This window comes from Sinohyriopsis cumingii, chromosome 6 (genome assembly GCF_028554795.1).
Source record: "Sinohyriopsis cumingii isolate HCF-2022 chromosome 6, ASM2855479v2, whole genome shotgun sequence".
NCBI classification, from domain to species: Eukaryota; Metazoa; Mollusca; class Bivalvia; order Unionida; family Unionidae; genus Sinohyriopsis; species Sinohyriopsis cumingii.
The window spans coordinates 162,885,972-163,462,687 of record NC_142966.1 but is presented as its reverse complement, the minus strand read 5'-3'; the positions used below and the strand labels follow the sequence as shown (position 1 = coordinate 163,462,687).

The 576,716-nt window shown below is 36.2% G+C and overlaps 4 protein-coding genes and 2 long non-coding RNA genes across 10 annotated transcripts in view; 3 read left to right on the top strand and 3 right to left on the bottom strand.

The window, feature by feature from the left end:
* Positions 1-10,293: 10,293 nt before the first annotated feature.
* On the bottom strand, positions 10,294-45,757 carry LOC149798444 (uncharacterized). The gene is made up of 3 exons (XR_016422018.1): positions 45,717-45,757; positions 45,198-45,445; positions 10,294-10,456 (listed from the first exon to the last, which is right to left on the bottom strand). It is a non-coding gene; the product is annotated as an uncharacterized LOC149798444 (long non-coding RNA).
* Positions 45,758-152,008: 106,251 nt separating this feature from the next.
* LOC149798443 (uncharacterized) lies at positions 152,009-220,018 on the top strand. Its single transcript, XR_016422017.1, has 4 exons — positions 152,009-152,289; positions 203,375-203,480; positions 207,614-207,654; positions 215,889-220,018. It is a non-coding gene; the product is annotated as an uncharacterized LOC149798443 (long non-coding RNA).
* On the bottom strand, positions 153,892-254,287 carry LOC149798442 (ubiquitin carboxyl-terminal hydrolase isozyme L3-like). The gene is made up of 9 exons (XM_089963633.1): positions 254,204-254,287; positions 254,092-254,103; positions 246,878-247,006; positions 246,228-246,363; positions 241,482-241,564; positions 238,993-239,040; positions 236,492-236,567; positions 207,175-207,233; positions 153,892-158,031 (listed from the first exon to the last, which is right to left on the bottom strand). The coding sequence occupies exons 1-9, from the start codon at positions 254,252-254,254 to the stop codon at positions 157,945-157,947; spliced, it is 681 nt and encodes a 226-aa protein (XP_089819759.1). The 5' UTR covers positions 254,255-254,287; the 3' UTR covers positions 153,892-157,944.
* Positions 254,288-254,474: 187 nt separating this feature from the next.
* On the top strand, positions 254,475-393,298 carry LOC149798441 (TBC1 domain family member 1-like). 3 transcript variants are annotated; one of them, XM_089963630.1, is made up of 20 exons: positions 254,475-254,588; positions 255,227-255,666; positions 303,287-303,970; positions 304,760-304,852; positions 308,315-308,444; positions 315,515-315,606; positions 321,116-321,244; positions 326,417-326,530; positions 330,259-330,348; positions 335,496-335,716; positions 336,250-336,431; positions 338,575-338,700; positions 354,483-354,527; positions 364,253-364,414; positions 370,361-370,516; positions 372,084-372,235; positions 374,633-374,725; positions 375,620-375,779; positions 379,108-379,277; positions 384,573-393,298. In XM_089963630.1, exons 2-20 carry the CDS (start codon positions 255,247-255,249, stop codon positions 385,062-385,064), a joined length of 3,711 nt encoding a protein of 1,236 aa, XP_089819756.1. In that variant the 5' UTR covers positions 254,475-254,588; positions 255,227-255,246; the 3' UTR covers positions 385,065-393,298. The 3 variants fall into 3 exon arrangements, with proteins under 3 accessions (XP_089819756.1, XP_089819757.1, XP_089819758.1); XM_089963631.1 differs by lacking the exon at positions 354,483-354,527; XM_089963632.1 differs by lacking the exons at positions 254,475-254,588; positions 255,227-255,666 and adding an exon at positions 298,077-299,562.
* Positions 393,299-404,656: 11,358 nt separating this feature from the next.
* Positions 404,657-480,891, bottom strand: LOC149798440 (UDP-glucose 6-dehydrogenase-like). 2 transcript variants are annotated; one of them, XM_089963629.1, is made up of 12 exons: positions 480,767-480,891; positions 447,460-447,628; positions 441,856-441,993; positions 434,707-434,871; positions 429,532-429,729; positions 422,424-422,571; positions 419,878-419,972; positions 418,846-418,976; positions 416,212-416,307; positions 412,192-412,232; positions 410,587-410,678; positions 404,657-408,484 (listed from the first exon to the last, which is right to left on the bottom strand). In XM_089963629.1, the coding sequence occupies exons 2-12, from the start codon at positions 447,616-447,618 to the stop codon at positions 408,317-408,319; spliced, it is 1,431 nt and encodes a 476-aa protein (XP_089819755.1). In that variant the 5' UTR covers positions 447,619-447,628; positions 480,767-480,891; the 3' UTR covers positions 404,657-408,316. The 2 variants fall into 2 exon arrangements, with proteins under 2 accessions (XP_089819755.1, XP_089819754.1); XM_089963628.1 differs by lacking the exon at positions 480,767-480,891 and adding an exon at positions 454,383-454,489.
* A 30,495-nt stretch (positions 480,892-511,386) lies between these two features.
* Positions 511,387-576,716, top strand: part of LOC149798439 (translation initiation factor eIF2B subunit epsilon-like) — a 67,743-nt gene continuing 2,413 nt past the window's right edge. Inside the window, exons 1-17 of one of the 2 annotated variants that reach the window (XR_016422016.1) lie at positions 511,387-511,689; positions 518,131-518,255; positions 520,233-520,418; positions 524,341-524,515; positions 525,461-525,616; positions 528,858-528,943; positions 533,785-533,907; positions 539,381-539,481; positions 543,650-543,795; positions 547,474-547,570; positions 548,759-548,947; positions 553,066-553,156; positions 553,943-554,063; positions 557,880-557,960; positions 561,818-561,982; positions 573,086-574,389; positions 574,492-576,716. The exon at positions 574,492-576,716 is cut by the window's right edge and continues 2,413 nt beyond it. Coding sequence is in view for 1 of the 2 variants with exons in the window: in XM_089963627.1 (XP_089819753.1) it covers positions 511,567-511,689; positions 518,131-518,255; positions 520,233-520,418; positions 524,341-524,515; positions 525,461-525,616; positions 528,858-528,943; positions 533,785-533,907; positions 539,381-539,481; positions 543,650-543,795; positions 547,474-547,570; positions 548,759-548,947; positions 553,066-553,156; positions 553,943-554,063; positions 557,880-557,960; positions 561,818-561,982; positions 573,086-573,148 (2,028 nt within the window). In the remaining variant the exon portion in view is untranslated. Of the gene's footprint in view, positions 511,690-518,130; positions 518,256-520,232; positions 520,419-524,340; positions 524,516-525,460; positions 525,617-528,857; positions 528,944-533,784; positions 533,908-539,380; positions 539,482-543,649; positions 543,796-547,473; positions 547,571-548,758; positions 548,948-553,065; positions 553,157-553,942; positions 554,064-557,879; positions 557,961-561,817; positions 561,983-573,085 lie in introns of both variants that reach the window. The other variant, XM_089963627.1, reaches the window with a different exon arrangement.

Genomic DNA, 576,716 nt, shown 5'->3' with positions numbered 1-576,716 from the left:
ACGACAATCTCATTAAAATCGACATCTTAGACGTAACGGAGATACGAGGTTATGTTCTATTGACCTTTCTATTCACCAATCAAATTACAACTTTCTCTTTTATTAAAGTGAAAAATTTATCCGGAACACAACGTTTCTAACGATAACACACCCTAACATGATTTATCGGATAGGCTGCCATATTAATAGGACCAGGAGTTCCAAAGTATACCTGATCACAGCATGTCATATCAACTTATTATGAAATACTTATCGATTGTATTTAAATTAAAAAATATCAATGACCTTGTGCTAAAGATTTCGTGCTTCCACCTATCCATTGGCTGGAAGTTTATCGGGCTGTCGTACATCTAACTATATCCACATAGTCTTTCCATAATTGTTTTTTCTTCAGGACATTCAAACAAACAACTGGTTCCCATTTTATCTTTAATGAATCAAAGGTAAACTTGTAGACCCTGTATCATGCTAGGCTATTGTAGGCGTTGTCTTTGAAGGGCAATTAAAGGAACGATAAAATCTACTTTTGATTTAATGTTAAAGGAAAGCAAGATATTAAAACATTTGTACTTTTCGAAATTGCGATGAAATTTGTAAATATTCGAACTTGGAGCAAGGTTTTGATATAATCGTAGGTTCAAAACATCTTGCATTTATCACACACACACATACACACATACACACTCCAGTGCAAACCTGCACAATAACATAATATGTAACGTAAAAAATATATTTCAGTATGATGTAAAATCAATCATTAAACAATAAAATTAATTCAAGTAATGATTATATATTGAATTGTATTTTAATGAGTTACAGGTAAGTTCTTTTTAAATGTGGTACTGATAAGTTACAGGTAAGTTCTTTTTAAATTTGGTACTAAATTTAGTACTAACTATTACGAATGGGACCGTTTTATTTTCGTACTGTATCATATTTTTATGTTATCAGCTATGGTCTAAATGTTATTGGAATACTTCTGAATAAAGTTTAGTTTTGACTTTGACTTGTGTACATAAAATATTTTTTGGTGCTGAACCAAGCATAAAAAGTACATTTGTAGTGTACCTGGATGAAGCTGTCACTAAACACGTTTAATAGTTACGCAAGCTTTGGTTTCAGACGAAAACATTTTAGCCTACTTTCAGATTGACAAATGACCTAACACAAAATAGACTCGTATATTAGCTGTTGAAACATGTTTGCACACACTCTGTGCCATAGTCAATAAATAAGCGACTCTGATATCGGGCGTTTTGGATATTATCCCTACTCCGACTAACTTTGAGGGCACGTTTGATTTTTTAGAGCAACACATTAGTTCCACATAACGTTGTCATGACTTCCTGAAGTCAGTCTAATGATCTCTTGGAAGTAATTTTAAACTAAGCAAAATTCTTTCAGAAAAGTGTGTTAGTATGTTTTTGCAAAGCGTACAATTATTATCCATGCTTATTACAGCATTTCTTAATTCAAATCTTCATTTTCGTAGGTGCTTAGTTTTACACGTTATAAAGCTCCTTAATTTTGGAGGTAAGTAAATCTTACTTGTAGTTTACAATCCCATAATGCCTAAATAGAAGTTATTGCTTTTCAAAGAAGGAATATGTCAAGTTTGGTTTGCACATAGGAACTGAGGCGGCGCGTGAGTCCGATGCGTCCGGGTGTCATGCTCTTTAGGGCGAAACTACATTGCTGCAGAAAACGGCTTTTATTTCAATAGCCAACGTACCTACTCGCCTCCCCTTTTTAAACAGGGCCAATAAGTTTTGTGACAAAATTATTCCCAATGCACTAAGGTGAGGGTGAAATACAATGTAGATGCCAGCTACAAAAAAGCTCCCCAGAACGTGACCCTGCCTGGTGCCTGGGGTGGTGGTGGTGGTGGTCAGGATGGGGGGGCGGATTACCCTTTCCACTCCCACTCAATAGGGCCGCCACTGTACAGGAGTGATGAAGGAGATACTAGAGAGACGCTATCCGTACTAAACTGATCTGTACTCACTGACACCGACAATCATCAATATCGTGCCATTATCAGAAATGAGGTGGACCTACTGGAAATGATGTGAAATTTTCTAGTCCCATCTCTCAATCGATACCCTTAAACAGATAAACATAAATTTATCACTACATCAAAGAGATCTGTCAGAATAATAATAATTATTAAATTAACGCAACTTCAAAACACCGCTGTTTGTAACTCTATCAGCAATAACAAGCTTTTATGGATAAAATAGCGTCCAAGCAGAACATTTGACAAGAAAAAAAATTTAAATGATTTTTCGAGATAACCAAATTTACGTAAACGTCATTCGTGTTATCCAATTAGAGCTGTAAAAAATGACTGAAAAATCTTATATCGTAAATTTGAGGATTTTCCTATATTCGCTAAAATCTTCTTGACGCAAAAAGATATGATTAATCATTGTACTGTATTTTGTCATTGACAAAATAGAGTAATATGGCACCTTCTTTCACCATAGAGAAAACGTAGTAATATTGCATCCTCCCCCACCATAGAGAAAATGTAGTAATATTGCATCCTCCCCCACCATAGAGAAAACGTAGTAATATTGCATCCTCCCCCACCATAGAGAAAATGTAGTAATATTGCATCCTCCCTCACCATAGAGAAAACGTTGTAATATTGCATCCTCCCCCACCATAGAGAAAACGTAGTAATATTGCATCCTCCCCCACCATAGAGAAAACGTAGTAATATTGCATCCTCCCCCACCATAGAGAAAATGTAGTAATATTGCATCCTCCCCCACCATAGAGAAAACGTAGTAATATTGCATCCTCCCCCACCATAGAGAAAACAAGGAAATACGGCACCTTCTTCCACTTTAGAGAAAACAAGGTAATAGAACACCTTCTCCCACTATAGAGAAAACAAGGTAATATTGCATCTTCTCCCACTATAGAGAAAACGTTGTAATATTGCATCCTCCCCCACCATAGAGAAAACGTAGTAATATTGCATCCTCCCCCACCATAGAGAAAACGTAGTAATATTGCATCCTCCCCCACCATAGAGAAAACGTAGTAATATTGCATCGTCCCCCACCATAGAGAAAACGTAGTAATATTGCATCCTCCCCCACCATAGAGAAAACAAGGAAATACGGAACTTTCTTCCATTTTAGAGAAAACAAGGAAATACGGTACCTTCTCCCACTTTAGAGAAAACAAGGTAATGCAGCACGTTCTCCCACCACAGAGAAAACAAGGCAATATTGCACCTTCTTCCACTATAGAGAAAACAAGGTAATACGGCACCTTCTCACATCATAGAGAAAACAAGGTAATACAACACCTTCTCCCACTATAGAGAAAACAAGGTAATGCAGCACCTTCTCCCACCACAGAGAAAACAAGGCAATATTGCACCTTCTTCCACTATAGAGAAAACAAGGTAATACGGCACCTTCTCACACCATAGAGAAAACGAGGTAATACGGCACTTTCTCCCACTATAGAGAAAACAAGGTAATGCGGCACCTTCTCCCACTATAGAGAAAACAAGGTAATACAACACCTTCTCCCACTATAGAGAAAACAAGGTAATACAACACCTTCTACCACTATAGAGAAAACAAGGTAATATTGCACCTTCTCCCATTATAGAGAAAACAAGGTAATGCGGCACCTTCTCCCACTACAGAGAAAACAAGGTAATATTGCACCTTCTCCCACTACAGAGAAAACAAGGTAATACAACACCTTCTCCCACTATAGAGAAAACAAGGTAATGCGACACCTTCTCCCACTATAGAGAAAACAAGGTAATGCGGCACCTTCTCCCACTACAGAGAAAACAAGGTAATACAACACCTTCTCCCACTACAGAGAAAACAAGGTAATACAACACCTTCTCCCACTATAGAGAAAACAAGGTAATGCGGCACCTTCTCCCACTATAGAGAAAACAAGGTAATGCGGCACCTTCTCCCACTATAGAGAAAACAAGGTAATGCAACACCTTCTCCCACTATAGAGAAAACAAGGTAATACAACACCTTCTCCCACTATAGAGAAAACAAGGTAATACAACACCTTCTCCCACTATAGAGAAAACAAGGTAATATTGCACCTTCTCCCACTATAGAGAAAACAAGGTAATGCGGCACCTTCTCCCACTACAGAGAAAACAAGGTAATACAACACCTTCTCCCATTACAGAGAAAACAAGGTAATACAACACGTTCTCCCACTATAGAGAAAACAAGGTAATACAACACCTTCTCCCACTATAGAGAAAACAAAGTAATACAACACCTTCTACCACTATAGAGAAAACAAGGTAATATTGCACCTTCTCCCACTATAGAGAAAACAAGGTAATGCGGCACCTTCTCCCACTACAGAGAAAACAAGGTAATACAACACCTTCTCCCACTGCAGAGAAAACAAGGTAATACAACACCTTCTCCCACTATAGAGAAAACAAGGTAATGCGACACCTTCTCCCACTATAGAGAAAACAAGGTAATGCGGCACCTTCTCCCACTACAGAGAAAACAAGGTAATACAACACCTTCTCCCACTACAGAGAAAACAAGGTAATACAACACCTTCTCCCACTATAGAGAAAACAAGGTAATGCGGCACCTTCTCCCACTATAGAGAAAACAAGGTAATGCAACACCTTCTCCCACTATAGAGAAAACAAGGTAATACAACACCTTCTCCCACTATAGAGAAAACAAGGTAATACAACACCTTCTCCCACTACAGAGAAAACAAGGTAATACAACACCTTCTCCCACGATAGAGAAAACAAGGTAATGCGGCACCTTCTCCCACTATAGAGAAAACAAGGTAATACAACACCTTCTCCCACTATAGAGAAAACAAGGTAATGCGGCACCTTCTCCCACTATAGAGAAAACAAGGTAATGCGGCACCTTCTCCCACTACAGAGAAAACAAGGTAATACAACACCTTCTCCCACTATAGAGAAAACAAGGTAATGCAACACCTTCTCCCACTACAGAGAAAACAAGGTAATGCGGCACCTTCTCCCACTATAGAGAAAACAAGGTAATGCGGCACCTTCTCCCACTACAGAGAAAACAAGGTAATACAACACCTTCTCCCACTACAGAGAAAACAAGGTAATACAACACCTTCTCCCACTACAGAGAAAACAAGGTAATACAACACCTTCTCCCACTATAGAGAAAACAAGGTAATACAACACCTTCTCCCACTATAGAGAAAACAAGGTAATATTGCACCTTCTCCCACTATAGAGAAAACAAGGTAATGCGGCACCTTCTCCCACTACAGAGAAAACAAGGTACAACACCTTCTCCCACTACAGAGAAAACAAGGTAATAAAACACCTTCTCCCACTATAGAGAAAACAAGGTAATGCAGCACCTTCTCCCACTATAGAGAAAACAAGGTAATGCGGCACCTTCTCCCACTATAGAGAAAACAAGGTAATACAACACCTTCTCCCACTATAGAGAAAACAAGGTAATATTGCACCTTCTTCCACTATAGAGAAAACAAGATAATACGGCACCTTCTCACAACATAGAGAAAACAAGGTAATACAACACCTTCTCCCACTACAGAGAAAACAAGGTAATATTGCACCTTCTCCCACTATAGAGAAAACAAGGCAATATTGCACCTTCTTCCACTATAGAGAAAACAAGGTAATACAACACCTTCTCCCACTACAGAGAAAACAAGGTAATGCAGCATATTCTCCCACTATAGAGAAAACAAGGTAATGCAGCACCTTCTCTCACTACAGAGAAAACAAGGTAATACAGCACCTTCTCCCACTACAGAGAAAACAAGGTAATATTGCACCTTCTCCCACTATAGAGAAAACAAGATAATACGGCACTTTTCTCACACCATAGAAAAAACAAGGTAATACAACACCTTCTCCCACTATAGAGAAAACAAGGTAATATTGCACCTTCTTCCACTATAGAGAAAACAAGATAATACGGCACCTTCTCACACCATAGAGAAAACAAGGTAATACAACACCTTCTCCCACTACAGAGAAAACAAGGTAATGCAGCATATTCTCCCACTACAGAGAAAACAAGGTAATGCGGCACCTTCTCCCACTACAGAGAAAACAAGGTAATATTGCACCTTCTCCCACTATAGAGAAAACAAAGGTAATATTGCACCTTCTCCCACAATAGAGAAAACAAGGTAATGCAGCATATTCTCCCACTATAGAGAAAACAAGGTAATACAACACCTTCTCCCACTATAGAGAAAACAAGGTAATACAACACCTTCTCCCACTATAGAGAAAACAAGGTAATACAACACGTTCTCCCACTACAGAGAAAACAAGGTAATATTGCACCTTCTCCCACTATAGAGAAAACAAGGTAATATTGCACCTTCTCCCACTATAGAGAAAACAAGGTAATGCAGCATATTCTCCCACTATAGAGAAAACAAGGCAATACAACAACTTCTCCCACTATAGAGAAAACAAGGTAATGCGGCACCTTCTCCCACTACAGAGAAAACAAGGTAATATTGCACCTTCTCCCACTATAGAGAAAACAAGGTAATATTGCACCTTCTCCCACTATAGAGAAAACAAGGTAATGCAGCATATTCTCCCACTATAGAGGAAATAAGGTAATACAACACCTTCTCCCACTATAGAGAAAACAAGGTAATACAACACGTTCTCCCACTACAGAGAAAACAAGGTAATATTGCACCTTCTCCCACTATAGAGAAAACAAGGTAATGCAGCATATTCTCCCACTATAGAGAAAACAAGGTAATACAACACCTTCTCCCACTATAGAGAAAACAAGGTAATACAACACCTTCTCCCACTATAGAGAAAACAAGGTAATATTGCACCTTCTCCCACTATAGAGAAAACAAGGTAATACAACACCTTCTCCCACTATAGAGAAAACAAGGTAATACAACACCTTCTCTCACTATAGAGAAAACAAGGTAATGCGGCACCTTCTCCCACTATAGAGAAAACAAGGCAATACGGCACCTTCTCCCACTATAGAGAAAACCAGGTCATACGGCACCTTCTCCCACTATAGAGAAAACAAGGTAATACGGCACCATCTCCCACCACAGAGAAAACAAGGCAATATTGCACCTTCTTCTGCTATAGAGAAAACAAAGTAATACGGAACCTTCTCACACCATAGAGAAAACGAGGTAATACGGCACTTTCTCTCACCATAGAGAAAACAAGGTAATATGGCACCTTCTTCCACCATAGAGAAAACGAGGTAATACGGCACCCTCCCACTATAGAGAAAACGAGGTAATACGGCACCCTCCCACTATAGAGAAAACATGGTAATACAGCACCCCCCCCCACTATAGAGAAAACGAGGTAATACGGCACCCTCCCACCATAGAGAAAACGAGGTAATACGGTACCTTCTTCCACTATAGATTAAAAGGTTAATACTAAACTTCCCCAGCACAGAGAAAGCAAAATAATACTACACTTTTCCCCACCATAGACAAAACAGGGTAACACTATTTCTTTTCCCATCGTAGAGAAAGCGGGGTAATACTGCACCATTCTCCACCATAGAGAAAATAGAGTAATATTTATCCTTATCCCACCAAACACAAAACAGGGTAATACTCTACCTTTTCCCACCATAGACAAAACAGGGTAATACTGTACCTTTCCCAACCATAGACAAAACAGGGTAATAGTTAACCTTTCCCAACCATAGAGAAAATAAGGTAATACTGCACTTTTCATCACCATAGAGAAAAATCTGTAATACCGCGCCTTTCCTCACAATATAGAAAACAGAGTATTATTTCAGCTTCACTCACCATAGAGAAAACAAAGTAATACTTCACTCTCGACATATTTCTTTCTTTGATATCAATAATTGGTGCTAACGACTGATACTAAAATATTTTTTTTTAAAAGAAACAAAATAAACAAACGGTTCTTTTACTCACACGCATACCAAATGATTCACAGTTCCACACTGGTATGAAAGAGATTGTATCTTATATTAACTGGATAAACATGACAGTACGTTCTGGTGGAGAATATGAAAGTATTATTCCGAAACAAAACGTTACATCTTCAAAAGAAAGCGCGGAGTAAGTATGCAAGCAACATTTTACTTACTTAAAATTCCCTTTCATATCACATTTTGGTTCATATGTGCTTATAAGAAATGAAAGGTAGCTTTCCCTTGTTTGAAACTGTGTGTAAATAGTGACGATACATTTTTTCTTAGAGGAAAGTTAAAAAAAAGTTAGGAGAGAACTGGCCTGAAAATTATCTTGTTCTTAGCAATTACGTTCCTCATATCACATACTCTAGCGACTGCTCCAGTAACCTAAGTGGTTAGAGCCTTCCGTCTGGGATGCGAGAGGTCAAGGATTTGAAACCCGGCCGAGTCATACCAAAGACTTATAAAAAATGGTGCTAACAGCTGCCTCGCTTGGCGCTCGGCATTAAGGGATTAGTATTAGGACTTGTAGGCCTGGTGGCAGGATAAAGTGAATGGGTGGGACATGATGCTAAATGTCTGCCGCATGATGCCCCAGTACTAGACATCACTGTAAACTGCCACACTGTAGACATCGTAGGGATATGACTGAAATTTTTTAAAGCTTTTTTAAAAATCTAACACATACACGCGCGCGCTCTCTGAGTATGCTAGCACATTAGTTCGCTCCTTGCTTCATTTTCTTATCAGAAAAGAAAATACAGCTATAAAGAACCAGACTGTGGAAGCTTGGCGGCTCAGATGTGCTTCTTTGAGTTGTCAGAGGTACATTGTGACGTCTGTTGCGTATTACTGTGTAATGATATCAATGCTTATGAACTGAATATGCATTGTGACATGTGAATGGCTGTAAACGGCCACATTATACTGATCTGGAAATTCTGGGATATACCTTTCCCCGTATCAACTCATAACAACATAAAATAACGACAGCCTCCCGTCCGAATCCCATTATCTTAAATAAAATTTGTCGACGGCAGATAAAAGCTATCATGAAACAAAACATAAATATAAATTCATTTAACATGACAAGTCAATGGAATTTCTTAGCAAAACAGGATTATACCCACCAACCCCAAAATTTTGCGTCTGAAGGTCATTTTTGACAACAAGATTTGCTCTTGGTGCAGACGCACGCCCTTTCACTAGACGATAATTTTGATAAACATTGTATACTGAACAGTTTCATTAAAGTCAAAGTGGTTGCCATCCAGGCCGTTTGCGAGATATTCTATTTGCCTTGAAACCACGCGTCTACTGCTTTTAAGGGTGACTAGTTATGCTTTATAGCCGACTATTGGTATTTCACCGGCAACATATGTGTGTTGTGAAGTAAATATCAGAGGTGTACATGCCTCGAATAACTTTCAAGAACAACATATAAGCTGAAAAAGTCACATCAGAGCTTTAAGTTAGGAAATTTGACAGGGGAAAATTTACGAAACTATCCCTGACATCTTAGCAACGCAATATTTTCGACACCATTTTTTATAACTAAATTCGAGGATCCTCTGCTGTAGTCGTAGGTGTGTGATGAGACGTAAGACCGCAAGCTTTAAGATTTGATTCAACTCCTGAAACTTATACAGAAAGATTCCATGTGGTACAAAGAGTAGCTTCTTCGTGCGTCAACTCAAAGTAACGTTTAAGACAATCCAGACGAATTATAATAGTTTTGGCAATCTGTTGGAATATAATTATTAGTCAGCAGTTTCTTATAACTTTCAAAGATGATCGATCAATAATGAATTTGCCAGTTTATGTCTTGAAGGCAGACTCTGCTGGAAAGTTGTAGAACTGAATTTAGACCAAAACTGAGTACAGAGTTGTAATTATTTGATCTAAAGTGATTAATGCGTTATCAAACATATTAATAACAACAAGACCAAGTTTAAATCGTTTTTTTTTTGTCTCTCATGATTATCAGATATGAAAATGATACAATTTTGGTGCAGTCGTTAGTAATCAGAAAATGTAAATATTTTAAATCCCATATCAGTTTAAATGTGTTCTTGAGATGGCACTTTACGCCAAATGATACTAAAGCACTAAATAACCTACACGTGTTGCTATTTCGTAAAACACCAAAACCAAAGTAATATCGCATGTGCTCATTCAATGAGAGCTTTTCGCAAATCACATTCCCTTTAGTGTAAAGCCATTATTTATTACGCTGGACCACACAGACGTCAGATAAAGCACTCTTGAGATAAAACAAACACATTTGATATAAACATAACAAAGGTGATGTGTTCTTTGAACTGAACCTTTATATATCTTGAAATACAGATTTATTCCATGAATTGTGTGGCCATTTGTCCGGTTTTATCACAGACAGTCCGGTTATACCCTGCTTAAAATGACCGTTGCGTGTGTGAAGGGAGTGTCTGATATTCTTGAGTTCCGTCAATGGCCACCGTAGTCATCTAAAATAAAAATGGAAAGCGTATACAATCTAAAATTAAGAAGGATACAAACGACAAATAAGGTTATTTCGCTTTGATCAGATAAGTGTATGGATATTTCAACGTTATATTTAAAAATTCACTGATTTTGGCCACGGTGTGGTGAGTGGGTGGGAAATGTTTTTGATATTACCACTTACTTGAAAGCTTGCATAATACGCTTGTCATGCTATTTAGAATTAATGAACTTTGTGCGTTTTTTCAATTTTTCTTCGACTCAGATCAATAATTTTTCCATCGACTCAAATCAATCAATTTTCTATCGACTCAAATCAAACAATTATCCCTCGACTCAAATCAACAAATTTTCCATTGATTCAAACCCAACAACTTTATATTGACTGAAATCAAGCAGTTTTCCTTTCGCTCAAACCAATACATTTTCCATCGACTCAAATGGAGCAAATTTCCATCAACTCAAATGGAGCAAATTTCCGTTGACTTAAATCAAGCAATGTTTCCATATTAACATTCCAATTTAGAAGAGGTTCAATATTAAAGTTGGCAAATAAATCTGCCCCTCAGACACTGTTTCAACGGATCAAATTCTGTTTAGTGATGTATTACAATCTTATGGGGTTTTATGCGTGCTTTTCTTTTTCAGATATTTCAAGTCCTGAACTTAAACAATGCGCCTGTAAAACGGACGCTAGTATCGACATTAAATATAACAATTCTGATTTAAAAGGAAAAGATTCATCCTGACATCACAACGTTTATATAGTGAATATATGAATAATTTTTATACCATTTATACGTAAACACGCAGACACGTTCATAAACAAAACTTTGATAAATGTCAGAATTATTACATCAATAACTGCAAAAGTAATTTTGACAGCAAAAACTACATTGAAGTGAGAAATCTTCTCAAAATCATCAAACAACGACCTACTGCCACTAAATTATCTGTATGGTTGATTGTTTGATCGTCTGTCGATCGATCTATTGATTGATTAGAAACAGAAATAGAGCAATAATAGCCGATGCATTAAATAACCCGTACGTTGGGCACACATGATACAGTACATTATCTATTGGTGAAATAAGGTCCATCTAAAAATAAAGATACATCGAGCACAAGTATAACATGTAAACACAAACAATACATAAATACGGAAAGTCTGTCTATGTATGTATGTATGTATGTATGTATGTATGTATGTATGTATGTATGTATGTATGTATGTATGTATGTTGTTGTTGTAGGGTTCAACGTCATTTTTCAGCACAGGATAGGGCAGTCTAATTGGTGGAGGAAGAACCCTGGAAAACCCCGGGATGAACCACCGACCCACGAGAAACTACTGGCAGGCTTTCTCACGTACCTACGTTAGCCGAGGCTGAGACTCGAACCCACGCAGACAGAGGTGAGATGGCAGTGATCCGTAACGGTGAGCGCTTTAGACCACTCGGCCACTCGGGGCCCCTATGTATGTATGTATGTATGTATGTGTCTGTGTGTGTGTGTGTCTGTCTGTCTACCTACCTACCTATCTAGCTAGCTAGCTATCGATCGATCGATCGAATCCAGATGGGTCCAATTACAGGCCCGAGGGTCATTATTATGGCTGTATTACTACATCTATAGAAGACGTTCCGAAATTCTACAGTATTTAAGACAGTGAGGGTCTACAATTTTACATTGTGTATATACTGCTTCAGACTGTGTTTTGTCAAATTAATGAATGCCTTTATACAGAAAGCAAGATATTTATATTTTCGTTAACACATTTCTTGTGCGGATTCATACAGTGAACATTGCTGGGGGGATGATTGTACTATAGAAACATTACAGAGCTCTCCAACATACTCAGAGTTTAACAAATTTAAACATTATATTTAATGATCGTGAGTTAACTTGTTAGGACTTTGGTTGCTATTTTCGTTCATTTCAGCATTCAGACGCGAAGTTTGTTTTGCTGGCAAGCTTGCAGTCTATTTGGATAACATCCGCTGCACCCAAATTTCGATTATCACTAAAGTTGGGTTTGCAATCGACACTATTTAATGACTGATTTTCTGTCGGTTTCAGTTATGATTGTGGTTGTGGTGACAGTTAAATCTGTACTTAAACAATTTTATTACTACATGTATATGTAATCAAGAATTTGTTTCTCATAAATGTGTACCATCTGTCGTTGAATTAAGCAGGTATGCAATACCGTACGGGTGACAGAATATCGATAGCAACAGGTCATGTAAGTTCAGTCACTGACAATTTACATTACTGGTGTGACCGCTCCGGTGGCCTAGTGGTTAGAACGTCCTCTTTGGATGTTGGAGGTCGTGGGGTACGAACCCCGGCCGAGTCATACCTAAGACGTTTAAAAATGGTACAAACAGCTGCCTCGCTAGGCGCTCAGCATTAAGAAGTTAGTGTTAGGACTGGTAGGCTTGGTGTTGGAGAATGTAATAGGAAGAAAACTATAAATGTATGAGTTATGACAGTGATACAGTCTTTTAGAATCGGTCATTTATAACACGTAGGTGCTGTTTTTCAGACATATAGCCACGTGGTTTTATTAGTTTTAACATACACTTCATGACGCCTGTAAAATCAGTTTGAACTTTGAATTTGATAATTGATCTGAAAGTGTCGTCTCACTGAATAATCATTACCGCTTCGAATTCATCGTATTTACCATTTAGCTATCCATAGTGCAATGAACTATTCAAGCATGTACTTGTATGTTCACACACAAGGAACATGTAGGGCCTATACGTTGACCTAACATAGGCAGCAGACGACAAATTATGTGTGACGCAGTTGGTTACCGCTTGAGCTGATAGGGTCGCCTGATAAACGGGGAATTCCCATGCAAGACGATTCGTGGAAATGTGAGACGAAAGCACTTTTGAGTGAAAAGAACGAACTCGTTAACCCTAGTTCTCACCACATCATCCACACGACAAATGAATATTAATAAGTTAAAATAAAGGTATGAAAAATATACAATCTTTGATGAATTTTAAGCATGAAAACTCCCATGTACCTATTAATGGTTGATGGATGACAGATTTGCAAGGTCAGTTATGTGTGCATTACTTAATAATTAACGAACGCGAATTAATTAGTTAAAGTTAATATAAAAACGTTACAAATAATAATAAAACTCGGTCAGATACTTATAGGGATCCATCAAACGTTTCGGACGATCAATCACGTGTTCCTAAACGTGCGGTAATTACTCAGTGAAAGTTATTATACATGTAAACATGGAACTTTCAAGTACCATACACTTTTAGTAAAGTATACATATTTATGGCTATCCAAGCATGAATGAAGAAAACTAACCCATCTATCGATGACCAATAATAAGTCTCAGAAGATGTTCGTGAACTGGTTCTAGCGAATGAAGTTAAACGAATGACACTTAAGCAGTGACAGTTAAGTCTTTTTCATCGGAACTAGTGTGAGAAATCAAATGTACCTTTTCTGGGTGGAATAGTAATATGTTCCGGTTCATACCGAACGATAGATGCACGTTAATGAACCGAAGTATATCTAAATTTAAAATAGATTTTTAAAAATCTATCTAGGTTACAATGATCAATAAAATGTGATAACAAACGGTGATTTCGACATCTTTGTCGTATTACACGTGGACAGTGTCAAAAACTAGTATATATGCAAGTATTTATAAATTCCCCTTTTGTATTGTGGATTTGGGAAGTGCTAAAATGTAGTATTCACGACATCTGGTTCTCAGAGTTATCTTCCTGATGTTGCAGCTATTGTCACAATTTCATAAGGAAGGAATCCAGTCAACCTTCATGCTTAGGGTATTCAAATCTCATACTATACAATTTAGAATAAAAGGAAATACAAATTTCTAGGTTGGGTCACATGCACTTTCTGTGTGTAATGAAACACACGCACACACACACACACACACACGCGTATGTATGTATGTATGTGTGTGTGCGTGCGTATGTATGTGTATGTGTGTTGTATGTATGTATGTATGTACGTATGTATGTATGTGTGTATACGCACGCACACACACACACACACACACACACACACACACACACACAGTATTTTAGCATAAATACCATTCATAATTACTTTTATGTCGGATCAGCCATAACCCATGACCGATCAACCATAAAATTGCATTTCACATAATTTTATCACAAGACAACAGCGCTCTTTAGCTAAATATCAGAAATGAAGTAATGACGTCACCCTAGTGACTGAAGCATCCCACTGTATTACATAGTTACTTAGTTTAGTTTAAATATATTTTATTTCATACATTTTTAAGTACAGATTAGTCAAGTATTGAAGATAAAGGATTAGAACGAAACCAATGGCTTATGTTTTCCACCTTTTATAAAAAAAAGAATAATTGTAAATATATATGAATATGTAGCTGATGATATTAAGTCTGAATGACAAAAGATACATTTTAATACTCAGAATGAAGACTCTCTCAGTTACACATTGACATTTAGCTAAGATATATAAAACAGGAGGATGAATTAGGCAGTAGATGAAAGACGATGATAAACAAAAGAAAGAAGTTAAATGGAAAATCGTCAATTAAAATGGCTTAAACATTGTGTTGATAGTTGAGAAAAATACTGAGAAAAAAAGAGGAGGGACAAACATAAATAAATACATCAAAAGGAAAAGAAAAAAAATTGAGATTGAAAGTGAACAGTCCTTCCTTCTAGAGCGAGTCATTGCAGACGCGATGGCGAATCATTTAGAAAAATAGTGGCATTAGCTGTTTGCAGCTAGCTGTTCATGACCCGTGAAAGTGCATGCCTGATAGTAAACATGTACTCTTACATAAATCTTTGACGTTTCAAAAACTTTATGAACGGCATCGAACATACGAATGTTTACTTCATACGGATGCGTTGTATCACAGCAAAAGAAGGTATATAAAGTTAAATTACCGTATGGCGTGATGGATCGAAACAGTTTTATACGATTTTCATGGTAACAAACTCACAATAAGAAGTAGCGTTGTGTACTTTCTACAGATCCAAATCTACAATGCAGTGATTATATTCTTTGTAAATAAATGTTGATTAAGTGAACTACATTTTGTTCTTTGTCGGGCATGAAGATTTGAAATTTCCTCCAACCCCAATAAAAGTGTTCTGGCAACATAAGTGTGTTGTTGCAACAGTCAAAATCCTGTCTGTCTCATTTTGTATTTCTTCTAATTCACTTTTATCGAGCTATGTGCAATTGTCCCAAACCACATTACCATATTCCAGAATGTGTCGTGTAAAAGTTGGAATTTGAATTTACGCACTACATTAATTCTTGAACAAGCTTTTTCCTTTACAAAATCTAGTTTGTTTGTACCACAGGTACTCGACGCGAGCTTGATGTTAAGAAAAAAAAACAACAATCATTTAAAGGAAAAAATCATACAGAGTGACAAAAATACCTTAGATTATCCCATGACCCGTTCTGACATAGGACCCTCTCTATTATATAAGAGAGAAGGTACGGAACTTCCAAATACTTCGCTCCACCCATGACCCTCGATTTCCTTCTGCTATTTCCGAGGGTCACGGGTGGAGCGAAGTATTTGGAAGTTCCGTACCTTCTCTCTTATATATTATGATAGAAAGGGTCCTATGTCAGAACAGGTCATGGGGGTAATCTACGGTATTTTTGTCACTCTGTATGATTTTTTCCTTTAAATGATTGTTTTTTTTCTTAACATTTAGCTCGCGTCGAGCACCTGTGGTTTGTGCCATGAGCAGTCATTGAGAGAAAAACTCCAAGATGTTTCTGGGTGTCAACTTCCTTAATTCTTTATTTGAGCATATAGCGGTGGATCGAGGGACTTTATTAATTTTTCTAGAAAATTTAAGAGATTCAGTTTTAAAACGAGAATTTCTTTATATGTCGGATTTTAGGCTTTGACGAAATTATATAAGACTAGTGTTTATCATATACAATATCATTTATTTGTGTCAAGAAAAGTAAGGGAACTAATACAGATACCTGGGGCACACCACCTCTAACACACTACCACTTTGAAACACGGCTGGAAGTATCTCTCGTTGTCTTCTGCATTTGAGATAGCTAAAAAAAAAAAACGTTTCATAAGGCTACCCATAATGCCAGTAGCTTTCAGTTTGTGAACGCGTCCTTTATGCTATACGTAGTCAAAAGCTTTACTTAGGTCTCAAAACACAACTCCGATTTCCTCACAGGAATATATTGCTTTACAGAAAGTGTCATAGAGGCAAGTTAAATGACTAAGTGCAATACCATCCGGAACAAAACCATACGTGGAAAGTGTAAGAATGTTATTTTTAGGGAAGTAATTAAATACATGTTTAAAATTCAGTCTTTCAAAACTTTATCAACAGTATCGAGAAGCTGTATTGGCCTGTAAGTCGATACGATGGAAGGGTCACCCATTGGCCAGTTATCAAGACTATGTAGTCAATTATATTTTTGTCATATTTGTAAATATCGTCACATTTCAAGCAATCTCAGTAGATGGTGGATGCTTTATGTGTAAGTAGATTACATTCGTTTGGACACACACACACACATATATGGCTGAGTGGTTTAAAGCGCTCTCCGTCACGGATCACTGCCATCTCACCTCTGTCTGCGTGGGTTCGAGTCTAGGATTCGGCCAATGTGGGTATGTGAGAAAGCTTGCCAGTAGCTTCTCGTGGGTCGGTGGTTCTTCCCGGGGTGTTCCCGGGTTCTTCCTCCACCATTAATGCTGGCCGCCATACATAACCTATCGTGTGCTGAAAAATGTCATTAAACCCCACAACAACAACAAAAAAGCATCGGGAACGATTTAAGGTTTGGTTTTCTGTAATTAAACATCCCATAATATCTAAATATCATGATGTGAGAAAGATCTCCAAACCCGCTGAGAATGCAACTTCAAACAAATACTTTATGATGTTGTTGTTGATAACTTGGCAATTTACAAGATGAAAGGATGCACGTAAACCGGCACGCAACATACAATCTGAACACGCTCTGGCCTTGAAGGCCTTACGATGGCTTGATTGAAATGACTTATTCTTGGCTAAAACAAGTTTTTCTTTTTTCAAGCACGAATTCACTAGAGAACTTTTTTTTATACCTAACTTGTTTCAATAATACCATAAATGGATCATAACGCTTTTAACATGGTTATATTTGCCTAACTTTCATAAGTGGTTGACCGAGTTCGGTCCTAATACCAGACTGACGTCACGGGGATTTATTACGTATCAAGAGAAAAGAAACGTGTCTGTGGGACATGGATGCCTGAACAGAAAATGACCTAAACGCACAACAAAACGTGTGGACGGTTAACTCGGATAGTCACAACACGTTCCAGCTACTTGTATATATTATACCCATGAATAATACGCACTCAACTATCATCAGCGTTTCGATTCATGTCTTTCATTGCTCAATGCACTGTCCTTCGAACCAATAATTTAAAGCTAACAATGAAATCTCTGATAAGCAACATCAAATATGGGTGTGCAGTGTTAACATGTGTGGAAGGTAGCGGATTCGAACCCCGGCCGAGTCATACGAAAGACTTATACAAATGATACTAACAGCTGCCTCTCTAGGCGTTCAGCAGTGTTAGGACTGGTCGGTCTGGTGTCATGATAATATGAAAGGGTGGGATATCATGCTACATGTATGCGGCATGATGCCTCAGTGCTAGACATTACTATATACTGCCACACTGCAGACATCGTAGCGATATGACTAATTTTTTTTTTTAAAGCTACGTTAAAAGTCCAAATGACTCAAAAACACACATACACACATACACTGTTCAGAGTTATGTTTGCGTTATACACCGACAAACAACAGGTCAAGTTGTAAAAGACTGCTATTTAAAAAAAAGACTACCAATGTAACTGAGACAATTTAGAGCCCCCCAAAATAAAAAGCCAGATCAAAACTTGTATTGGGAACAACAAGACGATCGATGGTATTAATATTAAAGTTTTCAAGTTTTCGCAAGCACTGCCTTGGTTTAATTCATGGTATTTTCTCAGTAAACAACTCGCAAGGAAGTAAATGTTTTACATACCAATATCAGAACTGACCAATGAAAGATCTGTATTCGAAAAGTCATGTTACTTACGTTCTACATTCCAACACTACAATAAACACGGTACTTGCGTATTACATTCGAACACTGTGCAATAAAAGTATTTCATATGTTAGTTGGTGACAAAGTGATCATCAATGAAATTAAAAAAGGGGCATGTAGCTACAAGATTCTGGAAGGTAAAACTTATATCTGAAACAGTAGAGAGTACACATACAAGATCAGATTTTTATAATTTACATCGTTATCAGACCTCGTCACATTACTACTAGGAGAAAAAGAAATACAGATATTTAGATGAATGTGCTCTTTTCTAACTTTGCAGGTAATTTCATTCACGACGCGCATGAATACTTCGGTTAAGTTACATGGCGTCATAACACAGGAACTTGATTCGGAGGGAAACTAATGTGTACAGGTGAGTGTACACATTGGTTTCCCTCCGAATCAAGCGCATGTGCGTCATGTGAAAAGGTGGATGACGTCTTAATTAAAGCGTTGGATAATGACGTAATGTTATGACGCGCGTTATTTTCGGGCAACGACACATAGGGTAAAATAGCGTTCAGTTACTTCCTTGGGTAAGTCGATAAGACACAATTAGAATACATATAATAAAGCAATTTTTTAGCGTGTCCGTATGTAAAGCCAGTACTAAATACAAATCCAGACCACAACTCATGTGAAGGAGAAAACTACAGCTTCATTATGGATAAATATGTTGCGAGATACCCCCAAGGTCATGCGAGAGCGGAAGAGGATGATCGACCAAGCAGCCAGACAACGGATACAAACACGTTTGGTCAGCTGACAACGAAGCAATATGGATACATCTAGAGTCTGCAGTTATGGAAAAATATGAGGTGCCGTAGTGGACAAAAGCTGGTCCAATGAGAAAGTTGCAGTTGCAATTTTGACGTTGTACGTCGAGAAATCCAGTATCACGTGATGGATAAAATTGCATGTCCTTTAAGTTCCATTTTCAAGATCGAGATTTTTGATTTTATAATTTGAAATATACAGTGGCAGTTTAAAGTTCTATTTCTTATGTCGACATTTTACAGTGTATATTTTGAATTTCACAGCGGTGGTTGAAATTTCAATATCATATGTCGAAAATCCCTAATTCACACGTTGTATGTAACGGTTTCTGATGAAAGTTCCATTTCATATGGCGAGTATTTAAACTGCATCTGTTGAATTTCACAGCAACGAGAAGCAGCCTTATTGTTTAGACATAACGAGGTCTGTTCACGACAGCGACCTCTAGCGAAGAAATTCATTGTAATTCTCGACCTGTGAATGGTAACTTTCCAATTGTAAATGCATGAAATGTAATGGCGCCTCATAATTGAATACACGAATGATGTATCTTAATACTTGATATTATTTTGAATTGTTAAAGTGGACATTGTGTAATGTTACTTTTAAAACCAACACATCATTTCACCATATAAAAAATAGCAATTTGGACAAGCACAATAAAATATTTAACCACCGCTGTGTAATTCAACAGATACAATCTAAAAACTCAACATATGAGATGGAACTTTCAGCACAATCAATGTGATTCAACATGTTAAACTGAAACGCTCGACATATGACATTAAAATTTCAACAACCGCCGTGTAATTCAGAAGATAAAATATAATCAATGGACACTGAACATCGAATTTTCAACCAGCGCTGTGTAATTCAACAGATGAAATCTAAATACTAAACATATAAAATAGAACTTTCAACATAAACTCTTTGAACCAATACGTAAATTAAGAATTCTCAACGCATGACAATGAAATTTAAACCACCGACGTGTAATTCAAGCGACACAATCTAAAACGTCGACATAGAAAATATAACTTTCAACTACTACCGTTTAATTCACCAGATACAGTCTAAAATCTCTATCTAGAAAATGGAACCATAAGGGCAAGCATTTTTGAGACAACACGTGAAATTAGAATTCTGGACATATGACATCAAAATTTCAAAGGCAAATTTTTTATTAGACCAGCTTTTGTCCGCTACGACGCCTCATAGAAACACCTGTAAACACGAGAGGGGGCTTAAAATTCACCGAACCAAGATGGGCTGTCATCTGGTTCTGAAACTATTACAACTCACACTGCAACCTCTTGAGACGGAGGAGGAGATGGACCAGGATACTCCAGCACCTCCAAGTGCCAGAGGATAAAAACTAGTCCAGCATCGAGGAGGAGAATATATATGGTTAAGCGAATCTGTGCGGGAGGCTCTAGCTAGTTAGTCAGGAAAGGTCTGCAACGGTAAACGAGAGAAACGAAGAATGAAATGGGATGTGAGTTTAAACATAACAGCATGGAGACAGTTCGATGAGGATGTAGACTAACCATTGGAAGTAACATCGACAGGAAGTGTCCTGGAAAATATCTTGGAGTGACAGCTGGGAGACTGATGCTAAGAAAATCAGCTTCCTCTTATGCTCAGAGAGTGATGTACTCTCTACACCAACAAACCTAAATACATTGGGACCAACCGATGACCAAAACTGTAAACTTTGTTGGAGACTTGCAAATCTAGATCATATGCTGTCATCCTGCAATGAACCTCTGACAGACGGTCGTTATCGTTGACCAAGTGCTTTCTGAGATTGCTGACAGCATGTATGCACCAGGTGAAAAGTGGCCCAAATTTCATTAGTTTTGTGAGAAGCGGCGAGACAAACATGCAAGAGACTGAAGCAAGAGGCATTTTTGCAAAAGCGCAGGATTGAAAAATGCATATGATATAAATGGATAGCTGAAGTACACAAGAGACATCCATAACACCAGCTTCAGACCTGATACGTTCAGGCGGTACCAAACAGGTGATTGTGTTGAAGCTGACAGTGCCATGGAAAGCTAGAATGGAGGAAGTCCATGACAATAAATTGAAAACGTATCGGCACTGATTTACGGGTAACAGGAGAACGGATGGAACGCTTGGAATCTAACGGTGGAAATATGATGCCGGGACTTTGCATCACATACCTTTTGGTGTGCCATGGGAGTAATTAGGATTACAGGACCTATCCGCAGGAAGTTAGTAACCAAGGTTGGCCAACAGGCAAGGGAAGCCTCGTATTGGATTTGGCGGAAGAGAGAAGAGCAATTGCAATGCTAATCAGTTCCGGGGTCAGTCTGATCAACTCATTCGGCGCATTCCGGGAGAGCGTTTGTAGTAAATGGGGACACTTCGCAATCAAGGGGACTTCTATGCTAAATTAGGGTCCCGGTACTTTGGGGTCATAACGGGAATTTAACATTTAACAGATTGGGCCAATCGAGGGTCAAAGGAAAAAATGGAACAGATGGAATGTAGAGCGACAAGGGATTGGGTCTATCTAGGGTCAATAGGAATTAGAGATGGATGATGTCACGATACTTTAAACTGGCAACAACAAACAAACATACACATATACACAAACGTACGAGTGCACACACACAGACGTACGTGTGAACACATAATTATACCACCACACTGATAATTATACAAGCTACTAAAAACATTTAGGCAACAGAATAGGTATATCTTCTATGCACTGGATTATCCCTGAAAAGGGCTTTTGGGTAACTTCTTCTTTGTCTTCTAACTTTTGTCTTCTTCTCTTCCACCAACATCTTATTTTCTCCAATACGTTCTTTTTCCTCTTTTTCTTCTCATCCTTTACATCCTCCTGTTTCTCCTTCTCCTCATTCTTACTCTCCTCATTCTCCTCTTCTTTGTAAATTTTTTCGTTCCATCTTTTCAGTTGTTCTTTATCTTCCTTATCCCACTTTTTCTTTTTGTCTCCCTTTGATTAGTTCCTTTAATATTTATTTCTCCTTGTTCAAATTATTGATCTCCATTCTTAGGCTGCGCGGGCTATAAGCTCCATACTGCATCCTAACCAACATTTCCTCCACCACTTCTATGCTATCCAATACTTCTGCAGCTTGTTCACCTTCTCCAAATGGTTCCTGACCATTTTTTAAATGTTGAATGGCGCGAATGACGAACGCTGTGCTTCATATACTTGAAGCACGGACGTGAAGGAAACAAACCCCTTACAATAACTTCACAAATTATCTATTATCAACACAGAGGGAAGAAAAATAATCCATTATCTACTATCAACACAGAGGGGGAAAATCCATTATCTAAAATCAACAAAGAGTGACGAAAATAACCTCATTATCTACTCTCAACACAGACAAGCCAAGGAGTCAGTGTTTATAGTCACACTACTCCACATCCACAAACGTACGCGCACATATAAACGCAAACACAAACACACATTTCAGTAAATGAGTCAGTGTTTATAGTCACACTACTCCACATTCATACAAATTGGTAATTGATCAGTCTCTCTTTTCTAGAGATCTGCTTATCCCTGAAAAGGGCTGATTTTTTTAAATTAAAAGCTTCAGACGCACCTGTTAGTGATAACATCTCACAGAATGGGCCCCACAAATACTTTACTTATTCCAGGCATTGTCCCAATTCACAGTTGTGGTTGCGAGTGCACAGGCAGCTTGATTGGCTTCAATACCGTAATCTTCGGTTTTGGGGATTTTGAAGACTTGTTCCCCTGTCTTCTTCTTCTATTCCACACCCGTGTCTTTCATATGTTATGTATATTTGATTCAATTTAGTTTTAAAATTAACTTTTATTAAAATTCCATTACATGTATAAGTAATGTAATTTTATTTACTGGACTTTGACACTTTTCAGAAATTAGTTTAGCCTGACTGTTTTTCGTAAACACCTAATAATAGAACTTTGTATCTTTATGCTGACCTAGTTCATGGACTTGATTGAGAATCAAGTAAACAACTTCTCTTTTTATTCATCCATAATGTGGGATTGATAAGAATGAAATCGAGGCTGACTGGGAGTATGTGATTCTAAGTATTCGAAGCTTCGATCTGTTTCTAGAAAGTGATACGTGACCCTAATACTGGTATCAATTTTGCGTCTTACTTAGACTGTATAATCGTCTTCTTGAAATGAATCAGCCAGTAGGGCATTTTACCTTTGACACTGAAAGGTGTTTTTCTTTCTGTTGTGACCAGTTAGAGTTACATTTTGATTTTTCTTAAAATTATTTGGATTCTAAGAGATTAATTCGTTTCATCGACGAATTTTTAAACGTTGATACAGAATTCTTGGACAGAGACATTTATTGAAATTTTATTCCGAATTCAAACGCCGGAATATTATTTTCTGTGGATCAACAAAGAACCGTTGACACATCAGTGCTACACTAATTAAAGTATACGTCATCGTCTTCCATTTTGGATTTTCGCCAGGACTCGAACTCAAATTCATTAGAACATTTATTACTAGGACTTCTAATTTTAAATTCTGGGATTATTCTTGGATTATTTTTGGATTTGATTCTTAAAATCCTAAGTTCTTTTCCTCATTTTGCCTTGTTGTGCTAGGGAAATACATTATTTGTTAAATTTTACAAAGCTTGTTGTCTGCACTCTTTTCTTGTTGCGTTTATTAAGAGCATACGCGTTAGACATAGCTTCTGATAGTCTACAGTGACGTCTCTTGATTTGTTGATTTCTAGAGTGTTATCGAATTCGCCATACAAGATGACGCTCACAGTGTTAGGTAGAGCTTCTGCACACTGACGTTCCACACGCATTTGACCAGATTTTTTATGATGGAAATGTTCCTCGTCGCTGCCTTGGTCTGGAGTTAAATCAAAAGCCCACAAAGCGTAACATCCTGCACAATCGTCGTACGAAATGCCGTGGCTGCTCTTGGTCTCTAACTGTCCCGTGGCTTCGTACAAGGACAAGTACGATCTCAAGTAATTCTTCTCGGTAAACTTCAGTTCAAAGGGTCCGATTTTGCCACCGCGACTGACTTCGATCTTGGACGCTCTGCAGTGGTAAAACTCAAAAGGATCGGCAGTGATGGCTTCGTTGAGGGCTTCGTTGTTGACGATACCAACGATTAAACGTTTGGGTAACAGTCCTTCGAACAGATGATCTTCCATCATGGATTGGAGTCTAGCCGCAATGGTAAAGGTTTTCACTTCCACGATTGTAATCGGATACTTCACAGTCGCTCTGCTCAAAGTGTGACTGATGTCGTTTCTCACTTCAGGTAACACTTCCACGTATCGCACATAGTGTCCGGCTTCTAGGGTGATGGTTTTGTACTCGTCGGCATGAGCCATCAAATGCAAAACGGTACTGCTAAGATTCAGTCTTAGACGGATGTCCACTCCGTTCAGCAGATACTTTACTTGCAACCACATGTCCAACTGCAAACAACGATCCATCAGTTCTAAACTACGTCCTTGCATGATTTTCTTTCGAAGGTCGTTAAAGCCCACATTGTGAGGATCGTCAGCTCCTGTCAAAACTGGGTTGTTAAACTTGTCCACGCCTGCTGTGTCAGGTTTCCATACCACGCAAGCATCCATATGAGTATTCTTGGTGTCTTTCCCGTATGTCAAGAGATTTTCCAGGTACGCTCAATAATGGTAAGTATCAATGCTGCTGATGACCAGTTTGTTATTCAAGTACAAGTCCACTTCGCTGAACAAGGAATGCATGACATTGTTGACGGGAGCTACTCTAGCATCAGCTAAACCATGTCATCGCTTTCGAGACTCTCGTTACACAGTATAAATGACTTACAAATTGTTAGAGAGTCGTTTTCAAAAATGGACCTTCCCCGTGACTTGCCCTTTGGTGAATGAAATATTTTGTCCCAGATCTCCTTTTATAGCAATGTTGACACTGTCGAAATACAACTTACTGACATGTAAATACAAATTCACTGTGAACGTGATAGGTGTTTCCACTTTCCTTGTCATTAGCCCCGGCAGAATCCACTTTGTAAGGAATGACAAGCAGTAACGGTACTCAACTAAATCGGAGTAGTCAAAGATCAAATTTAGTCCTTGGTTCAGTTCTACCGGGGGTCGAAAAAACTTCGCAAAAATCAAGTTGTTGGCAATTGGTGGCATGAGTGGACCCTTGACCATCTTGAGGTTTCCACCAAAAGTGTAAAACAATTCTGGACAAAATGTCAAAGAAAACGTTTTGCCATCCGAAAATTCATCAGCAGGTGACGAGCCACTTTCTGGTATTCGAGGATGACACTTCGTTTGGCTTTGTCCAAATCTTTGGCAAATAGCGCATTGAATTTGAAACAAGTCGTGTCCACCAGGTGTTGACCGTGAAAGTAATAGCCTACAAGAATTTTCAACAGATAGATGTACCATGGATTATTGGGGGAAACATGTCGTTTCATAAAGGAATCTACAGTTTCGTTTTTATTCAAGTATTGTTGCACTTGGTCATTTAGAACTTCGACCTCAGTGATTTGTTTTATTTGTGTAGAGTCAATCATTTCGACCAAAGCCACATCCAAATGGGCTTCGTGATCCGTTTGGATGGCCTGAGGTAATTTGGCCGTAAAACAGCACAACTTATTATGGAGAAACACATCCATGGAACTGTCACGGGATAAAGTCAAGTAATATTGGTTAGTCATAATTCCAGAGTTCTGCTGTCTGAGGGGTCACTGGAAGTTAGAGAAGTGTCCACAATAGGGTTGTTGTTGTTGTGATTATTGTCATGGTGAATGTTGGGAGGGTGACTGGAATTGGACGCAAGGCTACTGTTGTTACCATTAGAATATTTTAGGAAAGAATTGGAGAGAATGTAACCGATAAAACTGCTCAGATAAACGGTCCACAGTTGTTTGTCTCCTTGTTGAAAACTCAAATTGATAATGGCAGCACCGATGACACAATACATCACAAAGATGTCGCGTAAAAAAGACGATTGCGTTTTAAGGACACGTCTCTACACCACACGCAGAGGGGTTGCTTTTGTATATCTTGCAGAGAAGAACTGGGAGAAGGAGTGGTCACTGTGGTGGTTGAGGCTGTCTTGAGGGGCATGATGGTCACTTCTTTTTATAGTAGATGACTTGTGAAGCGTCAATCCAAGAGTCAAAACTCGACGAATATGCCTTCCAAATGACTTTGACTTCTTTGACTCAACGTTTTCCCACTTTTCGGGTTTTCTAATCGTGAATTCTTTCGATGTCGTACATTTCGTCTTCTTTTTGGTCACTCGTTGTAACTCGGGCAAGTAAAAAAAATTCATTTTAACACTTCCCCGATCATGTCTTCCAATTTACAGACGGCAGGATAACGACCAAGCACTCGACCAGTGACTCGAAACTATTCGGTGGTAAGTAACCTTTGTCGAAAGTGCGTTTGGTTTTGCCAATACGCACCCAATCTCCCGTCGTCAATACTCCGCCTTTCTTCAGGACAGTCACAGCCAGGGACGTACCAAACATGCGCTCAAAAAGACGACCGTTTCATTAACGGTAGTCACTTCTTGGAGTGGAAACATCCGCTGCTTCGATGGTAAGGTTGGTTGTACGTTTAAAACAGGCGCGTAAGACACCGATGTAATTGAGAGTTTGTTGATTTGTAAAATGTTTCCACATGCGTTCTTTCAAGGTGCGTTGAAAACGTTCCACGATGCTGGCTTTGGTTTTGGGATTCCCGGTTTTGAAAAAATGAATGTCTCGTTTCTTTAATTCGTTTTGGAATGCTTGGTTCAGAAATTCGGTGCTTTTGTCGGTTTGTCATCGTACAGGGTGACGACCGCTTGTATTCAACACCAGTTTGAGGGCTCTCACTAACTCAGTGTTCGACTTAGAAGTCAATGGCACGACCCAGGCAAATTTGGAAAAAAAACGTCGATGACGCAAAACAAATATTGAAGCCACGATTGTAGGTGGCCAAATGGGATACATGGCTAAATAGGCTTCCCATTGATGATCGATACCATCCACTCGGGTGCGATTTCTGGAAACGTTTCGTCGAATGGGTTTGTGTAAAGTGTTCGTGGCTTGTTTTTGTAATCATCGTTGCACTTGAGGTAAACATACACTTTTGAGTCGGGTTTTGGCAGTACGATACAATTTCTGAACTCCTTCGTATCCTGCAGGATGGGATGGGTCGTAGTAAATGCTGGCTAACAATTGTTCCATCAGGACGTTTTGAAATAAGTCACCCACTCTTCACGGATGCTACTTTGGCTGGGATGAGGTGGTGGCATGGAAACGGCTTTACGTGTCCAACGTGCTACGGGAGTAGAAGTCGCGGATTGTGATAGTGGTAACGGTAATGGGGTGGTTTTGGTCTTGCCTCTTTCTTTTCACTTCTGGTTGCTTTTTTTCTTTTTCAGTTCTATCGAAGGAGGAGTGGACATCATCTTTTTAACCCAAGCTTTGAGTTCTTCTCTTTGGGGTGTGGGGGAAGGAGTCAACAATGACGCTGAAATCTTACTAGTAATGGGTGTTTGAAAGAATTTTCGTGCTTATTCTTCCTCAGGCATCCGTGTGTCTGCGTCTGTCTTGGTCCATGGTGGTGGTGGCAGTAATGGACTTTTCATCAGGGTCTTAAAATCTTTCAGAGTCTGTCTAGCTGTTTCGTCCAAAGCCTTCTGGTGAAAGAGTTGAAGTCGTTGTAACATTTGACCTTACCGTTGCGATTTTTCCGTTTCTGAAAATCGCTGAGATCCATCAACGATTGCAGTTCGTGTTGTCACTGAGACATCTCGATCAAATGAGGATTGGGGGTAAATATTGGGTTCGTTGTTCTTGCCAACGATGGAATTCCGTCTGTCATTTGTTAGGCACTAAAGTCAGTTTTCGTCCTTCCATCATATTCCAAAGGTTAGATTTAAGATCTTTTGACCCATAGGCCCCTTTTTTCTTCTTGACCCTTTTTAATTTTGACCTATCCCTTGTGAAGCAGCTCCAATCACGAGTCCTGTAATCCGTTTATTCCTTTCAAAATAGGGGCTAACAACAGGTGAAAACATCCTTTGCGTTGCACCAACATCTTTTTCTTTTGACGGATGGGCATTTTCTTTTGGACCATTTGGCGAGGAACGTGTCAAAGCTTAGATAAGCATTCTTTCTGATATTGCGACAAATGTATCGTTCCTTTCAAGACAGTCAGGCATAATTCGCACACGGTATCGACGACGTCTTTGGAGATGTTTGAATGAGTTGTTTTCGCATGAGTGGAGGGGCTTTGGACAGGACGGACAACACGTTCCAATGTTTGACTAAATGAGGAGGAAGTCCTATCCTTTTCTTCCCTTTAGGGTTAGAAGAGGGATGACTCCTGGAGTGACATCCTTGTTTGTTCCGCAGAACAAAAACACCGATACCCATCGTTTGCCCATGTCTTTTGTTGTGGTTGAATCCGTAGCCATTGCATGTCTCTACTACGTATCAATTTGATGGTAGGCAACACTCGACGTAGAGAGGTTCGCAACGGACTAAATCGGGATAGTTCTTGCTTGGATAAATCCAGTAAACTCTGTAATATGCCTGCTCTTTCTTGGAATTTTATATTGGGGGCAGATACTTTGTAAGCATCTGGCACTTTAGCTAAAAAGGAGGAGGGTGGCAGTGCCGGAGGCATTGTTTCTGTAGACAAGTGTTTCCATTTTGTTATCATCTGGGGAAGGATGGGTGTCAAATTGGGTTTGGCTGGCATCACTAGCAATGGTACACATTAAGACCCTGAGTCTACTGGAGGTACGGTCACCACTGCAGTACCTCTCTTGCGATTAGAAGCTGTTTGCTGTGGTCTTTACTTTTTCTATGGGCTTTTATTTTCCTTTTTCTTGTGACTTTTCTTTATCTGGGGCTTTGACCTGGCCTTGACAACAGGGCTATTTTTCTTCTGGGTCTGTTTAGGTTGGGCAGTGGTACTTTTCTTGGGGGTAACTTTGGGGGCATTGGGATCCCATTTTAAGAGGGAGTGAATGAATGACACCTCCTGGAGAACCGTTACCTCCAGGTTTCAAAATTATTTGCTTTTTGGTATGAGAGTCGATGCGTGGATCAGTCAGTTGCGTCAAGGCTACTTTGTTTCTGTCAAAAAGCCTTTGCTTTGATGACAAATGTGAAAAATACCTTGCAGTACTTGACGTGCTATTACAGTAAACCATTGTAAGACTTCTCTGAGATCGGCTTCTAAGACACGAGCACGTATTTGTGGATTGTTTTCGCGACTGAAGCCGTAAAAGGCACGAATCAATTTGACGGGAAGATTAGAGTTTTTTTTATATTTTCTTTTTAAGTCAATGGCAACATGTATACGACAGGCCCTCCATCTTTGCACCAGTGGTGAAACAGATGGGTACGAAATCGCAAATTATCGGAGGTAGTGCATTTTAAATCCACGAGTAAGTAAGCCTGTGTCGTTTGAGTGGCATCGTCGTACGCATGAGTCAGCCAAAGAGTTCCTAACACTTGCACTTGCGATTTATATCTATGGCTTTTAAACAAGAGCCCGCAATGAGCACTGAGACTGATGGTGCGATGGACTTTACTTTGTTGAGACAAATTTTGGGTGATGTAAATGTCACTGGTATTACGGTGATGCGCGTCAACAAGTTTAATTTCTTCTTCTCCTAACATGCCATTGAAGATGACCAGATCAGTTTGACTGGGGTCAGACACGATCACGTCGTCTTCGCCAAGAATGCCTTCCACAAACACGAAGAAATCTCCTGTCTTTCCCTCAAGAGGCTGTACGCCGATTGCCTTTCTTTGCATCCCCACACGATACGTTGAGCTGGACGATCAATCAAATGATTTTTATATTCGGTCAAACGTTTGACAAATTCGGTTTGGCCTGAACCGCTCGGTTCAGTAATTAACATGTTAAACGGATGGCGAAGATACAAGGCCTCCCAACTGGCACGATCTAAATTTTTGTCGATTACTGAAAGTGGAGGAAGGGGGAGCACAGATAGCAGAGGTAGCCTCAGTGAAGGGATATCACTTTTGAAACGAAGACAGACAATACAAGAGTTCTTGTACTTTTTCAGGACACGTTTGTTTCAAAATATTTTTTAATTGGAACACGAAAGAGAAAAATACATTAATGCCAAAGGGTTAAGTACATCAATACAATGCACATAAAAACGATCAAAGTGGAATATAGACAAATCACACAGGTGTTCTGTCAAAATGGCTTTCCGGGACGTCCATGTCGATGACGGTCCTGTCCTGAAGATAATGATTTTCCTCGGTTTCGGGTTCTTCTAACACTATGGCTGACACAAAAAGTTACTTTTTTCACTGAACGTTTAACTTGACCATCACAAATCTTGGGCATAGTGTGCCACTTCTTTTGTCGAAGCCTGGAAACCATGACTTTTCCAGTCAAGTACATCTGGCCAGTGAGGGTGTAAGTCACAACCTACACACACATTGTGTTAACATCTTCAGTGCCTAAAATTTGACGAATCTTTTTTTTCCACGTCGAGGTCTAGAAGCATCAAGATGAAAGCGCAATGCTTTCAACAGAATGAGTCTCTCGTAGAGATTTAAAGGTACCTCTTTCATGTTTTTGGTGGTAAGTATTGTTCGTAAAGAGCCCACAAGGAATTGTGTGATAATCGAAATCCCAGAAAGGATGTCACTAAGACACACCACACCTCGACCCCAATGCTATGGACACAGTTCTCGTAACAAGTGTTGGTATTCCTCCACAGTCTGAATACTGTCATTGATTTCCTTCCACGGTATTTCTTTTATCACGACTGATAAAGGTCGTGACATCTTAGCTAGTTTTTATGCCCTCTTGTGGATGTTTTAAATGTACTTTTGGAAAATAATCGGTTTCATATCAGAACCGTACCAAAATGGATGAGTCACTAACTCATACACCACACGTAGCATAGAAGTTTGATCTTAACCATGAATAGTTATTGTAAAGTATTTATCTTTGAATTTCTCTTGGTGTTCTGGAGTTTGACACCAGGAAAGATAACTACTGGCTTCTTCTTTCAGTTCCAAATCTGCATCCACTTAGTCCGAGAAAATGCCTTTTTGAGTCTCGTCACCCTTTCGGCACCATTCTCTCTTGGGAAAGTGGTAACTTTCGTACACTTCTAACAGTTGGTATACCAGGTCCACAGCTTTGAACAATTCCACTCTGACCCACGTTCCCGTCAATGTGCGCTCTTCCTGAGTGTTCGGACAAGGTTAGTCTTGGTAGCGCGTTTTGGCACGGGGGCGACACAATGGAAACGTCAGTTTTCTTTGGCATTGTTCAGGAAGAACGGGATGGTACAAGTCCGTTAGAGGCAAGAATTTACATTTAATCAATCCTTGGTATTGTCAAATGTTATCCAGGTCGAAGTATTTGCTTTCTTCTCCTTTCTCCTCGTCAGCGTGGTACAGCAAACAAGTAACATTCGTCCGTCCTCCATACAAACTGCCATTCGGGTTCCAAGGGTCCAACAACTTCTAACTTTCCAAGATACGCTTAAATTCGGGATCGATATTAAAACGGTGATTGTACTCGTGTTCACACATTTCCATCACTTGGTATCCTTGCTGTTCTAATTTCATACTACGCTGACAAGTGGCCTCGTACAAATCTTCCAGAACTGATTTTTAGTGCCACGCTGAGGGTAGCAGATGGGACATCCGTGAAAAAAGAAACCGTTAAACTCGTACACAGTCTGGGGTTTTTCTAAATCTCAGCCATCCACCGAATACGTTCCGATGGTCTAGTCCCATACTCCGTTTCGGGCATGTTGGATCCATTTGTCTTCCTTGTCGCACAAGTAATGGTCGTTTGAGGGCGGATGACAGCCAGGGTGTTCTCGGGCGTAAATCGTTTGCGATACACTAAGGAACAAGCTTTGGCAATGGTACATCCTTTTTTCAAAGGATTATCCTTCCGTACTCCATAAACAATTCTCGAAATTGTCCACATCATCGCCGTAAAATGCCCACGTCCGATCGACATTATTTTAACACTTCTTCCTGAAAGTCGAAGGGATCCGAGGCAATAGCGTGGTACCAAGCGTAGAAAGCTTCTCGGTGTTCGGTGCGCATGTTGTCGGGATCGTAATAGTGATCGTGAGGCAAATATAGCAGAACGGCATGTTGTGGAAAAAATAGCCTTTGGCCATTTCCAATATTTGAGCCATTCGTCTCAAAGGCGTTGCCAAGTGCCTCATCGAATCTTTAAATTTCACTTGTCCCACTTGCATGGAAATGATTTTGACTCCGTTCAAAAGCATTTTAGGACGTTCTGTGTTTTGTTCCGTATATTATTTTAGAAAAAAAACTGTCCATCGTATCCCGAGAAATCGTGAGCTATCACCGTGTCATAGCGATGGCAATCCTCGTAACGTTCGATGTCATCTTGGCTCCACGTCTTGTCGATAGGGTCTAAGATCCATTGGGTAAAATCGGGGAGCGTGTTAGGTCATCGAACGTTTTTTCACGTCCTCCTAGAATTTTGCTGCAGTGAGGGCAAGGGCAAATTATACGCTCTTGGATGCACCTCTCGTACGTTCGATGAGGCACGCAGAAATTAGGAATGTGAATATAATTTTCTTGCATGCATTCGAAATCGAAAATATGAAATTGCATTTTTTCTTGTGGTCGTCTTCTTCTTTCTTCTGTGGGGTTGGTATTTTTTAATGTAGCTTTTCGTGTTCCAAGTCCACGATTTACTGACAAATGTGATATCGTTTCTTTCCTGGACATAGGTATGCTTTGGCATTATTGCTACGTATGACTTGTCCACAAGTAGGGCACAATCTCAGGAGTTGGCAAACACTTTTCCGCTGTGAGCCTTGCGTCTTGGGTTGTTGTTGGTAACATATTGGGCTGACAAAAGTGCACTGACGAGCTGAGCAATGCACTCGTTTTTGTTCTTCACTCAAACAGGGTTCAGAGGCCAAACAGCCCTCACATTTTGATCCACAATATCCACTTGTGCTGCTCCACTTGTTATAACCATAGTCACATTTCTCACAATAATAATTGTATCGCATGAATGCCGAGATACTGTTAATGGTATAGAATGTTCATCGTGATGATAGACGTGAATGTATTTTCCGTCCTTGAATTCTTTGCTTCGAAACAACAGTTCTCCACGCACTTCTTGAGGGTGTACTTTCAACGTATAGCGTGGAGCCAAGCAACGTTCCCTCTAAGCTGCGCGCGTGGCTGCGCAGCTACTCAGACATACCCTTGCAGCTGAATAGTTCTCCGCACAGCAGATCAAAATTACCAAATATTCAATCCAACATTAATGCTAAAATCTATTCAAAATTATCAATCTTGTTGCATTAAGAAAACCTTATTAACTCTAGACGTATTGAAATTTTGGCGGAATGCTCGCCAATCAAATCCCGCTAATATCACTCTATCAAAGGAAGTCGTTCAAATTCCCCTGGCCAACCACAAGCGGTGTATCATCGGCAAAAGGCTCCGAAAAAGCGCTTGGCAACCAAGGCTGCTCGTAAGAGTTCATTTCATTGAATTTGGATACTTGCGTTGAATGATGGTTGCATTTTAATTTAAACACATTGATTTTTATAATATTTTTTGCATCTTCTTGTTTAATGTCAAAATTAAAACGTGAAGATGACGCAGACACAAAGCATAAAAAAGCGGTCACTAGTACATTTAAATCAGCATGGTTGAAAGAACTTGTTGAAACCGAAACGGTAGAATCGAAACTATCGCAGCATGCGGAATTAGGAAATATTTTTCATTTTTCTGAGGACGACGGTGTTGTTTGTAAAGTATGTGTCGAGGCTAAAGCGAGTCGTGATTTTGCGACTGGAAAAACTTGGGATATGGGTAAATCGGATTATCTAAAGAGACATATTACACAGAAATCTATTTGGACTCAGTAGTGAAATTGAAAAGAACTCAAGCTGGAGCTGAAATCAACTTCTTGCTGACGAGTCAAAGGATGATCGACATATGCGAATCGAAGTGAATGATCGCCAACGAAGTAACGGTGAGCAAGTGAAGATTCTTACTGATAATGTCTTGATGGCTCTCTCGGTGAACGCTTCGATGCTGTCAGTAAAGGATATTCATGATCACATGGCTAAATATTTGATAGCTGGAGAAGTAAAAATTATGTATTTGAGCTTGTTGAATGTATCGACTCAGTTGTCAAAGAGATATATATGCAGGAAGTTTGACAGTCTAAATTCCATACACTTATTGTAGACTAAAGGACAGGCATATCTGTAACCAAAATGCTAATCATATACATTAAATATAATCCTGCAGGAACGAAGTGCTACCGAACACTTTTTGCTGGCATAGTACAACTGACATCCTGCGACAGTGGGTCTATTTCTTCTCCAATCAAGGAGTTTTATATGACGAACAATCTTGATTTTCAAAGATGGTCATGTTTACATCAGATGGGGCATCCATTATTTTATGAAGAATAAATGGCGTGGCTGCACTGATCCGTGCCGAGGTTCCTCATCTGACTGAGCAGCATTGCGTGGCACACAGAGAAGATCTTGGAATCGATGACACGTGGGGAAAAGTTTCTCTTATGAAAAATATTGAGATATTACTCCAGACGGTCTTCACTGTTTTTAGCCGATCGAATGTCAAAAGGCTGCTTTTGAAGAGCTCGATAACTTCTCCGATGAAGATGTTTTCTCTTTTAGGCCACCGAATGGGGTGAGATGGATGTCTCAACATTTTACTTTAAAGCTTTGATGAAAAACTGCACAATTTTAATAGAATATTTTCAGAAGCAGGTCGAGGAAAATAATGACCCGATTGCAAATTATTGTTTAAAAGAACTCTAAAACCCTCAAGTTCACGTCGCGAAAACTGTCTTCAGTGAAGTGTTAGCTACATCAGTTTTCCTAAGAAGCTGTATATCAACCATAGAGACTATACAGTTTGCCAAAGCAAATAATTCTAAACTGAAATCACAGTATTTGGAAGGAAATGAAACTCATTGGAGCGACGCTGTGAAGATGCTGTTGTCAACAACTGGTCATGAAGACACAGATACAGCTGCGATCTTAAGGTTTATAGAGCGTGTCTGTCTATTACATGAAAGACTCCCAGATGGCGAATTAAGAGAGTGGGCATCGTTTGATACTCAGGCGATTCAAACTTTGATTACGGGAAAGCTGAACTAAGCAAATTAGCGATGAAATACGAACACATTTACTAGGCCTATTTGGAGAAACTACACATACAAAACCTCAGTCGGAATACAATTATCTAAAATTTATTTTAAAAGGAAAAACTCCAATCTGGAAGTTGAAAACTTTTGCGGATGTTATTGGCTTCGTGCTAACAGAGGAGAAATTTTCAACCATGGCGACATTTGTGGCTATATGTAATGCATTTCAAGTTTTGAGTGCTGATGCTGATCGTGGTTTAAGTCTGATGAACAATATTAAGACAAAACTGCGTGACAGACTTGAGGTTGACCATTTGGACATGATCATGCGAATTACATTTTATCTAACAAGTGAACAAACCGTGGATCTTGATCCGGTATACAAGTTTTGGAAGGGTAAAAAAATCAACAGAAGAGAACACACGATATGGACATTATGGGGTAGCTTGTTCTTACTCAATTTCATTTCAAAGTACATAATACCGAGTAAGTACGAACTACGAAAGATTATATAAATTTATCATAAACAATTGTTGATTTAATATTTCTATTACGTGTTGACTCGTAATAATTATTGTGCATTATGAATTATTTTTGCATTTTGTACGGATCTTTTATGATGATTTGAATTTTTTGCTCAAGTCACCGTAATACTTGCAATATGCCGTTTTTGTTCGCATACGTTGGTCCCACTAAACTCATATTGTCTTGAGGGTTGTCAGTTCGAACGAGACTCTTTTTGGTACTGCGAAGGTCGTCCACCACTAACATCTTCTGCATCCTGCCCCCTTGGGAAGAGAAACGTGGATCATGTACAGTGTCGCTTTTCCATCGGTGAGGTGAAACATTTCGTGGGATTGCTGAACGTGTTGAATCTTGTCGATGACTTTGGATGGTGTCAATTCTGCTGGGCTGCTAAACTTGATCCTAATAGGGGACTTCAGACTGTCGTGATAAATGGAAAGTCGCAAGCGATCGTCTTCGTTGGCTCCACATTGCTGTTTCAGTGTGGTTAGCAAAGAATTCTACAAATCGGTGATGAGCCCATCTGTATTCTTCAGCGGTACTTCGGACTTGAAATCTTTAAATTTCACCATGTACGTGTAGGCTGTGGTTTTAAATTTTCTTGAGAAGCACTTATCCTACTCTCGAATGTGGTAGTACTTTTCAAGGGTTGCTAATGGTGGACTCTGGTTTGTCGTTGACTGTCTGGGTTTGGATTCTGGCTCACTCATGTCATCTTCGAAATCACTAGCATGGATTTGAGCCAAGACTTCAGCTACGGTGCGAGGCGATATGTCACTTTTCTGCCTCTTGCTTTCTTCTTCTCCTTTCTTCACGAAATTATGCGATCGTTTCATCGTGATGGCAAAAAAGTGAAATTACTACATTTTAAATACCATGGTCCCCTTCATATCAATGTACGGCCAATGTCTTCCATATATAAAGGGTCAGCATATTCCCTCAATGTATTCCTTTCATTCTCAATCCTACGAGAACGATGGAAGAGCCAACACAATTGGAACTTCTGATCAGAGCTTTGTGAGTTGTCATACGAAGATTTTCTTAAGAGGAGCCGACGGACTACTCCCGCCCTTTCGAGATAAAAATCAAGACACATGCTATATCTGTAAGAAGAAAGGGCATCGGGTCACATAATGTCCACAGCGTCAAAGCAAGACAAGAGTTAAGAGAGACAAAGGTCAAGATGTCAGCTATCATTGTCAAGAGAAAGAACATTGGTCTTCAGACTGCCCTAAGTCAACACGAGCAGGAGAGAGAGAGGGGGTATCAAACAGGAAGAAGAGGTAAACTCCAAAAAGGAAGAACCCAGACACGTCCAGAAGGAAACGAAAAGAAGACGAGACTAAAGTGTGGAAGAAAAGGAAAAAACTGTGACAGTGAAGAAATTCAAAAAAGGAGAGAGTGAAAACTCAAAGAAGAAGAAAAATAAACTTTTAAAAGTGTTGCGTTGTGAAAATGGATTGTACATTTTTACCAGAGAGTATACCAGAAAGAATAACGTAAGTGTCTCTTGGTTTTGATTTTTATAATAAGGACCAAGACTCGTGCACTCTCTCACGTCCATTATGTGGGAAAAAGGGTTTTTAGTTTTAGTTGATTTTCGAGAGGGGTGAGTGGCCCTGAAAAGGATCGTTGTTTAGTTATTTTTTAAAAGCAAAGTCAGGAACCGGGGGGGGGGGCAATAAGCCGTAACTGCCTTATCCCTTTGCCATGACCAATGCCACCTTCTCGACCTGGCCCCGAGTGGCGGAGTGGTCTAAAGTGTTCACCGTTACTGATCAGTGTCATCTCACCTCCGTCTGTATGGGTTCGAGTCTCCAGTTCAGCCAATGTGTGGTATGTGAGAAAGCTTGCCGGTAGCTTCTTGTAGGTCGGTGGCTCTTTCCGGGGGTTTCCCGGGTTCTTCATCCAACATTAATAATGGCCGCCGTTTATAACTGTCTTGTGCTGAAAAATAGTGTTAAACCGTATACCAATAAACACGTCTGGTAGAAATCACTAGGGTTGTTATCTCTGGCATAGAGGGCTGTGAATAGGATTGGCGTGTTTGGCTGGGGATGGTCTTTTTCTCTTGGGTCGTATTAAAGAAGTCTGATACATTTCTTTCAGACTCTTTAACTCTGCCAATATGTATAAGAGTACCGTCACCGTTTGACTTTCCCTCTCTACCTTCTTTCCTAGAAGAAGAGGCAACAAGAAAACGACAGGAAGAAGAAGCAGAGAAGAAACAAGGCGTTTCTTCTCTGCTTCTTCTTCTTCCTGTCGTTTTCTTCTTGCCTCTTCTTCTTGCTGTTGCTGCTGAATGAGAAAGGCTTGTCTTGCTTTTTTCTGTTGCTGATTTTTTTTTCTCCAATTCTTCTTTCTGTCTTTGTTTAAAATCCTCAACGTACGGTAAGGAAGGAGAAAACGGCAAAAGTACTGGTCCCGGAACAAATTCTTGTGAAGAGAGCCACTTCTATGTCATCACTCCTTGTCTCCGCATCCAGTGCTCCCCAATTCATCGTTTTCTTAGTTTTCGTCATGGTCTAACACTGTCGCATTGATTCACTGCACACAGATGCTAGCGTATCTATATAGGGAATGTGACGTCACCGGCAGTTCTCTTCGGATTGGAAGACAGACTCCTCACTGTGACTGAATTTTGTAACGCGTGTTAGTATTGGTGAAAGAACTCAATCGGTCCGCTCTTCCACTATAAATGACCCCGATTAAACTCATTCCATCCACCTGTTCTCGTCACAAGATTAATTTGAAGCTCAGAAAGGTTTGTGCAAGATTACTCTCGCTTTTGTTGACGGCTGATCAGCAACATACTCGGATTGAAACGGTCAAACAGCTAGCTACTTGCCAAGCATAAAAAGAGCAAACAGAGGGGTCTGAATGAGATTGTCACGTGATGAAGTATGGATTTACTTTCTTGCAATCTGATTAAAATCAGATCTCCACTGTTAAACATGAAGCTCTGACAACGACCGCTTAGGGGTCATGTTCTGGTAACCTATGTTATTACCATAATCGCTAATTTTATCAACCAATCATATGAAGTCTTATATATTCATGTTTGGAGACTGAGCAGTATGGATGAAGAGCATGAACGTATACTGAACGATTAATTCACTTTCAGATTTTTGAAAGCTGAATTTGCATTGGCTAATTCAAATGTCACCAGAACATGACCCTTAAGTGGTTGTCGTCAGTTCTTCACGTAGGACAGCGGGGATCTGATTTTAATCAGATTTTACTTTCTTGGACCCGACTCAAGAAAGAAAGAAAAAAATAGATCAGAGAATGCGAACAGATACCACAGATCGCTCTACGTAATATGACTGTCAGTAGGATTTAATATGCATTATTTTTAGATGCAATAGACCCGGTTGTACAGGTACAGGGGTTTGAATCAGCTAGTGTCACTTGACGTTTTTATGCGTATAACGTCCATTCTGCACCATCAACGCTAAGTGCCTCTGGTATCTGGCGATTCACCATACAATTTTTTATATTATCCCTACGAAGACCAGCCTAGCGGACCAATATGTATATTATGAGTCTAATAAAAGTGTTCCGATCAATTGGATCCATTATGTATTTTATGGTGACGACTTGCTAAAATCAGTCTAATATATGCCTTGATTGAAATGCGAAATCAGTAAAATTCTTCTCAAAATGTGTTAACATGCACATTTGCAAAGTGAAAACTGCCCTTGATCAATATTGTACATCCGTTATCAAATCTTTTGTTTCTGAGGTGCGCTGATTTTGCACGTTATCAAGAACTTCATTTTCAGAGGTCAGTAAATCTTACACTGAGACCACAAATATACTTTAGGGCTAATTTGAAGTGATCGGTTTTCGCAAGCATCGAAACTGATGAAGTTTGCTACAATGTCTCGCTAAAAGTTGTCGAACAATACAGAACCATGCTTCCACCCACGTGTGCCTGTGATATCAAACTACTCCACAACAAAGCACGAGCGCATAAATCCGCCGTCGTGAAAGGCTTCCACAGCATTCAGACTTCGCCACATATCTCATTTAGTTCTAAGTGATCTTTCACTCAATTCCGTTATCATCAAGGATTCACTGTGAATCAGACGATTTTTGAAAGCCGCCAAACGGATGGAAGTGCAGTTTTCCATTGTATGAGCATCATACCAGTAAGTGAATCTAAACTGGCATTTAATAATTTGATAATCAAGTGCATGAGGACTACTTTGAGGGGTTGTGCTGATGAACTGTTCACAAAAAAGGATTTTTTTGTTCAGTGCACTTTTCAGAACTTTTTCAATACACCAGGTAATGCGTTCTGGTTCTTTTGTCGGTTTTTTATTGTGTTGCGTGTTTGTTTTTTGTGAGTTCTCTACTTTTTTCTTCTCCCGACGGAAAGCTTGATTAACGCGAAAGGTTATATACAGTTACAAATGAAGGGTGTCAGAATTTGGGACCGTGCCATATCTTGCTCGTGATTCAAAGGCCTTCAACCTACGTATGATAGAGAAACTGTTCTGAAATATAATAATACAGTGTAATCCTGAAATTATGTCAAGCTACGTAGGTTGCTATTTATATTTATGTTGTTGTTGTTGTGAGGTTTAACGCCATTTTTCAGCACACGATAGGCTAAGCATGGCGGCAAGTATTAATGGTGGAGGAAGAACCCTGGAAAACCCCGGGAAGAACCACCGACCCACGAGAAGCAACTGGCAAGCTTTCTCACATACCCACATTGGCCGAATCCTAGACTCGGACCCACGCAGACAGAGGTGAGATGGCAGTGATCTGTAAAGGAGCGTGCTTTAGACCACTCGGCCACTCGGGGCCCCTATTTTATAATTATGCCTCACTGTACTGTCTCGTACCATGGAGTTGGTTATTCAGTCGGCAGCTACAGTCTATGTTTACTTACCGTAAAATTCCAAGTTATAGCCATGGGTGTAGAGTGTTGTGGGTATGCGTGGGAACAGCATTCCCTTACATTTTTTACGCATTCCCTTTATTATTATTATTTTATTTATTTATTTTCTTTTTTTTGGGGGGGGGGGAGAGAAGCTTTCGCCATTTCCACCCACCCACCCCGCATCTGAGTAACATGTGTTCCCTCACTACTTTAATGCCTTCTCTCACTTCTTTATTATCCATACACCACTGATAATACTGTAGCTTTATCAATTTTCACGAATATGTGAAATATGTATTTTCTTTGGTCCTTCTGCGTGATTAACTCTCTAATAATGAATCACTGACACGGCCGTAGAGAGCAATCACGGGTCCTCGGGTAAGAAAAAACTGGGCCTCTGTCAGTTCTTATTAAAAAATAATTTGTCTTTTATCAAATTGTAAGGTGTTGTTCGGCCCGGGCCTCCTTACGGGCCCCGGCCCGGGGGATATATCCCCGGTGGCCTCCTCCTCTTGTCGGCCCTGACCACTGATACTATTTTCCAGCCCACATTAGTGGCATGCGAGATACAGCCGTCAATTTGGCGGCAGCGGCATCAACAGTATCTCATGGGTTTGATAGAAGATTTTCATTTGCATATATTTCCAAGATCCCGTGATAGTCTCATAATCACTTGGCATGAATTTCACGTTTGCTCAGCCCCAGTTTATAAGTCATGTATAAACTAAGGTATTATTATAAGCCATGTTAATGTCTGAACATTTTCCCGTTAATCCCTTACACAAGGTTACCGTGACCAGAGAGACGATCCGGCATCTTGGATCGGCACAGGCGTTAGGTCGAGCGACTTCCCACCTATGTCTTACAGCTTTGTCCTAAGATCGGAGGAATCCGCAAGTAACGTGGCGTGTTCTAAAACGTGCGTACATACAGTGAGTGGGTCATTGTCCGCAAAGTTTGATTGGATCGGGTCTAAACGATATCTAATATTAATGTACAAATTTATTCAGAACATCATACATAATGGTATAAAAATTTTAAAAAATAATTGCATACATTTTTATATTTGTTTTAAGATGGCGCTCTAGTTTCGTATTTAGCATAGGTTAGAATCTTAAAGAAAACTAATTTCCCCGCCTTTCCTCACTGGTTATACTGGATATTTAAAAAACAAACTTGTATATCTTCGGTAAAGTTCAAGTAATCTTTAATTCCCTTTATTTTGGTGTATGATTAATAGGTGTAATATGGGTTATAGAGTATACAGCTTTGCCTTACTCCAGATGTGCACCTTTCAAAAAAGTGCTAGCTCCACTTGGTCATTTTCATTTCCTGAACCTCAGAGGTAATGTGTATATTAAAAAAAACCCGATAACTTTGTTTTAAATGCAAACAACTTCATCTTACATACGTCACTCTCTGAAAAGTACATATTAACTGCTGAGCGAACCAAGGGTTGGCATGTCTGCTGGTTTATTCGTATTTAAACGGAGTCTTGCACAGGCATTCAATATGGCTGCCGCGCTCTAAATCGCAGCTAATGATTAAAGCAAACCAGAGTTTAACGCTATGTCGTTCCAGTCTATTTCTATAACGTTCCCCCCCCCCCCCATTTTGGCGATACAAGAAGTAGATGTAGGCAGTCTTTGTATTGATTTTAAGATAATCGTTTATTCTCTGCGGTATGTGCAATACAGTTTGCTTACCTGTGAGCATATTGGCAACGGTGCACAGTGAGTAATGAGGCATTGATTCTGACTCGGATGTGAAATATGTGTCCCACTGCACGTTTTTTGTTTACAGCATTTTATCTCGAGAAAGTCACCGTGAGTTCATCTTTGATGGTTCTTTAGATTAAGATAAGATTTATCGTGATTTTGTACACAGTAGAAAGTTCAGTACTGAAAAACAAATGTAGGGACCATATAGGATTGTAATCTGAATCATTCTAAACAATATGGGTTACCCTAAGGTAGGATACCAATTAGTTTACCAAATCAGTTTGTTTCATTTATAAGTTGTCCCAACTATATTTTTTTAAAGCATTTAAACGGGTCTTACATTTAGCAGAAAAGAGGAAACCGACTCCACTAGTGTCCTAGCCATGATATATATACTCAACCGAAGAAAGTGTGTGTGTGTGTGAGAGAGAGAGAGAGAGAGAAAGAGAGAGAGAGAGATTGATTTGGATTTTTAATGTATCTTTAACAATTTTTCATTCATGTTGCTACGATGTCTGTAGTGTGGCAGTTTATAGTGATGTCTAGCACTGGGGCATCATGGCACAGACGTGTAGCATTATGTCCTATCCCTGTCACATTATCCTGACACCAGGCCGAACAGTCCTGACACTAACCTATTAACGTCGAGCGCCTAGCTAGGCAACTGTTAAGTCCTCCTCCAGTTATACTGGCCGTTATGTATGCCTATCATGCGCGGAAAAATGGCGTTAAACTCTAACACAACAGCTACAGTTTCTGTGTGTACAAACTCTGACAACTTAGTCTATATGCTGACAGTCCGACTGGACAATTCCCTTCCCCTCCCCCAGCTTATACTGCTGTTAGCACATAACTATTTACTACATATTACTTTGATAGTAATTCATTGCTCAAGATCTCCAATAAATTCTTGACCGATATTACTGTGCTTGAAACATTCTGAAAAATAACTCCCAGTAATGTGTTGTTGTTATACTCATCACTCATCACGTATATTCGCCGCAATGACGATTTTCCGGATCCGGGTTGCGGTTCAGGACAATCGTTTATTGGCGCGTATATGCACTTCGTCTGCACAAACATGTTCTTTATTTTGTTTGTATCTGATGCAACATGTGTTTTCAGAAGATATGATCAAATAGTTCAATGAACTGATATGTAGTTCCGTCTTATCACAACGTCAACTCCACCCATCCACGCCCAATTTGGGGATTTTTTTTTTTTACTGTATATTTATTAAGCGGCAATGATCCCAATTTTGAACCGATTATTCACTGACTTCATGCCTGGAGCTAAGTTAAGAGCATCAGGTTTGAAGATGAAAATTGCTGTAGTTGGTAAGACTGTCTGACTGGTCCCGAAGGTCGTGAGTGGGCAAGGCGTCATTTGAGACTCTCTGAACACTACTCTTGATTTCCTTCCACTGCTTCCTTCGATTTTACTGCTTAGTTAGACGTTTAGTTGTTGTTGTTGTTGTTGTTGTGGGGTTTAACGCCATTTTTCAGCACGCGATAGGCTATACATGGCGGCCAGTATTAATGGTGGAGGAAGAACCCAGGAAAACGCCGGAAAGAACCACCGACCCACGAGAAGCTACTGGCAAGCTTTCTCACATACCCACATTGGCTGAATCCTAGACTCGAACCGCCGCAGACAGAGGTGAGATGGCAGTGATCCGTAACGAAGAGCGCTTTAGACCACTCGGCCACTCGGGGCCCCTAGACGTTTAGTGAGACGTAATATAAATAGTTTGTGTGTGTCTATGTACAACGAAGATGAATTATCGAAGTGATTTTTAATTTTGCCACTCTTTGGTTACGAATCTTTACTTAATAACATTCTTACTGCGTATCTGTTTGTTGGAAATACGTTTTATTCGAATATTCTGGTGCAGATCTGTGGATGGGATACTCCCCCCCCCGCAAAAAAAATACAAAAAATAAACATGAATGAGCGCGAAACAACATGAAAATTTCATAGAGTAAGCTTTCTTTTCAGTGAAGTTGTTACAGTTATGCCCTTGAAACGTGTAAATACCCGCATATGGATCCATCCAATAGACTTCTTACCAACTTGTTTGTGCCCCCCCCCCCCCATCCCAACGATATGTATGGATCCTCATTGCCCCACCCAATACCCAATGATATTATGATAGCTATGAATCCTGAATGCCCCGCCCCCCCCCCGCCCAACGATATTTATCAATCCTCACATAGATTTATTTGCATCACGTACACAAGAAAGAAATACCCCATCCCATGTTATAGTTTTAAATACATAAGAAATTAAAACGTGCTTTAAATTCTGGCAACGTAGTAAAAATAAAACCGCTTGAATTTCGATTGTCCACGCTCCCAGAATAAAAGTTTGGTCAAAAGCTGAAGGTTAAGGCAACAAACCAGCCAGTCTTAAACGTGCAAGATTAATCATTGGTTTTCTCAAATCAACGAACGAGATTTACTAACTTAGAAGTCTACCCACCTCGAATCTTTAGGAATCACTCGACAATTATGAACGAAGGAAAGAAGGAAAGAACAGAGCTACTTTGGACCACGGCTGATAGTGTCATTGATTGTCCATATTTAGCGCGATGTTTGTTTGCCACATGTAGTGCTGATTCATACGCACGAGTCAGGGTTATTGGGTTCAGCCAGTACGTGAGGAAGTATATTCTTCTACATTGCTATACGGCAGGAAAGCAATTTTATAACCGCTTCCGGAATTTTCTCCTGTAAGTAAAAAAGCTACTCAGAGTTAGATTATGTATACACGTATGCTTATATATTCAAATCAAAATAAGTATCACTTATTATCCACCCCATATATTATGAAATTTATTCTTATTTCGGAGCCTACCTGAGTATGTATGTATGTATGTATGTATGTATGTATGTATGTATGTATGTATGTGTGTGTGTATGTATGCATGTATGTATGTATGTATGTATCTATGTATGTATGTATATATGTATGTAATAACAGAGTTGCATATTTTATTACCGCTCATGTAACTTCACGTGTTCTTTGTTAGGCATCTGGTAGGAGAGTGATGTTCAAGACATATATATATATATATATATATATATATATATATATATATATATATATATATATATATATATATATATATATATTCCGGAAGTTTGAAAAAATGCCTTTCTTTCTTTTGTACACTATACTATTATACCATCAACTGCGCAGCTGGAGTTGTGCCATGATTCACAACAATTTATGGATGTGTACTTTTAGATACATAGCAACGATAAAATTTGTATAGGACAACTTGAGTGAATTTAGCAGGGTTATATGTCTTTTTTTAAAAAAGGAATGATTGCTCTTTAATATCATCTGAGATTCGCATTCATTTCGCTAAGTTATTTTAACGTTACTTAAATGAAAGTGATTTCACAATTATGTTCGTGAACCGTACAGGCCGCCCCCCCCCCCCCAGTGCTAAAAGGATTACGTCTATAGCTTCCTTAACGCATGTACACAGTGTCATGCATGTACATGTACTTTGTAATTTAAACAAAAATATACTATGACACGCTGCCGTGTTCCCTCATTATCGGAATGGTTTCTTACAGAGAAAAGAATGAAATAATTTTACCTTGGAAACGTTTGTTTCCAAACAAAAACTTCCCTTAACAACGGTCACAGGCTGTGATGTCTCAGATGCATTCCATAGTTTACGTTTTTTTTTTCTCCTTTTATGCATTTCATATTTGTACACATACATCCCAGAGTCAAAGCTTGCTTAAATCCCCAAACCATTTACTTGAAATAATTTATGTGAAAACTGTATTCTGTAAACATTTGTTTTTCTTTTTTAGAATTTTGGAGAATTGGGAGGTATATCCATTTTGTTTTAATTCTATTTTGTTTCTTTGTTATTAAAAAAGTATAGTTACAGCTCATAATATAACGATGATAAGCTCATACTATTTTCTGACGGGGGGGGGGAGGGGGTCTGAGATTTATTTACAACCACGATAATTATGTTTTTCTTACATCTATTGAAAATTAGTTTTCCAATTAATATGATGGATAGAATTGTATTTTAAGTTATTTTGGCACTAGAAATTTTTTACACCGAAACTTTGACTACAGACCAGAAGACATTATGGGATGGCCTGTTGTCAGGCATTCCTCGACGACCAGCCGGCCATTCTTTAAGAAACGATTTTTTTTTTTTTTTCGCTACCTCTGCATAAATAATTGGATGATTCCAATGGAACTTTACACACACAGCCATCGGAAGGTCTGGTTGGATATAAATGAAATATGTTCTGCTCAGATGTACAATATGAATAGATGGTTATATCGAGATGGGGTTTCACTAAACGTGGCTTCTAGCTACGTCTAATTGGTTCCAAGTGAAAATGGTACTAATCTGACATCACGGCATCCATCTTGAAAATCTTGTTATTTCTACTCCACCTGAACAGAAGGTTACATTGACACAGACTTCGAAGCCACATCGAGATGGGGTTTCTACCAGAATACCTTTTTATGATCTTTAATTGGTCTTAAATAGTCTTTTAATATTTATCTGATTTTATGTTGGTCTTCAATGAAAACGGTTCCGCTCGGTCATTCAATATGGCGGTCACAGCGGTCAATTTGAAAATCGAATAATCGCAACATCTCCTGAATGGAAAGTCATATAAACATGGCGTTTCCACTGAAAGATTTTATATGATCCGAAACTAAAATTGTCTCTATCGCACATCCAACATGGTCGCCTCAGAAGCCATCTTCAAGATCGCTACTTCTCCTGAAATGAAAGACCTATCAATATGGGGTTACTTGGAATTTTCACCAGAAGACTTGTTATGATGATAATCTACTCTTTAATGAAAATGGTTTCACTCATACATCTAACATGTCTGCCACAACGGACCTGCGGTTTTCATTAAATAACTTTATATAATGTCTAGTTAGTAAAGAGTGAAAATGCTGCTGATCTGACATCCATTATGGCCACTACAACATCATAGGTCTTTAACGTCATGTCATTGATTCTCCTCCTGAACGAAAAGTTATATCAGCAAGGACTTCTTATAATTTCTAATTGGTCTAAGCAAAAATATATACCTATCTAAAGTCTAATATGACAAATACAGCGGACATCTTGAAAATCTTCTCCTAGATGTTTTTATATCAATCTTTTACCAATAGTTTTATGATGTTTAGTTGGTCCTAAATGAAAATGGTGTTGATTTGATACGGTTCTTGAATATCTCTTGATGGCTACTTCTCCTTACTTATTAACATTAGTTTAACAATGTTACGTACATTTAATTTGTAATATTTTTTTACTTTTCTCCATGATTATATTTTATATATATTTATATTTTGTACATGACCTTTGTCCAAAATCAAGTTACTTGTTCACCTGACCAGCGACATTTTATTTTGTATACAACATAATAATAACTAATATATCTCTAAGACTGTAGAAGAAATGTTGAGATCATTATTAATGTAAACATGCTTACTTCAATCTGAGTTTAAGATACAATCTTGATTCTGACCTTAGACACATCTATAATGGAATATTTCAATACGTTGATAGAGTATTTCTAGAAAATGGCAATTGAGACCTAGATCAAGCAGAGGTATATCTAATCTTGTTTGCCTAAGAATTATTCATTATTTCCTTAACATCCGAAGTAGAGTCATTCTTACTTTTGTTTTCAGTTTTTAATTGGTTGGATTTATTTATTTATTCAAATATTATTCACTGGAATTACAAAGTGCTCAAGACTTGTGTGATGTCTAGTTAGTATTAAATAAAAATGTTGCAGATCTGACATCACATGTGGCAACCACAGGACTTGTCTTGAAAGTATGGTTATTGCCACTCCTGAAAGGAAAGTTACATCGTCATGGAAAATTTCACATGAATACTTCATTCTGGTGTCTAGCTGGTCTTAGGAAAAATCGATCTGGTATCCAACATGGCTGTCACAGCTGCCGTCTTCAAAACTCTTTGCTACTAGTCCTAGATGTTAGGTAATATCAACCTTGGGTTTTCACCAGAAGACTTCATGTCGGTACTAAATGAAAATAGTACCGATCAAACATCCAATATGACCGTCATGGCAGCCATATTGTCGCTACTCCTCCAGAACTGATGGTCATATCAGCTTTTCACCAGAAGACTCATTATGATAGTTTTTTGGTATTCAGTGGAAATGGTGTCCTACGGGCATTCAATGTGGTTGACAGGGTGATCATATTGAATTTTTTAAATATTAATTATCCCGAATGATGATCATATTTGCATTGATTTTTCACAAAAATCACCTAACGATGTCTAGTTTGTTCTAAATGAAAACGGTGCCGATTTTACATCTGATATGGCTGCCAAAACGGCTAATTTGAAAACCATTTTTGCTCAAGTTTTAACAGATATAATTTTAATACAGAGAAGTTAAAAAGAAGAGATGGTCTTATCTTGTTTTCCTGGAAATTCTTTTTGGCGAGTAAAAGGTTAGTCCCTTCAGGGACTATTGTTTAACTTCATAAATATTCAAGAACCGAGAAATTAAATCATCAGTTTATCTGGTTCAGTGGTTCTTCTAGATCTTTGAGACTGATTCAAAACGTTTGACCTAAGCCCTTGTTTTGCTTTTCGTTTGTATTCTTAATAACGATTACGTTGTAAGCAATATCTAGACATAATAGTGAGTTGTTTACCAGTGCCACGGTCTTCCATGCTACTTGTTTGTTTAAACTAATAAGTCGGCAACCATATCTGAACCTGGGGTTATCCCTCTGGATGGGTGGGTTTTCAAACCTGAAAAATATCAAAAATCGGTCAGTGCACTTTACAAGGGCATTGTCGTAAAAGTCCGACCGCAGGATGACTCGGTTTGAGCAAGATTAGATTTTACCATCATTAAACAGAAAAACCGAAAACGTTCCGACTGTGAGTTCACAAATGAAATACACAGAAACGAAGGCCCCTAAAAAGGATTCATTTGAAATGAATCAAAAGAGTAGAATGGTTTATCGTCTTCAGGCCAATGCAAAGAAAATTATAAAATATAATACAGGTTGTAGAAAAATTAAGATACCATTTAACATATGAATAATTACGCTGAAGTTAAGTTGTTTTTATTATCAATTTAAAACCTCATCACGTCCATTAAATCAACTGAATATAATTAGGATTTTACGAATGTTACTCTGATTTTACTATATATATGAACATGGCATGATATTAAAAATAATATGTAACATTTTGAGTACAAAGTGGGTTTATGAAAATAGTAGCAGTGGTGACATTTTATAAAATATTGCTCAGTGTCCTAATATTTGCCTCTGTCCCTATAGGTATGTCTGTCTGATTGTGTGTGTGTGTGTGTGTGTGTGTGTGTGAGAGAGAGAGAGAGAGAGAGAGAGAGAGTATCGGGGGGATGATCGATGGATGATGGGGACCTACATCTTGATGTACACGGTTGGATTGTAAAAACATCCGGCTTCATTCTAATGATATCTCTCTGGTCCCATCAAATATTCTAAGTCCACTTAAAGCAGTATTTGTCACGCTGATTAGTTTTCTTCAGTTGATTCCTTAGAACATAAGGAATCAGCTTGGAAAGTCAGGATGCTACAGGATTTATCCTATTACTGCAAGTTTAAAGGAAGGAGCCAGCCGAAGAACCAACCAACCAAGAAAACACACATACACACACACACACACACACAAACACACACACACGTACTTGGGGAACTGAGAAGGAGATGGTATTCATATTTTCTATAATAATAATAATAATAATAATAATAATAATTATTATTATTATTATTATTATTATTATTATTATTATTATTATTATTATTAATTTAAATGCATCCACTTACAAGTATGCCCATACCAATCTGGGCTTGAGTGGTCAAAGTGTATTGTGTTTAATGGATTTTAATGGCTAATAAACAAATACATTGTTTGAAAAAAAACATCAACCAGACTCTTAAGGACGATTGCCTGTGAAGTGTTGGAGCTTTGAAATTCTGAATTATATTTTATTTTTCATTGTTAAGGGTTCAAGCAATCTAAAACCACGAGAAAATACATAGATCGATGTTCATATTCTAACGCTACATTAAAAATATTATTTATCTGCATGTAGGGGAATTTATATAGAAAAGTATAGGAAAGATAACAGCTGAATGCTTACAGATTGCTCGTATCAGATACATTAAGAAAAGTTTATGTTGGTTAGGGATCGCCCATTACATTTGTTTGGGGAAGTTAGGTTGGGGGTAGCTGAGTTTTCTTCTTTTCAGCCAGAATATATTTTGCTATTACTTCAAGATAATGTTTTATATTATAAATAACATAATAATAATAATAATGAGGATTTTGTATAGCGCTTAATCTTTAGAAGCTCTAAGCGCTTTACAACATTAGAAACACTTATAAGATAAGAAACATAATAATATTATTCCAAAAACAAACAAAATGAAATTAGAAAAACATTAAGAAATAAAAAACATGCTGAGAATATTTCAGGTAGGAAACATTATTAGGTCTTTAAGTTTGTTCTTGCAGTCGAAATAAGTGAGTTTTGAGAGCACTCTTGAATGTGATCACTGTGTCTTTGTGTCTAAGTTCAGTGGGCAATTCATTCCACGTCGCTGGGCCCTGGTATGCAAAAGAACGCAGTCCATATGACTTTGGTTTCATAGTGGGAATAATGCGTATACGATTGTCAGAAGAGGAACGTAAGTATCTTGCTGGTGTGTACACACGGGTGATGTCACATAGGTATGTTGGACTGGAGTCCGACATTGAAATGTAGCACAGAGAACAAATTTTGTATTTGATTCTGGATCGAATGGGTAGCCAGTGTAATGTACAGTGCAGCTGGGAGGTGTGCTCTGATCGTGGTACTCTAAGTATGATCGGAGCAGCTGTGTTTTGAACTTTTTGAAGTTTCTGGAGTAGATATTGAGATGAACCAGACAGAATTGAGTTACAATAGTCCAGTCTTGAAAGTACTAATGAACACACAAGTGTTTTAGTGGCATCAACTGAAATATATTTGCGAATTGAGCCGATGCGTCTCAGCTCAAGATATGCAGCCTTGCATATGTTCATGACATGTTGGTGCAGTGTGAGAGTACTGTCCAGAGTAACACCTAGGTTACGTACTGATAGTGTGAATTTAATGTTGGCGTTGCTGATATTTATTGTTTGAGGTAACGGATGTGAATGAGAAAGTCTTTGTGTTGTGATCAGAATGGCCTCAGTTTTATCATCATTCATTTGCAGCTTGTTACAAGTCATCCATGATTTCACATCAGAAATGCACCTCTCTACACCTTGGATGGTAGCATCAACTTCAGTTGGGTGGCTAGATTTGTATATTTGGGTGTCATCAGCGTACAATTGGTGAGACACTGGATGATGATCTATGGCACTTGAGAGCGACTGAGTGTACAGAATAAAGAGGACAGGTCCAAGAACAGACCCCTGTGGAACACCACAACATAGATTAACTGGGCTGGAGTGTATTCCATTTGCAGATACAATTTGTGTCCTGTTGACCAAGTAGGACTTGAACCACAGTAAGGCTGTATCATGAATGCCAAATACATGCTGGAGACGGTGAAGTAATATATCATGGTCTATTGTGTCAAATGCTGCAGATAAATCAAGCAGGGTGAGGACTGTAATCTTTCCGCTATCCAACGCAGAGAGAATGTCATTAACTACTTTTAGAAGAGTAGTTTTAGTACTGTGGCAAGGATGATATGCAGATTGTACATTGCTATAAAGACTATTTGAATTTAGATGAGATACAAGCTGGGATAGAAAAACCTTTTCTAAGATGTTTGAAATTAATGGGAGATTAGAAACTGGGCGGTAGTTCTTTAAATCGTTATGGTCTAGTGTTGGTTTCTTCAGCAGAGGCTTTACAATGGCAGTTTTGAAAAATAATGGGAATTCCCCGGATGAGAGAGAGGTATTAATAACATCAGTTAGTGGAGGCAATACTGGATCTAAGCACTCAAGCAGCAGTGATGTTGGAATTGGATCAAGTTCACATGACTTTGGTGCACTCTTCATCAGGATTGTACGCACGAAATCCATAGAGACAAGTTCAAATGCTGCTAATGGTTGCCGCTCAAATTCTGTATCATAACTGTATGGTGACGACGAGTCAGTTGAAATTGTGGTGTCAAGCTTATCTCTAATGGTTTGTACTTTGTCACGGAAGAAATTTGCAAACTTGTCCGGAAGGTCGACTGGAGAGAAGGTAGTTGGAAGTGGTGTTGATTTGTTCCTTGACTTTAGCTTGCTAGTAATCTCGAAGAGCTCTTTGCATCTGGAACTTTCCATGATCTTAGTAGTGTAGTGGGCTGATTTCGTTGCATGGACTATATCTGTGACATTCTTCTTAGCGACTTCATAGATTTGCATATGAATAGTGAGTCTGGTGGAAAGCCAGAGCCTCTCAGCTTTACGGCAGTCTCTTTTAGCAGTGCGAAGCTGGTCCCTAACACTGCTATACCATGGAGAACACTTTTGAATTGATACTCTGCACTTGGTAGCTGGGGCATGTTTGTCAAGTAATGAACGCAGACAGTTATCGAGTTGTTCTGCGGTAGGAGGTAAGCAAGTTGTTAGGTTAGCTTGGATGTCGTGCATTAGTTTGGTTCTCTTTATCATACGGAGGTTTCTGTCACTAGCAGATAAAGGTGGAGGGTTAGGGATTGATACGTCAAGATGGCATATAATGCAGAGGTGATCTGATGCAAGGTCATGGGATACCAGGGAGGACCGTAAAATGTTATCGTCAGGTCTATGAAGAATCCAGTCTAAAATGTGACCATGTTTATGGGTGGGTTGGTTAACTGACTGTTTGAGGTTGAAAACATTAATGGAAGCTATGAGTTTTGATGTATTTGAGTTTCCGGGACAGGCAAAGTAAAAGTTGAAATCTCCAAGAATAATCAGGTTGCCACCTATCGAATTTCCAATGTCAAGGAGATTCGGAAACTGCTCCAAAAAGAGAGAGTCAGCAAGCTTGTTTTTTCTACTAGGAGGAGGGCGGTATAGACAGAAAAAATGGACTGACATTTACTCCAGTGTGAGTGTGGTTTGGACTAGTTCAAACGACGTGTGGTCGAAATTGAATGTTGTGGTATAGTTAAGATGTGCTATCATGGAGTTCTTTGTGATGACAGCAGTTCCACCTCCGCGAGAATTACGGGGGAACGACTTGATGGAGTAACCAGTGGGTGTTAAATCGGCACACTTGGGCTCATCGCCTGATGTTTTTAGCCATGTTTCTGTCACGAAAAATATGTCAACATTTTGGTCGTTGATAAAATTAACTATTTCTGTGCGCTTTTCCGGTGGTCCTACTGACTGGGCATTGAATAATACAATGCGCAGAGGTATTTATTGGATAGTTGACACAAAGGTTGACGAATTAATTGGGATTTGAACTAGGTTTTCTAAATTAAGGTCGAAATGTTTTAAATGGTTGTGCCGAAATAAGGGAGATAACTGGAATTCTTCTTCCTGTTCTACGCCGGCCAGCTTTGAAACAACGTCTTTTTTTCGCTTCTGTTTACATTTAGGTAATGATGAATGTATTCCCAGTTCGTTTAGTCTAGAGCACAATGTAGTGTGGAGAGCCGAGGAGTGAACATTTAAAGCAATTAATGAGGGTCCATTATAGCATAAACGGGTTGACTGGCGAGTATCACGTGATGGCGGTTTGTTCAAAAACAGTGGATCAAGACAGCTGAGAAAAAGTCTAATTATTCTCGTTTCTAAAACAAGGAGATGAAGAAACACATACGAATTTAACAGCCAATACATAATGAACACAATAACGAAGATGAAAACAGGCAACAAGCACAAATATCATGAAAACGGCACTAAAAAAACGGAACAGCTGCTTCAAGCCGGTTAAGCGATAGCGGCCATCTTGACTTATAATGAATATCATAAGTTTGGGGTTTTATTTTCTGCAAACCAGAGTAGGAATATTTTTCCCAGGCTATTCGGGGGCCAGAAATTCTGTTTCATATAAAACTCAGCCCACCCCCGCCAATGGTTTAGTTCCATTTTGTAATCTTCTCACTATGGTACACTTTTTGAGTTCATACTGGAATTACGACACATAAAGCCCATGAGACTAATTTACGGAATGTCGTAAATCGCACATGATTTTGACATAGGACACAATTAATTTTACTATATGTTCTCTACATTTGTTTCTCAGTACTAACCTTTCCACTGTGTGACAATCAACACAAATCATATGTTAGTCTAAAATACCTTCAAAGATGACTTCACGGTGAAGTTCTCGTCAAAGGTTGACCTGCTCTTTTTTTTAGACGCTGGACTGTCAACATAGCAGCATATAAACAGAACACAGATTTCACTTCCGGATCATCACCAAGGCCTTATTACTCACTGTGCACTGTCGCCGAAATACATACAGACAACAACACCCTGAGCTCATATTATCAAGAATAAACAGTTACCTTTAAATCCCTACCAAAAATGCATAAATAAAACTCTTCTATCACCACCAAAATGAGAGAGGAAAAAATGTTCTAAAAATAGACTAGAACTACATTCGTGGGTACTGAACTGGAACTATTAATTGTGAACCGATTCCTGACAGGGTTAGAAAATTTCACCTCCATGGACAATATTCCATCCGTGATCAAATCAATGTCTCTTAAATACTTCTGCAAAGTTTTAAGGAATTTCATCCATGAATAGGACAGTTACAGGCTTTTAGCTGACATCACTGTAACACAAGCACAAGCCAATTCCAAATGGCCGAATTTCAAAAATACACAAAAGTTTAATTGTGATTTTGCTAATCAAGATAAACACTTCAAATAAACTGTAATTAGTTTTTAGTTCAAATACCAATCTGGAAATTACTAGAAATTAAACTTGACTGTTTAACTTTCTTAGAAAATTCAATTTTAAAAAATGATACATATTTTGATATGAAAATTTAAATTTAACTTAAATTTTAATGAAAATTTAAAACCTGAAGTTGACAAATTTTGTTCTATGGCAAAGTCTCTCCATTCCTTTCTCATAAACATGAATGGTTTTCCTTATCAGGTGTGAAGCAATTAAATCAGAGCTTGTCAATGAAAGGTAATACCTGAAATCTGGTAGCATCTAAATACGCAAGCTAGGTCTAACTAAGTACATGATATCATTTCCACCCATGAAGGGGAGGAGTCTTCAGATGTTAGGCTTCCAGTAGTATTGAAGAGTTAAGTTCTCTGAAACCAAGCTAGCATGCCTTCTCCTAGTTATATAAGTGAGAGAGAGAGGATACTTCTTGTATTTTACATGCAGTTATCGTAACTGAAACCATGAAAGGATACAAGAAGAGGAAGACAACTTTTTTTAAACCTGGATATATTCCACATAACAAAGGAGTCACATATCTGACTGATGATACTCTATCAAGTTCCAGTGCTTCATCTGTTCCAGTGACCAGAAGATTTGATGCAGACAAGTTCTCTCTCATAGCAGTGACAAAGCCGACAAATGGGCGTCTCAAGTCAGTTCAGGCACCAGACTGTAATGGCACACCTGGGTCTGCAAAAATTCTACGACCATCATCCAAAGCAAAACTGGACCTGAAAGAGACAAATTTGAATGAGCACGATGGGACACGTATGATCTGTATGAAAAAAAATGTTGAAATGTGGAATGATATCATTCATCGCCATGGCAATCAAGTCAACATATGTGGCAGACCAGACTTCCAAATTGCTAATGAAATAAAATGGAGACTTGCTTGGAAGCATACTATGATGTGTAAAAACTGCAGCTTTAAGTCACCAGAGTATAAGTTGTATGATGAGATAAAAACAAATAAACCTGGGCCAAATCCTGCTGCTGTAAATATGATGTTTCAAGCTGGACTACAAGATACACCAATGGGCAACACCAGGGCTAGATACTTGCTTGTAGCCACTGACATTCCGCCACCTAGCAGAACATCTATGCAAAGGGCTTCCAACCTTGTAGGCAAAGCAACTGTGGAGCTCAATGAAATGGACATGACAGACAAGCTGAAACTAGTCAGACAAGTTAATGTTATGCGTGGTGTTCAGTATCCTGAGCAAATAAATGTTGCTTTTGATGCAAGATACAATGCCATTAGCTTTGGAGATGAAAAGAAACCTGGTCAAGGTTCATCACAAGCTGTTGGAATTGCCTGCGAAACTGTTGCAGAGAAGCGATACATTGTGGGAACTACAATAGAAAACAAGCTGTGTTGGACTGGAGCATATCTGAAGGGGAAAGGTATTGATGTGAAATGTCCAGGAGGCCATGTTGACTGCACAGCAAATCTGTCACCAGTTGCACCACATTCAGAATATGAAATGGCAAGAGAAATGGGAAACAAGTTTGTGCTGCAAGAGATTCTCATTAGACATGCAACAACAGATGGAGATGCACAGGCTGCTGCTGGCTTCCAAAATGCTTACATCATTCCGCATCCAATGTGGAAAGTAGAAAGACTGTCGGATCCCATCCATTTGGGTCGTTTACAGTTCAAACGGTGTAATCCTGCAATATTTAGTGAAAACATGTTTCCAGGAATAAGAACAAGAGAAGGAAAAAGGCTCAAACAGAAAGGTGTCAGCCAAGACATTAAAGCACGTTGCGGTTTAATCTTCAAGCAAATGATGGAGGACAATAGTGGTGATGTTACAAAAATTAAATGTCAACTTCCCCAAGTACTGGATACCACTCTGCGCTGTTATTCAGGGGACTGCTCCAAATGCCGGCATTATTCAAAGGTCTGTGGGGGAAGAAGTACTAACAGCTGGTGGATGCGATCAGCATACCTGGGCCCTCATCAAATGACTCATCTCACTATGACAGAAAATGATAAGAATATCCTGCTAGAAGTTCTGAAAATGAAACTCTCCTGTGATGTTTTAGAAAGACTGCGACTGAACACAAACACACAGAAATGTGAGGCAATGAACAGATCAGTCAGTGTTTCATTACCTAAAAATGTGAACTATTCCAGAAACTTTGAGGCAAGAGTGCATTCAACAATACACAGACTCAATAACAGTCTGGGATCATCACTGAAAATAAAAATAACACACTTGGGAGGTAAACTTTCAACAAGGACTCTGAGATCACTGGAGACAATGGATAAAGACTGCACTTACCATCAGTTGTATCAAAAGCATCCCCAAACCAGGAAACGTATTCTAGCAAGACGAGGAAATATGATACAGGCCCATCTGAGGTACAGGACACAGCAAAGCAATAGGAAGTCTGACTACTGCAAAGGACTGCTAGATACCAAGGGCGATCACTCCTATGCAAAGGTTTAGCAGGAGCCAATGGACACTGCAGACAGAAAAAGTTATCTTAATTCCATGTGCAAAATGAAAGTGCGCTCAAAGACACCACGAAGAACACATTGTACAGAAGGGAAAACTGTAGTGGGGAAATCCGTAGGTAACACAACGCATGTTATGTGCAGTTGTGTTACTTACTACCACCTGATGAGACCTATGGAGAGGTCGAAACAGTTGTCTCGGAATATGAAGACACAAATAAAGAAATTAAAAAGCCAAATAAATAAAGATTAAAAAAATCAAAATTAAAATAACATGACATGACAAGACATGACTTGCTAGACTAGCTGAATGAATGAATGAATGAATGAATGAATGAATAAAGGAAGGAAGGAAGGAAGGAAGTGAGGGAGGGAGGAATGTATTTAAGAAAGCACTGTCATACAAGCATGGTCTACTAAAATACAGACCACACTCTTTACTTTCTCCTTGTTACTCAATATATCCATCCATCCATCCTTCCATACCAGACATAAATTGATATGGATGTGGGTGGGTGTAACGGATATATCATGATACCTGAATTTATTCCATATTACAATTTCAACTTTATCATGCAGTCTGTAGTCACCATGGTCAATGCAATGACCATAACCTTTGCAATACTGCCTATTATTGTCAATGGAATGACGCTCTAGAACCAGATGATCCACATTCACACACAAACTATTATGGCACAAATGGGATGCATCTAGCTCCTTCGGTATAGTCAGACTTCTCAACTTCACCATCAGTATCAGTCTGTGAACATGTTTTTTCTTCCATGTGTTTGTCACGGGATCATTTTATGACAATAGACCATATAATCCATTGGCTGTTACATTTCCTGTCCATATCTTACAAACACTATTATGTGCTATTACAGAATTCAATGAAATTTTTGCTGACAGGCTTTGATAAAAATCCTCCATTGCAACTTCTATATGGTATAGGAATACATTGCTGCTAATAATAATGAGTGTCATCTCCAACAAATACCATTTCTGTGAATTTACAGGGAAAAATTTATTGTTAAATTTGTAATTTTTTAAAATTAATTTTTAAAGAAAATGAATTAAATTTTTAAATTTTAATTATATTTTCTGATTGCTACAGTCAATATACACAAGGTGTGAAAATCTCATGTGTCTATCATTAATAATAAAATTTTTATAGCAATTTAAAGTTGAATCAATGCTGCCCTGACAGGACATATAACACAATTAATTTTACTATATGTTCTTTACATTTGTTTCTCAGTACTGACCTTTCCACTGTGTGACAATCAATACAAATCATATGTTAATCTAAAATACCTTCAAAGATGACTTCACGGTGAAGTTCTCGTCAAAGGTTGACCTGCTCTTTTTTTAGATGCTGGACTGTCAACATAGCAGCATGTAAACAGAACACAGATTTCACTTCCGGATCATCACCAAGGCCTTATTACTCACTGTGCACTGTCGCCGAAATACATACAGACAACAACACCCTGAGCTCATATTATCAAGAATAAACAGTTACCTTTAAATCCCTACCAAAAATGCATAAATAAAACTCTTCTATCACCACCAAAATGAGAGAAAAAAATGTTCTAAAAATAGACTAGAACTACATTCGTGGGTACTGAACTGGAACTATTAATTGTGAACCGATTCCATTTACCGAGCTGTCGTATAATATTTGTTGACGTTAGCTTTTTTTTCTTCTTCTCTTTTTCTTTACAGCTTTGTGGATTATATATAGAAGATATTTTATATTTCTGCGTTATTACTGGATATATTTTATCTTGTGGTAGGGAAAATCGTGATATTTTAATGAGTGGCGAAGTCATTATTTGGTATTAGATGATGAATTATATCCGGTATTTACGCAGAAAAAGAAACGTAATTTTATATTATATACCAAACTTGCTTCTGAATTGAAGCCTCGAAGATAAAATTCACTCTTCAGTGTACCATCTTTTTCGTAAGATGGCCTCAGTTTCAAGCACATTTATTTGCTGATCATAAAAAAACAATCTATTAGGGAGGTTTGGGATGACATAATCTGTTGGAATACACATTTTGAAACTACTTTTACCGTATCTGACGGCAAAAGCTCCTTTTTTAGCTTACTTGCAAGAGAAAATAACATTGAAGATATCCCTTTGTGATTTGTGTACGGATATCTTGAAGGTTGCTTTTTTTTATAAATATGTTTCTATTACATAAATTAGGGAAAAGAAACGCACGCAAAATATGATCAAGAGTAGTTCATTTTTTTCTGCCTCTACCGCCCTCCTTCTAGTTGAAAAAGTAAGCTGACTGAACCTCTCTTTTATGAACAGTTTCCTAACCTCCTTGAGTGTCGAAATTCGATATGTGGAACATGATATTCTTGGAGATTTCAACTTTCACTTAGACTGTACTGGAAATCCATAAACGTCAAAACTTCTAGATTCGATTCTTATTTTAACCCTCAAACATCGAGTTAGCCAGCCCACCTATATACATGGTCACATTTGAGGCTGGATTCTTCATAGACCTGATGCTAATATTTTACAGTCTTAATTGGTGTCCCACGAACTATGCTATCTTAACCTATCAGTCCCAAAACCTCCATCTATGTTTGCTACTAAGAGACACTTCCGTATGATAATTAGAACCCAACTAATGCATGCCATGCTTGCAAACCTAACAATTTCGTTAACTCCTACAGCAACAAACATGCCCAAACAATCAAATGTAGAGTATCAGTTCAAAACTGTTCTTCATGGTATAGTAGTGTCAGGGACCAGTTTTGCACTTCTAAAAGGGAACGCCATGAGGCTGAGATGATTTGGCTTTCCACCAACCTCACTATTCATAAGCATATCTATGAAGCTGCTAAGAAGAATACTACAAACATAGTTGATGCTGCAAGATCAACCTACTACAGTAGTAAGATCATTGAAATTTTCAGCTGCAAAAGAACGTTTCGAGATTATGAATAAGCTAATGTTAATAAATAAATGTACACCACTTCCAACGACATTCTCTCGGGTCGACGTTCCGGGCCTGTTTGCGAATTTCGTCCGTAACAAAGTTCAATTTATTAGAGATAAGTTTGACAAAATAATTTCGATCGATTCATCGTCACCATACAGTTGTGATACAGAATATCAAACGGCAACCTTTAACAGCATTTGAAACTGTCTCTATAGATTTGGTACATACATTTGTGATGAAGATCACCCCAAAGTCATGTTAACTCGATCCGTTTCCGACACCACTGCTGCTTGAGCGCTTAGATTCAATATTGCCTTCACTAACCGATGATATGAATAACTCGCTGTCATCCGGGAATTCCCATCATTGTAAAGCCTCTATTGAAGAAACCGACACCTGACCCTAACTATTAAAGAAAGTTAGCCCTGCTTCTAATTTAAAAAATCTTAGAAAATGTTGTTCTATCCCAACTTCTATTTCATCTGAATTCAAATTATCTTTTAGCAGTCTGCAAATTGCCCTCTCCATAGTATTAAAAATGCCATTCTGAGAGTAGTGAACAACTTTCTCTCTGCTTAGGATAATAGTAAGATTACAATCCGGGCCGTCCTTAATTTGTCTGTGGCATATGACACAAGAGACCTTAATATATTGCTTAACCGTCTCCAGCATGTATTTGGTAGTAATGTTACAGTCTTACTATGTTCAAGTCCTACTTAGTCAACAGGACACAAATTGTGTCCGTAAATGGAAAACATTCCAGCCCACTTGATCTGTTTTGGTATTCCACAAGGCTCTTTACTATGCCCTATTCTCTTTATTCTATACGCTCAACCGCTCTGAAGTGTCATAGATCGACATTCGGTATCTCACCATTTGTACGCTGACGACACTCAAATCCACAAACCTAGCTGCGCAGCTGAAGGTGAGACTACCATCCAAGGAGCAGAGAGGCGCAATTCCGATATCAAGTCATGGGTGACATATAACAAGCTGCAGATGACTAATGGTAAAACTGAAGCTATCATGGTTACCATGCAAAAACTTGTTCATTCATATCCTTTAACTCAAACAATAAGTATCAGCAATGCCAACATTAAATTTACACAGCCAGTACAAAACCTATGTGTTACTTTCAAGAGTACGCTGTCATTACACCAATATGTAATGAACATATGCAAGGCTACGTATGTGAGCTCTGTAACCTTCACTGGCTTCCAATTGGATCCAGAATCAAACACAAAATCTGTTTACTAAATTAAATTTTGTTGACTGGCTCCAGTCTAATATACCTATTTGACCTCACCCATGTGTATACACCATCTAGAAGCTTACGCTCCTCTTCATGCATTCGCAGTCTAACTGTTCCTGCTGTTAAATCGAAGTCATAAGGACAATGTTCTTTTGCGTACCAAGTACTCAGCTATGTAGAACAAATTGCCCATAGATCTTAGACACAGGGAGACTACGATCTCTCATTCAAGAGTGCTCTTAAAATTCACCTATTTCGACTACAAGAACAGACTTAAAGACTTATTAAAGTTTACTTCCTTAACTATTGTCAGCATGTTTTTGTTTTGTAATTTCGTGGTGTTTGTTTCTGTAACATTGTCGTTTAAATATTAGTATGTGTTATCTAATGCTGTCAGCCGCCTAGAGCTTCTCAAAATTAGGCGCTGTACTAATTCCACATTATTATTATTATTATTATTATTATTGGGGCCCCGAGTGGCCGAGTGGTCTAAAGCGCTCACCTCTGTCTGCGTGGGTTCGAGTCTCGGATTCGGCTAATGTGGGTATGTGAGAAAGCTTGCCAGTAGCTTCTCGTGGGTCGATGGTTCTTTCCGGGGTTTTCCCGGGTTCTTCTTCCACCATTAATAGTGGCCGCCATATATAGCCTATCGTGTGCTGAAAAATGGCGTTAAACCCTACAACTACAAAAACAACAACAATTATTATTATTATTATTATTATTATTATTATTATTATTATTATTATTATTATAGTATAGCTGCAATAACCAGATCTTGTTTTAATTACATTTAAAACTCATAACTTGAAAATATCTTTGTAAACCTTTCTGCTTCCATTTTTATCATAATAAAGTTAAAAACCGTTGCAGTTTTCATCATTTCCTCTGAGATTTTTTCTCAGTTGTCGGAGAAATTGGAAGTATCATGAAGTAGACGAGCCACACTATCAGAAGAAATCATCTTCTAAAAACCCAGAACATAAAATCACGATATCATATGCGATATGAATGGACTCTTTGTAAATATAAAATACTCGCATACTTTTGATTCTTAAAATTGATTATGAACACGCAAAGAAATAATAACACGTCACAATATTTGTAAATAGATTTATCACATATAACAATATTTGCAACTGGTTTATCACACATAACAATATTTGTAAATAGATTTTTTTCACAATGGTATACTTGATTTTTTTACTTGAAATTTTTATATCTATGCTGACACGTACATGAATTTTTACCTACTATGCAGATTTTCGTCTTAGTTGATGATATACTGACGGATAATCCGAAAAATGCGCATTTTCCTAATGACGGAAATTACAGCTATTGAACTTTTTTTAAATTAAAAATTCCTTCATCTGTCTACCATTGATTTTAGGAAAATACCTCTGCTATTTGACAATATTAAAACATGTAAATGAAATGTGGAATATATCATATTGAACTAATAGATAAATCGAGTTTGTTGTTACTTCCAGTGATTTCCTTAAATGTGAATTAAATCCCTAATCGCGAAGAAAAGCATGGAATGTTAGCAAAGTCTGGGCGTTTGCTTTGAGTGCCACAGCGCGTTTGAGTAGTACTACTCCAGGGTGTTTGAATATCACTACCCTATGGTGTTTGAGTATCACTACCCCAGGGTGTCTGAGCATCACTACCCCAGGGTGTCTGAGTGTTACTACTCCAGGGTATTTGACTAACCCTACCCCAGGGTGTTTAATGCTACTCGTCTTATACATAGGGTCCATTCTTTAACCAAAACAAAAAATGAAGACAGAAACAAGTTAACTATCGGTGCAGAAAGATGATAGAAAGAATCAATCAAGATTAATCGCTAAGAAAAGAATATTGGTAGATATTACGGGCCAGATCGTCTTTGGCTAATGACATGGGGGATGCGTAATCAGGAAAGGCCAGTAAACAAGCTCAGCAGGATTGCACGTGCCTCTCCTATCGGTTCGTCTCTTAAGTGCTAAAAGATTAATATGTCTGCTATGATGTGAGAATTAGAAAGTTATGTTATGACCCACCGATAAAGCCACCATGCTTTCATCTCATAATTTCCCTGTTCCATTCCTGTTTTAATGTAGTGTTTGTCACATATCTACTTTTTCCATCCTTTTTCTAGTACTCATATTCAACCTGTAAAATGTTATGAATTTTGTTGATCATGAAAAAGAAAACAGACTATATAAATGATAGTGATTATGGCTTAGATCAAATAGCGATGCGATTAATTTGGCCGTGTCTTGCCCATTTCCATGAAATCTTTCATTTAAAATAAGCTCACCCACCACTTCAAGAGCATTATGCTAAATTGGCTTGTTGTGAGATCGAGGTGCGGCGAAGTTGAATTCTTATGAATGAGAGAACGAAACTTTCATTTCCACCTTAGAAAAATATGGTGAAGTTAAATTAAGCATAAAATCAATGAAAAAACTATTGTTCATCTACGTCATCTTTCCAACTTCCATCCGCCTCGTGAAAATTGACTAGTCCGCCCCACTCCGACTTCAAACGCTAAGGGTGCAAGAGACAGTTTTTACGCGCAAATTTATTGCTGTATTGACCTGCCTAATATAAAAAAATAATAATAAACAATTGAAGTAAAAAATATCGATATTTTTTTTATGCAGGTCATAGCAAAGAAGTTTGTGCATCCCTACCCCTAATTTATGCCTCCATTTTTTTCACGCCCGAACGTCATTATTTTTATACCGAGTGATGCTCACATTGCAAACACAAGCCGTTTCACTGGGTGATAATCCCAAAATCATCGTGTATTTAACAGATAGATGCCATTCAAAATAGTTGTCACCCATGCTGTTTTTAATAGATATTCTACTTGCCACATGTCTACTGCTATAGGTGGCTAGCTATTCTTTCTAGCCTACTATCAGTATTTCGCTGTCGACATATTAAAAAGTAACGATGGAGGCGTACATGCCTCACATCAATTTCAAGAACAGAACGAGCCCGAAACGCCCAATTCTCAAATATTTCCATATATTTAATTATTGAACAATACTATCTGAAAAAGTCACACCAGACCCTTAAGTTCAGAAATCTGACGCGCCAATTCACGAAAGTATCCACTGCCACCCAAGCATTTCATTCAACAGACGACAGCAGGTCTCACAAAATGGCTGCCACAAGACAAGGATTTAAGATAACATGGAAATATAAGAAAACCGGGAACAGAAGAAAGGAAAAGATTCGATTGAAAACAACAAACAAGAGGAGAATATAGACATGTAAGCAGGATGAGAAACAGGATGCTTCAATCCCACGGGTAATGCATGTTAACGAGTTCTTCGTCGCTACTAAAACAACCCAGCCAGATTTGCAACTCTGATCGTTATGTGGTAGCATTGCATACAATGACTACAACGTTACTGGCGCAATAACTGTACACTGTCCGTTTTTAGATAGTCATCCTTACTATACCAAGAACATGGAATCATATAATAGGCATCGGAAGATTGTAGATAACGCTCTTATAATATGTTGCAATGCAGTCTATATATATACATGCTGTTCTACCCCATTTGCCTGAGGCTAAAGACTACGACCCCGACAACATGCGCACCGAACAACGGGAAGCTTCTACGCTTGGTACCAGGCTCACGCCTCAGACCCTTTCGACTTTCAGGAAGAAATGTTAAAGTATTGTCGTTCCGACGTGGACATTTTACGGCGTTGCTGTGGAAAATTTCGAGAACTGTTCATGGAACACCGAGGGGTCGATCCTTTGAAAGAAGCCTGCACCATTGCCAAAGCGTGTTCCTTAGTGTACCGCCAACGATTCATGCCTGAAAACATCATGGCTGTCATCAGTCCTCAAACGACCAACTTTGTCAAACGTCAATACTCGGTCAAAGCCGTACGCTGGTTACATTACTTGTGTTACAAGGAAGACAAATGGATTCAGCATGCCCGCAACGGAGGGGGAGAAAAGACCATTGGAACGTATTCTGTAGGTGGCTGGGACTTAGAAAACCCCAAGATTGTGTACGAGTTTTACGGTTGCTTATTTCGTGGATGTCCCGTCTGCTACCCTGAACGTGGCACTAAAAATCAGTTTTTACAACGAACCATGGAAGACCTGTATCAGGCCATTTGTCAGAGGCGTTTGAAGTTAGAACAGCAAGGATACCAAGTGGTGGAAATGTGGGAACATGAGTACGATCACCGTTTGAAAACCGATCCCGAGTTTAAACGCATCGTGGAAAGTTACAAGTTGATGGACCCCCTAAACCCGACGGACAGTTTGTACGGAGGAAGGACAAATGCCACACGTTTGCTGTACCACACTGAAGAAGAGAAAGGAAAAGGATATCAAATACTTGGTCGTATGCTCACTGTATCCTTACGTGTGCAAATATTGTCGCTTTCCTGCAGGGCACCCACAATTGCTGACGAAACACATCGACCTGGACCACATTCGACGATACGAAGGTTTGATCAAGTGCAAAGTCTTGCCTCCCACGGACTTGTACCATCCCGTATTACCTCACCATTGCCCAGGCTAACTGATGTTTCCCTTGTGCCGTACTTGTGCCGAAACGTACAATCATGACCAGCCTTTTCAGCATACCCAGGAAGAACGCGCCTTGACGGGAACGTGTGTCAGCTTGGAATTGTTCAAAGCTCTGGACTTGGGATACCAACTGTTAGAAGTGTACGAAATTTACCACTTTCCCAAGACACAACAGTACCACAAGGGTGACTCAACTCAGAAAGGCATTTTCGCAGACTACGTGGATGCCTATTTGAAACTGAAACAAGAAGCCAGCGGCTATCCGTCCTGGTGTCACACTCCCAAAGACCAAAAGACATTCAAAGAGAAATACCGGGAACAAGAAGGCATCACTTTGGACCACATCAAGAAAAATGAAGGCAGGCGATCGTTTGCCAAAGTGACGTTAAATTGCTTGTGGGGCAAAATGGCACAACGACCGTGTTTACCCAAGACGGAGTATTTGACAATACCTTCCCGCTACTTTCAGATGATTCCCGTCAAAACCAAATACATGAAACACGTGGACGTCGTTCGCGAGGATTTGAGCTTAGTGAATTACGAAGAAGATCCGGACTTTGTACAGGCCGACGAATTTGGAAATGTCATCATTGCGGCTTACGTGACAGCTTATGCTCGCTTAAAATTGTTCGAGGCTTTAGAACTGTTAGGGGATCGTGTCCTGTATTTTGACATGGACATTTGCATCTGCATCGATCGCCCTGGTCAACGTCACCCTGACATCGAAGGAGACCGTTTAAGAGCCTGGACAGACGAACATCTCAATGAGAAAATTTTAAGTTTCGCTAGTGGTGGCCCTAAAAATTACGGCTACGAAAACCGGGAAAAACTAGGAGAAGTGTACACCGAGTGTAAAGTGAAAGGACTGACTCTCAATTATCGTACCAGACGAGTGGTCAACTTTGAGGTATTGAAAGAAGCCTTGCAGTCTGGAGAGGATGGAAACTTTAAAGTGACCAATTACCAACCGAAAAAGATTATATGTTTACCCACTCACCAAATCGTCAGTCGACCCTTGGAAAAGGTCTATCAAATCGTGTACCAGAAGCGAGTGCGGCTTCCCAATCACATCGCTTTGCCATACGGTCACGTCGATATTGGTCAGCATATAAAAAAGGACAATATCCAAGGATAATAGATCATTGTGAGTACCGAGGCCAAGCAAATAAGATGAATTCATTCAGAGAAGCAATAAAGAAGTTCAGAGGACTGTCATGGACATTCCTGAAAGACCATTTCGGGAGGGCACTTGTGTGACATAACCCCATGTAGAACATGTCAGAACATTACACCCTGTCCCTAGGACATCCTAGTGACCAAACACATATTGTACAGAGACTTGTTTCCATTCCACTTTGATCGTTTTAATGTGCATTTTATCATTGTACATAACTATTTGGCTTTTATGTATTTTAGTGTTTCGTAGTTTATTTTTGAAACATCAATAAACGTGTCCTGAAAAAGTATATAAACTCTTGTCTTGTTTGTCTTCGTGTCACAAGTGACATTCCTGACACTATGACTACCTCTGCTGTCTCTGCTCCCTCTACCTCCAATTTCAAAGTCATCGACGAACACTTAGATTGTTCCACTTGGGAGGCTTTGTTTCTTCGTCATCCTTTAACATCCTCATTGCTGGACCTAGCGGTTCAGGCAAAACCAAATTTGTCAAACGTTTGATCGAACATAAACATCATTTGATCGATCGTCCACCTCAACGAATGTGGTGTTACAAAGAGTGGCAATCGGCGTACAGTCTCTTGCGAGAAAGTCAAGGCGATTCCATCGTGTTTGTGGAAGGCATTACAAACGAAGACGACTGAATCGTATCTGACCCCGTCAAACCCATCTGGTCATTTTCGACGACATGTTAGGAGAAGACGAAGAAGAAATTAAACTGTGGTTTACGCGCAAATGGCATCATGGTAATGCCAGTGTCATTTACATCACTCAAAAATTGTTTCAACAAAGTAAAGCTCATCGTACCATCAGTCTCAATGCTCATTACGTGGTCTTGTTTAAAAGCCCTTGAGATAAATCGCAAGTGCAAGTCTTAGCCAAACAGTTAGGAACGCCTTGGCTAACTCATGCGTACGACGATGCCACTCAAACTCCACACGCCTATCTACTCGTCGATTTGAAACCCACTAACCACAATTATTTGCGCTTTCGTACCCTTTTATTTAGCCACTGGTGTCAAGACGGAGGGCCTGTCCTGTACATGTCTCCGTCCTCGACTTAACCCCAAGGCTACTTACTTAACTGGACCACCGAATTGTTTCGTGTCATTGGACGAGTGCATGGTCGTCATCCTGCCGTCTATAAATTGGAAGACATGAATGGAGAAGTGTTTAAAGGAACGTTTTATTTGCCCGAGTTACAACGTGTCACCAAAAAGGAAGACGACGTGTACGACATCGAAAGCATTCTCAAACGCAGAACCCGAAAAGTGGGCAAACGACGTGTCAACGAAGTCAAAGTACGTTGGAAAGGATATCCACCCAGTTTTGATTCTCTGATCGACGCTTCGCGAGTCATCCTCTATAAAAAGAAGTGACCATCATGCCTTTTCACACAGACTCAGTTACCGCTTTCCACTCCTTCACCCAGTTCTCCTCTGCAAGATTTACAGAACAGAACCAATCTTTGTGGGTGCGGTGTGGAGAACGTGTGCCTAAAACACAAATCGTCTATTTCTACCAAATCTTTGTGGTGTATTGTGTCATCGGTGCAGCCATTGCCAATTTGATTTTGCAACAAGGAGACAAACAATTGTGGACCATTTTATTGAGCAGTTGCATCGGTTACCTGCTTCCCAATCCCTCCCTGAAATTCTCCTCGAACGGTAACAACTGGAATCTTGCGTCCAGTGTCAGTCACCACTCCAACAACAATAACAACCCCATTTTGAGCGGAGACACGCCTCTGACTTCCAGTAACCCCTCGGACAGCCACAGAACTCTGGAATTATGAACAATAACAACCAATTTTACTTAACCTTACCCAGCGACAGTTCCATATAGGTGTTTCCCAACAACACGTTGTGCTGTTACACGGCCAAATTACCTCAGGCCATCCAATTAGATCACGAAGCCCATTGGGAAGTGGCTTTGGTAAAAATCATTCACCCGACACAAATCAAAAACGTCACCGAAAAGCAAAACACTCCAGGTGGAAATCCTGAATGCCCAATTGCAAGAAGAAATAAATCAAATCGGGTTTTTAGGGGACACAAGACCAGCAAGCAATCCATCCTTCACTATCTACACATTGAAAATTCCTTCAGATTATTATTTTAGTGGTGTACATTTGATGGAAACGATTGCAGGCAGGTTCGAATTAGCCTTTGGCAAAGCCCTGAACAGAGCCAAAAGAAGTGTGAAGATTGAGTACCATAAAGTGGCTCATCGCCTCATGATCAAATTTCAGGATACGGACACACTGTCCCTAATGTTTAATGGTAGTTTGTTTGAAATTTATTTTGGGTGGACATCCACAAATGATAGCAAACAATGTAAGCCCAAAGATCAATAGTAATATGGATTTTTACAGGGCTTTTGGAAACGCGGTAGAAATGAACGAAGGACTGAATTTGATCTTTGTGTACTCCGATGAGGCGGAGTACAACGTGGTGGGACGCACCTCCGTGCCGTTACTGCGTGTCATTCCTTTCAAAATGGATAGTACCACGGCCAATGACCAGGAAGGTGCAAACACCTATCACGTACACCGTGAATTTGTACATCCTCACTATTTGCCTCGTCAGTAAGTCTTATTTTGACACTGTCAACATTGCTATAAAAGGAGATCTGTGACAAAATATTCCATTCTCCAAAGGGAAAGTCACGGTGAAACTCCATTTTCGAAAACGATTCTCTAACGAATTGTAAGTCATGTATCCAGTGTACCAAGACGTTGCTCGACAGCGAGGACACGGTTTAGGAGGTATGTTAAAATCAACCTTTTCAGTGGCTGCGGTGTTGAAACCGATGGTGACACGCGGATTGCATGCCTTGAAAGATGCGACATTGACACAAGGCAAAGAATTTCTCCAAAATGTCATCATTGACAAACAAAACCCGAAAGAAGCATTCTTGAGGGCAGCCAAAAATGTCTTGTTGCAAACGGGTAAAGACATTTTGGGCCGACGAGAAACTCCTATAAATACCATGAACGCTAGCGAGTCAGACATTCCTGCTTCCCTGACAAATCAGCAAGGACAAGGCAGAAAGAGACGACGAAGAAAACACCCTTTCACCAGTCTTCACACTTCTAAAGATAGAAAGACAAAGAAAAAAAGAACTGTTCGGGACTTAGACATTTTTGATTAATAAATATTAGAAACGGAAATGAAGCACCAAGAGTCTTGTGCCTGTTCCCAGTCGGAACTGGATCTGTTTGCCAGGCCACCCACCATGATGACGATGCAAGAATCCCAATGGGTCGAATTTCATCCCGTTTCCTCTTTGACGGATTCAGCTCCCATCGAGTTTGAAATCAAAGGACAACCCGAAGATTACATCGATCTGAGTAGCATTTACTTGTGCCTGAAAGTCAAAGGGATAAAAAAAGGACGACACGGCTCTAGGAGCCGATGCTAGAGTAGCTCCCGTCAACAATTTCATGCATTCCTTGTTCAGTGAAGTGGATTTGTACTTGAATAACAAACTGGTCAGCAGTAGCGTGGATACTTACCCTTACCGAGCGTACCTGGAAAATCTCTTGACGTACGGAAAAGAAGCCAAAAATACTCATCTGGATGCTTGCGTGGTATGGAAACACGTTTAACGACATAACCCTGACAGCAGATGACGATCCTCACAATGTGGGGTTTAACATCCGTATAAAGAAAATCCTGCAAGGACGATGTTTAGAACTGATGGATAGTTTACATTTGGACATGTGGTTGCAAGAGAAGTATTTGGTGAACGGTGTGGATATCCGCCTGAGACTGAATCGTAGCAGTAACGCATTCCATTTGATGGCCCATGCTAACGAGTACAAAACCATCAACCAAGAAGCCAGACTCTACGTGTGTCGTGTGGAAGTGTTACCTAAAGTGGGAAACGACGTCAGTCACACTTTGAGCAGAACGAACGCCAAGTATCCGATACGACGTGTGGAAGTGAAAACTTTCACCATTGCCTCTGGACTCCGATCCAAGATCGAAGATCATCTGTTCCAAGGACAGTTACCCAAACGTTTAATCGTTGGTATCGTGAGCAGTGCAGCACTCAATGGAGTCCACGATCAAAATCCATTCCAGTTTAAGCACTGCAGAGTCTAACACGGATACTGGCACTAAAGGTTTGTTAGTGTAGAGTAAAAAGTAATGCTGTTTGTTTTCCTTGTGACAGAAAATCTTGCAAGATTACATGTGCTCGTAATTCGCAAGGATTCTGTCCAGGCGTTTACTAGTGTGGATCCTAGTGCATGTTTACGGAAAGGAGCTAACAGCAAGGATTGTTATTTGTTAGATTAGTAAGAAAAGTATCATTTGACGTGTTTATTTTCTTTAATTGAAAATCGCACAGCGGTTTTTTTATGCTGAACGTGTGCGGATTCAACCCAGGTTAGTCTAGTATGAGTCCTAGAACCTGTTTAAGAAAATAGGCGGCAAATTGAGTATTGTGAATAAGTTGAAAGGATGAAAGTTTTAGTATGTAGCAAACAGCACAGAGTTTTGATTGCCCGTAGGCTTAGTAATTTTCCTTCCTTGTACTTAAGTACTTATTGCTATACGAGGTGGTATGATTCCAATATGGCTGCTGGGCGGGCTGTTTGGCAAGATTTCCTTTGCACTGGTTAAGATGACAGTTAAAGGCTGCTAGGTGGGCTGCTTGGCTGGTTTTCCTTTGTTGAAGATGGCGGCTGTAGTCGGATTTGTTCGTCTCACTTTCTTGTGGCTTGCTTGTATATCTGCAGGATTTGGCGGTTAAAGATAGTGCACAGCTTCAGGCAAACAAGCATCCATCCAGACAAGAGCTCGCCTAGACGGGTATATCGAAATTTAAAGTCCGGAAGTCCGGACGTCTGTTTAACGGTCTGCTCCCCTCAGTGGTCTTGAGTCGAGGAAAAGAGAAGGATCCTACCTCCCCTATTCATGAGGCCAAGTTATGAGGTGAAGCCTATGGTGAGTGCACCTCCACAGGCAATGACTGCACCACAGCCACAACGTGAACAACAAAAACAACCACTACAGGACCCACAGGAGGCAATGAGACCAGTTCATCCTCGAGTGTGGCATAGAAGACAAAGAAAGCAGAGGGAACAACAAGTGTTCACTATTCCACAAACGGACGAGTGGGATAGTGAAGCCACTCAACGCCCGTCTGCTCTACCAACCATTCGAGTGAATTGGAACAATGATTGGAGTTGACGTTGTGTCTTTGGTACCAGACCCAGAAGGTGCCACCATTATCCAGGCGCATCTGGAGTTCCAGAAAAACAGCCCTTTTCAGGGCTAACCAAAAATCTAGAAAAGAAACTCTATTCCAGTTGCCAATGTGTGAATGGGGAGTAGTGTGATTATAAACACTTTCTCCTTTCCTGATGTGATTGTGTTTGTGTGTGTGTATGTGTTTGTAAGTGCTCAAGTACGTTTGTGTGGATGGTAGATTATTGGGTTTTGTAAGCGCTGACGTACGTTTGTGTAGATAGTAGAGAGTATAGTTTTCAAAACCTTCCCCTGTGTGGATAGTATATTATGGTTATACGTTTCTGCTTCTCCGTGTGTGGATAGTAGATTGTGGTTATGTTTTTAGCTTCTCCCGTGTGTGGGTAGATTTGGGGGTTTGATTTGACATATCTGCGTGTGTGGATAGTAAATGGTGGGTTTGTTTCTGCTTCTTGGCGTGTGTGAATGGTAAATTTTGGGTTTGATTTGGCATCTCCGCGTGTGTGGTTAGTAAATGGTAGGTTTGTTACTGCTTCTTCTCGTGTGTGGATAGTAAATTTTGGGTTTTAAATTCTCTTCTTCTCGTGTGTGGATAGTAGATTGTGGTTATGTTTTTAGCTTCTTGGCGTGTGTGGATGGTCGATTTTGGGTTTGATTTGGCATCTCCACGTGTGTGGATAGTAAATGGTGGGTTTGTTTCTGCTTCTTGGCGTGTGTGGATGGTAGATTTTGGGGTATGATTTGGCTTCTTCGCGTGCGTGGATAGTAGATTGTGGTTAGTTATTTATCTCATCACCTCTGTGTGGATAGTAGATTTTGGTTATGTTTTTAGCTTCTCCCGTGTGTGGATGGTAGATTTTGGGTTTAATTTGGCATCTCCACGTGTGTGGATAGTAAATGGTGGGTTTGTTTCTGCTTCTTGGCGTGTGTGGATGGTAGATTTTGGGTTTGATTTGGCATCTCTGCGTGTGTGGATAGTAGATTATGGTAATGTTTTTGCTTCTCAGCGTGTGTGGATAGTAAATTTTGGGTTTGATTTGGCTTCTTCTCGTGTGTGGATAGTAGATTGTGGTTAGTAATTTGTCTCCTCACCTCTGTGTGGATAGTAAATAATATGAGAAGAAAAAAAATAGGGGATGTTTTCCTTCACGTCCGTGCTTTAGATATAAATGTCAAAGCGTTCGTCGTTCGCGCCATTCTACGGAATAAGCAGAGAATATGGCAGTGTCAGCTTTGTTCAGTGATTTAATAAATAGTTACTTTTGGATGGTGGATGGTGAATATGCAGTTCAAAGAATTGAAAGAGAATGGATGTTAACAAAGAGCCTTGACTATGTTAATCAACTGAAATTAGCCAGGGAGATGATAGAGGGGATAATAGAAGAAGTGAAGATATTGAGAGGATTAATTAATCTCCCCTATGTCAGAGTGGGGACAATAAAAGAAGCTATGGATAAGGTGATAGAAGTAAGATGTTATTTGGAAGAGATAGAGCAATGGTCAAAGTGGCCCTTTGTCAAAAGGGGTCGTGAACAACTGAAGAAAGCGGAAGAACAGATAAGAAAGGTGGTAATATCTAGATGTGAAGATGATCAAGGAAAGTTGGTTAAAGGAGAGAAAAGAAAGAGAAAATATAAAGAAAAAGGAAACGTTTGATAGGCTGAACCATAACTGGATCAAAATCCAGAACAAGTTTAGAGCCATGGGCCACCCTGACTGGATTCCAAAGTCCCAAAAGAAGAAGACGAAGACAGGAATAGCGGGAAAGGTCAGGAGATGGCTGAAGAAATGGAGGAAATAGAAGAAGAAGAAGCCAAAGGCCCTATTCAGGGCCCCTCATTGGTCTCGAAAAGAAATGACTTTCTTGCCTCCGCAAATTTTTTTCATGTTGTATCAGTGTTTGTCTCTTGTCTGTTGTCTGTGTTATATCAATCTCCCATGTTCAATTTCCATTGACGCTATACAGGCCCACGATATATTCCCATGTTAATTTTCTCTTGACGCTATACAGTCCCACGATATATTCCCATGTTAATTTTCCCTTGACGCTATACAGTCCCACGATATATTCCCATGTTCATTTTCCCTTGACGTTATACAGGCCCACGATATATTCCCATGTTAATTTTCCCTTGACGTTATACAGGCCCACGATATATTCCCATGTTAATTTTCCCTTGACGCTATACAGTTCCACGATATATTCCCATGTTAATTTTCCCTTGACGCTATACAGTCCCACGATATATTCCCATGTTAATTTTCCCTTGACGTTATACAGTCCCACGATATATTCCCATGTTAATTTTCCCTTGACGCTATACAGGCCCACGATATATTCCCATGTTAATTTTCCCTTGACGTTATACAGTCCCACGATATATTCCCATGTTAATTTTCTCTTGACGCTATACAGTCCAATCCATGTTCATTTGCCCTTGACTCTATACAGTCCCATCCATGTTAAAATTCCCCATGTTAAATTCCTATTGACCCTAGGGTACAACCCCCCCCCCCCCAGTTTAACATTAAAGTTCCCTTGACCAGGGTATCCCACTATACTACTAACGTGGGTTTAGAACCCTGGACAGTTTTGCAGAGTCTCTTAAAAGCACTGGTGATTGTGCTGTAGGATTTGTCTTTATTTGCAGTCGAGAATTAGTATGTTTCTTTAATAACTTAAGGTCTTAGAGTTTTAATTAACCACAGGGGCTTGGTAGAAAGAAAATCGTTTATCCTTCCTAAAAATTCTAAAGTATTTGTTCAAACTTAATATTGATAATTCATGAGAAAAGTGTTTATTTGTTAAACAAAATCAGTCCAGAAGGACTTTATTCAACATCATTCAAGTTTAAGGTATTAAGGGACACAAACTGAGTCAGTCATCTCTTCAAATGAGCCAGTTATTGTTTTCTGACTGATTTAATGCCGATATTGATATCATGGTACAAATTATGGGTATGATTTTTGTAGCAGTATAGCTCAGTGAAGATTCTCTGCTAATATATGTGAGTTAGCCGTGAAATAATAATAAAAATACCTTACTATTGGATGAATAACGACTAAAGAGAAGTAAAAGACTTCTACCCATTTAGCGGATAAATATATTGTATAGTGCCACGTTCCAGTTCGTGACAGATAAATCTTGTCCAAAAGCAATGTCATTACCGGAACCAAAAATAGATTGCCGGTGTCAAGGTTAGATGAAGAACAAGTACTAACATTCCAAAAAGCTTGGAAGCTCCACTATATTCAATTCCTTGTTTGGCTTTGACAATTCAAATACAAATATTATTTTTTTTAAAAAGAGGACATGAAAAGTAGACCAGTCTATTTGAAACAGAATGTTCTTTTTATACTGAGCAGGTGCGGAACAACTTTAAGGTGAGATCTTTCTCCTCTCTTTGTTGAGCGTAATTGGATTTATGGCGATTTTACACTATGGAATATCTGTATACGTATTGCATAACCTCAGAATAATACATTTCACAAAGCAACTGTAGACCAGTCATATGCACGCGCTTTAGGTATGACTCAACTAATATTTTGTCAAAACATGACAGGCAAAACTAGGACAAACGTGCTGACTGAGGTACAGAACATTATTTGGAAAGATTGAAAAAAATTTCGTTTATTATCCTGAAATCAAATAAATCATCACAAATAGTAAATTCAAATAGTTTTGTGAGATATGTAGTTGGTCAGGTTAGTGCTGCTGTGCCCTTACACCTTAATGGCTTCCCATGAGCGTTTAATCAATGTTATATCCCTCTCAAGTGGATATAATGGCTCGCTAAATTTGCCTCATGCAAATCCTGTGGATATATTTCCTTTAAAAATCGACAAATTAAAAGGAATATGAATGAATGAACGAATGAATAAATGAATGACTCATTCACTCACTCACTCACTCACTCACTCTCGTTCTATCGATCTATCTACAGACCGACCGACCGACACACTGATCGACCTATCTACCTACCTACCCACTCACTCACTCATTCATCCATCCATCCATCCGTCCATTCATCCGTCCATCCGTCCGTACGTCCATCCATCCGTCCGTCCGTCCATCCATCTATCTATCTATCTATCTATCTATATATCTATCTATCTATCTATCTATCTATCTATCTATCTATCTATCTATCTATGTGTGCCGCTAATGTTTCAAAATACGGCGAACAATTCAGAGGGAATAAGATAGCTATCAATACTGATTTAAACTCTGGCAGTATTTGCGTGGTTAATTCAGCAATCACTATGGAATAGTAATTGAATGGAATATATACTATTACTCAGCAGTAGATTGAAAACGTACTTTAGGCTTGGAACCTGACTGAGCAGGTGATGTGAGGCAAGTGATTCAAGGATTTGGTTACAAGTATGGATGTCAAGAGAAGACATAATTCAAGCCAGGGCATTTGTAAACAACGTATCTTTAAAAACGCAAAACTGTATTTTATCCGATTGGAGAGAGGAGACAGAAAGACGTAACGGTGGCATATATATAACCATTTGTTTGCTCAAACATTCTTAATATAGGAATTAATTCTAGCCACAGCCTAAAACTCTAGCCCATGAAATTGAAAAATGATCCCACCCCAACCCATCTTATAAACTGAAGGTATATAAATTATTGTTACGTGGTCGTGCCAACTGAACTCATCCATATTTTAATGCTAAAATTGACGTGCTTGCATTATAAGTTTTCTGATTCCCAGTTTCAAGAGGTCAGTTTAAAAGCACAGGTTAATGAAACAGAAAACCAGTCGATAAATATATTTGCACACTGGCACCATTTATTAATAGAAACGAGTGATGAGTGAGTTCCAGCCAGTAAGAGAATCGAATAATTTGTGATTTACAAAGAAACCTGTTGTTAAAGAGATGTTATAAACAAAGAGTTGGGAAAAATGGAACCTTGTTGGATATGAGAGTTAGCTGATAAGGGGAGGTACCAATTATGAGATATAAGACTGTTGTACGTTTGTAAATTTAGATCATACAAAGAAAACATATTTATCAAAAAAGTAAAATACTTATATTCTTGTGTTTAATTATTATAATTATTTGCAATTTACAAAGTATAAGATGACCTTTAGCACGTTTGCCGAATCTACACGAGTACCAGTATAAGTGTTAGAAATGTTCATAAATTTCTCAGATCTCGGTCGTTCAACAGACTTGCTTCTTACCACAAGGAATTGTTAACACAATCGTTTTATTATGCGTAAAATCAGCTATAAATTTAACTTACAGCATACAAACAAGTATTAATACGTCGGAAGATTTTCCTGTTTAAACAATAATTTCATGTGTAATTAATTTGTAAACGTCCGCAATCATGCGTAGCGTATCGTATTTGAAGTTGTCCATCTCTGCGTGTTTGCTATATGAGCAAAAACGTTAGTTCAAGAACGTGTATGTTGACCCCACTGAATTCCATTGCACAAACTCGACTAATCTTTGTGGATGGCTTGTCGTTAAGGTAGCAAACTTGGACACTAGATTCATTTTTGGGTTGAAAGGTCAAAAATCAAAATATGAAGATCGCTTTTACATGAGAAGAAAAACAAAACAAACAACAACAACAATGTACTTTTGATGTTGAGCTCACCAAGAACGAATAAATGTTAGATAAAATAACTTTATTTTCTCACACGTAGTTTCTCAAAAACATAAGGATATGGGAAGACAGTAAGCAATAGAAATCGGCTTTAACTGCATTAAGGTCAAGGCTATACTGACCTAGTTTCCTGATCAATGCTATCCAAACGCTGCCGTATCATGTTTATGTTGAGGGCTGTTAAAGAGGGGACGGGTTTCTAAATTGTACGAAAATTTTACTGTCAGAACTGGGTTTGACCAAGAACAATTCTATTTTCGATGTGTTTTTGAAGAAAGTGTGTATTATACGTTTTCATTCTTTTTCTTAATAGCAAGGATACACATTAAATATAGTTACTAAAGTTTCCAAAATAATTGTTTATATTTTAGACAGAGTGATGTTATTAATGTCCTCTCTTGCCCACCGTAGAGAATGGCCTGCAGCATCTCGACATATTCTGTCGGATTACGAGACACATTCTGCGAGCTGCAAGCTGATCAATAGAAGGACCCATTCGCAGACTTTTATGAATGACGCCTAGCATGGTTTTTGTGAATGAAGCCAGCGATGGGAACTGTCGTAACCAGGCACTCATTGATTTTTCCATAATAACAGCAAGCATTGATTTTTCTATATATTTACCATATTATATCACCTAGAAGCATACTAAAATGGAAGTTTAAATCAGATTATGTGTAAATTTATGAAGTTAGCGTTGCCAGAGCAATACGGCATTACGTGTGGTACTGACATCAATATGTAGAAAACAAAAACAACAAAGGACACATCTGGCGTATAAGAACAACTAAATACATGTATCTTTTGGAGATTTTCGTTTTCGAGGGCTTGTTTTTTTGATTGAGTAAGATGGGGGAGGGGAGAGGCCGAGATTGTTTCTGAAGAAAGCAAAATTTGTCTGTTAAGTAGCTTCAACCAATCTTTCTTGCTTTGATTTATATCAAAAGAAAACGCCTTCAATGATATCCATTATATCTTCAGGAAAAAGGCCACCCCTCCCCCGAAAAATAAAAATCCAGGCTCGAAAGAAAATACTCACCTCCTTTATAAAAATTAAGTGTGAAAATGATATTACCTGCCTCATTATGTAAAAGATATGGAATGGACTTATGTTATTATACATTTTCATGCATGGTAGCTAATTCATCCGTTGCGTCTCACTTTTATATCATAATCCATTTTCGAATGGTGACGAGAGAGAGAGAGAGAGAGAGAGTGTGTGTGTGTGTGTGTGTGTGTAAAGAAACATAAATAACCATTTCAATCGCACCTGATATTATGGTCATGTTGAACAGGTATAGATAATTTCATTTTACGTTCAGCTTGAATTAATGGCCCTGTAATCAGTATATTAAAAAATTGTATCAGACGATTATACAGCACAGTCCTGAACATCGGTAAATATTGCTATAATTCTTGTCGAAAGCCTAACAATTTTATGTAAAGACCTAGATATGGTTGATACGGAGATACTATTGAAATGCCCAATTATTGGGGTGGCAGTTTATCGATAAGTGAACGACATAGAAAAAGATTTATTTAACTGTGATATGAGCTACCAAAATGGAAAATTTGGTCGATATACACTGTCTCTATAGAACAACACAGCGAAGTTATTCAAACTGACTACATGTTAGCGGAAATGAGAATATCATTGCAGGAAGAGCAGACGTCGTAGCCTGTGACACACTTCTTTTCTTCTCACCAGGCCTCTGGCTTCCCACATTGAAAAATAAAAACTTACTGACAGTCTAAAGAAGCCAATGAGGATTATGACTGCAGACATAGACTATTTTTGAAACTTATTTTTACGTAACTGTGTATATAAGAAAAAATTATACTGGGATTTTTTTGTTGTTGATATTTTCTTTTTTTGTGTTCAAACTTTGGCCTTATAAAATAATGTTTATTACAGAGCACATTAAACATACATACATACATACATACATACATACATACATACATGCATGCATGCATGCATGCATACATACATACATACATACATACATACATACATACATACCCCAGCATATGATATAAAAAACGCATAAGTTGACGGAAATGAGAGATGCTATAGAATGTTGGCCAAGAGAGCCAAAATGACAATTTTATGTTTTCTTCGAGAGCTTCCATTGACAAAGAATGGATAATTCAACAAATATTTCCTGGAAGGATGAAGACAACTTCATGCAGTGATTCAACGCATTCTTTAAGCCACTGCAACCCGACGGCTGAGATTTAGTGGCTGTACTAAATGCATTCCACATGAGGATGTATATATGTAGACGTTTGTGAATGTGTAAGTAGGTAGGAATGTTTAGTACAGTGTAAGTAAATAAGTCAGGATGCCAGTCAGCAAATAAGTTTGGGAAGATGTAAGTAAAAATGTAAGTAAGTAATCAGATTTGCAGACAAATATGTAGAAAGTATACACGGGTGGACATCTAATATGCAGATAGACAGACAGACGGACAGATCGATAGATAGACTAGCTTACTAACCTAATGTATGTATGTATGTATGTATGTGCGTGTGCTTGAGTATGTATGTATGTATGTATGTATGTATGTATGTATGTATGTATGTATGTGTGTGTGTGTGTGCGTGTGCTTGAGTATGTGTGTGTGTGCGTGTGTGTGTGTGTGTGTGTGTGTTTGCGTGCGCGTAGGTGCTTGCGTGCGTGCTTATGTATGTACGTATGTATTAGGTTTAACGGTACAAGAAGACAATCCTGGCTATATAGTGTCAGGTCAAAGTTAGTAAAAATGGCAAATTCAGTGTTAGGTTTCAAAGGATATAAAAGTGAAAACTGCAAATAATTAGCAAGACAAACCTTTGAAAATAATCGTAAAAAGTTACTCCTACAAGATAAAAGATAAAAGATGAAAATGTCACATTTTTCTTCAAGATGAATATAAAATACGAGTGCACAGTTTGAAACCACGTTCAACTTCGACTATGAATAACATGTTAAATTAGTATTTTCCATTCATTTTAAATCATACCAGACAGAAAATTTAGTTCATGGTGGGTGGTACAAAAACAAATATAGCGAAAGCAGATATTTGTAACATGCACATCATATCGATCACTTAATTTTGAGCAAATTAGGTATGACAACTTCACTAAGATCAACAATACGTCTACAGAATACAAAAATCGTAAATTGCAAGGAAGAAACAATATAGGTCCTGGTACCAAACAAGAACCTGAAGTGGGTTACCTCCCATTTGGCGTACAATGCCACATTGAGATAATCGCACGCTTTGATAATTGCATAACATTCAGTTTATGCTATATTTTCTGCGATATTTTATGTACAACGGCTTTAGTGCATGATGTGAAGAGTTTGCCTAATACATAGGAGGAAAATGTCAGGAATTATTTTCTTGCAGAGTTTGAGGACAGGGCTGGCAACATTACAAGAAGACATCACAGTAACCCAAGGATCAAAATATCCTTAAGGCGGCGATATAATTTGAAAGAGTATGAGCCACCAGGAGCGTTATTGTCAAAATCAATCGAGGGACAAGGAAGAAGTATGCTTGAAATTTGAATGGGCGTTGTTTAATTTGGTAAATGTTTGAATGTGATAAAAATTACAGTATCACGAGACAAACGAATTGATCTACAACGCCGCAGAAACGAAGCAGAGCAATCAGTTGATGAAGTTCTCTGAACCCATTTCTCAGTTTGTGGAGCGAAAACCATAGCTGAGATATGGAAAGATTCTAGAAAGTTTCCTATTGTTGGACGACAAATGTGCAAAGACAGTCCGTGTTCGATTGGTACAATACTCTGAATTGGTCTCATTTGGGCCGAGACCGACTTAATGTAAATTATATCCATCGAGGCTTGCAAACAAATTGAACAAAGATTCCTGAAAGAACAAATCTGTCTATTTGCAAACGTCTGATTTTCAAATTTATATTGCCATAACACAAAAATATTACATGTTGCTTGATGGATCCTGTGAAATTTTAACATACAATTCTTATTTTACGTGTTTAGGCTCGAATAAACAGTAACGAAAGAAGAGTAAAAACAACAAGGTTTAAAAAAATTCACATATATATATATATATATATATATATATATATATATATATATATATATATATATATATATATATACAATAGCGAAACTTGCCAGCGATTCATAGCAAAGACTGCAGACCGACGCCATAATGCTGCTCGCTAACACATGAAAATTGAAATATCCCCAAAATTACATTACCTTCGCATACGTCTCAAAGATATATTATGGCCGAGACTGACCGCACATACATACATAAATACATACATACGACACGACGAATCTTTACTGGTAAATTCTCCCATGCTTAGAGCCATTTAGCTTGAGTGAAATAATTGGTAACCTTGATCTTGACTGGAAAGTTTTCCCGGATATGACCATCATCTCGCCACTTTATTATCAGTGAGATACTTGTTTAAAAGGCACACGATCATTCAACCATAATGTTTATTTAACTTCCTTTTTTTCTTAGAAAAGGAAATACATGAACTGCTTCAGCAAAATTTGCACCACTCCGCCCGACTCCAGCGGAGTCGTGAATTTATTTGAAAAGTGTGTGTGTGTGCTTTTGTATGTATGTATGTATGTATGCATGCATGCATGCATGCATGTATGTATGTATGTATGTATGTGTGTATGTGTGCGTGTGCGCGCGTGAGTGCGTATGTATGTATGTATGTGTTTATAAACATGTGTGTGTGTGTGTGTATGTATGTTTTACTATGACACGTTTTCCTTTATAGTGTGCTTAGAATATTCGTTGTACTGAATATTGCCGTGTTGAAAGAAAAGGAATTTCCTGATGGACAATGCACACTGCTGATTTTACTAGAGTAGTCATAATCACACATAATAGGGAATAACAGCATGGATGCCAGCAAAGGGGGGGGGGGAGGACACTTGCCTCCTCTCCGGATTTCACCTCTAAACATGTTTCGGCCTACATCATTAAACTTATTAGCTGACCCATATATGTTTGCCACACACCCCAGAAAATATTATGCGGGCACCCTTGAATAACACTAGTATCATAATGGCGATATAAGGTCAAACTTACCTAATATGACTCCCAACTAAGAACCCGATCTAGATTCCCCATGACCTTTGCCCAGCGAGGATTTTTGCACAAACGAGCAACAGCCACTGTAGCCTGCGCGAGCCCGCTTCTTGACTGCTTCATGGGTTTAGGTATCGGGGAGCCGTGATGGGTGAGCGTGACCTCATACACACCTGATATAATATTATTGCTGCATATAACAACAGATCGAAATAGACCGGCAACGGAAAGTTCGAACTATTTGCTCAGTTTTACTGAATATGGATCAATTATCTGCTCTGGGTTCCGTATTTGTGCTCGGAATCGTCGGAAGTTTTCCATTTCTGCAGGTGCCGTCTAGAACTCGGTTGTGGTAATCGTTTGATCTTCGATGTCGCGTCAGTTATGGGCTGTATATCTGTCTTGTCGGATATCAGATGTTTTTATTGACTTGATGCTATCAAGCATAGGCTGTTTATCATTATTGTCTGTTATGAACTGTATATCTGTCGTGTCCATTATGGGCTGTATACATGTCGGTCGTGTCAATTATGGGCTGTATATATGTCGTATCGCTGTCAGGTATTTTTATTGACTTGATGCTATCAAGCATAGGCTGTTTGTCATTATTGTCTGTTATGAACTGTATATCTGTCGTGTCCATTATGGGCTGTATACATGTCGGTCGTGTCAATAATGGGCTGTATATATGTCGGTCGTGTCAATAACACTGGACAACAAATTTTTACAAAAGTCATGTTACTGAAATAAAATTAGTCAATTCTTATCAATTTTTATGTGCTGAACACGAATATGACAGTCAAATTGCAAAATTGGCTCTAGTTTTTTTGTAATCTGCAAGAAATTAATGTTTACATAACGAAATGCATTCCAATAGTAAAAGGTCAACTGTAATAGCCTACCTATAAAAAATCAAGTCATTGACTACATCTTAGATTTCTTCGCCTGTCTCTTGTACAGCTGTTCGGGAGCATCTCTGAGGAGTGTCCAGCAGTAGTCAGCCAGCATTGTAGTGGACCATTTTCCCTGGTATCTTTGTTCCATTGTTGCGATATCTTGATGAAAACGTTCGCCGTGTTCATCACTAACAATACGACAGTTGCTAGGAAAGAAATCCAAATGGGAATGAAGGAAGTGAATCTTTAGAGACATATTGCAGCCAAGTTTCTTATACTTCATCAACATGTCTTCTACTAGTTCCTTATAGTTTTCTGCCCTAACATTTCCGAGGAAGTTTGTAGAAACTAGGCGAAAAGCATTCCATGCTTGTTTCGCGTCACCTTCCAGCAAGTTGTTGAACCGGTCATCTTTGAAAAGCTCTCGAATCTGAGGACCCACAAAAACTCCCTCTTTAATCTTTGCTTCGCTGAGTCGAGGGAATTTTTCATGCAGGTATCGGAATGCTGGCAAAGTCCGGTCAATGGCTTTCACGAAGTTCTTCATCAAACCTAGTTTGATGTGAAGGGGTGGTAGCAAGATTTTCTGAGCCTCAACCAGAGCTGGGTGTTGGATATTCTTCTCTCCAATGGCTACATTCTGCCTGTGAGTCCATTCCTTCCTCATGTAGTGCATTTCCCTTGCTCGGCTATCCCACTCGCATAAGAAACACATGTATTTTGTATATCCTTGCTGCAGTCCCATTAAAAGGGCAACTACCTTCAAATCACCACAGAGGTGCCAGCTGTACTTGTTATACTCAATGGAATTCAGTAGCTGCCTTAAGTTATCGTATGTCTCTTTCATGTGGACAGCATACGCTACTGGAATAGATGGAAGAATGTTTCCATTGTGCAAAAGCACAGCCTTGAGACTCAGTTTCGAAGAGTCCACAAATAGTCTCCATTCTTGTGGGTCATGAGTGATTTTTAAAGCATTCATGAGGCCCTCAATATCGGAACAGAATATCAGATTACTTTCCTTTCTGAAGAAAGGCTCCAATTGCTGGTGGCGCTTTCGATATGCAGTAATTGTGACATCTTCTTCTAGAAGTTTCCATTGTTGGAGTCTTGATCCTAGCAATTCTGCCTTGTTCTTTGATAAGTCCAAATCACGAATCAGGTCATTTAGTTCTTCCTGTGTTATTCTGTGTGGGGTTGATGATGCACCACAGTGAAAATCTGGATCACTGCATGCTGATGGACCAGGAGAAGAACAGGTCGACTCACCTTTGTCTTCGTCAGATGAATCAAGAGAATATTCTGCTGGAGGTTCTGGAATAGGAAGTCCCTCACCATGTGGAACTGGTCTCAATGCAGACGGAATGTTTGGGTAGACTATTCTCGACTTCTTTCGCTTCGTTATTCCGCCGGAAAGAGGAGGAACCAAGCAGAAGTAACAGTCATTTAGGTGGTTGCTTGGCTCTCTCCACACCATTGGGACTGCAAACGGCATTGATGACCTTTTGCAATTCAACCACTGTGAAAGCTGTGTTGTACATGTAGCACAGCATATATGCGGAGCCCAAGGCTTGTCTTGGTCACCAACCTTGCATCCGAAGTAAAGATGATATGCCTTCTTCACTTGAGAATTGATACTTTTCTTCTGGTTGGCAAATGTCACTTCCCCACAAATATAGCAAAAATTGTGCGCGGTATTAACACACTTTCGAGGCATTACTGTTCTTTATTGTACGTAAATGGATAAAATAATAAGTTTTATGTAACAGTAGCTTGAACTGTCTCGCACAACGTCTAAAATATTTTAAATGCTGAACCTATCTGATTGGGCTTTATATAGTACACTGCTTACGTCAGCTTCAGCAGCCGCCTGGCATTAGTATAATAGGCCTACACATGTATAGTACACTGCTGACGTCAACTTACTTCAGCAGCCGCATGGCATTAGTATTGCGTTGCATCAGAAAATGATGCAATCAACTGTGGATGATGTGAGCATGATGGTATTATGCAATGTTACATCATTATTCCGGATGTTGCTGCAGTCCTACTGGAGAAATTTACACAGTGAAACATAGAAAATGAGGTATATGAATATCTTCAAAACGAGAGCCAATACAAATTTTTCACGGTTATATTCGTGTTCGGCACACCAAAATACTACAGATTAGGGCCTTTTCAAGTCAGTAATGATTTCACTGTTGACCAGTGTAATGGGCTGTATATATGTCGTATCGCTGTCAGATTTTTTTATTGACTTAATGCTATCAACTGTAGGCTGCATATCTCTCTTGTCAATACCAGATGTTTTGTACGGTCTTGATACTATCAATTATGGACTATAGTTGTTTTTGATATTTTACAGACTTGCTATTTTTATGAGCATTCCATATCTGATATAATCTGGTTGAGTAGATTCCATACATTTCTAGAACTTCTTTTGCAGACATGGAACTTTGCAGGCTTTGTTTTTGTTTTTGTTTTTTTTTTTTTTTGGTGGGAAAGGTCTGCTTCTTTTATTAACATTAGTATACTTTTTATGTTTTAAAAAGTAATTACTCGACTTTTACTGCTTGTAATTTGTGTTCGGATTTGCCAGTGGTTATCCATTTCTGCCAGCACTGTGTCAAACTCAGTGAAGCTAATTATTTTATCCTTAATAGCCATCCAGTAGACTGTGTTAACTGTATTGAAACTGATTTGTTCCGCCGCGATGAGTTCTGAATAGACACATATTCAAACACAGACGTGACGAGATTATTTTACCAGCACCGGTTACTATTAATGTGGCTAAAACAACAGTTACGACTGATGTGCCTATAACTACTAGCTAACGTAGTCATGATTGCAGCCACATTCAGACCAACGGTGGATGCTGCATCTAACTCATAAATAGCATCTACAACCACAAACATGCGTCCTCGTTCATGAGCAATGTGGTTCTCTTGACGACTTTATCTTGCAGTTGGTGCTCCACTTCGATTATTTTCTCGCGTCGATAACATTGAGAATCCATTATAATTCTTATGTTAATAATGTAACTACTTCGTATAACTTGCTCGACAGGCAGACCATGCCCATGCTCATCATCTGCAGGCGCAAAACGCTTACCCACTTCTAAACAATTTGTTTAAGTTACTGGTATAACTGTCAAACAATTATAAAATATATCTGCCTGAGGTATGTCTAAGTCTGCGGCGAGTGTGCCCTCTGTGCGTCTGACGCCCACGTTTATATAAATAAGCCAATTATGCCGTTGGATGGTATCTGAAATCATCGTTCTGTTCCTCGCCCAAAAACTGTTACACGGACAAGTGTGTCTTTGTTGAATAACAGTCGAGATTTTTCCCTAAGTTGCTGACTTAATATTGGTGCAACATAATTATGAGAGAATGCAATCGGGATGGATTTGCCGGTGAACTCCACGCCATTGTTTTCGAGAGTATCCCCATGTGTTTTCATCCATGGTAGCTCAGTTAACGAGCGGGATTCTTCGCGTGCTAGTGTAATGATTCCAGTCTCTGTTCGGTTTGCTATTGGTACAGTAGGGTAGTCACAACTGTTGAATTCTAGTTGAAACTTAACAAAATTATATTTCAGCGTATTCAAGACTATGTTAACATCCGTTTCAGGCAGATATACATCGACAAGTGGAACGAAATTGATTGTTATCAATGTTGGCATCACTGGCCAACCGCTTCAACACTCTATCGACAATCCTGCAGCGTCAACCATCACTTACATATAATAACAGATCTTAAAAACAACATAGTCAAGTATCCTTCGGGGTACAAGTTGAGTATGTAACAAGATTGAAACTGAATGGATATGACTTAAAGGAAAGCACCAAACACTGTACATGAAAAAGATGTATATAACACATGATAATGAAGTACGAGACTGTCTACAAACCCAAACACTAATGTAACAATCAAATGAAAATAATGGAAACAAATGTAAACAAAGAAGAAAACAAAAACTAAACAAAAATACTTTATCAAAACTTAAATCGGGATGCGATACGAATTGACTTACACAACATGACATTAACACCAACACAAAAACTGGAGCTAGACACATAAACAAATATTCACAAATTCACCAAATGATATTAACCTTGTTACATAAAACTCATGCAGTTTTTTTATTCAGTATAAAGCTAATAGGCTTTTAATAAAAGGATAACAAAATGCATTGTCAAAATTCTAAATTTACATTCAAGATTCAAAATACACAGCTAAACATTCAAGGTACACAATTCAAGATTTAAATTGCACAGTCCAAGATTCAAAATGCACAGTTCAAAATTCACATTATTTGATCGAAATTATCATGTCGCTGTTGCACCATCCGATCACGCCTTACTGTTTTCAACCATATTGCTTTGCTGCCAAATAATATTTGTTGCTTTGCAGCCGAATGTTTATCTGCTGCCAAATATGTTGCTCTGTTACCAGCAATAGTAGTTAATGGGGGCTGTTTAGCGTTAATGGAAATCTCAGCCAAAATGGTCGTGGGCACGTTTAGCGTCAATACTTTTACTGACCCCCTGGGAACGTTTGGCGTCAAGGGAAATTTAACATGGGGAATATTGGGCATGTAAGGGAAAGTTGGGTTATTGTATAGGGATAATAGAAACGGAACAGGTGAGGTGACATCACGAAACTGAACATTGGGGAAAATGTTGCTAGGGGATGACCCCAATCGGACCAAACAGCGACAACACAAAAATCTTGAATGGGCGGGACTGGCGGGACATAGACATACATATCACCTACAACATACAGACACAGATTGATGAACATCACACACACACAAATGGCAAAGAGAATAAATATATTTTCGAGGCACGTGAGTGGCCTTGAAAAGGGCCTTTGTGTTTTCTTGTTAACATCATTCCGGTAACACAGAGGGCATCGCATATGTCTTCTTTTCTTCCTCAAACTTTTTTCGTCTGGACCGTTGATGAGGACTCTCTTCAGACAGCCTTGTCTCTCCACATAGATTCTTCTTTTCCAAACGCTCGTATGTGTGGTCGAGATGATTGTCTATGATGATCTGATATACATAAGTCCGTACGGAGCAACATCGACGATACGAGGGTAGATGATTCAACGTTAGTCCACATCTTATGATGAGAACAGGTGAAGGGAATGTAGTGAAATGCTGTTATTTATAGCGGAAGAGCGGATCCAAACGGATTGAATTTTTCACCAATCCCAATACGCGTTACAAAATTCAGTCACAGTGAGGAGTCTGTCTTCCAATCCGAAGAGAGCTGCATGTGAGGTCACGTTCCCTATATAGATGCGCTAGCGTATGTGCGTAGTGAATCAATGTGACAAAGTTATCAAACATGACAGAAACTAAGAAGACGATGAATTGCGGTGCACCGGCCGTGGAGACGAGAAACGATGGCATATCAGCGGCTACCAAAGTCAACACAGTCCTATTTCCAGAAGAGACAGGTTCTAAACGGGATATAGTGGATTTTCTCTCTTCTTCACAAGAATTTGTTTCGGTACGAGCACCTTCGCCACCATCTCCTTCTTTATCACACGTCGATGATTTTAAGCAGAGACATAAAGAAGAATTGGAGAAAGAAGCAGAAAAGGCTTTACTCATTCAACAGCAACATCAAGATGAAGAGGCAAGAAGAAAAAAACGACAGGAAGAAGAAGCAGCAGCAGAGAAGAAGCAAGGCCACAGAGAAGACAATGAAAGTCAAACGGTGACTGTACTCTTAGACACGAAAGAGTTCTCCTTCTCTTTCCGTAGAAGCAGGCCCTATCCTGTGGGAAAGTCTGCCGCCAGACAGGGACGCAATCTTAGACTATAAAAGATTGCCATAACTCCCCGACCACAAAAACAGCCCTCTTCAGGGCTATCCCAATACTCTAGAAAAGACATACTAGTTCATTTGCCAAAAAGGTGTGTTTTGGGGTTTATTTGTCTTTACGTTGAAAAATAGAACTGTATCTATAAGCACTTCGTTTCTTTAAGCATAAAGAAGCTTGTAGCTTGTCAAATAGTTTGTGGGTTTTGGTAGTTAGTGACTGTATGTATAAAAAAGTGAGTGTTTCTTTTAAGCCCGTGTGTTCCATGCTTTTGTAATAATGTGATTTTTTTATTTTATTTTTGGGGGGATTTAAGTGGCGTTCGCACAATTGTACATGTGCCACTGGTTTATTCCTGCACAGCATGATGCTTATTGTTCCTCGGGGAAGGAATTAGAACCACATCCCCCAGGCGCTTATGTGCTCAAAGAGCACTGTTAATTTATCCTCAGGTCGTGGGACAATAAGTCCCTAACGATCTGAATGGAGGGCTCTCAAGAGTGGGAATGGACACACACTCATGTTCTAAAGAGCTATAGCAGTCTGTTTTATTGATTCATGTGTCTACCAGAGCAGTATGTGACGCCCAGTTGCGATTGGTCGCTGCTATGACGTAACATCGGGACACCTGGTTTGACGGGTGGAAATTGTTCCCCATCTCCGTCACGGTACAGGGTGTTCGGAAGAGGCAAGGGAGGAAAGGTACCCGTAGCAGACGCAAACGTACAGAGTCCTGAAGCGTCAGCCCGTACTTAGCCAAATTTAGTCCAGTTATTTAAAGGGACAATACCAATTCCAGTAATGTGTTAACCACCTATGCAATTAGTCAAATCAATAACAGTTATGAATTATCCTATGTCATTGTATTTAAAATTGGAGTTTTGTGTACAAGGTGTACATAAATAAACGCTAAAGAATATCAATCAACTAAGTCAAATTAACTCATAATATTTAGTATCTTGAATAGTAAAACAAATTGATGGCGGCATCAAAATGGTCAAATTGGTGTCTAAAATAGAGATATTATCAAAAGTGGTTTCCCTGCCAAAATGGAAAGCGGGTAATTCACTTTAGCCATTTTGGCAGGTTGTTCGACCTTTTCCATATGAAGATAAAACCGGGGGTCGTCAGAAGTAAGGCAGCACTTGGTTTGCAGCGTTACTATCGTCAGTCTATCATGAGTCAGCCGGTACCACTCTTCAAGTCCCGCACAAACTCGTTTGAGGCTCCACTCGACCATTGGGCTGCTAACATCCCAGCTGGTAACGTGCTTGCATACTGAAGAGTAAAGTTTCCTTTTAACTGCAGTAGTATTCTCCTCTATTATTCAATAGAATGAGATTCGTTGATATGCAGGTATCACCGGATTTCTATCTTGAAAGACTGAATCAAAACTGGATCAAGGTGCAGGAAAAGTTTAGATCAATGGGACATCCTGACTCGATGCCAGAGAAGGAAAAGAAGGGAATAATAGAGAAAGTGAGGAGATGGTGGAGGAAGTGGAGAAAATAGAAGAAGAACATAAAGGCCCTTTTCAGCGCCACTCCTATGCCTCGAAAAGATATTTATTCTCTTTGCCATATATGTGTGTGTAATGTGTACTTCAATATATATATATATATATATATATATATATATATATATATATATATATATATATATATATATATATATATATATATATATATATATATTTAACTGCAGTAGTATTCTCCTCTATTATTCAATAGAATGAGATTCGTTGATATGCAGGTATCACCGGATTTCTATCTTTCTTCTTCTACAATTATGTGGGTCCCCGTGTCCGCACATGCAGCATGTTTCCTATGCACCCACATACCACTCCGTCAAGATATCAGCAAGGGCTCTGATGTTTACTCCCTCGATGTGGCCAAAGTGAACTACTCTCATTCCTTCAAGCAAGCGGCTTCCCCCAGTGATGTATTTCGGCAGCACTCTTCGCTAATCACGGCTACAACATAGTCCTTGTAGGGAAGGTGGCTCGATCTTCTCCATTCCAAATGACAATTCATTGCCGCATGTGGTCGCTAGAGTTTGCAGCTCATCGATGTTCACTGGTCGATGTCTCCAACCTGGATGAAATGAATGATGGAATGATGATGATAATGTGGGTCTTGTGAGTTTTGGTGACAGGGAAAGTTTTCCTTCACGTCCGCGCTTCACACATATAAACTAAAGCGTTGACATGTCAACTGCGAAAAAAATGAATAATAGAATTGCAACATTGATGGAACTCCAAATGCAGCTGGAATATGCCAGGCGCATTTTAGACGAGCTGGCTATGGAGGCCATAACCGCACAAGCTAGGATATAGGAGGAGGAAGAAAAGAAAAATGAAGAAGAGGAAAAGAAGAGAGGGATCCTGTCTCACCTTATGCTAAGACTACTGTGTGAGGTCAAGCCTGAGGTGAGGACACCTGCACGGCCAGTACCAGTACCACAACCACTACCAGTACCACAACCACTACCAGTACCGCATCCTCTACCACCACCACAACCAGTACCAGTACAGTTGAGTGCGCAGGAGATGAGGAGGCTGCAGCATGCACGAGTGTGGAATAGAAGAAAACATGGAAGTCTTCACTATTCCTGAAAGCGAAAACTGGGAGAGTGAAGCCAGTCAACCCCCTACCCAGCGTTACCAACCACAATCTTAAACTGGAAGCAGGACTGGAGCCGACGATGTGTCTGTGGTGCCAGGCCTGGAGGCTGTCACCATTAGCCAGGTGTATTTGGAGTTATAAAAACAGTCCTTCTCAGGGTTAACCAGATCTTTAGAAAAGAGACTATTCAAGTTGCCAGTTTGTGTCAGTGTAGAGTAATGTGACTATAAACACTGACTCCTGATGTGTGTGTATGAAGATGTGTAAGCGTTCGCGTACGTTTGTGTAGATAACATATTTGGGGTTTGTTTCTTCTCCTTCCGGTGATGAGTTAGTAGAGTGTGTGTTTTATGCATTCGCGTAATTTTGTGTGGATAGTAAATATTGTGTTTGTATGCGTTCGCGTACGTTTGTGTGGATAGTATATATATGTTTGTTTTTTCGCCTTCCAGTGTGTGGATAGTAGATTGTGGGATGGGTTTTATTTTGTTATTTTTTTATTTTTATTTTTGTCTTCTTCTCGTGTGTGGATAGTAGATAATATGTGAAGTGAGCGTAAGGGATGTTTTCCTTCACGTCCGTGCTTGAAGTATATAAATGATAGAGGTCGTCAGGCTGCCCAGCGTTGACTAGTCAACACATAGAAAGATAAATTTATTCAACGATTTAAAAGACAGTTGGTACTGGATGGTGCATGCAGCCTATGTAGTGGAAAGGCTTGCAGATGAATGAAAGTATCCAGGTAGCATAGACTTTGTGACCAGTCTGAAAGTAGCGAGAGATCTGACTAAAAGCATGATAGAGGAGGAAGTGGAAAGGTTAAGGGACTTCATTCAGCCGAAGTATGTTAGAGTTGGAACATTGAAGCAGGCCCTCGATGGTGTGATGAAACTTAGGTATTTTTAAAACAAACACAGAATTTAACAAAGTGGTCTTTTGTGAAGAGGGCATTACCCCAATTACAGAAAGCGGAAGAAATGATGAGAAAGTACTGAAAGAGGGGGTAAAGAAGAGAAAAGATAACTGGGCAAAGGAGAAAAAGGACAAAGGACACAGAAAGAAAAAAGAGGACTTTGAAAGACTGAATCAAAACTGGATCAAGGTGCAGGAAAAGTTTAGATCAATGGGACATCCTAACTCGATGCCAGAGAAGGAAAAGAAGGGAATAATAGAGAAAGTGAGGAGATGGTGGAGGAAGTGGAGAAAATAGAAGAAGAACATAAAGGCCCTTTTCAGCGCCACTCCTATGCCTCGAAAAGATATTTATTCTCTTTGCCATATATGTGTGTGTAATGTGTACTTCAACATATATATATATATATATATATATATATATATATATATATATATATATATATATATATATATATATATATATATATATATGTCCCGCCAGTCTCGCCCCGCCAAGAATTCTATGTTTTTTCCCGCTGTTTGGTCCGATTGAGGTAACCCCTTTGAAACTTTGTTCCCAATGTTCAGTAATGTGACGTCACCTCACCTGTTCCATTTCTATTATCCCTATACAATAACCCATTTTTCCCCTGTCGCTATACAGGCCCAGTATCCCCCATGTTAAATTTCCCTTGACGCTAAACGTGCCCAGGTGGTCAGTAAAAGTCTGGACGCTTAACGTGTCCACTGACGCTAAACAGCCCCCATTAACTACTAACAATGTTGCCATGTTGGCAACTATGTTGTTGTTTCCTACAATGATATCACTTTGCCAACTGTGCGACCCTGCTGACAACTACGGTGTTGTGTATATATGTGTTGTGTGCTTAATATTTTTCCGTGATTGATGGTTGCACTTTAAGATAATGGTCAACGTGTTTACTAAAATTTAAATTCAAGGTCTGGCCTTGTTTACAAATTAGTGAATTTTTGCATTGGAAATTATGAACAATTGTCCCAGTATATACATGCAGTATATACATCTAATAAATACTGATCTTCAAATGCACGCTCCAAAGTAATTAAATTTGGGTATTTCGTTGCAAACTATCTGGATACAACTTTACTTGTCCTAAAATTCTATTCTATATAATAGCTTTAACGCAAGATCAAGTTATTTTCCTGCACTATTCCATGATAGGGTCCTTCAAAACTGAATGTCACCTCCGGTTATATTGGTCATGTAAATGTAAAAGTTGTGCAACATCATCATTCGGTCTGTCAATACGTGAAACTGGTGACACCAAAACAAGATACGATATATCAGTACCAAGATTCTACTACACCGGCCTTTATTTCCGGTTAAGATAAACAGGTGTGATCCGGAGTCGCCCACCTTTAAAAAATGAGGTTTGGGTTTATCAAAACCATTTACAAGAGAATGGAAAACCAGTCGCCCATTTGCTGAGGTTATTCAGCTAATGTTTTCCTCTCCTTCTTTGGTTAATATTCTTTGAATTTGACTCCATGACGGTACTGTAAGTGGTTGTGATGGAATGACTGATGCACCTCGGTAACCTTGGCATCCAAGAGCAAAAATGGCACAAAATCGAGCAAAAGCAATGGATAAAGGGAAAACAATCGAGATAGAAGGAACTTTTGAGAGTTCCTACAGTAAGTGAGACTCCGCAAACAAGCACAAGGAAAACGGATTAGGGGGAATTCACAAAACGTTAGGGGTCAAGTCCAGCTCTCAAAAAGGAGGGGAGATCATATCACTATCCACGCTATAAGTGACGACCAATGAAAAGCAAAATTAAAAAGAGATCAGAACGAATGTTAAAAACACGCTGGATAAACATTGAAACTAACCTAACATTTAAGGACAGAATGATTCATTAAAATGTTCCAGCCAGATGATTTCATAAATATATCTGCACTAAGTATACAATCTGAAAGCACGAAATCTTGTACAGATTTTGAAAAACATACAGAAACAACGGAAACTCATCATATGTGTGTGTACGTGCGTCTGTGTGTGATTTGCATTTTTAACGTAGCTTTTAATGTGACAATTTCTTTTCCCAGCCATATCGCTACGATGTCTGCAGTGTGACAGTTTATAGTGATGTCTACCACTGGGGCATCATGCCGCAGACATGTAGTATGGTGTCCCACCCAGTCACATTATTCTGACACCAGGCCTGTCACCTCTTTATGCTGCGCGCCTAGCGAGTCAACTGTTAGTACCATTTTATAAGTATATGACTCGGCCGGGGTTCGAACCCACGACCTCCCGCATCCGAGGAGGACGCTTTAACCAATAGGCTACCGAAGCGGTCAGGAGGTGATTTAAACCTTACGATAAAGGAAAATGATAAAATTAAAGATCTTCAAGAACCATGGAAAATTACAAGATTTAAAAAAAATTGACAAAATAAAAAAAAGTTTTACCTATATTTTGATTAAAGATAGGGAAGTGGATTAGATCAATTTTCTATCAGTAAATCTATTGAAGACGAAACGAAAGCATGCAACATACTCTACGATACAGTATCAGACCAGATCATATTTATGAAACAAATACCAGGATAGGGTAAGTGGAAAATGAATAACATCATAATAGGAAATAAATGATACCAAATGAAATGAAGAATATCTTAAACAAAGTAAAATGAGAAAAAGAAACAAAGAAACAAATAGGGAAAATATCAAAATACTATAGCAACAGTGACAATGAAAGGAGGAAAATGCTTGAGAAAGAATGTAAAAAGAGTCAAAGATTATGATGAATATCAGAAAGGAAAAATAAAAGTAATAACTGAAAAATTGAAAAGATTCAAAGGAAAGGAGATCAAATAAAAACAGGAAGCTTTGATTGGTTGTAACAGAAACGACAAGGGATATGCAAAAGATAAGAAATTAGAAGAGAAACAGTTAGGGAACTAAGAGAACATAATATAAACGGGATTATAATACATAACAAAGACATAATAATATAATAAATTTACCATTATTATAAACATATGTACACAGCCAAAACATAACAATGGAATATACAGTAAAATAGTGGGGGGGGGAGCGTAATGTTCCCAAAAAGAAATGAAGAAACCAAAAATCTATGAGAGATTTTTATTTCACAATTATAATTTAAATAGCTATCATGCGACTCACAATTTAGACTTTCAATAGCTATCATACGACTCACACTTAGAATTTAAATAGCTGGCATGCAACTCACAATCAGACTTTCAATAGCTATCATGCGACTCACAATTAGAATATAAATAGCTATCATGCAACTCAAACTTAGAATTTAAATAGATATCATGTAAATCACAATTAGACTTTAAATTGATATCATGCGACTCACAATCAGAACTTAAATAGCTATCATGCAACTCACAATTAGACTTTAAATAGATATCATGCGACTCACAATTAGAACTTAAATAGCTATCATGTAACTCACAATTAGAATATAAATAGCTATCATGCAACTCACAATTAGACTTTAAATAGATATCATGCGACTCACAATTAGAACTTAAATAGCTATCATGTAACTCACAATTAGAATGTAAATAACTATCATGCGACTCACAATTAGAATTTAAATAGCTATCATGCAACTCATACTTAGATATTTAAATAGCTATAATGTACCTCAAACGTAGAATTTAAATAGCTATCATGCGACTCACAATTAGAACTTAAATAGCTATCATGTAACTCACAATTAGAATTTAAATAGCTATCATGCGACTCACAATTAGAATTTAAATAGCTATCATGCAACTAAAACATTTAAGCTCGAACATTCAGTTAGGTAAAGATATGCTTTATCAATGATGTTATATGTAATTGCAATTGAAGTGTTAGGTTTTAGAATAAGAAAAATTAAACGCGTTAAAGGAATAAAAAAAAATATTAAAAATTTAGAAGAGTTCAAAAGGTCCCATCATGCCGATGATTGCACAAATTTGATCTCATGCAAAGTTTCATTTATACATATACAAAAAGATATGAAATACCAGGAAAATTTCAGGCTCACAAATATACATTATAAAACGGACATTCTGTTAATAGGGAAATGGTGACGTAACCACCCTGCTTTTCCTCCTGAAAATATAAAAAAAAACATCGCGAAAGCTCTTGGCTTCTGCTATGGCAAAGATGAACGAAATATGAGTTACCAATATGTTCCATCTAAACCAAAAAACCAAAACTAAATATTTGGAAGAATCAAAATCTCAGTAAAATAAATCAAGTAAAGGTTAATAAACACGTATATACAGTCAAGTATGGTATAGTGAATAAACGCGAATATACGGTCAAGTATGGTATAGTGAATAAACGCGAATATACGGTCAAGTATGGTATAGTGAATAAACGCGAATATACGGTCAAGTATGGTATATCTTAAATACTAAAAACTACACCAAAGCTATGTTAATGAAACACAAAAAAATATGATAGACTTTGGGAGGGAATGCACCATATTAATAGAAAAACTAATGGCATAAATAATATCGAGGCTTTGATATACCGGATATAAAGCTTAAATCGAATACCATAAAACTAAACAAAGTTTTAAAAAAAAACTGAAGTCAATATGATTTCCCATTGAATAACTTATACATGTAAAAGTGTGGATACTGTTTAAAAATGAAGCCAAGCTGCATAATGATTAAACAGCAGACATACGGTTTATTTGTGTCCAGAATCGGTCTAAAGTCGTAATCTTACATAATACGTTTTGACATTATTTCAGGTGCTCTTACTACGAATTAACTAAAAGAAACTATGTGTGTACATGAAGCATGAAGCATCCGAAAATTTTGTCCACAACGTGACAAACATATAAAAAACAGAAATTACATTGTCACAGTTAAAATTGGCAGGAATACTGGAAAAAATGGGAGGCAATAAACAAATAAAAATAAAATTTGCAAAACATTCTTGCATCTAAATAACGCATGGCTAACTGGGGAAAAAGCAAACAGGAATAAAATAATTCCCTTTATACTAATATGCCTTAATTGGCCAAAATGGCTCATTTTCAAAACACATGTTTAGTACTAGCTAAGTTCAGGTTCATCTATAATCACACACTATTGCCGGATCAACCAATCCGGGACACCAACAGTATTCCGGTGGTAGCGAATATTCCTTGTGGCTGACGTGAAGCTCGTCTGGAAAATCCATGTCAACTTCAGAGAAAAATATCCGACATTACTGTTACTGTTGTACTCGTTTGTGTTTACGAAAAGCGAAACTTCCACGAAAATGACACACTGACAGCCGCCAATCTGCATGGGCTGCATCATTGCCCATGCATACAAGCTCTTGGATTCCAGATAAATTACGTTCCTATTTGGCAGGCTTGGGTTGTTAGCACAAGCATTACGATGGCTCGCCGTTGAAATCCCGCCACAGACATACTAAGCAAACGAGTGTTGGTCCGTGTCTGTACGAAGCTCCAGTTCTACATTTGTCTTTCACAGAAGTGCATCCCAAGCCTTTCCCGGTGACGAAAAGTAGTGCGCAGGTTCAAGCTTCTAAATACACATGGATGTATCACGAAACGTCACAAAGACACCCACGGGTCAATCCACGGGTCAATCCAGTGGTCTTACTGAAAACGTCACTTGTTCGCATAGCGCGCGCGCGCGTGTGTGTTTGAGTGTGTGTCTGTATGTGAGTGTGTGTGTGTGTGTGTGTGTGTGTGTAATGCAATAGTGGCCGCTATGTTTATCACGCGAACGTTGATGTAAATCATGATGGTAATAAACAATCATGTACCAAATAGAAGTACTTCTGGCTCGAAGAATACAAAATGAATACAAGTTTAAGACGGAAGTCAGATCCAACGCTCATTATCAAAAGAGAAGGAACGTTTCATGGACCCGTATTACAAATATTTCAGAGAAAAACTGCTCAGATATGACGGGTGGGGGCAAGATAGATATATCCGAGATTAGCATTTCTATGAGTGGACCCCCCCCCCCCAAGTACGTGATATATAGTAAAGAAATAGTGAGAGGTGATCTAAATAAACTGCAGGCCAAAATTAACTTTCCCGTTTTAAGTAATCAGTACTAACTTAGTGTCGGAAGGGAGAAACAGAAATTTAAACTTGGTTTAGTGAAGCTAATTTGGGTCCAAAGGAAAAAATATGAAACGACGTTTGTTGATGGAAAGGTTATAAGTGGCATTGACAAAAGGATCATTGGGTTGTTGATATTCTAATTCATACAGCTAGAACAGCATTCACATAAAGGACAGCGTATGTGTACATGTAACATATCAACACGCTCCGAAACGTTCTTAAATGTAACATCAACATCAATACGGAAATAAAAAGAGAACCTGACCAGGAAGAAGAAAACATATTTCCGACAGTACAATTTTCTGCCCGGGGTCTTTTCGTTGATGCAGGTCAGATCCAGGTGCATATATATACATACATATATATATATATATATATATATATATATATATATATATATATATATATATATATATATATATTTGTGTGTGTGTGAGAGAGAGAGAGAGAGAGAGAGAGCCAGACAGACAGACAGAGTTTGCTTGTAAGTATGAGAACTATGAATTTCGTACAGCCAGTGTGCGAGAATGCATTCACTGGAAAGTAAAAGTGTCATTCAAATTAAGATAACTATATAAAAATTAAACAAGATAAAAAACAGACCTGGTAACATATACGAACAGTTGTGTAGTTTACAAGAGGGTGGTTCGTTCAGTTCTTTCTTTTTTTTTTGGGGGGGGGGGGGGCGTCCCTCTACTGTTCTTTTTAGACCATTAGAGTTTGGCCCACCTTCCTAACTATAATTGTACCCGTAGACTTAGTGTATTTGTTCAAGGTGAATGCTATTCGTTACAGTTTTTAATCTTTGTTTTCTTTAATTAAGTATTTTTGGGGTAGCTTGTATTGGTTGTGCCTGTGCGCTTTCTCATATTGTATATTTTGTTTGTTTGCTTTCTTGAACTTGTATGGGATGTTTTTCTCTTTCTCATATTGTGTATATATATATATATATATATATATATATATATATATATATATATATATATATATATATATTTGTAATTGCGGATCTTTTTTAAAAAAAATTAAATTCTAATCATTCATTCTCCATTTCAGTTAGACTTGACATCTCAATTATGTCATACGTTTTTTCAACGTCAAGTTACTCATCGTACGATATCTTGTAGATCTTTTTCCTTTTTCTTTCACTCTCTTCCGGGGTAGTATTACTTGTTCTGTTTTTAGTTCCTGACTTGTAGATGGTTTCACTTTCTTGGTTCTTTTCCTCTGTTCTTTTTTTCTGCTCATCTGTTAATGTTTTCCTTGGGTTTTCTTTTTGCTTCTGTTGTCCTATTTCTTCTTCTTGCGGTTCTCCTTTCTGCTTTTTTGTTGTTGTTTTTGTTGTTGTTGTTCTCTCGCTTCAATTTGCTTTTATTGTTGGTTCTGTTGATTACCCTGTTTTTCTTTTTGTTTCTCATTCGGTTCTCGCTTCAATTTGCTTTTATTGTTGGTTCTGTTGATTACCCTGTTTTTCTTTTTGTTTCTCATTCGGTTCTTGTTTTTGTTGTTTTTGTTTGTCTATTGGTTGTTGTTTCTGTTGTTGTTGTCTTTTTTGCTGTTGTTTAGACTTTTGTTGTTGGATAAGTTGTTGTCTGCCTTCTTGTATCTCCTTTTCTTTTTCTGGAGTTTTTTGTCTTTTGTTGTTTATCATTTTGATTTTTGGTCTTTTCCTGATTCTCTTTCGCTTTTTCTATTTCTCCTACTGGTTGTGTTTCTGTCTGTTTGGGGAAGATCGTAATCTCACTTCCGTGGTGTAACTGTTGTACTCGTAGCTGTTGTTTTGTTTCTTCTTCTTGTTCTCTGCATCTCTTGGGCGTGGGTGCTGTTTTTCCGCATTTGTGACAATTTCTGGGGAAATTAACCCTTTTTACCACGTTTTTATAGGAAAACCGAGTAGGAAGAATACTTTTTTGATTGTGTATTATTTCTCTTTTTCCACTTCTAGTATTCTAATGCCATTTTTTATATCGTATCCCGGGACTGTGTCCATTCTCGCCCTTACGACTTCAATTTGTAGTTCTTGTTGAAATTTTTCACTGTTGCTTCAAGTGGGATTTCCATAAGTATGTCGACAATATGTAGCTCCCCTGTATTTTTTAAAATTTTTCTCAGAAAAGGTTTCGGCTCTTTTATTATTTATTGTCCCATCTGCGATTTCCATCTCTCCATATGGCACGATTTGATCTGTCCCTTTGGGTCTTAGGATGAAACCTCTCGGTCCATTCATGTTCAAACTATCTGCTAGGTTTGTGAAGTCGTTTTATCTCATACTTAAAGCTACACTCATTGTGACCACTGATGTTTGTTTTGTTTTTTTTTTGTCTGCTGGTATCCTTGTTGCGTCAATTTCCTGTGTCCCTTTTTTATAAGAACATTTAAAAAATGCTCCCTCTGCTGTTTCAATTCTTTCTGTGTCGAAATATTGTTTAAGTTCATTTATTTCTCTGTATCTCGCCATCTAGTGTTGGATTTCTCGTGCTGCTCGTGCGCTGAGTTTGGTTCAGTTTGGATTAATTCAGATCTGTTTTCTTGATATTTGTATAAATAATTTCAAAATGTATAGTTTTATACATGAGTATAATGTCCTATTGATTCATTTCTCTTTTAAGGTAAAGTTTTCCATGGATTTTTTCATCGTTCTGTGGACTTTCTTGCTGTTTGCTTTGTACGTGCCATTGGAGATGATAACGGAAGACTTTATTTGAGTTCTTTCGGTTGTTGATTGATTGACTGATTGATTGATTATATTTTCACGGCGCACCAGCACTATTAGGCTATCTAGCGCTATACAAAAGGTTATATGTGGGATTATTTAAAAGTGGTAAAAGGTTCGTATCGACCATCGATATAAAACCAAAGAGTTGAAGGTAAAACGACAAGATGGTAACGGTAATAAATAAAGCTTCCCGATCAACTGGGAATGTAAATGGTGTATGTTAATGAAGACAGATGATAAGGTATTGAAAATAAGGGACGGTTATACATTACATAAAACTGCTAAAGATAACGGCATAAAAGTTTTAGTTTAGAATAAATATTTTACTTCTTTCATTAATTCTATAATACAAGTCACGTCCACTGTATCAACATGTTCCTTCCTGTCATGCAAACTGTAATACTGATCGCGCGTAGGTTGCAGGTCGAAACACTCTATCATAAAGTGCTTAACAGAGAATGGTTCATTGCAAGAAATGCACTCTGGTGGGTCTTCGCCTTTGAATGTTGGAATGGGTTATATAAGTATGACCAATTCGAATTCTTGCAATGACTACCTAATCCCTACGGATAGTTCTGTAGGAAGGAGTCCATTCTTCTAGGGTTGGTTTGATGGCGTGCAGTTTATTATTAACTGCATCATTCCACGATGCCTGCCACTTCTGACGTAAAGACTCTTTGATACTTGATTTAAAATCGGTATACGGTAATTTAAAATCAGATGGTTCGAGGGATCGGGCCATTATAGCAGTGCGGTCTGCTTTTTCAATTATCTTTAATACCAATATGATTAGGTAACCAACAGTATGCTGTATTGTGAGAGTTACTCAGTTCAGTATTTTTGACGAGAATATTGGTTAGTAATGGGTTCTCCGGTTTTCTATTGTGTATTCACTGAAGTACTGATAGCGAGTCGGAGAAGATAATGATGTTTAAAATATGTGTTTTCGATGTATTGCAGAACAAGGTCTATTGCTCTAATTTCGGCAGAAAAAAATGATGTACCATTTGGTAAGAGAACTTGTGTTGTGTGTTTTCCACTAAGAAAGGCTGCGGCAGCCTTTCATTATCCTTTGATCGGTCATTAGAAAGTATTGTGTAGCTTTCATATTCGGTTAGGAGTTCATGATAAGAGTTGTGGAACATGGAAGGGTTTGTCTCAGATTTTTTCCATCGTGAAGCGTAAAAAGTAATTTTGGTTGTTTAAGTAGCCAGGGAGGTGTTTCGGAAATGAACGTTTTCTGAATATTAGAAAGATCAATTTTGGTACTGTTAAGGGTGTGTGATATTCTAATGACAAAGGAAGGTATGGCGTTGTTTTTTTGTTTTGTGTTTTTTTTTTTTTTTTTTTTTTTTTTTCTTCATACAAGGTTTTGTATTTGAGTTGAAATACAGCCGAAAAAGCAGGGTTCAGAGGGTTTGATCTTAATTTGAGAGCATACTGTGTGGAAAGTATTTCTCTACAATGTGATAAAGGTGGTTCGTTCGCTTCAGGGAGAAGGCTTTCACATGGGGATGTCTTAAATTCTCCCAGATCGAGTCTTATTTCTTGATGATGAATTGGATCAAGCATCTTCAAATATGAATTCCTAGCTGAACCATAAGCAACGCAACCATAGTCCAGTTTCAAGCGAATAAACGTTCTATATAAATTGAGGATGACTTTTCTATCAGTACCCCATTCAATGTGCGCTACTACTTTAAGTAAATCTAGAGATTTCAAGCATTTAGCTTTCAAGTTCTTTAGGTGTGGAATAAAAGTCAGTTTTCTGTGAAAAATGATACCTAAAAACTTTGTTACTCAACAACTGGAATAGGTGCTCAATCCAGCGTGAGTTTAGATTCATCATGATGTCTTCGTAACTGACAGAAATGCATACATACCGTTTTGGATTTCGAAAATTTGAAACCGTTAGTACTGGCCCAATTTTGAATCTTGTTTATATTTTGTTGTAGTTGTCTTTCAACTGTATGAATGTGCTTTGATCGATAACATATTAGAAAATCATCAACGTATAAGGAGCAATCCACACCAGGAACCAAACACTTGGTGATGCTATTGATTTTGATGTTGAAAAGTGTCACAGATAGAATACTGCCCTGGGGCACACCCATCTCTTGCTCGTTCATATCTGAGAGGGTAGAGTCCACTCGTACCTTGAATTCTCTGTCTGAGAGAAAGTTTTATATGAAAGAGGGCAGACGGCCTATTAGACCCAGATCGTGCAGGTCATTTAATATCCCATACTTCCATGTTGTGTCATAGGACTTTTCTAAATCAAAGAAAACCGTTACTAAATGTTCCTTCTTGATAAATGCGTCGCGAATAAATGTTTCCAGTCTAACTAGATGAGCATTGGTGCTACGGCCAAAACGAAAGCCACTTTGGAAAGGAGATATAAAATTGTTAGTTTCCAAGTAACATACAAGCTGAGAATTGATCATTCGTTCCATTGTTTTGCATTGCATCTTGTGAATGCAATGGGTCGATAGTTGGTAGGATCTATGCTATCTTTACCTGGTTTGGGAACTGGTATTACTGTTGCTTCTTTCCAAATCTTAGGTACATTACCAATAATCCATAAATCATTGAAGATTTTCAAAAGAGATGGTAATGATGATTCTAGACGATGTTTCAAAAACTGGTAATGTATTTCGTCAGGCCCAGCGGATGTATCATGGGCCTTGTCTAAAGCCTCCATAAGCTCTGATAGTGAGAACAGTTGGTTATAACTTTCCGAGTTGTTGAATTTGAAATTTAAACGTGATTTTTCTTTTTGATTTTTTAATCTTCGGAAGGCTTCTGAATAATTAGACGATGAGGAATTTTTAGAGAAACTGTCAGCAAGAATATTTGCTATGTCACGTTTTGAACTAAAATTGTTATTGTTCAGTTTCAGATGTCGGAGAGAACTGTGTTTTCTATTTCCCCCTTTTTTTTTTTTTTTTTTGGCTGATAGTGTCCCAAACTTTCTTAATAGAGGAACGAGAGTTTAAAGAAGAAACATATTTCTTCCATGATGCTCATTTACTTTCTTTGATTGTGCGGCGAGCTTTGGCCCGGAGAATACGGTATTTACTAAAATTTTCGGGCGTCGGACGATTGTTAAATTTTGTAATTCTTCTTGGCGTTGTCTAATAGCTTCCTTACATTTCTTAGTGCACCAAGGTTTTGGGGTTCTTTTACAGTTTAGTGAGGACTTGGGAATGGATTCTTCTGCAATCTCGATTAAAATAGAAGTAAAATGCTGAATAGAGTCATTAACGTTGAAGACTATATCCTTCAGCCTAGTTTTACAGAGTGTTTCAAACTTGGCCCAGTCGGCCTTCTTTTTATTCCTTTGTGGAAATGCGACATTAGTTGAAGAGTTAATACTTTCAAGGGAGATTGGAAAGTGATCACTGCTGTGAAGGTCATCAGCGACCTTCCATTCATAGTCCAAAAGCAGCGAAGGAGAACAAATTGTCGAATCGATACACGTATGTACCCGTTCCTGGGTGTAAAGATGTCGGTGATTTGGTGTTATATAGACACAAATTGTGTCTAGAAATGAAGTCTTCTATTTTGTGCCCTCTGTCACTTATGTGGTTTGATCCACATAAAATGTTATATGCATTAAAATCCCCAAGTAAAACAAATGGCGCGGGAAGTTGTTGAACAAAATTGTTTAATTCGTTTGGTACTAAGTTGGTGTTTGGTGGTAAGTAAATAGAACAAAAGGTAATCACTCGATGCAGAGTGACGCTTACAGCAATGGCTTGCAAATTTGTGTTTAAAGGGATGGCACAATGACGGGCTGTATTGTTCACAACAACAGAAACTCCTCCTGAGGCCCTGTCACCATTTTTAGAACAGGTGTTAAAGAGGGAGTAGTTTTTAAGTGTGATGATATCCGTATCTTTCAAGACTGTTTCCTGCAGGCATAGTACCAGGAGCAGAAGAATATCATTGTAATTTGGTTTCAAATCATCGATAGTTCCATTCTATGATCTTGTTCTTCATTATAAGTTTAAAGGAGAGATTATGTAGCTAGGTTAGGCCTTTCGCGAGGACACTTCATGTGGTTATTTTTCTGAAGGAAGTATCGGGCTAAATTTTTTTGTTTGTAGGTTTTGAGCCACCCTGAGAACACGAAGCAGTTTCTTCTGCATCCTTGTCCTCAAAATCGCCAAACTTATTGTGTAGCTCATTGGGGCCATGAGACCCCGTTTGCTGCCTGTTTGTTTGTTGCTTATTTTTCTTTATTTTTTTGGAGATTTAGGTAATGGGGGTTTGTTGAAAGTTATCTGCGTGGAGATTGTGTTTCTTTGTGCCTTGTAGTGTGGAATGTTAGTAGTTGATGTTACATCGGGTAGATCAGTTTGAGTTTGTCCATCCTTGGTTTTCTTTCGACTTGTTTTTACAACAGTTGAGAAGGTTGGGCCATGTAGATGGGTTCGAGATTTGACCATATTTCTCGCCTATGGGAAGGGAATGTTTGACGTATATTTTACCCTCTGGATCTCCTTCTCTAGTTTCCAGGTCTCGCAATCATTAGAATTGGCATGGTGACCTTTGCCACAGTTTGAACAATGGGGGTTCGATCCGCAATCTGATTCTCGATGGCTGGCTTCTCCGCATCGGCCACACACAGGGCTTCTGGATCATCTCTCTTTGTGGTGACCATACTTCAGACACTTGAAACAACGTAGAAGATTTGGAATATACATTTCAACTTTAACCTGCAAGGAGTCAACTTATACTACGTTACGCAGTGTTGGTGTGTTAAAGCTAAGTATGACGGTGTTCGTGTCCTGCAAGTGTGTACCGCGTTTGATACGAATTCTGCGAATTGCAGTAACACCTCGATTCCTCATTCCCTCGACGATTTCAATGTCACTGACCCTTGCGAGGTCTCGGCAGCGAATGACACTTTTGGATGAGTTGAGAGTCAAATGAGCGAGATTAGTAACCGAAATATCATAAAAAGGCTGAATTTTCCTGATACTCTCGGTCTGCACCTTTCGCTCACATTCAACGAGCAAGCTATCCAATTTGAGTTTTTTCACGCTTTTTGGAGTGCCGCCTGTGTGTATGTGTGTGTGTGTGTGTGTGTGTCCGCCTCGGAAGCGGACGGTCGTGGGTTCGTAACCCGGCCGAGTCATACCAAAGACTTAAAAAAATGGTACTAACAGCTACCTCGCTTGCTGCTCAGCATTAAGAGGTTAGTGTTAGGACTGGTCGGCCTGGTGTCAGGATAATGTGACTTGACGGGACATCATGCTACATGTCTGCGGCATGATGCCCCAGTGCTAGACATCACTACAAACTGCCACACTGCAAACATCGTAGCGATATGACTGAAAAATTGTTAAAGCTACGATAAAAATCCTAATCAAACACACACACACACACACACACTGTGAACTAATGTAGTATGCTCATATTAACGTGGGATTATTTGTAGGAATGATGTCATTACGCATGGCGTCATTTCCTCCTAATTCGTAAACTGCCCTATAGCCCTTAACGACATTTTTCAGCACAAGATAAGATAAGTATCGTATGATATAATTGACAGCCAGCATCTTTGGTGGAGGAAGAACCCGAGAAGAACCACTTACACACGGGAAGCTGTTGGCAAACTTAGGGACCCCGGGTGGCCGAGCTCGTCTTTAAAGATAACTGACGTCTTACTTCTGTCCGCGTGGGTTAGAGTCACGACCTCGTCTAGTTTTGGGTATGTAAGAAAGCTTGCCAGTAGCCGTGGGTCGGTCTTTCTTTCCGGAGATTTGCCGGGTTCTCTTCCTCCACCAAATCTATCTCCCGCCACTTATAGCATATCTCGTTGTCAAAAGTGGCGTTAAACCTACCACCACAACAACTAGCAAGCTTTCTCATATACCGGTACTCAAACTGGCCGAGATAGAGACTCGAACCTAGGCAGACATAGGTGAAACGTCAGTGATCTGTATTGGTGAGCGAATTAGATAACTCGTCCCTCCCCCTCCCCCCCCAGGCCCCCGCTTTCTTGTTCGGTCCAGACAAATAGATTATTTGCTATTCTCAACACCAGGTACATAATTACAGAAAAACCACACCTGTATCAAGACAACCTAAGGATAGCGTATAGATCTTTCTATGTCAGACTACATTACAAAATATGTAAACAGTCTTTTCACAAATAAAACTTCAAGATTTATCAAGTAGTATTTAGCCGATTCTTTTATTTTAAATTTTAATTTACTGGTCTTGTTAAAAACTCTCAAACTTATCAAACTGAATTTCACTTCAGGATCAACATTTCTTTTAGAAAGGACGAATGAAGACAACTCAAAGCTACTAATCCCTGCTATGCGCTGTAGGCTTGGCTTACAAATCGCGACATGGAACATTCAGGTTGTGCACATGAAAAAGTGCTTAACTGGTCCGGTGAACGTCTGTTATTTCAAAATAATCGACACCTCCAAATCTTCACAGATTTATTGGAAAATAAGAAAAGAAAAGTGATGAATGCGTAGAATTGCATTCGATGATTTTTTTACACTTGATACGGAGAGAGAGAGAGAGAGAGAGAGAGAGAGAGAGAGAGAGAGAGTAAATCATTAAGTCTAGCATTCTGCTTATTATTCTATCAACCCTTCTTAGGCGGTATATCCGGTAAAATTCCTTTTTTTTTTTCCAGAAGCCCACAACTGGAACTAGAGTTCCGAAACCATGAAAGAAACGGAATTTTACTGGATACACCACCAACGTATATTGAAGCTAAGCGGCTTAATTTAAGAAGATCACAAAAGAGCGCACACAAGCAAATAAAATAATAAAAGCATTATCTGTTTAAAACCCATATTTTTCAATTAAAAAAAATTGGTTTGTTTAGTTCATTATTCATTGTAGTTCTTGTTGGTACCACTAATATGGTTTGGCTATCGTTATTGTTAATAAAGAGACCGTGAATTTTCCAGGATATAATCTTCGGCTACATGTTAATATATTAATACGAAACAGACGGCGCTTTTGCTTCTCCCTTGGTAGGTCAAAAGTAACCAGACTGTCATTATCATTGAAGCCCAAACCCATAAGAGGTAATGTCCACAATTTTTAAATAATACTTCTATTAGATCCACAATAATACATAATTGTAAATTTAATGCTTTCTTTTGTACTTATTTTGTTTTTGCCTTGTTTGTCATTTACAAAGATTTTGTGAGAGTCAGAAAGCTAGTTGTGTTCTTTTGGCGAAATGAGTCTCGTGTTTTGCCCACATAGTGTTGTTCCACACTTCGTACAGAAAATAGAGTACATAATCACTTTCCAAGAATTAAAAAAAAGAAAGAAAAAATAAATTTATAAACAACGTTAAAATGGATACACAACATATTAATTGTATGTACATCATATAATATCAGATCAGCCAAACAAAATCAAAGAACACACGCGCACGCGCGCGCACACACACACATACACACGCACAACTTCTTCTCCCACCTGTACTTTCAGTTTATTTTTGTAGTACGAATTTATTCTCTCGACAAACAGCGTACAGCGTAAATCTTAACTGCAATGTTGACGTCTCAGGTTATAATTTACTACCTCTCTCTACATTGAGGATTGTTACTGATTTAGTTTTCCTGTGTCAGCCAGCTTGTAACTTGAAACAATAAACGATAAACAAAAGCCTTGCTCCTTTTACGATTATTGATACTGAAACATAATCTGCACTGCACTGACAGGGTGTTGACAGCAGCAGCAGGACATCAAAGGCTTTTTTTTTTTTTGCAAGCACTTTCGTGTGGCTAGAGTAGAAAGTAATTAGCTATGGACATTTGTTTCTCCTGCCTCAGAATCCCTGTTAATTTTGTAGCATATTTGTTTGAACCAGGTTTCTTCTCCTTCCGCCCAATATTGCAATACACATTTCCGCCATTTAATATGTTCAAAAATTACACGGTCTGTCTGACTCATCGGAGTTATTTGTTGATCGCAAGAAGTTGCTCAGTGCCACGCAATCTTCATTCATTCATCTGCCTATGCCATCTTTAATCAAACATTTCATTTAATGCTGCCTGGCGATGTTTTGGTTTGTCTTCCGTTTTTTTTTCTTTTTCCTACATTTATTCCGCTGCACTGGGTCTACAATATTCCATTGTATTGAAAATCCCGTGGTGAGGGCACAGGATATTATTGGTGATTTCAGTAAACGTGATCGACGTAAGTCATCGCGTGTGGTACATGCGGTTTCCTGCATTAGGATTTCCGCTAGAGCTTTCGGGGAATTGCCTCCTTGCATAATAAGTTCTTGTGTTATTTTTTATATATACATATTTACTTTCCTTTCGCCACAGCAGTGTGATCTTTACTGGTTGTTGGCTTTGACGCAGCAGTCGTCCGTTGCCAAATTTTAGTTGCTGCTATATCGAAAGATGAATTTGTCCAGTTGGGCCATACCTAGCTACGATGTCGTAGCCTCAGCTTGATTTGTTGTGGTTGAGGCTACGAACTGATGCCATATCATGTAATGGAGTACAAAAAATCATCACTAAAGTCAGAAAAACAAATAGTGTAGAAACCTACTACATAAGTATAATCATGTTGTGAAAAAAGTTCGGCTTATTTTGAATTTATTAAGCCCCTTTCACGATAAAATAAATTGGCTACTCAATTTATTTCATTATATGCAAGGACTTTATTCAGATCGTTGATATTAGGCTAAAAGAGCGCCGGGTGTGAATCACACCTGGCTTGCTCCATTGACACACATATATGATCATGTTAGTACCCCGTTCACGAGGTAGGAGATGGGGTACTAATATTAGTACTAGGACACACCTTGATATCTATTCGTGTATGACATGCTTCGCATCTCTTTGGGGCATTACACTTTGAGAGGTCTCTTATTTATCAACCTGAAATCATGCATTTTTAATTTACATTTCTATATTATAAGGCTCTAGTTTTATCTACTTTGCAACAGCTGCGTTTTGTTTCTTCTCGACTTCATTTTTATCTTACATATAAACTTCTTCCCCGCTACATCGCAACAGATTATACATTTGTGTTCACCACCTGCTGAATAATTCGCAGGTAGTGTTACGATTTAGTGATCATGTTGTAGTCTTCCTTGCATCCTCTTTTGTGAACACACACACACACACACACACAGGAGCGCCCTCAGAATTATTTCCTGGGGAGGGGTCTAACATGTAGTGGTCAGCTAGTATGTTTTACGGATATAGGACAAAACTTACTTAGAGGTAAAACCTGTTGTCCCCCACCCACCCCCAACACCCCCGCTTGCTCCTATGTACAGACCACACACACGCGCGCGTATACACACACATACGCACACACACAGAGTCTCAGAATGCATTGATAGTTGAAACTCAATAGACAATGTATCATTGTTTGTACTGATTATACAGGTAGCTCTTCAACTCTCATCGATACTTACCATGTTTTTGCTGTTTCAACGTTTTTCATCACATTAACCTCTTCGTGTCTGATCAATTAAACTTAGATTTTATTCTGAAAGAAACATCATTTCTATAATACTAAAGCTTGACACGGTTTTCAACATGTTGATTTGGTTTCCCTTTTGGACGGGCTTATTATTTGGGGGGTAGGGGTAGGGTCGGGGTCCTGTTGTTCCAACTTTTGTTCAGGCAATATACAAGAAAGCGTTTCTAATGGATATAGAAAAATGTACTTTCTTACCCTTATGGGTAGAAGGATATATTGATTATGCATTCATTGTTTTATGGGTCAGTGTTTTGAACTCCACTAAGCAATGTGGTGGTGGAATACTTTTATAGAAATAAGCAGTGCATATTTTAAATTTCTCTGCTCAATAAATTCCGTCCAGTATCTTGGTTGACATTTTGAACTATTTCGATGTTGGCCGTAGCCGTTTGTGTTCACAAAGAAGCTCCGAGAAAGTACCTACCTTTACAGAAGTTGGACACCTTGAGATTCTCTATACCGTATGGAAACATTGATATCAATATATTAACAGGTATTTATAAGAGCAAAATACGTTACTAAAACTTTTGTTTCATTATATTACTTTATATTACTGTTTGATTATAGAATATGAGTCATTTGTACTCCTTTATCGTGTAAATGTTGTTTTTCTCTCACTGTACACGCATAGTAAGTACATTAGGTTAAACCGACTTTGTGCTTTTACATTCATGAAGAATTTGAATGATCATCATGGTCTGGGCGTCGACCCTAGGTGTATTGATCCTTTGCCAAAGTAGATATTCCGTTTTTAGAAAAATAGGAAAGGTCATTGTTGGCCAGTCACGCGGTAGAGAATCACGTGAGTCAATAAGTATGTTGCGGACTTCAATAAGTACTGAAGGCTGAGCTTGTGAAGAGGAATTTTTGTTCATCCGCAGATTTATTCATGATGGTCTCTGACCAACATCTCCACGAAATAGTACTTCAATTATAAGTGTATGAAATCCCATTCGCCCGAATACAGCTTATTTCATAAGTGCTACGAAAAAGTATTAATTAAATAAATAATTTAGAGACTATATTGCTAAAGATGCTCCTAAATCCTGTTTTTTTTTAAAATTATATATATATATATATATATATATATATATATATATATATATATATATATATATATAGTTGTTGTTGTAGGCTTTAACGCCATTTTTCAGCACACGATATACATGGCGGCCAGTATTAATGGTGGAGGAGGAACCCGGTAAAACCCCGGAAAGAACCACCGACCCACGAGAAGCTACTCGGCCACTCGGGGCCCCTATATATACAGCAACAGAAGTTCGTCGATATTACACCTCGCTTTATGTGGTTTACCCTTATTCCAAAGTTGCTGTGAACTGTGCTGAAATCCGTATGGTACTTCCCTGGGATTTCTTTTAAGAGCGCATCATCCTTCAGTAATCTGAGAAATGTTTCAATATTTCTTTTCCTTGAAAATATTGACTTTCCTGCCTGGAAAGTTTTGAATTCAGTCACCTTCTTAAAATATCTTTTTGCCCAACGATGGTAATCTCTTAAGAGAAATCCTAGGGAGATACTATAGGGTTTTTCAGCATTCAGTGCAAAAACTATCATAAGAAAGAAAGACATTTACACATCCCAGATAAAACATGACCCCAAAAAGGCGATAAAAGGAAGAAAATTATAGCAGATTTAAATGTCAGTTTAAGATGTGATATACTTAGATGAGTATGTATGTATGTATGCATGTATGTATGTATGCGTGTGTGTGTGTGTGTGTGTGTGTGTGCGTGCGTGCGTGCGTGCGTGTGTGTATGTATGTATGTATGTATGATAATCTTTAGGGGTATGGCGATGAAGAGAATGCCAATTGTACTATATGTCGGGATGTTACTTTTTACAATCTCACACACAAAGTAATAAAAACAAGTTTAGTGTTTTATTAGAAATATGCTCATCATGCTATGAAACTAAGTGTAAATGCATAACACCAATCCCCTATTTTAATTATAAAAATTCACACTCTAAACACAGATTGTAACAATACAGGTACTACGTTTGTTTCACAAATATCCAACTGTGCGTATTTTAATGATACGCTATCTGATATGCGTACAATTCGCAACTTATTAACATGTAATTAACTATGTGATACTGTTAAAGTTGCTTCTTCCTCCGAGGCTTCTCAGGTGCCTAATGTGTCCATATCGTCTTGTACATATGTAAATCAGTATCATATTGAACATTCTCGTGTATCCAACTCTACTACATGTGGTCATGGTACAACAAATGGATCTTGTATGTTATCTTTTTCGTGTGTTTATATAAATAATCAAGGTGAAGAAAATAATTCTGTCAAGTCTTAAACAATACATTGCTTAGTGTCAGGTCTGAAAATCAGTCATTTGATCAACCTGTCCTGTGTTTGGCCTCCTCAAAACGGGTCTGCAAGTAGTCAACATAAATATCAACCACATCATCTCTAAACTGAATGACATTATATTAATTTTACAGCAAACTAGATCAGTCAATATTCTGGATTTATGTGAAAACTTTCCGAGTATTTACAAATCCTCTGGTTTGGATGGTTTTGGTCGATGAATTCTTAAAACTGCTGCACCAGTAATAACAAAGTCCTTAACGGATATCATAAACTTAAATATAATGAAAGATAATTTTCCAGATACCCTGAGATGTGCAAAGGTTACACCTATCTTTAAGAATAGAGAAAAGGAGGATCCAGGGAATTACAAACTGTAACGTCGCCCTCTTTGTTAGAGGGGTGGTTAATTGGATTTGGCAGGCGTTGTCTAGAGGATGACCTAACTCGATGTTATAGCCCGGTGGAAGTGCAAACAGAATAGAATTTCAACAGATTACTGAGCAAGAATACTGGGAAGAAATAAAGCAATTACAGCCCCCTTAGACAAGAAAAATAAAAAATTTAATCAAAACAAATTAATGTGGCAATTCCAGTTAAATCTAAATTATTTTAACAGATTTTAATAGCAGTGCCCCATCTGGATTTATTCCATGATGATAACGAGTGGTGAAAAGAGTGCAATGTCCACGACTGCATTGCATCACCTTCCTCCCTTGACCGTGTATCAGCGTTTTCCTATTTCCTCGACTTCCTACTCTCTATGCTACGTCCATTCCTGGACTTCCTGGTCCTTTATTCTGACCTCGTCCTTCTTTATTTCTCGGACTTCCGTCTTCGTACTGTCCCGTCTCTGTCCCAGAAGGCTGTTCCTTAAAGGACAAAATTATCCCTAAATCTCTATATGTACAACTTTCTACACAGGCATAAAATTCCCTCACTTCGTTACTCAGAAGCATATTAGCTACTCACACACTGCGCAAATTCTGGCTTAGTACGGTAGAACTTTACCCTCGCTTCACAGCGACAGGTCATAAATTACCGCGTGATCGTCTATCGAACATTCTCGTATTCTTTTACCTATACTAATACATGTTCGACTACTATTGCATGAAATTCACAAATTCTAACTCACAGCAATCTCTAACCTACAAGATTACTTAAACATTGCAAAATCAAATATAAATAGGAAAGTATCGTTAACTCACGATAATCAGTATCGTCCTAACAGACAAAGGAAATTATTTCATATAACCCTATGAAATCCTACACAAATGAATTTTTGGATCGCATTCAATCAATTCTATCAATGAACTAATAACTGTAAAATTAATAGGTAAATTGCATAACAACACATTTCCATGAAATTGAATAAAATAAATTGCATAACAACTCCAGCATCAACACTTTTCCATTAAACTGAATAAACGATATATAGTATGGAACCTGTCATAGCAAACACATTTGCATAAAACCAACAATAAAAGAAATCAAAATAGAAAAGTACGTGGGAAATTAAAATTGCGTACTTTAATGATGTTCTCTTTCGGAACTTGTACATCCTAGCACTAAACCCTGTCTTTTCTCACAAGACAGTCACCTGGCTCCTTTTTTTTTTTTTTTTTTGTTTAATGAGGAAAGCACTATTCTCTTTAGGCTTCCCCCGGAGCCAAAACGCATCCTCTTTCAGGAAACTAAGACTAAAGAAATCCGACTACGGTCGTCACTTTAAATTCTCATTGCTCCTAAAGTGTACCCCTTAATTTACTTTGCCCAGTCATAGGCAGCGGTTCCTAAATTTTCCCCAAGATAATAATTTCTCGAGACAGCATAGAATCTACGGGATATATCAATTTCCCTTTGAAAATGATAATTTGACATGGGTTCATATCAAGCGGTTATGGTTGGTAGTTCAGATGTTTACATTCTCAGGACAACGTGGCAATGCCCTTAGTAAAATCTCACTCCGTCATAAATTCTAGCCTTTCAAGTTTTAACAATGACACGGGGGAGGAAGAAAAGAACAAAGATCGAAGTGACCCTTCACAACGACTTTTCTGGCTTAAATGCGATAACATTTTAATACTCAATGCATTCCACTTTAAGGCTCAATACGATTCAAAATTCGACACTTCACACAAACCAATATCCATTCTACCTATGTTATCAAAATTATTTGAAAAGCAAGTAGTTATGCAGGCTGATGAATTTGTTAAAACTTACTCTATATTTCACAAGACAGAATCAGAATTAAAAAAAGTACTTCTCATGCCAAACAAAACTTACCAAATTAACCGATCTTTGGCTACAAGAAATGGATAATGGTTCTATGAATGAGATTGTTTTTCCTCAACTTCAAGAAAGCCTTTGATCTTGCTGATCATGAATTTCTGCTACAAAAGCTGAACTGTTACGATTTGACAATGCTTTTTTAAACTGGTTTAGATCATGCCCAAACCAAAGGTCTCAACAAGTAGACACTTGCAATATTAGCTCTCAAACTCGCACTATTCATTCAGGGGTCCCTCCAGGTTCTGTTTTAGTACCTCTCCTGTTTCCTATCTAAGTAAATGATCTACCATTAAATAATGAATCCAAAAATACAGATTTGTTTGCAGATGATGCAACTTTGTATACATCTAGTTCTGATACTGAAATTATCCAAAACAGATTAAAAGCAGACCTTGGAGTTCAAAACTGGGCACAAAATAGGATGGTAATTAATGAGGGTAAGACAATTTTATTTTATTTTAGGGACATCAATAATCTACACAAGTTAGGGAACCCAGAACTATCTCTTACAATAAATAATCATCAGTTAGAAGATGTAAAATATGAAAAGCTTGTTGGTATCTGTTGATGATGATTTACAATGGGGGACCATATTGATATGCTTTGCAAAACACTGTCATCCAAAATTGCCCTACTCAGCAGAATCAAGAAATATTTGCCAACAGAAACTCGAAATCTATACAATTCGTATATTCTTCCAGAAATGGATTACTGTTAAACTGCATGTGGAAACTGTGCCAAATCTCAGCTTGACAGGATTAATAAACATCAGAAACGGACAGAGTTCATTATTTTAGATGCACCTATTGATCAGCCATTAAAAACATTGTTTACAGAACTAAAATTGTTCACAATATATGACAGGATAGATTTTCACAAGGCAATTCTTGTATACAAATGTCTACATGGAATTGCATCAGAGTATCTCCAGGATTCATTCAGGTCTTTTCCAACACCTTATCAATTGAGATCAATGTCACACGGAAACCTTCAAGCACCAAAACCAGGAACATAGCTATTTTAAAAACAAAAAGAAAGCTTCCAATACTCTAGCAGAGTTCTGTGGAACAAGCTTCCACTGTATTTAAAATTTGCTGAAACTATTACAGTATTTAAGAAGAGATATCATGAGTTTGCATGTGTTTCTAATAATGGAATTTAGTATTTTGATACTGAACACATTAATATAAACTGCCGTTATCTTTCATATAAGGCACATTATTTTACTCTTCTTAAGAGGACATCAAGGGAGAATAGTCCCAGATTAAATGAGTCAGCCTCTGTAAATAAAGTAGTAGTAGTATTATGTATGGATGTATGGATAAATGTATGTTCCTGCATGTATTTATGGGAATAAGTGGTTAGAGCGTCCGCCTCGGATGCGGGAGGTTCTTGGGTTTGAACCCCGGCCAAAGACTATTTTTTTAAAACTGTTAGGACTGGTCAGCTTGGTGTCAGGATAATGTGACTGGGTTGGACATGCTGTTGCATGTCTGCGGCATGATGCCCTAGTACATCACTATAAACTGCCACACTGCAGACATCGTAGTGATATGACTGAAAAAATGTTAAAGCTACGTTAAAAATCCAAATTACACACACACATGTATTTATATCTGTATCAATTGAGATATTTATTTCTGTATGTCTGTATTCACACTAACACACGTGTATTTATATATGTTTGTATCAACTGAGATATTTATGTCTGTATGTCTTTATTTTCTCTCCCTCTCTCACACACATACACACATGTATTTAAATCTCTGTATTAATTTAGATAATTTAGATATTTATGTATGTATTCACACACACACACACACACACACATGTATTTATAGCTGTTTGTATCAACTGAGATAATTGAGATATTTGTCTGTATGTCTGTATTCACACACACACACACATGTATTTATATGTTTGTATCAACTGAGATATTTATGTCTGCATCTCTGTATTCTCTCTCTCTCTCTCTCTGTATTTATATCTGTATCAATTGAGATTATTGAGATATTTATGTCTGTATGTCTATATTCTCTCTCTCTCTCTCTCTCTCTCTCTCACACACGTATATTTATATCTGTTTGTATTAAGTGCTATAATTGAGATATTTATGTCTGTATTCTCTTGTGTTGATTGGTAAACAATATTTGCTAATGTTCAACTAAACATGATCTAGTTAGAAGTTGTGTTCAGGACTAACAAGTATGTATTAATTATGCATGTATGTATGTGTGTATGTCTGATATTCAATAATACCATTGTAAATATTATTACATATCACACAAATACTGCTAATTGATAAAAATACTAAATTATTTATTTAGTTATTTATTTATTTAGCATCTTTTGATATCTTATTACAATTTTCTATATATAAATCTCTCTCTCTCTCTCTCTCTCTCTCTCTCTCTCTCTCTCTCTCTCTCACACACACACACACACACACACAATTCTGCCGTGACGGTCTGACCTAACCGCAACTCCATTCTACACATTGGTCAGTTCCTAGTGATATAATTCACAGGTGCTCGACACGAACATGATGTTGACCCCCCCCCCCAATAATCTGAATGAAAATAAATTATACCGAGTGACAAAATTACCTCAGATTAACCCCATTACCCATTTCTGACATAGGACTCTGTCTATCATACTACAGATAGGCGAGCACTTGTGATATAGTCCTCATAACAAGGTTTCCTAGCGTTATTCTTGCCTTGGGGTGATGCATTCTTAGGTGTGCTGTTCTGACAGGGATTAACAGGGCTGACAAGCGGGGGGTGGGCAACCGAATATATATCCCTGGGGCCCGGGCCCGTGATCGCTCTCTGCGGCCTCGGGGATTAATACTAAAAAAAAGTAAGTATTCTGAAGGATTTAATACAATGAGTTAAAAGAAGAGGGATTTTGCTTACCATCTGCATATCAAGGTCAGTCGAAATAAATTTATTAATTACTAGCGAGCGTCCGATAGTCAGAACTGATGTGAGGCTGAAACCGCGTAAAACTGCAATATGGAATACGGCCCGACATGGTTGGTCTCCGCTACCAGTATTGTAAGAAAACAAAAGCGGAGATTTACTTGCTGGTCTGTGTAGTACCATTGGTATCATCTACCCCCCCCCCCATAACAACACATCCACACATAAATCCGTCTTCGTCACAGACCTCTTGAAGGAGCACTGCGTCCAAACTTTGCTGCGTCTTCCGTACCCAGGATCTCGTATCGTTGCTTCCAATTTAACTATAAATTAATAAACTATTATTATATATTATTTTATACTATATGTATGACTGACAGTTAAATTGTAAGCAATGATACGAGACCCTGTGCTTCCATACAGCCCTGATTTGGCTTAAAAGTTTTTTTGACTGAATCCCGTTGTTAAAGATTGGTTATAAGGCAGACGGTTCGGAACGTTTGAAATGCCCCTTCTAGTCCGAGATCTTTTGGCTCATGATAGGATGGCATATCTGAGTCTACGCTGCTGGAAGCTGCATGTGTGTAGTGGACATATGCGTACAGCATACAAAATTCAGAATTAAAGTCTCGATTTCTGATACAATTTTTGGAGGGCATATATTTCACTGAGATTAAGCATGTAACGTGAAACAGAAGTGATGAAAATTCCTTACAGCCCTTAAATATAACTTACATTTATGTAGGGCTGAATCATTTTCTTACACATCAACACCACCCCCACCCCCACCCCAACAAACAAACCACCCAAACACCCAACCCACCCTCCCCCAAAAAACAAACAAAATCATTCCGAACTCTTGTTTGCCAGAATTCCACGCTTTAAGAAGTGAAGTGAGATGCTCGTAAGAGATGTTTTCAAACTGGCATTAACATAGCGGAAACTCATGCAGGATGACGAAACGTATACAGAAATAATGTATATAATGGGGAAACACCTTAACTCCAAAGTATGATTATTTTTTTTTTCAAAGACCACACGTGTATTCTCTATCCGACGTAGACAATTGTAGTAGAACTCAACGATGGAGAGCTATACTGCGTATGCCTACATTTAAATTAACTCCTCGTGCTTATCTGAGATTGATCAGCAAAACTGGTACACGAAGGGACGATCATGTTTCTGCAAATATTTTAACCTAGTTTTGATTACACTTCCTGAAAGTGGTTTTGATTCATGAATTTTTGAAAACGTTTGCATTTTGGTCGCGTGTAATTTTATTCTTTCTAGGAACTACTGATAGCCGTGTACTGTGTCGATGTGGGTACAACTAAAGACGAAACAAATATGTAAGCATCAGAACGTTAGGAGCAAACATATGTCCGACAAAGAGGAACAAGAATTTCATAATTGTTTAGTTCCATATTCTTGAACTTATTTAGTAACGTAAAATAGAATTAAATATGACGTCTTGTTTATCCATTCATTAAAAAATGTCCGAATTTGCGCACTGCGACAAGATCAAATGTGTGTGTTCGCAGAAACAAAAAACATAAAGTATATGCATTAATTTTGGCAATGTATCCAAAATTATCGCTTAATAATTTTTCCCGTACCAATATACAAGGGAAAAAGTACTAAAGGTACGAAGTTTATATTACACCTGCTGTCGCATCTAAGGTAAACCGCTCCTGTGGCCTAGTGGTTAGAGATTCCGCCTCGGATGCAGGAGGTCGCGGGTTCGACCCACGGCCTAGTCATACCGAAGACTTTAAAAGTGGTACTGGCTACCTCGCTTTGTGCTCAGTGTTAAGAGGTCAATGTAAGGACTGGTCGGCCTGGTGTCAGGATAATGTGACTTGACGGGACATGATGCTACATGTCTGCGGTATGATGCCTCAGTACTTAGAAATAACTATCACACTGCAGACATCGTAGCGATATGACTGAAAAAAATGGTAAAGGTACGTTACAATTCCAACACACACACACACACATACACACACTAAACGAGTTCATTCATACCTCTGGAAGTGGAAGTGCTAATGTCGTGGGATCGCGTAAGTATACAGTTAAAACGCATTCAGCCTACAAACAATCAGAGAATAAGAAAATCATCATAATCATCAACTGAACTGAAAATGCAACCATGTCAAACCCCTACCACCCACCGAAATTAAACGGTCGCTTCTCGACAAACATGAACCCTGCAAGAAAATATCCCTATGTCTGGAAAACACAAAACTCCGAGTTCTATTTTGAATTTCCACCCAGAGAAAATAAAAAATGACTTTTTAATAGTAATATCTTTTGTGATTAGACGATTAAAATTTTGATAATATCGTTCATGAAACGAAAAATTAAAGCACCACATTCGTCCCAAAAATAAAAAGAGATCGTTCAAACGCAACCTAAAAATGTGTGTACTTTACATCCAAAGATTTGGAAGGGGGGGGGGGTAAGGTTGCTTTTGTTTTAGATAGCATGTTATCACGAACCACTTTGATAGTGTTATACTCATATATGACCTCCAGGGAAGATAACCTACTATGATGGTACATTATTAGTCTGGTACCCTGCTCACTTCACTGAGCTTGTCTCCATTTGCCATATAAAGAATGATTGTGGCTACGGTCATGGTACCAGACTAGATTATTATCACAAGTGCCGTCATGTGCAATTTGTTTTTATTATTATTGTCGGCCATGCATTTGTGGTGGGTTTAGAGTGTGTGCTTTTTTTTTCAAAGATCTCTCTGTGTTAGCAAATGCCAGTGCCCCTTATGGAAATAATAATAATTAGTTGCAACCACCTCTATGATCAATAACAAATAAGGTTTATGAAGTGGATAACAAACACATCATATAAAATAATAAGATATTAGTGGATTTGGTTGGTGAAATTGGAATTTTAGATCGCCATGCATCAATTTTAATGAGAACATTAATGCAGTTGATTGAGCAGGTTGGATGTACTTAGTAAGACAGTAACACATTAACAGATGGGGGTATTGCAACATAAATCAAAATTGTGTGTGATCTTTATTTTATGCGCATACTTTCAAATCAACGTCTATTACAAAGTATATTTTCACATTATCAGACGCTGTGAAAAAGATAACGGTGCTTTAATATTTAAGACAATAAGATTATGACACGGATGAAAACTAATGTGTACAGGTTTTACCAATAAACAACAGATTGAAAAGCGAAAACAGGCTGTGAAAACAGGATGGGTAAAGGTATATTTTTTTTTTGGCCGAGTGAGGTGGCCATGAAAATGGACAGTATTTTGGAAACAAAACCAATTTACAGAGATCCAATGGCTTTAAACATGGATGAAACGCTACTATTACCGAAAATATGGTATTCGAAAACCTGTGTGACACTAGGATAAGAAAGTGAGGTAGATCAAACAAGGACGCAAAGTATGTGAATACTGCGTACAGAAGAATGGCTATATGATAACAGTTATACCATCACATCTGCTTACGGTCGGGTGACACCTGAAAAAAACGTCAAAGAATTATATTTACCGTCAAATTGACAAGCAGTTATTTCTATTGATACCAATGACTGAAGGAGTTGGCATAATTTACTGTTTTAAATAGTTTATTGTATAGTGAATACTTATTTACTGCAGGTGGAACCTCTCCACTTTGAATTCGTCCTTGATGTATCGTCCATTACGATTTCAGTGTTCCTTACTTGCTGGTCAAACTGCTCATTCATGTATGATATTTGCATCTCAGTATCCTCAGTGAGCCGGTATTTAGGTTCTGTCTCTTCAAAAGCAGACATCCATTCATTGGCTTCATTATCCAATTTGTTATAAATAACGAGTCATTTCCAGTCTGTCCTGCTATAGTGCTGGATGCTAACATATTCAATATTTTGCCTTTCCTAGTGATGTGAATTGATTTACCCTCTGGTTTTGCATAATACAGTGTTTATTTTGCATTTTGAAGTTTTGTTGCTTTTGTTTATTTATTTTTCGAATACAAACAAAAATGAAATATATTTTAGCTGCACTGTAATACAGTCATTTCAAGTTAGGTCAACTTCTACTGCCACTCTAGAATCTTCGATTGTTGTGACATCCCTAAATTATAATCGTCAGACAAAGGATTTTCAGCTGAAATATAAAAAGGATCACTTCACCCCTCTGCTATTTTTCGATTATTTAAATAACAAAGATTTTATAAATTATAAATGGACAAAGCACGTGTAGGATATATATATATATATATATATATATATATATATATATATATATATATATATATATATATATATATATATATATATATATATAATTGTAAATAATTTGTAAAAATAAAACGGAACATACAAAGAGATAACTAGTAAAACTTGAACGAGAAAGATTTTGGAATAGAAGATGAATGAAACAGAAATGAAGAAGACACCTCAAACTTTTTCCAGTTTTAGAGCTATTAAACTTTACCAATTATTGTCTTATTGTCAGAATATGTAAGTTGTGCTTTGAAATCGATGACTGGGATAAATTTTTTTGTGATTGACAACGTACACTGTTCACAGAGTGAACTGAATGATGACTGCATCGCATTAACTTATATCGGATACCTCAATGGCTTATTTGTCATTCAGGTTGGGAGTGCCTCTGTCTGCACTGAGTTTAATATTGGTTGCATTCAAACCTTTTTCTAATGGACAGAAAATTGGAGAATAAAGAAAATACTGAAAAGCAATGCTTAATAAATACAATGTGCACTGGTTCGTCTGTTGTTGATGCATTAGTGCCTTTAACAAGAAGTTTTAGGACAGATGATATTACAGAAGATGCTGCTTACCAGCAATAAAGTCGATAACATAAAACAAACTGGTCAAGATAAAAGATAAAACACACTTGTGGATATTATTTACATTTTCCTCAATGATGTAGTTTGCAATATTGAATGACTGAACTTTTCTATTGCGCTCTCCTATCTCTTTCCTTGATGGCGTCTAAGCATGTTTTTTGGACTTTTTTCTTCGGCTTCCATATATCCAATGTTCGATCGTTTTAAAAATGTGTTCTTTGTTGCTTAGGATCATGCGCAGCGAAAGAGACACGTGGTATCATATGATCTTTATCTAAATCATCTTCTAAAACATCTTTAGACTTTGCCTATCTTGCCATCTACGGTAAAAGTCAACTGGTGGTACACGCCTATACTTTTTAAAGTCGTTTCTGATTTAAAGTTCTACCGCAGTTTTTGTAAAGTTATGTTTCTTGCATTGTGAATTAAACCTATGGGTTTATTATCATGGCATTATTATTTCATTTACTGATAATTATGTTAATTTGTAATGTTCTCTATTCTCCTTAGTCTTTTTTTCTTCTCTGTATTATACCGTCTTCTTTATGTCGTGGTGACACAAGGGTTCGAAGGGTCAGGGAGCAATGTTTTTGGTGCCCTCCCCCAACTTTTGCTACAGTTAACGGGTTTATGTCATTTTCCATCCTCCATCCTCCCCTCCCTATTAAATGTAAGTTTTGTGAAGAATTGCTTCCATTAGACTAAGGTGAAGGTAACATTTCAACTGAAAAAAAAGCTCTTCCGACGGGGTCCCTTTTGCCTGGATTCCACTTTCATTGTGGCAAAGTTTGCAGTAAGCAGTAGTTTTGTAAAAATTAGTAATATCATATTTAAATGTTTCCACATGTGGGACATGACTTAAAATTCATCTCTTTATAACGGAATTAATTATTGTTAACTATTAAATATAATGTATAAATATGACTTATAATCAACCACTGTTTTTATTTATATTGATTTGAGTTCACTTTCCAAACTTCCATGCAAATAAATGGATTATTAAGGAACCCGAATTAGGTGATTCTCAAATGCCAATAGACTCTCGTAAAGTTGAGCATGGCAGACTACGAGGAAAATATTCTCGTGAACTTAAAACAGCCAATGCTGAACGTTCAAAGAAATAACAAGGATCTTTGTCGTACTGTATCCTTAGTGAATAAACGATACAAGGTCAAACAGCAAAATTTGTTACTTGAGATGTGTTGAAGTTGATGTTTTAAATATCTTCCATATTTGGTCTAAAAGCAAAGTTATTTCTATTTCTAAAGTTGATGATAAAGAAAAATCTATACACACACGATGTTAAAGGTCATGGAAAGTACAATACAGACACGATGTTAAAGATTAAAGACCATGAAAAGTACAATACAGACACGATGTTAAAGATTAAAGACCATGAAAAGTACAATACAGACATGATGTTAAAGACCATGAAAAGTACAATACAGAATGATGTTAAAGACCATGAAAAGTACAATATAGACATGATGTTAAAGATCATGAAAAGTACAGTATAGACATGATGTTAAAAACCATGAAAAGTACAATACAGACATGATGTTAAAGATCATGAAAAGTACAATACAGAATGATGTTAAAGACCATGAAAAGTACAATACAGACACGATGTTAAAGATTAAAGACCATGAAAAGTACAATACAGACATGATGTTAAAGACCATGAAAAGTACAATACAGACATGATGTTAAAGACCATGAAAAGTACAATACAGACATGATGTTAAAGACCATGAAAAGTACAATACAGACATGATGTTAAAGACCATGAAAAGTACAATACAGACATGATGTTAAAGACCATGAAAAGTACAATATAGACATGATGTTAAAGATCATGAAAAGTACAATACAGACACGATTTTAAAGATTAAAGACAATGAAAAGTACAATACAGACACGATGTTAAAGACCAAGAAAAGTACAATACAGAATGATGTTAAAAACCAAGAAAAGTACAATACAGAATGATGTTAAAAACCATGAAAAGTACAATACAGATATGATGTTAAAGACCAAGAAAAGTACAATACAGATATGATGTTAAAAACCATGAAAAGTACAATTACTGCAGAATAGCATATTTTTCTTCATATAAAGTCGAGGTCATGACTTGGTCCATACAAACCGATCCCTGAAATACTTTTAGATTTTACCAACAGAGACACGTCGAGTGAACGATAAATATATTATCGACTATGTTTACCAGACAGCATTTAAATCTGCATTCAGACTTGCAAATAACATTCTTTTAAAGAAAGTTTTTAAGACGTCAATAGACTCGTCATCAAATATGGATATCAAAAAAATTGCACAAATTGATTGCTCCGTTATTCGCAATAAAATATATGTTAGCACACGGACTTTTAATACATAAAATTGTTAACGACGTAGAGGCAAAGGCAAACAATCAAATTTATATTGCTAAAATTTTTTAAAACTTTTTGCATAGATTTTACCTGTCGACTGAAATGATAATTACAATCAACCCTGTCTTGTCCCGTAGAAACATTTTGGGCAGTAAGAGAAAGAGTAGATGTGAAAAGATCAGCGCCTAATATTCAATAATAGGTTCAACCATTTGAAAGGAAGACAAATAGTGCAATAGAAACTCTGGAGACTGACATGGAGAAAAAAACATACATGGAAGATTACATTAAATTATGACCCGGTGGCCGAACTGGTTAGAGTGTCTGCCTCAGATGCGGGAGGTCGCGAGTTATAACCCCTGCCGAGTCATACCAAAGACTTATAAAAATGGTACTAACAGCTGACCTCGCTGATCGGCCTGGTGTCAGGAAAATGTGATTGGGTGGGACATCATGCTACATGTCCGCGGCATGATGCCTCAGTTCTAGACATCAGTATAAACTGCCACACTGCAGTTTCCTAGCGATATGTCTGAAAAATTGCTAAAGCTACGTTAAAAATCCAAATCTCTCTCTCTCTCTCTCTCTCTCTCTCTCTCTCTCTCTCTCTCACACACACACACACACACACACACACACAATTTATAACCACAGTTGGAATATTTAAAGGGAGATTGGAATGATCCAAGAAAATGACGAAGACATTATAAATCTAATGAATGGTTTTGACGCAATAATTACTGATTCGAACAACAACAGAACAGTTCAAACTAATAATATGTCAGAATTTTTTTGGCAGAAAATAAGATTGATCACAGATAATCAAGCAATTAAAGGGCAACACAAACAAGATAAATATCTATGAAAGCTTAATCAGTGGCATGAAAACAAACTTACGACTTATCTATTCAGATGTGAGTAAAAAACATCAAACGACGAAAGATGGTACAGCTATTAGAGTGTACATGTCGAGGTTGAGCGATCTATAACAGATACAAGAAAAATATGTTGACTGAGAAATGATCACTGTTATATATGTGGAACAGGGCATAATTAATAAAGTAGGCAAAACGCATGAAACGATCGAGAACAACTTTAAATAGTTTGGAACAAAAGGTAACAAATAAAACATGTGCCATCAAAACTGACATGCACGCAAAGTCTGTCACATTGAAATAGACATAGATAGTCTTCCAATAAGAATGTGAATTGAACACGGAAATGGCAACTGAGTCTTCCAAGAAGTATCTGAATTGAACACGGAAATGGCAACTGAGTCTTCCAAGAAGTATCTGAATTGAACACGGAAATGGCAACTGAGTCTTCCAAGAAGTATCTGAATTGAACACGGAAATGGCAACTGAGTCTTCCAAGAAGTATCTGAATTGAACACGGAAATGGCAACTGAGTCTTCCAAGAAGTATCTGAATTGAACACGGAAATGGCAACTGAGTCTTCCAAGAAGTATTTGAATTGAACACGGAAATGGAACTGAGTCTTCCAAGAAGTATCTGAACTGAACACGGAAATGGAACTGAGTCTTCCAAGGGGTATTTGAATTGAACACGGAAATGGAACTGAGTCTTCCAAGAATTATCTGAATTGAACACGGAAATGGAACCGAGTCTTCCAAGAAGCATCTGAATTGAACACGGAAATGGCAACTGAGTCTTGCAAGAAGTATTTGAATTGAACACGGAAATGGAACTGAGTCTTCCAAGAAGTATCTGAATTGAACACGGAAATGGCAACTGAGTCTTCCAAGAAGTATCTGAATTGAACACGGAAATGGCAACTGAGTCTTCCAAGAAGTATCTGAATTGAACACGGAAATGGCAACTGAGTCTTCCAAGAAGTATTTGAATTGAACACGGAAATGGCAACTGAGTCTTCCAAGAAGTATTTGAATTGAACACGGAAATGGCAACTGAGTCTTCCAATAAGAATGTGAATTGAACACGGAAATGGCAACTGAGTCTTCCAAGAAGTATCTGAATTGAACACGGAAATGGAACTGAGTCTTCCAAGAAGTATCTGAACTGAACACGGAAATGGAACTGAGTCTTCCAAGAAGTATCTGAATTGAACACGGAAATGGCAACTGAGTCTTGCAAGAAGTATTTGAATTGAACACGGAAATGGAACTGAGTCTTCCAAGAAGTATCTGAATTGAACACGGAAATGGAACTCAGTTTTCCAAGAAGCATCTGAATTGAACACGGAAATGGCAACTGAGTCTTCCAAGAAGTATCTGAATTGAACACGGAAATGGCAACTGAGTCTTCCAAGAAGTATCTGAATTGAACACGGAAATGGCAACTGAGTCTTCCAAGAAGTATTTGAATTGAACACAGAAACGGCAACTGAGTCTTCCAAGAAGTATCTGAATTGAACACGGAAATGGCAACTGAGTCTTCCAAGAAGTATCTGAATTGAACACAGAAATGGCAACTCAGTCTTCCAAGAAGTATCTGAATTGAACACGGAAATGGCAACTGAGTCTTCCAAGAAGTATCTGAATTGAACACGGAAATGGCAACTGAGTCTTCCAAGAAGTATTTGAATTGAACACAGAAACGGCAACTGAGTCTTCCAAGAAGTATCTGAATTGAACACGGAAATGGCAACTGAGTCTTCCAAGAAGTATCTGAATTGAACACAGAAATGGCAACAGTCTTCAAAAGCAGCCGTACTAACTGTAAAAACAATGGCCAACGGACTTGAATATGCTTAAAGTAAATGTCTGTTCAAATTATTGAACGCATGTTGATAATATAAAATAACATGATACGGTCATGGAAGAAATACAAAGAAATACTGCAGAGTTCGGTGGAAACAAAAAGAACGTATTGCTTGAATGAAAGTTTGAGAGAAAAGGGTTTATTAACTTAGTATTTACAATAGAAGATAGATAGTGCTTTTGCTATATATGCATCTGTTTACTCCGATGCTCTTAGTTACCCCTGATGCTCTTAGTTACCCATGATGCTCTTAGTTACCCCTGATGTATTTATTATCCCAGAACATAAAGCAAAATATAAAAGAAAAAACAAAAGAATACAAAATACGAGTGTATATTCTTTGCGCTTGTGATGGGTGTTAGTGTGTGTGTGTTATTTATTCATTTCATTAGTACACGGGAATAGCATGTAAATGACAAAGCCACGATAAATACATAGCTCCTCCCAAACAGGAAAACATACGAAAGGAAGTGAAATACTTCAGTCCAACATAGCATTGTATCGCATACACCCCGAGCTACACTGAACCTCAACAAATTGTACGGATAACAATTTTAAAACTAATTCAACAAATATATTGATCGTACCATGAAGTTTCATTTTTTCCTTTTACATGAGGGTTAAGGGTGATGCTACAAGTTAGGAGAAAGTTAGTTAAAAGCAAATGATAATATATAACATGACAGTGTCTTAAATTAGCTAATGCTCAACAAGGTTTTCACTTTTAAATCAAAAAAAAAAAGAAAATATACATGAACATAAAATGTAGATTGTTTGTATATGATGCTCAGGTAAATTTTCAAAACAATCTTCTCGAATCAACAAAGTTTTAGGCACCAATGAATGTATTTTAAAGATCATCATAACCTAATAATCAGTGGAGTGACTAACTGTGGAAAAAACTATGTTTATTCTAAATCTGATCAGAAGACAAATTCAACAACTCTTTTGACAACACGGCTATTATCTGCCCAGATTTTCTAATGAACAAGACTTACATTGACTTGTACAAAAAGCGGCCCCCCGGGTGGCCGAGGGGTCTGAAGCACTAGCCTTTTCGATCAATGCCATCTTACCCCAGTCCGCGTGGGTTCGAGTTTCGTGCTCGGCCTATGCGGGTATGTGCGAAAGATTGCCGGTAGTTTCCCGTGGGTCAGTGGTTCTTCCTGGAGTTTTTCCGGGGTCTTTCTCCACCATTTATACTGGCCTCTCATGTGCCGAAAAATGACATTAAGCTCACAACAACAACACTAGTACAAAGGTGGCGCTCACCAGATAATATGTACTTTTGAGAGAGTGACGTATGTAAGGTGAAGTAGTTCGCATTTAAAACATGCACAGTAAAGAGAATGTTTGCATATCTCTATGCTACATTAATGTAATGTGGATGATATTTCTTTTGGATATTGTACTTTTATACAACTGACCTCTGAAGTTCAGGAAATGAAAATGACCAAGTAGAGCTAGCACTTTTTTTGAAAGGTGCACATTTGAAGTAAGGCCAAGCTGTGTACTCTATAACCCATAGTACACCCATCAATCATACACCAAAATAAAGGGAATTAAAGGTTCTTTGCATTATACCTAAGATATACAAGGTCTTTTTTAAATAGCCAGTGTAACCAGTGAGAAGAGCCGGGGAAATTCTTTTTCTTTAAAATCCTAACCTATGCAAAATGCGAAACTGTATAGCGCCACCAAAAGCGATTGCGACAGTTACCCTTTTACCACACTTTCTTTCCTATTGATCCTCACTACATCTACTTCGACATTGGCATTTCTATTGATCCTCACTACATCTACTTTGACATTGGCATTCCTATTGATCCTCACTACATCTACTTTGACATTGGCATTCCTATTCATCCTCACTACATCTACTTTGACATTGGCATTCCTATTGATACTCACTACATCTACTTTGACATTGGCATTTTGCATCAGTAGCAATTACCTTGTTCTCATAATGTAAGCTTGACGGTACATTTTACAACAGTAAGCCTTGTATTTACCATTAAAAAGCACAAAACGTCAAATATGACTTGAATTACTTATAAGTGTTATAATGGTATTCACCCCACAAAACAACGGTCATGACTTTGCTCTTGCTCTTCAGAACTGATTTCAGCATTCACTCTCCCTGACACTGATAGTACATATCTCACTTAATTGACTGTGACCTCTTGTAATACAGGCCAGTCTTACCCTTCTCCACTCTTGTAATACAGGCCAGTCTGACCCTTATCCACTCTTGTAGTACAGATCAGTGTGACCCTTCTCCACTCTTGTAATACAGGCCAGTCTGACCCTTATCCACTCTTGTAGTACAGATTGGTGTGACCCTTCTCCACTCTTGTAATGCAGGTCAGTCTGACCCTTCTCCACTCTTGTAATACAGGCCAGTCTTACCCTTCTCCACTCTTGTTGTATAGATCAGTGTGACCCTTCTCCACTCTTGTAATACAGGCCAGTCTGACCCTTATCCACTCTTATAGTACAGATCAATGTGACCCTTCTCCACTCTTGTAATGCAGGTCAGTGTGACCCTTCTCCACTCTTGTAGCACAGATCAGTCTGATCCTTCTCCACTCTTGTAATACAGATCAGTCTGACCTTTCTCCACTCTTGTAATACAGGCCAGTCTGACCCTTATCCACTCTTGTAGTACAGATCAGTGTGACCCTTCTCCGCTCTTGTAATGCAGGTCAGTCTGACCATTCTCCACTCTTGTCGTACAGATCAGTCTGACCCTTCTCCACTCTTGTAATACAAGCCAGTCTGACCATTCTCCACTCTTGTAGTACAGATCAGTGTGACCCTTCTCCACTCTTGTAATACAGTCCAGTCTGACCATTCTCCACTCTTGTAATACAGATCAGTCTGACCCGACTCCACTCAAGTAATACAGGCCAGTCTAACCCTTTTCCACTCATGTAATACAGGCCAGTTTTACCCTTCTCCACTCTTGTAATACAGGCCAGTCTGACCGTTCTCCACCCCTGTAATACAGGCCAGTCTTACCCTTCTCCACTTTTGTAATACAGGCCAGTCTCACCCTTCCCCACACTTGTAATGCAGGCCAGTCTAACCCTTTACCACTCTTGTGATACAGGTCAGTCTAACCCTTTACCACTCTTGTAATACAGGCCAGTCTTACCCTTCTCCACTCTTGTAATACAGGCCAGTCTTACCCTTCTCCACTCTTGTAATACAGTCCAGTATGACCCTTCTCCACCCCTGTAATACAGGCCAGTCAGACTCTTCTCCACTCTTGCAATACAGGCCAGTATGACCCTTCTCCACTCTTGTAATACAGGCCACTATCACCCTTCCCCACACTTGTAATACAAGCCAGTCTAACCCTTTAGCACTTTTGTAATACAGACCTGTTTGACCGGTCACCATTCTTGTAAACACAGATCAGTCTGACCGGTCACCGCTCTTATAATACAGACCGGTCTGTCCCTTCATCACTCATGTAATACAGGCCAGTCTGACCCTTCACCACTCTTGCAACAAAGGCCAGCCTGACTCTTCACCACTCTTGTAACATAGGCCAGCCTAACCCTTCACCACTCTTGTAACACAGGCCAGTCTGACCCTTCACCACTCTTGTAACAAAGGACAGCCTGACCCTTCACCACTCTTGTAACACAGACCAGCCTGACCCTTCACCACTCATATAACACAAGCCAGCCTGACCCTTCACCACTCTTGTAACACAGGCCAGCCTGACCCATCACAACTCTTGTAACACAAACCAGCCTGACTTTTCACCATTCTTGTAACACAGGCCAGTCTGTCCCTTCACCACTCATATAACACAAGCCAGCCTGACCCTTCACCACTCTTGTAACACAGGCCAGCCTGGCCCATCACCACTCATGTAACACAGGTCAGCGTGACCCTTCACCACTCTTGTAACAAAGGCCAGCCTGACCCTTCACCACTCTTGTAACATAGACCAGCCTGGCCCTTCACCAGATCAATGAAACGTTATTGCTACCGTTATTTTAAACACAATCTATCAATCATTTATTTTAAACTTGTCAGGGGTCCCCGAGTAGCCGAGTGGTCTAAAGCGCTCTCCGTTACGGATCACTGCTATCTCACCTCTGTCTGCGGCGGTTCGAGTCTCAGATTCAGCCAGTGTGGGTATGTGAGAAAGCTTGCCGGTAGCTTATCGTGGGTCGGTGGTTCTTTCCAGGGTTTTCCCGGGTTCTTCCTCCACCACTAATACTGGCCGCCACGTATAGCCTATCATGTGCTGGAAAATGGCGTTAAACCCCACAACAACAACAACAGTAAACTTGTCAGTCTTATTACCGATTTCATGCTATTTTCAAGGTCTAGTGAGTCTGATAGCACGTGCAGCTTGTGGTTGATTGTTCAGAACAATCTTGTTTATTTCTGATAAAGAACTTTCAACTCATGAGGCTGCAAGTTTTAATGTGGTTTAAATGTCGTCATAGGCAGATTTTGTTTTCCAAGACTTTTATCATTTAGCTGACATAACATATTTTATTTACAAATGTACGTGCGTGTCTTTGATTAGTTTAACACGGATCTTGAAATGAATACGGATACATAATATAAACCATCAGCCAAAACCTTACTAAACAGTCCAAATATATACATTAAAAATGGTGTTGTTTTTTAACACCCAGCCATGACGTAAATCAATTTATCAATTTTAGTTTGACACCTGTCAATATTGGCTAATTACCCAAAAATCTCTCTCTCTCTCTCTCTCTCTCTCTCTCTCTGTGTAGCGTGATATTAAAGATAGCTAATTCACTGATGGTTTGAACCAATAAGCGAACTCAGCGGAATAGTTTTGTATATCTCAATGCGATTTGTACGTTTCATACTACTTTACAGGATTTACATGTATTTAACAGTAATCCAACTATGAACGATGTAGACCAAGATCTGCATCTCCATAATGCACTGGAAGTTCAGGGTCTACGCTGTCGTCCTGAAATCAGAGACTAAACCAACAGCGTATGCTCCAGAATTTCAGCGTATTATGCGACAATAGGTCTCAGTTCAAGTTCTTCACGGTTGGGCGTAATTTTATACCAGTAAATACGGTAATAATACATGTTGCGCCTTCGCCATCTACTTTATGTACACGTAATATTGCTACTCGATTACCATTTTTAAATCCCCTTTAATGGTTATGTATTGATTATTTTTGTCTGTTTCCTTCTGATTCATTCATATTATGCAGGGACATCTCGCAATTCGTATATTTTTTGTTGAGTGTTTCCTTTTTAAGTGCACATATAAAATCACAGAATCGTCCGTCACTGTCAGTGTCAGACCGTGCAAATGAACAGATAGAGAGATAGAAAGATAGACAAACAAACAGATAGACAGGCAAGCATAAACAAAGATAGATAGACTGAAGGACAGGGGGCCCCTAGTGGCCGAGTGGTCTAAAGAGCTCACCGTTACCGATCACTGCTGTCTCACCTCTGTCTACGTAGGTTCGAGTCTCGAACTCGGTCAATGTGGATGCGTGAGAAAGCTTGCCAGTAGCTTCTCTTGGGTCGGTGGTTCTTTACGGGTTTTTTTCGGGTTCTTCCTCCACCATTTATACTGGCCGCCAAGTTTAGCTTATCTTGTGCTGAAAAATGGCGTTAAACCCTACAACAACCAAAGGACAGCTGAAGGATTTCATTTCCGAACTGTCCAGTTTTGAGACTGGTACTCTTTCAGAATGATGATTTTGCAGAGAAAAACTATGTTGACATTGAAAGGGATGTAAATCCTCCCTCTCTGTATCAGGACCGCCTCTGTCTACATCTATCTTCCCATTTATATCTCTTGATATCCGTTGGCACTCTGTGTATCACACTGCCTAGAAGTCTACACCTACCTACCCATCTATATATCTTGATATCCGTTGGCACTATCACACTGATTAGAAGTCTACACCTACCTACCCATATATATATATATATATATGTATATATATATATATATATATATATATATATATATATATATATATATATATATATATATATATATATATTGATATCCGTTGGCACTCTGTGTATCACACTGCCTAGAAGTCTACACCTATCTACCTACCCATATATATATCTAGATATCCGTTGGCATCCTGTGTATCACACTGCCTAGAAGTCTACACCTATCTATCCATGTATATATCTTGATATCCGTTGGCATCCTGTGTATCACACTGCCCAGAAGTCTACACCTGCCTACCCATCTATATATCTTGATATCCGATGGAACCCGTGTATCACACGGCCTAGAAGTCTACACCTATCTATCAATCTATATATCTTGATATCCGTTGGCATCCTGTGTATCACACTGCCTCTACACCTATCTACATATCTATATATCTTGATATCCGTTGGCATTCTGTGTATCACACTTCCTAGAAGTCTACACCTACCTACCCATCTATATATCTTGATATCTGATGGAACCATTGCATCACACTGCCTAGAAGTTTGTATCAATCTGCCCATATATATATATATATCTTGATATCCGTTGGCACTGAATTGTACACCTATCTATCCATCTTTATATCTTGATATCCGTGGACACTCTCTGTCTCACTGCCTAGAAGTCTACACCTATCTACCCATCTAAATATCGTGCTATTCGTTGGCACCGTATTACGCTGCCTAGAAGTCTACGCCTATCCACCCATCTATACATCATGAGATTCGTTGACACTCTGTATCCCACTGCCTAGAAGTCTACACCTATCTATCTATCCATCTCTATATATATCAATATCCTGGGGTACTATATGTATCACACAGCCTAGATGTCTACAGCTATCTCCCTTTTCATATATCTTGATATCCGCTGGTACCGTATCACGCTGCCTAGAAGTTTACACCTATCTATCTACCTACATATTTAATATACGTCTATCTCTATATCTACGTAAAAATACTTCTCCATATATTTATATATTCATCAATATTTTTATCTATCTTCCTACCATCTTCAATCTATCCATTTTGATCTCGTACGCTAGAAATTTTTAGATATTTTCTAGGCGTCCTCAATATCACAATACCTGAAATTACATCCTCTATATCAGATGCGTTTCTTTTCATGATAAAATATCAGTTTTCTAAAAATTTATTTTATTTGCATATAATATGCAATCTTGTTGAAGAACGTGAGTCGCCACTGTTAAAAACGTCTACAGACACCCTTGCTTAGTCATTTGGTCTCACTCAGCAGAGAAAATGAAAACATGATTATTTTATTAAATATTTAAAAAAAAAAATACTAATATACGCTTGCTTTGAAATTAATCTTTACACGTAATTATAAATATGGACTTGTGCATTTTTCAAGCAGTTAAATTGTTAAAGGTACCATTCATATTTTGTGTATATGTAAATTTCATCATCATTAGGAATAGCTTGCAATAAGTGAAAGTCTACAGGGTTGCTAATACCTTTAACGTAGCTTGTACCAACTGGGCTTATATAATTTAAAAAAATACGATCGTACGCTGCCGGCACGTTTGCAGCATGATTACAGGCAGCCAGTTTAAGTTTTGTTGGTGATAAATTTACCTGTGTGGATGACAAGCTGGTTGCCGATCTTGTGCAAGTCACTCAGAATGTACTTTTTCAACAAGTAGTACCAACACAACATTAGCATATACATTTGAGTTTAATGCGGTATTTTGTCAACCGAGAGAGACAAAACTAGGATCTAAAGTTAATTTAATGAGGTATTTAGTCAACGAGATGATTTAGATTTGGATTTAGCCTCATATAATTAATTATGATTTCTGTTTGCATAGCGCTATATTGGCTTTTACGGGACCCCTTCTGCCATTTGAATTGATACACTCGTTATCATAAAAGCTCACTTAAAACGCTCGAGTTGTGTAATACATAAAAGCAAAGACTATGCAAGGATATGTTTCTGCGCTGTGCGGAACTGACTGATTGGTTGATTACTTGGATTTACGTCGCGTGCGCCCTAAAGGGCATGTGCGACGGGTGGGTTTATTCCAGCACATCGGGATGCTAAATGTTCCTGGGGGAAGGAATTAGTGCCACATCCTCCAGGCGTTTATGTGCTCAAGGAGCACTGCTAATTTAGCCGTCAGGTCGTAGGACTATATGTCCCTAACGACCTGAATTGAGGGCTTTCATGGGTGGGAATCGGCCCAACACACACTAATGTTAACAAAGAGTTGATTTCAGTCCGTTATTGACTGTACTAGGTGTCGACCCAAGCAGTATGTAACGCCGGTTGCAATTGGTCGCAACGATGACGTCACGTGGAGACGCCTAGCTTTAGGCGTGTGGAAATTGTTCCACATCTCCGCCGTTATACGATGTCCGAGAGAGGCAAGAAGGCAAGGAACTCGGCAAGCCAGCTATGGATGTCGTGCACATTCAAGAACGCCAGCCCGTACTTATTCAAATTTAGTCTAGATGTAATAATGGACAATAAAATATGCCAATAATGTGTTAGCCACCTGTGCAATTGGGTCAAATCAAAACAAGTTGTAAAGTTTTCCTACGTCCTAACAATCGGAAAAATTCTAGTATATAGTGTACGTTATAGATGCCCTACAAATTTTTAAAAACTAATATGTCTGAGCGACATATAAAAAGTTTGGTCACTGCTAGGTCATAAAATGTTTGAATTTTGAAATGGTGGATTGAAGGATCAAGTTAGTGTACATAATAGTTTTATCGAAACGGGAAACCAATCCAAAATGGTTCCCTGGATAAGAGGCAATATTGGTAGCCCTTAGAAGGGGTTTTTAAGCAAAAGTTAACCGTTTTTCTTCTGCTTCTTTACATTTCTCCGCAGTCCTTTTTCCTCTCAGGCAATTTCGGGGAAATGGTAGCTTTGTAGCGTCGAAATGTAGTTAGCTGATTATACTAGCTGCTGGACTGGGTAGTTCTTGTAGACCTCTTGATAGAATTGTGTGAGGATTCTGACACCATAGTGCCACTCGCTATTCATTTATTTTTGCTTTTATTTATGTTAGGTGTTTCATGCGCGCGTTGTACGCTTATTTGTGTCCGACTGAGACAAGGGAGGAAGTGACCAGGAAGGCAGGCGACCATCTGCAGGCAGGAGTCCGCTCATTCCAGGGTACCAATAAGTTCGCTTATTGGTTCAAACTATTAACTATCTTTAATATCACGCTACACACACACACACACACACACACACACACACACACACACACAGAGAGAGAGAGAGAGAGAGAGAGAGAGAGAGAGAGAGAGAGAGTGTTTTGGGACAATTAACAAATATTGACAGGTGTCAAATTAAAATTGATAAATTGATTTACGTCATGGCTGGGTGTTAAAAAAAAAACAACACCATTTTTAATGTATATATTTAAATGGATGTACTTGCACGAATTTTGAGGTTTGGTTCTTGTGTTGGAAATTGTTCTAAATATGAGAAAGGTTGGATTGGATGGAAAACTCTGTGCTGCTTTAGGACACACAGTACTAATTATATGGAAAAACTGTGAACCAGTCTAGAAATGGGTGAAGAAATAATAGAATATTTACAGGTTTGGTGGTCCATAATTGGTTAATAATGAAAATTAAAATTTTAGGAAAAATATCTTTTGAGAGCTTATCCTATATGTAATGTAAAAAAAAATATTGACAAATTTCTACCGATGCAATTTTAGCATTTTTACAGGCTTGACTCAGGAGTACTCAATACTGAAAGTAGCACCTGATTCATTTGGTGCAGAATCAATAACACGTGTTTCATGCACATGTATGTAAACAAAGTGCCGCGGGTCATATGGTGTTCTCCACACATAAGCTTGCACCAAGGTTAGATGTGCATGAATAATTATAAGTGTCATTATCAGCACCCAGAAAGTTTAAGTTATTGAATTTTGAATATGATAGTGTTTCCATATATTTACCATTGGAGTTGAATTAGTACCGTGAGTCCTTTAGTGTTAGTATGGTCTGTATCACAGAAGTAGGCCGCATTATTACCTTTGTTGTCTTTTGTTCAATTTAGGGCTAGGTAGAGAGCAGAGAAGAAGATTTGTTTAAAATATTTTTTTTAATTAATATTTTTTAAAATATTATTTTTGTTGATTTTTAAGGATATATCTGGGATTTAAGAAGACGGGAACCTTTGCCGAGTATTCAGGTCCCTAGGCACGTATCAAAAGCGCCCATCTGACCATGTATATAAATCTGGTTTTAGAGAGTATTTGGGTAGGTTATGTATGTTTTACAGGTTGTTATTTTTTAGCTAGAGGGACACCCTTGCTGACAGGTCCACCAGGACATGTCAAGGGTGTCCATCTGCTAGTGGAAATTTATTTTTAAGTGAAGTCGGGTTGCTGTGCGGAATATTAATTTTCAGAAGAACATATATTCAAAGTCATCGCAACAGTTTGGCAAATTTATTTATTTATTCATCTATTTATTTCTGTGTAATTTGTATTCACTGCTTAAGTTATATACGGAGCAAATCATTAAAAAAAAGCCTATGAATGAAAATCGGAAATGAAGGCTTTTTAGCTAAATCACGATGCAATGACACGCGTTAACCATGGCAGGAAAGATGTAAGTAAATGTTTGCTGTAGGAGAGTCGGAGAGTGTGTGGGGTATAACTTCCTTGTTACTTGTGTATTTATAAAATTCAGTATATAGGGCAAAGTTAAGCGATCTTTGTTGCATATCAGCTATCCAGCTCCATTGTCTGTAAAAGTTTTAAAAGTGGCGTCTCTTTCGATATGGTGTGGCATGCAGCCTTGTGTGCCAACTTGCGGAAATACAACATAGAGCAAAACTAAATTAGCACTATAGAAAATTTGTATGACAATCCGACCAGCGCAGTTCTTGTCCGTGACAACATGAGAGATTGGTTCAGAACCAAAGTCGGATCAGACAGGGGTGCCTTCTGTCGCCAAATCTCGTAAACATTTACCTGATATCGATGGTTATGGGGGGATGAACAAGATCTTGAAACATCGCAACGTCCCTAAAGAGCAGTGGAGAACACGGCAAAAAAGATAAAGATTGTCGCAAAAGTCATAAATAGCGCCCCTACAACCAGCCAGGTTACGGGAGAAATGAAAAATGAAAATGAAAAATAAGTGATAGGGTAGTTGGGTAATTGGCTTGGGAGGTGGGGCTGAAAATGTGCTCCGGGCCATGCATTATACAATAGGGCCAATGAATAAAATCCAATCCGTTACTCTTTATTTAAGTTACAAAAAAGCACACCTTCGCAGCCAATACAAGCATATCCTTCGCTGTCTGCATCACATGAATTCTCCAACAAACGCGGCCTTGAAACATGGCCACGCGTTGTGACACTGGTAAGATTAAAAAAATTCGCATGCGTAACTTTCCTCAAGTAGATAAAAATGTCTGGGAAGCCAATATCAGGCCGATGGCCAGGGTTAGAGGCACCCGAGGACAATGTTCGCTAGTGGCTCTCCTACTTTGTTACAGATAACAGTTTTTATGCCATTTGCCAACCTCAGTACCACTCATTCAATACAAGTTCTGTGAATAACTGCCCCGGATATACCAACGTGAAGGTTCAATACTATGAAAATTTCAGTAGCATAACGAACAAACAACTATCGACTGCGCCCACATCGCCTGGCGCTCGCGGGCCCCCTCCATTGGCGTCATCATAAATATTTCAGGGAGGGGGCAAAGTCAAAATAGAATTGATATAGAATGGCTTTTTAAAACATCCAATGGAGGGCGTATTTGCTCCCAACCTTTGCCCCCAATGAGTATCCTCCCAAATCCAAGCCCTCTCTCTGCCACTTTATCAGGCCTCAGTTTGCATATCGATTGGACCTTGATCTTTTGATATGTTGTATCAGTCATCAGGATGGCTTTTAATTTTTCCCTGAACCCATATGACTGCCGGAGGTAATCGAGGCTTTGTTTCTGTCACTCAGTATATCTCCACAGTTTTTGTCAAACAAGCCACAAAACTTTATAATTTCTACAATGAATCACACTAAGTAATCTTTCATGACGTTCTTTGAATTTCATGACACGGATCTTTATATATTTTCTTAACACACGCAATAAAATACGTCATGGCTCTTTTTTACAGTTGTTGTAAGATTCGTTTCGGAACAAAAATGAGTACTAAACAAAATGTGGAAGTTCTAAAACGCAATGATGGCATATCGTGATTTCAAACAGTTTAGCTTTTTTGCATCAATTTTTATCATATTTTCATCTTGATTCAAATCGATAATCAAATGTCTGAATGACGTTTATATAGAAAAGGAATACACAAGGTGACGAGATTTGAAACTATATATCTTCGATTTACACTCTTTTCCGTGTGAGATGCACATTAACGACAATTCTTGTTATAACGACACCAGCGTGCCAGAAAACGTGAATAAACTGCACGACCTGGATATAAAAGTTTAACATATTTACCTGTGCTTTCTCCTTACGCGTATGAAATGTATTATACAAACGCCATATACATCATGCGTTACTGTATTCTGTCATATTACATAGTGTTTGTACAAACACATTTGTATAACTGGTGAAGCTTCGGTTATAAAAAAATTCTATAATAAATATGTCATTCCACTAACATATCTACAGTGCTTTGAAAGCAAGTACAAGTTGTCTCATAAGTGAGTGCAAGTTGTACCAAAGAATATACAAGTTGTATGAAGAAGAGAGTGTATGCGTATGGACTGCGATTTTTAACAGTCATACAAATTCTTTCAGACCCTCAAATCTAGTTTCGCATACAGAAAAAAAAACTTACAACTAGATTTTGTATGGTTTTATGCAATTAACCAGAGAAAATAATGATAGATGGATGCATGCATACATGGATCGATGGAAGGAGGGATGAATGGGTAAGTGGGAGGATGGATAAAGAAATAGGTACGTGATAATCCAAATACCTTGACTTTTCCATCCCTTTTATTTTGAAATTACAGATAATGTGGACGAACTAGTTAGTATTGGAAGAAAATTCAAACTGCAAGACATCTGGACCGTCAGAATATTAACTCTCTGTCTGTCTGTCTTCGATTGTTTTAGTTCATATATTTTTTTATCCTTTATCTTCCTCGTCTTTAGGAACATCGCACCTATCTGTTAGACAAAAAAATGCTGAAGCAAAAATAGGACAAAGATATCGTAGTTGAATTATTTACAGTTAAATCAATCTTATAGGTCACCTAGCACTGACAACCACTTGCCAGAGATGATTTACACTAAATAATTACATCACATTACAGAAACACACTAGTGCAACCAGGATGCCATTTTCAAACTTGGTGTATAAGTGAAAGCTTTGGTAAACCTATTGAACAATTTAGCTGTTGTTTCAACAGTTGTTGCTCCCTGCTCTGCCGATCAGTAATCTCGAGTTTCCGCAGCTGTTAGAACTGCAATGAAATGGTAAATTTAAAAACTCATATTTCCGATCGTCCGGAATGTTTCCAGTTATATATTGCATTGTTTTGACTAGAAGTCATTACATAATTAATGTATCAGTTAAATGGAGGATATTCAATCTATATGACGAAAATGAACAACTGCGTGAAGAAGGAAAACAAAATGATTGCGAAATAACCAAGCTTTTCCATCATGTCTTACTCTGCCACATTTTCATTTTCAAAATGGATTGTTTGACCTGCACATTCTTTACATCTTTCTGATCTATATATTATTTCAATTTCCCTTGCAAATTTAAACCCATCACAAGCACAATATTCATTTTGTTTTCATCCATGCTCCCCGCTGCTCTGTACCCTACACTAGCTATCCATTCGATCCAGAATCAAACACAAAATTTGTTCTCTGTACTACGTTTCACTGTCGGACTCTAGTCCAACATACCTATCCGACCTCATCCATGTGTACACACCAGCAAGATACAAAGGCTCCTCTTCTGACAATCATATACTCATTATTCCCACTATGAAAACAAAGTCATATGGACAGGGCCCATAAACGTGGAATGAATTGCCCACTGAACTTAGACACAAAGACACAGTGATCACATTCAAGAGGGCTCTCAAAACTCACTTATTTCGACTGCATGAACAAACTTAAAAACCTAGTAATGATTCCTACCTGAAATATTCTCAGCATGTTTTTTATTTTTTAATGTTTTTCTAATTTCATGGTGTTTGTTTTTGTAATCATATCGTTATAAGTTTTTTTTGTTATCTTATAGGTGTTGTCTAATGTTGTAAAGCGCTTAGAGCTTCTAAAGATTAGGCGCTATACAAAGTCCTCATTATTATTATTATTATTATTATTATTACTGTTTATAGTCATAATAGAGACTAAACAATGTTATTCTCGTCCGTTTTTCATGACACATTTATTATTCAATCATTTTTATTGAACCAATATAGTAGCGGTGTTGTTGCGAGCAGCGAGTAACAAAACTTGAAATAACAACGAGTGCCAGAGCTGTACTACTAATTTCTCATAGCCCAAGACTAACGTAACTGTATCAATTAACTTTGAAAAAAGAAAACACACCAAGAAACAAGAAAACTTAACTCCAATAACCGAAGGCACTTTTACTGGAACAAATAGTGTTCTTACAAAATAATAATTCTACTAATTCATGACAGTCTACCAGACCGCGATCTCTATTTGTGGAAACAAAGCTGGCATGTTGTCTTTGTGTGCATAACCTCATTTTATGTATACTATGATATTCAGACACCAGTTATCAACATTTTCCGTTCAACGGGTGAATTATATGTTCATTTTTTTTTTTGGGTACAGTTTTCTATTCTTTTGTCCAGTACTGCATAACTTCCATTTGTCTCTAAATCTCATGTCATACTCTGTCTTTGAAAATAATACACGTTTGCATACTTTTAATAACAATTCACATAATCTCATAACAGTGTGTGTGTGTGTGTGTGTGTGTGTCTGCTTTCGTGTGTGTGTGTGGTATACTTGTGTGTGTGTGTGTGGGGGGGGGCACTAGTCCAAAAACCTCTCCTTCTCGTCAAAATTATATTTGTAAGTGAGAAACGGAAATCATACCATGTTCACCAAACAAGCGCTTCAAGTAATCGAACCTCCAGCCCGTCGTTGCAAATAACGTACGAGTGGTTAGGAATCCACATTCTAATAATTTTTCAGAGTGCATGTATACACATATTTCAAGATAACCCTGGAACAAGATCTTTCTAAATTCTTCAAGTATCTAGTTAGGTATGCCATTGACGTAGAATATGCTATCATAGATAACGCGTATATAGAATAACACTTAGGAGAATGTGCATTTACTTTTTTGTACGTTTTTGTTTCTTATTTATATTCTAGTTTAAGCGTATACAGCTCCAAACATCTCAAACTGCGCTTATTTATTATTTCCATCCAACTAAATTAACTCCAGAAATGTATATGATTGCAAGTAAATCAAAATATCGATTAATGCACATTTAAAAGTTCTGTATGTATGACGTTTGTTTCGTTTTATTTAGTCAATAACAGTAAAACAAGTATAAAATACACCGACTCTTTGTAGTGCCTGGTCTTTTCTACCGGGACTATGGCCGTAACGTGAAGGAATGGTGGTGGAGTGAAGGGGTGTGGTTGGAGAGGCAAGATTGCTTTTGATTTGGGCCGTAATGACATGCGACAAGTTGATTTTATTAAACGCAAATTGTGTAGAAAACTCAAGGTTTAATCGAACGTTTTGTTTCATAGCACCTTTGTAAGGGTTAATTTCGCGATTTCTTCTCTTCTTTATGACTGATGCGTGTGATTTAGGTTACAGAGTATACCGCTTGGCCTTGTTTCTGATGCACACCTTTAAAAAAATACTAGTTAAGCATTGGTCGTTTTACTTACTGAACTTCAAAAGTAAATTGTTTAAAAAAGAGCCGCAAGCGTATTTTGACTATATATATATATAATTCATTCATTGTACTTTCAAAGCTGGTATTGTTATGTCTGGCAAAATACGTTTTCCCCAATTCTAATAACTGCAAAGATAAGTGTACTTGAGACTAAAATTCAGGCTGATTTTGCGAGCAAATCAGATCAACCGTTTTGGTTAGCTGTGTGCTTAGCTCATGTACAGTTTCAGTAAGCACAATATCGACAGACATTTTAGCCACAGTACATAGAAGTGGCATAGAGATATGTCAACATTCTCTCCAATGTGCATGTTACATGTGTGCGTGTGTGTGTGTGTGTGGTTGGCCAGGATTGGTTGATAATGAAAGCAATATTTTAATAAAAAGAAACTTTTGAGAGAAATCCATCCATGTTTAATGGGTGGAATTTCGGTCCTTTTACGGATTTGAGTTTGGAAAACTCATCACCAACTTATCACCGGACTCTTTGGTGCAGAATTTAAATTACGTGTAGATCCACAAAATGCCGTGGTTCATATTTGTTCAAACGCGTGTAGATCCACAAAATGTGGCGGTTAATATTTTTCCTTGGACAAAAGCTGTCATCACGCATGTTTCTACTCATAAATATATGTTTGATCTTGAGCGTGAGCATTCAGAAATGAAAAATTATTGAATGTTTAGCATCATGGTGTTTACAGAGGTATTTTATGAGAATTAGTACCACAAGTCTTGCATGAGCCTTGGAGAGCCATTATTGGTTGATAATAAGAAGACAGATTTTAGGCAAAATATTATTTTGAGAGCTTATCATATTTGCAACTGAAAAAATAGAGATAATGCTCTTTTTGTGCAATTTTCGGTCCTTTACAAACTTGAATGTGGAACTGAAATTAGCACCGGCTTCTTAAGGTGTAACGGAGAACATATTACAGTAGATTTAACAAAAATACAGCACCTTACATGATTTTCTCCACGCAGAAGCTTGATCGAGGATATATATATATATATATATATATATATATATATATATATATATATATATATCTGTGTGTGTGTGTGCATTTCATTTAAGGCATATATGAACATAAGAATTTATTTTTATTTGAATGGGAATGTCCCAAGTTGCCAGACAACACAACGTCTAATCTTTCAGACAGTAGGTGCGACATAACATCGAAATATAATCTCGTTATTGCAGAACATGACCTGTAAAATATATTGCCCTATTATCAGAGACTGCGATCAATAGATAATTACAACGTATATTAATAAGATAAAATTGGCTACAATTAGCTGGTCGTACAGTTACATGAATTTTAGATACACGCAAGAAAACTTTAATTCTACGTGAACACGCTTGTTATATTTTCGATGTTTTCTCTATAAGCTTTCTATACATCTAAAAAAAATCTCCATTTCTGCATTTGACATATTTTATTTTCTATTGATATCGATGCCTCAAGTATTTAATTTCAGGGGATTTCTTTCATGTTTCTTGGAGCGGTTTTGTTATTCCTAATCCTTCTCAATTAAGAAAAACGGACTTACCTAAAGCATATAGAGTTGAATTTTTTTATTATAAAGTAAAGGGGTTTGACGCAAATGTCCTCTCCCTACAACCGATAACAAATTTGACTGCCCAGTTTTTAATTTATCTAATGTATGTATGTATGTATGTATGTATGTATGTATGTATATATGTATATATATATATATATATATATATATATATATATATATATATATATATATATATATATATATACACACACACACACACATACACCATGGGACATAAAATAACATTTATAAAACATAAAAAAGTAATATGTGCTATGATGCCATCTATGTTCTATGCAATTTATCTCCTCAAAATCGCTGTGAATGCTGTAGGTACGCTTCCAAAATCTTATTGTTCTTATTTCTTTATTTGATGTACCCTATTATAACGTCTGTAATGACGTATCAATTAGGAATGATAGTAAAGAAAACAGAAAGCGTGAACACCAGTATCAAGAGTAAGTGGTTCGCATTGTACCAAAGACACCTTAGGCCATTCAAATCATGGTTTCAAGCGACATTTCGCCTGTAAAATTGCAACAAAATTTGACAACTTGGCGACATAAACAGTATCTGCCGACGACAGAACAGTCCCTTCTTGTTTATTACATGATGTAATTTACCAGTCTCCAACCATAACTACTGCACTTGCAGTCACACAACCAATGTACACCACTAGATTTTAATAGGGACTATGGAACTCCAGAGACATTCATGCGGCTCTGACCTGAATTCACCAAAAGTAAACCATGGCATCATGTAAACTCAAAAACACTTCACTCCGTGACGTCTGATCCAAGTAACTGACTAATTATTTCGGGTTAAGGAATATTTCCACAGGACGGACTTCCAATAATCAAAAGAGTAATCACAAAAATCTAAGAATTCCTTAAAACGGGACGCTATAACCAAACGCGCAAACTCCAAATTTATTACAATACACATAGCTGCCAACCCCCGAGTACAAAAATACTGACTGCTTGTGACAAAAATACTGATTTTCAGGAACAAATACGGATTTTTTAAATTTTAATGCACATATAACTATTTACAACATATGCAACCGTCAGTAAAGTAGGACAGTGCCTTACATAATTATTTAATGCCAAAGAAGCAAGTGCTGCACACTTGTACCTTCTGGACGGGCGCCATGCTCCATTCGGGTACCCAATTAGAAGCTGCAAGAGTGCAACACACTCAGACACAGGCTGTTTATAGGAGCCTTTTCCACACCGTTTTTTTATCATTATCGATTCCAATGTACCAACTTTCACTGGTGATCTCAATTATGTGTGATTTTCTAACTGAACTGTTTTCGTTCTAGCATATCTAGCAATCCTTTGCGATTTTACTGTCTCGAAAACGTGTGCGAAATAAATCACCAGCAACACTAGTAACTGAAAAAGCAAGGTTTATTTCTAAAAGAAATTTAATAAACCGAATTTCGATCGAATTACATCAAGGTTCTCTCTGGTATTTATATACGGCGTAAGTCCAGAATGAGTTGTGCATGATGAAGCAGCAAGCTGATGTTTATTAGCTTTCTCGCGCTTTTGTATTTCATGGGCGCCTCCATGCCCAATAGCGAAATCACATTACACAATTAGCAAAACGTAAAGTTTTTTCCATTACTAAATAGTTTCACAAATCTAAACAAGACGGCATAATCGTCCTTCCAGTTATGTTTTCTTGTCTTTCCTGGAGAAAATTCTGAATATTCTTCTATCCTATTCAACATGATTAATAGTTGAATATTACGAAGATGCGATACAGTGACACCGGTAAATGGAATCAGGTCACAATTAGTACTTCCAGTTCAGTACCCATGAATGTATGTAGTTCTAGTCTATTTTTAGAACATTTTTTCCTATCTCATTATGGTGGTGATAGAAGAGTTATATTTATGAATTTTTGGTAGGGATTTAAAGTTAATTGTTTACTCTTGAGAATATGAGCTCAGGGTGTGGTTTTCCGTGCGTATTTCGGCGACAGTGCACGGTGAGTAATAAGGCCTTGGTGATGATCCGGAAGTGAAATCTGTTCTGTTTACATGCTGCTCTGTTGACAGTCCAACCTCTCAACAAAAGCAAAAAAAAATGCAGGTCAACCTTTAACAAGAACTTCACCATGAAGTCATCTTTGAAGGTATTTTAGATTAAAAAATGATTTGTATTGATTTGTCACACAGTGGAAAGGTCAATACTGAGAAACAAATGTAGAGAACATATAGTAAAATTGTGTTCTATGTCCAACTGTTTGTGAAATCCAATATGGCGGATAAAGACAGGCATGGTAGCCTCGATTTCGAATGAACCAATCATATTGTAGAACTATATTCCTATTTATATGCGATACACTTTAATCAGAATGGAACCGAGTGCCCGTTCTAAACTGAAAATTGTAAGGAAATTTTTTATTATTAAATCTTTTAATTAAAAAAACCCCTAGTTTTGCAAGAAAACGTACTCCCGTATTCAGGTCCAAAATACGGGACAAATGCGGAAAAGCGGGACACTTGGCAGCTATGCAGTATGTTTCAAAATTGCCACTTTTCTCGTGAATAAATTATCTTGTCACGTAGATTTGTTCAGCCGATATTGTCAAAATCTTCAAGTGAAAAGGATCTCCTTTTTCTCCCAGGTGCTTTCCCCGATTGAACATGTTAAAAAATAAAGCGATTTGTCATGGAGTAACTTGTTTTTATAAGTTCCCTTTCCTTCTCCAATCATCTTAAAAACTTATTTTTTTTTTTAAAATCATGATTGAACTTTCACCAGATAAACATAACTTGGCATCCATTAGGAAATGTGCTTCTTTGGCGAAAAGAAAGATTTTTTAAAAAAATAAAACAGCACCTTTATCACACGTCTTTCATAAAATGCAAGGATCGACTTGTAAATGCACTTTTTCGTGAAGAAAACGACTGTCTTCGTGAAGGTTACACTTCTATCAGGAAAAGGTGATTTTTTAAAAAAATTTGCTTGGACGTGCAAAAGTATTTTTTTGGTGGAGAACACTGCACTTTTTCCAAGAAAAAGTAAAGCTTTTGTGGAGACTTTATTGTGCTATTTGTTTTACACGCAATAAATAACAATTCTTCAAGATTTTACTAATTTTTATTTCTCATGCAGATAGTAATTTTCTTGGTGCTTTTACATAAAGCAATGTTTTTACGAAGGAATCAATCATTATGAACATGCCATTAAATGTGCCAACACTTTGAAGCCACGTAAGGGATTGTCGTGTTTTATACGTATTCTGTCCGTAATTCATCGTAATCGTTTTTGCATACATAGGTCGTTTTGGTTGATAAGATACGAAGGCAATACAAGATCAGTTACCTAACGACCAATTAGATCATATAAAGAGGGACCACCCGGATCGAACACCCAGCAGAACATCCCCACCGACACCATGGGTAACTGAAACTGAAGTTCATATATTGATGTGGTATTATTGACTGTAGACACAAAGAAAGTTATGGTTGTAGTGAAGTAAATGTAATTTTCATTTACGATGTAATCATTTTCACCAAAAAGGGAACAATTTTTACAAACAATATGAGAATTTTGGGAGAAGGAGGAAAATTTATTAGAACAGCTATCTTCCTGAAAATCCTGTTCTGACAAGTTCGGCATGGTACACCATTTACGTTAAAAGTGATAACCTTTCCGTTAAGATTTGGACAGCGTTAGGTATGAAAAGGAAGACTTTTCACAAAACTAAACTCTCTCCAAATACGTTTTTCACATATTATTCGGCAATGAATTTTAATGTTATTTGTAAGCTGATAGAAAAATGTAACGTTCATTATGACTACCGCCAGTTTCTAAAAAAGATCTATCTTAATAGTCGGGTTTCTCGTGACGTGATTAGTTGTTGTTTGACCCTAGGGTTATCGCGTTTACAATACCCTCCCCCCCCCCCCCAACAAAAACGCGCCCCCCCCCAAAAAAAATAACGTACACGACCATTAGAACACAAATGAATCCGTTTCAACGTGATTATAACGACTATAATCCAATTGCTTGAGAGAACTTTCACTTTGTGCCGTTATCGTTACGGATACTGATAGGAAACGTAAAGCCTTATTAATTAAGTCTAAAAATAAGAATTTTCCACTCTAACAACAACGACTGCTACAAGCATGTAGGAGGAAACCTCAGCAAGACTGGTGCGTTCCAGAATGGAGGCTGATGTATTGGTCTAACGCTTCCATAAATAACACTAACGTCATCTAATTGTCTTGGCAAGCAAGTTTCCTACAGCATCAGTTGTACGTGTAGACCAAACGTTACAAAATGGGTTTTCGATGCTTACACCGTTCAAGTAAGTTACGCCCACCGCAACAGTACCTCTTAGAAACCAAAAACTTGCAAACTGAGTCACTTCGATGTTGTCTCCTTCAGTATTCATTAACAGTTCGGATATCTGCAAATTAGTGCGTAATGTAAAAGAAAGAAAAAAATGCGTTGCAAAACTTTTTCCCACTAGAATAGTTAGCTACTTGTTTCTCCCACAAAGAATGAGGCCATCTAAAACGTTCCTCGTACTATAATTGCGTACCAGACAGCACATATTTTGAGAGTGTTAAGTTTCGTGGCACTTTGGAGGAGTAGTTTAATTCGACAAAGTTTCGAATCTCTCCTCCTGAACTACACCCAAGTGGTCAGAGATCACGCACATTTTTCAACACATCTCTGTCACTTCATTTTCAGACATACCGTTGGTGACACAGATGCGGTAAATGACTATTGGGTGAGTACTCTTTTGCTCGAGATTTGTTTGAATTGTAGTGATTTGTCAACAGATACCTCCATGTACGGCTGTTTTAGGTGTGCGCCTTTGCGCACTAAATGTGATCGTAGTAATTCATAATTAAACTGCATCCAAGCAATTCGTGGACGGCCTGCTGCGTCCTAGAGATTGTTTGCCTCTCTTACTTGTAGCCATTTTGAATAAGATCGAGATAAAAAGTTAAGTAATATTTTTGTCAAGCAATTTTTTTTGTCTTGCACTTCATTTATCATCAAAGGCTTTGCAAAAGATTACAAAGACTAACACAAAATGACCTCAAGTACACATGCAGACATACCAGCCTTACGAAGACAGCCTCACCTTTTGTACAACTTGAAAGGCCTGTGTTTGCGAGAAATCTCTCGGCCTAATTCCGCTGAAACTGGTCCAAAATGTTTTTGAGATAAAAAAATCGAAAGTAACAAATGCTGATGGACGGACGATGTACTAATCATGCTGGCCCACATACCATATGATTATACTTTCTACGTACTAAGCACGATGGTCCACATACCATATGATTATACTTTCTACGTACTAAGCACGCTGGCCCACATACCATATGATTATACTTTCTACGTACTAAGCACGCTGGCCCACATACCATATGATTATACTTTCTACGTACTAAGCACGCTGGCCCACATACCATATGATTATACTTTCTACGTACTAAGCACGCTGGCCCACATACCATATGATTATACTTTCTACGTACTAAGCACGATGGTCCACATACCATATGATTATACTTTCTACGTACTAAGCACGCTGGCTCACGTACCATATGATTATACTTTCTACGTACTAAGCACACTGGCCCACGTACCATATGATTATACTTTCTACGTACTAAGCACGCTGGCCCACATACCATATGATTATAATTTCTACGTACTAAGCACGCTCGCCCACATACCATATGATCATACTTTCTACGTACTAAGCACGCTGGCTCACATACCATATGATTATACTTTCTACGTACTAAGCATGCTGGCCCACATACCATATGATTATACTTTCTACGCAGCTCTTTAAAGTTAGGGCACTCGTCAAAAACTGAACAAGCATAAAATGCACGAAGACACGTGTAGATACGCAGATAAACAGATAGTTAAAACAGAATACATTTCAATGGTCCTTACAATGTTACGAAGTTAGTCAGCTGAATTAAAAATTTTAGCTCATAAAAAATCTGAGAATTTTGGCTTCTTCTCCTATCCTCTATAGACCAGAAAATGTGTTTAGTATCACTCTCTTATGACCTTTACTTTAGACAGATGTTTTATTTTTTTCTGCAGTTCATATATCCCAAGAATGCTCATCCATTGTAATGTGTAAGCATCTTGTACATGTACACTGTAAGACTGGATTTATAGCTAGATTGATATGGGTACGTGCTGGATAACCAGCAGACAGATGTATGGACAAACAGATAAGATTTTATATATATATATATATATATATATATATATATATATATATATAAACATAAACTGATAGACCAATAGAGACAAGTATAACATGTTCTTCCACAGGAGTCCACAAAATAACGTGTACTGCTTTTGAAGCTTTTATTAACAAAATACAGTGAACAATGCAATACTGACATGTCGCCAAGAAAGACACCTGTAGTGCAGAATTATAACCATTAAAGCTTGTGGAAAGTAAATACACATCAATACAATGCATCAGTCAATTTGAATACACATTTGGGATACTGTACACACCTGTGTATGAAACTGGTAGTTAACCTGTAATTCATGTCTGAACTTAGCCCTTTGATAATTTCTTATATTGTGAACAACACCTACAGTTTACAAAAAAATGCCTTTTTAACACATAAGGCAACATGCTGTAAGAAACAATACTGACCTCTGATATAACAAAGTTAATGTGTACAGTACATATGATATTGTAAGATAATAGCAATGCTCTTTAAAAAATACCAGGATACTCTTGCTGAATATTATATTTTGATCATTCTTGTTTTAGAAGCTGCAGAACCCTTTTGTGCTAGAAAAAAAGATTAGGTCTTGGTCCCTCAACAAGAAAAGTTGGTGTGACTTGTAAATTATAATAATTTTAGATCGAGGTGTGGCCAGAATGGGGCTTGGTGCCCTGGCAAGTAAATACCTACAAGTTTCTGTCGTAATAACAAAACCGAAACCCACTTATAAAATGTTTCTATGGTACATTTACTTACATGTTTTGAAAAAGGATCCAATGCTGCTCCAGGAGAAATCAGAATCTTTTGATGACTACAGTCATCTAAATGTTCACATATGTAAGTTTTATCTATAATTAAATAGCAATTCATGAAAACAATACATTATTCCAAAGAAAATTTTGTATTATGTGTTCTGTGCTTAAAATTTAGAAAACCTGAACATGAAAATGGGTAAATTGACACCTAATTCCTTAAGATGCAATCTTGATACTTGCCAACTAACTGTAAAGCTTCTAAACTTAAATGTGAGCGTCAGATTTGTGCCAACAAAACAATAAGAAGTTCTGAAAAGTTGATTTTGATGGCTGTGAGTGGAAATTCAATCTGGAACCTAACCAACTTTTTTAATGTCCTACAAACCATATCCTCTTCAAAAATTACTTCATCCATGAAGTGGCAATATTTAAATACATGTAATTATTCTTATTTACTGCATTTAAATTAAAAATTTCAACATCTGACAAATAGATACTGGTAGATTCCTAGAATATTGAGTACTGTTAGAAACTGATTAAAACCTTTCATTTGACCATTACTTAAAAGAGGAAGAAAACAAAACCATCCTGAAAAGTTTGTTAAAGTGTTTCAGTATCCTGTAACATAACAAAAGAAACTGGGTATTTCTAGGCACTTTTCAACACGACAATATAGATAATAATTAGTAACAATTCAAACAGCTAATATATGCTATAATTTCAATGTTACTCTAGGTAACAACGTACTGAGAGATTTTTCATTTCTGTAGGACAAATCACAATGTTCAGATTTACATGTGAAACTTGCCTAAAACTTTCATGTGCATGTCTGTGCATCTACTGGTCTGTTTGTACCCCCCTTCACTTTTTTAACTCACAAATACAGAAAACCTATCTTACTGAGCATTATGTATAACGCAATCATGTTCAATAGCTTCCATCCCAAAACTCTGTTTCTATTTCTCAAAACAATTCATCAACAATGAAATTAGCTGTAAAGTTTGTTACTATACAAATATCCATGTTCCAAAAAAAATAAAAATAAAATGTATGTCACATTTTGCCTACCAGCATTTTGTTTCAAAAACGTCAATATCCCTATGTGTAACAAAAATATATAAACTTTTTTCACCTTGCAGGTGACAGTGGCACGTCCCACAACACACAATGTTATGCTAGACAAATACCACTATAGACAATCGATATCGTTATGCATAAAGCAAGTCATTTTATACCGTGCATCAGGATGCATGTAACCAATAGTGTGATTATTCTACAGTACAATTTACAAACGAAACTAGTGACATAATCATATAAAATACCGGTACCATCCACCATATATACTTGCTTATCAGTTGAGTAAAACTGCAACCAACAAAGATCCTGATCAGCCATAGTATAATGTACCTGCAGATCAGGGTCTATGTTGCTTGTTCTGCTGATTACTCCTAAATGCACTGCACCGTCCCAGATCTGCCAGCACATCATGCGATGGCAGATCTGGGTCTGTGCAGTTTGCACTTGGACTCATAAATGAGTATATACTGCATATTTGTGCATAAATTGGACAATCCCTGATCTGTCCCCACATAATGCACCAACAGATCTGTGTTTTTGCTGTTTGCAGTTGGATGCAACATACATGCAAGTATATACTGTTAAGACTTTTTTTAAAATCAAAAGCTGGAAATCACAAATCATCAATTAAATTGATTAATTGGCACTCCGTTAACACTCAAGAAAATTTTGAAAAACTTTCTACAACTGCTAAGCTCATTAAAAGACACTTGAAAGATAACTTTCTGAATTTTTGTTACAGTAAAAATCAAATTTCAAATGATGAACAAAAGAAAGGAGTAATGGATAAATACATTACCAGCACTATTTTCCAATGATTTTGTTTCCTTCTTTCCAATTTACATTTTACTGCCTGGAACCCTCAACCAATCATATTTCCTATGGTTCTGCAAATTAAAACTCTTATGTGTTGAAAGCTATTAAAACCTAATTGGAGGTCAGGGTAAATTGACAAAGCTTCTTCTTTTAATAGCAAGCAATCAAGCAAATTTCAAATTACAACTCTATTATGCAAGCAAAAAGTGGTAGTGTGATAAATGAGCTTAAATATGGTACCTTGTATTTTTTTAAAACACGTTTTCCTCAAGTTGCTGGCACATTTAATTCAAAATCACCAGCAGTTTTAAGTGTCCATGTAGAAAAGGAAGAAAAATATTCATACGATGGTTATGGTGACTTCACACATTTTCCACCTGTACTTCCAAGAAATCAATAATGAACTCAAAAGAGATTGCCTGAGCAGTAATGGCTTGAATAATTTATACTGTTCTTCTAAAATTCACCTGCTGCTTCTTTATTTTGAATAATCAAAGAATTTTTCAGTGAAGATGGAAAAAAAATATAGCAAAAGTTGCAAGAATGTGAAAGAAATGGTAATTTTTTTTTATCTCAATGCTGACAAAACAGTTGTGGAGTTTTCTATCAGTACACTCACTATTATGACAATAAATCTGTACAATGTGGAAGAATGCATAAACATGGTCAGCCGGACTAACTTGAATAACCTGCTCTATTTCAGAGTACAGCCTCGATTTGCGGCTTAACTTGAAAACATAAGTGAACATTCCAGAGAAAAACTAACAAAAACAACCCAAGTCTGTTGGTACTTTGAGTATTTGATGTTCTACTGTAATTAACTGCATATTAAACCTAATCTGCAATCTGAATTAGAAACACAATATTACAGAAATCCCAATAATTAAAAAACAAGTAAAAAAGGGCCTCTACATATTTATCATGCCACACTTTGTTAGATGCCATTATGGAGATTTGACTAGTTTTCTGATTTTTTGGGGGTTCATATAAAATACAATTTTTTTTATTATTTTAAGTGACAAGACATTCAACTTGTACCATAGTTCTTACAGTTCTGAAATTTCTATCGTTCTCCCTATGTTTTTGGTTTAACTGTCATCATTCAATTACCACATAAATTGATCTGACCTGTCACCACATAGTGCACCAACCGATCTGATTTTGCTGTTTGCAGTCGGACTGTATGTGGAACACAAAACAATTAGGTTACAATGACTTTAAAATCAGTCAATGAATCACATTAAAGAGTTCGGATGAATAAGTTTTGTTAAGCAGTAACATGGGTTAATGTTGTTTATGAAAGGCACTGATACACTGAAGAACACATATTAAACTTCTGAATGAGAAAATATAACTATCTTCTCCCTCAATGTCAGCATAAAGTGAGCAAATACATGTCTTACATTGTGCATCACCATAAAGCACATCCACAGAATTACATGTAATTACACTTAGATAGGCCACAAAAGCTTTGCAAGCTTTGCTGTATTCACGAGTCACATGACTACCACGTCATCATTCACTGTTGACCAGGGCCATCAAAGTGAAGTTGAGCTCATCTGGATCTCGCTCCATGAATTTTTTCACAACCTCTACTGCATCCTGGGAAAAAATAAAAGTGTTTATATTTAGTCACATTAATAGTCTAACTGTACAGGAGTTGGTAGAACTCAAGGCACTATTATCTTATGGGGTAGTGATGGCAATGATAATGTTTCCTGCATGAAAATTTTAATATGCTACCCATGACTGTCCATATGCCCTAAGTTATTTGGTCCATAATGCCCTAATTTATTTGGTCCATATGCCCCAAGTTATTTGGTCCATATGCCACTTGGTGAAAATCCCATGTCAATAAGAACATCTATTCCAAACCAATATATATATAATATGATTTTTAAGATGGATGCCATGGTGGCCCTATTTGATGTGAGATCATTATCATTTTCATTTTGAGCCAACTGGACATCATTAAGAAATCTTTCAGTGAAAATCCTATGTAAATGTGACCCTCTTTCCGGGAACAGAAGTGATAAAATAATTTCAAGATGGCCACCATTGTTGCCACATTGGATGTCTAAGGCAAACCATTTTCACTTTGTAGAAACCAGACATAAAACAAGTCTTTCAGTAAATTCTCCAAGCCTTTATTACTGTTCATTATAGTGGCGAAGAAATAAGAAATAAGATTTTCAAGCTTGCCACCATGGTGACCATATTGAATGTCATCTACACAATTTTCTTTCAGATTCAGCTAGCAACAAAAATCTTTTAATGAAAACCCTATTCAGTATGAGAAGTGATAAACTGATTTTCAATATGGCCATCATGGCAGTCAAACTGGATTTCAGATGAACTCCTTCATTACTTAGAACCAACAGAACATCATGAGAAGTCTTTCAGTGAAAATCCCATGTTTATATCACTATCCATTCATCAGTAGTAGTGATAACAAAATTTATTCCATGGTGGCCATGATTGATGGATCACAATTTTCATGTAGGATCCAACTAGCTCTTTGGATGAATGTATTTTTAAGTTCTGTGACATACCTATTTACCCCAATAGTTTAGAAGGTGTTACATTAAACTTGTACTAACAGATGCCAGACAGACATATGAAGGACAACAAAAAAAACATCACATTAGCTCTTCTGGTCTATGGCCAGTAGAGCTATAAAAAAAATGACAGTGCAAGAGTCAAAGCTTTTCTCCATTTCATTTCACTTAACTATAGTCAGATTTGTAAAGATAATTTTACTTCTCAGTATCAACCAATCATGTCTTTCAAATGCCATATTTCCTCTACTATATATTTACCGCCGAGTGGTCTAAAGCATTCTCCATTACGGATCACTGCCATCTCACCTCTGCCTGTGTGGGTTCAAGTCTCGGATTCAGCTGATGTGGGTATGTGAGAAAGCTTGCCAGTAGCTTCTCGTGGGTCGGTGGTTCTTTCCGGGGTTTTTCCTGGGTTCTTCCTCCACCATTAATACTGGCCGCCATGTATAGCCTATCACGTGCTGAAAAATGGTGTTAAACCCTAGAACAACAACAACAACAACTATATATTTACCCATTTCAGGATTGCTTCTAATATCTTTTTTAGTTTGTACAGTGAGTCTTATATCCACTCGCATTGGACAGACCTTGTGCATAGCATAAACACTCGCTTATGAGTCAGATCTGCCAGTGCTTTATGCGATCAGATCTGGGTCTGTTTAGTTTGCATTTGGACTCATCTTGTAAGAGAGTATATATGGTATGCAGAAAACTTCCTTCAGTTGTCCTCTGTGTGTGAGTGTGTGCAGATATAATAAACTTTAAGCAAGCTCTCCTTCCTATTTAGCTTTCTCTCAGATCCATCAATTCTGTCAGTATGCCCTATTTGTTATGTTTAATGAATTACCCTTCTGTCCAATAATGTGCCACTTTTGTACAAGATGCCTCTCTTTCATACACCTCGGAAATCTGATTTTCGGGTAATTTAATTTTTATATGACTCAGGTGTCTGGTTTTAGATAAGCCAACTTTAAAGATTCTTTCCATTCCCCATGTCATTATGTGTATAAACTACTATACTAAAATTACTATCCGATCTTGAAATGTAAATATTTATTCAGCAACTGATGCAAGCCATTCATATTTTAAAAAAAATTTTTCTTCCAAAGTCAAAAGAGTACATGATATTCTCCGACACATGAATATTAAAACCATGTGCTTCCAAACTACAGAAATGGATTTCCTATGATATTCCTTTCACTTACTAGAAAATTATTAATAATTCATAGATCAGTCTCTGTAAAATAAACTACTTTATTTTTACAAAGTTAGTTTATACCCAAAACATTATTTCAGTCTTTGAACTACATTCCTTTAAATCTGCCAATTTATACACCTCTGTGCTCTGTCTAGTACTGATAGATTTAAAATTTAATGGGTTGTAATGCTTTCTGACACTTTGAGAACACATGCATTTACAGTACATGGTTTATACAAAGAAATCTTTGTTCAGTAAACTTTTGTCAAATACCACATGCAGAAGGATCTAATGGGTTAATTAGCGAATTTCTTTTGCAGAGTTTTTTTCATTATGAACAAAAACATGTAATAGATTCAAAAGAGGAACAAACTTCAATTTTGAGGATTGTTCAATACATTTAAATGCTTTTTTTTGGTATGTAAACTGAAGGCATTTAACATAAAATCTGTTTGCTTCCATGATGCAGAACAATAAATCCATGAATATATACACGTACAGTAATTCCCACCTATTAAATTTTGCATCAACAGGAAAATCTTGTGACCCATTTTGAAAGCTGATCTCGGTTTTTCTTGATCTTAATTAGGTTACATGAGCTTGGCTCGTCATTAGTGGTCACTTTAGTAATGTGACTTCTTGAAACCATGAGGGGAAAAAAGTGCTAGGGTTGGCAACCAGAAACATGCATGGTCAGCCACATAATTTTTTGGCCTAAGACTGATTATACTATTTTTATTTTCATGCTCTATATTAACTGTTTATCAATTATCATTTTTCAGATTTCAATCCAGTTCTTTTGAACCTGTGGAGGCATTCATATTTGGGAGATATGATATAAAATCAGCTTAATATCTTAATATTGTCAGTGCATTATTTTATCATTACCATAGTATCCAAGTTATTCTGAATAAGTTTCAACAAATTTAATGTTAGACCAAAATACTTTCTTATATTTTAAATGTTTAAGGCCACGCGAGTACAATAAAAAAAAAATAAGCACAGAATATACAGTCAAAACTTTATTTAGTTTTTAAGTGTTCAATCTTAACACGTCACTGAAAACAAAACACCTGCTTTGCCTACTACATACTGTATTATGAAGTGGAACTTGGACAATCGAAGCCAAATAATTAGAACATCTCACTTTTCTCAATCATAAATTGAAAAAATTAAAACTTTGTTGTTGTTGTTGTAGGGTTTAACGCCATATTTCAGCACACGATAGGCTATACATGGCGGCCAGTATTAATGGTGGAGGAAGAACCCGGGAAAACCCCAGACAGAACCACCGACCCACGAGAAGCTACTGGCAAGCTTTCTCACATACCCACATTAGCCGAATCCAAGACTTGAACCCAAGCAGACAGAGGTGAGATGGCAATGATCCGCAACAGAGAGCACTTTAGACCATTCAGCCACTCATGGCCCCAAAACTTCGATTAAATTGGCAAGAAAGTAGTATGCTTAATATAACTGTATACTAAAAAATGCAACTTTGTCATGATTTGTACATATTCTAAGCTGGATTTGGTTGTCATGGTAACCAATCACATCATCCCCTGCATGCTAGTATAAAGTATACCCAATAACCCTGTGCAGAGTCCACAACAAATTTCCCACTATAAAGAAAATTATTACTGCACAAGAAGTAAACTCAAAACAGATGCCAAATTATTGAATTGATGGATAAATCCTGTGCAAATCTGACAGTTAAACCTCCAGACTGATGTGCAGTAATGGGCTAATGCATGACCACCAGCTATTTTTAGACCATATATTTTAAGAAATGTATTAAAAAAACCTGGATGCAAATAGGGGCCATTCTGAACTGACTTGACGCAAATTGTTCTTATTACATCATAAATAACCTCAATGACATTACAATGAGTCTATCACATATCATCATCATTAAAAGCAATACAACTGATAGCTTCAGGCTGCTGAAGCTGAATGACTTCTTTAATTTACTTCGACTGAAAATTCTAGAAATTACACTACAAATGAAAAGTATGGGCAATTCATACATGGTAAAACACTGTGAAATATTATTTTATTATTTTCAAGGCATATCTTCCATCATGAAGTTCTATTCCTAATATCAAGATGGATGTTCTTTCGCTTAAACTGTAAAAATCTGGGAAGCATCACTATGATTACGTCCAAGTCTCATTCTGAGAGTCAAGCTATTTGACTTGCGTCGGAAAAAGACAAGGATGTTCTAAATGAAGAAAATTGGGAAGAGCTAACAGCTAAAAGCATCATATTTAGGAGTGTTCATTCTCTGTACTAATGAATTCAAAATTGTTACCAGAATTTTGTCCCTTAGCCCACGTAACTACCATCTAATCTGAAGTTAATTGTTGCACATTGGAATAAACACTTCAATTCAGTATCTGTTGGCAAATAATGCAGACAGTAATTCCCTCTCACATATTGTAAGTCAGCTGAACAGAGTTATTTCATTGTTGCCAGTGGCAAAAGTTGATGTACCATAGGACAGCTATTATAAGCCAAAGTTGATGGAAGATGGAGCCATAATTAAACCAATTATCCAAAAATACAGTATAATTATGCACCATTAGCTTTTCAAAATTCACTATATATAGAAGATTGTACCGTATATGGTTGATTTGATATGTACACAAAAGCTGGTATGTGCCTCCGTAAAAGAATTTAAAAAAAACAACTACAAAGATCTGATTTTCATACAGTAATCAATTAAAAACCTTTTCCAAAAAGCTTTTAAAATTTGGGCTTCTGTGTGTTAAGTTGAGCAGCACATTGGTAAATCAAAACTTATATCTTAGGCCACTGGAGTAATGTGCCTTGCCTAGTGACACACCATGGCAACTGACCCAGTATGGCCTGGGTAGGATTTAAATCTGCACCCTTCTGGACATGAGGTTGGCATGCCAATGACCAAGCCAGTTACTCTTATTAAAATTTTATAAAGAATCTAATCAGTAAGCAGTATATAATTTGTAACCATTATAAGAGTAACAGAATCTGCAAAATTAGTCATTTACCCCCAGAACAGACATCACACATTTTTGACCCAGACAAAAAGTTAAGACAAAAAAAATGCCACATTCATATACTATAATTCTGTGAATTCAGGCAAATAACACCAGCAGCTATCTTAGGGATAACATGATCTAATGAAAATCCTACTTACACTCGCATATCAAGATATGATTTATAAATACATTCAGATAAATTCTCTCCTGGTAAGATGTTTCCTAATAATTCTGCAATTATGTACTGCCATACATGTGACAAGTACCAATGCAGATAACTGGTGTTTCCAGTGCAGGAGATTAGTTTTTCCAATGCAAGGTTTCTCCAGTTCACTTCAGGAGACTGGCATTTCCAATGCAGGAGATTGGCATTTCCAATAAACGTATATCCAGTCCAATAGACATATATCCAATCAAACTCTTTTCCCTAAATGTTTAATCACTTCTTTGTTTTAAGGATTTTAAAAAAAAAACCAACAAAGAAGACCAGAATTAAATCAATTACATTCATTTAATACATTTTCAAAAGTGCCTCTCTTGTGTAGCTGTGAATGACAATTTACCAATATTACAAGCTCAGTGCAATTAAAAAAGAATGTAATTGTCTTAGCTTGGGTACAGTGATGTAACTTCAAGTTTTGGGCCCAACTTTAAAAATTCAGAAAAGTAACCCCACACACCCACGCTCAGCCAGATTGAATAAAACTTGGGATTTGGGGCCCCATCCCCTTTGCCGGGGCAGTGAAGTCAGTAGCTACAACCAGCACGGGCTTCTCTCTTTTACAATCTTGTTCATGTGTATGTTAGAGTACTCAGTAGAACAAAGAGCACAGACCCTGATCTATAGGCACATTATGCTAAGGCAGATCAGGATCTTTGTTGTTTGCAGTCTGACTCAACTTGATATACGGTAGTGATTACCTGCGATATAAATACAGAGATTTATGCAGCATTTGCCTTTCTGAAAGTTTATCATTAAATTCTTTGTTATGAAAGAAAAATACTAAGGTATCTCACTTATTTCGACTGCAAGAACAAACTTAAAGACCTAATAATGTTTCCTACCTTAAACATTTTCAGCATGTTTTTAATGTTTTCTAATTTTATGGTGTTTGTTTTTGTAATCATATCATTATATATGTTTTTTTATGTTATAGGTGTTCTCTAATGTTGTAAAGTGCATAGAGCTTCTAAAGATTAGGCGCTATACAAAGTCCTCATTATTATTATTATTATCTGAACCCGGTCTAGGGGAAATACATCAATTCATATGAAAATTTAATGATTAACTTTTAATATTAAATAATAAAAACAAAAAAAAAAAACTCAACAGATTTAATCTCTTGGTTGAAAGAATGCAAGTTCTGCTGCTTTTCTGGAAGACTCCCAGGAAATACAGAAGATAAATATATATATTATGGTAAATGTCAAATGGGACCATTACATAAAGGTCTTTTATCATTTGAGAGAATTTCTGCAATAATGGGAAGCACCAACAAGACAGAAGTCAGCAGACTGTCAGACTAAGTGACAAAAGATTAATTTTCTAAATTTTCATCTGGAAATAAAACAAAAATCAAGTTTCCAAAGGTAGGGCATAAATTCATCTTAAAATAGATGCCTTTTAATGCCTGCATCCGTGAGTATGTTGGCATCCAACATACCAATAAAGATGAGGGAGCTGACTTACTGACTATGTATTGGTGGGCTTTGATGTCCTCTGATGTCATGCTCAGTATTTGGTGGATTCTAGCGTAATTCCTGTCAAAGGCATTCAAGATGCAAGAATTGCTAAACATTCTCTTAAGCAGGTTTTTAGAAGAAGTTTTTTTGTTTGGTTTTAGTAGCAGTAGCCATGTGTGATGATTAAAAGGTCTGCCTGCAAGATGCTTTCTAATGTGATAAAATTTTGTAAAATTATATCAAGAATATTTTGAGGAGTCATTTAAATTGTTTTCCATATGAGCAGCTCTGATTGGCATAATTTCAATAAATTCTGTTCAATGTTGAGAAGTTGTTCAAAGGTTTTTCTATGTTTAATAAGGGCAGTGAAATGTCATGTTGGGAATGCATCATTTGGACAAATCTGACACAACTTCATACCAGGATTCAGGGGTCAAGCTAGACTTGATATTTAGTAAAAAGTGATTTCTCCTTTTAGACAAAACAGGGAGAAGTGAAAGTTGAACAGGGAGAAGTGGGAGCAAAGCTAGACACACAATATATATGTATGTGTGTTGTATTCATTCTCGTATTTGAATTATGCCCTCTATTCCCAGTATGTATATTTGCATTTAACACTGGTTTTAAGCAAGACTTTATTTTCAAGTAGAAAATGTTCTATCTATATTACAAACACATATAATGCATGTTTAAAATCACATTCATAAGCAGTGTACCTTGGGCAATATGATGAAACAAGAGGTCAACAGATGCTATACATTGTAACTGAGTAACTAGATTACATTATTTTAAATGCATGTTAGTTGCTGTTGTTGTTATAGGGTTTAACGCCATTTTTCAGCACACAATAGGCTATACATGGCAGCCAGTATTAATGGTGGAAGAAGAACCCGGGAAAACCCGGAAAGAACCACTGACCCACGAGAAGCTACTGGCAAGCTTTCTCACATACCCACATTAGCCGAATTCGAGACTCGAACCAACGCAGAAGTGAAATGGCAGTGATCTGTAACGGAGAGCGCTTTAGACTACTCAGCCACTCGGGGCCCCTAAATGCATGTTAGTAAAACTGCTTAATCAACTACCCTTAATCAAGCATTTTTCATTTTACTTTCTGAAAGTTCACTATAACATGGCAGTTTAAAAGATTCATAAACGTGTTTCAAACAACCCATGTACCATGTACATGTGAGCAATTGAACACATCTTTCAGATCATACTGTTCATCCCATTTCTTTGTTAATGATAAAACTTTACCATAACTGTTCATAGACAACACAATGAAGAATTAAAGTCAGTATACGAATGAACTAAACCATTTAACCTTCACACATGACCTTCACATATGACCTTCACACATGGGTGCATGTGATGTAAATCCAATCAATCAAATCAAAAACCCTTTTTCCCCACCTGAATTGATACAGCCAACATGCAAGTGCATCTACTTTTAAAAAGAGGTGTTTTGTTAATGTAACCACTCACTTTAAAGCTTCGTTACAACAGTCCATTGATAAGATTGCAAATATAAGGTCTCGTTATTTGTCTGTGTACTTGGTGTAATGTTAGGCAATGGGTAAATAGTATTTGCTTAGCTGTTTTTTTCTTCATATTTTCATAAAAATGAGTGAACTCAGAATACAACCTTGCCCTTACAACATCTCTCAAATTTCACAACATAGCATTATCTCATATGTTTCTGACATACATTATTACATTTTAAAGCTAAATCTTTAAAATGTAATATTTAGACTCTGCTTTCTATGAATTGTATATTTCCTGAAATTATTTGCCCAATGGTTTACAAAGAAACAAATAAAATGGTACTACCAGAACAGTGATGTCTGCCATTATTTCCCCATGACAGGTTTCACTTATGGTTCCAAATTGATTTTTATGAAGAAAATAAGATACACAAGGCAGTTAAAAATATTCATGTTACCAATTCTATTCTTGAAACTCCAACTGTTATTTACATGGTTTAAGTTTTGAAACACAAGTTTGTATGTTTTTATCATCAAAGGATAACTTGTGGAAATCAGGCAGTAATAGTTGCTAACTTGGGAAAGGGATAATGGTCAAACAGCTATCAAAACACATGCCTGTGAATGTGCAAGAGTTTGTTCGTCAGCATAATTGATATCAACACCAACTATTTGATGGCTTTTTTTAATCTGATGTATAGTTATGCACATGCCAAAAAGAACCCCATCTGGGATCATATCCCAATATATAAAGTTAAAATCCCCATCATCATGTCTGAATTCTCTATCTCAGCAAGTTTGCATGAGTGGAATCAAATTACCCATGTGCAAATACATACTTGCACTATGCATGCTGCACAAGTTCGCACATAAGACATAGATAATTCCCTCACTCCAAAGAATCCCACTTCTGACACCAATAAATGTTGTTTAGCATTGGCCCTCGTATGTCATATCTAAAAACAGAATTTAGCTCCAGCATTGGACAAACAAATAATATGGTGGAGCTGTACAATTATTTAAATTATAAAATACCATACTTGCAGAAAATGAATAAAGCAAATTAACTATTATTCAATATAACGAATAAGTAATTATTTTAATTGATTGCTTTTGCAATTTTTTTTTTATTGTTGCCTTAATAAATAACCTATACACAAGGCTGTTCTGTTTTACTTGTGCATGACTTAAACACTATGAACTTCTTGTGATTTACTACACTGTAAGGCTTACGTACACATACTATTATTTTAAGATCCATTTTAGGCTAGTTATATATTCTTCTGATTTGATTGTTTTATTGTACTTTCAACAATTATAAAATCTGACTTCTTTTTTTTGTTGTTAATAATACAACTACATAATTAAAACCATTACTAATTATTTTCTGTTAAGTTCAACTAGTGTTAACAGAAAATACAATACTGTGTGTACAAATGTTTGGTCTGAAACGATGTGTGCATCCCGCTGACTCTCCTACCTACCATAATTGTCAACATATTATTGTTTAATATTTTTTCTCTCAAAAGTGCATGATGAAAAGGATATGTGAACTTCTGAGTCAAGGCATTTGAATCTTTATATCATTTCTGTAACATAATGACAATTAAATGATGAACTAGCTTGTGCTCTAATATGAGGAAAATGTTTTTTTTAATTATCAATTAAAATCATGGGATTTTTCTGATGGGTGTAGGGTGTTTAAAATCAAATTTGAAAGAGTTAGTTTTACTCCATTTAAAATCTGCACATTTAAACAATTTTATTACTAAAATTTAATTTATTCTTGTTGTTCACTTCCCAAGATTTACAATGAATCATACAAAGATCAAATTATAAAACAACAACTATTATTGAATATTTATCGTCATAAACCTTTGCAGGTTAAAACAATGCATAGAGGCAGGAAGAGTCAGTACAGTTTCCATAGCAACAAAGTTTCACAACCATTCTTTGAAAGTCCCTCTTGGACAACACACAAAAGTTATCACTTAGATAAAGATGAAAACAACAACAGGGTTTACTGAATGTTGTATCATCTGTAAGTCCAAAAAACAATATGGCTTATGTAGCAATGCCTAGTGGGCTAATGACATCATACACTATTTCTAGCTCCTAAACAGCTCTATACAGTTACATGTCTCAACAGTCATTAATGGAGGCATCTGGTGAATGTGCTTTTATGCCAGTGTTTTCCTTTATCTGAACAAAACATCAGAGTGCCCATATCTTTGATCCACCTACACAGTCTATAGCCTTACATGGGTTGTATATACCCATATAAAATTTAGGAAACTTGCTGAATAACAACTAGACTAATTTGAAGGTTTTGATTTTAACACATTAACCACTGGCGACAAGTTTACATGGCAGGAGGTAGCAGCCTACTGACGAGCTCTGAATGTCAAGGTCATGTATGATGCACTAAAGTGGGTAGTATTATAGAAAGGTAGACAGATGTAGCTCTCCAATGACACCAACTAATCTGGAAGTTCTTTGTTGTTGTTGTTGTTGTTGTGGGGTTTAACGCCATATTTCAGCACACGATAAGCTATGCATGGCGGCCAGTATTAATGGTGGAGGAAGAACCCGGGAAGAACCACCGACCCACGAGAATCTACTGACAAGCTTTCTCACACACCCACGTTAACTGAATCCTAGACTGGAACCCACGCAGAGGTGAGATGGCAGTAATCCTTAACAGAGAGTGCTTTAGACCACTCGGCCACTTAAGGTCCCTCTGGAAGTTCTAGTTGCACTACAAAATACAGAGGGAAAAACCTCATTTTTTGGACCTGATTTTTGTTCACCCAAAATTCGCTGGTGGTTGGAATCCAATTTTGTGTCTGGATTTTAGACTTTTTGGTCTCAGATCCAAGGCAGACTGGTATGAACTGCAAACAGACAGATGAACCTTTGCAAAAAGTAGGATAAGATGGGCATTTGGAATAAAGAGTGGTCTCGATACAAAAGTAATGGGTCTGTTAAGCAACAAAAAAAAATATACCCCGCAACCCCGACTTTTATCCTTCTGCTCATGCACGAGCCAAATAGCCTTTGAAAAACAATGTTTCTAACACAACTAGGCATTAGGTTCTTGGAAAATCACCTGGAAGTTGATGTATTAGGATGTATTAAGAAATGGCTTTCAAAATGTGTTTCCTACTTGAATTTCATGTGAAATTGACAAAAATCTCCAGGGGTTAATGTGTCAATTAACAGAAATTCACTATTTATTTTCTGGGTATCAATTTTCACAAACTTCATGGTTGCTATTATGAAACCTAGTTTAAACTGTGTGATTTGGATTTTTAACATAGCTTTAAAAAAATTTCAGTCATACTGCTACAATGTCAGCAGTATGGCAGTTTATAGTGATTTCTAGCACTGGGGCATCATGCCACAGACATGTAGCAGCATGTCCCACCCAGTCACATTATCCCAACACCAGGCAGCCCAGTCCTAACACTAACCCCTTAATGCTGAGAGCCTAGCGAGCAGTTATTAGTAACATTTTGTCAAGTCTTTGGTATGACTTGACAGGGGTTCGAAATTGCAACCTCCCACCTCTGAGGTGGATGCTTTGACCACTAGGCCACCAGGGTGGTCCAAGGTTTAAAATAAAACCCTAACAAATAATTAGTTATGAAGGGTATTTAAAAAGGTCTGAATATTAGTGTGCAACCTCCTGCATCTGAGGTGGATGCTTTGACCACTAAGCCACCAGAGTGGTCCAAGGTTTAAAATAAAATCCTAACAAATAATTAGTTATTAGGGGTATTTAAAAAGGTCTGAATATTTGTGAGCTGTATAAGTTCTTTATTAGTGGACAGTACGTAAGTGTATCTCCTCAACAAAATACATCTATTTTGTTCATATCTGAAAAAGAAGGTGATTTGGCTAATGTGGCCAGATTCTCTGTATCATTTCTACAAACCCTTTGATGCATTGTGGGAAAATTTGCTGATGCCTCATGTATACATACCTTCTTATAGTTAATTCATAGTTAAGAATACCTGTACGGGACTTGAATAATGTCAATACGTATTATGCAAGTTTATGACTGTAGATCAGATTCTAGGCACAGAGAAACTGCCTATTCTTTTGTTTAACCATTATAAAATGACCCATTAGAGCCGAGTTTAAAATGGAATTCTACAACCAGGATAATGAGGATGCGAGAGACTCCAAAGGTTTGTTTTGCAATTTGTCAGTGATGTCAAAACTGACCTGAAAGCAGTTTCAGGCTTTGGGAAAATGGGAACCAGAGAGTGAAAAGTGTTAAATTAATCAAGGCAGTTTTCAAAGAGACCAGACCGTATCCAATCAAAAATGAGAGATCTTTATTAGTGGCCAGATCATCAGTACATCTCCTCAAAGTACTCACCAAGTACATCTTAACACTTTTCTGTCTGATTAACCCAATTATTAACTGACATTTTGAATCACTTTTTGGTAAACATTTTGTACACTGGAAAACTACACTTCCATCCATATGGCAGCTTTCAAATCATCTGTGCCTCAGTGACTCTTTGATAACAAGATTTAGCCAAAAATTACATGGAGCTAACTCAATGATGTAAGGAAGGTGGGGCAAAGCCTGGATGCTGTTCTCCTTCAGAAGTTGGCTATAATAGTGGATTCATGCACCGATGTACTTGTGCAGTAGGACACCTCTGGTACCAGTGCACAGATCAGAGGAACAACTTTTGCAACACTTTAGAGGCATACAAATATCCAGTGACACTCGCAGTGTCAGGTACAGGTAAATGGATGACTGGGCATTTTGCATAATAAAATAATGCATATAAAACTTTCTTGACAGCCTATGTTTTGTAATTTTTGGTGTCAGATTCTTTCTCTGAACCAAAATAAAGTAGATCCATGTTTCATAACCTGTGAATATCTTATTCAAATGTTTCTTTGGCCAAAAGCTGTTTCAAGATTTAAACCAGTCACTTTTTTTGATCGGATATCAGCAAACATGGGAACCATCTTGCACGAACCTTTCTGGGCATCAAATGATTCTTCAGTATTAAAACAGCTGACAAATTAATTCCCATGATAACAGAAATGTGTATATTGAGCATTTTACATATACCCCCCCGCTGCAGCCACTTCCTGCTCACACACTGCAGACAAGACTTCCAACACATGGGTCATCTTCCATGGACCATCTTAAAAAACCATGAACGTACTGCATAATTGTAGGTGACAACAAAAAATACATCAGTAAAATTATCCAAGTTGGTCTGGTATCATTCAAAGGGTACCCTAAGTGAGGACCCCCACTGGCTTAGTGGTTAGCATGTTGAACAATTGAAGAGGTGCATGCCTGAATCCTACTACTCGACCAGCTATTGTGATGTGTCCTTGGGCAACGCACTTGACTCCAACTGCCTTAGTACTAAATAACCTACTTGTGTTGCTGTGCTATAAAGCAACAAGCCACTTAAAAACCCTAAGAAAGCCTGGATTTTATGGTATGCTCTTTACTCAGTGGCAAAATTGTTTACTTTTTCAACATTTAAGGTCATTGTCATCTACCTACATTACATCACACCCATATATATGCATGTGTACAGCGTGTTGTAGATCATTTTCTAGAACATTATTTTGTCTATCAATCAATAATACATTTATTTACAGGTTCAAAGAAACGAAATGGTTATAACATGTCCTAAACATTTCAAAATTACCCTCATAACTGTGAAGAGGACTGGACCCCTTCCCTGATCCATAAATTTAAATAGGTATATTGGTATTTTTTGGGGTGCCAAATCTATAAAAACTGATACCAACAAAGGTAATGAATTCACAGTATATTTGTATATGATAATTATATAAATGCATTAAGGAAAATGCACAGAATGAATACTTTTAAGTACTGGAAGGTGATACAGAGAACCTCATTCTAATGCTGATCATGTTAGCTATAAAAGTATGCAATGCTATATGCAAGGTCATGTCACTGTGAATAATGTAACGGGGTCCATCACACATTATACTGCAGCTGTGAGGGACCAAAATACATGCACAAGTAAAATCTCCATGCATGATGTGAAAAAGAAGCCTACCATGGTCTGCCTATGAGTTTTTGGGCAAATTGGTATTGTACAAATCTATACTGGTTCTTACCGAGATTTTACTGGGTTTTTCCTTTACCAGTTATTCTGGCCACCATGTAAAGCCTATCATGCTGAAAAATGGCATTAAACCCACAACAGTTACAAAGAACCAATAGAGGTTTAGTCTACTACTGGGCTGAGCAATGATCCGTTCTCTTATCAATGGTGCACTTGCTACATGTCCATTTTTCTTCTTTATTTTGCATCAATATTTGGCTACAGTTAAGAGAAAACTGAAGATAATTTATATCTGAATCAAGAAATGTTCATTCCTTTTCCCATCCAACAACCCTCAAGAACAATTGGTGTAACATATCTTGGGTGCTTAACTTTATATATCTTCACTGCACGAAAGATGCATTTATTAGAAGATACAAAAGCATTTTGTTTAAAGAAGATGAAGATTCCTGGACCATCTCCTCTATTTATACATTGGATCTCAATGCTTAAATGAGAATACAAATCTTCCTTGCATGACTAAGGTAAATATGGATTTTATAATTGGGAGCAACTGAAGCATTTAAAAAGCTACCGTCTATACTCTCTTATAAGTCAAGTCCAACTGCAATCTGTACAGACCCAGATCTGCCAATGCAAAACGTGCCTGCATATCTGGGTTTGTGCAGTCTGTCTGGGGTAATCAGTAGAACAAACTAAATCAACCCTGATCTGCAGGCACATTGTGCTACTGCAGATATGGATCTCTGTTGTTTGCAGCTTGACTCAACTTAGTGAGTACAGATGGTATCTATTCCCTCATAATCTAGCATTTGTACTTCTCCAGTGCAAACTTGAATGTGTTGCAAAGTAATGGTACTTGACTTCGGGCACATACAATGACAGACTTGTTTTCAATCAGCTTCTAAGTGCAAGCATGAGAAATAAGCTCCAGGGGCTTCAATTTACAGCCAGCAATGTGTCCAACTTTTCATTTTGGGAAATATCTCCCAAATAGCTGTGGTTTTCCTACAGGAAGTTGTTGTCTGCCTGCTTCAAGGCCAGAACCCCTAGCACAATAGACAGACCCTTGAACTTTCATTCTCTCATGAAATGAATTGCAACAGAGAGCTTAACATCAAGGTAAACAGACAAATTACATTCAAATTAAAAAAATTCATTGGTTGAATATGCTAAGAAGAAGGTTGATATAATCTAATTTTCTTTTCCTGTCACTGATGCATTGGTACAAGCCCATACAACAAATGCTGGCAGGAGGTCCAAAAGCGATTATAAATAGACCATTACTTCTCCCATCAAACAAACATTTTAAAGTTATAGCGATTTATATTTTAACATAAATGGCCAAGAGATGGATGACATGCACTTTATATTTCAATGAACTATATAACTCCTTGTAAAATCTCATATGCCATCAAGTGCTTTTCTGTATACTTCAAAAAGGGAATTAAACGGGTAAAATCTCATGCGCCATCGAGTAATTTTACATATACATCAAAAAAGGGAATTATATAGCAGCTACAATATATGAAAGCCAGCAAAAATCAGAACGACGTGAAAAGTTTCATGTTAAGCCAGATCAGAAGGCTGATCATACTTATTTTTTCTACATGGTAACCACAAAAATACAAATACATGGTAACCATAAAAATACAAATACTCAAAAATATTCACTTAAAAAATCAACAAGTTGGAGAAGAAAAATTTATCAGAGTACAGTATATGATTTAATTTTTTGGTATTTGTCTTTTATTCATGCTTCAAAGAAAACATTCATCTTAATATGCTGCCTGCTTTATTTATGGTATACGTAATTTATCATTGGCATGAAAGCCAAACACTGCACTCTGTGATTTAAAACTTTCTTACTTGTTTACGAGAAATAGAACAAAAAGTAAAAATAAAATTCACAAATAACTTGATAATCCATAAAATTTTAAATCCTGCAACAAATCTAATGTTCCCAAGAAAAAGCCCATTTGCTTTAAAGTCCAAAAGTGTGGTGTTGTCACCCCATTTTTGTAAACTGCAGCTGTATACTCACTCGACTCAATAGAAATTTTTCACCGACTATGTTAAAAATCCAAATCACATCACATCACTGACTTCTTCATTCACTGTAACCCAGTTGTTAAAGTTCCTAACGTGTACATCTCTCTCTCTCTCTGTCATCACATGAAAGAAGTTAATAATATCCAGAATTACATCATAATTCTTTTGCCAAAAATACATGTTTTTTGGCCATTTTATCATTAAACAACAATTCTTTGCACACAAGTGAAATGTTTATGCATCTTATGTTGGAGAGAGATAGCCGCTTTCTCCCTCCAGTTTCAAAATCTGTTGATTATTTTTTTAATTTCAGAACAGCTACAGTCACTCACAATTCTTGGCATCATCAAGACATGAATTCAATACATAACAAGATTTTTCAGTGGCAGAATAATGGCACAGATTTATGAAATATAATGATGGCTTTATTTATATAAAAAATCCAAAATTCCAAATATTTGCATGTAAGTGGACTGTGGTAATAGTTATTTTGGGATTTACACATTAAAAACACTGCAGTAAATTTACAGTGAATATTTAGTACAAAGAAGCAGTAGCAAGTATTTGTCACAAGCTTGAGTTAAACTGATAAACTGAAGTCTTGATTGCCAATATTATCATAAATTTTGCTTTCAATTCACAGAAAGGCTTTGAAAGGACAGACATCAATACAGGTGAAACAAAACAGCCTCCATTTAGATGGGATTTCAGCAGTAGTTGCTCATGGAAATAATTTGAATTTTAGTAATTTTAATTTTTTTCTTCATATCCTATTCCTGCACACAGGTTATAGAATTTTGTTTGCAAATCTACTAGTATGTACTTGTTATAAGAAAAGTCCAAATAGCAAACTGTACAGACCCAGATCTGCTGTCGCATAATGTGCTAGCAGATTTGGTTTTGTGCAGTTTGTTAGGATTAATCAGTAGAACAAACAAAAAGAACCCTGATCTGAAAGCACAATATACTATGACATATCAGGATCTTTGCTGTTTGCAGTGTGACTTAATCTGTAAGTGATTATAAATGTACATGAACAGCATGTTGAGTGTAAGGTATTTTTCAAAACATTAAGCGACCCAAGGCCATTTACAGAGAACTCTATCTTTCTTCAAACAGAAAGTATAGGTTTGTTGTTGTTATGGGGTTTAACACCAATTTTCAGCACATGATAGGCTATACATAGCGGCCAATATTAATGGTGGAGGAAGAACCCGGGAAAACCCTGGAAAGAACCAACGACCCATGAGAAGCTACTGGCAAGCTTTCTCACATACCCACATTGGCTGAATCCGAGACTCAAACCGGCGCAGACAGAGGTGAGATGGCAATGATCCGTAACGGATGAGAAAGATAACAATTTATACTTATCATACACAATTTATACTTGTACATAATTTATACTTATCACATACTACCATATATACTTGGTTATAAGTTGAGTCATACTGCGAGCAACAACGCTCCTGATCTGCTGAACCATAATGCAGCTGCAGATCAGTGTCGATGTTCTACTGATTACTCATGTGAAACTGCACAAACCCAGATCTGCTGGTGCATGATGCGGTGACAGATCTGGGTCTCGGCAGTTTGAAGTTGGACTCTACTTATAGGTGAGTATATATGATATTTATACTTGTGCACAATTTATACCCATATATGATATTTATACTTATCATACACAATACATACGAATCACACACACTTATAATTACCTTACACTATCTAAACTGATTAAAAGAATTTCTACTAATGCTCTAACATAAATATGCAATTGATTTGCTTTCACACTTATGACTGATGTCAACTGCAACAATGCAGGTTGTGTCTTAAGAATTGCCGTTGCTGTCCTTTCCACTCTATAAATTACATTCATCTGAGATAAATCGTTGAAAATAGGTTCAAATATATCGTCACTAGAGGGTGCTGAATACATCTACAATGGCATCTTTAAGGTCAAGGTCGAAAGATTTTCAGTTTTTTTCTCTCCACATTTTCCATTTTACTTTAGAACTTTTGAGCCATCAGAGATAAGTAAATTTTGTATAGTTTCATATCATGATTAGGAGGCATGTTGTACATCACACATGGGTTTCTACCTTCATGACCAAGATCATAGGTCCAGGAACAGCCTTAGCAAATGTTATTGTTGTTGTTATTTTAGGGTTTAACGCCATTTTTCAGCACAAGATAGGCTATACATGGCGGCCAGTATTAATGGTGGAGGAAGAACCGGGAAAACCCCGGAAAGAACCACCGACCCACGAGAAGCTACCGGCAAGCTTTCTCACATATCCACATTTGCCGAGCCCGAGACTCGAACCCACGCAGACAGAGGTGAGATGGCAGTGATCCGTGACGGACAGCGCTTTAGACCACTCGGCCACTCGGGGCCCCTTAGCAAATGTGGGACCTGCTTTGGATCATTTTGGTGGGGAACTCTGGATTTACACGTAGGGTCCCTAGTGAGCATGGCATTTGGAATAAACTTTTACTGAACTTAAAATTTTCATCACTTTTAAAATGACATTTTCTCTAAAGATATTTAAATTTTTTTTACTAACATGCAGGGCCCCTGTGAGCGCATGGCCTAACTGGGCCAAATAGGTCTAACTGGCCTATGACTGGCCCGGCATAGGTTAAAAGTTTAAGTAGTCTGTCATACTTATTTTTCTGCAACACAACTTTAAAGCCCCTTGAGATAAATGGATGAAACTTTGTATAATTACATTTCTAAACAAAAAAGACATTGCATACCACAACTGAAGATCAACACACTGAAGGTCATGGCCATAGGTACACATATATTTGTTGTTGTTTCTGTTTTACAGCTAAAAGCTGTTAAGGTAATGGAATAAACCATGGTACATTGTTGTTTCTTAATAGACTGGCATATTATGTTCCAAAGTCAAGGTTGTAAATTATGTATCTTTAAGATTGAAGTCACTAATAAACACACTATTTTCTTTTCTACTTCTCAAGTCAAATGCCCTTGCAAATTAAACCATTACATTGTTACTATCCATATCTTCCCAGTAACTCCACAGCACCATCAAAAAAGTCAGTGTCGGAGTCCATTACTACGCAAAACCTCACCATACTACATATGTGGAGGCCTAGAATTTACTTATCATGCTTGTTTATCTGATAATGACCATCTTCAAAGGTTAAAATAAAATAAATTAAGCTTTCTTCAGCAATAGTATGTACACCAGCAAGCAGGAATTTCAAAATACATGAACTGATCTGATAAATTCTTTGTTTGGCTCAAGGATCATTGAATTTTCATTATTGAAAATACCAGTATTATCTTCATTCATGGCTTATTAGTCGCACGGAATGTATTGTCATAAACTAGTTTGACAGTCGCCAACTTGCAATATTATACCGTTGTTTTTATGAGTGTACAGATAAGTGTAAATAGTATATATGAATGCACAGTATTTGCATATGCACTTTAATTTTTGAAATTTGTATGTAAATTTTTGTGCTGTGTGTGTGACTGGAGGACCTGAAGCTGTGAAAATTGAACCCAATTAAAACAGAATATATATTTTAAAAAATTGTTTTTGTGATAAACACAAAAATTGTTTGTTATTTAGTTCAAGAAAATATTCAATGCATGAAAAACCACTGTTGTAGCGTGCTTTTTGAGTAAAAGTAATCATTAACTGTATATACATAGGTCCCTCATTATAATGCTCTCAATATACTGCTACCCATCTTAACATAGGTACTCTCATGGATTCCATTAAATTGTCGGATTTTAGTTTTGGCACTGGGAGTTTGGTAAATGTTTCAGTTAGTTTCTGTTAATAGCAATATTGTCTTGTTTGAATTTCAAAGCATATAAGAGCTTTCAGTATAATCTCTACTTTTACAATCTATATAAAAAAAAAATGAAAAAAGGGAAAGCTGTAGAACTCGTATTTACATGGGTGCATGTAATTGTTGTCAAAGTTATGGAAATTATGGAATTATTCAGAGCTTACTGAACTCCTGTTGTTTGAAAATTAAAAAAGACTCCATAGAAATATAACTGCTGTGTTGTTAAATAAACTCCTCTCTGGTTTGAAATGCAAAAGATGACTGTATTTGGACATCATGTTGACAATCAAGTTAGAAATGATAAATTTATAAAGGAATGATTACATTTTGTGTACTTTTTTTATATCCCTGAGGTTTTACTTTTTTAAAAAATGAAAGAGGGGTACAGAGTGACAGTGGATTTGGCAAGTACTAAAAAGATCTGTTTCATAAGTGGAATGTGCCGAATTTTGAGGAAGCATTGAAAATTAAAACTGACTACATTGTACATTAAAATTTTATTACAGTCAAGCCAGCAAGGTTTTATGTGAAGGATTACTTCGACTGTTTCCCATGTCAGCTGTTAAATTTCATGGGGGATGGGGAGGCCAGCATCTACGGCTAATTTAGAATTGATCCGGGCATTGAAAATATGTCCCGGGTAAGTAAAAATTAAGATGGTGACCATATCTGCTACACGGGAACACCATGTCAAATAGTCACCTAACAAAAGGAAGCTGGTATGCATTGTATTTCTCTGATTCTAGGCTGTCAAAATCTGACGGAAGAAATAATTATTGTGGGAAAAAAGTTAGGAACAGCTGATTATGACTGGTCAGTTTAACATAAGGCATACACCCTGAAAGAAATGTTGAATTTAAAGTAACAACTTTGGGCGAATTTCATCAGTCTGATATTTTCCTGCAAGAGGAGCAACACCTGACTGACTTTGGCAAAAAACTAAAGAGTAGTTCTTTACTTGTAAAGACAAGCAAGGGGACCAGGTGACTGTCTTGCAAGCAAAGGCTGGTTTTAGTGTTAGGACGCACATTTTCTTGGAAAGAACAGCATTAAGGGAAACAGCTCTCTGGAACAGTCCAAAAGACATAAGTCCAGATAAGGGATCAAGCGGTTAGGATAGTAGGATCAAGAAAGATCAAACATACATGCGAAGGTGGGAAGATGTGGGATACATGGAGATGAAGACGGGAAGTGAAGCTAGGTAATGCAAATCAGGCATGGACATTGTGCTCATTGCACCACTCTCGTTATCCTAATGTAATGAATCAATAATAGAACACTACTATTGAAATTCTGTCAATGTAAACTTGTTTGAATTGAAGCTGACACTATTAGTTTATATCATTGATTAAATTGTTATTCTCTTGTCTAAAAGGGTATTATTTCTTCTCAATAGTTATGCTCAGTTCTCTGCTGATGTTCTATCTATCCACTCACACCAAGCAATACAATCGAGGGAGGTCATCCTCTAGATAACGATAGCCAAATCTAATTAACCACCCCTCATTTGTGTAGAGGGAACATCATTTCAATAAGACTCTCTGGCTTATAAAACAGCATTTTATAGCACCTATGAACATAAATAAAAAGTGGATGCAGTGTACTGATGTTGAAATTTTTCATGGAAAGGGCCATTTTATAAAATATCTGAGTATGTCATATTGTCAGTACCACAAATTTGGGCCATAAATATTATGACTGTATTAAGAATAGGAAACTGGTTTCGCCTTGGTCTGATGTGGGATAACCTCAAAATACCCCTGTATAAAAACAAAAAACTGTCACACAAGATATTTGCAATTTATTCTGATGTGTGCATTAAAATATATGCACACCTTCAGGTTAATACTGTAAAAATTAGTTTGAAGATACTGACATCAAGTGATCAACAAGTTTACTTTCAGTTCAAGTATATACTGTATATACTCACTTATAAGTAGAGTCAAACTGCAAGCAACAAAGATCCTGATCTGCCACATCATAATGCACCTGCAGATTAAGGTCTAGTTGTTTGTCCTACTGATCACTCACAAATGGTGCAGCATGTGATGGCAGATCTGGGTCGGTGCAGTTTGCAGTTGGATTAATCTTACAAGCAAGTATCTGCAATCTTCAATTAAAATAAGTTAAGAATAAGATCAATTGCTGATAAACCTTGACGTTGTTGTTTGGTCTGTCTATTATTATCATTATCCTTCGGTCAAGGTCAAATACATAACACATGGTTTGCCAATATTTGTGCCAATCATTCAATGAAATGTTCATTAGCAACTGATTTAATGTCATTAATTTATGGAAGCCTTCATACCTCTGAAACACAGTAGTTACATGTATTCTGAATATACTCCTATTCTAAATATATTCCTAGTTATTCTAAGTGTATTCCCATTTATTCTAAATATATTCAAAACATATTCCCATTTATTCTAAATATATTCCCAATTATTCTAAATATGTTCCTAATTATTCTAAGTATTATTCCAAGATGCACTGAACTGAACTTCTAAAATCCCAATTTATTCTGAATTCCAGTCACAAAGTAAGGCTAAAAATTACAGTAAACTAGATGAATAAATACAAAAATGCATTTGTGTTTTGTTCTGAGCTAGGGGAAAGAACTCTTTTGATATTGCATATGAATATGTATCAGAATGATGGCTGCACCATATTTCTATATCAAGTTTGTCCCTTCTGATGAATCCAAAGGATCCTAAATGATGTTAGAGGAGAGGGGAAGTAATCTTTAATAATAATACTAAAATCTATCCAATGAGTTTCTGAATTGAATAGCTCAGTGGTTTATAATTGCCATAAAGTGTGCATTAAAAGATGTGCACATCTTCAGGTGTATACTGTTAAAATTGGTTTGAGGACGTCAGTTATTGACATAAAGTGATCAACAAGTTTATATTCAGGTCAAGTACATACTGTATATACTTGCTTGTAAGTCAAATCAAACTGTAAACAACAAAGATCCTGATCTGCCGTAGCTTAATATGCCTGCAGATCATGGTCTATATTGGTTGTTCTACTGACTGCTTCTAACAAAAGGTGCATGTGCATTATGCGATGGCAGATCCAGGTCTGTGTGTTGGACTTGTCTTATAAGCAAGTATGTACAGCCTTCAATTAAAATAAGAATACAGTTTGCATAATACTGATAAACCCTGAAGTGGTTGTTTGTTGTTCTGTCTATCATTATCATTATCCTTTGGTCAAGGTCAAGTACATACCACATATGTAATCTTGAATTAACACCAGGTAAAATTAAGGTCTATAAAGTACTGGTATATAACATATATACCAATAATTATATATTTTATCTGCTTTAACAGATACAGTAAGAAAATTGAAAAAAGAGAAGAAATCTAAATCAATTAATTTTCCTTATTCAGTACTGAGAACTGTCTATAATGGTACAGAATGTACATTCAAGTCAGTTTCTTCAGGAATTTACATTTGACATCTGAGCTGTTGACTTCAGTTGTCACAAGGAATGATCAACAAGTCATGTCTTATCAGGTTATATAACCATACATGTATACATAAATTTTTTATGCACATTGTTTGTTGCTCCACCGTCCCATTTGTCATATACATGCTATTCAAGATCAAGTTCAAGAGCATACCATATGTGTGATTTAAAATAGAGTTAACTGTAATGGCAATGGGCCCTACTTACTCAATTCTGCTTGGTTGGGATTTAAACACAGCTTATGTTGGAAATCAAAGTTTGCAAAACAAATAGTAGTAAGGGTACAAAGCTTTTCTAAAATAATGATGTGGAATGCTGGAAAACTCATTCATGACCTCATCAGTAAAAATCCTTTGGTGGCAGGGTCTAGTTTTGTAAATTGGCCCCTGGCAAATTTCTTAACTGAAGGCTATGGTGCGACTTTTTCAGCTATTATTGTTTACTATTTAAAGATATGGATATATTTGTAAACTATGTGTTTTGGGCTTGTGATGATGTTTTTGAAATTGATGTCAGGCATGTGCACCTTCTATAGTTACTCTGCCGTATATTGATAGTGAAATACCAATATTTGGCTAGGAAGAAGAGCTAGCCTCCCATAGCAGTAAACACATGGGTTTGGGGCAAGTAGAAGATCTCAAAAACGGCTTGGATAACGATTATTTTCAGTTGCATCAGCCTGTTTAGTACACAGTTTTGCAGAATTGTCATCTAGAAAAAGGGTTTGTGTTTGCACTGTGAGCAGCACATAGTGTCAAAAATGACCTTTGGACATGAAAATTGCAGGTATAAATTTGGGGTTGGGGTGCATAAACTTCTGCTATGAACTGCCACTGACTTCTTTAGTCAAGTGAATAATATTCTTATGCTTTGTTTTAATATAGGTATCCAAAAACATGGACCTTTTTGACCTAACTTGTGTATTTGATTGTTTATATAATTTTGTATGTTAGGGTGCTGATTGCGGCAATAAATTTGTGCATAAAAAACTGGCCCCTGCCCCCTTTGGCTGAGTTGCAATATTGTTCATCTCCAAAGTGAAGAAGTTCTAACACAGACAAGGGGAGCCAACTCTACTAGTAAGAAGACATAAACAGAATGAAATTCACCCAAATAAAAATGTCTTAAGTGCATAATTTGGGCATTATGTCAAAATACAATAATATACATGCACTGGACCATAACAAGTCTTTGGATATAATCCCCTGACAAAAATTAAAATTTTTACTACAACATTTTCAACATCAATTTGCTGAATATAACTGTATCTATATAATACTTGGTACCATGACATTTTTTATATACTGTAGTCTTTCAGAACATACCAATATATGTACCACAGTATACCACAATTATATTGGTGACCAACATACTATGACTCTGGGGCAGGTCTAATTTACATGGTTCCATTACATTTTGCTATAGAAAATGTCTTGCATATATGTTGCAGTCACTCAATGTGGTAGGTGGTCACCATAAAATGGTTGAAAAAAGAGTGTTTCTGAATGCAATATTCATACAAGTTTCAATCACAAGTACCAGGGCTTTCCTTATCAACAAGGAGCTGGGTGATTTACATGGTTACATTTACTTTACACCCAGATACTTTAAATACCAGAACCCCGTTTTGGCAACTCGCCCTCCAACTTTCAATCTAATGGAAGGCCCTTAAGTACTGGTATTTATTTGCTAAAATCCATGCACATTTATTTTATGATTAAAATGTTTTGAGTTCTGACATTTTTTTTATATTAAGTGGTTTAAGCATTATAATAAAGAAAAAAGTTTAATTCCAAACACAGAATTTCTAAATACTGCTTCAGCTTTCGCTTCCGCTCTGGTGGCCAAAGTGTTTGTCCACCTTGGATGCCAAGTCATATCAAAGACTTATAAAAATGGTACATACAGATGCCGTGCCTGGTGCTCAGCAATAAGAGGTTAGTGCTAGGATACGTTGGCCTGGAGTCAAGATAATGGGACTGGGTGGCACCTGATGCTATATGTCTGTGTCATGATGTCCCTGTGCTAGACACCACTATAAAATGCCGCACTGCAGACATCATAGTGATATGACTAAATAACTGTTAAAGCTACATTAAAAATCTCACACACACAGAGACAGACAGAGGTTTGTCTTGCAAGATGTAATCCCTGCCTTGCATTCATCATTCATCCCATGATTGCTTGGTTGGGTGACCTTGCCTGCCCACATGGGCTACTTGTACATAAAAGTCAATTTTGGCCAGTCCCTAGATTGACCAACACTATATACACAAGTCTGACCAACACAGACCCAGATTCTGGCAAAACTGATCTTTTATTTAAATCTTTTCTTGTGCCTTCATAGTGCATTCTGTTATGCCATCGGCAGTGTATCTCCTAGGGGTGCAAGACTGAGAGTCAAAAATCACCTTGGTGTCAAAACTGGGGGTCAGACTGAGTTGAAAACAAACTTTGGTACCAAAAATGGGGGTCAAATTAAATATTGGGGGTCTCTGAAGCACAAATGAGGGTAAAGGGAAATGGTCCATAATATATATTCAGACTTGCAAAGAAATTAATTCAAAGTAGCAAAGCACTATGCAATGATATTTTCCGACTGAAGTCCTCTGAATAAAAAGATGCAAATAAATACATCCTACATACATTTATGACCTATATTTTCTCAAAGATGCAATGACTAAAACCTAATCCACTTTACTCTACTTTGGAGATGACAATTGTAAATGTTACTTTGCTACCTGCTGGCTCAAGTATGTTGAATAGGCATGATACACACTCCCACATGTTATAAGAGGTAACTTTTGGATGGTGAAGCTATGGTGTCTCTGAAGTTACTGTGATAAATTTGTGACCAAATAAGTGTGGGTTTAAATTGTACCATTTGATCAGCTCAGGTTGGTTAATCTGGTGTATCCTTGGGCAAGGCACATCAATTCAATTGCCTTGGCACTAAGTAACTTTCTTGTGTTGCTGTGCAGTAAAATGCCAAACCAAACCAAACCAAAATACTCTGCTTTCATCATTTCAGTACTTATTTCAAAACGTCTGAATTGCACTCAAGAAACTCATGTCTCTTCAACACTGCATTTGGTCTATTTTATTTCCTTATTTGCAGAAAATGTACGCAAGAGAGAATGGAAAGTCAGCCTGGTTAGTGTTATTGTTTTCCTTACTGACCATTCACATTTTAAAGAAAACATCACATCAATAATTGTGCCATCTTAGACATTCTATTAGAAAGGCACATACAAAAAGATCACCAGAGCTGATGCAGGAGTGGAGGATGGGCTAATCAAAGTCGTATTAGAATAATTTTAAAACTAAAAAAACTACTAGCCATTTATAGCTCTGGACAGAAACTGGAACATTTAATTGGGTGCATTTTCATATCGACGAAGAGAAAATCTTGGGACCAAAGTTTGTAGCTGGAATGAAAAGTCTCTACTGCAGCTGAAAAACTGCTGCCCTATAAAAGACCTTGGACAATAGGTGGGGCCTAATTATAACCATGTGGCAATTTCTGTAAACAACATTTATTACCTAAATTATCGGTTGATTCGTTATTTGCTTCATTTTATCCAAATTCTAAGACTGTAAATAAAGTATTACACACGAAAAATTAAACAAATTACAGTAGATTACAAGAAATTGGTAATGTTCTTTTACTGCCTTCCTTAGATATCTTATTGATTAAAATAATTGAAGATTTTCTTGGATATCTTCATTGATCTTCAGCATACACCAAGATTACATTATATAATCACTAGCAATGCATTATAATGACATCAATGCATTACAAAGACATTTTAATCAAGATATCCTTGTATACGAAACTGATATAATTCAAGAATTTAAAATATGTATCACAAAATATAATGTTATCTTGATTATATCTTTTGAAAATAATGCAGATCAAGACCATGAAATTTTTGTACTACTTTACCCCATTGTTCCAGATGCATATTACAAGTCAATACAATACCAGGACTAATATGCCCTCAATTGATCAGGACAATGGTTGAGAATACCAACTACCATATGTACTTGCTTGTAAGTCAGAGACAACTCCATAGTGTGCTGACAGATCAAGGTCTATGTAGTTTGTTCTACTGATTACTCCTAATAAAATTGCACAGACAGACCCAGATCTGCCAGCATATTACGTGATGGCAGGCCTCGGACTGTGTAATTTGCACTGCACTCAACTTTAAGCAAATATCAACAGTATAGAGTGTCACATACCTGGATTTTTTAGAATGCATGCATACCATAAAACAAGAGGAAAAATGCCTGTTTAAATCTGTAATTAGTACAATTATATTCAGTAAGACAATACCTACAATTTTTTGTCTACTGTAATTAATATACAGACATGCCAGCAAAACAAAAAAAATAAATACAAGTGGCATTATTTACCGATTTATAAATGATGCAGTGACAATCTTTTGAAAAATTCTTCTACCAAAAAACAGTGGAAAAATAAATATTTATATTTATCGAAAGTTTGAAAAAGAAAATTGAAAATTTGTGAAAATTGTTGTTGTAGAATTTTTTAAAATTTCTTCTGCTAAATGCTAATTCCTGTTGTTAATTTTTATTTGGGCTAAACAAATTTTGAAAAAATACTCAGTTAACAACTGCATGGGGTAATTATTTATACTAAATGTCCAATGTCCAGCATGTCTGAATTAGAAAACCACGTTTGTTGGTCATATCTGTATCTGGAGGGATAACTTAAGGTTTATAATACTGAAGAAAATATTTTATATTTCTTTTGAAACAGTGTGTGTGTGTGTGTGTGTGTGTGTGTGTATAAATGTAGCACTGAGAGACTAGAGTTGTCCATAGAAAGATGACAATGATGTATGCTTTGATCATTCTTCTTTCTGATGGATTATGATCTCTAATTTGCTTCACTACTCCCAGTGATAAACTGTTCTTAAATTAGAAAATTTGCAAATGGTTAAAATAAACAGTAAAAGTAAAGTATTTTACATCAAAACTTTAGCATACAAAGTAAAAAGAAAGATACTTAACTCAATTCATATTTGATTGGTTTAACTCCAAAGACACTTCAGCTAATCAATTCTGATAAATTGTTGATCAAGGTGAAATTAGGTCTTCATTTCATTTAATGAAACCAATCCCTGCATATTTAAAACTTACCTGTAATTCTAAACTGGTGGCTGAATAGGGACCATGACTGCTAACCAGACTGATAACTACCTAACAGTCCAATGCATGAGAAGCTGAACAAGAAATATGGGTCAGCTACTGCCATAATTTCATCTGAAATTTATTCCAATGCTGTTGTTTTCATGTGTTATGAAAACATTTCAAGGTTTATATACTTCTGGTATCTTCATCCACATTTCATTTCAAATCAGCACTATTTTGAAATACCTTATAACCAGGAAGGTTTCTTTCAAAGTTGGTTCAATTTTGCTATGCATTACTTTTTTTATAAAGAAAAAGTTGTTTATAATTTTTGCAAGCCTAATTAACACTACCCACAGCAAATGCCCATTCATCAACATTTGTATAAATTTAAAGTATTCAAGCTAGGGTATTCTCTGTCAAATTTGGCCAAGTCCATTTAGTTGTTTCTGAGATGCTATTAAAGTTTCTCTACTTTCAATAACAGCAGCCATTTAACAGTGGATTGTCATCATTTGTACAAACGAAAAAGCCTTTAAACACTAGACCATAATGATTTAAAGAACTACCGCCCAGCTTCTAAAAAATCTTAGAAAAGGTTGTTCTATCCTAGCTTGTATCTCATCTGAATTCAAACAGTCTTTTTAGCAATGTACAATCTGCATATCGCCCTTGCCACAGTACTGAAACTACTCTTCTAAAAGAAGTTAATGACATTCTCTCTGCTTTGGATAGCAGAAAGATTACAGTCCTCACCCTCCTTGATTTGTCTGCAGCATTTGACACAATATACCATGATACATTACTTCACCGTCTCCAGCATGTATTTGGCATTCATGATACAGCCTTACTGTGGTTCAAGTCCTACTTGGTCAACAGGACACAAACTGTATCTGCATATGGAATACACTCCAGCCCAGTTAGTCTAAGTTGTGGTGTCCCACAGGGGTTTGTTCTTGGACCTGTTCTGTTGATTCTATACACTCAGCTGCTCTCATGTGTCATAGATGATGATCCAGTGTCTCACCAATTGTACACTGATGACACGCAAATATACAAATCTAGCCACCCAACTGAAGTTGATGCTACCATCCAAGGAGCAGATGAATGATGATAAAACTGAGGCCATTCTGATCACAGCACAAAGACTTTCTCATTCACATCCTTTACCTCAAACAATAAATATCAGCAATGCCAACATTAAATTCACACAATCAGTATGAAACCTAGGTGTCACTCTGGACAGTACTCTCACACTGCACCAACATGTCATGAACATATGCAAGGCTGCATATCATGAGCTGAGATGCATCAGCTCAATTCGCAAATATCTTTCAGCTGATGCCACTAAAACACTTGTATGTTCATTAGTATTTTCAAGACTGGACTATTGTAACTCAATTCTGTCTGGTTCATCTCAATATCTACTCCAGAAACTTCAAAAATTTCAAAACACAGCTGCTCGGATCATACTTAGAGTACCATGCTTAGAGCACACCTCCCCACTGATCTGTACCTGACACTGGCTATCCATTCGATCCAGAATCAAACACAAAATTTGTTCTCTGTGCTACGTTTCATTGATAGACTCTAGTCCAACATACCTATCCGACCTCACCTATGTGTACACACCAGCAAGATACTTATGCTCCTCTTTTGACAATCATATACTCATTATTCCCACTATGAAAACAAAGTCATATGGACAGTGTTCTTTTGCATACCAGGGCCCAGCAACATCGAATGAACTGCCCACTGAACTTAGACACAAAGACACAGTGATACCATCCAAGAGTGCTCTCAAAACTTATTTCGACTGCAAGAACAAACTTAAAGACCTAATAATGTTTCCTACCTTAAATATTCTCAGCATGTTTTTTATGTTTTCTAATTTCATTGCGTTTGTTTTTGTAATCATATCATTATATATGTTTTTTATCTTATAGGTGTTGTCTAATCTTGTAAAGCGCTCAGGTCAACTCATTCAAATGACCACATGAACACTGTTATAAATATTACTGAATAAGCTATAATTAAACTAACGTAAATCATCCTAGTCATTCACATATGTGATGAAAGAAAGCAGCGCAGCCAAACAAGCGGAGTACCCAATGAATTCAAAACTTTGTTGGATAATTATGTTGTTGTTGTTCTAGGGTTTAATGCCATTTTTCAGCACAAGATAGGCGATACATGGCGGCCAGTATAACTGGTGGAGGAAGAACCCTGGAAAACCCAGGGAAGAACCACCGACCCACGAGAAGCTACTGGCAGGCTTTCCCACGTACCCATGCTAGCTGAGCCTTGGACTTGAACCCATGCAGACAGAGGCGAGATGGCAGTGATCCAGAACGGTAAACGCTTTAAACCACTTGGCCACTAGGGGCACCATTGGATAATTACAGTTCATTATGGAGAAGTGAGTTCCAAAGGTTTGTAGTGAACTTGAAATTCCTGAATTGACACTGAAAGTTTTACTCTAGGATGAAGAGAAGTTTCACTACTACTTGCAACGAAATCATGGCATCAATATTTCACTAATAAAGCAATTTAAATAAATGGACAAGAAATCTATGACAAATGCAAAATGAGTTTAATTTTACATTTCTTGTCCAGTTATTTTTCTAATATGCACAGAATGTGTGTGCCATCAACTTGAAAACCAAACAATAAACAATTTACATCTTTATTTGGATCAAGGTGTTTAATATTGTTGTTGTTTTTGTAGGGTTTAACACCATTGTTCAGCACAAGATTGGCTATACATGGCGGCCAGTATTAATGATGGAGGAAGAAATAAGGAAAACCCCAGAAAGAACCACCGACCTACGAGAAGCTCGTGGCAAGCTTCTCACATACCCACATAGGCCAAACCCGAGACTCGAATCCATGCAGACAGAGGTGAGATGGCAGTTATCTGTAATGGTGAGCGCTTTACACCACCTGGGGTCCCATGTTTAATATAAAAGAACGTACAAAAACTTTCAACACTTGACATTTTTTTAAATGGAAAACTTCATTGGTACAATAAATAATCATCTTTTTCAGTTCTTATTGTTCTTTTTCCCTTCTGATCTATTGTTCTTATTCCCTTCTGATTTCTTGGGTTTCTTCCTTCAGATATAATCGTAATATGAATTTTATTGCCATATTAAAAATGGCCTATTATACCTATGTTATTGTAGGTTCAGTGCTAATACCATATTTACCTGCTTACAAGTCGAGTCAAACTGCAAACAACAAAGATCCTGATCTGTTGTAGAACAATGCTGGGTCTATATTGTTTTTTTTTCTCCATCTGATTACCTCTGATCTCTAAACTGCACAGATCCAGATCTGCCAATGCATTATGCGATGGCAGATCTGGGTTTGATCAATCTGCAGTGGACTTGTCTTATAAGCAAGTATATATGATAACCTTCTTGAGAGACAAGAACAGCTCACTTAAAAGTTGTGTACAAAACTGTAGTTACTTATTTACCTAATGAACATAAGACTAATTTTTTGCCTAGTCCATCTAAATAAATCAAATTTAGTAAACATTTTTTAAAATTTAATCATGTGTATGGGCAGGGAGGTGAACATGTGGACACTAACAAGGACACCAAAGTGATCTATATACTGGAGGCCTGCCAAGGTGGGTTCAATAAATACAAAACCTATGCATTTCAATGGTTAACAAACCATGACACATTTCTGAATGAGAATTTTATCTGATCTCATAAATTTCTTTGATTATGCTCCTGCTCCTATTACAGAAGTAAAAACAGCATGTTTTTCAAATGCATACCACAAGTACAACACTGACATTTCACTGACTGAACTTAAAAGCTGGAATAAGTCAGAATCATTGACCATAAAAAGTGATCATAAGAAAATAAGCAAGAATTTGCCCTTTCCAGAAAGTTCTTTCACACTGATCAAGTAAATTGACCTAAAGCTCTTTTGAATGTACATATCTACCACTTACAAACAAGGCTATGTGTTTTCAGTCTCTATTGAGCATTCAATCAATAAATTTTATTTACGATGTTATCCTTGAAAGTTAAACTGTTTTTCACTAAAAATTCTGAAACCATTAAATTGGCAGTTCTGACAATAAAACTTAATTATCCAAGATACAAAAGCTTTATTGTAATATATATATATATATATATATATATATATATATATATATATATATATATATATATATATATATATATATATATATATATATAAATAAACCAAAATTTGATTGCTATTTGATGCAGAAATACTTGGTACATACCATTTCACTAATGTCTTTATCAAACAATAAAGTGACCAGGATCGTACTGTATATATCATAAGCATAAATGTCTGATCGATAGTCAATTTCCAAGTATGAATATAATAACTTGAGGAATAGTGAGTGTATTGCTCATACAAGTACCTGTTTGGTATCCCATCCAAATACCGATTATGGGAATAAGTTCAAAACAAATAGGAGACTAGCTGCTTCCAGCTGGACATATAAAAGGCCAATAACTCTTACAAGAAGTATATCTCTGCACTTTGACCAGGTTAACACATTAACCCCTGGAGGTTTTTGTCGTTTTTGCCTGAAATTTGAATAGGAAACACATTTTGAAACTTATTTCTGAATGCATCTGAAAACACCAAATCCCAGGTGATCTTTCAATAACATACTGCCTAGCTGTGTTAGAAACATCGTTTTTCATTAGCTATTTGGCGCACATGTGAGGAAAGGGTAAAATTTGTTCTTTTTTTTTTTTGTTTGTTGCTAAATGGACCCATTATTTTTGTTATCAAGACCACTATTTATTCCAAATGCCCATCTTATCCTATTTTTTGCAAAGGTTCATCTGTCTGTTTGCAGTTCATACCAGTTTGCCTTAGATCTGAGACCAAAAGGTCTAAAATCCGGACACAAAATCGGATTCCGACCGTGGGCCAATTTTGGATAGAAAAAAATAGATTCCAAAAATTGAGGTTTTTCCTTATGTATTTTGTAGTGCAACTAGAAATTCCAGATTATTTGATATCATTGTAGAGCAACATCTATCTACCTTTCTATAATACCACCCACTTCAGCGTATCATGCATGACCATGATGCTACAGAGCTCGGCAGTAGGCTACTACCTCTTGCCACATTAACTCGTTGCTAGGGGTTAATGTGTTAACAAGGACTTTTAAATTTTTTTTACAAATCGTCAAGGAATGGCTAAATTTGTAATTTATGTGCACAAGTGATTAAATACGCAAGGAATAATTAAATTTGGTGACATCATCAAAATGCACCCACTAACACATTAACCCTTGGAGGTTTTTGTTGTTTTCGCCTGAATGCATGCATGCCCACGACGCTACAGAGCTCGGCAGTAGGCTACTACCTCCTGCCACGTTAGCTCGTCGCTAGGGGTTAATGTGTTAACTGTCCCCTGCTGCATATCACCATGACACGCATTAACTACCTAAGTAGCCAACAAAGCACGACTTTCATTATCTTTCACTTGAAATTTTTATATTTCAAAATACATTTTGACGAGAAATTTACAAAAATAAAGAACCAAAGTAAGGGTAAAATAAATTCAGTATAATCCTTTCAGATCTTTAGGAAAGAACAGACAGATTACAATCAATCAACTTCTCAAAATACTTCACCCCCCACCTCTGGGCCATTTTACATTATCTACACCAATTGCTTACTAAGCCTTGAAATTGCTGCAAAATCCTTCAAGCAGCATAGGAATGGTTCGATTTGGTGTTTTATAGCACATCCACACAAGTAGGTTATTTAGTGTTGAGGGAAATGCAGTAAAGTGCCTTGCCCAATTACACACCATTGTAAAGAACCTGAGCTAATGTTATCGTAGGAGTGAATCGGCAGACTTTTGATCATGAATGATTGACAAGCTTCTTCAGAATTCTCAAAATATCCCTTGTTTTTCTTGACAATTCTGAATTACACTAAACATAAGGACGAGGAAAAAATATCATTATTGTGTACGTAGATGAACCATACATCAAGCAAACAAAGCTTCAATAAAATTCATCCAGCACTTAATTCCACATTTTGAAAAGACTGCCACAAAATCACCCCCCCCAAACATTGGCAATGATAATAAGTAAAACCTTACTGTTTACCAAACACATATATAACTTAACAAAGTTTTAGTAAAAGCATCCAAGGTGGAAAAGAGGACAAGTTTTGTCACAGATGGATACAAGTGGATAATAACAGTAGCCCACTCTTCACTGAAGTGTTAGGATGAAAAACTGTTGAATCATCATCACTTGTGAACATTAATTGCTGTAATGAACATACGACATTAATCTTTAGATGATGGTCATATTATGCTGTATGTTCTGGCTTTTAAGTCAAGGTAAAGTGCAATCAACAACAGAACTAATCTGTCCTAGTACTGTATAATGCACCTGCAGGTCAATATCTATGTTTGTCCTCCTCACTACTCCTAACAAACTGCACAGATCCAGACCTGCTGGCACATTATGCAATGGCAGATCTGGGTCTGTGCAGTTTGCAGTTGGTCTTGACTTATAGGTGTGTGTATGTGGTGTACCAGTTTAGCAAAAATCCATGAATTAAATTACCTGTGATACTAATGTGGCCATCAGAAAAGTGAAGTATAAAAGAATGGATGATCCATATTTAATACTGACATTTTGGGGCTGAATAAAACTTTAATCATCCACCATTTTGATAATATTAGTCCTCTTACCAAATATGATCAAAAACAAATCAGAAACTCCATCTCTAAGTTCTAATTAGCTCATCCAATCAGATGTAATATTACCTCATCAATATGCAAAGAACTCACTTGTTATAACACTCGTTGCATATCTTTTGATGATACAAGTCTATTGATAAAGTATGATACAAATCGGGTAAGTGAGTTTTGTGGCGTGGATTTTGCTCCTCGAACTTGTCTGAGATCTTGATGATACAAGGCCATTCCAAGTTTGATAAAAATCATTTCAGTAATATGGTTTTGCCAGCAAGCAGCTGTTGATGGGAACATGGCCCAAGATGACTTCAGGGCCATACCGTAACCTCACTTGGCCATATGGCCTGGAGAGCTGATGATGATGCAGAGTGTTGGAATTTTATTCAAAGCCTCATCATTACAATAGACCTTGTTTTTACTGAGCCTCTCCCCTGCCTATTATCTGGCTAGAAAGTACAAAATTTAAAATTAAGCCAAATCTAGAAAATACTGGCCCATGGTTCATACATACTTTTCAGCAGGAAATTCAAGCATTCTTCAATGACTTTTCAAGGACCCATAAAAACCTCTTAATTTTCAAGTGCTATTATAAATTGCATCTAAAGTTAGATTAAATGTTGCTTATGGTGTGTATACAAAATTTGAGGTTCCAATAATTTATTTTTGTACAAAAGCTCCAAATATTTCACTTAACTAGTCCTAGTTGAAGACTGTTATAGTCATGGCGGGTGTGTCTGTGTATGGTAGGGGTGCAGTCAGATTGGGAATTAACAGTTATCTGCCTGCAATTTTGACTGTTTTGTTATGTTAAAGCAAATTTTTTTTCAGAATTAATTCATATCGCTGAGATTTCCATTTAAGAGTTTGACTCTTGCCATGTGACAGACTTCTGATAACCTTCACCCTCTGATCCCATGTAAATTTTCTTTCAACAAATACAATACATAGCTGTTAGATCACCTCATTAGGTATACACATTGCATATGGCAACTGCACTGGAAAATAAACTTCCCATCTCAGAGTACCTGACCAACATTATTTTATTCATCCTTAATGGCCCAGTTAACACAGCCTCCATTCATTCACACATCATGTGGTGATTCAAATCCCAGAATAATGTGGTGATTCAAATCCCAGAATAATGTGGTGATTCAAATCCCAGAATAAGTGAACCAATGGAAAGTTTTCCTTCAAAGTGGCCCAATAAAGTACAATTTCAGGAAGGTGAAGCTGCTGATTTTTTTTTATGGACATTTTTTTTATTGTCTTCCTTTTCATATCAGTCAATTAATGTTTTTCAATGAAGTGGATTTGTTTATAAATTCGAGCACTTTTCAAGAGCTTCTACGTGTTTCCAAACACTTTTAAAGTACATGTACTTTTTGCAGCAAACTTTTCCAAGGTAATCCCATCACAGAATTTTATGCAGGTTTATTTTTATTAGATTTTTGTTGTGCACTCAGAAGAGGGTATTCTGGAAAACTGAGCATCTGACGCAGTCCAGTCTGTAAACTGAGTATGATAGTTACATAATGAAATACTGTATAGTATTCAACTACCCTCAAGGCAGTTTGTATCCCCCATACCCTCACGTTTGTGTATACCCCCATAGCAATTTTTGAAATTAAAAGCATCAAGAATACAAAAATACACAAAATTTTGTAATTTCATTTATTATTTTATAATTTCTAACATGATTGTCATCAGGGTCTCCTTAACACTGTCATCATATTTTCATTTCAAACAAAACAGAATTGTTCAGAGTAAACAACAAGCTTGCTAGCCGTTCTTTTCTGGTTCCAGGAAAAGTCCATTTTCAGTGATGAGGAGAAGGTAAAAACTGTGTCATCTGCATCCAATTTTTACACTGTCCAGCCCTAATATCCCCCCCAATATAACAAAATAAAAAGGGCAAGCAGTGTAACTCTACTGTACAAGAGTTCAAAAGAATGTACTGGTCATGTCCAAACACAAAGTTATGGAAATGTACAGAATTATTTGGCACTTATCACAAACGATGAATAAAAATTACTACTGTTGTCTGAAAAGTAGACTCTCCCACATAAATATGGCAGCAGTGTTAGTAAAGAGACTTCTGTTTGGTTTGAAACATGCTGATGACCCCTTGGAGACAATCAGGTTAGAAATTATTAATTGATAAATAAAAATGTGTACATTTATATCCTTGATGCTTTTTGTTTTTATAAAATCTATAGGGGGGCATTAACAAATGGGATGGCAAGCAAATAACAGTTTGTCTTCATATCCTCAAATTTATCATGCATCACTAATTCATACAAATTATTTTTTCTGACCTCTAAATTCTGAGAAATATGCAAATAAAACTTGCTAATTTTTTATACTAAAGAAATTTTTTTCTCTAATAATATTTGTATGACTGAAAAGATTAATCAGACTATAATCAGAGACCACAAAGCTTGCCTCTCTAATGCTTTCAGTTGTTTCCTGCAGCCACTAGAGAAAGCCATGTTAATACCACATTTTCCAGGTATAATTGGCTCATTCTACTATGAACGGGGCACAAGCTGGTGTTTATCATGATCATCCCATCATCCCGTTATATATTTGGATTGTTCTAAGTGAACTGCACAGACCTATGGTAACAATATATTGTGCACAGAACAATCAGAGTATACATCATTGGCAATTGTGTGCATTTTAAACATTGGGAAATAATGTATTGTTTTACTATTCTGATAAACCATGACAATTAGTATCAACCATCTGCACATTTGGATCACCTTGGCTATTAATGCAAAAAAAAATAAAATGCCATGAAGGTATGTTTGCACAGTAATTTACGGAAAAATACACTCTATTCACCAGAACTTTCTTTGCAAACAAGAAACCTCAATCTGTTTGAACAAACTTGACTGTTTCTACGATTGGATCAACATCGCTATTGTGAATAAAAAAAAAAAATTGTTTTGATTATTCAAAATTTCTTGGTCAATCCTTCTTTCATGCACAAATGTTGTGGTCCGAAAGGCAGCTAAGGGCATATATTCAATGTATGACTCATAGGATTGACCCTGAAGTTGTGAATCCCCTAAGCACAAAACATCTGAATACATCTTCTGGATTTGATTACTTGGGGGTCAGGTGATTTCTTATATGGTACAGGCAGTGGAATCTGTTACCACTGAATAAATGTATTTATTCCTACCTTCAACTGAAATGGTTAGAAATGTCCTTCTGTGAAGGCTAGGATAGATATAACAAAAGAAAAAGAAAGAAAATGTATATGATCATCAGCTAAATACCAATAATGAACCGGGGCCCCGAGTGGCCAAGTGGTCAAAAGAGCTGTCCGTTACGGATCACTACCATCTCACCTCTGTCTGCGTGGGTTCGAGTCTCAGATTCAGCCAACGTGGATATGTGAGAAAGCTTGCCAGTAGCTTCTTGTGGGTTGGTGGTTCTTTCTGGGGTTTTCCCGGGTTCTTCCTCCACCATTAATACTGGCCGCCATGTATAGCCTATCGTGTGCTGAAAAATGGCATTAAACCCTACAACAACAACAACCAATAGTGAACCTAAGCTAGTAGAGGACAAATATAGGTTACAGTGATGTTCTTTAGTTGTAAGGAAGTAGGATAAACATAGATGCATCTAATTATCATGTTTAATGATTCAAACATAGCTCACAAGTAAGGAACTTTAAATACTAAATTTTAACCAAGCCAATGAAGCAGGAAATATAGGTTACACAGACCTATTTTTGTAATAAGTGTTTAGAACTTGTTAACAAGCATCCTCGTGCTAAGTTTCATGATTCTAAGGTCAGAATGCATATATTATGCTAAAAACACGGTCAGCCATTGAAAGCAAACACTTGTGCATTGCCAGTAAAAGATGAAAAAAGGTCACAGTGAGTTCTTTTTGTAGACTGAGTGTGGTAATAAACCTAAATCACTGATGTCAGAAAGATGAGTCACAGTAAATCCCATTTAAACATAAAGGATGTACAGCTGTAATTGTATATCCAAAAATATTCACTATCCTTATCTTTAATGTTGCTATTAGACAACTCTGGTACAGACAAAAGAATTTCTATTATCTGATACTGAACAGATCTACCCTGTGGTCAGGTAGTCTGAATTTTTTTAGATATTGGGCTATCCTTTTTGCAGATGTTGTGGTGTTCTTTCATCTTCTTCCTGTCTCACATAATACATATTGTTTGCCACACATGAATACATGTAAATAAGCAACGTTATGTGTGGTACAATGAACTCACAACTTGAAAGTATATTTAAGACTTGCTTAAAAGAGTTGAAATATTTGGATTTATCTCTCTTAATCCAACTAGAGCAATTGACAATAATGCAATCTAGACTTTATTTGTGAATGATTTACCAATGTTTACTTGAAAAACCAGGCAGTACCATATCCTTGGTTACCAAAAATTAGCATTGTCAATTCACCATTTTTTGTGGAATACCAATTTTTATCTACTGCACTTTTGCTTCAAATCAAAATTGACCCTATGATCAATTGTTTTTTTGAAACAAAAATACTCATTTACCATTCGATGAACTTAAGTAACAACAAGAAAACCTAATTTGTCAGAAAAAACAAATTTGAAATCCATGAAAATAAATTCCAATGTTGTAGTATTTTACTTTGCAACTCAAGAATTCTTGATGGCATTTAGCTATATTTTTTATTTGTAAATTTATTTCAGCCTGTCTATGTTCATGCGCTGTCATTACTGATAAATGTGCACAGTGCCCAAATGTCCCCAGTAATCAGTCCCAAATGTTCCTTAATCTGAATGGACATAAAATACTGACAAAATCAATGGGTTACAGCCACATAGGCCTGAATGGACATAAAATACTGACAAAATCAATGGGTTACAGCCACATAGGTCTGAATGGACATAAAATATTGACAAAATCAATGGGTTACAGCCACATAGGTCTGAATGGACATAAAATATTGACAAAATCAATGGGTTACAGCCACATAGGTCTGAATGGACATAAAATATTGACAAAATCAATGGGTTACAGCCACATAGGTCTGAATGGACATAAAATACTGACAAAATCAATGGGATACAGCCACATAGATCTGAATGGACACAAAATATTGACAAAATCAATGGGTTACAGCCACAGAGGTCTTCATCTTCATTAGGAGCTGATCTCAATCCATGAAAATAAACCTGATTATAACGATGTATGCAACTGCTGAAAATGAAGGATGGGAATACCATGATTGTTTTATCCATGTATCATGAGGATTAACTATGACAACAATCAATACTAAAATGATAAACATTGATTCAAAATTTGCTCACCTCGAAAAATTCAAAAATGTAAGCTTTTTAAAATGCTTGATAATGATCTTGAACGAACAAAAAAAATAATATAAAAAATTAAATAAAAATAAATAAATAAGAAATGATCTTCCCAAATATGCAACCGAAATTGAACTATGAAGACTGGCTCAGGATTTTATCCACAGAATAGACTGGTTGTTATTTATTAATGCTACTACTATTGGTCTGATGACTTAACCAACTACATCCAAAATGAGGGCCTCCAGGGGAAATCAACCACTTAATAAAACTGAGATTACAAGAACTTTGAAACTCGTGTGTCAGAAATGACAACTGTTGTTTCAAAACTATGTGCTTATGAGATGTGGAGAACATCAACTGTTTTTATTGCTAACTACTATAACACTTTAAGCTAATCTCAGTACTAATTAGGGTTTCATGGTCTGACGGTTGTCTATTGAATCATCAGTTTCTGAGCTGGTAAAACATAACCCTCAGTTTATGTTCCATCCTGAATATTTTTCATCAGCTTCAGAAGCATACTAAATGTCCAAAGTATTTTTAAAAAAAAAGGAATATTGAAAAGAATAATAATTTGTGAAAAAAATGTCTGGAAAATGTAAGGCTTCATATATTTTAAGTAATGATGGTTCACTGGATTTGAGAGATAAAATTGCTAATTAACTGAATACAGGTAAAAATGACTTCGTTCCCATTTGTTGATATGTGAACGTGCAAGTATGCATTTGCAGGTTTAGTTTATCTTTTGCGAAAACAAAGTTTGATCAACACAGCATGTCACTAGTATGATTGATAATGGCTGCACTGAATTATATTGAGAAAGTTGTTGTCATGGGTTTAACACTATCTATCTTTGATTTTAATTGGCACTATTTTGCTGAAAATCTATTGGCACACCCATACACACACCAAAAGTAGAAATTTGGTGCAAGGGATAAACTCTAAGACTTTTCACAAGGCACATGAATAAAAGCCTAGTCCCTCACTATAAAACACCTCAGTATATCACTGTCTCTGATATAACACAGGTATGGATATAGATCCCATTATAAAACTGTCTCCAATATAACAAAGGTATGGATATGGATCCCATTATACCACTGTCTGATATAACACAGGTATGGATATAGATCCCATTATACCACTGTCTGATATAACACAGGTATGGATATAGATCCCTTTATACCACTGTCTGATATAACACAGGTATGGATATGGATCCCATTATACCACTGTCTGATATAACACAGGTATGGATATAGATCCCATTATACCACTGTCTGATATAACACAGGTATAGATATGGATCCCATTATACCACTGTCTGATATTACATGGGTATAATGGATATGGATCTTAAAATATATGCATTATATTTTTCCATATAATGTACCACACTATAAGGCAACCTTGCTTAGTTCCAAGTATATATACAGAATGTCTCATATATATCCTAAAATCTCTGTACATGAGCTGTTTATCAACTGTTTCAACTAGCACATACCATGTCCAACTCGACATAGGACATCTTAGATATCAAAATATTAAATCTGCTTTGCTTCCATTTACATCCCAAATAAACACCCTAAGAAAGTAAACTAAAAAGATCACAAGGTCAAGTTTACAAATTGAAATTTTGTGTGTCCAACAATCAATATAGGTGTTGCTAAGTTTCATACAAAGGTGACAAGGTCATGGTTACAAATTGTTTCTCTGTCAGGCAATCAACAGAGGTTTTACCAACTAAGTTTCTTTGGTAATTATGTTTTCCATATGTCTAAACACTTTATAGTCACTAAGCCCAAGACAATGCTTATCTTCTTGACTTATAAATAAACTTACAACTGATTGATTGTCTCAGGCTCTGTACTATACATTTATCCCTACACCATGGGTTTTAACTACACTGCTGCTGTGTCAGTACATCATATATTTTGAACAAAATATGTGAAGCCCTGCCCTTAATTAAGAAAAATAGATACTAGCAACAACCCATGTTTATTATCATCCTCAAAAACCTATTTGGAAACCTTATCTTAACACACTAACCCCTGGAAGTTTTTGTCATTTTCACCTGAAATTAGAGTAGGAAACACATTTTGAAAGCTATTTCTGAATACATCCTAATACATCAGCTTCCAGGTGATTTTCCAATTACCTAATGCCTAGTTGTTTTAGAAACATTGTTTTTCGTTGGCTATTTGGTTCGCGCATGAGCAGAAGGGTAAAAGTTGGAGTTTGAGATTTTTTGTTTGCTAAACGGGCCCATTATTTTCACATCGTGACCACTCTTTATTCCAAATGCCCATCTTATCCTTTCTTTTGCAAAGGTTCGTATGTCTGTTTGCAGTTCATACTGGTCTGCCTTAGATCTAAGACCAAAAAGTCTAAAATCCTTACACAAAATCAGATTCCGACCACGGGCGTATTTTGGGTGGAAATAAATCGGGTCCAAAAAATGAGGTTTTACCCTCTGTATTTTGTAGTGCAACTAGAACTTCCAGATTATTTGGTATCATTGTAGAGCTACATCTGTCTACCTTTCTATAATACCACCCACTTTAGCGTATCATACATGACCTTGATGCTACAGAGCCAACAGTAGGCTACTACCACCTGCCATGTAAACTCGTCGCCAGGGGTTAATGTGTTAATCCAATGCTCTAATTTTTACTGGCTGTTAGAAAAATATAATATGTAAACTACACCTTGTGAACTTTGAAGTCTAATTCATTATGGTGTTTATTTGGCAGTTAAATGGGTAAGAAAACAAAAGATAATTTGATTCAATAATATTTGAAAACTATTACTGATGACTGGCTGCTGATAATATGGGCCGGTCGAAACCTCTGATATGTCCAACAAACACACATGCACACACACATTCACAGTACTCTCTCAATTACCTGCCCATTTTTGCACAATGACAATCTGATATAATGACAGCTGCTGATAGTATGTGCTGGTCAAAATCTCTCATCTAAAGGACATCTACTGGACATGTCAGCAAACAGTCCTTTCTGGATTACACACATGCATGCACACAAGCATAAACACACAGAGTGCTCCCTCAATTACCTGTCCATTTTATCACAATGAGTAAATGGGACACGATTGGGGGTGGCAGATGACTGAGGTTTGTCTGTTAGATATATAAATTGATAAATGGAGGGAAAAACAGATACAGCTAAATCCATCCAGTGGATCATTAAACAAGAGTTCCTCAAAAGGGACTGACACTTTAACATCTAAAAAGAATTTCATGGAATATAAGATAATATCATTACTTCTTTTTAAGTGCTGAAGTTTGAAACCATCTCTGTTGATGCTGAATTACAAGATTTTCAAACTAACCATTGTTGCAGTCTTACTGGATGCCACTGAAAGACTTTTGTTGAAAACCCTACGCTGATATGACAATCCATTCAGAAGAATTTAATTAGTAGTGCAGAAATGACTATTCTAATAACATTAAAAGATACTCTTTGGTGAATATTCAAGACTGAAAATTGGTTTAAAGTTGCATCATTTTTATATTTGACAGTGACCATAACTGATGTGATATAGTCAATTTTGAGATGAAACCTGCAATACATTTGTGTCACTTAGTGGCCATACTAAATATGTGCAATAATTCTAGTCCCTCAATGTGGGTGACCATAAAAATAACCATGAAGAAATGATGTAAAGCTGTCTGGAAACACTTTGAATTGTGTTCCCATGGGGAAGAAAGAAAGACAAAATACTCTGTCAACTGACAGTGATTAATGCTTCTGCCGACATAATACTGCCATTGTCAGCACTGAGAGGAAATCACAATTTCGTTAGTTGTTTGAAACTTTCAAAGTTTACTTGTTAAATGACTTCAGTTCACAAGAAATGTACTGCCATGGTTATGTTTACAATTACCATGAATATGCTAGTAATCTGAAAATTCTGTTTAGACATTTATGGCTATTATATATTTCTGGTTCAACACAGCTTCTGTATTTTAACATCAATAGAAAAACTCACCTGATTATGTACAGCTTTCATGAAACTAATCAATACTGATTATAGACCTTTTCGGTAACCTAGTTATCTCCCTCTCCTGTTAGGTAGATTCGGTAGGTAATTAAGCCGATTGCTATGAGGTAAAGGGCTGGGGAACTACATATGTATATAGCGATAAGAGAGAGAGAGAGAGAGAGAGACAGAGAGAGAGAGAAAAAAAGAGAGAGAGAGAGACAGAGAGTCCTGAATTCCTGATTATCCACATACCCATCATTGATATATGATTTTATCCATTGTGCCTAACAATTATTCGTTACTTACTTTATTGCACATTTATTTAGGGCATTTAATTGGAAAGTCTGCCTGTGGCACGAAATACCGACCGGAAATGCTTCAAGCGCAACCGCCATACACAAATGAGCTCGAAAAGAAAGGGCAGATAATGAGGTAACCAAATGAGGCTATATACACAACTCAATTTTTGATCAGCTGTCATTTTGAAATTGCAGCAAAAATACTGCAAGAAAAGCCAAATTTTCAAAAAAAGTGTAATTGAATTTTATGTAAATATAAAAATACAAGTCACACAGATGATGAGTATGTACTTAAATTGAGATATATTGTGAATGCGGGGCCCGGCTTAGCCATGCATTATATGTAGGAAAATAGTTTTGAGATTACCTTTCAAATAGCTCTTCGCTATCACTAATTATGGTGTTGTTGTTGTTGGGTTTAACGCCATTTTTCAGCACATGATAGACTATACATGGTAGCCAGTATTAATGGTGGAGGAAGAACCCGTGAAAATCCCGGAAAGAACCACCGACCTACGAGAAGCTACTGGCAAGCTTACTCACATACCAACATTGGCCGAATCGGAGACTCGAACCCATGCAGACAGAGGTGAGATGGCAGTGATCCGTAACGGTGAGCGCTTTAGACCACTTGGCCACTCAGGGCCCACTAATTATGCAGATACAACAATTGTGAATTCCATGTAAATGAATGGGTTAATGTTTCAGTACAAAGAAAGGTCTTTTATGTGTTTTGAATTGTCTTCTACTCTTTGCAAGGGTTACCTACCCAATATAGTAATTCAGCAACCCTGAAGGCAAGACAAGTCGATATACATGTCAGAGGAATCAAAACTGTTTACAGAATTAGGCTGAAATTCAGGTTTTGTGACTGCTGATTTAACCCAAGCTGGCAGTGATAATGGCAAATATTTCACAATGAATATTCAAATATTAATCTAATACAGATTATGAATATTCAATAAAATCATGCATTCATTCCAGCACCTAGAATAAGTCTGGGTGTGTGATTTGGATTTTTAACGTAGCTTGAAAAAATGTTCAGTCATATCGCTACAATGTCTGCAGTGTGACAGTTTATAGTGATGTCTAGCACTGGGACATCATGCCGCAGACATGTAGCATGCTACATGTCTCACCCAGTCACATTATCCTGATACCAGGCCGACCAGTCCTAACACTAACCTCTTAATGCTGAGTGCCAAGCAAGGCAGCTGCTAGTACCATTTTTATAAGTCTTTGGTATGACTTGGCTGGGGCTTGAACCCATGACCTCCCGCATCTGAGGTGGATGCTCTAACCACTAGGCCAATGGAGCAGTCCAAGAATAAGTGAGAAGATTTTCAAAGATGAGGATTATGGCAGTCATATTTGAGGCAGGCTCAGTACCATTTCCATTCAAGACTAACTAGATATCATTATCAGCCTTCCAGGGAAAACCCCATAATGATATGACTTTTCATTTGAAAGGATTAGCGATAACAAGATTTTCTAGATGGCTGTCATACTGGATGTCACTATTTTCCTTTAGTACCAAATGAGAGAAGATTTATAGGATGGTCACTGGTGGCCATATTAAACGTCTGGGTGCTAGCATTCACATTTAGAACCACCAGACATCATAAGAAGTCTTCTGGTGAAAACCTGATGTGAATATAATTTTCTGTTCAGGAGGAACACAGATAAGATTTTCAAGATGGCTGCACTGCAGAGAGGTATAATCTTAATTATTGCTATTATAAGTGGCAAAAAGGGCATAATTTGGGCGTAAAAAGTTTAATCTATATATTCCATGCCAGAATTACAGACATAAAAAAGATACATTTTTACAACTTGTATGGTTCTACAGCTGGGCAAAATTCTTGTCATAAAGTGCAAAGTCCATATGGATTAGAACCAGAATTCAAACACAATATATACTGGAAATTTATTTATATTCAGCACTCTCTTCAGCTGGTCTACATGTGTTAACTTTCGCTCAGTGATCATGTACTAGAATGATGCAATTATCATGTTCAGGTGCTCAGAGTGCTGTATTACATTACTCTCATATTCTTCTTTGAAAGTTTGTAAAGCGGTATTGACAATTTTTGAAATTTGAAAAGATCCATCCGCTCTAACATTTCCATCATATAAAAACCACAACTCACACCATAAAGCATTTCACTTAACATCTAATGCCATTTTCTTTGAAAATACAGACTGGTTCATGAACTGACTTGCTTATCAATAAAATGAATCTGTTGGGCAAAGTTCACTTTTGAAGAAACCTGTCTGTTTTCTTGGAAATGGGTCATATACAGTTGCTATAAATAGCAAATAAGGAAAGTACTCTTATGCTATTCTTATGCAGCAGTCACATTTTAAGAATATTCTCAAAAATAACAGTGGAATTAAAGATATGATAACAAAAATGACAAAAACAATGTTTTCTTGCTTTTATTTTTGTTTTATTTTTTAATGTTGCAAAAAAGTGTAATCCATATGCAGTCTCGTGGAAAACATAACTTGATGGCAAAAAGCATAATGGATAGCATCTGTGCATACTCGATGTCAGAACAACACCATTTTCATTTAAGACCAACTAGATATCATAGAAGTCTTTAACTGAAAAGCTTGTGTTGATGAAGAGTAATCATAACAAGACTTTCAATATGACTGCTGTGGTAGCCATCTTGGGTGTCTGAGTGAAATTATTTTCATTTAGAATCAACCTGACATGATAAGAAGTCTTCTGGTGAAAAACTATATGTCAGTATAATGTTCTGCTCAGAAGGAGTATTGATGAGATTTTCAAGATTGGCTGTCAGATCAGTGCCATTTTCATATCAGTCCAAGGTAAGAAATCTTTCTGTGAAAACGCCAAGCTGATATGGCCATCCATTTCAAAGTAGCAATAACACGAATTTCAAGATGGCTTCTTTGGTACTAAAAATGGATGTCTGAGTAGTACCAATTTCATTTAGGATCAAATAGACCATGGGATGAATGAATGTGTAACGTTTCAGGCAATCCTTTATGTTTTAGAGGAAGTAGCAGCCAGTAGAATGAACAGTACTGACCATGATCTGCCTTCACATTATGGGTCAATAGATCTGCCTTCACATTATGGGTCAATAGATCTGCCTTAACATTTGGGGGAATAGATCTGCCTTCACATTTGGGTCAATAGATCTGCCTTCACATTATGGGTCAATAGATCTGCCTTCACATTATGGGTCAATAGATCTGCCTTCACATTATGGGTCAATAAATCTGCCTTCACATTTGGGGGAACAGATCTGCCATCACATTTAGGGGAATAGGTCTGCCTTCACATTTGGGGGAATAGGTCTGCCTTCACATTTGGGGGAATAGGTCTGCCTTTACATTATGGCTCCATAGGTCTACCTTGTGTGTGTTTGTGTGATTTGGATTTTTAATGTAGCTTTAAAAAAAATTCAGTCATATTGCTATAATGCCTGCAGTGTGGCAGTTTATAGTAATATCTAGCATTGGGGCATCATGTCCCATTCAGTCACATTATCCTGACACCATGCCGACCAGTCCTAACACTAACCTCTTAATGCTAAGCACCAAGCGAGGCAGCTGCTAGTACCATTTTTGTCTTTGGTATGACTTGGCCGGGGTTTAAACCTGCAACCAAGGCAGATGCCCTAACCACTTAGGCCACCGGTGTGGTCCCCTTTGTGTTCTTGAACAAGAGATGTCCTTTCACCTATGATAGAATAGACCTGCCTTCACATTATGGGGCATCATACCTGGGTCTATGCTGTTCACAGCTAAGCATGCATTAAACACAAGCAAATACAAGAAGCATATCTTACCTCCAGAAGTGTTTCATTGGAACTTGTTCCATGATGAACTGGTCCATCTTTTCTCCCATCTTAAAAGAAATTGAAAACTCCATTATCATAAAACATACTTCTACGATATATGCTCTAAGACACAATCCTGTTAACGAGACAAAAGAAAATTTTCAAGCCCAGGCCATATGAGAACAATATTTTTGAATAAGTCAGTCAAAAGTTTTACTAACTTGCTGTAATTTTTCATACACCTTTTTTGGGAGTTATACCAAAAAAAAATTTGGCATAATTTTTTATAACTAACAACTGCTTCTTAAGTAGCTCTATTTTGCAAAGCTTCTTTTCTCCCAAAACAATTAAAGATTTTTTAAAAATTGTTTTTGACTGATAGTGTCTTTTCTTGGTCTATATATACATTCAGATTATTTGAAAAACACACTTTTCTTTAAATCTGCAGGTAGATGCTAAATATGCAAAGAAGGCTGGTGAATTTCTGGGGTAGGTTCTATTTCTTCAATTTACCTGCTTAGTACTGAACCATCTCTCGTATTCTTGAGCAATGACAAGATGTTTATGGTGGTCACCATGGTGACAATAATGGCTGTAAGATTGGCAACATTTTCTTTTATAACTAGAAGTCCTAAGATGAATACCTATGTGGAAATGAAAATCCATTCTGAAGAAATGGCAATAACATGATTTTCAAGATGGCTATGTATATGTATATATGTAACATTTTTCAGCACCTCACCATAATAATGGTAACATGGTGCCAAAAAACCCCAAAATGTTCTAAATACATAATCATTAATAATGGCAAAAAAATGGTTGGGACATAAAACCTTCTAGATAAATGCATGCAGCGTACTACAAGATAAAATATAAAATGATAAGATGTCAAAATTCTGTAAAATGTACACTGCCGTCAGGCATTTCTGTGCAACTAAGGTTTTAATTTCCAATATCGAAGCAAAACGCATACCGAATTCGAGCGATTGACAAAAATAAAATACAGCAATGCTTACCATTTGAAAAGATGCAATTGTCCCCAGAATATTCTGTTCAAAATAATATTAATTTTGGATACAATGGATACCACCACCCTGTTTTCCTGACTCGCGATATGTCGGCCTATTCTGCGCATAGCTTTTTCTTGCGATAGAAATCAAATATATTGGACTGTTTCTGTCAGCAATTCAGTCGAGTAAAATTAGGTTAGATTTATAGCTAGTTTTACAAAATTCAACGTAAAAATGCCAATAAATGGCAAGAGATATTAAGCAAACTAAACTGATCTTGTAAAAAAGTTAGCAAAGTCCAAAATTTTATGAAAAATAAGCTGTTATGTGGAAGAGAAACAACAATGAATAGGATGTAATGTGTTTACAATGTCTTGTTGATTGGGAAAAATTACTACAGAATTTAGAAACAGACTATATGCCAGGGAATTTTGTTGAGAATTTATGTTCTAGTGGCAAGTAGACACATTGGGTAGCAGACGATTTTGTACGTGTGGGACAACTTCTTGCAAAATTGGAAACTGGGATTAAAATAGTTTTGCTTTAAGGTACACATTTTCATCTTTTATATAATGTATTTATTTGTATGATTCTAAAAGATGCATGGTAAATCAAATTTTCTGGGTTACATGTTCAAGAAGGTCATGGAATTGGTCTTCACGTTGCCATTTAGAAATCACATTTTTATGTGCATTTCGAGTCTAAATGTAGGATATTTTTGTACACTTTATTAATATCACTTTTCTTAATTAATGTTTGATTCTTCTTTCTGGACACAAAATGGATTTTTGACCCAAAATAGCATGTCATTAAATGTTTATAGAAATGATGTATTGTTGTGCAGAATCACCCGACCTGCAGAATAGGCCGACATGGCGGTATATAAAAAGGCAGGAAACAAAATCCCCCAAATATGTGGTCAAAACTTACTATATAAACCCCATTCCATCCAAAATTTCAACAGTGTTTGGCTTCATGTTCCTGAAAGATTGCCAGTACAGTGACCATATTGGATGCAAGATTAGCCTCATTTTCAATCTTAGGACCAACCAGATATCATAAGTCTTTTGGTGATAATCCCAAATCAGTATGAGCATCTGTTCACAAGGATCAGAGATAACAAGATTTGCATGAAGTCTAAATTGGTCTAGAAAAAAATGAAACACTTAATGGTGAAATGCCCAGGTCAATATGACTTTCCATTTAGGAAGAGAAGTGATAACAAGGTTTTAAAGATAGATGTTATGGAAGTCACAATGGACGCCAGATAGGTGCCATTTTGATTCTGCATCAACTACACATAACAAGAAGTCTTTTAGTGAAAACCCCATGTTGATATGTCCATCATTCAGGAGTAGTAGTGATAACAAGGTTTTCAAGATGGTCACTGTGGAAGACATATTGGACATCATATTGGTACCATTTTCATTTCAGATCACCTGGACATCATAAGAAGTCTGGTGAAAACCCCATATCAATATGGCTTTCTGTTCAAGTGGAGCTGTGATAACATAATTTTCAGGATGGCTGCCATAACAAATGTCAGACCATTTTTATTTATGACCATCGTAAAATTTAAAAGCTTACAATGTGCAAAACTAGGCACCTCTGAAAATGAAGATTTGACGAGAAGTCATCCAATAAACATCAGCCTTGCAAAACCACTTTTTTTGAAAAACCTGTACAGTAAAACCTGTCTTGTGAGACCACTGCTATGAAAGACCACCTGTCTTGAAAGACCAGGTTTGCTTGCACAGATTTAATGGTTATATAGTGCTATGACCTATCACGAAAGATCACCTGTCTTGAGAGATCATATTTTTTTGGGCAGAAGGGGTGGTCTTTCAAGACAGGTTCTACTGTACTTAGTTTAAAATCACTTCCAAAAGATATAATAGACTGACTTCAGTAAGTCATGAAAATTAACAAAGTAATGGAGCTATGTGTTTGGAACTAATTTGTTGCTCTTAAAATACAAACATGACCTTTGGTTAGCAAAGGGATAATGTCCAAAACTGGATAGTAAATCACCTGACATCAGGGTCTCTTATGTAATGACTAAGGTGCATGGCGGCATCATTGATGTATATATCTGAAAGGCATTCATTGTAGGATGCATTCTGCTAATTGTTGAAATGTTTTAATAATTTCTGGGAAGCTGAAAATAACAATTGCTCATGAACATATGACTCTTGATAGATGTGGATCAATGCATGATGGACAAAGGGCTATACTGTATGCTTACTTGGCCTTACGACCTGGTGAGCCAATCAGAGTGCAATCAATGACTACACAGTATATTCTATCAAGCTTTAAGTAGTCTCCAGCAGCTTTTGGAATTGTGCAAAAAATAAATTCTAACTTGATCTTGACAATGACCTGTTGGCCCCTATTATAAGAAAAATTATTTTGACAAATTTATATCCTTACCAACATTAACATTTTAATAAACATGCAAAAAAACAATAAGCCAAGAGGTAAATGCAAAAACTTAACCCAAGTCATTAAAATGCAAAATGTGGTCAGAGTGACCTTTCTTTCTAAGTGTGTTAACACCAAAAGGAACATGGGATGAGAAGACAAAGAAGCATGGCATATGGGTTAGTGACCCACATTTGTAACAAGTGTGCAGTGCCAGGTTTCATGCAGTTTGATGATTCTTGCTTGGAGATGGAGAGATACTCTTTAAATAGAAAATTTTAAAGAAACAGTGAAGCATGCATAACAAGTCTATGGCCTACTTTTATGATGGGGGCTCAGTACTCGTCAGGATGCATCTCCCCTGCAAGTTTCATGAATCTAGGTGTAACAGCATAAATACAGGGTGCCAAAAACCCCTAACTGATATTGGCTAAATGCAAACACATAACCATAACCTACTGTGAGTCAGTAAAATATGTGGTCATCTATTGTTATATAAGTGGGATACTTGCAGTGATGTATATGATATACACATATATATGCAGTGATGTGATATACACAATCATTTAAAGATTCTAGCACGGACAGTTCCTGTGAAACAAACTTAAAACAACAAATCTAACCCATGTTGTTGAAGTATGAAATATGGGTCATGGTGTTGGTTTCTTAATATGCCCATTACATTTGTCAAGATGCATCCCATCACCAATTTTTATGAATCTAGTTATACGAGTATGTCTACAGGATTTTAAAAAGACTTTTTTGATCACAAGCTCAGCATGTAATCCTATGTCAGTTAAGTGTGAAATATTGGTCACAGTGACCTTCTTTTGTTGTAAGGATGTAGCACTATCAGAGAAGCATACAATCATAAGCTTTTTATGTTTCTAGCATGAACAGAGCTTGATCAATGAACCAAAAACAATTTATGATAGTGAAGTACAATATATGACTCAAAGTGATAGACTTTGTGATAATATTAATAATAATAATAATAATAATAATAATGACTTTATTTAAATAAGAATCCTATTTTGGTCGAATGAAGTTTCTTTAGACAACAAATGCTATTAAAAACTAGACAACTGATCCATTGATACAGTAAAATATGCACAAGGGTTTAAGCATGGGTACATACAGGATTCATACAAATAGTAGTAGTGAACATGTGTAGAACATTGTAGGTAAGTACATGATAACAATGTTGAAGGTGTAGTACTCCTGATGAATTCCATCAATGACAATGTGTATACGGTGTGGAAAGAACTTGTTGCTTAGGATTTAGAAAGAATGATTTATGAAGGCAGTTCAATAGCTCTCCCCTAATTCTTAGAGGTGAGCTAAAAATAAACTGGGTTCTGCAGAATATGACATCTTCCCTGCAAAGAATGTTATGAGGTACCATAATCCCCAATGTATCGGATGGCTTTCAATAGTGTTATGGCATACAATTCCTGCTCTTTTTGTTGTTGTTGTTGTTGTAGGGTTTAACGCCATTTTTCAGCACACGATAGGCTATACATGGTGGCCAGTATTAATGGTGGAGGAAGAACCCGGGAAAATCCTGGAAAGAACCACTGACCCACGAGAAGCTACTGGCAAGCTTTCTCACATACCCACATTAGCTGAATCTGAGAATCAAACCCACACAGACAGAGGTGAGATGGCAGTGATCCGTAACGGAGAGCGCTTTAGACCACTCGGCCCACCCACCCCCGCTCTTTTTGATGGCCTTCAATAGTGGTATGGCATATAATTCCCACTCTTTTTGACGACTTTCAAGTGTTAAGGGGGTAGAATTCCCACTCGATTTGATGGCTTTCAATAGTTTATGGGGTAGAATTCCCATTCAATATGAAGGCTTTCAGTAGTGTTATGGCTTACAATTCCCACTCTTTTTGATGGCTTTCAAGTGTTAAGGGGTAGAATTCCCATTCAGTTTGATGGCTTTCAAGTGTTATGGGGTAGAATTCCCACTCGATTTGATGGCTTTCAATAGTTTATGGGGTAGAATTCCCATTCAATATGAAGGCTTTCATTAGTGTTATGGCTTACAATTCCCACTCTTTTTGATGGCTTTCAAGTGTTATGGGGTAGAATTCCCACTCAATTTGATGGCTTTCAATAGCGTCATGGGGCAGAATTCCCACTTTATTTGATGGCTTTCAATAGTTTATGGGGTAGAATTCCCACTCTATTTGATGGCTTTCAACAGTTTATGGGGTAGAATTCCAACAATATTTGATGGCTTTCAACAGTTTATGGGGTAGAATTCCAACAATATTTGATGGCTTTCAATAGTGTTATTGGGTGCTGTTGCTGTTGTTGTAGGATCACAACAAGCTCAGCAAAAGATAGGTGATATATGGTGGCCAGTATAACTGGTGGAGGAAGAACACTGGAAAAATATGCAAAGAACCACCGACCCTCGAGAAACTACTGGCAAGCTTTCTCATATACCCATGTTTGCTTATTCTGAGATTTTTGAACCCATGCCAACAGAGGCGAGATGGCAGTGATCTGAAACGGTGAGTGCTTTAGACCACTCGGCCACTCAATTTGATGGCTTTCAATTGCATTATGGGATACATTTCCTGCTATATTTGATGGATTTTAGTAATGTGAAGGGCTGTAATCCCCGGAGTTTCTAATATATATGGTTTTCAATGATGTTGAGGTACTGTAATGGCTTTTAATAGTGATAAGGTACTGTAATCCCCACTATATCTGATGGCTTTTAATAGTGATAAGGAACTGTAATCCCCACTATATCTGATGGCTTTTAATGGTGATAAGGTACTGTAATCCCCACTATATCTGATGGCTTTTAATGGTGATAAGGTACTGTAATCCCCACTATATCTGATGGCTTTTAATGGTGATAAGGTACTGTAATCCCCACTATATCTGATGGCTTTTAATGGTGATAAGGTACTGTAATCCCCACTATATCTGATGGCTTTTAATGGTGATAAGGTACTGTAATCCCCACTATATCTGATGGCTTTTAATGGTGATAAGGTACTGTAATCCCCACTATATCTGATGGCTTTTAATGGTGACAAGGTACTGTAATCCCCACTATATCTGATGGCTTTTAATGGTGACAAGGAACTGTAATCCCCACTATATCTGATGGCTTTTAATGGTGACAAGGTACTGTAATCCCCACTATATCTGATGGCTTTTAATGGTGACAAGGTACTGTAATCCCCACTATATCTGATGGCTTTTAATGGTGACAAGGTACTGTAATCCCCACTATATCTGATGGCTTTTAATGGTGACAAGGTACTGTAATCCCCACTATATCTGATGGCTTTTAATGGTGACAAGGTACTGTAATCCCCACTATATCTGATGGCTTTTAATGGTGACAAGGTACTGTAATCCCCACTATATCTGATGGCTTTTAATGGTGACAAGGTACTGTAATCCCCACTATATCTGATGGCTTTTAATGGTGATAAGGTACTGTAATCCCCACTATATCTGATGGCTTTTAATGGTGATAAGGTACTGTAATCCCCACTATATCTGATGGCTTTTAATGGTGATAAGGTACTGTAATCCCCACTATATCTGATGGCTTTTAATGGTGATAAGGTACTGTAATCCCCACTATATCTGATGGCTTTTAATGGTGATAAGGTACTGTAATCCCCACTATATCTGATGGCTTTTAATGGTGATAAGGTACTGTAATCCCCACTATATCTGATGGCTTTTAATAGTGATAAGGTACTGTAATCCCCACTATATCTGATGGCTTTTAATAGTGATAAGGAACTGTAATCCCTATTGAAACTGATGAATTTTACTGGTGATGGGCCGTTGTAATCAACACTAGCTGATGGCTTTTAATGGTGCTGAGGTGCTGTAATCTCTGCTGTATCTAATGGTTCTGAGGTGCTGTAATACCCACTGTATCTGATGGCTTTAAATGGTTCTGAGGTGCTGTAATACCCACTGTATCTGATGGCTTTAAATGGTGTTGATGTGCTGTAATCCCTACTGTATCTGATGGCTTTAAATGGTGTTGATGTGCTGTAATCCCTACTGTATCTGATGCCTTTAAATGGTTTTGAGGTGCTGTAATACCCACTGTATCTGATGGCTTTAAATGGTTTTGAGGTGCTGTAATACCCACTGTATCTGATGGCTTTAAATGGTGTTGATGTGCCGTAATACCCACTGTATCTGATGGCTTTAAATGGTTCTGAGGTGCTGTAATACCCACTGTATCTGATGGCTTTAAATGGTTTTGAGGTGCTGTAATACCCACTGTATCTGATGGCTTTAAATGGTGATGAGGTGCTGTAATACCCACTGTGTATGATGGCTTTAAATGGTGATGAGGTGCTGTAATACCCACTGTATCTGATGGCTTTAAATGGTGATGAGGTGCTGTAATACCCACTGTATCTGATGGCTTTAAATGGTGATGAGGTGCTGTAATACCCACTGTATCTGATGGCTTTAAATGGTGATGAGGTGCTGTAATACCCACTGTATCTGATGGCTTTAAATGGTGTTGATGTGCCGTAATACCCACTGTATCTGATGGCTTTAAATGGTTCTGAGGTGCTGTAATACCCACTGTGTATGATGGCTTTAAATGGTTCTGAGGTGCTGTAATACCCACTGTATCTGATGGCTTTAAATGGTGATGAGGTGCTGTAATACCCACTGTGTATGATGGCTTTAAATGGTGATGAGGTGCTGTAATACCCACTGTATCTGATGGCTTTAAATGGTTCTGAGGTGCTGTAATACCCACTGTATCTGATGGCTTTAAATGGTTTTGAGGTGCTGTATAGCGGTATGATAGTTAATTAGCATTGGATTATGATTTTGTATAATAGATTATAAATGATCAGTTTTCTTCTTTGGAAAAATGTTATTTTTACACCTTGAATTTAAAAGTTTCACTACACTGAAATCAACATGTAGATTGAGCAATAATTGGCTATTTCAAATACTAGCATACATATTAGTATAACTGTTAATGTACAGTTACTGCATGCCGACATCCATCACTGGACATAAAGAGTTTTCAGGGTCTATTGAGGGATTAGTGCTAATTAACATAAAAATCATTTATAGCATTAAAATCCCTACATTTATTTCTTTGGTAACAAAAAAATAATGAAATAGTCTGTGATTCAACTTTGGTCTAGAACTGAATAAATAACAAAGACCCTGATCTGCAGGTGCATTATGTTACAGCAGATCTGGTTCTCTGCATTGCATGTGATTTGCATTTTTAATGTAGTTTTAACAATTTTTCAGTCATATCGCTACGATGTCTGCAGTGTGGCAGTTTAGAGTGACGTCTGGCACTGGGACTTCAAACCGTAGACATGTAGCATGATGTCCAAACCAGTCACCTTATTCTGATACCAGGCCCATCAGTCCCAACACTAACCTCGTAATGCTGAGCACCAAGCGAGGCAGCTGTTAGTACCATTTTTATAAGTCTTTGGTATGACTCAGCCGGCATTTGAACTTGTAACCTCCCGCATCTGAGGCAGATGCTATAACCATCAGACCACCAGAGCGGTGTCTGCATTGTGCATTTTAACTTTTGAGTTCTGAATGTGTTGTCGAAAAGAAGAAAAAACCATTGCAATATTGCATACCTGTATTGTGATATAGAGCATAGGTACTGGTCATTGACAGCATTTATGTTTCAAAAGTTAATTTTGCTTATTCTGTATTGAAATATTGTACAATTCCCTTATATGTAATACAATTTGAAAAAAATAACAACTTGCTTTCTGTTCCACCAAAAATTCCATGAGTTGGGGTGTTTTCATGTAAACTTTGCAACATTGTCAATCAGTAAACCCCCCCACCCCACCAAAACAACATGAAATAAGAAAACAAGTGAGAACACTAAATATTTCATGTGACTAGAGGAAACTAAGTCCTTTCACAATTCGACAAACTTGGATCTGGTCTCAATCATGTCAGTATATCTGTTTCTGAAACAACAGATCCACAGATAAGCATTTTCAAGAAAAGCATGGTACCCAAACAAAATCTCTTAACTGAGCTCATCAAAGTCTAGAGTTTATAGCATAAGACAAGAAGACATTACGGCACTGTCATGTTTTTCCAGAAAAATAGTAGCACATCAACATTCAGTACAGACTGCTGCTTAACTTTGTCAATGGCTGTAGATTTTACTTTATGGTAATGGCCATTTGTGAACATGTTTACTACAATTTAAGTTGTGTCTGAGCTTGTTCAGAAGCTAGTAAACTTTTCCATCAGGATGACTAATATGTAGGTAAAGTATGAATGTGTATATAAATAGAGGTTAGGTAAATGATTAATCATTCCTGTTCCATTATCATTCTTTGGGAATCTATGATCAGAGTTTGTTGTTGTTGTTTATGTTGTAGGGTTTAATGTCATTTTTCAGCACCCAATAGGTTGTACATCGTGGCCAGTATTAATAATGGAGGAAGAACCTGGGAAAAAACCCAGAAAGTACCACTGACTAATGAGAAGCTATTGGCAAGCTTTATCAGATACTCACATTGGCCAAATCTGAGACTCGAACCCACAGAGAGGTGAGATGGCAGTGATCCGTAACGGAAAGTGCTTTAGACCACTCAGACTCTCGGATCAGAGTTTGTAGCTGTGTTCAGGAATTTTTGGAGAAATTTTACTGACATTATTCACTGGAAATACAAGTGCTTACTGATTTTTTGGACTAAAACTCTACTTCGGGATTATTGAGGACTCATTAAATGACATTCTGGATTTTACCAGTGATACATCAAGACATTCAAGACTATTCAAATTCATTTGGAACATTTTACACTTGTCGGACTTCTGATAGGACATTTAGAATTATTTGGGATTAAAGTCACAATACTCTGTCATTTGAATTTTCATTTTAGGGAAATAAATAGTTTCTTGAATTTTACTAAACCTGATGATTTTACTTTTTTCTATTACCTTGTTTAAGACCTAATGATCATTTAGTCTACGGTATTCCTCAGCAACAGTACCATGGTAAAAAAAAAGCTGACAATTCTTCTGGTCCTGCCAATATGTCTGCTGACAGCATTGATTTTCCAAGTTTTCTGGGCAGCTACATTTAATACACGTGCATAGCAGCCAATATGTGGGGGACATTCTGCTTCTGAGGCTGTATATCAACGATTTACCATATCACACTGAGCTATTCACCACTAACATGTTTGCAGATGACAAGATATTGGATCAAAAGACCACGAGATTAGCACTAAATTAAATCAAGATTTTGTTAAATAAATAACTGGTGTGAGCCCAATGGTATTAAGATACATGCAGCCAAATCAGAAGCCATGATCACAGAAGTTGAACAAGAGTAGCTGAGTAAGATGACTTCAAAGTAATGATAAAAGGAATGGATATACAACAGTCTGAAAATGAAAAACTACATGGCATCATGACAGACAATATCTTGTACTGGAAAATACAAGCTGTATGTGTGCACAATTGTATAAGGCCTCATGAAAGATGGGTCAGTTGACCAAATGAGCTTCTTTAAATAAAGTTGTTATTATTCTTGTTATTATTATTATTATTATTATTATGCTACAGCCAGGTTTGAAACATTATCAGTTACCATTAGAGAACTGGATGGAACTGTTCCCCATTCATTAACACAGAACAACAAAACTTCAGAAATATTTAACACCCATGTCTCAGGTACAGCCTGTTTTAAGAAGCCCATGTTTAGTACAATGCTGCATGGATGCAAGTCCTGAACAATGAAATTTGCTTTTGCATGTGTCATAGCTCTGACACTTGGTAATGAATATTTGTATTTAGTCTTAAGGCATTGATGACAGAATGCATTCTGTCCCATTTTCACAAATTCCATTTGCAGCTTTTGAAAAGGCAATTTCAATTTATAGGGCTTTCTATTTTTAGTAATGGCAGCCATACTTGAGAGTGCATTAGCAATACTTGTCTGAACTCGAATGGCTTTCATTTCCAGAAGCTTTCTATCAAATGATGGTTATTGAGTTTTATTTCAACAGCTGTTGTTGTTTTGGGTTTAACACCCTTTCTAAGCACAAGATAGGCTATAAATGGTGTCCAATATAACTGGTGGAGAAAGAACCTGGCTTGGCCAATCAGATGCAAGATCACCTCATTAGCATGCATATATCACGGTCTTTATTGTATAAGATCTTAAGTATACAAGTAATGGACTAAGTTTGATCAAAATTGGATTAGAAATATGGCCTCCTGAGTGGCAACAAGCTCAGCCAATCAGATGCAAGATCAAATCATTATTACAAGTGTATATCTTGCTCATTAATAAGCTTATCTAAGAACTGAATAATATAAGCATCTATTCCAGTTTGTTCCAAATTGGATCTGAAAAATGGCCTTCATTGTGGTGACAAAGTTAGCCAATCGGATGCAAGATCATCTAAATAATATGCATGGATCTCACTCATTATTAAAAGTTTACTAGATTATGATGATATAGACATATATTTCCATGCCTGATGAAAATTGAACTTTGAATATGGACTCCAGAATGGGAACAAACAATTGCTGACTGATTGATGTGCAATAGATGATGGACAACGAACAAGGTAAACTGACAAAGGGCCATAACAGAATCTCATTTAGACTTATGGACTGGTGAAAATTCCAGAAGACATTTTTTTGTGGAACACAAATAATCCAACAGTGACCTAAATGTGAAACTTAACCTGTGTAAGATGTGTACCAATGTAGATGTGTACCAATGAACATGTGTAACTGGGCATGACAATTCAACATCACTGGAGCTTGAATTTGATCTCACAGTAATCAGTTTTTAGAAGCTTTAATGTTTAAATGACAAATACTGATGCCATCCGAGTGCAAAATGGAGGTCTGCAAAAATACAGGGATTTATTACAGCATGAAAGATAATGAACCAGCTTGAAAAAGCATACCCGTCTGGGTTTATATACCATACAGAGAATTCATATTGATTATCCAGATAAAATCTGTACCATCCAGTTAGGATTTAACTGATAGTTTCTAGGCTATCTGATATTCAAGATATTGCTATCTGGCTGTGCATTATAATAAAATGGGAGAGAACCCTAATAAATGGTTACCATATGTAGTTGCTTATAAGACGAGTCAAACTGCAAATAACAAAGATCATGATCTGTCAAAGCATAATACACTTGCAGATCAGGGTCTATTTTATTTGTTCTACTGATTACTCCCAACAAACTACAAAGACCGAGATCTGCTGTCGCTTGATGTGCTGGCAGATCTGGGTCTGTGCAGTTTGCAGTTGGATTCATAAGCGAGCAAATCTAGTACATAATTATCTACATGCATGCATAATGAGAGAATAAACTTTTTTTTTGAATGGGTAATTTTCATCACAACTTGAAGTTCATTGAATTGATGCTGCTGTGTGTCTTTGAGAAAGGCACTCTGCTCACATTTCCTTGGCATGATATAGCCAATAATGTATTCAAGTGTCATTAAATAAAAACAAGAAATTTTTTTCTGTAAATGATGGTAATAAAGTTGCAGAAAATACAATGTTTTGTTGTTTTTACATACTTCAAAGGAGTAACACTTTGACAATGATTATTTACACTGTATGGTACGTCTTGTCCTTATTTATCAGTCATCTACACGACATTAAGCTGCCAATCCTAAAAGATCCACCACGCTGTTGCCCTGTAATCTATTAGCCTTCAAAACAAAAATGTAAGCATTCCCATGGTGATATAATAGGACAGCTTAAAATCCTTGTCCTTACAAAACAGCTTTCATGGTATATTCATCAGCTGTAAATTCTTGTGATAAACTGCATTATTTTAGTGTATTAGTACCAATATAATGTTACACAGTATTTTAAAGTACCTTTTCCTGTTGGTACTCTATGCTTCTCACAATCTGATTAAAACTACTGCTGCAGACAAGGTTGGTGCTATTGATTCTTGACATTACTGGACTTTATTGTAGAGATTTTGTCTAGGTTTTCAGACTGAAATCTGATCCAAGTCACACCTTGCTCATTTACATAAGAAAATGTTTCCTAATGGTTACAAAATTGTGAAATTTTGCAGATTAATTACATGAATGAAAAATAGTAGAGGTCCACAAATTTGTGTAAAATCAAAGCAGTTGGTTCTGAAACATTTTGGATCAATGCTGCTATCTGCAATATTTTAGCTGCCCCACCTAATACAACATGATACATGTACAATTACTGCCACCAAGCTGAACATAAAAGCCCTTCCAATTGCCAATGGTCACAGGTAATTAAATAAGAAATGTCTTTGACCTAAACATCTATATACTAAAAATAATATTTTCTCTGTCTGGATAATCTGTATGCTAATAAAAATTATAACTTTTTCCAAACAGTTTGTTTGAAAATGAAATCTTTTATTGTCTCCATTGTGTATTGATAGGCCCAGCAATTACAATGCTAGCTGAAAGTGGTCTTTATAGGGAAGTAGGTTCTAATATAGCCTTGCCTGCCAATAAAAATCACTTGCATGATATTATGTTTCAGTGTTCATCCCCCATCCCCACCAAACTGGCTGCATTTCTAGCGTTTGTTTTTCTTATGTTCATTTTGTACATGTGCTGTCATTGTCAAAAGTCATGCTAGAAACTTCTCTACGAAGGCGAGTTTTAATATATGTAGATATTGTTTAGAAACTCATTTTGAAAATATGGTGCCATGAGAATTGGAGAATCACATTATTGACATTAATTATGGTAGGTGCTGACAAAGTTGATTGGCATGCTGGAAAGCTCCACGCCAGCATTCTCATACACAGAAAATATATATATATGTGTGTGTGTGTATCACATCTACGTTGATACTAACAGGACACAAATGACATCACTTATATCCATCTCAAATTTTTTCTGTGCAATGTTGTTGCTTGCTCTCTTTCCCAACTTCTTGACTTGATTTGTGAGTGGTCTATTTACTTAAATACAACTGATTATTATAATATTATTATAATATTATTGCTATTATTATTCTCACAATAAGATTTAAAGACGACAAACTTAAGGCTTAGAACTGAAGACGTTAACACATGAAACTAGCTTACTATCTCGTCACCAGATAACGAAAAAGTGTTTACAATAATAGCAGACAACAGAAGACTGAATGAAGCAAACAGTTCTATTTACTGTCTCATGTTTAGAAAATGGAGAAACAAAGTTGGCGAAAGTCACTTTTACAACCATCAGTCAATAAATTTATGTCAAAATCTCATTTGCCACAAATTTCAGTCTTCTTACCTAATACAGGAAATGCAGCATCTCATCATGTCATAATTTCTGTTGTCTACATTGGACAAGTTCTGAAGGATTCAATGAGTGCCTTTCTAGATCACTTAGGAATTTCTAATGAATTTCTTCCTGTCCCATAATTGTGTATGCAGAATTTGGTTGATCTTACTGTACAAATAACCAAGCAGCATTACCAATTCACACATCGGAAAAAGAAGTTTTTAAACTTTGATGGAAGGAAGGGAAGGCATTGCTGATATTGGTAGGGAGAGAGTTTGTTGTTGTTGTTGTTGTTGGGTTTAACGCCATTTTTCAGCACATGAAAGGCTATACATGGTGGCCAGTATTAATGGTGGAGGAAGAACCTGGGAAAACCACAGAAAGAACCACTGACCCACGAGAAGCTACTGGCAAGCTTTCTCACATACCCACACTGGCTGAATCTGAGACTCAAACCCATGCAGACAGAGGTGAGATGGCAGTGATCCATAACGGAGAGCGCTTTAGACCACTCGGCCACTTGGGGCCCCAGTAGGGAGAGAGGACATTGCTGATATTGAGGGAAGGGGATTGCCGATCTGCTGATACTTGTGGGAGAGGGAAGGCACAGTTGATACTGTGAGGCAGAAAGACATTAACACAGGGCAGGAGGGAAGGAATTGCAAATATTGGGAGGAAGGAAGGCACTGTTGATATTAGAGAGGGTAGGCAGTGATTGATACTTGTATGGAGGGAAGGCATTGCTGTTATTGTGAGGAAGGGGAGACTGCTGATACTGTGCAGGTGAGAAGGCTTTGCTGATTTTGTTTGTTAGGGAATGCAGTGATCATGCTTTTATGGATCAGAGACAGTGATGTAGTGTGAGGGAAGACATTGCAAATACAAAAAGAGTGTATGTGTGTTGTGTGTGTGATTTGGATGCTGAATGTAGCTTTAAATTTTTTTCAATCATATCGCTACAATGTCTGCAGTGTGCCAGTTTATAGTGATGTCTAGCACTGGGGCATCATGCCGCAGACATGTAGCATGATGTCCCACCCAGTCACATTATCCTGACACCAGGCCGACCAGCCCTAACACTAATCTCTTAATGCTGAGCGCCAAGCGAGGCAGCTGTTAGTACCACTTTTGTAAGTCTTTGGTATGACTCGGCCGGGAATCGAACCAAGAACTCATGCATCCGAAATACAGAAAGAGAGAAAAGGCACTAAAAATACTGTGCAGGCGGAAAGACATTGCTAATATGGAAAGGGAGAAAAGGCACTGATAATACTGTTTGGGAGGGAAGACATCACTGATATTTTGGAGACCAAAGCATTGCTGATACTGTGAGGAAAGGCAGGCAGTGATCATGCTTTCAGTGAGGAAAGGCTGATGATACTCTGAGGGAGGGATGGTGAAATATAAATAGTTGGCTAGGAAGAAGAGTAGTCATTCATAGCAGTAAACACGTGGATTCAGGGCCAGTAGAATATCTCAAAAATGGCTCATAGCAGTAAACACGTGGATTCAGGGCCAGTAGAATATCTCAAAAATGGCTTAGATGACAACATTTTCAACTGCATCAGCCCGTTTAGTGCACACTGTTTTGCAGAAATGTAATCTAGGAACAGGGCTTATGTTTGCACTGTGAGCATTGCATAGTGTCAAAAATGACCTTCAGACATGAAAAATGCAGGACTGGTATAGATTTGGGGTTGAGGTGCTTCTTGTGCTATGAACTGCCATTGACTTCTCTGGTCAAGTGAATAATATTTTTTGTGTGCTTTGTTTTAATATAGCTATAAAAAATATGGACATTTTTGATCTCACTTGCGTATTTTATGTTTTTTAATTTTTTTAATACTAGGCTAATGGAACGCAGCATTAAATGTGTGCATAAAAACTGTCCCTTGCACCCTTGTATATATGCGTGTGTGAAGAGATTTGACATGCTGCATAGCTGAAGAAAAAGGACGGTGCTGCACGATAGATATCCTGATCCAATTAATGAATTATCATGAAACTTGAAGTAAATAGTTCTTGATCATGCTGACAGAAGTCAACTTAAAGTCTGATGCACTAAAAATACATTAAAAAAAACATACCAAGACAAAGCCAATTTCTACAGTAATTCCAGATAATAAATGATGATAAGAATGTAATGGAGAAATAAATGTACTGTTTATTTCTAAATCCTTAGTCAATTATCAGAAGAAACATTGACTAATAAACAAATCTATATGGTAAATGAATAACACAGTAGCTAATAATACTAGTACAACTATTTTCCAGAGAGATTTGATGGCCAAATTTACACAAATTGAACATGTGGGTTGACTTGTACAAAGGTTGACCTACGTTATATGTGAATGTATAAGTAAATAGTGATTTAAAAAATAATACTAGTACAGTTATCCATTTTTCAGGCAGAATTCATGGCCAAATTCACCCAAACTCAACATGGGGGTTGACTTGCACATTGGCTGACATTTACACGTGTACAAGAATAATTTCCTGATCTCTCTTATATTGATCATTTAGTTCATAGCTGACCATCAAAAACTGAATTTGACTGAACACTCTCATTATGTAGTTTTGTGAAGAGGAACCCTTATAGTCACTTGTCTCTCTTCAAGTTGGCAAATGTACATCATCACTACGTCACCAAGATCACAGGTTCATAATAGACCTCAGTACTGGAATGGATTTTCAGGTGTAGAATAAAGAGAATACCTTAATGAAAACTTTGTTGTTGTTGTTCTAGGGTTTAACGCCATTTTTCAGCACAAGATAGGCTATACATGGTGGCCAGTATAACTGCTGGAGGAAGAACCATGGAAAAACCAGGAAAGAACCACCGACCCACGAGAAGCTACTGGCAGGCTTTCCCACGTACCCATACAGTCCAAGTCTTTGACTCAAACCCATGCAGACAGAGGTGAGACGGCAGTGATCCGGAATGGTGAGCGCTTTAGACCACTCGGCGCCCATTTAATGGAAACTGATGGATGTAAAGCACCCATGAAATTGCAAGTTATTAAACCACCAATTATTAATATATACAAATAATATGCAGCCATCTTGGAGAAGAATAGATCGGCAACATTATATCTGAAGGATAAATACACTAACACTTAAAACCCTGGATGCCATTTTAAACACCTTTTCTCCTACGTCTAATCATGCTATCATTCAAAGCAGTGTATCTGTTGCAAGCTAATGAGGATTCTGTACTTTTTTAAATTGAACTAAAATTCCCCTTTCTTACCTGGAAAAATAAAAGGTTATTTACCTTATAATAAAAATAAAACTAATAACACTTCAGTGCAAGGATGATAAATTGATACTTTTCTTTTTACATCATTTATTAAAATGTCACCAATACTTCTTTGAATTTTTTTTCTCCACATTTTCTTTTCTTGCAGCAATTGTGACATGTATGAAGAAAAATCTGAACCTTGTGAGAATGAAAATACAGATGAGACATACCAAGCAAAATATCTCTAACCATTTTGGGTACACTGACCAAAGTATCACCATTTAAGTTTCATATTTACACAGAAACACTGGGTATGCTGACCAAAATATAACCATCCAAGTCTCAGATTTAAGCAAAAACAACTGCATACACCAACCAGTCCATCATCATTCAAATCTCAGATTTACACAAAGACACTGTGTACACCAACAAGTCACCACACCATCACGATTCAAGTCTCAGTTTTACAAAAAAGATATTGCGTATGCCAACCAAAGTATCAGATTTAAAGACAGGTGAGACTACTGTCATTCTCCATTATACAGCATGGATCAAATTTCATCACTATCACTACCAGTAATTTCATTCAAGTTCTCATCATCAAAGTCACTCAACAATAAAAAATTTGGGCAGGATTCAATAGCAGCGATAAATTATATGTATGAAACCAAAACATTATTCAAGTCAAACTGGAGATGGTAGAAACGTTTATTCACTTTTTGACAGGTTTCAAAAGTGCATACCAGGCTGTATTTCAAGCAGCCAAAAAGGGATGTGTGAACTTGAGGAATCAGACATAAATTTCATTGCTTCAAGTTTACAACAATAATCTGAAAGATGCTACTAAAGAGTCTTATGTAATATTTTATCTTTGTATGTTAACTTTTAATTGTTTTAAACATCTGAATCTTTTTTTTTAATTATTCGCCAGTATGTAGTCAGTACCCACCCACCCATCCATCATGAAGAAGATTAAAAAGACAAAAGGATTAAACAAGAATATTTTGTCACATCAAAGTAAATTTAGTTAGTTGATATAGAACAGATTGAAGTGGCTTTTGCATCAATTTTTAAAATCAATGTTCTTAAAATCTGCTTTAAAAGCTATCGTAAGTGGACAGTGAAATACCAGTAGTAAGCTTGGAAGAAAAGAAAGCAAGCCATAGCAGTAGACATGTGGGCTCAAGGCAAGCAGAATATCTTCTTTTTTTTTAAACTGCCTGTGTGGCAACTATTTTGAATTGCCTCAAGATGTGCAGATCACAATATTTTTTCAAAATTATCATCTAGGTAAAGGGCTTTCAGTTGTATTATCAGCATCACTTGGTGGTCAAAAATGATCTTCAGATGTAAAAATGTAGGTATAAATTTGGGGTTGGGGTGCACATACTTCTTTGCTTTGTGTATTTTATTTTCTATGAACTGTTATATGAGGCAGGTGGATATGACATTAAATTTGTGTAACAACTGTCTCTTAATCTTACACATTTAAGAAACACTATTTTTTTATTGGCATAGTCAACAATAGAATTTTATGATTCATTTTATGGATGTAATTTTTATGCCTTAGCCTCATTTTACTACCTTCCCGTTTCAACATATCACTCTTTGTTGTATAGAGGACTTAGATGAGAGGGAGGTAAATGTCTTTACACCACTCTCTTAGAACTATTTCCATGTATGACAAATTAGCATATTTTACGCTTGACTTACTAGATATGGGAAAATTATGGGGATTAATTGAAATACCATTCTGTAAGCTTAGCAATCTCCCTCATGGCAGCATATCAATGTTCCAACATGATCTACTGTTTGTTGATTCAACTCTGATTTCTCACAATTATTTAAACTGTTGTGACCCCCCCCCCCCCCAACACCTGAACACACCACTGCTGCTATTAGCATTGCCTGAACAATAACAGAAGGTTAGGACTTTTTTTTATTTTATATCATGCTAAAATTGCTTTTATAGCATATTATTTACAGAACTATGTGTAGGCTTTCTGTTAAGTTAATTTGAAAACTTTAGACAATCTTTTCAGTTTTATCAATGACAACAAACAGTGTTTCTGTCATTCACTGAACAAAAATTTGCAACTCCAAAATCTATTTTTGACACTCAGACAGTAAAGGTAATCCTCATGGTAAACAAAGACAAGAAATATCTGACATTCTACACAGTTTTATATATCTGAACAAATGCAGTCAGTTGTAACTCACAATATACAAAAATACACCACTTTTTACTGCAAAGTAGTAGTTTTCTACAAGAGTAATAACTTTATTTTTGTGTACAATGAATTTTCCTTTATACCATTTCACTACATGTCTAAATATCTGATACGTACAAAACCTTGACAAACAATATTGAGACAAACATTTAAGGTGGCAAGGGATAGATTCATAAATTGGCCCATACAATTTCTTAACTATCATGTGACTTTTTCCCGATATTACGTTTCATAACTAAAGATATATTTCTGAATTAAGTGTTTCTAGCTTGTGTTTGTCTTGAAATTTACATGAGGCATGTACACCTACCATAATTACTTGACAGTTTGTAGTAAGCGAAATAACAGTTGGCTAGGAAACAGAGCTAGCCACCCGTAACAGTAGACATGCAGATTCAAGTAGAAAATTTAATAAATTGCCAGGATGGCAACTATTTTGAATAGCAACAAGCTTTTAAGTACACAGTTTTTCAAAATTATCACCTAGGGGAAGGACATGTGCTTGCACTATGAGCATTAACTGGGGTAAAAAATGACCTTCGGATGTGACAAATGCAGATATAAATTTGGGGTTGGTGTGTATAAACTTCTTTTGCTTTGAATTGCCATTGACATGCCAGGCAACGTGAATAATATTTGCATGATTTGTTTTATTTTAGCTATCCCCAAACCTTTATGACTTGTGTATTTCATTTTTTATGAATATTAGGCAAGTAGATGCAGCATTAAATCTGTTTACAAAAACCGTCCTTTGCAACCTGTACATGGACAGTATACAGTTAACCTGCTGAGAGTAACATATCACAATATATGATGTACAGTCAGTAATATTGAATGTTTATCGATGAATAATTTATCTATTCCAACTACCAACTGCACTGGTCAGAAAGGACCTTTTTACCATGACAGGTTGTATAAAGGTCTTGCTTCGATGAGTCAAAATCATTAACATAAACACTTAACTTGTCTTAGTAATGCATAATGACCCTTGACTTTAAATAAATTAACTTTTAAAACAGTAACAAAATCAATTAACATGAAATTTTGCCACAGAGATCACTTTGGCAAAAAGAATGTAGAATGTAGAACTTGTCAAGATGCATCCACTTATCAAGTTTCATCATCGTTGTGGTCTAAAGCGCTCTCCGTTACGGACCACTGCCATCTCACCTCTATCTGTGTGGGTTCGAGCCATGGATTCGGCCAATGTGGGTATGTGAGAAAGCTTGCCAGTAGCTTCTCGTGAGTCAGTGGTTCTTTCCGGGTTTTCCCGGGTTCTTCCTCCACCATTAATACTGGCCGCCATGTATAGCCTATCGTGTGCTGAAAAATGACGTTCAACCCTACAACATCATCATTGTTATTGTGCAAATAACTCATGTGGTCAGAAAGAGTTAAATGCAAAAACTTAACCAATGCGGAAAAAGATGAAATGTTGGTCACAATGAGCATCTTTTTCTTGTAAGACCTGAAGTAACAAAAATGCACTGCATTATCAATTTCATGATTCTATCATGAACAGTGTTTCAAAAATGAACACCAAACACAAAATTTAACCCAAGGCAGTTTGGCTCAAAATATGGTCAATAATGACCCAATGAAATGACGTAGTGCTCATAACAATGCATTCCTACGTTTCATGATCACTGAGAAGATTATGCACAAAACATGTCAAAAACCTATGTAATTACAAACTCAGTGCAACACTTTAACCAAAGACAAAAAAATATGAAATATGGGTCACAGTGACATTTTTAAGCATGGGTATGGTACTAAGATATTTAAACAAACAAATAGTATGAATAGTAAAAACATCAATTGAACCAAAGTTGTTGAAATGATGAATATGGGTCACAGTTAACTACATTTAAGATGACAGTCCTCTTGCCATTTTAAATGATTCCAGATATAGCAGTATTATACAGTTTGATAAAACACAACTTTGGTCATATACATGTACTGCAAAACCTTAGGCCCCACCCCCGATATATACGTTTCCTATCGCACTGGTTTTAAAATTAAAGTGGGTAGGTAGGTAAGGTGTTTTTTTTATATATAAACAAATATTATTGTGATTAGTATATATAATGTACTAAGTGCTTCAAAGTACTGGGCAAAAGCAGCTCAATTAGATGCACAAATGAATTTCAGAAATTTAAAAAAAAAATCTGGGTGGGGGGATTCTATGGTTGGCAGTGTCAGGGACAAGTGGCTGACTGGAAATACTTTTTTGGGCAGGAGTGGTGGCCTTAACATAAGTTTAAAATGTTAAATATAGATTACACAGTGACCATTTGTTGTAAAGTGTGTTACTAATAGGGATGCAAACAATCACCTACTTTAATTCTGGCATAAACAGTATTTGGTGAAGCATGAAATACAGGTCACTACTTTTGTGATGAAAGTACAGTATTCATTAAGATATATTCCCTCACCATGTTTCATGAATCTAGGTACAACAGAAGAAATGCACATATAACCCGAAGGCAGGAGACAATGATACCCTCCCTCCAAATCTGGACACACAATTTTAGTGGGACAATCGAAAATAAAGGTACATAATGCACTAAAATAGTTTGATAAAAATGAGAGACTCTTGGCTGCTCCGTCAGTTTTGTCACCTTAACTTTGTCGTCATCACTGTACTATCATATTTTCCTTGAACACTTACATTATTGCAATAAAAGTTTTATCATGTGCACAAGTAACTCCTGAAAACATTATCTGGTCAACCTGAAATGAACTGTACCAGAGAATTTTCCATTCTGGATCTTGCTCTCTTTTTCAATTTTAGTGTACACTCATTATCTACCAGCATTTAAAGCTGCACCGATGTCACTTTTTGCTGATTATGCCAATACCAAGTATAGTCGATTATTAAAATTGTGGATACCGATTATGAGACTGATTTATTTCATTATTATTTGTTTCATAACAATGACTGGTTCAGAAACATAAACCTATTAGTGTAATGCAAGCAGGTATTTTGCAATGTGAGTTATAACAAGGTTGTTTATGTGGCAACTGAATCTGAATTTCTATACGAAAACAAACAGAAAGTGGAATAGAAGTACATTGCTATTTATAGAAAACAACAATCACACAAACATAAAACACTGATAAAACTTATGGTTTGCCAGTTCAAGATATAAATGAATGAAAATGTATCAAGCTAGTCTTTTAACTTACGTTCAATGATGCAGGAAACCATTACTAGATTTCAATAAATGACTAAAAAATGTTAATAACTATGGCCCAATAATAATTAAAATCAATAATACGTATGCTTTAAGACTAAAGTTAGATGTCACTGTGTGCTTACTGCAGCTAATACTGAAAGCCTAGTTGAAGTAGGTTGTATTTAAGGAAAAGTAACATTTCTCCCTTCTTGCCAAGTAATGATCCAAGATGATCTGAAAAAAATCTGGCCTGTGTCACTAAACACAGCTGCTCGCTCGGAATGCTTCACACTGATTCAGACAAATAGTATCTAGCTAATTTGGCCAAGTAGGGGAACTGAAACCTGTGAGTGTTCCACCAGCAGTATATGTTTTCTTCTCGTGACAACAGAGGGCTGGCCAGATACAATTCAAGCATCAAGTCAATGGCATCTTCCACATGGGTTGACGGTATGAACAGATTCGTTCGTCACAGGCCACAGAAAAAAAATCCCAGATGTGACATTGATGGTCCAGTGGCGATTGTTTCAGTTTTTCTTTTTTTGGGAAATACATTACACTTTACATTGGAACTTGGCAGACTATCACAATGTTTGAATGCTTTCATTGCCAGAGATATTGTTTTAGAATAGACATGTAACTAGATAACTGGGTTGGATTTTGCATTTACAACAGAATACTTTTGATCGTGATACAAATACAATTTTTAATGATGAATGACTTGAATGAAAAAAGAATCATGATTAATACATGCGTGTATAAGATCCAAATATTGGACAAATTAACATAATCCGCGTGAACCTAATAATGCAACAAATGAAAATACAAATAAATGACCTTACACAGTACAAGGACAAAGGTAAATGATTCAAAGCAATTTCACCCAATGAAAAGAATGATGTGTGTTACTCAAACAGTAAAATGATGAAAACGATGGGACAGATATCATACCAAATATCTTTACAATCCCAAAGACACTGGGTATTACAAACCCCAAAATTAGCCCACGACTAAAAGATTACATGAATGGAGTTACACACTCCGTCACCAGCACATGGTCAATCAAGCATGCAGTATTCCAGGTAGTCATCAACCACAGTTCAATTCCTTGGTCAGTCAAGCAATCAGCATCCACCAATTGGTCAGCAATGCCCAATTACCTGTTACTCGAAGTACAACATTGTTCACTTAGCTCTATGGCTGCTAAGGTTCAGCTTTACAGCTGATATGGTCAACTTCTATGGTTAGCTCTACAGCTGGTACCAAGTCGACTCCGATCAGCTGAAAATACATGTAACACAATGTACTATGCATGACATGGGCATATATGAAAAAACATAATGACAGTATATACGGTAAGCTATATGGATTAGATTATTGGGACAATAATTACAAAACAAGTGAATCTACCCATGCCCGATAAGAATCCTATGATATTAAATGTTTCTTACACATGAAACTTTACATTACTAATAATAATCTCTTGCTAAGTCACAAACAAGAAATAAAATATTTGCATTATACTACGTAAACCGAAGCTACATAGAAAATGTACAAAAATAATAATGTGGTAGTACAATAGTTATAACTTATACGTAAGAAATTAATAAATAACTCACATAAATCTACAGCTTCTATGGTTAGCTCTATAGCTGGTACCACATCGATTCCAATCAGCTCTACAGCTGAAGATGTGCAAGTCCTTAAGTAGACTGCTCACTGACAAGACGTTCCGTAATGTGAAGATTTTAGTCTTACGGTGAGGCATTTAAACACAAACGATGCAGCCATTGTCTGTGCGCTTAAACACAAACGATGCAGCCATTGTCTGTGCACTGGAAGCATTTGGTTTTTCCCATTGAAAACACTTCGCTCATGTGGCATAGGATGAACTGAACTCATGGTTTCAAAATACTGTACAATATGCACAAATCACCCTCGGGTATCATTGTACACAAAAAGATGAAACCCGAGAACATGTATTTAATAAATAAAGGGATTTATACAATTCCGTGACAAGACATTCATTGTTATCTTACTTTTGTGACAATAAGTGACTTGCCATACACCAATGGCAAGCTAATCAAGTATGGTTAAAGACTCAGGTGTTTTCAAGTCCAAGCCTGTGGAATTAACTGTCAGGAAATGATAAATGGAAATTTAATGGGTTAAAAAACTTTAATAACCTGCTGACAGGGGAGTTTACTCTGACTAAAGCTGTTAGACATGTTTACACTCTCATTGCATTCAAGTATCTTAATAATATTTGTATTGTTTCTACTTAATTTGCTCTCAGATGTCTGTATAATGTTAATATTAATTTAATTACTGAGACATACACAGTCAAATGTATGAATATGGAACAAATGTAATACAGAAAGTTTCAATCACAGTTCTACTTTTTCTAAAACCAAAATTTGATCATCCGGAAGACTGATGACCTGAATGTGATGTGTAATATCTTGCATCTGGGCAGTGTTTCTTTGCAGCTGAGAGAGAGTTTATGTAGCGACTGATTATAATCTTCACTGTTCAATGGATAATTAATTCATGATCATTAGTAATTTCCCATGTTATGAGCATAAATATCTTAAAAGTTCAAAACTGGGTTTGGTTGGCGTTATCCAAAGGATGACCTCCCTCGATATTATAGCCCGGCGGGAGTGAAAGAAGAGTGGAATTTCAACAGAGAACTGAGCGAGAATACTGGGAAGAAATAAAACAAAATACGAGCCCGATTTTGACAAGAAAACAACAAATTTAATCAGATCAAATTAATTACATCATAACGACAGGTGAAAAGATCGCAATGTCCATGATTGATTGCATCATCTTCCTGTCTGACCGTATATCGACGTCTCCTAGTTCATCCTTTCTAAGCTCTATGTTCTGCCCTTTCTTGAACTTCCTGGTCCCTTTATTCTGACCTCGTCCTTCTTTCTTTCTTTTCCATGTACTCCTGTCTTCCTCTCAGAAAGTTGTTCCTTAAAGGACAAATTTACCTCATAATTCTGTATACCCACTATCTAGAGGTACATACAATTCACTTACGGTAGGACATTGACCTTGCTTCTAACGGCAAGTCTTAAATTACCATGTAAACGTCTACCAAATATTACTGTATTATTTTATATATGGTACTACATGTTCGATTACTACTGCAAGAAATTCAAAAGAAATGTAACTTATGGCGTTCTTTAACTACAAGATTATTCAAGCATTACAAAATCAGATATAATTAGGTAATTATCGTTAACTCACGATGATCTGTATCGTCCTAACTACAAAGGAAGTTATTTCATATAACCCTATGAAATCCTACACATGCGAACATTTGGGTTGCATGCAATCAATTCTACTAATGAACTAATAACTGTATAATTAAAAGGTAAATGGCATAACAATTCTAGCAACAACACTTTCCATGAAATTGAATAAAATAAATTGCATAACAATTCTAGCATCAAGACATTTCCATGAATTGAATAAACGATACATAATATGGAAACCTAGTCACAGCAAACACATTTGCATAAAACAAACAATCAAATAATAGAATATTACGTGAAACTAAAATTGCGTACCTTATCGATGTTTCTTTCAGGATTTTTGTGTCCTAGCATTAAACATGCCTTTCTTTTTACATGACGACCACCTGGTCCCTTTCTTGTTTCACGAGGAAAGCACCACCATCTTTATGCCTACTTGGAGTTGACTAAGTTTCCTCTTCTAGAAAATTTCCAGACTAAAGAATTTCGACTAAGGTCATCACTTTAAAATCAGATTGCTCTAAAGTGTATGCCCATATTTAGTCTGCCCAATCGTAGGCGGTGGTCCCTAATCTTTCCCAAAGAAATAATTCCTTTCATCATGTTTAGACAGCTCATAATCTGTGTACGACAGTGACTGACAATTTCCCTTTGAAAATATGATAAGTGGACATAGGTTCCTATCAAGCGGTTAGGGTTGGTAGCTCAAGTGTTTACTTTCTAAGGACCGTGTTAAGATACTGCGGTCAATTTCACTGGGTCGGAATGCTGTCCCTTTGAAGTTTACACTGACATGGGGTGGGTGGGTGGGTTGAATGAAGAAAGGTCAAAGTGACCCTTCACAAAGACTTTTCAGGCTTAAATGCGATAAGACTTTAATGCTCAATGCATTCAACTTTAAAATTTTCTGTAATTCAAAATTTGACACTTTACAATCACACTTGCTTCATCAGCGGCAAATGTTGATCATGTGACTTATAATGGAGTTGAAAAATTCAAAGGCACCATGACAGGAAACTGCAAACTTGGATATAAAATTGCACTGGAATCTATTGTTACATAAACAAATCCTTTGTTGATATTGACAAACCACTCAAACACGGCACTGTTATATCATAATCCACTTATGCTGATGTCAGGCCTTAGTACTCTGTGCTGTAATATAACCCAAATAGCCATGCCACCAGACTAGCTACAACCAAAAACCTCTGAAGGCAGAACGGAATGACAACAATCGACCAGACGATGGTAATTTTTTTCCATTTTGAAAAATGTACCAGAAAAAAATAGTTTTGCTGAAACTTCAAAGAAAACTGATTACCTCTGAAGCATTGATCGTTCTGTATATATAATAAGGAAAGGAAAAAAATATTCTGGTACTGTCAATGTGTTACAAGTACTTGATGTTGCCACATAATTACAAACGGGGATTGTTTGGATCATTCAAAGAACGGCTTTAGCGGCACCTTCAATAACACATGAACCTTCACCAAAGCAAGCCAAAGACCTTTGATCAAAGAAAGTTGACAACAAACTGGTTTCCTATTTGAAACAAAAACATTCATGCTTACGATTGCTACTAATGGCAGTTTAAAAACCAAATTAAAGTTCCAATATTTTGAAACAACATATATCTGTCTGTCAAGTTAAATGAAGGTGGGACATCTTGCAAGAATGTTAAATGTTTTAATTTGTTTATGTTTTCATTTCCCTATTAATAGCCTCATCACCTTGGTATCATGGTAGTTTCTCTTGGTGACCAAAATCTAGGCCAATTTAAGTACATATAGCATATAAATAACTATATAGCCACGTGCTATGAGGAGAATAAATATCAGAGTGAACTGTTTCAGGAAACAAGTTTGTTGACAATGGGATACAGATCAAAAAAGGAATACCGTTTTTTTATATACATATGTTTTTGTTGTGTTTTCTAACTGGATTTGACAAATACATTAATTTTCTAACATGTGATCGAATACTAGAATTTTTCATATGCATGTATATTATTTAACATATTGTGGAGGCTACCACACAAATGTAAGTTGTCAATGTACAAGTGTATTTCAAACTAATATCTTCATTTAATCAAAATTTTATTAAAAAATTCTCTACATAAATCCTAGTCACTGATGACAGGTCATCTCTTAAAAATTTCACCTGTATGCGAAATTTCAATTAATTTTCAGCCTACATCCAAGTACTTATTTAACATCTGCTTATGTCGACAATATTACCTTGGCCCTGAAGATGGTTCAAAATGCTGAGATAAACAGATATTATGAAAATGGCGACAATTTTTGAGAACTGGCAAAAAAATATTGAGGTTGCCAATTGTTTGGGCAACAACTTTGTTAAAGCCAGCGCCATCTGTGCATTTATGGTATTCCAAATTTTCAGTTGCACACATCAACTGATGTAGAAGATATGACTTTTAAAAACTTGAACACACACACATTAGCAATGCTAATACCACCATGAAAGCTAGTTCTGTTGCTGGTTAGGAGATACCAAAGTTTAACCACTTACAGAAAAGATGCTTTTTAGACAGTTCATGAATTTGGTCAGCATTTTCAGATTGTAATTGAACAAATATATGCCACTATGTACACTGCAAACTATATTCTGTAAAACCTTTAATAGGAATATAGTTGGGCAGACTGAAAATAATTAAGCCACTTACCCAATTCATACAGTCCATCATTCTGGCACATAAATGCAATAAAATGAGTATTGACTTGCTCATCTCTGTCAGGAGCCTGTGTGGAGAAAAATAGGCACATAGAAAATAGTGTATGAAACACTGGTCAAAGGGAGATAACTGGTTAGTTTGAACTTCAAAACTCCATACATTATGGTTGCATTACTATTCAACAATCAGCTGAAATAAGAGTAATGAAATAATACAGTCCTACCCACTTATATCGCCAAGCCACCTATTTCGACAAAAAAGCTTAGTCCTGGCCCCTTGGTCTACTATTACTACCAAAACTGTCATGTTTATATCGATGTCGAGATTAAACATGTTGACAGAAGCCCTTGGTCCCAGCTTGAACAAATCCTTTGTTTTCTAATCATTTATATCGACAAGCTGCCAGTTCCAACCCATACTTTGTTCAACAATTAGTTGATCTTGACGCCATGTTTTAATTTTTTTTTGCCTAATCATTTATGTCGACCAGCTGCCAGTTCCAACCCATACTTTGTTCAACAATTAGTTGATCTTGCCGCCATGTTTTAATTTTTTTGCCTAATCATTTATGTCAGCAAGTGGCCAGTTCCAACCTGTACTTTATTCAACAATTAATTGATCTTGCCGCCAGGCTTTAATGTCGTGGTCAGATAAAACAACAGGCTTTTGTTTGGTCCTATAAAGTTGGCCTCTCGTGGAGACCTAAATAAAAGCAATGAAATCTGATTCTTGCATTTTCCAAAGTGATCGGTGATTAAAACAAGTTTACTGTGCTGTGAAAGTTTCCTTTTTAACTTTATCTAGCACGTGTCAATGTATACAATATTAGCCTTCATTAATCAAATCAATCGCACATCTCTTGTTCGCTTTTATGTACTTTTCACGATGACTTCTGTAACTAAATACATTGTACTGTTTAAACCAACTTGCTGACAGGTTTTCATTTCCCTGTGAATAGCCCCATCCCCTTGGTAGTCTCAATAAGATGAGAACAGACTGACCAAAATCTAGGACAATTTAAGTACATGTGCCTGAAGCATGTAAATAACAACTATGCTACCGTGTGCAATGCCGACATTGAATATCGTAGTGAATGTTTTTCATATCAGGATGTGACTGATGCAATATTTATTGTTGATTTTATTACACAAAGGTGACCAAAATGTAATTTGTCAATATACAAGTGTATTTCACACTGGTTTTGTCTTCATGTACTCAAAATTTCCATTGTTTGTTTTCTCAAAGTGTAAATGCTACTTACTGAAGACAGGTCACCCCTTACTGGCGAATTTAACTTGTATTTTTGTCCAGTCCCGTCCTCCCCATAACACTTATCACGACATCGGCATATGTCAACAATATTTCCTTGGGCCTGAAGATGTCGACATAAATGGGTAGGATTGAAAATGTAACATTATACATATGCAATATGAGCTCCCGTCTCACTAATGACATCTAAGCATCATACAAGGTATCATGAATGAAGCATCTAAATATACTTAAATTGCACTTCCCCTTACAATGTTCTCTAAAGGAATATCTGACAGCATTGGGGTAGGGATAATCATGTGGGTTGTGTCAAAGCCAGCATTGGAGTAAGTATTCAGGCAGTGCCACAGATACTATCGGAGTAAGCATGTAGTGTAAAAAATGTCAATCAGATAAGCATGTTGGTAGTGTAAGCCACAGTTTTGGGCTAAGCATGCAGACAGTGTCAGAGACTGCATTGGGCTAAGCATGCAGGTAGTGTCAGGGACAGCACTGGGCTAAGCATGCTGGCAGATATTCTGAACTATTTTTACACTGGTATTTGACCTATAATTGAATTCATTCCTCAAACCAGACACTCATGTGACCCAAATTTTGGTCAGTTATAGAGGAGGCCTGAATATAAAGGTTTGACTTGTACTATTACGGCTATATTGGGATATATGAAAAAGTGGCCAGTCTGAATAGATGACTTGGTTATTCTTTATGTCTGTGTCTTTGTATAATTTCTTTCTTGCCCCCCTGGGAAAGAATGTTTAAGTTGAAACATTTCTTCCCCTGATATGTTTCATAGCTTTAGTTCCATTATACATATATACAAATTCAAACTTATCATTATACTGTCATAAGGGAAAAATTTCAAATAAATTTTCATAAAATTAACACTAATAACAGAATATTCACTCCAGTAGAGTGAACAAGTTTTAAAATAGGAAATTAAAATTTTCATACCATTTCTTTGGCTAGATTGTGATTTTTTTCATTAAAAAAGGAAGACAGAAATAAACAAATTTTCATGGCTCTGTCTGGAGAATACAAATACTATGCACCATGCTCTTTGCAACAATGTGAGTAAGAAAACCTCATTTAAAATTGTGTCGTATTTTAAAGCTGGAATAGTTATCTCTGGCAAACTGTCAACCTGTTTTTGCTGTTACTAAAAATAATCTAACATATTCCACAAATGAAGTAAAACTTGTCTCAAATCTAGTTAACAAACTAACCCGTGTTTGCCCTTCCTGGGCACTGTCTTCATGAGCTGCACCCATACCCTGAAAAATAAATAGATATTTTTTCACCCCAAAAACATATGGTAACTAGACAATTCACAACTCATTTTATTGTCTGGAAATGAAATAGGTAACAGAAAGACAGACATAAAACAATGCATTCTGTCTTATGGCAAGAAAATAAAAAGGATATTGATAATATAAGAAAAATCGTATCTTATCAATGAGTTAATCGTGCACAAAAGATTTGTGTTGACTTACTGTTACATTTATTAGACATACTGTGACATCATGTTACACAGCAACAAACTGAATGGGTTCTATTGTGTGCTTTAGTAAATCCAAAAAGTAAAAACATTTACTAGATCATGCCATACAACACATCTGCTGAGGCAGTGACATGATGAGTACATAATAACAGTGATGGAAGAGTACTATATCACTCAGGTTAGTCACTCAGGACCACCAACGTCTTGCAAACTGTGCTTTAGTAAATACAAACAAAACTTCTTGCTTTAATAACAATTAGATCATTTTTGAAGTTAACTTACTTAAAACAATATGCATGAAAACCATGTAAAATTTATTGCATATGTTCAAAAGCTATAAATGTACCAATAGTCTGTGGGGCAACAATGTATAATCTCTCAAACTGCTAAAGTTAGGAAATACAAACAAAACTTCTAGCTTTAATAACACCGAGGTCAAATTTTGAAGTTGGCTTACTTTAAACAGTAAGCATGAAATTTTTTAAACATTTATTGCATGTTCAAACGTTATAAATGTACCTAACACATCACCTACTTCATATCACTAGTATAACCATCAAGCTGTCTAATGAATTTTCCAAACTCCTGCTTGATATGCTTTTTCAGTGCTTCACCTGATTTAATTCCCAAATGAAAAGGACGCAATGTAAAGAAATACTGCACATTTTTTTCTCCTAAAAGTCCAAGCTTCCAAATGTAAGTTATCTTTAATTATTTAAATCCAATTCATAACTGCTTGAAACATACCTTAATTTGATAAATGCTTGCTAAAGGTCGAGTATACTAGTTCCAACAAAAAACCCACTAGAAATACTGGCATTAATAACTTTTTAAGAGAAAGTGTCAGAATCAACATCACTTATGTCAACAAGCCACCGAAGTCATCAAAAATACAAATTATGCTTTACTAATTCAAAACGTGGTGACAGGTTTTCATTTCCCTATCAGAAGCCTCTTTCTGTTGGTAGCCTCAGCAAGAAGATTACATCAGTTTTTTCCGGCTGCCCAAAATCAAGGACAATTTAAGTACATATACCATGTAAATACTGCAAACAACTAAACAGCTAGGTGTTGCTGGTGACAATGCACATACAGTACATAAAACAAAATTACCATTTTTTATAGAGGTGTTTATACACTACATATATAAAATATATATATATATATATATATATTTTTTTTTTTCTAATGGGATGTGACTGATACAGGAGTTTTCTAACATGTGACCTATATCTAAATTCATGGATTTTTCAAGTGCATGTACATGTACTGTACATATTATGGATCATATAACACAATGGTAACACAAATATAAGTTGTCAATATACAAGAGTATGTCAAACTGGTTTTGTCTTTTGCCTTGATTTAATAAAAATTTCCAGTGTTTATTTTCTCAAGGTGTAAATCCTATGCACCTATGACAAATTACCCCTTGCAGAAAAATTTCACTTGTCTGCTAAATTTTGATATTTTTGCAGCCACCTCAATCACTTATCTCGACAGCTGCTTATGTCAGCAATATTACATTGGGTCTGAGTATGTCGAGATAAACAGGTAGCACTGTACTACTTTCAATATGACCAGATCGAACAAGACCGCACTCCAGTAAAATTCTATTCATTGTCCTTTTAATTATTGCAAACATACTGCTCCAAATGATCTTTATAATATTCTAAAATTTATTTCCTTTCTAGAGAATTTACATTAACATCTGAACCACTATTTGCTGAATGGATGTGGTGATTTCATTTTAGAGCATTTTGTATTACGGTGTCATGTATTACCTTCAGTGGAACACATTCCAAGGGAGATAACTACCACCACTGATCTAAATTTGAGTTGCTTCCTTTTGAACATTTACCTAAAAGACCAAGCACATGCATACTTTGCTACTAATATTTAGTAAGAATATACTGTTACAATTATTAGTAATACCAACTGTAAGTGGAAAAAGGGTGTTTACTACAGAATCACTGTAAATCAAAAAGTATTATTTCCCAATAAATGATTCTTACAAAAAGTCGTATAAAATGAATCTATCCACAACAAGACAATAGAACCAAAGATGACTTACTGTTTAATGAAATCATGCTAACAAGCTTCTTGGGATGGAGGAGAAACCAGGGTGATTCTATTGAAATTTTGAGATTTGGGACAGGGTGGGTGGGGAAAACAGTGGGTGGGTGGTTATTGTACTGTCAAAAGACATTGTACCTCATCATTTTCTAGCAGACTGGCCCTCTCCTCTGGGGTCAAGCTAAGTGAATCATTAAGGAATTTGCTAAAACTTTTTCCATCTGTAAAATAAATGAAAACGACAAGAAATTACAAATAAACGAGAATGACAATAAGTTAAATTTCTGTAAATACTATATCTGTGCTTGTGACCACTAGAACATAACATGTTTGGATATTCTGGCATTTAATACATTAATCTTTTTAAATATTGTGGACTATAACAACTTGAACTACAGTGAAGTCACTATTTTAAAAGGAGTACAAATGTGCCTGGATTTTGTAGTTGATCATAAATTCAAAGACCCACTAAACAATAACCATTACATGGAAGAAACAAGATCCCTTCCCCAGTACATGGATTTCACTATTCACGAAAACCTTATTTTCTGCACTTATATATGAAAATTTAAACTCATGAAAATAAGATTTCATTGTACTAAACTTCCAGAATGTGCATGGATCATGCTAACAAGCAAAGTTTCAAACAAAAATGAAACAACTGTTTAAAAACAACCTATACCTAACTACAAATTGCTCAAATAATTGACAAAGAATAAAATGGGGTTGTTTATTTATGGGAATTAATTTGTAATGCATATTTATAGCCACAAAAATGTCAATTCTTGCAGGAATTACTACTGAAAATTTGCCAGAATTATAAGTTTTCTAACTTTTAATATTTGCTCTATAATTTCTAAGTTGCTGCTACTGGTCACTAAAGTCGCCAAAGGCAATCATAATTATCAGATATTGGGTTCATTTAAATGACATTTTCGATATTCACAATTTGGAGACTTGAACGTGTTCATGGATTTGTCCCTTATATTTACTGCCGACTGTGAGTGCTGATGTTGTATCAATAAAATCAGGGACTCTGTTTCTTTTGAATGACTTGCCGAATTGCTATGAGCCATAAATAAAACAAAATGTTCAACATCGAGCAACATTAAATACTGGATATGTATTAAGATAACATAAACACCCTTATCACTATGAGTGTGTGTGTGTAATTTGGTTTATTAACGTAGCTTTAACAATTTGTCAGTCATATCGCTATGGTGTCTACAGTGTAGCAGTTTATAGTGATGTCTAGCACTAGGGCATCATGCCCCAGACATGTAACATGATGTCCCCCACAGTCACATTATCCAGATACCAGGCCAACCAGTCCTAACACTAATCTTCAGGAGGAGAAAGCAATAACAAGATTTTCAATTAAGTCCTGAGACTGACAAAGTTTCGACTTCTCAAAATTGGGTAAAAGACCAACCCAAGTTACTGTGGACCAACAATGGAATAGACATTGATTTTGTTGAGAATCTCCCAGTGATTGGAGATAGGATGCTTCTACTCCCATAACTCAGGTGAAGATTCCCAATAGCAAAATCATGAACTGAAAGACTCTTGGTCCAACCAAAGCTTCCCATGCGGAGGAAAGATTGGGATGTGTGAATAGGCATCCTGAAGGTCTGCAAGGAAAAGACCAAACTATGCGACTGAGCACAGTCTTGGGCTGTGGAAAACCTTTGTGATATTTCCCCAATCACTGAGGAATGTGGAAAGAGCAGGAGATCTGGTTACCGACGATTCTCTACTCTGAGGGAGACTGAACATATGAGATTTTTTAACACAAAAAAGTAATAAGCTGCATAGTAGCAATGGAAAATATATTAAAGGGGGAACCTGTTGTTGTTGGGTTTTAAAAAAAAGGGTTTAACGCCACTTTTCAGCACATGATAGGCTATACATGGCGGCCAGTATTAATGGTGGAGAAAGAACCCGAGAAAACCCCAGAAAGAACCACCAACACACGAGAAGCTACTGGCAAGCTTTCTCACATACACATATTGACTGAATCCGAGACTCTAACCCACGCAGACAGAGGTGAGATTTTTGTGATCCGTAATGGAGAGCACTTTAGACCACTCGGGGCCAAAGGGGGAAGCTCTAAATATGAAAAGTATTATGGGAAAAGAAGGGGACAGGGGTCCCATTTCCTATCTAAGGAGCATGCATAAAAGCAGGCTCCATACCCAAGTTTGGATATTTAGGTAATGTAGTGGAAGAGGGATATTTGATCGAACCTATCCCTGGTGCTATACGTATATTTGGCATGTTGTGAAGACTGGTACCTGGTTTGGTGACTGATGACCGATGCATGTTCCATCACTTACAGTCAAAGGCAGTTTAGATTTGAGGGAACCTAGCTCCGAACTAGAAGAACTAAAATGATGTCTAACCCTCCTGGGATTGTGTGATTGACTCCTCAGCTGTGATGGCCATACTGGATGTTCATGCCAACTGGCTTCATTTAATTAAAAAACCTATGTTGATATCACTTCCCTTCAGGAGAAGCAGCAAAAACAAGATTTTTGGATGACAGACTGACACCAGTTTCATTCAGGACCAACTAGACTTCTTCACAAGGTTTTTTAAAGGTCACCGGCCATACTCCAACATTTTCCTATTTATATCAGATTTGCATTACATGATTAAAAATAGTTATACTCGCACAAAAAAAAAAATTAAGTGTAAAGAATAAATAATAATTTAATTACTCGAAACAGAAGTATACAACGCTGTTACTTCCCCTTAGTTATGATTTCCCACCTACAGAGGACGCAACTGGAAATGACGTACATTTATCCCTGCAAGACGAAGTACATGCTTCTTGTTGTTGAAAAATAAAACACTATAAACTATGGATAGGGAATATTTTAGATGAAACTAATGAAAACTTATTTACTGTTCAGCCGTATATCAGTATGTGTGCACGACGCACTAGACTGTGTCGCTTTCAAAACTGTTCCATCGTTTCAATTCATTTTGAAAATTCCCGTTAATGCAGGTAAAAAGAATCAATGCTGGCTTCCTTGTGTCAGCAGACTTTATATATAAAAAAAAAAGATGAAAAAAATCAGCACACTAAAAAGATAACAAAGTCAATTTTCTGGGGTTGGTTTGCATTGTAATAAAATAACCTATGTATCTGATATCCTGTCGGTAAGTTTAAACAATGAGTTTATTGCTCATGGCAGTTGTGTTTATCACCCGGGTTTCTATCTGTTTGCCATATGTAATCATAACTGATGTTTGAAGGGCTAAGGATGCATGCACAGCCGGCATCCGCTACATATACGGATTTCATGGATATATATATTTTTTAAAATAATTTTCACATGATGAAAAAAGAAGGAATATATGATAACAATGCAAGGTTAATTTATTTTACATTATTTTCAAACAAGTGTATGTTTATCAATTTATTTTGTACCGTGACACAAACACTAACACAACTTGAAAAATAAAAACAATAAAATTAACTGATAAGAGCTCCATATTGCAGCAACTAAATACTGACAAAATGCTCAACATTATTCTCTCTCTCTCTCTCTCTCTCATGCGTAATCTAGTATGTATTGTATGCAGCTGTGTTACAATGTGAAGCCTAAAATTAAGTATATTTGTATAATATCTCATGTACCCCATAGCAAAATGTTTACGTATTATGTAGAATATTATCTGTTACGTATTTTTGTTTTATAAATGATTATTGATAATTTGACCGGAAGACTTAAATTGAGAATGTTGTTGTGCAGATGCATATATTTGTAAGCATAAAAAATGCATATAAATATTTTAATTTGAACAAGCAAGATATGTCAGTTTGTGTTGTCTCTCATAAGTATGATCGTTACGAAGTATGATTATTTTCTTTCAAAGAATATCAAAATAGTTCGTTTAAATTTAGTTTTTTTCCACCTAAAACCTATCTTACATAGCATCTACTTTTTTGCTGAAGAAAAAGAACGTACAAACTATTGTTAAGTTTGGCTGAAGTGTATTTGAAGTTAGGCCGAATTGTCTTTGGGCCAAATTCACTATAATCCGGCATAAATGATACAACTTTCCCATCCCTCCCCATTTGATCCCACAGATTAAATACACTTTTTTCTGGTAAACATGGTTTTTTGGAAAAAGAAAGAACACTTTTTCCCATCATCACTCTTTTGGTTACATCCGCATGCAACACAGTGCACCATATTTGTTGTACAAAAACACGGTCGTACGCTATATCACATAGACATTTACGTGGGGAAATTAAGCACTTGAATGGCTAGGTTGAATAGAAGGGATAAATGAACATCATATCCGGTTTTGACACGCGGAAACTACCGATTGTTTACGGAGATTGCCAAATAATTTTTTCCTTTTATAAAGCAGTTTTAAGTCTAATTAAACATTTTTATTGTGTGCATGCATAACCAATGCGTTTTGTTTATAACTATAGTAATATCACACATTTGTAAAATATAGGTGGCAGGTGACCTTTAAGCAGAAACCCCATGCTAATACAAGCATCCATTTAGGAGGAGTAGCAATAAGATTTTAAAGATGACTGCTGTAATGGTTATATTGACATCTGATCAAACCATTTTGATTTAGGATCCACTACACCTTGAGACGAATGTGTGTCATGTTTCATGGCAATCAAAGTAGTTGAGGAGGAGTACGATAACAAACTTGTGCTAATGGAATGACAGGCATAAGAACATGGATGTCAGACAACAGGCAATCCTATAAGCTTTCCTTTTCCATAACCAGCACAGCTAACAGCCAAATCTTGCATAATTAAGATATGACTTCTCAAAGAGAAAAATCAAATTAAAGATAAATTGTTTTAAGATATACAAAACAGTATATCAAACATAAAAAACTCACCAACAAACTGAATCTTGTCTCTATTATTGGCAAGAGCATGCACGATAGCTATTGTTCCACAAGCATTTCCTATCGTCTGCTTAATGAAATATATGTCACTTCCCTCCTGCACTTCTCCAATTGCTGATTCCTGTGACTAAAAAAAAAACAAAATATAAGATTTAAGTTTCGAATGTGGCATTAATCCATTTACTTCGCCAGTGACCTTGTGTTCAAGGCTAAGAGCTCTCACAGAGGAAAGAAAAATTATAGTGCAACTTTCTTGAACTTGGGTTAAGAAATTTTGCAAGCTTTCTGGGTAGTAATAGATGATAGAAAATGACCAGATTAAAGCGAAAAACTGGCTTGCAAGAGAGGTTGTTCTCTACTTTAGGAGTTTGAGCCATATGGCTTACTACACCTTTCCTACCATTTAACCTTTCCTATATTTATACAATAGGTCACATGACTTTTGCATGTAAATCTAATTTTATTATCAAAGTATCAATGAATTTTTTCAGTGAAAATATTCCAGCATGGAGCTGAGCAATGCAGTATTGATCAATTTTACAAAACTTATGTTCATCAACCAAAAAGATCAATGATGACTGTTATTACTGCTTGTATCAGATAATAACTACCTGCATGAATTAAATTCTAATTTAAATTACCTTGTCAGTAAGTGGATACAGAAGCATGACGGCTACCACTGGACGAGGTACCATGGCAAGGAGATCAGGTTCAAGTCCATACACATCCACAAATTGCCAACTGGAGGGCACTCCCAGATTGAGAATATACTGAAGTATAATGTATTACACATACATATGTGGCAATAAAAAAATGGTACACAAAGTGTTTTCATTGTGATTTTTAAAAAACATACACATAAATTGTAATTCTCATATATTACAACAAATATGATTTTATATACACACACACACATATATATATATATATATATATATATATATATATATATCCTTCTAGTTTCCAAGTAATGATCTAGGGAAAAAAAGACCAAGGGTAAGTACAGGCCACCATGTGTATATATCTATGGTAATAGTATGAGGCTCTAGAGTTTTAAAGTTATCAACCCGTTAGCCGAGTCCTTGCAGGGTTAAGAACAGACCTGCCACCTGGAGGTCAATATTACTTGTACATGATCTGAATTTGTGTATTGATCAACAAGAAGTATAAATATGGTTGCATGATATGGAAATAATTAGTTTCTCTTAACTATTTTACGATGTAACTTAGGGAAATAAATTATTCAATAATTTAAATTATCTTTTTGTTTCACTTCTTTCTGTTTCTTAGTTTAAGACAACAGAGTTGTAACAGAAACTGAGGGCTTGTCCTGGAACTGAATTTCTTTAAAACAATAAATACTGTCTTTGAAATTTAAATTGACATTGTTTCAAAATCTTCATTGTCCCTTGCAAGGATCAATCTAAATTTCATTGACATGTATTTGAAAATATTTAGTAAAGCCAACAAGTTTACAGATTGTAATCTAAAATCTTATTCAGGAAGAGTCTTTGGAAAAGGACGAGTTGCTTAAGCTTGCCAGACATGGTGATCTTTTCATAAGTGACAAAGAAAGAGTCTAGATAAAGAACATTTTGGTTCAGTATTTGGTGGGATATGAAATTTTGGATGATAGTGGTTGGGTTGGATTAACAAGTCTGTCCCTGGTTTTGAAATTATAGGAATTACAGTTAAAAACACAAATGAAATGGAATTTGAATTAACAAAGCTTTGCCAACAGAAAGAAATAATGGAAATGTAATGAGTCAAGGGAAATGCAAACGCAGAGAGAGAGAGAGAGAAAGAGAAACAGAGAGAGAAAGAGAAAGAGAAAAATTCAATATAGATTTATAAAAATAAGAACAGGTAGAGCACACATTACATACAAGCTTGGTTTTAATGTTGTCAAAAGGATTAGGTTAACCCTTTAACTCTTAGAGCATAGTTAAAAAAGTGCAGTGCGCTATAAATAGAACACCTGTTATCTATTCAACTCCATATGCATAGGCCTGCCTGTTAACTGTTAAGCAATGTAGCGTATGTTACGTTTAAAAGCAATTTTAACCATTTTACATTTTTGGTACACATTATGTGTTGAAAAATTTAAGAGTAAAGTCCGATTGTTATAGCAGTGTAATTATTTGTCACTGAAGAATTTTTATGTGCTTTAAAATCTTGAGAGAACTCGTTCACTGTCATGTCAGTGAGGCAGTGTGACCAACCGTAGCTGCATTTCTCATACTCACAATTTACAAGTTTTTCGTCTGCGTCTACATCACTAAGACATCTGAATTTGATAATTTATGAAAACTAATTGCTGCCTACATCAATATCAGAGCCTTTACTGAAGTTATTGAATCTTTCATAGTTGTGATTCTAATTGTGAAAACATTACATTGGTGCACTCTTCATCAGGACTGTACGTACAAAATCCATAGAGACAGGTTCAAATACTGCTAATGGTTGCTGCTCAAATTCTGTATCCCAACCGTATGGTGACAACAGGTCAATTGAAATTATGGTGTCAAGCTTATCTCTAATAGGTGACATGGCAGTGGTCTTTCAAGACAGGTTACACTGCATCAAAAATATGAACCATTTAAGTTGAAAGGTTCTATATCACTTGTTGTCAAACATATCCTTATACAAATATTAAGATGCAAAGGTGCTTCTCTGAGTCTTTTATTATCAGGTACTTTGAATGTCCGAGAAGACTTCTTCTAGTGAAAGTGTTCATATTCAGGCAGCAGAGTGCAGCTTTGTTAATATTAATCTATACTTTGCAATTTTTAAAAATCAGAATTAGTCTCACAACCCAGGACTGTGTGAGCAGTGCCTTCTTTATCTATTGAGCTAGCTGGAGATACAGTTTAAAATTAACCCAACTGTAACTGACAACAGATCAAAGAGTTGATTCTGTTGAGAATGAAATCCCAAATTTATATCCTGCTTGTGCAGTTACAAATTTCACTCCTAATATTGATCAATCAACAAATATTGATCATAGTGATCCTTTTTACTACTCATGCTCCCTATTCTAATAGGTGACAAAAGCCAATCATTCTTTGTCGAGCAGGAAAAAGATCCTGAAATCTCCTGCTTATTTCTGAAGGCTAATAGACAACTTAAAGCCGCACAAGTACCAGTTTGTGATTTTGTGAAAAATGGGGTATGTTATGAAATGGAGACCACTCGAGGTACCCAGTGGTGATTAGTGGTCAGTGGCATATCAAAGTGTTCTTCCAAAGACATACTGACAAGAAATAATTCTTTTTCTAGCTCAAGAAACTAACTTGGCTTGTCATGTAGAAGTCAATTAGACTATTCACATGGTCTTGAATAATGTTTATTGGCCAAAACTTAAAAGGTCAGGTTTTTAAATGCAATAGATCTTGTCACACTTCAAGAAAACACAATCTGAAGATACCCAAGGCTCATTTGCTACCTATTCCAGCATCTGAAGAACATTTAGCAGAATAATGGTAGACTTGGTCCCTTACTCAAGACCATGTGAAGCAATCAATATTTGCTGGCCATAATATGTGCATCCATGCGATGTCTAGAGGCAATTCCTCGGAAGAATATGCAACTTAAACCATAGTAAAATCTTGGATAAAGTTCTGTACATTTACTGGACTCCCTAAATCAGTCGAGTCTGATCAAGAGTAAAATTTTATGACTGGAATATTCCAACAAGTTAGGCATCCAACAGTTTAAATTTCCATCAGCCTGAAGGTCAGGTGACTTTAACAAACTTTGAAGTATATGATTTGCTTATATTGTTTTGACACAGTAAAAGAATGGGATGAACCCTCATTTACTGTTAGAGAATTAATTCAAGAATATATGGGTTTTAGTCCTTTTGAACTAGTCTTTGTACATAGTTGTCAATGGAGCACTTAAGTTATTAGAGGATAAACTTAATTCAAATTAAGATTCCATGATTAATCTTTTGATTATGTCCCTGATTTCAAATATAAGTTGTCATGGGTAACTGAAGTTGTACAACCCTGAAACACTGGTCAATGAGATGGCTAACTTTAATGACCTCTACAAATGGCATCTTGATTTTAGTTTAAAAAGTCCATTTCATTTCATGAGATTTAAATAAATCCTCAATGTACCTTTACCAGAACAGGAAAGTTTAACACCATTTTTTTAGCATAAGATAGGCTATACATGGCAGCCATTATAACTAGTTGGGGAAAATTCTGGGATAAATCACTGACCCATAGGGGGGCCCCCGAGTGGCAGAGTGGTCTAAAGCGCTCTCCATTATGGATCACTGCCATCTCACCTCTGTCTGCGTGGGTTCGAGTCTAGGATTCGGCTAATGTGGGTATGTGAGAAAGCTTGCCAGTAGCTTCTCGTGGGTCGGTGGTTCTTCCTGGGGTTTTTCCTCCACCATTAATACTGGCCGCCATGCACAGCCTACATAGCTGCCAACCTTCCAGGCTCACAATTAGTCAAAATAGGGATAAAAACTCGTGAATTTGGACAAGAATTCGTGAAAAATACCATGACAATAACTCCATCCACTCTGACCGTCAATACTACACTATATCAAGTTCGCAATATAAAACTAAAACACTACATATATGCAGAAATATTTATTTATCAAGACATGATACTGTAGCAGACTTGAACTTCCTCAACTGCTTGATTGTATATTTGTTTTCTAAACAGTTCAGACTTCTTGCTGGCTGGTTGATCTTGGTGACTAAAATTACTTACAAATTTTCTGCAGCTAAGGAGGCCCTAAAGTCTTATTTTTCCTCACTAGAGCAAATACACTTTCGCTTGCACTGTTGCTGTGAGGAATGCACAGGATCTGCAGCATTTTTGGTTCTTCCACATGAAAATTTGGAATCGATTTTCGAGTCAGGCAACATTTGTCAGAACAAATGTTTAGCATGGTCTCCAGCTGATAAAGGTAGATTGTGTTCGACAAGAAAACTCACAAATAATGCTTTAGTGTTGGTAGCCTGCATTTCTTCTGCCAATTGTTTAAAATATTCCGGAGCTGAAATCTGCGAATTCTTAATTTTCCCAACTTCTACGCGTTTTTGGCAACCGATGTGCTTCCTCACATTGTCTCTGCGATGGCACATTGAGTGCAAAAAGCATGATGAATATCAATGTTTAATGGCAGAATGCACGGCCAATTTTTGACCTATTCCAAATTAAACTTCACTTTTTTTAGTAATACATTTCTTTTTTCTTAGTGAAGACATTTTCAAAATCGTACATGTGATGCTGAACCTTAACTCAAATCAGTGTTGGTGACGCATGCGCAGAGCAAAATTCTGGTTAGGCCCCAGTTTCTCTCAAAAGCATTTGTAAAACTACTCTTATAAATATAAATTCAAATAGTCTAAAATGCTTGCTACTGGGCCAACTGTACTAATCGGCTGTAGATCTACTAATATCACGACCAGCAGTACCGGACTGTTTCGCAACTGCGAATATCACGACTAGTACTTAATGGGAAATTGGTTATTTTATTAAAGATTTAAAATAATTGAGGATTGGAGAATTCGTGAAATTTTGGCTTGCGGCGTGAATCCGTGAATCGCTGAAAAAAGTCATGAAATTCACACCAAATTCGTGAGGGTTGGCAGCTATGAGCCTTTCGTGTGCTGAAAAATGGCGTTAAACCCAACAATAACAACAACTGACCCATAGGAAGTTACTGGCAGGCATTATAATGTACCCACACAGGCTGAACCCAAGACTAGAAACCACAAAGACAGAGGTGAGATGGCAGTGAGCGCTTTAGACCATACTGCCACTCAGAGCTCCATTACATACAACAAGTAAGGTTGTAAATATCAAAAGAATATTTCATTGCAAACTGATTACAACTGATAAATCACGATTTAAAAAATGAGTGTGTGATTTGGATTTTTAACGTAGCTTTAAAAAAAATTCAGTCATATCACTAGGATGTCTGCAGTGTGGCAATTTATAGTTATGTCTAGTAATGGGGCATCATGACACAGACATGTAGCATGATGTCCCACCCAGTCACATTATCCTGACACCAGGCCGACCAGTCCTAGCACTAACCTCTAATGCTGAGCACCAAGTGAGGCAGCTGTTAGTACCATTTTTTAAGCCTTTGGTATGACTCGTCTGGGACTGAACCCATGACCTCCCACATCCAACGTGGACGCTCCAACCACTAGGCCACCGGAGCGGTCCGATTTTTAATGAAGGTAAAATTATGTATATTTTGAAGAAAAAAGAAGAAACAAATCCATCATAGAGACAGCTGATCAAATTTAGTTGGACAAGTGAAATTTTCCAGTCTTCTAGTCAGGGATGTTTATTCCCCCATATTAAAACAGACTGGGAAAGAGATATGTTTGCACTTGAATCACTGCATCTATTTTTTTTGGTCATTCATTCCCTGTACGCATGAATCTACTACTACTCTTCATTAATTCGGTCACATTTTGTGATACCAGAGAATGTGTTTATTGGTAACTGTTACACACATACAAATTCTATTACTGCTCAAGTGCATTTGGGTTAAGCAATCAAATTAACAGCCAATCAGATCACCTCAAACAAACCCAATCTGGTATGATTATTTAGCAGTGTTCATTTTACCCAGATACACATAAATAGATCAGACTTGGATTTCAATCCAGTCAATGTAATAAAATTTACAAAAGGTACTTTAGTGACACAGGTGTGTTTACCTTTATAAACTCATTAAAGACAGTAATAAGTTTTTAATATTTTTAATTGATTAACATGTAGTGTTTAATGCCAACTAAGTAAAGGCCTGACTTTACATTTAAGTGACAAATATGTTATGACCATTGTAGAAGCAGTAGTTTCAGATCTTTTATATTTGGATAAAATTAGTTTCTTGTATTATTTTCACAAGGAAGGTTTATAAAGAGGATTTAGAGAAGGAAAATTCATGTGAAAGTGGAGGAACAAAATCAAGGCTACCATGTGACTGAGGTAACTATTTAAATAATGAGACATAAGCCAGACTCTGTGGCAGAAAAAAAATGTCATGTATGACAGAACTTAGAGACAATGAAATTTCTGGGTTGATCCATGGCTTGAATCCATTGACTCTAAAGGAAAGATGTTTTGGAGTTATTGCGAAATTCAACCAGTATATTTGTCAATGGAACTGACAAATTCATCAGTTAAGGCACATTACAATTCTGGACCTCATAAAGCCTGTGCAGCACCAGCATGTAGTAAAAATCCCGGAAGTTATAGCTGCTGATACTCCTCTAGGAAAGGCCATTTTAAAATTAAATCAGAATGCAATGAAAAATTAAAATACAAAAAAAGTAAAGCTCTCTATAGCACATGCTACACCCAAGCTCAATATGGAAAACCAGTTTCTGATAAAGAAATTGTTTTGTGCACGTAAGATAATAATTATAAGGATGGACTTTCTCTGTCCGCTAATCTTGAAAGTGAAAGTGTGAATTGTAGTAAATTTATTTTTAGTCTTGCTGAAAGAAGTACTATTGATTACAGTACCAGAGCATGAAATGGTGTCTGTAAAATATCCTAATACTGAAAAAGTAAATCCTTTGAAGAAATAAAAAGGTTCATTATTCATTTTGTTTCTTCTGCATAATTACAATGCGCTGCATGTTAATTTCCTTTTGCGACTTTTCCCATAAACTAAAAATGAACATGTTCTTGAACTAATGCTATGATTCAATTAAAGATACTTTTAAAGTTTCAAGTAAATGTTAATTTAAATTTTGTTACAAGAGTCGGGTGACATCATGCTGATTATGCAAATTCATGCATGATGCAGCATCAGTGAATCCCGTCGATTTGCTCTCAAGACCCAGCTTAGTGTACCAACCTTGTTCAACACCTGCAAAATATAAAAAATAAAACAAAACATTAATCAAATATTACAGTGTGCAACGTATGTCAAAAGCATCACATTAAAAAACTCATGCAAGATGCGTTACCTCAGGGTTCGACTCCAGTGGTACCCAACGTTGCTTCTTGTCGTCAGACATCGTGATCAATTTTGCAACTGAGACTGACTTACGGGAATGTCACAGTTTATGGTATATGTCGTAATTGATGTCAAACTGCTTGTAAAGAAAGTTGACTGTACTAATTATATGTAATGCATTTAAGACGGAGAATTTGATTTAAATTCAATGGTCATTAAAAGGAAAGCTTTGATACTTAGTGTACCTTTTTCAGTCACTATACCCATAGCGACATACAGACGTACAACAAGAATCATGAAAATGGTGGCAAAGTTTACAGCGAAAGCTTGAGGTTTCACCTTTAATAGCACCTAAAGTGAAATGAAGCTGAATTCTTTTCTTCTGTCATTATAAGGTCCTATTTGAATACTATTCTTTTAAATGCACAAATTAGAAAACAAGATGGCTATATACACCTATCAGTTATTAAAATGTATGCAGAATAGTGCTGTGCAGTACTAACTAGATTACATGCAAGTCAGTGAAAGTATCAAAGGTGTATGTTTCTTTTGTGAACTTCTTTTGTCTTAGTTGCAAGAGAAAGCGTTATCATTTGGTCCTGGTTTTAGAAAACGCCAGAGACTGCTCAACTGTTTGATTTTTAAAAAAGCAAAAAAAAAAAAAAATCATTTTTGCGAGTGAGATGGCTGAATGAAATAGTAGACTAAAATAACAATATGATATACCATATTAACAGACTTTACAGGTATCAGGCAGTTATTTGTCACTTCAAAAGTAGAGTCATTTTGGTATGATAACTGGTTTGGAATGTAAATTAATTGTGTTGGAAAAGAAGAAATTATTTTTAAATTATGGTTCAGCAACATTTAAATGTAAGGTGCTTTTGTTACACCCATTTTCACCTACATCTTCATTTTTAAAAAATTGGTGGAAAATTGTAATTGTGCAACAGCTGCAGGTTTTGCTTTATAATAGGTTCATTCCCACCAGATGCATATGATTCAATATAAGACATTTATATTGCTTTTTTAGATAAATTTTGGGTACTGAAGATGGAAGGCAGTCAAGAAAACCTTGCAACTTTCCAGGCAGATGCTGAATCTGGGCAAGCACAAGTCACACAGAGTAATTTGAAAGATAAAGAGACGAAGTTGAAATTTATGGTCATGTATCTGGGTTCAACTACATTGGACAGGAGATGCCCACCCCAGCATTGTATGCACTGGCTAATGGCAGAAGTAAAGCGCAAAAGAGAGAGCATACGGGAGACATATTTAGAAGTCATGCCACATTCTGTAGTGGCTCAGAAATGTGATGCTGTATCATCAGAAACTATATTTGATCACCGACTGCAAAGTTTGTCAAGATTTGCCAAAATGCAACATGACCCTTGCTGTTTTGGCTACCTGAGAAGACAGACTTTGTACAGTGACTTTGAATGTCACGTATTCTTAGCCCATGAGGAGAAAATGGTAAGTCTTGTAAAAGTTGAAATTAAAATGCAAAGACATGGTTCTCTATGACACTGGTCATTGATACAGTACAAACACCAATTATGTACTAAAGGGCTGAAAAAATGCAATATTATTTTCCATGTAGGGAAAAAAACCCCACTGCATTCACCTGCTGTTTTTCAGTTAAAGTGTTCTTGTGATTTTGAATGCTGGAGTGCAGGACTCCTTTGTTGAAAGAAGTTGGAACCCCAACCCGAAGAATAAGTTCTTTATTTCTTTTGCAGTAATTCTTGGCATTATGCAGATTTTGTTTTGTCACCATTGTAAATATCATCAGATTGCCAGTTCACATTCATTGTGAATATTTAGTATTATAATATCACAGTGATAGATGTGATTGTTTGTTATGCTGTAGCTATAACCAGATAAAGATTCTCAATGGCTTTCCCAGTGTCTTTCTTGTGTACATTCGGAAATAGTCTGAGAAAATAATAAAATTCCTCTTCTATATTAGTTTGTTTAATTACGCATATAATTCTGACTCTGCATTAAATTGCCAAGCACAGTAAGACAAAACAAATGATAATATTCCATTCACCTTTTCCTGCGTTTCTTCACTGTGCTTCATTCACATTTTTTTAAAACAAAACAAACTTGAACTCCACTGCAGATTTAGGACCAAAATGGCAAATATTAAGTGATTTTTTTTAGACCTCATGCCTATTGAATGTTGAGTTTTATAAGTTCTGTATTCCATGGGTTGCCATGGAATGCTTCACTGCACAGTTGTGACATCATATAGATACAACTAATAATACCCCATTGTATTCTGGCTTTTTGACAGATGGGAAATGTCCAGTTTCATGAATTACTTTGTCAGGTGTTGGGTTTTCTTAATCACAAAGGGATACATTAAACCTTTTTCTGTTGGCATGGCAGATCTCACATCATGCTCATCTGCAGCTTGGAGCTTATAAGCGTTCAGGTCATTTACATGTGAATTTCTCAAACAATGCACCATTCTCCATTAAATGCATCTCTGATGCTCCTCTTTTTTCCCAGCAAAGTTCCCTTTTTATATTTTTGGGTCAGCATAGCTATTGTGACTAATTACCAGTTAATCCTTCTCTTATTTGATTACTTGAAGGGAATAGATGTTCTGCTGAGTGTGTATATAGTATATGTGATTGTTCAGCAAATAAACAATGCCCATTATCGTTTTAACAGTGTTTAAATAATGGTGACAGTGCTTATAATAAAAGTAATCAAGGCTTTCTCAGAGCCTGAGTTTAACAAAACTCTCAAATCATTATTATGCTATACTACTACTACTACTACTAATAATAATAATAATAAACTGCTACTTGTTTTTGATTGTGGCACTACAATATTAGTAAACACTTTTTAAAAGATTGCAGAGAAGTACTTTGGCTCATAAAATGAGACAACAAAATCTGTTTGCATATTTTGGAAAATGGACATCCAATGAAAGTGACACTAATGTTAATTAAAGGCAAAAAATAGACAAAAGTGAGAGTGCAGGTGAAGACGACAGAAAGAACTTGAACCTGGAATGTATGTTTAATGCTGTCTTCATCAATACTATGGCCAATGACGCTGCGAAATGAGAACTTAAGAGACCTAGTTGTGAGAATCAGTTCTCCTGGTTTGAAAATGTAGAATCATATGGTAGATTTAAAGCCAGTGGCTTAGTGGCTAGAGCGTCCGCCGTGGATGTGGGAGGTTGTGGGTTTGATCCCTGACGAGTCATACCAAAAAAATTATAAAAATGTACTAACAGCTGCCTCGCTTGGCATTCGGCATTAAGAGGTTAGTGTTAGGACTGGTCGGCCTGGTGTCCGGATAATGTGACTGGGTGGGACATGATGCTACATGTCTGCAGCATGATGCCTCAGTGCTAGACATTACTATAAACAGCCACAATGCAGACATTGTAGCAATATGACTGAAAATTGTTAAAGCTACATTAAAATCCAAATTGCATCACATCACAGATTTAAAGCAGATATCAGCCATTAGCCATCACAAATTTAGCCTGAATCATTTAATTGTTGCCGAGAGTTGTCATAGCTATTGAGACACAACTCAGGATTAGTGTGAAAAATTATTACTGCAATGCAGCACAGTTCTGTGCAAATAAACAGTGAATAAATTAAGGCCAAACAGAAAGATATGTGTGTTTCCGGTTTTCAGACTGCCATTGTTTTTCATCCTGTCATAGCAGTCCCCTCCCTATGGTATAAAAATAAAAAATACAAAGTCACATTAAATGTATATAATGTTTTTAACAACAACAACATCCCCTGCCCCCCCCCCCCCCCGCCTGCCCTAATTTTAAAACCAGTGCAACTGGAAACATTTTGTTTGTTTGAGCTGATCAGAGTGATGGAGGAGTGTACTTGAAGACTTCAATAGCCAGAATGCCATGTACATACATTTGTTAGATCAAAAAACAGTAATAAGTAAAGAAACTGATTTGAAAAGCTAGTTTCTAAGATGTTAGAATGCAGTACATCAAATTTTTGTACATTTACAGAAAAAAAAGTTTTTCTCTAATGTGATGTTATGAAGCTGAGAATATAATTCATTTACGTAATAAAATAATGACCATGTACTTTTTTATTTTCCATTATGTCCATATCAAAGTGAGGGACTTACGAGTTTATGTCAGGGAAACTCAAAAATAGGCTGTGAACTCATCTGAGTTCCGTGAGTGTAGAGTCCATTACCCTTCATCCTGAAACTGTTTAGAGCCCAGACCTAGCCCAGAGGAAAGTAACGTTACAATCAGAAAAGCACATATTTATAATTGCTAAAAAAATGATGTTATATTTACACATTTTTATGATGCTAGGTCTTAACAAATGTAGGGATGTATGAGTACCTGGCCTGGCCACACAGAGCTGGCCAGGTGTTTCACTACTTGGAAATATCCAGCCTGACAAGATAGTTCCCTTCTTGGTGTGCCTGGAGCCCATAGAAAAATTTGCCTTCTATTCCATCCCTAATATAGATACATAAATACATACATATATATAGACCAGTCAGGTTTTGCACCACCCAGTAAAAACAGTCCCAGAATGTCTTTGTCAGTGAGCACTTTAGTAAATTTCAGGTGAATTATTTAATTAAATAATACCTCTAAAATTATATCTGAGGTCAACAGCACACAACTGCAAACTCTAATTATGGAACTATTCTGATGGAGAATTTAAGTCCTTTTGTATGCAAGACTGGGCATAGAATGCTTTGAACTGAAATGCTGTGTAAGCATTCTTTTTATAAATCATGACATGGACAAACTTTAAGCACAATGTAAATTAAATATATATAACAAAATGACATTGAAAAGCAGTTCATCTTATGATGATTTATGGTGATAAGCATGGGAATTCTTATTTCTCTGGCAAACAAACAAGTCTCAGAACCTTGGCACTATTAGTTTTAATATGGCATACGATAAAATGCAAGTATTCCAAATGGTTTAAAGTGTGATGGTCTTATGTGATTCTTATTGTTAAGAGAGATGTCTAAATTTGTACGTGTAATTAGTCTTGGATCAAAATGATGACTAGGTGCATACACTAATTAACATGAACCTTAATTGTATTACCTACAAAGATCTAGCTTTTGCAACTTCATCTAATCCTCTACAATCATTTGGCATCTGTTTGATAACACACACTAAACGATTGATATTCACATTGTAGAATAGTTCAGGCCCACCACAACAGTACAAAATAAAAAATATGCAGATTTTTGGCATCCTGGTCAACTCAGAAGTAGTCAGATGTATTCACACACAGGAAATGTTTATTTCATATCAAGTAGCAGTAGTCCAGTGAATGTTCACACACTCACATTAGCAACCTTCATTTGAGAGGTTACTAAAAACAAGTAGAACAGGATTTCCAAAGGTCAACAGAGCATGAACGTGTTTGCTGCTTGTCAAATCTCTCATATGTAAAAAAGCTAGTTTTAATCAGATTGTCATCACCATGGTCAGGGAGCAAAACTGAATTTTTATTTAATTTTAGTCTAAAAGTTAATATTAATCAATAATAAAGATTTTATTTAATGAGGGTAACAGAACCAATCTACCTTGAACCCTCAAAGATAAATGTACAGATATATACAGAATGCAATCAGTCACTTACACATTTATGTTCACATAGTATTGTACATAAATATCAGGTGCCCTGAGTGGCTGTGTGGTCTAAAGCACTTACTGTTCCAGATCACTGCCATCTCACCTCTGTCTGTGTGGGTTTGATTCTCAGGCTCGGCTAACATGGGTACATGAGAAAGCCTGCCAATAGCTTCTCGTGGGTCAGTGGTTCTTCCCAGGGTTTTCCAGAGTTCTTCCACCATTTATACTGGCCGCCATGTATATCCTATCTTGTGCTGAAAAATGGCATTGAACCCTACAACAACAGCATAAGTATCACAGACCCAGATTAGTTAACTATACCTGTAAATTGTAAACACACCAACACATGAAGTTACTATCAATGTTCACTAGACCAAGTTAAACTCTTGCATAACACATGCTGACCTATACTTGTATATACAGAAATATAGCTGGAGGAGATGGATAGGCCATGTGGTATTAACTGAGGTTTAGATTTCATCCATTTATTATACCCATGCTGAAAAGCTGGCATGCTAGAAGATTCTTTGATTTCTTTTGGGATATTATTCCGTACAATGTTTGTACATGTATTTGTGCATATAATAATGTTGACGGTACTTAAATTTATGGACATGCCTAAAGGGGTAGGAGGGATTATGCTATTTTTGCATGTGAATACCTCTTTGTTGGGTTTTTTAAATTCTTGCTTGGTGACAATCTCATAATATGGACTCCAGTAAATTCAGAGTATAACAGAAAGGATAATACATAGTTGTTTTTAATGATCAAGCTTAGGATTGCACACTAAAGTCAGGTAGGTGTGTGTGTATATATATGTATGTATGTATATATATATATATATATATATATATATATATATATATATATATATATATATATATATATATATATAACTGAATAATTGTGAAAGCTACATTAAAATTCCAAATCTCACACACACACACACACACACACACACACACACATAATCACATAAAAATAACAAGGCTTTTACAGTGGTGGTACAAAGCAATTTGACATATAGTACCAATACTGTTGATACAGTCGGCTCCACTTAAATGCATATCGCTTAATGGCATAGATCGCTTAAGTGCATAGTGAAAGTATGGTCCTGTTTTTCATTGTAAATATGCATGAATTCTGCTTAAATGCATAATCCATTTATATGCATAGCTTGGGTCCGGTCCCGAGGCTGTGCATGTAAGTGGAGTTGACTGTATATCAAATTGGGATCCACTTATGGCACATTAATGTGCATATATATAATATTGTTTCAAAAGTAGGCTATGTTTCAGCAATAGGTTATAGCTTCTATACTTTGTAAACCAGTGACAAATTTCCACTGATTAATAATTAGCAACATAAGAAAATAATGAGAAAATATATAATCTCCATTTTCTACATGAATTAAACATTGTTTGCAATTTAGTGAAATCCTCTGCTTTCCATTTTATCTCTCAGATATGCAAAAGGGACAGACTATGGGGAAATCTCTAGAGTGAGAAAAAAAGTTTGGGCCTGATGAAAACATTGAAACTGAACTTACACTATTCAGCATAAAAGAAACTGAGTCATTGTAATGGTTAGGTGTACATGTTCCATGGGATTTAAATACATTGTTCACAATACCAGTGATAGAAAGTTGCAATGACCTGTTGAGACTACCCTGTACATTTCTTGATTAGGAGGCACAAACATACTGTAACCTGTGTAATGCTTCATTCATTTGATTTTGTTTTTTGGTGTCCTATTTTATAAAACCCGTTAATAAGGTTCTAAAAAGAGATTGTGTAACATTAAAATGTCCGAATGCCACCCATGCCCTCTCACTCTGTTGGTTTGTAAGGCAGCAGACTAATCAACCAACAAAAAAGGGGATGTACAATAAAAAATGAATTTTATGATAAGTCTTCCCAAGCCCACACGCCATCACATCTTTCTCTCTCACCTGGGGGCCCCAAGTGGCTGAGTGGTCTAAAGTGCTCACTGTTACAGATCACTGCCATCTCACCTCTGTCTGCGTGGGTTCAAGTCTCAGGTTCGGCCAGTGTGGGTATGTGAGAAATCTTTCTAGTAGCTTCTCGTGGGTCAGTGGTTCTTTCTGAAGTTTTCCCGAGCTCTTCTTCCACCATTGATATTGGCAGCCATGTATAGCCTATGTTGGGCTAAAAAAAATGGCGTTAAATCCTACAACAACTCTCTCACCCTCCTCCACACACATTTAGTTGGTCTGTCAGCATATCAGTTGTACAACATTATGAACCATCATAGGAGGATATGGCTGAAAATCCATGAAAAAATTAGCATAGCAGTTTTCACCTGTGTCACATGATGATATCTCTGTATCTTTGAACGATTGTAAAATTTAGAGTCAAACAGACCCGTGGAAAGATAGAAATGGAGGATAGAAAGAATTGTATGGTCAGTTTAAATGCTAATTAAGTGAATATAATGACTTTGATCAACTGTACATTTATTTAAATATTTTAATTACCTTTTGTTGGTTTGTCATTTAACTTAGTTTATAGTTTCCATTCATTTCAATATGCTCACCAGTAAGTGAATGGCTGCACATACATTGTTCAAGAAGCTAATCATGTTGTATCTGTAGTGCTCTACTTTCTTTATTTAAACCATATTTCTTGTTTAAATCATAATTGTCTTATATATATATATATATATATATATATATATATATATATATATATATATATATATATATATATATATATATATATATATATATATATATATATAATTAATATGAATGAAATAAAAGTTCAAAAAAGAAAAGAAACACCATATCAATTTGCAAAGAGGATTGTGATAGCTGTAAATGGTAAAGAACTACATTTTGTAGCAGACACACTGAACTGTTGCATACCTGAAAATCGTGGCTTGGAAAAGTTTACAAACTATGCTTTTATTGCCAATGAATAAAAATGCTATTTTTAGACTAAAGTTATTTTTTGTTTATCCCTTGAAGTTATGTATTCATTTGCATGTCGGTCTACAAAATATTCAAATACAGTGCAGTATGATATTAAGGTGTTGCTGGCTTAATGCCTTAGTCTTTACATAGCAGCCACTAAAGCTGGTGTTGGAGTGTGTGTGTGTGTGATTTGGATTTTTGATGTAGCTTTAAAAAAAATTCAGTCATATTGCTACAATGTCTGCATTTTGGTAGTTTATAGTGATGCCTAGCACTGGGGCATCATGCTGCAGACATGTCCCACCCAGTCACATTATTGTGACACAAGGCAGACCAGTCCTAACACTAACCTCTTAATGTTGAGCACCATGCGATTCAGCTGCTAATACCAATTTTATAAGTCATTGGTATGACTCGGCCAGGTTTGAATCTGTGACCTTCCCCATCCGAGGCAGATGCTCTGATCATTAGGCCATCAGACCTGTCAGCTGGTGAAAGAAGAACCCAGGAAACCCTTTTAAGAACCACTGACCCATGGGAACAACTGGCAGGCTTACTCACATTACTAGTATAGGTTGAATCCAAGACTCAAACCCATATAGACAGAGGTTAGAGGGTAGTGATAGGTAAAGGGGAGTGCTTTAGACCATGTAGTGAGGAAACAATTGATAAACACCCATTTTTCATGCTTTGAATTTAGGTTGAGTTTTTATTGACCAGGTTGTTGACTTTGGATCTTGTTTCTGATGCAGTAGTATTTATCAGTGAAGTACTTTAACACTGAAGTGTTGATATTGTTGACTATCAGTGTGAGAAGGCACTGTGTTATAGGTACGAAAGCCTTTGATAATCAGCATTGCATGCACTTATTTTGAGTGTATTTGATGTTTTTGCACTAAATGTTGATGGAGAGAGTGTGTGTGTGTGTGTGTGTGTGTGTTCATTCCAGGAATCAATAAACTTAGAGGCCCTTACTGGGATAATTTTATTTAAAAAAACAAACCAAAAAGCAGGGGTCACAAATATCCTTGCTTGTTTCTTGTTTATTCAGCACATATAATTATTAGCCATCCCTGTCTCAAGCCTTCCACAATCGGATTTTAATTTCTCATGCTTAAATAACAATTCCCCTCCAGAATTTAATTTGGACATTTGAGTCTGCATTTTTTTAAACCCCAGTATGATCCTTTGGAAATGTATGCAGTAGTCTTTTAAGTTGAAGATTTCGTCATCTTTACATTTTTTGTCTATGATAATGAATCATCTGTTCTTAATGGATGCCCATGCTAAGCAAAATCATTAAGATATTTCTGTCAGTCAGTGGCAATGAGTGTAAGCCAGACTGAGATACGCTTGATTCAGTCTCAAATCAACAATAATGATCTTGAGGTTATTTTTTCCAGGATCATATTTATATTATGTTGATAATACTGTTATACTACTAAAAGTCAGTTATAAAATATATACATTGGGACCAGTGTAAGCCAATCATGAAGGACTAAAGGATTTTGGCTGGATTGGGCAAGTATGTATGGCTGCATAAAGTACAGAGTTGATATCTAGATTCAATCCTAGCCATATAGTGCGAAGTAAATGTTATGCAGTTAGAATGGTAAAGTTAAAAATATTGCTACAGTCTCTACAAAGATAAACTTTTACAAATGAATATACATAACTGTTCCTGTTAGATAAAACTATCAAGAAATGAAAAAAATCTTAAAAAGGATTAGTTAAAAAGTATGGTTGAAGAAGGAAAATCCTGCAGATGGCAAACAATTCTTATATAAACAATTTTCACTGGTGGCATGTTGTCAGCAAGCTTCTTAATCAAGTTGAAAAACACAAAAAATTGTATGATTAGTAATTTTTGTTTCCACTGTAAGTTGGCACTGGCAAGGTACAGTCTGCTCAAGATATCCTTGACATACATGTGCAACAGAACACACTAGCTTTTAGAGTTGAGATCCAGATGCTTCTTTGTGGAATTTTCATTCCACGTGTTGTATTGGGCATGTTGGAACCCACATTGTCAAAATTTTAATCCATCAAAAGTTAGGTTTGGATGTTTTAAATTTTGCCATTACCATTGCAAGGCTTCAAGTACACTTTATGTTTTGTAAAAAATTTTTTTTATCGATTTTGTATTTACCCTTTAATTTTTCATGTCCTAGCCTTCCAGCAGAATTATATAATTAATTTTGTCCTCTGGTGTTTGGAAGATAGAAGTCATTCCTAATTAAATTATTGAAATTTTGTATGTATGTTAGAAAAAAATAATAATGGTTTTCTATAATTATTTGTACATTTCTTAAAATAATAATAAGTGCAACTAGTGTTCAAGACAAAAATTTTTAGACAGGTTTTGTCTTACTATGTTAAATACATGAAGAACGCTAGATATGAAATAATGTATTCCAAGTCTCATTATTTATTTGTTTGCTTGGTGTGTAGGCCAGGATGTGTTGACTAACTATAACAGCATTGCAAACTGTAAGCTTTATTGTACACTTTTGTCAAGATGATATCCGTGTCTTAGCAAGGTGGAATAAGGAGCCATCATCAGTGGCTGACCACTTGTATCATGATATTCTGAATGGTGTTGATATTAATGACTTTCATTCTTATACAAAATGGCAGTCAAGCGGATTACGTGTCAAAAATCTGGATAATCAAGGATCATTATTAAAGTTTGAAATATTGCGTCAGAAGGTTTGCATAGATAATTTCATCGAATATTTCTCAATCTTCTCCAAAATAACTTGTCACTGGAAAAGACAAATAATTATATCAACAAAAGAAACACAAACAAATCCTGAAAATATTTACTATTTTACAAATTAGATCGTATAAGATTTGGTGAAGAATAGAACAAATAAACCTTATGAAAACCATCAGGCAACAGTCAAGACAATTAAGTGATATCAAATCTGGATAAAATCTCTACTAGTGCACCAAAGATACCAACTGAACTGCCTTTCAATTTATAAAAAAAAATGTAATTTTTTTATAAACTAGATGAAAATATCAGACACCTGTTTTATGATTGTTCTGTGATTGAAGAGTTTTGGAAATCCATTACTGTATGGAGTAGGATTTATATTCCAGATATAATGATTTCAAAAAGATGTTTTCTTTGGAAATGACAAGTTTGCTGATTTAATTTATTTTGTTTTCATTTTGATTGCAAGATATCCACATTTCACACTTTACAAGTTAAAAGTACTGTAAAATCTCTCTTGAAAGACCACCTGTCTTGAGAGAACATATTCTCAATGCATAGAATTATCGATTATTTAGTGATATGACCTGCTATGAGCAACCACCTCTCTTGATAGACCATATTTTTGGTATTTCAAGACAGGTTATACTGTAATTATTTTACATGACAAATAACTGCAAAAATATTTACGAAAGCTGTACAATCAAACATAAATGTTTTAGAAAAAGGGGACTCTGTTTTTGACGTTTAGCAGCTTTGTAGAATGCTAGAGCTGGACATTGTATCTGCTGTTGAGTTCAGGATATTTGGTGGAGGAAGAACCCAGGAAGACCCTGGTAAGGACCACTTACCCACTGGAAGCAACTAACGCGCAAGCTATTTCACATACCCATATCAATATATCTGATACAGAAATCCAGCAGAGAGGGGTGAAATGTGAGCAATCGGTAAAGGCGAGTGCCTTAGACCACATGGCTACCTGGGTACCACATAAGATTGGACACACTATTTTTCAGACAGGTCCTTCCATATTTCTTCTTTTTCATCTGTCACACAGGTTAAGTTTTTCTTGGTGTTTTGTAGCACAGCAACAAAAATAGTTTGGAGTAAGTGCCTTGCCCATGGATACACTATGGTAGCCATTAAGTTTAATATGGATTTATGTGTTTCCTGTTTTTGCTGTGAGGTCAGGCGGCTTTATGTGTCTTTTGTTTTCTACAGTACCTTTCAACCAAATGTACATAGATGCTAAATATTTTTTTCATGTTTTGTTGTGCCGTTAAATAAATCAATGAATTGCAGCTGCTCATGGAGATGAATAACATTGACGAGATTTTCATACTCTACAAGTGCATTAAATATTCCTATTAATTTATTTCTTTTGATAATTTTTCAAATCTTAAAACCTGGTTTCTAAATGTTCCATGGCAGTAATCATTGTAATGATTTTTTTTCATGTTTAGCTCTACTGGTCGTAGGAAGCTGCAGCAGCTTGGTTGGTAGAGCAACAGACTCTAATCTAAGGGTCATGGATTTGATACCCACCTTGGTCAGTTTTCTCTGTGTGTTCTTAGGAAAGACTTAGCTCCCATTTCCTCAGCATGATAATGTGTTCGACTGCTCCAGTGGCTAGGTGGTTAGAGCATCTGCCTCAGATGCAGGGGGTCATGGGTTTGAATCCCGGCCAAATCATACCAAAGACTTATAAAAGTAGTAGTAACAGTTGCCTCGCTAGGTGCTCAGCATTAAGAGGAACCACTCTGGTGGCCTAGTGGTTAGAGTGTCTGCCTCGGATGCGGGAGGTTGTGGGTTTCATCCCCGGCCAAGTCATACCAAAGACTTACAAAAATGGTACTAACAGTTGTCTCTCTTGGCACTCAGCATTAAGAGGTTAGTGTTAGGACTGGTCCGCCAGGTTTCCGGATAATGTGACTGGGTGGGACACCATGGTACATGTCTGCGGCATGATGCACCAGTGCTAGACATCACTGTAAACTACCACATTGCAGACATCGTAGCGATATGACCAAATTTTTAAAAAAGTTACATTAAAAATCCAAATCACATCACATCACATTAGGAGGCTAGTGTTAGGACTGATTGATCTGGTGTCAGGATAATGTGACTGGGTGGGGCATGATGCTCCATGTCAGTGGCATGATGTCCCAGTGCTAGACATCACTATAAACTGTCACACTGCAGACATCATAGTGATATGACTGAAATTATTTTAACCTACGTTAAAAATCAAAATCTTACACAGACACACACACACACACAAACACACACACACACACACACACACTAATGTGTTCGAAGCATGGGTGCCCTCACATCTGGGCAGGGTGGGGCCTTCCCCCCCCCATTGATTTAACCTCTAAACATGCTTTGGCCTACAAATGTCAAAAGAAAACTTAATAGCTGACCAATACATATTTGTCCGCTTCCCCAATAATTTTGTGGGTGCCCCTGGTTTAGAGTGCCATTAAAACTAAACAAGAAAATCCAATCTGCTTGTCATACACCAGAAGAACTACTGGGATGGCCCGTTGTCTCTGTCTTTTAGCACAAATTTGTTTTTATTACTCGATCTCATCTTCTAGAGGGATTTCCAAGAACATGACACATACCCTCATGCCAAGGTCTAGATTGTCCTAAGTGGAAATGGCGATGATCTAACTTCAGATATGGTCATATCAACATGGGTTTTTCACTAAAAGACATCTTATGATGTGTGGTTGGTCATAAATGAAAATGGTTCTGCATCCAATATGGCCATTGCATTGGAATTCTTGAAAGTGTTGTTTTTGTTACTCAACCTGAGTGGATGATGTTCATATCAATCTGGGGATTTCACTAAAATAGTTTTATGGTTTCTTGAAAACAATTTTGTTCCAATTTGACATCCAATATGTCACATGGTGTTTAGGCGACCTTAAATAAAAATTGTGATAATTTGAAATACAATATGGCCACTGCAGTGACCCATTTGAAAATCATAGTGCTACTCTTTCTAGATTGAAAGTCATGTCAGCATTGCGTTTTCACTGGAATTCTGTTGAATGTCTTGTTGGTTCTAATGGAAAATGGTGCTGGTTAGGTATCCAGCATTGCCACCATGTCAGAAATTGCTTCATTTCCTAAATGGAAAGTCATTTTACCCTGGGTTTCACCTGAATAATTATTATGATATGTAGTTGGTATGTAATTATTATTATATGTAGTTGGTATGTAATTATTATTATATGTAGTTGGTCCTGAATGAAAATGAAGCCTATCTAATCTCAAATATTGTTGCCATAATGAATATATTTAAACTTGTGCCATTGATGATCCTGAAGAGATGGTTATATCAACATGGGGTTGTCACAAAAAGTCATCTAATGGTGTCTGGTTGTCTGGTTTGTTCTCAGTGCCAATTATACCAATCATGCATTCAGTATGACAATTAAAAAAGGGGCTAATTTGAAAATCTTATTGCTCAAGAATATCAGAGATGGCTTCAGGACTAAGCACTTGAAAAGAAGAAATGGTGTTTTCTTGAATTCTTGGAAATTCTTTTCAGACAGTTGAGGATCAGTAACTCTGAGGACACTTATTATTTCCAGGGTTCATACAAAGTCTGGAAAAAGTCTGGAGAAAGCACTCTTTCCAGACCTGGAAAAGTTTAGAAAAACCAGATTTGACCAAAAGATCAGGAAAAAGCATTGAATTTCATCTTGCTGTGTTTAATTTTTGTTGTTGTTTGAACTGTGTTGAGTCGATGTTGATCTTCAGCTGGTGCAGACTGGTTCACTGTGGTTGGTGAGACATGTGACACACATGTGATTCGTGGATACTGTTTTAAATCATGCGGATACCACATGCTCATTTGTTCATTTGTATCCTGTTTGGCAGTTCTGGTTGTGGGATGAAGTCCAGTTTGTCACACATTTTATACTTCTCAATTCCTTGGCCGTGCCACTGCAGACAATCTCAATGACAAGTTGAAGGACGTCTGCTCTTCCTTTGGGACCCAAGGACTTGTGCAACTTTCAATGGATGGTTCAACTGTCAGCTGGAAGGCACAAGATCTTATTATCAATGGAAGCTGTGGACTACACATTGTTCACAATGCTTTTAGACTTGGTAGTACTGTGACAGATTGGGATATTGAGCATATATTAACCTCTTTGTTTTGGCTGTTTAAGGATTCCCCTGCTTGACATGAGTATTTTACACAGGTGGCTGGATCTTGCATCTTCCAAAGGTTTTGCTCTCACAGATGGGTTGAAAATGTGGATGTTGTTGAGCAGGTCATTGAGATTTGGCCCAATGTACCGAAGTGTGTTGCAGCTGTCCAGCAGGGACAAGGTACGAACCCCAAATGAAAATCATTTGGAATTGTGTTCAGAAGTTGCACTGATTCATTGTTTTTAGTGAAGGCAAACATTTTCCTGTCTTCAGCAAAGATGTGTTGCCCTTCCTATGCAAGTACCAAATGGATACACCAATAGTGTCCTTCTTGGACCAAGATATAAGAAACACCATAAGGATTGTCAAGGACAGAATTGTAAAGGAGGACATAACAAAGACAGCCACTTCTTTGTCCAGGCTGCTTAAGATAAATATTATGATTTCTTATTGCATCCATATCAAAACTTTTGGAAAAGGCCCTCATCCGGTATGGACTTTGCAGGAACCTGACATGGGTTGTACCCAATCATATTTTAAACCAGCCTGACCAAATATGTGCAGCAAATGCAAAGATGTTTATTTTTTCCAAAGAGTGACTCTTACTCAAAGACAACAAGTCATCCTTTCAAACAGATCTGACTTGTAAATAGCCTCAACTTGAAGTGCAGAATACACCCCGACTTATAGGATGATCAAAGAAACTGGCTTTTGGTAGCGCTAAAAGAAAGGTAGGGGGATCGACTAATAGTTGAATTGACTAATAAGTGACCATGTAATATGCCAGAGGGGTTGAGAAAATATTTCAAACCAGTCTGGAAAAGTCTGTAAATGGTGTTGTTGTTTTGTTGTAGGGTTTAATGCCATTTTTCAGCATAGGATAGACTATACATGGCAGCCAGTATAGATGGTGGAGGAAGAACCAGGGAAAACCATGGAAAGAACCACCAACCCATGGAAGCTTTCTCTCATACCTCCATTGGCCAGATCCAAGACTCAAACCCATGCAGTCAGGTGAAATGGCAGTGATCTGTAATGGTGAGTGCTTTAGACCACTTGGCTGTGTAATTTTGTGTACCATAGATATATGAATCCTGTATTTAAAATAGTGATTATGTGTGTTTGTTTCTTGAATCAACATTCATTAAATCTCGTAGGTGTGTTAAAACCATTACCAATAAATAGTGGACTTGAACAAAGTCCTCCAGATTAAGAATAGTGAATATTCATCTTTGTGTCTTGAATCAACATTCACTAAATCCTGTAGGTGTGTTAAAACCATCGCCCTTAAGTATTGAACTTGAACAGAGTCTCAGGATTCAGCAAACAATGATGGCAGAAAAATGTTTAATCCCTATATTGTTCATACACAGGTTTTTTATTGCAGCAATCTCATTGAATCGCTGCAGCACTGCTGGTCAGATTATATAAAATATTTAAGGAATATTTCAGTACCTTTATCATGTCTTTTGAGCCATCTTTACTTACATCTCCTTGACATTTAGGACAGTATCACATTATAAAATTTAGGGCCATAAAGGTATACGCTGGAGAAGGCACACATGTGGGCACAGTGCACATACACACATGCACAAACACACACATACTAAAACTTTAATAGGCAAATCAGTGGCAACTATAAATACATGTACACTATGCTTCTATTTCTTTTAACCACCATCGCCTGTGAAATGCTGTTTTATTATTTATGATAAAGTTATCTCTACCCCTCTTACTTAATCCTAAAACATGGCAGCTAGAAAACTGTGCATATTCCTTAGATCATATTAGTTTGTAATTCATGCAGGGTACTGTATATGGCTATTGCTCTGTCGGTTGTTCTGTGTATGCATGCATGTATGTATATCTGCTCATCTGATTTTAAACATGTCCTTTTCTGGATAACAACTCTCACACTAAACAGTAGTGTAGAACAGATTGCATAGCGATGCCTTTGGATAGATTACATTTCTGAATTCCACATTTTGTATGTCACCATGGAAACAAAATGTTGCATAAGTAGTATATAAATTGAAACTGCTGGACCTTAGGGTGCCAGCATTAGGTAGCATAAAAATTTATCCTGTCATCCCCAGATAACTAATTTTTTTTGAGGCATTGCAAACGCAAATCAGCAACAGTACTTCATTATGTAGAATTCATGTTTACACAGATGATGTTAACTGGAAAAATGTTGTTTTCTTTCATTTGGCTATCCATTGAAAGGGACAAAGGAAAGTCATATAATAAAATTCACTCATTGGGAAATCTAAGGCTTATTGTGTATTTTGCCTTGCAGCAACAATGCAGAATTTCTCTACATTGTATGTATGACAAGCTGAAATCTTCTATTGATTTTCCTGAATCAGTTTGATGTATTGCTGGTATAGGCAAAGGCAGTTCAAGCAACTTGCTATTAGGTGTTAAATCATCTCCTTGTGACCAGTGTTGCAATTATTTATTGAATTTACCATACTAAAGAAGGCATATATGAATAATGAATAGTCATACAGTTCATTTTTGTTTTTCTCTATAGGAAGAGACAGCTGTTGTAGCAAATTATTTGCAGCTTTATTTAGACCTGCTGTAAACAAAATTTGAATCACACGAGAGACCTGTGCAAAAGCAGTCAGAGCAAATGATTTTAAAAAAAAGGAAACGAAGCAGATAATATGTTATCAAATAATGATGGCAACGTGCAGGACATGCAATAACTTGAATGTACAATGCAAAATTTCTTATTGTCAGAAAAGCTTTTCAGTGTGATTGGGAGCTATGATTCAGTAAGATGTAAATATAATTTTTCATGCATTACCTGTACACTTTAATAAACTCAAATGAACCCATTTTTTTATACACCTGGACAAAGCATACTGTATTATGTTGTATGTCCATCTGTCACCAGTTTTGTTTGTGCTTAACAAGTCAAGTCGCCCACCATATACATTGTTTTGAACATTGTGAATGGTTTGCACATGTAGTAACGAAGAAGCCTTTTATGATTTTGGGGACATAGGATTAAAGGTCAGGGTCATGGTGACTGAAAAATGAACTAGTTTCAGCAGAATAACATTCATTCTACGTCACATGCATTGTCCAAACTTTGTGGATAGCTTGCACTTGGGATAAGCGAGAAACCTAATGAGTTGGGATCAAAAGGTCAAAGGTCAGAGTGATGGGGACCAAAAGAAAAAAAAATATGGTTTCAGAATAGTGACATTACTTTTGCATCACAGATCTGGACTGAACTTTGTGGTTTATTTGCACCTGGTGTAAGAAAGAAGCACAAAGGGGGAAGAGAGGTCAAGCAGTAAAAAGTATAGAAGAAAAATAGTTTTTCCTACAAATTTCAGTTATCAACCATGTACCTTCAAAAAAATTAGTGGATGACTTAAACAATTGCTAAGAAGGAAACCTATTGATTTGTATTTCAAAAAGTCAAGGTCACTTTAACAGAAAGTAGAAAAATGTTTTTTGCACAATAACTAGTCCAGTGATCACCATTTTTGGAGGGTTTGCACTCAGTGTATCGAAGCAGCCTGTTCATTTTAGGATTTAAAAAAATCAATGGTCATGGTGATTATGACTCAAAGAAAATTGGATTTTGCAGAATAACTTCTGCTTGAAAGTAAATTCATTGACTAAACATTGCATATGGATTGTATATAGTGCAATAAAGAAACTAATTATGGTGGCTAAAGTTAAGCGATCACATTCATGTTAGGTTTAATAAGAAAATCAGTTTATGCATAGTAAGTTTAGGTAAAGACTGCATACCTTGACTAAAGGTCAGGGTCATTGAACCTGTCAGTAATCTTCCAAGTCAACCACATCATAGTAATGTCTTCGTAGAGTACTATAATGTATAATATTCCATTCACCATGCACTTGTTCAGTATTTGTACAAGATCTCATTATTTTCTTCACTATACAGAACATCTCTCATGATAGGACCAAGGTACCAGCCTAATAAATATATGAAAAAGCAGAATTGGGCCTGTTATTGGACAAAGTTTTCTGTTGTAAATATTTGTTAAATTTTGGAGATGGGGTTATCATGAAAGAAATACAGTAAATCATAATTCGTCTGACTTAAAATTTCAAACTTCAGCTATTTTTTAAAACCAACTCATCCACTCATTAAATTGGCGAGTGGTGACTGAGAAAGCACCTGTGACTTTTTTTTCTTAAACTAATGGCAGATTGTCCCTAGGCTTGCTGAACAAGTGGCAGTTAAAAACTTTGGAGACATTTATATCGTTTTAAATTCACGTAATTGTCTACTAAAAATAATTTTGCTCACACAAGACTGCTGACTAGTACATGTACTTTGATCATTACTATAGTCATATGAAACACTTCATCATAGTATACACCATAAATATACAGAGTACTGTATATACTCCCTTATAAATTGAGTCGAACTGCAGAGAAAAAGATCCTGGTCTGCTGTAGTATAATTGGCCTGCTGAACAGGGTCTATGCTGTGTGTTCAACTGATTACTTCTAACATACTGCACAGACCCAGATCTTGCAGCACATTACGCTACCACAGATCTGACTCTGTGCCATTTGCCTTTGGACGTGTAAGCGAGCATATACAGTATATCTTGGATAACACTGATCAGGGATTCAGTCTTAAAGTTCTGACCCATTTAATGGTATAGAAACTTTTAGTGAATGTGACTACATTGTTCACTATAAATTATTTCCTTGTGTTTTTTAAACATGTTATCTTGTGTCGACTTTTGAGAATACATAAATCGTTACATAATTTTATCAACTGTATTAAGATACTTTTAAATATTAAATTAATTTACTAGAATTAGCTCTGAAAAAGACTTTATGACATCAAGGAGTAAGTTATGATTTTGCTCTGCATTAAAGTGATGAAAAGGAAAAGATTGAGGAAAGAAGACTTGCAGATACAAAGTTATATATTTAAAAATGTTAAGTAAGATGATTGGTCTTTCAGTGTTCATTACAGAAATGGAAAAAGTGGGGTCTAATGACTTTTACCAGGTGAGAATGTCGAGCCATAAAATAGGGGTTGCTGATAATAATAATAATAATAATAATAATAATAATAATAATAATAATAATAATGCTTTATTTATAGAGGGTGACTCATTAGTCAAGGACTATTCTCCCTTGAGGCCCTCTTAAGGAGAGTATAACAATGCACATTATATGAAGATAGCAATAATTACTGTTTATTTTAACATGTTTAGTATTAAAATATAAAATTCTTTATCAATTAGAAACACATACATGCTCATGATATCTCTTCTTAAATACTCTAATATTTTCAGCAGATTTTACATGTAGTGGAAGCTTATTCCACAGAACTGTACTAGAGTATTGGAAACTCTTTTTAAATTGCACTGTTCTTGGTTTTGGTGCTAGAAGGTTTCCATGTGATATTGATCTCAACTGGTATTGTGTTGAAAAAGGCCTGAATAAGTCCTGAAGATACTCTGGTGCAGTTCCATGTAGACATTTATATAAAAGAACTGCCTTGTGGAAATCTATCCTGTCATATATTATGAACCATTTTGAGTTCTGTAAATAATGCTTTTGAGTGATGATCAACAGATGCATCTTAAATTACACATGCTGCTCATTTCTGAAGTTTATAAATCCTGTCAAGCTCAGATTTAGCACTGTTTCCCCATACATTAGAATAATAATCCATTGTTGGAAGAATATATGGCTTGTAGTGTAGATTGCGAGTTTACATAGGTAAATATTTCTTGATTCTACTGAGAAGGGCAATTTTGGATGACAGTATTTTACAAAGCTTATCAAAACGGTCATTCCATAATAAATTATTATCTATGGACACACCTACAAGCCTTTCATGTTTGACATTTTCTAATGGATGATTATTTATTGCAAGAGATAGATTTGGGTTTCCTGACTTGTGTAGCTTTTGTGATGTCCCCAAAATCATACATTTTGTTTTACCTTCATTAATTACCATCCTTTGTTGTGCCCAGTTTTGGACTCTAAAAAGGTCTGTGTTTAATCTTGTTTGGATAACTTCAGCATCAGAACTAGATGTATACAAGGTTGCATTGTCTGCAAACAAATCTGTATTTGTGGATTCATTATTTAGTGGTAGATCATTGATATAAATAAGGAGGAGGAGAGGGCCCAAAACTGAGCCTTGAGGGATCCCTGAATGAAAAGTATGAGTTTGAGAGCTAATATTGCCAATGCTTATTTGTTGAGACCTTTATTTATTCAAGAAATTCAAACACATATCATTATCACAGGCATTTACATTGGGGATTTATTATTTCTGCAAAAAATATTTACTTTTTATGCATTTGACTTACTAATTGTAGAGTCAGATTAAAGCACAGTTGGCTACAATTTGCCTGTATGCTAAAAATAACCATGTCCATTGTTCTTTAATTGTAGTGGAATTTTTTTAAATTGCAAATTGTGTTATAATTGGATTCAACAATGACTGATTATAGGTATATAATCCTGGAAATGTAAATATTTATTGCAGAAATTAATAAATCTGAAACCTGAACACTTGTGATCATTATTGGGATCCTATTCACAAGTTTTCTTACTAGATTTGAATGCAATTTGAATTCAGCATGCTTGCCAGTAGCTTCTCCTGGGTCAGTGGTTCTCTCTGGGGTTTTCCAGGGTTCTTACTCCAACAATTGATACTGACTGCAGTGTATAGCCTTTCTCATCCTGAAAAATAGCTTTTTAGTTCAAAACATTCTAAAAGCAGGCATAGCAAGAGTTCAGGTTCAGTTTTGTTTACATTTAGACTTGGTTTTTCTGTAGGAAATCTATTATGATGCAGGTCAAGTAAAGTTTGGATATAAAGAGATTTTGTAAACAAAGTCTTAATTCCTGTTTCATATCATTCTCTGGGAATCAATGATCAGAGGTTATAGTAGTGTTTCAGTATAATTCAAGAAGAATTATATATTTTAATTATTAATTGGAATTACAAATTGCTCTTTGAACTTTTGGACTAAAATGCTACTTTGGGATTTTTGAGAACTCATTCAGTGACATTCTGGATTACATCGTTGTAGTACATCAGGACATTCAAATCTATTGGAATTATTCTGAATATTCTATACCTTTGGACTTGTGATAGGACATTTAGGTTTATTTGGGATTTAGTTGACAATACTGTAAGTCTTTCATAAATTTGCACTTCATATTCTAGGGAAATAAATAATTTGTTGATTTTACTAAAATTGTTGGTTTGGCTTCTGTCTGTTACATAGTTTAAAGCTAGATAGTTGTATCATAATCATGACAATAATATAATACAGAAGTGTTCTACAACTTAAAACTTTATATTACATTCTTAGTTTTTGTTATTTACTTATCATATTATTCAATAATATTTGAATAATATATATATTATTATATTTTTAAATAAAATTTAATATAAATTTTGACTACATGTATATTGAAAACTCAACTTTAATTGTACAAGCATACATAATTCAGCATTAATTCTGTAATAGAACATATTTTAAAGATAAGAATATATGTTGGTTGTACCGTTGGGATACTGGCAGATGTTTTCCCTGACAAAAGTCATGTCATTAAGATTTGCAAAACTAAGAAAGAACATTTTGAGGAAATTCAGGATACATAAATGTGAGTATATTTATTACCATTTTATTACCAGCGAAAGAAGACATGTTTATACACTGTCATTTGCATGCTCACTGCGGGGGTGGGGGTGGGGTGGGGGTGTATCCCAGCTATGACCTGTATCATACAGTGTATGTCTTCTATTGCTAGCCTAACATTGTGTCAGAATAGGTAAAGTAGGAAAATTGCAAAGCAGCTGTTATGTGATAGTCATAGTGATTATGTAAACTGTGGCAAAGATCACCACACCAACTCAAAGGACTGTGGAAACCTGGAAACATGAAAAGGAAATTAAAAGAGTGAAATAAATGTACATCTCATATATCCCCTTTCCAGATGCCAGAAAGATTGTAGAATCTAAAACCTCCCTTTATGGCCCAACTTTCTCAACTATTGTAAAAACCAGTCCAAAGATAACAAAGGGTGTACAGACCCCAACATGACTACCTGATGTAGCAACACCTTATTCCTCATTATAAGCTTCAGAAAAACACAATCTCCACACAGGCAACATTCAGTAATGCTCTGATACCAAAATCAACAAACAGCAAAAAGAAACTGGAACCTAACAGGAAGAACAAAGGAATTTGATGGTTCTGTAAAGCAGCAAAATATGTTTGGTAGATGTTGGGGAAATCGATGCAGAAGATACAGCGCTGTGTCTTCAAGGCGTCTCCAGATCTACAAATAATAAATAAGCAGATAGAAGTGCTCCATTGTGAAAGGTTCAACCTAATTAGTCTTCCATCTCTACATTTAATTGATAATGAAGAACACCATCATACAATGGAATTGATAATGAAGAACACCATCATACAATGGAATTGTTGAGGATTTAAAACCAACTACAGTGCAGTTCTTCTGCTTTTAAGTGGACATGATATTGCAGTGCTGTGTCGGCAGGAAACCTTTTTAAAAGAAACAGATATCACACTTAAAAAATAGTTTTTCAACACCAACTCTCAAAATGTTGACAGCCTCAAGAGGAGCTACTGTTGCTGTGTACATAATGCCATTCCTTTAAACACAAATTGCTGTAGGTTTCACTCTTCATCGAGTGATTACATTTCATTCCATTTATTTGCCACCAAAAACCAACTTACAACCAAATTAATTAGACAGCCTTGTTCACAGCTGACTACTGCCTTTGCCCTATTCAGGGATTTTAATGCCCATAACATTTTATTTGAATTGAAGTACATAAATGACAGATGCAAAAAGGCAGAAGATTTCATTTCTGGACACAATTGCTGTCTACACAACACATAGTCACCGACATATTTACATCCGGGAACAGGTACATATACATGCTTAGATCTGACAATTTGTTCATTTTCTCTGCTTTCGGAGTATGAATGGAAGGACTCTGATAACCTTCACAGCAGTGACCGCTTCCCAATGTTTCTAAAGAACATAACTACCATCAGTGAGCCAATTCCACATGGGAAATTAAAGAAGGCTGACTCGGCCAAGTTTGAAACACTTTGCAAAGCTTGACTTTCATAAAAACAACTGTTTTAAACTTGAGTGACCCTGTTCAGCATTTTACATGGCTTATATGAGATTGCAGAAGAATGTATTCCTAAATCCTCATTTAACTATTAAAAAAAACCCCAAAATCCATGGTTCACTAAAAGTCTGTAGTGAAGCCATTAGACATAGCCAGAAAGCATTGAGAAAATTTAAAAAACATCCAACACCTGAAAATTTAAGTACACATGTAGCTACTGCATATTCTGGGATAAAGCCTGCTGCACAGTTGAAGAGTGTAACAGAGCATCATGGAAAAACTGTCCAAGTACGATCCTAAGTTTCATGCATGTCAGATTCAAGGCAAGAAAACAATCAGAAGCACTAGTGTTTGCAAGTATTGACCTGAGAATATAAACCGACCTACGTACTGAGTACAACTCAGAGCCCGCATGCAGGGAAAACTAAAAAAATATGGCAAAACGAAACAAAGAACAACCCTGATGGAAAAAAATAATAAAAAAAACTAAATAAATAAATACAAATTAAAAAAATCACACATGAAATCTGCAATTGGGAGGATGGGGGATACGTAAATCACGAACCATGACCTTTAGAAATGAAAAACAGGGTGACACCTCCAACTCTTTACCATCATCTGCTGGAACGGAGTCATGGGGTGCCAACATAACTAAAGAAAGGACACGTTTAGAGAACTAAATGGCAAAGGAAACAACTCATTTCGACATCTAACTGTAAACAAGAAAAACTTAAGCTTCAGACATGACATAGCAAATGTACATGCTAATAGTTTTTCAAAAAATTCATCATCATCCAATTATTAGATTTTGCACGGATGGAAAATAAAGAAATAAAGATTCATTTGAAATTCACATCAAATAACTCATAAAGTTATAATCAACCATTTTCACTTTTGGAACTTATAAGAGTTTTGAACAAGGCACATGATACATCTGTTGTTCCCGACAAAATACATTTCCAGTTTTTTAAACACCTACTAGAATCCTCCTTAAAAACTCTTTTGGAAATTGTCAGTGATATAGGGACCATTGTTAATATACCAACATTTTTTAAAGAGGCTACGGTCATACCTGTTCCCAACCAGGAAAGGATAGCACAGATCATTTCAATTGCTGTCCCATTGCTTTGATAAAAAACTGCATATGTAAAATGTAGGAATGAGTGATCTATACAAGGTAATTGGAGACAGACAATTTAATATCTCCTTTGCAAAGTGGCTTCTGTAATGGCTGTAGTAGTACCAACAATCACCTGGTTAGACCTGAAACATTCATTTGCGATGCTTTTATCAACAAAGAACATTTAGTAGCTGTTTTCTTTGATTTGCAAAAGGCCTATGATACAACATGGAAGTACTAATGTCAGTATACTTGTAACGGAGGAAAATAGGTAGTTGCTTAAATTTTCTATACATGTCTGTTTAAATGCAGGTATGCTTCAGTATGCTGGTTTGTATTCAAAACATTTACTGTAGACTCGCCCAGTCAGATCTATTAGTATGTATTATTTACACTTGTGGAGGACCCACATCATTTCAGGTGCATTGTCAATCATTGCATGACATGACTGGGACTACATAATGTTTTAAAGGTAATATTATTTCACATAAAGTTCTAGACAAAATCCAATTTGCCTTTAGGTTTTAAGGATTTTAAATATTTTGCCTTTATCTTTTATTTTTTTAATACATTATACAGAATTTTGATGCCTGTACCTTTTTTCTCTTCATGTTTGTTTATTTTAACATTAAATTCACACAATCAGTACGAAACCTAGGTGTTACTCTGGACAGGACTCTCACATTGCACCAACATGTCATGAACATGTGCAAGGCTGCATATCTTGAGCTGAGACGCATCAGCTCCATTCGCAAATATCTTTCATTTGATGCCACTAAAACACTTGTGTGTTCATTAGTACTTTCAAGACTGGGCTATTGTAACTCAATTCTGTCTGGTTCATCTCAATATCTACTCCAAAAACTTCAAAAAGTTCGAAACACAGCTGCTCAGATCATACTTAGAGTACCATGATCAGATCACACCTCCCTGCTGTCCTGTACCCTACACTGGCTATCCATTCGATCCAGAATCAAACACAAAATTTGTTCTCTGTGCTACATTTCACTGACGGACTCTAGTCCAACATACCTATTTGACCTCACCCATGTGTACACACCAGCAAGATACTTACGCTCCTCTTCTGACAATCGTATACTCATTATTCCCACTATGAAAACAAAGTCATATGGACAGTGTTCTTTTGCATACCAGGGCCCAGCAACATGGAATGAATTGCCCACTTAACTTAGACACAAAGACAAAGTGATCCCATTCAAGAGTGTTCTCAAAACTCACTCATTTCGACTGCAAGAACAAACTTAAAGACCTAATAATGTTTCGTACCTTAAATATTTTCAGCATGTTTTTTATGTTTTCTAATTTCATGGTGTTTGTTTTTGTAATCATATCATTATATGTTTTTTATCTTATAGGTATTGTTGTTTTTGTTGTTGTTGTTTTGGGGCTTAACGCCATTTGTCAGCACACGATAGGCTATACATGGCGGCCAGTATTAATGGTGGAGGAAGAACCCGGGAAAACCCCGGAAAGAACCACCGACCCATGAGAAGCTACTGGCAAGCTTTCTCACATACCCACATTGGCTGAATCCTAGACTTGAACCGCTGCAGACAGAGGTGAGATGGCAGTGATCCGTAACGGAGAGCGCTTTAGACCACTCGGCCACTCAGGGCCCCCTTATAGGTATTGTCTAATGTTGTAAAGCGCTTAGAGCTTCTAAAGATTAGGCGCTATACAAAGTCCTCATTGTTATTATTTTTATTATTATTATTTGGAAGTGTTTATCTTCATGATGTTTGTGTTCAATTCTTCATTTTCACATCTGCAAATATTTCCATGTAATTGGCACCAACTAGCCATTTTTGTGCTGAGGTGCTGTTAAATATGCAGTGATAAATACATTGATTTCTGTTGCCATTTCTTGTATTAAAGGAGTAGGGCAATTCCATTATGTTGGAACTTTGTATATTTTAAACATGGTAGGATTATGTCTTTAGGGGCTTTTACAAAATGAACTCCAGATGCCTAATTGTTAGTTCGTCTGGTCATAGACCTTATCAGATGTTTTTTTTTTGTCTCTTGTCCATCTGTCCATTAGTACAAGGTCATTCCTGCTACTTCTTCAGAACTACTTAGAGAATTGCCATAAAACTTTGCACACACATTCATCTAATTATGATCTGGTTGATCCTAAATGAAAATAGTGCCACTTGAACATCCAGTATAGCCGCCACAGCAGACCTATTGAAAACTTTGCTAAATCATGTTAATGCCACTCTTCCTGAATGGATGATCAAATGACCATGGGGTTTTCACTAAATGACTTGTTATATCTTGTTGGTCCGAAACGAAAATGGTGCCAGTCTGATGTCAAATATGGCCACCATGGCAGCCATCTTGAAAATCTTGTTATTTATGCTCCTTCTAAATGGAAAATCATATAGACATGGAGTTTTTAATTTCACCAGAATACTTTGTATATTGTCTAGTTTGGCCTTAATGGAAATGGTGTGCATATATTATCCAATAAAGCTAGTGGTAGCCATTTTGATAATGTTGATGTTGTTACTCCTTAAGAATGAAAAGTCATATCAGCATGGGATTTTCACTGAAAGACTTTTTATAATGTCATGTTGGTCCTAAATTAAAATGGTGCTAATATGATGTCCAATATGGACAGCATCTTAAGAGTGTTGTTATTGCTACTCTTCATAAATGGAAGGTCATTTGACATTGGGTTTTCATAAGAAGAGTTCTTGTGGTGTCAGGTTGGTCCTAAATGAATATGATACAAATTGACCCTTAGTATGGCCATCATATTCACTGTCTTGAAAATTGTATCTCTGCTCCTCCCAAAATAATTTGTTTTTATACCAACATTGGGTTTTTACCAATAGGCTTTGTATGATACCTACTGGTAGCAGGTCCTAAATGAAAATGGTGCCAACTGTATGTCAAGAAATAGTATAGCTGCCATGATGTATGTCTTGAAAATCTTCCCATTACTGCTCTACATGAATGGATGGTTATACATGTATTGACATGGGGCTTTCCAGAAAAGACTTATAATGGTATCTACTTGGTCCTAAATGAAAATGGTGCCAATCTAACATCCAGTATACCCACCACAGCAGTTAGTTTGAAAATCTTGTTGTCACTGAAAAATATCAAAGATAGTTTCAACACTCAGCAGTTAAAATGAAGGAATGGTCTTATCTTGAATTCTTGGTAATACTTTTTGCCAAATCCCTTTGAGAGACTCGTGTTTATATGCCTGCCATGAGGTGGAGAGTATCATGTTACAATGTTGTTACTAATATCATTTCTGCGCAGTAATTTAAGATCTCCACCATCTACTGTTACCATGCTTTGTGAATGGTTGCATATGGGGTAAGGATGAAACCTGCACATATATATATATATATATATATATATATATATATATATATATATATATATATATATATATATATATATATAGCTCTCAACATCTGCAATGCCAAACTTTATGTATAGCTTGTACGTGGGGTAATGAAAATGTCTGTTACTTTGGGGGTGATAAGATAAATGTCACAGTTACTGAAAGTAGACCAATGATTTTTGAACATAGCTTACCAGGGCTTTATGATTGGCTTACACTTGGTGTAAAAAAAGAAACCTACTGATTTTGTTGGGGCCATTTTGACTGATATAATAAAAGGGGTTTTGCACAGTATTTCTACATATATTAGGAACAAGCTTTAACTCATTCGGCCGCAGAGGTTTTTGTCGTTTTTGCCTGAAATGTGTGTAGGAAAGACATTTGGGGGGGGGGGCTATTTCTGAATACATCATAATACAGTGGTTTTCAACAGATTTTCCATGAGAATAATGCCCAATTGTATTAGAAACATCATTTTCCATTGGTTATTTTGCTTGTGCATGAGCAGAAGGGTAAAAGTTGGAGGTATTTTTTTTTTTAAAATTTTTTTTGCTAAATGGACCCATCATTTTCGTATGGAGACCGCAATTTATTCCAAATACCCACACTATCCCAGTTTTTGCAAAGGTTCACCTGTCTGTGTGCAGTTAAGACTGGTATGCCTTAGATCTGCAGCCAAAAGGTCTAAAATCCGGACCCAAAATCACATTCCGATCTTGAGCGAATTTTGGGTGAAAAAAAACCGGGTCCAAAACATGAGGTTTTTCTCTGTATTTTGTAGTGCAACTAGAACTTCCAGATTATTTGATATCATTTTAGAGCTTTATCTGTCTGCTTTTTCTTAATACCACCCACGTTGGTGTATCTTAAATGGTCTTGATGCTGCAGAGCTTTGAAGTAGGGTACAGCCTCATCACGCCTACAGATGGGATCGGGGCCGAATTGGTTAAAGATGGCATTCATTTGGGGTTAGGGATAAGCCTATTGATTTCAGGATCAATAGGTTAAAGGTCAGGAACACTGTGACTGAAAAAAGGAAAAGGAGTTTCTGCACAGTAACATGCATTAGGGATAAGAAAGAAGCCTATTGATTGTGATGTCATAAGATCAAAGGTCAAGGCTACTGTGGCTGAAAGAAGAAAAATTATTTTTGCACAGTGACCTACATTTTCCATAATTTATGGTTGGGCTTCCACATGGTTTAAGGAGGAAGATAACTGATTTCAGGGTCAAAGGATCAATGGTTAAAGTTACTTTGACTGAATGAATACAAAATTGGTTTTGCACTTTCAATGCTTTGTCTAGGTCTGTGATATAGAATTAATGTTATTGTGTGGAGGTCATTTTGACTTAGTTCTAGATCACAGACCTAGACAAAGCCGTGAAAGTGGTTTACACTTAGGGTTAGGAATAAGTCCAAAGGTCAAGGCTGCTGACTGAAAGGAGAAGAGTTGTACCTGCACAGAAATTTCAGTTATCAACATTAGGGACTATTAAACCTGGGGCAGGCATATAATTAGCCTTTAATGATACTCTTGCTGTAAGTAGCTACCGTAATGTTTGCAAATTCAGTGTTTATCTACTTCTAAATGTAGGCAGTTTTAATCCCTTTCCTTAAACTTGTTTGCATGTTTGGTTGCTTATTCATTTTGTTACTCGTACATATAATACTGAAGATGACTAATTACATTACCATGAATGATCAGAGGAGAAAATATTAATTAAATCATTGGGTCACTATTTAGGTGCAGTTACTCCTTCACTGTTAATAGTACTAATGAGAGTCATCAAGGAGGCCTGCCTTATAATGAAGGTTGCCTTTGATTTGGGGTATTTTATACAGTGTATTAGTTTTAAATGACAAAACTGAATACTTGACCATACCTGTTTTATAATAAAAACACTTTATACTGGGGTACCTTATAGTGGGTGAGTGATGTGCATCTATAGTAAACATTACTCCCGATTTGGAGTGTTTACTTTAGAATCGACAATAAAACTTCTAATGGATAGTGCTTTGATAGTTATCATATGATTTGATAAGAAGAATGAAAGGCATGTTATATCTATACCAGGTCGACTCTGCAGCAGGTAGGTGGTCCATTGTTTTATGTAAAATTATTGTGTGTAAAATTCTTAACTTGATATACAGTCATATCTGCCTTTAATAGCTACCTGTGGAACTTGAGTAAAGATGGTTGCTTAACAGTGTCTAATTTCTGTACTAATTTTATATAAGGGGCTTGAAAGAAGCGCCTATTCAAAGCAGGTGCTGCCCAAAGACAACTTTAAAAGGCAGGTTTTACTGGACTGAAAATTGAAACAGAGTGATACAAGTGGCATAATCGGATTTTACAAGTGAATTTACAGGTATAAAAGAATTTAAAAGTGGGTATGCTGTATGTACTGATCAGTTAAGTATATATTTCTTTTTCTTACTTGTAATGTCATATTTCAAGGTGAGTGTATTTATTCATTTTAAAGAAGAAAAAAAAACTGAGGATATTAGAAACATTCATGAAGTGTCCATGCTGTTGATACAGTATTAGTGAAAAATGATCATTTTTTCCCCTTCCCCCTCCCCCCCACTCCATTCCTAGCTAATTGGATGATAAACTTGCATGTCCCTGTGAAACGTATTATTTTATGAGACTGTCACATTATTACTGTGGATATCCTGGATTTAGCATATTTAAGACAGATCAGTTCTGACTATATCCACTTTTTTGAAGAGAAAAAACAATTATGTTGAAATTTCACTAGATTGATGACTGAAGTGTTCACATAGTATATAAATAGATAATTATCAGCTCCCCAGTATATGCATGATACATGTATCTTAAGAGGTATTAGGTACATACATGCTGATATAAAATAAACATGTTATCAGCTGACAAACCACCATTACTCAAGTACAGTCTGTGGGGCATTGGTAGATCATGTGTGGGGGGGACCGTGTGTGTGAGTGTGGACCCATTTGAGAAAGTTTGCTACTTTTGAAGAGGGGGAAAAGAACCATGCTAAAAACAAATCCTGCTTGAAAAGTCTTAGATCTGTCCCAAACTGTGACATTATACAACATGTACATGATATAGGTTCATGTGGTTATCAACATGCAAATACAGCAGGGGGCTCAGTCTTCAGCACCTGTGGAAGTGATCATTGACATGATAGTCATATTCTGTATGTTTTGTTGCCTTTTTAGACTATCTTAGTTACATACAGATTAAATTAATTTTCATCAATCTTCATCAAACAAATGAACATTAACTCCCCAGTAGGACATATTGACACTTGGTATTTAGTTGCCTCTGTCCTAAGGCTGTGTGTATAATAGTATGATGATTGCTGTTTGCATGTGTTTTGCATTTTGTGCACAATAATTTTAGTTCTTGACGGAACGTTTTAGATAGCTTGTACTTGGGGTAAGGAAAAAGCAGATGAATTTGGGTTCAAAATGGACAATGCTCGAAGATAGTTACCCAGGAAGAAAATGGAATCTGCACAATGCAGTGTTATTTATGTCCCAGACAGTACTGTGTGTGTGTGTGTGTGTGTGTGAGAGAGAGAGAGTCAGTCAGTCAAAAAGTGTGGTTGGTTGGTGGAGGGGTTACTGCATGTGACCCTTAAAAGTTGTGTTGCACAATTGTGAGCAGGTTACCTCCTCATATAAAACTTTAGAAAATTACTTGAATTTGAATAAATGAAAAATATAAAATGTTTTCTTTGTAGGATTTATTACACTGTAAAACTGAACTTAGTTTGTATACTTAGCATTGTCAAATATCATCACTACACACACACACATGCACACACACATGCACTTATGGATGCACACACATGCACACACAACCACACAGACATTAAATTTTAAACAGTTGTCTTTACAATCAATTGGACAGCTAGATACAGTCTTAACCAGATGAAATCTCTGCTACTTTCAAGAATTAAGCAGGTGGTTTAAAGGTGATGCAAGTATCATTACAGTTCGTTTTTGCAAGTTTAGTAAACTCATGTTATTTATTTCTCCAAGTTACAAACTGAAAATTCAAGACACAGTATTGTGAATTAAATCCCAAATAATCATAAATGTTCTATCACAAGTCCAAAAATGTAGAATGTTCCAAGGAAATTAAAATGAATGTGCTGATGTGCCAGTAGTCTTGAATGTACTGATGTACCACAAATCTTGTTTTCTCAAAATGATATAACCCATAATATCTTCAATGAATTTATAATAGTCCTGAAATAGTGTTTTAGTCCCAAAAAATAATGAGCACTGTGTAATTCCAATGAATAATTTAAATAACTGATTCCTCTCAATTTATATCTGAACACAGTAAGAATATTTTCTGGAAAACTAATGATTTTTAATGGATTTTTTGGGTTAATTTGTAAACAAAATCAGGCCTTGAACTTAAATTTTAGTAAACATCTTGTTTACCACTTATAACCATGCCCAATATCAGGTAGATAATACATGACAGATAGGCCAGAAATACCCTCAATCATTGACAAAGGTCAAGCACACAATATAAATTAAATATACATTACAGGATGGTACTGTTGTTTAAACATTCCTGAATATCTTGAAATTTTCATCACTTAGAAAATGATCTTTATGCATCTGCATTGCTCTGAAGGAGAATCAGACATGCAGTGGCCACACTAGTTAAAATGTTTAAATATGTTACGTGTACTTTCTTTTGGGAATGACCATTTAATTTCATAAAAGGGGAAAGGGGGAGGGCTGGAATTTCCTCTGGGACTTGAATTTTAAAAAATCATTTATCTCAGAATCCTTTTTTTAAATAAACTAATATAATGGATCTAATACAATTTTGGCTGCAAATCAGAGCAAGATCTTTTTTTCAAGCGATTTGGTGGCAGGACCAAATTAAAATTTAATAATGTCTCTGACATTCAGCTGCATAAACTGCCTCAAGGTGATAGCTTTCAATCACATTACACAGATATTTGTATATATCATGGTGTCAAGAAAGGCCTTTATCTCATTTGTTTTGCTTAGATTATTGAAAAGCATGATTTTTATAACTCTACCATGTCTGTGTGTTCAGTAGTCAAAAATCATGTTCTCACAACAAATTGTCAGGCTGGTATCCACTGGTATTGTTACTTTATGTTAATGATCAGATAATTGAATGTCATGTAGGGGATAGAATACTTGTTGGTTCAATGACATGTAAAAGCCTATAACCTTCATATAGTCTGTTCTTAATGTGGAGATTGAAATAGGAAGGAAAGCACTTGATATGACTTATCAGCCTATTTGACCAGCAATTCCGTTTGGCAGTGTGGGGCTGAGAGATAAACAAAGTTGTTCTGCACGTCTAATTAAAATTAGATCTTGACAGTCCTACATACATTGTAGGACAGTGGAAATCTGATTTTAATCCGATTGTTGTTGTCCATTACCCTAATGCATTGTCTCTATTGTCTTATTTCATTGTATTGGTTATCAAATAGTCATAATTATGTACCATCCAGAAGTGAATTTATTTCATCCAAAATTGAAATATGAAACTGACATGTAGGAGAAATTAAATGGACTTTTAATCAATGTAGTCACAAAGACCTATAAATACCAAGGGGGTTTTGTTGTGGATTTAGAACCTGATTTTACAGTAGGCATATAAAAAACAAAAAAAAAAACAAAAAAAAAAACAAAGCAGATCACATACATTTGGGATGTTGGATTCAGAGATGTTGCTTTAACCAAACCAAGTCATTGACACTCGTGCCTTACTTTTGGAACATGCCTGTACTTTTAATGTGACAACAGATGGTACACAGAGTCTGATCATTTGGTACTGATTGTTGTCACTGAAATGTAGGTTTGTTTGTTTCTTTGGTTGCTGTTTTTATTAGTTTTTGTGGTCATACACCAGTAATGTGATGATCCACTGTTTGTTACCTGTCATCGGACATCTGTCTGTCCATTAGCACAAGTTTGTTTAGGCTGCTGCTTCTCCTAAACTACTTGGAGGGTTGCCTTTGTACTTTACACACACATTCATCCCATGGTGTAGATGGTCCTAAATGACAATGGTGTTGATCAGACATCAGCTTGAAAATCTTGTTATCACTACTCCTCCTGAATGTTTGGGCAATGGCCATCTTGAAAGTCTTGTTATTGCTACTCCTCCTGAATGTATGGGCAGTGGCCATCTTGAAAATCTTGTTATCACTACTTTTCCTGAATGTATGGGCAGTAGCCATCTTGAAAATCTTATTATTGCTGCTACTCCTGAATGTATGGGCAATGGCCATCTTGAAAATCTTGTTATCACTACTCCTTCTGAATCTATGGGCAATGGCCATCTTGAAAATCTTGTTATCACTATTCCTCCTGAATGTATGGGCAGTGGCCATCTTGAAAATCTTGTTATTGCTGCTACTCATGACTGTATGGGCAGTGGCCATCTTGAAAATCTTGTTATCACTCCTCCTGAATGTATGGGCAGTGGCCATCTTTAAAATCTTGTTATCGCTACTCCTTCTGAATGTATGGGTAATGGCCATCTTGAAGATCTTGTTATCACTATACCTCCTGAATGTATGGGCAGTGGCCATCTTGAAAATCTTGTTATTGCTGCTACTTCTGAATGTATGGGCAATGACCATCTTGAAAATCTTGTTATCACTACTCCTCCTGAATGTATGTGCAGTGGCCATCTTGAAAATCTTGTTATTGCTGCTACTCATGACTGTATGGGCAGTGACCATCTTGAAAATCTTGTTATTGCTGTTACTCCTGAATGTATGGGCAATGGCCATCTTGAAAATCTTGTTATTGCTGCTACTCCTGAATGTATGGGCAATGACCATCTGTAAAATCTTGTTATCACTACTCCTCCTGAATGTATGGGCAGTGGCCATCTTGAAAATCTTGTTATTGCTGCTACTCATGACTGTATGGGCAGTGGCCATCTTGAAAATCTTGTTATTGCTGTTACTCCTGAATGTATGGGCAATGGCCATCTTGAAAATCTTGTTATTGCTGCTACTCCTGAATGTATGGGCAGTGGCCATCTTTAAAATCTTGTTATCACTACTCCTTCTGAATGTATGGGTAATGGCCATCTTGAAGATCTTGTTATCACTATTCCTCCTGAATGTATGGGCAGTGGCCATCTTGAAAATCTTGTTATTGCTGCTACTTCTGAATGTATGGGCAATAACCATCTTGAAAATCTTGTTATCACTACTCCTCCTGAATGTATGTGCAGTGGCCATCTTGAAAATCTTGTTATTGCTGCTACTCATAACTGTATGGGCAGTGGCCATCTTGAAAATCTTGTTATTGCTGCTACTCCTGAATGTATGGGCAATGGCCATCTTGAAAATCTTGTTATTGCTGCTACTCCTGAATGTATGGGCAATGACCATCTTGAAAATGTTGTTATTGCTGCTACTCCTGAATGTATGGGCAGTGGCCATCTTTAAAATCTTGTTATCACTACTCCTCCTGAATGTATGGGTAATGGCCATCTTGAAAATCTTGTTATCACTGCTCCTCCTGAATGTATGTGCAGTGGTCATCTTGAAAATCTTGTTATTGCTGCTAGTCATGACTGTATGGGCAATGGCCATCTTGAAAATCTTGTTATTGCTGCTACTCCTGAATGTATGGGCAATGACCATCTTGAAAATCTTGTTATCACTACTCCTCCTGAATGTATGGGCAGCGGCCATCTTGAAAATCTTGTTATTGCTGCTACTCATGACTGTATGGGCAGTGGCCATCTTGAAAATCTTGTTATTGCTGCTACTCCTGAATGTATGGGCAATGGCCATCTTGAAAATCTTGTTATCACTACTCCTCCTGAATGTATGGGTAATGGCCATCTTGAAAATCTTGTTATTGCTGCTACTCATGACTGTATGGGCAGTGACCATCTTGAAAATCTTGTTATTGCTGCTACTCCTGAATGTATGGGCAATGGCCATCTTGAAAATCTTGTTATCACTACTCCCCCTGAATGTATGGGCAATGACCATCTTGAAAATCTTGTTATCACTACTCCTCCTGAATGTATGGGCAGTGGCCATCTTGAAAATCTTGTTATTGCTGCTACTCATGACTGTATGGGCAGTGGCCATTTTGAAAATGTTGTTATTGCTGCTACTCCTGAATGTATGGGCAATGACCATCTTGAAAATCTTCTTATCACTACTCCTCCTAAATGTATGGGCAGTGGCCATCTTGAAAATCTTGTTATTGCTGCTACTCATGACTGTATGGGTAGTGGCCATCTTGAAAATCTTGTTATTGCTGCTACTCCTGAATGTATGGGCAATGACCATCTTGAAAATCTTGTTATCACTACTCCTCCTGAATGTATGGGCAGTGGCCATCTTGAAAATCTTGTTATTGCTGCTACTCCTGAATGTATGGGCAATGGCCATCTTGAAAATCTTGTTATTGCTGCTACTCCTGAATGTATGGGCAACGACCATCTTGAAAATCTTGTTATTGCTGCTACTCCTGAATGTATGGGCAGTGTCCATCTTTAAAATCTTGTTATCACTACTCCTCCTGAATGTATGGGTAATGGCCATCTTGAAAATCTTGTTATCACTGCTCCTCCTGAATGTATGTGCAGTGGTCATCTTGAAAATCTTGTTATTGCTGCTACTCATGACTGTATGGGCAGTGGCCATCTTGAAAATCTTGTTATTGCTGCTACTCCTGAATGTATGGGCAATGGCCATCTTGAAAATCTTGTTATTGCTGCTACTCCTGAATGTATGGGCAATGACCATCTTGAAAATCTTGTTATCACTACTCCTCCTAAATGTATGGGCAGTGGCCATCTTGAAAATCTTGTTATTGCTGCTACTCATGACTGTATGGGCAGTGGCCATTTTGAAAATCTTGTTATTGCTGCTACTCCTGAATGTATGGGCAATGGCCATCTTGAAAATCTTGTTATTGCTGCTACTCCTGAATGTATGGGCAATGGCCATCTTGAAAATCTTGTTATTGCTGCTACTCCTGAATGTATGGGCAATGACCATCTTGAAAATCTTGTTATCACTACTCCTCCTGAATGTATGGGCAGTGGCCATCTTGAAAATCTTGTTATTGCTGCTACTCATGACTGTATGGGCAGTGGCCATCTTGAAAATCTTGTTATTGCTGCTACTCCTGAATGTATGGGCAATGACCATCTTGAAAATCTTGTTATTGCTGCTACTCCTGAATGTATGAGCAGTGGCCATCTGTAAAATCTTGTTATCACTACTCCTCCTGAATGTATGGGTAATGGCCATCTAGAAAATCTTGTTATCACTACTCCTCCTGAATGTATGGGCAGTGGCCATCTTGAAAATCTTGTTATTGCTGCTACTCCTGAATGTATGGGCAATGGCCATCTTGAAAATCTTGTTATCACTACTCCTCCTGAATGTATGGGCAGTGGCCATCTTGAAAATCTTGTTATTGCTGCTACTCATGACTGTATGGGCAGTGACCATCTTGAAAATCTTGTTATTGCTGCTACTCCTGAATGTATGGGCAATGGCCATCTTGAAAATCTTGTTATCACTACTCCTCCTGAATGTATGGGCAGTGGCCATCTTGAAAATCTTGTTATTGCTGCTACTCATGACTGTATGGGCAGTGGCCAATTTGAAAATCTTGTTATTGCTGCTACTCCTGAATGAATGTGCAATGGCCATCTTGAAAATCTTGTTATTGCTGCTACTCCTGAATGTATGGGCAATGACCATCTTGAAAATCTTGTTATCACTACTCCTCCTGAATGTATGGGCAGTGGCCATCTTGAAAATCTTGTTATTGCTGCTACTCATGACTGTATGGGCAGTGGCCATTTTGAAAATGTTGTTATTGCTGCTACTCCTGAATGTATGGGCAATGGCCATCTTGAAAATCTTCTTATCACTACTCCTCCTAAATGTATGGGCAGTGGCCATCTTGAAAATCTTGTTATTGCTGCTACTCATGACTGTATGGGTAGTGGCCATCTTGAAAATCTTGTTATTGCTGCTACTCCTGAATGTATGGGCAATGACCATCTTGAAAATCTTGTTATCACTACTCCTCCTGAATGTATGGGCAGTGGCCATCTTGAAAATCTTGTTATTGCTGCTACTCCTGAATGTATGGGCAATGGCCATCTTGAAAATCTTGTTATTGCTGCTGCTCCTGAATGTATGGGCAACGACCATCTTGAAAATCTTGTTATTGCTGCTACTCCTGAATGTATGGGCAGTGGCCATCTTTAAAATCTTGTTATCACTACTCCTCCTGAATGTATGGGTAATGGCCATCTTGAAAATCTTGTTATCACTGCTCCTCCTGAATGTATGTGCAGTGGTCATCTTGAAAATCTTGTTATTGCTGCTACTCATGACTGTATGGGCAGTGGCCATCTTGAAAATCTTGTTATTGCTGCTACTCCTGAATGTATGGGCAATGGCCATCTTGAAAATCTTGTTATTGCTGCTACTCCTGAATGTATGGGCAATGACCATCTTGAAAATCTTGTTATCACTACTCCTCCTAAATGTATGGGCAGTGGCCATCTTGAAAATCTTGTTATTGCTGCTACTCCTGAATGTATGGGCAGTGGCCATCTTTAAAATCTTGTTATCACTACTCCTCCTGAATGTATGGGTAATGGCCATCTTGAAAATCTTGTTATCACTGCTCCTCCTGAATGTATGTGCAGTGGTCATCTTGAAAATCTTGTTATTGCTGCTACTCATGACTGTATGGGCAGTGGCCATTTTGAAAATCTTGTTATTGCTGCTACTCCTGAATGTATGGGCAATGGCCATCTTGAAAATCTTGTTATTGCTGCTACTCCTGAATGTATGGGCAATGACCATCTTGAAAATCTTGTTATCACTACTCCTCCTGAATGTATGGGCAGTGGCCATCTTGAAAATCTTGTTATTGCTGCTACTCATGACTGTATGGGCAGTGGCCATCTTGAAAATCTTGTTATTGCTGCTACTCCTGAATGTATGGGCAATGACCATCTTGAAAATCTTGTTATTGCTGCTACTCCTGAATGTATGAGCAGTGGCCATCTGTAAAATCTTGTTATCACTACTCCTCCTGAATGTATGGGTAATGGCCATCTTGAAAATCTTGTTATCACTACTCCTCCTGAATGTATGGGCAGTGGCCATCTTGAAAATCTTGTTATTGCTGCTACTCCTGAATGTATGGGCAATGACCATCTTGAAAATCTTGTTATCACTACTCCTCCTGAATGTATGGGCAGTGGCCATCTTGAAAATCTTGTTATTGCTGCTACTCATGACTGTATGGGCAGTGACCATCTTGAAAATCTTGTTATTGCTGCTACTCCTGAATGTATGGGCAATGGCCATCTTGAAAATCTTGTTATCACTACTCCTCCTGAATGTATGGGCAGTGGCCATCTTGAAAATCTTGTTATTGCTGCTACTCATGACTGTATGGGCAGTGGCCATTTTGAAAATCTTGTTATTGCTGCTACTCCTGAATGTATGGGCAATGACCATCTTGAAAATCTTGTTATCACTACTCCTCCTGAATGTATGGGCAGTGGCCATCTTGAAAATCTTGTTATTGCTGCTACTCCTGAATGTATGGGCAATGGCCATCTTGAAAATCTTGTTATTGCTGCTACTCCTGAATGTATGGGCAATGGCCATCTTGAAAATCTTGTTATCACTACTCCTCCTGAATGTATGGGCAGTGGCCATCTTGAAAATCTTGTTATTGCTGCTACTCATGACTGTATGGGCAGTGGCCATCTTGAAAATCTTGTTATTGCTGCTACTCCTGAATGTATGGGCAGTGGCCATCTTGAAAATCTTGTTATTGGTGGTGCTGTACAGTTTTTTATTTTGCATAGGTTAGGATTTTAAAGAAAAAGAATTTCCCCGGCTTTCCTCACTGCTTATACTGGGTATTTAAAACAGACCTTGTATATCTTAGGTATAATTGAAAGAACCTTTAATTCCCTTTATTTTGGTGTATGATTGATGGGTGTACTATGGGTTATAGAGTATACAGCTTGGCCTTACTTCAAATATGCACCTTTCAAAAAAGTGCTAGCTCTACTTGGTCATTTTCACTTCCTGAACTTAAGAGGTAAATTGTATAGAAAAGAGCCGATAACTTTTTTTTACATTTTATATATTTGGTAATTCATTCATTGCACTTTCAGAAGCTGGTATTGTTTTGTCTGGCAAAATTCATTTTCCCTATTTTAATAGATGCTATGTATTGTGTACTTTAGACTAATTCAGGCTGATTTTTTAACACAAGGGAGCAGTCATTTTAGTTAGCAGTGTGCTTAAATCATGTAAAATTTCCAAAAGTACAATATCCAAAGAAATATCATCCACATTACATTAATGTAGCATAGAGGTATGTCAACATTCTCTCCATTGTGCATGTTATTGCTACTCCTTCTGAATGGATGGACCTTAATGAAAATGGTGCCAATCTGACATCCATTTTGGCCATCAGGGCAGCCATCTTGAAAATCATTTTGTTGATACTGTTCCTGATTGGATGGTCTTACTAACATGGAGTTTTCTCTGAGAGACTTCTTATGATGTCTAGTTGGTGTTCAGTAAAAATGGTGCAGATATGACATCCAGTAAGGCCACCCTGGCATCCATCCTTAAAATCTAGTTATTATTACTCCTCCTGAATGGGTGGTCATATCAGCATCGGGTTTGCAAAATACTTCTTATGATGTCTGTCTGATAGTAAAGCCATCTTAAAATCTTGTTACCACAACTCTATTTGAACAGAAAGTCATGTTGAGTTTTCACTAGAAGACTTCTTATGACGTCCAATTTGTGTTAAATGAAAATGGTGTTGATCTCTTGTCCAATATGGCCACCACAGCAGATATTTTTGAAAATCTTGCTATTGCTACTCCTAAATGGAGAGTCTTATATCTTGAAAATGGTGTTATCTCTACTCTTTCCAGGGGCCTTGAGTGGCCAAGTGGTCTAAGGTGCTTACCGTTACAGATCACTACCATCTCACCTCTTTGTGCGTGGGTTCGAGTCTGGGGCTCGGCTAATGTGGGTATATGAGAAAGCTTGCCAGTAGCTTCTCGCGGGTCGGTGGTTCTTTCCAGGATTTTCCTGGGTTCTACCTCCACCATTAGTACTGGCCGCCATGTATAGCCTATCATGTGCTGAAAAATGGTGTTAAACCCCATTACAACAACAATACTCTTTCCAACAGGATGGCTATATCAACTTGAGGTTTTCACAAATAGAATTCTTCTGATACTTAGTTTGTACTGAATGAAAATGGTGTCAGTTGTACGTCCAATATGGCTGCCACGATGACTGTCTTTAAAATCTTATGGTTGCTAATGCCCCAGAATTAATGATCATTATGACATGAGATTTTCACCAAAAGACTAACAATGACATCCACTTTGTTGGAAATGATAAAGGTTTTCAATCTGACATCCAGTATATCTGCTACATCAGCTAATTTGAAAATCTTGTTATTGCTGAAGAATATCAGGTATGGTTTCTCAACATTTAAAAGGAAGAAATAATCTTATCTTGTATTCCTGGAAACTCTTTTCACAGAGTAGTGCATCAGTCCTTTGAGGGACTCTTGTTAGATGTCCGCTACTGTGGATGCAGTGTAATCCTTAGATGTTATGCAAGTTCTCTACAAAAGTTTGTGTAATTTCTGAAGTTTATTGCACCAAGATGTACAAAAGGGGGTTGTGAAAGATCTTTGTGCAGAAATGTCATTATGCATCATTGTCATTTGAACCATTCAAATTGTCCACAGAATCTATATTGTCAGTCAGATTGTACCATACATATTTATTTTTTTAATCAATGGAAGACGGGGGGTGGGGTGGGGGCAGTTGGCCTAGTGGTCTAAAGCACTCACCTGTATCGTTCATTGCCATCTCACCTCTGTCAGCATGGGTTAAAGTCACAGTCAATGCTAAAATGAGTGAGTGAGAAAGCTTGACTGTAGCTTCCTGTAGATTGGTGGCTCATCCCAGGTTCTTCCACTACCAGTTAAACTGCCTACCATATATAAACTGTAATATGCTGAAAAATGGCGTTAAACACACAACAGTAACATCAACTGAAGATTCCTAATTCATTTCTTTTTTAGTATGGCAATCTTTGATTAGTGATGTTATTACCCATGCACTACATGGATATAATTTTAAAAATTATTAACTTATTCCGTCATAGTTACATATGCAGCACATGTATATACTTTTGTCCCCCTATTATAAGACCAAAAATACCTAATTCATGACTTTTATGTATGTTTTTGCCACCATGGGTAATACCATACAGTATATATCAATATGTATGATATTTTATTGGCACGTATGGTAAATCATATGTGTGATAACTTGATATCCTTAACTGAACTTGCTGTCCAATCAGAAAATATGTATAGCACATTGTTTTACAGTATGTACTTTTATATTGGTCTACACTTCACCGGTTTTGAACAAAGCCATAGAAATTTAAAATAAGTCACATATTGCTTTCCCAGTCCATAATATAATAGCATTATTAAAGTATTGTAGATTGCAATTAAATTGACTATGTTCTAAATGGTTCTAACTGGTGTATTGTATTTGTATATGGTTTGTCAAACACAAGTGCAACCTCTCTTGACCATCTATGGCAGAGTGTATATGATTTCCGGAATTGTCATTGCTAAGTTCTGTTTACTTCAGCAGCTGGGAAAGGAGAACAATAAGTTGACAAATCACAAACAGTTCTAATCTTGTCACACAAAGAAGACGTTTTGTGCACTGGATTTGTGAAGGAACTTAGATTTAATTTATTGGATGAATGTAGGCCTCAGGAATTTTGTAATTCATGATTCAGAAATTGGCTTGATGTCAAAATTATGTGTGGAAAAATGTTTGATAATTTGTTGCTGCTTCAGAAATAACTATACAGTCTTGGGACATTTGTGTCTTGCACATATACACTGAAATGACAACAGCAACAACAAAAATTGTAAAATGGTCAACTCTTATGGTTTGTAAAATACCACAAGTTTCACTACCATAGCTGAAAAAGTCTTTCAGTATTGTATTCAGTTAAATGTTGTTTTTTCATGACAATCAGATTCTTTTCCCCACAAGTTTTACTTCCAGAACCAAAAAAGTATTTCGGCAGGGCGTTCAGTTTAAGGTAATTTTTTCCATGACAATCAGAATTTTTGTGTGCATATTTTATCAGGCATTTGTCTTCCAAAAGAGAAGGATTCTTGAATGATGGAAAGGGTAGAAAATTGTATCCTGTTTAAGGCTCATGCTTGGATATATGTTCAGGATCAAAAACTGGGCTTCATTTACAATTACTTGTTGAAGAAACTGCTACATCTGTACATTTAGTCATTAGGCTGATCTTCAAGATAGGATACAAATTCATCGGTTGGTAACTTAAGACTGAATGGACAAATTGGCTCAAAATAGGACAAGGAAATGATTTCATTCTGTAAGAGAGCAAATAGCTTATGAAATTTCATCATACAAACAGACTTGTTAGATACTTCATACCCTTAATTACTTCAGAGGACATTGTCTTTACAGCTTTATGTTTGTGGGCATGTCAGATAATTAAATTTATATTTCTGGTAGTGACCATTAGTCATTGTACACGTGACCTTATGTGTAGCATAACAATAGATGTCTGATGGAGGACTATTTTCCAGTGCCAGACACCAGTTTTAACAACATAGTTTCTATTTTCCACTGATGGGATTGTTTTTTGGTCCATCCAAAAGCCTGTGGCATCCTGTCTACTCTGTTGTTATTAAGAATAGTTTGGGGTTTTCTTGACTATGAGAGGAAGCATGTATATGTTAAAACATTTCAAGATCTGGAGAAATTACCTGATATGTTTACAAATATTTGTGATTCTTATAGTTGACATGATGTGAGATTGTTCATTTTCTTTGTTAAAATGCCTTTTCAATCAGACAATATGTCACACATGAAATCAGTTGGAAAAAGTATTCCCGATATGGCCACACAAAGACGTCAGACTTCTCTGCAAGACCTAAGCAATAAATCCAGTACAGATAACCTGTTGAAGCGTCATTCATACCCAGTTAGGGCTTATAGTCTTCCGAATGGCAGTATACAGAAAGGCTCCATGAGCTTTACTGGGGTCCACAAGCAAGTTTCATTCCAGGATCCAGAGCCAATGGAAATAGAAAGTGTGTCTACTGAGGTAATTGTCGTTGCATAATTGGTCCAGGTAGTGAGGATGGTCAAAGCATTAGCATGATACCTATAAGATCCTGAGTTAGATTCTATAATAAGTTGGCAGCCTTGAATTTTCAATCCAAATAGTCTCAAAACTTTTTCAGCAAGAAACTCAAGCTCAGAGTTTCAAAATGAGATAATCTTTAGAAAGAATGCAGCTCAAGCAGTAGAAGTTTCATGCTTTATTTAACCTGGGCCTCTCTCCTGGGATAGCCAACTTTAGTGACCTAATGTTATTCAAAGTATTATATTTTATTAGATTGTTGTGAGCTGGAGTTTAACCTGGGCCTCTCTCCTGGGATAGCCAACTTTAGTGACCTAATGTTATTCAAAGTATTATATTTTATTAGATTGTTGTGAGCTGGAGTTTAACCTGGGCCTCTCTTCTGGGATAGCCAACTTTAGTGACCTAATGTTATTCAAAGTATTATATTTTATTAGATTGTTGTGAGCTGGAGTTTGTTTCACACTCAGAAGTTTTGAGAACATGGGTCAAAATGTATGACAACTATGCATGTATTTATTTGAATACTTTTCATTCTTTTTACCTCCTTTACTCCTTTTAGTACCCCATTTGCCCTCTGTTTAAAACTGAATAGAGTAAGCATCTGCTATTGTTGCATTTGTAGAGGTTATATTTTGTGCTGTTTGTGTCACAAAACTATTTAATGTGATTTTTTCCCAGTATAAGGTAGATTCATTATGTTACTGTTTCAGCACTTGTTGCATCCATAAAGAAACAATAGCATTGACTATTGTTTCAATTGCCACAAATTTGCTACCAAAATTGTTAAGCCATCTGTAGTAGCATGACAAGATTAAATACATGTACATGACAGAAGACAAGTCAAGTTTGCTGCAAATTGCCAGATCATTGACCCATGGTCTTAGATTTTTTTTCAATCAATTTGTGGTTTAAGCTTATAACATTAATACATACTTGATATTCCGCAGTGCATTTTCCAGTGTACTTGTTGTCTATATTAGGACAGTTGGACAGACCCTGTATAATTATTATGTATATATGTGACTGTTGCTTTTATTAGGTGTTTGCAATAGTGTTTTCATTCGTGACATCATAATGTTGGCCGATACATCATACACTGAGCTTTGAATAAATAGGAATAAGCCTTGTAACAGAAAATAATATATTAACAGTGGCTAATGTTAAAATTAATTTAAAGAAAGGAATTTCTGTCTATTTTTAGCGTTCAGTAAAATAAGAAAAAAGGTCCTTTTACAGCATTTAAACAGAAATGCTGAGAGCAGTCTTTTCTTGAAAATAAAGTTATTCCTCCTGGGAAAGAATTCTCATGGGGAGGGGTAAATCTTGTGTGAATAAATTTATAAATGAATTCCTTTTAAAAGTCAATATAACAGAAGGCTCAGTCGTCATACTCCATCTGTGAAAGTGAGATACACACAGTGTAGTGGTATACTCTAGGTAGCTATAGAAATGTTGGATTTACAATAATTAAGAGATGGACCTTCCTTCTGCATTTCATTTTTCATCATTCTGCATTTGCTTGGTAGATGGCATGTGATCTTAAAGATAATCCTATGAGAAATGAACCACCTTAACCAGATGATATTGTTTTATAACAATTAGCATTTTTTTAATCGATTTCTTTTCCACGGGGCCATACAAATTAAATTTTTACACAAATAGAGTTATTGCCAAGCCATATACAGAAACCATTTTTGAGTAGTAACTTTAATGCATTTGTTCAGTTTTTCTGACAGCAGCATCACATTTCTTTTGGTCATGAAACTGCAGATAACTCGCATCCTCCATCTATGTGAAAGTACAGAATCTGTGTACTTCTTTGTCCATGGTGCATGATTCTGATGTAAATTACTGCAGTTCAGGGGGGTGTTTACAATCCAGCTATTATGGGAATGACATCACTTTTGCACCAATGACACCGGTTACTGACTAACCATTTATGAGACAGAGATTTTAATGGTTACTGGCTTGTGATATTGGCTTGCCAATTTAGGCCAGGTACCAGCTAATTGTTCCATTAGCTGCCTTACTTACACATCAAATCCAGCTTCTATCTCACTGTATTTTCTTGTGAACAGTTAAAGTGTGGATAAGGACTTGGTACAGTTTATTTTTTCTTTTGAATTTCATAGGACAATGGTAGACCTTGATCTGCTGTCCCATTACATATTTATTCCACAAGTTTGATGTAAATGACTTACATAGATTATAAAAGCAATTGGGAATACTTTGTTTCATCATAAGAATTTTTAGCTTTACTGGTCATAGACCAAAAGACCTTTTGGGATGGCCAGTTGCCTGTTGTCAGACATCAGTTCATCCATCAGCACAAGTTTGTTATGTCTACTCTTTAGGTTATCTGAGGATTGCCGTGAAACTTGTTCATCCTAAAGTCTGCTTGGTCCTAAGTGAAAAGGGTGCTGCTCAGGCAATATGGCCACCACTGCAGCCATCTTAAAAATCTTGTTATTGCTACTTCTCTTGATTGGATGATCATATCAAAGGGGGTTGTGACTAAGAGACTTATTAAGATGTCTAATTGGTCTTAAATGAAAATGGTGCTTATCAGATGTCCAGTATGGCTCCCATGGTAGCCATCTTGCAATTCTTGTTTTTGCTACTTCTCCTGAAGGAAAGTCATATTGACATGGTGTTTTCACCAGATGACTTCTTATGGTGTCTGGTTGGGCTTTGAGATATATTATGGCTGCAACAGTAACCATCTTGAAAATCTTATTATTACTTTTCCTGAATGGATGGTCTTAACATCATGGGGTTTTCTATTTGGACCTTAAGAAAATGATGCCAACCTGAGAGCCACCACAGCAGCCATCTTGAAACTGTTGTTACTTCTCTTCCTGAAGAAAAAGTTATATTAAAATACTGTTTTCACCAGAAGACTTAGTATGGTGCCTACATGGTCTTAAATAAACAATGTGCTGGTCTGATATCCAATAAGGCCACCACAGTAACCATCTTGAAGATCTTATTACTACTCATTCATTGATTTATATCAATTTTAGGTTTTCACCAGAACTTTTATGACCTATTAGTTAGTACTAAATTAAAATGGTGCTTATTTGGCATCCATTAGGACTACCATGGCATCCATCTTGAAAACTCCCAAATGAAAAGTCATACTGATGTGGAGTGAACACCAGAAGACAGCATCCAGTTGCTCCTTAATGAAAATGGTACTTGTGACCTCAGATATGGCTGCCACAATGAACAGTCAAAATTTTGTTACTAGTACACCTGAATGGTCTTATCAACATGAGGTTTTCACCAAACTCTTTTTAAAATATCCAGCCAGTTTTTCTTGTTATCTGAACTCTGTCTACATGTACACATACTGAGCAAAGATGATCATATTTGGGATGATGTTTTATAATGATGAGTAGATGACAGTGATGGGAGAAGAGTTGGTAGGTCTCAGAGATGACTTTTGATTTGATATTTTTTTAAAAATCTTGTTACCATAACTTCATCTACTTGGATTGAAAGATGAAGACCATACTTCGTATGATGCTTTACATCATGAATAAAGGTGTCAAATTCTGGATGCATGGATGGGTGGGTGATGAAAATGAAAAGGTGTGGCTAATGTATTTGTGATTTTGTAATGTTGTTATGAATGGTTGATGATATGAGTACTCCAACAAGATTTTTTTCTCTCACTCAGGTTCCAGAACTATTTTCTTGTATTCGTGACGCTACTCAAAGGGATCTGTTTGAAGACATGACTGACCAGAAGAATAGTGAACCTGCTAAGGCATTCTATGAAGTTATGTATCTTGGTCGTGCCAAAGTCAGGGGCAAAAAAATAGGCTCCAGTGATGTGGATGAACTTGTCAAAAAACTTTTGGCAAGAGAAGTAGAGAGAGATAGACAACGACATGCAAGTGGAACTAGCATCAAAAGCTTGCCAACTTCTTTGGAAGAACAGGTATCAGTAACAGAGAATGAACTTCAAAACCAACACAGAAAAATATCCCCTGCAGACATTTACAGTGATAGTCCCTCAAGCAGTATTGACGAATTGTCACAAGACACCACTACCCTTGACTTGCATGATTCAGACCAGCAGGACACTAATGTTAGTGATCAGCAAGACAGCTCTACAGAGAATCTTGTGGATTATCAACAAGGTATGTCTCAGTTCCAGTCTGGTGATCTCCAAAGTAATGCATCTCACTCCAGTGATGAGATCAAGGAACACCAAGTTCTTCTTGAGACACAGTTGAGACAGCAGACAAACAGGACAATGTTGTTTCGTCTTGGTCAGCAAGAAATCTCTCTCATCAGTCTTGACAAGAAAACAACCATCCTGGAAGTACAGTTTAAGGATATATCTTCTGTATCACAGGTAAGTAATACAGTTGATATAAATTATAATTATGGGTTCTATTGACTTACACAACAACCACAATGTTGATGACGATGACAAGTCAGATGTTGGCTTGGGATAGCAAAAGTGAGTCATAGTGGTCACTTATCATTGTAGTTTTTGTTGGTGAGGTCATCAACATTGGGTTTAGGCACGTGGACCATTTTGTACAATTTAGACATTAGATGAAGTCAACCTTACCCCCTCCCCCATATAGGTTTTGGGTAAACCAAAATTTTTGTAAGGCATAAATTTGAGTTTTGCAGAGTTTTAGAGAAATGTAGTGTCCAATTCAGGCATTTTATAATTTGTCAAAGAGTCATTCCCATTAAATATGTGCAGGTTATTATGACAAATTCCAGAGGCTGTGATCAATGTATTTTCACCCACTTGGTGAGATTCATTATTCAAGCAATTATCCCACATTTATTTCTCTTTTATTCCTCATTTATATCAAAAGCTTATTGGACATTTGAACATTTAAAATGTGTGAATATTGGATGTTTAGTATGATTAGACCATTTGAAACAGATTCATACTTTGTCATTGTTCATCTCTTTAGTTGCTGACTTAACCTCCCCAACCAAAAACAATAAATTGAACAGTATTCATGTATTCATAAATCTTATTACTTTATGTGAGGGTTTGTGAGTTATCCAGAAGTAGATTAACAAGGGATTGCAGTCTTTGGAATATATGTTAATTTAAAAAAATATTTGAAGCACATGATTTACCTCATATAATCATATGTACACTTTGTGCTTTCAGGGAAATAACAAAGGAGATGTGTTTGGGTTCATTGTTAGAGAGCCACCTAAGAGCTTTACTTGTCATCTTCTACGGTGCCATTCTGCTTGTGTGGTAAGTATTCTTGCCTGTCTGTGCATGTGGTTGTCTGTATGTAAATCCATGTCTCTCCATCATTTTGTATTTCTAAACCTCTTTCTCTTTTGATTTCTTTCTGAGGCAATTACTGTTTTTCCATGGCAAAATATTGTGTAGATTTCCATGTCAGTTTTGTATTCATTTCAGATTGATCAGTTGGAGAGAAAAAAATATTCTTTCTTTAGTGTAGCCCATACGTGAGTAAAATGAACGTGTTTGGACAATTGCTGTGAAATCATTTGATGATGTAGCAGATAATTTTGAGTTTTTGAGGTCACAGTCAAAAAAAGGCTTTAGTTTTATTTGCTGTTTTTTATTGCAGTAGTTTGTGTTGTGTTACTGGTTGATTGGACTTTACATGTTTTTCGTTCAACTGCAGATCAAGGTAACATAAATAAAGTTGTAGCAGCTGAAAAAGTAACGGGAGGAGTGGGAAACCGTCTCTGGTGTTTTGGTGGGCAATTACTTTGTTTTGGGTATTGGGAGCTATTTTCCCATTGGCTGAAATGGTGCTGGTGTATCAGTTCAGATTAGACTGTTTTTTCATGATGGAAAAATATGAAACATGTCTGAAATTGATTTGGGGACTTTTATTTGTATACAATATATATAGTATACGTGTAAGTTTTTTTCCTCACTTATGATCATATGTGTTCCATCATATTAATAAGGGGGAACAAAAATCAAGCAGCAGCATCCATTTCATCGATACTGCTATTGATATTGAATTAGTGCAGTATGTTTATTGTTTTCTTAAAAAATAAAATAAATATTTCTTAATTACTTTGTTAATAAAAATATCCTTACAGAAAAGTGGGAAAATGTTGCATAGGAAAATGAAAATTTCCAAGAGATAGAATAATAAAAAATTAACAAACTTGAGGTTTTATATTGATGCAGAAACTAAAATCTTCAGAAAAATAATCAACTTGGGAACAGAATACGATGTATTGTTGTATGGGCAGAAGATACTAAAACATGTTTACTTTTTAATACTGTATACATTGTATGTGCTGACAAAGGTTACAGATTTATTTTTAAAAGAATTGTAGGAAGTTGTCTCACTTTATATGTTTAAAATACAGTGTGTAACATTATTTTCCTTGTGTGCAGTTTTCTGTTGTATTGAGGTCAAACTGTAAGCACTATTTTTGGCATGTTTATTGTAACTACCCGCCTATCTTATTGATCATTTGTTGCAAACCAATTTTTGACTTTTTATATTTAGCCCAAACTCCAGTGTGCTCTTTCTTCACTTCATTATTAGCATGTTATTACCAGGCTTGATTGTGATTGATTGGGCATGAAATGAAAGAGTCTGAACATTTATGGATTATTTTGAGGTAGATTGAATCATGTATCACGCAGATGCTTTCAGTAATGCTAAATTGGAAAAAGCAAGGGTCTTCTTGGCTTAGACTAATTTGACTCCAATGGAAGAAGATGCTGATCTTTGCATGGATGAAACATCTCAGTGGAATATGACAGTGTATTGTACAACTTTTAAATCAGCGTTTTGGAAATTTGGGAATTGTAGGTTGAGATTCATATACAGATGTATGGTAAAAAAACAATCACCAGCTACCAGCTTGTGCTAAAACTACTTTAATGTAGTGTGATTGGTTGAACTGAAGAATGTTTGGCAGTACTATCCACAATCTACCAGTGGAATGTTTAACACTGTTATACCTCCCACAGTGTCTATTCTACAATGTTAAAATGTACAATTCCTTTGGTTTCTTTTAGAAAAGACAAGCTGAGAAGTCAAATGAATTCATGAATTCTGCTTATCCTAGTTATTAATGTTACAGTATTTCTTCATTAAATTCCTCATGTATTCAGATGCTCCCAAATTCTAGTTCTAGTAGGGCCTGAAATTTATCGTGGTCAGAGGTCTAGGACTGACAATTTTTATTTGTGGACATGTCATATGTTAGCAGCACTAATCCATCAGAATATTTCTTACTTTTTCCTATAAATCGAAGAAAATGTGTTTTTTAACCCCCCTAAATCATCCATAAGGAATCATAAAAGTGTACTGATGTAAGCGTAGGTTGTGTGATAGTGTGAGACTGGTGGTGTAGAATGTAACTGGATATGGCAAATTTAACATGAATCACCGGTCTGTGATTGAACTTCATCATCCGTTTGTCTATTCTCAACCATAGCTAACACTAAACATCAGTTGTATCAGCTTACCATATGGTCTAGACGGATGACTATGCGTTTGTTTTAGCACTCTAAGGATCAGCCGCCTAGAGGCAAGAATCAATCACAGGGAATTTGTCTGCTATGAGACATGTTACACATAGATCTTAAATGTCCCAGGACTGAAAAGGATGCAAAACATTATTAAAATTTTCCAGAATCACTGGATAAAGACTTGGCCATGGGTTGAGTATGATCTTTGTTCAGTATGTACATTGTACCCTGTGTCAGCAAATCATTCCAGTGTCATATTCAAAGGCATTATTTTAAAACTGACCCACTGATAGCACATGAAACAAGCAATGGGCATATTTCTTGCACCCTACTCCCACCCCAATTGTTCAGAGCTTTTGCAAAGCTTAATGTAGATCAGAAGAAAAGGTTTGAATATCTGTTTTTTTTACACTGCATATATGGTGATTGCTGATTTTGAGTTGGCTTGTTAAACTAAGCAAAAGAATGGTCTATATTTGGGCCAAAATTACATAACAGTCGTGGCTGTACATCTTTCCTCAACACCATAGATTGTTTCCAGAAGCACCAATCCCAAGTAGTTTCCAGAAGGCATCAGTACCAAGTAGTTGTCTGAATTTTCAGCTTGCATTATTTGTTTTTTTTCTTTTCTTTTTCATTAATGTTAATGCACTGTTGACTTGCATGTCAGTCTTAACCGTTGGATTGGTCTTTAGCTTATGTGGACCAGTGAGTCAATAGTTAAATTTTCATTCCCAGTCAGGCACAGACCCAGTTTTTCCCTGTATCGTGTTGTCATTCATAATCATATTTTCAGTTATTTTGGGACAGTATTTTCCACATTGTTTCAAAAAAAGAAAATCATTCTACATTTTCAAATTTGCTGATGTACCAGATAAATATAATTTACTGGTGAAAATTATGTTTTGTCTGTTTGGTGATAAAATTGTAGATTATAACCATTGAACGATGTCACTCAATCTAAAAATATTATAGCCAATGCACATGCAATTTGTAAAAGTATAAAGTATAAACCCCGATATATATATATATATATATATATATATATATATATATATATATATATATATATATATATATATATATATATATATATATATATTAGCAATCTGAAGAAGAAAAAAAACATGGTTATCTCTGGGTTGTAATTCATGAGAGTAAGCATGAACCATATGCAGACTTCATCGATGTTAGTGATGATACAGTGGTATTTATAGTTAATCTTTCTCTTCTCAGGTTAATGAGATTATGAACACATTAAGATCCACCTTCCAGACAGCATATGATCAACGACGCCTCCAGATGCACCAAATTTGTATTAACTGCCCATTACACCAGTACAGCAAACTGTGTCAGGAAATTTCAGGTCAGTGAATCAAGTTTTTGCTTAAAATTGGAGTTGCAGTGACTCGGGTTAGAATGCTGGACTTGTGACTGAAAATGTGCATGTTCCGATCCTACTATAGGATCAGACATGATGGGTTACTGTAGGGTTTCCTTGCAGTTTACTTCAAATGCCTCACCACTAAATAACCTGTGTTGAAGAAAACAAAACCGAATCCGTTACTTACGATCAGTTCCTCTGAGGTAAACCTCTTAAGATTGAAGTTTGTTTATACCTATAAATAAGATAAAACTCTAGGGCTTTATTGCTGGACTCAAATTATTTAGTGAAATGACTACCCACTTTTTAAATGGGGTAAAGTCATGAGAAAATAGGGAGTCATACGGTCAGAATTTAGGATGTAGAAAAATATCTGTATTTTATTTTGCTTGCTATTGGTGTTGTACTTGCTCTGCAATTTAAATGATCTAGAAGGATTAGAAATACTCAATACACCAATACATATGGTAAAATGTTTTTAGTTGGAATCAGGGGCAGCCCATCCTTATAGGCAAACTAGGTGGTTGTCTAGGATGCCAAGTTAATTGGAGAGCAATATTTGAGGAGAAGTTATTGGGGGGGGGGGGACTGCCAATTGCATATGGTTTAAGAATTTTTAAAAAATTAATGTGTATGACAGTAACCACAAAAACAGGTTATCATTCCAAAATGATGTAACTGGTATGTGTAATTGACAATTACATAAATTGATTACATCCCGCCCTCATTTTAGTATGCTTTGATAGCTTGTGAACCTGTATATAACATGAGATCAGGTGTGAAATAGTCGCCCCTCCCCCCTCGCCTCCATTAGGTTCCTATTTACTGAATGATAATAACAACTTGGTTGAAATTAGTTAAAAGCCTTTATATATAGTTTGTTTTTATCATTGAAAATGGCACTTAGTGCCCATAAATTTGGAATCACCATCATGAAATTCACAACTTTTAATATTATATATTATGTTAAATTTCCTTTAAGAAACAGATTACACTGTTAAAACAAGGTTATGCATCCAATATCTATCAGTGAAAATATTAGTAATGCATACTGGTGGCAACACTTTAAGAAATGAATACCAATGAACTAAGTCTTGTAAGGTAAAGTGTGTTTCAAATTTATTTTTTAATTCAGTTTCAGGACATTCATCATCTATGTCATGTGATATGTCCTCTTGTATTCAAGCGTGAAGTGTCAGTTGACCATCAAACTGATGACCACTAGTTTTTCCATGGGAGCATAATTAGTGGTAGCTATGTTTAGATCTGTGACTTAATTGTGTTTGTTGCATTGTTAAAAACAAAAGTAGACCTTCTTTTTTATTATCACCCTAATTGTTTCTTTTGACAAAATTCATGCTGATATACATATCATGTGATCTTATGTTACATCGACTGATTTCAGCTGACTAACTGAACAGTGTTTTAAATATTATTTAAGTAGCATCATTAAAGTATTGAATGTTAATCGTTGGTTTATCCTAATCATTTGCATACAGTACATGCATTGCAGTTTGGAAAATGCACGTTTCTTTGGTGGAAATTTATCTTCTTTGATGTTGTGTGTCACAGACCTGATATAGTGGTCATTGTTGAAGTCTGTCATGGCTTGTAGTGGATGGAATATGTTTTATTGCCACTTTTGGAAAGTAGCTGAAATACATGTATAATTTTGTAATAGTGGATGTCCACTACATGATGTGGAACTTGTTTGTTGGATAAGCTGCAGTAGATTGTGCAGATTGCTCTTTTTAAGCTGTACACAATGACTTTTAATATTTCAGGACTCACCCACTAAAATTTGTTGACATACATGTATTTATGAGAGGTGAAAGAAAGATTTCTGAGCTGAGAATCCCATAAGAATATTTAGGTGCTCCACAAAGTATAAAAAGTTTAATGGCACATTGAGTTTCATAACCATGTTGGAGAGAGAGATAGATTCTGCTTTTAAATGTAAAGAAATCACATGTAAGTATTATCAGTTGATAGGACAAGAAAAGAAACTATTCAAGTGATCTGTAACATGTTTGCATTTATTATTCATTTATTAAAATAATGAATATACTGTGGTTTTGTTTTCATTCCACAAGTTACTTTAAAACATTATGCTTAAAATTTTCTTACACAATCTACATGAGGGTGGCCGAGTCGTCTAAAGCGCTGTCCATTACAGATCACTTCATCTCACCTCTGTCTGCGTGGGTTCGAGTCTCGGATTCGGCCAATGTGGGTATGTGAGAAAGCTTGCCAGTAGCTTCTCGTGGGTCGGTGGTTCTTTCTGGGGTTTTCCCGGGTTCTTCCCCCACCATTAATACTGGCCGCCATGTATAGCTTATCATGTGCTGAAAAATGGCGTTAAAACCCAACAACAACAACAATCTACATGCTGATATCCAAGACACAATATCTAGTCCAACCTCAGTAGCACTTTTGCACCAGATATAAATGTGCATGCAGCCCATATTTCCAAGAAGTGGGGAGCAAGATAAAAACATGTTTTTATTTATTATAGACCTACTGTTTTTATGCAGATAGTACTAGACACACACTGCTGTATTCTTTTGCTAACAGCTCAGGAAAATTTAATTACAGGTTTGGTTATCTAACTTTTTTAATATTACCAGGTTTAAGGAAGAAAGAGATGAAAAAGCATAATCACTTAAATTGTTTGGTGGTAGTTAAACATGTATGCTTAGTTTCAGTTGATGAGCATTCTTTCAGTCCAAATGACATGTACTGGAAAACTGTTCCTGAATGTGCAGTGAATAGCTTTAATTATCCATTTATATGTAGTTGCATTTTGATCTGACGATTTTTATTAAGAAGTTGGCATCAGTACAGATAAAACAATTTGTTATCAAAGAACAAAAAAAAGTACATAGACAGGGTTTAGCAATTTTGCCAACAATGTGAGATCACTGAAAAAAGTCCTTAACACATTAACCCCTGGTGACGAGTTTATGTGGCAGGAGGTAGTAGCCTACTGCCAAGCTCTGTAGTGTGAAGGTCATGTATGATACACTGAAGTGGGTGATATTATAGAAAGGTAGAGAGATGTAGCTCTACAATAATGCCAAATAATATCTAGTTGCACTGCAAAATACAGAGGGAAAGACCTCATGTTTTGGACTTGATTTTTTTTCCACCCAAAATTTGTCTGTGGTCAGAATCCGATTTTGTGTCTGGATTTTAGACTTTTTGGTCTCAGATCTAAGGCAGACTAGTATGAACTGCAAACAGACAGATGAACCTTTGCAGAAAGTAAGATAGGATGGGCATTTCAAATAAAGAGTGGTCTCGATATGAAAATAATGGGTTTGTTAAGCAAAAAAAAGAAAAAAGAACTAAATAGCAAATGAAAAATGATGTTTCTAACACAACTAGGCATTATGTTATTGGAAAATCAACTGGAAGTTGATTTATTAGGATTTATTCAAAAATAGTTTTCAAAATGTGTTTCCTACTCGAATTTCAGGCGAAAACGACAAAAAATCTCCAGGGGATAATGTGTTAATGGGTTCATTTTGATTGTGTCAACAAATTTGAATATTTTTCCTTTTGTATTTAATCACTTGTGCATCAACATTGCATATAAATTACAAATTTAGCCATTCCTTAAGGATTTGTAAAAAATTCATGAATGGCCACTGATAGAGTGCATCTTTGTGTATTTGTAAATTGTCATAATCTCTAATAATCATTGGCTATTCTAGCATGCCTCACATGTCCTTTTATGGTTTTAGTATATGTTACATGATTCTTATTGTAAAACTCCTTTGTCTTAAACTATGTAACAGAAAAAGAGTGAAAACCAGCAAGTTTTGTAAAATTCAAATTACAATTTATTTTCTGAAAATAAAAAATAAAAATTAAAAATAGCTTTCAGTATGGTGAATGAAATCCTAAATAGTCCTAAAAGTTGTATCATAAGTCTAAAAGTATACAATTATCCAAATGAGTTATAGTGGTAATCCAAATGAAGTCCACATTTGTGCTGATGTGTCAAAAGTCTTGATGTTTTACAGTGATTTAATTCATATTGTCTTTAAATGAATTCACAGTAATTCAGTACAGTTACTAAGTCCGAAAAGTCTGAGCATTTTGTAATACCAATGGATAATTGAAATAAATAAATGAATCCACTCAAATGATTCAGGTATTTGTTTCTTCTAAGACTGATAATAATTAATATCCATTAAATCATTAAAGCTCAAGTACTTTAGCAGCTAGCTATTCAGAAATTAGGTCATCTGGATTTCCCTTGGGGGAATCCCATGACCTATAATGAACTCAACATGTTTACTTCAATAAAAGTACATCTCGCTATTCTTGAAACTTTGAATGTGTTTGCAAGTAATTCTATGACCTCATCTTTGAGACAAACCTACAACTATAAAGAAAATTATACTTTAATATGTTATTTAGTAAATGACCATTTAAATCTAGAATCATGAAAATTGAGATAATATAGATATACATTATAACATTATTGAATAAACTTTAGAAACTTGATCCTACATGTACACTATAAGTAGTATGGTGTTTGTTATTTATGTTAGTTGTAGGTGTTAATCTTTATCTTTATGATGAAAAATTGTTATTGCTGTTCAAGGATTTCCTTTAATCCAAGGAGCATGTTACTGTCACAGCAATCAGAATCTCTGGAAGCATGTAGTTTGAGCCATCGGTTCTGGGGCATAGCATATTTTGATACGGTCCCTTGTGTTTTATTCAAGTATCACGAAAACAAACTACCTGAAGGCTTGGTCTGCACAGTACAACCTTTTCAGGCAATGATCAGTCACTTGCCCTCAGTTAGTAAACATGCAGATATTGAAGCAGGTTAGACATTATTAGATATAAAACTCTAATTTCATGGCAGGGGATAATGCTATTATAATACTGTTGGAAGTTGTGTGGCTTCCTGACAAAAGATTTTCAGATGTCTTTAAGTCTTGGCCCATACTATTTTAAGTTTTATCTGTTTGTTAAAGCTTAAATTTGCCCTTGATTTAATAATGTCCTATGAGTATTGTTTCGATCATTAAAATTAAACATGGTGACATTCGGTCTAAGTGAATTGAGTGCATTCAATTTATTTTAGACTGGTATATATTCCTGATTATTTATAACAGGATTACTTTCAATTATCTTTTGAGTATCCATAGTGTCAGAAACTTGCTGTTTTTGCAAAGTCTGTTTCTTATATACAATGTCCAACAACTAGCACAATTACCATGCTTATGATGCAAGGGAAGTCTAAGATGTGACTTCAGAATGAGGCTAGGGCTGATATGATAAATGATGATCAGAAGTATGAAAAAAAGGACCATTGGTCAGATTTGGGCTGATAAATTTCCTTGGCTAAGGAAGAGAGAGAATGATGTTGGAGATAAAAAGTGATGTTTGCCCCTGATATGTTGAGTGCAGAAAGATGAACTTGTTCATTAAACAAAGGTATAATTTGCAGTTTTCAGCATTTACACAACATGAGACACCCAAGTCATGCACATATTGTGGCAGAGACAATTACTTGGGAGAAGAAATCAACATTATCAATTCTGCCTGAAACAAAAGTAAATTAAACATACAAGGACCATGCCAACACAGCACAGATTAGGACTGTTTAGGACCATACTAAGGCAGCACATACTAGGACTATCTAGAACCATGCCAAGACAGTACAGATTAGGACTGTTTAGGACCATGCCAATGCAGCACAGATTAGGACTGTTTAGGACCATGCCAACACAGCACAGATTAGGACTGTTTAGGATCATGCTAAGGCAGCACATACTAGGACTATCTAGAACCATGCCAAGACAGTACAGATTAGGACTGTTTAGGACCATGCCAATGCAGCACAGATTAGGACTGTTTAGGACCATGCCAACACAGCACAGATTAGGACTGTTTAGGATCATGCTAAGGCAGCACATGCTAGGACTATCTAGAACCATGTCAAGACAGTACAGATTAGGACTTTTTAGGACCATGCCAACACAGCACAGATTAGCACTGTTTAGGATCATGCTAAGGCAGCACATACTAGAACTATCTAGAACCATGCCAAGACAGTACAGATTAGGACTGTTTAGGACCATGCCAAAGCAGCACAGATTAGGACTGTTTAGGACCATGCCAACACAGCACAGATTAGGACTGTTTAGGATCATGCTAAGGCAGCACATACTAGGACTATCTAGAACCATGCCAAGACAGTACATATTAGGACTGTTTAGGACCATGCCAATGCAGCACAGATTAGGACTGTTTAGGACCATGCCAAGGCTGCACATACTAGAAATATCTAGAATAATCCAGCACTTTCAACATTTTCATGTATTTTGTACAATTTACTAGTTTGGCCAAATGGTCATGCATTTTGTACTAATGAAATAAATTGACAGACTTCCTTATTATTGGTCATCAAGAGGTTTGTTTTTTGTCTGATTTAACAGAAACTTATGTTGATAAGTGTCTTTGTGACCATGATTAGGAAGGATATTCCATTGCCCATTTACACATCGTTTAATAATCAAGCATCCTAGCCATATACATTGCTAAATATTTTATTCATGTAAGTGAAATAAGTAAATAAATCAGTGTTTTTTAGCATATTAGAAGTATGTAGTACTGAAAATCATACCTATGCTTCTTCTAAAAGTTGTGAAGCATTAAAGTTTGGACAAGATTTCTTCTTACATTTAAAAGATGCACCTGCTATGCACATTCATGGTTGCATAGCCTTGAGTTTATTTAAAACTTCATTTGAATGCAAAGAAAACTTGATTGCAGTATTGTTAATCTAATGTATTTTCTGTATCCAAGGGGTACTGATACATTGTGAATAGGAAATGATGATGGTTTGGTTATTCCAGCAGAAAGGACCATGATGTTAATTTTGTAAGGCATCGCCATCAAAACAGGAGTATGCTTTGTCTTGCAATAAAATGTATTGCTTGTATACTATTGTCTGTAGTAGCTAGCTTGTAGGGAACTCATTTTATTCTGTTGAATGCTCATTATGACTCATATAACTGTTGCAGGTTTAGCTCCTTCCGATGCCTACGAGCTTCTTTGCAAGAAAATTCAGATGCTTCCGGAAAAAGACTCAACAGACCTATATCATTCATTGAAGGTAAACAGTTTATTTGGGATTTTTTGTGGTTCTCTGTTTAGTTGAAAACAGCAGATAGGAACTGTACAATTTTATGACAGTGACAAATTTAAAGATTGTTGTTGTCAGTATGAAGCTTATATATCACCATTGTAGTTGTTAATATGAATATTAAATGTCTTCATAATTGTTAATATCTCATCATTGTTGTTGTTAATATGATGACTTTTATCTCTCATCCAGATCTTAAAAGTGGATATATAACATCCTATATCTCTTCAAATCATCGTTTAGAGAGATTCAGTAGCTCAGTTGGTAAAGTGGGTATATAGCAACCTATATCTCTCCAAATCATCATTTAGAGAAATTCAGTAGCTCAGTTGGTAAAGCATTGGCTTGTTTTTGTTTCTTTTTTAATTTTGTATTGTCCCAGACACACGGGTAGAGATGCCAGGGTTGGGGCCATGGATTCACCTCTTTTCAAAGTTTGTATATAAGTATCACAATAAAAGTACAGTATGAAGATTACATATGATTATATATATATATAGAGAGAGAGAGAGAGAGAGAGAGTTAGTTGCCTCTTAAACCAAGGTTCGCAGGTTTGATCCCTGCCCTTGCCAGCCTGTGTTGGCTGCCTTGATGTGTCCTTTGGAAAGGCACTTAGCTCTAGGCTTCTTGGGATGATACATTTAGTTATTTCAGGTTCAGTTTTTCACTATTTTTGACAGAATTTAATAGAGTTTTTGCCCTTTGTTACTCGGAATGTTTCTATTTATTTGCATCATTTTGACAGGATGGATGGATTTCTAATCTTATTAAATTTTGGAAGTAGGGAAGGTATATTGCAGCTAGACTTATGAACCTATTCTATAAACCTTTATTATTTTGACTTCATTATTATTTTTGGGGAATAATTTTTTTAAATTTCCTGGTGGCAACAAATTTAAGGATCCAGTGAACAGTGTAATGATAATGAATCATTTCTTTGTAAAGGTGTTACCACAAATATAAATAAATTTACAGTAAGCAAAACATTGGATTTTTAAAATAAATCTAGCTTTAACTATTTTTCATTCATTTAACTACATTGTCTGCAGTGTGGCAGCTTATAGTGATGTCTAGCACTGAGATTCCATGCTGCAGACATCTGGCATCATGTCCCACCCAGTCACATTATCCTGACACCAGTCCAACTAGTCCTAACTCTAACATCTTAATGCTGAGCACCTAGTACAATTTTTATAAGTCTTTGATATGACTTGGTTGGGGTTCGAACCCATGACCTCTTACATCTGAGGTGGATGCTTGAACCACTTAGGTCACTGGAGCAGTCCATTGAGAAATGATTGTCATGAAAATAAATGCTTTCTGAGTATCAGATCTTCTTTGAAAGCTTGGAGATATTGTGATACTGTTAAAAAACATGGGATAAGTGAGTTTTCCATCTAAATGAAAATGGGAGAAGTAAAAAAAGTTAAGGGGAGATGTACAGGAGAAGTAAATGAAATTTTATTTGTAACTATACTTACACATATGCAGTTTCTCAGAGATGAATTATATATATATATATATATATATATATATATATAAATATAAATAATTGATACACCAAAAGGTGTGTAAATTGTTCAGTTTGCTGAGTTTCCTTTTAAAGAAAAATTTATATGATGAGTGGTAATTTCAAAGATACAGCATATATGCTATACATATATTTTATTTAGATAACATACAAATACATGTACTTGCGCTTCCAACAGAGATAAGATTGTCTTCAGAAAACGGTGTATTGATAAAGAGAGTGAATTCTTCATATCCCTGCCCATTGTAATATAAATAAAAATGTAATTCTAAACCTATTGTAGCTGTTCACAATCCTCTATGGAAATTGATAATTTGCTTCTTTTTTTGAGCTTCTAGTTTCATTCATATTGATTCAATAAATAAAAGATACTTATGATTTATTGGTTTCATGAAAAAGTAGATCAAGCGCTGAAAACACTGCATGGTTAGCTTCATGAACACTGAAAACACTGCATGGTTAGTTTCATGAGCACTGAAAACACTGCATGGGTAGCTTCATGAACACTGAAAACACTGCATGGTTAGCTTCATGAACACTGAAAACACTGCATGGTTAGCTTCATGAACACTGAAACACTGCATGGTTAGCTTCATGAACACTGAAAACACTGCATTGTTAGCTTCGTGAACACTGAAAACACTGCATTGTTAGCTTCATGAACACTGAAAACACTGTATGGTTAGCTTTGTGAACATTGAAAACACTGCATGGTTAGCTTCATGAACACTGAAACACTGCATGGTTAGCTTCATGAACACTGAAAACACTGCATGGTTAGCTTCATGAACATTGAAAACACTGCATGGTTAGCTTCATGAACACTGAAACACTGCATGGTTAGCTTCATGAACACTGAAAACACTGCTTGGTTAACTTCATGAACATTGTATGCACTGCATGGTTAGCTTCATGAACACTGAAAACTGCATGGTTAGCTTCATGAACACTGAAAACACTGCATGGTTAGCTTCATGAACACTGAAACACTGCATGTTTAGCTTCATGAACACTGAAAACACTGCATGGTTGAACACTGAAAACACTGCTTGGTTAACTTCATGAACATTGTATGCACTGCTTGGTTAACTTCGTGAAGATTGAAAACACTGCATGGTTAGCTTCATGAACATTGAAAACACTGCATGGTTAGCTTCATGAACACTGAAAACACTGCATGGTTAGCTTCATGAACACTGAAACACTGCATGGTTAGCTTCATGAACACTGAAAACACTGCATGGTTAGCTTCGTGAACATTGAAAACACTGCATGGTTAACTTCATGAACACCGAAACACTGCATGGTTAGTTTCATGAGCACTAAAAACACTGCAGGGTTAGCTTCATGAACACTGAAAACACTGCATGGTTAGCTTCATGAACACTGAAAACACTGCATGGTTAGCTTATGAACACTGAAACACTGCATGGTTAGTTTCATGAGCACTGAAAACACTGCATGGTTAGCTTCATGAACACTGAAAACACTGCATGGTTAGCTTCATGAGCACTGAAAACACTGCATGTTTAGCTTCATGAACACTGAAAACACTGCATGGTTAGCTTCATGAACACTGAAAACACTGCATGGTTAGCTTCATGAACACTGAAAACATTGCATGGTTAGCTTCATGAACACTGAAACACTGCATGGTTAGCTTCATGAACACTGAAAACACTGCATGGTTAGCTTCATGAACACTGAAAACACTGCATTGTTAGCTTCATGAACACTGAAAACACTGCATGGTTAGCTTCATGAACACTGAAACACTGCATGGTTAGTTTCATGAGCACTGAAAACACTGCATGGTTAGCTTCATGAACACTGAAAACACTGCATGGTTAGCTTAATGAACACTGAATGCACTGCAATTCAGTCTTTGGCAAGTACATGTGGAAGCAAGTGGTGAATATAGACTAAACGATAATAGACCATCAAGGGATAATTCCAACTCTTACTTACAGTTGATATAAGGCATTATTATGCTACTAACCGTAACACAAACTTTTTCTTTCCCATTTTCACTGGTGAGTTTTAAAATTTTTACCATCATTCATAGGTCTGCTGTGCTTTTTTTTTTCACTGATTAAGACCTATAGCTTGCAACTGGTCCAGAAAAAGATACACAGAGGTAAAACTGATATGTCAACAGACTGTAAAAGAGCGAAAGATAGAGAGATATAATATATATATATATATATATATATATATATATATATATATATATATATATATATATATATATATATATATATATATATATATATATATATATATATAAAATGATGGATATGTGGGTGGGGTTTGGGAAGACATACCATAATATTACTTTTGTATTGTCCTTCTTAATGTTTCTTTGTCACTTTATCTGCTGCCAGATCTGCCAGCACATTGAGAGAGAAAGAGAGGGAAAGTAACCTTCATTTGGGTTAAGCAAAAAAATCCTAAACCAAAGCATTAAATAGATTATGTGTGTACTACCATGAAATTTACCAATGGTCTTGATTGGCTATTGCAACATTGTATCATTGATATTGTGACCATTGTGTATAAGTCCCTTGGAAAGTATACACATACCATTACAATGACCAAAGATCTTGTAAGTTGCTTGTTGTAAGTTTAAGTTCAAGTTCAAGGGTTTCAGGCAGGTCAGCTCCGTATAAAAATGTTGCCCTTGACCTGTTTCCTTGTCTAGTTTGTAACTCTGTTTATTTGCCCTGGCTGTGCCTTTTAATACAAGCTTTTTATAATGATACTTGACCCCTTTGTATACATCATGGCTACATGGTCATGCTGAATACTTCAGAGGTCAAGTTCATGGTGCTATTGAACTATTCTGGTGAAACTTTTCCAGATGCATTGGATAGCAGCAGAATGTGTCACACACATATTGCCCAGGCATATTAGTCAAATGATTGTAAAATAAATGTTGGTACAAATGCGTCATGTACCATTTGCGATATTCTTCTCTTAGTGTTGTGCTTTTTGCTAAGAGAGTGGGAGTGAATTCATCATGATTTGTTTTGTTCCAAAAATTATTATCCCAGGAGTTTCTTTTTTTAAAAAAGCAACGGGTAAAGGTTATGTTGTCTTGCCCATCTGTACAACCATCCATTAATAATGTAGTGTTTAGCCTTCTACATGGTTAAAAAAACTCATACTTTGTGATCTAACTTGGCTGGTCTGTAAATTATTTTAATATTTTGACATCACCCATGGATGTGAGGCAAGTGAGAATGGAACATTTTTGAAAATTCTCAAAGCAATTTCTTAAATATCTGAAAGATTGAAAATTGGCATGTATCATCATCAAGGACGGGACAATAGCATTTGTTACTGGATTTTGGATTTCACCCTTGGGTCTTGCTTCCGGGGTGGAGGAGTTTTGCCTCTTCTTGATAACTTGGCAATTATTAAGATTCATGCCCATAAAAAAATATACAGGATTGAAAGACATTCAGAGACAAAATTAGACATTTATCTAATACAGATCCTGGGGTAGGAGACTTGCCATTGGGACATAACTTGGAAACTGTATGACCCCACCCTATAACCCATGAAATATGCATGGAGATAAATGCAGTTGTGCAATCAGCACAGTCCCTGGATCATGCCCATGGAATAAATTGCTCTTGGCTTAAAAACATGGAAACTGTCATGATTCCCAGCTTAGAAACCATATGTACACTAATGGGATATGTACAAACTTGTACACATTTACAATGTTACAGCATAGGTCTCAACGTCAGGCCATATCACTAGTGGCATAGCTTGGAAGAGCAGGGATTTTTTCAGTGGCATGTCATTGACCTTATTCTAGTTTGTCTAGTCAAGTTAAGTGACACTACTTAATTCATCAGTTCATTTGCATATTCTGGTTATTATAGTTTTCAGCATGTTTCTGATAATGGTTAAAATTCATCTTTATGTTTTTTACTTTAGAGTGAAAATCCACAGAGCTATGAAGAATCGGTGGAAGTGCTGATGATTGCTCTGAAAAATGTTTGTGAACTGCGACAGAGGGAGCATTCTCATATATCTGATAGTGGTAAAGGTTCGCCAAAGTCAGAGGTAACAAACAGAATTTCATCTCTGTTCTTTGCTTTTTCTTTTCTGTGAAAGGCAGGACATGGTTGTCACTCTTTTATAGTAGTAAGAGCAATCATTGCTCAAAGAAAGAAACAAATTAGACATCAGTAGTAATAACATTGTCATTAACAGTAATGATATTGTCTTCAACAATAATGACATGGCCATCAACTTTGATAGGGTTATCATGAACACTGTTAGGATTCTGTTAAAAGTTTTGAAGGTCATATTGCTTCTGCTTTGTTAGTAGGGGTGAAATGATGCACCTGTGCCACGTATCAATACGATTCATGATGCACAGTGTACAATACGATACATTATTGATACTCATGTCAACTTGATGGTCTTTCCTCCTTTAGAAGGTCTGTCAATGGTTGGTGGTGTCCATTTATGTGTATTGACAAGTTGGTTTTATTTCCTGTATGCAGATTTCAGACAGACATAGATTTAGCATCAGTTTATATGGGATTCTCCTCCATGACAGGATAGGATAAGAAAAGTACTTTCAAACAGACTACCTGTTAGTTGTCAGTGATTTTAATTCAGCCATTTAGTCACGATCAGATGCACCATTCGTCTTGGTCACCACGCCCATTGCTTTGCACTGCATGAAGGCTTTTGAAGCATCTTATTACCAATTTCATGTCTTCACCTAACCTTGGAAGACATTACGATATTATCTTTGAAACAAAAGACATAGTGCAATTGCCATGTGCAAGGAAAATCTCATCTAGAAAAAGGTCATGGTATGGGAATGAGGATGAATACCAGCAAAAACTTTAACATTGTGCATCTGCAAATGCAAAACAACTGCCACTGCCAAAGGCACTTGTTTTTGTAAGTGAAGAAGGAAAACTATTTACAACCTCCACTTCATGTCTATAATAAAAAATATTAAAAATGTACACAAGGTGACAAATTCTTGCAGTTTGAATTCTGTCCCATTGCTGATTTTCTGCTAATTTGATATATGCCATGAGCACATTCTGTTACTGATTAAATATCTTGACATAAAAATTGAAAAATTTTGCTCCCCATGTATGATTTCAGTACTTTACAGGTCATTTAATAACCAATTTTGCTTGAAGTTTCTCTGTTGCCTTCCTGTGTGCCATGCAGGGAATAAGCTGCATTAAGTTCTGACTGGGTGTTATTGTTTACCCTGGACTATCACAAACAACAACCACCAATCAGAATTGAATGCAACATGTATCTGTATCACTGCATTGCAGACCAGAAGTATAGCCATGAATTAGACCCAAGTAAACAAGACATGAATCAACTGGGTACCTTTGCATAAAAGTGGTTATTAAATGATGAGTCAAGTACTTCATTATACATGAGGAACACATTCAAAATGTCTCCTTTATGCTGTCCATGTGGATGGGATAAGATAATTAGCATGGAATTGGCAAGGTTTAGTGGGACTTTATGAAGCACATCACTGTTTGTTAATTTGTAAAAGGCGAGCACATGTTAAGGTTTTCTTTTTTGCTGACAAAAATGAGTGCCTGCTCCTGCGACATCTATGTTGTATGAATTCTCAATTTTTACTGACAAAAATGAGTGCCTATGCCATCGACATCTGTATTGTATGAATTCTCAATTTAAAGAATAAAAAAGGTAAATGACTAACAATTATTCATGGATGTTGAATATTAAAGTATTTGTATGGGATTAGTATCATTTTATATCAATTCTCAACTTCTTGTATTGATATGTGTATCAATATGGCTTAGTATTGATTCACTGATATGTCAACGAATCGTTTCACCCATATTCATTAGCTGTATTTAACTGAAATTTCAGTATAATATTAAAGGTTGTATAACCTGTACCTAAGTGTCTTGATTCTAGCAAAACTATGGCATACTATTACTAGATGTGTGTACATTGATTTACTAGGACTGCTCTCTTAACTGCATTGGCATAGAACTGCATCATTATATTGCCATTCTCAGATCCCCCTTTTTTAAGTCTTGTTCAACCAGACCTCGTTCAGGGCCCAATGAGATCGCCACCAAATGAGTGTCTTGATTTGTCCTGGTCATAACAGAATGAGGCTTTCCGAGAATTTGGAGAAGTGATTTTATTGACTAATGAGATGAGATGATGTAATGCATTCTTGTGATGTAATGATGTCATGTTTTGTGTAAGCTTGGACAGTTTCATTGGCTACTGTCATTACCTGCTTATAAGTTGAGTCCAACTGCAAACTGCACAGACCTAGATCTGCAGATGCATTATGCACCTGCAGATCTGGGCCTGTTCAGTATCTTAGGAGTAATCAGTAGAACAAACAACATAGACCATGATCTGCAGGCACATTATGCTAGGGCAAATCAAGAACTTTGTTGTTTGCAGTTTCACTTGACATATAAGTGAGTACTTACAGCAGTTGAAAAATGCCTCCTGCATCAGTGTCTGTTTGAAAAGTGATAACGATATTCTTGCAGGCTTACAATAGAATTTTGGCATAATGATTGCAGAAAGTGTGTCCTGGTAAATTTTGAGATAGAGAGAAAAATCTTCATAGTTTGCTTCTTCAGAGTTTAACTGTAGTGCCTTCTATTTCTAAAATGATTGGTGAAGCATTTAGTGGATAACAATTGCAAGTTATATGAGAGATCTAATTGAATGAGACTACTGATGTCATCATCTGTCTCTATTTCTTGTTCGATCAAACACCTTTTTCTGTCTGACTAGGGGGCCCTGAGTGGTCTAAAGTGCTCTCTGTTACAGATCACTGCCATCTCACCTCATTCTGTGTGGGTTCGAGTCTCGGATTCAGCCAGTGTGGGTATGTGAGAAAGCTTGCCAGTGGCTTCTTGTGGGTCAGTGGTTCTTTCCAGGATTTTCCCGGGTTCTTCCTCCACCGTTAATACTGGCCACCTTGTATAGCCTATTGTCTGCTGAAAAATAGTGTTAAACCCTACAACAACAACAACAACAACAACAACAACAACTGTCTGACTAGCAGTGTATATGAATAGTACTGTTATGTCAGTACTACTTGTCCCATCTGTAATAGCATGGTGAAACATGTTTATCACTTTTCCATCAACAGCAAGGGGCAGTGTCATCAAAGATGTTAAAGTCAAATACAGAGAATAAATATATGTATGTATGCAGGTGAGAAACAGGGATCGACAGAGCGTCTTTTCTGTCCTAGAAAATTGCCAATTGTCGGTGTCTCAATTTGCATCAAAAATTCTCATCAACAAAGCAATATACAGTTCACAAATATTTCTGTCAACAAATAAAATGATTTTGTTTCACAGCTTTCCTGCTGACTTATTATATTTGAGGCATTTTCCCACTCTCTCAGGCTGAAAAGATAAATTCCAATATGCAGTTCTCACCTCCTTGGGACTTGACCCTAAGGGGCACACATTATTCATTCCAGAAATAGAAAATGTGAGGCCTAATTGCCACTACCATTTCAAAAAGTGAAGTCAGTTAGAAGAAGAAAAAAACCCACAGGGTAACAGATATCGTTACCTGTTTCTTTTTCTTTTAAAAAAAAGAAATTCAAGCACATCATTGACGCAGACACTGCTAACAAAATAATTGTGTCCACTGTTCAGGACACAGTTACTTTAATGGAGAAAGAAATCATAGAAAACTGCTATGCTAAACAAAACCGATTCATTGTATGTATTGCTGGGAAAGTAAATATTAATTTCAGAAATTATCAAGTCCTTGACCTAAGCACTAGTGTTCATTATCAGCCTCCCATGTTGCGAGCTTTCAAAAGTTCTTATTGGGTTTTAATTCCTTGTACTCAAGTTATCATAACATCTTAAAGTTTTTTTAAAATACATTTGATGCTACTTTGGAAATAAGTTCAGCATTGTAATTGCTCATTATTTCATTTTCTCTTTACATTTTCCATCAGTGTTCATATTCAGTACACAAGCGTATCAAAAGCAATAAGACATTTCTATCAGCCAATGATATTGAATGTCTTGTACATCATTTGGCAGAGAGTGCACTCTATTCAGTAAGATTGGAATGTGTTTATTATAGTCAGTCAGAACTGAATGGTAATGCTCTTGTTTCCTTATTTTCTTTGGTCTTTTTTATGTGTCGTGGAAGGAACTTTACTTCACCCAACTTGAAAGATTGGTGCAGTGGTGCAGCCTAATATGAACCAAGGCACATATATTTTTTGTTGGTGGGACAAAGCAGAATAGTGCAGGGATATGTGTTTGACAAACATTCTTGTGTTTGGCTTGTATAGGGAATAATTGTTGATTTAAGTAACACATATTTAAAATGAGCATATTTAAACCGAAGAGAATTAAAAAAATAAATTTACATTCTTATACAGTCTTTTTTTACTTGGCTGATTAAAGGCAATATTAAAAAGAAAAGGTTTGAGATTTTTGAAATTATAATCAAATTCATGTGAAATGTAAAAGTAACTTGCAGTATATAGTTAGGCCTTCTACTGCAGTTATTAAAATATTTTGAACTGTTGAAAATTTTATTAAATGCTGAAATACTTCTTATATTGGTGCCTATACAAAAATGATCAAAATTCATTGATTAAAATTTTTCATATAATTTTTTTTTAAAACTTGTTTTTTAATATATAAAATAGACAGTGATTCTGTTTAGTTTAAAGCCAAAGTTTCATTGACAACAAAACTGCACAGAATTGTGGTAAAATGTTTTAAAAGAAATATATTAAACAATTGACAAGACAATTAAAATAAACATCAATACAAAGGGTTTTCAGTAGATGTGAAATTTTCTGCAATCCAGACCTTGCTGTCTGTCTGTTTGTCTCACTGGCCTAGCCTTTTCTCACGTTCATTTGGCATGCATTATACATTGTCCTTTAAATTCTTTTCAGTTCATGTCTCATCTTCATATCATCACTTCCATTTATCTCTTCTGTTTTGATATATGTTCATTCATTGGGCTTGTTCATCTTTTTGTCTCTCTCTACTTATCTGTCTATATTTCAGTAAATTATCTACTTATCTCTCTCTCTCTCTCTCTTTTAAGGTTTCTGATATGTATTCATCTTTGTGTATGTAGTAATCAGGGTTTTTGCCCCAGCATAGTGCATATTACTGAAATATACACAAGATTGATATGCACATAGATATAGATTGGTAGAAGTAACATTTTTCTTGATTGCAGTTCAATCTCCTGGACGGTAGAGGACGTTCTGGCAGTATTAGTTTAACATTGGACAACTTGACCCAGAAGGCCAAGAAGAAGCTTGCCAACTCATTTGAGAACCTTTTATCTAAGGTATATTTTACAGTGACCAGAAGAAGGATATTCCATAAATGTTAGAGTTGTATATGTCAGCCAATGATGTGTTTTGTAATGATAATGTGTTTGAGCTCTTTTATGTGTAAGAGGTTTTAGCTTACCAGATCAAAACACCAGGTGAGCTTATGGTATGGCCCAGTGTCAGTTGCACATTTTTTACTTAATCTGTCATGAATCTTGAAGAAGCTTTTGACCAGTTTTCATCGAATTTGACTGACATCATCCTGGCATATGGGCTTTCTCATCTATGCAGAGGATGCGGGAGGTCATGGGTTTGAATCCCTGGCTGAATCATACCAAAGACTTCTTAAAATGGTACTTGTAACTTCCTCACTTGGTGCTCAGCAATAAGAAGTCAGTGTTAGGACTGGTCAGCTTGGTGTCAGGATAATGAGATTGGGTGGGACATGATGCTTTATGTTTGCAGCATGAAGCCCCAGTGCTTGATATTACTATATACTACCATACTGCAGACATTGTAGCATTATGACTTGAAATTGTTAAAGCTATGTTCAAAATCTAAATCACACACACTGATCTGTCAATAGACATTAAGAACAGAAAAACTTGTCCACTATTTTTTCTCAAAAGTATTCAGCAATGAAAAGTGAGAAAACATTAAACAGATTAAAGGTGAGAATGGGTTTTAATGTCTTAATAACTTGGGGAACAGTTAATGGAAATTACTATCATAGGATAATTGTTGGACTGAATACCTGATGATTACCAATCTGGCTTACTACCTGTACTTTAGAATGAATCTTACCCTTTATGCTCACAACTAATAATAACTTATCTGTACCTTAGCAAAATGTTCATTTCAATCTTGATAAAAGAAACCATTATGTGTCTGCAGATTTGTCTTTTGTCCAGTTCTGTAAAGTCACATTTCACTATGATTTGGGCACATTCTAAAAGTCAGTTCTGTAAAGTCACATTTCACTATGATTTGGGCACATTCTACAAGTCAGTTCTGTAAAATGCTGCTCCAGAAGAGGACAGCATGGAAAAAAATGTTGGTGTATCAATCTTGCAAAGAAATTGGGACTATCTTTTTTTGTTTTGTTGCAAATTAGACTTGTTCTGGATTAAACCTGTGCCATTAAGCACAGAAAAATCAGTTATTCACCAGGTATCAGATATCCAGTTTGTACAGTCTTGGATATACTTGTAATTAGAATTGTTGTCATTTTCTAGTTAAAAAATCACTTTTAAAGTCACTAGTTGGCATCCAGTTGTCTTTTTGGTACTTGCAGTGCTGTAAATATTACCATTTTACTAAAACATTGGAGTATGGTCTTTAAATATGACCATTTTACTAACACATTGGAGTATGGTCTTTAAATATGACTATTTTACTAACACATTGGACTATGGTCTTTAAATATGACCATTTTACAAACAAGTTGGAGTATGGTCTTTAAATCTGACCATTTTACTAACACATTGGAGTATGGTCTTTAAATATGACCATTTTACAAACAAGTTGGAGTATGGTCTTTAAATCTGACTATTTTACTAACACATTGGAATATGGTCTTTAAACCTGACTATTTTGCTAACACATTGTTTTATGGTCTTTAAACCTGACTATTTTACTAACACATTGGAATATGGTCTTTAAACCTGACCATTTTACTAACACATTGGAATATGGTCTTTAAACCTGACTATTTTGCTAACACATTGGAATATGGTCTTTAAACCTGACTATTTTACTAACACATTGGAATATGGTCTTTAAACCTGACTATTTTACTTACACATTGTTTTATGGTCTTTAAATCTGACCATTTTACTAACACATTGGAGTATGGTCTTTAAATCTGACTATTTTACTAACACATTGGAGTATGGTCTTTAAACCTGACTATTTTACTAACACATTGGAATATGGTCTTTAAACCTGACTATTTTACTAACACATTGGAATATGGTCTTTAAACCTGACTATTTTACTTACACATTGTTTTATGGTCTTTAAATCTGACCATTTTACTAACACATTGGAGTATGGTCTTTAAATCTGACTATTTTACTAACACATTGGAATATGGTCTTTAAACCTGACCATTTTACTAACACATAGGAGTATGGTCTTTAAACCTGACTATTTTACTAACACATTGGAGTATGGTCTTTAAACCTGACTATTTTGCTAACACATTGGAATATGGTCTTTAAACCTGACTATTTTGCTAACACATTGGAATATGGTCTTTAAACCTGACTATTTTGCTAACACATTGGAATATGGTCTTTAAACCTGACTATTTTACTAACACATAGGAGTATGGTCTTTAAACCTGACTATTTTACTTACACATTGTTTTATGGTCTTTAAATCTGACCATTTTATTAACACATAGGAGTATGGTCTTTAAACCTGACTATTTTACTAACACATTGGAGTATGGTCTTTAAACCTGACTATTTTGCTAACACATTGGAATATGGTCTTTAAACCTGACTATTTTACTTACACATTGGAGTATGGTCTTTAAACCTGACTATTTTACTAACACATTGGAATATGGTCTTTAAACCTGACTATTTTGCTAACACATTGGAATATGGTCTTTAAACCTGACTATTTTACTTACACATTGTTTTATGGTCTTTAAATCTGACCATTTTACTAACACATTGGAGTATGGTCTTTAAACCTGACCATTTTACTAACACATTGGAATATGGTCTTTAAACCTGACTATTTTACTAACACATTGGAATATGGTCTTTAAACCTGACTATTTTACTTACACATTGTTTTATGGTCTTTAAATATGACTATTTTACTAACACATTGGAGTATGGTCTTTAAACCTGACTATTTTACTAACAGGTTGGAGTATGGTCTTCAAATTTGTGGACTGCATTATCCACGAAGTTCATAAAAACAATTGGCACCTCACAAATGAATAGCAAGTTATGTTACTGTTCATTTGTATATAATCATAGAAATTCTTGTCTTTGTTGAAATAGAATGGGCTGGATGATCAATTCAATTAACAGCGTTTTTTTAATCTCACTTCAGCATTGGCAAAATCCTGTTATAACTTCTAGTGGCTGTGGTGGCAGCATCACCATTGGTTAAGGTTTTGGTTAAAGTATTTCTCTATTGTCACAAATTCCAACATCCAAGGATATATGAGTCTTACTTGAACTGTAGGAACAGAGTGATCTGCCCTCTCCCATTCATGCATCTCTACCATTACTCATACCTGCAGGCAGTGTGGGTCATTTGAAAATTTTGGATTAAGTTTTTGCTTAAAGTTTGTATTATTATAAGTAATAAAACCCATGGAGAGTTAGCTGTCATACTTGGACTGCAGAATTAGAGAGCTTTGCCGTTACATATACGCAAAGTTCGACATTTGCTGTGGCATATTTTTGATAAGTCATTTGTTTTGTCATAATTCCTGAACCATGGAAGTGAAAGCTATCATACTTGGACTGTTGAATAAGCAAGTATTGACTTTTCATATTCATGCACTCCTACCCCTCCTCATACCCTTAGGCATGATTAAGATCAGTGTAAATGAAAACATGTACCTGTATGAGACTGGAAAAAGCGAGAAAATAAATTCCTTGGATTTTCTCATGGTTTTGTTTTCTTATTGACCCTCTAATTCAAATAGAAATATGTTATTGTTTTCCTTATCAAACAATATTGACAAAATCTCTTCACTTATGTCTTTTAGGCTCATGTAAAACGTGATGAGATGCGAGAAGCTTTTCGTCACCGTAGCATGACCACAGACAGTGAGGGCAGCATCACAGGGAAATCATTTGTAAGTAAAGTTAATATTTCTTATAAAAAATTAGAGTTTTAAATGCTTGTCTTTGCTGTGGAATTTCATTATATTTTTACATTATGACATTGAAGCAAACATAAATTTAGAATGGAATTTTAAAATTTTGTTATTTCATTGGGTATGTATTCATTTGTTTTGTTTTTGTAAAGATAGGAAAACATAAAGGTATATGTTTAGAACCAGTCTCATCCTACAAAGATGCCTGTTGACTCATAATTTCTTTGTGTTTCCAGAGATGCTTCAAGGGCATGCATGTTCAACAAAATCATACAGAATGTTTAATTAAAGCAGTGATACATGAGAACTCCTGCAGATTACAATTAGTGTGCATAGAAAATTGTAATCTGTGCAGTCAAGAATTTTTATTTGATTCTTAAGATAAACTGGATGAATAAGAATCTAAATGAAAATTAACAATTAAGAGTTGTTATTTGATCAAAGATCCTAATATGTCCATTCAAAAGGATGTATATCTATGTTAGTTCAAAAGGATGCTTGAAAATCGCACTAATTATTTATAACAGAAAAATGTATGTACTAAAGGAACTGAGCAATTGACGCCCTTTCCTGTTATTTGCACAGGCAAAAACTTTGATCCATTTCTGGTAGGTGAGATTAGAGTCTAAAATGGCAGGTAGGAAAATTGCAGATTCTTTTCAGTTTCATGTTGGTGGTGGCACAAATGTGCCGTTATAGAATAAAAAAAGTAAAGGAGTTTGTCCCCACGTAGAGGATGATCATACTAAAAGGATATCATATGCCAGGTTGATGAAATGCAACAAGAAAACTAATATTTGATGTAGAATTTCAGCAATTTAGACTTTTAAAGTACAAACAGTTACAACAAAACAGCAAGACAGGAGGGATGTTGTTTGATATTCACTAAAGATGGAAATGGCATTTTGCATATAAGTTCTTACATATACATTGAGTCACCAGATCACATGCATTTTGGAAAATTCTTTAAAGCAACCATAAAGAACAGCATCCCAACATGCAAAAGCTGGCTAAGCTATATGTTTCATGGGATGGCAGACTATGAAAAGGGGTTCTCAGCACAGGAAAGTATCCATATACATACATGGAACAGACTAAGCTCAGAAACAGTAGGGTCCAAGGTGCTCTTCTTTACGTATTACTCGCATAACTCACTTTTGTGTGCATGAATTAAAGTGTCACCTTGACCATCATGGGTATGTGAGAATGCCAGCCAGTAGTTTCAATATGGTTTGATGGTTCTTCCTGGGTTCTTCCTCCACCATATATGCTGGCCACCATGTATCAAGAGATAAAATATTATGTCAAACCCACAAAAACAACAAATCTCGAAAAAGGCAACAAATTAATGCTTACTTGACGTCTTATGAGGATTTTGATTTCAGTATAACCCTTTCAGAGCAGAGCAGGAAGAACGAGGGATGGATATTTAAGTTTTTGGGAAATAATGAACTGTGGTGATTTCTCATTTTCCTCTTTCCCCATGTTTTGTTGACGAAGGGAGAAATTGCCCCATTTAAATTACCCCTTTTGTTAAAATCCTGGAAGCATCTCTGTGTTTCATATGAACAACAGGATTTTAAACTCACAAGCCTGCTCAACACTATCCTGTTTTTATTAGCACAATTTTCAATCAGTAAACTTCTTCAAAGAACAGTGAGGGACAGTCCATTGTCATTGATGTGATTAAAAGTAGAGGTGATAAGAGTTAACAAAATTCCTGACCTTTCCATAGATTACTTAATTGATTGACAGTTGTTAGTTGATGTGGGTTGCAAGATTTTTGAACATTTCTGTGGGAGAGTCCTTTTGGTTAATTTTAATAGGTAAAGTATAAGTAAAGAAAGATAAACCCAAATTATTGGAAGTTAGGTAAATAAGAGATGTGAAAAATCTATTGTACTACTTTTTGTTTTGCATGAGACTGCTGAAGTCATCGTTTATTTTAATAAAGATTATTGGATTGTCTCTTTGAAGAAGGTGTGTATTCCATTCATAAAATCTTGAAAGACAAACGGGATTATTTAATTAGTTGGATAATTAGTTGGAATGGTAAAGATATTAACAATATGATTCATTTTTGAAGGCAAAATGTCAAAATGACAGATGTCATATGCCATCAGGAATGCCAAAATGTTACATGATAATTAGTGTAGCCGCAGCATGTTTGACACTTGTTGAAAGCAAAGCAGATACAGTTCAGCAGGATCTTCTCCAGTTTTATCTCAGATTGCACAGGAGGTGTTAGAATTGCCATATTCACCTAGCCATGGTGATTATGCTCACATGCTGCATCATCATTTCTAGATCTCACTGACAAGAGAAGCCTTTTGAATGTCAATTGAGGAAGTCTTTGCTTGTTGCTATGAGAGTTTTGCTTGCCTCCTTCTCCTCCATCAAAGTTATTGCTTTTGTTGATATGCTAATCAAGAAAATCCAATCAGCATTTAACTGTTATCTCTGTCGGGTCAAGTTACTGCTTTGGAGAGCATTACAGATATATAGCAGCCAAGGCAGTGGCGAAGCCCTTGTCAGTAAGCACTTCAGATGCTGTCTTGCATGTCGCAGGGACTGGTTTTGTAGAGTACATATCCTATAACTTGCTGCTGACATAAGGAATTTGACAAAGTATGGAGGACACACTGGCCTTGTTCTGTCGTTATCATACTCAGCCATCTGAATCTGACCACATGAGGTCAATAATGAAGCAGATCGTGCTTATTATGATATATGGACCAGCTTACATTGAGCAATATCACCCATGCTGTCTTGACATCAGTGCACTGGCAGTCTCAAGGCTTAGTCTACCCATAGTGTCACAGTGCATGCAGCTCACTCCATGGCCATTTGCCACAGTATCTACTTAATATGGGTGCTTATCAGTGGAAACAATCCTAAAGATCAATAACAAGTTAAAGGCCATTTTTGTTGTTGAGAATCAGTGTAGATCAGAGTTAGAGAAGGGATAATTCCACCCCAATTTCTCTTCCCACCATCAGATATAGATCACTTATGGTCAGTTCAGATCTCAATACTTTATGCTTGAGGGGTCTGCTTACAATGATAAAATATCACATATTCAATCTCCACATCTTTACACTGATCCTTACTAGGAAAAGGCATCCAGTTGTTGGAGACATACTGTAAAGAACCCTGATGACAGTTCCATGCCACTCTGTGCTCAGTTAGTTCCTTTGTACTCAGTTCCCATTTCAGACCCAAGGCAGCTAATAGCTTAAATTCCTCCAAAAACTTTCTCTGTACTCAGTTCCCATTACAGACCCAAGGCAGCTAATAGCTTAAATTCCTCCCAAAACTTTCTCTGTACTCATTTCCCATTACAGACCCAAGGCAGCTAATAGCTTAAATTCCTCCAAAAACTTTCTCTGTACTCAGTTCCCATTACAGACCCAAGGCAGCTAATAGCTTAAATTCCTCCAAAAACTTTCTCTGTACTCAGTTTCCATTACAGACCCAAGGCAGCTAATAGCTTAAATTCCTCCAAAAACTTTCTTTGTACTCAGTTTCCATTACAGACCCAAGGCAGCTAATAACTTAAATTCCTCCAAAAACTTTTTTTGTACTCAGTTCCCATTACAGACCCAAGGCAGCTAATAGCTTAAATTCCTCCAAAAACTTTCTCTGTACTCAGTTCCCATTACGGACCCAAGGCAGCTAATAGCTTAAATTCCTCCAAAAACTTTCTTTGTACTCAGTTCCCATTACAGACCCAAGGCAGCTAATAGCTTAAATTCCTCCAAAAACTTTCTCAGGATACTATTTACACAATTTCTGTCACAACGAGTAATCATGGAAGGTAGAATATGAAACAAAACCTATCTTATCGGCCTTCAGGTTTGAGTGCAGACATTCAAAGTCATTGACTTTGTGTCCCAAATCATGGGTGCTAATCAGGCTAAACAGGATTGTTAAAAACTCTGAGGGCTTCATTGGTTCACTTCTCATATAAGACCTACTTCATACTTGCACTAGCTTCCAAGCAAGCAGAATTAGCAAGACACATACTTTATTAGTTTACGTGAACTATATGCTATTCTGACAAGATGTGACAGCGTATCTCATGACAGTCCATGCTTTTATTGCCAGGAACACCATAATATTTCATAAATTTAAGTGAAAACATGAAATTGGCAGTAGAATAATTTTAAAGCTTTAATGCATTGCAAAACAAAGAGCATGGTAACCATGATGATTCATGCATCTGATCAAATGGGGAAACCTGATATGACCTAAATGGTAGAATTAAAATAACTGACAACTAACAGGTCGTCTGTTTGAAAGTAGTTCTGGTATCTTGTCATAGATGCCAGTGGCATATACATAGATGCCATGTCTGTCTGTAATCTTGTACTGGAAATACAACCATCTTGTCAATACACATAAAAAGGGCACCATCTATCACTGACAGACCTTGTAAAGATGGAAAGACCATCAAGTTGGTGTATGTATTGATAATGTATAGTATGGTAGACTGTGTATCATGAAACTTGTCAATATGCAGGACAGGTGTGTCATTTCACTCTTAGTCGGCATTACTTAACATTTTAATTGAACGATGTTTTGTTGTGTATTGTTAGTTACAGTGTAGAGCAAAAAGTATTGAAAGAAAATGCAGCAAGTTAAATGACTTTGAAAATGGTTTTGTTTTTGTTTATTATTGACTTTCATCAAATATGGACCAATTTTGAGAGTATTTCTTTTATAAGAAAAAATGGGATCCACTTTTAGCCCCAAGTATTAAGCAGGTTCACAAGTTAGTCAGGCATACTGAAATGAGTGAGTAATGTACCAGGAATAAAAAATGTCATACATTGACGAGTTTATGCGGAATGTTTCCTTTTTTAAAAAAAAAAGCTATGGATGGAATTTCCCCAGTGTAATTTTCAAAGTTACTTCTATTCACGTTTATTATGTTAGAATAGAATGGAGGTGCGTATTAGAATAGATTGGAGGTGTGTATTAGAATAGAATGGAGGTGTGTATTAGAGTAGATTGGAGGAGTATATTAGAAAAACGGATTGGATATATAGAATTCATCTTCTTCATCGTCATCATCTAAGAAATTATCAAAAATTTGAATATTCTTTTGGATCTATTTTCTTCAGGATTCTTCTCCAGATCATTCTCCCCTCCCCTCTCCTGCAGCTATGGGTAACAATGGACATTATGAATTTCCAAGCCCCCCATCGTCCCCGATTAACTTCCGACGGGCTCGAAGTTCAACAGTCGGTGCATTGCCTGAACTAAATTTTGAATTCAGATCAAAGTTGAAAGATTACAAGCGGGATGAAAAGGAAGATTCTAGTCACAGCCCCATGAAAAACATGCAAGTATTGTAGTGAATGGATGGTTCTGAAATTTGTTGTAAACTTTGACCATGTTCATTTGCATAAGAAAATCTTTTCATGTTTATCCGAATTTATGAAATCTTAAAGATACGTTGCTTTAAATAAACAGAATGCATATTTCTGAATTGGATCAAAATTAAAACAATAGTTTCTGCATAGATAAGGTGAAATATGAGCTTGGAAATCCATATATCTGCTTTGATTTAGATCAGACTTGAAGAATATAAGTTATGTCATCTAAATCTCACATAAGTTAAATAATCAGCTTTATCCTTGCTTATTAATTTGATAATTTTTTATATGATTGACTGAACTTGATACCATTTTGGATGCCATATTTTTGATCCACTGTTGATAAAACTTGGTGCATTGGCCAGTATCATCAAGATGTTTTGTTTTTCACTCTTTGCATATGCAGTACAAATCTGTTGGATACTGACGTTATTTGTCGATGCAGAATACCATGATTCTGTATTCAAACCAGTCTAAGTAAGAAGTCTTGCCATTTTAGGTTTATTTTGGCAAGTTCTAAGAAGAAAGAGGCTGAAACAAATGATGAGAGTGTTGGCACTGGGGACACCCTTCTCAGTCCTCCCAGCAACTACACCCCCAAAAGGAAAGGATCATGGAGACAGGAGATCTTCAACAGAGTTGTCACCCCTGTTAGACACTCTCAGAAACACGCATTAGATGGTATCATCAGTGATCACTTCTAATTTTGATTCATTTCGAATAAATATCATAGATGCAAAGCATATTATCATATTGTCTGTAATTTTTCATACCTCTCTTTTAAAAAAAAATATCGATAAAACTCGTTATTACTTTTTGCCCAGAGATTTTTGTGTTAATATTTTGCATTTGAGAATAAGCTGAGAATTAGTTTTTATCTTGTATTATTTGAATAACTGAAAAAAATGCGTATAAATTATTACAGACAATAACAGCAGATATTACACTTCTCCCTTGATACCTTACAATTAATAGGGTCCATAAAATTTCTGGGTAATTAAGGCGTGTGTGTCTGTGTGTGTGTGTGTGTGTGTGTGTGTGTGTAACGTAGCTTTAACTTCTCCCTTGATATCTTACAATTAATAGGGTCCATACAATTTCTGGGTAATTAAGGCGTGTGTGTGTGTGTGTAACGTAGCTTTAACTTCTCCCTTGATATCTTACAATTAATAGGGTCCATAAAATTTCTGGGTAATTAAGGCGTGTGTGTGTGTGTGTGTGTGTGTGTGCGTGCGTGCGTGCGATGTAGCTTTAACAATATTTCAGTCATATTGCTACGATGTCTGCATTGTAGAAGTTTATAGTGGTTATCTAACACTGAGATATTTGTCAGTTGTCTCTTCATTTTCATTTGACAGGTTTTAGTTAATTATATTCAGTATATACCTGATTGGATAAATGGATATAAAATGCCAAACACATTCAACAAAAGTTGGAATGGTGCTACATAGATTTTTAAACAACAAGGCTTCTTTAAGATTTGATTCCTCAACATCAACAAACGTTTTTATAAACAATGGAAAGCCTTAATGAAGATTCATATCGATTCTATGCAAAAAAGTAAATACATGAAGCATGCATTCAGTAGTTGGCAAGACTTGTGTATCACTTTTCTAGCAGTGATGAAGATGCCATCAACATTTGGATTTATGTTTTAAATTTTTGCTTCACCAGAAAAGCATAGATGAAACAAAAATTTAATTTTTCTGATAGTATTCTTGTTATTAGTGTTGGCATCATTGTTATGTTTTTTTTTATACACATATTGGTTTTTTCACTGTCACATTTGTTTGTACATTCATACAATTTGGATGTGTGTATTGACGGAGGTCACACCAGTATTCTTTTCATGGGTCAGTGATTTTTCTGGGTGACTGGGAAGAGCAGGTGACTATTCTGTGGAATTCTTGTGTGGTAAAGTTTTTGTTAGACATAAACACAGTTCATAATAGCTTAGTTTACAGGTGAGAAACAACATCCTGTGGAACCCTTGCTGGAGTGTACTCTACTTACGATGTCATAGCCTCAACTTGATTTGTTGTGGTTGAGGCTATGAACTGATCCCATATCATGTAATGGAGCAAAAAAATTATCATAACTGAAGTCAGAAAAACAAAGTGTAGAAATCGACAACATAAGTGTAATCATGTTGTGAAAGAAGTTTGGCTTATTTTGAATTTATTAAGCCCTTACACGATAAAATAAATTGGCATGGTTACACTAACCTCACCGTATTCGCCATGGCAGATAACGCGAGACTCGCCGTGACCCCTTTTCTACGTAAGGCTTGCCAGACCATATTTGGATATTCTATGCTATGTTATTATCAATCAAGTGGCGAATAATCGCTTCTTGGTGGAATTTCAAAGTTGCCGATAAACCATATTTACTTTTAATGCACAGAATTTCTGACTCAAACCGCACCAAATTTTTACTACGATTTGTTTACGTTTCCAAATAAGACCTCAATGTCCTTATATGGCACACAAACAAATGAGGCTGAGAATGGAAATAATTATTATTTGAACTAATATGGCGGACAATTTAAACGAAAATATCGGATAAAAAAGGTAAACTATTTCTACAATGCTTTTGCATATTTCCGGTATTAAATAAGAGGACTACTCAATTTATTGGATTATGTTCAAGGAAAATGTTCAGATTGTTATTATTGGGCTAAAAGAGTGCCGGGTGTGAATCACACCTGGCTTGTTCCATTAACCCGTATATGCTCATGTTAGTACCCTGTCCACGAGGTAGGAATAAGGGTACTAATATTAGTACTAAACTGCACTCTTGATTTTCTGTATGCTTTCTTTTGCAGAAGGTTATGAGGGTAGCTGTGTTGGCACCAAGAGGTCCTCAGAAGAGATTAGGGCCCTCTGGAAGAAGGCAATAATGGAGACACTTCTTCTGATCAGGATGGAAAAGGAGAACCAAGATCTGAGAGGTATGTTTCAACAATTATCCATCACTGTCATGCTTACAAATTATGAATTCTTTCTTCCATATTTTATATTCCTATCATTGTCATTTATTATCTTGAAAATTATTAATATTTTTCCATGCATTGACAGAGACAAAGCAGATGTGAGTTTAGTAGATCAGTTATTTGTGCCACACAACAAGTAATATGCTGTTTATACATGTATGCCTTGAAAATATTCTTTTGTACTTTCATTTTAGATAATATACACTTTACTGACCTGTTATTTATCTTGTAGCACTTCATGTTTGTGTTTAATTGGAAGGTTTATCTTCCAGTAGTTTGTTTTGCCCTTCCTGTTTACATTTGTAGAACTTTAAATCAGCTCCAGATAGCCATTCTTGTGCTGACATGCCCATATATACTAATATGTACATAACTAACATGATATAGCCAGTGTTTTGCTGATGTGTTGTTAAACCCAGATACATACATGCACGCACGCACACACACACACATATTTCTATGTCTGCGTGTTTTCAAGTCTTGGATTCGGCCAAATTTGGTATGTGAGAAAGCTTTCCAGTAGCTTCTCATGGGTCGGTGGTTCTTTCTGGGGTTTTCCTGGGTTCTTCTTCCACCGTTAATACAGGCCGCCATGTATAGCCTATTGTGTGCTGAAAAATGGCGTTAAACCCCCACAACAACAACAACATATTTCTGTCTTGCTGTGGTACAAATTCGCTTTTATTAAGAAGGGTATGTGTTCAAGGTTCTTTATTTTTCACAATAATTGAACTTTCTTTTTAATTGGGACCATGTAGCCAGCATTGAGCTGACATGCCATTTAATGCAATACCTACCAACCTACCTACCTCCCTATCACATTTGCATAAGTATTCTTGCTATAGTCAGGTCACCTGCAGTATAGATTTAACAGTATGCATTTTGCTTTCTGGATGTGAATCAGGCATCCTTGTTGCACTGCAGTGCAATTTTTATTTTTCATGTAGCTCTTGACTGCAAGGATAGATAGGTCATTATGGTCAACTTGTACACTGGCCAGTCATCTTATCAGTATATCTGTTAAATTGTAGCAAAGAATGTACCTTATATACTCACTTATAAAGTTAGTCCAGCAGCAAATTGCTTAGACCCAGATCTACCATTGTATAATGCACAAGCAGATCATTGTCCATGCAGTTTGTTGGGAGTGATTAGTATAACAAGCAGCATTGGCCCTGATCTGCAACAAGCGTATATGATATTAAACAGACTAAGCAGTATCATAAAAGCTTTAGTCTTCATAAACTTTTCATACAGTAATCATCAATATTGATGGGTTCATCATTGAAAAAATATAGTAGGCACTCCACTGGTCTCATAATCTCATTTTGTAAATCTTTTCCTCTAAAATAAAAGCTTTTGTTTTGAAATTATTTCAGATGTTTGATTCGAGTTGTAAGAATATTGTGAAAATTTCATGAAAAGCCGATGAAGACAAATTAGTGTTGATTTTGCATATAATATACTACTCACAGTTGCATTAGTTTCCTTTGGAAGGATAATACAACTGGCATAACACTATAAATTTAGTTGTAAAATACTACCTGTTGCTTGGTTGGTATTTACCAGCACTTTGAACATGTTATTGACTATGCCAATGAAATGGAAACTAAGTGTCTTTTCCAATGACAGACTTGTGGAAGCTGATCTGGCTGTACCTGGGCAGGGCATTGAACCCACTTTCAGATACTCTTCCAACTGAGCTACAATGGCTCACCCAGTGCTGATGCATACACCAACAATGACAGCAAAGAAAAGAAAAGTGTTATTTTCAGTAATAACTGAGACAGTCTCCAGAGATTTTATTGTTACAGTGTAACTGGAAAATTCTTAAAGAATGTCTTAGTTTATTACAGATAATGGGGCTCCGAGTGGCCAAGAGGTCTAAAGCAGTTGCTTTTACCAATCACCACTTTCTCCTCTCTGTCTGCGTGGATTTGAGTTTTGGGCTTGGTGAATGTGGGTATGTGAGAAAGCTTGCCATTGGCTTCCTGTGGGTTGTTCTAGCCAGGATTTTCCTGGGTTCTTCCTCCACCAGCTATACTGGCTGCAATGTATAACCCATCATGCACTGAAAAGTGACATTAAACCACAAATAACAACAACAACATTATAGAAAACAGTTATTGTGACTGTTATATGTATAAACTAAGAGACTCCAAGAATGTTAGTAAACTGTAGTGACTTTTATCTGTAATAAACCGAGACAGCCTCCAAGAATCAAGAATGATCCAGTTAATTTGTGCTGTTATCAGTTGCCAAGAATATTAAAGTTTACATTATTTCTTGAAGCTGAGGTTATGTACTAGTGCTTGATGCTGAGGTTATGTACTAGTGCTTGATGCTGAGGTTATGTACTAGTACTTGATGCTGAGGTTATGTACTAGTGCTTGATGCTGAGGTTAAGTACTAGTGCTTGATGCTGAGGTTATGTGCTAGTACTTGATGCTAAGGTTATGTACTAGTGCTTGATGCTGAGGTTATATGCTAGTGCTTGATGCTAAGGTTATATGCTAGTGCTTGATGCTAAGGTTATGTACTTGTGCCCGATGCTGCAGTTATGTACTAGTGCTTGATGCTGAGGTTATATACTTGTGCTTGATGCTGAGGTTATCAACTTGTACTTGATGCTAAGGTTATGTACTTGTGCCTGATGCTGCAGTTATATACTAGTGCTTCATGCTGAGGTTATATACTAGTGCTTCATGCTGAGGTTATGTACTAGTGCTTGATGCTGAGGTTATGTACTAGTGCTTGATGCTAAGGTTATGTACTAGTACTTGATGCTGAGATTATGTTCTAGTGCTTGATGCTAAGGTTATGTACTAGTGCTTCATGCTAAGGTTATGTACTAGTGCTTCATGCTGAAGATATGTACTAGTGCTTCATGCTGAGGTTATGTACTAGTGCTTGATGCTAAGGTTATGTACTAGTACTTCATGCTGAGATTATGTTCTAGTGCTTGATGCTGAGGTTATGTACTAGTGCTTGATGCTAAGGTTATGTACTAGTACTTGATGCTGAGATTATGTACTAGTGCTTGATGCTGAAGTTGAGTGCTTGATGTTGAGGTTAAGTGCTTGATGCAGAGGTTATGTACTAGAGCTTGATGCTACGGTTATGTACTAGTGCTTCATGCTGAAGATATGTACTAGTGCTTGACGCTGCAGTTATGTTCTAGTGCTTGATGCTGAGCTTATGTACTAGTGCTTGATGCAGAAGATATGTACTAGTGCTTGATGCTGCAGTTATGTTCTAGTGCTTGATGCTGAGGTTATGTACTAGTGCTTGATGCTAAGGTTATGTACTAGTGCTTCATGCTGAAGATATGTACTAGTGCTTGATGCTAAGGTTATGTAGTAGTGCTTGATGCTAAGGTTATGTACTAGTACTTGATGCTGAGATTATGTACTAGTGCTTGATGCTGAAGTTGAGTGCTTGATGTTGAGGTTAAGTGCTTGATGCAGAGGTTATGTACTAGAGCTTGACGCTACGGTTATGTACTAGTGCTTGATGCGGAAGATATGTACTAGTGCTTGATGCTGCAGTTATGTTCTAGTGCTTGATGCTGAGCTTATGTACTAGTGCTTGATGCAGAAGATATGTACTAGTGCTTCATGCTGAAGATATGTACTAGTGCTTCATGCTAAGGTTATGTAGTAGTGCTTGATGCTAAGGTTATGTACTAGTACTTGATGCTGAGATTATGTACTAGTGCTTGATGCTGAAGTTGAGTGCTTGATGTTGAGGTTAAGTGCTTGATGCAGAGGTTATGTACTAGAGCTTGATGCTACGGTTATGTACTAGTACTTGATGCTGAGATTATGTACTAGTGCTTGATGCTGAAGTTGAGTACTTGATGTTGAGGTTAAGTGCTTGATGCAGAGGTTATGTACTAGAGCTTGATGCTACGGTTATGTACTAGTGCTTCATGCTGAAGATATGTACTAGTGCTTCATGCTGAAGATATGTACTAGTGCTTGACGCTACGGTTATGTACTAGTGCTTGATGCGGAAGATATGTACTAGTGCTTGATGCAGAAGATATGTACTAGTGCTTGATGCGGAAGATACGTACTAGTGCTCGATGCAGAAGATATGTACTAGTGCTTGATGCAGAAGATATGTACTAGTGCTTGATGCTGCAGTTATGTTCTAGTGCTTGATGCTGAGGTTATGTACTCAAAGGATTCCTGCAGTTACTTTTCTGTTAAAAATATATATTTAGCAAGCAGGTGTCATGGACTCTGGTCAGTCTCAGACCTGTTATTAAAATTAAAAACAATTCTTTCACTCAAATTCAAATTCAACTCTGACATTTGATTCACTAGAATTAAATCACTGATCAGTAAGATAGCCAAGGTTTGAGTTGAATTTGTATTTTAGTGTGAGACTTGTTTGTAATATTTTGGCCTGATTATGTACAGTTCTCTTTCATTGTAAAACCTTCGGAGTAGACCATAATCTAACATTATCATAGGCCATATTGAGTTTACTCTCCATGTTTATAAAATATATGCCCTGATGAAAATAATAATAATAATAATAATAATGAGGACTTTGTATAGCGCCTAATCTTTAGAAGCTCTAAGCACTTTACAACAATGAACAACACCTAATAAAAAAAACAAAAAAAACAAAACAAAAATATATAATAATATTTTTACCAAAAAAAACCCCATGAAATTAAAAAATATAAAAAACATGCTAAAAATATTTAAGGTAGGAAACATTATTACGTCTTTAAGCTTGTTCTTGCAGTCAAAATAAGTGAGTTTTAAGAGCACTCTTGAATGGGGATAACTTTGTCTTTGTGTCTAAGTTCAGTGGGCAATTCATTCCACGTTGCTGGGTCCTGGTATGCAAAAGAACATTGTCCATATGACTTCGTTTTCGTAGTGGGAATAATGAGTATACGACTGTCAGAAGAGGAGCATAAGTATCTTGCTGGTGTGTACACATGGGTGAGGTCAGATAGGTATGTTGGACTGGAGTCTGTAAGTGAAACGTAGCACAGAGAACAAATTTTGTGTTTGATTCTGGATCGAATGGATAGCCAGTGTAGGGTATAGAGCAGCGGGGAAGTGTGCTCTGATCATGGTACTCAAAGTATGATCCAAGCAGCTGTGTTTTAAACTTTTTTGAAGTTTCTGGAGTAGATATTGAGATGAACCAGACAGAATTGAGTCACGATAGTCCAGTCTTGAAAGTACTAATGAACATACAAGTATTTTAGTGGCATCAACTGAAAGACTTTCTGTGAATGGAGCTGATGTATCTCAGCTCAAGATATGCAGCCTTGCATATATTCATGACATGTTGGTGCAACGTGAGAGTACTGTCCGGCGTGACACTTAGGTTTCGTACTGACTATGTGAATTTAATGTTGGTGTTACTGATATTTATTGTTTGAGGTAAAGGATGTGACTGAGAATGTCTTTATGTTGTGATCAGAATGGCATCAGTTTTATCATCATTCATCTGCAACTTGTTACATGTCATCCATGATTTCACATCAGAAATGCACCTCTCTGCACCTTGGATGGTAGCATCAACTTCAGTTGGGTAGCTAGATTTGTTTATTTGGGTGTTGTCAGCATACAGTTTGTGAGACACTGGATGATGATCTATGACACTTGAGAGCGGTGTGTATGAATGAAGAGAACAGGTCCAAGAAGAGAGCCCTGTGGAACACCACAACATAGATTAACTGGGCTGGAGTGCATTCCATTTGCAGACACAATTTGTCTCCTATTGACCAAGTAGGACTTGAAGCACAGTAAGGTTGTATCATGAATGCCAAATACATGCTGGAGATGGTAAAGTAATATATCATGGTATATTGTGTCAAATGCTGCAGACAAATCAAGGAGGGTGAAGACTGTAATCTTTCTGCTATCCAAAGCAGAAATAATGTCATTAACTACTTTTAGAAGAGTAGTTTCAGTACTGTGGCAATGGTGATATGCAGATTGTACATGGCTAAAAAGACTGTTTGAATTCAGATGAGATGCAAGCTGGGATAGAACAACCTTTTCTAAGATTTTTTATGTGAATGGGAGATTAGAAACTGGGCAGTAGTTCTTTAAATTGTTATGGTTGAGTGTTGGTTTCTTCAGCGGAGGCTTTACAATGGCAGATTTGAAAAATGATGGGAATTCCCCGGATGAGAGTGAGGTACAGTACAGTATTCCTTTTCAACAATTAATGCCTTTAAGATACATTTAGTTTCAGAAAGATTATAGTTAAACATCTAATTATTATGATTCCCTCTTCTTGTATAGGTTATATTATTATTTTATAATATGATTTCCCTCATTTTGTTCATAAGATGCTCACATATGATACATGTGATATAGCATTAACATCTTAGCATGTAAATCAATACTACTCTTAGTATATCTATCTGTGTTGGATGACGTACCATGCGGCAAGGAACATCGACCATGCTTAACTAGAAAATTTATGGTTGACAGACTGTGCTTGAAAATCAATGAAATTGTTTCAATAGAAAGGACAGGCTAATTAAAATCAGTAATATATTATTTTGATACAATAGATCATTTGTGATTTATTTTTATAGGAAGGGCAGTAAAATGATGTAAAAGTAAATTAGTTTCTCTATTTAGAATAGAACCCAATTGTAATCAAACAGGGATACAGTGGTCACTCAAATTCTTTTCATCTGATCTCTCCCTACCTTGCTTCTTGTTAGTAAATTGCTGTATTCCAATATTTTTATTTTCTAATTCCCACATTCTCCTTTCACCCTCACCATCCACCATCTGCCAAGCATAGTCAATGTTGAAGCATCATTATATTGGTGGTATTTAGCCTTGATTGATCAATGGCCTAATGTATCTGTTTTCCTGTGATATTTTCACTGTATGCATGATGGATACACTTGCCTAGTGGCAGTTCTTACCCCTTAGACACTGAATGCTGTGAGGAAGATATGGCTTCCTAATGCTTATTCAATAAAGAACAGTAATTACTGCCCAAAATTGTATGATCTTGGTCGACTTAATTAACTTTTTAATGCATCATGAACCGTCACTTACAAGGTGATTAAATTATAAATCAGCCCTTTCCCCTTTTGTCAGGTCTGCAAGTGGTTCCTTTATTACTGTCCTAAAAGTCACTATGTACTCTGCTGAGCAAGTCTGTAAGGGTTGACTTGACTTCTATGAAACTTGCCCTTGGCAGATTTGCGGAAATTGAATTTTATTTACTTTACAAATAAATGCCTTTTTTTTATAAAAAAAAGTTTTGTTTGTAACTTAGAAAGATATCCAGATAATAAAAAGTTACCTAACATATGTAAATAGTATATGTTGATAGACATGTAGCTGGAGCTGGGAAGCAAATGAAAAGTTGGAATGTATATATAGTTATGAAAGCAAAGACAGACATATAGGTATAGATAAAAGGATAGGTTCACAACTAGATTTTCGTGTGTGTGTGTCTCTGTGTGTGTGTGAGAAAGAGGGAGAGAGAGAGTAGGAAGAGGTAAAGAGAGAGGAAGATATGTTTATAGAGCATACCTTGAACTGATATTTGTAAGAAAACTTTCTTTTTTGAAACGGGTTCATTGAGCTGTTAATGGAAAATTTGTCAAGTTTCATTCTTTGCCTGGATACATTAGCAAACTGATATCTTCAACTACATAATATATATTAATACAAATACAGGTTGTTCGGAGACGCACAAAAATGGAATTGGTATATTTTATAGTCTGCACCGAAAGTTAGTAACATTGATGGATGCTTCACTTTTTATTTGGTAATACTTAATTAATGAATAATATTTTCAAATTATTAAAATCCAAATAACTTTAGATTACAAGTACTGTGTATTAAATGCACATTGATAAACACAGTGCACACCATATATGCAATTCTGAATAGGAAAAGTAGCATGAAAATAAAGAAACCTTTTTTAATTTATAGTGTTTGTATGTTGTACTTATAAAACAGCCCCTGCTCTGCATGAATTTAATTTTCAGTATAAAGAGGTAAGTCTATTGCATCGGTTGCTGAGCCATCAAAACTGGCCAGCACTTGAAAACAACCTGAGGGGTAGAGGAAGGTCATCCCTAGGGACACCTTAGTTCTCTTACAGTGCATACCTCTTTATTTAATACATATAGTTGCTCATTTGGCCCATCATTTCCGAGGCCTGGTCGAATATCATGTCTACACTTACCAGAATTCTATCCTCTCTACAGGACACACATCTTTCTACATCAGTCAAATATATTAAACTTAAAGAAACTAGAGTACACCCATCAGCTTTTAGCCTAAACAGAGGTTGATTGTTTTCTTAAGCATTGCCAACCTTCAGGTTGACCTCACAAGTACTGCACAAGATCAGGACATCCACAGCACGGACCATCCAGATTGCTGCTCTGTAGCCTCAAAGGTTGTAGATGAATGACCTCAACCCGTTGATAGACAAATCAAGGGTATTACCTCAGTGGGACAATCTTCTCTTGTTTCATCTCAAGTCATCTATATATCAAGCAAAATGTTTATCCAATCCAAGCGACGTTGACATCAAATCTCTATACTGCAAAGTGGAACATCTTCTGTGATTGGTGCATTAAGAAATGCGTTACTCATAGGTGATCATTTCTTGTTGTAGTGGCAGATTTTCCTCTCTTCCTCAGTTGAGGAGAGGTCTTGTTCAGCCTCTACAATCATTGGTTAATACAGCTGCCATTTTGAACATTTACATTATCCAAAGGTCAGTCCATTTGTTCAGAGCCTCACTTGGTGGATCTTATAAATTGCTTCCAGCTACAGATACTGGTGTCTCACTCATTGACACCCAGATGGAACTTTTCATGCATTTTGTGGGCAGTGTCAAAAACACAGTGTGAATCTTTAAGTAAGGCTTATTTTGAAAATCTTAGTTTGAAAATCTTGTGCTTAAAACCATTATTCTTCTGGCCATTACATCAACTCAGGGAAAATGCAAACTTCATGCTTTATCAGTTGAGGAGTGACGTTTATTATTCAATGGGAATTAAGATTCAGTTTCCTTCTTATGTCAGTCAGGTTTCCTGTAAAAAATCACAACTTCCATCAGTAATTCAATCCTCAATATAAATTCCCAGTCTCAGTCACTGGGGATGATCATGATAGACTTCTTATGCCCAGTTATGGTGCTTAAATTCTAATTAGCTAAAGCAAGATGGAATGGTAAGAAAAGGCTTTTTCTTCCTGTAAGGCCTCAGCTATTTCAGCATCCACACTCTTTTGATGGATTTCAGTTACCATCGAGAGAGCCTATGCATCTCACAGAAAGAGATTTGTTGTTCATTTAAGAATATTCCCCATGAAGTCAGGGCTATTAGTATTACTTGTGTCACACTTCTGCCACCCATTTTACATGATATGAAGAAGGCTGCATTTTGACAATAGCACACAACCTTTTACTTTTTACCTATGGTCATTAGCAAACCAACATCAGCGTATATTTTTTCCAAGTCCTATAGGTGTTGCATAATCAGTGATTCAGACTACTGCATAGCAGCAGAGTGCCTTAGCTTCATGATGAGTGATTTTCCATATTTTTTTAATCCTTTTAAATTCATCAGCCACCCATTTTACTGACAAACTCCACATAATAATAGTGACAGGTGAGTTATTACTGGTATTAAGAGAGAGTATTTTCGGGTAGCAGTTTTAATTTTAATTATTACATGTAGCCCTCATCAACCCATACTGATGTCCTTCTATTAGCCAAACATCCTGAAAAAGAATGGGAATGCTTTTATAGTGCACAGACTATGAAGTAGGTCAGACTGGGTTGATGCATGTGTTTTAAATCTCCGCATGAATTGAATTCTCATTTAAAAATAATGACCTTATGAGTGAGTATATATGGTAATTTCAAGCAGATAAAATTTTCAAGGTTCACTGCACTTTGTTGATGATTTTGTTTGACGTGGTGTCAAACAAAATTAATAATTTGGTCATAAAGAGTATCTGCACACATATTTCTAATACAGCTTGATTTTAATTATTTATAGATGCATTTGTGCATCCGGTTTTTAAATAAGCATAAACATGTACAATAATCCAAAAGAAAAGCAAATAAATTTCATCCTGTAATATTTTGATATACCTTTAGTACTACAGGCAAACTTCAGTTGCCTGTGATACTTGAATTTCTTCCATTTTCATACATGGACAAAAAATTGAGGAAGAACTGTACATTTTATCATTAGTTATCTCATATAGTACAAGTTACGTGGGTCGTGTAAGCGCATTTACTGATATAAATTTAAAATATAATTTTATTTTTAAAATTTAATTGTAATGTTGTTACAATAAAGGTTATTCAGTCATGATTTTTGAGTGATCTACACGTTAATGGTCCGAACAAAATTTCCAGATGAACATTATCGATCGCTCTGGACTTTTACAATGGCAGTTCAGCATAACATTGGGTCAAGAAAGCCATTATTAGATTGAACCATTACTAGTGCAGGGAAAATCAAAGTATGATCGTGTGAACAAGAAGTTGCATGCATCTTCACTCATCTCCTTTATGGATGTTCAGATATGACTGGGATAGAGAGGAGTAACACAATAAATTTTATATTAGCTTGTACATGTGACTTTTTTTCAAAATGATAATTTAGCATTATGTAAAATTTAACTAAATAAATCAGAACTGACAGCCATGTTTCTAGTCTTTTACATGTATGAAAGCACATATTTGTATGGGAAAAATAGGTATTATGTACGAATTGAAAAAAAAAGACATACAGAAGATATATAAGAAGTTACATAACTGCGGCAGTTCAAGTCTTGGATTCAGCCAATGTGGGTATGTGAGAAAGCTTGCCAGTAGCTTCTCGAGGGTCGGTGGTTCTTTCCAGGGTTTTCACGGTTTCTTCCTCCACCATTAATAGTGGCCGCCATATATAGTCTCGAGTGCTGAAAAATGGCGTTAAACCCTACAACAACAACAACAACAACATAATTGCCTCCTATTTATTGGACCTGCGGGTGTTTTCCCATGCTTTGTTATTAAATGATGACGTTGTCACATCTCTATTTATGTTTGTAGTACAACTTTTTCCCAACCACAGGCGTGTTCCCTCTTGCATCATAGTGTGCAACGAAACCAGTTTAAATGAGATCACCCCACTTGCTTGATTGTGCCTAAAAATGTTGAAGTATGTTATCAATGAACTTGAAGTTAAGCATTTTTTGAAGAATTTATACAATAATCTTCAATGGAATTTTGATGGACAAGGCACGAAATAAACACCATTTAAAGGATGTGTTGTCAAATTCTTCAAAAAGTGACTCAAAGCGCATACATGATCTGTGTGACTTATACTGTAGTAGAATGCAAAAGAAAATGCTGCATTTGATACAATGAGTTGATTGACTATTGTTCACATTTCTGATTGGACTCAGTAGGTATAGTTATCTTTCAATATTGACCCCAAAAAATAAAGGTCAGAATGTGAATGAAGACATGCCACAGTGCCTCTAATAGAACAAGGATATTTTAACATTGATTTAGTTTCTTTTGTGCAGTTTTATAGGCAACAGTTAAATTTATTTGATTTAAATTATTTGCGTTTGGTCACCTCAGAACAGCTTAGTTTTTGGCTGGGTTTTCAAGCAGTTCCAGCTTATGGATTGATTTAGCTGTTCATCTAGCAACTGCTCCAGTGGTCTAGTGGTTAGAGCATCAGCCTTGGATGTGAGAGGTCGTGGGTTCGATCTCCTGCAGAGTCATACCAAAAACTCACAAAAATGGTATTAACAGCTGCCTTGCTTGGCACTCAGCATTAAGAGGTTAGTGTTAAGACTGGTCGGCTTGGTGTCAGGATAATGCGACTGGGTGTGATATGCTACATGTCTGTGACATGATGGCTCAGTACTAGGCATCACTAATTGTTAAATTGTTAAAGCTACATTAAAAATCCAAATCACACACACTATTCATCCATCATCAGCACTTAGGTTAGGGTTTGTGTGTTAAGTAATTTCATTTTCTTGTACACTGTTGCTCATAGTCATTTAAGTTGGTATTTATATGTGTCATGTGGAGAACTTACCTTTCAGTCAAAATAAGCTGACTATAATATTCGCTTACCCTCCTGGCAAGTTGTAACCCCTAACCAATTTTAAATAATGAAAGGCATCAAGGATATAAAAAAATACACAGAACTTAATTATTCCATTCATCAGTTTATAATCTCTAACCTGATTATCACACAGGGTTCTCTAACACTGTCATCTTGTTTGAGTTTCAATCCAAATGGAGTTTTCAGTGTTAAAAAAAGCATCAAACAGCATGCACACTGTCCTTTTCTGGTGTCTGGAAAAGTTTGTTTTTACTTATGGGGTGAGTTTTTTTGGACTACATACATGTGGAAGTTCCATCTTAATGGATTGATGATTTTTAGCTGTTCATCTAGCAACCGCTCCGGTGGTCTAGTGGTTATTCACCTTGGATACAGGATTTTTTTGTAAGTCTTTGGTATGACTCTGCCGGGGATCAAACCCACATCTAATATTAGCAGTGTTTAGTTTTAATATTTCTTTAAAAAAATGAAAAGTCAAAGGAAAAGCAATAAAAGGGATGTAATTCCTAAATTTATGGAATTATTTCGTGTATGTCAAAGGTGAAGAACTACATCACTTCTATTCTTTGACAGATACTGAAGAATCTCCTGTTTGGATTAAACACAATGAAGCTGATAATGGTAGAAGCTCCGTAGTGATAGTGAGCATTTATTTATAGCCCTGTTGCTTTTTTTTCTTCACAATCAGTAGGGTATACAAGATGCCAGGAGAGTGGGTGGATATTACACAACCTATATCTTAAAAATACTTTAAAAAGTTAATTCAGATTAAAAAAGAACCTCCTATTTTTGCTTTACAGTGGATTAAAAAACTTTGTGTGATATACTCATTTATATAATTTCTAAGATGGAAAGACATTTGAAGTGTTGAGAATGGTGAATTTGAGAATATAATACATTCAGAACTAAAATATAAGTACATTCTACAATTGACCAGTAGCGTCATCGTATGCCTTATCTTAATATTCTATGTGGTCTTAAAATGGCAAACCTTTTCACACAAAATGCTTAAGAAATGTTTTAATTCATAAATCTTGTGAATATAAACTCAATATTGCTTTTGTTCTGATGCCATACATAGCCTGGAAAATTCAACATGGTTTGGTCAGATTAGAAAACCCAAACCACCCACATAACCACCTTGTAGCAATATTCCAAGGTCGTAGGAAATACATTAGAGTGATAACAATGCAGTGTCATTGTTTACATCTGTATGAAGGTTCAAGCAAAAGCAAATCTATATAAAGAAATTGTGTAAAAATAGGATGCTTCACACATAAACAAAAAAACAGAAGAACTAAATTTTTCAACATTGTAGTCTTCACATACGCTTAAAATAACTTTTATTTCATCTGCATTCATTAAGGATTTGCTTTGAAAACATACAGGAAGCTTAATTATCAGAAAAATATATTCACCATGGATTTTTCGCAATATGCTCCTCAGAACATCATTACAGTAATTAAGAGCCATTTAAATTTTCTTCCTTCTTTTTTAAAATTTTTTTTGTGGTAAAAATAGAATCTGGTCCATTAGATTAAGTTTTTACTAGACCAGGACTATTATACGTTGGGTAAAGTAATAACGATCTGTTTAAAATATTATCCTAAGATATGTCACATTTTCTTGAAATAGTTGTTAAGTAAATGAAATCACGGGATATGTTAAAGCAAGTCAGTTTTCTTAAACATCCACAACACACCTGTTCACTTTGTCCTATGCAGAAGCCAGTAGACTGAACTCAGTAAACATTTTATGTTGTTGTTGTGGGGTTTAATGCCATTTTTAAGCACACAATAGGCTATACATGGTGGCCAGTATTAATGGAGGAGGAAGAACCCGGGAAAACCCCGGAAAGAACCACCAACCCATGAGAAGTTACTGGCAAGCCTTTTCACATACCCACATTGGTTGAATTCGAGACTTGAACCGATGCAGACAGAGGTGAGATGGCAGTGGTCCGTAATGCAGAGTGCTTTAGACCACTCAGCCACTCGGGTGCCCCCAGTAAACATTTTATGTTCAGGCTTTAGTGCTGCTTTCTGTTGAATACCATTTACATGTACATTGTTTACTCCAGTCAGAAAATATAATTGGTTTTCTTAGGACTGCAGTAGCATGTAATAACAGTTGATTGGTTTATTTAGTGTAGTGATATCTATTATTCAGATCCATACATTTTTATTTCAAATGAATATTTTGAGGAAAATCTGTTGTGAATGAAAACTTTCTGCCAGCTTAACTTATTTTTGTCTTGTGTTATAAACCTCAAGACATTGCTTGTTATTGCTCTAAACTTGTTATATGCTGTGAATTCAAATAATTTTGCAAATATCTTGGTGAACATAAATGAGATTTTATCAGCATTTAATTTCTTTGGATTAGGGATGTTTTCCTAGTCATTTTTTGGAAGGATTATTGTTCGTTGGGTATTTAAATTTGTGGTTTTGAATGAGAGTATAATCCATGACAATTGGTGCCGTACTCGGTGAAGAATAATGAAATTACAGTAGATACAGTTCCCTTATTATTATTGATATATAGCGTCTATTTAATATTGAATGATGATGTGATTAGATGTACATGCTTGCATTTGTCATTCTCTGTGGAGGGTTATATTAAAGTCAAATGAAGTAGTCCAATGTTCTCGTTCACATCGAATCTTTTTTCCTGATGCACCATATTTATCCATGATGCATAAAAAGGCCTTTAACTTGTTCATGCAAGCATAGAAATGTCTTTAACATGTTACCTGAAGCATAGAAGGGCCTTTGATTTCAGTACTATTAAAATAATAAGAAAATTAACCTGACAGTGAGACAAGATATGATTGGCAAATATTTGACACAGAAAGGAAACAAATTCACTATATTGAAAGCACTGTTGAAATGATGGAACACCATAATGCCAGTTCTTTAAACCTGAAGTACACTATTCACATCATAATGATGGAACACTGGAATGCATGTTCTTAACCCTCAAGTACATACTATTCACATCATGAGGGTGGCACTATGGAATTCCTGTTCCTAACCTGCAAGTGCTAATGTCATAAGGATCAGGCAGAGGTTTAATGTAAATGATACATTTGTATTTACAGTGTACCTTTTGTGTAAATCTCCACAATATTTAATTCATAGTGATATATCTTTCTAGCAAAGCTTTTTGCAAATTTTCTATTATACGTAATGAAGGTAATTCTTGTTGTTGCAGATAATAGATAATTTTAGCTATGACCACAAGGGCTTCAAATCTTTAAATTATCGTATTTACATACTGACAAGAGTGAACTCCACGTAAGTCATATGTAAGAAACAAAAATTAATTTCAAAATGGCAGAAGCAAAATTTATGCTTTGATTATAATATTAAGTTTGTGTTTCAAAATGATCAATATTGAAATACAGTACAGACTGACAATGCATAAGCAAAGTAAATTTTATTGAACGTCTCAGACAGTTTTTAGAGACTGAAAGTCATGTATTGGTTTCCAAGCCCTTGTGTAATACACATCTCATGAACTTTTAGGCACCACAGCAAAGTCTTTGTACTGTTAACTTCTCTGTAGTAGATTTTTGCATATTTTCAAATTTTTCTCTTTCTTTATTGAATTGCTTCGCTAGGATATTTTGTGCTCTATGGTTCAAGATCAATAGTTCTTTTTAAAGGTAATGTTATACAATTTTACCAGAAGTTTATATCTGCTCTATAGATTGTTAATGAGCTTCTCATCACACTTTTTTTCTCTTATGTTTTCCTTTTTTCAGTGATATGATAACATGTGTGGCAAAAGAAGCAGAGTGGCTCTTTTGTTTGTTTTTGTTAACACACATGTTCAAATGTTTACTCAGGTTGTTCATCAGCTACTCCTGGCAAGGCTTCATATGCAAACAATGCAACGTTCTTATGCACTCAATCATACAAAATGTACTTAAGTTCAGTTCATTGAAAATTCATCAAGCAAATCTGCTTTTGAAATCCATGCATACTGCACAGTTACAAATTACGTGATCCTTCAACTGTGATGTCAGCAATATCATGACACTTTTTACTCGTGTATATCATATTGCTTGGAACTCTGGGAGAGATTGGACATCAAAATGATGTGATTGCAACTTCTTTATTTTGTTCAGTAAGGAAAATGAAGCTTTCTTATGTAATTTTAATAATCACAGTAAAGAAAATGATAAAATAATGACGAGTATAGGAGACCTTTGGAAATCTTGATTGATGTCAATAATTGTGTCAGACTGAAAAAATTAACACACCAACATACCCTTTAAAAGGATATATATACTCACTTATAAGTCAAGTCAAACTGCAAACAACAAAGATCCTGATCTGCCATAGCTTAATGCATCTGCAGATCAAGGTCTATGTAGTTTGTTCTACTGTTTGCTCCTAACAAACTGCACAGACCCAGATCTGCCATAGCATTATGCCGTGGCAGATGTGAGTCTGTGCAGTTTGCAGTTGGACTCATAAGCGAGTACATATGATATGACTTTGAACTTGATTAAATTTGATGAATTCTTAAACACTCAATTATATTTTTTGGCCAGTTAGTGATGGGGTACTTTTTTCTTTACTCTTCTGTGTAATGACCTTGGGGATAGATTATTAACTGAGAGTAGTACAAGAAAACTGACACAGCTTCATGTGTTTCTTATTCATCCTAAATTAATTTGACCCTTAGCAAAGTAAAGCTATTAGTTTTTAAAAAAGTTATAAGTTACAGTACTTTGCAAGTGATCATCCTTTTTTGTGGACAAAATATTATAAATCTGCCAATTTTTCACAAGCACATACAAATTGTTGAATTTGATGGGTCATTTAACTGCTGTTTTACGCTAACAACAACATATATGTACTTTAAGTATTTTGTCACTAAACAAATAGTAATTATTGATTTCATGTTGCAAATGTCTGTTTTATTAAATTTGCAGAAGGGTCAGTATACTTGTGTTAGTCCCATAGCTACTAAGAAATTACAACTTAAAATTTGGGTTGAAATTAACGATGAGAATAAACACAACCTTGATTTTGCCAAGACACACCTTTCAGCAGACCAAGGTTCCTAGTGTTTTCAACTTTTGTCACTGGTATATATATTGTGGTAGATGTAGTCTAAACAGGTTAGAGGTCAGGTAACAGATGGTCCTTCAATTAAATCAAAGTCACTTAGAAATACTGAAGGACTGATGTTAAAGATTATTTCACCATCAAACTGCATTCTTGAAATTATTGTACTATAGATTTCTATTCGAAATGCTTATCAGCATAGATGACATATTAAATAAACTATCGCTTGCTCAGTTGTATCAGATTACTGTAGTCTCTGTTTCTTTAGGAATATTTATTGATTTCTTGAGAAATCCTGAACAAAATAGTGAAATTATAGAATTTACACCTGAGGATAGGTTTGTTCCAATTGAATGTACTGAAGAAGCTCATGAGAATGTCTGTGGAGTAGATATATACTCAAGGTACATTAGCATCTGTTTTTGTATCTTTGTATCAGAATGGTATGGTAGATGGTTTATTTGTACACGTTTATTTATTTTATTTAATTACCCATGTATAAATCGGTAATCACTTTCACTTGGGTAGGTTGGTTTAGGTTGCCATTTGAGGATATTTTTTTCTCTAGCTAACCATACAGAATTGTCATATTTTTTATAGGTGTCTTCTGATCATTATCACCAATTTGCTAAAATTGCAATGGGTAGATTTGATTTAGGCAAGAGTTTACACTTTCCTCAGTCATATTTCAAATCGTATTTTGTTGTATGGACCATATTTTAAAAAAAATTAAATTTACTTCTTTAAAGATAAGTACTTCCATTAAAGGATATATGCATTGTCTGTATTTAGATGGATTCATGCAATAATGTCTACCAGCATGTAACTTATGTTTAGTGTATTATGTATTGATTTATATTTGGGTTATTAAAATCGTTGTTATTGTTATTATTATTTGCACCGCAGCTTCTTAGCTTGATTAGGTTTCATGGATATTTTTATCAGCCTTTGCTTACTTTTGACTAATAGCTATTATTAAGGTAGAACTGTTTCATCTTGTGTCATTTTTTATTTTGTGTGTTGAACATGCCAACACAGAAAGCTGGACATAGAGATTGCTATGGCACTCATGTGCATGTCTGTCCATTTGTCTGTCTGTACCATAGATTAGCATCAATCTTAAAATATTTTACTTTCCTTTTATTTCAACACCATTTTTCTCCAATGACAACGTTTATATCTGGAATATAGCTTTGGCTTGCACTTATCATAGTGTAGCTAAATAAGTGCCCAAGATATTGAGGCTCATGTGCAGCCTTGACATTCAGGTAGTGGCCAGCTTGTTTTTAGGTGGTACCTTCCTCACCATTTTTTTTTTCTTTTCTTCAGAGATCTTTTGCATGAGTAGATAATTATATTTGCATGTACTTTAACAACTGTCATATTCAAATATCGGAATATGCAGCATTTCAGATCTGTCATGAAAATCATATACATTCAGTTGCAAGCTCATAATAAACTGTTTCAGTAACTCCTTTTTTTATTCCATGCTGCAGATGTGGATGGGACATATAATATTACTGTTTTTTGTCCAGTCATCAATTATACTTATAGTTTTTTTCATTGAGATCAGTTTCTCAATAATTGCTTGTCCAGGAGCAATGTATATTTGTATGCAGATCTATGTTGAGATGAGGCCTTTCAGGAATAATAGGAGTTTCCAGTTTGTGCTTACAATCTTTGTTCTTGGCATGGTTTTCGGCAGAGAAACAAAGTTTGATTAGTTTACTGTTGATCTTTTTAACAGCTGACTGTGATAACCCACATTTGATGTTATAGTTTTAAAAAAATGTCTCCAAACACATAGAAAAACATGTTTACTTATCTGTGATTGCACAAGTTGGAAATTTGAGCTGACAGTTGTTAGCACACAGCATGTCAGGTAGCCATTTGCTGCAGGATACAATGCCGTATCTGAAACATGCCTTGATGGCTATGAGACTTGATAGTTTTAACCAGAAATAATGGCTTAAACCAAATCAAATATGGTAATAACATTTGAAAAATCTCTTTTTTTGTTGTTTAAAGATCGGGAAAAAATCAGCTGAGAAAAATTTGGAGACTTGGAACATGGGAAATGGGTCTTTTGTGGGGCCAGATAAACATTATCTTAACAAAAGTAGGTCACCGTGACACAGTTCACACTTCGTTGATTTCAGTTTTGTATATTGTGGGGTGGGGGGGCATTTATGGCCAGTCATGCAACTCTAAATGTACAGTGTGACTGCACCAGCTGGAAATTTGAAGCTGACATGTCAGTTAGCCATGTAATGCAGGACACAATGACGTGTCTTAAAAGTGCCTTGGTGGCTATGAGACTTGATAGTTTTAACCAGAAGTACTGAATTAAACCAACTCAGGAATGGTAATAACATTTTTAACCCAAAAAATTTGGGTTGTTTTGAAGATAGTATTTAAGCACTACTCCCTCCCCCCTGAACAAAGTCCTCTATGTATTCTGAAATAACTTCAAAATTCAAAAAGAATCATTAGTATATATATTCTGGTGCTCTTATTTTCTGAATACTGTCCCTATAAATTTTCTGATTTTGATAGTTGCTACCTTTGCTGTTTGATTGTGATCAGTTAAAATTTAGATTATGTTGTATCAAAAGCAAATTATTTCAGTATTGTATGGAGAGTGCATATATGTGTAACATAACATTTTTGAATAATACTGACTAGGTCTTTTCTCAAAAGATTCAAATTAGGTCACACAACTATGGTTTGGTGAATGGAGAAGGAAAAATGAGTAAAAATGAAACCTTTTTCTGACTGATCAAACCAGTGTTCATTTTAAGCATGATATCTGGAAGCTTGCATGTTATTTTGATAGGCCTAATAGACAATATGGCAAGTTAGTACTCCAAACATTTCTTTACATTCCACATATTCTTGTATGTATTTTCTTTGATAAGCTTAAATAGGTCAGTTACACAGTTACACAGGTGTGCAATATAGATGCACTTGGGTCTCTTGTCCTCTCTAATATGGAGAACCAGGAACTATTTTTGACCTTTTATCTTTCCATCCCCTGCCAACAAAATCAGAAGTAGATTTAGCTCATTTGCTCATTTATGATCTCATTTGTTAATTGCCCTTTTCATTATTCTGTTACTACCTGGTATTTCAGTGTCTAGAACCATATTTCATCAACACCATCTTGGGAAGAGTAACTTAGCCAAGCCAACACTAGTTTCATTTGACTTAAGTAGCACACTGAAAGTAATGTTTGCAGTTTCAGCTGACCATTAGACCCTCAGTGTCGTCTACATGTTTCATCTACACATGAAAATGGTGAAAACAACACCCCTTCACACATAAACTTTATGGTCCTCAACAATAGGTTATAACTATATAATCAATAAAACTATGCAATTGAGAATCTTGTCTCTCAAGACAGGTGGTCTGTCATGGCAGTGGTATTTCAAGACAGGTTTTATTGTATGTTGATACATATCAAAGTAACTCAACCAAACCAAACCTATATCACCATGGCCCTTTTGACATGCTTGAGTGAATTTTGTCTTTTTTAGATGTTTGTTAACCCCCCAATCTTGGACCCTATTCCATCAGCACTTATAAGGATTGGTATTTGGATACATCCTAATGAAAGTTACTCAACCAAATTAAAAAAAAGGTCAAATTAATCAATTTTCAGGCATGAGTGACTTTTATCTTCAGCTGTTATTCATTACACCCTCTTTCACCTACTTGGACTTTTGAAAACTGGAATGGGAATGTAGATACATCTAGATAAAAGCAACTGTTAGATCAAAACTAGATTATTGTAACCTAATTTGTATGCTTGATCAATTGTTGTATTTTCAGTTGTTCATTTGTTACACCCTCCAGATCACAGATCCTATGTTGTCAACACTTACGAACACTGGTATGTGATTGCTTCTTGATGAAAATAAATCAACCATACCCATAACTAGCTGAACTTTACCCCATTTTAACACCATAATTTCTTTTGTATTTGTTGCTGTTTACTCATTATACCCTTTATATCTTTGCCTCTATTTTACCTACACTAATAGAAATTGTTTGGTGGATACTTTTGAATGAAAGTGACTCTGTGCTTAACCAAAAACTGGGTAAATGTGATCTACTTAGTATGCATAAATGACTTTTGCAATTTTAGTTTACAGTTGTTGTACTCTTAATGTTTTGGAACCTATTCCACAAACACTTGTGAAAGTTAATACGTGATTCATCTTAAATGAAGTAACTAATCTATAACCAAACCTGGTCAGTATGACGTGACTTTCACACTTTAGTGGCTTTTGATTTTGTAGCAGTTTGTTCACTATGTCCATAATATGTTGGCCCCCATTGCACCTACATTCATGAAAATTTGAATTTAGATGCATCAAAATGAGATAAATTCATTTATGCCAGTTCTTGATCAATGTGACAATATATTCACACTTGAGTGACTATTTTATTTTTTAGCTAATTGTGAAAGTTCTCAATATTTTATACCTTATTTTAATCTGCACTTGTAAAAATTGCAGTAATATGTCACACATAAATCCTGTGGTGATCGCTGGAGCCCAAGCCCAAAGGGTGAGGGTTTCAATGCCTGGTTAATGCTGATACATGCAAAAACATGCATGATCATTTTACTACTACATTTAAAAAGAAAAGAAAAGAAAACTTAAAACATTTCAGATGCAGTTTAAACTTTCTATGGAGAAGGCACCAAATCTGGTATGTTGGCTTTACTAATTCCTTTCTAGGGTAGCAGGTGCCTGTGATCAGCAGATTTAAGACAGATGAGCATCTCACGAGAGAGAAGACATCTAAAACTTATTGAGAAATAGCACTTTTTGTGACTTGTTCATTACAAGGTCATTTCTGAAGAATAAGGCTACTACCTGATTTTAGGCTGGTAATTGCATGAGATTACTCAGATTCAGAACTGTAGCTTGATTTATATGCAAATAAGAATATATTCCAGTTACCATGGACCAGATAAGTTGACAAGTTCTCTTTGCATGCATTGGTACTTTTATCATTCTGCAAAAGATGATACAGGGCATGAGAGCATGTCATATTTTGCTTCAGGGAAGATTTTGTTCTTCAGTGCAACTGGAGAACCTTACAGGATTGCATGTTCTTTGTCAATACGCAAATGATATAGTCAGCTCAGATAAAGGATAACAACACATCATGACATATATGCTGCATGAAATACACTGTTGATACATGGATATGGCCACATTGATGTACATTGTCCAACAATGCTTTGCATGCATTTTTATGTGAGAAAGTGCATGTATATCATTTCAAGTGATACTACCATATCAAAACTACTTCACTGTGACCTAGTTTTCACGTATGACTGACTTTGTTTACAGCTTTCCATTTGTTACACCCTCATTATCTTGGACTATTTCACTGATAAGAATTGAAGTGTGGATTCCTGTTGTCAGATGTACTGCTGATGGCATGATAATTTGTGTTTACTAATAAACACCATGTTTACATTTTATGTTGAGAAATAAAAATTGTAAGAATATGTTGGAATCTTTAAAAAAATAAAGCTTTGCAATTAGGCCATTTTTTAAATTTTATTGCAGGGATTCATGGGACATTTATGTTCTAGGAACACATTTACAGTTATAAATAAATCTCAGTGGTCTACTTTGTTTCTCTAAACAAAAGATACTGCACATATGGGAAACTTTCTGCATGGTTTAATCTTTTAAATTTTTGTATGACCTTGTCACACAATGTTTAAATTAAACCATCAGGATGGAGTACAGTCAGTGGAAACAATGAAAAATTATACAAATTTAACATGCAAGTTTTTTTTTTAAATAAAAAGTTTTAAAATGTATTCACAACTCAGAAGTTTACCCATATATTATAGTAAAATCATGCTCCCTTTCCACATTTGGAGATCCTACATGATAAACATATCAATAAAAAATCACTTGGCCTACCAGTTCCTATTTTGCAAGCAAAGAATTCATTGCTGTTCATGATTGATTGAGTTTACCGTTTGTATGGTCAGTAATCATTGTGTTCTGCCTTGTATCCCAGATCATAATCTAATTCCATGAATGCATTTAAATGGGATTGCAGATAATGGAAGGTCCTTAGACATGTCCATGAAATCTGAATAGTATAGGCATCAATAAGTCTGGCTAAATATATTAAGTAATCAGTTGCATCATTTTTATATGAAACATTTGTTTTGTTATTAGATTTGATGATCTCTGTCTGGAATGACATTGGCCATACATTTTTTTCTTAATGGAATTTCGTTACATACATTGGACTATTATAAGAAAAAAGTAATTTAATGTTCATAACAAGTCTTTCAGGACCTGTTCTGAGAAGATGAAATTAGTTTAATTCCATACCTAATATTTCAGATAATACATTTTGGGTGAATTTAAATTTAGAACCCAAAATAAGTGCCAATGCTATGTCTGACTTGCCGTATTTGTTTTTACAAGAGCATATCAAAGTGACTGACTAAATAGATGAAAAAATAGCATGCATGAAGTTTTCTTAACTTTTTTTGTTTTATATGTCTTTAATATGGAGAATTAATTAATTGGGTTGTTTGCAAAATGTTTGTGACAAAGAAATGATCACATTCAAGATTTTTATATAAGCAGACTAAAAATCGGATGAAATACATCTTTCACACTATTAGTATGCTTATATTATTAATGTGAAAAATTTTGAGAATATCAGATGGTGTTGGATTTTTTTTAAAGGAAGCTTATCACTGTTCCTTTCCTTTTTGAATATAATTGCTTTGCATGGGTGGAGTTAATAGATGACTGGATGAATGTGAGTAACCTTCACAGTGCCTTCAGGTGCCATCAAAATCATGGATAGATGTTGTGGTTTAGATATATCTGTTAATATGGAATTAAATGTAAGCTCTGACATTATTATATATTATTATATTATATTTATTTTTGCCATATTTAGATTCAGGGCTGTGTTATATCTTGTAATAATGATAGATATTTTTTTGTATTAATGATTTTTAGAATTTATGGTATTAATTGTTAGCATCTGTTTTAAATGATTGTTGAGTAGTTGACTGTATGAAGCAGTGTTTTGTCTCATCATTTCTCTACATGTGTGACATCATTCACTTATGTGAGATAGCCATGTAAGATATGCCTATCCCACATGAACACACTCAGTAACACTGTAGATGATGTCAGTGTGCTTATAATGTCATGAACATCTGTTATGAGTCATGTGACAGATTCTCAGTTATAAACATACATAACAAATTCTTTGTTGTTATACGACATCTAATGACACCATTTAGAAAGGTAACATGACATAATTTTTTTATAAAGTACAAGGTCTTAATCTCATTATATCCATACTGATGATCCACCATCCATTTTTTCCACAATTTTTTGGTAAATTTGAAATTAAGGAAGAATAGTATGTACTATTTATTGGTGTTGGATAGGGAACCTCCATCTCTGGATCAGGGTATGAGGCTTTGCTTTCAAAGTCTGACCCTAGGGTACGATCCTGTATCGTATCCCACACCATTGCATTAATCATTTATTTTCTTCATTCTGGCTGGAACAAAATTGTAAATCTGTATCAGCTGTTAGAATCATTGCTTTGTTAGTGGTTCATCACAAGAACAATATTTTTTGTAAAAAAAAAGTCAATCTGTTGAAAATATCCTTAAATTAATTTTTTTGTTCTGTTTGATAATGGTCATTATATAGATGATTGGTAATTAAATACTAGTCAGTAAGGCCAAAGTTTTACTAAAACGTTTCTTCATGAAAAAATTTCTCATCAGATTTGTATCCTGTTCATGTTTCAAAATTGGTGTTATGCACGTCTATCCAATTCATACGATTTCAACCAGTATAGACTTGTAAGGCTTTCCAAAACTTGTTTGCAAATTATTTGACTAATATTTTAGAATTTAGTACTTAAGAATTCACAGAAATTACTAACAATGGAGGAATAGTAAAACATATTCAAAGAAGGTATGGCCATGTAAGTGCTATATCATTTGTGCTGCCTTTGTAATGTAATTTTCCTACATGACTAAATGAAGATAGTGGTGCTATAACAACAGGAACTTGTTAAGAACTTCAGTACCATAATTAATATTCTTTTAGATTAAATATTTCCCAACTTGACACACATTAACATTGTGATATATCTGTATATGTTATTCTGTAGTCTGTTGCCAAACATTTAGTGATGAAGTGTCTGTTGCATACAAATTCAGTCTTGAGACTTAGCATTATACATGGCTAATCTTGACAGTTTATATTATATTGCACTATAGCACGGCAGGATGAGATGCATTTGAAACGTCAGAAGCTTCATTATGAGGAGATCACACCTTGCCTGAAAGAAGTCACAAAGGTTTGGGAGGAAATGCTTTCTGATCCTGCAAGAAATACAGTGAAGTTTGAAAACCAAAAGCTCATTGACTGTGTTAGGCAAGGTAAATTATCAATAATTATTGTGTTAAAATTCTAGGTCTTGCAGTAAATAACAGAAAATGAAGTGAAACCAACAATTTAAGTAAAATTTAATGGACAATTTATTTTTATAGAATACAGCAAAGTGAAAATTCTAAAGACAGTATTGTGGTTTAAATCACAAATAATCCTAAATGTTCCATCATGAGTTCAAAAGTAGAGGATATTCTAAAAGAATTTAATAATTGTGAATGTTCCAATTTGCCACAATGATAAATTCAGAATGTCTTTGAATGAGTTCTCAATAATTCCAAAGTAGTGTTTCAGACCAAAAAGTCAATGAGTACTTTGTAATTCCAATGAATACTTTGAATAAATAATTCCGCTCAAATTATATTTGAATACTACTATAAATGATTCCAAAGACTGATCATATAACAGGAATGAATAATTGTTATAAAATCCCCATCCCCACCTGACCTGTGACACAATAGTATTTTTTGAAAAAACTAATGGAAAATTCCACTAATGCTTGAACTTAACATTTTCTTTCTTAACTCATGACAGAAGTCGGTTAGGCATAAAGTCCAGTTCACAACCCTGAACCACAATAATGACAAACGTCAGGCACACTGTATAAACTAAATATATATATAGCAGTTGTATTTGATGGTTTTGATATTATTGTTGTTGTTATCGATGATAATGATCAGAATGACACCTAAATGTTTCAGTTCAGTCCATTTTTGGCATCCTTCGTGTTTGTTTGAAATACTTCAAAGCCAGTAAAGCCAGTAAAACAACTTGTCTGCTTGTGCATTATCCCCAGATTTTATAAAATCCATGCTTCATGAAGTGGGCAGTACAGTCAACTCTGCCCTAATTGTCACATGCACACAATGGTTACCTGGTTACAACATCCCTTCTCATTTCCCCTGTACAATGTTCCTATATAAACGTCCAGTGGGTTATGGTCACCTGCCTTCTGCAGTCAGTAGCCAGGTGTTTCCTAACAGTTGTTTCTCCCTGCCTTAAGCTGTCACTGGAGCATATCATCAGTAACCACTTTAAGTATGCAGATTAAACGTTTACTTGGTGAGCAAGGCATTGTTTAGATAAAGGCCTATAATGTAAATTGAGGTGTAAACATTGAATACTTGTACTCACTGAACTCCAGTCACACTGTCAGTCTCACTCAAAGTGATCAGTATGTCATGTTTTTGGAAGTGAAGCAGTTTTTATCCATACAGGAGAGGGTTGCAGGAATTTATTTGCTGGATGGGAAAAGTATTTATTTTATTGCAGCAGAAATGGAAGTTTTCAGTTTGTGTCAGTGTGACAGATATAGTTTGGTATCTTCATCTATTTGCCTTTGAATGAAAGCTATCTCTGAATAAAATAAGTTCATCTGTGAGAGGAAAAATGAGTCTCATACTTTTTCAATAGGGTCAGGGGTCATTCATTATTTAAAACTGATCTGTAAAGGCAGGCAAAGTTTTGGTTCAGAGGTCACAAAAATATCCATATACCACTTATTTTGCTTCTTTATTCATGACAGGCTTTTCACAGAAGCCATTTGTCTTTGCTCGCAGTGAGTTGAGCAACTGACTAATCCATATATTTTTTTTCTGAAAACTTCAACAGTGGTTTCCAAGCCTATACAAGTTGGACTACCAAAGAGTCTGGCCTCTTTTTTTTGCAGTCATAGAGATGGCAATCAGTAGTGGAATTAGTGTTTTGTAATGGTGTACGAAACAAAGTAAGATCAGCGATGTTTTTGTGTTAGTTATGATTTGCTATTAGGATTGGTTCAAGCAAGCAGGATACAGTAATCTTGTGTAGAACACAAATTTGGATGAAAACAACAGTAGCATGTATTTTGTTGATGAGTAAGCAAAACACAGTCTTGAGAACATAATCAAATAAAGAAAGAGAGGATGAAAAATAAAAGGAATAATAATATTTGGTCAGTAATATTTGTTTGAAATTCAGTTTTGAAAGGTGAACCTATGTACAAAGATCACCTGTGTAAAAAGCAAGTTTTGTCTTTTCCCATGGGTGACCACTATTGACAGGTTTGACTGTATATGGGATTTATTCTGTACATTCTTTTCTGCATCCATTTTCATTCCATCAATCAGTTATCCTTGATCAGGCAGTGACTCATTTAAAGTACATTTTGAAACCAAGTTTTACAATGTGCATGCATCAGGAGATTATTATTGTGTGCAGTGCATGCTCAGCCATTTAACAGCGGCATCATCAGCAACATGGAGAGCCTGCAGTCTATCGGGGAACTTTGTCAGTGGACAGTTGTTCACAGTGTTTGACATGGTCTGTAGGGCTCCACAGCTTCAGGAAGAGTCACTGGCCTGGCCCCATCAGACATGGTTGACTGCACAAAGACCCTTTCCTGTCCAGAAACGGTTCAGTGTGGACCACAGATGTTGTGGAAGGTTCAAACTAGAAGGACAGACAGATGCCTGAGCTACAAGGAAGTGGTTTACAACATCTGTTGAAGACTACTCATCAATCCATGCTGAAATAGCTGTTATATCCTCTGGCAATGGATCTAACCAGATTGGGTGTCTCAAAGCCAAGTGGACTACTGGATGTGATGTCTATTTACAGTGGAAGTTTCTCACTGGCAAAGACCTTAGCCAGCTGCCCTGTGGTTGCTTCCTGGCAACAGATGTGGAGGAGGAATGTTGCTGAGTAGGGCAGCCTTCGTAAAGGAGTAGAACGTAGTGTCCCAGAGATTATGCACATTGTTGTGTTGAGCTGGATGTCATTTAGCTTGGTGTGGGATGATCAGGCCCAAGCAGGAGTGCAGTATCAACTGTCGAATAACAGAGGGCCAGTACTGATGTCTTGAGTGTCTGAGCACTAGTGCCCCAGGTTGAGCTAGCCAGTTTGTGGTGTAGGTTGTTTTGAGTGCTCAGTTTTGCTGCAGTTTTCTTCAGATGGTTGTAGAATGTCAGTGATCTGTCCAGAGTCACACCAAGGTATGATGTAAGGTCGTGGTTTATGTGCTGCCCTTTGAGAAGGATGTAAAGCTGATGGTTCGCATTTGCTTTGTTAAGGTGGAAGATCCTGGAGACTCTCTCTTGTTGTGCTCTGCTCTAGGCGCCATTGAAGAAGTCTTTCATTTCCTCCAGGTCCTTGTTCTGTACCTCCTCAAGTATGGAGCCGCATTCACGTTGCACTTCCCATCAGTACTCAGCCAAGGCTCTGCCCAAAGTTGGGGAAGCAAAGAATCCAAATTGCAAACCTGCAAACCGAATTCAGCATTGAGTCCCAGTTATGTGACACTACCAAGAGCAGCCCCCTTTCAAGCCATTGGACCAGCCCTACGAGTTTTATTATTTAACGTCAAAGGTCTCTCAGCAGCCAAACAAACCATCATCAGCACTATAGCCTACCATCATCTGGAGATAAAGGCATGTCATCTGGATTGCTGTTCACCACTTTTAGGGATTTATTTAACTCTGCCCAATGATGCCACCAAAGTGGCAAGGTGTATCTTTTGATATACATGTGTTGGACACAAAACAAGGTCACTGTGACTTTCTTTGCAGCTTTTTTTTAAAAGTTAATCTTTTATGTGAGCAGTCCTTGATATTTGCAGATGTTAAAAGAGTGACTAACTTGTATCAATAGGTGCCTTCTACATTATAACTGAATACTCTGATGTCATTGGGTGGGGGACCAATTAATGTGTTTATTGAAAAAATTATATTTTTATTGATACTTCAGATTGTTGATTGGTGAAGGGTTCTTATTGTTTACACAGAAGGATAATTGTTCATCAGGTGTTTGGCCCAACTGGTCATAGACCAGAAGAGTTTATGTGGTAGTCTTGTCATCTAGTGTCTGGCATTTGGCTGTTTAGGACAACTTTGTTATTGCTAGTCCTCTTTGCCTTCTGGTGTCAATCAAACCTCCAGTATGGCTGCCATGTTAGCCATTTTAAAATCTTGTAATAGCTACTTCTTTGAAGTCATACAGGCAGGGGGTTTTCCAAAGTAAAAATTGTGCTTGTCAGACCTCCAGCATGATGGTTATGGTGGCCATCTTAAAAATGATACTGTTTCTTTTTTAGGGATGTTTGTGTTCACATGGGTGATGTGCTAAAAGACTTCTCACTATTGGTAGTTGATCTTAAGTGAAATTGATGCCAATCTGACCTTGTAAAATTTGATGCCCCCCCCCCAGTATCATATCAGCAACATCTCCTGAATATATGTCTATGCCAGCATTAAAACAAGTACTCCCCCAACAACACACTTCCTTCTTGGAGTATATAGTTATGTCTGTATTATATTGCCATTCCATCCTGAAAATGGCTGTCTTGATGGCCATCCTGTAAATGACTGTCTTGATGGCCATCCTGTAAATGGCTGTCTTGACGGCCATCCTGTAAATGGCTGTCTTGACGGCCATCCTGTAAATGGCTGTCTTGATGGCCATCCTGAAAATGGCTGTCTTGATGGCCGTCCTGAAAATGGCTGTCTTGATGGCCATCCTGAAAATGGCTGTCTTGATGGCCAACCTGAAAATGGCTGTCTTGATGGCCATCCTGTAAATGGCTGTCTTGATCACCATCCTGAAAATGGCTGTCTTGATGGCCATCCTGTAAATGGCTGTCTTGATCGCCATCCTGAAAATGGCTGTCTTGATGGCCATCCTGTAAATGGCTGTCTTGATGGCCTTCCTGACAATGGCTGTCTTGATGGTCATCCTGAAAATCAATATGTGACTGCTTGTCTTGAATGGATAATCATATTGACTTGGGTTTTTCATCAGTGTCTCCTTGTTACCAGGAAACTGGAGAAAAAGTTGGAAGCAAGAATTGGTTTGTTCCCAGCTGGGAAAAGATCTCTGCAAATATTGATCAGAGTTGTGGGGAAAATTTGAATTGTCATCTGCAACTCGATAGTAGAAAAATCTATATAATTTAGCTGAGTTAAATTTATCGAGTTCATAGTGGAATTTTCAGAGGTTGCCCAACTCTTCAGTCAGTTGATGTACAATTGCTGCATGGATCATTTGGGTGCTTACCCAAAACATATTTTACAGTTAGTCTAATTACTCAGTGGATCAGACTGGTCAAGTATACAGTTTACCTCGTCAGCTCCATATTGGTATCTTTACTTGTTTAGAAGATATGAAGACCAGTCTATTGTTATCTTGTGCCAACATGTGAGAGTCGTATATGATGCATCATCTTGACAAGTTGCAATAAAACTAATAAAGCTTATCTTCCCCAGTTCCCCTTTTAATATGTAAAGTTTATGAAAATGTGTTGTGACATATCTGTGCTATTATCATCATTATTGTTAAACATTATTGTCAGCAGTAACCTTTGACCCCATTCTCACCACCAACTTTCCTTTGAAATGAATTTTGTGATCACACCTTGCTACATATATAGAAATGTACTGACTGCTGTGGCAATTTTCAGTACACAATCCCATGCTCTAGGTGTACTTAGCTATGGTTGCATTAATTATACAGCCCATAGTTGAATTACACTGAAAGCAAATGTAAGTTGAAACTTTGCAGTCGGGTATATCTTAGCATTTTTTTTAGATCAGATCATTAATCTTCTATCCATGATATCAGGATTAAGATCAAAAAAGATAACATTGAATCTTTTACTGCACTTACAGGTATCTCATGAACTTCCCAAGTCACACATAAGAAAAACTTTTTTTTTATCAAATAAAATCTTTTGGAGTTTCTGAAATATACTAAAGAGGGTTTCAATATTCAGCAGTTTGAAAGAATAAACTGACTGAAAAAACCCAACTTATTGCGTATTTCCTGGAAAGTCGTTAACAAAATTAGAACATCAGTCCCTTTGAGTTACTATGGTTTAATTTGTGGTCTGTAACAACCATGGAATCTACAAAAATTGATACTGTATGAATTATTATAAATTCAGTCTGCTAAATCTGACTCTGCAGGTGTTCCGCAGTCCAAACGAGAGGAGATATGGTGGCTTCTTGTTGAGCAGCATCACCTCCATTACCCAGAGCTAATGGAGAAAATTCCAGAAGGTGACTACCCGGAACTTCTGAAGCAACTTACCACACATCAGCATGCGATTCTCATAGATCTTGGTAAATATCTTAATTCAGACATTTGGCAATCACCTCTGTTTGTATCGTTATGTTACATCTTAATTCAGTCGCATGACAATCACATCTGTTAGTATCATTATGTTACATCTTCATTCAGACATTTGACAATCACATCTGTTAGTATCATTATGTTACATCATATTGTATGCCTGGCTGTGGCATATTACTTATAGACATCACATGACATTCTCAGATCTTGGTAAATATCTTAATTCAGTCACATATGTTAGTATCATTTTGTTACATCATATTGTATGCCTGACTGTGGCATATTACTTGTAGAAATCACGTGACATTCTCATTATGTAATACAAACTATTTTGAAAGAACTATCTCTGACTCTTGTTCATTTGACACGAAATTTGATGTATCTAAATAAGTATTGCAGTAGGTTATTCTGACAGTGCAAAGAGTGTGTGGCATATTTCATTTCTTACGTTGTTTCATAACTTTTGACCTCAGATGAATACTCATGTTAGATCTTGTTTCAGCTAATTTGTAAAGTTGGACCTATAAAAGGCAGGACCTGCATAGATTCTCCAATGAGGGATAATTTGTAAACCACCCGTTTCTTTTATCCATCTTGTATATTGTCATTGGTGCCTGCAAAAGAATGGGAAAAATAAGATTTTAAAAAGTTAGACCTCATTTCACAAAACCTTGTAAATTATAATATTTTGTTAAGTTGTAAAAGAAATTGTTTGTCAGTATATAGCAGGTATTTTCATTTCATATACACCAGATTTATGTACAAATCCCTTTTATTTTAATTAGCATTGATGCTAAGTGTTAAAACATGTAACTTTTTTTATACCAGCAGGTAAAATATACCTGGTATTGATGCAGTTAAAGAAAATGTTCATTTTATTATATACCAGACTTGTATCTGAATCAAAGCTTGGAAGATTAAACATGCTTTTGAGCACACCACCCATGCCTCCATTCTCTTCTCTTCACTAGCCATTGATTGAGCATACAAAATGTAATCAGTCTGAGAGAAGAGGAGGTTGGGGATTGCCTAATATGTTGCAATAAATTTAATATTTGAAATTTTGCAACTTTATTTTACTCTATCTGACCACCAGAGGTCTGAGCAAAGCAGCACACAGTTTTTAATATTGTTATTAAGGTAGTACAAGGGACATAACTTCATAAAAAGAGCAAATGATGGCAAGTCAGATAACTTCAACAACAAAATTTAGTTTTTATGCCTGAAGGGAAATTCTTTTCCATATATCACAAATATAATGCCTATAGGCACACACAATCAGCCATTGCAAGGCATTATGCGGAATATAGAAAATAAAAACTTTCTGTAGACAGATTTATTCATCCCAGACCAACCAGTCTTTTTAATTGCTGCTATTTTTGGATTAGAGTTTTATTTAATTCAAATTAAGTTGAGTTATATGAACATATTACCATAATGTACATTTACATCTATGTATTTATGTCGTTTGAAATATACCATAAAGATGAATGCAGATGGTAATATCATTGATGTTTCTTTTTGATTTGATAAGACATGTTGTTTTATTAACACCAGGTCGGACATTCCCTGGTCATCCATATTTCTCCACACAGCTGGGCCCAGGTCAGCTGGCTTTATTCAATCTCCTAAAGGCTTACAGTCTGTTAGACCAGGAAGTAGGATACTGCCAGGGACTCAGTTTTGTAGCTGGAATCCTACTCATGCATGTAAATATTGAAATATCTCCCTCTTCCTTGCCTATTTTGTACCCCCTTTTCACTTTCATTATTCATCTCCTCTCCCCACAATTCTCATTGGTCAGTGGTTCTTCCCTGGGTTTTCCAGGGTTCTTCCTCGACCAGTTATACTGGCCGCCATGTATAGCCTATCTTGTGCTGAAAAATGGCGTTAAACCCTAGAACAACAACAACAATCTCCCCACGAGTTTTCCTTTGCTAGTGTTTGTTAAACTTTATAAAGTATGGTATGGTATGGTAAAGGTATAACCAGCTTTTTATATCTGGGATCCTTCTTATACGAACAAATATTTCATCTTCTTCAAATTTTCTACCTCCTACCTTGGGGATCAAACGGTGGGATTCCTCAAGCTATAGTCGAGCAACCAGATATATTTTATTCCTTGTCATGGTGAGATATAGTGATACCGAAAAAATATAGGTAGTAAAATATATATTTGTGTAATGCAGTGGGAATTAAGGTCATTGACTGGTTTATTATTGTGACACAATGGGAATCAAGGTCTGGTTAATAATCAATCTTATTGATTTGTTTATTATTAGGACAAATTAGGAATCACGGTCATTGATGGCTTTATTATTGTGACACAATGGGAATCCAAGTCATGAATTGATTTATTGAGAGTCTGAATACATGATCTTGATACAAAACTCAAATGGTAATTCAATACAAACATAAATGGAATGAAAATCAAATGAATATCAGATGAAATGAAGCACAAATGAAATGCAAACAAAATGTATATTTTGTAAGGACCTGTACATCTATACCATTCCAAATAGGTTTTAATGCTGATTAGGAAATCAGTGTACTGCATTTATCTATGTATTACGTATATTCAGCTGGAAATATTTAGTACCCAGATTGGTCATATTGAAGGTACTATAATGTTGTACAGGTCTATGCAGTAAGTTTAATACCATACACTAGACTCTCACTATAATGGGTTTCAGGAAAGGTGAGGTGACCTTATTATGCAGTACATTGCATTGTACTCATCCAGTAGAATTGGATCCAACAGCTTTTCCATGTTATATCAGGACCATGTAACACTGAGCTGGAGTTGCAAATGTACGTGATTTCAGATATTGGTCTCTTCAGTTTCTTGTCAAGACTCACTATGCCAATTAGGGTCTGTCAGAAACCTTAAAAGTAGCTTCCCTTGGTTCAGTGGTTCTTCCCTGTGGTTTTCCTTGGTTTGTCTTCCACTAAATATACTGGCTGCCATGTATAGCCTATCATGTGTCAAAAATGGCAATAAGTTCACAAAACAACAAACCATCTCACTGAACAACTCTGTTGAAAAACAGTTCTCTCAGGAGAAGTTCAATATTAGAATAGTAGACAATGTAATGAGTAGATAAACATCCATTTGTTTTCATGATCATAAATTCTTGGATTCTTGTTTCATTTAGTAGAAACATTGCAAATAACACTGGATATGAGACATGATTGTGGTTTAAGATTTTAGTTATGAACTCATACTTTCTAACCTTGCATGTTTTATCTGGTCTCTCTACCTGTTAGTGGAGGAACCTCCTTGATTTCATTTTAGATATAATTGCAATGCCAGTAGCTGGTAAAGGAAAGAAACATTTCCATTGGTCACAATGTTACGTGATCAAAATGAATTGCGTTCATTTCAGTATGAACTGTAAGGAGAACTACTTTTCCACTTCTATAAATAGAGTCACGTGTACAGCATAAGATAAACACTGCCAGTGAAGGCAGACACGAAGTAAGCATTAAAGGAGAACAACATTCTTACATTTAAAAAAAAAAAAATTGAATAAATTTGGCTTCCATTGGTTGAAGGACTGGTATTATGATGACCTTATTGCCATCAAGCTGGACATCCCAAGTGCTATATATAGCTACGTAACAGAAAAACCACAAACATGTATTACTACACTCAATTAAGATTTATGTTTTTTTAATGATGCAAACAAAATAACATAACAAATAATTAAAATTTCAATTATAAGAGTTTAACATTGTTTTTTCTGAGTTTATCATGGTATAAACTGTCAGTTGCCGACTCACACAGATTACATAATGCCCTTCGGGCATTATTTGCCGTGTGAGTTGGCAACTGACAGTTTATACCACAATAAACTCAGAAAAAACAACATTAAACTCTTACTTGTATGCCCAGACATAAATATGGAAATGGCATGTAGTTTTACCCTTGTTGGTCCATCTTTGATTCTGTCTTTCCTTTCATCCCTTTATCTGTCACATCTAGATGAAGTTTTTGTTTAGGCTATTTTTGTCATGCACTTTGTTTTATAGAAAGCAATTATTTATCTATTGAAGTAGATACCTCTTAAAGTACTTAATTATAGATTGTTTTAAAATTAATATAGATGGAAGAGACAATGGCCTTTGAAGCATGGAAGCATCTTATGTTCAACCTGGGCCTGAGGAAACAGTACCGTCCAAACATGATTGCACTACAGGTAAGAAATTACAATTATAGCCATTTTAACATTTTTTTAAAAGAAAAGTTACATCTTCTCAATTTTTAAATTATGATCAAAAACTGATTCCTCACTAAAATTGATGATCAAATAAATACTTTAATTTTTAAAAATTAATTGGAGCACATATTTTTGTTTGACTGAATTTACTTTGCTACTATTCTCAGTTTATTGTCTAGTGGCGTGCATTTCAGGGTCAGAAGGTCATGATAACAATGTGGCTTTATTTACTTGTAGCTATGGTTACATAGATATCAACTTGACATTATTACATATGTAGCCAATGAGAAATGACTTATGAACTGTCACGAGACAATGCATTCATTTGTTATAATAGGGTCTGTGGTTTTTATCCAATTGCATTGACAGATTATGAGACATTTATGTTACTTTCTGAACAGAGACATTTCCATTAACAGTAAGATTCCATGTTTTTGATGGTGAGGGGCAGTTAATAGTTCAGGTGAAACACTATTTCATGTAACCCTTTGTTGTTGTCTTACTTGTATAACTATGATGAACTATAATAGTCACTTTTCTGGCATCAGCCAAGCCATCATAAGCATCAGCAATGCTGAAGTTTTGTATTTAAAGTTTGAATGTCAGAAACTTTGGTCATACTGACAGGCATACAGATAGATGAGACACAGAACTGTGTGAAACTTCATTTATGCCCAACTATGACAGCAGTAGGGGCATAAAACATTACCCTTGTTTTCCTGTGTGTCTTTACACATTTCTTTCCACATGTCTGTCATGGATCTCTGTTTCATAACCACATTTCTAATTATTCATGTTAAACCAGAACCTCCTAGAGGATGTGAAGAACATTATTTTGTGTGCAAGATCGATACAGACTTTATCTATTTTCAGATCCAGCTGTATCAACTGACACGGTTAATCCATGACAACTACAGGGATCTGTACAATCATTTTGAGGAGCATGAGATTTCCCCTACTCTTTATGCTGCACCCTGGTTTCTCACTCTGTTTGCCTCACAGTTTCCTCTTGGCTTTGTTGCCAGGGTGTATGGTAAGGTCATGAACAGATGCCAGGTCTGGTGTTTGGTTAAAAAAAGTATGCTTTCTGATCAAAACAAATTGATGTGTGTGTGTAATTGCATGCATGCACATGTGCATGTGTGTGTGCAATCTTGTATAAGTGCATACCTTCAAAATATGATATAACTTTTTCTAGATTACTGTGTACATATATGGAATGCTTAAGGAATAGCTTTAGATATACTTATTTATGGGACATTTTCTGAACTGTGTTATTGATCAATCTTTGCAAAAGCTTTGTTTTTTTTACATTCTTTTTGTTTAACTAAATATCTGAATGTGAATCAAGGAGTCTCTCTTTCATAAGAGATATCACTTGTTTACCCTTGAATTTCAAACCTTGAGATATGGTTGGAGGAAAGTTGGAGATTTACACAACTTTTTTGAATTTGGATCCAACTCCCAAGGGTAAAGCTAAGGTGTTGGGATGATAACTTTATGAATGGTTTGGTTTGAATACTAACAGAAACGTGTACAGTTTTATTGCAAATTTCAAGATATTCATTGGTAAATCTTGCTTTAAAAGCTGTACAGAACTGTGCCAATCAGAAATGAAACTATAATGCAACATTATGCTTACTGTTTGTGGAGACATTTTTGCATAGCTTTATTTTTGCAGTTTTAATGGTTAAGTAGAAAGTTGTGAAAATGTCTTCTTTTGGAAATTTATGGAGTTAAACAATCTGACCCATCAAATGCTAAAGGCACAAAATTTAAATGTGCAGAATTTTCCAAAACCAGAAACTTTGCAGCATTTAACATGGTGGAAATTTTTCCTTCTATTCCATCTTATGGAGATAAATGGCTACATCTGCCTTGGCATATGGAGAAAAACTGGCCAGATACATACATTAACAAGTATCTATTTTTGCCTCGAGCAACAAAAGCTGACAAATATATCCCAACAAAGACCGTGTTTGTGGCCTAGTGGTTAGAACATCCACCTTGGATGCGGGAGGTCATGGGTTCAAACCCTGGCCAAGTCATAACAAAAACGTAATAATAATGGTACTAACAGCTGCCTCGCTAGGTGCTCAGTATTAAGAGGTTAGTGTTAGGACTGGTCGGCCTGGTGTCAGGATAATATGACTGGGTGGGACATAATGCTACATATCTGATGATGCCCCAGTGCTAGACATCACTATAAACTGCCACACTACAGACATCATAGTGATATGGCTGAAAAATTGTTAAAGCTACATTAAAAATCCAAATCAAGCACACACACACACACATCCCAACAAATGAAAGGGGGAAGTAAGTATACTGGAATCAACCCATCTCACCATCCAACCATAAAACTTAATTTTACTTAATGACTCCAGAACACTTTGAGATATTTTAATGAAACATGGTATGCTTTTTGTGTCATGATTAGATATTGCATCCTGTAAAATATGGAGTCTGTCTGATCAGCCTTTTAAAAGCTATCACCATTTTTGAATCCACCTGTCTGTTACCCAAAAAGTTTCTGTGCAATAACTTGAGGTTCCTATGCAGTAACTTAGGTTTTCTACCATCTACAGTCACCAGACTTTGTGTATGGCTTGTACTTAGGGTTAAAAAATAACTCTAATGATTGCAGAATCAAAAGATTACAGGTCACTGGCTAAATGCAGAATAAAAAGGTCACATGTCACTGGCTAAAAAGGTTTGTATATGATAACTCAAGTTCTCCACCATCTACAGTTTCTGCACAATAAATTGAGTTATCCACTATGTATAGTTTCCAAACATTGAAAATGTCTTGCACATGGGGTAAGGAAGAACTGTATAAAATTTGAAGTCTAAAGGTCAGTGGTAAATGTCATATGAGTGAAGAAGAAAATGGTTTCTGCACAAAACTAGAGTTAAACACCATCAGAAGTTGCATTTGGGGTAAGGAAGAAAACAGTTTGATTTTGGAGTCTGAAAGTCAAAGTCGCTGTGACTGAAAGAAGAGAAATGGTTTCTGAACAAAAATTGCAGTTCATAATCATATCTTTAACAAAACATTTATAGATGGCTTGCACTTAAAGCATGGAAGAGGCCTGTTCATTTTGGAGTCATAAGATCAATAGTCAACAGTGGGCTTTGTCAGACTATCACTGTTAAAGCAGGAGGTATGCTGTAAGCACTTGTTTAATGTTGGATCTAGTTATTGCAAGAATTTCATGTTTTACAGATGCTATTTGACAGTTATTGTAAATTTGTAATTTATTTATTTGCCACAATCATACCTATTAAAGGGGTATATATTATTGACCTAGTCTGTTATGCGACTTTTAATAACTTTGACATCCAGTTCAATTTTACTGTCAAATATGCCTATTAACCTTGTATTGACTACAGGTTTCGAGTTAGTTGTCTACAGTTAGATAGTAATGCCAATTTTAGCAGTCACTGCACTAATTGGACCAGTCAGTCATTATTGCATCTTACTGTAGTCCCTACAAAAGACATTCATACTTTTTCTGTGACTTTACTGAGTATTTGTTGACAGTGAAAAATGCTACTTTGCAGTAACCAGTGTTGAAACCTAAATAGGAAATAAAATGTGCATCCAGTTCAGCATCTTGGTTTTTGCAAACAGATGTGATTCAGCTAGTTCCAGAAAGGTTAATTGCACTAAAATATCAAGTCATTTAATTCAGATGCATCTATTGAGAACATGCACATAACCAAAGATGATTTTGTTACATGTTGTGTCCACGAAAGTGTCTATTTGTTGTGTCCAGGATAGTGTCTGTGTGTTGTGTCCAGGATAGTGCCTATGTGTTGTGTCCAGGACAGTGTCTATATGTTGTGACCAGGATAGTGCCTATGTGTTGTGTCCAAGATAGTGCCTGTGTGTTGTGTCCAGGATAGTGTCTATATGTTGTGACCAGGATAGTGCCTATGTGTTGTGTCCAAGATAGTGCCTATGTGTTGTGTCCAGGATAGTGTCTATATGTTGTGCCCAGGAGAGTATCTATGTGTCTGTATGTTGTGACCAGGATAGTGCCTATGAGTTGTGCAGAAGATAGTGTCTATATGTTGTGTCCAAAATAGTGCCTATGTGTTGTTTCCAGGAGAGTGCCTATGTGTTGTGTCCATACTAGTTGCTAAAATAAGTAAGATTGTCTTGTTGCATCTGAACTTGTACCTAATACAATGGATTTCATAAAATTATGTAGAAAAATCAAGGAAACACTTGAGAAACTCATTTAGTGATGTGTTTTAATTTGCCTTGTGGGGATAAAAGTTATGTGTGAAATATTTTTTTAAAAAGCCATCATTTTATATTCTGATATGTTTAATTTCCTTTAATCCTTTTTCAGATCTCTTGTTGATTCAAGGACTCCAAGTAATTTTCAAAGTGGCATTAGAGTTGCTAGGCAACCACAGAGAATTAATACTGCAATGTGATTCCTTTGAGTCAATCATTGAGTTTATAAAAACTACGCTTCCAGAGATGAGTATGATTCAGATGGAAAGAGTGATAAATCAGGTGACCTAAATCTATCAACCTACCTATCCACCTACCTGTCTACCTACTTGTTTATCTGCTGTCTGTGTATTTTAGTGTATATATATGTAAGCATCACTAATTATAAGGAGCTAATCTAATTAAATTCAAGATATATATATATAATAAGTCGACCTGACAGGTACTGATGATGATCCATGTTTTGCTGACATTTGGAATTTATGTTCCACTTATTTTAGTAACATATCAGAATAAGCATTTTCTTTTCATGTTAGGGAGGGTTGTTATTAGAAATAACATGTTCTAATGAATTAAGTTTTACACTTTTGTAAATGAGAAAGCTGTAATTTGATCAATAAATTGAAAGGTCAGCAGAATATGACGTCATATTGGTTTCAGTCAGATCTCCATTTCTTCTCTAAGTATATTCTCCAATCACATTCATTATAGTAAGATGCTCCACTACCCTGTGAATCCAGCAGTCATGAAAAGACAAATAAATTGATCGTTCTGTTCTATATTCCATATAGACAAAGGGAAAAATCATTTCCCAACTGTTCTCATTATCTCATAGGTGGTTATATAGTTGTTTACCAGGGTTTTGCCTCTGCTTATATATAATGTTTCATACCTGTCAAGAAATCTAAGTCAGTCTTGTGTATCTTTACACCATCTGTTGACAAATTCAGTATAGCATTGATTGTAAAGATATATACTTTGTGTTGCTATCATTATTTTTAATTCTGTGAACTTGTTGCAGTAATGTGCCCCAACACAGTTTAGTTAGTACACATTGTTGGTTGTCTTTGTGCACACTGCTTATAGTTTTTCAACATTTAGCTAATGAGCATTTATTTCAGCAAGTGAACAATTAGTGTTGTTATTTCTCCAAAATAATTTCACTGTACTTTCAGAAATTAGACCATGTCGATCAAGCACACAAATATAAAATATTTAAGGTAAATGAAGACACATATGGGATATGACTAGCATGTACAAGATGTTCATACACAACTACATGCTGGTTTTTTTTGTAAGAATGGTCAGAAAACTTGTGGGCTACAGTACTTAGATAAGGACTTAAGAATAAAGAGAGACATAGTTAGTCCAGGAAAAGTGGCTTGAAATGTATTAAGTTGTGACAATATCACAAGACAGTGTAGTGGGAGATATTTTGATGGTACCTCCCTCTTCCAGCATGGTGCATACAGTGACAATAGCAAGCAACACATCAGTGCAACTTCAAATGGAAAAACAAGGGGTTGCTGACTTGCCACCCAAAATTTCTCACCAGGCATGGTCAGTCACAAATGTGGCAATTAAAACGGGATGCAACACATTTGCCCTCCTTGGGTAAATTTGTTCTTTCTCATCCCTCTTATTTCTGCAACATTGAATTGGAACGTATGATTGACTTTCCTCCCTCTTCTAGGCTGCCCAGTGGGTATATATACCCTCCACACACACACACACACACACACACACACAATGCTTGTGCTTGGCTCTAGGACCTGTAAGTCTGGGTGCATGGTGTATTTTTCAGATGTATATGAGTCACTTGACCATATAACACCATTCTGGGTACCAGCCAGCAAGTTGTACTCAGCAATCATTGAAAAGAATTCTGTAACTTCAGCAACCTTATGATAGCTGGTCAGCAGCTTTATACCAACTGGCTGTACTTTGCTATTTGGAGCTGTATGTGGGTCCGGTTAGCTGATTGATTCATTTTGACATACAAATCAGCTAGGAGGTTACAGATCTGGCTCTCCAGGCAAAAACTGGGCCATCTGTTCATTAGAGAGGCCATCCATACCAACTGCCCAACCACTTGCTGAGCTAACTATTCAACATAATTATGGCATGTCTGACACTGGCCCAGTTGCTGATGCAACTACTGGAGCAAGTCTTTATAGCCTGTGGCTTTTGGAGGGATCAAACAGTATATGGGGATCATAGCAAAGCCTTGTCCCAGCCCCCTAGGTTGTGATGTTGACAGAATATCTGATGAGGATAGTTCCCGCAGTGATTGCAGGAATAACCTTGATGATTTACCAGATGCTGCTCCTACAGTGGAGCATATGAAATACTGCCATGGAGAAAATCTACAGAGTTCTGCCAATTTCATTTTGCCCAGAGGTACCAACTGCAAACGAGGCCTATAAGGTCCAAGCTTCAGTGGATTTAGACCAGCCTTCTATAAAGTAAAGTGGACAGAAAAATGTCCTGCCACCAGTTTCAGTTGCAGCATAGAGAAGATTGTCTTTAGAAGTCTGACAGGATGAATAGCACTGAAAGCCAACAGTTTCATTCTCAATCCTGTTTCAGTAGACAACATAATTCTCAATTTCGGAAGGAACTTTGCAAAAATGAGGGAAACAATATTTCTGTCAAGTCACCTAGCAACTGATATTGACTTACCACTTGAACAACCTGCTTTTTCCTGAGAATGAAGAATGATCCAAGCTGTTGAAGAGGGGCTTCAGATTTCATTTATCCAATCCAGTTGTCTTTCATGATGGATTTACCACTGGGAGAAGGCAGAAATTTTAACGAAGGAGATCTGGTCAGTACTCAACAACTGCATGTTGGTTGTATTTTTCAAATGGACCTTCTGTGGTTTTATTTCAGGCTGTTTCTGCTACCCAATGCCAATGGGACATTGCCATGCCAATATTGCAAATGGATATGTCAAGGTCAATCAGACTTTTGGTTATCAAGAGAGTTTTTCAACTCTTTGGACTACTCGGCATTGGATTTTTTTTCTCCTTGGCCACCTTTGCAAATAGCTCTGCTAGTCCAATAGTGCCCTTTTTCCAGGTGTCTAGACCAAAAGTCATGATCTTGAAAAAAATAGGGGTCTTTCACGAATCATTGGCACAAGAAACAATGACTCAAGACAGAAGTTATGATTTATACAGATGCCAGCTTTTATGGTTGGGGGGAGCTCATATATTGCCCAACTTTGACATGATCATTGGTGAATGAGGGTCACTAGAGTTACCTCTCTACATCATCATCATAGAAAAGAAGGTGATAGGAAACCTGTTTCATTCCTGAAAAAACCAAGTATATGGAATGATAGTCGTTGAGTCAGACAATTCTGTGGTGGTGGCCTTTTCCTCAGACAAGGTGGGATGAAATCATCAGATCTGTGTAAACTGGTTTGTCTATTTTTCTCAGCTGGCATGACCATATGAATTTAACTGCCCACATTAGACATTTGGCTCTTTTCTAAGATAATTGCCATTACCAATTACTTGCCAAACTCTCCACTTTCCACATATGTTAGAGTCTCGGCTAAACTATCATGGATATGTGAGAAAGTCTGAGAGTAGTTGGTGGTTCTTCCTGGGGTCTTCTGAATTTCTTCCTCCACCTTGTATAGCCCTTCATGTGCTAAAACCCCCACAAAACCAATACGCATCATCAATGCACAAAAGGCTAATCCTTCACAACAGACTCTTGTCAGGAGAGCCTTGCCAACAAAAGAATTTCAGCTTTGGAGAGAATCTCAAAAGCTTGAAGGCCCTCCACTTTGAGGATGTATGAGGGAAAGTGGCAGGTTTTCCAGTACTGGTGCAATTTGAAGTGTCTCGATCCTAAAATTGACTTTTTTTCTTACCCTTAGAAACGTTGGCACCCATTGTCCTTAAAGGCTACCGTTTTATGGTCTCTCTCACATGTAGACATCACAGTAGAGCAGATATAGAGCATGACAAGGATTTATCAGACCTATTAGCCAATTTTGAATCAACCAAAATCTTTCAACCTCATTTTCCCTCGTGGAATTTCTAGCATGATGGTAGAGCAGATATAAATCATGACAGGAATTTATCAGACTTATTGCCCAGTTTTGAACTAACCAAAATCTCAACCTTGTTTTCCCTTGTGGAATTTCTGGTGGGATCTGTCATGGATCAATTCAAATCAGTTTGAGCCCTTAGCAACTACCACCTTAAAGCTGCTATCATATTAAACCTGTTTCTTGATAGCTCTAGCTTCAGCATGCAGGGTCATCAGATTGCATACCCTTTGGATGGACCTGAACTTTCTCCAGGTCAGATTAGAGGATGTGGTGATCCTGATGATGCAAGCAGGTTTCATGGCACAGAATAGGCAGCCATCAATATTTACCCAATCAAATTACTATTAACCTGTCCATACCTCCCTGCAAGTATTTTTGTTAAGGTATCCCTCAACTGTAGCCACCTAGTGATGTTAAAGGGAGTTAGAGAGAAGGGTTGGGAAGAACTTTTCTGTATAGAATATGGATTTTTTTTCATCTTTCATGATTGCTGGATTCAAGGTGTACTGGAGCATGCTTCTAATGTTATTGTGATCAGGGCATTATTATTGGCAACACATAATTGACTAAAATGTTGCTTTTTCTGCAGATCTTGACATTAATAAGACTGTAAAGTGAGCTTATTTCATATAGAAGTTATAATTTGAATTTAATAAACTGTCTTCATAAAATTGATGTTATTTCACTATTGTTATAAAATTCTTATGACATGAGGACAGTTGGAAGATTACGTTAATTATGTAACAAACTTTGAATAAGCTGTACCCCTGTGATAGGTTTGTATTATCAAAAGTGTCAAATAGGCTGATGAAGTTAAATGCTATTATTATCCACAGGCATCTATCACACAAATAGCTTATTTTTACTGGTACATATAGAAGGAAGTTCAATAAAATGAATGGCAACTGCACTGCTTTGAACATGGACATGCTCTTCAGGGCACTTGTAAATTTACAAGTTCTGATGTGCATCAGAGATTCAAGAAATTTTGCATTATGAGAATAAAGATGGCGTATTAATTTCCATTACATTTGTTGAAGTGGTTTACTCACTGCAGTGTTGTGTACTGCCATGTCCTTTCAGTGTTGTGTTTTTCACGTGAATTGGACTCTTGAGTTGATTCAATAAATAAGTAGAATACTTTTCTTGACCAATTTCAGTTCCTGTTGGCTTGTGTAATACAATGAGAGATATAGCAAGCCATATCATTCAAATGTAATTGGGTAGAACCTCCAACATAAAAAACCCCACCAAAAACAAGTAAGGCTTAATTTTCATTAATTGGATCTCTGGTGTTTAGCACAAGTCCTGACATGCATTCTGTTGTTGATGTTAGATCCTGGTGTTTTCGCTAACATAGTTAATAGTTTTCAAAGATTTTTGTTGATATAGCTAAGGGTTATGATATTTGATGATCACTTAAGGAGACCATTTATTTATATATAAAAATATATAATAATTGTATGCTAATTTACACAGTTTTATATAAACAAAATTTCTCATTTAAGGCATTTCTCTTGGATATCTCCAAGCAATTACAAGCCTACGAAGTTGAATATCATGTTCTAAAGGAAGAGATGATGTATTCCCCTGTCAAGGGTGAGTCGGACACTATTCAGAAACTGGAGCAAATTAATCGCAGTCTCAAGCAACAAAATATGGAACTCCTGGAGAAGCTTCAGCAAGCTCATAGTCAGCAGCGTAGTATAGAGAGCATGCTTCACAACTATCAGACTTCCGAAAGCAACCTTAAGTCTCACATTAGGACTCTGGAAATTGAACGTGCAGCCCTTCTTAACGCAGTGACAAAATTAAAACAGCTGATACCGGAAGTTGACCAAAGAGACCTTGACCTTTCTTTGCCAGTATTATCGCCCACTTTACCACCATCCCCGGTGCATTTTTCAAATACAGAAATTAGTCGGCCGGAAAAGGACAGTTCAGATTTAGTGATAGACAGGACAAAATCTGCTCGATTCCATCCAGATCGTGACAGTTAGTGACTTCTGTTGAAATTTTTGGTGACTACATTTGTATTCTTGACTGAGTCTCATTGTAGATCTCATATATTAATAGTAAGTGATTTTAAGTGTTGGAGATTGAGATTGTTTATAAATAAATGATTATTCACCAGTGAGCTTTAGTTTCGAGACAGCATTCGAATAGGTGCGTGTATTAGGACTATGATCTTTAACTAGTATGGAGGTCTGTTACCTACCTGCATTTAAATATCATATTTTTTTAATTTGGAAATTAAGTGGAACCAATTTATTATGAACTACTGTTGATGCCTCAAATTTTGTTTCTTAACACATTAACCCCTGGATTTTATTTTTTTTTCTTCATCTGAAAGATAATTCTGAATAAATCCTAAAACACCAGCTTCCAGGTGATCTTCCAGTAACATACTGCCTTGTTGTGTTAGAAACATCGTTTTTCATTGGCTATCTGGCTCACACATGAGCAGAAGGGTAAAAGTTGGAGATTTTTTTAAAAAAATTTTTTGCTTAACGGACCCACTATTTTTGAATTAAGACCACTCTTTATTCCAAATGCCCATCTTATCCTATACTTTTTGCAAAGGTTCATCTGTCTGTTTGCAGTTCATATGACATACCAGTAAAGCTGGCTGGGAAAGTCTCTATATTGATGCATGCTTATACAGAGCTTTTATGTTTAATATGTCATGCTTATTGTTCCTTTCTAAAGTATAAAAGCTGTGTAGGGCCCTTAGTGGCCAAGTGGTCCAATGCAATTGGCCGTTTCTGAATACTGATAAGGTCTTAAGATAAATTAATCCTCAGAAATCGATCTGGTATTGTAGTTTGTAATCCCTAGTTTCTGCCTGTAGCCATTTGTATATGGGGTGAATATCCTCTTCCCTTTTATTTCTAAATTGGCTTTTTTTTAATTCATCTAATAGACTAGCACATTACAGAAATTTAAAAAAAAATGTCTTGCTCATTATAAAATAATGTTTGACATCTAATAAAACAAGGATAAAATAATGTTTACTCTATTTACTGGGACATATTTATGAATCTGAGGATTTTTTCAATGTAGTTTCATCTCTATTAATTTAACAATAGTAATTATAGCAGCAGGTATCCTGCATGGTGTACTGTATATATTTACTGACTTTTTAATTACCTATACAAGGGTTCATGTCATTTGCATGAAGCTTATTTTGTACACTAAGCTACGCCATCAGTGGGGGTTTTCCCAGGTTTTTCCTTCACCATTTATGCTGGCCGCCATGTATAGCCTATCTTGTGCTGAAAAATGGCATTAAACCCTACAACAACAACAACAACAAGATCATTCTGATGTATTGTCTAAAACTCTAAATTTAAATACACCTTTAAAAAAGAAAGAAAAAACAGTATGGCATAAATCTATTTGCAAAAATGCATTTTGAGCTGTGGTCATGGATACTTATAATGGTACTGTTTGTACTTCGTTTGTATATCCACTCTAACAGCAGACATTATAGACCCCGAGTGCTATCACATGATGCACCACTATATCAGGGCCTATATTGTTTGTTCTACTTATTAATCCTTACAAACTGCATAGACTCAAATCTGCAAGAGCAAAATTCAATAACATATCTGGGTCTATGAAGTTTGCAGTTGGCTCTGACATGTAAGCAGGTGTATATAGTACATGTGAGATCTCCATGTTTTAGATAAAATGTTAACACTTCTCCACAGGTTTCCAATCATCAGGTTAGTTGTTTTAATCCTAGAAAAGATAATGGACCGACGTTGTTAGAACAGTTTGTATTTTGATTTTTTTTTTTAAAAACGTTTAAGTAAGGCTAAGTAAAGTTTTATAAGAACACAAAAATAGATCAGAACTTGTGAATATCTGAAAGCAAATGAATCATATGACCAGTGTTTCATGAGAGTCTGAACTGGGGCGATATATCGGTAATTTGATTTACACTTTATATTTTGGCTGTATCAGTTATGCCTGAGGACCCAACTTGATGCTGCAATATATAATTTCCTCCTTTACTGTGTGTGTGGTGTGTAGGAGAGAGAGTTAACTAGTCAAACCAGCACAAATGGTGACCAGCTTTCATTGACAGTTTCCATTTCCCGCTGTGGAATTCCTATATAACAAATATATATTAAATGGTCACCCACTTTCTGCAGTAAGCAGCCATGTACTTCCTAACCCAACAATGGTTTCTTAACTCTTTAAGTAGTCACTTAAATGTTTTGGTCTTGCAAATGAAGCAGTTTTGTTAAACAAATATTAAATGTGCTGTGTCTACCATTGTAACTTTAAATTGGCTGTTATCTCTCACTTTAAGAATTGGATAAAGCCACAATATTGATTACAAAATTAATTCTAGGATAAATGCTTGAAATAATCAACAATCTTGTAAGCCACCTCCCCCCATTTTGGGTGGGGGGAGGGGTGCATGGGTTGGGTGCGTAGCAATTTATTAATCAGAAAAGATTGGCCTAGTGGTTAAAATGTCTTCCTCGGATGCAGGAGGTCGTGGTAAAGATGGTATTAACAGCTGCCTCGCTTGACACTCAGCATTAAGAGGTTAGTGTTAGGACTGGTCAGCCTGGCATCATGATAATGTGACTGGGTGGGATCATCATGCTACATGTCTGCGTCATGATGCCCCAGTGCTAGACATCACTGTAAACTGCTACAATGCAGACTTCATAGCAATATGACTGAAAAACTGTTATAGCTATGTTAAAAATCCAAATCACTCACTTGTTCACTCACTCATCCAAATATAGTTAATGGAGCAACACAGTAGTCACTGTTTCATTTAAGATATTTGTTGGTTCCAACTTTTCAAAAAACGCTCTGCAAAATTCTGCAATAGTACCGAATTGAGAGCTAAAACTTGTACACATTTGATAATAAATACAGTGTTTAAATGTAAAATGTATCACTAGTCTTTGAACAAAGGTGATGTGTAAGGGTTTATTGGTTTTACACTTTCTGTATTTGGCTGTTGTCTCTTATTTTGGAGATGACAGACTCCAGCTGCCTCCTTACCGAATGTAAACAGAAATAAAAATAGACTGAAGGAAGGAAGCTATGAATGAAACCCTTTTCACCAGAATTTCTGAATGATAAATTTATGTAGTGATTTTTTTTAGTAGGAAATTGTGCCTATGGCCTGAAAAAATTTCTTATCCAAAAAAGAATCTACAAAAGTTATGAATATTTTTAAGAATATAGATTGAACATTTATTTTAGAATTAAATTGATTGAGCAATGGGAACAACATTAAAAAGAATAATGAGGAAAATTTTCCCATAGGTTGCTGTTTAAGACCTGGCTATTCAGTGTGTCTTTCTTATGTTCTCTTTTCTTAATCTTATCTATTTATTGATCTGTCTTGAAATCCTTCAAAGGTCATTATATGTGCTAAACATGCCCAACAGGACTGATGTTTTTTTTACCAATGAAAAAATGTGCAAATTGGATATTAGTATTATCTAATAAGGAACCTACATTAAGGCTTGATAAATAAGTACTTGAAGTTAAACTCATTATCAATCTCATTTGGTACATTTCAATGGGTGCAAAGCTGTCCTGGGTTTTCAGCAAACAGTACATTGCAACCTCTGTCAAGATACTAGTTCCTTGTCTCATTGTCTCAGCCAGGTTGGGAGTAGACCATTTGATTTCATGGGTAAAGAAGAATCTCCAACATATCATTTTCTCAAGGACAGTGAAGAATAAATTAATTTGCCTCTCCAGATCGAGACATAAAGTGATAACAGTGGGTTTGTGCTAATGTACAGCAATAAATGGAGTGCATGTATTTCAGTGAGAAAAAAAATGTATAAATCTCAAGGTCGAGAAATTTAAGTCATTGTGACTAGATTTATTGGTTCATTGCATAAATGTAATCATTATACATGTCTATGGAAACAGATCTCACTAAGATAAATATCTGAACTATTTTGACTAATTTTTTATGTGTTCCACAGATATTTTGTTGTTTGTACAATTTTACCCCAATTCTTAGTGATAGATGTACTAAGTTTTCTTATCAAATTTTACCTAAAGAAAATCTTCAAGAATCCCTTTTATTTTCATGGGTTGTGCTTTGATTTACAATTACTGTTCTTGCTTGCTATCATTTTTATATGAATGTACACTAATTTATCTCAGAATTATTTTCATTGCAAAGTGCCATTATGAAATGCATACTGTATCTCGTTATAATTTATATGCTTTAACAAATTATTGCAGAGATTGTTTTGATTTGTCCATTGATTAAATCTGCACTTTAATATGACAGACAATGGCAAACTGCATTAAAAATGTATATTTTAGATAAAGTTTGCAAAGTGTGTTACACGGTTTATTTATAGAACTAATTTGTATTTAAGATAAATAATTTGATATAGTCATTGAACTTATGACCTTTTGGAATAAAATTTAACAGTATATTGCTAAATTATAATGGTAGAACCGTCATGACTTAAATCATATGTAAATGAAAAAGTTAATACAGCACTCTCTTACTATAATTTCCTTAATTATAACAGGTCCTGTTATAAGGTATGAATGGTCATGGGTCGGACATTATTGTGTAGTGGTAAATCTGTATGGCTTATGTACATTATTATAAAGCAGTACCTCTGACTCATGGACAACATTATGATGAGGGAATACTGGATATATTCCACAGAAGAGTTGCTTTGGTGTGTATTCACAAACATCATGCATATTATGTAGCATAAAAGAAACAGGTGTCTAAAGCGAAGTGCCAAATAATTGGGTGTATTGTGATTTAAAAATTATATAATTAGAAATGAGTAAACATTGAAATTGATATATTTTTCCATTTTTGAAAATAAATATTTAACTCTACACATTTCATCCAAATGTGTATTTGGATCCTTAAGTGATTTCTGATTGCAACATGAAAGAAAAATAACATCACAGCTTCCAATAAGATGTCTTGGAAATTAAAACAGTTTCATACTACATGGAAGACAAAGAACTTTAAAATAAATCTGGAGCTATTATATGGTGTAAAATGTATTAAAATGTGTTATGAATATTGTTGTTTTAAGACAAAGTAAACAGTGGTACTGTTTTATTTGATATTAACTTGGAATTACCTTATGAATGTCAGTATTAGGTATGTCTCTTTTTTTTGCTATGTTTTATTAAGTACTGTATATTATTAGTTTGTTTCCCAAATACATAATTTGTGTTGGGCATTAGACCAAAGTGTATTGTATTTATTTTGTACAACTTGCATTTAATTGCAAACAGTATTGACCCAAATGTGCCATCATTTAATGTACTGTAGTATCAATGTCCATGCCTTTTGCTTGAAATCATGTCGGACTAGAACAGGCATCATAGACCCTGATTTGCTGATACATTAGACACCAGCATTACATCATGGCAGATCTAGGTCTGTGCTGTTAGCAGTTTGGTGAATGCTAAAAACCACAAGTAAATACAATTATAGTTGAATAGTGTCTACAATAAATATTGAACGTGCATGTAGAGTCTAATTAAAGAAGTTAAAAACTTGTATGTAACACTTGCACAGACTCTTTTCTGCTGTGTTACATTTGTTTCAATGTATTATGCTTGTTTCACTGTATTATTTGTATATCGTACACTAATCATAAAATGTTTAGTGATAGTTAATTATAATACAGAGCATGATTGGTTGTTAAAAACTCCATGCTGTTTATGTGTAGAACAATGGGTAATATGTATGATCAAGGCTCAAATGTTAAATTTTCTCCCCACATACGGTATGCAAGTGAAGGGTTCATTTTTCATCCAGTCTCACCCTTATCTGCTGAATGCTTGATAATTCACCAAAAGACTCTGTAGTATATATCATGGGATAAGATTCAGGTCAAGCAGAGAAATGTGTCAACATTCTTATGCATGAAAAGGTAGAAGAGAACTTTGTCAAAATGAAAGATAATGACATTATCTCCTGTTCAGGATTGAATGAAATTGCCACGATAAAATTTCTACTTTTAGTCTAAGTAATAATACTCTACTGCCAAAGAAACAAAATCGTTCTAAATTACATGTATTCAGCTTGCATAATATCTATTTTTTAAATTGACATTTTTTTTTGTATTTCAGTAGACATCTGTAGTGCCACTTGGGCATCTGGGTAATCTTCATCATCTATTCACTTGGTCTCATCATATCCACTTTTTAAAAAAAATGTTTTACCATACATTTTCATTGTTAGAAAGAAAACAAAAAAAACCTGGAAGATTAAATTTGAAATGCAAGTCAGACTGCTCCTTATTATAAATGCTGATCATGTTTCATTCAACCACAATTGTAGACACTACAGGACATTTTTTTGCCCATGTTCAAATTTTTATGCTAATGATATAAATACCTTTGTATGTGGCTCAGCATGGTGTACATCAAATCCATGTACCTATACTCATTTGTATTAGCGGCTTGTGTTATTAGTCAAACCTGTATTAACACATTAACCCCTGGAGCTTTTTGTCATTTTCGCCTGAAAATCGAGTAAGAAACGTGTTTTGAAAGCTATTTCTGAATAGATCCGAAAACACCAAATCCCTGGTGATCTTTCAATAACATACTGCCTAGTTGTGTTAGAAACATCTTTTTTCATTGGCTGTTTGACTCGCGCATGAGCAGAATGGTAAATTTTAAATTTTCTTTTGCTAAATGGAGCCATTATTTTTGTATGGAGACCACTCTTTATTCCAAATGCCCATCTTATCCTACCTTTTGCAAAGGCTCATCTGTCTGCTTGCAGTTCATACCGGTTTGCCTTAGATCTGAGACCAAAAAGTCTAAAATCCGGACACAAAATCAGATTCCGACCACAGGCGAATTTTGGGTAGAAAAGTCGGGTCCAATAAATGAGTTTTTTTATCTGTAATTTGTAGTGCAACTAGATATTCCAGATTATTTGGTATCATTGTAGAGCTACATCTTTCTACCTTTCTATAATACCACCCACTTTAGTGTATCCTGAATGATCATGATGCTACAGAGCTTGGCAGTAGGCTACTACCTCCTGCCCCGTTAAGTCATCGCTAGGGGTTAATGTGTTAAGTGGTCATCTGCCTTTATGATTTTTTTGTTAAAGGTCCCATCAAACAAATTGTACAAATGAACCTTTGATAAGCCAACACATCAGACATTTTGTGATACTGAATTAGCGTGTGAAGATGAATGTATAATTATACTTGAACATTCTTCCATGAAAGTACAGTGCGTGCACAATTGGATGGCAGAGAAAGGACTCAACATCACCTGAAGCTTGATTGGCATTTTTTTTTCTAAACTCACAGTGCCTCAGTAGTTAGCAGGCAAAAAATGCAACCAAAAGAGCACAGGTTAAGATCCTACCATCAGCTTAGTTCAGGTCAGCTACCATGGGGTGACCTTATGCAAGACACTGTACCTCAATTGCCCTTGGCACAAAATAACCTTCTTGTGCTGCATCACAAAACCCAAGTGCTTTTTTCATACTGTCAAATTATTCACACACCTTGAATGAAAAAAATCGCAACATTTTTGTTTTCCAATAGTTAGCACCATTCCCATGGCTGTTGTACACAGTATGATGATATGCTTGGGTCAAGTTTCATTAAATTGTCTTAAGTAGATCCTGTGTTAACCAGGTCACTGTATTGTATTTTTCCTTGTCACCATAATGACCTTGAGGCAGTGGGCACACCACCTAACCATAGCATACCTATGGGAAAAAAAAAGAAAAAGAAGCTGCAATAATTTTTAATTGCCAAATTATTGTTTTGATGAAATGCCATCTGAAAATTGTATTGGTTGTGGCAATTTTTCCAATATATATCATAAGGCTGGATAGCTTGTAGATTTAAGATGTGATGGTGCATAAGTTTTGTTTACAATCTTGTGGTAAACATTTCTGCAAGAGCTAGAATATTTGACAGTGGAAATGACAATGCTTTGGGTGTTAGTGGTTTAAATTATTTTTTGTAGAATAAGAGAGCAAAATTTACTTTCCTTGCAATGTAAACACTTTGCCAACATGTTGTGTGCACACTGTTCTTCTAAACTGACATATACTCAGTATGCTAGGTCATATGAGGGCGCACAGAAAAAGGCCACAGTGTTATGAATGGTTAGGTATACATGATGTACTCGAAGGATCAGTTGCATTAGAAATGTGTACTACTTCTAAATAACTATATTGAAAAATAAAGTTATAAATCATGCAAAATATGGTCACTGAGTTGTTTCTTTATCCAAATGCATTAGCGTTAACAAGATTAAATTTTGCTGCAGCCTAAATGGTTTTTCAATATTCATTGTATTATTCCCTTGCCAGCAACGTTAGGAGCAGATATGCTATCATAAAGAGTTGTGCAAGTTAAATCATTTTGTTCATTAAAGCCCCCTCTATTTCACCAAGACAAATGAAAAATACTGTGCGGATGCTCATTGGGGAGAATAAATCAGCAATACCAAAACTAGGTCATTGACCCAATTTTCATGCTTGAGTGACCTTGGTATGATTAGCTGTTTCTTTGTTGTACCAAATGTACCTTTGACCTTGTTTCACCTATATACTGAAAAGTGATACCAAAATTAGGTCAGTGTTAACCAATTTTCACCAGTGACTTGTTATTTTCTAGCTTTGTTACACATCATCTTGGATCCACTTCATCTACATTCATAAAAATTGCTATGTGCATGAATGTGAAGTAGAGTAACACAAGCATATAAAACTAGGTCATCATAACAAAATTTTCATGCTTGAATGACTTTTATATAAACTCAAGAAAACAAATGTGGGTACACATAAAGATGAACACTCCAACAATATCTAAGAGACTGCTCCGGTGGCCTAGTGGTTAGAGCATCCACCTCGGATGCGGAAGGTTATGGGTTCTATCCCCAGCAGAGTTGTACCAAAAGCAGATATCAAAAGCAGATCACAGTGACCTTATTTCTGAGTGTCTCTTTAGTTTAAGGAATTTGTTGCATTTTTAATATGTTGGACTGTTTCACCTACACATGAAAACTGATATGGTGCTCATAAAGGAGAAGCGTGACCTAATATTCATGTTCGACTGAATTATTTAACTTTCACCATACCAGTCTGCATATTGCCAGCTACTCCAAATTGACTGAATTATTTAACTTTCACCATACCAGTCTGCATATTGCTGGCTACTCCAAATCGATTGAATTATTTAACTTTCACCATACCAGTCTGCATATTGTGACCCTGTTGGTGATAAGATTTCTGTTTACAAGTACATTCTTTTAATTAGATGGTTTTGATACAGTAGCATAGTTATTTGTTTTCATCATTTAAACTGCAATATTTTAATGATACAAATGATCTAAATGCCATCTATTTACCATAAAGAATAAAAATGAGAATAGTAAATATCTTTGTCTTTTTCCCCCTAAAGACCATTTGGCAAAGATGCTATTGCACTTGCTCCTTAATTCAATTTTTATAATGTATAATGTACACCAGGTAATGATTTCAAAAAGACCATCTTTGTTATAATTTATTTTATATCGTACAAAAAGTATTGGCCCCTTCTTTTTTTACTGTTACAAACAAAAATTCTGCATATGATATGGATTAAATTCTGTGGAGTAATGACATGGAGTTCTTTCAAACTCAAAGTTTTATAAATAATGACCAAAAACGTACAAAAACTAGCTATATAAATTCCAAAGTATTATCTACAATATTATGTCTTGGTAGCAGAACACCAGAACATTTACCATATATATTTGCTTGTAAGACAAGTCCAACCGCAACTGAACAGACCCAGATCTGGGTCTGTGCAAGCTTTCTCACATACCCACATTGGCTGAATCCTTGACTCTCTCTATCTCTATATATATATGATAATCTAGATTTATTTTTCTCACTTCTACAAGCTGATTGTAGTCTCCAGCAGCCATCATAAATATTAATTATCATGCAAAATATATAGAGACCAAAGTTTTCTTCATCTACAAAATGTTAACCCCCTGGACCAGGATATAAAAGACGTAATGAAAAAAATAAAAATAAATGGACCGTCACTCTGAAATGAATTTCCAGGATTTCAAGATAAGATTGTTTAGATGAACTAATGAGTGTTGAAACCGTCTGGGATAATCTTAATTGACATGATTTTCATAGCCACTGTGACAGCCATAGGGGGTGTACAATTAGCACCATTTTCGTTTAGGACAAACCAGTTACCATTAGAAGAGTTTTGATGAAAAACCCCTATTGATATGACCATCCATTCAGACTTTTTTTGTATATGTTCATTGTGGCAGCCACATCTGAGGTCTGATCAGCACCATTTTCATTCAGGACTAACTAGATATCGTAATCAGTCTTCTGGCGAAAACCTCATGTTGATACAACTTTCATTTAGGAGAAGTACCAATAACAAGATTTTCAAGATGGATGCCATGTGGTACAATTTTCATCAATACCAACTTGATATTTTAAGCACTAATATGGCGACAATCACATGCCAATTTTCCATTTAAGATGAGTTATGATAATGAGATTTTCAGGTTAAATGCCATAGTGGCCATATCAGATGATAGACTGGAACTAAATAAGACGTCATGTTTATAACTTTCCATTCTAGAGGAAAAGCAATCATAAGATTTTCAAGATGGCTGCCACATTGGATTTCTGATCAGCACTGTTTTCATTCTGGACCAAGTAGATATATAAAAAAATTTGGTGAAATGTCCATGTTGATATGACTATTTGGCAGAGTAGAAATACAATTTATAAGATGGGCACTGTTGTTTGGACAACCCCCATTTTCATTTAGATCCAACTGTATATCATAACAAGACTTCTAGTGAAATCTCCATGTTGATTTGACTCCAATCAGAAGGAGTAGCAATAACAAAATTTTCTAACTTTCTGCCATGGATGTATTAAGGGACATAAGACTGGCATGGAGGTATTAAGGGACATAAGACTGACATGGAGGTATTAAGGGACATAAGACTGGCATGGAGGTATTAAGGGACATAAGACTGACATGGAGGTATTAAGGGACATAAGGGACATAAGACTGGCATGGAGGTATTAAGGGACATAAGACTGACATGGAGGTATTAAGGGACATAAGACTGGCATGGAGGTATTAAGGGACATAAGACTGGCATGGAGGTATTAAGGGACATAAGACTGACATGGAGGTATTAAGGGACATAAGGGACATAAGACTGGCATGGAGGTATCAAGGGACATAAGACTGGCATGGAGGTATTAAGGGACATAAGACTGACATTGAGGTATTAAGTGACATGATTGGCATGGAGGTATCAAGGGACATAAGACTGGCATGGAGGTATTAAGGGACATAAGACTGACATGGAGGTATTAAGGGACATAAGGGACATAAGACTGGCATGGAGGTATTAAGGGACATAAGACTGACATGGAGGTATTAAGGGACATAAGACTGGCATGGAGGTATTAAGGGACATAAGACTGGCATGGACGTATTAAGGGACATAAGACTGACATGGAGGTATTAAGGGACATAAGGGACATAAGACTGGCATGGAGGTATTAAGGGACATAAGACTGGCATGGAGGTATTAAGGGACATAAGACTGACATGGAGGTATTAAGGGACATAAGGGACATAAGACTGGCATGGAGGTATTAAGAGACATAAGACTGTCATGGAGGTATTAAGGGACATAAGACTGGCATGGAGGTATTAAGGGACATAAGACTGGCATGGAGGTATTAAGGGACATAAGACTGGCATGGAGGTATTAAGAGACATAAGACTGACATGGAGGTATTAAGGGACATAAGACTGGCATGGAGGTATTAAGAGACATAAGACTGACATGGAGGTATTAAGGGACATAAGGGACATAAGACTGGCATGGAGGTATTAAGGGACATAAGACTGGCATGGAGGTATCAAGGGACATAAGACTGACATGGAGGTATTAAGGGACATAAGACTGGCATGGAGGTATTAAGAGACATAAGACTGGCATGGAGGTATCAAGGGACATAAGACTGGCATGGAGGTATTAAGGGACATAAGGGACATAAGACTGGCATGGAGGTATTAAGGGACATAAGACTGGCATGGAGGTATCAAGGGACATAAGATTGGCACAATTTTCATTTAGGACCAACCAGACATCCAACTATGGATGTCTGCCATGATCAACTTTATGGAAATTTCTTAGAAATTGTCAAAGAATGGCTCTTTTTGTAACTTATCTGCAATAATGATGCACAAATGATGAAATAAATAAGTAATATTCAGATTTGGTGATGTCACCAAAATTCTCCCATTAACTCATTTGGCCCCAGAGGTTTTTGTTGTTTTGCCTGAAATGTGTGTAGGAAAGACATTTGGGGGGGCTATTTCTGAATACATCATAATACATTGGCTTTCAATAAATTTTCCATGAGACTAATGCCTAGTTGTAGTAGAAACATCGTTTTCCATTGGCTATTTTGCTTGCACATCAGCAGAAGGGTAAAAGTTGGAGTTATTTTTTTTTTTTGCTTAATGGACTCGTCATTTTTCGTATGGAGACCGCAATTTATTCCAAATGCCCACCTTATCCTAGTTTTTGCAAAGAATTGCCTGTCTGTGTGCAGTTAAGACTGGTATGCCTTAGATCTGAGGCCAAAAGGTCTAAAATCCAGACCCAAAATCACATTCCGACCTCGAGCGAATTTTGGGTGGGAAAAAACCGGGTCCAAAAATTTAGGTTTTTCCCTCTGTATTTTGTAGTGCAACTAGAAGTTCCAGATTATTTGGTATCATTTTAGAGCTATATCTGTGTTCTTTTTTTAAAATACCACCCACGCTGGTGTATCTTAAATGACCTTGATGCTGCAGAGCTCGGAAGTAGAGTACAGCCTCATCACGCCTACAGATGGGATCAGTGCTGAATTGGTTAAGGGACATGAAATTGGCACAATTTTCATTTAGGACCAATCAGACATCCAACTATGGATGACATACCGGTACAGTGAAAAAGTAAAGGGGGAAAAGATAAAGTGGTATACCGGTAATACTGCACATCTCTAGTGGTTTGGCATCATTTGTACAAAAGAAAAGATCTTCATGCCAGACAACTTTTCTTCAAGTTTTGGTCAAATTCTTTTCAGTAGTTTTGAAGAAGTAATTTTAAGGTATTTCTATTTTAGTAACAGTGTCCGTGTCTGATAGCAGACTAGCATGATTTATACAAACCTGAAAGGCTTTCATGCCAGAATGCTTTAATTTGATCAAATTCTGTTCTCTGGTTTTTCAGAAGTTCTCTCTATTTCAGTAGCGGTGGCAATATTTGATGCCAGTTAAATTTTACACAAATATTACAAAACTGTTGGGATGCTCTGTAACAAGTGCGGCTGCTAGTGGTCAGATCATCTTTGTAAAACAAAAATAAAATTAGCAATTACAATTTCAACATACGTGTTTTTCTATGTTTGCTAATGGCTATCATATTTGATGATGGATCTGCATCATTTGTATAAACCCTAAAGGTTTTCATACTATAATGCTTTTGTCAAAGTTGATCAAAATTCTGATCAGGCTTTTCTTAAAGCAGTTGTTTTAAGTTTGTTTTATTTTAGTGATGGTGGTCATATTGCAAACAGCAATTGTTAATGAACATCTGATGCTGAAGGCTGTATCACAAAAATAAGACCCCCCCAAATGATTGTTTATTAAATGTGCTTTTTATCTTTGTTCAGCCCCTGAAGCTAGATTTTTCTAGGTAGAAGTATCGTAAACATGTTGCAAGAAACCTATGTGTCTTGAGCCAAAGACAATCTCTTAATCCAAGCCAGTAAAACAATATATGTTGATCACAGTGACCTGCTTTATAATAGGGGCGTGGTACTAAAATAGATCCATACAATCTTATAGTTTGATAAATTAATTATCAATAGAACTTGATAAACTTCAAACAAAATGTAACCCAAATCAGTGAAGCATGAAATATTGGTCATAGAAACCTACACTGAAGTGACAGACCAGTGTAGTACTCACTTAGAAGCATCCCCTACACAACATCGCAAGCTTCCAGGTATAACAGTATGTTTTAAAGTGTACTAGAAACTGGGTATGAACTGAATGCACTTAACCATCAATGTATAAGTAATGTATGTGTATAGATAAGTTAACACTCTTGGTCCCCTCTCTGGAGGATAGTTACTACAAAATCCACTCCAAACTCTTGCTTAGGACCAAGAAAGAGAGAATGGATGGAATGCATTTGGGCTGTTCATATGTGTATATACAATTTATATGTGCTGATAAAGAAGTTGACACTGGGGAAGTATAATAGCTTACCATTTAGTTTGTAGAGAGAACAAAGTAACCAAAAAGGTACAAATATTTTATACACTGCATACAAAGTCTCCTCCCCAGCGGGTGAATACTATAAACCAACTCCAAACTACCACCTAGTACCTAGGTAGTTAAAATGACTTGGATAAGTGATGTTGTACATTTTGTACATGCTATTACATGTGTGGAGATTGATGCTGATGCCAACACTGGGTTATAATTACATAAACACAAGGAAGTCATACCAGATTCAGGTTGGTGATAAACTCCATACCCAGATGGGCAAAAAGCAAGGACACAAATTACTAAGGGATCTCCAAATAATAAGAGATGGTATGAACATTGAGAAAACTGCAGGGATGGAGTGTGGAGCAAATTTTCTGTTTAATGGCTAAATACTCGTTTTATAAACTGTGTTGGGACTAACTGTCAATAAATTGCCTTTTATAACAGTTATTTCTTTTTCTTTATCAACTACATTTATTTTCAAGATGCCAACCTCTCAAAGATCATTAACATTTCAACAACCTTCACGTGTATATGAAAACATTTACGTATTACATCACTGCATTTTGTTGTCATTGTTAAGTTTGGTTTTCTGCTTTGTAAGGACCCTATATTGCAACAAAAGGAGCAAATAAAGCAGAGAATTAGACTAGTTGTTGATTCAAACACAAACAATTCGATTGATCAAATGAAATGAATTGATCTAACCCACAAATGGGGACAGGACCTCTTATGCAAGTAGTATTTACACTCCTTTTAAGTTTTCTATTATTGCACACACCCCATATTTGGTACAAAAAACATAATTAACATGACAACACAAAGCAGGTCTATTTTTAATTTGGTGCAACAATAGAACAGATACTTCTGCCAAATAGATATCAAAACACAGTCTGCACTTAATCAGAAGCTTTCACGGGCATAGCTGTCAATGGTAGATAAACATATTTCATGTCTGAACACATGAGGGCACACTGCATTTATAATGATCACCATGGCTGTACCGAATAGTGCTTTTAATTATTCAGCTGAATATGGATAGAGACCCATAAACATTCGGATACATACGAATACAAATAGTGACTGAGTGCTCCAAAATAAAAAATATGTTTTTCAGCAGGTCTAATGACATTTTAATTAATTATAAAGTAACTATTAAGGTTAAAAGTAACTAAGGCATTACCAAAATATCAAAGTGCTACAGTTAAATGACTTGATAATGCTTTATATGTTAATTAATGAATAGAAAGATTCAAATTTTCAAAAACAGTCCAACAGTTACTGACGCATGAAGAATACATTAGATTTATGAAGAAGAAAAAAAATGAGTCTCTCAACAATGTCTGCCAGTATACAACATCTGTTGTCTGAGAAGGTGTTGCTGGCAGCAATGAAAATATGTTCACATGGGAGACTTGCTAGTGGCACTGCTACATAGGGCACAAAAACTGAAGTAAGGGAAATCTGTCAGCATTGGTCTACCACCATTTCACTGGATTAATATTTCTTGGGATACATTCTCATTCTGAAAGTTGTTCAATTGTTGTCGATAAGAATTAAGGTACTCTTTTCCAACTACAATGAGTTTGCTGTTCACGAAGATTGACCTAACTGTACTATTTGTACTCGGCTGCATCATACTATTTGGCCAAATATGAATATCTCAGTTTAGAAAATATTTGGGGCTGAAGCGAAAACTCGGTACAGGCCTAATGAATACACTTACACCAAACTAAAAGATAAAACTAATGAATTTCACTCATTTTATTTAACTGACATTTATTTATTTATTGAAGTGTGCTGCCTCTAGTAGGCATTAGTGATATTTTCATTGAATTTTGTTATGCACGGTGTAATAAGAATGTTGCTTGGAAAGAAAATTGAAAGTTGAGATTTTTATAGTGTTGATTCAATATCCCCATCCTATGTACCATTTTTGACGAGAAATATATCAAGAATTCATTTACCAATGCTGACCATTTTCTTCACATTTGACAAATAGAAGTCAATTTCTTGGTATTTTCTACTTTAACCAATTGGGATCCATGCCTGACCTCACGTTTTAAGCGGGTTGGTAAGTTATTAGGGCATGAGTTTTCGAAAGAGTGGTGTACTTAGCTTTGCACAGAGACAGATGTTAGGGCACATCACTAGCTATATATTCACATGTTATTGTTTTGGCTTTATTGGCATTTCTCTGTGCAAGATGGGCTATATATGGTGGCCAGTATAACTGGTGAAGAATCTTTGAAAACCCTGGTAAGAACACCTGACCCATGGGGAGCTACTGGCAAGCTTTCTCACATAACCAAAATTGGCCAAGTACAAGGCTTTAATGCATACAATAAGAGGTGAGATGGCTGTGCCTGGTAAAAAGGCAAGCAATTTAGACAACATGGACACCCAGAGCCAATATGTATTCCAATTACATATATTGTTTTTCTGTTCTATTCCTACATATTTATTCACATTACATAATTCATTTTTTTATCCTGTTCCTACACTGGTGACACCATTATATCATTTGAATAATTCAGACTTAACAAGTATGTACAGATTTAACCTTAAATTTCTCACGTATGAGAAATTATCATTTTAAATCTGTATCTAATTTTCAGCAGCATCACCATTCAATGGCCCAATGAATTTATACCATTTATGCATTACACAATTCTCATAGTTATGCATAGCATATTCTCTTGCTGTTCAAAACTGAATTCTACAACTTGCCGTTCTCCCTATCATTCCAATATGCAGTGAATACCATGTTCTTTCTAGGCCCTTGGCAGCATATCTTAAAAATATCATACCTTATATTGGCCATCAAGTTCACGCTCTTCTGCCCACATTATACTTTGTTTTATTCATTCACTGTAACTGATTCAGTATATATATAGCAAAGGTGTTTTCTGATGACATTGCATCCTGGTACACTTTATGTTACAGGGTATTGTCTTTCCACTTTTATAAAATTTTTCATTGCAATGTGGAACTTAGTTCAGTGTATCTTTACCTGGTTTTTAAACAAACAAAAAACAACTCTGTTTCATTTATATATATGCTGTAGATAAAATGTAGGTAAATATCATTGGTGACATTTAAAGGTTAGAGTTACAGTGCCTGCTAGGACAGCACTATTGTGACTGAGAGACACTGTACTCAAAGACAGGGTCAATGAATTTGACCCTCCACCTGCATTTCATACTAGAACCTTTGCTGCTTGGAGAGAACTGTCCTGAACATTGGTCATTTTACTGAAAGAATAGGATCTATGATTTGACCATGCAGCTGCATTAGGTGACCTGTCTAATCCAATCGACACACTTCTGCAGTTTTATCAATGACATTTGAATCTCCTTATTATAATTTTTATGCCCTTATTTTTCCATTACAATAACCAGCCTTCATTACAGTAGAACTGTTTTATAGTCTCAATGATCCCTTCACTGCCTTTATGTGGCTGCAAGAATCATGCATTATCACTTCTAAAGGTTTTCAACCATTATTCCAATAGGCTTGTACCTACTCTCTATGGCACAATATCAGCTGGTTTTATCACAGGAATCCTCAGGGTCAAACTTGAGTTTCGGTTATCAGTGTCCTCATATATCAGCTCAACATACAATTATCGCACACTCTTCACAGCCCTACATACACCTAAGTGTCTCTTTCTGTGAAGTCAAAGTACCTCGGCATATATTTTCTAAAAAAATGCCTTCCCTGGATACCATTTATATTTAAATGGAACAGCCTTATGCAATTAAAGCATCTGCATTACAGGTAAAAAGTGAATCTTAATCATGTGTCAGTCAAACCATGTTATGCAATTAAAGCATCTGCATTACAGGTAAAAAGTGAATCTTAATCATGTGTCAGTCAAACCATGTCATGCAATTAGAGCACGTGTTACAGGTAAAAAGTGAATCTTAATCATGTGTCAGTCAAACCATGTTATGCAATTAAAGCATCTGCATTACAGGTAAAAAGTGAATCTTAATCATGTGTCAGACAAACCATGTTATGCAATTAAAGCATCTGCGTTACAGGTAAAAAGTGAATCTTAATCATGTGTCAGTCAAACCATGTTATGCAATTAAAGCATCTGCATTACAGTTAAAAAGTGAATCTTAATCATGTGTCAGTCAAACCATGTTATGCAATTAGAGCACGTGTTACAGGTAAAAAGTGAATCTTAATCATGTGTCAGTCAAACCATGTTATGCAATTAAAGCATCTGCATTACAGGTAAAAAGTGAATCTTAATCATGTGTCAGTCAAACCATGATATGCAATTAGAGCACGTGTTACAGGTAAAAAGTGAATCTTAATCATGTGTCAGTCAAACCATGTTATGCAATTAAAGCATCTGCATTACAGGTAAAAAGTGAATCTTAATCATGTGTCAGTCAAACCATGATATGCAATTAGAGCAGGTGTTACAGGTAAAAAGTGAATCTTAATCATGTGTCAGTCAAACCATGTTATGCAATTAAAGCATCTGCATTACAGGTAAAAAGTGAATCTTAATCATGTGTCAGTCAAACCATGTTATGCAATTAAAGCATCTGCGTTACAGGTAAAAACTGAATCTTAATCATGTGTCAAACCATGTTATGTAATTAGAGCATCTGCATTACAGGTAGAAAGTGAATCTTAATCATGTGTCAGTCAAACCATGTTATGCAATTAAAGCATCTGCCTTGCAGGTAAAAACTGAATCTTAATCATGTGTCAGTCAAACCATGTTATGCAATTAGAGCATGTGTTACAGGTAAAAACTGAATCTTAATCATATGTCAGTCAAACCATGTCATGCAATTAGAGCATGTGTTACAGGTAAAAAGTTAATTTTAACCATGTGTCAGTCAAACCATGTTATGCAATTAAAGCATCTGCGTTACAGGTAAAAAGTGAATCTTAATCATGTGTCAGTCAAACCATGTTATGCGATTAGAGGATGTGTTACAGGTAAGAAGTGAATCTTAATCATGTGTCAGTCAAACCATGTTATGCAATTAAAGCATCTGCATTACAGGTAAAAAGTGAATCTTAATCATGTGTCAGTCAAACCATGTTATGCAATTAGAGCATGTGTTACAGGTAAAAACTGAATCTTAATCATGTGTCAGTCAAACCATGTTATGCAATCAGAGCATCTGCGTTACAGGTAAAAGTGAATCTTGACTGCTGCACCTTACCTAGGAATAATAATATGAAAATTAAAAAACGACAAAAAACTGAAGAGCTTTTGCGAACATGTTTGTATTCATGGATGTACCTACACATTTTAATGAGATTACAATATACTTAAACAGTGTTGCACCTAAGATTCCAAAGAAGGGGATATTGTGTCCCACCTCCGCTAAATTTGGAAGACATAAATTTTCAAAGAAAATTTGTGTTAACTCAAAACAACAATATTACACTACCAGGCACCAGTCACTGTGCACTGTAACTCAACAGTCTACTACAAACCACGAATGTTTGGATTGCCAAAAATGAAAATCAACTGCCATCTTAAAGTTTTAATAGCCTTTAGGGACTTTAGCCATTGATAGAGCTGACACAGACAGGGACAGACGTGCAATAAAGAAATACATTGGTGGAATTTTCTATTTTTCTCCTAATGATACAGTGCACACAATGATGTCCAGATTTGGGGGACAGGTAAAATTAATTGCTAGAAACCTGCGACTGCATGCTTATGAAGCAACACTGCTTAAATAGCAAATAAACAAAAAGTCACAAATTTCTATACACTTATATCAATTTCGGACAGTTAAAGATGGATTTTAAAAGAAAATGTCATGCTCAAAATGTCATGCATATAAAAAAATTGCTTAGCCTTGGAATATATTTGATACATTACATTAAATTATTCAAGACAAAATGAAATCAATACAGTTCATCATTGAAACCCAAATTATAAATGACAAGATAACAATATCAAATTTAATACACACTGACACTGATACATTTTGTATAAACACAAAGACAAGAAATTGCACATGCAAAAATAAAAGTGACCAAAATATAAACCCAAAAGGTAAATTAGACCAACAAGCAATAATGTGAATAGTAAGGACAAAGTGTTCTGATTATAAGTATTCTGATTATAAGTATATAAAACAAACACCAACATATAAAGGTCACTTTCAACAGGTTCCATATATACACATTTTTACAAACTTGTGAAGACTACCCATTTATCATGAATTTCACAACCTGGTCCTCTGACAGGGCGAGTCAACTGCAAACATTTCAAGACAAATGTTATCCTGAATAAGCCAACAAAAAAATTATTTTCAAGAAACCATGATTGTTTTTATGGCTGTTCCATTTAAACATACACTGTATCCAGGGAAAGCAGTTTTTAAACAATATATGCCAGGTTGCTTTGGTTTCACATAGTTTATATTAAAATGATAAGAAAATTCTAAATTGCTTCAATGGGTGAGTACCCCACATTAAAAGTGCCTTCCCTGGGTCCCAGGTATGTTTTACTGAAACAGCCCTGACTTTGCACATAATATAATGTTAAAATTTTCAAAAGAGAACACATATAATAACTTGAAGAAGATATGTGCATTTCACCTTGGCACTGATTCTGCAAATATTCCAAGGTTTTTATTTTGTTCTTATGTAAGTCATTTTTACTCTGAGACAAGCTGTGTTCAGAAGACTATCATTGGGTTCTTGTTGCTCTACTGCAATGACACATACCCCAACATTTTTGGAATCATAATTTTGACAAATTGTATCAGCAATTCATAGTATCTAGGTTCATAAGGCATCTGTATGGATTACATTTTGGACTGAAAGCATTCTGTACAAAAGCATTATCATAAAGTCAAACAATAGTGCAGTCTATATCATCACACAGTCTAGGTCCAGCAAGGTCTGGTCTGGGTCACCAACTGAGCTCATCACTGAACTCATCACTTGTATGAAAATTACCATTTGTAGACATACTTCTTGTATCTTATTTTTACTTCCCATAGCTGGCCTAACTTGGCCAATTCAGGCTTTAAGTAAATAAAACTGCAATAACTAACAAAAATTGAAGGAGTAAAGTGAGTTGTCAATATGTGCACCTTCAGATAACATTTATCAAATTTCATGAAGATCAATTGAAAAATGTGATCCGATAGTATTCACACACTCTCCCACTTGTTTGTATTCCTGATTTTAAAAACAAAATCTTCAAAGATATAAAAAATGAACACTACTTAGTCATATCATTCATTGATTTGTAAGTTCTTACCTGATTAGTCACCTCTTGGGTCAGAAACACTCACCTTGTTGGCATTTCGAAATGAACAGGTGTTTCTTAAGTAACATGATCAAGATTTCTGGAAGGGCAAGCCTGTTTTAAAACAACAGATGTGATGCAGCCTGTTTTAAAACAACAGATATGATGCAGCCTGTTTTAAAACAAAAATGTGATGCAGCCTGTTTTCTGGAACAACAGATGTGATGCAGTTTCCCATCTTTCATAATCTCAGTAATTCAAGAAATTTTGTAGTTTCATCTCTTTGTATACCAGAATTTCCTCCTACTTGTTAATTTATTTCGTAATAAATAAACTAGACATTGCAAATATTAGATGCAGATGACACAGTCTGTACTGAAAAGGACTGTTTTCGAATTCAGAAAATGACAGTTGGCAGTGTGTCTGTTTCTTTACATCAAGAACTTCCATTTGCTCAGAAACATCAATATGTCAACAGTGTTAGGGACCCCTTGACAACTGTCAGGTTACAAATTATAAATGAATGAATGAAATGAAGTTTTGTGCATTTTTTATATTCTTGATGATGTTTTTAAAATCGATATGGGGATGCATTCACAAGATTTTGTTACACACTGTACAAAACAAAACATGGAATTAAATGCATTGTGATCATGGTGTAGAAAGTCAGTCAACTCTTTTCATATATCTGATGGTAAATAACATATAATATTTAAATCTAATTTCTTCTTAAGTCTACAAAATTATGGCACCATGCATTTTACTATCATGACCTAGGAATATTTCATGTGCATGGCATATTCAGAGACAAGGAAATGTGGGATCCAGGATTTTAGAGTGTAGCAATATACACTGAATATGCTGTAATACTCTCATTTTGTTATAATATGAAGCACATGTATTTTAGTCAAGAGAATGCATATTTAAATATAGGATATTCTTACACCAAATATGTTATACTACCATATATACTTGCTTACAAGTCACAACAAACTGCAAACTATGAAGATCCTTATCAGTCATAGCAATATGCACCTGCAGATCAAGGTCTATCTTGCTTGTTCTACTGACTACTCATCACAGATCTGCAGGCACATTATGCAATGACAGATCTAGTTCTGTGTAGTTTACAACATGAACTCGTCTTATAAGTGAGCATATACAGTGTCTTTCAATTAAAAGCAAGACGACATGTACTATAAAACTATGTATACTAAGTAATCTGACATTATTTCATTGGTCCCACAAAATCTCAACATACAATGAAGGTGGTGATTCAGTGGTAAAGGTGTTGAACTCATTATCAAAAGGTTGTGGGTTTGATTCCCACATTCATTCTGGCTGGGATAGGCTGCTATGATGTCTCCATGGGCAAGTCATATTACTATGCTTTCCTCTAACCTTCATGTGTTGATAAACACACAACATTTGCATGATAAAAATATCTTGAAATAAGTGTTTGTATTAAAACTGGAATTCTGTCCTTAAAAAGGAAAGTAAAATTTCTGACATGGGTTAACCTGCATAGTGTCTATACCTAAAACACTATTCCCCATTTACTGAGTTGCCTAATTCATCCAAAAATAATGAGTACACTAGCACTGACATAAATGGACAAATATTCTTAAATACTAATAATATTGCATTTCGTTCAGGTTGATGAAGCTGGCCTGTAAACACTGCCTCTGTTGAGTCTTTTCCCAATGGTCTCCACATGAAAACCTAAGTCGATAAGCTCCTGATGGTTCAAAATCAAGCGACCATCAAATACAAAGGCTGGTTTCAACATGCTGTCATAAATCTTCTTGTAGTCAAGTGTCTGTAATAAAAGTAAGACAATGACAAGAGTAATACACAAAATTTCATATTTTATCTAAGCAAACCTGGTGAAGGTAAGTGAAAGACAGTTAAATATGTTGCATCAAATTGAATTAATCTTGACAAAATAATCACATATGAGACCATTACTAGTGGTGGTTGTACACATAAATTATTAGTTTCAATTAAGAGTAATAATTAATCAAACATTTAGGACCGATACAGATGCCCAGTATAGTCATTTAATATTTTTGTCAATTTCCTCAATTTCATCTGTATATTTTAAATCGGTTCATCTCAACTAAAACCTGAGTAAGTGTGCTGATGTATGCATGTATCATTAGTGGCTATATGGTACGAACCAAATGTAAAGTTTGAAAATTGTAAAACTGAATTAACAGTAACAAAAATTTTGCAAGATAAACCCTTCCAAATAAATGTAAACATGAAATACAAAATATATGAAATGTAAAGATGTTAACATTTTGTAAAATCTATAAAAAATATATAAAATAAAGGTCACGTGTAAAGTCCTTAAAACATACTTTACTGATATCAATATGAATGTTGTTGTTGTTGTTCTAGGGTTAAATGCCATTTTTCAGCACAAGATAGGCTATACATGGCAGCCAGTATTAATGGTGGAGGAAGAACCCTGGAAAACCCAGGGAAGAACCACCGACCCACGAGAAGCTACTGGCAGGCTTTCCCATGTACCCACACTAGTTGAATCTTGGACTTGAACCCATGCAGACAGAGGTGAGATGGCAGTGATCCGGAATGGTGGGCACTTTAGACCACTCGGCCACTCAGGGCCCCTCAATATGAATGAAAAGGCAATGTTGATCAACACAATAACTTTCCACTGTAAAGGACTGAATGATAACTTCAGATTTAGTTTTGCATTCAAAGAATCAATTACAGAACATAGGGCCCATATTGTATCAATCATTTTGCCACAACACAATCATGGATTATCAACATATCAACCAAACACTCACAGTATCAAGATTATTCAACCAAATTCTTTTGTTCAGATTTTGATAACTTGTTGTTCTATATTTAATAATGGCATCCGTAACTGACATATCCATACATTTGACTCCGAAAGGCTTTTATGCAGATCATCATCAATGATATTTTCAGTTTGACTTGACTTAAAAGCATGTATAAACTGTTGGAGTACAACTAATGAAGTCAAGTCACATGTGTCTACCAGCTAAGACCTACATGACCATGTAAGCAGTTTTGCAATTACTGTATATACTCGCTTATAAGTTAAGCCAAATTGCAAACACACGAGTTTCTGATCTGCTGTATCATAATTCTCCTGCTGATCAGGGTCGATTTGGTCACTTCTACTGATTACTTCTAACAAAATGCACAGACCTAGATCTGCTGGTGCATTATGAGACAGCAGATCTGGGTCTATGCATTTAGACTCGTAAGCAAGTCTATACAGTGATTTGGTTGTAATAATCCTAATAGAATTGGGCGATGTTTCAGTAAAATACACGTGACCCAGGGAAGGCACTTTGAATGTAGAATAGTCACCCATAGATGGAATTTATAATTTTGTACCATATTCAGATGAACTCTTTGAGTAATCTGAGTACCCTGGCATATATTTGTTTTAAAAAGTGCTTTCCCAGGGTAACACAAATGTCTAAATGGAATAGCCCTGATATAAAACTGAAATGATTTTTCAATTTAAAACAAGGTTCTGTAACACCGTATGTACAACAATCTTATAAATATAAATTACAAGAGCTTGAAACACTCTTAACAACCATGATGCCAACATGGAAAAATATTACTATCTGCTTCTCATTATGTGTAAACAACGACAAAATTACCGATTTCTACAACAATTTAAGAGATTCTACTCTGTCACTAATTGGAGTTCTTTAAGTGTCCATATTTCATAAGAGTTTTAATTTCATTTTGTACACTTGCTTCAGTAACTATTTTTAAAGCTGCTTGCTAATCAATATTTATAATCTTTTAAATTGCCCAATTTTCCTTACAGACTAAGCCTTAGCAGCCAGTATGAAGCCAGGAGATAAGGATCGTGTTTAATGGTTCATGTGTGAAAAAGCTTACCACAAATTCATCCCATTCAGTGCAGATTACCAAAGCATGTGTTCCTGTAGCGGCAACATATGGATCATCAGTCACCGTCAGTAACTCACTCACTAAAATACAAGTGGAAATTATTTACTAAGGTCCCAATTGAGTAATGTCCATAAAATACATTAAAATTACAACAGCTACAACACATATAAAAACAGTGTCCACAATATACCACAGTTCATAAATTCAGTAAATTATTTGAAGCCAGGAAATTAATCTCATATTTGCTACATGTAATGATATTACACTTAAGATGAACTTATGCCTGCCTCTTTTGTTCTCTAATTTTATGCAAACAAAAACTACAATTTTGGAAAGGTATTGTACAAAACCTTCCACTTCAGTATTTTTTAATATAACTGCTGGAATGAGAGATCACATATTCATAATTAAAAACATTTCATTCTAAAATTAAGATTTTTCATAGATTCCTGCACAATGAAGAGTTTATTGGCTGCCAGGACCAAAATGACCACCAGTTCAGAGAGCAAGTTTCAATTACAAGGGTTTGTTCCTGTAGGTGGCCAGACCATCATAGTTTACACAATGCAAGTGGAACACCCTCTTACTTGTGGACTTTTGCTCATAGAAAGGACCCATATTCACTGTTTATCTCATAATTTATTGGAATGTGGTGTAGTCCTTTGCCAAATTATTACTTTGCAAAAAAGATTGTATGCCTTTACTGAGATATATCTCATTAGCATGGACTGGCACAAGGGCAGATGTTTTCTGGTCTACTGAGACCTGATTTCAATGTACATCTCCACTGTCCATATCTCTGCAGCATATATTCTGTTCATTATGTAATAATTTTTGTCAGCATTAAATACCACAATATCCAGTATTCATCAAAACTTTACAGATACAATTCTAGATGACAAGGACAAGGTCACCCAGCAATAAGAGGTTCCCATGGGACAAATTAGGCACGATCGTTTTTAACAAAAGAGGTATACATTCATTGGCATTGTTCAGGTACCTAATCCTTAATTATTGAGAATTTTATGCTTTGATCAAAGAACAAATGAGAACCTATTTACATATATTACAATAGTGGTATTAAATGTGCTAACTTAGACATGTGAGGAATAAGTCACTTTCTTTAAGTTATCTGCATTTATTCCAGATGTTAACAATGAATAATTTAGTGAATCAACTTACCTTCAGTCTATTTCCTTGCAAGTTTATGGAAATTAATGTCAGCTGTTTACAGGAACAAGTATATATTTTGTGTGTGTGTGTGTGTAAATGACAGAGCCATGGAATTAGGTACCTATGAATATGTACATTTAACCCCAACCCACAAAATTTGAAACTCACAAAGATAAAGTGTTTTATAGTATTGTTTAACTTGGTGGAACTTCACCATGTTGCAAACATTATTGGACTGACAATGTATTTCTATACCACTGTATTTTGCTATTTTTGTACATAGAGATAAAAGATATAAAACTTATCCTCCATAGAGATACTTCCTTTCTGATTTTACACTCAACATAGAAGGGAAATAACTCTTAACAGCATGCTAGAAAAATGTCATATCAAAGTTTTTATTTGTTTATCTTAACTGACCTCTTTCTTGATCCTCACATATGTTAGGATGGGTCATTTCTCTGAAACAGAAATATATTTTAAAATCAATAAGCTATCAATTTTCTTCCTGTGTTGATCACTTAAGTTTACTTCTGTTGTTCAGTAACTGATGGAAGAAAAAATATTTAACAAAGTGTTGTCTAGTATGTGACTTGGTAAGCTTACATGCAAATTATTTATTACCAAAGCCAGTGGTTTTCAAACACCTTTTTTTACTGACCTCTTCATCTTTCCTAATGTTAACTGTAGCATATGCTGACTACTGTACACATTTTTGCTGACCACAAGAGTGGAGATCACAGACCACCAGTGGTCTGCATACTACAGTTTGAGAACATCTGGCTTAGGCTGTTTACAGTCTGCAGGTCATATTAAGATCACCTTTGCAATCTCTATAAACTTATAAATAACATAACGTAGGAAGCACACCCTAAACACCTTGACTAGTAATACCATACTAACCTTGAAAATCTCTCTTCATACATGATTTCTACTAAGAACCTCTATAAACAGCATAGAACATTATCCCCCACTTTTTAGAACATTTTGAAAAAAGAAAAAAAAAACAATTGAAAAAAAATCGCAAGAAACACCAGGCAAATGCAACAAGAAAGCAGGACCGTTCCCGAGCTCTCCTTCCCACTAATGACAGCCAAACATTCAACTGTAAGGAACCTTTATGGACCCACAGATTGAGGCCAAACTATCAGGGTTCCTTGAATCCGTAAAAGCCTGGGGGTAGTGGCACAATTCCCTTCCCCAGGAACAACCAGCTGACTGCGGTGCAGTCAGAAAAAAAGTGGCACATGCACAATTGTGCGCACGCCACTATAATTAAACTCAACAACAACAACAACCTTTGCAATCTGATAAAAACTGAGATCTATGACGTATCGGAGACCTGACAGACACCAATAAAAGGTCATGTTTTGCTGACCTTTCAATCCACCAATTATATTACAGCTTTAAAGTGAAAAATATTATACATGACACTTCTTATGATAATTCTCCCTAACACAAAATGCAACACTATATCTGATAGATTACTAAAGATAAGTCGACCAAGAATTCTAGAGATCACCAGAACATAACCCTTTATCAGTGACTTGATTTTAATCGGATTTATCAAGTGTGATTCCTGGTGATTCCTGGAGCCATTTCTTTTGTCCTCAATTCTTAATTTGCAGGTCTCCATATTTCTCAAAGAATTATATAATGATATTGTACTTGGAAAAATTGGGACTATAGATAACTGTCCTGATTTTCTGACTGCTATTTTCTCATGCCAACTTGGACTGTATATGAGTATACTCCAGAGGAATCTAGCACATTAATGAAAGAAGAAAAAGAACAAGAATATATTATGCACGTATCTACACCTGTGGATTATTGTGACCTCTTACCAATAACAACTATACAACTAAGAGCCAATTTACTGAACAAGTCCTTGTTGCTGGAAAATATAAAAAATTACAATTTTTTTTAACATTAATATTTTTTAATACATTTTGGTTGTCCTATCTGGCTTTCACATTGAAAAAAAAACATAGTTGCTGGTCCCAGGCTCCTGGGTATTAGATTTTCTACCCCTGAGGTTATTATCAGATATATCCACAGAACGGTTTTTGTAAAAATCCAATCATACTTGTTTGTGTTATCATGTTCACAAAACAGTACAGCTTAAAAACCAAGTCAAAACCATTGATATTAAAATTGATGTCTGAGTGTAATTTGTTCGTTGAAATGTAAACAAATACAAAGTCACCGTGTTCATAAGCTCATCGAAACATAAGAATACAAGCAATGACCTCTGACTTGACTCCAAGGTCAATTAGGTCTGGTTTTCAAAACTCCTTCTTAAAAGTGTGGATATTTGGTTAATATTCTTAAAAGTGTGGATATCTGGTTAATATGACCTGTACCATTTAACCACATGCCCATGCAATCATCTGTGCAAGTAGAGATAAAAAGATTTTCAAGATGACCACTATAGTGCCATGCTGGAGGTGCGATGAACACCATTTTATACAAATGCAGCTAAAATACTGCTGTAATAGTGATTCAGTGAAAGCATCATGTTCAATAGATTATCCAATCAGAAGCTGCCATAGAAATTTTTCAAGATGGCTGTCATAGGAGACATTTTGGAAGTTAGATCAGCATCATTTCTCAGTAGTAAGCTTCCCTCTATTTCAGATATCACCAATGTAAATGAGAGTTTGATTTCTTAATCTGCTGAAATGCATTGCATTCTAGAAGAAATGTTTCTTTTTCATTAAATAAATATGTAAAATGTTTCTCTCTGTGAATGTACATTGTAAACATCTCAAATGCCTGACACTGCATTTTGTTGTTAGCTTCTTATTTTTTAAAAAGACCTAAGAAATATTATCTAATTTGTACTGGGCCATCAACAATACAAAACGCTAAAAATTCTTCTTTGTGCCTGTTCTCAATGCAAACTAGTGGCCGAGTGGTCTAAAGTGCTCTCCGTTACGGATCACAGCCATCTCACCTCTATCTGCATGGGTTTGAGTCTCGGATTCGGCCAATGTGGATATGTGAGAAAGCTTGCCAGTAGCTTCTCGAGGGTTGCTGGTTCTTTCCGGGGATTTTCCAGGTTCTTCCTCCACCATTAATACTGGCCACCATGTATAGCCTATCGTGTGCTGAAAAATGGCGTTAAACCCTACAACAACAACAACAATCAATGCAAACTGTTGTTTAATACAGGGCCAAAAAAATAGACCACCAATGGTTTCTCAATCAGTCTGTATACACAACAGTGTACCAAACAATGCCACTGTTGAAGTAAGTTCATGACCTGAACTCAGCTACCTATCTAACAGGTAACTGCAAATAAATAACATTAATCCCACATCAAACAATGCAGCACTGCTTTTTTAACAACTGTGAAGAGACAGCCAACTTCAAGCATGTGGCTTTGCGGTATTACCAGCCAATCATCATGACAGCCACCAATCAGTTGGCTACTGAAAAATCAATTAGTCCTCTGGTATAAAATGAATTGTATCCCAAATGCTTATCCCTTAATAAGTGGCACAAGATATTTTGTGTATGAATATACTGCAGAGGTCCAGAAAATGTTGCTGGACATTAGACTACTCCATCCTTTACCTTACCTGTAAAAGTTAACTCCTTACCTGTAAAAGTTAACTCCATAAATATGAATGTATCCCATCGCTATTCACTGATGAAAATTGTATGACTCTGACTTGATCCTTCTTATTTCCTTTTAAAGAAGTCATAAATAAAAATGACATCAGCTTCAAATCTCTCTGATATATGCAGGAGACTCTTCACTTTCATGCTTGGCTTTTATATGTATTATAACTATGTTAGGTGACTGCTGACTGCTACTGTACATTATTAAGTCAAATAACTGTCAACAAGTTTCAGTTATTTATACTGATTAACCTAAATGCGTTCAATTATAGGCATTTTATTGTTAGTAAAAAAATATATGGTGCAAGTCATGTATTTAAGAATATATATTACAGTGTTTCATATGACAATGAAAATTTATTAGCAAGAGATGGAGTATTCCGATTCTAATGGAATCTAGCGGAGAAAATGTTGGAATTATGCTACTTATATCACATTTTTGATGGTGTGTGTATGATTTGGATTTTTAATGTAGCTTTAACAATTTTGCAGTCATATCACTATCATGTTTGCAGTGATGTCTAGCACTGGGGCATCATGCTGCAGACATGTAGCATCATGTCCCACCCAGTTGCATTATCCTGACACTAGTCTGCCCAGTCCTAACACTAACCTCTTAATGCTGAGCATGAAGCGAGGCAGCTGCTAATACCATCTTTGGTATGACTCGCACCAGGTTTGACTGCATGACCTCCTGCAGCAATGTTCTAACCACTTAGGCCTCCAGAGCGGTCAACAAAAAAGGTAACTGACAGATCAATGGATTACACTCTGCCTTTTTCATGGAGAAATAAAAAGGTCACATTTCCTAACCTTATTATCTGGTCCTTTTCCACTTTTGGGTCATATATTCGTACATTTGCTCCCTCTTCCATCAGATATTTACTTACGTAAATGGCAGCAGATTCCCTGAAAACAGTAATGTGGAATAGGTTACATTTAACCAACTAACTATAAACAAAAAGAAAGTCACATTTTTCCACATAACAAGTTTGAAGAATTATCTCTTGTTTCTGTCATTTAATATGCCCCATTTTAAGAGATGGTGTTCTAAAATGTCACACGTGTTAATCAAAATGACAATATACATGTGATCAATGGCATCTGATGGTAGCTTCAACAAAAAATTTACCATAAACTGAAAGCAAAGGATGGTTTCATGATAGTAAATTTCTATGGAACATGTTTCACATGTAATGGAGGCGTCTGAACAAAAATGAAATAATTTGTTTTCTTTCAATTTGTACCTATGTGTATTGAAGGTATGCTTAAAAAGTTTCAACTCTGTTCCTATGGACTTGCACACATTGTGCATGAAGAGATTCAACTTTGTCCTGTCAAAATATGGCTTTGCACACATTATGCATGAAGAAATTCAACTTTGTTCCAATAGAACATGGACTTGTATGCATCATGAATGAAGAAATTCAACTTTGTTCCATTAAAACATGGACTTGTATGCATTATGAATGAAGAAATTCAACTTTGTTCCATTAAAACATGTACTTATATGCATTGTGCATGAAGAGATTCAACTTTGTTCTGTTAAAATATGGACTTGCATGCATTATGCATGAAGAGATTAAACTTTGTTCCATTAAAAAACATTGACTTGCATGCATTATGCATGAAGAGATTAAACTTTGTTCCATTAAAAAACATTGACTTGTATGCATCATGCATGAAGAGATTCAACTTTGTCCTGTCAAAATATGGACTTGCACACATTATGCATGAAAAAATTAAACTTTGTTCCATTAAAACATGGACTGTACATATTATGCATGAAGAGATTCAACTTTGTTCCATTAAAAAACATGGACTTGTATACATCATGCATGAATAGATTCAACTTTGTTCTATTAAAACAAGGACTTGCATGCATTATGCACGAAGAGATTCAACTTTGTTCCATTAAAAAACATGGACTTGTATGCATCATGCATGAAGATATTCAACTTTGTCCTGTCAAAATATGGCCTTGCACACATTATGCATGAAGAGATTGAACTTTGTTAAATTAAAATATGGACTTGCACACATTATGCATGAAAAGATTCAACTTTGTTCCATTAAAACATGGACTTGTATGCATTATGCATGATGAGATTCAACTTTGTTCCATTAAAATATGGACTGTACATATGCATGAAGAGATTCAACTTTGTTCCATTAATAAACATGGACCTGTATGCATCATGTATGAAAAGATTCAACTTTGTTCCATTAAAAAACATGGACTTGTATGCATCATGCATGAAGAGATTCAACTTTGTCCTGTCAAAATATGGACTTGCACACATTATGCATGAAGAGAATCAACTTTTTCCATTAAAACATGGACTGTGCGTATTATGCATGGAGAGATTCAACTTTGTTCCATTAAAAAACATGGAATTGTATGCATCATGCATGAAGAGATTCAACTTTGTTCTATTAAAACAAGAACTTGCATGCATTATGCATGAAGAGATTCAACTTTGTTCCATTAAAACATTGACTTGTATGCATTTTGCATGAAGAGATTACACTTTGTTCCATTAAAACATAGACTGTACACATTATGCATGAAGAGATTCAACTTTGTTCCATTAAAACATGGACTGTACACATTATGCATGAAGAGAATCAACTTTTTTCCATTAAAACATGGACTGTGCATATTATGCATGAAGAGATTCAACTTTGTTCCATTAAAATATGGACTTGCACACATTATGCATGAAAAGATTCAACTTTGTTCCATTAAAAAACATGGAATTGTATGCATCATGCATGAAGAGATTCAACTTTGTTCTATTAAAACAAGAACTTGCATGCATTATGCACGAAGAGATTCAACTTTGTTCCATTAAAACATTGACTTGTATGCATTTTGCATGAAGAGATTACACTTTGTTCCATTAAAACATAGACTGTACACATTATGCATGAAGTGATTCAACTTTTTTCCATTAAAACATGGACTGTACACATTATGCATGAAGCGATTAAACTTCGTTCCATTAAAACATGGCCTTGGAGAAATTATGCATGAAAAGATTCAACTTTATTCTGTTCGAACATGGACTTCTACACATTACTGTATGTAACTGTGACATGAAATATTTCTGGTCATATTTACATAAAACTTTCTCAACCTGAGTACATGCCAAGCTCAAACTCTGGCTCCCTCCCCACTAAAATGATCCTGCAAAAACTCTCAAATCAATGCAGCTAGCAATCCCTTTTACCTGTATTACGTATTTCACTTCTTGCAATACTTACACTTATCAAGGTAAATATTTAAATACTTGATATGTATTCACCTGATTAGGTTTAGTATATCAATATAAATGTCATGCAAAGTATATTTCATTTAGTCTCAATCCTCATTAAGCTGCTACATGAAAATCTACTTTCACAACAGAATTACAGAAATTCAAAACATGCAAAATATTCATGTACCTAGTATCACCAGTATCTTTCTTGAATGCAAAGCCAAATATGGCAATCTTCTTGTTCGTGACTGTATTGAACAGGCACTCTATGATTCTGTTTGAAAATCTCCGTCGCTGGTATTCATTTATGGTTATGACCTGTATACAAAGAACACTGGTATAAGTTTTTCTTTACAAGTTTTAACTGATTTTTAGGTAAAATTATTTATAACATTTTCCAAAGAATACAAGGTTTTAAGCATAAAAAGTTTAGGGAAAAATATAATCATTATTTTTATGGCTTGATGACATACAATATTTTTTTTTACAAACACAACAGATATTAAATGCATGCTGTACACTGAAAAAAAGTGAAAACAGAACATATACTGTGTTAGATGGAGTACAGCAATTCATCTTAATAAATATAGATCATTATTTCTGGTCAAAATTTGCAGAGATATATCCACTGCAATAAGTCTCTCGATGTTAGCATGTCTCATTGGTGGAAGCGATATATCCACTGCAATAAGTCTCTCGATGTTAGCATGTCTCATTGGTGGAAGCGATATATCCACTGCAATAAGTCTCTCGATGTTAGCATGTCTCATTGGTGGAAGCGATATATCCACTGCAATAAGTCTCTCGATGTCAGCATGTCTCATTGGTAAAAGGTGCTGCTAAAATCTGCATCAGGTCTAACCTCATTTTGTGGGATTTACCGAAATTACTAATAATGTAAACATTTTTAATTATCCACTGTCATTTCTAGTTTGGCTTTAACCAGGCTTCATGTGTAGACTGGCCAAATATTTGATCCCATTTTAACAAATCTAAATACTAGCAATCTCTACAAAATGGTCAGAATATTTGGTCTCAACAGTGTATAGATTAGAACAGTCTTACTGTACTAGGACAAAGGCTAGTTTGATCAATTAAACTCAACGTTAATCTCGGAAATACTTTGCATCGCCAGTTTAAAATACCTGCCTCACAAGAACAAGCAACATAACATGCAAAAATCTATCCAATGTAGAATTTATAGAAACAAATTTCAAACCTGTTGCCAGTAGACAGCGACTTCATGTAAATTTAGGCATTCACACAAGTAAACAAGGTTTAAAACATCTTTCTGGAAACAGCTGCCTCCAAAACCTGAAGAAGAAAACACATGTCTCTCTTAGAGGATATAAAAGATGACTAATTTTTTTTGTTAAAGATAAAAGCTTGTATTTATCATTATGACAAAGAATAGTATTTAAAATTAAATGTCACAAGAATAATTCCCTTCTGTAGTATATGACAATAGAATACTCATCCACGGAATTTGAATCTCTGTGAACTATATGCCGGTGTACTGGCAGAAGTAGTAATTACAACGTCTTCTATTCTCCATGGTCATACATGATAGCTACATAACAATCATTACAAAAATATCCTTTGGTGTAAAAGTTGAAACAAGAGTGGTAGCTAGCTCAGCTAAATAGATGGAAGACTCCATCATTAATATACATGTATCTTGCATATTAAATCCATCCAAGATCTTGATGATACGAGCCAATATTTCAAGTTTGATAAAACTGGCCTAGAAACGACTCCCAGAATGGTAATAAGCTCAGCAAATCAGACACAGGATCAAGTCATTTCAAATATTTATGCATCTCACTCATTATTATACACTGTACAAAATATTGTTGATAAACATATATACAAGTCAAATTAAAATCAGATCGAAAATATGGCCTCCAAAGAAGTAGTGTGGTTCGGCAATCATATCCAAGATTATCTCATAAATATGAATGAATCTCATTCAATATCGAAACCATCCAAGAACATGAGATAGGTTCATATTTCAAGTTTGATCAAAATCAGATCAGAAACATGACTTCCAGATGGGTAACATGTTCAGCCAAGCAGATGCAAGATCATCTCAGTGTGGATCTTGTCTGAGATCTTAATGATTTTAGCATAGATGCCAAGTTTGATCAAAATCAGACCAGAAATGTGTCATCTAAAATTATAACAAGCTCATCTAACTAGACGCTAGATTATCTTCTTAACATTTGTGCAACTTGCTCATTATGAAATCCACCCAAGATCTGGATTATATAAACTTACAATGCAAATTTTATCAAAATCAAATTTATAAAAGTTTTTAGTGGGGTATAAGATCTGTCAGTCTGATGCAAGATCACCTCATTAGTATGCATGGATATTGCTCATTCAATCAGAGTGGCAACAAGTTCAGCCATTCTGATGCAAATTCTTCTAATTAATATGTGTTAATTTTGCTGTTTATCAAACTCATGTGTGATCTTAATGAGATAAGCATATATCCTAAGTCTGATCAAAGCTGAATCCGATATATGGTCTCCAGTATGGTAACAAAGTTTAATAGCTAATCATGTGCCAGATCATTACATTATTATCCAAGAATCTTTATCAAACTTTTGATGATATAAAATCGTATTTCAAGCTTGACTGAAATCAGATCAGATACATTAACATTAATAGTATCATGCAATTGTTCATGGACAGACACTGAATGGATGACTGACAACACAACTGATGCATGGACCTACAAGCTCCCTTGGCTTTACAGCAAGGTGAACTAAAAACAACAACAATAACCCAGTCTTACACATTAGTCTACTTCCAATATTCAGAACATCATCCTTCTTTGTCTTGATATGAGTCTGATATGACGCCAGAGTGAGAAGTGAGGAACTGATATGACACCAGAGTGAGAAGTGAGGAACTGATATGACACCAGAGTGAGAAGTGAGGAACTGATATGACACCAGAGTGAGAAGTGAGGAACTGATATGACACCAGAGAAGTGAGGAACTGATATGACATCAGAGTGAGAAGTGAGGAACTGATATGACACCCGAGTAAGAAGTGAGGAACTGATGTGACACCAGAGTGAGAAGTGAGGAACTGATATGACACCAGAGTGAAAAGTGAGGAACTGATATGACCGCAGAGTGAGAAGTAAGGAACAAACTGGACATTATTACCAGCTAAGCATAAAAAAACCCCAAGTATTACATTCACACAATAAATTTTACCCTCTCCATAAATACAATTTAACAGTATTAATACATGACCTGCTAACAATGCATTACTGAATTTGCAAACTTGCTGGGAGGCTGATAACTTAAGCCCTCAAAGCTGCCATCAGTGGATACCTTCTATAAAGTAAACAAGTACTATTCATCGAGTTGAACTCATAAATAACATATTTCTCATATGGCAGAAAACAAGCTGATCCATACCACTTTTCACACTGTTTACAAAACAAAGCCCACTGGGTTTATCGCAGGAGAAATACTGTAATTGCTTAACTGGAAAAGCATCTGATTTATAATTCAAGAGTCATGGGTTCGATACTCATCCAGGTCAGCCCAGCTTTGCAGCCTTAGTGTTGGAAAGACAATCAGCTCACATTTCCTCTGCATGATACAACCAAAAATGTGCTAAAAGTGCTGTTTAAATCAGCCAATCAAACCAAAGACTATAATTAACAAGACTTGATAGCTTACTGTGATTTTCTTTTGTCATTATTTGGTAATGTGTTGTAAGCTTCTTGAGGAAAATACTTACCAACACTAGCTTTTAAAAACTTGTTGCCAATACGACTGTCTGTGCCAATAGCATGTGCAACTTCATTCACATCAGCTCCTGTTGCTTCACAAACAGCTGACATTGCATTTATACTTGATATCTTCTGGGCTAGAAAAGCATTGGCTGCCTGTTGGAGGAACATGATCACATTATCAGCCATAATTATATGCATTAATAAAATACTGATTTTGATTGTGTAACAGGTTATCATGCAGCATGTGAATAATCATTATTTTTCCATGTCTCATATGTTTCCATTGAATACCATGTCTAATAATAGGTAATAGAAACTCCTTGTATGCTGAGATTTGTTCTAGTAAATATTCATGAGGCCCAGGGGAGGCACTTCTAAACTGGAGTAGTCCCTCATAGACATAATTGTAAATTCTGCATTGAACTATTTGAGTAATCAGAGTACCATGACATCTGTGTATATATATCCTATACAAGTATATTCAAATGACTGAAAGATGCACATTACAGACCTTGAGTAAACAAGCAAACCCTTGTTATGACGGATTCCAAAATCATGACTCACCATTATCACTAAAGATTAAGAAAATATCAGAGGGCACTACAAGTGAATAATCATCAACTCGCACTATTTAAGTTGACATATTAATTTGTTAACATTCCTGTTTTGTGGTTCAACTACCAGTATTCTTAATCTGAGTAATTTAAATTTTTGTGTCTCCTTCGTAATGTCCATGAGAGGATTTTTATTTCCAATTTGTCATTTTGGAATCACCTGTGGCCTCAATACACCATTGATTAAAATTAACTTGTGATGGGTCCATTTTCTGTTATTCTTAGAGATAAATAATTGCCATTCATATGCTTTAAAAAAAATAATTAAGAAATGCAATGTCGAATCCACCTATTACATTTTACCACTCCACGGACTGGGGGCAGTGGGGTATATTTTGCATTACACTTATCCAACATATTCTTAACAGGATGCTTTTACTAATATTGATTGTTCATGACAACTCACTTTTTTTCCTGAATGAATTAATGTTATGAAAATAACCTCAATCCAATATAAAAAGTGTTAATTAAACCTGAAATATAAGAAGCAAAAGTAAATGAAACTGGTTATCCAGAAGGAACAGAGACAGAAAAAGTACGGTACTGAAAATCAGTGATATTCAAACTGTTTCTAAATTATTTTAAAGCAAAATAAATTGAAAATTAAACTCATTCATAAATTATTAAAACTATTTTCCATCTTAACAGAGTAAACATTCCATACTGAAATGATTGTTTACACAGACATAACCATGGCTAAATAGTAGGCATACTTCTCTTTGTCTCTCACTCAACAATAAAAGCATGTCTTTTGTATGATGTCAGTTATCGTGATGGGGAAACATAAAGATGTCATAAAATAAACACTGCTTGATGCAGACAATGTCAACTATTTTCCCAGTTGCTGTCATTATTACGTTAGACCAGAAGTTTAATTGTTTTACCACTTGTATCATGAATCAGGTCAATATATGTGCTTTCCTTGCAAATCAAGTGCAGTAGATTAGCTAAAAATTTATCTGATTTTGGAACATAGCACTTTGGACACAAATGTGGTGAATATGGTTCCCACGCTTTTCTAAATATAAATTTCCAGGTTTTTTCCAGGACGAAATTAATTTTTTAAAGTTTAACATATGACCATTACTGAATGGAACCAAAGAACATTTTGGATTATAAAACATGCATTTTCCAAATCTGAAGATATTTCTCTTTCAAGACTCAAAAATATGTCAGAAAAGATGATCATGTACAAAACCACAAAATGAGTCACACAAAACAAATCTGACTATATTCCTATAAATTAGCCATTTCAATGTACAGAATACAAATTCTAACTTTGCTGAACTGCATTATGTTGCTACATAGAAACAACATAATGAGCAAAAATTATTTTGTTTCCTTTCAAACCTTTATTCCTAAAGAATTCTAGAGCAATATATGTGCATGTTAGACAAAGTAAACATTTCCTATCACAGTATGAAAAAAAATAAATAAATGCAAAGTATTAGAATCTTATCTTGTAACAAAAAAAAAAGTTAAACCCTGAATTTGTGTGTGCTTATAAAATCTCAAACAATATTTTTCAACCAACCTAAACTCCTTAAGATGATTTGGTAAAAAAAAATTGGCAAAGACATTTACAAAAGGGTTGATTTAAATTTTGACAAAAGACCTTCAAAATTATATATTGTTGCATAAACAAGGGCTTAAATTTCTGTAAAATCAACTTGTCTTCTTGCTGTTCAATAAAGCAGTCCCCAAACCTGTATTGATACATGGGCTCTTATCGTTTCTTAATATATAATAAAAGAGACGACAATTTCCTGTTTCTCCTGTGGTCCATTTAAGATCTATAACCAATGCTTCAAGCTACATGTCACTGTGTAATAATTTCGCACCAAAGATCAGCTCAAAGATTCGATATTTTTCTGATCCGGGTTTCCTCCGAATATTCCAACCCCATTTTTCACATTTGGACAATTAGGATGGAGTGTGGGTTCAGAGCAATTACATATAAAAAAATCTGGAATCTGCCACCACCATAAGATAGCTTACCAGCAGGCCTAGCAAATTTAAACTAGGTTATATCGACTTATACCTGCATGAAATCAATAGGAAAATTATTTACTTTCTCAAACATGGCAAGTATTATAATTGTTATGTCTTTAATCCGCTGACAGACTAGACGAAACTCAGCATAGATGAAACCTGACCGGGTACTCAATATTTGCGTTACTAGTCACATGACTTCACAAATCTCAAACAACGACATCTGAAGTCAAATAGTCAATAACAAACACATTTTCAATGTTGTTGTACAAAATTTCAATTACATTAAATGAAAGTCTGATACATTTTGTAAAAACCAGAAAGAACATATAATTCTCAACATTTTTTATTTCGAGAACAACTACAAGAAACTTGGCTAGTCTGATTCATCAAGTAGAGTTGTCTGGTTCCCTGCTTGGTATGTTCACTGTGTGAGAGAGCACATGTCAACATGGTAGTCATGTGATACAACAAAACTCCAGAAGTTGATCTCGGAATAGATATAGAGAAATTTGTGCCCTTTCTTTTTTTTATCTTTATTTCAATGACTTTCATTTTAAAATAATTCTACAATATTTGAAAATGACGGTTGTGAGATTGTGTTCTCGTGCAACTAGCAATCAAAATCGCTAATACCAGCTCAAATTTCATCAACGCATTAGTTTTATTGTCATTCAGCAGATTAAAGACATAACGATTTTAATACTCGCAATTTCTGAGACAAAAATAATTTTCATATCGATTTCATGCAGGTATAAATCGATTTAACAACGTTTAAGTTTGCTAGCCATCTGCTAAGCGGCTATGCTTTAACGCCACCATCTTGTCCTCTTGTGATGCTAGACTGATTTTCATACCTTCCATAAAAATAATAAAAATAAGGATATTGAACTGTCTGTGAAACAAAAAGTCTACTAGATGAACCTAATCCACTGAGCATTTGGATTGTCTCAACAAATATATTTATGGCAAGCACCCAGATGATCCATACTGCAACCTCCTAATATTCTGGTTTGAATTTGATAAATTTAACTGACGATCAGTTCAGTTATGACTTAATTACATAATTTTTCCAGGCATCAAGTTGTGGAGAAAAATTGGTTTTTCCCAATTTTCATCAATATTTGCAAAATTCAAAGACTTTTCACGGTCGGGAAAAAAGTTATCATTTCTCCTGACTTTTTCCAGACTTCCCAGTAGCGTGGGAACCCTGGGTGAAGAAAAAAATGTTAATTTATTATTTCATACAGAGTATCTCTGTACGACTTCAAATGTATACAGTTATGCTTCAAATGTAGAGTTAAGCTTTCTCAGTAAACTGACTGCCAACAATCCCTTTCCTACTGAACAGCCAGGAATTATGATGGCATTTAGTTATTACACCCTCATCGTGGACAATGATAAAACTAAAAAATGTCATAACATTTTACTTGAAAATTTCTCAGTTGTTAAATTTACTTAACTAGTAGTCAATTAAAGATGAGTCAGTGTTATCTCTGTTTCTGTTTACTTCAAATGACATAAGCACCAGAGTTAAGCTTTGGTTAACTATTTTCGGGAATACTGCCATTTTTAAAGATGTAACATTTATTTGTAAGTCAAACATCAAACACCTAAATGCATGGCATATATATGTTAATTAAAATAAGATATAGGATGGTAAGAAACCTAACACTACTCAACACAGTATCCTCCAAAATTTATGATAACAATCAGCAATAAGTTGCTCCATTTAGACATGCAAGGATAAAGAGGGCAAGAAATGTTAGACTCAGAAGGAAATACTGTATGCATGGTTCCCATACAGTCTAAAGATAAATTTCTAGGACATCTAGGTTTTTCCAGGATGAAATTAATTTGTCAAGGTTCAAATATGACCATTTCTGACTGGAATTAAAGTACATTTTAGATTATAAACATGCATTTTCTAAATCTAAAGACGTTTCTTTTTCAAGACTTTCCAAAACAACTAAGTCAAAAAAGATGATCATGTACAAAACCACAAAATATATCACAAAAAAAGTTTGATTATATTCCTATAAATTGCATATAAAGTCATTTCAATGTACAGAATAAAAATTCTAACTTTATTTTGCTGACCTGCATTATGTTGCTAAGTGGGAACAACATGATGAACTTAAATTAGTTTTGTTTCTTTTCAAACCTTTAATTCTAAAGAATTCTATAGCAATAAATAAATAAATAATATATATATATATATATATATATATATATATATATATATATATATATATATATATATAATATACATATATGCATGTTATAGAAAGTAAGCATTTCGTATTACAGTATAAAAAATAAAAAAACGCAAATAATTGGAATCTTGTCTTGTAAAGAAAAGAGTTTAACCCTGAATTTATCTGTGCCAATAAAATCCCAAACAAGATTTTTGAAATAACCTAATCTCCTTAAAACGATCTGCTCAAAAATCCATCATTTAAAAAAATTCAAAAGGGTTGATTTAAATTTTGACAAAAAACCTTCAAAATTATATACTGTTGTATAAACAAGGATGGAATTTTCTGTAAAATCAACTTGTCTTCTTGTAATTCATTAAACCAGTCCCATACCCTGTACTGATACAGAGGCTCGTATCATTTTTAATATATAATACAAGGGACGACAATTTCTCATTTCAACTCCGAGATTCAACAATCTGGACTACAAATTGGGCTTAAATGAATAGCAGTCCGTTTTCTGATCCAGGTTTCCTAAGAATATTCATTTTTCATATTTGAACATTTGAGTGTGGGGTAACTGCAACTGCATATTCAAAATTTGGAATTTGCTGCCAACGGGCGGTAGCAAAATATGGTAGTCACTTACCAGCAGGCCCAGAAAATTTAAAATGTATGTTATATTGACTTATACCTGTATGAAATTGATAGGAAAATAATTTATTTTCTCAGAAATGGCAAGTATTATAATCATTATGTCTTTAATCTGCTGACAGACTAGACGAAACTATGGCATAGATGAAACCTGACCCTGTACTTGCCATTTGCATTGCTAGTCACATGACATTCACAAATCTCAAATGATGACATCGGAAGTCTAATTGTCACATGATATCAACAACAAACTCCTTTTTAATGTTGTTGTACAGAAATTAAATTATATTAAATGAAAGTCTGATGCTTTTTGTAAAAACTAGCTATCTGACCAGTCTGATTTATCAAGCCGAGAGCACATGTCAACGTGGTAGTCACACGATATAACAAAACTCAAGTTGTTGTTCTCGGAATATATAAATATGAAAAATGTTGTGTTCTTTTGTTTTTGTATTTTTATTACAATTAGTATACGACTTTCATTTAATATTATTTTTTTCTTTCTCTACAATGTTTCAAAATGTGGATTGTAAATTTTTTTTACCAGGTCACATTTCATCAACACCATGGTTTTATCTTATCCTTCAGCAGATTAAAGATATAATGATTACAGAAGTCATAATTTCTAAGAAAATAGGTAATTTTGATATCGATTTCATCCATGTATCACTTGATCTAAGAACATTTAAAGTTTGCCAGGCCAACCGAAGCGGCTATGCTTTGCCGCCACCATGTTGGCCTCTTATGATGCTAGACTGGTTTTCATGCCTTCCATGTAAGGAAAGATACAGATATCGAGCTGACTCTGAAAATAAAAGTCTACTGGACGAATCTAATCCACTGAGCATTAGGATTTACTCAGCATATATGTTTACTGCAAGCACCCAAATGATCCATACTGCACCTTCAGAATATTCTGGTTAGAACTTGATAAATTTAACTCATGATCATTTAGTAACGCCTCAATTACGTGACTGTTTCAGGCGTCAAGTGCTGGCGGAAAATTCCCAGGCTTTTCCCAACTTTCATCAATATTTGTGAAATTCAAGGACTTTTCACGGTCAGGAAAAAATGCATTATTTCTCCCAACTTTTTGAAGTCCTGAATCAGAAAGTCGCTATTCATACATGCACTTTAGTAGCACAGTACAATATCATCTGGTTTACTGTTCCATTTTTTAATAATTTAAAGTATGGGAATTAGTGATCAAACAAGTGGCATCACATCCTGCTTCAGTGGTGTTCCTGACTATTATAATTTTGTTGTTATGCACTAACATTAAAGTATGGAAATACTAAAAAGCCATTTCAAGGTCAAAACAAGGGCATAACTATTTTAAAATCTACCATTAAATAATGGCATTGTAATAATTCCTGAAATGATTGAAAACAAGTGCAAAAAATTCACAATGGATATTTCTTGTTCTTTTTTTTTCATTCTGTTGCATCAACAGACACAGATGGAATGATTTCAAGGAAAATGACAAGACAAATTTGAACTGTAACCTTCAGACCTTGTTAATTGAGAGACAGATAATGAGTCAAGATTCTGATGCAATAACCTCAGGTTCATATTTGCAAATATGTAACAAAGTAGATACATTGGAAAGAAATTGAATAACCATACAAGCTTAAAGGATAACGTCTTATAATTACCAGTTTTGACAGTTCAGAAGACCATGTATTCATGGTGATAACTTTCTCCTTTGGCACCCAGTTCTGATAGACACTACTGAGAGCTTCCACTGCTTCATGTCCTTCTAATGACTGCTCACCGCCAATCAGAACACGGTCAGGGTCTAACAGGTCCTTAATTGCTGTGCCTTCTGCTAGAAATTCTGGGTTTGACAGCACCTGAAATATTTAAACGATAATTTACTCAAAAGAATTTACGGTAGGAGATACTGTTTCAAAGGGCAGTCATTTAGGATGACACAGGACTATGAAGGTCAACTAGATACATATAGATATATAATTAAAAATTAAATAAAATAATGGTTTTGTAGGTTCTATCTTTTGAGAGTCAATTTAAACTGGATAGGCAATTTTTAAAATCTCAATAATAACATACCATTTTTAACAGTTTCCAACATACATTCAACAACAACCCTCATAGATATGATACAGACCTGTGAAACTTTTCAAGACCTTCTTAACAAGGCAGTTATTATTTTTCTGTAATTTAACCAATTTTCCATAAACTGTAATAAAATATCTACCGCTACTGTTACATTTGAAAAGTTCACACGTGTGACCTAGTGTACCAAAGGTAATATTATGTTCAAGTGAAAAGTCACAAGTCCACATAGTCATTCACGACCTCCAGTTCCATTTCAGAAAGTGCAGTTACTAATCCCAATGGAGGTGAATAGCTTCTGGCTAAATCTATTGGTGTGATAGTTTTTTTATCCTGCCATATTCAAATCAACATGACATGGTGCCCAATGTAATTGCTTTATCTGCTACTTTTTTGCAAGAACAGCCAAAATCCTGAATATTCTTTTTTCTGAGCTAACTGTTTGAATTTGTAAGTGTTGGATTGTCCTGTTCCTTTTGCCTTCAATGTGTTCTTGTTTGATGGATGACATTTCTAGACACTGCTATAATGCAACAGGAAATGTTTGATGATGCAGATGTTTTCCATTAAAACTTGGACAGATTCAAGTGTCTCAGGTACTTGTTATGAGTTATGAGTCTATGCTCTTAAAATAAGTAACAGAAAAGAGTTGAGACAACAAGCTTTGTAAAATGTAACAAATAATTTATTTCCCTAGAATACAAAGTGAAAAATGAGAAAAAGAACTTACGGTATTGAGAATTAAATCTAAAAATAATCGAAGAATTAAAGTCACAAGTTCTAGTAATAAAATTTCCTGAATAAAACTCAGTTCAAGTCCTGACGAGATCCAAATTTTGAGGCGTTGATGTGTCTGTTATAGCCAGCAAAGTGCTGATGTGTCAACAGTCTCTTGTTGAATCACAGAAATATTATTACAGGTTTGAATTCAGTATACATTCCAATGAATGTCTTTATCCAAGAATTTTGTCAGAGCACTTTTGTATTTCCAGGAAAAATAATCACTTGAATTCAATAATTTAAAGGAAAAAAAATTCAGCCCAAACTGGACACAACAGAATACAACTTAAAGTGCCAGATGTTAAAGCACAACTCATAAAATCCCCACAATCACAAGATAATATAGTTCTCTGCTTTACCTCAGGTCACAGGGGCCCCGAGTGGCCAAGTGGTCTAAAGCGCTCTCCGTTACGGATCACTGCCATCAGACCTCTGTCTGCAGTGGTTCGAGTCTCGGATTCAGCCAATGTGGGTATGTGAGAAAGCTTGCCAGTAGCTTCTCTTGGGTCAGTGGTTCTTTCTGGGGTTTTCCCGGGTTCTTCCTCCACCATTAATACTGGCCGCCATGTATAGCCTATTGTGTGCTGAAAAATGGCGTTAAGCCCCACAACAACAACAACAACCACCTCAGGTCACGTTAACATTTTCTAAAAACAACCATTACCTAATGGAAAATAACCTTCTTGAATGATCTATTGAGCCTTGTTTACTTAAACACAAAAACCTATGAAATTCACTTGGGGATCTCCAAATCCCTGACCCTGATAAACATATTTACCACTTCTTGTTTACCTGAATAATAATTTGGTTAATGAGTATAATGAAGCTATTTTTAGTTGTTTACATAAATGACATAAACAGAATTAAAAAAAGTCAATTAGGTCAAGCAGAAATGAACTCAATTTTGGACAAGGTCAAGTCCATTAAACAATGTTACATTACAATAACATGTAATGAAATAATAAACAAAATTAAAACTAACAAACAAACAATTAAATTAAATATACATAACATACTAATGTAAAGTTTGTCCAGTTCCTTAGCCAACATTAGTAAATCGATTATGAAAACCACGATCCTAGGACAATATCTGGCTTTGACTGCAATGATAATTATTCTTATTTTTAGATATGTTTCTTAAGCCCATTATTTACGGCTCAATCCACTAAACTTTCTGGTATCATGTGTGGGTTAGCAGATGTAGATGTCAATGGATAATACTCTGGCAGAACAGGAATCACATTTACAAAACTGAGTCAGCAAGAAACTAAAGCTCAAGGTCTGAACATCTTGACAACATGTAACTTTACTTCAATGCATGCTATAATTACAAAAGTTTCAGGATTTTCTGAACTTGGGTCCCTCTCACTGACTGTAAACTTCAATGACACTGGTGTTTTCTGATTTTGAGGCATTGAGACTGAGCTTGAGTTTAGTGCTCAAAAAGTCCAGAGAAATAGTACCTGGTCAAGAAACAGCTTGAGCACAAAATCTGAACCTGAGAGGATAAATTACAGAATTCTGTTTTGTAAGAACTTTATTTTGACTAGAGGCAGAACTGTCTTTATTTTGGTTCATTTTAACATAACTGCTGAATTTCATGGTTGTGAAGGGTCTTTACGTATAGTTTTTTAATTTAGTGTTCCTGGGTTGGAGTTAGATATTCATGCTCAAACAGTCTGGTTATGGGCTATGTCTATGCTCTTTGTTTTACTGTTGAAGTGAACTGCATAGCAACAAAATTTTTATTAATGTATTAGTTTATCCAAATGAAACATTCGAGTTTTCATGGAATGAATTTACATGATCTGTTTGTAATCAAAATTCAGTGTCTACATACCTCACAAACCCTACGAAAGATGGTAAATGTTACAAGGCAAAACTCTCAATCTAATACAGTATATTAATTACACTACTAAAATTTGCTAAACTCACTGACCCCTAGAGTTAGATTCATTATCACCTGAAATGGGGTAAGAAATGCATTTCTGGGGTTACTTCTGAATGCATTAAATACACCTGATTCCAAGAAAAAAGGCTAAATGATCCTGTGTCTTGATTGGCTATATTCTGTAACGAAACAACTGCACCTACCCTTCTGATAGGCGTGTTCACTACTTTTTTTGGCATAAGGTTGGGGCACATGCTGTATCATGACAATGGGACCCAATGAAAAAAATTGCCTAAGTTCAGGTACACCAAAGATCAAATGTAAAAGGAAGAGAAGTTTGTTTGAAACTGCCAGAAGAAGGATCTAATAACATCATCCAAAGCAGAGTGATTCGAGTAGGCCCAAGATGTGGCAATAGCCCTAACTTCTTTAACATTACTTCTCATAAAAGAAAGGTCACACTAAACAAAAACAAGCATATATATCTTCTGACACCTGAGGTATAGAGTACTACTGGCATGCTGTCTGAGATGGTCATAACACAATGATGGCTAACACATCCCTTTAAGGTCTCACTGGATAGTTTCACATTTTAACACCTCCCTAATTTTAAGGTAGAAGGCATGAACCTAATTATCATAAGCCTAGCATTTATAAATTCACACAGAAGCTAAATCTGTAATGTGGTTTAGATTCACTTTGTGTTAGGCTGAAAATGGGTTGGCTTGTTGGTGACTGCCTGTCACAGTTAGACTAGCACTGGAGATCAAATGCGTAACTTGGGCTGCAAATGAACAGCTGACTTGGCTTACATATTTACATTAGTCTGCTACAGAGGTAAATATCTAAGATGGTTGAGGTGTGATGAAAAGTATGCTAATTTGTTATAGTACTAGTGAACTTTATTCATGCATAAGGCACATATTTATTCTTTTAGCTGCCTTGTCACAGGAAAATATTCAAAACAGTTCTTTGCTGTCAAAAATGAATGTAAAAAAGAGGGGTTGGTGGCAGTGTTGGTTCAGTATAAAAGCCACCAGTTGTATAAGGAATTCCCCTGATTGCCGCAGTCAAAATCTCACATGCATGCTTTCTACAAATCATTAGTTTGTTTTTATTTGTATCTTCAGTGTAAAATTATTTTAATTTTTCTGCAACAGGTCATTGTCGATGAAAACCGACCCGATAAACTATCCATTGAGACCTAAGACTAGAAACAATGCCCACATTTCCAAGTTGTTAATATGAAGTGTAGTGTCTTTCTGACATGTTCATGGTAACATACCAAATCTAGTCACATATAAGAAAACTGCAAACTGCACAGTTTAAGATCTGCCAATGCATAATGCACTAGCAGATTGGGTCTACGCAACTTGGGTCAATACAACAAATAACACCGACCCTGATCTACCATCACAGTGTGACAATGGATCATGGTCTGTGTGGTCTGAAGTTGGATTTGGCTTTTACGGAGTATTTATGGTATATCAAAAACAATTTCATAATTTCAAACTGTATCGCCCAAGTTTTCAACAATTTTCACTATACAGAGGCTCCTGGATGTATGTTAACAAAAATTAATTAAATGTGCTGTATAAATGTATACGCCTCAAGCTGCAGCAAGTGACATAGTATTACTAAACATGATTCATATATGTTCAAGATTCCATTTAACACAAGTTAAGGACCATGCATTACTGAATTACAATGCTTTGTAATGTAGCTAAGTGTTACACCACAATGTTGTGAAGATTTCTAAAGCTCATAAAGGTTATCATTATTTGATAAACACTGAGAATTTACCTTACTTCCTATGAAAGTTTTGCTATAAACAAGATTTTCATAATTACATACATTTTTTATACTATTAAGAAGGTTCAGCTATCTCTTGTCTGGTGATCCATCAATTACATAACCTGTCTTAATCAGCCAACTCTGAGAAATCTAAAAAATGACCATTAAAACAGGTGGTTGCTGAGAGAGATTTTTTTTACAGCACTTTTGTTAACAGGGACCTTGGGAGAAAAAAGTGAATGTTAAGTAACTACTTAATCCAGGTAACTCTCAGCAGACTTGAATGTACCTGATATTTAACTCCTGGTTTCACATTGGCTTTCAGGATGTTGGTGATGCTTTCTGCTGCTTTGACTGGCACAGTACTCTTTTCAACAACAATTTTAGATTTCTGTGCAACCTCTGCAATCCTTCTAGCACAAGCCTCTATGTACTTCAGGTCAGCAGCCCTTCCCTAAAATAAATATAGATTAATATATTTTAAATGCAAATTAGAAATTCTGTGAAAACTTCTGTATAATAAAAAGAAACCATTAACTTCTTTTTCCACATACTGCAAATTTCTGTCATAATTTTGTGTATACAGTAATGTGTATTTGAAAATGACTATTTGTAAAAAAGAAATTAAATATTCAAATTACATTATGAGACTGAGTAAATGTACTGTAATATTTGTTCCATTACCTTCTTACTAAGATGAAGAAAAAGATGCTTGATAACTGGTTGTGGCAAAGTTTGCTTTAAGAATTTTCTACTTTTGATAATGTTGGTCATTTTGATGGATATGGCTCATATTCACTCAACAAACTTGAAAGCAAATTTTACATACATTATGTTCCTCTGAGAATATTTACCCAATCTCATTATGTTAGGAATATTAGCCTGCTACCTTGTGAATCTAGCCCTACTAAAATCGTCTTTGCATGTCTATTTCAAATGGACAAAGGACATTAACTCTTGTCTATTACCTCTCCTTGCCCAACCAGGTGTCGCTAGTTTTTTGCTGAATGAGATACTAACAAAAATGTTTGCATGGTGGGGTGTTGGGGAGGGTGTTTAAGTAATGTGATTGGGTAAGTATTCTTGAAGAAACATAATTTACTTTAAAATTTGATTTCTCCTTTGAATATGTTCCCCTATCACATTATGTTAAGAGAATAACTAATAGGAGGAAGGGATGCTGAGCATCCAAACTCTACTTTGGGTATCCTTCTGGGGAAGAATAGCTGGATTCCCCATGTGAATGATAACCCATTCTCCTAATTACAAAAGCAACACAGCCTGGGGTCACTTGACCTGTGACCCTAACATACGGTTAAGATACGAATATTGAAATCTTCTTACCTAAAAAATTCACCAGTGAATCCAGCAAAGCCAACAGGCTATGTCAATTGATTTTGTTGGATCCACTGACCATCTTTGCTGCTGCCACGAGACCTGCCGGATTCAAGGTTTGCATCTGCGATGCTAAATCTCGGAGTTAAAACTTCAAGAAGGTTGACTCTGAATGCCAGCCAACAGCTTCTGTTATAACTCAGGCGTATAACCCACATCAGCCACAAAGCAAGGTCTTGAGGGGTGATATACTGTTTCCCGGCTTTCACAGGAGGAAGAGGCATTTACATGTGCCATGACTTGTCTCTGCATTTCAAGTAGTGCTTGAGAGCACAAACAGGATCTTGCATGCCTGCTGCTCTTAACCTGTCTATGTAAGAGAGAAAGAACAAATGACAACTCTTTGGTTACCAATACAGTAACCTGTTTTTGGCTACAATACTTGGTTGTGCCAAGAGGGCCACTGAATCATCCAATCTGTGCTAAAGATAGTTTGGGTCTATATAAAGGGCAATCAGCTCACTTACCCTGCATGCGGAAGCAAAAGCTATCAGGAAACATGTCTTATATGATAGTAACTATAGTGAGGTGTGGGCTAGAGGCTCGAATTTACTTGAACTGAGTCAGGTTAAAACCCATGATAGTTTCCATTTTGGAAACAGAGTGAGGGATTTTGACTGATTGAGATCCAAAAGGTATTTATCATGCCCAATATCACATCTGTCATGATGCAAGAATGTGTAAGATATCACAGAGTGGTAGAATTTGATTGGGGCCAACTGTTTCTCCTCATAGAACCAGAGAAGAAAAAAACGACAACTAGTTGAGGGATTTAGGCACTCAGAGGGACAATGCTATTGGTTTAGAACAAGTCCCTGAAAACATGCCACCGTCCCCTGTAAGCATTCAGAGAGGACAGCCTTCCTGCTCTTGAGGTGCTCTCCACAATGGAAGGTTTAACAATGGTAGTCTTGCAAGGCTGTCCTGATAAGAGCCTAGCATGCAAAAGAAGACAGACTGGACAGGGATGGAACACCTGTGACCATGGCTACTTGAGAAGATTTGGGATGGACTGGATCTTCCTGTGCAGATCTATCACTTGAGCACACAGATCAGTGACCCAGGACTTGTCCCATCTGAGAGGGGGGCTATCAGAATCACCTTGCATTTCTGACCCTGTAATTTCTGGATTATTTTTGGTATCAGGACTGTGGGAGGGATGTAAATGCCCACAACCCCTCCCAACTGATTGACAGTGCATCCACAGTTAAAGTATCTGGTTCAGGGACTGGAGAGATGAAGGTGGGTAACTGGTGATTCCACCTCATCGTAAAAAAGGTTGATCATCAGACGCCACCAAAGTGTGAATGTCCGAGTGAAGACTGATTTGATCTCTCCAGGATAGAATGTCAGCCAAGACACTGAGTCTGTCGGGGATGTGTTTGATTTGTACATTGACAGGGAGATTGTTGCACCAATGTAGAAACTGCCAAATCAGAACACGGGTTGGGTATTTGGCATCCCCCTGTTTGGTCACCACCAATGAGTTGTCAGACATGATGAGAATGTTTATCCTGAGACTCGATCTTCCCAGAAGTGAAAGGCATTGATGACAGCCTTCATTTCAAGAATGCTGAAGTGCAAAGGCCACTCCCCTGGCTGATGGTAGAAAAGTCTGGCAACTGATGGATACTCCAACCGTATGCACATGCGTCGATACATATTATTTCCACTTGGGGAATCTCCAGCAGGATTTCCATTGTCAGTCAACCTAGGATGCACCACTGATGTAGGAATGATCGAATCTTGGGCATGATCGTGACTATTTGATCAAGGGAAATTGAAAATGGGCGCCACTGTGCAAGCAAAGTCATTTGTAAGGGGCACATAAAAAGACGAGCAGGATCAAGTCCACTGCTGCATTGAATAAGCCAAGAAGCTGCGAGAATTCTCTCACTGAGATCCAAGTCAAGTTGGAAATGGACTCAAAGAGTTTGTTGATTCTGATTAAGCAAACACTGGGAAGCTGAACCAGATTGTAGCTCACTGAGAACTCCGTACCCAGATGGACAAAATCCTGGGATGGATGGAGGTCTGACTTTTCCCACAATGTCAGCACTGTTAGCTGGTGTGAACGGCATATGGTCAGCATGGATGCTCATGGTATACAAGACAGTCCGGTTATCACTGGTACCAGCTGCTCCAAAGGCCTGGCTAGATGGACAGATTTCTCACTGAAATCTCTGGTATAATAGTGGTAAGGTGCTCACAGTGTGGCTAGATGGACAGATTTCTCACTGAAATCTCTGGTATAATAGTGGTAAGATGCTCACAGTGTGGCTAGATGGACAGATTTCTCACTGAAATCTCTGGTATAATAGTGGTAAAATGCTCACAGTGTGGCTAGATGGACAGATCTGTTACTAAGAACTCTGTCTGATCTATCTGTCTGGACAGTTTCAACGAAAATGTAACCGTAATCAAACAACTGGTCTGTCAGAGCTCGCTGGATGGCAGATGACCAGTAATGATGCAGCAGTATAAAGAATTGGATCCAAATGCTCCAGCATGAACCACATGTGACCTGACTTACAGGCCCAAAGGCCATGACCTTGCTTGGACATGTGGGGGGAACTTACACCCACTGGGCTGTCTAAAATTGGGGTAATATTCCCCCAATGAGGCAGTTAAAGGTGTGGGAGTAAGCAAGGGAAAAAGGGGTATAATTTGCCCTGATGTCAGAAGTTGCGTCACTGTCTCCTGTACCAGACAACAAATCTGTTTGAAAGACAGCTGCACCCTTGTTGCATCTTCTTCCTCACCTGCTGCTGATGTAACTGGCTGTTGGTTGTACCCCATGAACTTTCAGAGGAGTCCCCCACAAGTCTTGCCATGGAGGTGGATTTGGGATAAAGGTTTAAGATGTCAGTGCTTTCTTTCCTTGATTTAGTCCATTGTTCCTTCCCCTTACTGCCTTTTGGATCACTATGGCCCAGGTGTCTTCCAAGCACATGTTACTGATGTTGCATGGTGATGATGTACATTTTGTACATCCAATGCATGGTTTGTGGTTATCCTCCCTTGCCTTAAACTTTATGCACTTTAAGAAACATATAGCAAGGCGATGAACTTGTGCAAAATGCTTAGTTTAATAAGTCAACAAAATTCTATCAAAACAGCATGAAATATTAAGAAACCAAGCATAAGTTATCAATGCAGTGCCTTAGAATTTGCTAATATAAGATCAGTAATGAATAGAGTAAGCAAAAAATGAGTCAAAGTCATATTAACTCATAATGACCTTGTAGGTGGTAAATGATAGCATGATGGGACAGGTATTGTAGAAAGACTAAGTCCCCAAAGTTCAGAAAAATCACTCAAATTTGGCAAAAATTATAAAAATAATGTATACAGACAGCAGCAGACTGATAAATCCTCATAACAGATCCAAATGGAATGTTGGATATGGCCAATCAGAATACAAAAATGGCTTGGATTGTTGGAGGATAAGCTGTATGACGTGCCCAGTAGAGCAGCAAAGCCAAAAACTAGTGACACTGACTGTGCTAAGGGGAGGTAATAGGCAAGAGTTACTGCCCTTTGTCTACTGAAACGGATAGCAAAAGACCAGTTTTAGTCGATTTTTGAGGTAGCAAGCTAATGTTCCTAACATAATGTGATTGGAGAACATAGTCAAAGGAGAATGCCATGATTCCCGAGTGGCTGAATGATCTAAAGTGCTCTTTGTTACGGATCACTGCCATCTCACCACAGTTTGCATCTGTTCGAGTCTAGGATTTGGAAAATGTGGGTATGTGAGAAAGCTTGCCAGCAGTTTCTTGTGGGTCGGTGGTTCTTCCTGGGGTTTTCCCAGGTTCTTCCTCCACCATTAATATTGGCCGCCATGCACAGCAAATCGTGCTGAAAAATGGCATTAAACCCAGCAGCAGCAAGCCTTACATGATGTTGTGGAATGCTGAAAAACAAATGCTTTCAATGTCTCATCAATATAAAGCTATCAGCCAAATCTGGTTGAAATTCATCAACCCCTGGTAAAGATATCCTTAATGAACCCCAAGTCAGAGGCCATGAGTCAGCAAGGGACATCACTCCTGTCAATATTGTGGAATGCAGGAAAGTGAATCATTCAAGGAATCACCACGATAACTCTGTAAATGAAACTGTGAGACACTGAAAACTGAACTCATTCAAGGTCTCATCAACATAAAACTGCAAATTAAATTTGGATTAAATCCAAACAACCTTGCTACAGTCATAATGTGGAAATCAAAATCGGGTGGATATATACAATCAGGGTCATAACTCCTGTACATGCTGTCAAAGAATGCTGGAACTGAACTTGTGTAAGATCCAATGAATGGGAACTGCATAAGCTGCTGTTCCAATTGTTATGTATATTTGATTTAATTATATCTGATTTAATATATATTTATTTCAATTTAATTGTTTGTCAGTTTTAAATTGTTTTTATATATTTTTCATTACATGATATTGTAATGTAAATTTATTCACTAGAGATGATAATTTTTTAAAGAAAATAGTTGGACCTTGACTGTTAGTTTATAAACACCAGATGTTGATCCAAATCCTGACCTTGTTTCAGAATTTGTAGCAACCTTTGTAAAGAAAGTTCTATTTTATTTTAAAATGATTGGTTGTTTCCAAGGTCATGATGAGACCTTGTCTTTAAGATTTACAATATTTTTTTATTTTTTTATTTCTCAGAGGAAAATCATTGGTCTAATCAATGCCATAATCTGTGTATGTGATTTTTTATGTATACATAAACACGGTCACATGGCCCTGTGTTTTGCAATTCCAGTTTTTCCATTACTGCGCATTTGTTAGTTTTAATAGAGATGCGGAGAGAAATTTCTCAGCTTTGGGCTTTTTACACTGATGTCAAGTTACTTTGTTGTAGCCAGATTTTGAGTTATAATTTTCTTCAGATCAGTTGGATTTCAAAAGAATTAGTTCTTTTTTCTCTGGAAATATTTTGAGGAGTGCTCACATGGAAATTTTGGAAGGACATTGCTTACAAATTTAATTTTGGATTTCAAACACCAGAGTGTCATTATTGGTATTTCTACAAGGAACTGTAACAGACAACACAGTATAGACTACAGCATATGTCATCGTCATCCATCTTGGATTTTACATCAGGATTCAAACTGTAAATTTACAGAACATTTATTACTAGGACTATTGCAATTTAATCCGTGGATTATTCTTGGATTATTTTTTGGATTTGATTCTATAAAACTAAGTTCCAATTTTTTTATTTTTACAGAATATTACCATGGAAATAAATTATTGTATTTTTAAAAGCTTGTTGTTTTCACTCCTTCTTGTGTTACTGTTTATTCGAGCCTAAACAAGTGACATAAGAAAATGTTGAAATGAAGCAAACACCACAGACCTTGATCTGCCAGTGGACTATTCAGATCAGGGGTCTATGCCACAGTTTTATTATTTATTTCATAATGAGATACTAAAATATATCAATATGGAAAAACTGATATCATGACAGAGGCAATTTAAGTGTTGTCATCACCAAGGAAATATCATTTCTGAAAACACTTTCATTTTCCTTTTACGACAGGCATATGAACTTACCCAAGGGCAAAGGCCAGAAAGCAAGGTTTAAATGCACCTGTATAATGGAAATTTAACTGGATCAAACCAGGTCATGGAATGTTGGTTGCACTAGTCTGATTTAAGAAATATATCTTCCCTTATATATGATTACTACATTTAATTTGTTTTTTTCCTCTAAAAACTTTGTTGAGTTGGGGCCCTAAATAAATATCTTAAAGAAATGTTACTGGATTATACTGTTAATTAAAAGTTAGAAATTGCGATTTATGTAAATCATGACTTGGCACTATGATATTGCACACCAATGACTGAATATATGGTCAGCTCAAGAATATGTATCTCTGAAGTATAAACAGTGTTAAATTTATACAAAACAATTTAAGAACTGATAATAGCCAGATATAGACTCTTGTCAAGATAATAATAAAAAACATTTTAACTATGACAGATGAATACAGACTTGTCCAGAGGAAAGTTCCCTTACCTTGCCCAATCCATACATCTTTGTTGGTGTATTCACTGATATAATTATCAAATCAGCCTCTCTGATTCCTGTGTCAACATCTGCTGAAAAGTGTAAATTTCGACCTCTGCATTCTTTGACAATATCTTCTAGTCCAGGCTGAAATAGAACACAAACTAATGTATAATCATAATAATAATAATAATAATAATATTAATAATAATAATAAGTGTATTTTAGGATGGGTATATTTTACTTAAATCTGATAAATGAGAAAGTCCCAACAAATGCAGCAAATTGAGAGACTCATCTTGATTGAAAGTTTGATAGCAGAAAATCATTTATCTTGAGAATCTCTCCAGGTTTGCTGGAAAATGAATAGTTTGCAAATTGCATTTTGGTGGAGGTGGGGTAGAGGGGAGGCAACAGACAAAGAAGTGACAGAAACTACAGTCAGAAATGTAACACGACTAAAAAGCAATTGAACATAAATGCTGTGACATTTATATTTTACAAATATTTTTCTGTCATTCAACATTCTTCTTCCTTATAGCTTCTTTACTTTTTAGTAGTATCACTTTAGTAACTGACAATTTAATGGGGGGGGAGGGGCTGAGATTTCTGTTTTGACCAGGATATTATTTATTTTCTATGTCAAAAATTAATTCTGATCCACAAATCTGAGCAAGAGCATTTTCTGAAGCTAATTGAAGGACAGAGATTCCAGGCTTCTGTTTCCCATATAAATGGTTAATCCATTACTTTGCTGTAAGACACTCAGCTTTAGTAAGCACACAACTTCAGCATATTTTGCATATCAACTACATCTATATTCACACAAATATGGGGGGGGGGGTCACAAATGATGTGATATTATACATACATTAGCTGAAATGTGTTATAATTTTCTGCTATCAAGTGTCAATTAGTTGTTAACATTTTAAGCTGTTAACATTTAAATTAACTTTGTGAAAATGGAATGACACCCAAATATTATGCTTTGCTGTATCTGCTGGGTACTTGTGCTATTTTGTTTCTTTTGTGATCTCTGATGCAGAATAGGCTCGATGCAATATCCTGCATTTTGAAAAATAATAAAATAAAATAGAAACAAACAGCCATATATATAATTATATTGTTATAAAGGATATATAATTTGTCAATTTAAAACAAAAAAATTATACAGTTTAATATAGTGCATTGGTATTAAGTCCATTAGGATACAAAGTATCTAACTTATGAATCCAATAAGTTTGTTTTATGAGTCTATTCATGCCACCATGCACAATATCTACTGGCATGAAAGAAAAATCGAGTAGAGAGTGATTATTGGTGTTAAAGTGTGTTGAAATATTAGAGGAAAACTGAAGATCTCTATAATTTTTGTATATGAAAGCTATGATTATTCATTCTCTTAGAAACTTGTTGAAGTGTTTGTCCAACATATTGCATGCTACATATTTTACAGGTTATCAAATAAATCACATCAGCTGATATGCAGTTAGAGTTATCACGTAGACAAAATACATCTTTTGTATGAGTGCTACTGAAAGAAGTACTTTCTCTTATGTTTGCACACTGAGAGCACTGGTATCTGCTATATTTAGATGACAAAAATTGTCTTTTTTTATTTTCTGTCTGTTTAGTTCTAATTAGAAAATCTTGCAAATTCTTGGGTCTTCTATAAGCAATAATTGTGTTTTTTTGTAAACTGATTTTACGCTGATTTTATTTGATAAATTTAGGAGACTCCAATATGTATCAGTTATATGAACTATATTAGGTAATGAAGGATTATATTGTATTGTGAAAAGAATTATATTTTTCTCTCTCTTACATTATGCTGTGTTTAAAGCCTCATGTTGAGTAAGATTATGGGCTTTGTTCAGTGCAGAATCAATTATATATGTAAGGTAAATTTATATTTTGAAAATATGTTTGTAATTTATTCAACAAATTTTGTAATTGACAGTCATCTGAAATAATGCATCAGTATCTTTTGGCCTGGCTATATGGTATACCATTTTTACATGACATGGGATGACTTGAAGAATATTCCATATATTGATGGATATTAGTTTTCTTGATATGAATATTTGTAGAGATAATCTTATCAATATTTTTATTACATTTACATCTAAAAATCAAACATGCGTACTAGATGCAGTATAAGTAAATTTAATCATTGGGTGAAAATGATTTAGGCAATCAATGAATTTTTTCAGTTATTCAGTTGAATTGTTCCAGATCATAAATATGTCATATAAAAATCTAAACCAAATAGATGGATTAACTTTTCGTTTTGAAGAAAATCTTTTTCTAATTTAGCCATGAAAAGGGAAGCATAAGAAGGAGCCATAGGACTACCCATTGCTGTACCCATTATTCAGATGCAATTCATATTATTAAAGTGAAAATAATTATTTTCCAAAATAAGTTTTATTATTTTACAAAATATATTATTACCATGTTTAACATCAGAAATGCACCACTGAGATGGCCACTATGGTACCATGTTTAACATCAGAAAATCATCATGAGATAAGCATTACTGAGATGACCATTACATTAGCATGTTTAAGACCAGATAAACACTACTGAGATGGTCACTACAGTACAATGTTTAAGAGGTAGGCACTATAGAGATGGCCACTATGGTACCATGTTTAAGATTAGACGAGCACTAGTGAGATGGCCACTATGTCACCATGTTTAAGATTAGATGAGCACTACTGAGATGGCCACTATGTCACCATGTTTAAGATTAGACGAGCACTAGTGAGATGGCCACTATGTCACCATGTTTAAGATTAGATGAGCACTACTGAGATGGCCACTATGTCACCATGTTCAACATTATATAAGCACTATTGAGATGGCCACTATGTCACCATGTTTAAAATTAGATGAGCACTATTTTCTCCCAGAACTTGCAACAAAATTCTGTTTTAGATTAAACTACAATTTCAATGCAGCTGTGAATTGAGAAGCAGCAGGTATATACAAAGCATCAAGAAAACAAATAAAGGAAGCCACTGAAGTTGGAATAACATGATTTTAATGCAAAATCAATTACACACTGCAGAAAGAAGTGGTTTTAACAAAACAAGCAAACAACATATCTACATAATTATCAATTACAATGAAGTAGCTGTAACAAGATATTTAATGATGAGAAGCCATAAACTAAATTGACTTTTCACTGATATGTTTGATATGTTGTGTCATTTTTGAGATCATATATTCACTGTTTTCATTTAAGAGACATTATTTTGGTATTCCACAAAAAAGCTGAACATGTGAAAGGGGTCGGGGGTCCTCACCCAATGTGGTCTCGAAAGGCAGTGCCCCTGATCCAGGGGAGCCAAAGGCCCACAGCCAAAAATGCATTTTACAATCATAAAAAAAACTGCTCCTGGTGCAACTTGAGATCATAATATATAACAAAATAATCATTTGAAAAACTAACAAACTTACCAAAAAAATTCAACTTGACTTGAATAATTTCACAATATTTATTGTTACATGAATTTGTTCTCCAATACTATTGGTACTTAAGTTAATTTCATGCACATGTCAGTGTTCACATCGTAATTAAGTCACAATAATTTCTCAGTTTTTGCAGCAAAAATATTTTTCTTCTTTTCATAACAAATCTGTAAAACAAACATCGAAGAACATCAACTATATACAAATAGTTCCATATATTCACTTGTCTTTTTCTCCAATGGACACAACCTGTTGATATCTTTTTGCAACTTTGTCATATGTTTCTTTAGCCTTCCTTTTTTACTGACTTTCTGGGCTCAATGTGCAATTGTTTCTTTTCCTTCTCAATGACAGCCTTTTTCCTTTCAAGCTGGTGCTTGTATTGGCAACATGTAGTGCGCATATTCTGACAGAGAACTACATCTGTTCTCTCATGCAAGAAATCTTTCTTCTTACAGTAATTAACTGCACTTTTTCCAGATGCCTTCTGAACTTCAATTTTTACATATGCAGCTTCTTTTGTAGGCACTGTTCCAAACACTTCCAACGGCGATTACCATAGTGCAGAGGTAACAAAATGCCAGTCCTCTAGGATTCAGTTTTCTTATAAACTGACCAACTAAATTTCTGTTGACTTTTCACTCCAGCCATTTCCATAAGTTTTTTTAGCCTTTATCTAAACTTCTTGTGTCAAGGACTCTCTCAACAACTTGGGACACCATTTTTTGCAAGCACGTTTCTACTTTCTATTGCCGTCAGCTTCCATTACATAAAGATTCATTGGATGAATTTAAACTTTTGATCAGAATACTCTTTATGACTGTTATGGGCTAATATATCGAACAAATACGTTAAAAGGGTTGCTGTGGAATGGGACTGAACAGACCATTTTTTAAAACCGGATCGAAGATGAGAAAAAAGAACAGACTATATCAAGAAAAATCGGATTCAAGTCAGGAGAAAAGCAGAATTCCACTTTAAAATGGAGAAAAATTATGTCTGATTTAAGATGAACAACAAATAATGAGTTATGTTAAAGTGAAAACTCTATGTTGATTTGACCAAGCCTTTGAGATGAATGCCAATGACAGAACATGTAGCTCCAAGATGGTAACCATGGCAACCATGCTGTGTGTCAGATAGGTACCATTTTTGTTTAGAATCAACTAAATATCATAAAAAGTCTTTAGTGAAAGCTCCGTCTCACTTGGACCATTCGTTTAAGAGAAGTGGCAACAAAACGGATTTCATAATAGCTACCATGGCTTTCCATACTGGGGGTCTCATTGGCATTATTTTCCAATTTTATATCAAAAGAACTTGGTAATGAAATATGTTGATATGAGAGAAGTAGATATAACAGTTTTAAGATGGTCACAAAGGTGGCCTTGTTGGATGTCAGATCAAACTGTATATCTGATCCGCATTATTTTTATTTGGACCAACCAGGTATCAGAAGTCTTTTACTGCAAACACCATGTAAACCACAATGAAGGTCTAATCAGCACTGTGTTTATTCAGGACCAATTAAATATCATGAAAAGTCTTGAAGTGAAACTCCCATGTCCATACGACCATCTATTTATGACAAGTAGCAAAAAAAAGATTTTCAAGATGGTCACAATTGAAGGAATGTTGAAAATCAGTACTGTCATACTAAATGTTTGATGGTATTAGCAAATACACAGTAAATGGACAGGTTTCTTCCATTTCCACCTACAATCAAGGAATATGGTCATGGACAGATGAATTCATAGATATATGGAAGATGTCAACGTATCTCTGACACTCGTAAAAAGCAAATAAACAAAAATATATTATAATACCATATATATTCATTTATAAGTTGAGTAAAACTGCAAACAACAAAGATTCTGATCTTCCATTGAAAAATGCAGATTCAGATGAGGGTCTACGGTATTTGTTCTACGGATTGCTCTTAATAAACTGGACTAACTGAGATATGCCGACGCATTATGTGCAGTCAGATCTGGGTCTGTGCAGTTTGCAGTTAGATTTGTTATATAGGTAAGCGTGTGTGTGTCTATATATATATATATATATATATATATATATATATATATATATATATATATATATATATGCATGCATGCTTTTTTATATTTACTATCCTACCTCAAAAATGGGTAATTTGTCAGAGTTCCACTGAGCTATCCTTTCTTTACTTATGTCCACAACAGTCACCTGAATACTGGGACATTTATATGCAATCACGCTACATGTTGGTCCACCCACATAGCCTGCACCAATACAACAGATCTTCTTAATTGTCATGTTTAGACTCCTGAAATGAAAAACAAACTTTACTACACTAATACATGAGTAATGTGTAAAATAAGCCTGGGTGGGAAGGATGCTTTCCGCTGAATTTAATTCAATGGTATTGACTAAATATGTTATGAAAACAGCATTGTAACTGGCTAGTTTTTTTATTTTATCTTCATCCATATCTGATGGGAGATTTGCATCACTTGTTCAGTAACAAATCCTTTATGCCAAGACATTTTCTATCAATGATGGTCTAATTCTGTTTTTTTCCCCATATAAAGTTATGCAAATATTTGTGTTTTATTTAAATTTTTAGTAATGATGGTCATATGGATGGTTAATCATCATCAAATGCATAAATGCAAAAGGCATTCAAGCAAGGAAGCTTTCTGTCAAGTTCGTTTAAATTATGTCAACACGTTTTTAGAAGTTATTAAAAGTTTTTCTTCTTATTTATTAACAGCAGCCATGTCTCTAAATATTGACATCATGTACCGTACAAACATTTAAAAGACCCAAATGCCAGGATGCAGTCAAATTATGTTAAGTGTTTCATGAGAAGAAGTCTCGTAAAGGATTTATTTTTAGTAATGGCAGTCCTATTTTGGGGGCAAATCAGTTCCATTGGTATAAATGTGAAAGTTTTGAATGCCAACCAGTCAAATTTAATCAAAATCTCCTGGACTCCATTCAAGCTTGTTTAAAAAATCTTTTTAGCAACAGCCACCACATTTAATGGGAGATCATCTTCATTTGAATAAATTATAAAATCCTTTACGCCAGGTTGCATTTGGTCAAATTTGGTTGAATTCTGTTGTGTGCTTTTTTGAGATGTTTGAATTTTTTTTTATATAGTAACAATGACAATATCTATCAGGTAGAAATTTAAAGGTCTTTTATACCAGGATGCTATCTGTCATATTTGGAGACATTCTGCTGAGTGGTCCACATAATATTTCCAGACCTAGGACAGTTTCTTTTCTGATTAGATCATATAATTCTAGTGTGCATGTCTTACTATTTTTCATGGATTGTTTCGAAATTCAACAGACAGCAGCACTGTAATAAGATGTACCTCTTGTGCAGCTTCTGGAAGTAGGTTTGACACAGGTCCCGGTTAGTCCAAGTTTGCTGCCTCAATGTGTCCTTGGGAAAGTCAACCTAGTCCCATATTTTTGTTTTCATTTAATGTGTTAAAAGTGTAGTATCAAGCATCAACAGTGTATGCTATGATTTTGTCTACCACGTTTTTGAATAGACACAATAAACTACCCAAATTTCATTGATCACAAGTACATTTAGTTTTTCTGTTCAACGACACGTGTTTGCATTCACCAATCATATTAAAATGGGACACAATAACATTACCTACCAAAAAGGGTATCTTTTGTTTTATTGTTGTTGTTGTTGTAGAGTTTAACACCATTTTTCAGCACAAGATAGGCTATATATGGCAGCCAGTGTAAATGATGGGGGAAAAACCTGGGAAAACCCCAGAAAGAATCACCTACCCACGAGATGCTACCTGCAAGCTTTCACATGTACCCACATTGGCTGAACCCATCTTTTGTTTTAAGTGCAAAAAAGATCTGGTCACTTAGTCAATAAGAGCATCATCATTTCATTGAATAATTTCTTTTTGTTTTTGTCGTTTTTCTTTGTTTCTTTAGCAGATTACCAGGGATTACACATCACCCTAAATAAAGCAGGCTTTTCTATAATTTTATTGTCCAATAAAATAGCAAGGAAACTGTAGAAAACAATAGAAGTAGTCTGACTCTACAATGACCGATTTAAACCATATAATGCTGGAAAAGTGAATATTTACTGCAGAAATTAATAAATCTATGATGCAAACATCTGAGATAACAATACATATTTTTGAATTTCTTCAAGAAACAAACAACAGGTAAGGATATTTGCAACAGTTATATTTTTTCATGACCCAATTTTTGACCTGATAGTAGTGGTCCTTCCCCTCCCCCCCTTTTTTTTTCTATTTCTGGAATGAACACTATATGTGCTATCTCTTCAGGAAGTAAAATCAGGCAAAAAGCACACTGCTAAATAAACGAAGCATTACATTAACACAATACCATCCTTACTTGCTTATAATCCTAGCCCAACTGCAAACTGCACAGACACAGATCTGCCATCACATAATGCACCTGCAGATCTGTTAGGCGTAATCAGAAAATCAGTAATCAGTGGAACAAACAACATACACCTTAATCTGCAGGTTCATTCTGTTATAGCAGATCAAGATCTTTGTGGTTTGCAGTTTGATGCAAGTTATAAGCAAGTATATATGGTGAATCAACACGGCTACTGTATCCTCCTTTACAATACGATTTCAGATATACATTGATACTGCAACAGACATGACCAAAGTTTGCAAAAATTGACAAATCAGTTTTTAAATAGAATTTTTAGCATTTAAAGATTAAAAAAATCCTTCAAAATTCAGTTTGTTTGAATTGGTCTATCAACTCACTGTATGACAATATGGATTGAAATAAAAATATGATGCTCTTAGTATTACATTTTTATTTTTTGATAAAACTAAATACATATTTAATCTGTACCATCAAGTGAAAAAAATATTTTTAGGTAAACTAAATTTATGACTTGACGTGTCTTCAATGTTTTTTTAAGACCCCACTAACACACACCACCAGCACAGTTTAAAGTGTATACCTGTATTTTAGTGATAAAGAGGTGGTGAGTATGACCCATTATGGGCAGAGGACATGGGTTTATAGGGCATGTGTAAGAAAAAGAAGGGATGCAGATGGTAGCACTAGGAGCATAGGCAGGTGAGGAATGTCCCTTTGGTTTAATTTAGTTGAAGTACTGAAGTGAATATTAAAAATCTTTAAAAGTAATCTAATATTTTTCTAGCATGAATACCCAAAGTACTAAGATATTATTATTTCATTTTAAAAAAATACAGCCATTACAAAAATCTCAATCTTCTGGACATGAATTAAAAGGGATCTGGTTTGCTTACCCTATATACTCACTTAAAAGTCAAGTCGACCTGCAAACAATAAAGATCCAGATCTGCTGTAGCAATAATGCACCTGGCTTTATGCACATTATGCGACAGCAGATCTGAGTCTGTGCAGTTTGCAGTTGGATTGTCTTATAAGCAACTGTAGCAAGGTATATCTGCTGACTTTGTAAATAGTTCCCAAAGCTAGCCTGCTAAGTGATAGAGATCACACTAGGCCAGTGAGTTTATCTAATGGCACCATAAAATGTAGAAACAATCTGATAAGGAAAGAGGCTGGCTGGTATGTGTTCTTTAGGCAGTAATATTGTAATAGGCTTTAGATGTAAAGTTAATGACCTTGTGATCTTGGAAAAGATTGTAACATGTCACCGTCAGGAAAAGTTATAGGGAAGATAGAAAAATTGGAGAAAATCTAGATGTTACATCAGTATAAGAGAGTCCATGGTTAGATCTCAACTGGGTTGCATGCTACACAATTTGGTGGCAGCGATGGGATCATTTTTTCATAAAGTAGCTGCAAACACGGGAAAATCTTAAGAATAAATGAAAATGTCGGAATCAAAGACAGCCTCATCAATGATGGATGCACAAGAATTGATCATGAAATTCGGCAACTGGAACATGAAATAGAAGAAAGTACATGCAGGATTATCGAAATTGAACATCTAATGACGCCATCGAGAACCCAGGAAAGAAATCAAGCTCCCCAAAGAAGAATATAATTTTCAGAACAAAATAAACTGAAACGACCACTTGTAATGCCACAAACGTTTGACGGTACCACATCAATGATGGACTTTCAATAGAATTTTAGTACATGTGCCAGGATAAACAAATGAACTGAAGAAGAGAAAGGGCTTTATCTAGCAGTGAGTCTCAGGGGTCAGGCCAAGCAGCTACTGGAATCTGGAACTACAGATTATGACAGGCTCACAGATTCACTAGAAAGAGGGTTCACGCCAAAAAGCCAAACAGAAATTTACACAGTACAACTAAAAAGCCACTTTAGAAGGGAATGGGGACAATGAAAAGGCCAACTCACTTCCCAAACATATCCCAGAAGAATTACTCAAAACACTGTCGAAGGAGCAATTTATTGATTCCTTAACTGACAGCAAACTCAGGTTAAGAATACAACAGGCACGCACTAAAGCCCTTGATGAAGCAATTCAGATTGGAGTAGAACTCGAAGCCTTTATAAGAGTTTAACTTCAGCGAAAGGATTTTGGAAGATATACATGAACCGTGACAATGTCAGGTGCAGGGTTAAGTGAGATCCAGGAACTTAAGAGAGAAGTTGCGGAACTAAAGAGATTACTAAAGGATTTGAAGGCAAAATCTGTTGGGAAAAATAGAACGAAGGGAAGATCTTATTACAAGTGCGAAGAAATAGGGCATTTCAAAAGAGACTGTCCAAAAAGTAAACCCAAACTATTGGAAAACTAAAATCAGGCAAGGATATTATTGGAATACAACATGATGTTAGGGACTGGTGTAGTACATGTGAATTGTGTGCAAGAAAAAAGTCCCCAGGCAAGAAGAGAAGAGCCCTGATGCAACTCTGCAAGTCAGGAAGATCAATGGATAGAACAGCATTGGATATTATGGGACAGTTGCTAGAAACTTCCCTTGGGAATAAATATATTCTAGTAGCTGGAGACTATTTTACTCTATTTAAGACAGAATGCCTCATCTGGCTGTCAGAGCCATAGCTAGTGTACTCGTTGAAAAGATAATCTGCAGATTTGGTGTGCCCTGTCAAATTCATTTGGATAAAGGGACACAATTCGAATCTGAAATATTCAAAGAAATGTGCAGATTACTGATTATCGACAAGACAAGGGCACCTGCTTACCACTCACAGAGCGATGAAATGGTTGAATGGTTCAACAGAATGCTCGCTGTGATGCCTTCTGCATATGTAAATCAACATCAGGATAACTGGGATGAACACTTGCCATATTTATCAATGGCGTATCATGCAGCTGTCCAAGAGTCTATAAACTTCATTCCAAATTTCTTGATGCTTGGTAGGGAAGTGACTGTACTACTCAATGTTCAATTGGAAGGCCACCAGATACGTATTCTCTAAATACCTGGGATGAACATTTTTCGGAAACAATGCATTTATTTAGCTCATCAATTTGCAAGGAACCACCTTAACCAAAGTATGTTACACCAGAAGAGATTATATGACAGTCAACTGAAATGGGAACAGTTCAAACCAGGTGATCTGGTTTGGGTTTACACTCCATAAACGAAAATAGGACTGTCAAGTAAATTGCGGTCTTGGTGGAAGGGACCATTTTAAGTTATTAAATGACTCAGTGATGTACCATACCATGTAAAGTGTGGATACAGGGGCAAATTTCAAGTGATTCACTTGGGCAGAATTAAATCCTGTAAAGTCCAAGATAACAATGATAATGGGGATAAGTGATGATGATATTGATGAGAATGACAATGCTAGCTACAATAATTACAATGATCCATCCAGAATTAAGGATCTACCTTGGCCGTACCCTATAGAAAGTACCGCGTCGGAACACCCATTACCAATGACCCAGAGTAAAACACCAAAGGCGACACCTGAGCTGGTTGAAAGAATACGTCTTAGAATTCATATGAGACACTATAAATTTCAACTGTGAAAATTTAAAAAGTAAAAAGTGCTGAAAGTAAATACCATTAAGCTAAAATAGGACTTATCTGAAATATTCTGCTGGATGTAAGATGTTTGACTATGCATTTAGAACTCTTGAATTATACAACAGAGCTTGCTTATACTAAAAGAAAAGAACTTTATTCGCATCAATTTTTCTTTTATAATATCTAGTCATGTTGAATATATTTTGAAGATTTAAAAAATATCTAAATACACTGCGGTTTTAGTGTGAGGACACTTATTTGGAGGCATGGATAATATATAGCAAGGTATCTTTGCTGACTTTGTAAATAATTCCCAAAGCTAGCTTGTTAAGTGATAAAGATCACACTAGGCCAGTGTGTTTGTCTAATGGCACTGTAAAATGGAGAAATGATCTGGTAAGGACAGAGGCTGGCTGGTGCTCCTTCTTTATGGAATGATATTGTTATAGACTTCAGATGTAAGGTTAATGACCTTGTGATCTTGGAAATTATTGCAATATGTCACTGTCAGGAAAAGTTATAAATAGGATAGAAAAATCTGAGAAAATCTAGATGTTACATCAGTATAAGAGAGTCAATGGTTAGATCTAGTTGGGTTTCATGCTACACAACTATAAATGGTATGTACTGTAAATTTATAAAACTGCTGAATGCATAATAATAAAGTAGTATTAGTGAGTAAAACCACACAATCTGTACTTATATTAATGGCAATAATGCATGATAAAATGAATCTGTACTTATATTAATGGCAATAATGCATGATAAAATGAATCTACTTATATTAATGGCAATAATGCATGATAAATTGAATCTGTACTTATATTAATGACAATAATGCATGATAAAATGAATCTGTACTTATATTAATGGCAATAATGCATGATAAAATGAACAAATGTCCCAATTTCATGTCACTAATGCAGTAAATCTCCAAACTTCACACAAAGTGAATGAAGCAAAAATATTCAAATTTAGAGTATTTTTAATTCCTGCCCCTACCCCTTTACCCTTTCTTTAATTTCATCCAGATTTCTCTGATAAACATGATGCCACCAAAATATCCAATTAAACAAATTCTGCAACTAATGAAAAAGAAACATACCTGATGTAGTATGGATCATCTGTGTAGCTGTTCATGGTGTAGCCTTATGACTTGAAAAGCATTCAATTTCCTTGCCTTGTGGCAGTTAAAACATGAATGGTTTAAAGTATGGTCTATGTGAATCTAAGCAGAAAGCTTTTAATTTATATATATATATATACACACTCCATAGCCATATTTACCCCTATAAGAGTTACTCCCACAATCAAACTGTATCGGAATCTACAAATTAGTTGACATAGCAAGATAGTATTACCTTAAATAAACTTGAGGCTCAAAAGTACTTCAGCCAGACAAGAATTCTGGACTCATAGAAGTTACCTTTGTTTACAGTGGCATTAAAGCATATATTTTTATGTTAAATATATATGTATTTTCCCCTCATATTTGGGGCAATATAGGTCAACATTGCTGCTGTTGCCTGGGTGACCAAGCAAGCTAAGCACAGGTAACTGAAGTAAAAAAAAACAATGGGTCTAATTCCTGGTGCTGCTTTTGTATATTATGTAACAAATCTTATAAACTCCCTCCTGAGCACATATTACACAATTTCAATGATTTGAGGTTACATGCAATACAATCTATATACCATACATACCTGCTCATAAATCAAGTTCAACTGTAAATAGCACAAACCCAGATCTGCCATTGTAAAATGTACAAGCAGAGTCTATGCAGTTTGTTAGGAGTAATCAGAAGAACTAAAATACAGACCATGATCTGCCAGTCCATTATTAGATGACAGATCAGGGTCTATGGTTTTTTTTTTGTTGCCATTGGACTTGACCTTTAACCAAGAATATACCAGTGTATCCCCTTGGGCTGCAAGACTGATAGTAAAAAGTCCCTTTGTGTCAGAACTGGTGGTAAACCGATCATAAAAATAACAACTTTGGTATCAAAACCATGAATCAAATTAAAAAAGGGGGGGGGGGGGTGTTCTCTGAAACAAAATATGGGTAGAGGGAAACACTGATACATGGTACTCTGCACAAAAACAAACTGCACAGACCCAAATTTGCTACTGTATAATGTACAAGTACATCAGTGTCTGTTTCTTGCCACTAGGCTAGACCTGTAACTGAGCATATAAAGTACTCTGCAGAAAACCAAATTGCACATACCCAGACTTGCTGTTGTATAATGTACTTCAGGGTCTATGTTTTTGCTGTTGGATTCAACTTATAACTGAGTTTACATGGTACTCTACACAAAACCAGACATGGACTGGGGGGAGGTTCTATGGTTGTTGTTGTTGTTGTTGTAGGGTTTAACGCCATTTTTCAGCACAAGATAGGCTATACATGGCGGCCAGTATAACTGGTGGAGAAAGAACCCTGGAAAACCCAAGAAAGAACCACCGACCCACATGAAGCTACTGGCAGGCTTTCCCACATACCCATGCTAGGCGAACCTTGGACTCGAACCGATGCAGACAGGTGAGATGGCAGTGATCTGGAACGGTGAGCGCTTTAGACCACTCGGCAACTCGGGGCCCCTCTATAGTTGATCTGAAAATAACATACAGGGGGTCTGCAAGCTAAGCACATAACCCATCAAAATAACATACAGGGGTCTGCAAACTAAGCACATAAGCCATCAAAATAACAAACAGGGGTCTGCAAACTACGCACCTAACCCATCAAAATAACAAACAGGGGTCTGCAAACTAAGCACATAACCCATCAAAATAACAAACAGGGGTCTGCAAACTAAGCACCTAACCCATCAAAATAACAAACAGGGGTCTGCAAACTAAGCACCTAACCCATCAAAATAACAAACAGGGGTCTGCAAAGTAAGCACCTAACCCATCAAAATAACATACAAGGGTCTGCAAACTAAGTACCTAACCCATCAAAATAACATACAGGGGTCTGCAAACTAAGCACCTAACCCATCAAAATATCAAGTGTTCACTAACATTATGCAAATGAGCTTTCCAGTGCACTCTACGATTAAAATATGGATTTGTTAAGTCAAAAATATATATATATATATATATATATATATATATATATATATATATATATATATATATATATATATATATCCATCCACTGAACCCTTAAAATAAAAAGAATTAAAATATTAATTTTGAATTTGCATAATAATGGGCCTGATGACTTTTTGTAAACTACTTTATAAACATATGTTGGATAGATACAACAATAAAATATTTATATTCTCTAAAGAAACTGAAAAATGCCTCACTAATATTAGTCAAAAATTTACTTCCTCTACCCATTTTGATATTTTAAAATTGAAAATTTAAGTTAACTTTTAAGTAGCAAATTAAGATCTTTTCAAAATTTAATAGTATAATCTCTTATCACTCCTCATCAGATAATTACAAAAAATACTCTAGCAGAGTCAGGAAATGTTGATATTTCTTTATATAAATTATATAACACTGCCACAGCAACGTTCAGCCTGTCACCAAGGTAAGCACAGCTAGGTTTCAATCCTGATGGCAAATCCAATCCCAATGTGCCTTTGATCTTACAGTTCAACTTAACATTTGGAACCTCGTTTCCATATCAAATGGGAATACATAATAATGTACTCCCTCATTATAACACTATCAATGGAAACCCTAGAGTATACCACCTTAAGTGAGACTGCCTTTTAATGAAGCATGTGATGCCATATTTTCTCATTATAATGCAGTCACTGGAAGCCATGGATCATACCACCTTATAGTGATACCACCTTATATAGTAATGAAATAGTAATCCCTCATTATAACACTATACATGGAAGCAACAGAGTATAATGCCTTACAATAAGAATGCTTCACTCTCTTATTATAATGCTGTCAATGGTAGCCATAGGGTATACCTCTGTACACTGAAACTGCCTTATAATTAAACAGATACAGTTCTCCCTCATTATGATGATGTCCATGAGAGCCATAATGTAGTATACTGCCTTATAATGAAATCGCTTTTAAAATGAACTACCATATTGTCACGTGTTTAGGCTCCAATAAACAGTAACACAAGAAAGAGTGAAAACAACAAGCATTGAAAAATACAATAATATATTTCCCTGGAAAAATTCTGTAAAAATAAAAAAATATGAACTTTTGGTTTTATAGAATCAAATCCAAAAAAATCCAAGAATAAATTTTTTGAAGTTCTAATTAAAAAAAAATTCTTCCGATTTCTAGTTCAAATCCCGATGAAGAATACAAGATGGAAGACAATGGCGTATGCTGAAATCTGTAGAGTTGAAGTCTACATTTCCTTGTAGAAACAAGAATTATCACTCCGGGTTTTGGAAATCAAAATAATTTTCTTATAAGAACTGTCTTTGATTACGAATCTCACATGAGCACATGTATTTTCCAGAAAAATAATAGAATTAATCATTTTGAATCCAAGTAATTTTAAATAACTCCAAACAGCACAACATGTAACTTCCAGTTTAACAGCCCAGCTCCTACTGAGAATAATTCTCCAAAAGAGAGGTTATATCGTTTCCTAAAATGTAAACAATGGGTCACATGATCATCTTCTGGAAGCTTATAGAAATTAGGAACTTACTAAAGGTCACGCACACCCAGTGTGACCCTGACAAAAACCAATCATTCTACTCTAAGAAATAACAAATCAATTTCTTTTTTTACATCTTAAACACAAAGTCCCATCGGGGGTTCTGAGTGGCCGAGTGGTCTAAAGCGCTCTCTGTTACAGATTACTGCCATCTCACCTCTGTCTGCGTGTGTTCGAGTCTCGGATTCGGCTAATGTGGGTATGTGAGAAAGCTTGTCAGTATCTTCTCGTGGGTCGGTGGTTCTTTCTGGGGTTTTCCCAGGTTCTTCCTCCACCATTAATACTGGCTGCCATGTATAGCCTATCGTGTGCTGAAAAATGGTGTTAACCCATACAACAACAAAGTCCCATCATGATCTCGACAACAACCAATCATTTTCAAATATAGATAGAACGTGTTTACATGATAGCTACAAATTTTGAAACAAGGTCAAGATTTAGATCAACACCTGGTGTTTATAAACTAACAGTCAAGGTCATATTATTTTCTGAAAAAAGTATCATCTCCAGTTAATAAATTTACATTACAATATCATGTCATGAAAATTTTTTTTAAGCTGACAATTAAATTGAAATAAATAAATATTAAATCAGATATAATTAAATAAAACATACATAACTGCATATATATATCTATATATATATACATATAGTTTCTCCACCTCTGAAATGAAATGGGATCCTTGCTTGTACTTGGTTTATGACAGGAACCATTTTATAATGAAGCACTCAGAGTAAGAGAATCCTGTATCTGACTGCTCCATGAAGTTTCCAATCTGTGTCATGTAACGTTCATGGTCTAACAATGTTAAACTACATTTTAATGTGGTCTGCTCTACAACTTTCATGACCCCCCACACTAATCTGGAAAAAAGCAGGGAATTTTCTAACTACAGTATTGGGGAGATTTAAGAAAATAACAAAGTAAAGCCTGTAAAAATCATGTGCATTTTTCAAACCTTCTGTAAGTTTTGGTGTGACATTTTAGAAATTATACTGAATCCTCCTTTAAGTCCACATCCTAAAAACAGATCCTGACTTAAATTGACCTATTGTCCCTTGTCAATCATCCTGATCAATGAACCAATCAGTGACCGTAAATTAGACACACCTCCAGGCCCTGCTTTCGTCTGCCATTTTCCTCAAACAAGCTGCTTGTGGCAGAATTGATTATGATCGTATTTACAAATTTTCCAATGATTTGTTGATTTTTCCATTGATAAGGGTGAAAAGAAATCAGTGGGGGCCTTGTAATCCTGACAGTTGATACCCATGGAGGAATTAGATTTATTCCATTCCCGAAATATAGACAAAACATCGATGGATAAAGACTGTTTTTTTGCGGTTGTATGTACAATCAGCTGAATATGGAAACAACTGATGGCAATTACAACATGTTGCAACAGATGTTTCGACTTATCAAAGTTTATTTTTTTCAGAAAGAGAATGAGCCATAAATATGGAGGGCCAGTTTTCACTGATAAATTATTTACAGATGGCAGATAAAGGTACCAGATAATAGCACATTTTAATAAAATCCTCTCCAAGATGCAATGTTTACAGCATTAACTGCTCAGTAAAGTTAAGGGTAGTCCAATATCTTCAACACAGTGGGCCACATGGACTATATTAAAGGGTCGTCCAATATCTTCAACACAGTGGGCCACATGGACTATAGTAAAGGGTCGTCCAATATCTTCAACACAGTGGGCCACATGGACTATAGTAAAGGGTAGTCCAATATCTTCAACACAGTGGGCCGCATGGACCAAACTTGTAAAGTATATGGTCCATACATGATATATATTATAGCAGTTTTGTATGAGCATGAGCCACAAACAAATGACCCGAGAGCCACCTTTGGCCAATGGGTTTGAAGTTGGTCCACTCTGGTTAAGTTTATTGCAAGCATGCATGTGGTACAGCTGATGTTAGTCAACAGCATTCCAGGAAGTACCTCCAGTTGTGTTAATAGAGCTTTTTGTCAGGTACATTAGAGATGTGCCAAGTTAACAGTATACCAGTTTACTGCAGTATTTTTTCCAGTGGTAATACCATGCAACATATTCACTGTACCAGTAATTCTGTAGTTTCCATCACTAAGTAAAGTACAGAAAGAAATTAATTTTATTAAAAACATGTTTTTATTTTCCATGACAAAATAATTTCAAAAATAAATTCTTTTTTGCAAATCTATTTTTGAATATTACAAGTAGGTTGATATTTATGATCCTTCGATCACAATTTTGGCAAGTACAGTGTTGCCAAATAGGATGTTGTGAAAGATGATGGGCAGACTGAATATATATCCTTTTTTTACAGTTATTTTCTAATGTATGCTAATGTGTTAATTATTTCTCTATAGGACTGCAAACCTACCTATGATTTTCATGGCAGCCATTGTTTTTTGTTTGAATTTTAGTTAATTTCTCATGTCCACTAAATATTTTCTTGTTTGTGGAGTGTGTCTCATGTTTATGTGCCTTATCTGACAAATACCTTGAATGTGCATTTCTGATGTGAAATCATGGATGACATGTAACAAGCTACAGATGAATGATGATAAAACTGAGGCCATTCTGATCACAACACAGAGACTTTCTCAGTCACATCCTTTACCTCAAACAATTAAAATCAGCAACACCAACATTAAATTCACGAAGTCAGTATGAAACCTAGGTGTTACTCTGGACAGTACTCTCACATTGCACCAACATGTCATGAACATATGCAAGGCTGCATATCATGAGCTGAGACGCATCAGCTCCATTCACAAATATATTCCAGTTGATGCCACTAAAACACTTGTATGTTCACTAGTACTTTCAAGACTTGGACTACTGTAACTCAATTCTGTCTGGTTCATCTCAATATCTAATTCAAACTTCAAAACACAGCTGCTCGGGTCATACTTAGAGTACCACAATCAGAGCACACCTCCCCGCTGCTCTATACCCTACACTGGCTATCCATTCGATCCAGAATCAAACACAAAATTTGTTCTCTGTGCTACGTTTCACTGACAGACTCCAGTCCAACAAACATATCCGACCTCACCCATGTGTACACACCTGCAAGATACTTGCACTCCTCTTCCGACAATCGTATAATCATTATTCCCATTATGTAAACGAAGTCATATAGACAACATTCTTTTGCATACCAGGGCCCACTGAACTTAGACACAAAGACACAGTGATCCCATTCAAAAGCGCTCTTAAAACTCACTTATTTCAACTGCAAGAATCAACTAAAAGACCTAATAATGTTCCCTACCTTAAATATTAACAGCATGTTTTTATGTATTCTAATTTCATGGTGTTTGTTTTCTGTAATATCATTATATATGGGTTTTTTAAATATATGTTACAGGTGTTGTCTAATATTGTAAAGCGCTTAGGGCTTCTAAAGATTAGGCGCTATACAAAGTCCTCATTATTATTATTATTATTATTATTATTGTCCCACACAATATTTCACTGCCTATTACAGCAGAACCTGTCTTGAAAGACCTCCTCTTCGGTCCCAAAATAATGGTCTCTCAAGACAGGTGGTTTCTCACAACAGGTTATAACACTACATAATCAATAAATCTGTGCATGTGGAATTCTGGTCTCTCAAAACAGGTGGCCTTTCATAGCAGTGGTCTCTCAAGACAGGTTTTACAGTACATCAACACTTCCTATTTTTATCAGCAAGCTCTCAAATTTCAGCATAATGTCTTTTACACAATGTCAATTACAGCAAGCATAAGCTGAATCATCCCAATTACATTACAGTTTTTAGATAACAACTACACATCAATCAAACAACGCATATCAAATTCATCTACAGTAAATAATTTTTTTACAAATCGATTTTAAAGCGGTATGATACCATATTCATGTAAATGGAAATTCACTCCAAAAAAATATTGATGTATTCAGTAAATAATTTTATCCATAATAATTTTATCTGACTTATGTTTATGCTGCCTTAGAAGTAATGGAAAAAAAATATATAACAAAATCATAGTTTAGAAATCACTGCTCTTGTACACAACAATTTTGAAGTTTTACTCTGTCATTTGGAAATTTGATAAATTATGTATGTTGATATAAGCATGTCAATAAATGCCTCATATATGGTAACATAAATATCTGAAACCATGGTTTGTATTTCTTTATTATTAGTTCTAATTATTTTAATTCCTACGTCCCTCCTTCATCTCAATGAGAGTAAAGAATCACTCTAGTGTATGAAATATCAAAATAACAAAGCAATGTTTTGGGACAAACCAACAAGTGTACATTTTCAAATTTTAAAAAAATGCCAGCTGGGTTTCAGTGCTTCCAATAGAAGAAAACAATAAAAACAAAAAACAAAATAAAATGAATTTTAGAGGGTTTTTCCACCCATATTTTGGACACATTCATTTTTACATATATTTTTTAATTTCTATTTCCATAATTCTTTCTTCAAGCTCGCAGCAGAGCATGCTTTTCCACACATTTTTTTTGCAAAACAACATGTGGTAATTGCCATAAAGCATGTCCACGTTAAGCAACGTACAGGCAACTACAAGTCTTTATCGATCTAAGTTTCACCTAATGTTCAGGAAAGGAATAAACCTAACTCCTCCATTTCGATGATCTGGATATAGACTCTTAGAATTACAAAGCTCCCATTAACTTCTTTCCACCATTATCGATTGAAAAATCGACAAACATTGCAAAAGTTGTAAATATTTATCATAACTAATTCATCATCACAACAATCAGCTTCTTGGAGGAAAATGTCTGGAGGTGTGTCAATTAATGCTTACTGACTGGCTAATCAATAAGCATGATTGACAAGTGATTGCTTCAGTACACTGTACTGAATAACCTACTTGGTGCATGATTTCACTGACCTTAACAGACAGGTAAATGTTCCTGATGAATCCATTAGTCTGTATCCATATAATCCATACTATACTGTATCATACAGTATACAGTTATATTAGACCGATAAACTTCTTGAGCAACATTGTACTGTATCATACAGTATACAGTTATATTAGACCGATAAACTTCTTGAGCAACATCGTGCTGTATCATACAGTATACAGTTATATTAGACCAATAAACTTCTTGAGCAATATTGTACTGTATCATACAGTATACAGTTATATTAGACCGATAAACTTCCTGAGCAATATTGTACTGTATCATACAGTATACAGTTATATTAGACCGATAAACTTCCTGAGCAATATTGTACTGTATCATACAGTATACAGTTATATTAGACCGATAAACTTCCTGAGCAATATTGTACTGTATCATACAGTATACAGTTATATTAGACCGATAAACTTCTTGAGCAATATTGTACTGTATCATACAGTATACAGTTATATTAGACCGATAAACTTCCTGAGCAATATTGTACTGTATCATACAGTATACAGTTATATTAGACCGATAAACTTCTTGAGCAACATTGTGCTGTATCATACAGTATACAGTTATATTAGACCAATAAACTTCCTGAGCAATATTGTACTGTATCATACAGTATACAGTTATATTAGACCGATAAACTTCTTGAGCAATATTGTACTGTATCATACAGTATACAGTTATATTAGACCGATAAACTTCCTGAGCAATATTGTACTGTATCATACAGTATACAGTTATATTAGACCGATAAACTTCCTGAGCAATATTGTACTGTATCATACAGTATACAGTTATATTAGACCGATAAACTTCTTGAGCAACATTGTGCTGTATCATACAGTATACAGTTATATTAGACCAATAAACTTCTTGAGCAATATTGTACTGTATCATACAGTATACAGTTATATTAGACTGATAAACTTCCTGAGCAATATTGTACTGTATCATACAGTATACAGTTATATTAGACCGATAAACTTCCTGAGCAATATTGTACTGTATCATACAGTATACAGTTATATTAGACCGATAAACTTCCTGAGCAACATTGTACTGTATCATACAGTATACAGTTATATTAGACCGATAAACTTCCTGAGCAACATTGTACTGTATCATACAGTATACAGTTATATTAGACCGATAAACTTCCTGAGCAATATTGTACTGAATCATACAGTATACAGTTATATTAGACCGATAAACTTCCTGAGCAATATTGTACTGTATCATACAGTATACAGTTATATTAGACCGATAAACTTCCTGAGCAACATTGTACTGTATCATACAGTATACAGTTATATTAGACCGATAAACTTCCTGAGCAATATTGTACTGTATCATACAGTATACAGTTATATTAGACCGATAAACTTCCTGAGCAATATTGTACTGTATCATACAGTATACAGTTATATTAGACCGATAAACTTCCTGAGCAATATTGTACTGTATCATACAGTATACAGTTATATTAGACCGATAAACTTCCTGAGCAATATTGTACTGTATCATACAGTATACAGTTATATTAGACCGATAAACTTCCTGAGCAATATTGTACTGTATCATACAGTATACAGTTATATTAGACCGATAAACTTCCTGAGCAATATTGTACTGTATCATACAGTATACAGTTATATTAGACCGATAAACTTCTTGAGCAATATTGTACTGTATCATACAGTATACAGTTATATTAGACCGATAAACTTCCTGAGCAATATTGTACTGTATCATACAGTATACAGTTATATTAGACCGATAAACTTCTTGAGCAACATTGTGCTGTATCATACAGTATACAGTTATATTAGACCAATAAACTTCCTGAGCAACATTGTACTGTATCATACAGTATACAGTTATATTAGACCGATAAACTTCTTGAGCAATATTGTACTGTATCATACAGTATACAGTTATATTAGACCGATAAACTTCCTGAGCAATATTGTACTGTATCATACAGTATACAGTTATATTAGACCGATAAACTTCCTGAGCAACATTGTGCTGTATCATACAGTATACAGTTATATTAGACCAATAAACTTCTTGAGCAATATTGTACTGTATCATACAGTATACAGTTATATTAGACTGATAAACTTCCTGAGCAATATTGTACTGTATCATACAGTATACAGTTATATTAGACCAATAAACTTCCTGAGCAATATTGTACTGTATCATACAGTATACAGTTATATTAGACCGATAAACTTCCTGAGCAACATTGTACTGTATCATACAGTATACAGTTATATTAGACCGATAAACTTCCTGAGCAACATTGTACTGTATCATACAGTATACAGTTATATTAGACCGATAAACTTCCTGAGCAATATTGTACTGAATCATACAGTATACAGTTATATTAGACCGATAAACTTCCTGAGCAATATTGTACTGTATCATACAGTATACAGTTATATTAGACCGATAAACTTCCTGAGCAACATTGTACTGTATCATACAGTATACAGTTATATTAGACCGATAAACTTCCTGAGCAATATTGTACTGTATCATACAGTATACAGTTATATTAGACCGATAAACTTCCTGAGCAATATTGTACTGTATCATACAGTATACAGTTATATTAGACCGATAAACTTCTTGAGCAATACTGTACTGTATCATACCGTACATAGTCAAACTAATTAAACAAAAATTTCTTGGTTACCTGCATGTTTCTGAAAGAAGTAGGTAATTAAAAACGACCTGAAGATATATATTTATTTATGTACATGCATATGGTCTTGCTCATGTAAATGTACCTACATTGAAAAAAGTATTTTTAACATTCAAGACATCAAAGTTTTCATTGCAGCGGTGGAAAAAAGCAGTATATGCAAGTATTAATGTGAAGAACAAATGGACTAAAGCAACTGGATACCAGTGTAATTTGTTCTTTGAATGACAATGCATGACAGTATGGCAGAATCCTTTCAGATTATCTATATTACAGTCTCATAGTTTTGATATATTTAGTTCATTATGATAGAATTTTCAGCTTGAGAATTTTATGAACATAGCATGACATTGACTGAATGAATCTATGACATCATGAATCAAAGAAGTACATGTAAGAAATCGTCTAAAAATCTGAAAACCACCAATGACATTATCCCCATAAAAGTCAAATTTAAAGTGCTGTTGTTGTTGTTGTTGTTGTGGGGTTTAACGCCATTTTTCAGCAAACGATAGGCTATATATGGCGGCCGGTATTAATGGTGGAGGAAGAACCAGGAAAACCCCCGGAAACAACCACCGACCCACGAGAAGCTACTGGCAAGCTTTTTCAAATACCCACATTGGCTGAATCCTAGACTCAAACTGCCGCAGACAGAGGTGAGATGGCAGTGATCCGTAATGAAGAGTGCTTTAGACCAAATTTACAGTACAAAAAGTAGCGTAAACTATTAACGAATTGAAAGTATATCGAAATTCTCATTAAAGACTTCAAGTTCATAGTATCAAAAATATGTCTGAGATATAATACTCAATCATGTTTACTGTCATGGTTCAAATAATCAGAGGAATGAAGGAGTTTGCATAGTCAGCACATCTGCCTCCCCCCCATGTGAAACCACTATTCAAGGCGGGAAATGTGTTTGTTCAATAACTGAACATAAGTACCTATTTGTTTCCTTGTAAAGTCCTAGAATTTAACATAAAAGTCTTTGTAGCCAGAAGAATTAAAGAATGAAAAAGTTACTAGTCCTGCTGAATTTCACTGGTACAGAGTCATACCAAAGACTTATAAAAATGGTACTAACAGCTGCCTCGCTTGGCACTCAGTATTAAAGGGTTAGTGTTAGGACTGGTCGGCCTGGTGTCAGGATAATGTGACTGGGTGGGAAATCATGCTACATGTCTGCGGCATGATGCCCTAGTGCTAGACATCACTATAAACTGCCACACTGCAGACATCATAGCGATATGGCTGAAAATTGTTAAAGCTACATTAAAAATCCAAATCACACACACAGACACACTTGTACTTCTTTCTTCAATGGTGGGAAACAAATGAAACTTGAATAATCATTTGTTTTGTTTTTGTTGCTGCCATTTCTCAGTGCAAGATAGGCTATAAATGGTGGCCGATATAACTGGTGGATGAAGAACCTGTGAAAACCACTGTAAGAACAACCTACCCATATGAAGTCACTGGCAAGCCTTCTCACATACCCACAATGGCAGAACCCAAAATTCGAGCCCATATGGACTGAGGCAAGATGGCAGCAACCAGTAAAGGCAAGCACTTTAGACCACTTGGCTAAAAACTAGGCATCTATTTAAATTACGATAAGGCTGATTGGAAATTTGCTAGTCTTGGGTTAGTGGACTCCAGGTCTTGGGTTAGTGGACTCCAGTTAATTTCAAACCCTGCTGTAACTGAAATGTTCGAGTAGCAGAATTTAAGAAATGGAGCATTTAATGTTAAATGATTTTGGGGGTAAACATCCCATTGGCTAAAATGCATATTGTCCATATTGAACATGCTGTCAATAAAATATCTGCAATTAATTTGTGTCACTAAATTTCAGGAGAAAAAAGTGAAAACTGTTGAGAAAAATAAGAAATCATTCTGCACCACAAGACATTTCACATGCAGATGGTAATAACAGCTAGGTGTATGAATCACCTGATAGATGTTTCAAACACAGCTGTGCAAGAATAAAGAAAAAAAATCACAAATGAATTTACATTAGAGCTCCATTATTCAGACTGGTAGCATCCATTTTTATAGAAAATAAACGACCAGGTGGTAATAATGCCTGCAAATACAGTTGCTGCATGATATAACCAAAACCTTAAATTAGTTATTAAATTAAAGGTAGATTTAATTCCACTTTCAGCTGTGCAAGATAATTTATTTTGATATGAAGCCATGCTTGTATATTTGCTTCAATCATGAAGAAAAAAAAAGAATCTTGCTGAACTATTCTTTTATTTCTTTAATATGAATTGACAACATTTTCAAACATCATTTCATCGCCACATGCTAACATTAAAAGTTTATCATCCGGTTAATGATTCAATATCAAAATGAATAATAAGAATTGGTTGTTCAGCCCTTGTATACCCAGTCACACTATCCTCAAACACATGGGCAATGCCATATTGACCTTGTACAAATATATTAAAATAATACCCCTTAGTCATGATGTTTTATTCTTTTTCCGGTAGAGTTAATCTTGAGACAAACTTCTTATGTGGGATCCCTGAGGACAGAGCCAAACAAAAAGCCCTAATGGACCTGATACAACTCACCTGACCGCCTTAAAAGTACCACATATACTTGCCTATGAGGCGCTCACCAGTTATTATGTACTTTTGAGACAGTGATGTATGTAAGGTGAAGTTGTTTGCATTTAAAACATGCACAATGGAGACAATGTTGGCATATGCTACATTAATGTAATGTGGATGATATTTCTTTGGATATTGTAAACTTTTGACAATTGTACATAATCTAAGCACACTGCTAACTAAAATGACTGCTCCTTTGTGCTAAAAAATCAGCCTGAATTAGTCTAAAGTACACTATCCATAGCAGCTATTAAAATAGGGAAAATGAAATTTTGCCAGATTAGAAAATACCAGCTTCTGAAAGCACAATGAATGAATTACCAAACATATAAAATGTATAAAAAAAAGTTATCGGCTCCTTTTTATACAATCTACCTCTGAAGTTCAGGAATTGAAAATGACCCAGTGAAGTTGGCACTTTTTTGAAAGGTGCACATCTGGAGTAAGGACAAGCTGTATACTCACTCTATAACCTACATCACACCCAACAATCATACACCAAAATAAAGGGAATTAAAGGTTCTTTGAATTATACCTAAGGTACAAGGTCTTTTTTAAATAGCCAGTATAACCAGTGAGGAAATCCAGGGAAATTCTTTTTCTTTAAAATTCTAACCCTATGCAAAATACAAAACTGTAGAGAGCCACCTTAAAAGTCGACAGGCTTTTAAAAGCATGGGGGGCATAAATCTAGGGGTAATATCAGAAGCTCTAGATGTTTGCAATAAACAAAGTTACTGTAAATTAAAATATTTTTACATTTTCATGCTGCTATTCCCATTCAGAAGTACATATTACTCAAGTCCCAAGTGATATTTCCCACGTTTTATGCCAGTATGATGCCCTCACAAGCCCCCTGTCTTGTAAAGGCAGTGCATAATCTGTATTCAAGTTGGCAATTCTTTTGCATCCTCACTTGCAAAGGTTCTGATATGATAACGCTAGGCATATCGAGCAGATATTTCTTTACTTCAGGTATGTGAATTTCACTGGATGCAGTGGCAAGCCACCACATCCAATCAAAATTAACCTGAACACTGTTCCTACATAACACTGGACAACAAATTTTTACAAAAGTCATGTTACTGAAATAAAATTAGTCAATTCTTATCAATTTTTATGTGCTGAACACGAATATGACAGTCAAATTGCAAAATTGGCTCTAGTTTTTTTGTAATCTGCAAGAAATTAATGTTTACATAACGAAATGCATTCCAATAGTAAAAGGTCAACTGTAATAGCCTACCTATAAAAAATCAAGTCATTGACTACATCTTAGATTTCTTCGCCTGTCTCTTGTACAGCTGTTCGGGAGCATCTCTGAGGAGTGTCCAGCAGTAGTCAGCCAGCATTGTAGTGGACCATTTTCCCTGGTATCTTTGTTCCATTGTTGCGATATCTTGATGAAAACGTTCGCCGTGTTCATCACTAACAATACCACAGTTGCTAGGAAAGAAATCCAAATGGGAATGAAGGAAGTGAATCTTTAGAGACATATTGCAGCCAAGTTTCTTATACTTCATCAACATGTCTTCTACTAGTTCCTTATAGTTTTCTGCCCTAACATTTCCGAGGAAGTTTGTAGAAACTAGGCGAAAAGCATTCCATGCTTGTTTCGCGTCACCTTCCAGCAAGTTGTTGAACCGGTCATCTTTGAAAAGCTCTCGAATCTGAGGACCCACAAAAACTCCCTCTTTAATCTTTGCTTCGCTGAGTCGAGGGAATTTTTCATGCAGGTATCGGAATGCTGGCAAAGTCCGGTCAATGGCTTTCACGAAGTTCTTCATCAAACCTAGTTTGATGTGAAGGGGTGGTAGCAAGATTTTCTGAGCCTCAACCAGAGCTGGGTGTTGGATATTCTTCTCTCCAATGGCTACATTCTGCCTGTGAGTCCATTCCTTCCTCATGTAGTGCATTTCCCTTGCTCGGCTATCCCACTCGCATAAGAAACACATGTATTTTGTATATCCTTGCTGCAGTCCCATTAAAAGGGCAACTACCTTCAAATCACCACAGAGGTGCCAGCTGTACTTGTTATACTCAATGGAATTCAGTAGCTGCCTTAAGTTATCGTATGTCTCTTTCATGTGGACAGCATACGCTACTGGAATAGATGGAAGAATGTTTCCATTGTGCAAAAGCACAGCCTTGAGACTCAGTTTCGAAGAGTCCACAAATAGTCTCCATTCTTGTGGGTCATGAGTGATTTTTAAAGCATTCATGAGGCCCTCAATATCGGAACAGAATATCAGATTACTTTCCTTTCTGAAGAAAGGCTCCAATTGCTGGTGGCGCTTTCGATATGCAGTAATTGTGACATCTTCTTCTAGAAGATTCCATTGTTGGAGTCTTGATCCTAGCAATTCTGCCTTGTTCTTTGATAAGTCCAAATCACGAATCAGGTCATTTAGTTCTTCCTGTGTTATTCTGTGTGGGGTTGATGATGCACCACAGTGAAAATCTGGATCACTGCATGCTGATGGACCAGGAGAAGAACAGGTCGACTCACCTTTGTCTTTGTCAGATGAATCAAGAGAATATTCTGCTGGAGGTTCTGGAATAGGAAGTCCCTCACCATGTGGAACTGGTCTCAATGCAGACGGAATGTTTGGGTAGACTATTCTCGACTTCTTTCGCTTCGTTATTCCGCCGGAAAGAGGAGGAACCAAGCAGAAGTAACAGTCATTTAGGTGGTTGCTTGGCTCTCTCCACACCATTGGGACTGCAAACGGCATTGATGACCTTTTGCAATTCAACCACTGTGAAAGCTGTGTTGTACATGTAGCACAGCATATATGCGGAGCCCAAGGCTTGTCTTGGTCACCAACCTTGCATCCGAAGTAAAGATGATATGCCTTCTTCACTTGAGAATTGATACTTTTCTTCTGGTTGGCAAATGTCACTTCCCCACAAATATAGCAAAAATTGTCCGCGGTATTAACACACTTTCGAGGCATTACTGTTCTTTATTGTACGTAAATGGATAAAATAATAAGTTTTATGTAACAGTAGCTTGAACTGTCTCGCACAACGTCTAAAATATTTTAAATGCTGAACCTATCTGATTGGGCTTTATATAGTACACTGCTTACGTCAGCTTCAGCAGCCGCCTGGCATTAGTATAATAGGCCTACACATGTATAGTACACTGCTGACGTCAACTTACTTCAGCAGCCGCATGGCATTAGTATTGCATTGCATCAGAAAATGATGCAATCAACTGTGGATGATGTGAGCATGATGGTATTATGCAATGTTACATCATTATTCCGGATGTTGCTGCAGTCCTACTGGAGAAATTTACACAGTGAAACATAGAAAATGAGGTATATGAATATCTTCAAAACGAGAGCCAATACAAATTTTTCACGGTTATATTCGTGTTCGGCACACCAAAATACTACAGATTAGGGCCTTTTCAAGTCAGTAATGATTTCACTGTTGACCAGTGTAATCGAGACATAGGGAGCACACAGTTTGAATGGAATGAGAAAAAAAAAAGCAATTTTCCATTGCCAGTCCATGTTTGTACAAATACCTTTCACTCAAATTCACCTGTAATAGCTTCCCTCTGGTACGCAGTCATACTTTCAATGTTAAACTTACAAAGTATCCACCATTTTCAGCTGATGTACAATATACCACTGTTACATCCTATTGAATAGTTGCCATTACATACATACATCCAATAGATGTTGCTAGGATAAAGCACCAAAACATATGTTCGATCCGCCAAGGTATAGATAAGGTTACCACATCCGAACCTTGGCTAGTGAAGATGATCCTGCAAGATGACAGTGAAGCAGAGGAAATGGAGTTAGACAAATATTTGTGATGACTAGATAACAGTGGAGGATTTCAGAACTTTATCAGACAATGAGGAAGAATTCTTGGACTTTCTAACAGATGACACCAGTTTGTGACATTTATAGGATACTGTAAATCACAAAAAAGTGGAATTAACTTTCATTTTGTTGTAGTTATTTTTCCTATTTATCCATCTATTGAGTCTGGCTTATTTATTTTTCTTAAGTGTAACTCTGACTCACTGATGAAAATTCATCCTCTCTGACAGATAAGACTTGACAAATACATCCTGACTTATAAGAGGGTCAAAGAATAAGTGACTTTTTCTAGCCCTAAAAGCAGGTAGGGGTCAGTTTATTATCAAGTTGACTCATAATAAGTGAGTATAAATGGTGGACCACTTCACTAAGCTGGCTTAGACCACTCTGGTGGCATAGTGGTTAGAATGTCCACCTTGGGTGCGGGAGGTCACAGGTTTAAATCCTGGCAGAGTCATTCAAAAAACTTCAAAAAATGGTACTAACATCTGCCTCAGTAAATGCTCAACATTAAGAGGTTAGTGTTAGGACTGGTCTACATGGTGTCAGGATAATGTGACTGGGTGGGACATGATGCTACATGTCTGTGGCATGACGCCTCATGCAGTACTAGACATCACTATAAACTGTCACCCACTTTGAAGATATTGTAGTGATGTGACTGAAGTTTTTAAAAAGCTGCATTAAATATGACAAACACATAAACACACACACAAACTGAGTTGGCTTCTGTAGCAACCCTATGCAAACTATCTTCCAGCTTTAATATCACGCTGATTTAACATGTTTTACAAGTTGGATAAAAGTTATTTCCTAACATAGTGAGATAATAAATGTAACTGAACTCAAATTGAAGATCAGTGTGATTCAGATCTATATAAAAGTTTTATCAAAAACAGGTGAAAAATACTGTTTAGTACCAATTAAGCTCTTCTCAACAGATGCAAGATCCCCTCATTTATATCAAAAGATATCAAGCTGGAGAAAAATCTAACTGAAATTCGGCCCTCATTGTCACAGACAGTCAGCTACAAGATTATCTGATAATAATAATACTAATACTAAAAATTAATGACTTTATGTAAAGCGGGTAACACAATTAGCTGAAGAACTAATCTACCCTGAGGTAATCATACAAAAGAAATTTATTTATTTAAACTCATTAACCCCTGGCGACGAGTTTACACGGCAGGAGGTAGTAGCCTACTGCCAGGCTCTGTAGCATCAAGGTCATGTATGATACACTAAAGTGGGTGGTATTATAGACAGGTAACTTTACAATGATGCCAAATGATCTGGAAGTTCTAGTTGCGCTACAAAATACAGAGGGAAAAACCTCAAGTTTTGGACCAGATTTTTTTCTACCCAAAATTAGCCCATGGTCGGAATCCGATTTTGTGTTCGGATTTAGACTTTTTGGTCTCAGATCTAGGGCAAACCAGTATGTACTGCAAACAGACAGATGAACCTTTGCAAAAAGTAGGATAAGATGGGCATTTGGAATAAAGAGGGGTCTCAATACGAAAATAATGGGTCCGTTAAGCAAAAAAAATGTCCAACTTTTACCATTCTGCTCATGTACGAGCTAAATAGCCAATGAAAAACAATGTTTCTAACACAACTAGCTATTACGTTATTGGAAAATCACCTGGAAGTTGATGTATTAGGATGTATTCATAAATAGCTTTCAAAATGTGTTTCCTACTCGAATTTCAGGTGAAAATGACAAAAACTTCCAGGGGTTAATGTGTTAACTGCATCTCTGAAGCCACTGGATACATTGGGTTTGGAAGAAGGAAAGAGAGTGGGCATTTCTAATTTCAACTAGAATACTATTCCAGAGCAAAGTTCCAAAGTATTGGGAACTTTTCTGTCAAAAGACAGTTCTTGTGTATTTTAGTAAATGTAGTCATTTTGGATGACATACTGACATCATCTGGCAGATATCTATTAGCAGTTTCCAAAAGCTCATTCCCTGTTGCCAAATGACCCTATTTTGCTATACCAATACTGACAGCTGGCTTAATACTGAAGCTCAGCCCATCAGAGGCATGTGTACTTCATAAATATGCATGGATCTTCAGTGTTTCTCCACGGTGTGCAAGACAGTCTAAAATCCCCTTGGTGGGGTCAAGACTGGACCCTGCTCATTACAGAAACTGGCAGATTAAAAATACTTGCATGTATTCTTGGGAGAAATAAAATTGAATTTTTTGTAAAACCAAGAATGGAGCCAAAATTCACTACATGTACCAAAATGTTTCTAAAAACTGCCTGCCAGTAAACACTAGCACAAATGGTCATTAAAAAACATTCAACCTAATATTTTATAATCATATGATCCTTCAATATCTACTTGATTTTACATGTGCTGAGGCATTTGGAAAATGTACCTTGTGCCAAGAGCCTGCCCTTGTATTAAAAATCAAAGGACAAAGAACAGGTGTGTCTCTTTATAAGGCAAATTTCACATATGGACAACATTATGGATCGTCAAGTGCTTCATCAAGGTGATAACAGGGAAGTCAATCTTTAGCATATGATGTGATGCGATGTGATTTGAATTTTTAACGTAGCTTCAACAATTTTTTTCATATCGCTATGATGTCTGCAATGTGGCAGCTTATAGTGATGTCTAGCACTGGGACATCATGCCGCAGACATGCAGCATGATGTCCCACCCAGTCGCATCATCCTGACACCAGGCCAATCAGTCCTAACACTAACCTTATAATGCTGAGCGCCAAGCAAGGCAGTTGCTAGTACCATTTTTGTAAGTCTTTGGTATGACTCGGCTGGGGATCAAACCCATGACCTCCCGCATCCAAGGATGATGCTCTAACCACTAGGCCACCTGAGCAGTTTTAGTATATGAAATATATGAAATGTGTTACATTTGGATTGCTGATTTCAAGCCAAAACAGACTGAAATCAAAATGTTTCAAGCCTAAAACATAATCAGACAGAACCATAATAATGTGAAACCAAAGTCTGAGGAATCAAAATGTATTCAGACAAACAAAATCATAAATATGTCAAAATGAATTAGTCTAAATGAAAATAATTATGACTGTACTTGTGAATATTATCACATATCTACTTCAATTTTCCTAATTTTCACTTGCATTGTTTATTTAGTGTTTTAAATAACTTATTAACTGGAGATGGTCATAAAGCGCACTTGGGTTGGACTGCAATATATTGCTTGACTTTGGTTAGCCTAACAACAAGAAAATACTGTGAGACTCCTTAAAACAAATCAGTGTCTATCCAATTTTATCTGGACTGAAATTCAATTTTCATATTCAATGGCAGGATCACAAGTTAAAATAATACCATAGTTGAACCTTTATTTTTTTACTCATCACTAAAACGTTCTGACTTAAGATGAGAAGGTTTTGATTTAGTTCTGCCTTATGTGTCAAGTATACTATGCGTCTTGGGTGTGTAACGGTTTGAGTGCAGAAAGCCTTTTAAAGTTAACCCTGGTAGGGTCGGGGTCATATATTTATGGCCAAACACAAAGCAGATGCCATAAAATTATGGATCGGGACAATTACGTATACATATGTCAAATCTAAGCCAATCATAATATAAGGGTGATAGCACTAGATATAGGCCAATAAATACTGGCTGTGTATCACTGTAATAGTACATCAGTGAAAAATGAATTATCTGTCAGGAAAGACAGTTGTCAACAGCAGACATCAACGTAACAAAGCCATGGCTATTCAATAGCTGAAGTCTTGATTCTGTATCTAAAGACAGTTGATTCATATTTGCTAGCCAAGGTTCTGTTTATGTTAACCAATCTACACCTTGGCTGGATCAATCAAATATTTCAGTGCTTAGGGTCTGTGAATCTCAATGGATGCTGCGGCATGCCACTGCATTTAATCAAAATCAATTTCAAATCTGAACACTGTTTTTGCATGACTGAGACAAAGGGAGCACACAACCAGAATGGACTCATAAATAATCAGTTTTCTCAAATACACCTGTAATAGTCTGTCTGCATGGGTTCGAGTCTTGGGCTCAGCTAACGTGGATACATGAGAAAGCTTGCCAGTAACTTCTCATGGGTCAGTGGTTCTTCCCTGGGTTTTTCAGGGTTCTTCGTCCACCAGTTATGCTGGCTGTCATGTATAACCTATCTTGTGCTGAAAAATAACGTTAAACCCTACGACAACAACAATAACAACCTTTAATGGCTTCTCTCTGGTACACACACTGTTAAACTTGCAAAGTATCCTTCTGAAGCCAACTGCCTCCCCCATTTCTGGCTGATGTACAATGTACCACTGTTACATGCTGTTGGTTAGATGGCATTACACACTAAGGGAGGCAACTCATACAATTCAACAGAACATTGAAACTTTTGATCAATCTGCCAGTGTGAAGACAGGTTAACATAATGCCATTTCCCAAAAAATGATAGGCCATACATGGCAGCCAGTATAAATGCTAAGGAAAAAGCCAGGAAAACCCAAGAAAGAACCAACTGGCAACTTTCTCACATATCCACATTGGCTGAGCCCAGGACTCTAACCCACATGGATAGAAGTGAGATGGCAGTAATTGGTAAAGGAGAACACTTTAGACCACATGGACACCATAGGCCCAAGATTACTTTATGCATGAATATGACAGTTTCAGCAAAAATAAAGTTCTTTACAGCTTTGTATGGAAATGTATCCAAATCAATAACAATGAGCTGAATTTGCCACATGTGAGATTTGATTTTCTACTGAAAAGTACACCATGTATTTATCATATGTTGATATGCAAATAGTCTGAATTTGCCACATGTGAGATTTGATTTTCTACTGAAGTACACCATGTATTTATCGTATGTTGATATGCAAATAGTCTGAATTTGCCACATCTGAGATTTGATTTTCTACTGAAGTACACATGTATTTATCCTATGTTGATATGCAAATAGTCTGAATTTGCCACAACTGAGATTTGATTTTCTACTGAAGTACACCATGTATTTATCGTATGTTGATATGCAAATAGTCTGAATTTGCCACATGTGAGATTTGATTTTCTACTGAAAAGTACACCATGTATTTATCATATGTTGATATGCAAATAGTCTGAATTTGCCACATCTGAGATTTGATTTTCTACTCAAGTACACCATGTATTTATCGTATGTTGATATGCAAATAGTCTGAATTTGCCACATCTGAGATTTGATTTTCTACTGAAGTACACCATGTATTTATCGTATGTTGATATGCAAATAGTCTGAATTTGCCACATCTGAGATTTGATTTTCTACTGAAGTACACCATGTATTTATCGTATGTTGATATGCAAATAGTCTGAATTTGCCACATCTGAGATTTGATTTTCTACTCAAGTACACCATGTATTTATCGTATGTTGATATGCAAATAGTCTGAATTTGCCACATCTGAGATTTGATTTTCTACTCAAGTACACCATGTATTTATCGTATGTTGATATGCAAATAGTCTGAATTTGCCACATCTGAGATTTGATTTTCTACTCAAGTACACCATGTATTTATCGTATGTTGATATGCAAATAGTCTGAATTTGCCACATCTGAGATTTGATTTTCTACTCAAGTACACCATGTATTTATCGTATGTTGATATGCAAATAGTCTGAATTTGCCACATCTGAGATTTGATTTTCTACAGAAGTAAACCATGTATTTATCGTATGTTGATATGCAAATAGTCTGAAATGCCAATCCCATTCAATAAGAAATTCAAATTCCACAAGACTGAGATAAGACTAGTGGAAAAGTTTGTTTATCAATGTGTTTGTTACGTATGGTGCCTTTTCTAATATTGGGGGATACCAGGGGCCAACTATTTAATTTTTGCTTACAATGCAGTGGGGATTCTAAAGTGTTCTCTCATTGCTCTGCCAGAAAAAGAGGGACAGAGATAGCGTGGAGCATATATTGTTTTCTTCTTCCTTTGCATTCAACTTTTTTCTCTCTCTCTTTTAACAAACCAGTTGTAAAGGAACTAGATGAGAGACAGAGAGAGAGAGAGAGAAAGAAAGAAAAAGAGTGTGTGCATAAAGAACCCACTCTTATGATAGCAACAGAAAACATCTGTAACTTTGCAATCTTTAAACCGGGGCCCCGAGTGGCCGAGTGGTCTAAAGCGCTCTTCGTTACGGATCACTGCCATCTCACCTATGTCTGCGGCGGTTCGAGTCTAAGATTCAGCCAATGTGGGCATGTGAGAAAGCTTGCCAGTAGCTTCTCGTGGGTCGGTGGTTCTTTCCGGGGTTTTCCGGGTTCTTCCTCCACCATTAATACTGGCCGCCATGTATAGCCCTATCGTGCTGAAAAATGGCGTTAAACCCCACAACAACAACAACAACAACAGCAATCTTTAAACCAAGACCTGCATTCAATATATACAATTTTGGCCTTATGGGGATTTTTTTTCCCCAGCTTTTTTTGTTTACTGCTGCCAGAAATTTATTTAAATTCTATAGCCTGATGGATAAACATTACATCGTTTCAAAGCTGTGCTCATAACAAGCCGACATATCGTGAGTCATGAAAACGTGTGTGTGTGTGTATCCCGTGTATCCAAAATTAATATTATTTTGAACAGAATATTCTGGTGATAATTGACTATTTTCAAATGGTAAACATTGCAGTATTTTATTTTCGTCAATTGGTCGAATTCGTTATGCATTTTGCTCAATATTGGTGACAGAAACCTTACATGTACAGAAATGCCTGACAGCATTGTATACGAGTACTATATAACTTATAATTGACAACTGAATAGCGGAGAATTCGCCCCATGGAGAAGTTGCCCTGGGAGAACTCATTCCAGTTGTCAGGAGAAGTCGCCTCATGGTGGGTGGAGAAGTCGCCCCACTTCGCCTGGAGAAGTCGCCCCAAGGATCATATAAAGTAATTCTGAGATGTCGCCACATGGTTGTTAAGCCTTTATTTATTGTTGTTTTTCTTCAACTTAATAACTTATTAAATCAATAAAATTTGCAATTTTTCAACTTTTCCATGTGTAGGATATCTTTCTATCTTGTAAATATGTTTGTAATTTATTCAACGAATTTTGTAATTAACATTCATCTGAAATAATGCATCGGTATCTTTCGGACTGGCTATATGGTATACAGTTTTTACATGAAATGGGATGACTTGAAGAATATTCCATATATTGGTGGATATTAGTTTCCTTGATATGAATATTTGTAGAGATAGTGTTATCAATATTTTTTATTACATTTACATCTAAAAATGAAACATGCTTACTAGATGCAATATAAGTAAATTTAATCGTCAGGGTGAAAATGATTCAGGCGATCAGTAAATTTTTTCAGTCCTTCAGTTGAATGCTTCCAGATCATAAATGTCATTTAAAAATCTGAACCAAAAAGAGATGGATTAAACTTTTCGTTTTGAAGAAAACCTTTTTTAATTTACCCATGAAAGGGAAGACCACGAAGGAGCCATATTAGTACCCATTGACGTACCAATTATTTGTATGTAATTCATATTAATAAATTGAAAAAAATTATTTTCCAAGTTTTAATATTTTTACAAATATCTTCACAAGATAGTGTGCTATTATTAGGTTTTTTATTAAGAAAATATTTACACGCTTCAATATCATATGCATGCGTTATGTTGGTATATAGTGATGTTACATCTAATGATACCAGGATTAAAATTATCATACAGCTGTGGAATAGACTTCAACTTTTTAATGAAAGTAGCTGTATCTTTAATATATAAAGGAAGTGATTTCATTAAAGGTTATAAAACACTATCAATAAATTTGGATAGGTTTTCAGTATATGAATTAAACCCTTTATATAATTGGTCGTCCTGGAAAATTTAAAGGTCAATTATGGTCAGGATTTTTTAAGAGTTTCGAATAAAATGTAGAACTGCGGTGCACTTATGTTAAGAGGTAATGTATCAAATTCCTCATATACGGGATTATTATTTTTAGCGATCTCATTAATGCATGTTGAATTTTTTTATTTAATTTCTATTGACAGATCTTCGCTAATATGTTTGTAGTATTTTTCATTTAATTGACGTTTAACTTCTTTAACATAATCATCTTGATTCATAATAATAATAGTGTTTGACTTATCCTTTTGAATCACTATACTGTCGTCATTCATTAGATTATATAAAGACTTAATTTCGTCCTTAGAAATATTACTATGATATTGCTTTTTATGATTACCAGTTAATATCTCTTTTGTGATCGCGTATATATAAAAATCTAAATATGAATCACGTAAAAGATGATTTAATTCTGTTATAAAAAGGTTATCTGGGTGACTTCTCCAACCAATTGGGGCGTCTTCTCAGACCACTCCGGGGCGAGTTCTCCCAGGGTGAGCTCTCCATGGGGAGAGTTCTCCCAGGGCGAGTTCTCCATGGGGCGAGTTCTCCGCATACCTTGACAACTTATTTCAGTAAATTGTCTTATGATTGAAAAACTAAAGTGTATGAATGTGAATGGAGGATTTTTTTATTATTTTTGGGGGCAAAGACGAAGCTACGTGCTTTTTAGTGCGTCAAACCTGAGCCGAGGACTCCAATATACTTTTTTTTATATAGAATAACCAGATACGGACAAGCCAACATGAGAATGACCTCCAGACCATCTATGGTCAGTATACAACAACAATAGGAATATTTCTCAACTCTAATAATTATTAAATTACCTTTGATAGGCCTTCGCCTGCCTTTTCTGTGTCTCGGTAACTGCAAAGCTGGTCACCAAACGCTACTTTGGCGCACTTGATTCACACGTAAGGCACTTAATCAGATCAGCTCAGGTTTAGAGTCACAATCACATTATATATTTTTTTAACACCCCGAACACCATCAAAAGCCACCGAAAAATACCGAACACAATAGAATTACCATCAAACATATTAAAATATAATTACAATCAAAATGACGCGTATTTTGCGTATTTGCATTAAGACATGATTTTCTTATAAGAAATATATATACGGTTCTGTAAACAGGCTTAAATACCAGTTATGAAATAAATACGTTTCCTTATATATGACTGAATCAGCTAACATAGATTTACAAAAGAACCTATAGAAAGTAAATAAAATTCATTTTCAAATGAACTGGCAAATTTACATAAAAAAATGTGTATTAATGAGTGGTCATAAATTCCCTCCCCTAACACTACCGAACACGGGGACCCCGAGTGGCCGAGCGGTCTAAAGCGCTCACCGTTACGGATCACTGCCATCTCACCGCTGTCTGGGTGGGTTCGAGTTTCGGGTTCGGCCTATGTGGGTATGTGAGAAAGCTTGTCAGTAGCTTCTCGTGGGTCGCCGGTTCTTTCTGGGATTTTCCGGGTTCTTCCTCCACCATTAATACTGGCCGCCATGTATAGCCTATCTTATGCTGAAACATGGCGTTAAACACCACAACAACGGCAACCACCGCCACTATCAACACCATCGACCACTATAAACACCACCCAGTACCAACGAACACAATACAAATACTATCGAACACCGAAAATAAAATACACTTAAAACAGCTAGAGAGCATGTATTATCAAGTTAAACGATGTTTATAAAAATATGATTTTCTTTCATGATATATTTAAGTCAAATAATTTCCATACCAGCTATGAAATTATGAAATAATCTGCTTACGATTACATGCATGTATTTTTTTTTTATTATGCCATATAATTTCATAATTTCTGTTACTTTATTTCTTTCTCTTATATATATATATATATATATATATATATATATATATATATATATATATATATATATATATATATATATATATATATATATATATATATATATATATATATATATATATATATATATATATATATATAAGTAGTGAAGGGGGGCACTTTACGTACAATGGGAATTAGCATTACAGACACCCCCTGGGTTATATTACGTACAATGGAAATTTAACATGGCGAAAAATCGTGGGTCAGATTACGTACAAGGAGAATTAACATGGCGATAAATCGTGGGTCACTCTACGTACAAGGGGAATTTAACATGGGGAATAGAGTTTGGGCTTGTTTAGGGACAAAGGGAATGGAACATGGGATTTTTTTCTTTTTTTTAAAAAAAATTTTTAAAAAAAGGGGTAGGCAATTCAAAGACTATCTCTTTTCAAGAAATATGGCTGGCCCTGAAAAGGGCCTTTGGGTTTATGTTAATATTAATATTAACATAGATGGCATCTGTCACATCTTCTTCTTCTTCTTAAACTCCTTCTAACTGCCGGTCCATACACAAGTAGCCTCTTGAGACATCCTTGTCTTTCTATATAAACTCTCCTCATCCATAGACTTGTATCTGTCCTATCAACAACACTCCACTTGGACCGGACATACATGAGCATGTCCGTCCTGAACATCATTGTTGACACAAGGGTTGAAGATTGAACGTCGGTCCACATCTTGAGGCTCCGAGAACAGGTGAATCAATGCAGTGAACTGCGCTTATTTATAGGCAGAGGTAGGATTGAAACGGATTAAGTTCATTCACCAATCCGAACACGCGTTACAAAATTCAGCCAGCCGCATCCAATCCGAAGAGAGCAGTCTGTGACGTCACGTAGTCAATATAGATTTGCTAGCGCTTGTGTGCAGTCAATCTATGCGACAGTGATTCAACATGACGGAAACTCAGAAAACGATCCATTGGGGTGCACCAGCAGGGGAGACTGCCCAAGGGAACCCGGACTTACTTTCAGAAGAGGTGAATTGGGATTTTGTGGATTTTCTCTCTTCGCAAGAATATGTTCCGGAACCTGCGTTACCTTCTTCATTACCGCAAGTGGAGAATTTTAGATAGAGACAGAAAGAAGAATTGGAGAAATTTATACAACGACAAAAGGAAGCGGAACAAGCTTTTCTCCTACAGCAACAGCAAGAAGAAGAGGTAAGAAAAAAGCAACAGCAGCAACAGCAAGAAGAAGTAGCAGCAAAGAAACAAGAGGGTGAAAATCAAACGGTCACGGTACTGTTGGACATTTTAGCGGAGTTAAGAAGTCTGAAACAAATGTATCAGACTTCTTTATTACGACCGAAGAGAATACGACCTTCCCGAGCTAAACACGTCAACCCTGTGACTAAGCCTACCGTACCACCCTTAGTGATTTCAACTCAATCATCATCAACATTACGTAGTCCAGAAGTAGGCCTTGGCCGTGGCAAAGGCTTAAGGCAGTTAAAGTTGATTGCTTAAACTCACCCCTACACCAAAAAAGGCCCTTTTCAGGGCCACCCACATTTCTCGAAAAGAAATACAATTTCAATTTGCCAATAACTCCAAAAAAAAAAAAAATAACCCACCCATTTTACCCTTATAGTACGTGTCTGTGTATGAGTGCGTGAGTGTAGCTTCTTATTTTGAAATCAAAACTCAAAGACACTTACCTTATATCATTAATTTATTCTTTTCTCCATTTTTTTTACAATCCAATTCACAATTCACAACACAACACTTTAATTAAAAGTTCATTCACTTCTTCTGTCTCCTTGTTTAGTCTCTCTGTTTTTTGAATTTTTTCACCGTCACACTCTTTTCCTCTTCTTCCTCCTCCTCGCTTTCTTCCCTTCTTCTTTTTTTCTCCTGTTTCTTTTTCTTCACCTGTCTTCTTTCTTCCTCATAAGAATCCCTCTCTTCCTCTGAAGAATCCCTCTCTTCTTCTGAAGAATCCCTCTTTTCTTCTGACTCCTCTTGTTTCTTTTTTGGGCAATCTGGAGACCAATGTCCTTTTTCTTTACAATAATAACAGGTATCTTGACTTTTGTCTTTTTTAGCCCCTGTTTTTGTTCTTTTTTGACGGTCTGGACACTCTGAAGACCAATGCCCTTTCTTCTGACAGATATAGCAAGTATCTTGACTTTTATCTCTAAAGGAAGGAGAGTAGTCCGTAGGCTGGTCTGAAGAGAATTTTCTAATGACCCCTCGCAAAGCTCTGACGAAACGTTCCATCTGGTTAGTCTCTTCCATCATTGTGCTCGGCTTGAGAGTGAAATGAATAGTGAAAGGACAAGACTCACACCCTTTTATATACGCTGGTCTGCTATGACTATAAAGTAGCTCATGGTGTTTGAACTTGAGTCATTTGACTTTTTGCTTTCAAGATGAAACGATCTAATTCATTCGAGAAGAAAGAAGAAGAAAGTAAGAGGCAGAAACGTGATCTATCGCCTCGTACCAGGGCTGAAATCTTGGCACAAATTCATGCCAGTGATTTTGAAGAGGACATGAGTGAACCAGAATCAGAACCCTCTAAACCAAGTTCACCACCCTTAGTCAACCCTGAAAAGTACTATTCCATTCGAGAGACGGAAAAGCGCTCCTCTAGAAAATTTAGAACCACGGCTTACAAATACACAGTGAAGTTTAAAGATTTCAAGGCTGAAGTGCCGTTGGAGAAAGCAGAAGTGTTCATCACTGAGGTGTGGGATTCTTTGCTCACTGCACTCAAGCAGCAATGTCAACCCAAAGAAGACGATCGCTTGAGACTTTCCATACAACACGACGGTTTGAAATCCCCTGTTTGGATCGAGTTTAGCACCCCTGCAGAATTGACCGCTTCCAAAGTCATGGACAAGATTCAACACGTGCAACAATCTAATGACCAGTTTGACATCACCGATGGAAAAGCCACATTGGACATGACCCACGTCTCTCCTCCTCAAGGAACTGGACGCAAAAAGATGTTATTGGTGGACGACCTTCGCAACACCAAAAAGAGTCTCGTCCGAATTAACAACTCTCATGACCAGATGTGTTTAGCCCGTGCCATCGTGGTGGGACGAACCTATGCCGACAAGAACGACACGGTAGAATGGAAAAGAACCTGGAACACTATTCAACGTTCCCATCGAGCCAAACAACGAAACGAAGCAGAACTCCTGTTGCAACAAGCTGGACTGTCCAAAGACACACCCTGTGGCATTCCTGAGATGCAAAAATTGCAAGATGCCCTAGCTCCACGCTACACCTTAAAAGTGCACCCTCAAGAAATGCGCGGGCCTCTGTTGTTTCGAGGCCAACATTTTAAGGACGGAAAATACATTCATGTTTATTATCACGATGACCATTTCGATACGATTACCAGTATCACCGGATTCCTGGGATACAGTTATTACTGTGAGAAATGTGACCATGGTTATAATAATCGAGAGCAACACAAGCATTGTGGATTGAAATGCTCAGGATGTTTGGCCTCTTTACCCTGTCTGAGCGAAGAACCAGTGCCTTGTTCGACTTGTCTGCGCACGTTTGTTAGCCCTACTTGTTACCAACAACATCTGAAAACGCAAGGTTCACAGAAGAAATGCGCTTGTCAACTCCTGAGATTGTGCCCTACGTGTGGACAAGTCATACGTACCAATAATACCAAGGCACACGTATGTTCAGGAAAGAAAAAATGTCACATTTGTCACCACATCGTGGACTTGGAACACCAATGTTACGTGCAAAAATACCAACCCCCACCAGAGAAAGAGGACAGTCACAAGAAGAAAGGCAATTTCATCTTTTTCGATTTCGAATGCATGCAAGAGACCGGTATTCACATTCCTAATTTCTGCGTGGCTCATCGAGCGTGCGAGAAGTGCATTCAAGAACCTATCTTCAGTCATTGCCCTCACTGCAGCAAGATTCCTGGAGGGCGTGAAAAAATCTTTCGGGGACCAAACACGTTAGCCGATTTTGCCCAATGGGTCTTAGACCCCATCGACAAGACGTGGAGCCAAGAGGACATCGAACTTTACGGAGATTGTCATCGTCATGCCACAGTGATGGCTCACAATTTCTCCGGATACGATGGACAGTTTCTTCTCAGATACTATACGGAACAAGGCACCGAGCGTCCTAAAGTCACTTTGAACGGAGCCAAAATCATTTTCATGCAAGTGGGACAAGTACAGTTTAAAGATTCGATGAGTTACTTGGCCATGCCTTTGAGTCGAATGCCTAAAACGTTTGGAATGACAGAAATGGCTAAAGGGTACTTTCCACACTTTTTCAATACGGAAGCCAATCAACATGCCGTTCTACCCCATTTGCCTGAGGCTCACTATTACGACCCCGACAACATGCGTACCGAACAACGAGAAGCTTTCTACGCTTGGTACCAGATTCACGCCTCGGACCCTTTCGACTTTCAGGAAGAAATGCTAAAGTATTGTCGTTCCGACGTGGACATTTTACGGCGTTGCTGTGGAAAATTTCGAGAACTGTTCATGGAACACGGAGGGGTCGATCCTTTGAAAGAAGCTTGCACCATTGCCAAAGCGTGTTCCCTAGTGTATCGACAACGATTCATGCCTGAAAACACCGTGGCTGTCATCAGTCCTCAAACGACCCACTTTGTCAAACGTCAATACTCGGTCAAAGCCCTACATTGGTTACATTACTTGTGCGACAAGGAAGACAAGTGGATTCAGCATGCCCGCAACGGAGGGGGCGAAAAGACCATCGGAACGTATTCGGTCGATGGCTGGGACTTAGAAAACCCCAAGATCGTGTACGAGTTTAACGGTTGCTTATTTCACGGATGTCCCGTCTGTTACCCTGACCGTGGCATTAAAAATCAGTTTTTGCAACGAACCATGGAAGACTTGTACCAGGACACTTGTCAGCGACGCCTAAAGTTGGAACAGCAAGGATACCAAGTGGTGGAAATGTGGGAACACGAGTACGATCACCGTATGAAAACCGATCCCGAGTTTAAACGCCTCGTGGAAAGTTACCAGTTCATGGACCCGCTGAACCCGAGGGATAGTTTGTACGGAGGAAGGACCAATGCCACCTGTTTGCTGTACCAAGCCGACGAAGAGAAAGGAGAAGAAATCAAATACTTGGACGTGTGTTCGCTGTATCCCTACGTGTGCAAATATTGTCGCTTTCCCGTAGGGCACCCACAATTGTTAACGGAACACATCGACCTGAAAAACATTCGACAATACGAAGGCTTGATCAAGTGTAAAGTTTTGCCTCCCACGAACCTATACCATCCCGTCTTACCTCACCATTGTCAAGGCAAACTGATGTTTCCCTTGTGCCGTACTTGTGCCGAAACGTGCAACCAAGACCAACCTTGTCAGCACAGCCAGGAAGAACGGGCCTTGACGGGAACCTGGGTCAGCGTAGAATTGTTCAAAGCTTTGGACATGGGATACCAACTGTTAGAAGTGTACGAAATTTGCCACTTTCCCAAGACACAACAGTACCGCAAGGGTGATCCCAGTCAGAAAGGCATTTTCGCCGACTACGTGGATGCCTTTTTGAAACTGAAGCAAGAAGCCAGCGGCTATCCTTCCTGGTGTCACACTCCCGAAGACCAAATACAATTCAAAGAGAAATACTACGAACAAGAAGGCATCACTTTAGACCACATCGAGAAAAACGAAGGCAGGCGGTCGTTTGCCAAAGTGATGTTAAATTGCTTGTGGGGTAAAATGGCACAACGCCCGTGTTTACCCAAGACGGAATATTTGACAGAATCTTCCCGCTACTTCCAGATGATTCACGACAAAACCAAATACATGAAACACGTGGACGTCGTTCGTGAGGATTTGATCTTGGTCAATTACGAAGAAGATCTGGACTTTGTACAAGACGACCCTTTTGGAAATGTCATCATTGCGGCTTACGTGACAGCCCATGCTCTCTTAAAATTGTACGAAGCTTTAGAACTGTTAGGGGAACGCGTCCTGTACTTTGACACGGACAGTTGCATTTACATCCATCACCCGATTCAACATCACCCTAACATCGAAGGAGACCGTTTAGGAGCCTGGACAGACGAGCATCCCGACGACAAGATTCTAAGTTTCGTCAGTGGCGGTCCCAAAAATTACGGCTACGAATACCGGGACAAACAAGGAGAAGTGCACACGACGTGCAAAGTGAAAGGACTGACTCTGAATTATCGTACCAGTCGAGTGGTCAACTTTGGGGTATTGAAAGAAGCCTTGCAATCGGGAGAGGATGGAAACTTTAAAGTGACCACTCACCAACCGAACAAGATTGTACGTTTACCCACTCACCACATCGTCAGTCGACCCCTGGAAAAAATCTATCAAATCGTGTACCAGAAGCGAGTGAGACTTCCCAATCATTTCACCTTACCGTACGGTCACGTCGGTATTGGTCTGTATATAAAAAAGGAACCCTAGGCAAGATCGATAGTTCATTGTGACTACCAAGACCGAGCGAACAAGATGAATACTTTGAAAGAGACATCGTTCCAGTTTGGGGATTGTAAAAAAGTTGTATCTTCCTCTAGTGTGACTAATATTGGATGGATAAGACCCAGACATTGCGACGGAAAATGTCCGGAAGGAAACTGCGATTGTCCATGTGGTTACCATTGTAATTGCGTAACGGAGTTTGCAGACGAGTGCGATTGTGAGCCTTGCGATGGATACGATGCTGTACCTTGTGACCTGAGCGATGCCGTAAAGCATCATGGGAACTTTAGTGCCCCTACCCCTATCATGGAAAGTGATGCTGTGCGTGTCAAACCTGTGGGATGCGAAAGCGATGCTGCTCGTCCTCTTGGACATTTTACTGGGTTTCGTTTTAAAGGGGAATGTTCACCTTCACGTCTACCCCCCTACGGATGTCATCCAGCCCTGAGCAAACTCCTACCCATGTCACTCAACCCTCATCGAAACGAACCTGTGAAAGACGAATATTCGTTTCCTGTGCGTTTGTCGGAATACTGCGACTTTGAAAATCGTCTTCAATCGTTCAAAGGAAAATGGCCAAAGTATCTGGGAGGACCGACCCCCGAAGAATTAGCCAGAGCCGGATTTTTCTACTTGGGCGAAGGAGATAAAGTCAAGTGCTTCAGTTGCGGTGTGTCACTTCACCACTGGGAACCGCAAGATTCGGCCTACGTAGAACATGCTCGATGGTCACCGAATTGTCATTACTTACCCTTAGTGGGACCGAGACATTGAAGTAACTTCTTACCATAATAATCTGTTCATGGATACTTTACAAGAGAACATTTGTGCTTTGCCTGTGGAGTTGAGAGAACGCATTTATCGAGAGCTGGTCAAAATACAAGTGAAACGTAAAGAACAATTGCATCCGTTACGTCACCGGTGTTTGAACCACTGGTACCTGAAGGCTATACAAGGATTGATTCAATTGAAAGTGTTTCATCGGACAGACATTGATGAACGATCGTCTAGTTTTAAAAAGGATTGGTTTGGTATGGACGATTCTACCTACATCGTTGTAAACGTACTGCATCGAATTCCAGAGGAAGAGTTAACGAATTACCAACATCTTGAACACAATGTCAACTTGGTGAAAGAGGAAACTTCTGAACGAATTGTAATGTGCAAATTAGTGACTCAACGATTTAAATTCGACACTGAAGTGAAACCATGTTTGTGCAAAGAGTACATTTCTTGTGTCAGACCAAAGAGGATTTAGTATGACCTATTCATGGATACTTTGCTAGAGAACATTCGTGCTTTGCCTGTGGAGTTGAGAGAACGCATTTACCGAGAGCTGGTGAAAATACAAGTGAAACGTAAAGAACAACTGCATCCGTTACGTCACCAGATCTTTAACCACTGGTACCTGAATGGTATAAGAGAACTGATTCGTCAGAAATTGTTTCAGTGGTCAGACCTTGTTCAATACTTCCAGGCCCCCGATGATTCACGTGTTGATCATTTTGGTTACTTCGAGATTCACCTAGAGCAACCCATTGAGGAAGACGAGGTAAAGGATTACCAACATATTTTCCGTGGAATCTACTTAGCGGAAGAGGAAACTTCTAATCGAACTCTGAAGTTTCGGTTACAGTATGCAAGATTTACATTCCCAACTGGAAAACGAACATCACTGGCTAAAAAGTACGTGTATTCTTTTAGAAACAAAGAGACTATAAAAACAGGCTGCTATGCCACGACTTATGTCGTATGTAATCCAACAGATTCCGTGGAAGGAACTCAATGACCATATTCAAACCGTGGATCATTACCATCAATTATTACAAGAACTGTATCCATTCAATTTGGGACGACAAGTGGTGTGTGTCTTAGTGACTTGTTTTCTGGGATTTCGTTTACCAGCCGATTCTTTGTGGACTCTTTACGATCAGTACTTACCACCTCAATGGCCTTAAATGGTCACGAAAAACTCCTTTTGCTCAAAGCCTTGCGGTTTCATTTGGATACTTCTCGACCTCAACAGGAAAAAAAGATTCGTCAACTTTTAGCTACCCAAGACGTGTATGACGATGTGTGTGTAGCTTGTGACTTACATCCCCATTGGACAGATGTCCGTGCCTGGAAAGAATGGGGTTTTGAGGCTTGGACCCAAGAAGTGGCCCAGTATGCACGAGAGTTGTTCAAGGAAAAAAGTTACTTTTCAACCCGTGTTAGTGACGGTGCCAGAAGAACCCGTCACCCAGGACAGGACTGTCGTGGACAGACCTGAAAGACCCTTTCGGGAGGACACTTGTGTGACCTTACCCCCTACTATAGAACTGGTTAGAACATTACCCAAAACATGTTGTACATTCACTTGTGTTTATTCCACGTTCATCGTTATCATGTGCCTTTTATCCTTGTACTTAAGCCTTTGGCTTTTATGTATTTTTGTCTTTCGTATTCATGTTTGAAAAAAACATTCAATAAACGTGTTCTGAAAAAGTATATAAACTCTTGTCTTGTTTGTTTTTCGTGTCACAAGTGACATTTCTCACACCATGGCTACCTCTGCTGTCTCTGCTCCCTCTTCCTCTACTGTCAAAGTCATCGACGAACACTTAGATCGTGCCAGTTGGGAGGCTTTGTATCTTCGCCATCCCTTTAACATGCTCATTGCTGGACCTAGCGGTTCAGGCAAAACCGAATTCGTCAAACGTTTGATCGAACATAAACATCATTTGATCTATCGGCCCCCTCAACGGATCGTGTGGTGTTACAAAGAGTGGCAATCGGCGTACAGCCTCTTGCGAGAAAGTCAAGGCGATTCCATCGTGTTTGTGGAAGGCATTCCTAAAGAAGACGACGGCATCGTCTCTGACTCCCGTCAAACCCATTTGGTCATTTTCGACGACATGTTAGGAGAAGACGAAGAAGAAATTAAATTGTGGTTTACGCGCAAAGGGCATCACCGTAATGCCAGGGTCGTTTACATCACCCAAAATTTGTTTCAACAAAGTAAAGCCCATCGTACCATCAGTCTCAATGCGCATTACGTGGTCTTGTTTAAAAGCCCTCGAGATAAATCGCAAGTGCAAGTCTTAGCCAAACAGTTAGGAACGCCTTGGCTGACTCAGGCGTACGACGATGCCACTCAAACGCCACACGCCTATTTACTCGTCGATTTGAAACCTACGACCCCCGAGGATTTGCGATTTCGTACTCACTTGTTTCACCACTGGTGCCAAGACGGAGGGCCTGTCCTGTACACGTCTCCGTCCTCGACTTCATTTCACTCCCCATGAAAAAAATCTATAAAAACCTCAGACCCTTTTTCGTCTGTCTCACACAGTGTGAACATGACGTCCCTTCAGTCGCATCTTCCCGTCAAATTGATTCGTGCCTTGTATGGCATCAGTCGAGAAAAAGATCCACAAACACGAGCTCGTGTCTTAGAAGCTAGTCTCAAAGAAGTCTTACGATGGTTCACGGTGACGGCACGTCAAATACTCCAAGGAATCATTCAGATTCCTCATCAAACCCAACGCTTTTTCGATCGAAACAAAGTCGCTTTGGTCCAACTGGCCGATCCCCGCATCGACACTCAAACCAAGAAACAAATCATTTTGAAACCTGGAGGGAGCGGTACTCTAGGAGGGGTCATCATTCGTTCACTCTTAAGATGGGATCCTAATGCCCCCAAAGTTATCCCCAAGACAAAAGTCCAACGAAGCCCCAAGAAGAAAAAGAAAAAAACCAGGTCCCCAAGAAGAATAACTTCTCCAGTGGCAGGACCCTCCTCTTACCAGACACCACCCCGGAAAAAGAAAAGAAGCCCCCAGAAAAAGAAACAGAGAAAAAGTCCCCAGAAAAAGAAAAGTCCACAGAAGAAAACTAGTCGCAAGAGAGGCACTTCGGCCAGGACGCAACCTTACACTCGCAAACCACGACCTGCCACAGCGGTGACTGCGTCTCCGGCAGCCTCACGTTTATCCACTTCTCCGTTAATGTCACCAGGAACTGAAGAGTACTTGGAGACGTTGATCACACCAAGAACTTCTCCGTTGATGACCCCCAAAAGAACTTCCCCAGTGGCAGGACCTTCCAATTTAGCGGCAGTGGCTGCTGCTCACAAAGTACCTTCTCCCAAAATCAAAGTCCATGAAAGATCGGGCATGTTACAAAGTTTACTGGATTTGTCCAAGCAAGAACTGGCTCGATTTAGTCCGTTGCGTACCCCTGCACGACGTGTCATGCCTGTCCTCAAACTGATACGACGTAAAGACAATCAGTGGCGACGCGTTCCAGTATAAAAAAGGCCTGTGACCGAGTAGGGTATCAGTGTTTTTAGGTGCTCCTAAAGACTCAAAGATGTCACCCTCCAGAAAACCCCAAGGAAAGAAAAATAAAGGACTGCCACCACGTTTAGCCAAACATGGGGACCTGTTATCTGTCCTGTCCAAAGCTTCTCCACCCCTACGAAAAAAACTCATTCAAACGGCCTCCAAAGAGGTCATCGATACCGTGTGCGAATGTTGTTTGAACGTTTTGAAAGGCACGATCCCTTTGTCCAAACACCAGAAACAATGCTTAGGCAAACATCGTCACGTTCTTCGGAAAATGGTTCAAAAGAAAATTCCCATTCGTCAAAAAAAGAAGATGTTAGTGCAACGTGGAGGTATTTTACCTCTCTTGTTAGGCCCCATACTGAAAGGAGTCTTGGGAACCATGTTGGGAGGACTGGTGGGAGGAAGATAAAAAGGGCCTCGGAAGTCCCAAGATCTCAGAATCGACCCCTGACAACCCCATGGAAGGACGAAAACTAGCTTTAGTGCCTTACAAACGATGGATGGAATACCATCGGTGGCAAGAACAACGCACCCCGCATTTACCTCCCAATCCCAATTTGAGCGAGATGTCCCAATTACAACACGAATTGCAATCCTTGATGGATCGCCAAGATTTGTCCGAAACAGAAAAATCGCAAAAGTACGGTCAACTCTTGCAAAGACTGCAACTCTTTCACCAGAAAGCTTTAGACGAAACAGCTTTTTCCACTCTGAAAGATTTTAAGACCTTGATGAAAAGTCCAGCACCATCACCAGTACCAGTACCAGTACCAGTACCACCAGTACCCGTGACCAAGACAGAAAAAGGAGAAAAAGAGGAAGGGTTTCAAACTCCACCAGAAAAAGTACGCAAGTTAACAACACCACCTACCTCCAGAATTGGATGGATTAAAAAGATGATGGCCACCCCTTCTTCCTCACAAGAGAAAAAGAAAGTGAAGACAGAAGTGAAGACAGAAGTGAAACAAGAACCGATATCCCCCGCTCAGACATCCTCCTCCTCTTCGACACCTATTGCCGGTCGCACACGCAAAGCCTTGCAATCCAAGAAAATACCCCAAGAGAAAAAGAGTAGCCTCTTCCAAGAGTGGGTGCCTTATTAACACACCAATCAACACAAAAAAAATGGAAAAAGTCTTAGCCAGCATTTACTACGATCCCTCCCATCCTGCAGGTTACGCAGGAGTTCAAAAATTGTATCGTGCTGCCAAAACGCGACTGAAAAATCTCCGTTTACCTCAAGTGCAACGATGGTTACAAGAACAAGCTACCTACACTTTACACAAACCCATTCGACGCAAGTTTGCCAGAAGTCGCACCCGAGTGGAAGGCATCGATCATCAATGGCAAGCCGATTTAGCCGATGTCTCTCATTTGGCCAGCTACAATCGTGGCTACAAATATTTGTTTTGTGTCATCGACGTCTTTTCCAAATTTGCCTGGGTCGTGCCCTTGACTTCCAAATCGAGCAGCGAGTTAGTGCGAGCCCTGCAACGGGTGTTGAAACAAAGCGGTCGTCACCCTCTTCGATGGCAAACGGACAAAGGCACCGAATTTCTGAACCAAGCTTTCCAAAAAGAATTAAAGAAACGTGACATTCATTTTTTTACCACCGAGAATCCCGAAACCAAAGCCAGCATCGTGGAACGTTTTCAACGCACTTTGAAAGAACGCATGTGGAAATATTTTACGCATCACCACACTCTGAAGTACATCGACATCTTACCGCACCTGGTGCAAGCGTACAACCAATCTTACCATCGAAGCATCGGACGTGCCCCGCAAGACGTGACTCCCGACAACGAAGTGCTGGTGTTTGAGCGCCTGTTCGGTACGTCCCCGACGAGGGCTGTCCCCAAGAAAAGTGGAGAGTTGACCGTAGGAGATTGGGTGCGCAGTGGCAAAACCAAACGCACTTTCGACAAAGGTTACTTGCATAACTGGACGACCGAATTGTTTCGCGTCACTGGACGAGTGCATGGCCGTCATCCTGCCGTCTATAAATTGGAAGACATGAACGGAGAAGTACTCAAAGGATCGTTTTATTTGCCCGAGTTACAACGTGTCACCAAAAAAGAAGACGACGTGTACGACATCGAAAGCATTCTCGAGCGCAGAACCCGTAAAGTGGGCAAACGACGTGTCAAAGAAGTCAAAGTACGTTGGAAAGGATATCCACCCAGTTTCGATTCTTGGATCGACGCTTCGCAAGTCATCGGCTATAAAAAGAAAAAGTGACCATCATGCCCTTTCACTCAGCAGACGCAGCTACGTCGACCACTCCTTCTTCACCTAGTTCTTCTGTGCAAGATTTACAAAAACAACCCTTGTGGGTGTGGTGTGGAGAACGTGTGCCTAAAACGCAAATCGTCTTCTTCTGCCAAATCTTCGTGGTGTATTGTGTCATCGGGGCAGCCATCGCCAATTTGAGTTTGCAACAAGGAGACAAACAATTGTGGACCATTTTATTGAGCAGTTGCATCGGTTACCTGCTTCCCAATCCCTCCCTGAAATTCTCCTCGAACGGGAACGTTGTGTCCAGTGCCAGTGCCAGTCACCACTCCAACAACAACCACAACCAAAACCCCATTTTGGTCGGAGACACGCCTCTGACATCCACTAACCCCTCGGACAGCCACAGAACTCTGGAATTATGAGTCACCAAAACCAATTTTACTTGACCTTACCCAGTGACAGTTCCATGGAGGTGTTTCCCAATAACACGTTGTGCTGTTACACGGCCAAATTACCTCAAGCCATCCCCTTAGATCACGAAGCCCATTGGGAAGTGGCTTTGGTAGAAATGATTCACCCAACCCAGGTCCTCAATGTCCTTACCCATCAAAATTTTTTTACGGTGGAAGTTTATGACGAACCATTGCAAAAGTGGATGAATGACAATAGCAAATATGACAAGAAAAAACCTAACAAAGACAATCCAAAGTGGACCGACTATCAGTTGCTCATTCCCTCAGGCTATTATTTTAGTGGTCAACATTTGGTCAACACCATAGCCACCAAGTTTAATGTCGTGTTTGGGGAAGCTTTTAAGACTTTCAAGGCCAAAGCTGTCACCATGGAATACCACAAAACAGCTCGTCGCTTCCTGATGAAATTTCCTGAGGGGGAAAAAATCATGGGTTTCTATTTTAATGATGAATTGTTTGATATGTTGGGTGGTGACATAAAGATGAGGAAGAAAGTAGAACAAACACTACCCCAAAAAACCGTCATTTACGACAACGATACTTTTGTCAAGTATTTTCGTACCCCGGTAGAACTGAACCAAGGACTGAATTTGATGTTTGTGTATTCCGATGTGGTGGAATACAACGTGGTGGGACACACCTCCGTGCCGTTACTGCGTGTCATTCCTTTCAAAGTGGATTCTGCCGCAAACGCTGACGAGGAAGGTGGAAACACTTACCACGTCCACCGCGAATTTGTCCATCCTCACTATTTGCCGGTCAGCAAGTCGTATTTGGACACGGTCAACATTACTATAAAAGGAGATTTGGGACAAAATATTCCATTCACCAAAGGAAAAGTCACGGTGAAACTCCATTTTCGAAAACGGTTCTCTCACGATTCATAAGTAAGTCATGTATCCAGTGTACCGAGGGGTTGCACGACAGCGAGGACACGGTTTAGGAGATATGTTAAAATCGGCCTTTCGTTCGGTGGCCCCGGTGTTGAAACCGATGGTGACACGCGGATTGCACGCCTTGAAAGATGCGGCACTGACGCAAGGCAAAGAATTTCTCCAAAATGTCATCATCGACAAACAAAACCCTAAAGAAGCCTTCATGAGGGCAGGCAAAAATGTCTTGCTGCAAACGGGCAAAGACATTTTGGGCCGACGAGACACACATATAAATGCCCTGCACGCTACCGAGTCTGGCATTCAGCAAGGACAAGGCAGAAAGAGACGACGAAGAAAACACCCTTTCACCAGACTTCAAGCGAGAAAGGCCAAGAAAAGAAGAACCGTTCGAGACTTAGACGTTTTCGATTATTGAGAAAGAGAAAAAAAATGATGCACCGAGAGTCTTGCGCTTGTTCCAAGACGGAACTGGATCTGTTTGCCATGCCCCCCACCATGATGACCATGCAAGAATCCCAGTGGGTGGAATTTAATCCCGTCTCCTCATTGACCGATTCCGCTCCCATCGAGTTCGAAATCAAAGGACAGCCCGAAGATTACATCGATCTGAATAGCAGTTACTTGTACTTGAAAGTGAAAGTGATGGAAGGAACACCTCCCGCTAACATAGACGCTGATGAAGCAGTAGCTCCCGTCAACAATTTCATGCATTCCTTGTTCAGCGAGGTGGACTTGTACTTGAATAACAAACTGGTCAGCAGCAGCATGGATACTTACCCTTATCGTGCCTACCTGGAAAATCTCTTGACGTACGGAAAAGAAGCCAAGGACACTCATCTAGATGCTTGCGTGGTATGGAGACCTGACCAAGCGACTAGGTTCAACAAAATTATACTTACTGCGGCGGATAATCCAAATAAAACGGGATTTGTAGAACGACAAAAGAAAATTGCTGGAAGTCGTAGTTTAGAACTAATGGATCGCTTGCATTTGGACATGTGGTTGCAAGAAAAGTATTTGCTGAACGGGGTGGATGTCCGCCTGAGACTGAATCGCAGCAGTGCCGCTTTCCATTTGATGGCTGCTGATGGTTCCACTTACAAAACCATCATCGAAGAAGCCAGACTCTACGTGCGTCGTGTGGAAGTGTTACCTAAAGTAGGTAACGACATCAGTCAGACATTGAGCAGAACAACCGCCAAGTATCCCATACGACGCGTGGAAGTGAAAACGTTCACCATTGCCTCTGGACTCCGATCCAAGATCGAAGATCATCTGTTCCAAGGACAGTTACCCAAACGTTTGATTGTTGGTATCGTCAAGAATTCAGCTTTCAATGGTGTCTATAACGAAAATCCTTTTGAGTTTCAACATTACAAAGTGTCCAAGATCGAAGTCAGTCGCGACGGCAAGACCTTGTGTACCCGACCTTTCGAACCTGTCTTTAATACCGCCGATAGGACTAAGTCGAATTACTTGAGATCGTACTTGTCCCTGTACGAAGCCACCGGACAGTTAGGAACCAACACCAGTCACGGCATTACGTACGACGATTATGACGGAGGCTATGCTTTGTGGGCTTTTGATTTCACTCCTGACCAGGGCAGCGACGAGGGACATTTCCACCCTATAAAATCCGGCCAGATTCGTGTGGAACTTCAGTTTGCGGTTGGTCTACCAGACACGGTGAACGTCATCCTGTATGCAGAATTCGATAATACCATAGAAATCAACAGTTTGAGAGAAGTTATTCTAGATTACTAGAAGCCATGGAAGACTGTTATCCCTCTTTACAAAGTGGAGAAACTTTGGACATGGAATGTGAGGAGACCGTGGAAGGAGAATCCCAAAACAAAGACGAAGTTGTCATGATGAAGTCGAGATGGCCAGAACAAGAAGCCCATTTAGTCTCCTGTTTTGCCAAACACTTGGTCGACAAAATGACGGAATTGATCAAGAAAAATTGCTATGGATGTCAAAACGATCATGCCAGTCAATTTCAACACGATAAATGCCTGATGTTGAGTCAAGAAGAAAAATTGGACGAGTATCTGGACGAAGCTTGGAGTCTCATCTCAAACAAAGACGTGTTGCACCAGTGGTATAAAGACTTGCGTGAACATTCTTGTCCACCATTAACCACTCAAGAGATCCATCGTATCGAAGCTCTCCTGAATCAGAGTGAGGAAACAGAACGAATAACCGTTTATTCCTCAGACATTTTCAAGCAAAAAGTCAGGATCGAATTGACGACTTTATATTACCTGTGAAGAAGAAAAAAAACACACACAAATCAATGGATACCTGGGAACTTTATTAACTTTTGAACCACAGTTCGTATACGGCTTCTTGGAATCCTGTTGTCTGTGCTAAAGATGAACTCCCTCATCGCAAACCTAAAGACCATCAAGCTTACGTGATCAACACGGACGACAGTCATCTCCCAGGAACCCACTGGGTAGCCGTCTACTTTCCTCAAGAAGGATGTGTGGAATATTTCGATTCGTACGGATTGCCCCCTTTGGAAGACGATATCATCGACTTTATGAGAAGAAATGCTCAAACCACCCGATTCAATAATGTGAAATTACAAGGCACAGATTCCTTGGTGTGTGGACAGTACTGTGTGTATTTTCTGCATCATCGCAGCCTGGGCTATTCCTTAGAACATTTAGTGACTCATTTCGATCCTCGTTCTTCTGCTAGAAACGATGTGAAAGTAGATCGATGGTTTTGTGACCATTATGTTTATCTTTTGTCTCAAGCTAGGAAACGTAGTGTCCATCAATGGCCCAATGATTTCCAACAGTGGAAATCACAATTTCATTCACAACGTTGTCAGCCCTGTTTAAAGTAGATTGTACATTGAGAAAAAATGTTTGTGATTTGAAAAAATTTGTTTGATGTTATAGTGTTGGATTATTGTTAAAAAATGTTAGAGTTGTTGTTTAGTGTTAAGTGATTTTTGAATAAAAATGTTGTGTTTTGAAAAAAAATGCCTTTGTGGTTTGTTTAGCTATAAGAATATTGGATTGATGCTCTTTCATTTCTTACTATCCCTCTCATGACACTCACTAAACGTTGCGACTCAAAAACCGTGTGGGGGATGTTTTCCTTCACGTCCGCGCTTTGACTTTAAGAACCGGTTTGTTGCCAGTCTAACCATCCATTGTCGACTCATCCTCCTACGAAGATGTGCTCCAAACTAGCTAAACTCAACGAAGCCTACGTGAATTTGCATAGGGTCAGACACAGTCTGATACCGAAGCCAGAAGAAATAGAGAATGTGAGAATGTTAAAAATCACTGAAGACCTGATAGAAGAGCTCTTCAGAGAAGAAATGAACAGGGAAAAAGAAGAATGGACAGAGAAGTACAGACTTCAGAGACAGCAGCAACAGCAGCAACAACAGCAGCAGCAGCAGCAGCAACCTGAAGCTGACAGAGGCTTTGTCGATTGTCGTATCGACACCAAAGAGTTCTTCTTCTCTTTCCGAAGAAGCAGACCTATCGCCAGAAAGTCTATCCTCAGAGGACATCGCATTCTTAGAAACTAAAAAAAGAATGCCATAGCAAACAAAAAAACAGCCCTTTTCAGGGCTACCCCAATACACTAGAAAAGAAATAACGATCGATTTGCCAATGTGTGTAGGTAGAGTAGTGTGAAAATAAACACTAACTCTTTTTTTAAAAAATGTGAGGGTATGTGTTTGTGTGTTTGTGTTTGTAAGTGCTAATGTAAGTTGGTATGGATAGTATATTAAAATGATGTTTGTTTTTTTTGGCTGTTAGAGGTGTATATTTGGGGTTAAATTGGATTGATTTGAGTATGTGGATAGTCTATTGAAGTGATTTATAAAAAATTTTAAAATAGTGATGGGTAGTATAAAAAGTGAGTGTTTCTTTTAGGTCCGCGCGTTGTTGTTTGGTCATGATCTAGGTAAGATCAATTTTATGTTATTAGGGGGATGTTTTCCATCATGTCCGCGCTTTCAGTATAAATTGAAACTCGTTCGGCAGTCCAGCTACCCTTGTTGATTGATCAACAGTAAAAAATGAGCAGCAGACTGACTAAATTGATGGAACTTCAGATGCATCTGGAGTATGCCAGATACCTACTGAACGAGCTGACTGCGGAGGCCCTTGTGGAAGAAGTGAGAATAGAACAGGAGGAGGAGGAGAGAAAAATGAAAGAAGAGAATGAAAGAAAGAGAGAGATCAGGTGTCACCCTATGATGAACCCTGTGTGCAAGGTGACACCTGAGGCAAGGACATCTCGCCAGCCTGTAGCTGAACCACAATCACAACGAAGACAAAGACAAAGAAGACAGAGGGAAGAAGAAGAAGTGTTCACTATTCCGCAAACGGAGGAGTGGGATAGTGAAGCCACTCACCCACCGTCTGCTCTTCAAACAAGTCATGTGAATTGGACTAATGATTGGAGTAGACGTTGTGTCTGTGGTGCCAGACCCGGAAGGTGCCACCATTAACCAGGGGCCTCTGAAGTTAAAAAAACAGCCTTTTCAGGGCTACCCAATACTAAAGAAAAGAAATAACCATCAATTTGCCAATGTGTGTAGGTAGAGTAGTGTGAATATAAACAATAACTCTGTTTAAAAGGGTATCTGAATGTGTTTGTGTGTTTGTGTTTGTAAGTGCTAAAGTAAGTTGGTGTGAATAGTAGATTATGGGTTTCTTAGCGTATGTGGAGAGTATAGTTTGGGTTTTATTATATGAAATGAAAAAGTAGGGGATGTTTTTCTTCACGTAAGCGCGTTGTTGTTTGGTCATGATCTAGGTAAGATCAATTTTATGTTTTAGGGGGATGTTTTCCTTCACGTACGCGCTTTAAGTATAAGAACCCACAGTATTCGTCGTTCAAACCACTCTACAGAGAAAATGGCTTCGAACCACCTGGATAAATTTCAATCATTGCAAGACGTCCTTGACAATTTGGGCATGATAGAACAAATGCTAGTACGATTAGTTGAAGACCACTATTCTTATAGTCCGCATAGAGTAAAAATGGAGATTAACAACTTACGAAAAGCAAAGGACATGATAAGTGGTGTGATGAAGGAAATAAAGGAGGAGAAGGAGGATGAAGAGGAAAAGATAAGAATAAGAACATGGAACGAAAAAATTGAAAAAGAAGAAGAAAATGAGAAGAGGAAGAAAGAAGAGGAGGAAAAGAAGAAAGAAGAAGAGGAGGAGAAAAAAAAGAAAGAAAAGAAGAGAAAGAGTGTTGGAGATAAAATAAGAAGTTGGTGGAGGAAAAGAAGAAATTAGAAGCAGAAGAAGAAGAAGAAAACCCAAAGGCCCTTTTCAGGGCCCCCATATTTCTCGAAAAGAGATAGTCTTTGAATTGCCTACCCCTTTTTTAAAAAATTTTTTTTAAAAAAAAGAAAAAAATTCCATGTTCCATTCCCTTTGTCCCTAAACAAGCCCAAACTCTATTCCCCATGTTAAATTCCCCTTGTACGTAGAGTGACCCACGATTTATCGCCATGTTAATTCCCCTTGTACGTAATCTGACCCACGATTTTTCGCCATGTTAAATTTCCATTGTACGTAATCTAACCCAGGGGGGGTCTGTAATGCTAATTCCCATTGTACGTAAAGTGCCCCCCTTCACTACTTATATATATATATATATATATATATATATATATATATATATATATATATATATATATATATATATATATAGTAATTTGATTTCTTTTTACGTATTAAGATATTCTCCCGTTATCTTGAGGAAACAAATCAAAATAATTGACATGGAGTTAACAGAATTAACAATTTTGTATTTACATTTGCAGCTGCCTCGATTGGCGCTCTGCATTAAGAGGTTAGTGCTATGACTGGTGTCCTGGTGACATGATAATGTGACTGGGTGGAACATGATGCTACATGTCTGCCGCATAATGCCCCAGAGCTAGACATCACTATTAACTGCCACCCTGCAGACATCGTAGCAATGTGACTGATTTTTTTTCCTCAAGCTACGTTAAAAGTCAAAATCACAAACAGCACTTCCCAATTACATTATGATAATTTCATACCACATACATACTCTCACAATTACATTACAATAAATTCACACTACATGCATACTCTCACAATTACATTACAGTAAATTCATACCACACGCATACTCTCACAATTACATTACAATTAATTCACACTACATGCATACTCTCACAATTACATTACAATAAATTCATACCACATGCATACTCTCACAATTAAGACTTTAGCAAAACAATATGAAGTTGATCACTTTTCGTTTATTAGATGTGATAATTAGTTTAATTATTTGTAATGTACATCTATATTATGGCTTTTCGTCGTCAGTTCCAAACTTGATGTTGTCTGGAATACGCAACTCATCGCTGTTGAATGTAATCTCCGATGAGAGATGGGAAATGAAAGCCACGTACGTCTGATATGATCCGTCTTTACGTAATAGCTTGGGTCCTGCGTATATTGTATGTTCAGCTGTTCCTCTGAAACGAGAGCGGTAACGTAAAGTTAAGGATATTGGACTTGACAAGCATATTGGAAGCGCTATCTCTCCTCGGGAGGTTCGATAAGAGGCTAAGACTCTTTTTGATAGCAAGTACTACTTTCGTTTTAGTACCCTCATTAAACTGAAGCCAGAGAGGTAAACAATACATAGTGCAACAATATGATTTCAGTAATGTGATTTGTATATTTGGTATGCAATTTATGGACTTACTTAGCAGCATATTTGCCCGGACACACATATTCCTGTATAGTGAGTGTTTCATCATATCCGCATCATACCGGGTGTTAGAACATATCTAACTAGGTGAATTGGTATACATATACTAAAGTGTCACCATTTGAAAATAAAGAAGAGGGGTTAAACTTTAGGATGCCTCAGACTGAAATAGGTTACCAGGTTGTGTGTTTTTTTTTTGTGTGTGTATTGTGCATTATATAAGATATCGTCATCTCAAGCGTACTCTTCACAAATCTTCAGTAAATTTCTTAATCAAATAACGGAAAGACTAATCAAGGGCATGTCGTATACAAAGCTAAAATGATTGAGATATAAATTATTGGGTATCAAGTGGAGGCCGACATTACATCTATTCAGCTTCCAGTTTATACGTTGAAGAGCCATGGAGAGCCCACCTGTCTTACTCCGTTATTTGTATACCTGTGTAGTATACCATTAAATGAGAATATACAGAATGTAAATGGGCATTTGTCTGCCATTTAACTTTCCTGAATAACAGCCCATGGTTGTCCCTGTTTAATAGCGTCTAGGAAACATGCAAACACGAGGCTACGATGTTCTAGGTAGTAATGAACCGCTTCTTTTTGAAAGCAAAAAGGCACATGTCTGTCCATAGACGTTTCTGTTTCTGAAATCCAAACTGAAAGTTAGAAATCATGGCTTCACAACGTTCAAGTATTATATGTTCAAACGTTTATCATATAATTGTTGTGAGGGCTATAGGTCTATAATTGTATTTGTCTTTCCATGTTGCCAAATTTCGTTTTCTGGTAAGTGAGAGGCGAGAGTAGTGACTGATTTTATTTTGCTAATCATTATGTTACGACAGTGATCGGAGTCTATTGTTGAAAGCGGTTTACGCAAATATATTTCTTATATGAAAATCATGTCTTAATACATGTCATTTTAGCTGAAATTACACTTCGTTTAGGTGTTTTCAAGTATTGTGTTTATTAAAATGTGTTCGGTGGTAATTTTATTTTTGTCCGTGGTGTTAGGTGGTATTCGACAGTGTTCGGTGGTAAAAAAAAAATACCCACACAGTCAAGTCGAATGCCAGTTCCAGAATGGATAAAATGTGGCGCCCTTCATACAATAGTGTGATATTTCTTAGACAAAATAGAGGGTGATCATGGATGAAACAACAGTTTTTGCCTTTTATTACAGTCCCAATCTTTCACAGTAACTGTAAGTTTTCAAATTATGTTAGTGGCAGTTCGCGCCTCTCTTACTTAAAAACGTTAATAGGTAGGCTCTGACAACGGTCAAAGCTTATTCTGCTGTTTTTTTTGTTGTTGTTGTTTTTGTGTTTTTTTTTTGTTTGTTTTTGTTCTTGTTGTTTGGGTGCAGTCTGAATGAAAAGATAACCATCATTCACTAAGTCAAACGGAAGAAGATCCAGCTTATCTGCAACACATCATCCAAAGCTTTACAATTCAATGAGAAAGCAATAGTTTAAATTTCTCACATCGGAATAAGATTCTAATGTCTGTACCATAATGCAAGTCAAAAGGATTACGTGGGCGTTGAGTACCGACTAATTCAGTAATGGGTGTAATTATTTTGTTAAAATTTATTTACTTATACCTTTAAATGATACTTTATTTCGATGATCACACAGCCATATTTTTGGTGAAGGTTATTATTTACACACCCCAAGAAATACATGCAGCTAAAAACAACAAGAAAATAATTATACATTTTTGATCGCGGTCAACCTTAAAGCGTGATCTAGTACAAACTGGACTGAATGTCGCGCCCTGCATGTCGCAATGAAAACTGCGTGTGTTGAAAACAAAATGGTGCACTACACTGTCATTTATTTTAATAGACCCGTTATCCTCTTTTCTTGACCCAGTTTAGTACCTGAACACCTTTGTAAAACTCCATAGCGATCAATAATTTTCGATTCTTGATTAAGTTTAAAGTGCAGAGCATTTAACCGTCAGGATTGTATATTTAATATAGCCCAATTAAATTCTATAAAATCCTGATTGTTATATATTGTTGTGTTAAAATTTAATGCTAATAATTAGTATTAAATTCTAACACATTAATGTTTAATTTAATGTTAGTAAATGCTCCCACGTAACCACGTGGATCATTAAAATATAAATTAAAAATGTGAGCGGGGTTTGCATTTTTAGCAAAGGACCATAATTTTATAACTAGAAAAAACAGGAAAATCTGTATTTTTTGTTAAGTATGTCTTAATTTTTAAGAAAATTGTAATATTAATGTTTATTGTCGGTAGAATAACTCCAACGACTACTGTTTCCTAATAAAATACCGACTCTAAATAAAATTTGTCGACTACAGTTTACTGTCCACATTCACATACACTTTAAGGCATATCATAGAAAGTGCCTTATTAATCACATGACACTTAAGTTTTAAGATTATATATATACACACACACACACACACAACATTACTTTGATCACTGGAAAGGTTATAGGGAACGCTAAATCAAGTACGTCCAAAACAAACGGAAAGGGCACTTGACATTTCGTTACTGGAAGTTAACTTTGTTGAAATTTTCATCATACAGAAAAACAAATTTAAGAACAAGTCTAAACTATTCGGAATATTCTATTGTTTTCCTTGATATTGGCTATAGTTATTGGACTACAGCTTGGAATAGGCTATATCTCGAAAATTAAGCTGAACAACTTTGAATTCCAAATAGTTGCGCTCTTTGTCGAGAAAGTTCATGGTCGTTGGCTTCAACTTGGTAGTGTGTGTGTGTGTGTTCTGTACTTTAAAATTACATTAAGCATAAAAATCAAGAATCTTAACAAAATAAATCTAAGTACAACACTGCTATCTAATTATTTCATATTAGTTTTCAATGATTTATATATGTATATATTTATTTAAGATCTTTTTTAATATGATTTTTCTTTTTTCATGGCATTTTTTTAACAAAAGATTGTGCTTGAAATATGTTTGAAAAAATATTTGTTCTTGAAAGATGTTTTAAAGAATATTTGTACTTGAAATATATGTTTGATAATATATTTAATAAATTAATATATTGATTGATTAATTGACTGATTGATTTATTGATTGATATTATTTATGTTTTTTTATATTTGTAACAAGTTTATTTCTGTATTGCTTGTAAAGTAGATAGTCACTGAGGAAACTTTACAATAATAATATTTCACAATAATAAAGTTTACTCTTAGCTGTTCAATGATGTTTAATGGAAACTGTCAGACTCCTAAAAGAATAGTTTGAATGTAGGAAAGATCTAACTGGACCAGTGCAAAGTTTGATGGACATGAAATCTGTTGCAAATTATTACCTAATTTCTGAAAGAGAATTATTTCATGAAAATTATATTTGGGAATGTATCAAAGATCTAAAGGGATTGTTACTATCCCCCCAAAGAGTTGTATTTCACAGTCATGAAGATTTTTTCAAGTTGTTGCATGCTGCCTGCTGCTACTTTTTTGAAATTTAATCACTTACAGACTGCTTTAAAGGTAAGAAAGGTATTCAAGAGATTTGATGCAGAGTAAGAATATACAGAAGACACAGTCCAAATGGATTTTCACTAGTTACGTATATTTAATTTGCATTGTTTGTTAGTTAGTTTTTTATTTATTTATTTTTATTTCATTATATGCTATTGATAATGTGGCATTGTATGTTGGACTTGTCCTTGTCCAAAATTAAGTTCATTTTCTACCTGGCCTGAATTCTTGATTTTGGTTTGTAGTAAACATGTTTATCTCAATCTGAGTCTTGAACTTTGGATATTCATCATGAATTGCTGGGTTTACCTGTTGTTTGCTATAATTTTATTAGTAACTTAGATTTTAATTTTTAAACATTATGAACCTTCCAGAAGGTTATTTTCCATTAGGTAATTTTTTAAAAAAAAGGCTAATTGTGACCTGAGGTCAGGTAGAAGACTTACGATCTAGCAGAATCAATTGTATTGATGTTGTGCAGTAGTTTGTTTGAGCCAGAATTTATTTCTTCAAATTATTAAATTCAAGTGATTATTCTCTGGAAATAGTGAGTGCTCATAAAAAATAGTATTCTTGGACAGAGACATTTGCTGGGATTTATAGTGAATTCAAACCTGAAATTATATTACTGTGTTTCAACAAAAGACTGTTGCTACAACACCGCAATACAGGCCACCAAAGACACATCAACACTTTCAGCATTGGATTTAATTGTGATTTCCAATAAAGTTTATCCAGAACATTTATTATTAGGACTTGTATCTGAAATTCTAGGATTATTTTGGCATTTAATTCATAATACTGTAAGTTCATTTTTTGCAATTTTCACTTTGTATTCAAGGGAAATAAATAAATTTTTAAATTTTATTAAATGTTTTGCTTCACACTCTTTTCTGTTACTTGTTTTAAGATCATACAGTCATAATACTCTATTGCTCCATATACCTATATATTACAGGTGTTGTTCAAAGTTGTTGTACATTGCATGTATGCCATGTCTGGAAATGTAATCATGTAAAAACCATTGTAAAAGTAGGAAAGGTATTGAAGGGAGTGGTTGCATAAAATGAACATATGGAACAATTTCAAAATCAAGGGACTGTTACTTTTCCCTGTTAGGGTTATATTTCAATGTTATGGGGGTTATTCCAAGCTCTTGCATGCCAGTATTGGGAATTTAGTCCTAGATCGACTAACTTAAATGTAGGAAGGGTCTTGATGGGAGTTGTTGCATAAAACGAGTATATGGAAGATATTAAAAATCTCAAACAACTGTTATTATCACCTACCCTGGTTATATTTCACAGTTATGGGGGATATTCCAATTTGTTGCATGATGCCTGCATGCAAATTGTGGGAATTGTCTTAGAAAGACTGATTTAAATGTAGGAAAGGTCTTGAAGGGAGTAATGGATAAGTAGAGCTAATAAAGTATGCATGTAGACATACCAAGAGATTGAAACAAAAAATTGTGTTGTTTAGATATCATCCTTACATGATTTTATCAAATGTGTATAACGTCTTTATTGTAGTAAAAAAGTATGGCAGCTGGAAAATCTTATGCTGATTAAAGGGATTTTCATTTAATATTTGGTACAATATGATAAACAACAATGATCTGATCATTTCAAGTATTTTATTTCTGTTCTTATTTAAAGTTTTATAATTATAAAAAAGAAAAAAGAAAACAAATACACATATTAAGAAGAACTCACCTGACAACTCACCTGGGTGATGACCTCAGCCTCAAGATGGGAGATGCCTTCAGCATCTGATATTACATATATTAATCAGTACATTGAAGTTAATGAGGAAATAAAAGCTGCTTTAAAATAATTTTCAAACTTACAAAGGTGATCTAAGGTGTCCAAGTGCTTCATTCAATATATATATTTATTCATGCAAAGATGAACTGTTATGAAATCTATGGTCTTAAACTCAGTAACAGAAAAGAGAAAAAACCCAACAGTTTTGTCAAATTAAAAATATAATTTATTTCCTGAGGGAAATACAAAGAAAAAAATTAAAAGAACTTACGGTATGGTGAATTAAATCTCAAATGGTCCAGAAAGTTACATCACAAGTCCAAAGGTATAGATTGTTCCAAATGAATTGCAGTGGTGTTCCAAGAATTCAAGTTTTGAAAGTGCTGATGTACCAACAGCCTGGAATAGCCCTGAATAATGTTGAAGTGCTAACAGTCTTGATGTATTTTAATGATATAATCCAAAAGATCTCTACATGAATTCACAATAATCCCAAAATAGTGATTTAGTTTGAAAGTATTAAAGTATTATTGAACACTTTTTGTGTGTGTGATTAGGATTTTTAACGTAGCTTTTCACAATTTTTCAGTCATACTGCTACGATGTCTGCAGCGTAGCAGTTTATAGTGATGTCAAGCACTGGGGCATCATTCCACAGACATGTAGCATGATGTCCCACCCAGTCACATCATCCTGACACCAGGCCACCCAATCCTAACGCTAACCTCTTAATGCTGATAATCTTGGGAGCAGTTCTGAAACAGGTATTGATCCCATCTTCTGGTATAGCCATCAATTCATACCCTTTCTGCTCAGCCTGTTAGTACATACAAATACAAGTAATGACTGAAGTCTTGTTATGAAGTTATTACCAGCTTTATATATCTTTTTTTACCTAATAGATCTTACTTTACTTAAAACAGATAAGGCTACTTATAGAGATAGTTTTGTTTACTATTTAGAAATACTTTTGGAAAACAGATATTACTATCATTGTTATTTTTGACACCTACATTGTAAGCTACATTCTACTGTGTCTTCACATTGCATATGTTAGAATTTTCTCTGATTTGTGTCGGTAATTGTAGCAATTGGATTGTCAGTTTCCCATATACTATTTCTTAAATTGTTTAGATACACAAAGTGGTCATTTCCACTGATCCATAATCTTAAATTAACTTTATTTCTTTTTTGCTCTTTCATACAACTATAACTTACATTCCGGAGAATTAAACTTTCTTTTGTACAACTAACCAGCGTGATAATGATAATTAAAACATTGATATAAATGGTAATTCTATTTCCCATTATCAACCCTTTTTGTTGATACATATATATATATATATATATATATATATATACACACACACACAGACACATGTATATATATATATTATTTCTGTTTGATATTCTTTTCTGTATTTACATTCATAAATATCTTACTACATTTCTTGAATAGTTTTTAGTTAAATACATTTGCCTCCTTGTTTCAGAGTTATGATACAATTCTTTATACATCCTATATCTTTTGGATGTTTCTACTGCATTGGATTATGAATTATTATAGTGTAGATCTGGTTTCATATTTAGATGTAATCCAGATTTCATGTGTAGTTACTGAATATGTAAAATCTATTTTTACCTTGATTGATTGTGATATGATAATGAGTTTTGTGTTTCAAAGCTGTGAATTATTATTGGTTTCCTGTACATTATCTATGCCAAATCAGCAAAGATAACTAGAACGTATGATTTATTTGCAATTCACACCCAGTTTTATATCATATTATAGCATATCTAATCTAGATAACAAGGAATATTCTGTATTGCTGTAACAACAACTTGCATTCAGGGTGTGAAATACACAGGTAAGGATGTCAAACCTTGACCCAAAATAGTCTGCATGATACAAATATTGTGTAAGTTTGTTAAAAATATTGGTTTGTAATCCAGTTAAAGCTCAGAAAATGCACATATGAATTATAAGATGTACATTTCTCATAACAACATTTATGTGCATGATCTATTCATAAATGTTTTACTGTATGTTCATTTTAAGGTTGAAGTTGTCATGTGATACACTGAATATTTCTTAAACTTCAAAACTCTTTAAAAAATGGTTCACTCTGTGGTAAACAAACTTTAAGGTTGTTATAGTTTCTCTAATAGAGCAGATGGTTTATTAGTGCAGGTATTAAAATGATTTGCAATATCATAGGGTCTATGCAATATCATAGGGACTATGAAATATCATAGGGACTATGCAATATCATAGGGACTATGCAGTGGCTACAGCTACCATCAGTAGTTAATACAATATTAAAATTGAACTGTTGTCAAAATTTCTTTTGGTTGTTTATATTCTTTTCAACTGTGTTACAAACACAGGTCTTGCATAACATTTTTCTGCACTTGATTTCTAATTTAAAATGTTCTTTAGATGGCAGCATAATTCATTTAGTACATTCATAGCAAAAAAGTATAATGCATTTATTAGATTAGTTCATGGGTGGTATCTAAACATATTTATTATTTATTTGTGTAAATCAAAATTAATTAAATAAAAAGTTTGTTTCCAAATTTAACCAATATAAAAAAGTTTCTAAAGTTTTTAATCATTGCTGTATAATTAGGAAAGATAGAAAATTTATGCTAATAGTCATTAATAGAATTTATACAATATACTACATGTCTCTAGAAAATATTTTGCAAGACTTAATTTCACACCTATCTTAAAATTCACTTGAAACTAATGAAAGTGAGAAAAAATATAATAACTTGTCTTTTAATTTGCTAACTTCGTTGACGAATTGTTGCAAAAACATGACAAATCTTTAGTTCTCCCATCTAGTATATAAACTACATTATTTCCAATATCCCTTGTCACATGTTTGCTTTTTGTTTATTTTTTATTATTCCAAGTAAAATGAAATAACACCCCCCCAAAAAACCCCTCTCTATCAACATCCTTTATCGTAAAGGCACTAATGGAATTGATACAAAAACAGCCGTTCGCTCTATTGATATAGCTTGACTAGGTTACGCAATTTCTCGAGAAAGAGCGTAACAACTCAGGATTCCGAATTGTTGCGTTATTCCAAGTTGAAGCCCAACACAATGTACTCTTAGAATAGTTTATTTTTGGACAAGGGGATGTTAAATTAGATAGAGTATTTCCCAATTCTAAAATGATTATTTCTTTCTAACTGAGGCTTCAGTGTGCTAAATTTAATTAGTACTAATATTTATTTGTTTCTTTTTCGAATGAGTTTATTTCCAATCCAGACAGATTCTGTTTTGAAAATTACAGCCCCTCTAGTTAGGTAGAATAGTCCAAGTCAGTAATGGCTCCGAAGAAAATTAATAAACGTGGAGAAGAACTGAAACAAGAAGATGTTTTGCAAGCAGTTGTCATTGCAGACAGCTTCGATCGGAAATTTGCCCCAATTTCTGACAAAAGACCCAGGGTATTTTTGTTTGGATACAAATAATATTCAGTGATAATAGTGCATACATTATCGGTTCTGATGTTATCAGAAAAATGGTCAATAATTGAGCAAGGGCCATAATTTTTAAGGCTCATGCCCCATATGGCACCCCCTTGTTTAGCTTATTTACTAAAATGTGTATGTCACTCCATCAGATATGCCTTAATTAAATTTAAACATATTAAACAAATGTGTCGAAGTCCATTGCCAGCTGTTTAAATTAACATTTTTTTACTTTCTGGTACACAATTTTAGGAGGAAAAAAAAACGTCCAGTATTATCAGATGAGTGTGCAACTGTGCAAAATGTAATTATTTCCACAAATAGTCTTCAAAACAAAAAAGCAGATGCTTGTGTTATTTATGGTCAACAAGATAAAGATAACATTGATATACATTTCAATGTCCCCCCCCCCACATCATATAGCTTTTGTTAAAATACCGAGTACATCTTTGAGTATGGACAGACAAACAGTAAAATCTAAAGACCTAAAGCTCTAAGATGTTCTGCTTTAATTTTAGTGGTTCCATCATAATCAACAGCATCATTTTTGATGGATATTACATGGCAGATCTGGGCCCTGAGTGGTCGAGTGGTCTAAAGCGTTCTCCATTATGGATCACTGCCATCTCACCTCTGTCTGTGTGGGTTCGAGTCTCAGATTCGGCTAATGTGGGTATGTGAGAAAGCTTGCCAGTAGCTTCTCGTGGGTCAGTGGTTCTTTCCAGGGTTTTCCCGTGTTCTTCATCACCATAAATACTGGCCGCCATGTATAGCCTATCATGTGCTGAAAAATGGTGTTAAACCCTACAGCAACAACAACATGGCAGATCATGTGTAAGGGCTCTCCGGGAGCAGAGCTTACTGGTCAGATTTTATCCAAAGATGTGTAGCTTATTTTTGTAATGCAACCACACGATGAGGACGATGTTTAACTTAAATTGATATCACATCTGATAAGGACAGGATTTTTGACACAATTTTTTGTCTGTGTGACACAGTGGCGATCAATGTACACAAATGTTGTAGTTTTGACATGATGGAGAAACATGTTCTCTTGAGAGCTGGAAGTTTATGATGCCAAGTCAAAATAGGTTGTAGAAAGATACTATCTGTAGTAAAAGTCATATGGGTCATGTAGGCATTAAACACCATTTCAGTAATGGGTGTCGCTTGTCTACATACCTATGGCATGTATTCATTTTATTTGGATCCTCACTTGTCCATATTCCTTCGGAAGGTCGTTATCTACATGTCAAGAGGAGTACATACAGCAAAATCAGTGTTAAAGAATGTGGACATTTTTTGGATGAGATGAAGCAGAAAGGTGTGATGCAATAGAATCCAGATTGAATGTCACATGCTGTGATACAATAAAATCCAGATCGAATGTCGCATGCTGTGATGTCACAATGAATGCTATGCATCGTGATAAAGAAATTGTTAAAATTAGACTCAAAATGCTGTTTTCTTGACCCAGTTTAGCTTGAAATTTAATTTGCTTTAAATAATACCAAATTTCACTTAATACTTTATGTAGAAAAAAAAAATTAAAGCAGTTGGTACAAATTGGACAGTTGTGATAGAAAATTAGTTAAGATTATTTCAAAGACAGAATTTTTGCACAAGAAGAGTGGTTGAAGGTATTTAGGAGATAGTTATGATCGTACTCAAATGTTTGATATGGCACTTTTAGTTAGCTGTCCTAAATCTTTTGCAATCAGCAGAACATTTATTTAGGTTTTACATGATACCAGATATGACTTCACATAAAATGAAGACATTTATAAAATAGAGCAACTGGTATGTAGTTGACAGTTGTGATGGAAAAACAATTCAGATTATTTCAAAGACAGAATTTTATTTGCATGTGTAAACTTTGGGTTAGGACCTATACAATTAATGATGTCTCTGGTGAAAGGAATTGTAATGCTCAGTTATATTTTTATGCAGTTGCTGAAGTTCAGGAATAGGTTTTGCTACTCAGAATGCTAGTAAGCAACACACAAAACATGAATAAAATTGGGATGTAACTCTGCAGATTTCGTCACTACTCCTTCTTTGGTCCCTTGCAGAACTTCAACACCATCAGTTCCAAAGCCTAATACTGCAGATATTTGCTATAAGATATGAGATGGGATGAAAAATTCAGTCAGATTTACCTCTTTGATCAACAATATTTTGAATAAAAAATAAATTTGTTCAGTGCCATTAAGTACAGTTTTGCAGAATAAAATATTTTTTTTCCTTGTCCAATAATTATTATCACTTTAAGAAATTCATTAAATGTGAGGTCAAAAATGACTGGTTTGGATTCTGGCTAGCATTTCTTCCAAGGTAACATTGGCAGGACCTTTTTCATGTCGGCCATAAAATAATGTGATGTGGAAATTGCAGGTTTTTCAGGAAATACAGAGGCTTCATTAGTTAACTGCAAGTCAGTCAAACAAGAAAAATTTATATCAGGATTTTTAAAAACAAATCTGCAGATGAGTTCTTAGCTGTGCTGTCAATGTATTTCCCGTCATTCAATCAACAGTCTGTTAATATAACTGAGGTATCATGACCATGTTTATATTTATAGTTTTATCTTTATGTATGTATGAGATTTAATCATCGTCATATTATGATTTATTCATTCATTTATTCAGTAATTGTTTAAATATCTTAAAGTTTTATTTATATTTCAGCATTATATTTAAACTTAATTTTAACTTCAGCAATATCTAAATTTAGGTTAACATAAAATGCAACTGATTAAAGTTTCCTTTCAGTAATGCTTAATTTAAAAACCATACTTTATTCCTGCAAACTAATGTATAATACTTAATAATAGTAATAATATTAATAATAATAATAATAATAAATTATATTACTACCTTTCAGCAGCAGGCATGACCCTTTAGCCAATTAGCATAGATTGGACAATCTTATGATCTTTATATGCATTTTTCCATCCAAGTGCACATTTTTGATAATTACAAGAATCACTGACAAATATTTTATCAGATTTTCTGAGATCAGAAGCTTCAGTAAAACTCTGACCTCATACTGATATCCTTATCTTTAATTGGAAATTTGAATTCATTAAGTCATTTTGGCTGAAACTTTTTGGGATGTTGCAAGACTTTTGTGGAAGATGTAACTTGATTGGGATGTTGCAAGACTTTTGTGGAAGATGTAACTTGATTGGGATGTTGCAAGACTTTTGTGGAAGATGTAACTTGATTGGGATGTTGTAAGACTTTTGTGGAACATGTAACTTGATTGGGCTGTTGCAAGACTTTTGTGGAATATGTAACTTGATTGGGATGTTGAAGACTTCTGTGGAACATGTAACATGATTGGGATCTTGCAAGACTTTTGTGGAACATGTAACTTGATTGCAAGAAAAATCTGCCACATTTGTCACTGCTTCCACTGGTGTGTTTTATTTTTGTCAGAGTGAGTCTGTGAGGTTTATGTTTAAAAAACTCCATCCGAACTGCATATAGTTTTTGCTTTGGTGCCTGATTATTGTCTTTCATTTACTTCAGTTGCTTAAAGCTGCTATTCTAAATAGTATTTTCCGTATCTCTGCATCAGGCAAATTTCAGTGTACACAAGCTGTAGTTGGGATCTTGCAGTCACCTGATTAACAGATGTGATTTGCAGTAGAACCTGAATCAAGTGAACAAGGTCAGAACTTCTGTTGTGATATGTTATAAACAGAATTAGCTAAAAATACTTAAGACTAAAACCTTAAGAGTACACTAGTTTTACATGTGATTATTGAGGTTTTATTGCATGAGTTGTGTTTTTTACATGACGATTATCGAGGGCCCCGAGTGGCCGAGTGGTCTAAAGCACTCTCCGTTATGGATCACGGCCATCTCACCTCTGGCTGCGTGGGTTCAAGTCTAGGATTCGGCCAATGTGGGTATGTGAGAAAGCTTGCCAGTAGCTTCTCATGGATCGGTGGTTCTTCCCGGTGTTTTCCCGGGTTCTTCCTCCACCATTTATACTGGCCGCCATGCATAGCCTGTCGTGTGCTGAAAAATGTTGTTAAACCCCACAACAACAACAACATGACGATTATCAATTTTTCTTTGAGTGCAGTGTGTGTGTACGGCTTGGATATTTACAAGATTTCTTTTAATGGCATGCATCATTCATATGCAGATGCACATAACAAGCACACTTCTGTTTAATTGATCATAAGTAAAATAAAATAAAAAACTAATATTTTCAGGGAAAATGTGTTGGATGTTCCTAAGTTTCATTCATCTGCAATGAGGGTAATGCTGAATAATTGCCATTGTAAGGCTCAGTACTGTTTGTTAAGTATTTAGATTCCTGAGAAACCATATAATTATATACATTCAAAATCATAGAGAGATACCCAGAATAATAATAATAATAATAATAATAATGATGATAATAATAATAATAATAATAATAGTAATACAGTAATAATAATATAGCTTTATTTATAGAGGGTGACTCATTAGTCAAGGACTATTCTCCCTTGAGGCCCTATTAAATAATGCTGAGAATGAAATAAATAATAAATTATCAAATTACTGTTCACCTTGTCTGGATGCAGCATAATTGTTGTAGGATTTATGATAATTTTTTGGCAATCTCATACATTCCAAAATTTGTTGGACCTTGCAATGAAAATACATTTGTTAACCTTATTTATGTTAAAGATTGTAAATGGGTAGTGCAGACAGAATATGTGACAGTTTTTTTAATTTTGTAAATTGCTTTGGTGTCAGAATGTTACATCTTGGATTCTTTTGAAATATTGGCATCAACTGGAAAAATCGATATCCATATGCTATCCAGCTATGATAGCCTGATCTCTTGCAAAACAACTTCTTTTCTTTGTTTTTTAGATGAAAGGAAAGTATGCCTACTTCTCCCTCAGGACTGAGTCCTTGTAAACAACCATCTGTGTATGAAAATTGTGCTCAGTAAAGATGGAAAATAGTATAGATAGTTTTAAATTGGAGAATGACTTAAATTTAAATGAGATTTTACTTTACATTCCTGCAGAAATGGTTTAAGTATTGATTTTAATAACTTGAGAGTTTGCAGCCTTAGCTGATGCTGAATAGCCAGTTCCATTGTTATGTCTTCATTTGATTTCAGATTTAAATAACACATTTTGATCTTGGATTGAGAATGATTTGTACCAGTAATTATTTCAGGAAAAGAAAGGAGTCATGAACAATCTATACGAATAACAACATCCTGTTTTGGACATATTAGATAAATTACAGTTCCCAGGTCAAAAGGAAATACCTGAATAAGCAGTAACTAGCCAGTAGAGAATAATTGCATTTTGCTTTGAGAAATTGCTGTCTACAGTTTTAACAGTTGGAAAATGTGTTCTTCAAGCTATACATTGTAGCCCCTGATTGTATAGTATGTCAAGTGCTGGTTTGGGGGCCTTGATGGTCGAGTGGTCTAAAATGTATACCTTTGCCAATCACTGATGTCTCACCTCTGACCTGTGTGGGTTTGAGTCTCAGGCTCAGTTAATGCGGGTATGTGAAAAAGTTTACCAGTATCTTCCCAGGGGTCAGTGGTTTTTACCTGGGTTTTCTGAGGTTTTTGCATCATTTATAATGGACACCATGTATAGCATGTCATGCACTAAACAATTGCATTAAACCACCACCACCACCAACAACAAGTGCAGGTTTCAGTTTGGGTTAGAGAATGTTTGATGCTATGTATTTTATGGCCCATTAATACAAAAATGCTGTTTAGTGCCAAGGCAAATGGAGTGCTTTGCCCAAGGACATGCCATGCTATGCTAGCTGAACCAGGCTGTTCTTATTGCAGGTTTAGAATCCTCACCCTTTTCATTGCAAGATTGTAATGGTAACTACTGTTAAACCATGACTACTGTCTCCAGTAGTTTCCATTAGTCACCAATAGTCTCTAATAGTCACTAGTAATGACATGAATGAGGTGCAAATGGCCTGATCTACATCCTGATCCCTTAACATGTTGGGTTAGAGCAATACTTTAAATTCATTTATGCATGTTTCAGTTAATGAGTTTTGTAAAAGATGACATTGAGATTTAAATTTGTAGATTGTGGATATATCCTATTGTTTCCACAGAAACGCCATGGTTCCATTTGATCTTTAAATTTGTGTTTTGTGAGCAACTATAAAGTACACACAAGTTGTGACCCCTCTAAAAACTTTGAACCGACAGTATATAGTTGCAGGAGCCATTTTGTATGCCTTATGAAGTGTTTAAGAAAAATATCTCAGTTCGACTGCAGCTTTCACCCCTGTGGCAGAAAAATTAATGGTCAGAATGGTAAGTCCCAAAGTCATAAATGTAATCTTTATGATCAGTGTATGATTCTTATTTCCAGTTTACTGGTAGATATGTGTTATTTTTTTGTTTTTTCAGTCTCTTCTTCATGTGGCAAATGTGCCTGTTTTGGACTATACACTTGAATTTCTGTGTTCTGCTGGGGTAGAGGAGGTCTTTGTATTTTGCTGCCATCTTGCTGATCAGATTAAGGAACACCTGAAGTAAGTGAGGTCTACATGGTTTAGTACTATTGTATTCGGATTATCTGCTGGCAGTCAGCTTACAAATCCCTTATGATTGGTATAGTCAACTGTTTCATTTAGAAGATAACTCAGCTCTCATATAATATCTTGTCTTTAATTTCATAGTTCTGTTTTGTATGTGCAACCTTTTATATATATGTTAACACCGGTTACTTGCCGTCTGATATCGAACCATTGGGGCTTGCAGTTAATCCATAATACATGTAATTCCATTGCAAAAATTGCATACATATTTAAACTATTCAATAGTTTTGTCACAGATCATTTTGTGTCTGAATTCAGTGGGAAAACTTAACAGCAAAATTAGGTTAAGAAAGACAAAGCACATGTACAGTTCATTACATTCCAGGGTCTATGAACGGTGTCTGTACAAATTTCATACTGCAAAAAAATTTCTCATATGCGTTTCCATGTACATGTATCCTGTGTAAATTTCCAATAATTAACGCTTGTACGCCTATTTGTTTTAATGACTACAGCAAGAATAATTAACAATCAACACATACTTTCAGCATGCATACAACCGTTACTTCAGATTTTGTGAATAGCCAAAGAAACGTGTGAAAACTACTATACTGATCATTGTGCAAAGTGCAGAGAATGACTTGGCATTTGTGAACTTGCTTTTCCATAACGGTAAAATATATTTTAAAAAAACAGGAAATTAATAACGAGTTCATAAGCAAACACCATGCACATGTAAAACCCGAGAACTAAGTGCCATAGGCATGCAATGGTCACGAGTCACTTTTATAAAAGTTTTAAAGCTGAATGCATGCACAATTTAATACCCTATTAGTTGACCAGCTAATAAAGCAGACATTATTTACTGGTCAACTGACTGCGCCAAATAACACTGCAAAGCCTAGCAAACTTGTTGGTGGTTTTAATTTTTTGATGTTTGTGAGAATCTTTCATCAACCACCGTACTGGCTGTTGCTTGGTTGTGTATGCAGTTAAAGAAGAAACACATGTTGGTTACTGTTTGAGCAATGATTGTATACAGAATTAACTGAAGACAATCACAAAGACAACTTACTGGCTTTACTCATGGATCAGTAATAAGCGGCATTTCCGATAATATTTATTTTGGCATAACACTTCAAGAACTAGGTGAAATTGTTAAATTTCAGAAGCCATGCCACGATCGTATTATATTCGAATTCATACACAAACTCTTCCCCAAAATGATAATAAACGTTTTACACACTATTTTTTGTACTTTAAAAAAAAATATTTTTCTGGGTACGAGAAAAATACAAATACATGTATTTAAAATTTCAGGAATCATGTCATGATCATATTATATTCAAATTCATCTTCGATATCTTCCCCAAAATGGTAATACATTTTTTATACACTATTTCACATACTTTGAACAAAAAATGTTTTTTCATGTGCGAATGAATATATACAATTTTGGGAGCCACACCATGACCGCATTATATCCGAATTTGTGTTATCACAGGGCGCGTTATACATGGTCACACTGTATGTTATTGTTCTTTGAACAATCTATCTAAATTAAAGAAATTTAGTTTCATCTACAAATTGTAAAATTGTAGCCATCACATTTAAAGTAATAAATATTTTTTTTGGCGTTTTTATAATTATTTTGTTGCAATGATTCATTCTTTTACATTAGAATTTGTAGTGGGATACTTAAAAAAATAATGCTGTGATATTTTAAAGAAATTTTTTATTTTCTTTCTGTGACTCTTTAATAAGCTGCAATACTTAATGCTTTAAAGGGTATGGCTGTTTCCTTTTAGTTTCCTTGCAAGTGATAGTACAGATAAAGGAGTACTTCAAGAAAATCACCTATCTTTAATACAGTACTCCCACTCTTTCAATACCGTGTACTTCCAAATACTGTAAAGCAGGCCAGGACAAAGCAGAGTAGCAAATGAATAACTGTTTAATTTATTTTTTCAGGAACTCAGGCTGGATTGATAATGATCGGAAGTTTTCTGTCCAGACAATCACATCAGAGGATTGCATGTCAGTTGGTGATGCCTTGAGGGACATAGATGCCAAGTCATTGATACGTAGTGATTTTATTCTCGTCCATGGAGATGTTGTGTCCAATATAAATATCCAAGATGTAGTTCAGGAGCACAAGTAAATATTATTTGAAAAACTACATGAGCATGTAACCCAATCTTGTGATACACCCACCACTAGGCAGAGCGTATAATGTTGTGGTATTTTCTGTCTGTCTGCTTGTATGTTCTTTTTTTAATTTCCACACAAAAACTTGCATTTGGGGAAATGAACACATATTTCGATTTCAGGCTCAGAATAATGCAGGTTAAGGTCACTGGGACAAATCAAAGAAGGAAAACTGTTACACATAATAACTGTCTCAGAAACCTTGGTCAGATTTTATAACTGATTTGCTTTAAGATGGAAAAAACCCCACTTTTTATTTTGGAGTCAAAAGTTCAGTTGACTAGGTCATAATTGGTCGGAGACCACTCCAGTGGCCTAGTGGTAAGAGTGTCCGCTTTGGAAGCAGTTGGTCATGGGTATTCGAACCCTGGCCAAGTCATACCAAAGACTTACAAAAATGGTACTAACAGCTGCCTCGCTAGGCACTCAGCATTAAGAGGTTAGTGTTAGGACTGGTCGGCCTGGTGTCAGGATAATGTGACTGGGTGGGACATCATGTTACATGTCTGTGGCATGATACCTCAGTGCTTGACATCACTATAAACTACCACACTGCAGACATCTTAGTGATATGACTGAAAAATTGTTAAAGCTATGTTAAAAATCCTAATCACACACACAGTTGGTCAGAGAATAAATGTTTTGTGCACAATATCTAGAATTCTTTTTGATCTTCTTGACCAAACTTTGTGGATGGCTTGCATTTAAGACAAAGTAGACACTTATCCATGTTTTGGCTTAAAAGATCAAAGTGTCAGGGACAGAAAGAGGGAAAAATTATTAGCATAAACCTGCTTATGTTCTTTAACATGTGCTTTGAGTAAACTTTGTAGATGGCTTGCATTTAATGCAGAGAAGACACCTGTTGATTTGGAGGTTGAACTGATAATGGTCAATATAAGAGGAACTCCAAGATGGAAATTGGCTTCAACACCTGATGATTTGGGTGTTGAAATGATACTGGTAAAAATAACATGAACTCAAAGATGGAAAATGGTATCTACAAGGTAACTCTTGTCCTGTTCAACAAAACTTGACTAAACTTTGTGGATGGCTTTCACTGGAGACAGGAAAGGCACTGATCAATTTTGAGATCAGTAGGTTAGAGGTCAGCGTCACCCAGAATAAAAGAAGCAGAATAGTTCATCTGGGTTTTATTTCTTTTACCATGACCAAATTTAGTGGATAGTTTACATTTAAAACAGGGAATATGCCTTTGATTTTTCTGATACAGCTGTAGCAGACATGTGCACGTATGTTACAAAGAAAAACTATTGACAACCATTTGGCTTCTACCAAATTATCAAGCACAAGCTGTCTAACACGGTTTGAGATCTAGTTGCCCCTCCCCCCAGTTCCATCCTGATTATTTTATCCTATCAGCATGACCAGCCACATAAAGAAGACATTCCAGATTGATTCCCCATCTATCACTGATATACTTTCTGATCATTTATTAACCACTTGTATGCAAAGTTCTGCTGTTGCCTTACATCTTGTCTGCTTGTATTGAACATGAGGGGTACACATACAGTGTGACACACCAATACCAATTTTGGTGGTTGTTGTTTGTTCAAGTCCAGAGTACAGAAATAACCACCAATCAGGACTAACTCTTGCTTATTCACTGTGTGACACAGCATCCAAACTCAGTCCAGATAGAGAGAAACTTCACACAGAAGTGGCTGTTAAATAATTTGCAGAGTACTTAAATCATACATCAGGAACATTTGGGGTACCTCCTTTTTTGAGGGTAATGTCCCTTGATTGCCCATCCTCTTCACTTCGGCTTTCCAAGCATAATGTTATCTAGGGTTGTTGGATTTCGACCAAATTAGGCATGTTTCTTTATATTTATGAGATCTTTTTAAAAATTTTATATCAGCATCCCACAAGATAATTACAGAAGGTATGCCCTCTGTTTTCAATCCTTCTGATTTTGGTTTCCCCAGTAAATCTCAACCAGATTCCATATGCAGATATTTATTGATGAGATGAAAAAATTTGACTTACTAATTTCCGCAACATTATTTCATTAGTTATGTCCACTGCGGTTTTTCCTCGGGATTTTTGTTTCTACGGCAATACTTTTTCAGAGAATCATTTTTACTTTGATTAAATTTGTCTTACAGTTTTATATCAATAAGATCAAGAACTAAGTCGAATTCAAGCATTCCACAATAATATTTAGAAGAGTTGTGTCCCCTGTTTTTATAACTGCTTTTGGCATCATATCTCTGCTAAATGAATGCTTGGGTTTCATCCAAAGTCAGCATGCAACTTTACATTGATCTTGCATGGGATTCATTTATTGCTTTCCATGACATCAAGTAAATGATGAGTTATGACCCGTTAATTGTCTGTCCTCCTGACTTTGGTTTCTTCTGCATTTCTTTACCTTGCATTGTTTCATATTCAGATTTATACACATGAGCTCTTGAATTAATAAATTTTTCGATAATGATATGACCCTAGATTGCCCATTTTCCCACACTTGGTTTCTACATAAATTTTCTAAAGAATGTATCATACACCTTTATATTAATGAGGCCCTGAAATGATTTGGATTTCCTGCATTCCATGTCTTCATTTAAGGAGTTATTGCCCCTGAATGCTCATCTCCAAACTTTGGTTTCCCGGTGCAAGGCCCTGCCAAGTGAATTGTTGTGAGCAGTACCCTTTGCAGTACACCTACCGCAAAATACCCCTAGTTTGTTTATTTACAGAAAGACACATACTATTAAAAAGTGTAAAATTATATCAGTATATTGGATAGATCAAAGTAGTATTAATTAAATGTATGTTAGTGACCAGGGCTGTTTGGATGAAGACCATGTACCATATATATTCATTTATAAGTCGAGTCAGGGTACAAACAACAAAGATCTTCATCTGCTGTAGCATAATGCACCTGTAAATCATGGTCTGTGTTGTCTATTCTACTGATTTCCTCTAACAATCGGCATTGACGAGATCTGCCATCGCAACATGCGATGGCAGATCTGGGTCTATGTAGTTTGCAGCTTGACTCGTCTTATAAGTGAGTATATGTGGTATCTATTATTATTATTATTCTGTTGATAATTGATTTTTAGTTGTGTTATGACAACAGAAAAAAGTGTTTTATGGAATCAATATAAATTGGGGCCCATTCCCATGCATCTAAACATTGTTTGGTTCACACCATGAGATTTTTTAATTTAAATCATAAAAGCTTTGCTTCAGACAGTTGTATGTTTTTGTTTCCAGTACAATTTTCAAATGATTTGTTATTCCCAGTGTTGTAATATAGATTGAATAGGACTGTTTCCAGTACAATTTTCAAATGATTTGTTATTCCCAGTGTTGTAATATAGATTGAATAGGACTGTTTCTTATGCTGTAATGCTGTATTTAAAAATCAAACAGAAAATTCTTAACTGCAAGATTGATAGTTTCACTCTCATTTTGTTAAAAATGGATCCAACAAGTGCACTTTGCCTGTATTGAAATATGTGCATCTCTCCGAAAGAGATTGCGAAAGAGAACAGATAAGCACTAGCTCATAACTAAATACATTGCTCTCATTGCTGTAGAACATGAGAGTTATCTGTTACTGTGATGGTGTACATCCTAATTCTGTATGTATTTTTCTTTAAAACATCTTCCTAAAATATAAGATCCAAGATTTTTGTAAGCTGTAATCAGTTTCACCACATACATTGATCAGTTAAGTAATTATTTGAATAATCATATGTGCCTGATTATTTACTTTTGCAAATAAATGATCTGCTGAACGTAGACTCTGGTCATAGTCTGCACTTTTAGAAAATGTTTTTGTAAGTATGCTTTTCTTACTGGGTACTCTGTACAGATATTTGTTTTTTTCCAGGAAGAGGAGAGAAACAGATAAATCCTCCATCATGACACAGGTGTTTACGAAAGCACCACCAACACATGCATCAAGATGTAGAGAGGATGATTTGGTTGTTGCCATTGACAGCAAGACCAGCCAACTTATACACTATCAAAAAGTTGACCCAGACAAAAAACTTGAGTTTCCTGTGGTTAGTAAACTTAGAAATGCATTTATACTCCACCATAAAAGTGGTCTTTTCTTTCCATATATCCATCCATCATGCCTTGCTTAGACTGTGTTTAGGTCAGTTTTCAGGTACGATGAAAATGGCTCAAGTTTTATACTGTAAATTTATAAAAGTGTCCCAGTGGGCTAGCATGATAGCCCAACATAAATTCAGTAGCTAAGATAAGGCACCTTAATATGAGACTGACACTTTATGAGTTTGCCTAGTTATCATTAATTTGGTCAAAGTTTTTACAAAATTTAATTTTGGGGTAAAAAAAGTGAAACAAATCGTGGCATTCTGTAGCTGTTGGACTAACCGAATTTAGCATTAGAGAACCCACTCCTATTTTTATAGTGGCCCAGGGTTCCAGGCACAATAATTATTAAACCCTAAAGTACATGTAATGCTGATGTTTTATGTGCCTTGGCAAAGGTATGGTAATAAAATTTAAGCAATGCCACAAGTATTAAAATAAATGTATTAAGATCATTGTAGGATAGTTATTTGGTAACCATATTGCTAATAAGGATAGTTTTTAATAAAAAGTTATGTCATGCATATGCTGAATGTACCATATATATTCACTTATAAGTCGAGTCAAACTGAAAATAAAGATTCTGATATGTTGTAGCATAAAGCACCTACCAGTCAGTGTCTATGTTGTTTATTCTACTGATTACTCCTAACTGCACAAACCCAGATCTGGCAGCGCCTGATGTGCCAGCAGATCAGGGTCTATGCAGTTTGCAGTTGGGCTCATATTATAAGCTAGTATATATGGTACTGTATTTGAGAAAATGTCAAGATGGTTAATTTTATGGATTATGGTTTTGTTCTGTATAATTTATTATCTTTTAAATCTTGTGTAAAGTACATTCATTTTGTGAGTGTTGTAGTAAAAATATTAGTTTTTCTTTTCTTCAGGAGATCTTGACAGAGCACAAGGAGGTACAGATACGATATGACCTATTGGACTGTCAAATATGTGTGTGTTCCCCACAAGTACTCAGCCTCTTCACTGACAACTTTGATTACCAGACCAGAGATGACTTCATCAAGGGAATACTTACAAATGAAGAAGTATGATTTCAGCTAGTGGTCGTAGAAATTGTCAAGCATATAAGCTTGTGGCCAAAATAGTGTTAACTTTTTGCATGAACGACTAATCAGTGATGTAAGATGCATTGACTTTCTGTTCATTTCTGTGCAAATGTTAATCTTGTCAATTTCAACAATTTACTGTGTTCCACAAACAGTTGCTGCACGTGTGCTTTAGAGTGATATCAGTCCTTACAGGCTAAATAGACAAATGCCATGAATAATATAAACAGCTGACACAAGTGTCTTTGATGATAGGTTCATTGCACAGTTGACACTATTTTGGCCTTGGGTATATTCAGGTATCTTTTTTGAATGACTTTATAAGGCAAGATTTGCTGAAATCTTTTTGTAATGCAGTGTTTACATCAGCGATATATAGGAAATCCACCTGTCCATGAATCCATCCTTCCATCTGACATGCACAATTAGTCCCACAATTTTTTTATCAGTTGCCATGAAGCTTAAATATGTGTATATTGACAGATCACTTTGCTCCCACAATTTTTGTTAGCACTATTGGCCCTTTTGTCTTGCAGATGAATGCAGTGTATGGTAGAATTTTGTGAACACACCTTGACTCAAAGAATTTGATGAATCACTTTGAATTTTCCTACATGTTAAGATCATCTTATGAAATGTGCATAGTGACAAGTCACTTTGTTCCCGCCATCTTTATAGCGTATGTAGTGTATGATGTAATCTTGTGAATGCAATTAGCCTTACAGATTTCACTGGATTATTATTTAACTTGGGAATTATTATGGTCATCACCTGAAAATGTAAGTTGATCACTTTACTCCAGTTCTTTTTCATAGATTTATTGCCCTTTTTTATTTTGGTTCTAATGTACTTGATGACATGATCTTGTGAATGCAACTAGGCTCTCGGTGTTTCAATGGATCACCATATAATTCATTGCACATGATATAGTAATCATTTGAAGATGCTCATTTAAAAATATGTTGGTATTATTTGCTTTTCTACCACAGTATTGGCTATATGAGACCAATGCAATGGGAGCAAACTCCCTTTCCAAAGGAAACAATGAAGCAGCCAACTCCATTTGGTCCAGACAGGTGTTGAACCTTTGATTTGACCCTGAGTCCAATGCTGTGCCAAATGAACTACTGCAGCTCTCATGAAGATGGTCATTTCCATATATGAATGTCATGCAGATTAATTATTGCCCATTTTGTCTTGTATCTGAATGCTATGTATGACAGAAAATCCTGGTAGCACAACTAGTCCTGCTGTTTTTGATGAATACATTTGAAACTTGTTGCAGGTAATGGTCCTCATCTGAAGATGTGAATATTAGCAAATTACTGTTTCAGAGCAAATGCTGTCTTTGACTCAGAGCTGGATGTAGAGTATCACATATTTTAGTCTCAGTTTTTTCATCGGATTGGCATGAAATTTGTACATGTTGTGGTTATCTTTGGAAAATGCACATTGAGCAAATCGCTTTGCTCTGCATTTTTTTAAAAGGATATTGCTTGATTTTGACTTGGAGCTGGAGGTAGTTTCTGATTGTTTTGTGAAATCAACAAGTCTCAAAGTTTTCACTGGATTGTCATGAATCTTTGTCAGTGTTATAGTTATCATCAGAATATGCATGCTGGACAAATCTGTATCCTGATACAATTTTTTTGTTGGTCTAGTATTTGGTCCAGCACCTAGCCTCAGACCACAATTATTTCCTTCTATTTCTGTCCTCTGTTGCTTTTTTTTCTGCATGTTAACCTACCTTAGCTATAACAAAATCCTGAATACGACATCAAAGGTTGACTGCCTCATTTTTTGCGTATTACTAATGCAACAAACTGACACAGAAGAAGAGACCACCAAGCATCTGCATGACTTTGAAAATGGACATTTTACATCTTCCATTTCATTAAACTGCAAGCAAGTGCCACATTCTGAACAGTTTCATCACTTTAAGTCATGCAAGAACACCAGATTTAAAGTTTGCTCTTTTAGAATTATATATTGATTTGAAATAAGTAGCAGTTTCATAACTACAGCTATAAGCTTCATTTTGTAGAATGAGTTACCTAATGATCAGTGGTTCACAAAATCAAAGGTAAAAATCACAAGGGTTAATTGGTGGCAAACTTCGTCCACACGAAGATCACAAATTTTCAGTTCTTTTTCTAAATTAATGAAGTGCACATTTTCATTAACAATAAAATGATGAATTAAAATGAGTTCTGTGAGCGTTAATCATGCAGAGTGCCAGATTGAATTCAAGCAGGGCAACAACTATTTTATTCAGGTTTTATATAGTACAGCTAATCACCGACTTTGGTAATAATTGTATTACTAAGAATGGTCATATAACTTGAAATGTTTCGTTTCACTGCCTTAGAATTTTATTGAAAATGCTAAATTCAGTTAACTTTAATACCATTAATTTTAGGAAATTACAAATCCTAATTTTTTAGTTTTAGACTAATAAAGAAATTGTGTTTTGCTAAAAAAATATTGAATGAAAAAAATATTCATGTGAAACTGTGTTAATTGTGACATTTGTGTAAGTTGAAAATGCGCAAGTCAGCAGATACCTGTAGATTTGTGAATTTGCTGTATTCATGGGGAAATAAATTTAAATAGATTTTGTAGTTGTTACAAACCATGAATTTAAAAATATCTGAATTGCAATAAATGGTCTTTCTGTCATACACAATGTAAATGTAAGGTCATATTTAGCATGACCATGAAAAGTAATGAACTTGTACAGTAAATTGTTTGAGATAGCAAGACCATAAAAAGTAATGAACTTGTACAGTAAATTGTTTGAGATAGCAAGACGATAAAAAGTAATGAATATGTACAGTATGTTGTTTGAGATAGCAGACCATGACAAGTAATGAATTTTACTGAATTGTACAGTATATTGTTTGAGATGGCATGATCATGAAAAGTAATGAATTTGTACAGTATATTTTTTGAGATGGCATGACCATGAAAAGTAATGAATTTGTACAGCATATTTTTTGAGATGGCATGACCATGAAAAGTAATGAAATTGTACAGTACATTGTTTGAGATGGCATGACCAAGAAAAGTAATGAATTTGTACAGTACATTGTTTGAGATGGCATGACCATGAAAAGTAATGAATTTGTTCAGTATATTGTTTTAGAGAGCATGAGCATGAAAAGTACTGAATTGTACAGTATATTGCTTGAGATAGCATTCATATTATTATTCTTTCCAGATTATGGGGAATACAATTTACATCAGGATAATTACAGAAAAGTATGCAGCCAGAATCTCAAACCTACAGTTGTATGATTCTGTCAGGTAATTCTTTCATTTATACACATTTTCACAGGACCTATATTGTAGTATAATGTGAAGATTTCCAATGGAAGAACCTTGTCTAACTGTACACAAAACTGAAATTGAACTCATGCTATGTAAACATTTAATCCATTAACAATTTATCTAGAGTTTCAGTTACACTGACATAACTAATTGCAAAGACTAACACTTAAACAATTCGGTCATCATAACTGATTTCAGATACTAATACTTAAACAATTTGGTCATCATAACTGATTTATTAAAACTAACACTTAAACAATTCAGTCGTCATAACTGATTTCAAAGACTAACACTTGAATAATTCAGTCATCATAACTAATTTAAAATACTAACACTTAAACAATTCAGTCATCATAACTGATTTCAAAGACTAACACTTAAACAATTAGGTCATCATAACTGATTTAAAAAACTAACACTTAAACAATTCAGTCATCATAACTGATTTCAAAGACTAACACTTAAACAATTAGGTCATCATAACTGATTTAAAATACTAACACTTAAACAATTAGGTCATCATAACTGATTTCAAAGACTAACACTTAAACAATTAGGTCATTAATGAATGCACTGCTTTCCTTGAGATAATAATTTTGTCTTATGAAAATTGCTTTTCCTTGGCATAGTATTCATAGTTATAAATCACCAATTGTTTAAATTCCAGACTTTTGCCATTTTAAACGTTTGTGTGTAAATAAATAAATAAATGTCTCAAATTCCACATGAGGTACATTTAAAAAATGCCTAATGTTTTATACAAAAAAGAATGATTTAAATTTTGATATGCAAACATGTCTATATTATGGTTTTTATGTATGAAAAATAACTATCTCTGGTTCAGTAAGGTTCACATGTAAAGTTTGCCTTCTGCATTTTTCACTGTTTATCACCTTGAAAAAATATAGCTCTAAATTTACCAAAATACACTTAAATAAAATATTGATGAATCCCAAGGTTCCACTGATCACCAGCAAAATCTCATTAGCAATATCTATTTTGTTATTTTACTCGGCCACACTCGTAATCTCTTAATGATTGTTGCCAGGAGATCTATTTTCTTTCATTTAGTTTTGGCAGGTTGCAAGTAATGATCATCACTGAAAACCTCACAACTCTTCATCTTTGATCCATAATTAGTGAAAAAGATTTAAGTGAATTCCAGTAATTTTGGTAATAGTGACTTTCAGCTCTCTTAGTTTATCTACTGCAGCTCCACTCAAAAGATTACCTGACAACCAGTGTCACTTGCATCCAGGTGTACTGGACATGTCATCTCCCATCGGTGTTACCGCTCCGGTGGCCTAGTGGTTAGAGCGTCCGCCTTGGATGTGGGAGGTCGTGGGTTTGATCCCCAGCCGAGTCATACCAAAGACTTACAAAAATGGTACTAACAGCTACCTCGCTTGGCGCTCAGCATTAAGAGGTTAGTGTTAGGACTGGTTGGCCTGGTGTCAGGATAATGTGACTGGGTGGGACATCATGCTACATGTCTGCGGCATGATGCCCCAGTGCTAGACATCACTATAAACTCTCACACTGCAGACATCGTAGCAATATGACTGAAAAATTGTTAAAGCTATGTTAAAAAAAAAAATACAAATCCCATCAGTGTTGCAAATTCACACCTCATTGATCACACTGTCATGTATTTCGCCAGGCAGTGAAGCCCAAAAGAGGTCAGTTGGCGTTACAAGAACACTGGCCATTCTCAGTTGATGTTTCATACCATATGTAACCAAAAATCATGAAACACTCTGTATTGACAAGAGAAGACCCAATACAAGAGAAGACAAAATACAATGCTTTTCCTGATAATATTACCTTCAAACCTTTCAGATCTGTTCACTGTCAAAGATTACAAAATGCAGTATGTAGTTTAAGTAGACATTCAACAGATGTACTCAGACCATCTTGACATTAGAATATATATTGGAAATAGGATCTTAAAACACCTTGAAAGTTATTTTAAAACTGTTTCTGGTCATAGAGTAGAGAATGCACTAATTACGAATCTTTTAAAGCAATCACAAACTTAATGTATCCAATGCTTGCATTCTGTTTGCATATTAATAGTTTGAAAAGAAATGATGCAAGAAGATTCAGTAGTGATGGTAGCAAAAATAATTTGTTTATTTAGCATGAGATCACCTAAAAAGTATTTAAATTTATGAATAAAATCTTAACGTTTTGAAAATTTCTTTCATTTCTATGTGTGATAATTTTTTTCTAAACAAAATTGAGTTGATTGCTGTTTGTTTGAAAACTGCAGTTGAATTTTGTGTCAGTTATTACATCTTACACATGTATAATTAATTTGTATTTGTCAGATTTATTATTGCTAGCAGTAGAAATTGCATATAGATGGGTTTAGCTCCAAATCTCCTTAGGATATGTCTTTCAACCAATTTCCAATGAGAAAATTAGTTTTCTGTTATTTTTTTCACTTTTACTTCAATGCATAAATAGTATCTACTTATAGGAATATAATTTAATTGTTCTGCTTGTATAATAATTAGGATTTAATTTCATAATTAAAATAGGTTGATTGAATTAAGTTCTTAAAAATGAATGCAGGTTTTATTTGGATACACCAGTCTGTCAGCAATGTTTTACGTCTTTTTAATCCTTTCAACCTTTTTAACATTGTTTTTAGTTGCCATGGCAATAAAAATTATTCTTAATTATAGATCATTTTCTGTATGATTAATATTGGTTCCCTATTATAGAACTACAAATAATTGAATAGTTATATTTTATATGAAGACAATTTGTGATTAATTGAATAGTTACATTTTATATAAAGACAGTTTGTGGGTAATTGAATAGTTATATTTTATATAAAGACATTTTGAGATTATTTGAGGGCTGTTCCAGTAAAACATACATGGGACACAGGGAAGGCACTTTTGATGTGGGGTACTCACCCATAGATGAAATTTAGTATTTTCTTATTATTTTAATATGACCTCTGTGAAATCAAAGTACCATGGCATATATTTTTTTTGAAAACTGCCTTCCCTGGGTACAATGTATGTTTGAATAGAACAGCCTGGGACAACATGTACATATTATAATTGATTGAACTGTATGGACATGTTAGAAAGTAAAACTTTACTTATCCAGCATAGACCTAACTTATAATGCACTAGGTATATGTGTGATATGTGGACAGAAATTGAACTATCCATATACACATTTTGAATAAATTATATTTGATGGAACATTACATGCATATATATATTTCTTTGCCAGCAGATACTTTTCCACCCTTTTATTCTATTTGATTGCTTTAATAACCATGAATGTGCATGTTTGCTGCTAGTAGTCAGCATGCATATAGGCATCACATTGTATAATTTCATCCCGTTCTGAATATAAATACAACTTTCTCAAACAATTGTGCGGATTTGGCTCAAAAAGCCTGCTGTGTTTTGAAACAACTCAGCATTCATAGATGGGACAGTTAGAGACAGATCAGTATAGGCAACAAGATCATGTCAAAAATAAGGCATTACTAGTTTGGTTGATGGATTAAAAATGGAATAATTCGAGGGTACATATTCTAATGACTCTTGCCAGGCGTATCTCCCAAGAGTTATATTTTTGGCCAGATATTGGTAGAACGTATTATGAAATCATTCAGATTGTAGCAAAAAAGAAACATTTATATTCCTGATTATTAAATATACAAATAAATATTTCAGTTTCATTTACATACTTGCGTTTTTTCAGGTTTAGTATTAGCTTTTCATCCTTCACTTGTTTTTCCTCAAGCTATTTATTTATAAAAATGATTTTTGTCAATCATACAGGATGTACATACAATGTCTTCCAGAAAGCTACAGTTAAAAATTTCACTTGAGAACAGTATTTTATTCTAATCCTACTTTTTAAAATTTATTAATAATTGATGACAAACAGGCTTACTACCTCAAAGATACATAACACTTCTTATGTCATATTTAAATGTCAGACCTAAAGCAATTGACAGTTTTTATGTCTTTGTTAAATGTCAGACCTAAAGCCATTGACACTTCTTATGTCTTAGTTTAATGTCAGACCTAAAGCCATTGACACTTCTTATGTCTTAGTTAAATGTCAGACCTAAATCAATTGACACTTCTTATGTCTTAGTTAAAAGTCAGACCTAAAACCATTGACACTTCTTATGTCTTAGTTAAATGTCAGACCTAAAATCATTGACACTTCTTGTGTCTTAGTTAAATGTCAGACCTAAAGCCATTGACACTTCTTATGTCTTAGTTAAATGTCAGACCTAAAGTCACTGACACTTATGTCTTAGTTAAATGTCAGACCTAAAGTCATTGACACTTCTTATGTCATATTAAATGTCAGACCTAAAGCAATTGATACTTCTTATGTCTTAGTTAAATGTCAGACCTAAAGTCATTGATGCTTATTATGTCTTAGTTAAATGTCAGACCTAAAGCAGTTGACACTTCATATGTCTTTGTTAAATGTCAGACCTAAAGCAGTTGACACTTCTTATGTCTTTGTTAAATGTCAAACCTAAAATCGTTGACACTTATTATGTCTTAGTTAAATGTCAGACCTAAAGCCATTGACACTTATTATGTCTTAGTTAAATGTCAGACCTAAAGCCATTGACACTTCTTATGCCTTAGTTAATGTCAGACCTAAAGCAGTTGACACTTCTTATGGTCATAGTTAAATGTCAGACCTAATGCCATTGGCAGTTTTTATGTCTTAGTTAATATCAGACCTAAAGCCATTGACACTTGTGAAAAGGAAAAGATAAATGTCACAATTAATTTGAAATATCTCTGTTTCAGTCGAGATGTTATTAACAGATGGACATACCCTATGGTTCCAGACAACTGTATCAAACACAACAAGGATAGCATGTCTTATGGCAGGCACAATGTATATCTTAGCAAGGATGTCACTTTGGCCAGGTCAGTTCACTTTGGGGCCAGGTCAGTTCATGTTGAACAGTTTGATGTTAGATCAAATGGATGGTTATTAACTTTTTCATGCAATGTATATCTTAGCAAGGATGTCACTTTGGCCAGGTCAGTTCACTTTGGGGCCAGGTCAGTTCATGTAGAACAGTTTGATGTTAGATCAAACGGATGGTTATTAACTTTTACATGCAAAGGCTAGAAATGCATAAATGCAAAGGATGGAAATGCATAAATGCAAAGGATGGAAATGCATAAATGCAAAGGATAGAAATGCATAGATGCAAAGGATGGAAATGCATAGGTGCAAAGGATGGAAATGCATAGATACAAAGGATGGAAATGCATAAATGAAAAGGATGGAAATGCATAAATGCAAAGGATGGAAATGCAGAGGTGCATACAGATGATTCTGCTGGTGTAGGAAACATAATAAATTAAAGACTGCTTTCTGCACATACTGTTTTATAGTTGAAATCCACTGCTTTTTAAAATTGAAATATAAAATGAAATTTAGGCAGAAAAAAATATTTATCTGTGTTTATTCACACATTACAGAAAACATTTATACTTACTCAGTAATCTGAATAAGACTGATATGTGTATGCAAAATGCAGTATGTGGTTGTAAATTGAAGATTTAGGGGCCAAAGGCAGGATATTTATTGAGGTATTATAATCATTAAAGGGACCCATGGTGGCCCATTATGCCTTGCGTATATTTCATTAATAATTTCTGACCTTTGGCAGAAGTGAGACAAAAAGGAGAGATAAACCAAACCATGATTTAAGCAGAAGCACTTGCACAAGTATTTTTTTTTTATTGTTGTCTTTAATTACTGTTGTTTTCTGAATTGTATTTAGATGAATATTTAAGAGCAGCTCATATATTTTTCTGGTCATTTTATGTCAAAATGCAACTACGTATGATTTCTCCAAAAAGTTCAGAAACAAAGTATAATATGTTAAAAGTTCATTAAAGGTTTGAAATCAGAGTTGAAGTAGGTGCAGGCGAATAGCAAAGTCCAGAGTTTGCATTGTGTGTTTCATACGTAGTGGATTTGAAGATAATATATTGGAAAGCAGTGATTTCACTGCCTTATTTGAAAATGGATTAAAGTTTCTGTATTTGCCACATTACAGTGTTGAAACAGATGATATTCTCAGTTCTTCAAGAAATGCTGAGTAAATTAGGGACCAGTTTCATCAAATCATTTGATTTCCCATGTTTTGACATAGATCAGTTGGCAGATAGGCAAAGCAGTCTCTGTTTGGGCCCCCATTTGGCAGATAGGCAAAGCAATCCCTGTTTGGGCCCCTAGAAAATATCTGTTTTACTGAGTAATTGAGTGTATGGGTCTAATTATTTCAGTGACACTGTATGGAATAATCTGTAATTAGTTCAATCACATTGAATGCTCATGTACATCAGGTTACATCAGTTTACATAGGAGGTATGCCAATCAAAATTTTCATTGTTAGAGCCTAGCTGACTTAAAAATGTTTATGTCCTATACATATTTATTGGTTAGGATTAATTGTCACTCATATCAAACATGTGCAGTAGAACTCTGCAATAATATGCTTTGTGATGGCATGAATTCAGATGCAGCATGATTGTGGAGTGGTTCCTGAAATTTGGCAATAATTTCATCTGTTTATTGAAATGCTACAAAGCTTTAGTACCAGAAGGAAAAAGAATTGAATTTAATAATTTGTCAACATTAAAGAAAAAAAAATATGTGCTTAATACATTTTGGAAAAACGATGGCTTCTTAGCTAGCTGATGTTTGTCAATATAATTATTATTGAACCATCAACATTTAAGTCATGAAGTCTTCTTTGTGTTTGTCTTCAGTGCATTCTTTGAACAGCTGGTGTTCAATTCAACATAAACAATACTCAGCAAATGTTTGCTCAGTATCTGGTATGCTTGACCAAGCACTAAACAGTGATAAGGTCTAAATAGTTTCTGATCTGGCTTTACAAGTCAATCAGTTTATCCACCAATTTAAGGGAAACTATAGACCACCTATGCTGGCACAACCAGATCTCATACAAAATTGTTGAAACAAGCTTATACCCTTGAATGGTCAGGAGCCATTTTAGCCATTGCCACTTTTCCATTCTATTTTGTTTTCAGTCAGAAATGCAAACGCTTGTTCCAGATCACTCATAAACAGAACCCACTGTAATGGTAAAGTTACATGCTTAGGGGGCACTGTACAGATATGGACTTCTGAGAGAGTGATGGGTGTTAGTTGAAGTTGTTTACATCTGCAACATGCACAATGCATAAGATGTTGGCATACCTTGATGTTACTTTCATGCACTGTGGCTGAAATTTCTTTGGAAATTTTACATGATTTAAGCACACAGCAAATGAAAATGACTGCTCCCATGTGCTCAAAAAATCAGCCTGACTTAGTCTAAAGTACACCATCTTTAGTGGTTATTAAGATAGGAAAAACAAATTTTGCCAGACCAGACAATACCAGGTTCTGAAAGTTCAGTGAAGGAATTACCAAATATATAAAATGTAAAGAAAGTTATCAGCTCTTTTTTTTGCAATATGCATCTGAAATCCAGGAAGTGAAAATGACCAAGTGGAAATAGAAGTTTTTTGAGAGGTGGACATCTGAAGTTAGGCCAGGCTGTATGGAAATTAAAGTTAAAGATAGACAGGTTCTTTTTTAAAGGGCCAGGATAATCAGTGAGGAATACCTCAGAAATTCTTTTCCTTTAACAATCTAACCCTATGAAACACGATACTAAAGAGCACCACCATATAGCTTTACTGCTGTGAACTGTTGACTTGACCAAAACTATTTTAAGTTGTAGGGGTGGAATAATCAAACACTGTCCCCAGTTTTTCATCTGCAGTCATGCAAAGTCACCATTGTAAATAAAGTTCTCAATTAATATTGCATTTATGGAAATAATTCCAGTTGTTTAGAGAATGACTCATCTGTTTGTATGTAGATCAATCTTTCTTTACCCATGAAATTCAATGGTTTGTTCCCATACTGGGTACAGGCAATTATACATAAATGTTTAGGTGTTAATCTAAAGCATATTACTAAGTCAGTGCTTTTGACCACCTGTATGAGGTTACAGTGATAAGTATTTTTCAAGCCTAAATACAAGTTTCTTTTTAGAAACTCCCAATGTCTGATATATGCATTTTATTTTGGTCAGAAATGTAAGTTTTCTGGAATAAATGTTTCCTAAGTTAGTGTGAGTGTATTAGCAATAAATTTAGCGTTAGGATATGAATGGATTGGATCAAAGAGAAAATTTGTATAAATGATGCCTCTTCGTGCACATTTTCAATGGATTTACTGTTATGGATACTATCAGACTGGCTGATGACTGGTGAGTACATATTCTCTATTTCCTCTGTTTTTGTATACATTTATTTGTACATACCACTGTACGGTTTCTCTGCCCCAAATTGCTCCAGAGGCCTAAGTGGTTAGAGAATCAATCTCAGACATGGAAGGTCACTGTTTCAAACCCTGGCTGAGTCAGACCAAAGGCTTATAAAAAATTACACAAGCTACTGCCTTGCTTGGTACTCAGCATTATGAGGTTCGTGTTAGGACTGGTCACCTGGTGTCAGGATAATGTAACTGGGTGGGACATGATACTACATGTCTGTGACATGATGCCCTAGTGCTAGATGTCACTATAAACTGCCACAATGCAGACATCATAGTAATATGACTAAAATTGTTAAAGCTATGTTACAAATCCAAATCACACACACACTCTTTCTGACCCCAAAATGAAATATTTAATAACCATTTGAAGTAATTCTACTTTAATATGCAACAGGTTGATAACTATGTCATTGAGGTGCATAATTTAGTGCCACCTACTCCCCCCAGTTTGGATAGCTTCAAGGACATACATGCAGTATTTTATTTTGTTTAATGGACTTGTTAGTGATTAACGTGATTTGGTATATAGCACAATAGCATTGTGTGGACAGCAGGGTTTCATTGTACAAAACATGGATACCCTGGAACCAATTTCTCATAATAATTAAGTCATAATGAATATTCTAAAATATTTTACAGAAAGGTCAGATGACAAGGCTACTGTATTTGTTCAGACCCACTGTAATGCTTGCATTGATTCACTCTGTCAAAATCATATCAATTTTTGTGGCCATTTTGTTATATGTCCTTGGAAGAGAATATGCTTGTTGAATTTTATGCAATTATTTGACAGAGGCTGTGTCCTGGAAGAGAATGCTTGTTGAATTGTGTACAATTACTTGACAGAGATTGTGTCCTGGAAGAGAATGCTTGTTGAATTGTGTACAATTACTTGACAGAGGCTGTGTCCTGGAAGAGAATATGCTTGTTGAATTGTATGCAATTACTTGACAGAGATTGTGTCCTGGAAGAGAATGCTTGTTGAATTGTGCACAATTACTTGACAGAGATTGTGTCCTGGAAGAGAATGCTTGTTGAATTGTGTACAATTACTTGACAGAGATTGTGTCCTGGAAGAGAATGCTTGTTGAATTGTGTACAGTTACTTGACAGAGATTGTGTCCTAGAAGAGAATGCTTGTTGAATTGTGTACAGTTACTTGACAGAGATTGTGTCCTGGAAGAGAATGCTTGTTGAATTGTGTACAGTTACTTGACAGAGATTGTGTCCTGGAAGAGAATGCTTGTTGAATTGTGTACAGTTACTTGACAGAGATTGTGTCCTGGAAGAGAATGCTTGTTGAATTGTGTACAGTTACTTGACAGAGATTGTGTCCTGGAAGAGAATGCTTGTTGAATTGTGTACAATTACTTGACAGAGGCTGTGTCCTGGAAGAGAATGCTTGTTGAATTGTGTACAATTACTTGACAGAGATTGTGTCCTGGAAGAGAAGGCTTGTTGAATTGTGTACAATTACTTGACAGAGATTGTGTCCTGGAAGAGAATGCTTGTTGAATTGTGTACAATTACTTGACAGAGATTGTGTCCTGGAAGAGAATGTGCTTGTTGAATTGTGTACATTTACTTCACAGAGAGTTTGTCCTGGAAGAGAATGCTTGTTGAATTGTATACATTTACTTCACAGAGAGTGTGTCCTAGAAGAGAATGCTTGTTGAATTGTGTACATTTACTTCACAGAGAGTGTGTCCTGGAAGAGAATGTGGTTTTTTGCATTGTGTACAATTACTTCACAGAGAGTTTGTCCTGGAAGAGAATGCTTGTTGAATTGTGTACATTTACTTCACAGAGAGTGTGTCTTGGAAGAGAATGTGCTTGTTGCATTGTGTACGTTTACTTCACAGAGAGTGTATTATGGAAGAGAATGTGCTTGTTGAATTGTGTACAATTACTTCACAGAGAGTGTGTTTTGGAAGAGAATGTGCTTGTTGCATTGTGTATTATTACTTCACAGAGAGTTTGTCCTGGAAGAGAATATTTTTTGAATTGTGTACAATTACTTTACAGAGGCTGTGTCCTGGAAGAGAATGTGCTTGTTGGCAAAGGGTCAAGTATAGGAAGCAATTCCTTTATTTCCAATACAGTAATAGGCAGGAACTGTAAAATAGGTAAGTTAGCACTTTGCTTAATCTTTCCTTTCTCTCCTTTTTAATTTTCTTTTTATCCATTTTTCAGCAAATCTGTAGACCATGTATCTTTTCTTATGACTTAATTGAATATATAATAATACATCTGCACATGGAAAGCAAAAAATTCAATTTATTTAATTCAGAGAAAATGGTTGCATGTTCATTTTTTTCTTTGCAGCAAATCTTAAAGATATACTTTGGAAATTTGCATGCACAGGGTTAAATTTGTGTTTTTGTACATTAAAAAGAAGATTTATGCAAAAAAAGATATCCAATTTAACAAAACAAGACCTTGCATACACATAATTTTGAAAAAGTAAAGTTAATTCTCATGGAAGTCAAGTAATTGTCTTGCATTTAAATGGTGAGACTCAGGTTTCACTTTCAGGCTGTTGACATTAACATTTTTAAGGTACTGGGTAAAGGTTGTTTTCACCAGGTTCTGACTTCTCCATTGGTCTAGTAGTTAGAGTGTCCAATCTGTAGCTACATTATACCAAAGAATTATAAAAAAATGATACTAACAGATGCCTTGCTAGGCACTCAGCATTAAGAGGATTGTGTTAGGACTGGTCGGCCTGGTGTCAGGATAATGTAGCTGAGTGGGACATTATGTTAACATGTCTGCGGCATGATGCCTCAGTGCTAGACATCACTATTAACTGCCACACTGCAGACATCGTAGCGACATGACTGCAAAATTGTTAAAGCTACATTAGAAATCCAAATCACACACACATTCATGAGTTGCTATATGTATTTCAAGGATAATATTTTGAAGTTGGCACTGTAATTTGTCTCTCTTGCCTATGTAATCAGAAAGTTGCCAACATGCTATTCACAGACCTGAAAATGTCTCTCTTGCTGTGTAATCAGAAAGTTGCCATAATGTAATTCACAGACTCGAAAAAAAGTCCTTTTTCTATATAAGCAGAAAGTTACCATAATGTCATTAACAGACCAGAAAATGTCTCGCTTGACAGTGTAAGCAGAAAGTAACCATAATGTCATTCACTGACCAGAAAATGTCTCTCTTGCTTGTGTAAGCATAAAGTTGCCATAATGCCATTCACAGACAAGAAAATGTCTCTTGCCTGTGTAAGCAGAAAGTTGCCATAATGCCATTCACAGACAAGAAAATGTCTCCCTTGTCTTTGTAAGCAGAAAGTTGCCATAATGCCATTCACAGACAAATGTCTCTCTTGCCTATGTAAGCAGAAAGTTGTCTTAATGCCATTCACAGACAAGAAAATGTCTTTTTTGTCTGTGTAAGCAGAAAGTTGCCATAATGTCATTCACAGACAAGAAAATGTCTCTCTTGCCTGTGTAAGCAGAAAGTTCCCATAATGCCATTCACAGGCCAGACACTACATTCTGTTGAGTCCTTGTGTCTTTGCTCAGAGTGAGAATTGTAACAAGATTTTAAAGCTACCTCAACATGTGTGTCACCATTTTGAATTTAATGTCTGTGCACTCCAGCTGTCCTAACTAGTATATCTTTAAATCATCTCAAATAATGTTCTCATGACAGTGTTAACATAACATATAAAAGGAATGTTGATGTTCAACATAGTTTTTTGTCTTCAAATAAATAAATAAAAAATAACTTAACAGTTCCCCAATATCTATAGTTAACAAACTGTGTTTGTGACTTGAACTTAGGGCAAAGAAGACACTTTTCACATTGGGGTCAAAATGTCAGATGGCAAGTCACTGTGATTGAAAGTAGAAAAAGGGTTTCCATGCAACAACTTTAATTGTCCATTAGCTGTTGTTGCCATACTTAATTGTCCATTGACTGTTGTTGCCATACTTAATTGTCCATTATCTGTTGTTGCCATACTTAATTGTCCATTAGCTGTTGTTGCCATACTTAATTGTCCATTAGCTGTTGTTGCCATACTTAATTGTCCATTATCTGTCGTTGCCATACTTAATTGTCCATTATCTGTTGTTGCCATACTTAATTGTCCATTAGCTGTTGTTGCCATACTTAATTGTCCATTAGCTGTTGTTGCCATACTTAATTGTCCATTAGCTGTTGTTGCCATACTTAATTGTTCATTAGCTGTTGTTGCCATACTTAATTGTCCATTAGCTGTTGTTGCCATACTTAATTGTTCATTAGCTGTTGTTGCCATACTTAATTGTCCATTAGCTGTTGTTGCCATACTTAATTGTCCATTAGCTGTTATTGCCATACTTAATTGTCCATTGACTGTTGTTGCCATACTTAATTGTCCATTAGCTGTTGTTGCCATACTTAATTGTCCATTAGCTGTTGTTGCCATACTTAATTGTCCATTAGCTGTTGTTGCCATACTTAATTGTCCATTAGCTGTTGTTGCCATACTTAATTGTCCATTAGCTGTTGTTGCCATACTTAATTGTCCATTAGCTGTTGTTGCTGTACTTAATTGTCCATTAGCTGTTATTGCCATACTTAATTGTCCATTAGCTGTTGTTGCCATACTTAATTGTCCATTATCTGTCGTTGCCATACTTAATTGTCCATTAGCTGTTGTTGCCATACTTAATTGTCCATTAGCTGTTGTTGCCATACTTAATTGTCCATTAGGTGTTGTTGCCATACTTAATTGTTCATTAGCTGTTGTTGCCATACTTAATTGTCCATTAGGTGTTGTTGCTGTACTTAATTGTCCATTAGCTGTTATTGCCATACTTAATTGTCTGTTAGCTGTTGTTGCCATACTTAATTGTCCATTAGCTGTTGTTGCCATACTTAATTGTCCATTAGCTGTTGTTGCCATACTTAATTGTCCATTATCTGTTGTTGCCGTACTTAATTGTCCATTAGCTGTTGTTGCCATACTTAATTGTCCATTAGCTGTTGTTGCCATACTTAATTGTCCATTAGCTGTTGTTGCCATACTTAATTGTCCATTAGCTGTTCTTGCTGTACTTAATTGTCCATTAGCTGTTGTTGCCATACTTAATTGTCCATTAGCTGTTGCCATACTTAATTGTCCATTAGCTGTTGTTGCCATACTTAATTGTCCATTAGCTGTTGTTGCCATACTTAATTGTCCATTAACTGTTCTTGCCATACTTAATTATCCATTAGCTGTTGTTGTCATACTTAATTGTCCATTAGCTGTTGTTGCCATACTTAATTGTCCATTAGCTGTTGTTGCCATACTTAATTGTCCATTAGCTGTTGTTGCCATACTTTGTAGTTGGCTTACACTTTAGGGTACAGAGAAGCCTATAGATTTTGGGATCAGGTTTTAAAGGTCTAGATCACTGTGTCTAAAAGTGATTTAGCTGACAATTTGGAGAATTTCCAATTATTTAGATAAAGTTAATTCTATTGTAGAAAATGCTAGTTCACCAAATGCTTACGACTTAGGAGATCGGAGTGCTGAGATGCTCAGATCCACCCAATATGAAGATGAAATTTGCCAATTTTGTAATGAATATGGTTATGTCATATGGGATTTAAGACATACAGTAGGTCATACAGGAAGTTGTGCTTTTCTTAGTGACTCACATAATACTGTCTCATGGTTGGATTATTGTGTCTCAACAGTCTGCTCTTTCCACTTCAGGTGATATGAGAATAGTTCATTTCCTAGTAGGGTCTGACATTCATTTTGCTTTATTGATTATCAGTGCTTACCTACTTTCCATCCTGATTCATTACAAGCTAGCTTATAAATTTAAGATACAATATCAATTGGTCAGACCTGATTGCCAATTAAAACTAACTATACTAAAACATCTGCATTCTAAACAAAACACAATAGAGATCCCTTAATGGTTTTTTGGATTGTAGCAGTTATGGCCATAGTAATCATTTGCATATGATATTCTTTCTTAATTTTGTGTATTTTTTTTTATACATGTTTTGAAACATTTCAGACTTGTATCTTTGTGATGAAGACCTTGATAGCACAGTTAAGAAAAAGAAACTAGAGTTAAATAAAATTTGGTCAATATTTTATTTTTGCATGCTTATGTAGATGATGCTACCTGATTTGATTGTCATGCCATTATAGTAGTTTTTTTTATATATTTGTCTATATTTATGAACTTTTTGGGACTTGTTCATTTTGATGTGCATGGTGACATATTTATTGTTTAAACACTGATCTAATTTCTTTTGTGTTGTTTTTCTTTTCCCCAGGTGAAAATGTGAAGTTAATTGATGCATATGTGTGGGATGGTGTGACAGTGGAGAAGAACTGTGTCATAAACAAGTCTTTGCTGTGTGATAATGTAACAGTGTATGAAGGAGTCACTGTTTGTCCACGATGTGTTCTTTCTTGGGATGTGAGTACAGCATGCAGGTTCACATTTGGTAGCCAGGTCATTCTCAATTTATGGTGCAGACATATGCTTTACCAATGTCCATTCATACCATCATGTCAAGTCATTGCACGTCATGCTTATTACAGATTTTGCTGTCTCTCATTCACTTTTTGAAAGACATTAGGGAATGATTTTCCAATGGGTGTTTACAGAGTTATGGACCCTTTGTGAACTTTGCCTTTCATTTGCATTCCATTGTCAGATGGCATTGTTGGACATGTTTCTATTTCATTTTATGTCAAGTTACAGACATGACATAATATAAGGCCAAATACTGATGCTCAAAATCTCCAGATATACTATATAGACATTTCACTACAATAAAATGGGGTTTTACTGAATAGAAATAGTGATTTACATTATGTGATAAATATTATCTTAACATTTACACTCATTTCAGTAGAAATGTATGAAACTTATTATTTTTTAATTATTTGCTTGAGAAATTTGCAAATGATAATATCTTAGTTCCTTTGAGAAATTTCTATCATGAAGGGCACTAATCTAAGAATTTCTTTTATATGATTTATTTCTCAATAGTCTAGTTCATGATTTTATGTAAATAATACATTAGCCTAGAATACACACACCAAAAATTGTCTTGGAGTTTGAATGACAATACCAGTAACTGACATAGAGTAATGTAGTTTGTGAGTTGTAACTTTCAGCTGGTCTCCTAGTAATACTGGTGCAGATTTACCAGACTTTTGCATTAAATTGAATTTTGACAGAACTGCCTCCTCAGGCAAATGTAAAACAGAATATTCTGTGTATGTTGCAGACTGACACATTTCCTAGAGTTCAAGATGTATGTTTCCTTTTGTTCATGTGAAACAGAGCACAAGGACTACACTGGTCTGGTCCTGTATTGTACAGACCATGCTCATACTAAATACCTGTTTAATAGTAGGAACCAGACTAATACAAAGGCCAAAATCTATATCGACACCATTTACATGTCCACCTGCTGTAGGAGGTGCAAATCACTGGAACCTAATGAACATTTTATATACGAACGATAAAATAAAAACTCTAATTCTTCTTTCATCTCGCAAAAGAAGTCATCTATATATAGCACCTAATCTTGTCTGCTCAGGTAAATTATCTATACATGCAGCCTAATAGTATCCACAGTGAAGTAAATTATCTCTACATTGAGCCTAAAAATATCTACAGTCAAGCTAATTATCTACATGGAGATCTTCAGTATCTACAGTCAAGTAAATTATCTATACATGCAGCCCAACAGTATCTACAGTCAAGTAAATTATCTATACATGCAGCCCAACAGTATCTACAGTCAAGTAAATTATCTATGCATGCAGCCCAACAGTATCTACAGTCAAGTAAATTATCTATACATGCAGCCCAACAGTATCTACAGTCAAGTAAATTATCTACGCATGCAGCCCAACAGTATCTACAGTCAAGTAAATTATCTACGCATGCAGCCCAACAGTATCTACAGTCAAGTAAATTATCTACGCATGCAGCCCAACAGTATCTACAGTCAAGTAAATTATCTATGCATGCAGCCCAACAGTATCTACAGTCAAGTAAATTATCTATACATGCAGCCCAACAGTATCTACAGTCAAGTAAATTATCTATGCATGCAGCCCAACAGTATCTACAGTCAAGTAAATTATCTATACATGCAGCCCAACAGTATCTACAGTCAAGTAAATAATCTATGCATGCAGCCCAACAGTTTCTACAGTCAAGTAAATTATCTATACATGCAGCCCAACAGTATCTACAGTCAAGTAAATTATCTATGCATGCAGCCCAACAGTATCTACAGTCAAGTAAATTATCTATGCATGCCGCCTAACAGTATCTTCGGTCAAGTCCATTATCTATGCATGCAGCCCAACAGTATCTACATTCAAGTAAATTATCTATGCATGCAGCCCAACAGTATCTACAGTCAAGTAAATTATCTATGCATGCAGCCCAACAGTATCTACAGTCAAGTAAATTATCTATACATGCAGCCCAACAGTATCTACAGTCAAGTAAATTATCTGTACATGCAGCCCAACAGTATCTACAGTCAAGTAAATTATCTACGCATGCAGCCCAACAGTATCTACAGTCAAGTAAATTATCTATGCATGCAGCCCAACAGTATCTACATTCAAGTAAATTATCTATGCATGCTGCCTAACAGTATCTTCAGTCAAGTCAATTGTCTGTACATGCAGCCGAACAGTATCTACAGTCAAGTAAATTATCTATGCATGCAGCCCAACAGTATCTACAGTCAAGTAAATTATCTACGCATGCAGCCCAACAGTATCTACAGTCAAGTAAATTATCAATACATGCAGCCCAACAGTATCTACAGTCAAGGAAATTATTTATGCATGCAGCCCAACAGTATCTACATTCAAGTAAATTATCTATGCATGCTGCCTAACAGTATCTTCAGTCAAGTCAATTGTCTGTACATGCAGCCGAACAGTATCTACAGTCAAGTAAATTATCTATGCATGCAGCCCAACAGTATCTACAGTCAAGTAAATTATCTACGCATGCAGCCCAACAGTATCTACAGTCAAGTAAATTATCTATACATGCAGCCCAACAGTATCTACAGTCAAGGAAATTATTTATGCATGCAGCCCAACAGTATCTACATTCAAGTAAATTATCTATGCATGCTGCCTAACAGTATCTTCAGTCAAGTCAATTATCTGTACATGCAGCCGAACAGTATCTACATTCAAGTAAATTATCTATACATGCAGCCCAACAGTATCTACAGTCAAGGAAATTATTTATGCATGCAGCCCAACAGTATCTACATTCAAGTAAATTATCTATGCATGCTGCCTAACAGTATCTTCAGTCAAGTCAATTGTCTGTACATGCAGCCGAACAGTATCTACATTCAAGTAAATTATCTATGCATGCAGCCCAACAGTATCTACAGTCAAGGAAATTATTTATGCATGCAGCCCAACAGTATCTACATTCAAGTAAATTATCTATGCATGCTGCCTAACAGTATCTTCAGTCAAGTCAATTGTCTGTACATGCAGCCGAACAGTATCTACAGTCAAGTAAATTATCTATACATGCAGCCCAACAGTATCTACAGTCAAGGAAATTATTTATGCATGCAGCCCAACAGTATCTACATTCAAGTAAATTATCTATACATGCAGCCCAACAGTATCTACAGTCAAGGAAATTATCTATGCATGCTGCCTAACAGTATCGACAGTCAAGTAAATTATCTATGCATGCTGCCTAACAGTATCTACAGTCAAGTCAATTGTCTGTACATGCATCCGAACAGTATCTACAGTGTAGGGTCTATCACTAAAGTTTGTTTCAAACAAGGATTTAATATTGTAAAATAAACAGATGGAAAACATAGAAAGGGCCTAGATGCTAAAGACAGATTTCATAAATGAGGAGAAAATATCCCTCAACAAATTGCCAATTTCATGACAAATCCACCAACTTCCTGAAGTTTGTGGAAAAATCCATTGATATGGTCACCCTGTTATCATGTTGACAGATTTTAATCAGTTTCATCTATAACATGTTGATTCCTTCCAGTTTTAATGAAGTTTAAATATTTTCATACATAGTCCTGAAGGATTTCCAAATTATCTCGTTGTACAGGTGGCAGTAGGACCACAAGTTACCATTAAAGAAGGCACAGTTGCTGTTGCAAGTCTGGATGATGACGATTTTGGTGAGATTGATGATAGAAGAACAGGTAAAGTTTCAATATAAAATAAACACATTTTGTTTAAAACAAATTATATGATTACTGACAGAATAATTTGTTATTGTCTCTATTTCAATAGCTCTAAGATTAAAGAAATTGCAAGGAAAAGAATAATAATTATCAAAAATCATTTTTTCAAATTTGTTTCATTATCCTTACAAGGGTACATGAATTCTCATTATCTATAAATCCCATTTAAAGCATCAAAAGCAATTTTATACCTAGCCATGGACGTCGATGGGAATAGAGCATTCCCATTTTCTGTCGATCAGTTACACCTTGGTTAAGATTTACATTACATCTAGGAATTCCTGCATTGTAAAATAAGGGTGGGGCATTTACATTTATTGTACCTTTGTGAGCCAAACAACCTATAGCTGTATTGTTATATTTTCATAGAGCCCACCTCGGCAGAAACTTGATATAACGATTACATTATCTGTATGTGCTTTTCCATAGATGTGTTTGTGCTCATCCTTGATTAACCTCATTGTTTACGTGTTTTTGGTCAGTTTCTCAAATTCAGTTGACTAGACAGTTGTATTGCTTGGTATGTTGATACATCTTAATGTATACATTACTAATTTACCAAAATCTCCATGTTGGGCTTGACATGCATTCAGTTGCCAGCTTGTTGTTTTCAAATAATATTGTAAATTACAGTTTTGCAGCAGTCTTCGTGTATTTTTGTGAGGGAAGAAATGTTCATAAAATATTCTTCTTTTCAGAGTTTATGAAACATTAGATGTTGTTGTGGGGTTTAATGCCATTTTTCAGCACATGATAGGCTATGCATGGTGGCCAGTATTAGTGGTGGAGGAAGAACCGTGAAAACCCTGGTAAGAACTGGCAAGCTTTCTAACATACCCACATTGGCCGAATCGTAGACTCGAACCCGTGCAGACAGAGGTGAGATGGCAGTGATCCGTAACGAGAACGCTTTAGACCACTTGGCCACTTGGGGCCACAAAAACATTTGATAAGACCAGTTATAAAAAATGCTTGAGATAAACTTACAATATGATATTTACATAAAACAGATGATGTACAAAATGTGATGCTTTACAGCAAGTACCATATATTGGCAGGTTATTGTATGACATGGAAGGTTCTTTATTAATTTCATGGTAAATGCTGGTGAATTGATGACATGACATTCCCTTTTCAATTTTCTAGTTTCAACTGAATTTGGGGTTAAGGGACGAGCCTTCCATCACAGCACTGGTGCAGGAAGTGATGAGGAGGATGAGAAACTAAATCGAGCTATGTGGGGTATTAATATTGAATATTCGTCTGATGATGATGATGAGAGCAGTGTCTCTAGTGTATCTAGTGCCAAGGATGTCCAAATGGCTTCTGAAGAAAGTAAGTATGCTGAGGTAGAGTTAGTATTCATAGAGTTGTCATTGGAAAATAGCTTAATCAAGTCACATTGGTTCTAAATATTGAGTATTCCTCTGTTGGTGATAGTGTCTATGTAGGCTATGACCAATACGTTTTAATGCAAATAGTTGTCTTCATGTTTTCCTAGGGATTTTTTAACTGTGAATTAGATTGCAGTTGATAGTCAGTGTCAATTCCAAACAGTTTAGCAATTTCTTTACAATATATGACAGCACAGCTTATGTTTGACACAGGCTTCAAACTGAATGACCTTTTACCCACAGCTAGTGCTTGAAACTTTTAATGGTTGGCTTGCATTTTGTTAGCGATGAACGAGTCACTCAGAATGTTTCAACTCTACTTAAGGTGTGTTAACAAGTGGGTTAAAATCTGGTGAGGAAAAGGATAAAGTGTTATTGTTGGCATAGTTACATAAAACGCTATATGAAGTGGCTGACTTGGTCATTTGACTGTATTTGTACACATTTATCAATGCTATGATACTAGGATTTGCAGTAATCAAATATTTTGTACAGAAACAAAGGTCCTAACTCTTGTGATGACTGGAAACAGACAAGGATAATTCAGTTAAAATTGAGCTCTCCAATGTAAGAGAGATCTAACAGACACTGCTATGAGGTCATGTTCATCAATAAAATTGCAGTCTTTTTAAAGTGAAAAACTTCATTTCAAATATATTGTTTCTAATAATCATACTCCCTAACATAAAATGCAGTGCTTTATTTGACAGGTCACTAAGGTGGTGCTTTACAGTTTCGTATTTTCCATAGGGTTAGGATTTTAAAGAAAACAAATTTCCCTGGCTTTCCTCACTGGTTATACTGGCTATTTAAAAAAGACCTTGTATATCTTAGGAATAATTAAAAGAACCTTTAATTCCCTTTATTTTGGTGTATGATTGATGGGTGTACTATGGGTTATAGAGTATACAGCTTGGCCTTACTTCAAATGTGCACCTTTCAAAAAAGTGCTAGCTCTACTTGGTCATTTTCACTTCCTGAACTTAAGAGGTAAATTGTATAAAAAAGAGCCAATAACTATTTTTACATTTTATATATTTGGTAATTCATTCATTGCACTTTCAGAAGCTGGTATCTAGTCTGGCAAAATTCATTTTCCCTATTTTAAAAGCTGCTATGTATAAGTGTACTTTAGACTAATTCAGACTGATTTTTTAACACAAGGGAGCAGTCATTTTAGTTAGCAGTGTGCTTAAATCATGTAAAATTTCCTAAAGTACAATATCCAAAAAAATATCCACATTACATCAATGTAGCATATAGGTATGCCAACATTCTCTCCGTTGTGCATGTTTTAAATGTAAACTACTTCACCTTACATACGTCACTCTCTCAAAAGTACATATTAACTGGTGAGCGCCCCCTAAATATAAGTGGACCCAGAATTCCAGGTCAGGTGCCTGTCAGATCTACTTGTTACATGTAAACCTTAACTTTAATCAGATTGCTTATAACCAATGCATGCATTCAGCTTGGACCCAAAAGGTACATCAAAGACAGATCTACACTGGGGAGAGGGCACTCGAGTATGTGTTGAACTTTTGCAAAACTTAGTTGTTTAAGACCTTTTAACCACATTATGTTGTAAGTTTGAATTTGACCACATTGTGACCATGAAGATAAAGGTTGAGTGGAAGAGTCAATTTTGTACATTTTGCCATGTAAAGATGACAGGGTTTCATACTCACAGTCATCATTTTTGACCCATATGCATTCCCAAGTGAAAGTAACATGAAAGTAAAGGAGTCTTGTCATTATTTACTGGTATGTGTGTTGGTTGTTTTTCTGTTAGAGCCCCACAGTAAAATGTGGGAACCCCATTGTAATAACTTTTTCCAACTGTCTGTTCACACTTGTTATTGGCATAATTTAGCAAATTTTAAATCGAATTGGAATTGAATGTTGGCAGATGAATTGCTTTTTCTGTATGTACATGTGACTTTCAAGGCTTCTTGCTGTCAGATTCAGTTGTGGCAGATGTATTGCCCTTTCATTGCATTAATATTGTATCACCTCTTCAGCAGATCCTTGTAATTAGCTCAGGAATTATACATCATATTCTGAAGTAATTCCGTTTGCAAAAATGCTTTTTATGGGTTTTGTCTTGTCAATTTATTTTGGATGGAGTTATGGCCCTTGACAATTAACTTAATTCTTCATATGGGATGTTACATAAAACGAGCATAGTTCTTCATCCCTTCCACATAATTCAATTAAGGTTATTAGGATACTCATTTATCTTAAAAAGGTTTTTTCTTTTTAGATCCAGTTGTAATGGAGTTATCTGCATGCCAGCTCTGGCTTTTTTCAACTAATTATGTCTCACAGTCACTTTAATATGGATTGTGCTTTTTTCGTGTGTATTAACTGTTATAAGTCTGTTGTCTTAAACTAAGTAACAGAAAGAAGCAAAAACAACAAGTTTTTGAAAATTTAACTAACAATTTTTTCCCCCTGAATACCACATGAAACACTTAACAGTATTGTGAATTAAATCTCAAATAATCTTAAATGTTCCATGATGTGTCCAAAAGTGTAGAATGTTTTGAATAAATTCCAATAATTTTGATTGTGTTGATGTACCAATAGTATTGATGTATTATTATTATATAATCCAGAATTTCTTTGAATAAATTCTTAAAAATCCCAAAGTAGTATTTCAGTCAGGAAAGTCTATGGGCATTTTGTAATTCAGTGAATAATTTAAATAAGTGATTCATTTCAAATTATATCTGAACACAACTAAAAAACTCTAATGATAGATTTCCAAAGACTGTTATGAAATATAAATGAATAATTGTTTACTAAGCTCTTTATATACAGACTCTTATGCTGTAGATTTCTGTAAAACTAATGGAAAATTTAATTAACTATTTAGCAGGGTTAGGTCTTGAACTTAAATGTTACTAAACATCTTGTTCACCACTTAGAATTGTGACATAAATCAGGTAGACAATGCATGGTAATACCCAGGTAGGCAAAAATGTTACCCTCAATCATGGACAAAGGTCATGCATACCTTATTAATTAAATAGAACAAAACAGAAATAAAAAATAAAAACTTGTATTTGTCATTTTTGTTATAATCATTATAATCCCACACATGATATAAATTTGAGAATATTCTTTAAAAGAAGATTGCTAGGTTAGAGCAGCGTAAGTGTACATTTGTCCATCATAGACATATAGGTACTTTCCTTCTTTTCTATTTATAGTAGCTGTATATGATACATTTCCAATAAAACAGATGGTTTCTTAAATTTGAAAACTTTTCTCACTGATTCATAATATTTTGAGGTGTACATTGAATTAGGTGTGTTGTTTATGTGTTTTGTCTAATCAAATTAAGTTATAACTCTTGACAGGTGATTCATTTCTTTATATGGAATGTTTCTTGTAATTGGCATAGCAAAAAATTATTCAGTATCTTCTGATACAGCATGGTATGAACATTGCCTCAGATCCAAATGTGCCTTGTGTACTTTTTGTCTTGTTTAGAAGAGTTAAGGTTTCCCCAAAATTACATACCAAATTGTGGCTTTGGATTGATGAGACCTTAAATAAGTTTGATTTCCAGCATTCCACAGCATTAACAGGAATTATGGCACCTAATTGCTTTCCTGTTTGCTATGATTTCCACAGCATAACTTTATTAAGCTTCATTGTGTTTCAAACCAGATTTGGCATGCAGCTTTAGATTAATGAGACCATGGATGGGTAATTTTGAGCGTTCCATGTTATCATTTAGAAAATTTTATGACCCCTAATTGCCCATTCTCCGAACTTTGCTTTCTGCTGCAGAACTTTGTCAAGGAATGTTGCATTTCAGTTAGAGTTATGCACTTTTACCTGATGAGACTTTGAATCAGTTGGATTTCAGTTACTTTGTGTCATTATTTAGAAGAGTTATGGCCCTTGATTGCTCAATTCTAAATTATTGGTTTTCCAGCTAAAGTTCTTCTGTTTTTGATTCCCTATAGCTAGTAGTGATGGATGCATAGCAAAATGGATCCCTATGCACCCATCTCTACTAGCTCAGATTCCTTTTATCTTTTTCAGTGTTTTATATGGAATTACAAGATACTTTGAAGAGAGGGAAAGATGAGAATATTAGTGCAGAAAATCTAATTGTTGAAATTAATTCTTTAAAGTAAGTGTACTCTTTTTGTCTAACATTGATGGCTTTGATATTTCTGATTCTTTACCTAAGTGTTATTGGTATGGAAGTTGTATTTTTTATAATAGATGTATCGTCCTGCATTTTGGGCACTAGATTTTAAATGCCACATATATTTGGGCCCAGACAGTGCAGAAGTAGTTAGCCTATTCAGAACTAGTTTAATCTTCAGAGTAATAGTGAAATGTTCTAGAAAATCTATCATTCAGTGAATAATACTGTATATATCCACTTATAAGATAAGTACAGCTGCAAACATAACAGAACTAGATCTGCCATCATATAACACAGCAGTAAATCTGGGTCTGTGCAGTTTGTTAGGAGTAACTAGTAGAACAAAAATCATAGACTTTGATCTGTCAGCACATTATATGATAGCGTATTGGTTTATGTTGTTTGCAGTTGGACTCGACTGATAGCATATGTTAAATACATTGCAAGCAATAATTGGCTTTAGAGTTGTGATTTAACGTGTATTATAATGTTAAAGTTGGCTTCGACTCATTACTGCATTTAGATATTAAGATTATTTTAATCAGTCTATCAGTCTGTCTAGCAACCTATCAATAAATAAATTATATTTTATCCTTAAAATTGCAAGGTCTGCATAAATGTTTTCATAAGTGGAAGGAGCATTACACAACATTATAAAAGCTTGATCTCTTTTCTGCCTATAGTAAACATCTTGAAGTTTTCACTGAAACAAGCTATTACATAATTTTTGTACATACACATTAAAGGTACAAGAATTGGTTTCAGATTGGCTTATAATACCACGGTACAAGAGCTGAACGTAATGGTAACGAAGGTTCTTTTAGAACAGTCTGTCTCTGAAGCTACAGATCAGTTAGCATCACAAGTGTTCCCTGTCATGAAAATGGTAAGTTTGTAGTTTATTGTGTATCAAGGAATTCTGGTTACATCTAGATATTATTTTGTAAGATGATTCCCTGTGATGATGTATATTTCTTATGATATCTAGGTGCTGATTTGACAGCCAATATTGCCAGCATGGCAGCAGTATTAAAAGGTTTGTTATTGCTTCTCCTCCTGGATGGAAAGTCAGGGGTTGTCATGAGAGGACTTTTATGATATTTAGTTGGTACTGAATGAAATTGGTGCCAGTCTGACATCCCGTGTTGCCACTGTCTTGACATTCTTTCTAGCGCTATTCCTTTAATGTGCAAAGTCATATTGACATGGAGTTTTCTCCATGAGATTTATTATGAGACTTGTTATAATGTCTAGTTGTCCAAATTAAAAATGGTGCTGATCTGATATCCATTATGCTCGCATTGTTGACCATTTTGGAACTTTTGTTATTGCTAAATGGATGGTCATATCAGCATGAGGTTTTTACCAAAAGACTTTTTTGTGATAACAAGCTGATTCTAAATGAAAATGATGCCAGTTGTACTTCCTATATGGCATTTTATACCTTTATATTCCTGCTGTTGTACCATAAAGACATCAAGATTCGGGGCCCCGAGTGGCCAAGTGGTCTAAAGCGCTCTCCGTCACGGATCACTGCCATCTCACCTCTGTCTGCGTGGGTTCGAGTCTCGGGCTCAGCCAATGTGGATATATGAGAAAGCTTGCCGCTAGCTTCTCATGGGTCGGTGGTTCTTTCCGGGGTTTTCCCTGGTTCTTCCTCCACCATTAATACCAGCTGCCATGTATAGCCTATCTTGTGCTGAAAAATAGTGTTAAACCCCATAACAACAACAACAACAACATCAATATTTAGGACTGAAAACAAAATATTTTGGTGTCCTAAGACTTATACACATAGAAAAAAATGTATCATTTTTGGAGTCCCAACACTTATAGATAGAAAACATGCCAAGACAAACAAATTGACAAGATTGCTACACATTGCACATATTTGACTAGCTTTTGATAAATTACCATGTGAATAAACTTATAAACTGCTGTAATTGTTTTTATATTATGTGTATATTTTTTGATTTCTCCAATATGAAATAAAATAAAGGTAAATAAAGGCTTGATAAGTCATGGGTCACTTATAGTTTACTGTGAGACCCATGTACAGTACAGTACTTAGGCAGTGCAAATCATACATAGCATCACTGATGTCCTTTTTTATTCCCAAAAAATATTAGATGCAGATTTGCTTTATTCATCAATTTTACCCAATCACATTCTTCCAAATCACTTTTTATCTTGACATCCATTCATTTCTTTGACCCACATACTCAAGAGTTTCCGTTTTTGACATATACAAATAATCCAACAAAGTGTTGTAGATTATATGAAAAGATGCATCATTGCACATAACCAGCATGTAGTCACGTAACTGATCATCATTGATCCATTTTAATTTTGTGTTTAGGCTCAACAAAAAGAAATTGTAATTTTCTACACAGCATTCTTTCCACTTTTTATTTTGGTCATCTGGTTGTTTTTGGTGTTTCCTTTTGTGTAAAATTGTGGTAATTGGCATTTTTGTCTTGTTTTCTGACAGCAGTCCAGGTCAGGTATTTGTTTAAGCTGTGAAACTGGCTTGGGTAAATGGGGATTTTTGTCTGGTGGCAATGCCTGTACCCATTGTTCTATAGATTTAATCCACACCAATTAAATGTTGTAGTATCTAAAGTTAGTTGAGCAGGATGAGGTTCCATGCATAATAGCGGTACTAAATTAATTTTCGCTTCCATAATTGCTATTAGATTGACCAACCATTGAATGTTATTGTCCATCAGCTTTCTGCCTTTGGTTGTCTCTGTCTGACTTCTATTCCATTACATTAGCACAATTACCAAAGACAAGTATGCAGGTACTTATTTAAGATCGCTTACGTCCAAGCAAACAATTGTTATAATTTCATGTCCCAACATTTAGAGGTCATACAAAATAACTTTTTCTAATAATTAAGTCTTAGGACTTTTTATTCAAAGGCTTGCAGTCATTACAGTATATTATAATGGCAGAGTGTCCAGAAACTTGTGTGTACGATTTGTAAATCTGTGAATATAATACTATGTTAGGTTGGTCTCGACAAACTTGCACACCTCTCATGAATGCCAACTGTGTCAGCTGTATGCTTGAGCAAGTCAGCAGTCAAAACAGTTTGGCTGTTTGGGATAGTGCTGACTTAGTGTATTGATTGCTTAGTGTCCTAATTGCTGACTTAGTGGACTACTGGCAAAGCAGTTTGAGATGCACTTAGTTGCTGACTTAAGTGTCCTAATTGCTAACTTAGTGCCTTAATTGCTCAATTAGTGGACTACTGGCAAAGCAGTTTTAGATGCACTTAATTGCTGATTTAGTGTCCTAATTGCTGAAATAGTCTTAATTGCTGACTTAGTGTCCTAATTGCTGACTTAGTGGACTACTGGCAAAGCAGTTTTAAATGCACTTAAATGCTGACTTAGTGTCTTAATTGCTGACTTAGTGTCTTAATAGCTGAATTAGTGGACTACTGGCAAAGCAGTTTTAGGGGCACTTAATTGCTGATTTAGTGTCCTCATGCTGACTTGGTGTCTTAATTACTGGCTTAATGTCTTAATTGCTGACTTTAGTGTCTTACTTTCTGACTTAGTGGACTACTAGCAAAACAGTTTTAGAGGCACCTTTCTATAGAAGCTGCCCAGTCTCATAGTAGATATTTGTTTTATTTGGACTTTAAACCATGATTAATTTTGTCCATCCTTGTGTTCTGCACATCCTTCTGACCATCTGTCAATCAGGCTTCTCTGTAACATGAACTCTGTCACTGGTGATTGATACAGAGTGAGTATATTTTGGTATGGTGTTTAATAAAGTCTTTACATCCTGGATGCAATCCCAGGGGAGGGGTTTTGTGTTGAGGGGTAAGTCTCAAAAGTTGAATTTTCATAGATAATACAATTTGGAGCTGCTTGCATGGCTTTCGTATCTAGTTTCACCTATTAAGAAGCTGAATTATATTAGATATTCTAATTTACAAATTGACTACTGCAAGTTGAGGTAAGTAAAACATATACAGTATTGCAATGATATTGATATTTATTTCATAGACCTCAATTAAACAGAAAGGAAATGAACCTCAATTAAACAAATGAAATATACCTCAGTTAAACAGAAAGGCAGTACACCTCAGTTAAACAGAAAGGAAATGGACCTCAATTAAACACAAAGGCAATTGACCTCATTTAAACAGAAATGAAATAGACCTCAATTAAACAGAAAGGTAATATACCTGGATTAAACAGAAAGGTAGTACACTTCAGTTAAACAGAAAGGAAATGAACCTCAGTTAAAAAGAAAGGAAATATAACTCAATTAAACACAGAAAGGAAATGGAAATAGATTAAGCAGGAGTGATTTAAATGCCTTTTAACTTTTATCCACCCTCCACTTCTGTGCTTCAGATGTAATGATATAGGTTAGAAAAATGTGAAGTTTGATTCCACACCTTCAGTAATTTATGACAAGAATAATATGTATCTGTACCTTTTAAAATAAGTAATTTATGACAAGAATAATATGTATCTGTACCTTTTAAAATAAGTAATTTATGACAAGAATAATATGTATCTGTACCTTTTAAAATAAGTAATTTATGACAAGAATAATATGTATCTGTACCTTTTAAAATAAGTAATTTATGACAAGAATAATATGTATCTGTACCTTTTAAAATAAGAATATAATATTGACCTTCCTAATTTAAAGTAATTGTTGTGTTTTGCAGAATCTTCAGAAATCTTTATCTTTGATGAAGAACTATATCAAAAGTGCAGATTCACAAATGCACTGTCTACAGTCCATTGAGGTAAGTGACAAATATCATTATCATCATCATCCCACCATCATCTTCTTCAGTCTTCATTTCCTATTAAGAAATAACAATAGTATTTTATATAAGACAAAAATTACAAATATTGGTAAAAGTGCATTTATGTGTATGTCATCCCATTTTCATAAAAGAGAAGGGAGCAGATTGGAGCTGTAGTTTTATATCAAGTCATTTTCAAGTAATGGGATGTTGCTTGGCACATAGCAGTTGAACACATTTTATTTGTTTTTTCAGTACCAATTCAAGGCTGTTTAGAGTGAACAGTAAATAATAATAGGGAAGATTAAGTTGCACATAGATCACTAAATATGGGCACTAACTGCAGATTCTAAACCGGTCTTGATCCAAATAAAGGCAGTAAGCTTGCATTGCTCTGAAGAGGGTTTCTTTTGAGTGAGTGTGATTTGGATTGTTAACATAGCTTTAGCAATTTTTCAGTCATATCGCTATAATTTTTGTTGTGTAGCAGTTTATAATGTCTAGCATTGGGGCATCATGCCGCAGACATGTAGCATGATGTCCCACCAAGTCATATTATCCAGACACCAGGCCAACCAGTCCCAACACTATCCTCTTGGTGGTTTCTTTTGAAAGTATTTGTTTTGGTGTTTTGGTTTTAAAGACATTTTTAACATATTATTGGGAATAGAATAATGAGGAAATAGGAACTAAGTGCTTTTCCCATGGGCATACCAAGGTGGTTGATTGGCTGGTCAGATGGGTATTGAATCTGCAACCCTTGGTTTATGAGACTGCGTTCTACCATATGAGCTACATATTTCTTTTGACAGTAACTTGTAGTGGGATTAATTACCTTATTTGTAATGATAATATGTGGACCCTATCTGTTGAAACATTTACATGATGTCATCCCTCCCAAAGCTTATCAGAGGAGAAATGCTGTATTTAGTTAAAACAGCATCCTAAATTGAAATGTTTTTTCTGTAAGACTTTGGAAAATTTTGGCCTTTTATGCCCAGATTTTGGGTTCTGATCTTTTGGCATTGTGATAATTGTTTGAACTGAGCCAACAGTAGATGGTACCAACCATCACATTTGTCAGACACAGGAAGTTTGCCACTTCTCATAGAAGGTGCTGCATTGGTGAATTTTAACTGACACTTTTGATTATTGCCATGTTAGAGCTAGCAGATATTTTGGAATTTTGGACTCTCCCAGATCATCAAATGAGTACCAGACCAAGAGAGGAAGCATGTATAGTAGTATTGCAAGTATGATCTTGTAAGTTCACAGCATTTTCAGCTGCAAGTATTGTATATGTGGTTTGATAAAGTAACATGATGTTGAAAACAAACAACTGTTATCAACAAATTGCATCTGATTTTTTATCACAGTAATACAGTGCCATGTGCCTTGAATTATGTGTGATGGGATAACTGAACCATGTCATATGATGTGATACATATATTTGCTGTAATGAATCTAAGGAATTTTTTTATTTGAGATAATTATGGTTTACATTTCATGGGGGTTGGTGTGTATGTGCCTGTTTATTAGTTCTGAATTCAGGTGACTGAACAAGATGGGACATTAGGGAATCTATGTGTTTTTCTGCAGTGCTTTACAGAATAATAGTTGGAATTGTGTACTGCAAGAATCTAAATAATTTAGAATATTTAAATTTTACATATCAGCTTGAGACATCAGATTGCACAAACCTTTATAAAATATTAAAGTGTAGAAAATTACGAGTTTTGGTAATATTTTATTTGTAAAGAAACGAAGTTGTTGTGTCACTACTCCTCCTAAGCTACTTGAAGGAAATTTGTGAAACATGGCACACATTTGCATCCTGAGGTGTAGGTAATCTTGAATGGAATGTAAGTGGTGACCATCAGACTTACTGTGTAGCTTCTGACTATCTTGAAACTCTTGTTATTGTTGTTCCTGCTTTATTGATTGTCATATCGATATGATTGTCATATCGACTTGTTGTATTGATGTGATTGTTGTATTGATGTGATTGTCATATTGATGTGATTGTCATATTGACGTGATTGTCATATTGACATGATTGTCATAACAATGTGATTGTCATATCGACATGATTGTTGTATTGACATGATTGTCATATCAACGTGATTGTCATATCAACATGAGGTTTAAACAGAATCACTTTTCATGACATGTAGTTGGTCCTAAATGAAAATATTGCTGATCTAACAGAACAACCACGTTGGCCATATTAACAAACTTGCTGTAGCTACTCCGTTTGAATGGATGGTTCTATTGACATGGGTTTTTCAGTGAAAGACTTCTTATGATATCTAGTTGTCTGAAATCAAAATGGCATCTACTGGTATCCAAAATACAATATTTTGAAAATCTTGCTATTGCTTCTCCAGAACAGATTGTTATTTTAGCATGAGGTGTTCATTTCTTTTAGACTCATAGATTCATACCTACTTCTGTCTTATTTTGAATGGTATTTATTAATCATTTGACTGAGCCTCACTTACATTTTTACATTCCAAACATGGATAACTGCAGTTAATCCTTGTTATAAGAATCAGTAGTCTTCATTTTTCACTTCTTTTTTTTTCAAGGTCAAAACTTAAAATCTCATTGTAGGTCGTACAGACAAAATGCCAATCAGATAACTATGGATTCTCCAAGTAAATTTTGACTCCCATATTTTTAAAATTAATCTGATTGATTTCTGTGTTCAGATGTTTACGTGGTTTTTTATAGCATATGTCTGATGTATATTTTTAAGTTGTCCTTTTGTGAACAACATTGGTTTAGTTGTATTTAGTGTCAAAGACTTTATTTTATTTTTACTATATGCAAAACAATTGCCATCACTTTTGGGATTAGATGAATGACACTGTATATCCATGTCTTCTGTACTTTGGTTTGACTCTTGTCATTATCACTTACAAAGATGGAATGAATTTATTGTATTTTTGAAGGGGAGCAGCATGCATTTGTGGAATGATACCATGGTTATTTTAATAAAATTATGTTAATGTTTGGTACAGTTACAGAATCAGTCTACTCAACATTGTTCAAAACTTGAGAAATGTTATCTCTACTTAGCTATTAGCTACATGAAATGCTTCTAATCCTCAACTCAAGCACACTGATGTTATCTCTACTTAGCTATTAGCTACATGAAATGCTTCTAATCCTCAACTCAAGCACACTGATGTTATCTCTACTTAGCTATTAGCTACATGAAATGCTTCTAATCCTCAACTCAAGCACACTGATGTTATCTCTACTTAGCTATTAGCTACATGAAATGCTTCTAATCCTCAACTCAAGCACACTGATGTTATCTCTACTTAGCTATTAGCTACATGAAATGCTTCTAATCCTCAACTCAAGCACACTGTTGTTATCTCTACTTAGCTATTAGCTACATGAAATGCTTCTAATCCTCAACTCAAGCACACTGTTGTTATCTCTACTTAGCTATTAGCTACATGAAATGCTTCTAATCCTCAACTCAAGCACACAGTTGCAGATCCAGTCAATTATTTCTCGATGAACTGAAATGATGTGGGCATGAAAATATGCCAACCACATGAATTTATGTTGGATTCTTGCTATCCAGACTGTAGATAAAACAAAGCAGTACTGTATTTCTCAATTTATAAGCCCACTCTGTCATGAAGTCCATCTGTAGCCTTGGCAAATTTCACAAAATATTTAGCTAACAAAGATTTGTGTATCAATAAGCATATCCCCACTTTTAATTACATTTATAAATTATGCAAGCTGCCTTGGCTTATCATTAGAAAAATACCATCTGTTATACTGTGTTATGTATTTAATGGTTGAAAGTTTTCTTATCTGATTGATTTTAGGAATTTGGATCCTTGAGTTCATTGAATCTGCAGTTAGTGGTCAAAGTCATTCACATCCTGTATGACCTTGAGGTGCTAGATGAACAGGTCATCCTTAAGTGGTATAAAAAGGGTTCAACATCAGCTGAAATAGTACCAGATAAGCAGAGAGAAATACGTAAGCAGGTAAAAAAATTTTTGGATGTTTTCTTCCATTTTGTTTTCAGAAAATGTAAGGACTTAGTCATCTCTCTGTCACTCCCTCACATGTTAGTTTGCACACATATAGGTTATTAAGTGCTGAAACATATTGGACCTGAGGTCATATGGCATATGATGCCTGAGCTAATGAAGGCATTTTACACAAAAAGAATGAGGGTCCAAGATTTTTAATACTCAGTCAAAATTTTGTTATATACTTAAAAACATGAATTTTAATCATTCCGTTATTTTATATGAATAAAATTATTGAAGCAAAAAGACCATTTCAACATTTGTTGAACATTTTCCATGTTCAGTTAATGAACGAAACCTAAACACAGTGCAGTAATACATGTTACTTTACTTCTTTGGAGGCATGCATGTACATGGTGTGTGTCTTATTCAACACAAAATGAGACTAAGTTTGTTGAAGAGGATGGAATGTCATGTTGCCAAGAAAACAATTAAATAAAATACATTAGGAAGATTTATACAATACATCAGTGAAAATTGAAGTTACAGTGTGGCTTCTGAAATTTCATATACATGTATTTTTCTTGTACACAAAAAAAAGAAATTCTTTCTTAAAAGTATGAAAAAAATGTATAAAGTTTATTATCATTTCGGGGAAGAGATCGCATATGATTAATACAAGATGATCGTGGCATAGCTCCTGAAATTTTGTATGTATTTTTTTCGTACTAAAAAGTATGAAAAATAACGCATAAAAAGTTTATTCTGGGATCACGTAGGTCATCGCCAATGTCACAAACTTGGATTGTTTTTCCTTATTGGTGGCAAAATATACAATGTGACAATTTTTTTTATTGGCGACATTGTTGGCTGTTTGAACTTTTATATTCAACCATTGGTTTGGAGTGCAGAAATTCAGAAGCCTTATGAAAGGAAGGATCAGACTGGATACAAAATGCACTGAAATTTTATCTATTGTTCCATAAACAAATTCTTTCTCCATATTGACAAACCATCTAAACAGTGCATTGTTATATCATAATCCGCTTATCTTGACATCTAGCATGAGTACTGTATGTTGTGAAATATCCGCTTTTTTGTTGTTGACATTTCTGGTAACAGAGATGAACTGGATCGGGCATTGTCTCATAATCTGTCTTTCATTGGATTTTTGGCCGCTCGCTAGTAATTAATATCTTTGCATGTGACATTTCTATGTGGATTGTAAGTAAAATTCCTCTTCTTTTCACTCAGAATTAAATCCTTCAGAACATTCACATTTTCTGTAATAATCCCTGTCATCAGACCAAAACACCTGCGTCTTTATCGTCTGTTGACCCTTTGTTAATTTTCAGATGCATGTGTGGAAGGCAGCATCACACTGCTATAACAAATGTAAAAAAAAAAAAAAAAAAAAAAATCCATCTTGCTTATTGGTTTATTCAATAGGCATGGAGGGACAGTACCTAGAATAGTCCAAATGACGTTCAATTCCTTTTTTAAAATGTACCCAGATAAAATTGTTTACTGAAATTTCAAAGGAAACAGAATACCTTTGAAGCACCGATTCTTAGGGCTGTTCCAGTAAAACATATATCCCCCCCGGGGACGGCACTTCAAAAAAACTTCTGTAGGAGGTTGTGTTTCGAACTATTTTAATTCTGAAAGTGGAAGGTTGGTTAGGAAAATCACTTCTGTTGTGGGTTGTGCTAACAAAATGAGAAATCACTGGTGGGTTTGTCAGAAAGAAAAAAGAAAAAAACCCCAAATATATATTTAAAATCGCATCTACCCCCCTCCTAGCGGTCTAACGTGAATAAAACATTGGGTCAGAAAATGATGCCAGTACACGCGAGTGCACGTACTTTGTACAAATTCGTGTACTTTTAAAGCAGTGATACGTGTTCGGCAAATTACGTCAACGCCGCGGATATAAAAAATGTTCTTTGCGCAATATGCAATTTTTATTAAACTTTTAACTTTAACTTAAAAAGTGCATTTCGCAACGTAATTTGCGCTGCCGCAGCTGTCTCACAACGCTTGATGCGACATCCAGATATCAGGATACTTCGGTCCAACATGAATGGCTGTTAAACGAAATTTGATTCGTTCACTGGCCCTGGAACAGGCATTTTATGGAGTTTTAGCCTTACTTTCATCGTGGAAGTTTTACAAATGCGTGTTTCCAATAAGGGCCACACAGGAAACCAAAATGGTTGAATCACAACACGGTTTGTCTTCACACGACGTTTTTCAGTCGGCAAATACTGGCTGGTGATAGCTATGATGACAATGAATTTCATGTATATCGGTCTGTTGGACATTGGAAAAATGTCACTGGAAATACCAGTGTGTGATTTTGAGCCCAAAATTGATGTTGAGTGCCAGTCCAATGTACGTGTTGGATGGACAATATGCCGGTTATATTTATTAAATATACCCATATCTAAACAATCATACTATGGGAATGTTGGACTTAAAACCCCAATACAGCATCATGGAAGTGAAAAATCTCGCATAAGAGGCAGCAAAACACTGATTCAAGGAAGTGAATCTTTGGCAGGGTTCATGTTAATGAAAACTGACAGAGGTCTCGGAAACGCTTAAAATCACGCGTATCTGGACGCCAATTTTTTTTATTTAGGCGGGCGGTAAAATTCAAATACTTGCCAGTCCTGCTTCGGTCACCTGCATAGTGGAAAAATGTGTTGATCAGTTAGCTGTGATGATATTTACAATGACAGAATTTTGTGGTTGAAAGCCCCCCCCTCATCACCATTATAAGAGTACATCAAAAGAACATGCTGCAATAGCTAAGCGGCGAGATCAAAGGCTTTGACTGGAAGCTGGGTGGGAAAATCTACTGATATTTACAGTGCTTGAATTTAGAGGCAGAAATACCCAGAGATGTACATGTGGTTATTTATAACAGTACATCAAATAAACAACTTTAGCTTTCATTCTAGTGTTCATTTCCGAGTGTAATGGAATAAGCAGTGCATGTGACCTCGGAATCCTGATATGTTGAGTCATAGACTTGAATGAGTATTTTGGGGTTCAACGGCAAACTGACGAAGATTGTGAGATTCAGGAGAGGGCTACAGTTGCTAGAACTGATAATTTGAAAGGGACATTAGCCAGGTGTATGAAAGTGTGTGATGCCTAGCTTAGTGCTTTGAATAAGACCTTCCTTGGATCAAAAAAATTCAGACTCACTCTGATGGACAAGCAAGAGCTATGTCAGTGTTATAAATATGTCAGTGTTATAAAGAGTGAAGAAATTAAACTCTATGGCAACCAGTAGTTACTATAATTGGCATAGTTTTCTGAGAGGGGACTGCAACTTTTCCTGATGGGACTCATATTTTTACCAAAATGGGAGCCATGGACTCTTAGTTTTAAAATCCTAACGAGACCTCTGGTTCAAAACTTTTCTTTCTGGGACAGAGATATCCAAGAGAGAATACCCATGGGGCCATACATGTGAGATGTTGAAAATTGCACAACAATAAAGAACAGTAACTTGTTCAAGCTAGTTATGCATATGCATTTCAGACAGCAGGCAATGAAAGGAGTTCACAGCACAGAATAATATTTGTACATCGAGGAGGAGGATCATATTAAATTCAGAAACAATTAACATTTTAATGCTTATAAGGAACATCAGAGAATCCCCATACAACATAATTAAGTGTGTGTAGATCTCAAGTTGGCAGAACCACTGAGCAACAAAAGAATAAAAAGACAGACTTTTGTATTATATGCATATGTATGACCAAATGATGTACATGCTCTCTATGTGCAAAAATTAAATGACATTAAACATAAGAGACTGACTGATCTGTGTAAACTCAAAGCAAGATGGATAAAATTTGACCTGTTTATTTTTGGTTCTTCCATATGTATAGATCATGGTGGTATTTTCTGCAGACCTTTTGGCACTTAGTTCCAAGCCATCATTTGGTATTTGTATTGCAAAATGGATAACTAAAAAAGTATCTTATCTAGTATGATACATTTTTAAGCAGTATCATTAACTGATGATGAAATTGATGAAAAAATACTTGATGTCATTCTGATATATGGATTTTTTACTACACTACTAATCTGTTCATCCTGATTCTTTTCTTTTTTTTACCAAATCCTTTAGTCTTACTGGTACCGGTGCTTTTAATAAAATTGTAACTTCTATTTTCTTGCAATCTAAATATTTATAATGATGTGTTATTGTCAAAAGGTAAAATGTGCTTAGTGTTGTAAAATCTAAAACTATTAATTAGCAAGGGATTAAAGTAAAAAGTGGACAGAAGTTATTGCCATATTACAGTACTGTTAGAAACAACAGAATAGTTGTACAAGATGTATTCTGCACAAAGTTATAGAACTAGTGCTTGTATTGTCACCACATATTCTACTTAAATAATTATTATTTCTGTATATTCCTATCAGTATTTTCCCAGTGGTAGTAATTTTCTGATCTGATGTTCATTTCTTGTGCAATTTTTACACATCAAGACTTCTCACCGTATCATTAAAAAACAATGTAATCTGCACCAAATTGAGTTGTTTGAGAAGAAATTAATTTTTTTAACCCAAAAATCACTGAAGCTACAAGTTCTTGCATTAAAGTCTCACATTAAATAACATTTGAAGTAACCATGATAGTAGTTTAGGATGCAACTGTACCAATTTCACCTTTGGTATATCCAAATCTTGAATGTGATGGAGGAAAATAGCTCCAGAATAAGCACATCAATATTAGAACCTGTTCATTGACTATGAATCAAGTATCCAAGTCCAACGGAATTAATAGAAATTTTAAAATTCTTTTGACAACATCATAATTAGCTGTCAAATATGGAGTAAGCCTATAGTCTTTATGCCATCCCAACCATGACGCCACCACAACCACGTGACCATGCCCAATGACCTCACAGTAATAATCGCTATACAACTAGAGATGACATCTCTTCGAGAATTTTGATTTCAGTAGAGCTGTAACAGAGTGGAACAGTAAGAAAGAGTGACAGATATTAAAGTGTTAGGGAGATATTTAACAATGGCTATTCCTACCACCACCACTTCCGCATTGGAGATCACACACACACAAAACTTGGAGTACATCCTGAAATCCTGGCAGCATCCCTGCAGGGGAGATAACTTGACTATTCAATTTTATTGGTCTCTGGTTATCCCATGGTATTTCTGTTACTTGAACATTATCTTACAGTGTGTCCATTCAGCATGGTCGAAAAAGGCTTACAACCATGGAGTTGTTCAAGGACTCCCATTACTACAGATGTGAAAGAACGAGAACCATACTATAAATCAGTGAAGATAAAATAGAGTATATATGGGTTTGACTGTCCCTGATTGGTTGATAATGAAAGTAAGATTTTAGTAAAAACAGTCTTTTGAGAGCTTGTCCTACTTGTAACTGAAAAAAGTGAGGGACAAGGGACATTGTTTTATTAACATAATTTCCATCCCTTTACAGACCTGAGTTTGGACGACTCATTACTGAAATAAGCAGCTGACTGTTTGGTGCAGTATTGAAAGCACACATTTCAAATTTGTATAGATCCAGAAAATGATGCGGCTGTTATGGGTTTTTTTCTTCACAAAAGCCATCATCATAGATGTGTCTATACTGATATAAATTTGATCATGAGCACTCAGAATTTTAAGTTACTAAATTTTAATATCATGGTGTTTGCACAAATTTACAGTGGGAACTGAATTAGTGCAGAGGCCTGAACTCTTGAGTTTTGTGCAGAAATATGGAATCCAAGCAGAATATATCCAGAAATGTAGAGGTTTTTAATCTTGAATTTAGTCTCCCATTGTGTTTCACACTGATATGCATATTCACAGAACATTTGTATAGTAGTAGGAAAAGTAAGTGAGAAATTTAGATACATATCATAAACAAGACAAACAGTATGTGGGGGGAGAAGATCATTAGAACAGGCTGGAATGGAGAAGTATAATAAAAACAATAATGAGTAGAAGTGTGTCTCTTTTTTATGTGTGCAACATTATTTTCTTAGCTTCAGTAAGAAATTTCATCAAAAGGAAGACAATAAAGGGTGTACAGTTAACTGAACCAATATGAATTTAGCTACTTAAAAGCTGTATGAAATTGATTTTAACCTTCTGGTCTGTTTCTGTCCATTCTGGTGATATGTCCACTGAATCAGTATGGTTGATAAAAATATTTGGCAAATTTAAAAAATTAAAAATCATTTGGCGGATTATGATTATACCCTACTTCTGCCTGAGAGATGTGAATAATTTTATTTCTTGGTTTGTTTATTGTAGTTGTTGCTCAATTCAAATGCATCATTGAAAAACATTGATGCATTCTCATACTTTTTTTCAAATATTTATTACAGATGCATATCATCAGATATTGGTGAATATAGCTTGAATAAGTTATAACAGTTCTAGTTGGAACAATGAACATTGTTAAGAAAAAATTTAAGTGAGCTAAAATGTAAACTTTTTGGCAGTGTGTGATGGAGGATTGCTCAAGACTTTTCCATCTCATATGCTCACCATAAAAAATCCATTTGCACCAACTGATGATGACTTTTAGGTAACTGTCAGAAAGGCATAATTGATGATATTCTATAGCCTACAAAAATTACTTGAGTCAAAAGTTGTAAACTTGTACAGCTGTGGCAAAAATGATTGACTAGTACCTTTGCTGCTGTTGCTACAGTTCATTAGTTGGTTGATTCAGTGTGGTTTGATTTTGGGTTTTTTGGTGATTTTTTTACAGTATATTAGGTGGAGGAAGGACCCCGAAAGACCACCAACCTAAATTGGTTGATCTGTGACACAAACTCACTCTGTGAGATGTTTAAGTGACGTAAAAGCAGGCACCTTAGTACACTTGGGCACATGGAGCCTCTGTTGATTTGATGTTTATCTCCAACAGCTGAAGTCATTTAGACATGAGCTCTCGGGGTTTCAGTAGATCAGTATGGCCTTACACCATTTTCAGATGAAGAGAATCTGTATATGGCAGCCAGTTTTACTACTGAAGAAAATCCAAGTCCTTTTGAGACACCAAACACCACTTATGTAGAACCACTGACCTTCCACAAGTAACTGGCAACATTCTCATTAGCACATTGGAGCCAAGTAATCACATGACAAACATCTTGTACCACTGCCATGGAAGTCCCTCAGATCTGTATCACAAGACATGCATCTTATACCACTCTGCCATGAAAGCCCCTCAGGCCATAGGTATAAGTCTCATATGAAAGACTAGAAGTGGGAGATAGAACCTGTGACAACTGGATTGAAAGTGCATAATGTTACTGCTAGGCCATCAGTGATGATGATGCTGTTGACAATGCAGTTAACTGCAATGACATTGATTTTATGAGTGCTCTGGGAAAAATGATTCCTTGACTTTCATCCATTTTTTAAAAATCTATGATATAAAAATGTTTGACTTGATATATTTTGTTATAACTTTATATTAGTCTTGCAACAAGGCGTAAAAATAAAATAAGACAGCGGTAACTGAAAAAGATATTCTTACAAGAAATGATATAGTGTAAAAGTAGACAAATGATGCAACGTCACTTCCACAGGCATCATTGTTTTTTTTTTCTCCGACAAATCATATAAGTTTACCAAAACATTTATTGGAAAAAATAATAACAATGAATCATAGAATCTGACCACACATTTAAAGCAATACAAGATTTAACTATTATTCTAATCAAAAGCAGCATGCCTGAGAACAAAGAAAAATAGCAAGACATATTGATCACTTTAGGAAACACAGAGTTTAGTAAGGATACAAATTCATGATTTCTGTATTAGAATGGAAATATCTTTTATAAAATCTGTATTCATGGATGTTAAATTAGTAGGTATTAAGGGACTGATCAATGACATCTACATATAATAAGCCACCATGAAAATCTGTGATTTCACAGTATCAGAGACATACTTGGTTGACAGAAAAACAAACAAAAGGACAAAAGACTGATTATAATGAATGAATATAAATAAAAATATGCAATAGATTATATGATGTATATGAATTCAGTAGATTACCTCCAACCAGCTGTCATTTAAATTGCTTCTGTCCCCAACCCAATATTAAAATCGCTTCTACTGCCCACTAACCCATAGCCAGAAATTATGTTAAAAAATATACTTCTGTAGGGGGCAGTGATTCTCAATTAAAACACATCTGACGGTGGATCATAATTTTTTTAAATTGCTTCTGTTGTGGGTTGGTTGAATTTGAAAGTGCCTTCCCCCCGGGGGGTATATGTTTTACTGGAACAGCCCTTATGAAAATGTACTCAGCAGATGGAAAAAAAAATCAGTCTCAGTCATGCAATACAATTATTTGATGTTGCCACCGCAATAAGAAATGGGCATTTATTTGGTTCTCCAAAGCTGTCCTTTAGCTGTGACTTCAATAACGCATGCACCCTTCATCAAAGAAAGCCGACTACAATCTTTCAAAAGAAACAAGAACTTTTCTTCAAAGGAAGTCAGTACAAACTTAAATAAAAGTGATGGAATCTGATGGATTTTTGCATTTTCCAATGTGACTGGAACACGTTAACTGTGCCGTGATTGTTTCCTTTTTGTAGGGAAAAGTTTATACTTACGAACGCTACCAACGGCAGCTTAAAACGCAAACTAACTTTTACCAACCTGGGACATACTGAAAAGTAAATTTGTCATTTGTTACGTGATTTTACTATGTTTTTTCCCCACTGAATTCAGACCAATATGACCTGTGACAATTATTGAATATTTTAAAGCTGTGTGTGTGCATATTTTCGATGGAATCACTTGTATTATGGATTCACTGTATATGATGAGGTTCGCGGGTGAGTACACGGTGTTGATACTCTGTTCATGCTATACATTAGACATGTATATATAAACAGTATTCACTTATATGTACCAATTTGTGGTTCTCTAAATAAAGTAAACTATTATATATGCCTTCAGTTTTCACTAAAGGTGTATTTCTCATTTAATATGCATCAATTTAAAATGGTAACTGTGCTAATGAAGCACGTATTTTACTGCTCGTATTTATTACCTACACTCCCCATTGCAATTTTTTTTGGGTACATGCATCATTTTCTTCAGCTAACTGACCTCGCTGCTTATAACATGGTGGTGTCTATAACGCGGTCGGGTTCTATGGCTCCCAACTACTGTGTTATAGCGGGGTCACACTGTACCATCATGATAAGATGAGTCAGAAAAAAATCATTTTTATTGTATTATTACGCTATGTGTGACTGCCTGTCTTGAAAGACCATATTCTCAGTGATATATTGATTATATAGTGGTATGACCTGTTATAAGAGACCACCTGTCTTGAGAGACAAATTTTTGGCAGAAGTGGTGGTCTTCAAGAGAGGTTCTACTGTATTGTCTCAAAGCTGCTGTGAAAATTGTGAGCAAATTTCAAAATTCATTGTGCATAAAGTGTGTCTTGATAGTACCTCAGAAAAAAGGATTTAAATTCTTTTTGGAGTAACTTGTGTCTCATTATATTCTGTGTGAAGGATAAAACAATGCCATTCATAGTGCATTGTTTATGTGAAATGTGTTGACTGATACATCTAACAGTATATCAAAGGTGGAGTCAAAGTTGGAGGAGGAGCATTCAGAACAAAGCAGTCCTGAGAATTTGTTTTTTTTTTTAAAACTGGATGTTTGTATATTGTTTTCATCATTTTTGGACATTCTTAGAAAAGTTCTGTCAAAATACATTTTAAATACATTGTATCAGAGGAAAAACATACTACAGGTTCTTCAGATGGTCCAAAATACAAGTACCTTATTTGTTTAGAACTTTTGTCAACAAGTTCCCAGGTACATCATTCCATCATAATGCTTTACATGAAAATAGTAAAGTTGTTATGAGTCTATACTCTTAAAGTAAGAAACAGGAAAGAGAGAAAATCAACAAGCAGTGTAAAATTCAATAAATAATTTATTTTTCTGGAATACAAAATTGAGAGTTAAATCCCAAATAATCCACAAATTACAAAACAAGCCCTAATAACAAAAGTTCTGAATAAATTTTAGTTGCAGTCCAAATTAAACTGAAAGTGTTGATAAGTCTTTGGTAGCTTATGTCATGGTGTTATACCAACAGTCTTTTTATTGAAACACAGTAATATAATTCCAGGTTTGAATTCACTATAAATCCCATGAAAATCTCTGTCCAAGAATATTTTTTTGTTTTTGAGCACTCCAGAAAAAAAATCTGCCCAAATGAATGTCTGGACACAACATTAATACAAATTGATTCTGCTCGATCTTAAAGCATGAATGAGTAATTTTTCCACTAACAAGATTATATAGTACTCTACTTGACCTCAGGTCACAATTAGCATTTTCTAACAAAAATGATTACCTAATGGATAATTTCAATCTGGAGTGTCCTTTATGTTTACAAGATAAAATGTTACTTATAATTAGAAGGTCTGTTACTACAATTATAATATAGAACTTGGACTATGTGAGGTATGCAAAGGGAATCAGAATAACCTTGACCTAGATGCAAATAAACATGTTTACTTCTACTAATAATAATGATCCTAATAATAAACCCATACATATAGAGAGTATATTAGCTATTATATAATTAGTTGTTTACAGAATTTTAAAAAAATATTCTACACCTCTGACATTAATAAAATGGCAGCCATAGCTATATATTCTTGCTTCGTAACAAGAACTGTGTTATAATGAATGCCTTATAGTTAAGGAGTGCTGTACATTAAAAAAAACTACATCAAAACTCTTTACAAGAAACATTTTGGAGCCCATAGATACTGAACAAAAGGAGTATTAAGTTTGATCTGTTCACCTGCTATCCCCCAATAGATCACTGCACTTCTCAAGTGAAACTGATGTTTGTGCTCGAGATCTGAATTACTTCCCTTGAATGAAGTTCCTGTTACTGTAGTGGGTATGAGCAATTGTTCAATTACTCTTATGAGTATTGATTTATGCAAATGAATTGCAGCTAAATATTTTCTGCACTAAAGATTGATCAGCCTTTTTCTGTTAGTGTTTTTATAATCTTGGTTGATTTTGTAGGTGGAGCCACTGATAAAATGGTTGGAGGAGGCTGATGAGGAGAGTTCAGAATCTGAAGGCTAATAGTCAGTGTATCAAGAGAGAATTCATTTCACACACACTTTACCTGTAAGAAAAAAAAAGATGAGATGTGAAGAAAAAAACCTGTTGAATCAAGATGAATATCCTAAAAACTCAAAAAGAAGCCACAGTTTATATTATTTATTAGAAAATGTTGAGGATGGCTTACTTCTGCATAGCTTTTAGTAACAATATCAGTCAACGATGAGAAAATGGTTTGTCTGTCTGAAATTTCTACCATATTTACTCATTTGTCTGATGAGTCCAACTGCAAACTGCACTGACCTAGATCTGCCATTGTATACTACACTGCAGTTTATTAGGAGTAATCAGTAGAACAAACAGCATAAGAGCTGATCTGCAGGCATATTATGTTATGGCAGATCAGGATCTTTGTTTTAGTAGTGAGTTGTTGTTGTAGGGTTTAACGCCATTTTTCAGCACAAGATAGGCTATACATGGCGGCCAGTATAAATGGTGGCGGAAGAACCAAGGAAAACCCCGGAAAGAACTATTAACCAATAATAATTAATAGTTAGTAAATATGGTAATGTATATTACAGAAATGTGAACAATGTTATTTTTTCAAAGCAGCATGTATAGAGAACTTCTTAATGTAGTGTTAATTGAGGCATGATTTTGCAATTAGATCTTGACGTAACTTTAAATATCTGTGCTCTTTGAAGCCACAAGGCTCTCTCTCTCAATGTAAGTCAGCTTATAAACAAATGTACCTTATACATACTGGGTGGTTTATTTACAAGATAGCAATCTTTAGATTGCAAAATTTTATATAAATTGGATGATTTATTGTTTAGATGGTCTTTCTTTCAAGGTTGGCCTAATTTTGAATTGATAGAATATGACGGATATATGTAAAGAATCTTCATTTCAATAGGATGCAGACTGTTTCAGTTAAGAAAGTTGGCTGGATCTAAACCATAGATGAATAGAAATGGCTCTATTCAGTGGTATGGACACACCATATTAATGGAGAAGTCTCAATATTGTTTTCAGCATCTCTCTGCCACATTACGTCATGGTACATAAGTAGTCAGTTTTGTTCCAGTTCAGTTACATTCAGAATACTGCATGGATTGAAACTAAATTTGGTATACGGCCTCACATTAAGAAGACCTAGGTTATATTTTCACATCTAAATTTGGATATGGCCTTATGTTTAGAAGGCCTGGGTTATATTTTCACATCTAAATTGGGAGATGGCCTCACAAATAGAAGTCTAGGTTATATTTTCACATCTAAATTGGGAGATGGCCTCACAAATAGAAGTCTAGGTTATATTTTCACATCTAAATTGGGAGATGGCCTCACAAATAGAAGTCTAGGTTATATTTTCACATTTAAATTGGGGTATGACCTTACATTAAGAAGACTGGTTATATTTTTGCATCCAAATTGGTATACAGCCTCACACTTAGAAGACCTGGGTTATATTTTCACATTTGAATTGGTATACAACCTCACACTTAGATTTGTTGTTGTTGTAGTTGTTGTAGGGTTTAACACCATTTTTCAGCACAAGATAGGCTATACATGGCGGCCAGTATAAATGGTGGAGGAAGAACCCGGGAAACCCCTGAAAGAACCACTGACCCACGGGAAGCTACTGGCAAGTTTTCTCACATAACCACACTCACACTTAGAAGACCTGGGTTATATTTTCACATCTAAATTGGCATACAGCCTCACACTTAGAAGACCTGGGTTATATTTTCACATTTGAATTGGTATACAGCCTCACACTTAGAAGACCTGGGCTATATTTTCACATTTGAATTGGTATACAGCCTCACACTTAGAAGACATGGGTTATATTTTTACATCTGAATTGGTATACAGCCTCACATTTAGAAGACCTGGGTTGTAATTTCACATCTAAATTGGTATACAGCCTCACATTTAGAAGACCTGGGTTGTGATTTCATATCTAAATTGGTATACAGCCTCACATTTAGAAGACCTGGGTTGTGATTTCACATCTAAATTGGTATACAGCCTCACACTTAGAAGACCTGGGTTATATTTTCACATCTAAATTGGTATACAGCCTCACATTTAGAAAACCTGGGTTACATTTTCACATCTGAATTGGTATACAGCCTCACATTTAGAAGACCTGGGTTACATTTTCACATCTGAATTGGTATACAGCCTCACATTTAGAAGACCTGGGTTGTGATTTCACATCTAAATTGGTATACAGCCTCACATTTAGAAGACCTGGGTTATATTTTCACATCTAAATTGGTATACAGCCTCAAATTTAGAAGACCTGGGTTACATTTTCACATCTAAATTGGTATACAGCCTCACATTTAGAAGACCTGGGTTACATTTTCACATCTGAATTGGTATACAGCCTCACATTTAGAAGACCTGGGTTGTGATTTCACATCTAAATTGGTATACAGCCTCACATTTAGAAGACCTGGGTTGTGATTTCACATCTAAATTGGTATACAGCCTCACATTTAGAAGACCTGGGTTGTGATTTCATATCTAAATTGGTATACCGCCTCACACTTAGAAGACCTGGGTTATATTTTCACATCTAATTTGGTATACAGCCTCACATTTAGAAGACCTGGGTTGTAATTTCACATCTAAATTGGTATACAGCCTCACATTTAGAAGACCTGGGTTACATTTTCACATTTGAATTAATATACAGCCTCACACTTAGAAGACATGGGTTATATTTTCACATCTGAATTGGTATACAGCCTCACATTTAGAAGACCTGGGTTGTAATTTCACATCTAAATTGGTATACAGCCTCACACTTAGAAGACATGGGTTATATTTTCACATCTGAATTGGTATACAGCCTCACATTTAGAAGACCTGGGTTGTAATTTCACATCTAAATTGGTATACAGCCTCACACTTAGAAGACATGGGTTATATTTTCACATCTGAATTGGTATACAGCCTCACATTTAGAAGACCTGGGTTGTAATTTCACATCCAAATTGGTATACAGCCTCACATTTAGAAGACCTGGGTTGTGATTTCATATCTAAATTGGTATACAGTCTCACATTTAGAAGACCTGGGTTGTATTTTCACATCTAAATTGGTATAAAGCCTCACATTTAGAAGACCTGGGTTGTGATTTCATATCTAAATTGATATACAGCCTCACACTTAGAAGACCTGGATTATATTTTCACATCTAAATTGGTATACAGCCTCACATTTAGAAGACCTGGGTTGTAATTTCACATCTAAATTGGTATACAGCCTGACATTTAGAAGACCTGGGTTACATTTTCACATCTTATTCACATTAAGAAGACTTATATTTTCACATTTAGAGTTGTGGCTTCTGCATAAGCCATAATGTTTCGTTTCAAATACATCATATTGATGGGAGAATCCTTGTTGTATAGACATGTATCTGGTTTCAACTTGTGTCATTTTGTTAAGATAATTATAATTGCTACAAGTGGAGGTTAGATAAACAGCAGATGAACTAATAATATTGGACTGTATTTCAGAGATTCAGAGAAGGAAATAAAAATGTGTCCAGTTTGAAAGTGATGCAAGT

Excerpts from the sequence above, each read along its gene's own strand:
- LOC149798441 (XM_089963630.1), top strand. The coding sequence starts at position 255,247 with ATGGAAGGCAGTCAAGAAAACCTTGCAACTTTCCAGGCAGATGCTGAA. Across the intron at positions 335,717-336,249 it reads CACAGCCCCATGAAAAACAT|GTTTATTTTGGCAAGTTCTA; the intron begins GCAAGTATTGTA and ends TTGCCATTTTAG. Across the intron at positions 374,726-375,619 it reads CAAACATGATTGCACTACAG|ATCCAGCTGTATCAACTGAC; the intron begins GTAAGAAATTAC and ends ATCTATTTTCAG.
- LOC149798442 (XM_089963633.1), bottom strand. The coding sequence starts at position 254,254 with ATGTCTGACGACAAGAAGCAACGTTGGGTACCACTGGAGTCGAACCCT. Across the intron at positions 246,364-246,877 it reads TGTATCCACTTACTGACAAG|TCACAGGAATCAGCAATTGG; the intron begins GTAATTTAAATT and ends TTTTTTTTTTAG. Across the intron at positions 241,565-246,227 it reads AGACAAGATTCAGTTTGTTG|ATGGAAAAAGTTTTAGCAAA; the intron begins GTGAGTTTTTTA and ends TTTATTTTACAG.
- LOC149798440 (XM_089963628.1), bottom strand. The coding sequence starts at position 454,417 with ATGAACAGCTACACAGATGATCCATACTACATCAG. Across the intron at positions 416,308-418,845 it reads AAAGATACTGGTGATACTAG|GGAATCTGCTGCCATTTACG; the intron begins GTACATGAATAT and ends TACTGTTTTCAG. Across the intron at positions 412,233-416,211 it reads GAAAAGGACCAGATAATAAG|AGAAATGACCCATCCTAACA; the intron begins GTTAGGAAATGT and ends TTTCTGTTTCAG.